The following is a 576716-nucleotide window of genomic DNA, read 5'->3' on the forward strand; positions in this document are numbered from 1 at the left end:
CCACCCGGACGTTTGACGTTCCAACGCCAGCACCGCCCCCGGGCGCGGTGGGTGCGCTGGCGGCTTCCAGGGGGACGGCACCCCGGCCGGCGCCGGAGCGGCTGAGGGGCTCGGCGGGGCGGGGCGTGGGGCGGCTGAGGGGCGGGGCTTGGCGGGGCGGGGCCGGGCGGGGCTGAGGGGCTCGGCGGGCGCGGCTGAGGGGCGGGGGCGGGCCGGGCCGGGCTAGGCCGGGGCTGGGGCCGCTCCCGCCGCCGCAGAGGCTCCAGCCGCTCCCGGAATGCTGCCGGTACGCCTCCGCCCGGGGCGGCTGCTGCCCGCCGCGCCGCTCCGCCTGCCCGCGCCGCGGGGAGCCGCCGCCGGCGGGGAGCCCGCCCGGAGCCCGAGCATCCCCCGTGGTAAGGGGCGCTGCCCGCCGCGCCGGGGAGCGGGGCTGGGGGCCGGGGGGGGCGGCTCCACCGCGCCGGCAGCGCCCTGGGGCTGGCCGGGGCGAGCGGCGGGCGGGCGGGCGGCTCGGGGTCGCGGCGGCGCTGCGCTGCTGGGCTGGGTACCGCACCCGCACCGGCGGGGCGGCCGAACCGCGCCCGCAGAGCCGCTCGTTGCGTACGGGGTGTTCAGGAGACCGCGCGGGGGTAACGGCGTGCCGGGGGCCGGGAAGTTTAATCCCCGAGTCCCTCTTCCCAGGACCAGGCCGGGCAGGGGGGTTTAGCGCACATCTTTCCTTCTCAGTGCGTGGTTTGACGAAGTGGTTTTATCCTCACCTTTAAGCTGAGCAGGCTCACAAGGTGGTTGCAAGTTACAAACCGTCGAAGTTTGACAAAAAAATCCTCCTCTGGACTGGCCGGTTCAAGACAGAAGAAGAGATTCCGCTGCGGATCCCGTAAGTGCGCTGTTCTGTCCGAGGGGAACTGGAGCTGAAGGGGAAGCAGTGCCGTGACCCTCATCTAAAGCTTTTCCACAGAGGTTGAACCAGTCGGTTTTTCAACGCTGAAAACTTGGAAACAAATTAGAGGGCAAAAGAATTTCCTGTCCTGGTTAGAGGTTAAGATGAAAAAATGTTCCTTACTGGAGTCCCCAGAGCCTGGGGTTAAGAGCTGGATCCATTTGAGCAGATAGCCTCCGTTACATTTATGTACTTGCTTGTTTATTTTGCTTATTCCTAATGTGCGATCAGAGAAAAGGATGTTATAGTTAAATAATATTTTCTGTTTATAGCTCCCATAAACAGTTCTAAGGGAGCTGTCACTGAATGACTACAGGCGGTAAATTATGATTTATTAGAGAATCTGAGGAAAAAAAGAGAGATTATGAGAAACGTTCCCCACCAAGGAAAATGGAGTACTTGACAGAGCCTCTCATTCTTGTTAACGCACTGGACGAGGTGACCTTTGAAGGTCCCGTCCCACCCAAACCGTGCCAATTCTGTGGTTCTCTGACTCCCTGAAAGTTAGCATACCCCAGGGGAGTCAGTCACTGAGTACATGAAACTCCTCTAATACCAGCTGCTGCCTTTTTCTTAGGATGTTAGCCAGCATGTCTCTCCAGGACACTTTTTTATCATCGCAGTATGTCCCTGCCTTGGGTGGTATGTTGAGCATAAGCAGCGTGCAGAGCCGTGTCAAGCAACAGGTACATCCTCTGCCTGTTGCTGTTGGTTCCTGATGGTTCCACTGGTGTTTGCTGAGCCAGACAGTGACTTTCTAAACGGTTCAGCCTCTCTTGTGCTGCCTGACCATTTTCCGCTACAGAAAGGTTCAGGCAGGTCTCAGAAGCTCTAAAAGCTATTGGAGTCGTCAGGAAGTGTTTATAAAGACACACACATTTGCCAGTCCATACACACACAGAAATCGCTCATTTCTGTGTGGTAACTGGCCTGGCAAGTCAGTGTCACCACTTTGTGCTTTCTGGGTGAGCGAAGTCTTCTTAAAATGCAAGTTCATATATGGTAATTATAATTGTTATGTTACTAGAAGTTAATTGTGAGGCATTGAAGCTGAACACTGTCATTGCTTTATTAAAAAAAATAATAATGCAAGATATTAACTGTGAACACAATCCAGCTGCTGAAGGCAGTCAAAATCTGCAATCTTTATTCGAGGTTGGGTTGTTGTGGGTGGGTGGGTGGGTGGGTGGTTTGTTTTAGAACAGCTGTTACTGACTTCAGCAGAGGTTTACCCAGAGTCTTGCTTAAGGGTTGAGTAGCAAAGGCCCTAATGTGCAATTAGGGAAGAACATAATCAGGTCTGTTTTCCTTAAAGCAGAGGCAGAAAGCAGGGAGAAAGTGAAACTCTTCTGAAGCAGATTTTCAATTAGTGCACTGTGAAATATAATTAGGTTAATAAAGCAGACTAATAACACGGTTTTGCTTTTGTTGCTACAAATGGATTAGTGGATTAATGATTTTATGTGCTAGTCTGATGTGTGGTTTGTTCTAAAGATTATTTTTACCTTTGTACAAAACAAAAGCAGTTACTTAGAACGGCAGCCAGCGTCAGCCATCGGCCAGGAACATGGCACACACACGTGCTTGTGCGTGCCTTGGCAGGGAGGGGGGTAGATGTGGCATAGCCATTCGTACGGCTTGCCCTCTTCTGTTGCGTTAAGCCTTAGAGAGAAGCACTGCGGCCCTCAGCCTTGGAACAGGTTGCACAGGCAGAACTTCCAGTATGAACTCCAGCTCTGCCCCATCCCACTGCACATCCTCTTCAAAGTAAAGCTAAAGGTTTTTTGGAGGAAAGATTGTTACAAGATCTTTACTCCCCACATAAAATCAATTCTTTCTGCAACTATCCTTTTTACATAATATATAAACCCCCATAATTCTATATGATGTATATTATGTATCTTAGGAATATGTATCTTTATCCATATAAAGCATTCCCGTGTGACGTATGAAAGGAAAATAGTGCACAGCCACCATTACAATGAACATCTTTAAAACTGTACTCCCAAGTATAACATCTGACTCAGAAAAAGACCTAGCTGGAAGTTTTGAGACTGTTTTAGTGATACAGAGATTCCCTGTACAGCTGGTTGTCGGGTGTGCAGCCTGCTCAGAACACGGGAGGGCAGGAAAGGGAGCTGTACCAACGCGCCTTGCTGGGCTGTACAACGCCTCTCTCGCAGCAGCTACTGCCAACCGCAGGGCAGAAGTTTTCATTGCTTTTGCATTGGATGACCAGCAGAAAAAAATCGCATAGATTGTTCCAGTTTAGGTGTGTGTTCCTGTAATAGTAAGAAAGCCAACATGAGCTGCCCACTTTAAATAAAGCTGTTGCTTTTCCAGAGAACTGAAAGTTTGAACTCACAGCAGTACAAACTGTTGTAATCACCTATCCAAATATATACGAAGTCCCTAGCCTACATTACACAAGGCACCATCTAAGCAGGTTAGATATGACAGTAATTGATTTCAAAACTTAATTTTGAATAAAAAGAACTCACTTTCATCACATCTGGTTGACACCACATACACTTCTCCATCTGTTTAAATAGGTAACACCCCCCCCCTTAATTTTCACAATTTAAATAAAGCTTAAGGTATGATTTCTGGTGTATTTACCCCAAGTATTTAAATGCTAATATTTACTGCATGAGCAATTACTGTATTTTGTTCAGCTTAAAAAAAATAATCAGCTTCAATCCATTGGATGTTGCTTTTCCACTGCAAATGGATTAGGGTCAGGAAATACAAAGTTCTTGGGTGGTACATAACCAGTCATAGCAAGCTGAAGACGCTTGTTTTAGAAGCCAATTCTATTTTTAATTTTTCAATTATGATGTTATGTCTACAATGCTTTGACAAAGAGGTACCTCACAGTTTTGTAACGATTCAATTCAATAACTTTCATTGCAGGCCAGAGATGCTAGACAGGGCAAGAAACAAAGCTCGAGTTAAAGCTTGTTACATCATGATCGGACTCTCAATTGTTGCTTGTTTTGCAGTGATCGCCTCAGCTAAAAAGGTGAGTAGTGCCAGCTATTCATCAGGGGGCATGCTTAAAAATGATGGAAAGCCGCAAAAAGTAGCCAAACCTGACCAGCAGCAACTTAGACCTACCCTAGTGCCAGCTAACTGATGTGCCTGTCACCCCAGCTGTTCCCAACACCAGGTAGCTTTCCCTGAGGTGCATCGTTACTTTTGCCACGCTGCTCATTAAGTAGGTGTTTTACTTCTGCAGGCCGCTGCACGTCATGAGTCCTTAACAAGCTGGAACTTAGCAAAGAAGGCCAAGTGGCGGGAGGAGGCTGCACTAGCAGCAGAGTCGAAGACAAAGTAACTTCATACAAAATGCCGAATGTCCTTGTTAAGAGCAAAATTAACCGCGAGCGATTCATGAATCTCACCAATAAATGGACAAGCATAGTATTATACATACCGGAGCCAATAAGGGTAGTTATAGGATCACAAAAAGAAGTGGGCAGTCTATGAGAGAGATATTTGATATACTGGTTGCATATAATTAAAATGAGTTAAGAGTGTTTTGCATTTAATTAAAAGCAGCAACTAATTTCCAAGGAGATGAGGTAGTTACCCAAGAACATCAGGTATGTTTGGTTAGTTATTTACAAAACGTTTAAGGCCAGAGTTCTCTGGTGACAGTGCAGTCCTACGGTGCACAAATCAGCCACTTTGAATTCATTTGCCTCAGTGCTGTATTCAAAATGGCATTTGCGTTTTCTCATTTAGGAAGCCACACTTATGAAACCAGTAAATAAATACAATAAACATCTGTAAAATAGGTTTTATTGGTTTCTGTATGGTATTTTGAGACTTAACATTCCGTAATATTGCATACTATTCATATGTGTTCTGTTACAGTAATAGGCCTTTGGCCTAGATTTAAAGATGCACTATTACTATCTGAAATTAATACAGGTAATTTAGTTTCCACACATTATATGAAGATATTGTGCCATAAGTAACTGAAATTTCCCATTCCAGATTTCAGTGAACTCTTTGAAGTCACAGTTAAACTTCACATATCAATTGGCAGACCTATTACAAAATACCTCAGTTGTACAATTTGAGAAATTTACACCAACTGAGAACTAACTGTGGAGGAAAGACAATAGTGCATCTTTTCTATTTTTTATTTTTTTTTAAAGACAGACCCGACAAATATTTTCCAGTTGCAAACCTGTTCTATAGCTAACTTATTTCTGTGCCAACATTATTACTATTGTCTGATTGCTGCTAGCAACAGCGTTTAAAGCAAATACTAGAAAATTAAAAAGCTGTATGAACCAGTCCTCAGATAAAAGTGCAACGATGAAAAAATCAGATATGATTCAGTGTATCGAGTAGGGAACTAAAAAAAAAATCAGTCTTATTTATACTCTGCATAGTTGCATAGATTAGCTAGTTAGAATTCACATTTAAGCAGAACAAATGGTACCCTTTTAACTGAAACCAAACCCCTGTATTTTTAAACAGACTTTGTAATTGATGGGGCACTTCAGATTCCATATAAAATACCAAACTTAAATATTTCCTTCTCGCAATTAGTTGGGGTTTTTTTTCCTCCACAGATTGGTTTCATCTGTTTAGGCAACATCATCATATTCATGCCTCTACCTGCAAATGACACCACAGAGCTGACCCTGAGTCATCATCTCTGGTTTTATATTGCTCATTTATGTGCTTTTAGCAAAGTGTGGTGTAAACCCAGTGATAAAATAGGAGAGGCCATGCTGCACACTCATTCCTTTAAAGAAGAAATTTCAGTGATTTTTTTTTAACAATTTTAGGGTAAACCAGATGTTGAGTTTAAATAATGATTTTCATTAGCCAAAGTCCATCAATTTTAGTTCCCTTTTAAACCATTACGATTAAATGTATCAGAGGCATGAAATAGTTTATCTAAATGCGTAAAGTGCAGTCACTAACCTTTCACACATATAGAATAATATAGCCACACAACTGAAGACATTCTTTCAAAGCAAATACACTTGGTGTCCCCTCTTTTCTTCATTTTCAAGTCCTTTTAATCAAGATGTTTATAGTTCAGATTTGGTTTAAATTGAGAGGCTTATAAATGCAGTTTTTACAGGGTTCTCCAAACAAAAAGCAGGCACAGCTGGTTATGTTATCAAAACAAGATTGTTAGAAACAATGGAATACCCTGTTACCTGAATAATTTTCTTACATTAGAAGAACACTGAAATTCAGCGTTTACTAGTAATCCTGGTAGTTTTTCATGATTGTTACCCTGTACTTTGAACAGATGAAAGGGGGGAAAGGGGGAGGGGGGCCAGGAAAGAAGGAAGGGCAGCATAATATGAAAACCTAAAACTATGAGAGTAAAAAGGGCACAAATACAATCATCTAAAATTATATGAAAATTTGGCAGCTGTACTCAGTATTATCACACTATTCAAAACTGTTGTATGCTGTACAAATCTAGGTTTAAAGTGTCATTTACTAAAATATCTCACTATTTGGAGTTCATATAGTAACAGCACTCCTATGTACACTGCTTACGCTTCTATCTTCCACTAAAAAGACTTCAAAAAGAGGTTTCTTCCCTCCCAGGTACATCTTAGCCAAATCTGACCATTAGTCTTAGAAAATCCACTTCTAAGTCCCACATTCAATTACAATAGTATATATTGCTGTAACATCGAAGTGAAACATCTTAGAATCTTAACTTGCATGTAAAAAAAATTTAAATATCAAATGGTACTGTAAATGATACCACCTTTAACCTGTATTTTTCAGTGCATTAAAATATTGTTTAGTGACAAGCACAGTGCCATGGGATAAGTAATCTGAAGTTTAAATTGCAGCTTTTTATGAAGCATGAAATGCTGTCGTATGTCAAGGATTCCACTTAACCCAGGAGTCTGATGTTAATACATTAATTACAGGTATTAAAAAATAATCATACTTCAGAGTTAACCCAAAGTATTCATTTCTCCAAATGAGATATACTACCAATACACCAGAAACACTACTTATATGCAAGTTGAAGCGGAGCATACATTTTTCTGTATTCAAAAGTGTTAAAGTAAATATCACAATTCTATTTCTTTTAGTGTTTAACAGCAAACACTGTATATTGTAGAGCCTAAATATTTAGATGACAATGAATTCTAGTTAGTTTTGGTGTCCCACATACTTAATGATATTTACAGTACAACAAACTTCTCCTTCAACTACAAAGGAGTGATTCACTATTCATTCTTCACTGCAGTATTTTTACTGTCTTACCAAAAGAAAAGAGTTGGTTAACTTAAAAGAATAATTCAAGTGACAATAGCATATTTGGTCAAAAAAATAACACCTAATGTCTTAACTTTTAAGAAGCTACTGTACTAGAAAGGCAAACATTGCCATGTTTCTCAAACTGAAGTGGCGTTACCACATTTTGACAGGAGACAGCTGTAAACCATCTGCTTTGGGATCTGTGCAAATCATCATCTCTGCCATTCATAGTCACAGCATTCCTGTGGTAACTACAGCAACTGCTTCCACTGCAAAGTACTGTATTTGTGGCTGACTTTTAATACCGTTTAGCAGCTTTAATTACAAGAGCCAACATCAAATGACCAGCAAGCTCTCTGATTCCAATTTGAAAACCTCTGAAATAATCCTCTTCCCACAAAATCCAGAAAAAGCTTTTTCATATATTCAATATTATATTAGGTAATTAGCATTATATATGTATATCTATTAGGTCTTTAAATACATTTTATAAATAAATTCCAACAGTGTGTTGTAAAGTAAGTAATGCATAAAGTTTCACAATTTAAATAAATATTTTTCACATTCCAATTCAGCTTCTTACAAGCTCATCTTTATTTCATGCCTTAGTTCTGAAGCAATGTTTTTGCTTCAATACAAGAGGTAGATTTGATAGAGACTGGGCAAGTCAAGCCTACTGCCAAAATGCAACTGTCATAACTGTATTGCTGATATGCAGTTTGAGACTACATGAAAAATTCAGAACCACTACCTAAAATCCTATGAAGACTTAGCTTAACACTTCTTGTTAAATCACATTTAATGCTTTACTGTAGACAGGGTTACTCACAGTTGTTTCTGTACATAAGAGATAATGAAAAACACAAATACAAAACAAAGAACGGTTGTATCTAACACAATATATAAAAGTGCATGAGCTGCTTCTTCATCTATTTCTGCAAAACATACTCAACTTTTCCTCTAACTTTGGCCATAAAGAAAAGACCTCTGGGAACAAAAACCCAAAAACCCAACCCCAAACCCTACAAGCCTTTACTTTTTGTAATTGTCTTCACTTCAGTAGTTTACAGCTGAAACCCCTCCATTGGAGCCTCCTGCTGTTGAAACACAAACTGCTGCTGACTTTCATCCACCTGAGGTGCAATACTGGAGTCCTCTTCTTCAACACCAAAGTAATGTTCTATGAGTTCAAAAGCCTTTTGGTAGATCTCTTGGTTTTCATGTCTCTGAAGAAATTCAATTTTATCAAGTCCTACATTCAAAACAAAACATTTTCAAAATCCAGTTGCTTAAATGAATGAGGAATTCAAAAGAAACAGCTTATAGTATAGCTCACAGCATAATGGAAATTCTTAAATAAAAAAATGCAATTCCAAATCATCTCAATTAACTTGGTATCATTGACTCTTTATTTCCTAACTCATGTATTTCTAGTCTTCATTTTCTGCAGCATTTTCTGTCATCCAAATGAATTTTAACACTATGCTAAAAAAATTACCATTTAAACTAAGGAGAAGGAAGAGGCTGCAGCATCTACAAAGAAATACACCATCCCTACAAAGAAATTGAATCTGTAAAGAATTAGCATAGAACTGTTTGCTATAGTGATTTACAATATCCTCATTTCTTTTCTTTTACTCTTTGAGTCTTCCCCAACTCTAAATTCTATCCCCTATTATCGAGTCGTCACTGGGCACAGTCTGGTATCTTTTTTCAAATTTAATGTATCTTGCCAAAGCCTTATCATTTGAAAGCTAGAGGACATAACCTCTGTTCTGCTGGCAGGATTAAGTGCTTGGCGGTCAGTTAGGCCGATTCAAAACTCTTTTAAAGACAATTCAGTTTTTACTTAAATTGGATTAGGAAGAGGTCATACAAACCCTTCTGGTGACTACAGAGGCCAAAGCAACGAGGGTGATATAATTAGCTGTTTCCCCTACTTGAACTTACACTCTACCACTTCAACAGTCTATGCTTAACTGGTAAAGGAAAGAACAGAACCTCGACATTCAATAGTTGAAATTATAAACAGACTCAAAATCTGGAATAGAGTAAGTTCCATTGAAGTAGTCAGTACTTACTCCTCTTACACGTTACGACTGCAAAGTAAGTTCTCCAAGTATGCACTTGATTTTATAAATAAAACTGTAACATGGAATTCAGATTTAAAGGCTACTTTACAGAGAAGTTAGTATCGTCTAATCAGATATGTGGTCAACTAGAATTGTTATTAGCAATTTCTGAAACACCAATGTCTACCAATTTTGTTTTCTCAGAGCTACAAAGACAACCTTCCAGAAATAATGCTAGTTTCATTATACACCAGTTTTAACATTGTTAAACCAAAATCATCTAGTCATGAAATCCCAGTCAATTTAGTTTTGATACTATGCCTTTAAAATGGGGTTTAATTTTGATTAATGAAAGGAAAAACAGAACAAAATACTCCCACAAATTCAGTAAAACTTATTTGATTTTTGTGAGGTGAAGCCGATTCTGCTAATACCGATATTAACTACGCTAAAAAGTGATCCAATTTTGGGAATAAGTAAAACAAACTCTGATCTCTCATCCCTATTGGTAATGACACTGCACCAGACAGGACTATGTATTAAAGTAATAAAAATGTATTTAGGAGTGTCTGATAAACTTAATGCAAATCATTGCTCCAACAGACTAGGATATCTGTATGTTAAGTATTTCTGAAAATGTTTCTCTAGACAGACACTCCATGAACTGACCACAGACACACATCCACAGGTTTTCTGCATTTAACCTTTTCCACCATGTTACATTACTTACTTGACAACGCTTTAATGTTCACTTATGCTTGAAGTCATTCTTATATTAAACTTACCTACTTATATAAAACTTACCTACAAATTTCAAAATGGTTCACAATGGTTTTGTTTTTACAGCCTGAAATAGGGAAGTTCAGGTATGTAGTTTTACAAGAAGTAATTTCTTACCATATGCTTCCTCTATAAGGGCACAATAAGGATTAATGCCCATTCCGTTTTGCTTAGACTCTTGTTCTCCAAGACGCAGAATATTTTCGAGTCCATTTAAAGCCACCTGTACTATTTTTGAATCCATCACAGTCAGGAGGTCACAAAGAGGCTTGGTACAACCTAGTGCTACCAAATACCTTTATAACAGCAGAAAAAAAAAAAAGGGGGGGGGGGCGTGGAAAAGGACTGATAAGCCAGCACATTTACAGTGACACACCAGTTTATCACTATCAGTCTTTAATTTTGCTTAAAAAACTGGCTGAAACAAAAAAACCAACAATCTAAACCATGCAACAACACTAAGATAAGCTTAGTCTGAAACTGAATAAATACTCTAATTCATCCTAATGAGAAAATTTAATGTGCATATTCCTAACTGCTGTGTGGAATTTGTAGTCTTTTCAACACCTTTTCACTTAGGATCTTCAGATGGGTGTAATGGAATGTAAGAAAAATAGTTTTAGCTGTAAGTTCTTTTCTCAAACATTTGACATTTTGTAGTAGCAAAAATACTGAATAAACACGAGACAGATAAGAACACCGGACACTGCTTTGTACTAATGTAGTCCACAACAGCAGTCCATTAAGATAGTAGCATTACCTACTATAAAAAGGACATAATTGTAAATGTAAAAAAATACTGGGATTCTCAGTAACCTATTCCTTTTTCCAATTCTACACAAAATTGTGTATGAACTTTTCCAAGTCAGAACCTGTGTTCTTGTTTCTAGTGTATAAGTAAAATGAAGACAGTAATGTGTGCCTGCATCAAAAGGTTGCTTAAATATCATTTATTTAGTGGTTTTAAATTATCTTGCAGTTACACAGTAGTACCTTTAGAACGTTAAAAGGGCTAGAACTTCATGACGCAGGTAACAGATCTGTATTTTGTGTTTTATGGTATTACACACACATTTCCTACTTGAAGACCCTGAATTAAAATTCACTTAATATATGCTAAATTTTAAGATGTTACATTATGCAAACAAGCAAAATAATGGCAAAAAAACCCAACAAACTTTCCTTACCTCTGATAACACTCAGTGGTTATAAGGAAACCAGAAACGTTTACATTTGAAATAAATAAGCATGCACTTACTGCAACAGATCTCCCAAATGCACTGGAAGGGTTATCACATCACTTTCAGTTCTGGCTTCCAAATAATACACTGTCATTTATAAATCCATTTATCAACTACTGATTCAAACTGATTGCTATGCTGATGATACTCAGAGATACTGTAGAGCATCATATTCTAGTCATTCAAGTCCAATCTTTGCAGCAGGTAAATAGCTGCTGACTGAAATTTTAATCAAACTCAATTTGCTAGATATCCTCTTTAAAATTTTTTAAAAAATAATAGGGAGTTTAAAATACACAAAGAAACCACTGAAGTTCCTGAAGTCTCTCCACAAAGATACAATCCCCTTGCACACACATTCTAAACAACTCTCCCAAAGTTTTCCATTCTCCAACACTGAAACTGCTCATCAACTGTTTCAATCATGTTTGAGCGCATACCATCAACTCTGGAAGATAACCCTGTGAAAGCTGTAGGTGTAACACCACTGAAACAAAGCCGTATTGGTCAATTTATTATCAAGTCTACTGCATATATTTTACTCATTTTTTTGAGTTTCTACATGTTTAGTCCCTGTACAGACAGAGTTTCAAGGAATTACAGTTGTGTTTAGGATTTGGTTGCTATGTTTGTCAAGATTCAAATGCAGAAATAAAAATGCCTTAGAGAAGGTGCTTAGGCAGAGAAAATAGTAACATATATAAATTTACCTGATCTGTTCAGGGGTTCCTCCTGATGTTGCATTAGTTATGGCCCATGCTGCTTCTTTTCTGGTGCGAAATTCAGCTTTTTGAAGAATTTCAATCAATATTGGAAAAATATTGGCATCTATAACAGCCTAAGAGATTAAATTGTAACATTTAATGATAAAGATTTATTACATGCAAAGTACATTAATACCCTTCGCTACATAAGTCAGGGATGCCTGTTGGTATCAAAGCAAACAATGCTTTGTTAGAAGGCACCACACAAACTAGAAACACTGAACTGAAATTCAGAACCATTCCAACACTGCACTGCAACAGCTATCAGAGTATCATCTTTTTTGATTTCTCTGTCTCTGGTGGACAGAACACTGCTTACTGGATAGGTCCATTTAAAAACCATGACGTGAGCACTATATCCGATTTCTGAACTCAGATCAAACCTCATAACAAAATTTCACTTTGTCCATTTTATTCAGGTTTACAGTCTCCATAGAAAGACTAAGACTACATTACATATGTTTCAGGGTGATTTTTTTTTTTTTTTTCTCCTCAGTCAGAGATTAACATGGAACTTCTTGATGTAATTTAAAATATGTACTCTGATTCAGAATTCTCATTTTTATTGACCAGAACCTTTTTTCAGTTAACTCCAGACACCTGGAGCAATAGTCAGGTTTTAGTAGTTTCCACGAGAATACGACTCAGTATTGATGACATTATGCAGGCTTTTTACCCAAGCGACATGTTCAACGTTTCCAAACAGTAGAATTGTCCACTTTTTACTGGGCTAATTTATGCAAATTTTTTGTTTCAACTTTAAAAAAAAGGAAAAGTTGCTTATTACTTTACCACGTACATTACAATGCAGAACAAAATTAAAGGAAATGCGCCAGTAGATGATGCTCCCACAGGGAAAAATTACAACTACTGATATCAGATCCAAGAGAAGTATCCTTTACTTGTTTTACAAGCATCAACCAAATCCCTCTGGGAAAATTTAACCAGTTTCTCTAGTACAAATCATGACAGCTATTTTTAAGTATTATTTTATGAATTTATAATAATTTTCCACAATTCAGAAGAAAACATTTAAATTAGTCCTAACTGTCTATAATTTTACCTAAAACAAGTGATTTAGAGTCAGTGTAGTATTTACATATTTCTCCTTGTGAAGGAAAATAAAGTGAACTAGTAAAATGAGAATAAAATCAACCAAGTAACCAATATACTGGCTTTACCTGTATCTGAGCTCTGTTTCCTGCAGTAATATTAGAAACAGTCCAGCACGCTTCTTTTCGAATAGATTCCTTGGGACTACTAAGCAAGTGCAAGAGACAGGGTAACGCAGAGCAGTTTAGAATCACCTAAAATAATTTGAGAATTGAAAACTGAGTTGTACAATATACATAAGATATATATATAGGCTTGTGCAGTATATATATATATTTTAAAACACTTTTACAGATGACTTCAAAAGAAGTTTTTGCAACACATTTATATTATACAGAGTATCATAGATAACATTTTGCAAAGCTAAAGTGTTCAACGTTGTAGTGTGTGAATAGACAATCCAACAACTTGAAAGAATCTGCCCTCAATTAAGTTCAGACTAGAAGACTGACAACCACAAGACTAAATAAGGCTGCTTAAACCTAGAATATGAGTAACTAAGAATAACGGAGAACTGCAAATTTAATTTGTATAGTTATTAATTCATTTGTTTTTTAAAAGATAGATGTTTTCTATATAATTCCTTAGCAAAATCCTCTCCTAGAGCTCACAACTAAAAATTCTGTGATTAACTTATTTCCTTGTTTTCCCTTTACACTAGTTCTGTCAGCCTTTGAGAGACCATTTTCTTTAAAGCAGGACCTATCTTAGTATTTTCTGCAATGCATCAAACTCAACTCCACTGCCCAAAATTGAAAAACGAATTTTTAGAACAAACTGCATCAGTAAGAGTATCAAACACAAATTCATGGACAAATCAAGTATAACTGTTGCTTACAAGTGAAAAATTTGACTGCATTTGAAGACTTTAAAAAGGGAACAATAATAAATAATTGAATCTCAACTAAGGAGAAAAAAAACCAATAGGGAAGCAACAGCCAAAGCGGCATATAGGAATGAAACAATCCACTATATACAGTATTGTAAAAAAAAGTTTATTCATGCAGTAATTTAACGTTTAAAATAGCAGCCTAAACTGTCAAATTAACAATATAGATTTGTACAGAGCCTCTTTCACTGACGTACACAGATACCTGTACTAGACAGGTTTTTTTTCACTACTTTTACAAAATTCTGTCCTGCCAGACCATTTTTCTTAAATCATCTATCTTACCTGTGTTTGGATATCGTCTCCGGTAACAATATTGCCAACTGCTCTTAAGGCAGGGGATACCACCTTGTAATCATTGTGCCTGGAGACAAATATTAAATCACTTTATATTACCCAGTGTTAAAAGTATAATTTTGCATTTTCAGTGAACAATGGTTTACTTCAGGTGCTAAATTTATAGTGATACAACACATGTAATCACTTCTTATACTTTCCCCCTATTTAGCCAAATTCACCAACTGCAAGCCCACAACTGAACTGCAGATTCAAGGAAAGGGCATCTCTATGGAACAACTCAACTTAAAGCAACCTATCTGTCCAGCAGATTAATTTCACCCAGCTCAAGTATTATTGAATACAATACTGGAACCTGCATCATTCAACAGCTACAGAAACAAAAGGGGCATTATTAGCTGTATACTAAAACTTAGCCCATCTTTGTAAGTCAACTTTTCCCTTTTCCAAGTCAATAACCCTAGAAACCAGTACATGAAGCCCACACTCCCATATACAACTGTCTGAGCTGTGGGAGTAGGAAATTACTCAGTCATCCTAAAGCTTCTACAGGAGAAAAAGCACCCTCACCCTCTGACAGCTATAAAAATGAGCTTTAAGAGCAAACTGTGCTGAGCTGTCAGAGCTGGGAACTATTCCTGACCTACTCTGCAGTCTCCATGTGAACACAGGGATTTAGTCTCCCTTTCTAGGAAAATAACGAACCATAAACCAAATATACTGGAACAGTTCAAAAGTGGCACAAGCCTGCCTCTGGACTCTGTGAGTCCAAGAACTGTCTGTATTGCGACCACATCTCCTAGAAAGGTAAGAAAACAAAATACAACAGTGAGAAAAAAAAAAAAAAAAAAGTTGAGGAATTAATTTGCAAGTCAAGCTTTGTTTTCAGTCTTCACCTTCTATTCCTCCATGTATATAAATCCTACACTCAGTTTTAAAGACTATAAAGGAATACTTTGGAGAAAACTTTTTTCACTGTCAATCTCAAGAAAAATTTCAGGAGCCAAGCAACCTAGCAAGCAACTTAAAGTTCCAGACAGAGTTCACGTTTATCACTTCTCGAAAAATACATTCACACTTCAGGTGAGAAGAAACAACTCCATTTGAATTCATTAACAATACAGTAAGACATTTATTTGGTGACAACCAGACTTACATAAGCAGCTCTACTAATCTTCGACATACTCCAGAATCAATAACAGCTTGAATTTTATCATTGGGACCATCTGAAAGGTAAGAGAGGGCCCAGCAAGCATCTGCTAATACATCCGGGTCACTGCTAAACAACAGTCTTGATAAAACATTTAAGCAAGGAGCAACCTAGGTTAAGAAAAAAATATTGCATAAAATTAGGTATTTTGTATTTTTCAAGTTTCAGAGAACATTCTGCAAAGGCATGAAGGTGTGAAACTACTTACTGTCAAAGCACATGACCTCATTAACGAATCAGGACCTAGGTGGAACACTTTCTGATTAAACTAGCAATTCAAGCTGGAAAATTGGATAAATCCTGATTCATAGCCTATTTATTTAGAGACAATATATTGTTCAGCCTAATCAAAAAACATTTGCTTTTACAGGTAACCACAGGATCAGGAATTAGTGATTTTTTTTTTTTTAATCACGTGGGGAACAGAATTTCAAAGTAATAACATTTTTTTATATTGCTGTCCTTGTAGGAGTACTGGAGGTGATTTGTTAATAACCAATTTACAACTGCTTTACCACAAAGAAACTCAAGAGTAATTCACAGAGGATTCAGTGTTAACTGAACCAAAACAAGCAATGTCTGACTTCAGTTCTCAGTGCAACTGTAGTGCCTAGTCTTAATCTCATACAAGTTCCAAACAGAGCCAACTTGACCACCTTAACACCACTTGGAACCTGACAGGTTTCAGCTGTACAGCTTGGGAATTTCATATTCTTTGTAGAACCTAATTCTTTATCTTACATCAGTTATGCAGTTCAGCCTCCCTTATGTGTCCAACTGGTGCTACTGTAAAGGGCAAAGAGCAAAGGACTAGTAGCCGTCTACAGAGCGTTCTTTTCCACTGAAGTGCTTAAGCAGGAAGAAACCTTGGGTTTTTTACTGCCAGAACAAAACACTACTGAAGGACAGAAGGATGTAACTTAAGCAAAGCAACTGAGGTGATCAATTAATTGACATCAGAAATTAATATATTTCATTAATATATTTTCATTATCATCTTTATCATCAGTATCTTTTCATTAATATCTCTCCAAGAATTATTAAGTAGCAATGACAGTAATTAACACCTCATGAGGTAATTTTCAAGACATGTACATCCTCTCCAAATTATCTGTAATCATCACTTAACCTCAGCCTCTTCTACCAGAACATCCAATGTTCAGTTCTTTTAATTTTTTAATGTCATTAACCTTATCAGAAATTCATTTCATATTGGAAGTAAGGAGCTAATATTCCTACTAGCCACTACAGTCTTCCTGTCTTTGCAACCACATACTGGAGAGAGGAGGAAGGGAAGGCATACAAGCAGATCACCTCTGTCACCATAGTCTGATTTAACTGCATCTGATGGAACAGAAAACTCAAAATTTTGTTCCTGCAGCATGCACTCATAAGCATAATAAACAAGTAAAATTTTAAAAAAACTTCAATCAGAACTCACATGCTCCAAAACAGATCTAGAGAAAATACAGCCCCAAGGAATTTAGTGCTGAATGCATTATTTCTGTTATTTCATACTAGTGAATGACTATTTGCATCTAACTACAATTTCAAGTTTTTAAGTAATTTAATTTTATTGCTGATAGGTGTCAAAGTAGATGATGTTTTGCAGATGCAACAGATGGACAAGATTACAAGGACTGTGTGGTTACATTAAAAAGATAAAATTGAGTCTATCTCCAGATTCAAGGATTCTGTGTGTTATAACATATTACAAACGTAAATCATCTTCAGCTTTCTGATTGCAGAAAATGAATACTTTATTATACCTTACTGAAGTCTGGAGGCGGGTTCTTTCCTCTACAGAGATTTGAGAGAGCCCAGACTGCATTTCTAGTTGTTGTAAGACGATTTGAATTTGTTAACAGTCTGCCAGAGAGACAACAATAATAAACCCAATCATTTCTTATTGAAAAGCCAAGTCTTTTTATGTCTATTATTACCAAGAGTACCTCAAATCAGGAAAAGAAACCATATTATTTGGCACTAATTTCAGTTTATTTCTCTTCATAGCTTACATGCAGCAAATTTTTCTTAGAATGAACTGAATCCGAATGGATGATTTTGCACGGGCATCTCATTCCCAAATCGAGCATACGCATATAAAATAAACCATTGCTCATGTGAAAAGATCATTCAACCAATCTTTTTTGAGGCTCTTCAGAGGGGGCTAGGAGATGCAACCCTCCCTTGAATTAATACTGATGCTTTCATTCAGAGAATGCAATTAATAAAAATATTGCATAAAAAGTTAGAACTTAAAAGACCATCTAAAAAAGTTAACATTTTACTGGTTTTCTGAATAGAATGCAAAAGATTCAACACCTGAGAAATCAGGTTCACTTTCAGATACATACCAAAACATCTAAACCTGTTAATTCTTTAAATCCCTGAGGAAAGTAATCACACTCTCCTCTTCTTATTTTAAATCTATTTTACAAATTATTTAAAGCATTTTACTATTTTAAGCAATAATAAATTGAAGAATTTTTCTTATTTTTTTCTGCGATCAAACTACCTTATCTGCCATTTTAAGCATATAGTAAATGCCGGAATGATATTCCTAGTAAAGTGAAATCTTCTGGTGGAACACAACTCATGTAACAACTACTCTTCCAGCTCATCTCAACAAGCAAATGGATAGGTAGCAAGACCAGAGCCTGGAGTTACTGGACAAAGGTGAAGAAACCAGCCTATTGCCCAGCAAGTTGGAATCACACAAATTCAAGTGTGAAATACGTAATCTCTTCCACCCTCTATATCCAGAACTCTGACAACACTAGAGTTCTGCACAACACAGAAATTTCATACCTGTAAAATAACACCTCTCCCCTTTTGCAAACATTGGAAAGATGCCAGTCATGGACTAATTAAAGACATACATGATGCTTAGGTACTCCAAGATGTTAGATTCATAGCAATGTAATACAAAAACTAGAAACATCATCAATTTAGCAAAAAATCTTATATTCTTTTCAAGTAAATTTTAGGTTGAAGTTTAGCTATATATACCTGTGCACTACAATTATAGTATTAATTTACAATACTTACTCCAAGAGGGGTGGTAATATTCCACAGTTTAAAACAAAGTCTCTGCATTCTGCATTATCACCAGCAATGTTACCAAGAGCCCACACTGCCTTAAAAAGCAAAGCATCCAAGTGAATTTATACATGCTTGCAAATCAACTTTTACAGATCATCTATACATTTTTACAGCAAATATTCCAGAATAAAAAAAGCGTTATCATTCCAAATATAAAATTTCAGAAGACTACTGATTTCTATACTGCACTCAAAGTCAATTACCTACGCTTGAACACCAGATTTTCAAGGAAAGAAAAACTTTTTATTATGAAAGTATGTTTATTCGTGTGGTTTACAATTAAAAAAAAAAAGACACACACACTTTTCAACATTTATGTTTGCTCACTATGTGTAATAGACTAAATAGAACTGGCTCAAAGTTGCAAACAATGTATAAGGAATAAAAAAGTAAAATCATGAACTTTCACTGTACAAACTTCGAAACATGCTAAATAAAAGCCAGTAAATCACAGCCTCTCTTAAACATCTTTTTTGTTTATCATTCAAAAAACAAACAAAAAAAATCCCCTCTCTTAAAAAAAAAAAAACCTCTCAAAACCAAACCAAAAAACCTGAAGTTTAGGAAAATTTTAATGAAGACTGTAACACAGTAAGATGGAAGAGCAGAAGGATAAAGGAAATAAAACTGCAAGTTAACTTTGGGGGGAAAAAAAACCCCATATTGTCTTCTACTGTATTACTTCTATTATGGTGTTTTAGACCCTGTCCACCTGTAAATGCCACAATGGAAATAGGGTGCTTTCTTGAAATTGCTCAGTAACAGGAAATAAGAAACAGGTTCGAAGACACCTGAAACAATCGGGGGGGAGGAATACCCTGAAGGTAAAAGGTAAATTTTTATCTTCCTGAAGTCAGATCAATTGGCTTATACACAAATGGGGCTCAAAGCCTCTCTAGCCACCCCACCTCCCTGCCCCTCCAAAACATTCAGAAATTAATAATTAATTTTTAGTAGTTATAAAACACCCCAAGAAAAGTTACCTGTTCCTGTACGTCTTCATGTTCTGAACTAAGCAACTTAATAAAAATTGGAACAGCTCCAGTTTCAATTACAACTTTGGTGTGTAGAAACGTTCCCGATGCTATGTTTGTCAAAGCCCAAGCTGCTTCAAACTGTTGAGGAGCACAGAGACTGTGTTAAACCACTCAACAGTAAAAATTAAATTCATGAAAAGCAGTTTGAAATGAGAGTTGCAGAGGTTGCTTTTACCACTTCTTTTCCTTTCCACTGAAATGCAATTATTTATATTATTGTACTTTCTATACAATAAAATAATTGGCATTGACAAAATCTCTATTTAATAAGACCCTTCTGTATCTAAATTATTTTTAGGTTTTAGCTTGCCACACGAATTTTTTTACTTTCCAAGACTTCAACTGAAAAGTATACTTAAAACAAATAGAACAGATTTTGCTCACACATCAGTGCCAATAATCTTAATATACCACCCTGGAAACCCTCTTGAGCACATTCTGCTTTCAAGACCTAAGTATTTGACCAGCTGAATACAGGACCCTAAAGACTACTATGAAATTCACAAGATTCAAGTCACAATTTCAGCAGCAATCACTGACATATTCGAAAACTAAAATATACAGCTTAGGTGATTAAAAATAATTAAATTTGGTTATTAAAAAAAAACACAACAAAACCAAAAAAAAAAACCCCACTCATTTTCCAAAGCTCTTTTGGGGAGGTTTCTAATCCCACCCCAAACCCCCAACGAGTACCAGCCAAACTCACTTGCAGAGTGTAATTCTCATTCCTCTCTAGAAATTTCACAAATCTCTGTACTACTCCTGGTTTTTGTATGACTTCATCTATAGGTGGATTAGGCTCTACGGAATAAAAACAAACATATGTGTGTAGGTCTAACAAAAAAGACCAATTAAATTACTTTTTCAGTATGACACAAAACATTAATATGGTTCTCTGGTCAACACAATTTTTAGCGTTCAGTTATTTTAATCTCAAATGAAGGAGCTAAACTTTTGACTTTAGAAGACTGCAGGATCATCTCTGTGAAGTGCAACGACTTAGTAAACACCATATTATGTGTAATAATAGTAACACATACTACTATCCATGGGCATGTTAGTAACACATCACAAAACATTGTTCCCTTGGTTAGTAGCTCAGGGCAGTGGAAGAGAATTAGGATTAGATACTATTTTAAATGATCAAGCATACCTTTACCTATCATACTATAAAAATACTAGCATTAATTTAAGACTGCATGCCTTACAGTCTCAACAAAACCAAGTTACAACTGTTCTTTGGCAGCCATTTAATTTTTCTCCCCTCAATTACAGGATGAGAATCAGAATTGAATCACTGCAACAAGTATGATAAGTAATGTTAGTGTGCAGTTAGTTACAGCCCTGGACACTGCAATCAAAATAGCCTTGCTTTTGTTACTTTGTCCAAAAGACTTAACATTAGAATAATGAAGCTTTCTGTATTTAGTCATTAGGTTGGAAGAGATTTGGCACAGTTTCTCTACAAAGAGAAATTTCAGCAAGCTCTACTTTAAAGTAAAACAGAACTAATGGTTAACTGCCTCTATGACTAAAATTCATAATAACAACACAGAAGGAATGAAAAAAAAATAATCAGGCAATGGTTATGTACCTTTAGATAACAATTTTCTGAATTTCTGAGTTGCTGTGAGCTGCTGATCGGGATCATCTGAGAAAATCATCTGTACCATATCTACTGTAATAACTTCTTCCTAAAAATGAAAGGAGGATTTCTTATATCTAGTACTATGCACATTAACAGATAATATTCTAACCACACTCTAAAGTAATTACCTCTGGAATAGGTACAGTAGAGCTGACATCAGGATCCTGAATTGGACTTTCTACCATAGATTCTTCATTTCCTGGGAGAGAAACGTTTCGGCGTTTAAACAGCTAAACAAAGAAGAAATTTTTGGGAGACATTAGAACTTATCATAGAGTGGGTACCTATGACAAACACTTCAAGAAATGCTTTCACCAGTACTAGTCAAAGTATTTCAAATACTCACCTTCCTACTCATCCATGTAAATGGAATTCTATATGTAAGTTTAAAGAACATAAAGGAGAAAAACAATACTATGTCCATATCTTATAACTGCACTGCAATACTTCAGAGAGACACTTAAAAAATGAAGTGGTTTTTTTTAAATAGCAAAGAACCATACATTTTTGCACATGTAAGAAAAATAAGACACAGATCTTTTTACTTTTAGCCTCTTACCCTCATGATTAGTTAGCATTTACTTTGAAGGAGGAAATAGTATTCTACAAACTACTTTCTCCTGGTTTAGTTTATAGGCTAAAATCATCAACACAGTTTATGTTTCAGCACACAATATTCCTCCCTTCAAGAGAGGGTCTATGTACTTTCTTTGCATGACAACTGAACAGCACCTATATTTCATGTACAGTTGCAGAAAGATTAAAACAGAAACATTATTTTAATACAGCTGGAGAAAAAAATAGCGTAGCTTCAAGGTGAACTTTTTGAATTATGTAACATTAAATATTCCCCATGTCCAAAAATTGATTTACAATTGACTGCACGTACTGCCTATGCTTAAAATACATATCTGCACTGTAATATTTAATAAGCTATGTTTAATGAGCACCTCTTCATTTTCTGGCATTCAAGCAAAACATTCATATTAGGCTGTTTTCTTCTAGAAACCAAATCTAAATTTTCATTTTTAATCCAGTACTACACTTACAACTACCGTAATTAATAATTCTAAAAATATTTTATTGGTATCTCTAGAAATTAATGTTAGAATCTCTGTCCATGGACTAAGATTTCACCTGTAAGCATAATAATGAAACCTCTTATTAAATCCTGAAGGATTTGTCCTGTAGGTGTCTACAGACACCTAGATTTCTGTGATTGTATATGCCCACACCTGCAGAGGCAACTCCATGTTCACATCCACCTATATTTCAAACAGGAACCTAAAACAAGGTATTCTCTCCCTTGCACTTCTGGATTGGGCACAATCCGGGACACAAAACAACTGCAGAATACTGGACATAAACAAGGTTTAATTCCATTTAAACCCACCAAGGAAAAAGAAACAACATTCCTCTTTTGGAAGACCATTCTTTCTAGCACTCAAAAAGGACAGAGAAGCTCTTGGTTGGAACGTATAAACTCTTATTGTTTAGCATCATGGCCTATATACCAGTTTCAATTTCTTCTGGAGCAAAAGCAGTCTCATCTCCCTGCATAAACTTGTTCTCTCCAATTCAAGAAGAGCTGAAAACCACCAGTCCAACAAATTGGGATCGAGGAGAATATAACAGTATTCTCATTGGTACAACAGTAAGCATGGGAAAGGAAACACTCATTATTTTCGTAATTTACCTAGGGAGTATTTACTACAAAGCACATAGAATTTTCAGCAGGAACTGCAATGCAGTTACCATTCAGAGGTAAATGCTCCAGTATTGTACTACTTACTCTTACCTCTCTGGCCCAACTAATTTACATTCTTTTTCCATGCAGTAGCACCACTTTCCCAGGAGAAGGGTAAGCATTCCCACCTCAGAGAAGGCTGTAGATCAGTGTCTGGGACACTCTCTAGGTTGTGGGAGACAAATTCAGCCACTTTAGACCAAGCAGGAAAAATAAACTACATTCCTTACCTTCCTGGCAAGAAACTATTAAACATTTTGGGAAAAGGAACTACCATAAACCATTAAATTACACAATGCTCTGTGTACTCTGATCAGTAAAAATTCAGTAACGACAACGGCAAATGTTACATATAACGGTTCAGGGATCAGAAGTTGGTAGCCACTTTAATAAATCGTAGAAAAAGCTCTTGGGCAAGAGGAAATATGGCTTCACAGATGAAAGTAATCCTCTCCCCTCTAACAGACAACTTTGGCCCAAGCTCTGGAAGAGAATGCAATGTTTCTAATTCTTACTGGAAATATGGGTATCCTTTCAGCCCAGTCTTACATGTCTAAACCTAGTCTGAGGATTAAACTTAAGACGCAGGTCTCTCCTCTGAGTGCCTTTGTGACTCAAGGGGGCTTCTGTTCACTTTTTGCTTTTATGATCCTAATCAAGAGGTGCCTGGTGTTCCCCAACATTGCACAGAAAACAGATATTCAACCTGGCACTCTGGATTCTGCTCCACAGGAGTAGCCTGCTCAAGGAGTAGCCTGCTCAAGTCCTTTCATATATTTGAATTTAGCTTCACAAGCCCTTAACAGTTAACAGTTCACCAAGATACTTACCTGTTCTTCCCTTTTCTGTTTCCGAAGCTGAATTCCTTCCTCCTCTCTTCGTCTGCGCATTTCTTGGGGATTAAGTGCATTATTCTTGTAGCTTTTCATTCTGAAGTTATCTTTACCTGGGCTTGCCATGTTGTCTATTGAAAAAAAGAAAAATTACTCCAAAAGGCTAAACCCTGCAAGACAAACCTTCCACCTCTTGTATCATAGAAGTATCTACAGCAGCAGCTATATATTCCTGTAGCTGCTTGCAATACCCAGTTCATCAACAAAAATCTCTAAAATAAAAATCAGAGGAAAATATTTGCCTAGCTAGGTATTTCTTAATGGCAGATTAAACTACAGTTCATCTCAGGGATCAGATACTTCATTAAAGGTCATAAGCTACTGCAAAAAGAAATTATGGCTCTTATGAGCAAACTGAAAAACAAAAAACCTTATGATTCTAAATTTTGATTCTGTCAGCAAGTAAGGGAATTTGCTTCCTCCTTTTATAAAGAAAATATTACATGTGTTAAAAAATAAGGACAAATCCAAAAAGAAAATCTGCAGTAATTACTGTTTCATTTAATAACTTACTGCATTGTTTCTTTTTTTTTTTGAAAAGATTATCCTGTGTTTCCTTCTAAACTGTATGCAGAAAAACAAATTAAGAATCAGTAGCATGCAGATAGTGTAAAATGGGAAAGGGTATACCTAACAAAATTATTGACTCATTCCAATTAACAGCTCTTTTGATGGATTAGACAATTAGAATCTGACTGCCATTTCAGGCATATCAGTTGTGAAAAAATAAAAGCGATAAAACATAATTCTGAAATGATCAAACTGACTGGAAAAGATTGTTAATAGTATGGTGATACTTTTTAAAGTTAGAACTGTAGTCTTCATCTGAGAACTAACTGTCAAAAATGTGATTTAAGACTCTACACAAACTCTCACTTGTCTGGAATTCTTCCACAACATGAAAACATCTCAACTACAGCTCGAGCTGTGCATAATTCTCTTATCAACTTTCATGCTGGGACAATTTTATTTTTGTATCAGTGGTAACAAGGTCTGCCGAGCAATAAACACAAGCTAGGAGAGGAAAACAGTTTGCAGACTTAGGCTGACATCAACAATACACTCTGAGGACTCAACAGCCTGTTTCACCCAAATACATTTGCTTCACAGGAAACTTAGTAACTACTGCCATCTCTGGACCACGATGCTAAGTGTGCCACTGTCCGAAGAGATTTTCTAGCAGCTGTCATTTAACTTCTGAGGTACAATTTAAGATCATTTTTCCACTAACACTACCGGCTTAACTAGTCCCAGAACATCATCACATCATCACTTCCTTAATCATTCATGCCTTGCTAGTTTAGTTGCACCAATAAAACTGTCAGGGCCAACAATGAACCAGAGAAGCGTGCACTCAAAGTATCCCAGTCAGGTCACCATCTCTATAAAGAGTTACAGAGGCTCAACTGGGAGGAAGCTGTCGTCAAAACCGTATTCAAAAAGGAAAGCTTATGAATTTATAGTTTCATTCACCCCACAAGGATTTTGGTATAAACACCGTAAGGGCAAAAAGACTGGCAGCCTCTGATCTATTCAGGCTTCATGAGTTGTGCATGAAGATCCAAGGAAGTCTGCACTTCTGCTCTGCAAAACTAAACTCGTTTTAACACTAAATCCCTCCACATCCTGCAGCTTGCCCACCTGTTGTGCCTAGACCTATCCCACTAAATGCTGCGTTTGTTGGGTTCCCCACCCCCACCCCCCGCGCACATAAGGCTCTCTAATCACCGCGCCTCGCTCTACCGCCGCCCCCTCCCCGGCTGGCACCGCCGGGGGACACCGGACGCTGCCGCACGCGTCGCCCCAGCCAAGAGCCGGACGCGGGGCCGGGTCAGAGCGCAAGTCCGCCGGGCGGCTGCCCGGCCAGCGGCCACCGGCCCCGGCCGCACAGTGGCGAGCGAACCTCTTCACCCACGTTCCTCAAAGAGGGGGTGGCAAATGCGCCTCCATCGGCAGCAGCGCAGGGAAGCGGGAAGACAGCAGCCCTCTGACTGAGGAAGCAGCGGAGAACAGCGCGGGAAGACCCCGTCCCAGCACCGACCACGGCGCCCGGTGGGGATCGAGGCGCCGTGTGCGGCAACGCCCCGCTGCTGCCCGCCGCCCCCGAGCTGCCAGGAGACCGGCCTGCGCCGGGGAGCCTTACGGCAAGGGGCACGGCGCCGCGCCGCACTCCGCCCCAGAGGAGGGTACAGCCCCTCCTCCTCCCTCCCCTCCCCGCCAGCTCTCAGTGCTCTGTCGCTCTTACCCATCGAAGCGGAGACGCACGGCACCCGCCGCCCTCCAAGCGAGAAAGCCCCGCTCCGCTTCGGAGCGCGGCAGCGGCAGCCGATCGCAGTTCAAGATGGCGGACGCCGCCCCGCCGCGCGCCGCACTGGGTGGGGGGCGGGCCCCTCCGTTCCCAGCAGGCTCTGCGCGCGCGGTCACCCGCCCTCAGCAAGGAAACCACGCTTCCCAGCAGGCAGCGGGCGCGGGCAGGATGTGACGTCACGGGTAACGGCCGGCACGGCGCGCTCATCGGGCGGAAGTGTGGTTGTGTTGCTTCCTGGGGGAGGCGGCCGGCGGTGGCGCGATGCTGGTGTGCGACGTCTGCGGGCAGGCGCTGTCAACGGAGGCGGCGGTGCGGCGGCACCAGGGCCGCCCGCATTTGGGCTGCCAGCCCCGCTGCCCGCTCTGCGGCGCCGCCGCCCCGGGCTGTGACGAGCTCCAGCGGCACATCGAGGTGGCCCACCCGGAGCCGGGGCCGCCGAGCGCCCACCGCCCCGAGCTCGCCGAGGGGCTGCCCGAGTGCCCCTTCTGTGGGGAGGCGGCGGGGTGGGAGCTGGAGGCGCATGTCAGGGCGCGGCACGGACACCTGCTGGGCGCCCCGGGCACAGGTGAGCGGCGGCGGCGCGGGGCGGCGCGCCTGGGCCCGGCGGAGGTTGGGGCTGGCCGTGGTGGTCGCCCGGCGGTGAAGGGAAAACCAGCCTGCAGCGCTTTGCCGCTGTGCCAGGGACTGACTGCCCGAGGGTGGCTGTACCGTGCTGGGGGTACAGCCGGAGCGCCTCTTCTGCGGTGTTCATACCGGAGGATGCCGCTGGAGAGCACCCGCTGTCTCGTACGAGGCTCTGTTGTTGCTCGATTCCCAGTTGGTCCAGGCGCATTTCATTGGTGCCGTGGTAATTTCAGTTTCAGAAGTCCGGTCTCTCTTGACTTCCCCTTTTCCAGTGAGGCACTCCTTACTTGAGTATAGTGAATCCAAGAGTTTGTTTTCTTTACCTTGATCGTTGTGGGTGTGATTAATAATACTAAATATGGTCCTTTCCAGCATTCTTTCAGAGGTTCGTCTTTCCAGGTTCTGATGTAAATTAAATCTCCTGGTTGGAAGGTATGTACTGGCTGTCCAGAGGTACAGGTACTCTTTCATTCAGGTACCTAAGAAATGAAGATAGAATATGCCCCCAATGATAACATGTATTCAGTAAGTATCTGATTTCTGCTTATATGCATCTAATCACCTTTCCCTGTTAATCTACTTACAGGGTATGGTTTGCCACATAAAATTTCAAAAGGACTAATTGCTTCTTGAACCCTCGGGGTAGTTCAGATTCATAGTAAAGCTACGGGCAAGACACCTACCCATTTTATTTGAGTTCCCTGGCATCATTTTGAGATTTGTCTTTTCAGGGTCTGATTCATTCTTTCTACTTTCCGACTAGATTGCAGTCTCTAGGGTATATGTAAGTCCCAATCAAACTCCTAAGAACCTGACAATTTTCTGTACTACCGTAGCAATAAGATGAGGCCCATTATTGGGTGGTATCCCCTCAGGTATTTTAAACCTAGGAGTAATATCTTTCAGTAACACTAATTACTACTCTTGCCTTGTTGGTTTGACATGGGAAAGCTACCCATCCAGAAAACGTATCTACGAGTAATCAGTACGCATACCTGCTGGTACATCTTGGTAACTCAATGAAATCTATTTGCCAGTATTCCCCTGGAGTATGTCCCCTCTTAATTTGTCCTGGAGGGGTCTTTTCTGTATTTTTTGATTATTTCTGCAACAAATTAGTAATTGTTTCACAATAATATTAGCAAGCTGTTACATTCTCATCCCTACAGCATAATATCTTATGCTTGCCACTGTTGCCTCTGATCCCATATGGGTTTCTTCAGGAGCTTTCTTTACAAATTCCTTCATTAATGGAGCAGTAACTATCATCTGTCCAATGTCCATTGTCCAACATCTATATTCAGTTTTGGTACAATTCAGAAGTTTTGCCAATTGATCATCCCTTTCAGAGTAATGTGGAGGCTCTTTTAATACTAACTTCTCAATAGGAATCAAAGCTCCCATTACAGAATTCAATAGAGCTATCTGTTTTGCAGTTTCATCTGCTCTTCAGCTAATTGCATCTGGTTTTACCTTCCGGTGAGCCTTGCAGTGAATCACAGATACTTTTGGGTTTTGAACTGGATGTTAGAGTCCTAAAATTTCTTTCACACGTTTGGAGTTCCTTGTGATGAGAAAAGCCCTCATTCTTTTCAAATGGCCCTGTGAGTATGTACTACTGTATTTTGAATCCATATCAATATTTACTTTTTTATCTTCAGACAGTTCTAGGGCTTGAATCAATGCAATAATTTAAGCTTTCTGAGCTGGTGCATTGAGAGGCAGTGTTTTAATTTCTAATTCATCTTTCAAAGTTACGGCAGAATATCCCACTTTTTGCTGCCCATTGTCCATAAACCTGCTTCCATCAGTGAATAACTCCTAGTTTGGATTTTCAGATCTGGTTGGCTGAAGTACACCTGTTCTATGACATGTGGACAGTCATGTTCCAATCCATTGTTTTGATTAGTAGGATGTAGGGTGCAGGATTCAGGACAGAGGTCACCTTCAAAGTGACATCATGTTGTTCAATCAAGGATGCCTGATACTGAATCAGTCTGTTTGAAGACAACCAGTGATGGCCCTTCTGCTCCAGTCCCAAAACAGCATGAGGAATAAAAATGATAATAGGTTGTCCCAAACTCAATTTTCAAGTTTCTGTACTAATTAAGACTGTTGCTGCCACTGCTCTAAGATGTGCTGGCCATCCCTTGCTCAATTCATCCAACTGTTTAGAGAAGTATGCCACCGGCCTTTTTCCAGTCTCCAAAAGTTTGAGTTAGAACTCCTAAGGCGACATGTTGTTTTTCTTACACATATGAAGTGAAAGGCTTACTCAAGTCTGGCAGGTGCAGAGCGGGGGCCCTCATAAGTTTCAATTTTATAGTGTCAAAGCTTTTACAACGTTCAGGAGTCCATCGAAGAATTTCTTCAGGCCCTTTCATTGATGGCAGCATGAAACAGTTTAGCAGTTAAACCGAATTTGGTATCCACAGGCGACACCACCTGGCCATTCCTAAAAATCCTCTTAATTCTTTGATTTTGCAGGGGCTACACAGCATATGGCCTCTTTTCGTTCTGTTCCCAGTCTTCTCTCACTCTGTGAAATCTCAAAACCCAGATATGCTACAGTTATCTAAGCAATTTGTGCTTTTTTTCTGTTATCCCAGCAGAATATCATCTACATATTGAAGCCAGGTAATTGAGGAGTTCTAACCTTGCCAATCTTCCAGCTCTTTTTCCAATACATTAGCAGGCAAAGTAGGGCTATACTTGAATCCCTGGGGTAACACAGTCTAGCAGAGTTGACCTTTTAGTCCTGTTGTTGGGTATTTGCATTCAAACGCAACAAGTTTTTGACCTGCTCTTCTAGGGATATGCAGAAGAAGGCATCTTTAAAATCTAATACTGTAAAATAAAACAGTTATTAGGTAAAGATGAGAACCAGGTATAAAGGTTCAGAACCACAGGATGTACATCAACTGTGACTCCATTAATTTCCCTCAAATCTTGCACCAGTCAGTATTCTTGGGTCTAGGGTTTCTTAACTGGTAAGATCGGACTATTGAATCTGAATATAATACTTTATATTGAATAAAGTCATTTATTAGTGGTTCTAACCCATTCAAGCTTCTAACTTAATTGGATATTGCTTTTTTTCTTACCGGTTATGTTTCAGGTTTTAATTCAACCTTTACTGGTACTGTGTTCTTTGCTCTTCCAGGTCTGTTGGTTGCCTGTACAGTAGGTGTTACAGCATCCAAAATTTTCTCGGGGATATTTGCATCTCTCTGATGATTCTCTGTTAATAAGTGGATTTGAGTCTTCCAAGCTGTTTCCTTTGGCAGGTGTAGCTGCATTGTCTTATCAGAGAAAGTTACATATGCTCTTCATTTACTAAACAGATTGCATCCTTAGAAGTAAGGGGCATTCCAGCATGTAGAGGAATTTGTGAATTACAGTTTTACTTCCAATATTTCATTCCATCAGTTTTAAAAATTGTTTCAAAGCTTGCTTTCCCATGACCCCCCCAATCAGCATAAAGCTATTACTTAAAGGACTCTTACAACTAGTTACAACTAAGTATGTCACTCCTGTATCGACTAAGCGGTTAATAATTTTATTTCCCATTTGAACTGGAACCAGTGGATCAGCTGGGGAAATATTAAGTCTCCCGGTCCCCTTCAGTCTAAACCTACTTCTGCCATAACTCCTACAGCTTTTGCTTCCCTGTTCTGCCCACTCCTAAGCAGTGGGCTTTCTCTCTTCCAGTGTTGTCCTTTTCTGCAATATGCACATTCCTTGGTTTGGAGGGGTAATTCATGTCCTCATCCCTGACTTCATCTTCTCAATCCTCCTTGCCTTCGGGCACTTACTCCTTTTCTCCATTCTTGGCCATTAGGATTATCTAGAGCAGTTATTGATTTAGCTTGACTCTTTTTATCCCTCTTTTATTTCAGCCTTGTTGTCTGTTGCCTGTAAGGTGTATGGTATCAGTTCTGAAGGCACAGTCCCATCTGCCCCTTCTACTTTTTGAAGCTTCTTTCTAGTATGTGGTGCAGACTGTCTAGTGAAGAGCATATTAAATAACATTCTATTTCCCTCACTTTCAGTGTCCAAGACTTACAAGCTGCTTCATACAGTCTCTCATAAAAGGCTAAGGGAGATCCCTTTTTTCCTTGTTTCACCTCACACAGTTTTTAGGTTTCTCTACTGCATTCTGAATCTCATAACAAAGGTTGATTTTATACATTTTCTACTGATCTAATCCTCCGCTTCTATTTGGATCCCACTTTGGATCCTCCTTGGGGAGAAATCCATTGGGGCTTAGGAGTTCCCGTGACTTTTAAGCCCAGATCCCCAGTTTTTCTAATTACTCCTTCTTGGGCCTTTTCCAACACTGACTGTCTTTCCTCATACATAAACAAATATTCCAACAGAGCCTGAATGTCTCCCCAGTTAGGATTGTGTGTTAATATCACTGTTTTAACCATGCTCGATGTTCCATTGGGGTTGCTACGGTATGATCCAATCTCATTTCCAATTTAATTAGTCCGAGGTAGTGAATGGAACATGTATATTTACTACCTGTCCTTCAGGCACCACTGCTGCTCTCAAAGGTGCCTGTAGTTCTGTTTTTTTCTTTTCCTCTAGTTCTGCTTGAAACTGGACTGGCATCAGAGACAGCCTTTTCATGAAATTCACTTTCTAGCCACCTTTGTTTTCCTAGTCCAAGGCGGGTCCCAACATTAGATGTTGTCTTCAACTTTATCCCACTCACCCTCACGTTTAACACAAGACTTAAGCTTTCAATTTGTTTTCTTAGTTTCCTTAGACAGTGAAAATATTCCATTTATTAAGTTAGATTTTCTCTTACAATCCCAATAATCTCTTACAGCAAAGAACAAATCAACATATAAGGAGTTTCATCCCTATTCTCTTGCCTCCTACAAAATAACATCAACTGTAATGTATTTTAAAGATCCATTTTCCCCCATCATCTAACTCATATTATGGCCACCATTTATTCCAATATTGTTTCAATTTATTCTTTGTCATAGGGTCCCCTCCGAACTTACTCGAGTTCTTTTAGGATGCATACTTGGGGAGAGCAAAGGGGCATTCCTGGAGGAGAGGAACCCATTTCAGTACCGAAAAGAATGTACCCAATGGTTCATGCACTAATTACAGGTGCATACACCTCACTCCCAAGTTTTCACGGACATTCAAAATCCAAATGTGAAAAGGGGTGCGCAATACCAAAACCCAAGGCATGCTGTCACCAAAGGGCAGAAACAAATACGCTCCTTTGTGTCGTTTTGATGCACCTTATGCAGAGGCCAAACCAAACCCCACAGTCCTGCTGCTCTTCTCCGTACCCCGTCACCCCCTTCCACCGGGACATGCGTCTGCAAAGCGCTGCTGCTCGCCCGGCTCCGGGGCCGGTCGTGCCCAGGCCTGGGATTGGCTCGGCCGAGCCCTGTCGCCAGGAGCGGCCCGTGGGTCCGGGCGGGCCCTGCCGCCGCCCCCCGCCGCCCCGTGAGCGGTGCCTCCCGCGGGGGCCCGGCCCGGCCCGCAGGCGGAGCCGCGGCGCTCGCAGGCTGCGGGTGGGCGCCAGGAGGCAGAACCGCCGCGCCGGCCCGGCCCCAGCACACACCGTCAGGGCTTTACAGGCCTTGAACAGCAGCTTACAATTAGGTTTTGTCACACTTAATTCTTTTGGGTTTCCACGAGTCTCGTCTCCATGTAAAAGTACAGCGTTCTGGGTGTTCCACAGCGCATGGTGGGGGTGGGGGGTGGTGTTAGTAGGGGGCTTCCTTCTCTTGAGGGTGGGTCTTTAGTACACCGGTTGGGATAGTTCAGGCATAGTTAAAGTAATTTTCTGCTTTAGTTTCATTAATCCTTTTGTTGTCCTCGAGCTTATCCTGTTACTTCTTCGCTTATTTATGGTGTCTATTGCTTCTCCCAAGGCCCTGTTTTGCTAACTGTAAGGATTAGCTAACATCCTCTGTTTTTCAAATTCTTTCTTGTTTTTCGCTATAGGTATTTACATATGTTGTCTAAATTTCAAGTTGAATAACAGACTGGCCGTCTATTAGTCACATAGCTGTGAGCCAGTGGACTACACTCCGAGGCCACTCAGTGTGTGCTGGGGCAGCGACTGAAGACGGCAGAGGAGTCACTTAGAAAGGGACAGTGAGCGAAGACGGTGGAGGTGTAGCTTGAAAAAATCTGCTCCAGAGCAGAACTGAAAACACTAATGCAGATGAACCTGCAATGTCTTGTGTACCCAAAATACACCATTCCTATCAATGAAAGCAGATAGTAACGTCTTGGTGTGATAGGGAGGTGATTTCTACCTATTTGACATATGTTTGGTTGCAAAAGTTTGAGTTTGTCTCTTGAAGTCTCATCCTTGACGGGATCCTGTAGAGCAGTTGCAGTGTATGTTAGGGAAAGGTAGTTTTCAATTTGAAGTAGAGACTTAGGAAACATCCAGCACCAAAGTCTTCTGAAGTACTAAACATTGGTTTGGAGACCACAAGGATATTTTGGAGGCTAAAGCTGGAGTAAGGAAAATCATTATTTATTTGAATATTAAGATGTTTTAATATTTAAATTAATATTAAGAATAATGGCCAGAATTTTACTCTAACTGTCCGAAGTTGCTGGTAGCTATTTCAGAAACTGTTTCAGAAAGTAACAGCATCTCTGCTAGTGGGTACTTCTCTTAGACAACTGGCATTCTTGATACTGACAAGAAATACAAACGGTGATTAGGGTGCATAATCTGGCAGTATGATCAACCACACAGCTTAGTCTGTGATTAAAAATGGTTTTCTCAAAAAAAAAAAAAAAAAAAAGCCCCACCAAATCTTAGCTTTGAATAATAGATTACTTCTACGGATGCAAATAATGCACACCTTGAATAAATAAATAACTTGCCTGCATGCTGATTTCTATTTAAAAAATAGTTGTATTAAGGGCGTTTTGAGGTTTTTTTAAGTGCATAATGTGTTTCAGGAAACTATATGCATGCAGTGTTATTCAAAATATTGCTAGTGAATTTAGTATTATACCATCAAGTTTCCCCCCAGCCAGTCATGAACTTTCAGCTTGGGCAAATGCTTTCCAGAAACAGCTAACATGGCATATGAATTCCTGTGTTTTGTGACCTAGGAAGGTGCAAGTAAAATCTAGGGACTTAAAAGGGTGGAGTCTGGCTCTTCTCTGTGGTGCCCAGTGGCAGGACAACAGGCAGTATGCACAAGTTAAAATATGAGAAATGCCTTTTAAATACAAGAAATTCTATTTTGCTGTGAGAGTGGTCAAACACTAAAGTAACTTCTCTGGGGAGCTTGTAGGGTGTCTCTCCTTGGAGTTAGTAAAAAAACCGAGTGGAAAAGGCCCTGTACAACTTAATCTGAGGATCTAAATGATGAAGTCTTTTTGAACATTAACTATTCTCTATGGTGCTTTTCAATAATAATACTAAAACTGCAGAAAGAATATTTGAGGAGATGCAGAAAGACCAACAAAGTAAGAACAGCAGCACGTTTTACTTTAATATTTGTGTTATAACACAGCAGTTTGTGGGCAGAATGAATAAGTTTTGTAAGGAAATGTTCTTCTGTTAGCAGGGCAGATCTTTTCATTAGCTGTTTGATGATTTAGACTAAGCATTTCTTAAAACAAATACTATCCTAGCAAGTTGTGATCTATAAGTTAAATGGGGCAAAACGTGATAAATAGACAAAAGGAAAATGCGTCTTAATTTTCAGGTATTTAGACAGAAATTCTTAAATTATTAAGGGAGCAACAGCTGTTTAGAATTTGCTGCCTTTCACTTGAGGAATTTTGATGGCAACACAAAATTCATTACTGTATCTTAGACTGTATATCAATTAGGGGGATGATTCTCACTAAAAAAATGGAATTCCATTAATCAAGAAATCGCATTTATTTTTCAGACACAGGAAATTGTGAACAGCTATATGAATGTCCAATGTGCAGTCTTACCTGTACAAACATACAGATACTTGAAGAACATGTGGATTTACACTTAGAGGAACATAGCTTTTCAGAAGGTACGTGAAAGGATACAGGCTTGATAATACTTGAAAGCATTTACTAGTATTTGCATGTTGTAGTATAGAATCTCAGACAAAATTTAAATATTTCCTTATTTAAAAAGATAACTGGACATGTATATAATTAACACAGTTAATAGCAAATCCTATCACTTGCCCAAGTGCTCTAATTAATTACATACGCTAAAATAAATATTTGTCTCTGTGTGCTGATTAAGTAAATGCACTGTATGTCAGCCAAAACTAAAATTTAGAGTGAAAAATATTTAAAAGACAGTCATGTTATATTTTTTTTTCTAGCTCTATAGAATACATGGAATTTATTGTGGCACATTCCAGTATGATGAGCTGGAAATATATAGCTTATGAAAACTACAGGTTTTTTTTCTCAGTGCTTATGCCAATTCATTTAGTCATAGCAAAAAAAGGAATAAAAATTGATTTTGCTTATTAGCATGGCAAATAAAATCCTAGAGATTCCTGATCCAGTTCTCTGATCCTAAATTTGTTTTTGTCACTTCGTTATGAGACTGCTGCCAGCGATCCTAGAAGCTAGTAAGTGTGTGTTATTCAAGAAGTGGGGACTTCTTGCTAACAATAAGTGAAAAAGCTGTTTTTGTAGTAGTAGAGGTACAGTACATGCATTATTTGCCAAGTAATTGCTCCTGTAACTGCATAAACTTTGTCCACGTCAAGAGTCTGAATCTTAGTAGACTGAATGCAGTCAGTCCTCTTTCGTGTTTGTTGCTAATAACTCAAAAAAATGTGGGATGCATCTCCTAAAATTAATGTCCAGTTGTGTTTACATGTGTCTGCTTCCTAAGCACACGTAGAATCTTAAAAAATTAAATAAATGATCCATCAAAGCATTGTTAACCTCCTGTTTAAGTCCTCTCTCTTTGAAATGTTATTCCTGAGTAGGTGGAAACATAGGAGATCTAGAACTGGCTCAACAGCTCCAAATTGAAGAAGATAAACGGCAGAAATCAGAAGAACAGAAGCAAGAGAGGGAAGAATTTAAAAAGCTGCAGGTACAGCGATATTCCTAAATGGTAAACTTTGGAACAAATGTGGCGTTAGAAGCTGAGCATCTTGGAACTGTAATGACCTGGAATGGCCATACCAGGTCAGGCCTGTGCAGTGAGACAGGCAGTGTTGAGGTAGTGGTGCAGGAGTGGGTTGCAGGCAAATGCAAGCTCTTGGCAGCCTTGATCCTGGCATGCGTGCTGGGCATGCCTGCCTTGAGCTATTTGGCTTTACTGCTTTAGTGGTGCTGGGTGCTCCCTGTGCATGCCGGACTGCTCTCACCAGGGGCCCTGGCACACTTGGGTGTCTTCTACTGTGCCTCAGCCAGCTCTGGTGCTCTGCCTTGCGTTGCAGCCTGGAGCACATTCCCTGCCAGAATGCCTAAGGCCCTGAGCACCCTGGCCATTCTCTTCCTGGATACCATCACCAACTTCCCTGCAAAATCCTGCTTCCCTCTCCCTGCCACCTGACAGCCCTGATAGCTCATTTTCCGCTCTCACTACCTCCTGGCCGCTGACTGCCTCTGTGCCAATGGCTGTCTGCCCAAGAGGGAGCAGAGGGATGTGCCTGCTTTTCCAGGTGTGGCTTTCCTAGTCCCACATTCCTGTTCAGGAGTGAGTCTTGGCCTTCAGCTCTAAAATAGCATACATCTGAAGTTTTTATGTCTTATTGTTCACTGTTTTTTAAAGTTACTGATTGTGCATGCAGTTCTCAATCACTGACGGTGAATTCAAAAAATGTGATTTAAATCATACACATTCCATCCCTAACAGAGACAATATGGCTTGGATAATTCTGGAGGCTACAAGCAGCAATTCCTAAAGAATATGGAAAGGGAAGTTGATAGGGGAAAGATGCAGCCTTTTGAATATCACAAGAGGAAAGCTGACATGATGGAATGTTTGGCTTTTGGTATAGATGATGGCAAAACTAAGACCTCAGGTAAAAATGCTGAAATTATACAATGAAGACTTCTTTTAGACCTCAGTTGTAGGGACCAAACCTTTCTTTAACAAAGCATATAACTGGGTGCTTAATAACAGGTTGCATCCTAGTTCTAATCCTTATTTTCTAGATCATTCTATAGCCTTTTAGTCCTAAACTAATAGGCAAATTAAAGCATGGTGTATTTCTAATCTTTATTCTAACCTGTAGACTTTTTTCTTCTTTTTTTGTTTGTTTTTTTTTTTTTTTCCTATGGAACCAAGTTGTCTGGTTAAAGGCCCAGATACAATATGCTTCAAAAGATGCAAATGTTTTATTACAAGTTGGTTGTCCTTAAGCGTTTGCTTCTTTACTACTTAGTACTCATTTGTTCCTAACCTAGCGTAGCTGTTAAAATTTACAATAGCTTTTTATCTGGTGTTTCAATTAGTTGAAGTATTGTGTAAGTTTGTCCCAGGTGAGCATGGTGTGTTCATCTGATTACAAAGTCTAAAAGACTACTAGGAGGAGTAGATATTTACTTGATACATCTTATTTGAAATATTTTATAATTGGTACAAAATTACAGTGGATTTCTGTGTCCCTTTGAAAAGGCTTTCTTGTCTTTACTTGTCAGGACCACAGTTCAAAGGTGTTTTACCTAATTGCTAGTGGTTCTAGCTCACAAAATAGCTGTTTGGATCTTGACAGGTAAAATAAAATTACTTCTATAAAATGTATTGAGTGAGGACAATACATTTAAAGTTTTCATTCTTGGTAGATATTTAGACTTCAGAGAGGAATTCAGAAAATAATCTGTGATGGCTATGGAATGATTGTCTTCACAATAGCGTGGTAATTAATAGCCTTTGAGAATTTAACTTTACAAATTGGACAGAGCATTCTCAAGCATGTTCTTTCATGTAAAAAAGGGGGATGTGGAATATCCTGCAAGTGGATTATTTATTTTTTTTTAATGCTTCAGTATTCATAAATTCATTGAAGTAAAGACCATAAAAAAGAAATAGGTGCAGTGTCCACTGATTTTGTGATTTGCGTTCCAGATGTAACGTAGGATCACATAGAAGTTTTAAAATAAATTGTTTGTAAAATAATCTGTATCTGTTCTAAGCTGGGTAAAGAATCTTTTTTTTCTGGCAAATTTTGTAGTTAATTTTACAGATAAACTTTATATTTTGTCTTCTTTTAGGAGTCATTGAAGCGTTGTGCAAGTACTATCAGAACGAAAACAAAGATGTGAGACATGTATGGCTTTCAGCAGGAGTAGACCACTTCCAGTCATCTTTTGGTGACAGAGGCTGGGGTTGTGGTTACAGGAATTTCCAAATGCTCCTTTCCTCACTGCTGCAAAATAGCTTGTATAATGACTGCTTGAGAGGTATTAAACAAAACACTGCCTATTTGTTTCACACACCTTGGATGACAACCTACTGATTGATGTTTTGCCTTTTAATTTACGCAGTGAGGCTCACTAGGTCAATGATGCCTATTAAATGTATGTTATATCGCTGGAGCTTAACTGCGGAAGGAATCAGAGGTGAATACTGGCAAGGCATGATGTGGTTGAAGTTTTAGCTTTAGTTTTTTTGGTGCATCTTTGTAATGTCAACCTTATAAAAGAAGCTGAATAGTTTTAATTAATAGACTATGTCAGTAACTGTAACCACAACTCAAAAGCTCTTCTGTTCCAGATACTACACTAATTCCTAGTATACCAAAGATTCAGTCCATGATTGAAGACGCCTGGAGGGAAGGCTTTGATCCTCAAGGGGCATCTCACTTCAACAACAGATTACATGGTTCCAAAGCATGGATAGGAGCATGTGAAATTTATTCGCTGTTAACCAATCTCCGGATAAAGTAAATATTGCTTTATTTTTAAGTGCTGTACCTCTAAAAGTCAGAATTACCAGCTGTGCAATGATAAAGCCACCTTAGTGGCTTTAAATTTAACCAACCTATAAACAGATCTGATTCAGCACAATATAAAGCTGTGTAACTACTTATGCAGGTACATAAACTGAGTAACTACTTAGATCATTGACACTTGATGAAAAATTATGCCACATACGCATACAATCAAACACTGAGTAAAACTTAATGTCTCTGGAAGTTTCTTCTCAAGAAGAACCTGAATTTCAGCTATTCATGTGCATAATTCTGAAAGCTGTTAATTGGACTCTCTACTGTACATATATCACATACAAAAAAAATCTAACATTAAAATTTTTGCAAGTTTCACAAGTTCTTGTTAGACTGATCAGAGTGTTTCATTGTTAAGGAGTAAATTTTCCAGTTTGAACAGTATATATTGCATTGCCTTATAATTATGTGTCCCTTCCTCCTGTATTAAAAAAAAAAAAGTGATAACAACCACTTGATGTCTGGAATTGCTGTTTACAAAACAGTCTTGGTGCAGGAGGAAGGGGCTGAGAGGTGAAAAATTTTAACATCCTGCTTAAAATTTTATTTTTGCTTCCATTCTAAATGTTCTGTAGGTGTCAAATCATTGACTTTCACAAACCAACTGGCCCTATGGGTACACACCCTCGTTTATTTGAGTGGATTTTGCGTTACTATTCTACAGATAATGAAGGTGGTACAAAGGTAGTGTGTACTTCCAAACCACCCATCTACTTGCAACATCAAGGTCAGTATCACAATATACTGGTTTCCTACTGTTCTCTTTATGTGCTGCAATTCAGAGCAGCCTTTTACATTGCTTCTTCATTTAATTGAAGATGTGGCTTTTATTTGCTGTTACTGTTTTATGTAATAAAAGCAGTATTAAAGGTTGTGGTTTTATTGCATAGAAGACCTGGATGTTATTGGGATCTCAGCTTTTTGACATCTGCTCTTTTTCTTGTAACTACCTTATTAAATTTCAAGTAATGTCTTCCTTCATCTGAAATTTAGTATGCTACAAGGAAATAAATAGGATTTATGTGCTTTTTAAAATACTGAAACTCTGTATTTTGCAATTAGGTCATAGTCGTACTGTTGTTGGAATAGAAGAGAAGAAGAATAAGAACTTATGTTTGCTGCTGTTTGACCCGGGCTGTCCTTCCCAAGAAATGCAGAAACTGCTAAAACAGAACAGTGATGGTACTAGTCTCAGACAGCTTCGAAGATTTGTGGGTAGCTTAAAAGAAAAGCAATACCAGATAGTGGCTGTAGATGGTGTACTGTCATTGGAAGAGAAAGCTGTAAGTATTCCAGAGAATAGTTTCTGTCTAAGAAAGCTTAAGAGAATCTGCGTCTCTTAATACGCAAATGGATATGCATATATGCTTGCATGGTGAATTTTTTTCATCTCTTCACTTCCCTCATCTATCTTCTCTGCTACTTTCTGCATTTTGTCTGTGAATTGAGTAGTCGCAGGATATCAAAACCAAAAACAGTTTTGCATGTAAATGAGCGCCATATTGATGTAACTGACAACTTCTGAGTCTTTTATGAAGCTTGCACTGTTCGCAGATGTAAATTGGGTTGTGTTTTTTTTTCTTTTAATTTTCTTACAGTGTTTTCCCCTAAATAACTTATTGTGGGCATATAAGGTACTTACAAAACATTCATAGTCCAAAATTATGTTCAGGGCTTTTTACTGCCATTTTGTAAAACTGCGTGGCATCTATCAGCCTTTGATAGTTGAAGAGCAAGGCACACAGATACTGAGGCCTAACCATCTAATGTCTGCTCATCTTGGATGCTAGAACCTAGTGCATTCTGCTTTCTGAAAGTACTTAGAACTTTGTATATTCAAAACACAGTTCCAAATGTCTTACATTGGCGTTTTTCTAAATCCTGTCCACACACTTCACTTTGGGCATAGTTACTCTTTAAGACCGTAGAAGTTTTCAGCTGAATGTCAGATATAATTTTTGTTTCTTAAGCTTTCTCTTTCCTACACTAACAAATTGATTCTGAGGACCCACATTCTGATTCTGTGGTGACTTATCAGCACTGTTCAGCATGTTCAAGTTCAGGACACACTTCTATTTAAACTATGAAATAAATAGTGGCTGAGTCACCTGCTCAACTGTATTTAACATCAGTGTGTTGAAATGAGGTGTTGCCTTAAGTGTTTTCTGGCCCTGAACATGTCAGAAATATCAGTGAAACACAGCCATCCTCTCTTCCTCCTAGCAAAAGCTTTAAAATTCAGGACCCAGTAAAAAGAGTATTGTATGGGATTTGGGGGGGGGGGGGTTGGGTTTTTTTCCTCTTTTCAAAGATGTGATTTACATTTTAAAATATCTGGGGTTTTGAATTTTGTCTTGAAAGCTCCCATTTAATTAAGACTAAATACAAACCCCCTTATACTTGTTAAGCTTATTAAACTAATAATTTGAAAAATGCTTTTTGAAGTGATATTTTCATTCCTTAAACTATTCTTTTCCCCTTCTCCCCACTTTTTATAGGCTCGCTGCCGTGCTTCTAAGGTCTTAACATCAGAGAAGATTCCTTAAAGGATGCCTTTATACCTCTTTCTGGCATTTACTGGATGTAAAATACTAAACTTTTGGACTGAGATCCTAACTCCACAATTTCTAGACTTAAACTATGTCTCCATAAATGCTTGGGGGCTCTGGAGAAGCACAGCACTGGTGTAAATCTGTAGTTTTTATCTTCAGTCAGAACTCTGCCTTCCTGATGAATCTGTAACTCTGAAGTATTACAGTCCTTGTCTTACTAGAAGATTTGGCATTTTCTTAGTTGCTGAAATTGCCAAGCGACACCCACCATCCCACAGCCAACTATGCACCACAGTTAACTGTCAATAAGCAGCACGTAAAGATACTGTGTGACTACTTTATTGGAGTGCCTGGACATGGTTTACCTCTGTATGTATATTTATGTTGCCTCTGTGGCCAATGCTCTGTTTCTTACAAAATTTGGTCAACCCATATCTATTATGCCTCAGCAAATTCTCTGCAACTGTTCGCAAAATACAGAGACAGTTCGATGGTTTCACGATACAGTCTGTTCCACTGGGGATTAGTTTACTTACTGATCTTTTCAGTTAGCTGGCTTCTGTGGATGTATTGCTTGTAAACATGAACATGTGTGCCTGTGTGGTGGATCAACGTTAGCATTGGCTGTGAGGTCTAAGTGGTGTCCAAAGTGGGGGTGGGTGGGGGGTGCTTTAGGGGCTGCACAAGACAATCCATTGGGGTATAGGAAGAAAATGGTTCTTTTGTACTATGAATACATAAAATAATAAAAAATATTTCTAAAGTCTTTTATTTCATCTTAATCCTTTTATTTATTTCTGGGTTTGTATATGTTTTGTAGTGTATATCCCCTAGGTCCCAGAGGCATCTCAAAAGGACGTTTGCACTGACTGTTGACTGGGGGCTGTATTGTGCAGGGTTAATGCCATTGAAGAGACTGTAGCTATGCCCTGAGATGAGTTTCTTGGGTGTTTGAGGTGCCCTGCTGTGTCAAAGACGTGCTGCTCTGGCTGAATGTAAGAGTAGGGCAGCTGGAGGCTGGAAGGGGTGGTCAGGTGTGTCTGCAGACAGCACTAGATGTTTCTGCTTAAGCAACTGAATCATGCCATAGCATCCATTTACTGTACCTAGGGATTGGATACTTCCCTTTCATTTAGGCTTTCTTACACGTTGGCATCTAGGTGTAGGTGTAGGAATGTTACTGTTGTTCTCATATTTAATATGCTCTGGAAAAAAGAACTAGTAATTTTTGGTAGTAGTGAAACGTGAACATACAAGGTTACTGCAACCCATAAATAGATAATTTTCTCAAAAAAGCATGAAAGTAAGAAGTTTTAATTATGAAAATTAATTCATTTCAGTAGGTATGTAGAAGTGGCCTATAACCTGTGAAAGGGTTAAATACTTAGGACACTGGAGGGGGTGAGACTAGGGACAGAGTTCTGGGAACTGAGGGCCCACCAGCTCCTACACTAGCCCTGGCTTGTGTGGCATATGTTTTTATGTGCCATGTGAAGGTTTGCAGCCATGCAGTTACTTAACCTCTCAGACACACTTCAATCTCTTCTGCTCTGCTCCCTCACCTCCCGTGACTGGAACTGAATCTACTCCTGGCTAAGGCTCTGCTCATTCCAGACTGAGCATGTTCGTTACCAGTGTGACACTGCCCAGGTGTGTACGCCTAAGGAGGAGGAATTGCACCCTCGGCCCCAGCTCTTCACTTACGTGTTCAAACTGCCATTGGGGCTAAGCGAGTGTTTTGGCGAAGTGCTGTAACGTGCCAGATTTGCAGTACCTCTGTGCATGCTGTTTGATTCCTGTGTAATCACCATGGGGCAGCTAGATTGAAAGTGAACGGAAGAGGGGAGTCTCACTTGATCCAGCTGAAGATGCTTTTGCAAGGGTTCTTGCAATGGTGATTCCTGGTACCATCTGGACAGCAACCAACCACTCGGGATACTTTATTCCTTGTGTAGCATGACCTTCTGCCAAGACCTCAATAAATGTTGTTGTGTTTGGGTTTTGGTTTAGTTCGGTGTGGGTTTTTTTAGTTGGTTGGTTGGTTTGGTTGGGGTCTTTTTTAACATGTGTTCTGGGAGCGTCAGAGTAGCACAAGCCTAGTTACAGATTTATTAAGGTCATATTCTTGGTGTCTCACCTGTTTCAGCTTGACCCCAGGGATGCCATGTAAAGATCTAACCGACCAAGGTAATCATGGTATAACGAACAATAGCCTTTTCAGGGAACTGCAGCTGGAGCAGGGTAATGGGGTAACTTTCAAACATTAGCTATGCACGGCTGGAAAGGAAGCAGTGGGGTAACAAAACATTAAAATAACCTTAACGAGGCCCAGGACTTTGCATGAATCACTACTGGAAGTTTGCCCTGAGAGAGAGAATGAGTGTATCTGAGCACAATACTAATTAAAGTAATTGCTTGAGGGATATTGTCTCTTATCATCAAGACTCCCTTGGGTTCACAGAAGCCAAACTTTTCTTTGCAAATAGTTACCTCAAATAAAGAATGGGAACCTGTTTGGATCTATTTGCAAGACCCTGAATATTTGGTTAACTGCTTGGGTGAAGAAAATGATGGCATGTTCTTGAAATTCCAAGAAGGACTTTGATCTGCTTTTCCCAGGCAGCTGGGCAACAAAAGGAGTAGGACACTTCCGTAATCAGAAGTAAATCACAGGGAGTTGTCATTGCTGGGGGCCCTGGCTGCTTGTGTTCAGCTGCAAACTCTGTTTTCTGAACAAAACAGTGAAGAAGTGTCTGTGAACCTACACAAGACAGAGCACAAATTAATTACTGAAAAGCCTCCTAAGTCTGCTGTACATCAAGTGCTGAAGCAGTTTATTCTTTACATGAAGTAAATTTACTCTCAGAAAAGCTTCAGTTAATTATTGTTATAATTGCTACTCAGGATTGTCAGAAGCTGTTAATTGTGTACCATGGTTTTCAAAATGTGTTCATTTCTCCTTGGGAACAATGTCAAAACTCCCTGTAAATCCAAAATTTTGGGAGCAAAATGTTTCATTCTTTTTTGTCTATTTATATACAATTTATCCTATATAAGACTTGTCCAAATGCTTTTATATGTACTGTAAGAACTTATAAAAAGTTTAATGTGAACTTTATTTTAAAAATCAAGTCATCTAATTGTAGTATACTAGTAATATTCTAGTAATTCTAGTATTTAACACTAATTCACATTGCTTTATAGACAGGCATTTTCAGATTAAGTGTTCCTAATTGAAGGTTCCAGTGAAAAACGTGGATTTTGGTGACCCCTAGGTTTTTCTCGCAGAAACAACTTTAACACTTTCTAATTATTCCCTTGAGCTATATGGCAGTGAATTTCATTGCACCCTCCAGCCCTGAAAGTGCTGATTTCCGCTGCACAGACAAGAGCTTGCCTGTATGGGGTGTTTTCTAGCATTTTATTTCAGTTCTGTTCCTCTCCTTTCTACAGGGGGTCATCCCAGGGAGTCATGCAGGAGGCATCTGTAGACTGGAGAGAAATGATAACTTTTAATGCCATCTCATGGTTATTTCGTCATAGTTTTCATACGCAGAGCACGTTCAGACAATGCTACTGTGTTTTCCTTGCAAGCACAGCAAATAACAGTTTGTTATGTTTTTTTAATGGCAGTCAGATTCTAGAGAGGAAGAGTTTAGAGAAGGGTATTACTACGAGGAACCACTACCATCTGAGCCCCAGTTATAGAAATGGTATTCTTCGTACCAGCAAGTGCTAAGAAGGCTTTCACTTCATTTCCTAAAAACTGTCGGGTGTCATACATCAGCGTTGCATTATTCTGTAGTGTCAGCACAAAGTCAGTATACGTCTCTGCCTATTCTAGCATCTTGGGCGATAAATTCATCCTCATGGAGAGTTTGTGTCTGTTTCTAAATCACATCTAATTAACGTTTTGAAGTAATGTATCTTTTCTGAGTTTAAAAGTAAATTAAATGTTTTCTTGCTGACTATGTCTATTAGTCTTCTTTATTCATTCCTTCAAAAGCTTAATCAGGTCAGAAAAATCAAACCTAGTGAATTTCCTGAAGAAATAAAAGATTCAGGTCTATTCACTCTCACTTAAGCAAAGCAGTTATTATTGTGTAAAATATTAAATTTCTCTTAAATAAATAGGAGAGGAAATAAAGCTCTTGCTTGAAGAAGGAAGAAAACATCAGTATGTAACTACTCCCTCAGGTTTCCTGCTTTTCATGCAGCACATCCATTATTGACAATGAATCCTGGAATTATGATATTTTACTTAATAGATATTTTTTACAGTTGAATAAATAGCCTCTTTACATACCTCAATAAAAAATCCAAAAGCAAAAAAAATATTAAAACCTCCTTTAATATTAACTATATTCTCAATTCTCAATTAACAGTTCTCAATTTCTAATTTTTATCTTCAGAACTCTTCTTTTCCCTCTGATTTTTCTTTTCCTTTCCCTCTCCTCATCATTTTGAAATAAAAGCAATGTTACATGAGTGAGGTTTATGGCAGCAGTTCCCTGTTACTGTCCTACCTGACTTAGGACACTCACATACCATGAGTTCACAATAGTTCATACATTAGTAGATTATTTCTGTTTCTTTTTTCTCCTCTACTTGTTACGGCAATCTCGTTAGATCAAGGTAAAGGTTAGTGTATGCACAGGAATTACTCTTTTTCTTTGTTATGAAGAAAGCATTAAACAAGAAGTAACAATAAGCTACTTTTACAACCGGATGTGCCAAAAGCACGTAAGCAGCTGAAATTCAGTAAAGTGTTGATAGTGGTAGAATGAAAACTATTGCCTCAGATCAAAAGAGGTTGTTGAAATGATGTAGGAAAATGAGTTAAATCTGCACAGAGCTTCATAACAGAAGTTGTAACCTGCACATAGATTTCATCATGAAACCTAGGTAAGACTGATCCTCCTTGTCTTGACTTTGGTCCCTTTTTCAATTTATGCAACTTTCAGATACTGCCTGGAAATTCCAAGAAAAAAAAATAAAGGCTGATTAGTTTAACGACATGCTGTTGGTTCTGTTAAATAAACTTTCTCCGTATGACTCTGCGTCAGCATTCTTTTGGTTTATTTCTTTAACTGTCTTTGTTCTGATCACAGGAGCAGGGTGACTGACACGATGGCATTTTCTCCATTTTACATCTCCATCTCAATGCCCATTCCTCTCTCTTGGGATCACAACAGTATCTTGTATGTTGTTGCCTTCATCTGTGGCCAGCATAGCTGGGTGTATGCATTTGTTTTGCCTGTGGTATGATCAAAGAAAGAAAGTCCCAAAGCTTATCATGCTTTATTAACATTTACTATTGACATTTCTTTTATCAATTCATTATAAAAAAACATTAATTTATTCTGAAGTAATGCCTAAAAGCTCAAATACCTAGGCAAAGCCCAGAATGCTAACAAGGGCACACACAGACGATTAATGCATTTACAATCTAAAAATAAAGACAACAAACAACAGATGGACATAGCCGTGTCCCAGAGAAAAAGGAAATAAGGAGACAGAATTAGTGTGATAGACAATGATCACAGCAATGACTGTTGATCTGCTGGCAAGTGGTTTACATGTATCATAGCATAGGGTTGTCTGAAGAAGGGATTTGAAGAAGAAAAATGATCTTGCTTTGTAGGTATTTAGAAGGAATTTCTCTTAGGCATGATGAAGAATATCATAAGAGAGTGATAAAAGATTACATGAAGGTCACTTAAAGGTCCTTAATGCTAGACAAAAGAAAAGAGGTAGGAGGAAACTGTCTAAACCTTGAAAGTGCAGGTAAACTTCCTTCTGCCAAACCAAGACTTGGACAAGCAAAGGGTATTTGCTTCACAGGTTTAAGGGAGAAAAAGACAAGTGTGTTGATCATGTTCTGGGAGACCCATAGAAGACTTCGTATCAACTGATACACAAATTAATTGATGGCCTCTACATCAACAGACTCTAGAATTTGTTCCTCCCTGCTCTTTTTTAGTGTTTTTATTAAGTGTTACTTATAAGAACAAAAGTTGGAAGGTCATAGTTTCAGATGACTACAGAGCAGGGAGGGAGAGACTGGGATGTTAAGCTCACTGAAGTCCATGGATGTGTTGTTTAGCCCAAAGACTGCAGAAGAGACACAGATCAAAACCTCCAGACCTAGATGTGTCATTTGGCTCTGGCTCAGCTACCAGAGTCAGTCTCTCTGTTACTCTTCCTCTATCGCCCTAAGCGTTTGCTCTTCTCTAGTCACCACAATGATGTTTAATGTCTTTTTCTGGCAAATACACAGCAATGGTGTTAATGAGACACAAGACAACAATCTCATAAAACCAGTAGGCATTTTTAAGAAAATAACAATAGCACACAATCACAATTACCCATCCTTGTTTTCAGAACTCATGCTTACCATGGGAGAAACATTAGTAATGAGACAGAGAATAAGTACAAGGAGGCAGAAATTGTAATAAAATGTTCCTAACACAGTTCCAGTCACAAAACTCAGAATGAGAGCTTGGTAGTTAAGCTCTGTCCAAGAGCTACTGACATCCCAAAGAAAACTCTACAGCCACTCAGATCCTAGAGGAGTTTTGACATATGATTTTTATGTAGGTTGCCTTCAGTTCATTAGTTTTTATATGCACATAGCATGTAAATAAGTATATGAATAAAAGGTATTGCTATAGAGTTGTTGGTTTTTTTCACTAGAAATGTATCCTGAGTGATGTTCTTGTGAAAATCTGAAAGCTAAATTTCACTGTATTGTTTCCAGAATTTTGCTGAGATGCATTTTTTTAAAATTTCCCAGCACTGGATTCTTTGTTTTAATTACTTGCTTGCTTCTGAGATGACAATCAAAGAAAAAGATTTACTTTTATATTTTCTTATTGCAGGTTTTTCACCTATAAGGACAACAGATTAACAATGGAACCATCAGGTACAAAGGGTTTTATTTTGCTGTAAATACTTCACTTGAGTACGTAGCTTCCCTGAAGGATTGTGAAATCAAAGATAGTGACACATTCATAACTACTTACCCGAAATCAGGAAACAATGGAATTGTTACTAAAGGAGGGGGAAAGTCTGCCTTTATTCAGCTACCTAACTGCAGAAGTACCTAGGGTTGTTACCTTTGCTTTTAGACCTGAATCATCTCTGAGTACATGCAGTGTAGCTTTAAGTATAAACCCTGGTCAGCCATGGCCTGAACAGCCCACACACGAGGTTCCTGCTCAGGTCCAGCTGAACGGGTCTACCTCATTCCTGGGCTCAGTCATGCAGGTGTACCCTGAGCAAGCTACACGCAAACCAAACCGACCTCCTGTGCCTCTCAAAACACATAGGTAGTTTTGGTAGGGCTGGGTGCATGAGTGCTGGAGGTGGTTGTGGGATATCTGGAGTGATTTGTGGGCTCACATGGCGGTGTTTTGGGGGTTGCTGCATCCAAATTACAATCAAGCAGGAGATCAGAGCAAATGTGAGTCAATGATACATACCTCCTTTCAAAGGTAATAAATTACTATTTACCTACCTAGCAATAGGGGACACTGCTGTGATGAATTCTGCATTCCTATTTCTGAAGCAAATGCAACTGAGCAACCACCTGGATTCACCGTCATCTTGCATGATATCTAAAGTCTTGACATGCCTAGACCTGTGTATTTCCACACAGGTTCACTTTATGCTCTAAAAGTGGTCTACGCATTTTTCAAGACTCCATTTCTTTAGTGATTAGTAATTAATGACTTGATCATGCATTCAGCGGTGATTTATGACTAAAGCTTTCACATCTCAGCTACTAATCTGTGCTTGTACTTTCAAGGCCTCTGCTGTGCTAGCCTGCTTGTGCTCTTGGGAACCTCTGCCATCATCCTTTCATTTTCTTCAGCAGCCTTCAGGACGTAGCCTTTGGATAACGTAACCAGTGTTTTGTTAGCATACATCCTTTTCCATGTGCTTCAATGATACAGTCAGATCATCTTTCCTTCTGGAACTTTGCATCCCCAATACCAAGAAAACAAGTTAAAAAACAACCCCTTCTGTGACTTGTGTAACCACCGCATCCCCCGACCTTCGAGTCGTCACTGGTCCCCTCGTGGAAAGTTCCCTTTTCCACATGCACGTATTTACCCTGGCCACAGAAAAGGTAAAACCAGTTCAAAGTCAGAAGCCCAATGCAGGCCTTTTGCTGAGTTTGCTGTAAGTACGAACAGAACTCCTGATTACAAGTAGGACCTTGATCTTTACTCTTTTTTCCGAAGATGGGAAGTCCCAGCATAGTAATACAAGCCACGTAAACCTCACACTACACTGCCACAGCCCAATGGTATCAGCTCACTCGATCAGTTCCAGATTCCAGGAACACGTACTGCAGAAAGTAAAACTGAATTCACGGTGATAAATGCGTTTGCGTCAAACAACTGAAAAGCCTCTCCCTCCTACTCCAAGCCAAGTTGCAAGGCTCTGAAGGGCTAATAAAAAAAAAATAATAAAAAAAGTGAAGTAGCATTTCACACCCTGTCAAATTCTGCAAGAAGAGAGGGAGAACACTCACATGACAGCTCTCCCTCAGGATCTAGGGCATCAGCATCTTGGATCCACGCAGAGTCTACTGCCTTGTCCAACAAGCTTTGAATCTGTTTCAGCAACCACACAGTTTAAAACGTGGAGGTAGCCTGACGGTTTTAAGTCCCCTAGGAGAAGGGCAGAAGTTGATTCTCCCCACAGGAGATGTATTTCGAGCTCTCCATTTTTGGCCAAAGGACAAGGAAAAAAAACCCCAAAACCCTAGAGACACATACTAGGAGTTTGTTTGCTTTAAAGCAGATCGTAAAACAATCCTAATTTGGATGCAAAATCCTAGGTTTTGCAGCATACCCAAGATTGTATTCCCCTACAGCACCATCCTCTGAATTTTACTAGAGCTCAGGCACCACTATTGAGAAAGTTCAGCATGAGCAAAACTAGATTAGCTCCGGTTGTAGTGCAGTGTTGCAACCCATAACAGTCTCCCTACATGCATTACAGGGTACGCTTTGGACTTCGTTAAAAGCAAGGTACAAGCAAGGCTGTCAGCACCATAATTCTGAATTACTAAAATCTCATCAAAGTTCATCAATGGAATTTTATTAGATTAATATGAATCAGACTTCAATCTAATCCAAAGTGCATAAGTAAACTTTAAATATCTCACCTAAACTTCTACCACCAAAGAAACCTTACCTCATTCCATTTCAGCAATCTAAAACACGCAAACATAGCCGAGCTTACTCTCAGTCAAATTCCCTTTTATTTCACAGATGTTAATTGCTAACAAAGCTAAATGAATCTGAAGTTCAGATTGAGTCACTGAAACTTGTTCCAAAGACTTGGAGGAACAGACTTTATGCAATTTTTTGTCACTTCAAACCTTATTTCCTCTGCTTTGAAATATAAGATGTAACAGTGAAAGTGTTTTCACATTTTAACATGTTTCAGCTACAGACCCTCTGCCTGAAAACCAATAAATATGTTAGTGTGAAAACAGACTAGAAAATTTCATTAATCTAGAAATGCCATTAACAAGAAACATTTTTTCATACGTACATCATTCTTGTCAGTGACCCACTTGGAAAATTTTCTCAGATTACCACATTTTGCACAGACTACACTGCATTCTTGGATTCAGTTCAGATGTAAAGAGAACTAATTCACTCCTATGAAAAAATGCCAGTTTTAAACATACATTGCTGAAAATGAAAAGCAGCCTTAGGAGTTAAATATTTTTATGCAGCTGAATTGAGACATACCAGAAGTAAATTAAGACCAGTACTGAAGAGCATTTTAAAGCATCCTAGCAATTACACAGGAAGCTGGATGTAGTCACTATGAACCTTTCAATCCAACTGTATCTTTGGAAAATTCAGATTTAATATCACATTAGCTCACATTTTTTTTAACATATTTGGTAACTGCTGGAACACAGATCTCGCTTATTGCTTTGAAACATACAACATTATCATTGAAAACTAGATGCTTGTTTAGAGCTCTTAGTAGCCAAAATTAAAAAGATCAAATAGAGGACAGTAGGAGCAAAGGCACATGGTTAATTTATAAAAGTATTTACAAGGTACTTGAACATTTATTTCTACCTAATAGAAACTCATTCATCTTGAATACAAAACGAAAAGACTACTGAAAACATGTTAAAGGAGATCATCCTAAACAGGTGCTCTCAAGCGATATGAGCAGAGAATCTTATACACCATTAAATTATTTCCGGAATTAAATTCTGAATACAGTATTTCCAAATATTGAATTCATAAATTTATTATTCCTCTAAACACTGCAATACTTTAGTGCAACCCTCTTCAAAGGTTGAAGCTGGTGCAGTTAAGGCAGTCTACGAACAGTATTTCAAAATTCAGCACACAGTGTTTAATCATTGAGGCGCCTGGTGGTTCTCTATTTGGAGAGTTGTCTTTTGAAACCTTCATCCATAGTCATCCTTCTAGCTGATGGAGTCTCAAACACTGCATGTTTAAACACCACAGTTCTCGCAGTGTTTTGGGGTTTTTTTGGAGGTGGGAAGGGAGGAGTCGTCTAGCATCAAGCTGTTGGCTCCATACACAACTCTGCAGGATGGTTAACATCCGTGAGTTGATGTGTAGCTTTCCTGTACATTGTGCATTTATAAGCTGCCAACACGATGCTTCTAAAACAACACCCATTACATTCAGACCTTTAAGAACCCTATAAATCCTGGTACTGCACTTCACTTATTATGTTTCCTCTCTGAACAAATCAACCAAACTTTTCAAGAGGACTTCCACCTCATTCTGATTTTTTCCCCACAGATTTGAACTAGTCATTTTGAAACTACTGTACTCAAGGACAGCAGAAGATTTTATGTAGTAGTTCTACTACTATGTAGTGGTATGGAAAGCATTTCCATTCAACTTTATTAAAGTGATGCCTTATTAAAAGGTGACTAGAACTGCCTATCTACAGCTGCTAGGTTGGGGTACCAGAACTGACTTCAAGTGTTACAAAATTCCACACAAGAAAAAAACATAAAAAAAAATAACTGCATAGTATGTGATCCCTTTTATTCACCAAAGCTGCCCATGTATATCCCAGGTGGAAGATAGCAGAACAGCTGCTCAGCCTTCAGAGGCAGGTGTCTTCAGTACTTGCTATAACATCTTTCCATCTTGCTCGTTGTCACGTCTCTTCAAAGGACAATTACAGAAGTGGGAGGGAAAAAGTAAGAGCAAGTAGAATAGCATTTTCAGACAGATCAAAATTTCTAAAATTTTTCATCTGAAATATTAAAGTTAATTTATTTATTATGAAAGTCAGCAGAAGACCATTCTCCTGGATTTAAAATATCTTGGTTATTTTCTTTGGGGGAAAAAAAAAAAAAAAAAAGAAAACCAATACACACTACTAAAACCACAGATACTGTGGCTTTCCTGCCTGTCCCTCTCTGCTTACATATGTCCATACTGATGACAGAGCCAGTTCAAAAAAGTCTAATCGCTATCTAAATTAACAGGGTTGTAGTCAGGGTCATCCTCTTCATCCTCCAACTCCAAATCATCCATTTCTTGGAATAAAGATTCATCGACCTCCACACTGTTTCCAGCTGCAAAGAACAGAAAAATAATTTATTTTCATGCAAGTAGGAAACCAGTACCTAACTACAAAATAAACAATGCTTTTTTGTATTTATTCTTCAATGTAGGTAGCTGATAACTGACTTAGACATGTGGCTTTTCCTTTTCCATTTTATCTTTTTACAACTAAAGTGAAACTTTTTTCCCTCATACCAAAACTCAGACAAGACAAAAGTCACACAGGACCTCAGAATGCACTGGGAGAATTTATAGATCCTAGAAGCAGAGATCTTTTCTCCCAGGTACCATCAAAGTAGGAGCTCAGGATCTCAGGTGCTGGAATAGTTACAATCATAGCCACAAAAACACAGGGTTTATTAAAAAAAAAAGACACCCCCCCAAAAAAACCCAAACAACCCTTACACACCATTTTATATGCCTACATACATACATTTGCTTTCAGATTTAAATTTTAAAAGCTTTGTATGGTTTCACACTTTCTTCTGAAAAAGATGATGCTGACCTAAGGATAAAACTGGAGGATTATTGCTGTTTTGTTTGTGACTATCATCAGTGACATCCTCTGGCCACTAAGTAATGTTGTTTTCTTTCACTAGATTTGAAAGAGCCTTTAAAACCATCTCCTTCTAAAAGATAACAACATTATCCTGTTTAAACTGTAAAAATTAGAATTACTTATTACACAGTATTGCAATATTAAATTGCAGTTAGTAACCTGTTGCATTGTTGATAGAATGCAAACAGCAATAAGAACAGGAGTTTTTAATCACAATAGAAACAGGATTAAAAATTAATCCATTAATCGCAAGTCATTTGGGTACAGAGCCCAAATACAGAGGTCTATCAACAACCCAGCTTCACTTCAGACATTTTAGAGGAAGACAAGTTTAAATTATGCCCCCTAACTAAAAGAAACTCAACTCCCTCATTACTACCATTTCAAGTTTATACTCACTGATGTTCATAAATGACTTTTACATTGTAACTTGAAGAGAAAATTGTTGACTCTTCCACGTGTGTTTTGCAATACCAGTAGATAATGCAGCTACATTAAATAGCTGTCTTAACTCAAAAATCAGTCTTTTAAACAAGGATATTAAAAGACAGTACAGAAAATTAAGTTGATAAGTGACTGTGAGTAGATTTAGTTGATTTATCTCCAACATATTTTCCAAGTTTAACATCTTTTGGCACAGGTTTACAAAATTTTCAGCTGGCACCAGGTCAGACATTTTCAGTAAGACAATAAATAAGTGTGCACAAAACCATTAAGAACTGGGTTGCACAGATGCAATCAGCATTTCATTTAACACCAATTGTAAACATCTTGCAGGTCAAGATTCAGAAAGGAGACAGAATTTCAAGATCTGTGCTTGAAGTCCGGGGTAAGAAGGCTGGCGGTTGTCTTTTTTGGTTTTGCTTTACTTGTTTTTGGTTCTGCTTCCAGTCCAAAAACTTGAATAGAAGCAACAGAAGTAAAACCAACTCAAGCTCAAAACTGCAAGTAAGTACACTTCAGCATCTTGAAACTGTTCTGTTTGTTTTTTGAAAGAAACTAAAAGCACTTCAATTTGCAAAACAATACTTTTAAAGTTCTTCTAATGTAAAAAGTGGTATCAAGGTAAGATACTAGGACAGAAATATAATAAGAGATTTTGCTTAGGAATTTTGACCTATTTTAAGCCACTGTCTTTCAGTTGTGGAAACAAACAGAAATTTACCTTCCTCCAAGAACTGGATGTCAGAGGTGTCAAGGTTGTGATCCATTTCAAACAGCTGCTTACCTACAAATAAAAGTAAAAAATAACATATTAGCAAGTCAAAATCTGAAATACTGACCAACCTAAGGCAACAATAGTTAGCACATGTATTTTAGGCTTTTAAAATTAACCATTTTGAGCAGGGTGAGGTGGGCTTTTTTTGTTTGTTTTTTGTTTTGTTCTGGGTTTTTTTAAGCTACTTATTCTGTAAGTTCCCCGTTCTAATTTTTTGAGTATTCATCCAGGTTTCTTCCATGCCAGCAGGCTTCCTGCTCTCACATGTGAACGGGTTACTGTTTCTTACAGTCACTAAGGCTTTAATAATGGGGGTTTGGAAATTTTACACCATATTGCCCCAGAGCCTGTGATCAGTTGTTACTGCTTCAGTCCTCATCTTGTATTCCACAAGAAATCCTCTGTGGGAACAAGAAAGGAAATTAGCTGCCTCCTCCATCAGTCCTCCTCATTCAAAAAGCAACTTGGATCTACACACAAATCACCAGCTTCTATACACACGTATCTGTGAAGGAAATACTACACAAAGCAAAGTAGAAGCCTTTCTAATTGGGAGGTAGGGGAAGAAAAACTCAGGACTTTCCACATAAACCATAATCTGTCTATATTTGCACTGCTTATGCAAGCTTCTGCCAGCAAGACTGGTTGGTGTTCACAGTAAAACATTTAAGACACCTTTTACTTCTACTGGGGTTACACTCACGACATCTGAGAATAAATCTGGGTTTAGTTTTGTAAAGAAAACTAAACCAGACTTGTATAGAGGAAAACAGACACAGCATGTTAACAATTTTAAGAACAAGAAAACTAGAAGCAGCCTGATTTCTACTATTTCAGCTTTGCAGATTCCCAAATGCATTCCCTTCAGAGGGGAAGCAAACATGTCCCCTACCCTGTACAGCTTTTCATGAAACTACCTACCATTAAAATTTCTATCTCTCTGTCAAATTTCATCCAAACTAGTCAAAAGTTTCAAAAGCCTTCAGAAGGTTGGAGAAAACATAACAGAGACACAGCATGATCACATGGTCATGTTTTCTCAGGTAATCAGGTTAAAAAGTAGATCCAGCGTCACAGGAGAACAGGTCCAAAGCTAAGCCATGGAGTGTGGAGGAGAATGCCCAAGATTACTTCTATTATGAGAACCTATAGGTAAGAAATTTCCTCCACATTTTGCCCACTGGATACAGAATTTGCTTTCTGCTGGACAGACCGTGATCTGCAAAACACAGAGCCCAAAACCACTGATATGACAAGCTCTTCCCCAAAAATATCAGAGCCATTCTCACTAGGCATTGTTAAGCTTGTCACAGCAGCAGCCAGCCTCTGTGTTGCTTCAGTCCTGCAACAGCATCCCAAACTGCCACATGCGCTTGAATAATCTAAAGTCACTGTATGATCCAGTGCAATAAAGGCAAAAATCAATAAACTGATGTAGATTCTTTCTTTCTGTTGTTTAACAAACCCCAACTATCTCTACCAGAATAACACCTGTCAGTAGCAGCTCCAATTGATATACTGTCCAGCACAGAACAAAGAAGCTTAAACGCACATTTTGGGAACTTTTATGCCTTCAGCAGAAATCCTGTATCTATTAGCTTTGTATTTAGCCCAAATTCTGCACTCAAAGATTTCACATGACATGGAGTACAATAATGAAATACTGCATTAAGAGCTGTAGTCCAATAACATTGCAAAAACTTCAGGACCAGTTTTAAGTCATACCACTTAATTTATTTTTGCCCGCTTGTTCTTCTTCTTTCATTTTTTTCCTTTTTATTTCTAGGAGTTCTGCATCAAACTTTGCTTTCCAATTTAGGAAGTTCTCAATGGTAACAGGAGTGCCATGAAAACGTTGCTGAAAGAACAGAAAACAAGGATGCAAACATAACTTGCAAATCTACAAGTAAAGACGACCATTCTCATAATTATTTAAATCACAACATTCCAGAAGCACTGCTTGCTGTGAAGTTATTCTGAGAAATTAATCCTAACCCTGAGAATATACAAAGAACACATTCTTACTGTTTTTTTGTCATGGGACTCTCCCTTCAGAGAGCTGCACTGAGGTGGAAATTCTTACAGAAAAGCCCTGCGTACTAGTATTGGACGTACAATGCAATAATTAGGAACACACCACTAATACAGGTTAACCATAAGTACACAGAACTTCTTATCAACTCTTAACTGCAATCTACACTGAAATATTGTCTGTTAAAATACATAAGCCCTTCTGTCTTGTTCAGACAGAAAAAAGGATATTTTTTTCCAGCTATTTTTCTGCCATTTTCAGACATACTAAACCTTCCAAGTACCATCACGCTCTAGCTATTTCTCAGGAAGGAAGTGAAGACTCAGTTGTTGGACTTATGGCACATTCCATGAATGGAAAAACTATTTCACAGTGGCTGGAAGAAAAGACAGGAGCAGGGAAGACAAACCAGTCTTGAAGACTGGTCCCACTGCTTCCACCCTACCCGCTCAGTCTAGCAAGGAAGACAGACTTCCTCAGACCATGCAGCCTGCATGCAGCACGCCACATTCCAGGCCTTTTTTGCTCCCCATTCCTTCTTGCCTCTTCAAGCAAAAAACTGGCTACAGCGACTTTGATTTCATTTGGGAAAAACCTCTGCCCCTGCCTTAGGAAGTAATGCTAGAAATGATCGTAAACATGCAATAAATCTCTGAAAAGACTGCCTTAGAACACAGAGGGGGGAAAAAATTATCAGTTAAATGCACTAAAGAATCTTCTAGCCCTTCAGTTTTAAAATGTGTCAGCTTTGGGACTGATGTTCCTCTCCCAGCATAACTGAGAATTTCTCCTGCATCAAAACCATGCATTTAAAAAAAGTGGGAAATTTTTACTTGAAAACATTATTTTTACATACTTTCTCTTCTTCTTCTGCTTCTCTTTCTTTCTGTTTCTTTTCCTCTTCTCTTCGTGTTTTTATTTGATCCACTATTTCATTTAATTTCTCCTGTACTGCTGAGACTAGAGTGAAGATCATTACCATTCCTAAATTTTCTTCTGCCTACAACACAAAGAAGTCAACTTCAAACAAGGAGAACCTCAAACCTTCAGCAGCTGAATTCCATTGAGTGTGTTGAGAAAGCAGTATGCCGTGAAAAGGCAGGTAACACAGCTGAGGTGCTCTGCGCCAGCCTCAAAAGCTGGCTGTAAAATTCAAGTCAACTGCCCAGTTAAAGTTACTGCCAAACGGGTGCGCAGCAAAACACAAATGATGAACACCTCTGTTCAGGTTATCAACATATTATAGACATCTGGAAGGCTTTTTCATGAATAAAACAAAACTTATATTAGGAATACAACTCCAAGATACGAGTATCATAAATCATAAGAGACAACAGGACAATAGTCACTCAGAACTCCTGCTTTCCTGAAATGGCTTATTCCTTAATGCCACTCTATGCCCCTTTGAATTGGGACAGTTTCCCAAAAAACCCCAAAAACATAAGTTGATGGAAGGAAGGTTATATGAAATAAACCGGAAGGAACGTACATCTACTTAACATATTACAGTCATTTTAAGGCAGGGGGGACTTGTCAAGAATTCCTGAAACAGAGAAAGTGTTTCCTTCTCACTCCTTCACAATGCAAAATCCCAAAGGTTGAAGAGATCCACCCCCTCAAACAGTTATGTTATTAGAAAGAATCAAAAAAATCAATGTAGCATTTTTTAATCTTTCCAAAGAAAATTAAAGTGGCTTATTTCCACAAATACTATATATACAGTTAAACAAATTCACCTTAAACTAGAACTGCAAAAGCTGGGAAGACCTAGAGCACTTCCGTTTCATTATTGTATCTGTGCACACTGAATTAGCCCTATATTTTACCTCATTATCATCATTTACCTCAATATCATTTACCAAACTCAAACCTCAAAGTCAGTCCCTACAGTATGGAATAGGTTTCAAATCAGTAGCACACATCTCAGAACATAACTGATTTGAGAGAGAACTTCTGGCTAAAGTGTGAAGTAATATCAAGCCGAACAGAGATATTAAGTGTTCCTTACCTGTTGTTCTAGCAGCTTTATTATGTCCATGACATCATTATCATCAAGATTCTCCTGTGACACAATTTCATAAAGTGGAGTTTCATCAGGATATTTTTCTCTATAGGTAAACTTAAGGGTTGTTTGGACAGCTACAAGATGAAAAAGCATATATTCTTACAGTGTTAACTCTGTAACTTTCATTGTATATTTTTCTATTGCATCAGCAGCCTAAACATTTTAATATATAAAATACTCTTGTCTAAAAGGAACGGTCATCTTACTTTTTACATTTTAACAGATGTTAAACTATATGAACAGATTTAAATATAACGCAAGAGTTCTGAGAAATTAAGATTATGTTTATCCTTATACTACCCAATTATTAAAGGCTATTAATGGGAAAACCTTCTGTGGTACAGTGGGTACTACAGCAGTAACCTCTTTTCCCTCATATTCCACTTAAAGCTGGAGAAAATGAGGAACAGTCCTAACAACAGATCTAGAGAGAATCTTAGCATATTAATGCATCAAATACTGTGTGTCTGGCTGGGGTATCAACCTCCGTGTTGGGTACCAGAGCTCCACACAAATCATATGACAAGGACACAATGCCCAGTAGAAGTTATTATTAAGCAGAGAACTGGCTGAGAATGCATTCAACCTGAAGCCACCCAGAGCCAGGATAACAGAAACAAGGCAAAAGAGAATCAAGTTCCTTTCAAATATACTGCCAGAATACCAGGGGGAAAGCCGCCTTTTAGTTCCAGACTCACAGTTCTGGCAGTCCAGCAGTCTCTTTAACACAGACACCTGCTCCAAGCAGGACTTCCTCCTTTAAAACTGAAGCAGACAGCACCAGTTTCTTCCTTCTGATCCAGTAACCCAGAAGAGCAGCTCTCAAACTTACTTGGGGCAAGGCTTGCTTACAAAAAGCCCATGCAATCACCGATACCAACAAATACATAGGGAGTCGGGACCCACAGCTCTTCACGCTGAAACTGCTCTTGAGGACTGCATATTCACAGTACACAGACTCAGCTCTCCCAAGTGGCTGGCATACATACAGTGGCTAGAAAATCACCTCACAACATGGCTGTAAACTACTACGGGGATGATGACAATCCATAATACTTTCTGAAGCTATGCTACAAAGTATTTGAGGTTCAGCATCTCAGAAAGTAGCCCTAGTGAGAGTGCACAGTATTTCTATGAACTAAACACAATCACCAGAATCCTTGAACTACATTTTCTGAGGAATGCTTGCTGGATCAGGCCCCCAAGAGCCTCCACTTAGGTGGAGGTATACCTAGTTGCTGGTGATAGAATTAGGCTTACACAGAAACTCCTCCTATATATGTTAAGAAACGATCAACTTACTTTCATCATTTTCTCCTGCTTCAGATGTCACAGTAATTGTGAAAGTCGTCGGCTTTTCTGACAATACTGTTCAAAGAATGAAAAAGAAAAGGAGAGATTCCTTAAAATCAGACAGCAAGTTCTTCACATCATTAAAACTGAACTTCTCAAAGACAAATGAAACAAGGATGCGCCTGATACAGTGTTAAGCATCTTTTTACACTATTAATAAATACTTCTCAGTAAACAGCTATTTTCCATATGATGTGATGTTTGGAGTGCTCTTTGAATGAAACCATATAATATCAAAAAGTTTCTTTCTTGGAAAGTTTTCTCGTTTGGAAGTTTCACTTTTCCAAAAAATGCAAATCCACCCACCATCAAACGACTTCTGTTCATGCACTGGATGCATGGAGAAAGTTCCCAAAGCTTATTTGCTTTACTGCACCAGGTATGTGTGATGAGCATCCACTGCACTCTTGACCCTGGGCTATTTTGTAGTATGTCTGCACCTATTTCTGTATTTAGGACAGCTTAATGTAACAAATGCTTCTTAAACCAGAAAAGAAACACATAGTGCTTTTCTTCAGGAATGTACTACCCAAGTAAGTACTAGAATGAAACTGCATGAATGAGGCAGCTAGAAGACAGACAAGCAGTTCTACAGAGATGCAAAAACCGCAAGCTCTGTGATCTAAAGTTTCACAAACTAGAAGCCTCATTGCACAATTGTGGGTTGCAGACCCTATCCTCAGATAAGGACTGCTCTGTGTCACTGTTATAACCTGTACCAGATCTACTACATATATGCTTTCACAGTATTAATTGAATTTTGCCAGATTCCTAACATACCACCAACGTTTTTCCTCCGTCTTCTTTTGGGCATAAGAGCATTACATAAATGAACAGTAACTCAGAGTAAGTATCAGCGTAGAAGCTATATGAAAGTATATTACTTCCATATTGGTATCAGTGATTCAGCATCCCCAGCTACCAGAGATCAATTCGTGTACCTTTAATGTAAAACTGAAGAATCTAAAAGCTTTTTAGATTAAAGCAAAAGCAAATGTAACGGGCAAATGTCTGTATGATGAAGTTGCTGCCAAGTAAGATACTACGGGACCTCAGGCAGAGTAGATACCGTGCAGGAAAGAAACAGAAAATACAAAATTTTTTTTCACCGTTACAATTCTTTGGATACTGAGCACCATAAATCACATCGGATTAGCTGCTACAGCAGATACTCTTAATTGACGGTAACTAGGAAGTCCTGAACATCTGACAAACCAATGTATCCATCATACGAAAGTTTTAGCAATTTAACAATTTAACACACTGCACCTGGGAACTAAAGCTGGCCTTTGCTCCACCACACATCTGCGATGGAGCATGGCAGACATCGGCAACGCACTTACAGAGCAACCGGCACCTTCAAGCACACCCGAACGCCCGGTGCTGTGAGGGGCTGCTGCCGGACAGGACAGCCGGGCAGCGCACAGCCCATGGCCCGACTGCCACCGCCCGCGTCTTCGGAGAGGCTTCTCCAAAGAGCACCTTCCACCAGCCGCCACCCGGGGCCCAGCCGGTGCCCGCGCTGGGCGGCGGTACCACGGCGTCAAGCACCGCCCAGCCGGCCACCGGTACCGCCACGCCGGCCGCACGCACCGCCGCGCACCGGGCGAGAGCCGCCGGCAAGTGCTTTGCTTTCCCGTCCAGGGAAAACCAGAAAAAAAAAAACCAAAAAAACAAAAACAAAAAAAAAACAGAAAGATACCCTGAGCGCGTGCAGCTAATAGCGCGCGGCGCCCGGGCGGGCACGGCGCAGGGGGCGGCTGCGCCCGCCGGGGCCTCCCGCCCCTCCCTCACACGGCCGCGGCCGTGCGGCGCAGCCAGGCGCGGGCCCCGCCGCCGCTCACCCGTGAACGAGTCCGGGTAGATGGACTCCAAGGCCTCCAGCTCGTTGCGCTGCTCCTCGCTGTAGTCGGTCATCGTCGCCCGCCGCCGCCAACGGCCATGGGGCGCCCGCCCCCAGCCGCGACCCCCGCCCCCTGCCTCGGCCCTCCGGCCCGCGCATGCGCGCTCCGCTCCGGCAGCGGCTAGGCATGCCTGCCGCCGCCCGCGCGCCATCGGCGGTGGATGCCTTTGGGCTGGAGGGGCGGGAGGCCGCGCGGCACGTGGCGAACGTCCCGCACAGGCGCTTGCGCGCGCGCACGCTGCTCGGGCGAGGGGCCGCGCCTGAGGTGAAAAGCGGTTGTGCTTTGCCTGACTGAGCTTCGGTTGTCTTCACAGAGTGATCAAGCGCGGTGCCCTTTGGTCAGTTAATTCTTGTACTTGCTGCTGGCGCTCAGCTCTGGGCGGAACGGCCCTGGTGCGTTACCTGACCCGGCCCTGCTGGGAACGGCGGTGTTCTGAGTGCGTGAGGCTGCAGGCTCTGTTACTTAGGCTTCTGAAGGTGTGTGGACCCCCCCCTAGAGGCAGGCTTCAGAGTGGCTGTAAAAAGTACACTGTTAGGCAGGTATTCACTCTTCATCGTTTTTTTCATTGAAAACTCTTAGGGGTCAGCAAACGGGAGGGGATTCGAAACTTCTTCTAGAAGTGGTGTGAGAGTGCCATGGAAGCAGCTGAATGCCATTTCAGCCTGAAATTGGATGTTCATTTGGTGAGCTGGAAAAATCGGTGGTACAGCTTGGAGTTAAAAAGCACTTGCAAGCTTCCCAGGAAACACTCGCTGATTTCAGAAATCCGTCGCATAAGCAGCATCGTTATGTAAGTGCAGAACGGGAGCTGCCAAGGCTAGCAGTATTGGGAGCTCCCATGCTTGGCGGGTGTTACCCGCAAGGATGAATTCAAAACTGTTGAGGGTTAAACAACAGCAGACCCTGATGGATAGCGGGTACACAGAGTAGCTTTAAAGTGCATCAGTTTGCTGGATGTATGGCTGGCACTTTGCCCCTAGGTGCCCTTTAAAAACCCAGAGTTTCCAGAAAACTTTTATTGTGGACATGAATAGAATAATTTTCACTTCAAGTGAGCAAACTGCATTTCTAAATTCATTTTGGGTAAGATGACTCAGGTTTTAGCAGACACAGGTAGACTCTGTAGTACCAGCCCATTCATTTTTCTGTAATCATGAATTCTTTTGAAAGCTGTGACTTCACTGCCAATCCATGACATGTTTCAGGGAGCAGAGGTGTGAAGGGAAATACACCAAATCACCTATAGTACTAAAGCTGTATTTGGTACTATGGATTAATATATGCTAACAGGGTTGATAGTCTATTTATAGTCTGTATATTGGTAGGTTGACTTCAGAATGACAGATACAGCTAGTACTTCCAATCAGGATTTTGAATTATAAACTATTAAAAAAATACAGGGCAAATAGTAGGTAGGCAAAATCAGAAAACATGAAGTTTAATTTAAAAGTTAGTTTAGCAAGAAATTAAAGTAATTTGACAGTTCACTTTTTCTCTTAGCTGCAAATATTGCATCATTTTATAGTGGCACTGTAAAACACAAGAAGTGGAAAGAACCCACATAGACAGCAGTTAGTATCTTGTCATGCAAATCCAGACACAGCCTAGGGTTTTTTTTGCCAAAACTTTCAGATACACAAATCAGGTGCATGTATTACAGATTACACTTCTGTCTTACTTAAATAAAAAAACACACAAAGATTTTTAAAGTTAAATTGGACATTGTGTTTACTAATAGTGGTACTTTGCTTCCTAGGGAGATCATACGAAGAGTGCAGTTCTGTTACCTTGTGTTGGGCTTGTGTGGCAAGGTTTGGTAGTGGGGTGGGGGGCCTACAGGGGTGGCTTCTGTGAGAAGCTGCTAGAAGCTTCCCCTGATAGAGCCGATGCCAGCCGGCTTCAAGACAGACCTGCTGCTAGCCAAGGCTGAGCCCATCAGCAACAGTGGCAGTGCCTCTGGGATAATGTATTTAAAGAGGGTGGAAAAACTGCACAGCAGCAATTGCAGCTGGAGAGAGGAGTGAGAATGTGAGATTAACAGCCCTGTGGACACCAAAGTCAGTGCAGAAGGAGGCAGGAGGTGCCCCAGGCACTGGAGCAGAGATTCCCCTGCAGCCCATGGTGAGGCAGGCTGTGCCCCTCAGCCCATGGAGGGTAACGCTGGAGCAGGTACCCACCTGCAGCCTGTGGAGGACCCCACGCCGGAGCAGGTGGATACCCCAAGGAGGCTGTGACCCTGTGGGAAGCCCACACTGGAGCAGGCTCCTGGCAGGGCCTGTGGCCCCATGGAGAGAGGAGCCCAGGCTGGAGCAGGTTTGCTGGCAGGACTTGTGACCCCACAGGGGACCCACGCTGGAGCAGCCTGTGCCTGAAGGATTGTGCCCTGTGGAAGGGACCCACGCTGGAGCAGTGTGTGAAGAACTGCAGCCCACGGGAAGGACTGATTTTGGACAAGATCATGGAAGACTGTTTCCAGTGAGAGGGACTCCATGCTGGAGCAGGGGAAGAGCGTGAGGAGCCTTTCCCCTGACGAGGAAGAAGCAGCTGGAACAACGTGTGATAAACTGACCACAACCCCCATTCCACCCCCACACTACTGGCAGGCAGGAGATAGAGAACTTAGTGAATGAGTTGAAGTGGGGAGGAATGGGGAGAAGGTGTTTTAAGCTTTGGTTTTATTTCTCATTATCCTTCTCTGATATGATTGGTAAGAAATTAAGTACCCCCAAGCTGAGTCTGTTTTACCTGTGATGGTAATTGGCGTGTGATCTCTCCCTGTCCTTATCTTGATCCACCAGCCTTTTGTTGTATTTTCTCTCCCCTGTCCAGCTGGGGAGGGGAGTGATAGAGCAGCTTTGGTGGGCACCTGGAATCTAGCCAGGATCAACCCACCACATACCTAAAAGTTTAGGATTCAGATGAAATACACATCAGAATTTGTAAGAATTTGTTTAGTGATGTAAAATATGCATAATTTTCCAGTTATTCAGCACATACATTATTTGCATTTGATGAAGTGCTTGCTTTTGTTTAGAAGTTTAAATCTTCAAGACCAAACACTTTACCAAGATCTGCAATTTAGCTTACTGTTGGCTCCTAGTAAAATGTACTAAGTAATTATATTTTTCCATTTCAACGCTCTGGGGTCACTTACTAACAGCAGATAACTTCCTATAATCTAGCATATGGCTTTGTAGCACACACATGGACATACGTACATGGCATAGCAATCCAGGAAGCATTATGAAGAACTATGGTATGCATTCCCCCGCCCTTAGAGTTAGAAACTTCTGGACAGGGAGTTGGAGAGATGAGATGCAGTAACTGCACATCATACCACACTGAATTAACACAAAAATATTACTAAGCTTTCTTTCACTAAGTTCAGCAAGAAGTTTTTAACACAGTAGTATTTATGGGCCCAGTAGTACAGCTAGATTGTAAGTTTTTCTGCAGACAAAGCAAACCTTACTGCAGAGTGAGATTTGTTTCCCATCCTGGTTTGCTATTTGTACAGTAGGCAAGCACACAAACAGCTGACAAATTGTGAAGTATATCCAAAAGGAATAGGAGACTGACCTTACTATTGCTTTCACCCAGAATACATTTGAACTCAGTTTTCTACAGGTGAAGTAGGTGTTCATACAGCTGTTGCGGCCCTCCATCCTGTGCTTTTCAGTGAGCATTTTATCTCCTTACCAGAACTGAAAGTTCTCTCATCACTATGTAGACTCAGCCTTTGTTGCTGACATTTCCCTATACATTTCTTCTGTGCTGCTGTTGCCACAGGCTTAGCTCAGTACATTTTATTCACATAATACAAGAAAGATGTGGAAGAGAAGGCATTTCTGCTAGGGGTCACTAAGGTAAAGCTGGATAACCTCTTTTGGTCTGTGCAGAATGGAACTCATATGATCCAATCGAAGTCTAGCTAGTATTTTCAAAGTGTTTTTTTTTTTTTATGGAAGGAAAGAAAAAGCATTTGGGAATAACGTTCTCTTCCACTACATACTCATCCTTTTAGTACAAATATTAGAAAGCAGAGAGCTGCAGCCTGGAACAGCCTACCCTAATCTAGACCTAGACCATCACATCCCACAGGAATCACACACAGTCAGAAAAGGCTTCTGGAAGCATGTGCTAAAGGACTACATTAGCAAGACATACTTGCTCACATCATGTAGCAGTGTAATATGGTATCGGGCATTGAGAAGTTCCAGAACAGCTCAGGTCTGACGTGGAGCTAGACACATTCCTGTTTTTCTGCAGCGTGTTGGTGGGGGCTCAGACACTCAGTGGTGTGTTTTGATCACAGGGTCCCCATCAGTCTTCATGTATTTTCCATTTACAGACTCCTTGAGAGCCCAGTCATGGAGGAGGCTGTAGTCGTAGTGCTCCTCATCCACTCGTTTTAGAAAGGCCAGACCAGAAATGGCTTGCCACTCTCTGAGAGATGGGATACGGATTTCCTTTACATTTTCACTCCCTGGGACAAAGCCAAAGAACTTCCTTACATGCTGCATGGCAAAGAGCCTGGAGTGCTGGTCTGTTGCTTCATCAAAGAGCTCCTGCTCATTATGGACATAGTTGCTCCAGTATCTGAAATGTAGAAAGCTGAGTGGGGAGAAACAGCTCGCCAGGCAGTAAGACAGGAAGACAGTGATGACTACCACAGCAATTAGAAGCCAGCCAGCCACCTTAAAAAGAAGAAAAGAACAGAACTGTACAGCTGAAAATACAGTAGTAACTTCTGAGCATCAGAAAAATCTGCAAGATTATCTTGCTTTTCCTAAATAAGGTTAACAAGGTACAAGCCTGGTAATAGTGTGTTGCCATTAAACCCACTAGAGGTAGCCATGTAGTAAAGTAGCTTCTTTCTGTCAAGTTTAACAAAGTTCTGTTGTGTAATTTGTTAAGGATTTTGCCTCCACAGCTGTTACGGAAGCCATCCAATTCCTAGCCTATATTAGTTTATAGGCCTGCCTGTTCAAAACCAATTTTCTCTGAAGTGACAACTAAATGTTATTTATATATAAATGTCACCCTGTTATTTATCCAGTATGTAAGTTTTTAGAATTGAGTCTGATCTAAACCCAAGATTTTAATACGCTTCATGTGGAGCTCTCACAGCCTGGGCCCCTTAGTCACATGTTTCTTAGGTCTGAATGAAGGAACTTCATACCCTCTCTGGCTCTTGAACTTCTGTTTGTCTTGCTTGACAGTACTTTTCAAGATACTACACAAGGAAGAATACATCCTCCAGTAGCAAGTAATAAACAGGACAACCACAAATAGTAATTTATATACCTCAAGTTCAGTTCCACTTAGAGGAACAAAGTGGGCTTCACAAAACACAGATTTGGCACTTGAGGCAGAAGATACTGTTTTTTCCTATCACTTGGTCTGCTGAATTAACTCTAGTTGTCATCGTTAGCTCTGCAGGCAATAGAAGCAACATGAGTTACTCACTTGTGACTGGTATCGGAGTAGAAGAATCACTTCATCTCTGGCCCGGGTCAGCTCCGGAGGAACTAACTGACTGCATGGAAATGCAGCCAATATCCTTCTGCGTTCACTAGCAGTAACATTAGGATTAGCTCCGTAATAATGCTCAGACACATACTCACTCACAGCACAGACATAATATGAGCCATTTATCAGGGTCACTGCTAGCCATGTTACTGGAGCAACCAGTGCTCTCCCAGTGATGCTGCACAAGACAAAGCAGACCAGTTTGCATTGCAGTAACCGGTTTGGTGTAGCCGTTTCCTCAAGAAGAGACCTTTTGCCTGTAACCAGCCTCCAAGTCTGGTTATTTAGAGCATAGCCAACAACCAGAAGAATCAGTGCAGGAACTCCTAGGAAAGCCAGCCCATAGATAAGGTTCTGCCCAACGTGACAGGGACAGCTGAATGTAAAAAAAGAGAAAAGTTGCTGCCCACCAATTGTCAATATTGCAATTACAGCATTAGCAATAACAACCTCTTTGCCTTTTAGAAAAGTTAACCACTTTGGAAGTAAAGTCATTTTAGATCTTTTGCTTTAAGTCAGTGCTAGCTTTTAGTTATATTTAACTAACATTAATGGCAGACTAGAGTAGAACAAACTCCAACAACATAAATAAAAAAAACCCACAAAACCACTGAGCAAACCACAAACAAAAACCCCAAACACAACACCAAAACAGCCCTGCTAGTCTTGCTGCTCCCACTAATTCTTGATTCTACTCTATGATAACTAGAAGCTTGTTTACTAGCTTTAAAAATACTTACAAACTTCCAATCATGTGTTTTAACTGATTCAATAATTTATCTCAGTAGTTCTGGAACATTCAGCTTTTTGGCAATTGTGAGCTCTGCCAGCCCCTTGCTAGTTGCCTGAAACTAATTTGGATAACATGCAGTGCTATCAAACCAATGACTACCCTGTTAGGGTTAATTGGCAAGCTGTTTGCTAATCAATGGTAATTAGCAGAAGCATGGCAGGGGAGTAAGGAGGGGAAAAAAAAGGAGATTTTTCAGTTATTCTTCATAAAAAAGCAATCAAAGCAGGCCTTGTCAAGTGGATTGATTATAGAAACTGAAGAATTTAAAATTTAAAATGTAACCAGGAAAGAGGCCATAAGTTGCATAAAGATTGGAATCCTAATGCTATTTGTATTTAATGTAAGTTCTGGGCAGTTTGGTCCCCAAACGCTGGAGTCTGAGATGTAGTTAGCACTGGACCGTGAGAATTCTAGTGTTTCACCTGTAGGTGGCAAGAAGCTAGCATATCTCTTTTCTGACTGAATGTTTCCTTTGGAAAGATTTTCTTTTTGGTAATGTGTAATCTGCTATTCACACAGCGTCAGGCCAGCTTCAGACATGCTTATGATAATAGCTGGCATTTATTTAGCATGCTTGCGATTACAAGTTCTAAGATTTTCTGTCAGTATTGTCAGTCTCTTCTGTGGACAGAGGTAGAAATTTTTCAGTTAAACATTTCCAGGACTGTTTTCTGAATACTGGGAGTCATGATCTGGGCTGTCAGCATCTGTCACAAATCAAGCCTTAAACAGAGGTTAATTTAGAACGTTTCACTCCTGCTCATTTTCTCAGGGTTGCGCTTTGTCTATGGTCATGCTATCCAGTAGTTCTCTACATTGCATACCCTAAGCTGATCTGAATATGCAAATACTTGTGTTTAAGTTCTGAGAAGTCAAACTGCCTGTAATATAAATATTTTTACCAAGAACAGAAAAAAACATTAGGCAGAAAATCTATGAGGAAAACAGCCACCTGTAATGGAAGACTATCTCCAGCATGTGTGGACTTGGTCGCATGATATAATAGTGTTTGACTGCACAGTCTCTTCTCTCCCCTTGCAGAGAGGGTTGCTAATAATAACTTTCAGCTCAAAAAATAGTTTTAAGACCCATGGTATCTGCTTGCGTGGCAGAGGTAGTCTCACAGCTGTTACATGCATGGATGGTGTGTTACACGTCTTGCCTATTTACTAGGCAAGACCTTGTTCCTCCAGTGCACTTTTAGGGTGGACATCTGCTTGTCTCATCTCCAGTCACAATCTGTGAAAGAGGTTCTCACTGGTAATTGGCCTTCAAAACTATGTGACACTATTACACAAAATTAAAAGTGATAGAGAAACACGCTGAAACATCCAGCAGCACTTTGCCACAGCTTGTCTGGAACCTGTTGTTAAGTTCTTGGTTGTTTAGGCAGAGAAGTAGCACAACAAAATGCCAGTGCTGGTTGAACACTGCCATTTTGAAGCTTCATTTTCTCAGTATCATGGGATTTTCAATAACTTTTTTTTTGGGGTTTTTTTGGTTTTTTACAGGTGGCATTATATTTTGGAAAAAATTACCTCCTTTAAATTCAGTGAAATAAACCCATCAGGCTATTACAAAATTATTTTGAAGATCTGTTTTATAAGAGTCTTCTATTATGCCTCAGTTCATTTAAAAATCTCTAATTGATTGCTGCTGAGCTTTCTTTGAGAGCCCATGTCTTATTTTGTTTATAAGGGAGGAAGGCTTTCCCAAGCATCACTTGTTTACTCGAGAAACGCATTAGATGTGCAACTGAAGAGATGTACAACACTGAAATATTCATAGTCAGCCTAAGGCTGTTTAATGAGGCAATTTATACAATCAATACAACTTTGTTCTGCTGCATTTTCACTTCTTTGGCATTTACTTTCATGCTGTGCTGTGAATAATCCTGCTAGGTCATCCTATTATGGAACAAATTACAGGTTTGGATCCAATTAAGAGCTTGGGCGGCACATCAAACCTTTAAGTACTTGCCTTTGCAGAGGAACCTGGAGTCCTGAGGTAGACACTTAGGCTCTTTATCCAATGCCCAGGAAGAGTTAGGACTGAATGCAATCCAAAATACCACTACCTGAGGTGACAGCCACCTTGCCTCTGAAGCAGAGAGATGCTTATAGCTGACATCTGAGGCAAACAGGATATGTGGGCAAACCTTAGCCATGGTTTTGCTTGTCTTTTTTTTTTTGCTTGTCATTTGCTTGTCATTGGATGATTCCTGTGAAGTCTATGTTAAGTTTTAAAACAGGTGCCAGATAATGTGCCAGCCTCTACTACTTTCATAGGGCTGAAAGTCAGATGATAATTAAGAAGGTGGTTTTGTTCTGTTCCTGAAGATGTGGGTGCAGTCCATCATTGACTTGTTTCCCTCACTGGAGCCATTGAATCCCCAGTTTATTTGGTCACACCATTTCAGCTTCATTTTCTCAATCACATGCAAACCTTTCAAAACTTAGTACCTTCTATGAATGGCTTCCTATTATATGTGTGAACTTACATGTATATACATGTGCACATATGTATTTTCCAAACGATGTTGTTGTGTTATTACCATGCATTGCAGTGTCCAGTCCACAGTGTTCTTTCATGACTGTAGTAATAATAATGCAGGCTGAAGTAATTCATCCTTACATTCAGAACTGGATAAATGAAATGGTGCTCATTTATGGGAAGCCTTAAGTGCTTTGTGATGGCTTCACTGCAGTGAAATTATGCTAATGATAATCTTTTAGAGATTTTTTAAAAATACAATGCAGCACAATTTCTTAGGGAGTATCAGATGTCTTTTGCAGTAAGATACACATTTGGTGCTTGTTACCAGTTGGAGACAATCTGAGAACAAACCCATCTCAGATTCAATTTAGAAATGCAAGTAATTATCTAGAGAATTGTAATGGCTGGCTTTTATAATTTATTTAAATTTAGATACGGGAAGTACCTACAATAGTTTCACTTATAAAATCGAGTTAGATTTTACAGGGCCAGGAAAGCTCCTGGAAAAAAATGGAAGAGGTTTATTGCATTGTAAAGTTGTCAACACCAGCTTGTTCTGTGTAAAATTAAAGCTGTTAGGATGACTATGTTTTCCACAGAAAAAGCTAAAAATCCTTTTATCTGTCCTATTTTTTCTTGTGGCATTGTGTCATAACTTTAAAATACCATTTTTTAAAGTAAATGAATCTTTTTTATCCAAAATGAATCACATTTGCTGCTTTCTGTGTATCCGGAGTAGTAAACACCTTTAATTTTACTCTAGCACCAAATTTATTAATTAATTGAAATTTAATAACAGCATTGATTCAGATGAGGCCATGAATTTCTACTTCCTTTCCGAGAGGACTCAGTGGGCATATATGTGAAGATAAGTGCTGTAAGGAAAGACAGATACCAAGTTAATGTCTAAATTCACTAGTGATCATAGTTTAAATTTATTGCAAATCTAAACTAATGGAATAGGCCAAATTTACCTCAGGGGAAAACAGAAAAAGTAAGCCAAACCTTCCTAGATGCTGGTAGCAGGCATGTTTACAAATAGGGGTTATAATAGGTTAAGAATGATATAAAATCACCTGCAAACATTGCTAATGACAGTACCATTTGCACAAGCTGGCAGCTGTGGCAGGTACACAGTTCATTCCTCTGGGAGTCTGGTGCTCTAGGGCTGTCCTGCCAGCTTTTCAGAAACATGGTGGTAGTAATGCCTCGTAACATATACTGCTACTGCCTAGGCAGGCATTAACTCACCAGACTAAAGCAGTCAGAGCTGACAGAAGACTATAGCTCCTTTAAGTTGAAAATGATCAATTTTTAATTACCTTATACAACAGTATCTTCAGGGACGAGGTTTAGCGGTGGGCTTGGCAGTATTAGGTATACGGTTGGACTCGATGATCTTAAAGGTCTTTTCCAACCTAAACAATTCCATGATTCTGAGTCTGTGATTTTGTTCTTCAGAGAGGGCACTTTTATTAACTCTCCAAACACCAAAACCTGACAGAAACAACAGAATGAATTTGCTGTCCCTAAAAACATAAGACTTGTGAATCTCTCGGGGCTGCCCGGTTTGACTTCATATGGCTGTTTGCTGTGTATTTGATTACAGATCATTCTTATGGATGGAGCTGTTATTTATGTTGTGTACAGGGGCAGATCTGTTGCCAGTCAAATTCCTCCCAAAGGGCTCAGTACACGTAGAAAATAGGAGGAGCATCAGCAGCATTACAGATTGCAGCAAACACATCTCATGCAAAAGGCAGAACAGCAGAAAGGAGAAAACTTTAGAAAAGGGAAAGAGGAAATACAGTGACTGGAGAGAAAACTATGCTGCTGGAGGAAGAAAAGACATAAACTGACAAGTACATCAGGTGCTACACAAGCAACATGTCTCGGCCACCAAGAAGAAAGGACAACCACAAAATAGTAAGACATTTTTCTAAGTTAAAATTGTGCATGGATTAGGAATAAACTGTTATTGTATTGATGCACTGTATATTTCCAAATAGCCTTAATTTCCAAAAAGTGCTGGAAGGATGGGGATGAGTCTGCCAGTATCAGAGCAGAGGTGCTGGCAGCATTTATGACTACAGTGGGACCCCCTTGTGAGCTGCCAACAATCTGCTGGCTATTAAGCAGTGACATAAAAAAGCCTGCCCATAGGACTTGGAGTCTGTTTGAGCAGTTATACTGAGGTTTGCTCTAGGAGCCTGCATATCTCTCCAGCTACCTTGACTATAAAATGAAATTATTTTCAGACAGTTCTCCCTCAACATGAATCCTTGAGGCCAAAACTCTGTTCTTGTTTTGGAGAAAAGAAGCTGCGTCAGCCACACCTCTATCCCATGAACAATTACAGGAAGAGATGGTTCATCTGGGATCACACCATACCATGTCTTCTTTTGGTGGTGATGCTGCGTGAGCAGGGGTCCTTCTTAATTTTCCTAATGCCATGATTTTGCTGTGCATAGGGAGTGCACCATCACAGGACCTCAATGCTGGCTTTAAGGCCAAAATCTGATTGTTGGGAAACAATGGTTAAACTGTAACCATTGTCTTTGAATGTTGGTTTTGACCATTGATCACATAGCACAGAATCCTATCAAGTAGAATTTATATAGACCAAAACTTCCTTCTTTTTCTGTACTTCATGTTCATATTCTCCTAAAGTTCCAGCAGTTGTTTTAAATATACTGCATACAAGATTTCCCAACAGGTCTTCTTAAACTGCATGGTCACAAAAAGCATTCTTCTGTGTCATTGAAGATATTGGTTATTCTTCCTGTTCTCTGGCAGTGATGTGTCTAAATAGGAAAAATTCAGATAGCCAATTTCCTCAGAAACTATCTATGGTTGAAAATTTCGAAATGTATAGGACTATTTTACCACAAGTCCAAAAAACCAAAATGCCATAAATGCAGAAATAAGGCCACAGTGGTTTAAAATACCCAATGATAGTATTGTGTCTTGAAGAGAATATGTTTGCATCTAAAAGTATAATTATGACACACATATCTATGTATACATATGTACAACAAACTGAAGAGAGAGGAAGTTGCTAGTAAGGAAAAGAGAACATAGACAACTGTAGAAGATGATAACAAAAAATTACTATCTCACTCACTGGGCACTTAACTGCATGTTTTTACTTTATCCCTAGTACTGAGATTCTGAACAGGCTTAGGAAAGATGGGCACAAAGTTTCTGAGACTGGGATTTGTTCAGAGGCAGAGGTCTAAGTGCTTAGAGAAGTTTATGGTCAAAGATAGAAATGTCAGGTAAGTTTATATGCCTCTGTTGTTAGATATTAAAATGAAACACAAAGTCTGTCCTGTGTTTGGATGGTTCAATTCCACACAAATCTTTGTTCAGGAACTTAGAGCCTTAGGGTTTTCTGTATGGTGAATGGTGATTTTTGATAGGAGCTGAGGCAGTAGAGAAGTTCCAGAATGACACAGCAAACAATGTTATGTCAGTTTTTGAAAAGGGGACAGAGGTTTCTACTGAAAAAGAAATGGAAGAATACGATATAATTAAACTTAATATACATAAGTTTATGGACAAAAAGTACTTCAACAGATAGCAAGAGTGGCTGATAAATACACTCATGTTGATAGAGTATGCTTATGTTTCTCTAAGGTATTTGTCTTATCACAAATCTGACTTTTTGCTGAGATTAGAACAATACAGAACCTGTATAGCATCCATTTACTCCATTAAAAACTTCTTAACAAGAATTTGGCAAAGTGAACAATATTATTGTAAATAGGAATTATCACCAAGGTGAATTTAGGACATGGTTCCATACTACAGATTTTGAACAGTGACTTGGTGAAATGGACATACTGGTTAAACTCCAAGCTTTTGATTCAAGAGGAGCAGGAAGAAGACTTTCTACCAAGCTGTTATTCCTTTCCTGTGATTTGCTCTAGTGTTTTCATTGGTATTCACTATTATTTTTCCACAGGCTATAAACAAAAGCACCTCTAGTCTGCCCACATGCCTCAGGCCTGCAGCACTTCCTTTAATTAATTCTTGCCCAAGAAGTTTAGTGAGAGTCAACCTAGTCTCTCGCCTAAAGGACACTTGCTGCTCCTGCTAAATACAGTCAATTCTGCAGTGCCATGGAGGTGATCTGGCAGGGCAGGGAGGGAAGAAAATTTTCCTCTGGATTGGTGCGCAGCTGAAGATCCCAGACTAGTGCTTGTGACAGGATCTGTGCAGAGATATGCCCTTGACCTCCTCAGTTGCTCTCCATGCTCCTTGGGCAGGTGGCTGTAATCCTCACCCATTCCCTTCATCTTGCTCAGGTAGTGGAAATAACGTAGCAACGAGATTGTCCAGGAATTTGGAGAGCTAGTATTGATGGTGATTCAGGTTACTTGTAAAGACTGATAAAGGAGGGGAAATATCAATGGGGCTGATTCTTTTCTACTCTACTTGTTGTTATTCTTTACACTTGTGCTGAATTATAGTATGTTTTCATTATTCTGAGCCAATTTCTTTATCTAATTTTTATTTTCTTGGGAAAGCAGCTGATGATCTGAATCAGATCAACCATACCTTTGTAAAGGAACTGGAATTTCAGTGTATATACTGTTATTCCTTTCATAAACAGACCAATAGCTCATTGCCTCTGTAATTCTCCCTGCAACTAAATGATTGTCATTAATTTTGGGTGGCATTTGACAGCATTTATCAATCAAGCATACATATGTGTGGTTATAGGATGCAAGAATGCACCTGATGAAAGTAGCTGTATCCCAAGAAAGTCTTTTTGACAAGCAAATTCCCTGTGCAGAGACTCAAGTGCTGATCAGTTCAGCTTCTGTCACACTGAATTGTGGATTTCAGCAATTACACATCCACAGACAGAAGTTTCTTTATTAATGGAGATGTTAATGTTGCTTGCTTTTAATGCAGTAGCAGCTCAAAAGTGTGGGAAAGTTTGATTCTAGTTTGCTTCATTTTCAATTTCGACCTTTTCAGAGCAGAGAACTTTTTGTACTCACATATGGGGCTTTGGTAGCCCAGCTGTGCAAGGACTATGAAAAAGATGAAGATGTCAACACCTGGTTAGATAAAATGTAAGTACTGTTTTAAATGTTCAGCTTTATTGATAATGCTATTTGTCCACCTATACGTTACCTTTCAGCTTTATGTCAGCTATCTTATGAGTTCTAGCCCTCTGTCAAGGATTACAGAGATCATGAGAATAAGGTTCAATATTCTGTCAACAGAAGTAACACAAATTTGTGAATTAAGATCAACAATTCTCTTTTTGAATTCTCAGAAGAAAAGTTTCAGGATTATTTTGATAGCTTACACTTGGTCCTTGTTGATCCTTTGTTATGCTAATGCATAATATAAACTTATAAATTTCATCTCCTATATCCATGTATTCAATTTCAACTTCCATGTTAACTCTCCTCTTCTATTTCTTTGGACCCATATTCTTTCAAACGGGACAAACGTTTTGTTTCTCACAGGTATTTTCTAGTTAACATGCATTTCTATGTTCACTGTTGATGTGGCCTTCCTGTGCCTCCCACTCATATACCTTGGGTTTGTGACTTGGACAGCTAAGAAGCAGTTGCAATTCCAGGTTGTAGGGATTTGGCTTAGGTGACTCAGTCAATAGGCAGCTTCCTTTTGTAGTCAGTTGCCTTCCCAGAGCAGGTAATTCAGGTGGCTGACTTGGGTGGTCTGAATTGTCCCCTGTGAGGTGGCTCTCTTCCCTGGGTTAGGGGCAGATGGGCTTCTCACCTTTGAAAGATCATACAGCAATGAGTGAGTTAGCACAAATGGTCAATGAGGAACTGATTTCTATAATGGATAACCTCTTTGAAAAATTGAGATCCTATGTTTATAGGATCCTGTCATCCTGACTAAGATTCCTAGGCATTACCACAGTAAAAATAATGGTATCACAGAAAATCAGCAAGAAACAACTTCTGGGCTGGTAAATAAGAAGATTAAGATCTTTGGCAGAAGAGTAAGGCTTGTGTTTTCAGGCAAAATGGGCACACAAAATAGTTAATACCTCCAAGCATTTTTTGAAAAACAGAAAGAGATTGACACAAATGTTATGAAAGAATGTGAACTCAGAAATGTTTTTAGGGAATTTTTTGTTTCCATTTATGTGGATGCTGGCAGCCTCTGCCTGTTTGTCAGTGCATTCATCCTCAGTGAAGAAGCTTGAACTCAATGAAGTTTCTTACTGATTTTGTACCATGTCTTTGACAAGAAGCCAAAAAGTGATCTGATGTATAATGTGATGACAGGATCAAAAAGTGGTTTTGACAGCATGAGGTTTAAAATTGCAGTATGTCATGCATCAAGAAAAAATGAAATATTTATTTATTGTGTAAGTATCAGTATCAATAACATTGGTAAATATGTCATCATCAGTTAGCAAGGTATGTATTGGTGATGTACAAGACTGCTTAGGTTCCTTTCAACTGTTACACCTTAGATTTGCAAAGTCAAATGAATAACAAATTGACAAGCAACTATTTGGCAACTGTATGGTGAAAAACACCTTTCTCACTACAGATTATATACGTACATATATATATATATATGTGGAGAGAGCTAAGAATACTGTCGCCAACTGTCACAGGTCATCTATGAATCTGTAAGGTTTCTTCCTCTAGATGGGCTGTTTCCATCTTCATAGAAGTAAAAATAGCTGTATTGCTTTAATGAAACCTGTCATTGTTTCATCAAGTCTTTATCAAGACAAAACCTCAAAATATTTTATAGAAAAAGCTATAATAATAAAAACACAAGGAGGAAAAATTTCTCCACGTCTTCCAAAACTACTCTTTAGTAATTTCCACCATAGCATCGTAAAGAAGCCTGTGTATTTTTGAAACTTCTTACTTTAACCAGAGATGAATGAGAGATGACTATAAAATAAATATCTGTGGAATGTTGTGAGAGCTAGGAATGAGTATTTGTTTTATAAAAAAATCCATTAACTTCCATCCCTTTTTATTTAATTTCTCTGAAACCGTAGCGTTTTAAATACAAAATGAAGTTGGTGGTGTAGTGAAACTGTGTATTGACTAGCAACTTTCAAATTGTTTGTGCAAATAGGAACATGTTAGGGAAATGTGGAGGAAAGAGCAAATAATGAGGTAAAGAAATAAGAAGAAAGAGATCAGATGTGAGTCCATTTCCTGTGGATTTTCCTGGCACCTGACCACTGCACTGAGGGTGCCCAGGATTTGCTGAACTCCATGCCAGCCCAGAGGTGAATGCTGTGACCTAAAGGGGCAGTTGCTTTGTTCTCCTTGACAGGGTCAATGTAAGATGAACTCTGGGGATCACAGAGGAATGGTGAAAATACTGTGCAATGTTATCCTATCCTATTTTTAGTGACAAAGAAGTATTATTTGTATTATTTGCATATGTTTATATATTATACTCACATCTCACATATAATATTTATTCATATATGTCAATATAAATGTATGTATAGACAATGTGTATGTAAACAACATTCATATCATCCTTGCCAGGAGTATTGTGCATAACGAAGTCTGATTCCTTAAATGACTACATGAACAGCAATCCCACTGCACTGCAAAATGCGGTAGAAAGGAGAATCTAGACCAGCAAATTCTGTTGTCCTCAAAGCAATTCATTTAGGAACATGCAGCTGTTTTGCTGAGAAAGCACAAGAGACAGATTAGGGAGATGGTAGGTGGAAAGAAGTCCCCCATTTTGAATATTAACTTTCTTTGTTTTCTCCTTAGGGGATACAGCATTGGCATAAGGCTGATAGATGATTTTTTAGCTCATTCAGCTGTGAAAAAGTGCCACAGTTATTCTGAAACCGCAGACATGATTGCACAGGTAGATAAAATTTACATTCTCTATATTTTCATCAGCTTCAATGGTCTCAGCTTCTCCCTCGTCCTCTATAGTTTTGCTCCAGGAGTTACTTACATTTTCTGCCATACTGCTATCAAAACATATCTCTACAATCACACCTATGTTTCCATTGGGTGAAATACACACTTTTCCTTATCTATGTTGATTACCTCATGTCAATTAGTAACTCACAGAGGCTGGCCTTGAGAGGAGACATTAGTTTCTACCTCTGTAACATAGTGCTACATCAGGCTGGTGAAAAAACCACATTCAACAGAACACAAAAACCGTGATGTTTAGTGAGACAAGAATTTTGTGGATGGTCTTGACAAACCCATAGTGGTGAGTTTACCGCAAAAGGTTGACAAAACCACAGTATTCATTCACCTAATGGTGAGTTAGTTTTGTATCTGAGGACTGAGAACACAAAATGTGAGAGGCTGCCAAACCCTGACCGAAATTGACCTTAAAGTCAGTTGCTACGCTGAAATTAAAATTCTTCTATTCCTAGTAGCCTAAGGGGCATTTTGCCATTAGAATAAGTAAAGAGTTTCTTTTTGTTTAATGCAGCTTAAGCTGATTTCTTCTACTCTTGCCAGAGAATGCAGCAAACAATAAAAAATGATCCAGTTTTAACAAACTGGAAATCATATATTCCCTCACTATTTTCTTTTTCTAGGAGCATAAGTCTTAACCATCTCATACAGATCTTGAACTTTGATATTCTTACCCTGTCATCTAAATCTCCTCAGTGTCTCCATAATTATCTTAGACATTTTTTAACTTTAAAATGGTAATATAGAAATAAGCCTCAGGTTTTTCTTCAAAAGGGAGACTTAATGGTAATAGAGAAGAAATAGAAGAAAGGAAAAGAAAATGAGAAGAACATTTTCCTGACTACCCACAAGTCTAATAATAAAATCAAAGAGATAAAATCAGAGTGAGTGCTTTTGCTCTCTTTGATGGAAATTTCCCTTTTATTAATCAGTCATTCACACTATTGTCAGACAAGAAAGATCTAGGAGGAAATTTAGTGGCAATACATGGGTGTTTAAAGATTTATTTTTGCCTCCATGGGCAAGTCAGATTTCCTGGGGAAGCTCAAGGAGAAATCTGTCGCAGCACTCTTCCAAACTAGCCAGCCGCAACAAGGGCTTTTACCGTCACATACCAACATACTCTTTGTGCTAGCCCCTCTGCTGTCTTCCCCTAGTCTCTCCTCACTCAAGGCACGCTCTCTCTCCCTTCTCTCTGCTTCTTCCTCCTCTCTCTTCCTCGGCTGCTCTCTTCATTGGCTGCCCAACCACTTAACAGAACCAGCCACAGCTTTATCTACATCGGCCAACCCGCCGCCCCTGAAGCAGTTGTCTTTACTTTACAACCCATAGTTGTATATTATCAATGATAATTAACCCAGCTTCATTCCTCTACAGGAATCCATAGGAATATTCAGCCCCTTTAGACGGCTGAGTCACTGTAAAGGAGGTAGTAGTTCATAGATACTGAGTTAGCTCAGACTAATACACATTCAGGTCATGATGAATGAGCCCTTTATGCTTTATGATTTTCAGCTATGAAGCATTGCTGATGAAGATGTGCCTAGCCTTCCCCAATGGCAAAAGTTAACCACAATTTATTAGAAAGAACAGTTTGCAAGGTAGTAGTTTGTTTTAACAGATCTGGGCATCAGTTAATTGAACTGGCATTCATTTCCATTGGCTCATTTTAGGAGACAAAAATATGACTGGCATACTTTCTGAATGCTTGAGAATTACCAGCAGCATCAGCTAAATGTAAGCATTATGTTTAACTGCTGACTGATGTACTGGGGAAGAGCAGGCTTTCTATATGGTGAAATAAGGTACCAGTATATGCTGGTTGTACAGGATTATCTTAGTTCAAAGTGTATGTTACCGGGTGATGTGTGATCCTGCTCACATTAACCATGTCAGAGACACTTATGTTACAACTAACTGAAATGGAGGGACAGAAGTTATGTTATCATTCCAAAATGCTTGTCATAGAGGAACTGATGGCTGTCACAGAAACAGGGAAAGGACCTCTTTGCATTTGCTATTGCTGGTAGGGCTATAAAGTACACACACCCCATGATCTGCCAAAGTTTAAAGCAGAAACAGGTGACATTACTAAAAGCCAGCCAGATTCCATTAGCTCATGAAAGACTGGAAACTAAATTTCCTCCTGAATATTGTGGTTTCATCCCAGCCAGCAACTAAGCACCACACAGCTGCTCACTCGCTTCTCCACTCCCATGTGATGGGCAGGAGAATTGGAAAGAGGTAAACCTCATGGGTTGAGATAAGAACATTTTAAAAATCAAAGTAAAATATAATAATAATTATAATAATAATGATGATGATAATTACGATGATGATAATGATTATAATAATAATAATGATAATTATAATGATAATGATAAGTAATAAAAAGCGAGATAAATAAACCCCAGAAAAGACAAGTGATGCACAGTACAACTGGTCACCACCCACTGACCAATGAGTGCCCAGTCCCTGTGAGGCGATGGGCCCCTCCTGGCCAACTGCCCCCAGTTTATATACTGAGCATGACATTCTACGGTATGGAATATCCTTTTGGCTAGTTTGGGTCAGCTGTCCTGGCTATGCTCCCTCTCAGCTCCTTGTGCACCTCCTCAGTGGCAGAGCATGGGAAGCTGAAAAGGTCTTGACATAGGGTAAACATTACTTAGCAACAACTGAAACATCATGTGTTGTTGATATTATTCTCATACTAAATCCAAAGCACAGCACTGTACCAGCTACTAGGAAGAAAATTAACTCTATCTCAGCCAAAACCAGGACACTGAAGTAAAGTGTATTTTGGAGTCTCAAATCAGGATGGTGTATAACAAAGCTCTTCCTTTGGAGGAGCTGAGCTGGAGTGGAGGATCCACTGAAGCAGTGAGAGCAGCTGAATAAAAAACATGAGACAAGCAGCATTTCAATCACTGTATCAAAATACACTGTCTCATTAAAAGAACAATACCAGGCTGAAAAATCAAGGTTGTGTTCATTTATGTTCTTCTTCAGATAGTTCGTGTACTTCTTTTTCTGGATTGTTTTTAAATTTTTAAATATATTTTTTTAATATTAAAAGTAATTTTTTCCTGGATTTTCACATATGTGCCACATATCTGGTTTTCTGGGTCTTATTCCTTATGGTTCCCTTATTTACAAATGCTTTAGTACAGTTAAACTTAAGTACATTCTTGAGTACAGGGGATTCAACAACAATATACTGTGAGAAGTTAACCATCAAATTAAGGGAAAAGACACTATTTCTCTGCAGGTTGTACTTCAAAAGAGAATTGCTGAGAAAAATAAAATTACTTGGAAAGACTGGAACAAACTAAAGCACACAGTCTCTTGAAAAGACTATTTTTAGCAAACTAAAAGTGGAGTTCTGTAGTAGGAGTATAACCTTTCTGAGGCAAAATGTGATATGGAAAGTATTTTCACAATTCTTTGGCAAAACATTTTTTAAGTAGTCTTCAAGCACATTTGTCCGAGGCACATACCAACAAAACATACGTAAAGCGACACAGCAAATAACTGCAAATATGCTGTTAAGTTATCAGCTCAGGATTACACAGCTTTTTCCCATGATCTCTTCAACCCTTCCACACTAGTGTCCTCAGCCAGGAGAAAGTGCTTAAATACTTAACTGCACTAACTCTTCCAAGGCAGAAACCTGTTTGAGGATGAGTGTGTTAGAGTAAAACCAGTTCAAAGTTAAAGTAATTAAGGCAGATAAGCAGTTCAAGTAGTCAGAGCCAAACATCCTGTAAACACAGCTGTTACCCTGCAGCCCTTTGGAAAGCAGAGGATAAGTCAGATCAGGCGGTGGGTGTTCCCTGCAGAAATGGAAAGAGATGAAGCAAAGGGAAAAAACATAAAACGAGGAGTACAAGTCAGCTTGCCATATTAAGAAATAAATACTGAAGGAAAGGTGCACCTAAGGCAGTGACTGAGGGCTTAGAATTTCAACCACTGGTTCAGACTGCAAAGCCTGGGATTTACTGCTACTTTATACTGGATTGGAGGAGGGCCCAGTTTTGATGATGAGCCAAAGTGAGTCCTTCTACACTGAGTTCCCACGGTGCTCACTGACTTCGTGTATTGGTGCTGTGACTTTGCAGGGTTACTGCCAGGACTGAATAAAAAAGAGCTGAAACAGGCCATGTAGAAATAGGCTTTCTGCTCACTGGCAAATTGGGATAAGAAAATGGAAACCAAATGGACCAGCAAGGTCCCTGTATATTGACATATGGCTAGTTTGAAAGTCTGACAGAAGCTGGCAGGATTTAAAAAGCTGGTAGATGTTGCTTTTCAGGTCTTAAAAGTGAGAGGGAAATGCATATAGCAGGTTGCTGTGCTAAGCAGTAGACAGTTAAATTGAAAAAATTGGAGAACTGCACTATAAACAGTGAAGAAAAGTTTGTGAATACACAGAAACAGCAACAGATGGCAAAACCTTTCAAGCATCTTGCTTTTCCCAAACACCGACTGTAGAAAAGTACTAAGATTGAAAAGTATGCTAGCAAAAATAGTTTTTTTGCTGTCTTTCACCTTCCAAGCAGATTAATTCTGGTCCTTAATTAATCTTGTTATTCTGTTATCTGAAATTATGGTTTCAGTTTTAACAGTCTGTATTATCACTTACTTTGCAACATTATTTACACATACAGCATTTTGCAGTGAAGAGTCCCCAGCAGTATATAAAGGGACTGATAAGTTAGTGGCCTCCTAAATATTTCAGTAATTCTAGACTGTATTTGAACACCATCAAAATGTTAATGAATTTTATTCTTGCTGCTTGAGAGAGATAGGATTATGGTTAAGACTGAAAAAGTGTAGTGGTACATTTTTAATTCTGGCTGCACAGATTTCTTGTTTGACATTAAGCAATATATAATCCCATAGAGTTGCAATTAACATTTTCAGAAGAGAGGTTTTGCTTTATATGGGTGTCATTTTGATGGTGAGCCTACATACATGTCAAACAGATTTATTTTTTCTTCCTTTTCATATAGATAGAAATGAGACAGATTTAGGAATGCAGCTTTCTAAACCTCTCATTTGTTTTACTTCCCTGTCTTTTAGCCACAAGAAAAGACTTAGCAGAACTTTGTTTTACCTTCTGAGAAGCTGTGTATGCTAGTTTTAAAGGAATTTCTGTCCAGTCATAGACTGTTTTTTTAAAAAGTGTTCATATCCATTGAATTACTTATCTATACTTAATTATATTTTTTTCTGCTGAGACTTTGTTACAATTTTAAATGTGCAGTTTTGGTTTAATTTGGTGTTCCATTGCAAATCAGCTACTGGCTTTGCATAGTTTCCATGCAAGTTTTCTTTTACACAGGAAATTCTAACAATGGAATTTGGACAGATGCGTCATACCATAATGCAAAATACAGATGAAACTAAATTGAAAGCATATGAGGGCTTAGCATTGTTAACTAGTTTTTGTTCTTATAACAGACTTGAAGTTGGATGGAGCAGCAGATGTGTAGGTGAAGAAGAGTTAACAGAATTCAAATGAAAAAAATGGGTTCTCGCAGAGGAGAAGAAATAGTAAACTGAGGGGCAAAGCACAGAGACTTGAGCAGAAGATTCCTGTTTATTTGTGCACTCATATTTTGATGGACATCAGAATTAATGTGAAAATCTAAGTTTTCCAAGAGAGAAATATTGCTTCTGCTGTTTATGGGTTTTTTTCCACTTTGTTTTGGATAGTGTTGACAATAGTGTTCACCACTTTCTGAGCTGCTATGGTAGCTGCTGAACTTTAATTCAGGGACAATGTTGATACAGAAGAACTTTTGCCATAGCTGCTTCAAGGGCAGGGTTAGATTTGCCAAAACCAGTTTCCAATTGAAAACATAGGGTCAAACGGGCTTTTATTTTTGTCTGGGTTTATATAAGTATTCCAGCATCCACACAGAAATTGCATTACGTTGCAGGCATTTTGGCAAGACAACACAGAGTAACACAGCCCTGAGAACAAGGGTTAGCAAAAGACTTGGGCCTCTACCAGGCACATGTTGCAGCACCAAGTGCTCAGCAGCTGCTCTTGGAGCTGGGGACACTGAACATGAGTTACCTGTGAACATGAAGCAGGGTACGGACAAGGGGAGGAGAACATAACTTGGTCTTGTTCCTCCACGATAAAGGAGAAGACCAGGCTGGGAAAACACTCCTGATTCAGATGGCACTGGCTACTCAGGTGCAGAGCTTTGAGCTTTCTCCTGAGGAAAAAGAGGGTGTCAAAAGCCCAAAACAGAACCCATCTGTCCTGCCACCTTTCCCCCTGCCAACTATGCTTTTGCCTTGTCACAGTGGAGATCTCCTCCTTATATCAACACACTTGTTTCCCATATTCTGTGATCAGCTTATTAACCTACTTAGTCCTTGCCTTTGCATCCCTTCTTGCTTTGTTTTTCTGCGGTACTTGTGAGGAAGGAGGTGGAAAGGTGGCTTTGGGAAGGGAAGAGTGGCCCAGGCAGTGGGGACGTCCTGTTAGGTGGTGTCACTTCTCCCCTACTGTGTAGGGAGGAGATGAAATGGGGCTGGGCAGTAGATGTTGGGGCATCTTGTAAAAAACGAGAAAGCAGACAAATGCAAAGGGATGTGTACCCTGGAAGTAGATAGTTGCTATACCAGGAGAGGAGCCTGGGGAGAAAAATGCACGTGCCATACGTGGTGTCAGACATGTCTGCTGTTGTGACTTTCACTTTGACAGTGTCACATCTGTGCTTTCAGTTGCAGCAGGTGCATTCAGGCATATGTTCTAAGTCTGATGCAAAGTGGGTCAGCTGGGATAAAAAAACTTTAAACTGTTTGTTCAAAGACCACAAGTTATTAAAAAACACAGAGAAAATTCTAAGCAGACAGTGGAGTTAGCTCTTGGATTTTATTTTAACAAAGAGTAAATACAGATAGTTTCTTGAAGTTTTTTCTGCTGAAGAGCAGCGAGCATGAGAACAGCTGGACAGAGTACCCTGATTTGTGGATAAGAGCCCTATTCAAACAGAGCAAAAAAATATGATTCTTTGCAGACTTGGGGAGACCGGCAGTAAAATGCTGCATAAAAGCCTGCCCAGTCACCCCAGGAAAAGGAACTTGGCAGAAACTTTGTTCTCCTTCTATAGAGTATTTGCAAAGACTCTAAACACCCCGTATTAGAGCCATGTGGTGAATTCCAAGTAGGTGAGGTAAAGCATAGGGCTCTGGGGTGAAATGCATTTGTCAGAAGTACTGATCATGCAGTCACCTCACCTGCATTGCCTGCCAGTTCCTCTTGCTCCAGACATTAAGTTTCCTAAGATACTCAGAAAAAGTGAAAATCACCCTGCTACAAAAATATTTTCCTGTCTTAAAATGTGGAATTTTCTTCCAGGCCCTCTGTTGTACACTGGCTTTTGGCCCAGTACAAACAATAATTGCATAGCTCTACAGGCTGCACCCAGTGCCCAAACCCCACTCAAAACAGGAGCTTTATACCCACACAAAGAGAAATTCTCAGTGGAGAAGATAATACCAAGTACTCTATAGATGCAAAATATTAGTAATGCATTTTCATTATTGTAACAAAGCTCTAACAACAACTGATTATGTTTCAAAATAGCATGTTAATTTTTACACAAAATGCCGAGCTATTTGGTAATTTCAAGTTCTTGGTACCCTACACTTCAACTGTAAGATTTGTCTAAAAATTTACCTGGCACCTCACTGTCAGTGGAGGTCACGTCCCCAGGCAGATGTCTCAGGGATTAGAGGACCCGGGCTGATCATTGTGACCATCCGTAGCATTGTAGGTGCAATAGGAGTCCAAAGACACTGAGATGCCTTGTGTGACCACTGGTGCCTCAAAACAATGCTGTATCTGTAAATGGCCTGGAAATGACCTGGAAGCAAAACCTTTACTTTCTGTGGGCTGGCAGAAAACCACACACATCCTCTATTATTGTATTCACACACACCCCTATTATATTCACACCTTTTAAATGGTGTTACATTATGATGGTCTCTTGGTTTACATAGGATGAGCATAATATAGTGTCTTTTACATAGGATATTGCTAAACCCCTCTTTTTTTATCCATCTCTTTGCTGTCAGCTCTTGATCTGGAGTCTGCAACATTAGTAGAGTGTGAACCCTAGGTGCCATGGAGATCTGCAGCTTTTTCACTGATGTAGGGAAATAATTTCATTCCATCCTTCTGGAGCAAGTTTGTAACTAGGCAGGAACTTGATGAAGAAGAGGCCATTGTGAAAAAATACAGAGATGAAACCAGCTAGAAATATGCCGTATAAGCAAGATGTAAAAAAGCTGAAAATATATTTGATCTATGGTATTTCCCTTCTGTCTACAAAGTCCAGCATTGTTTCTCTTTCCTCATTGATTTCTTTCTGGCCTTCTTCAACTAGCCTGTGAATTGTGCTATAATGCTGTTTGCTACTGCTGAAAGAGTAGAGCTGGGAAGCATCCTCCCATGCCTGAAAAGCTGGCAGAGGAATTGTTTCTGGTTCCTTGTTCTCAAAAAAGCACTTCAGGTTTCGCTCGCTCAGCTTGGTGGCATACAGCTGGAAAATCTGCTCAAGTTGCTCCTTCTCCTTCTCCGCATACACCCTCCAGAACATCAGCTGGAGGTGGCTGACTTTTGACTGGCAGCTGACGCAGCAAGTTGTTAGCAGGGAGAGGAGAGCTGTGGTAACTATCACACACCAGCCTAAAATCTGGGAAAACAAAAGAAATGTGTTTCAGGTTAAAAAGGCCCAAGTGAAAATGCTACTTAAATCAAGAATGTCTGAGAGAGCGACCACATTTTGTACAGAGGGCCCTCTTGGGACCCCACTGCAGTGTCTCATCCCAGTTTGCATTTCGTGCCTGGCATTAGTGTTGATGGGGCATCCAAACAAGAACCAGTGGGAAGCAGAAGACATGAGGATTGAGGCTTCTCAATAGTGCTTATTTTGGTGTGTCTTTTTCAGGAAGGCAAAAGCTGGCTGATTTTTACAGTGGAAGGTAAAATGCTCAGGAAAATTTGGCTTATACTAGAGTATGGCTGCTTCCCCATCCCATTTTATAAAAATAGCTGAAGTGATGTCTCCAGCATAACAGCAATGGCAGGTTCAGGGATAGATTGTCTCGAATCAGAACTCAAGTCTGATGATAAATCAAATGAATAGAGCTATATAGAAAACAGAGGGGACCTGAAAGCAGGAAAACGGAGAGGACCTGAAAGCAGGAGTAGTGCCTGCATGATGAGAGTTTATTACTATAACTGTCTGGCATGAAGTGTATTGGATTTGCTCACAGAGTCCTGTCACAAAAAGGGAAAAGTGCATAAAGAGAATAAAATATCCCAATCACTAGATGGTAAATGGTTTTCTGTCTCCTGGAAGTGTTATAATAAAATTACCCAGCAAGAATTAAGGTTAAGACACAATTCTGAATTATGATGAACTACAAACCCCAAAAAAGTAACTTTTGTCTCAGCTCAATCAACCTTTTAAACTGTGACCATTTTTAGATGTGTTTTTTTAGACTTCCTTTTAATGAAAAAAACCTCAAAAAAACACAGACCAAACCAAAACCAACAACTGCATTAATTAGCTAATAGGAATATAAAAGACTCTCTTAAATTTAAGAAGTGTTCCCCAAGTCTTCTACCAGGAGATTCACTGAAATCTGTGCTATTCTTGTGAACTTTTTTAGACTTCAATGAATCAGCCCTTTGTAGTGGAAAATAATTTTTATGCCAAAACTGGTTTTAAATCACCTTCTTGCCCAATCCGGTCAGAATGCTGGGCGGAGAGGGCATGAGAAAGAAGAATTAGCATGCGCATTGGCAGGTCTGTATTGGCACTGGAATAGAGCCCAATTCATCTACACATTGATTAGAAACAGTTGTGTTTTCAGAAAGCTTTGTTTTTTGCTGAAATATGCTTTTCCAGCATAACTCAACCTTCTTTTGTAGCAACTTCAGTGTTTGACAAAATTCCGTTAACATTTTCAAAGAAAGAGCTACTTCTAGGATTAGAGCAAGGGCTGAGGGTGGAAAAACTTACTTGAAATTGTTATTGTGGGATGTTCTCCTCTAAGGAGAGCAGAGGGGTGAACACAATTTTATCATGCCTAGTGCCACTGGCCTAAGCAATAGTTTTACCTACCTACTCCACTGCAACGTGTAACATCTTCAAAAAAAAAAGCAACAAACAAACTTGTTTTCAAACAGTGGAACAAATCTAGGTTTCAGAGACCCATATGAACTGGAACTGATTTCCCATGCTTTAATGGTGATGATATGGAGAGCTGTAACCTTTCTCATGTGAACTTTTGCACTAATATTAAAAAAATAACCACCAGTAAAAGTCTATATTTAGCTGAGGGAATATAGTAAGTTCCCTCAGGGAAATAGGTGAAACAGAGAAGCTTGACAAGCAATTATTCTTAGGGACTGGTATGGAAGAATAGCTCTGCTATTTCTTTTATGTTTCCAGTCACTTTGTACTGACTGATGATTTCTATGGGTATTTGAGAAACTGCTCTTTTTAGCAGCTTTTCACTTTCTTGGAGAAAGGACCCATGTTTTCTCGTGCTATAGACTGAGTCACTGGTCTTTCACTATTTCCCATACATACAACTTAAAGTCTTCAGCACTATTTGTTATTTCCTTCTAAAACTCTCAAGTAAATTGCTTTGTCTGCAGCACAGGCTTTGTCTGCATACCGGTCCTATTTGCATGAGAAAATAAAACCGGCTGTTGGGGAGGAAGTGGTTGCAGATGGGTACAGTTGCCTGACAAAACCTTGCTGGCTCCACTGGGGTTTTTTAATTCCTGCCAATACTCATCTTTCTGTCATTTTCTGTAGACTTCCCCCCCCCCCCCCTTTGTTTTGACTTTTTGTCTCTATTTACATTACAAGGCAGTGAACAGAACTGTATCACAGCAATACAGTAAGAGGTAATGCAGTCTCAGCTTGTATGTTCTGCTTGTTTTATTTTAGTGTTTCTTCCTTCCTCCAAGCAGGACAAAATCATGTCATCATCCGGCACCATGAACATGAGAAACACAAACAGAAATGTATTATGCAAGCAGTCACAAATCTGTCACTAATCTTATTTTCCAGTATTTTTCTACTATTAGTGACCTAAGATTTCATTACAGTTATCATGATAGTATAAAATAGGAGAGTGTGGTATGGATTTTGTAATAGGATAGTTCCCTTTAATGGGGTGACATCTTTTAATTCAGCCTCATAAACAATCCATTTTCTCTTTAGAGCAATCTTCATTCAGAAAGAAATCTTTTAAGTTATCTGGTCTTATTGATCCTGCTGTCAGTGCCCCGCCGCCCCCCCGAAGTATGGCACAGCTCAAACTGAACTACAAGATGGATTGATTGTATTTTGCAAGGCTGCATCATGCCAAAACTTTGTTTATGTGAAATCAACAGTTTTATCTTAGCATCTGACATCAGGATCATCCACAGATAAATCACAGTGACAGTACAAACTGCATAATGTTCTTAATTTATTTTTCTTACCTGGGACTGTGCTTGAAGAGTTCGTTTCAGCTCGTCACTCTCTGAAAAGGGCATGGAGCTTTTGTCACAGGCTACCTTGTATAGCTCTTCAAAGCACTTTGCAGATTTGCTGTGGCAAACTGCATTCAAGTAGGCAGGATTTTTCAAGCCACTCATAGCACATTCGTAAAAAGTCCCATTGAGCAAAGCCACAGAAAGCCACATCACTGGGGCTACCAGAGCATTTAAAGTGATTTGTCCAAAGATGTAAAAAAAATGGCAGATATTCCCTCTGGGGAATATTTTTCTGGGATTCACCCAGCAGCCTGTAAAGAGTTTCCAGGTCTTGCTGTTCAAGAAATATCCAATAACTAGCAAAACAAAAGCAGGGGAGAAGAGAAATACCAAACCGTACCTGAAGTTTTCATTGCTGCAGGGGCATCTGAAAGCAACAAGAGAAAACACACGCTCACCTCCCATTGTCAGGAGTGCCATAAAACTGTAACCTATAGCGGTTTTCCGGTTCATAAAGAATTTCAGGATTGTTTGGAAAGCATCCATGTTTCATGCTCACTAAAGAGGTAAAAATCAAGACACGTTTATCTTTGGTCGTAGCAGTCTGTAGTGGTGTAGCAGGGGAGAGCTCTCCAGAGGAAGAACAGCCTGCTGCTAGCCTGCCTGCGTATGCGCGGTCTAGATAACGCCGTGATGTCACTGTCTGGAGAAACATGCTCACAGGGGACCCCTCCACTAGCAGAGCAGATGTTGCACATTTACAGTAACATTCATCAGTAATAGAAGGAAAGCAAGCAGTGCTCTATGTAATCAAATAAGTTTGCTGTCTTGGCAGTCTTATTCTTGGTGGTTGTTTTTCTGACGGTGGATGGAGGTCAGAGTAAAGACACACACTCACCAGTCGCAGGAGTTTTTGAGCTGTGGTTATCAAAGTTGCTGGCAATATAGTGAAGGACCTAATATAGATGCTAATGGTCCCAGGGGAGTGTGCCGTGACTGAAAGCAGATGAGTGATAACAACAAAACCACTTTGTATGGGGTTGTAAATGTAGGAACATCAAAGACACAATAAGCAGCTTTCTGTTGTACTTCCCTGAAGTATCACATAGGTCCAGATTTGTGTTTCTGGCTCAAGCTGATCACAGAAGAGGCAAATCTAATTTGATCTCCAGCCTGTCTGCCCCTTCTCCCTATTTTCCTGGGGTAAAGCTAGTCTACAGTATGCTGCATCCTAAAGTTTCATGTCTGGTTTGCACACAACAGATTCAAGCAGCAGAGTTTCATCCTTTTGCAGGTTGCTTTCAAGATGTACCTTGGGGTCACCCCTAGTGTGAGCTGCAGTAGTGCTGCAGGAAATGAATTCTCCTTAATCCTGGACAAAAACCCACTAGTGGACTTTGTGGAGGAGCTGCCAGCAGAACGGGCATCACTTTGCTACTGCAACCTCCTCTGTGGGGTGATTCGAGGTGCCTTGGAAATGGTAAGGAAGTGCACGTTTGTTTTCTCCATTCTTTGCTAATATGCAGGAAAGCAAAACCACTTGCTCGGATAAATGAAGGAAATTTAGTAATGTTTAACCTCTCTGTCAGATTAAATGTTTGTATCTAAAGGGCCAGATGGATCCTGGATCCTGGGGTAGAGTAGCACACAGGTTAGCTCACCCCCACACTGTCCCTACTTGGCTCTTCAGTATCTAACTTGGGTGCAAAAGCCAGGTGGGATCAGGGAACCAGCTAACATATAATGTAGAGAGCCAGGGGGGCCTGCTGGACTCCTCAGCTGCTCCTTGAGCCCATCTTACTTTCTTGCATAGGTGTAACCTGTAATAGCCATTCCTGATTCTTGCCAAATACATGAAAATGAGTAATATTCTCAGGTTACCACAGCACCTGCTGAAAGAGCGAACAAAGTGTGGATGGGTATAATGTTAAAGCTAAAGCATCAGAAGTGTATCAGATGGCATTCCGAATTTTGTTCTTAAATTTAAGACTTTTACAAAAAAATAAACAAAGGGCATCATTTGAAATTCACTGAGTTGTAGAGCTTCTGTGGCATTTTCTGGAAGATAATGTTTGGGCTGCTTTATGTTTCTGTCAATATCTAATTTGTCATATATCTTACGCTTCAAGAAAACAGAAGCTGTACAAGTATTATGCATGTACGTCAGTCTCAGAATTATAGTATCTGAGATGGGACTAAATAGCAAAAGTAGTATAAGTATTAGCACATCACCAGGAAATTTTGCGATCACAAAATCATCAAGTACATAATTCAGGTTCTCGGAAGAAAGCAAAGCACTGGAATGAAGGGTAATGTATTATACAAGTTCCAGCGTATATAAACGTCCTCTTTATTAACTTGGTTGGGAAAGATATTTTAAAACAAGCTAGAAATCTGTTTTCTTATGAATCCTGAGAAAGGGGGTCCCCTTGTGGTAAGAGACAGAAAAAGCTCCTTAAACTGGAGGACAGGGAAAAAACTGGGCATTTCTTTGCTTAACTGATCAGACCTGATTCTTTCCAGGTTCACTTAACAGCAGAAGTTACCTTTCTCCAGGACAGGCTGAAGGGTGATGCTGTGACAGAAATAGGAATTAGGTTTTTAAGGAAGGCTGAAGACAGAAAGTACAGAAGAAATAAATGAAATATTGGAAGAAACCTTTCTGAGGGATTTTTTGCACCTTTTGTTTCTGAAGAAGACATGCAGGGTGAAAATGGCTTCGCTGAGCCAGCTGCACCTGTCATACATTTGAAAGGTGAAGAGAGCCAGGCAGCAAACAGGCAGGGCAGAGCAGGGGCAAAGCAATGTTAATTGTCATGACACAGATATCAGTATAAAAGATCAAAATGTCCTGCCCTTCCTTCTCACATAACCATGCTTTTGAGCTCAGTGGAAGATTATCTCAATATTTATTGCACACTGGATGCAAAATATTCATTCCACTGTTTTCAGACACGAGCTGCTTTCAGCTAAATGATCACCTTTTCCCATTTTGTTTGTTGGTAATGTTTCAAAACATGGCAGCTTTATTTCCCTGGATGTTGTAATTAATTAATCTACTGTGACAGCTGTATGTAGTGTCTCGCTGTCGGGTGCCTGTTTTGATGTGTAATGGTTTGCTGTTCATTGTCCTCCACACTGGACATCCTGCGCCCTTTGAAACCAGAGAGGGATGTGGCTTCACTGATGGCAGGAGCAGGTTTGATTCATTAAGTCTCTTTCAGGCTGCACATGCAGTTTTGCTGGCATGCCTGTTCAGCCCCGTATGTACGTACGGCAGGCTGCAGCACTCTGACAACTGCAGCAGTGCTTGTGCTGCTTCAAGCTATAGGCCTTTTCATACTAGTCTTCTCTTCAAGAGCACTGATCTTATGACCAAAATGAAGAAAGCATGATGTATTTAATGTGTAGTCACCGTGGATCTGTACTTGCCTAAGAAAACTTGAATAAAAATTCAGAGATTGCCACGCAACTGGTTTGCTGGTTGTTATGTCTGTTCTTATCTGACCTTCACCACTGGTTATTGAATATCTTCCTCTTGGCAGTGCACTTGTTACCATAACATGACTGCGAAGCCGAGAAACAGCAGCCTCGCAGAGACCTGAGTTATAGGAAAGGTTAATGTTGTCCAGTGTAATGCAAGATGTCTGGGTTGGGTAAGGGGGTGGACAAAACCCCAAGTACCCTGTCCACAACGCCAGCTCACCTTCTTCCACCAAAGAGCTTGTTTTAAACTGAAATACAAACCCTCAATTCAGTTCAATGAAGCCTAGAGTTAACCCTGATTTTATTGCTGTGATTTGCACCCTCATCTCCTATTTTTCCCTCAGTCTGTTTACCTTTTAATCCTGCTAATTCAGGGGCACCTCTTACCTTGGGGACAACAGGGTTCATTCCCACCAGAACTGTACAATCCTCACAATAATCTTTCTCCCTTCTTTTGTCTTAACAGGTAGTACAGTGGTGGCATACTGTAACGCGGTACTGTAATGCAGCTTTAAGAGAACAATTTTGTACAGAACAAAAACTATGCTATTCGTTACCCAGCCTTGGGCTCAGCGCAACATGCTGTTACATGCTATCCGTAACAAATGACAACATGCTACAACAAGTAACAAGTTTCCCTGCCTTTTTTTTTTTTTTTTAATCAGGGCTGAAACGTCAGGTGCAATTTGCCTGATTTCACTGCCAGTGCAGGAGCCCTTGGTGGGGTTTTGCTGGTTATTCCCAGCTGGCTGAGATGGAGATGTGGTGATTTTGGCTGACCACAAAAAGGTTTTTTACAAGGCATTGGCCATTTTTGCTCTTTCCAGTAACATCCTACCAATCAAATATTCTCTTTTTATTATTATCTTGAAAGTGAATAACCTATACTGTTTTTGTTTTGTAAGATACAATTATCTTATTTAAAACTCTGTTGCATTAGATGTGCACACAGGTCTGTGTGCATGCACACACCTATGGTAACATTTTCTGTCGAGGTCTGCACTAGTTAAAAAGCATCAGTCACCACACTGCAGTGACACGAAGGCAGACTCCTGTGTATTCAGGACCTATTAAAGAGTTTCTGCCTGCAGGCATTAGCTAGCAAAGTCAGGGCTGGGTATTTCAACATTTTTAAAGCAAGGACCATTAGCATCATGCTGGGGCCTTTGCAGTCTTGCTGCACTGGCTGTGGCGTGGCCAGGGCTTTCTCCCCTTCCTTTAGCATCAAACATTTGCAGTGATGTTCCATCAAAGTGACGTAGGGCATCAAAGCTGTTTCTTTAGGTTTCAGTATTTCAGAATAAACAGCCTGAGGAAATCTTTACTTCTATTTGGACACAGTAAGTTTTGAAGGATGAGTTTCCACTGTGCAATTGAACATAGAGCAGAAATGCCTGAGTCAGTCAAGGCAGCACAGATTGAGATCAAGCCAAGAGGCAACATAAGACTGCCAGACTAGGCTGGGTGCTAGTTCATACTCATATTCTGCTTGTGCATCTGGTTGTGCAGCAGTCGTTCCTCTTGGCTCAGCTCTGTGCTGGGCAGACATGCTGAATGCACAATGTTTTACTGTTAGCGTTTCTTGTATTTTCTTCCTACACTGGATCACCTCATCCGTTGTATTCTAATATGGAATAAACCAATATTAGCTAGAAAAATGGTAATAAACAACAGAAAAAACAGTGACCCATGCTACGTTACCATTAATTGCTGACATTCGCTACCCTATGCACATACAGTTTTTGCTTGTCTCGCTTGGTAGCATATTCACAGAAGTGTTCCTCAGTGTTTTGTTTTAGTGTAGGCCCTTCTTTTGAAGGTGTCTAATGGAGGACTCACAAGTGTGCTGAAGCTTCTCTCCAAACTTTCTTTCATTATAAATGTAATTACATACAGAAGATATGAGTGTTACATAAAGTGAGGAAAAATCAAAATTCAAACATGACTGCATACAAAACCAATACACATCTGCTTCTGTTCTTGTACATAGATATATATTTTTTTCCTTCCCCCAAAAGTCACTTCACCTGTGAAAAACAGACTGCCATCATTTCCAGCAAACTTGAAGGCATGTATTGCAGTCCCATTTGAAGCCTTTGCTCCTTGATTTTAATTAAAAGTGCTGGCTCTGTGTCTTGCCTGGAAAGCTAAGGCAGCTTTGGTAATGAGACCCTAGCAGCTGCAACTGTTTGTGGAAAGTGGCAAAAGCCCACCCAGATGCAGCTGAGAGGATTAACACAAAATCTGAGGGTGTTTTCAGCTGCAGCTTCTCTTCAAGAAAAGAAGAGAAGGCACAGCTTGTTCCTGGTAGATTTCAGTCTACCCAGAAGTATTTTACTCTAAGGTAAAGTCTAGCCCCTCTGCGTCAAGGAACATTTTGGCACTGATTGCAGTGGGGCCAGGATATTGTTTCCTTCCCTTTTGCAACATTCCAGAGATTTATCTTTCTCTACGTGTCAATGAACAAATGAGTTCTTCAATATGAAAGGTAAAATGGAATATTTTTAACTGAACCATGCTTTCTGGGGTCACAAATACCAAATTGGATGCTTGTTACTCTATTATCAAGTTTCTTGGAAGGAAAATAGCACTGAGCAAGTCAGTGGCTCTGTGACAAAATGAATGCTTTTTAAAATTCCTTTCTACTTACAGAATTAAATGTTGTTTTCCTTTTATGTGTTATATGTGTCTATGTCATGTTATACATATGTTATATGTGTTATATAATAAGAAAGAAGCTTCCAAGCTAGTTATATTCATCTAGTTAAAAAAGGCTTTTCCCTTCCTTCTTCCTTGGAAAATGACTGTAACAAACAATTTCAAGGGCTTCCACTCTGTCTGTCTGAATAGTTTCCAGGTTAGAATTTACTGTCTAGAAAGAGAAGATTTCTGGGAGAAATGAAGACAGCCTCGACCAAACAATCTGACTCACCTCTCTAAAAAAAAACTTTTCAGAGAAAACCTGAACTGTCTTGTTCTTCATTCAAAACTGATATCTATCTTTGTTTCTTATAATTAGATGTTCTTTGATGAAAACATGATTATTTGCTAATATGGATTGTGGATTTATAATGTCCTTAAGTATGTAGCTGCGCTGTAAATGTTTGTTAATATAAGCTTCACCTATACTGCCATCCTATGCATAAGCCTAACACAAGACATGAAAATTTAAGTTAAGTTTCCATTCTGGACCAAGTTAAATAGTGAATTGGGTAGGGACATTCAGGTGTAGCTTAGGTACTGATGCCAGGGCCAAACCCCTATATATAATATTATATATTTTTTAAAAAAGCATAATAATTATGGATTTTTCAGGAAAAATAGAAAAAATATAAATGGAATGTAAACAGGAAGATTTAATGTTTGTGTGTTTCCCCTGCACCATTCAAATGCCTATAAAAAGCTGTACAATTACAGGAAATAAGCAGTGGAGCTCATTAAGAAGGCCTGCTGCAAAAGGTGATCAAGAGCAGGCAGAGGTAAAGAAAATTTACCACCATAATAGTCTTTAGTTTCACTGTTATTAAAGCTGCTGAGCATGTAGTGGTAAAATCGCTGGAATCATTTTGCTCATCTAATCAAACTGATAAGCAGCTGAAGTCATTCTGATGGACTCCTTTGTTATGCACAGATAGCTCCAAAATCCTGATTGCTTCCCAGATTTTAAAAGATACCGTCCTTCCCTTGAGAAACTAATTGACTGAAAGTAAGTATTTTAGTCTAGAGCTTGCTCTAAACTTCACTGAAGAATATGTGGTCAAGTGAGAGCTAATAAACTAAGCTGAATTTCTGGTGAAAACTTCCATTCCTTTTTGTCTTTTTGATACTGCCAGGTACGAAGATTTGTTATTGTCACTCCAGATGCCAAATGCCCTTATGGTGTTTGGTAATAATTTGACATAGTATGTGCTGACATCTTTGTGGATGATGATTATTTTATACATGTGGCTGTTCTCAATGAACAACGACATATGAAAACTCCCATTGTGACAGATTCATTTATTTAAATGTACTTAAGCAAAAGTTATCAAGTATATTTAAAACCAAATCTGCGGAGAGTTACAGTTATCAGCTTTTACACACAATATGCATAGATTTCATAGATTCTTTTATCAATAGGGTTAAAAGACGGCAGGCATTGCAAAGGATTTGTTTCATTAAAACCCGGACTCGCTTGCACTTGCTTCATCCACAAACTCTAAAACAGGGAGATTCTGATGTCCTTCCTTGAATCTGACGCTGTTGCCTCTGTTTGTGTTGACATACTTGTGTATCATGCTGTAATACTGCTCTTGTGAATTGAAGGTATACAAGATTGAAATCTTCCTCCAGTCTTCATTGCTGGGAGTCTGGAACGGTGCTGGGTCAGTGGCTTCGAAAAAGCACTTCGTATTTATTTCTGCCAGCTTGGTTGCATGCTCTTTAGCCTTAATCTCCCAGAGCTCCCTTTCCTTTTTTGAGTAAATTTTCCAGAACCTGAGCTGAAGATAGCTAACTGGGGAGTAACAATGGCTGACACATGTTGAAATCAGTGCCATAGTCATGATGCTGGATACCAGGATCCATCCTATCAGCTTGGAAAAGAGATAGATGCGTTAATGGTGGGTTTCATGGTCATATGTAGGAGTATAGAACTTAATATTGAAGCAGACATGAAAACTGTTAAAGATGTTCTGGAGTGCCTGTTAACAGTCTGCTTGCTCTGGGAAGAGGGGACCACATGTACACAATTCAGCAAGCCTTACAGAGCTTATGAACCCCTGAGCTGATTTTGTTGGATTGAGGATGAATATAAAAACAAAAAAAAAAAAAAGAAAGAAAAAAGAAAAAGAGCAGGTGGAGTGAAGTTCTTTCCTCAGTTATATCCAGCTTTCTTAACTTTAAAGGCAAGATACTGGCCAGCAGTTTCTGCAGTTGTGGTCAGGTTTACGGTACAGAGGGTGCAGAATCACCCTGTCTGCCTCTGGTGCTGCAAGTGAAAAAATGGTGTTTTATCTGCTCTGAGAAAGTAACTGCTCTCCCCGATGTCTGAGTCTGCAAAAAATAGCCAGTTGCCACAGTACACAAGAAAAGTTGGTTCCTGTATGTTTTGTAGGCAGGACACAGATTTGACTATTGAATATTGGAATTTGTTCTTGTTTTATACATGATTTTAACATCCTTAGACAAGTCACAGAGGCCCCACCTAAGGCAAATGTCCTAGTAGATGCTGGTCCCTCCAGTACCCAGTGGTACATAGCTGGAAGGTCCAGGCAGAGATCTCACAGTACTCCCTTTCACATCTGGCTGATTTTTTTTTTCAAGTGGAAAACATTGAGTGCTAAAGAAAAATGAGGTTTTTGGTTCTTAAAGTTTTTGGAAGTAGATCAGATATTAAAAATGATGGTCAGTAACAAAAATGCTCTCATACTTTCTCTGATTTGTTTGACTGGTTTGCTTCTTTTAGATTTCACTGTGGTATCAGTAACAGACAGTCTTGATTTTGCTCCTTTCTCTACCCTATCTGAATTAAATGATATAGAGTTTGCCCCATTTCAGTCTTTTTCTTGGAGCAGCAGCATGCTAAATATTTGATGAATCTAAACAGTTGTTTTTGTTTTAATAAGCATTTTTAGTAAAGAGGAAGTACTAAAATCCAAGTGATTATAATCTCATATAAACTTAACTCCCTTAACCAGACTTGATGTTTTCCTGAGAAAAAGTTGGTAAAACCTGATTTTTCTACTGGAATTAAGACAACAACCAAACAAAACTAGAAACAAAACTGGAGTGCTGCCAAAATCTGGGCATTTCATTTCACTCCAAACAAAAAAAAATCCACCCACAAATGCTATTTTTTTGATCATGCAGTTTGTCTTCAGCACAAGAACACTCTAACAAGATGTATACATATTTTAACTAAAGGGAGCTTCTAGGAAAGATGGGGAGAGACGTTTTAGTAGGGTCTGTAGTGATCCCACAAGGGGGAAGGGTATTAAACTGAAAGAGGGTAGATTTAGATTAGCTATTAGGAAGAAACTCTTCACTGTGAGGATGGTGAGGCACTGGCACAGGCTGCCCAGAGAAGCTGTGGATGCCCCATCCCTGGAAGTGTTCCAGGCCAGGCTGGATGGGGCTGTGAGCAACCTGGTCTAGTGGAAGGTGTCCCTGGCCACGGCAGGGGGGTTGCAACTAGATGACCTTTAAGGTCCCTTTCAACCCAAACCATTCTGGGATTCAATGATTCTAGTACACCAGTATGAAATTATTGATAGGTTCAAGTGCTGAGATTAATAGTCAAACAAACTGTCCTCATTAGTTTCACTTGCTGGTGCTCTGTTGCAAAGAGACATCAGTGTCCTGTCTATTTGTGACCTCAGCTTCCCCTCAGCTAATGTGTACTTACGGAAGTTTTTGGAATTTAGAGGGATAGAAATGTAAAAAGAGAAGAACTCACTCACTAAGTTAAATGAGAAGGAAACTTCCTGTGGAAAGTCCTGGTCTCTAGGCGGGTTCCCTGCCCAGCTTTGAAAGGGGTTTTGTAAATGGCAGTGCCAAACAATTGCCATGTAAACCCAGAAACTAGCACAAATATACACTTATTACCTTTCTGTTAGTGGTTTTTTTTTTTTGCTAATTGTATACTTTTGGTGCTTACATAGCATGAAAGGGAGGGGCTGTTGACAGCCCCAGCAGGCACCACCATACACAGAACAGCCAGGGTTGAAGCTCGTAGGGTGAAGAGTGGAGAGGCTTTACCTGAGACTGTGCCTTCAGGCTGAGGACTTCAGTCGATATGTTCTGTGATAATTTCTCATCACAGGGTATTTTGACCAGCAGCTTGTGGCACTCCTGTCCTTTGCCTTTACACATGAAGTTCCTTATCAGGCTGTTCCCACTGGCTGCACACTCGTAGAAGCTAGCTCTGAGCAGGGCCACCGCAATCCAGGTGAGGGGGGCCACCAAGGCTCTGGCTGTCACCATCAGCAGCACGAAGCAGTAGTGGGTGCAGGCTCCCCAGCGGTTGCAGCTGCAGCACTTCTCTGGAGAGCAGCTGCCTGTCAGCAGGCGCCATGTCCTGGTGTTCACCATGTAGCCAAGCAGAAAGAGGATGAAGGCAGGCACTATGAGGAAGACGCAGCCATACAGCATGTTCCCAGAATTGCAAGGACACTTGAACACCACAGACGAGAAGATGTGCTCACTGGCAGCTGTCAGCAGGGACACAGTGCTGTAACCCAGAACAGTCTGGTGGCGGATGCAGAAATCCAGCACCCAGTGTAACTTATCCATTTTCTGTGTCCCCTTACTTTGAGGAGAGCAAAATTTCAGTCAGAAAAGGAATAGAGGAAGACAAGTGTCCTGAAGCTCCCACGACTTAGAGAAGCTCATGAAGCTTTCAGTTTCTGTTGGTGGTGACGTAAAGAGGCATAGAAGCAGCTCTCGGAGGAAACAGAAGAGCACAAGCCCACTGCAGAGTATCAAGGTCATGTGGAGACCACGGTCGAAACTCAGCCCAGTAATCTACATCAAAACAACAATGATCTATCTTTGTTTCTATAAAAATAGATTGTCTGCACATGCATTGCAAGTACTAATGGCTTAAACTTCATCATCATCTTTTCAGTGAGGCAACAGATTCAAAGTGTGAATAAAATTTGAGAAATCTATCCAGGACCATGTACAGTTTTCTATCCTGCCTTATTATTGGCAATACAACATGGCTTGTTCCCTTATGGAAGAAAGTTCAACTATAATAATGTTTTTTTCAAGCTAAGAAATTAATCTTTTTAAAGCAGTTAGAGCAAATTAGGCAGTACGCGCATAGCAATGGCCCAGCAAGTGGTTTCCACTGAAGCTCCAACTACCAGAGTATCATTTGCCAGGAACCAGACTTTGGACTTCCTTCTCCGTAGTAGGTGGTGGCAGCTTTGTAGCCCCCCCCCCAAAATCCCACTCGTAAACCAGCAGAAACTAAGCAGATGGCATGAAGTGGAAAAATGATGGAAATGTATTGCATAATGAAGAAAAAGAAATCTGGAAGGGATTTCTGGGCTTGGAAGACTGGGCTGCATATGAAAACATTTGTTCCCAGAGACCCCAGGTTTCATTCACACTCTGAGGGAGTTCATCCAGGCTCCTAGCTAAGGTTTGTCTTGTCTAAATCCAGATGAGGTGAACTGGCGCTTAGAATTAAGGAAGTTGAAGCTTTGTGTTTGCTGGTAGCCATGTAGCTGAAGATCTCTGAGGCAATGTAGGCAGTGTGGTAGTTCACTGTCATCATATCCTTGGTGACACCCAGATGAGCTGCCAGCCAAGGATGGTGGTCACCGTTGTCTCCTCTGCTGCAGCCGCTTATCTCTGATTTTAGTCAAAATTACCTGCCTCTTGCATGACCTGGGAGCTCACTGGGTGGATCAGCAATATGATTTCATCCTGATCAGATTTGAAATGCTATAATTTACACTGCACTGATTCTTCCTGGGCATTATCACTGCACAGAGGTTAACCACAAAGCCAGAGCCTCACCCCAGGCTCAGGGAAACATTGCCTCCAGCTGGGCCAGCCTGATTTTTGTACTGGCTACTTCAGGCAAGACAGCAAGGTATGATGCTGCTAGACTCCATGCCATACTTGGGGCTGCAGGAACCAAGCACAGTGGCTTGTCAAAACTCTGTGAGAGCCTAAATTGCTTTCAATGAACTTTGGGGGTCATTTAAACATTCCAAGAAGGGTCCTTGCAGCTCTTTGGTCAGTGAGTAGGTGGCACAGAGATGCCAGAATAGTCAGCGCTGGTGTGGCTGCCCATTGGGCTTGCACCAGACGTTCTGTGCTCAGCACTGAGCTCCTGCTGCTGCTGCAGGCAAAAACATGCCACTAACTTAAATGTTTGCCTTGGTCTGAAGGAGAATTTGCTTTGTTATTAAGCAACAGTGTATAATAAAGACATAAAACCAAAAGGGACATAAAACTAGTGAGAGTAAATCAGACTGAAGGCTGAGTTAGTCTGGTCACCTCTTGGTTACAGCGGATAGCTAAGGAGGAGCACGGGGACAGGGAAAGCAAGCTCAGGAATGCACTCGCACCCTGTGAATCTGCATTTCAGGGATCTCTGCATCTAGCATCTCCTGAGGTGTATCTTCTGTAAATTTGTCTGGCTTCAGTTTTAACCCATGCAGATTTTTCAGCATCCAAAATACTGTACAAAATACTTCATTCAAACCTGACACCAGCCCATTCGATGCTCCCAGGTTCTGGAAGTGGAAGAGATAAAACACTGGATCCTTACCTGGTACCTTCATCAACTCATGATCTTGTGCACCTTCATTATAGCCCCCTCTTTTCCAGGCTGAGGAGCTTGTAATGTAGGGCTTTCCTTATCTGATGTATACCTTTGAATATATATATATTTTTTTAAATCCATGTCACCACCTGAACCATTCTGTAGGATTCAGGTATCATTTTTCACATGAGGGGAAATGGAGGGTATGCTAGATTTGTAGTGCATTGAAGGTGCAGCTGAATCCTGGTTTGCTACAATGGCATACTGACATGACTTTATTTTCTATTTCCTTGTAATCATTTCTAGAACTTTAACTGCTTTCTGATCATCTGTGAAGCACGGAGTCGATACTTCAGTGAGCTATGTATTATAACAAAAAAACTCTCAGTCCTGAGGGGTAATCCCAGTCGGATCTGAGTCTGTCAGTGTCAGGACTTGATTTCAGTTCAAACACCACTCCTTCTAGGCCGAATTCGATCCGCCATTTTCCTTTCTGGTTGGGCAGTCTACGAAAATGTATCTGCAGCTCTTTAAAGCAGAGGTTAGTTTTAAAATATCCAGAATAACTTTGTTTACTGGCAAATATCGTTACTTTGATTTTCACCTAGAGACTGCTAGAGGCAACGGTTAGTGTACCCTGAAGCCAGAATATACCATGTCTGGAAAAGTCTCAGCGGGTGTGGGGATGGCAGCAGGAACAGCAGCGAGGCCGGGATGGGGGCTGCTCCAGGAGCCACCGCTTTAACGAGGGAGCCTGACCACCTGGAGCAGGTGATGGCCGCACTGGGGAAAGAGTGCCGCCAAGAAGCCCTGCTACTTCTCCTTTGGAGCCCGATTTTAGCAGTGTTTTGTTTATCTGTCATAAAATACGATTTCAGGAACACCCTTCCTGGGAAAGGGAGGTGAGCGCTGTGTGAAAAAGGATTAACCCTCGCCTCCACGCAAACATGTTTCCAGTAAATACTGGCAGGCGGAGGTGGGAGAGGGAGGAGAGACCACCCCGGCTGGGAAGCAGCGGAGCAGCAGTGCTGGGAGCCGAGCGGGGCCCTGCCGTGGCCCGGGCGGGCGCGGCCTGCGGGCGGCCCCGGGAGCCGGGCGGGAGCCGGGGGCGGGGCGGGCCGGGGCAGTGCGGGGCCTTGTCCGCCCGGGGCGGCTCATCCCTGCCCGCTGAGCTACCCCTTGGCTCACCCCAGCAGCTGTAAAGCATTGACTGGAGAGTGTTCAGAAAAATAAGTTTCCTGTTAAACAACCCAGAACTCCCATGTAACGGTAGTTTCTGCACTGATTTGCGCTGATTTTCATGCCTTCCAAGGGGTGTGTGTGAAAGCAATGCCAGGGTGACAAAGATGGACATTTTTAGAACAAAATGATTGTTATTTGAAACATCTTTTCATTTTGAAATATACTTTATTTAAATGAAGGGGTCAGCTGAAAACAAACTGACCCTAATATTTTACCAAGTTTCTCCTTGATGTTTTAATTTCTATCCTTTTATTTGCAGCGGAGTGAATCTCAAACGCTGCCTAGGCAGAAAGAGCTGCAGTTGAACTAGTCCTGTGGTTGCCTCAGACGCGTAATGCTGGTCTGAAAAGCGGCGTGTGTCTGTGTGTAGGTCCGGTCAATGGAGGCTCCTCCAGTGCTTACTGAGTAGATCTTGTTTTACTCATGTTAGTAAGCGCTTCCAATAAGTTGCTTATTTTTTTTTCTTTTGCTGAGACATTTGCTATTAGCTCGGAATAGCAAAAAACTGGTTTTGTTTTTACACGAATCATTCCATTTCTAGCTGCTTTGACCAAGGCCCATCCTGTCCCAAATTCCTGTCATGAGTCTTATCAAGAGCAGCTTCCTCTTCACATGATTAATCTAAGATGTTGTGCATCCACGGGTGCGATGGGAAAGAGCACCGTGGCACTGGTTTCCTTCTCATAACAACTGGACTTGCTTCTTCAGGTTAAAGAGTTGTAAGCTGCATTTCTCAGTACTCAGTTCAGAAAGACATGGAAAAGTCTTTCTTATTCTAGGAAAATTCTTGTAATGCCTTTTGTTTCATTGCAGGTGAAATTAATGCTTAACTAGTGGGGGTCTTGTCTGCAAGCAGATCTGCACCTACCCTCCAGGTGGACTGACCTCCCCTGGAGGCCCATTACTTCAGTTTGTGAAACCGGGGAAGTTATTCTGACTTTACGATTGAACCAGTCTTCTTACATGTTTGTGGAGTGTCACACAGCTCAGTGGCACCACATAAATCATTAATAATACTAATACTTGGCAGAGCAGCAGCCTGAGAAGTAGCACGGTGACTGGGCATGCACAGCTTACAAGCATTTGTGTACATTATACTGCTATTTTAAGGCATTACATTTATTAGAAGTTTTTGGCTGAAAACAGATTTTAGTGGGTAGGCAGGATCCAGGGCTGCAAAACCAAGTGTAGCTCTGAAGGAGGCTCTGGTGAGTGAGCTCTGGTACAGACTCACACAAGCCGTTGCACTATTTTCTCTTGCTGTTATTTACTGCTGCTCTTTTAACAGTACAGATCCACTGCAGGTCTCATTTCTGTATGAGGAGCGTCCTATAACCCAGTCCAAGTGTCCTACAGCAACCAGCAGTGTGAGTGCTTTACTGTTCAGCCTACGCTAAGCTACAATCAGTATGTGCCATAAAGTAGTCTGCGGAATTCTTAAGTGTTGGCTGTGGATTAAGTGAAAAATCTTTGCTGAGTTTATAAGAAAATATATGGTATTTTCATAGGATTATAAAGGTAGAAATTGTCAGGTTTTATGATGAAATTAAGGAGCCCTAGTGAGGCAGATTATAGAGTTAACTCATTTGTTACCAGGTAAATTACCCTGTGTAGTCAACTAGTCAGTTCCTACAAAACAAAGTTCAGTCTTTTCCATTTACTGTGGAAAATGAAATGCCATAAAATTATTTGCAAATTTAAGCACATTAAACCCAAAATATTTCTATGCTGTTATTATAAATGTTCTGTATTCCACGTGTCCTTGCTTTCTTCAGGTTACACCGTTGCATCTTGCTGTCTTGGAATTGCTGAATGGCTGAGATTTGATTTGGTTTGACTCCTCCTGTGTGTGTGTATGTGTGTGTGTGCGTGGCTGCATGTGCATGTGTGTGGCTTAATGCTGCCTGATCATGTACGCTACAAAATATGCTGCATAATTTTAATTCCATTAATCCTTCTTCTTTTTAAACTTTAACTAGTTCTTCAGCTCATGGTAGTATGGCCCTTTCCCCCATCTCTAGTTTCCCATCCTGGGCTCCTTTGCTGCCCAAATTTTGTTACTTAAAGGATTTTTTTCTAACAGTAAGGCAGTGCAAGAGCTGAGACCCTATCAATTTCAAAGCTGTCCACATGCAGCTGTCTTAGTTATGACAATAAATTCACAGCCTTCTCTGGGCAAAATCAGGGGAGCAAGTTAAGAATGAAAAAAAGAAACCTACTGAATATTCCTGTGAAGGGATGCCTGTCACTTCTTCTGCACTACTTTGTCAAAGGAAATGATGGGTGACTAGGTTTCACTGCAGATTTTCAACCTTTCTCTCACCAAAGAGCCTACATGTTATACTAGATATAGCATATAATTCAAATTTATTCTGCATTTCTCTCTGCAGGATAAACATTCATCCTGCTCTTTATTCAGCAATGATGACCACAATGGAGATCTAGTAATGTTCTTAGTCTCCTGTAACTGGGTTTTGTTCTTAGAGAACTGAAAAGTTCCTGGCTTCTGGTCCTCAATCTCATTTGCTCATACAGTTTTTCTAGGCAATCTTACTCCTTGCCTGCAGAAGGTGTTTCAGCGTACCAGAAATGTATGAGCTGTGTCAGGCTATGGTAGCTACGTATGGCTTGTATTAGAGGCTGAACTCTATTACACTCAACAGCACTTGGGTGTGCAGTTTCAGTACTTACCTTTTATATGCAGCTGGTCCTGCTGTCAGCCTGTCCTGCCATTTGGGAGAATCTATGACATTGTAAGGAGCAGAAAGTTTTGTTTTTTTCTTGATAGGAAGACATGATTCAAAAGGAAAGAATGACAGGTGGGACACAAGGAGAAAGCATTTTCAGTTGCCTACTATTTTGTGTTAGCAGTAAGTTTCCAAGTCTCTGGGTCTACCCTCATTTATTCTGTAATGCTCAAATACTTCACCATCCTTATCATTTTATTTGCAAGGCATTTGCAGCTGTAAGTATTTTGTAGCATTATTGAACATCTTCTGTATTGCTTTACCTTACATAAAGGCAGAGTTATTTAAGCATCCTTCCAGGGACTGTGGTCCTCTGCCCATTTTCCCATTGCTAGCAGTCTGCAGTTGAGTCCACAAGAGGAAACTTCATGAGGCATACAAGACTGTGTTTACCAGTTCACCACTTGTGCTGTCAGAGCCAGCTCCTCCACACAGCTTATTGAAGCAACGTTCTGTGGAGCCTTGGGCCCTCTGAGGCAGGGTAAAATATATGACATTTTAAGGCTGATACATTGCATGCTGTTCACCACGCACTGGGGAAATGGGATCTCATCGCTGCCAATGGGTCAGTCACAGTCACCTTAATTACCTGACAAACTTAATAAATGAAAGAATACAATTACTTGATCAAAATTGATTGCTTGAAAAAAAGGGTTATGCCATATAAAAAAAGACAAGCATGAGATAAGTGATTATAGTCCTAATCTATAACTATCAGTTAAGATCTACTATAACTGTTTTGGCATTTTCACTAGGGTATGAAGCAACTTGGCCTTACTTAGCATGTCCTGAGGAGTTCAGCTCCTCATCCTAAAGATAGTCCTGTTCTTTAGGGAGAAAAAGAAATGTATATGCTGATCACCTACTCTTTTGCCACAGGCTGAATTAAACTTACTCTTACAGCGGTGTGACATTATAGGGAATTTTCCTCACCCCATCCTCCTCAGGTTTCCTTTGTTGGCATTTCCTGAAGGCAGATCCACCAGGCCCATCTTTCCTGGCATTCCTAGCTTCCTGTGTTACAACCTTTATGAAGACGAAGTGGAAAACTAGGGATTTTATACTCAGGATTTTAGAATGATTCCAACTCCTTGAAGATTGCCTTTCAGCTGGTGGTAGGTACATAGCTAGGCTGACTGTGTAATGTTCGGAGTGAAAGTACTTACTGGTGTAAAAAAGGTATGGTAATATTTTGGGACAGTCACAAATTCATATATCCTTTTGCTATGGATTATTGTTCATGGTAGCATAGCCCTGGGAGTTGGAGAACAGCTTTCCTCTTGATTGTCCCAGCATCAGTCAGGAGTGAAACCAGTAAAGACTTGTGTCCAAAACCACCAGTGACAAAGGGGAAGCCTTACACAATAACACATTTCAAATGCTAAACTGTTTTTCTCTGAGTCAAATGCTGTCGTCTTTTATCAGGCCTGAGGAACCTGTCAGGAGATGTGGCATCTGGGGGAAATGCTACACATGCATTTAGCTGAAGGAATGACTAGATAACACTGGGGTAAAATGGCAAACAGGATAACAGGACTGGGATTTCCTCACAAAGGCATGTGCCTGTGCCACTGCTCATTGCCTACAGCAGGCCTATGGATGAGGAAAAAGCGAGTGCCCCTTGCTGAGGTGGCAATGCCCAGCTGTACTGTTGCAGTGGGATACACTGCATATACCATGGCTCCATATACCATGGAGGACATACATACTGGATCCCATCCTGTCAGATGACTGAATGTGGTACAACTCACGCGTAGTATGCTTGACACATGCCAACCCTTCTGGGTGTACGCTGTGCAGGTGGACACCAGTACACTGCTGCCTGCCCATATGTCAAAGGCTCTTAGAAAAAAAGGAAGCTGGGAGTGGGCTGCCACCACTGTGACAAGTCTCAGAGACCCTGCTGGATGCTCTTCCCCAAGGGTCTCTCATACCCAGAGCAGGCTACCAGCTAGACAAATGGTAGTCACAGCCCATTCCTCATGGCTATCTTTCCTAGGGGACCTCACAGTGCTTTCCTTTCTATGACTGGTGAATATCGCAGCCCAGATGGATGGGGCTGCATGTTGGGCAGCCCCGAGTTAGGTGCTGAGCTGAAGAGCTCTGAAGTCCAAGAGCACCTCACACCTACAAGTTAAAGCTTACCTGAGAACAGATGAGAAGAACACAGCTTTCACAGCATCACTAAGGCCCAGGGGGACTACTAGGATCTCGTTGTTAGTCTTCAGTATCGTGAGGATTCCCACAGTAACTCTGGTAGCATTGCAGGCATTCTTGTGGAGAGCATGGACATATAAAGGCATGCTGACAGCATCTCTCCTAATTTTCTGCCTTTTAGAACTTGACTGACAACAGATCTGTGGGATTTAACTGCATAATTCCATTACCACAAGAACATTACTACCACAATGCATAGTTTTCATTGTTCTCTTGCTATATTTATGAACAGGAATTAGAAGTAGAGAGGATATAGCCTTGTATATATGGATTCATGTGTTCCTTAGTATCTCATGACCACTGCAGTCATGTTCAGTTTCACTGAAATCTGAAGATGAAATCTAAATTCTCATGAAATTATTAGTTTTCCTATTAACTTAAATGGCTGCAGCCACTCTAGTGTGGAGTAGCAAACCAAGGCACACGCAAATTTAGTCACCCATCTGTATTACGTTATTATCAGGAGAAAAACTGATGCCAGCTTTGAGGAAGACCCAGTGATAAACCTGTTTTTCAGACTATTTTTCAGAATGCATTTATATATTGTGTAGTTAGGTCCAGTTCTCCTGCCTGTCTCAAGCAGGCAGCAACTATATTCCTTCCTTGAAAGGGTGCTGGGCTCTTTCTTTGAAGTGCTTTGACATTATTTGTTTGAAGGTTGAATTCGTTTAGAAATCAGTCTCTGTACTGATGACAGTATGGACATAACCAGCACTGGATCACACAAGCCTCCCGCTGCAGAGTGCTCCTGGAGTCAACTGCCAAGAAAAGGCAGAAAATAAAATCCTGGCTTCATTAGCTGAGTCTGACTTACCAGCTTGAAGGTACCCTACTGAATTTTAACAGAGTAGCCAGAGAAAAGGGATTAGACAAAGGTATGTTTGATCCCAACTAAGATTTTTGCAGACCAAATGAATGTAAACGTAATGTCCCAGTGCAGAAATAGAGCTGTTTTCCAAATACTATATGCTTTCAAACACTGAGAAAAAACTTTTCATCTGTGGAAAATACATAGGCCGACAGAAGAATTTGATCTATTTCAGACACATAATCCTTCAGAATAAGCTTTGATCTTACAAGTTTTAAGAAATGAGGTAATGTGCTCCATTCCCTTTGCTTCCTTTATCACAATGATGTATATAACACAGCCAATTTTTAGCTGGACTCGAAAAATCATCAAAAAAATCTAAGAACCAGATTGCACACTCAAACATATACACCGCTACCTGTGGGATGAATTGCCATTCACTTCGTTCAGAATACATTGAACTAACTTTAGACTAATTTAGACTGCAGCTCTGAAATAAAGCATGCGTGACTGAACCTCAGCTATTGAAGAGAAGTTGAGTGAAGTCAGCAGGGGTCTCAGATGAATACAAGAACCCATCCACATACACCCAGTTGTAGGATAACCATCTTTTCCTGTGGCCAGAGATGCAGCAAATTAACATTTTTAGAAACCAGAAAGCAGCAGAACAAGAATGGGAGCAGAGGCATGTGCCTGTCCTGGTTTTGGCTGGTGGTACTTAGTTGCAGACTGGCATTAAATCACAAGTGCCGGAAACACTTCAGTATTGTGACTCCATGTAAATAGGGAGTGAAAGATAATTTCACTACTGGGCACCATACAGTGACATTTCAAAGCCGTTCAGTATACCCAATCCAGATGAAACTAGTGCCAAGTGTCCCTGCCACAGAGCCCACTGAGACTGCTTCTCTCCTGCATTTCAGATAAAGAACACAAAGGTGAGGACAGCATCCTCTCCTGTCAGCAAACATTAAAGAACACCAATCTTCTCCAGCCCTCCCACCAGCCATTAGGGCTACATGGGTTGATCCCATACCTGCTATTCCTCACCACACTTCCTAGTACAGCAAGGGCAGCTCAGATTTTTCAGTGTATGCTGCCATCTGAGACCTTCAACTGTTTCTTCATTGTGACACAGACACACCCAACAGCCTGAGCTGCTGGTTGCTGATGGCATGCAACCATCTGTTCTTCCATTTGCTTCTGATTCCATTAAAAACGATGATCTTTGATAAGGAATGAGAAGGACAAATGAGAATGGAAGCGAACATTGGAAACAAAACTTATATGACCATTGCAGAGGGACTTTTTAAAGGCTCTGGCCTGGAAAAGAATAAGAAAATGCGCAAGATTCTTTTCGTATCTGAAATACACTCAGCTTACAAAGCATACAATTACGGCTTCATTGCTAGTTGAAGCAAACATTAGTTGCCCTATCTGAATTAGCTACATCTGTGTAAGTGGAGTTCAGAGTGGCCAGTAATGACAGCCATATGCAGGTAACTCGTAAATCTTTAACAGAAAGGTATCAGCAGCTGCAAACCAAGCACAGGCAGGAAAAACCTTGGATTCCCGCTTCATGCTGAAATGGGTCTGGTCTCCCATTCAGGAGGACAGAGTGGTACATTTCATTTCCTTCCCCTCCACCACTGCATGTACGCTATTTGTTTGAATGCTGGTTTGCTTTAAAAGCTGCTTTAAGATCTGGTTGTGAACATGGACAGCTCTTGCAACCACGTCTTAACCCTTTGTGTTGCTGTAACGGTGCAGAGGAGTATAGTGTAAATGAGAGCTAAGGTGCACAACCATACCTTACTTCCCAACCTCTGTAATTCTGCAGTTTCATTTGACAGTCACACAAATCCAGTGCTAGAATTCAGATGCCACACTACAAAGCAGACCAAGAAATGCAGGTATTTCTCAAAAGCCTTCTACACTATAGGTTGGCTTTCTATATAGCTGACTGTTCAAAGCAATAGCAAATTGACACAGGGTAAATGTGCATAGACATGAAATAAAGTGAAATGTTTGTATTAACTCCACTGTTGACATTACCCTGATAAAGGCTAAAAGCTACAACAGGTCTTTATTTTCCTGAAGGTTCATAGGCTCACAGAGGACATGGAGATACAAGCACAGGTTATTTACTTATAGGGCATAATGACTCTCTGGATTACCCTGGGGCAATTTTATGGCACCAGCTCCCATTGGAGGGATGTGCCAGGCCGTTCAGCTAAACTGCAACGGTACCTGGATTTCTCAGTGTTTCATGGCCAACAGTAGTATCACCTAATATTGAAAAACTAACCAACAGTGTCCTTGAAACTGAACATAACCCAACAGCTATTTCAGTTGTGTTCACGTCATCACAGTACAAAGGCAGAAACAAGGACATTTCCAGTGACACGCAGTCTGCCACAATCTAGTCACTTTCAGTAGGCACCACTACAAACATGGAGCTATACTGGGTGACGTTCCCCAGGCTCACCTTCCTTCACCTTAAGCAGTTAAGTGGGTGGTTTGAAATAGGTGATTAACAACCCGACATGCCTTTTGCAATTGGAGAAAAAGGAAAGCTATGTCTTGAAAGAGTTTCAAGGTCTTAGGTAGCCCGAGTATCTATCTGAAGGCTCTCTTTCTCCACTGATTATACACAGGATCAGAAATTAACTGGGATCCTAAATCTTTGCTTAGACTAAATGCACCAAATGTCACTGGACAAATCCAGGCATTGGAGACTGTAGTAGGGCTTACGTATGTGAATACAGTGCTCTGAAATGGCTCAGCAGCTGGAAGCTGGTGAAAATATTCTGACCTGTTCACTGAAGATGTTTAGACAAAGAAAGCTCATCACATTTCAACATACAGACTCGCAACACAACAGCAGCAACATAGGTAACAGATACCTAAATGGGTATAAGGACGAGGAAACAGGTTTCTGGTTTGAACAAAGTGCTGATGAATATCATTACTGTAATTATCAGGAAAAATATTTTAATCAAAGAAAAACAACTTTTCCACAGAGACAATTACAATGTTTTTATTTAGCAAATGTACTGGAAGAATTGTTTTTCTGTGAAGACATACAGATATGCCCCAATTCCACAAAGCTTCCATTCTCTCAAATAGCTATGATTTTTTGAAATCAGTTTAATGAACAGAAGGGGATATATGTGGAGATGTCAAACTTATTTGTGTCATAAACCACATGATTCCATTTACCACTAATCCCCAAATAATTGACCCGGGGCCACCAAGAGCTTGCAGAACCCTTGCTGGTGCTTTATAGAGAACAGGCTGCTCACACAATTTAACTGTCCTCTGTTTCTAGCCATGTGAACAGAAAAAAAGACATTAAATACTTCCTTAATGCCTCTTTTTTCATACCAGCAATTGCTAAGGTTACCACACAATTGCTTTGGTTTTTCGTTTGTATTTTTACAATTGCATATGGCAGGGCAGTGATCTAGGACATTATTTCTCTACTAAGCTGTGCTTCAAACTATAGAAAACTCCACCTTGTAAAACTGAGACCAGACCCTACAGCATCCATCCTTCTACAGTCTACATTTGACTGAAAGATAAAGGATTATTTTTCCTGAGAATTTTGTTCCTTTATACTTTGAGTTAGCCCCATATTTGCCTTCTGCTACTGCCTACTAGGCACTGTGCCTCTCACTTGGCAAGTACTGACATGACTGCCATTTCGCACTGTGCCAGACTGTAAAGCACGGAAGAGACGACATGATGTAAGGGTCTGCAATAATTATACAGGAGTGTCCCACACTGAAGCTTTCTTTGGTTTGGCAGAGAGAAAGGAAGTGTACTGCTAAGATCTGCCTTGCGTACTTGTGTTTGAATGTTCTTTTCTTAAGAGAATGTCCAGAGACATCCATAGCAGCCTGAAATGAAAACTCACTAAATGCAAACCCAGTTCTGTATAAAAAAGAAAGCCCTTAGAAACAAATCTATTAAGAGGGCTCTTCTCACCAAAAATTAATTACAACTTTACATTACTGAACTCTGATGAACAAAGCATAACATTCCCTCAGATGTGAGGCCCAACTCAAAACACAAAGGAGGAGTACTTATTAAGTACTTAGTTTTCCGAGATAATTAATTGCTTGCCCTATTCTTACATCCCTTCTGGTCTGAAACCAATCCTTCCCCAGCTGTTTTTGGAATGTTTCAGAAAAAAGAAGATAAATTTTGGCCCTATTAGGGTTAATGCTTTTGCATAGACATATATGACCATAAACTGGTCGACTAGTAGAGGTCTCCTGCTAACATTGTGACTGAGAACAGGAAGAATACAGCCACAATAATATACAGCTGTCTACTAAAAGTATTGCATACAGACATCTTTGGCCATGCAGTCTCTTTGCCTTCTGGAAATACGTGAGCTGCATTGCTAACATGACAAAAAAAATAGCAATGTTGAGAATTAGAAAGAGGCGGGTATAAGAAGCTGATATTGATGGGGCACTACTTCGAGCAGTTGTCACCATCTGTGCCAGCCCTGATCGGCCTTTGACTGAGACCCCAGTTTTGTGCTTCACATAAGTGATATCTGCGAAATCCAGAAGATCTTTCATTTCCTCATCTTCATCTACAGGCAACTCTTTTTGTGCTTGAGTCTGTGCCTTTTGTCGCACTTTTCTTTCATTTACCTCAATTTGTGCAAAAATGTCAGGAACGGCATCAATAAATTTGTAGCCTTTGGCTACCTTTCTGTTTTTCTTTGCTCTGCCGTGCTGCTGCTGCTGCTGCCTCTGTGAGATTGCAAATATCCTGTCAATGGCCTCCTCTGTCTGTCTCTTATCTGAAAACCTCAGCAGGCGCTCAGCAGTCTTCCTAAAGCTAGCTGTGTTGCGTACACGAGACAAAATCTGCTTCTCAAGATGCTGGAAAACAGGCTTAAAATGCTGCAGGTTCCTCTCCACGATCCCTACGTAGTCCTTCACTTCTGGCACTGTGGAGCTTCTAATGGCAGAAGCTCTGTCAAAGACAATTTTTTGGCGGTCCGCAATTACCTGTGCAAAGGCAGAGCGGGACCCATCCTCAATGGGCCACAGGTACACCGCGTAGGCGTGCTCACTGGTGGTAACGAAAACATCCAGCTGCGGAGAATCTCCGCGGACGGTGAAGCTCTGCACGTCAACGGAGGGCCCGATGAAAAGGTAAATGGCCCTCGTGACGGGGTGCCGCAGGAGGGTGGTTACATTCACGTAGTTTGTTCCATTGTACGGGTAGCCCCGGGGATACATCCTTGAGGCGATGGTAGCTTTCTCGCTGTGGCCAGTGTCATCCATCCAGTACATCTTATATATCCCATCACGGTGCCTAATAAAGGCCCCATGGACATCATCAACAACTGTTTCTTCAAAAGGCACATCCACGTTGTGGAAGAAGCTGGTCGCTGCCTCCAGGGGGCTGTCATCTTCTAGATGGATTTGGTCCACTAGCAAGAGAAGCTGGGGGTGGAGAAGTATGAGGTTTCTTTGCAATTTTCTCAGCTTCAGTTTAGGATTATACGCTCCCACTCCTTCTCCCCTGATAAAAACCACCCCGCTTCTCTCCATGGCGGCAACCACTCGTCCCTGACAGTCACCAGCCAAGTCGTGTTTATATTTAAGCCACTTCGAGGAACAGTCTTCTGTAACCTGCCCTTCCCATGGGGAGAAGCAGCTCTTGGCCACAGCAGGGGAAAACATCAACACATTATTAAAAAAAGTATATTTTGGCCCATATAGAGCTTCTGTTATGAAAGGTACGCCGTTGGGAGCAAATGTAAAGGAGTTCTGGTCCGGGTGTTCGTGGCCAGCGTTAAAGTTCCTCCACCCCTTGATCCACTCTTTGTACTTGTTCTTATGAACAATATCATATATTGCACGTCCTCCCAGCTTTCCTGACTTGAAGGAAAGGAAAGGCCTGTTGATTTCAGCTGGCAAAGCACTTCCATAGGTTACCACTCCCCAGTCCTCAAAATAATGCAGCTTAGGAATCCCATAGTCTGGCGGAGGTACAGAGCGCAAACTTGCATCATACCTGCCAAAAAGATCGAGAAAATGGGTTTAAAAATCACTCGACTGATTCCATTATCAGCACCTGTACAAAACTCCAAAACTGATGCAATATTTACATCAAGGAGCAAGCTATATAAAGCTCACACGTGTGCTTCCTGACTGAACTAATCATACAGTTCTAACAATACTTATCATACAAATCCCTCTACAATATTTTTTGGTGCGCTTTTTATAGAATAATAGCTGAAAGCATCTGCTACGCATTTAAAACCAGTAATCCTTCTGCAGTCAAAAAAGTAAGAGTACCACTAATTTCAAACTATCCACCTTTTCTCTTATATCATAAAGCTACTGACTGCAACATAAATCTCTAAAAAAGGCACATTAGGACCAGGCTGTAGACACGGTCTGTTTTGCACTAGACATCAACATCAGCACCTACTACTAACTTCTTAAGCAAGAGAAGCAGAGTATCGGTTTTGCTAACTGATGATTATAGAAGTCTGGAGTCTCCAAACAGAATTGGCAATTAACTAAAAACTAATAAAAAGGCATTTTGAAGGATAATTTTTTATGATTTATATCACTTAGTGTATGTTAGTTTCCTTCTGCAACTAGGTCGAAGAAAAAATTTGCATGGCTTTCTTATATAAATTGTAAGATGCAAGACATTCAGTTTACAAAGAGGTCTTCATTCCAGAAAAGGTTACAATGCTTATAATTTTTGTTTTATTTGACCTACAGATCTTGAAAGAAAAAAGACCCCAAAACAACCATGGAAAACAAAACCCTAACCTTCTGGCATTTTATTTAAGCAACCAAAATAAACAAAGCCGTCATTAAGCCCAGTCGTATTTCTGTTAGATAGCTCCTCATCAGATTTATTCTCTATAGCTAGCCAGGAGCCTCTGTCAAGCCCTAGACCAGGGGTCCTCAAACTACAGCCCGCGGGCTGGATACGGCCCCCCAGGGTCCTCAATCCGGCCCCTGGTATTTACAGACCCCCCGCCCCCCCCCACCGGGGGTTGGGGGGAAACCAAGCAGCCGCAGATGGCTGCCTGCCACTGCATCCGCGCCAGCCCCCTGGTTAAAACGCTTGAGGACCTCTGAGCTAGACAATCACAGCTCATGTCCTGCAGAGGGCTTTGGGTAATTCCAACCAGCGCCAGAAGCCTGCTCTGTATCTGGTGGTCCTTGATGGAGATTCCCCTAAAAGCAGACCTTTTCCCTGAGACGGTAATGCAAGTGGACATGTTCATCAGAAGAGCAACACTGCAGCACAGGGAAAAGGCAACTGTTGGAATAGTCAGGTAATTTGATTTTTTTTCTTTTTTACTCAGGTGCTCTTAAAAAATTTCTTTCCCTTTGACATTGAAAATAATTTCCTAAGTATGAATTCTCAAGATTTCCATGGAGATGCAGGAGTAAAGAATGATGGAATGGGGTTTAGAGAAGAGATTCTGTACGTTGCAAATAACAAGATGAAGGCTGCTTGGAGCCCAATAAACATGCATTCTAATGTGCATATCAAAAACGTAAACCAATATATATTCAATAATACTTTTCTTCTAAGAGAGAGAAACTGAGTGACACTGATTCCTTGAAAATGTACTTGTTCTCTCCTCTGACTGAGGGAATTTATATGGGTATCTAAAGCCTCTTGGGTCTTTTCATTTATTACCCCTAGAAGACTGACATACAAGTTAGCAGAGCTATAAATTACATGGAAGATATGGATCCAGTCATCTATCATGATATTTTTCCTAAGCATAACTTGCAAATTAGTGGGCAAAAAGAATAGTAGCCTTACCACTTACATTACTTTAGATTTTAAAAGAAAGTTTATATTATTACTTACAGCTTTTAAAAGAAAAAAATTTCTTTATTATTAAAGAACACAACAGGATTAAAACCCATTCAATGGACCAAATAAACCAAAGAATACAGGCAGGCAAAATTTCTGTTCTTTTGGAACTGCTTGTATTCTGTACAAGCAATAGACAATGGAAACAAAATGCAAAAGCAGATGTAGAGCAAGACCACATGTTCTCTACAGCAACACATACTGTGCATCTATGCTAAGTGAAGAAGTTCTTCTGAGACTAAGGACTCTCTGGGTCACACATGGCCAGCCTAATCTTGGCTTCTACAGTACAAATCTAAGATAATGAATTACCACTAAGAGCAAACAGCTGTCAGGTTCCTTTTGAGCCCACTCATTCCCTTTCATACCAGAGAAATTCAGTGTGGAGAGTGCACCACCTCTGCCCTTTGGATGGTGTTCCTGGGCCCTCCACCACTCTGTTCCTTCTGATCTGCTCTGCCAACCAGTTCCCACTGCCGTTGCGCATGACAAATTTGTCAAGAAACACCAGCTGGCTCTCTGGCCCGTAGAACCAGTTATAGTTGGAATCCGCAATGGCCACAGTTCTCTGAAACCCTTGGGAAAAAGTGCAAAGGAATGTAAGAAAGAACAAATAAACATACAAAGATGTGTTTGTAGAGCATCACGGTGAAACCAAGGGGTACAAACAGAAGCAGCCTTTTCAGATGTTTATAGACCTAGTTGTAAATGAGCCATAAACAGGTTGCACAGGAGCTGTTCCCTTCTGCTGTAGCTAACTTGAATACCCACCTTTCTTCCTCGGCATTGGGCTACAAAGTACTACAAAAAATGTAAGAAGCAACATCCCATCCACTGCCTCTTCTCACTCAAATTTGGCAAAGGTAACTTTCTGTTTACTGCTCTCACTTTTCCTATGTCAATCCAAACTCTCCAAAGCAAGAAACAGAGGTGTCCCAAGGAAAAAAAGAAAACCAGCTTCATCCTGAAACAGCTAGCATGAGTTCACTTTGCTCTTAGGACCCTCTCCACAGTAGATGCCTGCAGTCTCACGTGGAGTCAATGCAATTCCTTATGTGCCTGTGCTGCCATGCCAAAGCTGTGCTCAGCCACTGTTACATACACAGCTAGATCTGGGGTTCTTACAGCCATTAAAGTTATCACGGTCTTTTTAACCAGAAATTTGGACAACGTAAGCTCCTAGTTAATTGTCCTGCAAATAACCAACACTGAAATCTTGCAAGGCTTCCTGAAACTCAATCTCTTCTGAAGGCTAGGAGGAGTCAGCAATATTTATTAACTTATAACTGGTTTCGTATTTGTACATCTCCATCTTTTAGTCACAACTAGGACTTCAAATCAGAGATGCTAAAACACACTACAAGACAGCAGAGAGATCCAGCAAGAGAACAGAGATATTAAAAGTCTTCAAAATAGACCCATTGGTGATGTCAGATTAACTCTCACATTGACATAACAAAATGGTTCATGTACCCCTGGACCATAGAAAGAAACCTATCATTTGTGTCAATGACATTTTCTACAAGAAAAATATTTTTATTAAAATGGTATAAAAATCGATTTCACTGTTTTGTGGAAAACTGGTGATCATGTAAAACTTTCCTGCGCTTTACTGATGCTTTTACCCTAGCTTCATCATTTTCTCTTCCTTTTACCTAATCTTCTGGTGTGATAATTTCTGGCAAAGGAAAATATCAATAGGAATCTTGAAGAATATTATTTTTCAAACAGACAACCCCAGAGACAGGTCTGTTTCAAACTCAAAAATCCAGAAATCAAATTCTGAAGCATTGCTTTTTCTCCCAAATGATGTTTCTATCTTTTCACTGATTTTAAAAGCCACAGTTTAATAATGATCTTTAATAAGCAGTGTTAAACAAGGATGTCATTGTTTTGATGGATGACATAGGTGAAATCTGAGGAAAAGGTTATTTTAAAAAACCCAAGTACAGTGTTATTTTAAAAAGGCCTATTTCAAGTACAAAATTTACTGCTGCTTCAAAAGTTAAAAGATTCACCTTCATTCACCCAAAGGACCTACCTGGCAGGACAGTCCTGTACATAAATGCAAAGTGCTGCTTGAGCCAGGGATGGCTGAAGTGATTGATATCAAAGTGCCTTTGGACAAGAAACACGTACTGAAACAGCGATCTGGTTGTGTAGCTGCCATAAGCTACGCCTTCATAGAGGGAGCCATCTGTGACCTCCTGCAGCAGGACTACTGACTTCTCCATGATTGCCAACACCTGCTTGGTCCACAAGTAAGCTTCTTGAAGGTAGCCTGAAAAAAAAAGGTGTTGGGAAATCTAATTACACCACCATGGATCTTAGAGTATGTCATCTGTACTCCCACAATGGTATCCTTTACAGCATGGAATCTGCAATCCAGAGCTCTATAATACAACCTAGTGCTGCAGCATCCCTGTAGTTCTAGGGTGTTAAATAAAACACTGTATTTAAACACAGCAAAGCAAGGTCACATGAGCAGGGAAAATCCTATCAACCACCTTTCGCTGATAATGTGGGATTATGCTTTCCATCTTAAAGGAAAATTTCTTTAATGCATTCTGGATATGCAAAAAGGGAAGAGCCCAGTCAAGACTATTGTATTTCAAATTAAAGCCCTATGAAAACAAATTTAGGTCCCCACTAGAGGGCTCCAATAATGCAAATATTCTAATCAGTCATTTTTCACTGGCTTGATCACCAGCATGGTCAGGAGATCCTCAGAGCTTAAAAATACAAAGAAATTGACGTTTGAGCTGCAGTTAACTGATACTCTAATTCATGCTCTAATTTAAGAGATGCTCTGTTCTACTTACACTTTTGGTTTGTTGTACGACCTGAAGGGTTATCCAAATAGAAGTTAAGTTGGGAAAGTTTTGCATGGTTAATTCCAAATGCAGATTCTTTAATTCCAGAATAAAGGTAACCTTTCAACTAGGATAACTTTCAGCCTCCACATATTACAAGCCCTAAACAGTTGTATTTCTTCTAAAGAAAAGACTTTCAGACATCTTACTATTTTTGTGCGCTCTATGAAAATCAAGAACTGGGAAAAGGTTGTGAGAAGACCTTCTCAGGGCTTGTCTGCCTTTACTAAGGAACAAAGACAAGCACAAGAGCCTCAGCACTGCACTTATGTATTGCAGAAGTCAGCATGTGGATCCCAGCAGAGGAAAGGCTATGTGCCTTCTCTTACTTTCTTTTGGATTCACTGGCAAGAGAGGCAGGACTAACAGAGAACAACTGCCTCGTGTGTGTATATGGCAGCTTAGTGTCCACTCAACTCAAAGTGTCTGGACACAGCTTTTACCGGACTTATTTCCAGACTTATTACAGACTTATAGCAGAGCTCAGCTGGCATACATTACACCCCATTACGTGGGAAGCAGTGCCTGCTGAATGAAATGCATGTGCCAGGCTAAGGGAGTATGATCTGCCTTTCAAACCCGTTACTGAGACTGTTTCACTTCATTGCCACAGTTGCAGAGTGACGAGCAATTCAGACATCCTACTAGTCAAGGCTACTCAGTTAACAGAGAGAAAAAAAATTGCAATGTCTAAATTAAACTAACATGATGCTTTTATCTGCTGGCTGAAGAGACAACTATGATGGGGAAAACCTGAGCAACAGGGGCAGGTGGTGCTACTTACTTCCACTTACTTTACTTACAGCTGTCTTGACACTGCTTCATTACTCTGATGGGATTTGGCAGCACAGCAGTATGTCCGAGAAAAATCCCAAATGCTTCCACTGTTCCCTCTCCTAACAGGCACAATAGCTAACTTTTGACTACTGCACTAAGCAAGAATGGTATTTTCCATGGTTCAGCATAGTGCATTTATCATTGTAATGCACGTATGTTCTGTTTACTTAGTGTACATCTATGCTATAACCCTATACTTGTAGTATATTAAAGAATAATATATTAGAATGAAAAAACAGTAACAGACTCAACACTCTGTCTGGCTACAGAACAAAACAGAACAAATCTCACCTAAAATTAGCAGTATCTATATCAAGTTAGGCGTTACTGAACTTTCTTTTTTGAATATCTGTTTACCTTAACTACAAAGACTTCAATATATGTGTGTGCCTAGAATTCATTTCAGTTAGTTTCATTTGTCAGTCCTATGACAATGTTTACATGTTTTTAAGCTGGCTATTTTGTCCCTGCATGCTTCAATAGCTGAATTGTGTTTAAAATAATCAGCTGGAATTTAAACCTTTGGGGTGAAAGGTATACACTGGGATACAACACCATTTGCAATTGCTGTGATCTGATACAGGAAGAATAGCATGTTCACTCACTTTCTTCCTCCTGCCCCCTTTTTTTTTTCTCCTTCAGAAAAAGTCTTTTGTCTTGGAATGAATTTTTTTTTAAAAACTTCTTTTTGATTTTAGACCAACAGAAAAGCTTATTTTAAATTTCCATTTTTTAAAAATAAAGTTGCTCTATATTGAAAACAACTGAGTTTTCAGTTAGAAATACACAGTCTGTTCTGACCTATTTTCATTTGAAATATCATTACTATTTTCAAATTGTTCAAATGTTGCTGAATTTCCCCTCCCCCCCCTTTTTTTTTAATTTTTTCCAAAATTCCCACCAACCTTTGGTGAAAGAAATATTGCCCAACTTTGTGATGTTACCATTGTTTGGCACAAAGCATTCCTATGGTCTATACTCTAATGAAAAGCAGAGTCATCTTGCAAACTGCCAGCTTTCTGCACCAACAGAGGTTTGGGGCAGGATGGAATTACAAGGAATTTAGCAAAACCCACTGAATAAACATGGTCCGAGTCTTCCATTTGCAGAAGACAAGACAGCAGGAATGGGAACAGCTTCCACACATACTCTTGCTGCTTTTCAGTATATGCACATCAGTGAATTAGCTTGCTTTGACAAACACTTAACAAAAAGATGCCCCCTCAAACAGAGTAGGTGCCACAGTTTTTTGGCACAATTCTGTGGGCATCTGAAAGCTCCAACGATGTGCAGATGTGCCTTTGCTTGGCAGAGCTGAACAGCTTGGCAACACCATCAGCATCTATAAACTATTTTCCTTAACTTGCAGCAAGTAGTTCCATAGGGCATCACGTTTTCAAAATACTTCTAGCACATATTAAATAATCACTTGATAAAATACTGACGCATTCTTATAAAAGCAGGAGCTGGCTCCATGAGTTCCACCTCTCAGCTGAAGTACCACTGGGCTTTAAAGTCAGGATATCTCATCTGCTCTCCCTCTGACTCTGTGACTTGCATTCTTGTTTACACTGTGCAGCACTTAGGAGAAGAGGGACAGCCCCCAGTCAGAGCAGCCAAAAGCAAACTGGTAAGGTTATTCACCTGGGAACTGGCAAGGCTGGGTTTAAGACCTGGCGCAAAAAAGGAAATGACACCTGGCACAGACACCTCTTGGATGAAGGCTGTGGGGCACAAGGGCATAGTCCAGAGGGAGAAAGTTAAAGCCCTACTCATCTCCATAGAAAAAGATGCTGGAAAGAAAGGTCCTGAGCTGTGGCCTTTGGGTGGATAAAAGTTACACCTTTGCAGCTCCCTCAGGGAGACAAGTTGTGTATGAAATTCCAGGTTATCCTGTTGTCTAGCACCCAGCTCACAGCGTGGGATGTTTCTGACTACTGACCTTCTCAGTGTGTTGCTTAAGGAGACCAAGTGCATCACTCTTTACCGATAATCTATCCTGAAAGACCCTGTCTGTAAATCTGGACTGGACAGACTATACACGAGGGGATTTTTAACTCTTATAAACAGCGAGGTAAGAATTTCAGAATCACTTAGAGAATCGAATTTATATACATGGGTACATATACATATATATTATACTTTGTGCATCTGCTCACAGACTTTTGTTCTTCTCAGTAAACTGAATTTTTCTAAGCAACCAAAGAGCAAACCCCATACTGCTGTACTCTTGGAAGTATTTCCATCTGTTCCTGAGCTTTGCTGCATAAACGGCTGACTGAGTTGATACACTTCAGAAAAACATTGCTATAGTTTAGGACATACCTTGATTCATCAGAACCAGGCTTCCAGCCAGCAGGGCCACACAGTTGGTAGGCTGGTGGTTGTGGAGGTACTGGAAGCCCCATCCACGTCTGTATGATGTTTCGTACATATATCCTGAGGCATTGGCAATGACCTCAAGAAATCTCTCCTGTTGAGTCTTGCTAAGGTAGCTGTACAAGAAGTCATACGCAGTGGCAAAACCAACTAAGGAGTGAGCAAGAGGGACCTCATCCCATGGGGCATCCTTCACTAACCTGTCAATAAAAAATACGCCAATTAATTGAGTTTCACCCACTTATTTTCTCCATTACTGTACTGAGGTGTGTATGTCTTATGCCTCTGAAGTTAGGCAATTCATGCTTAATTTTAACACAGTAGTAAGCTACTTACCAAGTCTCTGAGACCATTTTTTTTCTTTCCTAAGTAGGGACAACATTAAGCTTCAAAGCTCATTAATTTTATTAGATTAAGTTGTTAAACATTAAAACAGTGCTTGCAATATTCTGTGTTTCCCTAAGAGAAACAGATATGCAGAATATTGATTGTACAGAAATGGAATCTATTTATCTGAAGCAATGTTCACATCATTTTTGTGAGAAAGTACTATCTCAGAGTTTACACTCCTCTAAAATCCTGTAACAACTTTCTTCTTTTCTGAAGGAGCCAAATGTTGATAAATTTCTGGTGGCTATGCAACTGAAGTTGTCTTTAAAGAAAGTGTAATAAAACACACTATGTTGCTTCTTCATTTCCCAAATGCATTCAATAGAAGTAGAAATGATTAAATTTACTTTCATGAGTACAGTTCAAATTAACATACTTAATAGCATTAAAAAATAAAATAGAGGCAAAATGATGCCACTAATCAAAATTAATGTCTAGGAACTACCTGCTTGTACCCAATGATTACACTGAACTTAGCAAAATAGTAGATTTGTACCAAGATAATTCATAATGGAGGTGGAGGTATTGTAGAACAAATATTTCTCTTAAATAAAGCATATATTGTGAATCAAAGACTTTAGTTTTGCAGTACTGACAGTACTTTCTGGCCACGGTTCTAAAGAAAAGGAAATGTGAAGGAATATATGATGAAAAAAAGTCTTTGATAAACTGCACAGTCAGTTGCTTTCATGGTTATCTTATTTCCCTTTCTCTGCAATATATTTTTAATTACAGAAATTAATATTAAATTGTTGAGATGAGAGAATATCCTACTGCAATCAATAGGGATTGTGTTGTGCTCCTGAAGATGTGCACCTTCTAGCTTCAACTATTCTATGACTCTACAAATATAATTTAATCTTAATTTGCGTAAGCAATAGTGTGAACTGATAAGAAAAAATACCAAAAGTGCAAGATTTAAAAAAAATCTTCATTCTGCTATAGGAGCATTTATTTGCATTCAAAATGCATGAATGAACCACGCAGAAATTATGACCAACAGCCTAGGGCACTGCAACTATGGCAGAACACAACACGTACAAGTGAGAAAAACGACGTTTGATTTTTATTTCAGTATATCTAACACTATTGGAAGAACTCAAATGAACTTGGCACATTCATATCTGTAAAGAAGGAAAGCCTCTTTAGCCTTTTTGATTAGCTGAATTTCCAACAGTTTTAAGTATTCACCTCTCAGCTTCAATCCCATCTTCCACTGAGTGAAGTTATACATTCACTTTTCCTTTTTTTAAATGAAATCTTTAAATACATGAATTTACTCAGCATTGAGCAGCAGGATTTGATCTGGGGTTTTACTGGACTACGTTATTTTATGTACACTATTTTGTTTCTTGGTTAATTGGCAGGCATTGACAAAACCGTGAACAGCATTAAGACTGACAGCTATGAGTGTGGTAATAAAAAACTGTTAAAGCATGAGGAAAAAAAATTCTAGAAATTTACTACTTGTCTTCTCCACATCCACATCCACCTGCTATTCTCTGTGATCAATGTCAAGAACATTTCTCTGTTGTTTTTTCCTGGTTCAAACACTAAACTTATTAGTGAAGACTTCCAGCCAGGTATAGTAAAATTTCTTATTATTGTTTTCACTTAATTGTTGTGCAAAAAAATTACAGACCTGTACGCCAAAACATTTACGTGTTTTTTGTACATGCTCATTCTTTCTGTATTTCCAATAAACTGGGAGAAAATGTAGCTGAACTGGGCAAGCAACTATTCTGACTCTCCAGATTTATTTATACTGTGTTACTGAGGCACAAAAATTGAAAATCTGAGTTAACTGGTTATTTGTCAACCTCAATTAATTCTCTCCATCTCTATTTCTGCTTTTTCATTTTTCTTTATAATTGAAAAAGCTCTTAAAATGTTTAGTCCTACATATAAAAGTAAAGTTATATTCTATGCTGGTTATATGCAACACCCTGGCACTGTGCTTGGGTATTGGAAATCATTTGACACGTGAACATACCTTTGACCAGCTATATCATGAATCCTAATTTCCAAATTATTTTTGATTTTGCTTTTTACTAAACTTTTTGGACATTCAGAAACCAGAGTTCAAATGTGTACAGGAATTATCCCTTTAAACACCTCTGCCTGGAACAATTACAAAGTAATTGAGGCTAAGCCATACATTAGGGGGGAAGAAAAGAACAATGAAAGAATCTGAGTTAATTGAAAACATTTAATTCAAAGTTCAGTGTCCTTATAACAACATACAAATTGCTAATTAGAATATGCTTAAAGCTATTTAATGATCTTTACCTGGACTTCATCTTAAATGGGATTTGACAGTGGAACTGATGGATTGCAACTTTCATTGTTAAGCTGTATGCTAACTTTATGTTTGGTTTCAAATGCAATGCTGCATCAAATTCTATAGTATAAAAGTGTGTATTAGTCTCTGTGGCACCATTTCTGACAAAATAGAAAGCACTCTTCTATACGGGAAGTGCTAAACGAATAATTTATAACTGCATTTAGGCTGTTGATTTCTTCAGCAAAAAAAAGACAACACCCTTCAGTGTAAAATACGTTATGTTAGGCATCCTAAGCCTACTTACTGGCACGGTTACCCACCTTGGGTTAGACAAAGTAATTCTGTCCTAACTTCCTCCAAATTGCAATTCTGTATAGTAAGGCTCATCTAGAACTTAACAGAGGAGATGCACACAAGTAATACAGAAAATTAAAGATGATGATTTAAAGACCCTCATTTCTAAACATACAAAACCACAGTCAACATCTGTTCTTAAAATTAAGCTCTCCTGAAGTAACAACTCTTTAGCTGATACGAATCAGTGCACCTCCATTAACTGAATTTCACTTGAACCAAGCAATGTACAAACAACAATGTGGAACATGAGTCACAAGAAGAATGGACAACTAGCAAGCATTAAATGCTTTTTGTATCTGAATTATACTCTCATTTTTCAAATGGATCTCCAGTGTCAGATCTGGTAAACAACCTGGCTGATAAACTGTGGGAAAGCATGGTACCACAGGCCTGCACTGAATGTATTACGTGAAAAAAAGAGTTTTCAGGGCTATCAATTAGCTACTCTGCTCTGAAATATTAAAGAAAAGTTGTGTGTATTTATACAAATAAAGATTGGTAAAAACACGCCAATGCTTTGCACTGGAAAACAGTTATTTTCTACGCCTCTTAGGACAAAAACTTAACATCAGACAGTATGAACCCCAGGTTAGCAATTAACTGTGTCTGGAGACAGCAAGTAACGTTTACCTCAGTGCTGCACTCTTCGGTGTTTTAAAGGTGTAAGATGCTACAGAACAAGAATCCAAAGTAAATAGAAATATCTATAATGGATTCTTTAGTGCAGAGCAACTACTTAGTTGCAAACAAACACTTAGCAAAGGAAACTGTTCCAAAAATTCTAAAACATACTTCAAAGTAACAGCTAAACCATAAATGCATCCCTACAGATAGTACAAAAAAAAATATTTTTTTTCCCCACACTTACACATCTATACATGTATTTGGAAGAAGTACCTATATGGAAACTTGAGGTGGTTTATAAAAGAGCAAAAAGTGCTGAACATGTTTGCTGCCTAATGATCAAACTCCATAAACATCCAAAGCCATATGCATCATTCTGCACAAAGAACTGCTGTCTGGGCAAATGCTGTGAACAGCACTGGACAAATACATGCTTGGAGTGTTCTTTTAAGTTCTCTTCATCTGTGTCATACAAAATATTTTTGTTACTTCATTACAAACATTTTGAGTTTGATATAAATCCTCCATGAAGAAACTGGAGAAATAAAGAGATCGTGGATAAGGCTGGTATTATGGATAAGTAGTATGGTTTTCCTACATGTTGAGAATTTTAGCATGGTGCAATGTGGTCATCCATTTTAGATTTACCACCTTCTACAATGAACAATGAATCCGAAGGTGAGGTTAAGACCCCGTTCTTCAGTCATCAGTTTGTGATGTCAAGAACTATCATGCATGCACTGCATTGTCCAAAGCTAAGAGTGTACATACCACCTTCACTAAATGTGGTTCTGTGCTCTGAGTAAGTATAGCAATTGTATAGAATTTTGGATGGGAAATAAAAATCAGTATTAACAACAAGAAAAATTGTGGTAAGATTACCACAACTTCTCTATTTCACGACAATATTCCTAATGCTATTAATGTCTCTTCTCTCAGTAGCAATGGTTTTCTGTATTTTCCCCTAATTTCTTTCTATTAATAACTGTTTCCTTATTGTAACCAGAATTATTAGCACTTCCCTAAGAAATACAATAAGGAAAAAAACCACTGTCTGCCCACTTCAAGGCAGGATTCAAGTCAAACTCTCCTGCTTAAGAGAGTTCCCTGATCATGGCCTGTGGGATATTTAGAATCACCTTTCCCTCACTTTGTATCCAGTTCTTAAAACCAAATGGAAATACATAGCAGAGTAACACTCTCTAACCTGACAAACAGAATGCCTTCCCAGGCAGTGTCAGATCTGATTTCTGGCCTCTGTGTCAATAAGTAATATGGCATCGCTGCACACAAAATGAAGCATTAAGCACATCCTGACACATATATTACACAAGTAATCCACATCCTGAAGTTTAACGCTCCAGCGTTTCCCATGACAAATTACTTACTGCGGAGTAACTCTTGGAGGTTGAGGGCAGATTAAGCTAATGATTGAAGGAAGCATGCTGGCACTCCTCCTCAGTCAGCACTGAGCCTCTCACCCTCACTAGGTAGATGCAAAGTCAGTCAGGGCTCCCTTCTGAAGGCTTACGGGTGAAAATTGGTCCAAGGACAGCCCTCTACTGCATTTCAATGCACTCTACCTTAGACATGGTAGCTAGCTAACAGCATGATTGAGTTTAATGCACATTAAATGTCAAGTGTGGATGCAAACGTGGTGTGTAATGGGGGCAATTGACCTCTTGATCCTGAAATCAACTGTGCAGTTGTACAGTCTTCCCAATGCCAATGGCAATGCCCTGGCACTCCACAGACCCTTGTTATTGTTCTCACCCACTTCTGGGGGAAAGAGATACAGCTTTAAACCTCCCGTCAGGCAAAGGAGAGAAGTATTCTTCCATGGCCAGAGGGAGTATACATACCAAGAGGGAGTATTACCTGCCAAGGGGAATAAGACCACCAACATTTGTTTTATAAACTAGACTCAATTTCCAGTATTTTTCTTACAGAAGCCTCCAAAACAAAATATTTTCTTGTGCTCAAATGGAATATTTTCTTCACTAACGGAAGAATAGCTTCCAAATTTTGTTTTGGAAAGAAAAAAGAAAAATCCTTGAAAAAATCTGTTTCATCCAAACCAACCTCTCAGCTTTCACCCTTTTCACGTTTTTCTGGTTGGCTGCCAAAACAAAACCCCCTGTATCTGCACAACCTAAGTGCTCAGTGATCTGCAACAACCAAAATGTTAAGAACAAGAAACGTCCTTGAAAAACTGATGATATATATTTCCAGTGTCTAAGGTAAAACATGGCAAGTTTACCCCTATGTCTTTACCAGTTGTGCTTTAGCAGCAACCACTGACAAGCTTGTGTTCATTGCAGCTTGGTTCACAGGAATACAGGGAAAGGAGTGGTTAAATATAAATGGCCACATTCATTTTATGGAAAAAAAGAGGCAATGTGTAGACAAAGTTTTCAGAAGTGCTAAGAGCTTACTATAAAAGCAGGGCTGTCCTGCTTAGGTGTTGACGAGACAACTAAAACTTTACTCCTTCGGAAATCTTCATCTACTTTCTATCTTCTGTTCTCTGTTCCTTCACAGGTCTATAATCATCTTTCTGCAGCTTCTAAAGCTTTTTTCAGATCCTCTTCTCTTGTATTTAGCTTTGATCACAAGAGGGTCCTTTTCACACTGGGCTTGCTCTTGGTTATCAATCATGATCCTTCTGTGCTGGCATTAATAAACAAGAACTGAGTCTGTTTTAGTAGTTCTCAGTGCCATATTAAGCAGACACTGAAATTTAATTATGTTATTATTTCAACAGATTACCTCTAGCTCTTGTAGCAAATTTTTATACCAGGCATGCCACAAAGCGAGCTCCCTGTAGCACCACAGAACTTCAGTGCCAATTTATCTCCCAGAGATCCTATCCATGAAAAAAAAAAGTATAACAGAAACTCTTCAGAATCCAGCTAGCCATTGAATTTCAGAGTCATGCACAGCTTCTATTTTTAAATGCTGCATATGAAGAAGATAAAAACAGCATGAGGGTTTGATATTTCACTTACTAAAATAATATATATTCCAGATACCAAATTCATCCTCCTAGCCTTCCTTTTCTTCCTCCTTGTAGGAGACTATCTCAGCATCCCCCAAGCTTCTTTTATACTAACTGCTATGCTGCATTCTTATAAAACCCTCCTAAGTTTTCTTTGAATGTGACTGCCGGTTGATTATTTGGAGTCAAACAGATGTTCTAAATTTGTAGTGTCAGCATGGAGACTTGCTTTATTTCAACCCGGCACATGTGAATTTATTTTAGTTATGCATTTATCTACACATTATATTTTTGTATTTTTACTTTGTAGTCCGTAGTGCTCAACACCAAGCGCTATCTGGATACTAACAGCAATAGTCCTATAGCATGCTCCAATACTTTTAACAAACAGGGACTAACAGAAGACTATAGGATTGCTGGTTAATAAGAAATAGCAGAATGGTCACAGATTTGTTACGCTAAAGTCTCCCATTAGCTTCTCCTTACTCGCTGCTATTCCCTTGGAATGTTTGCATGTGCTTGACAGTAATTATCTCCCCTATGAGACCCACAGAGCCAGGCTTACTGTCAAATCCCACACCTTGCTGCACATTGATAACATACTTGTCTTTAAAAACGGTGGGCCAACTATGTGCAAAAAAAAACCCCACAAAAAAACCCCACAGAAATCTCTTGTCTGGCAATTGCAAATGGAGACACGTCTGCTGCTGTAAGAAAGGTGCAGAATTTGTGAACTTCTAAGGCATTTGTTTATAAGGCAGGCTTAGTAAGAAGAAAGCTTTTTACTGCTTTGTCCAAAACACAGAATCTGACTGGACTCTTATTTCTGCACAATGTGTGACTCCAATTACATCACTCTGCTCGGTACGGGAACGGGCCGAGGCAGCATATGGAAAGAATCACGAGTACAGATTTCCTCGGCCAAAACGCACTTCTGGTGGGGAGTGCTCTAGGGGCCAGTCAAGAGATAAAATGCCAGAACACATCTATATCCTCTGTTCTCTGTAAAATAAGATAATACAGCTTAGATATAAGGACAAGCTTTCCCTAAGATTTTAGGCAGCATCTAGATATCAAATCCCAGGAAAACCAAGGAAGTTATTTAACACCAGCTTTGAATCTTTACAGGCAAACCCATTAAAGTTAATATATTTTTACTGAAATATTAATGCACTACATTTCCCTGCTCTTGTAAGTCTCCAAAACATTGTCTGTTCCCATACTATTTTGGCTGATTGTTATAGTTAGCTATTAGCCACTGCCCCTTTGTTTATTTTAAAATGTAAACCTACTCCAGGATGTAGCAATTACAGATGCTCTGTTATGAGCAGCGTGCATATCAGCATCAGTTGTTATGGCAAACAGCTTGAGGTCTGCTAGCCTACATGAACGGGAACTCACTTAAGGGTGTACTTTATTATGTGATACAAAATTACTATCGTAATAGATGAGAAAAGACAGAAGTGCTTAATTACATGCCCCTTCCACACATGTATCAATTACCAGTAGATTTTATCATATTTGTATCCTGAGTTATTCAACCATATTTGGACTACTGAGAATTCTCATTAATGTAAAGATGAAATTTAAAATGTTAGTCTCCTTAATCTTCTGGCATTCTGGGACAAATAACTAGTGACATTTAAAAATCTATTTATTTTATCAAACTACTGCACACACTACTAAAATAGACTCCTGTTTTCTGGTAAGGCTTAAATTTTATTTAATATCACCACAAAAATGAGAGGAAACTCATCCAACTTTTTTTTTTTTTAAATTCTAGAGCTATTTTAGAGTCAATGCCATGTCAGAAGTAAAAACAAAACAAACCAAAACCAGAATATACTGTCAAAATAATCAGGCTGCTAACAAGGAATCTTTATGACTGCCAGATTTAACTTTCCAACACACACTGATGAATCTGTCAGTGATAAAAAGACATTTTTTGGGCAGTTTACATCGCAGTTGAAGCACCTACATTATGGAGGAAGTCTAGGGAGAGAAAAGTTCCTTTGATTTGCTTATCTTACTGATATGTCTCTGGACAAGCCCTCTCCACTGATGACATAAGGAGTTTTGGCCCATGAGTATTCTAAAATTCAAGGCTCCAAACCTGGACATCATCAAAACTGCTCCTTCTTTTCACTGATCAGAACATGTGTGCTCTCAGATTATTTAATAAGGATAACATTCGTAACATATATCCAGAATGATATTTTTGCCAAAGTCTGAGGGAAACTAAACATGCCTAAATAGCCTGGAGAAATCTTTTTTGGGTTTTTTTTCTCCAATTCCACTACTAAGCATTGTGTAAGACTGTTCTGGCAATGTCATTACATGCCATAACAACCACAACTCTTCTATTTACCGTGTTTGTTCTCCTAGTCTTATCCTAAGCGGGGAAGTGTGTGCAGTAACATGTTTTCTGGCACATTTTAGTTGAGTTCCTTAGGAAAACCAGATTGATTTAATCTGTCTGTCTACTCCTTCATGTTCTGAACCTGCTGACCTATTTCAGCAAAGCCGGAGTGGTACAAAGCTCAGAGATGTTACGTGGTTTTCCTGAAAACCACTGCTGGACAAGGCAGAGATCTGTATTGCCGCCATCACTGATGGAGCCATAGTGTAAACTCCATGTTGACAGCATTCAGCCATAGGTTCTCAGGGGAAAAACAAAAATGGAAACCGGATCCATGTTTCTGTCACAGCTTTTGAAGAGCTGGCCAGTCGGAGGTTATACAAAGAGGAGCTTACCCCAGCCCTATGGCCTGTGTTTCTGATTTCATCCTCCTGTACTTCCCCTACTAAGCACAGTGCACCCACTTCTTTTGCAAAGCAGAGAACCTTGATTAAACCTTCATTGTTTGCTGAATGACATGTCTACATCAGAAGGGAAAGACAGGAAAAGCATGACTTCACTTTCACCAAGGTAACACAAGAAGCTTGCTTAAGAACAGCAGCAGTTTGGGGAGGTAGATATCATCAAAGCCAAATGGAAATAGGGCATCTGCTCAGTTCTGATCGGTATCTGGTCAGATGGGACAAAGGAGAGTATTACAGCAAGGGACAGAGGAACAACAATTAATCCAGGGCAGGAATCACCAGACAGAAGGAACTGAAATGAGGTTATTGAGACAGCGAGTGAGGCACAGGAAACAGAGACAGACACAAGGAAGTTCCACTACTCAGAGTATTACTTGCCCCTCTTTCTTACTCCACTAAAACAGACGGTGATGTTAACTATGTGTTTACACTACCCAAAGCAGGTTGAGAAAGAGTGTTGGAGCTAGCTGGAGTTAGTTGGAGCAGTCCATAGGTCCTATTGGAGATGGTTACATGTCCTTGGAGTCACCTCTGTACAGCTCTAGCCCTCTGCCAGTGCACCAGGAGAAATACAGACTGCTCCTGGAGGTAAGTAAGACTGAAGCTTTGTATTTCTGTGCTTCAGTGGAAGATTTTGGAAATCACCACCATCCCGTTGTGGCAATACTTCTTCCCAGCTCCCACATGCCCCCTCTTCTGTGACATGCAAGCAACTTAAGCCCAGCATGTCCCTTCTCTCCCACCACTTCTCTTGTTCTGGTTCCTGTATTTCGGTGGCATTCACCACTTCAATACTTGGTATAGGGGAACCCCAACACTGTAATGCCTTTTAAAGCATGCCCATCAGGAGGATACAGATCCCAAGTAATGCTAGCTTAAATCCAGCATACTTCCAATGACAATCTGTGGATGGATGCCATTTATAGGACAATACTAGTTGGTCTTAACCCAGAAAAAGTAAGGAATAGTTGGAGCAATGAATACTGTTTGAACAGCTAATGCTTATTTCTGCACTGACTTGAAACCTGACTCGGGCATCTGCTGAGCTGCTGCGACCACTGAGCTGTAAGACAGCAGCTGTGACAGAGGGGAGCGGTGCCCATTGCAGCTCCAGCTCACTGCTTTGGGAAGAAGCCACTGTCCTGGCAAAGCCCATGTTTCCATCCTCTGACCTCCTCACAACGGCAGCAACCCTGGACCACAGGCTGCAAGGTACACCAAGTGGCAGCTGCTCCAGGGGGTAGGGGAAATGCGGCTGCCTGAGAAAAAAAGGGCGATAAATTGCTGGTGGATATGAAATAGGAAGATGAGGAGGAGACTGATCCTGGGGTCCCAATTACTAGACTAACTCCTACGGTGAGAACATTAACTTCTGTCCCCATAGACTGTGGCACGGCAAGGACAGAGTGTGGATGACCACTCACATCCAGCTGAAATGAATCCAGGAGTCATGAAAATGCCAACTACTCAGGCAGTTCCAGTAAAATAATCAGATGGACAACTATCTTTATCATGTCCTACTATGTCTTAAGGAGAGTCCCAAGAACTGTACAGCCAAGTGGAGCTGCAAGTCTGAACTGAAGCTCAGACACATGTTAGAGCAGACTGCAGAAACTCAAGAGTGTAATTTTTACCTGCACCTAATTATACCTTTTCATAGGTCCCCCTTTTTCTGAATTCTTTCTAAGGAAGAATTACCCAAAAGATATGTATGAGTCCAAGGGAAAAAAAAAAGGAATGATTAAAAAATAACACTTTTAGCACTTCTCAACACAAATCAGATGTGAAACCCTGTCTTCTGATTGAGAGTAGTTTTGAATTACATATTTTTTTTTACTTTACAGAAATTAGGGTGGTACACAAAGGATCATACTCCTTCTTTCAGCATTAATTTGAAACAGGGTAAGTCCAGCGAAGGTGAAAAACTGTGTGTCACTGCTGGTCCAGATGACGATAAACGCACTCAGCAAGTTAGTCACTATTAAAGTGAATATTAAAGCAAATGAAATAATTTAAGTGATTCACTCATTCACTCACTCCTCCAACTGCAAGCAGTTTATACTGTAAGGACAACTTTAAAAAAAAAAAAAGACAAAAATCTACCAACTAGGCTGAGCCGCCATCCTCTCCATGTAATCCTTGGCCATGTTGATGGCCTCGATGTTTTCAGGGAAGAGCACACAGAACATCGCCAGAGCCCCAAGGTTGTTGCCATATATTTCATTCCACCGAGCGCTGAACTCCTTCGGGTCCCAGGGAGGAAGGTACTCCAGGGGATTAGACAGCATCGTTTGTACTGCCTCAGTCAGGCGAGCTGCAATGTGCTGGTGTGTGGTGGCAGCCTGGAGACGCAGAGCCTCCATGTCCCCTTTGGAGAAGTAGAGCATGGGGTAGCTGTCATAGTTGGCATTGACAAAAGGAACCATCACGTCCGGGTCCTCCCTGGCACCGCAGGCAAAGGCGAAGCAAACCGCGTGTATGAAAAACACACTTGGGGCTCCCCGTGTGTGAGTCCTCATCGTGGCATCAGATCTCCAAGTCTCAATGGCAGCCAAACCATCTTTGAAATATCCTATGGCAGATGGACGTGAAAGAGAGAGTTAAAAAATGAATCTGTGAGACACTGTAATTCAGGATGTTCTCTAGGAAATATGATTCCATCTAGACCTAAAGAACCCCACATACTGTCCAGGTGGCTTTCAAATCATTTCTATATGAATACTTTGGACAAAATACCTACTGAGCGATTCATCTGAAAGAAAAAAATCTGTACACTTTGAAGAAAAGCCTCTCCCTCCCACATCTTTCCCTCTAGATACAAGGCAAAGGAACACACTGTTGTATGCAAGATTTCAAATAATTGCAGCAGCGCCTAATATGAAGCAGTGCTGACTGTACTGGCAAGTGGAGGAGGGTGGGAGGGGAGGAAGAAGGGGGAGAGCCAAGGAACTTGTGCTGGCGGCAGCCAAGCCTGCGTGCTGCCTTGGCTGATGTTAGCAGCTGGAGAGGGAAGGACGAGGAATGCTGGAGGTTTGCACTGGGGTCATTTTATACTGCGCTTGAGGCCTCCGGTTCTGACACGTCCTCGTTTTCAGAGGAAGGAAAAAAAAAAAAAAAAAAGAAGTCAGAAAGAAAAAGAGAAAGAGAAAGCAGCAGAGCCTTAGAGAAACAGCTGAAATACCTTGCCTTCAGGGCATTTAGGGTTTTCGCATCATTATTACTATTATTGTTCTAGGGGGCTCTCCATTTTGCCTGTGGAGATTTACTGCCAGCTACCAAGGATGAACACTGAATTAAAGCATATATTTTCCTACATACACAACTTCTCAAAATATGCTCAAATGGCAAACCTATGCAGAGGTTGAATGCAAGTATTTAAACATAGTAAATTACTTCGTAAAAATTACCAAAGATCTAGCCTGAAGTCTCAGATAAAACATGACCAGGATCCCCCTGAGGAAAGCTAGCGAATTCCTAGAATTCTTCCGAGGGGAAAGGTTACAGAAAGCAGACCCAAGGGAGACAGTTTTATGTAAATAACGAACAGTAGTTTTCAATTATTGAAAAGAGAAATAGACAGAAGGAAGGAAAACCTAAAAACAAACATGAAATATTTTTTTCCCATGGAAAACCTGTTTCACAGGGTTCAGTCATTAAACCTGTAAGAAACTGAAGTACAAAGTAACCTTTTATTTCTCCCCACAGCTCCCCACCTATAGATGCCAAAATTTTCTAACAGAAACTTAGGCTGCTAAAACCTTACTTGGAGACCCACATCCTAATTCAACAATGTCATTAATACGTGCATAGACAATGAGCCAACCTCGGTAAGACTGGGTCCTCCATGACTACTGGGTACATAGACTCTCGAGGTACTTGTTTTCAGCTCCTAAACTGAATTTGGGAGCAAGCATCTTTGGCCAAGAAGTACATCTTTGCTTATGCATTCCCGCCTAGGGTAAAAATAATATTGCATCCCGTAACCGCCTATATTTATATATTACACTGTGTAGCATAATTGCTTTAACAGAGCATAATGAAAAATGACATTTTCATAGTATTTTAATGCATTTTGCAAGTAACTTTTGTCCTTTTTTGGATGTAAACCTGTCATTACAGGACACATTACGCAGATCACAGGATGGTTTATTTGGTAACATTTTTACTATATCTACATAGTCTCTCACCACATACATACATACAAAGAAACATGCACCGCAGTTTACCCAAACATACTCAAGTCTACTCGTATTCTCATCTATAAATAAGGAAACTATACAACAGTATATTTTGAAAGGAAGCAGGTAAAACTCAGCCAAACCAGCACATTATGTTTCGAAAAACGATGTCATTTTTTTAACTGTTGAAAAGAACTGCTTTTTCATAACTAAAAAAAAAGAAAAAAATAGGTTTTTTTAAAGCCTCTATGACCCTTTAGAACTGGGGGAAGAGGAAAGAATAATAATAAAAAAATATTTTAAAAAAACCCCGCAAATATCTAAAAAAGACCACAAAAAAATGCCTGTAACTTTTTCTGTGATGATTGTACATTGAAAGAAGTTTCCTGGCTTACACAATCAGAAAAAAATCCTGGCTAGCAGTAAGGACTTCATGCATTCTTTTCCTTGGTTTGATTTCTCTAAGTACTTCTGCACATCAACGAGAATTAAGCACACAGACACATTTAGGGATTGTTTTAAGAGCTCCCTAAATTAGGGTCTTTCTGACTAGAGATTAGGGATTATACAGTAAGGTTTCCCAGAACTCCTTCTTTGTAAGCCTGGACACACGTTTCCCAGCGTTTCCTCATTATCAGACACCTCCAGTGTTGTTTAAAATTCATAGTCCATATTTTAAGAATTCAATAGTCCCCTTTTTTTTCTCCCCTTATGTGTGTGTGCATTTAATAGACAAGGTAAACCCTTTTTTTACCTTGTACATGAGAAGCAACCACCATTCCACACAGTTTAGATTAACAGCAGCATAACTGGAAAACCGATCTACGGTATATTCACAGGCAGCACATTCAGAGTCAAGGTCTGGAAGAAAGTCAATAGGCAGTGACAAAAGCAGGACTACAAAGTCATTCTTATTTATTCTTGGTTAAATCATACTGACATCCTTCCTGTGATATGAAGAAAACCCATGGCAGCCACAATTCCGTAAGGCCAGTGAGCCCTATCCCATAACTTCGCAGGGCTCAGGCTGGTGTGACTGGTGGATGGGAGGAGGCAGCTGGAAAGGAGTCCACCTTCCTCTCCATGCAAACCTCTGTGGAGGTACCAGCCACACCTATGTGGAGAGGATCACCCAGATGAGGCCTCAGGGTGGCATGACTATAGCTCAAACTGTGCTACAGAAAGCAAGGAGAGAGACAGGTGTTCCACATTTTCTCATCTGTGATGTCCTTCAAAGTAGGACCAGCAAAAGTAGTAACAGAAACAATCACAAAGCTCCACATGGAATAAACATGTGGATATCCTCACCCAGATAGTAAGGAAATACAAATCGGATGGTTCTGGATACAACCATGACAAACCACCCCTGCAGGGAGTTCAATTGGCAGAACTGCCTTCAACCATGCATATCATCGAGTCCTTCACTGACTAGGACCAGACCTGACCACACACTTCACTGCCTTACTGACTCATCCGTGCAACTCCGTCGGGCTAACGGGAATGATCACCGCTCCTCTGTTCAGTAGCTCTTTAGAAACTACACTGATGGATAAGATCTATAAAACCACTTCAAAAATTACCAGGTGGTTGCAAAAGAACCAAAGCACCTTCAGTAGAAGAATATGACCCAAACTGGTGACATTTAGGGATTATTTAGAATTCATTAGAATGGCATAAATGTACCTGGGGTGGGGTGGGGAGGTGGGGTGTGGAAACAAGCCAAAACCACTGAAGCAGAACACAAATGTAACTGTATTGAACTCCATACTTTGAGGTTTCTTTAGTTAACTTACTTGCATACTAAAAGCTAAAGAAACACATAGCACTGTTCAAAGACACACATACGAACCTAAATTATCTGCATAGCTTAGGTTGGGGTCCTCAAGCTTTTTAACCAGGGGGCCGGTGTGTGGATGCAGTGGCAGGCAGTCATCTGCGGCTGCTTGGTTTCCCCCCAACCCCCGGTGGGGGTGTGTGTGTGTGTCTGTAAATACCGGGGGCCAGATTGAGGACCCTGCGGGCCGTATCTGGCCCACGGGCCACAGTTTGAGAATCCCTGGCTTAGGTGAAGCCAGACTTGCACAAACTTGGCCACATAATCTCCAATTTACCAGTTGTGAGTGACCCTGCTACAAGTCTGATATGTGGGGCTCAAAAGAATAGGAGCCTGGGCCTTCTGATTGCTTAAACTGCACACTCAATACTATTTTTTACAGTTAAAAGAATTCCTTACTCTCATATTACACTACATCATTACCAGCCACAACTTCCAAGAAAAACTTTACCAAGCAACTCAACCTTTTCTGAAAATGAGGTGGTTTTATTCAGTTTGGAAACCATGATCTGATAAAGTATGAAAAATTAAAAGGAGTGTGAAGGATGCTTGCCCATGGATGAAAATGCTAATGTGCTTTGAAAAGGTTGTCACTTAGCATTAGACTGAAAGAGCATTTGCCACGATTTCCACTCCATTGCCAGCAGAAACAAACAGTAAAGAACAACAATTACTCTAGAAAAAACACACTAAACCTTAACTATTTCAGTTCTCACCATGTGCATCAATGAGTAGATGTTCAACTGCAGCAAAAAAAACCAGTATCGTAAAACTGATGCCAGTAACTGAACTGGACATTGGTTTATACAAACAAGTTCAAACAAACTTGGTTTGAGACACTATTTAAAAGAGAGGCCTCATTTACTTCTGCCACTGGTGCACAGAAAGGCTGCTCCAGCAGTGAGCGCAGAGTGGGAGAGGGGCAGCAGGACAGGGTGAGGAAAGGACAGCACCATTAGGACCATCAGCTGGCAGCACTATCCTTGAAGCAATCTGACCTTCTTGTGGATCACAAAAAAATAAAACCATGAAGAATCATGGCTTTCTGCAGTATCACTTCTAATAAGCCACTATGCTTTGTGGATGCTTTTTGTTGGGACAACATTTGCATCACTTCTTAAAAAGCAGACATCACAGGTGTCTCTGCCAGCATCACCAACACCAGCCCATGACTCACCTCTGACATGGGTAACTCATCAACATTTACAGCCACGAACAGAAAAAGTGGGTTTTCTGGTGACTAAAACTTCTATGAACCGGAGGCATCACTACACCAGAGATTACTCAGGTTTCTGAATGAAACAGCCTCCCAGAGCCCAGGGCTGGGACATGAACAAGTCAGACCTGCCCATGTGGTCACACCAGGAGTGACTGTCACAGCGCACTGCTCTTGCCTATGCTCGCCGAGGTCATGGGCCCTCCTACACCTCACCACGTAACCATCGAGGAAGCCACGGGCCCTCTTCTACTTCATGGTGTGACCCGCTGAAGTCACCTCACTGTGTACCCTGGGGAAGGCTAACACTCAAACAGGAACAGGAGTCTCCAGCCAGAAGGTGGTGGACGGAATTACACCCTCAGTGAGAGGTGGGTTTCCTACTCGCATGCTGTCTTCTTCTAGATTGCTCAGGAGATGCTGCAGGCAAACTCCTGGCATCTCTACTGTTGACATACTGGCTTTCCTCTGAACGCCCCTGCAAAGCACGTAGCTGCCTTTAGAGAAGCCCTGACACTCAGCTTGGGTATCCCACCTCTATGCCTGTAAGAAAAAAATTAGTATATTTAAACTACTTTAAAACTCAGAATTACCATTTAAAGACTTATCTCCACAGATTCTACAACTTTTTGTCTTCTTTTGGGCAGCTCCGGTTTTCCACAAAGGCTACAGTTCTCATTATTGCTACCCCAATTACCTCCACAAGTGTTTGGGTAAGAACTGTGTTCAAATATTTAATGGAAAAATCTGTTCCACCATACTGACAAAAAGCAAATCTTCAGGTTCAGCCTATAAACTTTTACAATAGACAATGACCAGTGAATCAGCAAGGACTTAACTTTCACAATTTTTCTGCATCACTTCTTGATAAATTATTGAAAGTGAAAGCAACCTTTTCTACTCAATTATTTTTTTTTTTTTTGCAATTTTTTTTATTTTGCAAACAGATTTAGAAACGGGAGAGCAAAAGTCCTCTAACTGAATCCAATGACATTTAAGTACTAAAAAACATGGGCTAAGTCCACAAAACCAGAAAGGTGGAAGGGTCAGTAGAAACAAACTCCCATACATATTGCCATTTGGTTCCTACTGACTCACAGAAACATACCTGATACAGCAAAATTAGGTAGCAAATGAGTTGGGACCAAGGAATATATACTTATTTTTGTACTGTAACAATCACAATAAAACTACTGACCAAAGTATAATTCCCACACCAGCAAGCAGTACTGCCAAGTCCCTTCAAAGCTGCAGGGCTGGACAACAGTGCAAGGAACTCCCACGTTTCAAAGTAAGAGCAGTCGGGAGTCCTTCCACCCACCTTTTGGTCAGCGAGATAAAACCACGGACCATCTATCTCTCCAACAAAAATGCTGGGAACCTATAAAAATCACTGCTTACAACTTCAAAAATACCTACTATGACCTTAACCACCAGGGGACATTACTTCATTTCTTCCTCTGATTTTTTCACTACGAGAAATATGCTACATCACAATTATATAATGTCAAAGGTATTTAAAAGCTTAAATACTGAAATCCCAAATATAATTCAGAATCAAAAATACAATAAATCAAGTACAGCTCAGGTACCCAGGTGTTAGTATTGCACTTGTTCTGAAGTGATCTGAAACACCCTGAAAGAAGCGTTGTATCAACTTATATGCCTGAATAACAGCTATGCTATGAAAATTACAAAGGCAACCAGAAACAAGCAGTTCCTATAGGAATTATCAGCATATGACATCATGTCAGCAGTCAAGATTTAAACTTGCATCTGTCCTTTGATCTATGCACAAAATTCAATGGTTCTATTTAGAGCAGTACACAGCAGTGTGAGACCATCATTCTGGGAGAATGGAGGGTTGCATTCATTCACCACCATGCTACAGACAGGACAGCAACTGCAAAGTATTTTTATAAGTTTACAGTAGGATGCATAAAGTATCTGCGATGGAAGTTTCATCTCTTAATTCCTTTCATTTAAAAGCTTATTTGTCTATTTTACTACTGTAGGTATGAATTAATGGGGCATACACACATGCACACTGAATGCACAACCTTCTCTCTGCCTCAAGCTAAAACAAGATTCAAATTGTCTGCATGCCCAAACCATAATCCGGGAATTTGGAATTTTATTCTATTTTATAATGTATCCTACTATATAAATGCTTTCTCAATAATTTTTTGGCTGCGCTAACATTACTATCCCTTACTGGGATCTTTTATTCCACACTTCACTGTACAGAGTGAGTAAGGAAGTAATTTTGTATCCAGAATCCTGAAGTTGATCATTCCCAACCAGTACAGGCATGCCTGTCAAGGCATCTACGTTCAGTGAATAAAAATTCAGTCATTTTTACCATCAAAGGCATAAAACTATAAGCTACCGCAGAAGGATTTCCTGTAGAGCACTGGCATTTTATCCTGAGCTGAAGTATTTTACAAGGCCATTTTGATAATTAAAAATACAGTTATTTTTTGCAGAAATGTTTTCAGAGACACCAACACTCACAGAAGACAGTTTGAGAATTTTTCTATAGGCCAAAAGGCTACATTAACTATGTTCATCTGCTCCATTAATGTCCCAGAAGTCAATCAAACCACTCATTCATCCACTCTGTTGTTACAGCACGTAGGGCATTTGTTGGTGCCTAGGACTATGATGGTAACACACACAGCAGAAACACAAAGCACCTGTAGCAATTTGGGTGGTGAAACAGTATTCCTTTGGCAGCTGCTTGGAAGTAAGGGATCTCCCTTGCCCATGCACACAGACCCATTCAGGGGGTCTGCAAGGCTGTGAGCCCTTCGGTGTGGGGTATCGGAAACCACACTTAGGGTTTCCTCAGACAGCAGCCTACAACCGGGAAGCACAACTGTGCCTCACAAGAGCAAGCGAGCAATGGAAGAGAGGATCCGAGGTAACCGAGACCGTGGACTCTGCATGGATCGAGTGGTACAACCACAGCACACAGGAAGGGCCGGGAAATCTTCAGAGTGAGATCGCAATGCCCAGGATGCACAAATAAAGGACTGGGCCGGGGGCTTGGGGGTGCGAATCATATATGCAAAAGGAAGAAGCCAGATTCATTGCTGTCAAAACAGAATTCCTCCTTGTGTCTAATCCAGCACACTCAGTGCTGCATGCCGTGCAGCTGCTGCCCTCACTGCGCAGGAGGTTGATTACAGCACCAGAAATGTCTTGATTGTGAGACCAGTGTTTCTATTTCTGACTTTAATTTCTATCCTCTTTTCCAACTAACACTTCTTTGTTAGCCTTGACCTTTACTCTTCCAGATACTTCTAAATGTTTTAAGTCCCCTGGCTTGTTGTTCTCCTCTACTGTGTATATTTAACAGTTTTAATCTTTCCTGCTTATTGTTTTAATTGTCCTTCATTCAGCTGCCTCCACGACGCTGGAAACAGATGAAGTGTTTCCGTTGGAGTTTTACAAAACCAGTTCTCACTCTCTGTACATCTATCTACAGACTTCAGTAGTTGAAGACACCAAATAAATATTTGTATTTGTAAAGCATTTCCACAGGACGTCATATTTATAGACAGGAATTCTAAAATGCATCACATCCTTCAGTTGCTATGGGATCAAAACTCATTTTATCTAAGTTTCCATATCCTGTTTATGAATTGGTCTTACATACAAAACTATTAAATTTGTATTCATTATTGTGCTGGTTTTGGCAGGGGTAGAGTTAATTTTCTTCATGGTAGCTAGTATGGGGCTTGTTTTGGACTTGTGCTGGAAACAATGTTGATAATTCAGGGATGTTTTAGCTATTGCCCAGCAGTGCTTGCACAGGGCCAAGGCCTTTTCTGCTCCTCATCCCACCCCACCAGCTAGAGGGCTGGGTGGGCACAAGAAGTTGGGAGGGGACACAGCTGGGACAGCTGACCACACTGACCAAATTCCATACCATATGATGTCATGCTCAGCAATAAAAGCTGGGGGAGGAAGGAGGAAGAGGGAGGGGGGAACATTTAGAGCGATGGCGTTTGTCTTCCCAAGTAACCGTGATGCGTGATGGAGCCCTGCTTTCCTGGGGGTGGCTGAACACCTGCCTGCCCATGGGGAGTGGTGAATGGATGCCTTGTTTTTGTTTTGCTTGCTTGCGTGCGTGGCTTTTGCTTTAGCTATTAAACTGCCTTTATTTCAGCCCATGAGTTTTCTCACTTACTTTTCCAATTCTCTCCCCTGTCCCACCAAGGGGAGTGAGTGAGCAGCTGCGTTGGGCTTCATTTGGTTGGGGTTAAACCACAACAATTATTCATTTTAGTATTGTGACAGCATATAGGAGCATCAGCAAAGTCCAAAGGCACCTATGCTAGTCAATTTACGAACCTACAAAGACTGCAATCTAAGCAATTTAAATCAACACTTGCTTTTATATAATCTACACATAATCTTACAATGTGTGTACACAGACCCCAAACGTGTATTCACACAGAAGAACTACTCTTCCTTTTGCTACAGGATAAATGTGTCTGTGTTTGTAGGCCTAAACTGCACCACCCTACCTGGTAGGTACATCTCTCTGCAGATCAATATGCTGTTCATTATTATTGGTACAATTCTGTTGTTACCTCTGTTGCTTTCATCTGTTATCATTATCTGTGGTTTCTATACACATCTAGATATAGCATACAGTTCCTTTTTCTCTCCTGATAGATATAATATATATACACACCCAGGTGCAGCTTATATTTTCAAGGTAAAAACTTGAGAGACAATGAAACGTATTGTCCTGTAGCTCCTTCGGGGTTATTAATGCCCCCACTGCTGCCCAGAATACCCCTGATAAGAAGAGACAAATTTTCATGGACAGAGCCTCCAGCTGCAGATGAAGTTATTGGCTATATTACTCCTGCAAAATTCAGCTACTCAGAGTTGGCATGAGCAATTCGTGTATGTGTCAACACAACCACAAAATTACAGGTTAATTCTGAAATTTAGAATTGTATCATGTTATTCCTGACCTTTGGGTTTGTGCAGGCATAGCTCTTGCAGCAGAACTGAAACCTGACAGACTGCTTTGGCAAAAAAGTGTGATGCACCACAGTTGCAAGGATCTGATTAAAATGCTTTAAAATGATGTGACATCCACAGAAATACTTTCAAACACTTTTGAAAATACTGTAACAACTCTAGGCAGCCATTTGATTAGAAGACTTAAGAGGGTTACCAGGCTTCTAGAAACCATTCAGTATTTATAACATTACTGATAAAAATAAATAAATAAAAAACCCAACACACCCCAAAATGAACATAAACCAGGACAACTTGTGGTGAAAGAACTCTTATGTTAGAATTATATTTATCTGGTACTGAGATACAACACCTGCTTGAGTCAAGTGACCAGGGTCCCTACAACCCATTGCCTGATGTAAACAACGCTATCGCCAATTCCTGCTCTATACTATGTGAGTCTAAGCAAGGGGAAAGACAGAAAGACCAGACAAAGGTAATTCCAGACTGGGTACATAATGGCCGCATTGTGCCTGGGCTTTCACACCTAACTATGTCCCAAGAGCAGGTGACAGCCAGCACCTGATGTGAGAAACTACTTCCAGCTTTCTGTCTGACCTTCGTGTCATTCCCAAAATGACCAGACCCCTCTGGTCAGCAGTCTGTTACCAACGCTACGCTCCTGCTAAACTCCTACTGACAAAGCATTCATAAGAAAGGTCCCAGGTGACATCAGCTTTTTTTCTAGCAGGCTTTAATCCCCTCCTCTGCTCTGTTCCCATCCTGAGCAGATAACTGAGTCCCGCCAAAGCGCAGCACACAAGGCTTTGGGGTTTTTGCTAATGCAGCTTTGTCACACCCTCACCATATCCCAGCTGGGCTTAGCAGGGCTAACAGACATTGGTACAAAGCTTACCCATCTAAACAGAAAAGTAGCTCAAAGGAAGGACTTTCCACCATATATTGAGTCTATTTATAATAGATAATTGGCTACAGTCACTGGTACCATGGTTTAACAGCTTTAGGGGACTACGCTACTGTAACTAAGCTCTTTTATCTATTCCAGCTGAATGGATGCAGAAAAGAAGGTGTAAACAGCCAGGACAAACTTGCTGCCGAGATATCATACTTACCAATTAAATATAACCTGCTAAGCAAAAGTCATATTTTCATTCACCCAACAAACACTCGGATTACCAAGTTTAAGCCATGAAACAACGGTTACAGAAAGTTGCTTAATTATTTTTTCAATCCTTTCAGAAAAAAACCCCAAAAAACCCAACCCCAAACCCAGGGAAAACAGGCTTTATTTCTTGCAAAATGTCCAGGAACAATAGCAGTAGTAACTAAATTTCTTTCTGCTCATTGCTAGACTACGTTGTGGGTGCCAGATGTGCAAGTCTTCACACACAAGCCTAAGAATGTGACTCAGTTTTAGCTAAACGCAATCACTTTTGAGAAGGGACACTTCAGTTTTAGAGATTGTTTACAGCCTCATTTAACATTAGGTATCACTGCTCAGACTGCTGAGTACTGATGGATGCGACCATTTCTCCACCAGCATATATACTATGTTCAGTCACAACCCAAGAGCTGCCTGATGATGGGAATGACTTTCTACCACCACTGATCTAGGCTTTATTTGCATTCAGTTTTGAAAAAAAACTTATGTGCTTGTGGTCACTGGACTTGAGGAAAAGAAATGGTACTCACAGACCTTATGAACACAGTGTTTCTAAAGGCATGAGCCTTTATAAAGTACCAAAGTTCACATGTCACTCTAAAACTAGCTTTCAGCTACTCCTTTTTACTTGTAACTGTATGCAACCTATGGAAATCACATCTAAAATTTTGCCAGGTAATTAAACATATTTTCCTCTCCATTGTGGTGGTGACTTTTACGAAATATCTAGTTAAATAATATACACTGTAGTAAAGACCGAAGTTGCTTAGGCAACCAAAATCTATGAACTTGTTTTGTTCAATTTCTGTTCAGACCATTTGTTCAGCTCTTGCCTTTCTTCCTTTGCAACCCATATATTCTATGACTGAAGAATAGGTTTTAGAGGATGTTGTGTACAAATATGCAGTGGAAAAACAGCACCACATGTCTTGTGAGGTCAGTCTCCACAGTAAAGGACACAGGTATGTTTATAAACTATGCTCATCTCTTTCTTTTGCATTAAGTAACGGCCAGTTCTTTCCATGGCAATTCAAAATTATGTGGAGTATCACAATGCTTCAAACAAAACAACAAAAAGGAAGCTCTTATTTCGAATAAGAAAAGAAAATTACATTTTCTTAAAGTACAAATAGTTCAGTCTCAGTAAAACACGCTGTGATTAGTATATTCTAGTTTCGCATCCTAGCGGAGTTTACAGACAGCCAAGAGAACCCCAACCCAGAACTGCTACTTCGGAGATTTCAAGTAAAAACTTTGCTAATTTAGGTCACTGAAGAAACACACATAAGCAATGACACACAATAAAAGAACTCATAGTTGAAAAAATATTTAGCGCTTCTGTAGAAAAATGCACCCAAGGATCTCCAAGTAGTTACGAAACAAATTAATTAAACTTCTCAACACCCCTGTGAAGCAAGCAAGCACATTTATCTGTTTTATGGGGAAGGAAACAGAGCCATGGAGAGGTGGAGTGACTTGCCCAAGGCTACCCAACAAGAGTCTTTCAGAGTAATAAACAGCATCAGAATTATTGATTCCCACTGCTGCCCTTCAGCTAAATTGTTCCTTTTTTGAAATATTGCAATGAGTTATAATAATTGTTGGCATGATAAACATAATGTGGCAATATTTAGCCGAGGTTTGCTTTGTCTTTGTTCAGACCGTATTAAAAGTCCAGTGTTGTTTAAACTGCAATTGATCTTCTTAGGGCAACCAAAAATCTCCACCTAGTTGAGCAATATTTCCTGTATTTCATTCACAATTTTATCTATTTCTTACATTGCCATTGCTTACATCCGAAGAAGCCACTCCAGCTTGAAAAGTGCTGGAAGTACATCACAGCTTTACACGGTTTCAAGAGGAATGGACAGAAAAGCAGAGAGAGCGGCTACTTTCATTCATACCAACGTGAATGTTAGGAACTGGCATTGGATGCCACCAAGTGCCGATGCACCGATTCCATGCCATAATGGCTAAAGGAGCTGCAGCTTGCCGTCCTGAGAGCTGAGGAGAGCGGACTGCCTGCGTCAACAGCTGTGGTCCCAGGTCACTTAACGACTTTTCCAACAACAAAAAAGCGGCTGGAAGTCGCATCGGGCAGATGGCTCTTTTCCTGCCTCTCAGCTTCCCTAGGTGCAAGACGAGGATGCTACCGCTTACCTTTCACACACGCATGCTTGGGAGGCTTCACCGGGCAGCAAGCGGCTGGGAGGCTCCTGCGGCGATGGTGCTACGGGAGAGCAGGGAGCTGTTAGCCTGGGCGCAGCCCGCACAGAGCCAGCTGTGTCCCCCGCGCGCACCGCACCGCACCGCGCCGCCGGCGGGGCCCATCCTGCGGGCGGCCCAGCACCCCCGGCGGGGTGCCCTGAACGCACCCCCCACCGCGCCGCCCCGCACCGCACCGCCGCGGACAGCCCGGAAAATCCCGTGCCCGGGGGCCGCTGCCCGCGGGACGCCCCCGGCCCCCGCCCCGGGTCGAGCTGGGGGCCCTGCCGCGGGGCGCCCGCCGACGCCCGGTGCCCCCGCTAACGCCGCCGGCAGCGCCCACCGCGGGCCCCGCGCCACGGGGACGGGGGCGCTGGGTCCGACCTCCCCCGCCCCGAATCGGCCGGCAACCGATGCCCCAGCCTGGCGCGGGCGCAGGGGCGCTCCCGGGGCCCGCCCCGCCGCCGGGCCCGCCGCGGGCAGGAGGGGCGGGGGCGGCCGCCCGGCGGAGCGGAGCGAAGCCGAGGGTCGGGACGGCGCGGCGGGGCGCGGAGGGCAGCGCTGCCCGCGCCGCACGGGCACTCACCGCCGGCGGCCCCTGCCCGGCGCGGCCCCGCCGCTCGCAGCCGGAAAGTTTCTCCGCGGCAGCCGCGGGGGACGGCGCGGGGGGGGGCGCTTTTCAACTCAGGAAGAAAGTGACTCCCCCCCGCTCCACCTCCCGCCTCCCCGCCCTCCGCCCTCCCTCCTTACCTCTCCCGGCCCTCCGCCCCGGCCCGCCGGCCCCTCACGCCATGGCGGCCGCGGGCGCGCTCGGGCCGCCGCGGGGACCGCAGCGCCGGGCGGGGGCGGCGGGGGAGCCCGCCCGGCCCTCACGGCCCCGCCGACGCGGCTGGCGGCCGGCACCGGGGCTGCGCAGCCCCCGGGCGCTGGTTTCGCTTTGCGTGCGCTCGGCTCTTACTCGGTGCCGGCGGCCGCACGGATTTTCCTCCCGGCCCGCTCCTCCCCGTCTCGTACTGCGCAGAAATACCCGAATTCCCCTTCTGGCGGGGGAACCCGTGTCTCCGCGGGGAGCGGGCTGGCCCCGCACCGCGGTGTCGGCAGGTCGGGGTTGTGCACCCAGACGGAGGGCAGCGGCACCGCGGCTCGGGCAAGGGGGGCGGCGGAGGCGGGAGCCGCCAGGGTGACCCGCTCACCCGCAGCATCCACCTCCCGCGCTGCCACCGTGCTGTACGAGAGCAAAGGGCCCCGTCCCAAAGGTCCCTCCAGCCAGCAAAGAGGCAAGAAGCCAATTCCTCAATCTGCCCCTTTCGGTGCGGGGTGACTTACATCAACGTTTCCCGTGTAGAACAAAAACCTGCAACACCGTCACCATTCGAGGGCAGCCTCACAGACGTGTTTTGCAGCCGCACTACTGAAGATACTTAGGAAAGTAATATAAAAATATAAGATTAAATAAACGGTCCTTTGGAACAGTTCTCTTTGCTTTCTCAGCCACTAGAACAAAGAGAAAGTACGAAGTGAAGAATTCCAAATGTTTGTTGGGTTCTGAAAGCTAAGCGTGTTTTATCATCTTCTGACTACTCAACTGAAATGAAAAGAAAAATGCGTGTGACAGACCAAGATGGTGTCCTACCTGAAGTTTGCCTTTCACAAACCTTATTCTTCATTTTAATAATGTGTTTGCTGATGTTACTGAATCGGTCAGTGGGCTCGAAGTGCTCAGTTCCTCAGCTTTCCAATGTAAAAGCTGTTTTCTGAGGATGGTTTTATACAGGCTTTTCGTGGTTTTCAGTGTGATTTCTTGCTGTTCTATCGAGGTTAATAAACTAGTGAAAACTAGAAGCTATACATTTCCCTTCACCCCTTCACTCCTGTTGTATTTCCCAGCGATACCTATTGACAGCGTGATGAATAGGGATCCGCAAGCTGTTACTGCAAACTCCGAGAGCAATGCCAGAGCCTGGAATGAAGGCTTGCTTTTTTTACCAGTAATGACATGCCTAAAAGCAGTAAGTGCTTCAGTTTCAGTCATGCAAACACTAAATTAATCATTAGAAGATACGTTTCTAAACACCTATTTGAACGGTATTGTGCTATACTGCATTGATAGTAGAGTTGGAAAATATCAATGTTGTGACATGAATGAGCATGAGAAGAGCTACAGAGTCCCTCAGTCAGGCCTGATGTGGCTAACAGGACAATTCTGCTGGAATTTATAAAATCATTGGGATGCCTAAAGTGATGAGAAGGGAGGTATCTAAGTACTGGTCACGTATCTGCATCATGGTATTTAAATACATTAAGTATCTGACCTCAAGTTAAATGGAATTAGCCCTTACAATTGTGAACAGAATGGTCACCTGCCCAAAAAGCTTTTGAAATCCTGACCTTAGTCTGTGGTTGTATCTATCTATATCGTAGAGAAACTGTGCTGTGCTGCCTTACCCTGGCCTGGGCAAAGCACACTGTGGCTCCCCTACACCCTGGGCGCTTGGGTTTCTGTCTCATAGAGGATAAGCTTGGATGTGCTTGGATCTTGCTCTGCTGTGCAGCTGGACTATGGTGGAGGTACATACATGGAGTGGAGAGCCACAGATCCTCTCTGCCTTATGTCCTCTTGTGTAACATGGGGCTTGCTTTACTTCCCAATAACTCACAGGGTGCTTGTCAGGCTAAAGAAATAAAGAAAATTCATAGGATGATTTAGGGATATCGAAGAGAGGCAAGATCTGTCCATTCTAGATTAATTTCAGCGTTGCCACTGACAATTTTGAAATGAGAATGACCCTAGGTTTAGCAAGCACCATGTATATGGAAAGACTGAAAAAATTAGCCTGAGGATGAGATTGGAGGAAGATGTGATAACAACCTTCAACTAAATAAAAACTGCTCAAAAGGAGATAATAAGATCTTAGCCACATCCTCTGAGAATAGCATGTAAGTTGCAGTAAGAGAAATGTAGGCTAAATAAGAAAAAAAAAGTAATCTATAAGGGTAAACAAAACAGGAATGAACGGCACTTCTGTCCCTGGAGGCTTTTAAAGTACAAGTTGGACATATATTTGACAAGAACAATTCAGGTCTAGAAAGTCTGATGGATCTTGCCTTAAAGCAAGGGGCGGTCCAGATGACCTGTCAAAGTCCTTTGCAGTCCTGTTTTGTGTGATTTTGTTCAAACTGCTGCTTGCACAGGCAAGATTATGGCTCCTCTTTGATCTTCCTGTGCCCTTCACCTCTTTAGCAATGGGTATAACCTCCCTTGCTAAGGCTGAGCTTCTCTCGGTGGTTTGCTAGCCTTGCTGCATGCCAGTGAATTTGTTGCTGCTGACAGCAAGAAGAAAACACTTAAACAATAGAACAGTGTCACTCTGGAGCAGAAATTATGGGTCAGATCCGTCTAATCTCTGAATGTGTCATGAACTTTTGTTCCATACTTGACTGATAAGTACCTCTGATCTAGTCATGTTAGACTCTCTTTATGACTGCAGAGAAAAATAAATACTTTTGGGACAGAATTATTCTGACTTGCTTTATATGTCTTCTTTAAGATGTGGCAAATCCTGTCCCCAAGCTACCTATTCTGAGCACCAATCATAAAGTTGGTTTAAATGACTGACTCAGTAGCATACCATTATACAATTTCCACTCCCTTGGTGCTTCTGTCCCTGAAATCTCTCACTCCCTCTCTGCTCCCAAGTATCAGAATGCTAGATTTGTTCTCTCCTCTTTTTTATTGGAAGGGTCTCACTGAGGTTAATAATTTTTGTAGCTGTCATTTCCTTATATTACATCATGAGACACTGAAACATAGAGCAAACTGACCTTTCAGGTGGCTTTGCTCCAGAATGGATTTAGGAGAGGAGCTAAATTTGCCTTTTGGAGCTAAAGACCATTGACTTGTCCAATTGTGCAGAACATGTTCCATGAAAATTGAAAAGTGTTCAGGTCAGACACTGTTCTACTCATACGTCACATGCTATTTATGTTTTCTTGGCTTTTATGGCAAGCAACATTACCAGGAACATGAAATGTCTGGTGTCTGTGTGACTGAGCCAAACGTATGTGGGAAATGTGCCCTTTTACAACAATGGCAATTTTTGTAGGTCACACACATAGAAGTCACTGCCTTAGACACCGAAGTATACAGTGCACGTCTTGAAAATGTCTCTGGCATCTGAGACTGTGAGCAACCAGCTCTTGGTAACATCTTGGTAACATCTATCCTTTTTTCCACCTTATAGTAAATGAAGTTAGAGAAGCGAAAACTTCCGAGAAGACCCTGTGGTTGTCTGGCTTGCAGGGAAGGGAAAGGCGCTTTATTTTCCTGCTGCATTGAGGAGCTGGGTCATGGGGACATGAAGAGAGAGCGAGCCCCCATCGCTGTGCAAGGGCAGGGAGAAAGGAAGGCAGCAGGGCGGTAGGCCAGTGATGTAGAACTTATCCTTTCTGGAGGAGACACCAAGTATCTGCTGATGTTTCATACATTTTAAAGCTTTTGGTTCTCATTTAGTTGTGAAAATGGGGGGACGTTTCCTTTTTCTTTCTTTGTGACTGAAGAAGTTAGGCTAAAGAGGGAAGCTGTATGTCATTCAGTCTGTTCCACATACACAGCCTTGGCCATTCTTTTCTTTCTTCCTGCCCAGCCTATGCAATAGCTTTTTTTTTTTCCTTTTTTCTTCTGTGTGTTTGTTTTGTTGTTTTTTTTAAGGTACCTCCCTAGCACTGAAGTCCTGTTCTCTGTGTGATCTGTCTGGTCTCTTAATTTCCATGTAAGAGGCGCTTCTACTTTTGTCATTAAGTGACAAACCTCTTCAAATGAAAAGAGAGAAAAATACAAAATTCTCTGGATTCTTTCACTAATTCTCCAAAACAATTAATTTTCTTATGACCATAACCCTTGTGTTCCCTTTGCCTTTTGTGTCCAGCTGTGGTGATTTCTGTTTTAGCCCTGTGAGCTGAAATCTGTAGGACAAGAGTGTTAGGCCAATCTCTCCTTGGAGCTGAACTGCAGAATTGCAAATCTGGATACTTGCATAATGCTCACCCTGCTGTCCTTGATCTGAGCTGTTCTCTCTAACTCTTCCCCCTGGATTTTATTAGTGCCACATGAAGGCAGCTCTGTTTTTCAAAACTTATCCCAATTCCAGCCTCATATGGGGGAATGTTGGCTATCTCCTCTTTTCCAGCCAGGGTGTGGACCAGACAGTGTCCTAACTTCGTTGTTGTTCCTACTATGTCCTTCAAGTTTATGAGAGTGTTGCATGATTCATACCATTTACTACTTGGGGATTTGGGGCTCTGGCTCACTGTGCAGGCAATGGGCAGAAACAGTCACAGCTCCAAAACTGGGTAATGAAAAGAAGTAGCCTGAAATCAGCCCTGAGAATCAGAAAGACTTGGAAATCTGGAAATCTTGCCTAACTCATCAGGACACGTTCCTGCCTGGGGCATGTTTAGTGTGGCACAAAGCAATTTATCTCACAGGAAAATCTAGCCAGTTGTTTCCTATGGCTCTATCAGGTGTCAGGTACATTTATGGGACTGGAAGTGTATGTTAGTGCAACAACTGCTTCTTCCCTCCTTTGTCTGCTGCTACATTGACAGACTGGAAACGCTTCTCTCTTTCCACAGATGCAGCGTTTTACCCTCCTACACTGTGCTAGCCAAATTATCAGTAGGGTAGCTGGAAGGGGAAAGCACTAGATGTGTTTCCTAAACAGCTCTTTGTATGTAAATAGAACATCTTTCTCTGCTTTACATTTCCTTTCTTTCCCCCTTTCTTGCTCTCACCATGTGTTCAGTCTGGTTTAGCCCGAGGCCAGCAGACAGAAAGTCAGATGAGAAAAAATTCCTGCAGATTTCTTAGGGAATGGATAACAACATGATGGGCAGCATCAGTAACAAGGTAAAACACTGGTGAATGGAGACAGATTCATGGTCCTCAGACATGTCAGGAAGAGAGCAACCACAAAGCAGGGACATAGGTACATACTGTGAAATGCCAAAAAATACCTGGATCCAATAAAAAATTACATGTATCATGTCATCTGTGCCTTTCAACAGCAGAATCCATTTTATTGCTTTTACCTTTGTGTAGGCATCAGCTGGGTTTATGTTTATCTCCTTCTAGCAGCTGTCAGGTTGCCTAACTGGCCTGCTCCTTCTTTAGCACTTACCCTTTCTTCCCTCTGGTAATGATCAGAACAGGTTGGAGTGGGGGGGCACCCAGCAGCATGTGGCTTTTCATTCAGCTGAATTGCTTGTTACTTTATGTTCTCAAATGTGTGACCTTTCTCAACATGTCAACTTCTTTCCTTCCAAATTTTTGCGATGTTGTAAACCGAGCGGTATCCCCTGGGGAGCACAAACCATTAATGCTCATACTGAGAGAAACCTTCCAAAGACAGGCTCGGCGAGCGCTCCCTTAGAGCTGACTGCCACAATCTCCCTCTCTAGATGCCAGGTATGTTGCAATAACATTTTTCATTTGTAACACACTGTTTTCAGTGAAAGGTATTTTTAAAGGCTAGAATCCACCTATTTTATGGAGTCACTTGATATGTGGAAAGCCAAGCAGATGGCTAAACAACTGCTGGAATTAATGAAAATATTTACAAGTTGCTTACTTATCCCCACCCCTGATTCTTATGTTTCTCATGTCTTTCTCTTCCTCCTTACACTAGAGATATGTAAATGAAAAGGTGTGTCTTGGAGACTGTATTTGAACTTGTTGCTGACTCTCCACTTCTCTTTGTAACCATCTCACTCTGATTTGCTGCATCCTAGTTGCAGCCAAGACTCAAAGGTGGGCCATTTGATCAAACACAAACACAGGCATTAAAAATTAATTCCCACTTAAATACTTACCTGTGCAGCACTAGAGGATACCGTAGTGATCAATTCTGCGCACTTGATTCTGAAGCAATGGTGTTCACCAACTGGTTGCTGTTGTTGTAGTCATACATACTCCCTAAAGACAGCTGTCTCTGCTCTTAGTTTTCAGGGGCTTCATGAGGTTGTTGCACTGGTCTGCATCAATAGTTGGTTATTGTGTGTATAGTTCTGGGGCTTTTGGGGCACTGCTGTTGAGTATTTCAGGGGCTCCTGTAACTGCTTCATTATAATTCATTCACTCATACGCCCCCATATTTGTGAGTCACTGGCAGTCACTCTACACAGCAATAGTTTCTAAATGTGTATACATATATACAAAAACTTTTGCAGTTACTTTTAATAATATCTATTTGACAGTGGTCATACTAATGGTTACTATATCTATTTTCTGATATGAATTTAATTGTTTTCACGTTACAATTCCCCCCCCCCCCCCCCTTCTCAATTTTGTGTATGGATTAATATTAGTAATGTACCAGGTACTCCAAGTCCTGTGCAGTAACAGGAGAAAGGTTAGAGGAAAGAGGTAAACACCACACAATAGATACATCTTGGTAATTACTATTCACTGTAATATATGTAAATAATATATCAGGTTCCCTGATACCCTCTAGCCATCTATTGCCCTGTTGAGCTATTAATGTCAGCTCATGCTGACTCTCAAACTTATCCTTCTTGAGCTTCATCTATACTCTGTTTTCCATCACATGTCTACTACTGATCTAGAGATTTCCCTGCTTACTACCTAAGAGTGCTTAGTTTGTTTAATTGACGTAAAACCCCACACCTCCTGTGAAATGCAGATAATTCCCTCATTCCCTTAGTCTCTGGGATTCCCTGTCATGGGATCCTGCCCTTAACTGCTGCCTGTTTGTGTGTCTATATATATATCTGGGCAGTCATGCCTTTTTTTCTGGGCAGTTTTGAGGGAGAAAATAGGGATAAAAGTTCACTGCTGCTGTCTCCAACACTGCTGTTTCAACAGCAGCCCTTCAGTAGGTATTTTTGAGGCCTTCTGTCAGTATAAGATGAATTTTTTATCTCTCAATTTCAGAATATCATGTATCTTCTTGCAAAATTTACAGTGGCATCTTCTTTCTCTGGATTAATGTAATTTGCAGGCTGCTCAGCACCTGGGAGCACCCATTTAAATTCTCGGTGTGGGGTGAGGTCCCAGGGGATGGCATAGCAAGAAAACTGCAATTCTCGGGTGTTATTTTGAGATAAGGCAAGAAAAGACTTGCTTTATTCACCTATACTTTTATTCCTCAGAGGTGGTGGAGGCTTTAAAAAGTAATTTTTTAAATGTAAATTTATTAGGCACATGGAGCCACAACTTTTGGAGTTGTTTTAGTGTTGTGACAGGACAAAGGCTATTGCAAGTTAGTGAACTTGTTTTCTTAAGATATAAACTGAAAATACTGCTTTCATAAATTTTGGACAAGAACATCTATTTTTTTCCTCCTGTATACAGTGCAAGATAGTTTATGATTTTCTTCACTCTTGAAAGGGACATAAGTTCTTCAACCACGTAAGAGGAAATCAAACTGAGTGTTTAAGGGTTTGTACAATGGGAAATAGAAATACCATTCTGGCTGGCAGAATCTGCTTGGCCTGGGCCATCGGAGCTGTGGTGGGGGCTGTGCAGACTGTTATTCCATTTGTGCTGCTGCCATTTTGTGTCTTGCACCCTCTAATTTGCAAAAAGGGCTGGAAGCCGTAACATAGTTTTGAAGTGGCTGCAATCGTTTCTCACCCCCGTGCAAGTATTTAAAAGTCATTATGACCATGTGTGAGAGAACTACGTATGCGCTCTGGCAGCGTGAGTGGGAAGCAAGAGGGATTTTTAGCACAGTTCTGATCAAATCAGTTTAGCTGCAGCAGGTCAGAAGTTAGACACGGTGCTTCAGATGTTTGCCCTTCTGCGAACTGTGACACCTGGTCAGCTGCAAACATCTGTGGTCTTGACAAGCTTGCCAGAGAACTGCTGTGGGTACCCAGCTCATACTGAAAAGATTTCCCTTACACCTTTGATGTATATTCAAGAAAATGATCGGTCATGCTGGTCACAGAATACTAGAACATTGACCTGTAGATAGGAATCCCCAGTTTGCCCTGTAAAGATGCTGGCAAGCTTTTCGAGCTGGAAACCTCTGAGTCTGTTTAACTTCCTGGATTCCATTTTATTTTGGCCCTAATTCAAGCTCTGTTATCAAGTTAAGCATTTCTATTTATAATGCTTATGGAAAAGTGGGATTTGTTTCTTGCACTGAAAACTTTCTGAAGAAATCCTTGATTTTTTTTTCCTCTCCCATCACTCACCAAGGCCATTTGATGTTCCTGTTATTCATGGCTGCAGGAAACAAAATTATAGGTAACTGGATTCATAATGGGATTGAACCTTTCCCCCAGGGTGTTCTGGATCAGCTCTGTGCCTGCTGGAGGGGCTGGTCTGTGGGCAGTTGTTAAGAACAGGTATCTGTGGCTACACCACTAGAGCCATTACACCTGCCACTCTGCAGACAAGGTTTCTGTAGCTTAGCCGTGTGGTTTCCCTCCTAGATCTGATGCTATGCTTCAGTGGAAATACTATCTGCCTCCAAGAATGTGTACAAAAAGAGGCATATTTTGTTTGAAAAGTTAATCTTGTAAACGTACCAGAAAACATGTCGTGTTCCTGCCACGATGCTGAGGATCAGCAGGCTGCCCCATGCCGTGCCCCCTCACCAGGGGAGTCAGAGGCGACACCTTCCTACCAGATCCCTCGCTGTATGGTGTAGCATGTGAGGCTTTTACGTTTTTGCATAGAAGTGGGTTTTATCTCTAAACCTGACTTTCTGAGAAACTGTACTGTAAAACATCAAGGCTGTGTACAAAAGTATGTTTTACACTTACTGCATTTTTGATCCCTGTGGTGGCAAAAGAAGGCTGACATGGAAGCGCAGACACTGCCTTTTCACTGACAGCATCTCTCTGCTAAGGTCTATGTTCTCACTCTCTGCTGTCATTGGCCTTGGTATGATTTAATGCATACTTGGCCCCAGGAGGAAAGACTTAAATGTGAAGCTACAATATTTATTTGTTATGTGATTGGACAAGTCATGACAAACACTTCAAACAAGGCCACTGTGAGAAATTTAAGTTCACATCTCTACTGATGCCAAGAAAGATGATTGTATATTGTACAAATTGTATATTGTTCTACGTAGCTAGAAAATAAAACTATACATCTATAGGAAAGAGAAGCACTCCAAGGCCAGGTTGGAAATCATTAATTTTTCTAGGGCTATAGGTGTTGGCCGTACCCCACTCTCAGGTTGGATTAGGACTCCTGAAAAGGAAAAAATAATTGGAGTTCCTATGGGAGAATGACAGTTTCTCAGGAACATGCAAGTGAAGAGTTTGGAATTAGCGCAACCTCATGATGAGCCAGCCTTTACAGAGGGTTACATGGTTTGCAACCTGGCTGTAGCCAGGTCTGATTCAGGGTGTGTTAGGGCCGATGACTTGGAGCTGGGCCAAAGCTGATACTTATTGCCCTTCAAACAAAGATCAGTATTGTGTATGGCATTTTTCTGCATCCTATTTTATAATATAGCAACCGATAAGTAACCTCCAACTTGCCAGTGAAGTAGGTTACATTTCTTCAATTTCTAAACTAGCTGTCAAAAAGACTAAGACCCTGCAGCAGCAGCAGCCTGTCAAGCTGCTGGGAGAACGTGACCTGGGAGGACATGGCATGCACAGGTTCACTTGTCATAGTGAAAAGTTCATATTGTTTTCAATTGCTATAGCCAACTACTGCTATAAAACATCATGCTAGGCAATGTGGGCAGGGCTAAAGGTTATTTATTTGAATGCAGATAACATTTGGAGCATCACGGGTCATTAAGGGGATGGGTAAGACCAGTGGTTACACAGTGTTTCAAACCCTAGGACACTGGAGGGCCAGTCCAGCCACCCTGCCTGGGGTATGGGAGCCCTTCTGCAGGCCAAAAGATCTTCCTGTCGGACATCTGTGTACAAACCTGCCTTTTCATGGTCCTGCAACCCTGTTTTATAGATGGTTTTTCCCTCAGTAGGCTGTCACACCAGGCTGGACAACAGCTGCTTGCTACTTACGCAGATTTAAACCAGTTTTGGGAGTGCTGGTTCCTGGTGCCTGTAATCAAATTTTCCTGTGAATTCCCTTAGAAATTGCTCCAGCGCTGCTGCATTATCACACACCTGGGACCCAGGCGAGCTGGAGAACCCCAGCAGTCTCAGGAAGGCCTGTGTCCAGCAGTGCCCTGTATCCATCATGGATAAGCTCTCTGTGTTTGTTTATTTACCTTTTACTCCCTGGGGATTAAGAAGCCTTTAGTTTCCAGGATCAAGCCCTATTCAGGAAACCCTTGCAGTGAGCTCTGCTTTGAATCAAAGCTGACTTCCCTATAGGTATTAAGGATATTAATTTATACTAGGTTTTGGTTGATTTATGTATCTTTTATTCAGAGTCAGTCAAATTTTGCTTTGCTCAAGGCTGTAGCAAGATCCTTCCCTTGCACTGGTTTGTGATGACTTTGTCTCCCTTTTTTCTTTTTGCTTGTCAGCTATAAAGTAAATTCAGAGAACGTATATCTTTTTCAGAAATAAATTTTCTTTATTTTAAAATTCAGACACGTGCTTTACACCAAAACAGATGCCAAGAGACTTGGTATTCATGTCTGGGTTTAAGCAGAACTGTGGCTTTCAGGGCTGTATAACCAGACACAGTGCTTTTAAAGAATCTCTGCAACTTTATATCTCCCTGCTGATACTCAAGATAGTTTTGCAGGCACTTCAGCGATCTTTCTGTCTCTCACAATGGCCTCTTACAAGAGAATCCAAGAAATTTCAGAGATTTCCAGGGGTCAGGGAAAAAAAAAAAAAAGAGAAGGAAGGAAGAAGGAAAGATGGTGTCTTTATAGTGTCATGTTAAATTTGGCCAGCTCTCTACCAGTTTTCTGCCATGCGCATTTCTTCTCCGTGTCTCCATGCCACCTCCATTTCCAAGAGCTCTCCTGTTGCCACAGCACCAATTGTCCTCCTGGAAGTTCTTCCTTTACCAACCTCCGCTTTGTAGTAAGACCTGTATAATTTTCAGAGATTCTTGAATAAGAAGTCCTTAGTAAGAGTCATTAAATCCTGATTTCAGAGGAACTTTGACATTTTGGCAAATCCTTCAGTTATATTTCCTGAGTCTTCCTGCAGCCGGAGGCTGTGGTGGCACATTGAGTCATGCTCACAGGAGCCTTCTGTTATCCGTTCCTTTCTCTGCTACTGTGTGGTCCTTCTGGCAGCGAATGGCTGGTGACAGCCTTTGTCAGAAATGGGTACCATTACCTACCAGCTGAGCAAGTCCATGTATGCGTTTCTTCTTGTGAGCTTTGTGTTCAGGCTGTCCTTAGAATGTGTCACCTTTCCATCAAAAAAAAATACTGCTTCTCCACTGAGATGCCAGGAACCAAGGACTTACTTAGAGGGTTTTCACTCTAATTTTCATTAACTATTCAATTTTGATTAATTTTCTTTAAAAAAACAAGAAAAAAAACCCAACCTACAAAAAACAGTTTCAAATTCAGAACAATAAGTGTGAGGGCTTAAAATACTGGAAATTCTTTGCAGAGGATTACTTGAGTCAGGTTAGAATTTCAACTGATGCTGTAATCAGGGATCTGAGATTTTAATCTGGGTATCTCTCTGCTTAATACTAATCATACCCTCATCATGAGCTACATTTGTTGCCCAAGACATTGATGCTAATCTCAAGATTTCAAAATAAGCCGAAGTATTACTTAATGTTAGCTTCCTGAGTCAAACATTTTCAACCTAAAGTTTATGAGGAGAATGGCGCTTTCATTTTCCTTCCTTACTCACCTTGTTTAAAGGAAAGTTTATATCATTTTTTTCCTCATATGTTTCCCTTTCAAAAAAATAATGTTTAATGTTAATTTGGGATTCTTGCATGTTAGTTGTAAGTATACTGGACCACAAGAATGTGAAAATAACATCCTATGTAAAGGTAGGAAAAAATTATGGAAACAAAAGCTGATATCTCTGAAATGAGGTGGAATGGTGTTTGTGTCTGACAAAGTATTTTAACTGGTAAGCTGCAAAAATTTAGAGTGAGCTGCAGTGACACAAGTTAAATGTCAACACAAGTTAAATCCATTCTGATAATTGTCTAGGCCTAAGAAAATAAATTCTTTCTCTTATAAAAAAGAAAATAATTTTTCTGTTTATTGTTCTTTAAACTTCTGGGGAAATTTATCCAAAAATCTGTCACCCTAGTGTGAAAAAAATGCTGCCTAAACAAGTGTCTTTGACATGTTTTTTCATCCGCTACCCTGTGTTAGTTACCAAAGGTTCCCTGTCCAAAGCACTGAGGAATGGGTCTTTGGAACTGAATCCATGGAGAACAGGATGCCCGTTTTCTGAAATTATCCTATAAGAAAGCATATATTCAGTTGATGTCTTCAGCCTGTACTTAGCAAAGATGGCTCTATATAGCTGGGTGCTATATCCTTCCTACTCTTGGAAGGATTTCGCAGGGAGTTGGAGAATATGGGTTTGAATCCACCCAAGTTGAGAAGGGAACTGTACACAGGGTTCCCTCCTCCTGCAGAAGAGCTCTGACTCTTGAGGTGCTGAAGACTGAAGAAGGAAAAGGCAAGTAAGGGAACCTTATTGTTGAACAGTGGTTAGGCACTTTCAGGAATACAAAGCACGTGGCAAAGGCTTCCAGGACTATCAGTCTGCATTTAGTTGCCTAAATCCTATTCCAGTATCTTTTTGGGTATGACGCATCTTTCTCTTTGGGCCTCAGTCTTTCTGTATCTCCAGCAGTTACAGTGAGAGAATAAATTCCTCAGAGCCTGCAAAACGATCTGATCTACAGCGATAACCTGGGCTATCCAAGGTAACTCTCAATGAATTAAGGCTGAAGGTCTGGTTCATGGCTTTCTTGGGGCTTACGGTAGCCAACAGCATCACCTTACATAGGGATAGTATTGAAAATGTCCTTGAAAATGTAGACTGTAACTTGGGATGAGTTATTACTATTACATTTCTCTTGAAGGCTTTGGGCAGTGCACGGAAAAAGCCAACAGCACTTTGTGAAAGGTAGTGGTGGTCAGAAGATTTAGAGAGAAGGATGCATTGCTCACCTGCTCTGGCTGGACTAGAGAAACAAGTGAAACACAAGTCTACACAGGAGTCTGCTTTAATCCATCATTTTATGAAGCATCACACAGCATTTTCACCAATTAGTATTCAATAGCAGTTTAAGTAAGGGCCACAGGGTTATTTAAGGAAAAAGCCGACAACCTATTTCATAGTCACTGACTCCTCATTTGGCAGCAGTGCTCTTGGAGGGCTTGGGTAGTACCCAGCAGTTGCTGAGCTATTTGAAGAAAATCGTGTAAATCTATAATCCAGTGGTAAATCTGAAAGACAGAAACATACCACATCTGATTAGCAACACAGTCCATATCACATAAAAAATAAGCCTGTCGTGAACAGCAGTACTTTTTAAGACCTTGAGCTGTTTGCTCACCAGCATTAGAACCCAATCAGATTGTGTGATTACGTATTTATTTGACATCTTCAGCTGTCCAAGGGATTGACTTTCAGAGTTTACTCAACTGCAGTAAAGGATATTCAGTTCTTTGATTGCTGAAATAATGCTAGTGAAAGAAAATGATTTAACTAATGCTTAAAACCTAAAAAATCTTTAGTGAGCCTAGATGGAATTTTCCCACTAGAACGCTTTCAGGTTCATTCGTCAATTTGTCACCTTTCTTTTTTATCTGGGCAATCTACTCGAGGGCTATTATAGTAAGATTCCCCAAAGGCACCTGCTCTTGACCTTGTTGCCGTCCAGTGTTAAAAACATAATTTTGTACCAAGCATTCTTAGAAATCTGCACGTGTAACTTGGTGTAGTCATCACTTCCAGTCTGTAAAGAACACTGAATGCATTAAACTAGTTCTAAACAGTCAAAGCTTTCTTTTCTGTAGTTTTTTTAAAAAAGTCTTTGCTGCTAGCGGTGACCCAGCCACCCTCACAGCCAGAAAACTGATACTTCCCATGCTCACCTCCTATTCACAGTTCAAGAAACCAAATTAAAAAAACACACAAATAAAACTTCATTCAAGAAGCAATTACCCTTCCAATAAATGAAAAAACCAAACAAACCCAAACCCAATAAAAATGGGCTAGCTCCTTCCCAAGTTGTCTGTTTAGAATCAAAGCAAAACATAAAAAGTAGTACTCTGAACATTGTTATTAATGAACACTGTTTTTTAAAAAAATGGAGTAAAATCGTGGTGATGATATCCTGTCACTATATGCTACATTTTTTTTCACTTAGCAACTTTTGTGAAACAGAAAAACACAATTTTAGTGGTTTCAGCATAAACAGGAAGTTCAGGGCTGTCTCATACGCGATTCACAGGCAGGCACAGGACAGCATCCAGGTCTGCAGCTGTAAAACCATATTAAACATAACTGAAGCAAGTAAATTAGTATTTATATCCAGCTGAAAAATCAGATAGAGGCTGGAACAAAGTAGGAATGGGAGGAGATTGACTGGAAGTGAATTACGCTTTATTATGTGGGTTACTTCAGCTTGTCGAAGAAGTAAATTTTCTTATTCTGTCAGTCAGGGGAATCTCTGGAGCTCATTCAGAGCACAGCAGAATAAAGATGTTTTTCTAGTCTGTGGAGGGCCCAATGGATTTACTGGCTGCTGAGCCTATTTATGAGAGCTCCGTTTAAAACAAAGGCTTCCAGAATAACAAATAATAATTAAAAAGAAAGCAAATATTTCTGAATATCTTTATGATCTATAAAAACCAAATGCCATACAGTTACTTTTATATAAAAGCTTTCACTAGCTCTTCAGTCTGGCAGTCTGGAGTCCCTCAGGAGTAGTTTAACCAAAGAGCAGCAGCAATGGGGCAGACATGCTGCAGAGTTGCTTATGCTGAAGTCAAGAATCAGTTGGATCAAAATGGTAATTTTGTTGATATTTCCTGGTAAACCAGCTTTACACCATCAGCTTAAACACCAAACCTATTCTGTATACAATGCACAAGGCTCCAGAGGAGAATAATCACTTTTTTACACATTCAAACCCCAGTCTATCCATTTAAATATTGCTTGTGTCTGAGCAAGCTGACTTTGGAAGATGACCAGAAGGCATCCATATTTAAAAATGTTGCCCAAGGCATCACTGAAAGCTGCATGAAGCAGATACTATCCTTTGTCTATGAAGCAGATTTTATGTATCACATAGGAAAGATCTTCCTGTATTTCCAGGTTTGTTTTCATCAATGATTTCATTTGCTGCATCAATGCCACCTCCTTTGCTGGGAATACGCAACATTTTATATTATTGCTTGATTTCAGTGTGATGTATTTATGAGAAAACTCTGGGCTGATCCGGAGATACTTGGAATCTCAGTGGCTATAAATAAACACACAGTGAGGAATAAGGGCAAGTATACAAGGAAAGAGAAATGAAGATTTTTTTAATTGGGGGAATGCAAAGTGTATGAAAAAATGAAAATCCAGAAAATGTTATAGATAAAGACTATTCATTTAAATGAAGTTCTTTGAAAACTTTTCAACTTAAAATAAAGCACAGTTGCCCCGGATTGCAAAAGTATGTGAATTGTACACCAAAGCTCAGTCTAACTTCTTTGATGTAAATGGCCATGGTTTCACTAGGTCCAGCAATACTGGCTTATCCACCAAGAACAATGATAGAGGTCTGGAGTCTGCCTCCTAGAATATAGCAGCAATTCATATCTGGTCTTATTCCATATTATCACTGGTGACATAGAGAAGAAATAAGCAGCTCCATTTCACTAAACTGAAATGCTTGCACAGGCCACAGCTTGATGCATAACCATGCAAAAATTAAGATACAGTAATTGATAATAAAGGCAGTCTCAGGAAAAAATAGTTGCTTATTTCCAAGTTGTTAATTTTCCTAGTGTTTTTGAAAGTAAATTTCTTCAGGTTCTGCTACTGTGCATGCTCAGAACTGCTGCTGTTGTGGCAGACCTTTGCATCTTGGCACCCACTTCTCACCTAACCCTGATGGACGGTCATAAATTAGGCAGGGGGCAGATACTCAGTCCTCTCTGAGGTATAATTTGACAGCAAGGCTCTACTGAGTCCTAACCTGCACTGATAATGAATTCAGCATAAAACTCATCCAATATTATCGCTATCCTAAAAAAACCCAAACCCAAACCAAACCCTGAACAAACTAAACAGCTTGAGGCTGAAAGAATGAACTAGCTGGCTCTCTCTACCCAATTGCTTGAGGACCACAATCCAAGAATTTTTCTATCATACTTAGGTAATTCAACGCAGACTCATTTTGTTCCCAAGACAAATAGGATGTTCACTTTCAGAGCCAACAACTCCTAGAAGTCAGACATGGAGGGTCTCAAGGTCTATGTCCCTTTCTAGATCTACAGAAATGTCAGTTATTAGATGAATCTCCCTGAATTTCTGTGCCACTCCTTTCTTTGCTCCCACACCAGAGCCTGAGTGCAAGTGAGTGATGAAAACCAGTTTCCTTTGCAGCGACCATTCAGCATCACAAGCCTTTCCCAATGGCCTGGGCAGCTCTGGCAGGTTACGTGCCTTAGCCTGAGCTCAAAGGCAGGACTCTTGCCCTTCCCTACCTCGCTTGCAGGACTCCAGCAGCCCTGGTATAAATGAAATGGCAATGTTTGAACAGCAAGCACCGCCAGTTACTGTGTTTAAGTCACTGTGTTCCAGTTATCCAGATCCAGGTATTAAGTGACACTAGTTACAACATTGTGCTCTGATGGTTATGCATACCCCTACCCATGCATGTATTTAGGCATTATGGATGGATTTATTTCATAGTTATTAAACTGACAACATCTCAGTCTGTGTGCTGTTCAGTTAGTGTAAGCCAACTAAACGAAAGCCACAAGCTTTTATCAGAAGTAAAATTAGAGTTCCAGCCACAAGGAAGGAAAAGGAAACCACAAGAAGAAGGGAAAATAATATTCTCGATGAGTGATCAGGAAAGTATCTGAGTAACTGAATGGAAGACAATTATAATCTAATCCAGACACAGGCCTGCATGATAAACGCAATTCTCACAGCTAATAATTTTTGGAGATTTCCTTGAACAAACCAGTACATTAAACAAATATGATCTTTAATCTCTTTAGATGGAAGGCATTTTTTTTGAATTAAAAGCCCGGTTCAAGACTGAAACAGATTTCTCCCAAAATACACAGCAGAAATGTCAGGAATCATTTTGCAGTATTGACCAACAAAAGCAAAGCCAACATTTTTTAATGATGACACCACAGCAGCATCCCCATGACGAGTGAGAAGCCCTGCAGAAAGCAGAACTCCCCTCCCCTCTCTGAGGTCTGCTCCCTGGCTGGAGCCAGATGCTGCATAAACCTCCTAGTAAACAGCAGGGTTGTGTTCCTCAGTGAGTCCAAATGTATCCTCCCGATTACCACCAAGGAAAGGGCACAGGGAGGAGAACTAAAACCTCATTAGCGATATCCAAGTTTTAACTTGAAAAATCTTTAAACTGCTTAATGGTGGCAAATCTCAGAAAACACAGACAGAGCTCTTATCTCACAGCTCAGCATCCAGGTGGTACAACTACAAGGGCAAACCATCAGGCAGTATTAATTCTTCAGCTTTTACAGAAATTCCAGTAATTTTTACAGGCCTAGAAGCTTTGCCATAAATCTTTCCTTGTATTTCAAAGCTGCTGTTGAAGAAAAAGGAAAATATTAATTTCTTAATGGTAACAATTTCTAATAATAATTTCTTAACAATGGAGTAAGCACAACTGCTGCAGGGGAACTCACCAGTTTGGCTGCATTGTTGAGTGACCTGAATTGCCAGTTTGCAAATAAACTATAACAGGTGTTGGGTTTTCTGTCAAATACTAAATGTTTTTGTCTCCTGACCCATTTCTATTTTATAACAGTCAAAGCAGCGCTTGCACTTAGAGCTCAAAATGTAGGGAGCATACTAGTGGCAAAAAGAAAAAAAACAAACCAAGGTCACAAGCAGGTTTATCTGATAGCGGTTATTTTTAGCCATACTTCTAAGGCCGATTTTCCTAAACAGGAGGTTAGGTGTTTGCTGTACTAAAACAAAGCTCCCCAAATAGTGAAGTCAGCACGAGGAAAGTGTTCCTCCTATGAACTACATGAAAGTCATTGCTGCTGTCTGCAATCAAAAGTGAGAGAGGAGGAGGAGAAGCGAGGGTATCTGTGTGGTGTCGTATGGGAACGGGGGGGACTCTTCAATATAGCTATCTCTGCAGAAGGAAATTAATAAAACTTCTGAGTTTTATCGGGTGATATAAGCCAGTGCAGTTTATTCCTGGGTATCCTAGACTAAAACTAGCCTCAGTGAAAGTGCAGCTTTGCTGCTTTAATTGCACCTACACATGAGCTTTTGCCAACACAGCTGTATTGGTTGGAGATGATGCCTGTGGCTCTGCCAATAGGCATCTGCAGCATGAGCTTGGCCTGAGGAAGAGTTTTACTGCCCCTGGGGATTATCACTGGTTACTCTTCTGCTGTTTCTAACACGGAAGATAGTGACAACAGAGAAAACCCAAGTGGCGAGCTGTGGGGAGATGTGGAGCACCAGCTTCATTATCAGAGTTTTGCAGAGGGATGAGTGCCGGGGGAATGGAGAGACCATCCCGTCGTGGCTGTTGCAACTGCCCGTGGCATGCAGTTTCACTGCAATTATCTTGGGAGTAACAATTTGAGTTACTTTGGGTCTACCCTACGGCCAAGGGACTGCTGATGCTGGCTGGAACAAAACAGCTGTGCACAAGGTGTGCACTAAACTTGCATCTGAGCCTGATAGAGTCTGCAGTGAAGGAAAGCCTTAGAAATTCCTTCCATGTTTTCTGTTTATGTGAGAAAACTCATTATTTGTACATGAGGGTAATTTTTCTCTTTTTTTTTTTTTTTTAGTTTAAATATTAATTTTTGGAGCTCCTTTGAGAAAATAGCCCTGTGTGGTTGGTTCTTTGCTTGATCTGGAGCTGATCAAAAGAAAATATTGGACTATAATATTTTAAAACATTTATATGAAGACTTAATCTGAAAAAAATCCTAAGAGAATGCCAAGATCCTGTTAGCAGGTGTTAGTCTATCAGGGATCTGTTAATTAATTTCTGACTGACTCATCCTGGATCTAAGGGCGGTGGGAAGGGCTTCTGAGGTAAGTTGAAGAAGTTAGCCTGAAAACAAGCAATTGTTTGAGATGACAGGCATTTTTGAATAAGGAAAGGAAGTCAGTTGCATTTTGAGACTGTGAAGGAGCTATATTTATTTCATTTTGAGATAAACTCACCAAGATCAACCTTACTCTCAAAACCTGAGTTAACGTTGTAATGTTCCCCTCTCTTGTAAAACAAATATTTTCTTTCCCTCTCCCTACTTTTTTCCTCTGGATGGGTGACAAACATTACTTACCTTAAGGTAAAAAGCCACACACAGACACACATTAAGCTTTTTAAGCAGTGAAGTCAAAGCCTACATTGTTTTGTGTGTGTGAGTTACCACCTTAATCCAAAGGGAATATGTAAGGCACCAATCCAGGGTATTTAAATACTTCCAGCAACTTTTTCTTGTGCACATGAGATTGTAGGTTATGTAAAATTGCAACCTGGTCAAAGAAATACTTCCAGTACTTGGTGACCTACCTATTTTCACTGTTTCTCACACTCAAAAATTATCAACACTTTTGTAACCACCAGTGTTTTTAAAGAAGCAATCTAAACTCACCCCATAAGTCCGTGATCTAGTCAAACCCCAATTATAGCTTTAATTACAGCCTGCAAATGAAATTATGCTGCCTGAGTTGAAGGATAACTTTAAAGCAGAATTGACTGAGTGCTTCCCCCTTTCTTAATGAGTTGCTCATGAGTTCTCCCTTTAATCTTTTAGAGGTGGCTGTACTTTGACATCTCACAGAGCACAGTAACGATGGCAGGAACATTTCTGTCAGTTATTGGCTAGGAAGTAATCTTTTGGGTTCTGCATGATTTGACACGGCCTTCAGGGGCACAAGTCAATATACCTTTCTGGAGGAGGAAGGGAAGGCTGAACAAATTGTAATACACTGACAGCTGTCCTTTCTGTGCTGAAAATTACTAGCAAGTAGCCAAATCTTTTGGGAAAGCTGAGGTCTTGAACCCTTGGGGAAATAACTGTGTTCTGAAGGCTTTTTACAAACTAGTTCTGCTTTATTGAATACTACTTTGTTATGGTTTAAATGCAGTTTATTGTCGGTTTCAGTTGTATTTTGCAACTGACAAAATAGTTGCATTACATTTATCTGTAGTGTTGAGTATGTTTTTCTTTCTCTTAAATGAAGAACACTGAAATTATTTTCATGGAACTGATGAATCAGATTTACCTTATCTGATGCTTTTCAGTTTACACAGAGCAGGATGCTGTTAATACAATGTTCATACATTCAGAACATGTATCTTCTCTCTAGTCAGTTACCTTTGCTATCTGCTTTTTTTTTCTTGCATCAAAACCTCAGAATCAGAAAACCTCAGAAATGTTGTCGTTGTAGACTTATACCAATTTTTCACCAGATGTAAAAATACGTTTCTTGCATAAAAAGTTTCATTATAAAAATAACCTCTTCAGCCTTTTAGTAGCAACTAGTATTTATAGCAGCTAAGCCCCAAAGCAGTTTACATCCTCAAAGCATTTGGATAAACTTAGTCTTCAGATGATATTGTATAGATACATTCTTAAACTGAAGCTGGTAAGTAAAGGCGTGGTTGTAATAAGGTAAAGCATTAAACAGAAAAGTTTACTGCTAATTAACAAGTCATGTATAATATGGATAGTTCTATATGTTTAAGGAAATTATATGCTATTATTATTTGAATAAGAGCATGTAATTATCACTCTAGTTACAGGAAAGACTAATTTAGTTTTAATAGGAGCTGGATTTGACTTTAAATGATTTAATGTCAATGAAAAAAATAGAACTAATGTATTAAAATACGGGGGATTTTTTGTTTCACTTCAGCAATAATTATGAATGAAACTGTTCAGGATATAGAAATTCATGACTTCCATGGTAATAGTTGATTCTTCAAGGGCATTCATCTTTAAAGTACCTGTTGAAGAAAGAGTGTGAGGTTTGCAGTTCGTAGTTGATCTGTGACAGGCAGACCCGTGTATCTGCGACCTGCACGCTGCCAGTTCTGGTGCCCCAGCCCCAGCTGCCTTGGGCTTTCCATTGTGCAGATAATTTGCAACTCTAAGCAGAAACATGAACTTCTTTGCCATGGTTCACTGGCAATTTTATCATTATATTTATACAGCAAGCAGGCTGACAACTCAAGCTCCCGCAGAAAGTGGCAGGGTACATACAGATCTGTAGGCGTCTTTAAAGAGACAGCTTTGGTAAATTATAATGGAGATTTTTCTCTTGTACTAGCTGATTGAAATAGCAATAAGGCATGAAGAGAAAACTTATGGGCAAAGCATGATAAGATTTCATACAGCACGCAAGATTTAAAATATGCATTATCCTCATGTGTGACACAATCTTGGTTATCAAATCTCCAAAGTGTGAGATGAACTGTCTCCATAAAACATTTACATTTGCACTCATTCTTCTCTGAAATTCAACTATCTTGAGCTGCAACATTGCTCAATCTCCTCTTCTTGCTTAGAGTGACTTTTAATCCTACGACAGACCTCACCATTCAGCACTTTTGAGACATGTTCAGTAGATGAGGTTAACAATTACAAAATTCTAAAAAAGTTTTTTTTTTTCCTTATTAGCATTTACATCTTTGTAAAACTTTCTTAAGCTTTTCTTTGCAATGAAGAGCAAAACAAACTTACCAAAATACCCCTGTACGCTCTAAAACTCCACAATTACTGTTCACAGAATTTTTTGAAGTGGGACTTTTATAAACATACCAAGCATAATGAGATTCAAAGGAAAAGTATTAGCTTGAAATATGCATATTATTTTTGGGATCAAAGAATTGTTAATCAAATATCCACCAGAAATGGAAGCACTGGCTAGTTATTTGAGTGACTTTTTCCTAAAAAACCTTGATTTTATATTTGATCTTTGTAAATCTGAGAGATCTTCTGTGATTATTGCTGGAATACCTATGTGATGCAGGACATGGAATTATTTACACGGGTATCTGGAAATTTGATCAAACGGCCACAGAGCAGTAGTTGCCTGCCCCTTGGAGGTAAAGTTCAGATTATCCAGGTATGATAGATAAGAGTACTTGCCTCTACTTGGCTCATACCAAACTTTCTGAAGTGGAGGAGGATGTATTAGAAACTGTGGTTTATGCAAAAAGCCATTTTTCACACAGACCCCTACACGTTTCAGTTTCTGTGTCTGAGCTCAAATGTAATGTTCCCACAGGGATGGAAAATTTGGCTTACCATGTCACTGTGCTTGAAATGGTCAAACTCTGTAAGAGAGCTGTAAATGAGGAGAGATTCAATAGCAGAAAAGCGAAGAAACACATGGATTTGTGCATGAGGCACATAGAACAGGAGTAGGGACACTGGCTTCTACTATTTTATTAACCATGTACTGGCCAATATAATCATGAGCTCATCAGCTTTCCAATACTTGAGAAAAACTTCCCTGATTAATGAAAGTGGGTAAGGAGAACTAGCTCATAAAGGTCCTTCAAGATGTTTAGAAAACTTAAAACTTAACTCATCTTCTCTTAATATTACAATGATATAACCATAATGATGCTCTTCGGTTAATTTGTTTAATATCATCTTAATGTCAAGGTGTCTTAAATTAAGAGTCTTACTTGACCTTTATCTGATTTCCACTCCAAACAGGAAAGTACACAGAAGGTATTATACAAGATCCCCCATTTCTTGGGGAAATTTTAACACTAAACAAAATGTCCTTTTTCATGCACAAGGAAAATGGCAATTTCTCTTCAGAGTCTGTCAGGGGAGTTTAGATGACAAACTGTGATGCAGTAATCCACAATCCCACTAATACTTCCTTTGTCACAGGTGAGATTAAAGTTCAGAATTGCTGATGCATCTTTGAAACCAAACCCCTTTTGAGTCAAATACTGATTTTTCAAGTAAAGACAGGGGCAGAAGTATAGAAGAATGACTACATTTGATGAGCACAGAAAGCTAATGAAGAAAGGATTGGATCATCTTATCAACAAGATGCCATTTTACTAATTACACGCACAATTTGTGTGTATGTATTGTTATTTTATGCTCTGAATGGACAAAAACTGCAGCAGCAGCATGTGAAAGCCTTTTCCTACCATGCTCTTTAGTGAGTATCAGATCGTTCCCTTTTGTTAGATTTTTAAATTCTTCAGATGAAACTATCAGAAGGCATCCGCACCAAATGTATAACATACTGGTGAAAAAAGAGAACTGTCAAAGTTGTTTCCATTTCAGTTTCTCAATCCAGATCTATAGCTTAGTTTATTTACTTTTTTTTTACATATTTCCTCTATTTAAAAAAGAAATGGGAACAGGCTTGATGGGTTTTATGACCCAAAATGAATTTTTGATAACTCTCTCAAAAGAATTCTCATATGAATGTTGATGAAAACTGAGTTATTTTTGTAAAACACCACTAGTATTGAATAACGTTCCATAATTTTTTGAATAAACTTTTTCAATGAAAGCTGTGCCTTGAGAAGTAAACCAAGCCATTCTTTACGCACAGATACATGTTGCATCCAAACAACAAGAATAAATTAATTAAAAGTTAGCATAGCAGCAATTGTCTGCCTTCCACCAAGTATTTTTGCAGGCTGCAAGCTGATGGGGTATTTACTTGTATGTGGCACTTACTATCGCACAAAAGCGAGGTCAGATATGGCTGACAGAGAAGCCCCGGTGAGCCCACAGCTCACGGGAGGCTGCAGCACACCTGCAGGGAGGCAGCAGCTCCTTTGGCGGGGTCAGGTTGAGCCAGTGCTGCTGTGCCGTGCCAGCCGGTGACCAGGAGCTGGGCTCCTATGGTCAGCATGCTGGCAGCCTGGCGGGGCTCAGGGCACCTTGAGGAAAGGCTTGCGTTTTTGTAGCTTGGCAGTGGAAAGTCCTCTGCTGGTAATTAAGTAGATTAATAGAAAAGGAAAAGCTGGAGTGCATCAAACTTGCACAACCCGTTTGAATCTCTTCTAGCTAGTTATTCCCAAATAGCTGCAGCTAAGCTGTGACTTACAACTGCAGCCAAAAACTTCAGGGCTTGGCAAAGCAGGGGCTCTCACAGCTTGCTGTGACAGGAGTCAGACAAGGTACTCCAGAGGAGTCAGGAATTCCTCAACATCCATAATAATGAACATCTGCTCTTCCGCACAAACAAACAAATACCTCTCTCTGTAAGAAACCAGAGATGTTCTCATACCTTCAGCTTTGAGTCTGCTTTCAGGTGCACAGCTGCAAGTTAAAAACGTTATTTCTCCCCTGTCCTTTAGCTCTGGAAGGTAAGTTTTGCAGACACCAGCCCCTGCCCCAGCAGCGATCTGACGCAGCGAGGGACGGCTCGCAGTGTCCCTCCTGGTGGAGGAACAGACTTTGCGGGGGCTCCGCCGCCCATGACAGGCAGCTATCCTACTTGCTAATTTCCACAGATATGCCTTTCTGGTTCTCACCCCTTCATCTGTAGCTGGAAACTTGGCGGTATGTTTGTGGTCTGAAGCCTTTGCTGGCCCTGCAAAGTGAGCTGTGGCTGGGGGGAGCTGGCTGGGAGGCAGAGTCTCACGGAGTGTGGCTGACCAATGTGTTTGCTCTAGACCAATGCTTCCAAAGCAAGCCACAGAATTACTCCAGAAGAGGTATTAGAAGGAAGTATTACAGAAGTTACCTCTCTCTTGGCAATTTCCCTTGGTATATTTGGGCTTTGTACCTTTAGGCTGACATACAGAGCAAATATCAGAAGTATGAATAACTTGTGGCACCATACGAGTTTTCTGTTTTGAGATTTCCTTGCAAGGTACATACATGTGTACAATATGGCTGCAAAGAACAGGTCTGTCGTGTTCTGGTGTAGAAATAACCACTGGGCAAATCTAAAATGCTCTCACAGAACAACTACTTATTTCTTGGTCTTATGCATGAAGGAGGAAACATGCTGAACAGAGGGGTCAGTAAAGGAAATACCTGCTGTGTTCTTCATACAGCTAAGCATCTTATTCATTTAATAATTCGTTTATTCCTCTAGATATGGTATCTTGATAAAGTTCAGTAAGGCAAAATGATAGACTGAGGATATATGGAAAGAGATTCTTCACCACCACTTCATAATCAACTGATATGTACTGCAGCTGCAAAGTTATTGCCATATTACTGCTACAACTATGGCTACAAACCATCCAAAATAACGTATGGTCCCTCCGGGGATAAACAGTGGAAATCAGAAGATCAGCCATAATTGTATCTTTAATGCAGCCTTCATGTAAGAAGGTAGAAAGTCTGAGCTGGTTTCTTATTTAGGTGAATTTGTGGAGAACAAGACTTTGCTTGTGATGGCCTTGTTTTCCAGACAAGGAGAGTGTTTTAGGCTCCAGTTCTATCCATAATGATGCAGTTTCAAAAGCAATGCACACATTTTAAATACAAAGGAAAGAGAGAAGCACAGTCCTAGGCATTCTTGGTTTCATTACATTCTTGCCTTTGTTCATCTACATTTCAACTGTAATGGGATAAGTGGGTTGACTGAGGAAGAATAATAAGCCAGATCAGAAGGAAACATATCTGCAAGTGTAAAAACCCCAAGTAACTTTGCATGCGTTTGTTTCCTAAAGTAACTCACCACTGAAAGTAGAAACAGCAAAATACTGTGAGGAAGTCCTGACCAAGTTCAGGAACTAATCTACAGTCTGGTAAGTGTTGCATCCTATTTTTAACATAGGATACATTAAATATCTAAAATTTCCAGAGCCAAACAAAAAAATGGTGTATCAGAGAACTATTAAAAGCACAAATATCAAAGTAATTAATAGCCACTAACATTAAGTGTTGTGTGATATGAACACAGTATTTTTGAATGCATTTTGGATACAGGTAATCTCAAAAATACATCCACAGTATTACAAGGTTACTATGAATACTACATGCTCATTAGGGGGGGTAAAAAAAAAAAGCCATCTTCCTTACCTGCTATTGCTTCAAGACTAGGGATTGCAATAGTGCTGTAAGTGCTAACGCATTTACAGGACCATGTGCGAACTAAGGTTTCCTCTGCATTTTCCAGGCCTGGCAATCTGTCCATGAAGAAGGAGCCCCACTGTTTAGAAGCAAAGTAAGGAGCTTTGAGCGAATCTCCCTGAAAGAAAAAGAAACATGTAATCTTAGAAAAAAAAAAATCTTCTTTCTCTCTCTAACCACAAGTGTTAGTTTAAGGAGCATTAGCATTTCTCTGATTTTCTAGGAAAACTGTATTGTACCTCAGCAGCAATATAACTTTAAAAATATTATAAAGAAAAACAATAACAATCTTCCTCCCATAAGTCCCCAAGCTCCTGTTTATGCAATTTATGGATTCCCTAGAACATAAAAAGCTGGCATTAAATTGTCCCTTAAAAAAACCTTTCTTTTCCCCATTTTTCTGGGTTTGATAGTGTGAACAGCCTGCTGCCTTTGCTAGAGAAGCTAGACAGCTGAGGCGCAGTCAGTAACCCAGCCTGGACCTCCTCCCAGGAGAAAGGAGTCTCCCAGTGCTAGATGGAGTAATTGGGAAGAACACATCATGCCACCTGTGTCGTGTTATCTGGTTCTGAGCTGAGGAATGAGTGAGAACAGAGCTGCAGGATCCATGGAAAGCCATTCAGTTGCCTAGCAAACTGTGAAAAATTGATTTTTTTTCATGTATTTTTTCAGACAACAACATGTAGACTCATGTTTTAAAGAGAGCATTAAAGCAGCATTGGGAAAACTGATTTTTTTAGCAGTTCATCTTGAAACCTGCTATATATTGCCATGAGCAGCCAGAAAAAGCTCCAGGAGGCCTCTGCAGAAAGATGAAAAACTGGAAAACAAAAGTGTGAACTACAGTATAGAAAATCTGTTAAAGTAATTTGTGTACAAATTAACTTTTCAGACCAGTAAAGCATAGAACAGATATCCTAGCGTGTGCCTCCAGATTTGTGAACTTTTGTACTTTATTTCCCATTTAACCCCTTTCTTAACAGATTTGAGAATCTGCTGGAATAATTTGTGTTTATGAAAGAGGTCTGTGGCTTTTGATCACAAGTCAGCTGTTGATCTAGCCGAGCAGACCACATCAGTAAACACAGGGCCATTCTTTTTGTGATTCTGTGTAACAGTTTTTTCTCCAAGCATAGCTGGGGCTGGGGAGGAAGTATTGATTTGGACAAACAGATACTGGTTTCTGGCTTCTGATGCAAATAGGTTGGGAAAAAAAATCCATACAATTTGTTTCAAAACAAGGTATTAAGAGCTGGGCTTTTTTTTGTGTGTGTTTTTTTTTTTTTTCTTTTTCCCTTTTTTCTCTTCCTCACACAAAAGGACAGCATCTTACTTTTTTTTTTTTTTTTTTGACAAGTCTTACCTTTCCATGCAAATCCCAGGACTTTACATTAGTTATAATTAAATGTAGATGCTATGCTGAATTAAAATGTTTGCCAGCTGGATGACATAAGCAGAAAACTCTTATGGCCATTACAGCTGTGCAGGTGATAAATCCAAACAACAGCCCCAGTACTGGCCTGCATAAGCATTTACACAAAATGCAGGGTCTTGTTTATTGACAGGGGAAAAAATCTGAGGCTACTGCTTTTTGAAACATATGGTTGGTTCAACAGGCAATTAAAGTTGAAATCTGAGGAATGAATTGATTTTTTCAGAGGTCTGATTCTCAGAGTGGGAATTTCTTCCTTATTAAGGAGGAGGGAGTTAACGTTAGATTTTGCATTTACAGCCCAAGCTCTTAGTAAAACCAAACCTAGCTAGGTAGGAGAGTTGTCATCAAGCCACCTGGTAGAGAACTGTCATTTTGCTACTCACTTATCACCACATGACACGGGCAGTTTGGCAGGCTAAATCTGGATCTCAAATCTGAGAAGAGCTGTCAAAACTATGCCCACATCCTTAGGAAGCATCAGACATCGCTCCCCCTGCCATCCTTAACTATGCCTAGAAGATGTCCATATCTCATCTGCAGCTTAGATAGCCTGCAATAAAGGAAAGACCATGTACCATGAATCTATACATCTGTGAAATGAGGCAAAAGTCCCCTGTTAACATCACTACTCTTCACATACCTGAAGTCACACATTCAACAGTGGGGCTGAGGAGCTCTGGAAGGTGCATCAGCCACTCCTGCAGTCCCCACACATGGGGTTTGCTCTTGCAATAGGACAGTAGATCCTGGGAATTACTGAGCAATCCCTCTTTCCTATGCAAAACCCCCAAGCATGTGGTTTTGCTCTCAGGCTTATTGGTCAGACAGTAGCAGGTCAGATGTTGATTGTGTCAGTTGAGGGTACAAAGCCTGGAAGACTATGTCTAGACTTTAGAGAAATAATGATGGTACCAGGGTTCCCCAGGTCCCAGGGCTTTCCGCTAAGTTAAACCACCTGGAGTACTTACTATCACCTTTGCTTTATTAACTGCAGACAAATAGGGTCTGTTAACAGAGCAGACAGAATCTGTTAATAGGACTCTAGGGTAACGCAGATTTGTCAGCTTACAAGTGACCTTTCTAAAACACAAACAGGCAGGGAGCCGAGCTCTGAAGTTTTTCTACATTTGGTAAAGCAATGAAAGAAAGAAGGATGTAAAGGAGACAGAAGTGAAAAATCAAGCTGCTGTCAGTATTTTTTAAAGGCGTTATTTAGATGGGGATTTGCCACCTATGCCGTGGTCTTTGTACCAAGTGCAGAGCACTGTGATTACTTTACTGCATCCAATGTGATGGATGGTACTGATGGCTGTATGCTCTGTGCTGAGGTAGCAACACCACCATTGACTCTTAGTGCCAGTAAAAATCAATGCTCGAAATATGGTTTTGCCGGTATAACAGCAAGTATTTGAGGTGTTTCCACCAACAGAGCTGTGCTGGTCACAACAACCAGATGTCCTTGAATAACACACTCAAGCTGGGTGCACAAATGGGCAGGTCTGCCACTGGTCTGACTTTTGCACAGAATCTTTCCCCAACAAGTCATGCGCAAATATAAAACATTTCATCCATGATCATTGTACCTAAAGTACAATATGGATCACTATAAGCAGACTAAAATAAAATGCATTTCACTTCAGGATATTGCTTTAACTCGCCAGGCTTTACAACAGCCCATCGGGTTGTTCTTGCAAGTACTGTTAGATTTGTGTTCAAGATAAACAGGAATGAAGAGACAAACAAACAGAGCCAAAAGGCACACAGTAATTAGCCTTGTCTTATTTTTAAATTACTCCCTTGTTACCAGAGAGAGTCCCAGAAATTGGGGGGTTAAGGGCCCTGACGCACCCCCAACCAATCAGACACTAGGCAATACTGTAAAAATTATTTTTTCCTTTTAACCGGAAAAATTTCATCTATATCCACCAAAAAATTATTCAATATCTGCTCCATTCATTCCTATAGGCCAAGGTTTTTACACACTGACTAGCTCCTCTGTAATTGTTTCCCTCGAACTCCTGGGACAAATTCCAGCTTTTCTTTGAGTTTTCATTGATGGAAGTGATCACATATTTAAAGAACGGAAGGCAAAACCAAAGCCTCCAGCCAAGCAAACAAACCCCCAAATCTGGGGGGAATCTTGTTTCAACACAATGCTTGGTATTTTTTCCCCCCGCTGCATGCTGCAATTCGCTGAGGAGCCGAGTAATTGCATGAATAGCTTTTCTCTTGATCATTTGGTTATGACTCATACACTTGAAAGAACTGCAGTTGTTACCATAATTTCAGTTATGTGTAACTGGCTTATATCATGCATTTAATTGAAGGGAAAAGACAAAAACTGCTAATGAAAATGGAAATTACAAGCCTCCCAGTTTGTGTCTGAGGAGGTTGGTTTTTTCCCCTCTCTCCATTAGTGATGAAATACCAGTCAAACAACTGAAAACAGGTTTTTGCAGTATCTTTCTGAAAGATGCAATTGCAAATTAGAACTACTACTTTATCTCTTTAATAATATTTTGTAAAGACTGATAGAAGGGAGGACTGCATCTTATACTAAATTTTCAGTCCCTCTGCACACACGGCATGGCATGGAAAATCTGCAATAGTAGTGTATTTTTTTTATTGCCAATGAATGATAAGGCTGATGAACAAGACTAAATCTAATTTCCTAATGCCTAATTTTCCAAACCCAGCTGACTTTCTACAGTCCTTTGAATAGGCTTTTCCCCTCTCTTAATCAAAGGGTTAATGGGAGAAGTTGATTGGGGGAATGAAAATAAAACTTTCATAGGCTTGTAAAGGGAGTCCCTTTGAACTAGTCCTGTTAAGTTAGTGGTGTCCAGTCAACTGCAGAGATATGGATGTGACCTGTTGTTCAGACTCCAGTGAGCAGCGTGGTAATGAAATAACACCACTGACCTGCTACGGCCCCCCTGGTTCAGGTTCCTTTAATCAGCGCAATTCATTTCTCCCTTGCTTGCTTGCTGTCACTGGTAGCGGATGTAAGCTGAACAGGGGCTGTGTGTGGCAGGGGTGGTGTCTCCCCGAGATACTGCAATCTCTTATCAGGAATACTACAGCATTAGTGAAATGTCAAGCACCTGTCTAAAAGTCTCAGTTTCCTGCTCGATAACTGCAGTGATAGAGAAGATGGATCTTGTGAGCAGTTGGCCAGAAGTATTGCAACAAAAGAAAACCAAATCATCATCAAGGGCTTAGAAATGCATCAATCACTCTATAACTGTTTCTTTGTACTTCCAGGAAAAGTAACATTTTCTGGTTGTCTTTAAAAATTAAAAATGTGTGCTTTCAAAGCATATATTGAACATGCTTAAGAAACCATGGCTGAATAACCCCCCCCCCCCAAATCTTACAGAGATGTAAGATCTACCAGCAATGCAGCAGAGCCTCCAGTCAGAGAATGAACAGATTTATGGAGGAAAATGAGTTATTTTCATAGGATTCATTAATTAAATCAAATTATATTAACCTATTAATAGTGCACGCACGCGCACCCCCCCACCCCCACCCCCCTGCTTTCTTACTGAGAAACACATTTTTCTTGATAAAGAGACTTGAATTTGTTTGTCTTCAGTTTTGTTTTTCTGCAACTCAGGGGAAAAGCCTAAACATTGATAATTAATTTCCCTATTTAAGTAACTGAAATGCCCTTGTCTGACCTTAGTTTAGAAATCAGGATAGTGGGGGAAAATATTAGATAAGTCTATTGAAAAAACTAGAGAATTCGATGTCACATCTATATTGTTTTAGTTTCATTGAAGATATCCTTTTCTCCATAAAACCCAGCAGCTTTTAAAAGGCTTCTTAGTCAGATCAAAAGCATCTCTAGTATAAAAACACCCCACAAAAATCTTCTTATCAGTAAGTTAACTTTTTAATCACAAAGATTAATTATTTAAGAAGAAAAAAAAAGTTAAGTGCTTTTCAAAGCAACATGCAAAAAGCATATATATCTCTCTGCAATTAGAAGAAAATGACTTATTTATTTAGGAACATACAAAAAAGAAGTAACACTCCAAATGGAGAGTGAAGCTTCACTGTAGTTCCTACACAGGACACGCTGGAGCTACAGCGCTGCCATGTCAGCCGTCTGAGCACCGTTCCCCATCTGTTTAGTTCTTTGGCAGTGGAAAAATGATAAACCATAGTAACCCTCCACCTTCTGTGGGAGAATTAGAGTGGCAGTAGTGCTAAGTCGCTGGTTCCCAGCTGTGATCAACCCAGATCAACCTGAATATTCACATGATTTATCTGAGGTAACTATGAGCCGTCTGCATGGGACCAGACTTCAAACCAGCCCCTCTTACCTCAGTGCAGCTGTCACCGAAATAAACAACCTGCGAGGGAAGCAGCAACTCAAAAGTTATTTGTATATAAGGAAAGTACAAGCAAACTGTATTTCACACAGAGAGGAAGAGAGCTTCGAAACAGACTAATAGAAATTCCTCCGTGTTTCAGAGTTGGCCACAACATGCAGGGCAATGTCATGAACTCGGCAGAGTTCAGGTGCTGGAGTTGCCGTAAATGGCGATGAAATTTCTCCTTGTAGGACGGAGGGCAGGTTCTTGTTACTGAAAAGGAGAAGACTACATTTTTTTGTTAAGGGAAAGAGCATACAGTCCTTTCTCTGAGATCTGTGATTTAGCTTTGGGTAGAGGCTCTGTGTCACCCGTGCAATGCCGAGCTGGGACAGAATGGCACCCTCCCGGTGCAGCCAGGAGGATACAGTTGTGAGGGATGCTGATGCTGCCAGCACCTTGGTAAGATAACCAGGCTCATTCTCAGCGCAGGTGGCATGAGGCTTTTTTTGTAACTTACTTTCTTCTGTTCCAGGAAACACCTGCAAGGAACCCTTACCTCATATTTTCCTTTCTTCTCCACGGGCTCAGATTCAGTCTCTGCAGGCACCGTAACTTTGTCCCCTAGAAGCTCCTCTAAGATGAAGACAGTTTCCCAGTTGCTATAGTGATGAGCTGGGAAAATATCTGAGTGCATGCTGTCACCAAAATAAACAACCTATGAGGGAAGCAGCAAATTAAAAGTTCATTGTATATGGGGAAAACACAAGCAAACTTTATTTCACAGAGAGAGAAAAAGCTTTAAAACAACATAATAAAAATTCCTTCATGTTACGGTTGGTCAAGACACACAGAGATCTTATTAATGTCACAGCCTGGAGCTGTACCTTCGACCAGCTCTGTAAGGAAAAGGCTGGCCCTGCACACCCTCCTCGCTCCCACCCGCCAGGGGTGTTGGACGGGGAATCCCTGGCTGGGACTGGCACAGAGACACTACTGAGTCTTTTGATTGACAGAAATAGCCTGCCAGGAACCGGTGGAAAAGACTACCAAGACAATATACTGAGCAACCGGAATGAATTTTGGACAACTTTGGAAACAAGGGAGAACATGGAACACCTCTCGGTGACTCAGAACTCTTCTGTTCTGTGCCCAGGGGGTGGTTTGCCCATTTTACCCATTAGGGAAAATGTGGTCCCACCATCTCCAGTAGCATTTTCACCCATCCAGATCTGTAATTAAAATAACGTGATCCTAGTTTTCACTGATGCCACCTTTTAACCGATTTAATCTGTTTCCTCAGGGAGATTGTTTATTTCCTGATTACAGTCTGATTCTCCCCAAAGCTGCCAAAGTGTGTGACTGTGCACAAAGAATAAAACATCTAGAAAGCTGACATATTCTACCGATAAGAAGACTAATATGCTCCTTCCAGTTCTGGACTGCAGTCTGTTAGACAACAGCAAGTGAACCAGAACAAAAATTTGTGACCAATCACATCCCTAACTGTAATGAAAATTTGTCTGGTGAATTTTAGACTGAGACAGGGTATTTTCAGAAAGATTTACTCTCATTTTTAATGTACCTTGGGATCCAACTTGCCAGTCATTTTCTTCAGTAGTTCATAAAGCTGGATAGCATTCCCTTGGGAATACCAGCCGGGTTTGTCCAGTGATAGCAGAGCTTCCTGCTCCTCGTCATTCTCTGAAAACACCAAGCAAAATCACCTGCCGTTAGTGAGGGCAGCCCATGCGCCTGCATTCATGAGATGTGTCAGAAACTGCCTGTGCACAGCTTGGAGACCATGGTCTGCCTTGGCATTAAACCAGCTCCAGTGTCTGGCTCAAGTCCTGGTACTGACTGTGGGTTCAGTCAAGGTGTTTGGCAGCTGGAGGTAGGCAGACATTTGTGAGACAGGCAGCAGCCAAGCCTTGCCTGCAGGGGCTACAGAAGAGCTGGAGAATCAGCCATAAGCTTTGCCCCGCAAACGCTGCAGCAGGGATGGCAGGAAACCACATGGACCAGACCGATGGAGGAGCTGCTACAGATCTAAGGTGAAACCATGGGTCGAGACAGACTGTAAGAGACAGCATGCACCCTTCCTCACAGACAAATGATTACTGCTTTTAAACACTGACATAAATATAACAAAACAGACTGAGATAGCTCTTATGGGCACTCGCCAGACTTAGATCAGCACAATGAGCAGTTCTAGTTATCATCCAGTTTTGAAGAAACGATGAGCAGGCAATATTGCTGCTGGTGGTATAATCCACATTGGCATATATATCCACACTGGCAGCTGTCAGTGAAGTGGAAAAATCAGTAGAAAATGAAACCCCCCAGTCATCACCCAACTGTGCCATAGGCTTTGTCTGTAGCTGGTCCCAAAGCAGCTGGATCTGTTCTGGTGTCCATGTAACTTTATTGCTCATTCAGAACTATGTGCTATTGCCAGATGAACTCCTTTTAGCTTCTTGCTGGAGCCAAAATATGAGCCTTAGTGAACCGATAAACTAGGAGTTCATCAGAAATATTAATGTCTGTCTATTGAAGTACAGCAAATGTTGGTACTTTGGTGATTTTTTTATTCAGTCTCAATCAAACATGTCTTTTTTTTTTTTTTATGCTGGAGACAGAGGGGTTAGAAGCCAATACATACTTTGACCTGACTTAGGTGTAACATCCAGACTTCCGTTTTTCTCCTGCTTTATAGAATGTTTCAAAGTAGTCAAAATGTGTTATGAAGAAGACTAAGAGCAAACATCATCTGGTTAGAGACCGCTGAAAGCTGGAATGCAAATTTTGGAGAACAGTGAGCTTTATGTTTAAGAGCACTGAAGACGTATATGGCACAGACATTGGTCCTTGAAAAATAAAAAAAGCAAAAAGAGAGAAATAGATATGTGGAGAGAGGCAGTAAATAACTCTTCAGTATTATGAATCTATGGATTTGAATAAACACAGGACTTATTCTCAGACAAAATGATTCCATATTCAGGGTGTTTTATAAACTAGGAAAACCAAGGAAATTCAAAGTTGATGCTAACAATTCATGTAGAATTTGTGTGGAAAAGTTTTCCTTTGTTCTTCTTCAGGAACCTAGCGATAATAATAAGTAAGATAACATCCATGAAAAATAAATCTTCATTTCCTGACTTTTAAAATGGTTTTGACTGCACAATTTTTGATCAAACAGAAGTTGTCAAACTTCAGTGAATTCGTTTTATTTGCCCTGTATTTTTAGACATAATTGTAAGGCTGACTGAACAAGCAGACACAATCTTCAAATGATATGGACATAGAAAAAGCAACTTATAAAAAAAAGTCCTCAGAGCTGCTATCAAAACTTCCTTGAACTTGTGAAGTATAGCTATCACTGTCTCTCCATTCAGTCAATGAGGAAAATACTAGAGAAAAATTGAGCTAGTACGAGAGGGACTGTCAAAAGCACAGCATTGCATTTGCAGATAGGAGCCCTATGTATTACAGTAGCACCAGAAGGTTCTAGCAAAAAGAAAGACCCTGCTTGGCTACCTCTGTGGAAAGGCATGAGGGGCACTCTTGACTGAAAAAATTCTCTGTAATTACAAGGTAGAAGATCTCTCACTCTGTGAGATCTATTACTGTCACCCCTAGCAATGGGATTCATCTCACTTAACTCGATGCATCTGGAATTTAGGCTTCTAATTTACAGTTACAGTCTGAACTAGTTGGCCAGGATCCCTTGGTAGGCAAAAAAGAGTGCAAGAAGCACTTTCTAGAGGTGCCAGCTCTGGAGAAGGAAAGGATTTAATTAAGTTAGGAACTTTGCTTTTAGGCTGTGAAAAGAAGGGAAATTTTGAAGCCTGGTTTCTTCCTCTGTGCTTGGAGGCAGCAAACAGCATTGAGATGTCTAATTCATTATGGGAAAACCTTGATTTTGAAAGGAACTTCAGAAATCTGAGGAATTAGGAAAGGTCTTTTATAATGTTTCAGTTGTAGGGTCATAGGGGTAATGACTCTGAACTGGCAAACCTTGCCTCGAACCATCTCATACAGCTCTTGTGCTCACCCATCTAGAGGTGACCATGTCAATTCTATTTCTGTAACCTGAAGTGGGAGGAAATTAATGGTGTTTCATTTGCAGTCATTAATACGAACAATTTCTAATCCACTTACGCTATCCCTGTGGCAAAATATAGTCAAGAAAATTATTCTTCAGCACTGGCTCTTAAGGCCTCTTGTAGTAGTTCTGCCATATAAAAATTGATACACAACAACTTTAAACCCCATTTATGACACCATTGGCTCTGGCTCGTATTGTATCCGTCAGATAGCAGCTACGTGACAGTGCTGAAGAAACCTGCAAATTTCCTGAAAAAATGCTGCCTGTGATCATGGTAGTTCCTAACGTATTTTAGATACTCCAGGCCTAACACTAACTACACTCAGACAAGAGTAAAACTGCTGCTGACTTTCCTCCCACTTTGCTGTTATTGATTTGTAAAGGTTCATGTAAAGGTCAGAAATGCTATAAATATTCCTTCAGCAGGAAGCAACACATATATAGGCGGGGATGCTAATGCTTCATGTCTTATAAGCTGGAAGGAAAAGGAGACATCCTGACAATTTCAAACAGACTGGATAACCGAAAAGAATTTCTCAGATGATTTAGATAGAGCGACCTGCTTCCTTCTGAAGTCTAATATATCACTGCAACCTGGATTCCTGGATGTAGAATGAAAACATGCCATGACAAGAAGTGTAGAGGTAGCAAGCAACTAAAATTAAAATAATTAAACCCAGAAAATCATTCTATTAAAACACTCACCCAAACCTCAACAGTGATTCAGAGCAGTTTTCCTGAGGGGAAATTACCATTCCTTTTAAAAAACAACAACAAAAGCTTGACTCATGCTGGGGCAATATTAATATTTGCTGGAATGGCAATTTGCATATTGCTATGTCTAACAGCTTGGGAAATGTTTTCGGAATCAGAAATGTACTCCCATCACCATTAGCAGATACAGTTTTTCAGATAAACAGATTCACAGACAAGATTCAATATCCTTTTCCTTGTGAGAATTTTCTCGCCTGCCTTTAAATGTGCATTGCAGGTTTATAACATGGGCTGAAGAACATCTGGTTTTGTTCTGAATGAATATGCAAAAAGTAATCAGCGAAGCTTATTTCCATTTAAATGACAACTGACGGTAATTTACTTTGGCACAGAGTCGCTCCTTGGGAAAGGCTCTGCACATGCTTGCACACTGCCGCCTGCTTTGCTATCCGTTAAAGCATTATACCCGCTGAGACGGAAACCTGAACACACGCAGTGCAGAGGTTGTGTCCACACTGCATGTTCAGCTCAGGGTCTGCACCTGGAGCTCTATCCCTAACCTGCCTGCTGTTTACACTGTTAATCCCCAGCCCATGGGATGGGGCTCTCATTTGGGAAGCCCAAGGTTAAGAGAGAAGCTAAGGGGTGAGGGCGAATGTACCCTTTGACAGTTATTCACCTATACTCAGCCACCAAATTAACCAAAGTTAATTTTCATCAGCTCACCACCCCTGAGGCCGCCGTGGTGCGCGGCTCCTCGGGTTGGGTGCCCTACAGTGACTGCTGGTTATGTGCTGGGGACAGGACCCACCAGTGATTCACCCAAGAGTCCAAGGACGCCTCACACCTACTTGATTGGGCAGAGATGGGGCTGAGGAAGCATCTCCAAGTGCCCAGAGGCCGTGCTGGCCACAGATGTGCTAGGCTTTGCTGCAGTGTGTGTACAGCATCCCAGCGACCCCTTCTTCTGCCTTTCTATCTTTCTCCTGACAGCCTTTTACTCGTTTCCATACAAATCTAGTTAGACAGGCTATTAGCGTTACTGATATTTTTTGTTCCTTCCTACTGCACAATCAAATAAAAACATGCAGTGACTCTGTCGCTGCTCGTGCCTGTACCTGCTCCTGCCTCTTCCTACCCATAGGCAGCTCCTATGGGCTCTCGCTGCATGCAGGAGCTCAGCGCAGATGGGCATATGTGTTTGGCATGCTGAAGCCGTGGTTACCACCTCAGGGGGCTATTGTAAAACAAGTACATTTTATGATGCACAACTATCATACTGATATGCCTCTCTGCAATTTAAAATAATGCCATTTCGGGCCCTGAGGGCATTAATATAAAAGCTGGGTTCTGTTCCAGCCCAGCTTGCAAGCACAGTCTGATTTTAGATGGCATTTCGAGCTCAGTTAAGAAAAACAAACTCTTTTTCCAGAAGGAGACTTGGGGCAGGAAAGCAGGAAAGACAAAGGGACCTGCATAAGTAAAATCTTTCTGGTAGGTTCTTCCAGTTGTAAAGGTAATAAGGCAGGATGGCATAAGCTGTAGAGTTCCCCTGTGGGCATGCTCTCCATGAAGAAAGCAAGTACTTACAAGCTTGCTGGAGGTAAAATTTCATACCCTATGGGCACCCTTCTGTAGCATAGCACCCCGAATTCCTATGTACAGACCAACCACCTTTACTGGGTGGTTTCCAGGATTCTGGCAGGTAGTACTGTGTGTTTCGCCATCCCTGAATTACTCCTGTGCCCTGGAAGCAGCTGTGAAATCCATCTGCCTGACACGTGCACCAGCGCTTGCCAGTCTCCTGTCTGACTGGATGACTGCAGGGAAGTGATAAGGAACAAATTATTCCCTTAGTGTGATGTGCTGAAATAAAAGGTTAAGGATTCCCAAAGTGATTAGTGATTTCAGCCTGTCTAGTGATTGGCTGTCCAATCTGGTTTTTTTTTTGGTTTGCTTAGTTCCACCCCCCCCGCCCCCTCCAAAAAAGCCTGAAACTCAGCTCCCCTTCCTGCCCTTGCATTGTTCTGCCTTCTTTAGGGTGGCTTATGATTGGCGAGACAAAGGCTGAAATAATCGAACTAAAAATTCAGTTCTGAAAACTGGAACATGATTTTCACTTTTACATAGGCAGCGACACATCCTTCTTACGCTCAGAAATCCCAACATATATGTGCTCATTCATATGGAGGACTAAATAACAGTACTACTAAAAGCTGGCAATACTCCGAAAGAACATCATATATAATGCTGAGAGAAAAAAACAAATACCATCCTGTGAAAAAAATAAACTATTTCATAATAATTCCTAAGTGCTACTTATCAATTACTAACAATTCCTTTTCTCACAATGGACTTCTGCTCTTCCACTCATTTATAAGGCCTGATGAGACCAGAGTACAAGATAGTGTATTTTCAAATTGCCCTGGGCATATATATAAGAACCACAGACTCCTTAGAGAGGAAAAATAAATATATATGTGAATAAAAAGTTTTACATTTTTAGTTTTTACTAAAATCTGCTTTACTGCTTAATTTTGCCAAGTAACAGGCTATGTAGAGAAAAGACTGAAGTTTTACTTGTTTGTAAGAAAATCAGTATTTGCTTTAGAGAAGTCAGCAAATAAGTTTCTTTAGGAAGTTTTGATTACTGTGTTACAGGAACTGAAAATAACGGATCACTGCAGATTTAGTAATTTGTTTTCTAATGTCAAGCCATTAACTTTATACCCTCCCAGGAACAGCCTGGCTAATGAACAAAGTGTTTCTATTTAAAACATTGATATGATGAAATACAAGCAAGGCCTTTTTTCCCTGGAAAAGGAAAATCACTTTTTGGAAAATGATTAATCTGCAAGTTCATTTTAAAATGTAGCTCATGCACAGATTTGGTGAAGCTTTTTCCATGATTTTATTTAATTGCATTTATAACTCAGAGAACCTCTATTTTGGAAGGGTAAGAGAGGCACAAATACAGATTTTGATTTCTTCCTTGCACATACTTTTTAAATTGTTTGGTGGGTTTTTTTTTTTTTTTGTTTTTTTGTTGTTTTTTTTTTTAATTGGGATCTTGGAGAGGTACAAAATGGCAAGAAAATAAATAAATTCCCTCCCCAGAACAGTTTTATTCTGGATCTCATTAGTTTTGTAAGAAGCTCCAGAGCCTTATAAATTAGGAACTCCCGATATCCAGACAAAGGTCCTCAAATAACCCTATCAATACTGATATCATAGTCATCGGAGAGATCCCCATATAATTATGGAGAGAAACAAAGTTTTCCAGAAAGCATTTTGAATTCAAATAAGTTAGGAGAGGTATGGTAATAGAAGAAAAAACTGACATAATCATTTCAGGAATATGCAGTTCAGTTCAAGCAGCTGTCTATAACCTTTCCTACTAGGGTCTGCTTCATTGCTGTACAAAAATTTGAAGAGTTGATAGAAGAAGAAGATGGTGGGAAGCACAGAAGATGAGATAAGCACCACCAGTCAGTTGGGAAAAATGCCTCAAATTTCGTAATTAAAATAAAATTGAGACACACAAAGCATCTTCTTTGCACTGTGCAGACTGTAATCTCTCAGTTTATCCCAGCCCTCTAAGCCTCTCTAGTAATACCTACTGAAATAAGGCATATTGCAATTTGCTTTTGGACCGTGCTCTTCCTCACGGAAAATCGACAATGCAGCATAGTGGGGAAAAGCTTCCTGCCATCATTCGCTTTGGCCTCAGACATTAAACAAAGAACAACAAAGTTCTTTAATTCTCAGTTACAGAAAGACTAAGAATTTTTATTCCCTACATCTTAGTACTTCAGGTATGAAGTATATATATGTAAACGAGAATAGACAGTTTGATCCTGAACAAATGTATCTCCGTAAAGCAATATATAGATTCTGCTGCAACGATCTTTCTGTTTTAGTTTTTTATTTCCCTAAAATACATTATTTCCAAAGGCATAATAAATGTGAAGTAGACATGAGCATGCATGGTTATTGCACATATTCATTTGCCTGGAATACGCAAGACATTTTCATTAACTTTTATGTGAAAACTATTTATATGGCCAAGTTGAGTTATGATTTATAAGAAAGCGCCATTCTTTTTTCCTAACTTATTACACTACCTCAAATCTCTACTTTAATTTTATTGATTAATTCTGTCTGAGGTTCTAGCTCTCCAAATATTGGCTGTCTCTGAAGAGGGCAGTTTTATATCGACCTTTAAAGACTAACTTAAAAGTCAAGATTCCACAAGTAAAAATATCAAATCTGGGAGTTTAAAAAAATATAAATAGATCCACCTAGCCTTCTGCCTGTTAGTAACTGTACAAGCATTCTATAGCTGCAGATAGCAGTTATGAAAACCTTGTGTCTCAGTAATTAAAAACGCAGAGCCCCGCTCCCTCGCCCAGCGCTGCTGCTGAGCCCGGCAAGCGCAGCCAGGGTACTCCTGGGAGGTGCAGGGGCCTGGCCGCTAGAGCCTGGGCATTTCCCTGCTGCTGTGTGGAGGTTAAAAAACTCAAATATCTTTTTTTCCTGTCTGAAAAGGGGAAATTTCTCAAAAAAAAAAAAAAAAAAAGGAAAAAAAAAGGAAAAAAAGGGAAAAAAGCACGAGAACTTGAAAATAGCTTATTCTCTCACTGCTTCACAGGTATCCTGCTATTTAGAAGTTGTGAAGTATGCTCATTTCCAATATTTCTAAACAAATCTGGATGCCTTAGAATAATAATTTTTTAATGGAAATGAAAGATAACACCTGAGACTACTGAGAGAGGGATTCTGGCTCCTGTTGACCCAAGACTTCTTTTTATCACATGGTAGAAGATAAGCATTATATGACATACTTAAAAATCATACCGTATTAAAACCGTTTGAATATGGCTGTCAGGGAAGAGAGTACATATATGTACTAAGTTGTGAGTATTTTTATAGGTTTTTAGTAACATTTAGCAGTTCAAGTAGTAATAACAAAAAATCTTTACTTACTATCAGAATATGATGGCATAGTTAAGGAATAGATGGAATAGTTAAAGACCATTTTCTATTAGAAAATACAGAAATGACCACTAATAGTTTAAAACCATAGACATGACAGTATCAAACACAGAAGAAAAGAAAAAAATATCAAAACAATCACAGTGGGTGGTCTTGTTCAGTAGCAAATAGACTTTTTTTCCTGATCCATTTTTTAGCTTATATTTTGTTTCCCTTTGCTTAAGACAATGTTCAAGAAGCACCAAAAGATACTTCAGGACCTAACACTGATTTTAGCTTCAGAGAATCTCCTCTCGGAGACATACTTCTGTTTGTGTATCATCAATGAACTCCAATGGGGATTTTGCAATTTTATTGCAACAAGGAGGACCTTTAGATGCTTTTACTATATTCTTTACTGCATTTTATATCATTAGCATCCCTTCTAGAAAAAAACCCAAACCAATCCTTAAAAAAATTGGGGTTGTGCAATGCATACTTGCCATGAGCAACATGCATATTAGGGTCCATCACAGAAAGCCTTTAACTCAGGGGTCCTCAAACTACGGCCCATGGGCCAGATACGGCCCCCCAGGGTCCTCAATCCGGCCCCCGGTATTTACAGACCCCCCCGCCCCCCCCCCGCAGGGGGTTGGGGGGGAAACCAAGAAGCCGCAGATGACTGCCTGCCACTGCATCCGCGCGCCGGCCCCCTGGTTAAAAAGTTTGAGGACCCCTGCTTTAACTAAAGAAAGCAAGAAAATTGTGCTAAAGAAAGCAAATATTTTGGAGCTGTGCTGGTGAGTAATTAGATGGCACTACAAGTTACAGCTAAACAGGAGAAAGAGGAGAATGTAAACTAGAAAACCTCCCCAGACCATAGGTGTGCTGGAGTTGGACCAGCTGGGGAGCAGGATGGCCAAGCTGCGGCCGGCTCTGTGAGCACGTGCCTTGCCAAGAGGTATGGGGGAGCCGTGACCAAGGATGTCCTTGGGAAAAGTGCTTGTCCTTGGGAGAGTAGCAGGGAAAAAGCATCATAATGCAGCTAGCATTTGGGGGATTGTAGTCAGCTGCATGGGTGGAGGATGCTGCATCCATGGTTTGGTTTGCATTAGTCTGGCATTTGGGACAGGGATTCACCAGTTATGCCAAAGATTTCCTACCTGACCTTGGGTGCTTTGTATGTAAATATAAGTGCTAAGGCTCCCATATATCAGAAGTCTTATGAGAATAAATATATTAAGGTGCATGATATATTTTGGTACAGTGGCAGCAACAGCTATTTAAGTAGCTTAGAGGGCAAAATGAGATGGAGATGAGAGAGATAGAACTCAATTTATGTGGACTAGATAAAAGAACAAATAACTGTGCTGTGATGCTGCTCAGGCCATGAATGTGGAGATGAGAGTACAGTGGGAAAACTTCTCCTGGGGGCCAGGGAATCTAAGAAATGTTTTCATCTTCTTGCCATTGCTTTGTGCCTCTTCTGCCCCTTTGCAGCTCCTGTCCATGTAGGGTGTGAACACTGAGCTCCCTGTTGAGACTTACAGCCTGTGGTGGATGGGGAGCAGAAGGGAAGGACAAGGCAGGTGTGTGTGTGTGACAGAAGACAGAAGGGTGATGGCAAGTTCAGTCTTGAGGTCTGGGGACAATTTCATGGCCCTGTGGACCACGGTCGTGGATGAACTCAAAGAAGGGACAAAGAATGGTTAGAACAACTGGCAGAGATGTTGGATGCATTTTAAGGTCTGCTGTGGGGCCAGGCGTGTCATGGAACTCCAGAATGACAAGGAACAAGAAACCGTGTTCCTATTAGATTTGTTGAGGTATAGTAGAACTTTACATATTTAATAAACAAGATAAAAAACCTTAGGAAATAAACGTTCTAACAAAGAGGAAAAGTTTTTATGTGTAAAGCAGTCACTGTAAATATCAGAACAAAGTAAGCAGGCTGGAGATGGCAAGGAAAAATGGAAACTATTCCTTTCTGGCAAAGTATGTTTAGTTGCTCTTTGATAGGAAGACCGACATGAAAGACTAGTAGTGATGAGTTTTTTGAAGAAGTGAAAAAGAAATGATCCCTGTGACACTTCCTATATTACTTTTCAAGTTCCTTATCTGTGTATTTTGTGTAGTTTGCAAAACCACTTAGTGTCTATACAAAAATGCACTTCACCTTGTTTCTCAGAGCCAAGTGTATTGTGCCAGATCTCCGTATGCAGGAATTTCACAGATAAAATCTCTTGCTACTATTATTCCAGAAAAAATAGTCATCTTGGAAGGCTCAGCCTTAGTCTGGCAGTATCACAGAGACACCTGGGATCTGTGGACAGTAATAATATATAAAGTGGTTTCACAGCAGATAAGTATCAGGTTAGAATGAACGTGCTTACTAATGAAGAGAAAAAGTCCTGGGGTTGCTAATTCTACCTAGTAAAACATGCAACGTACATACTGAAGTTTAGGACATCTGGAGTCCTATGTGAATAATAAAAAGATTGAAGAACAAAGAGAGTTAGGGAGAAGACGGTAGGTACATCACTTTTACCTTTTCCTGAGCCTTCAGCTTACAAGAAGTAATTCCCTTCTGAACACCAGCTGCAGAGGACTTGTACTTATCTAAAAGACGCAGTGTCCCATGATCGCTTGCCAGCTGAGAAATGTCCAGTTTTGTGTTCTCTGTCCTTTTACTTCCCTGTATTGGGTGGGAGAGGCAGAGCTGCTCCTGAACTAGGTAACTCTTTACCCACCTGAGATCCCCCTCCTGCCCCAGTAAATCCACACCCGCTATTTGTTGCAGCTCTCCTCTGCCACTCACTGCTTTGCAGTTCTCCCTGGTGCTTCATAAACATCAGGTAAGCCTTGGTATTTAGAAATTGAGAAACCAAGGCAGAGATTCACTGTCACATCAAAGTGAACCAGATCTCAGCCCAGGCTTTGGTCATGATTTCTCCTCGTGTTCTCATTTCATTTCTAGGGCTTCCTAACCAGCTCCTTTCACTACTTGCTTCCAATAGCAGATCTGATGTCTGCAATACAAAAATCAATGTGTGCTTTCTGAGAAAAAACAATTCGACAGGCTAGCATTAATAAAAGGTTGACATTTTGGAAGAACACACAAGAGAACTCTAAAGCTCCTTAATGAAAACCAGCACATACAGACTCGTGGAAACTATGCTGAAAGGAAGCTTTCGGCAAGAGTTGCCAACCCTCGTTCTGCCAGGAATGTACCATACACAACTCTATTTTTGCTCTACTACAAACTGCCTCAATCCCAGTTTCCAAATTAATTACAGATCAAATCACAAGGTAACTCTTTATGAGGTTCTCTTTCTAATTATCTGCTTATTTTTGAATCCTACAGAAGAAAACAATTACACAGAGAACAAAGATGAATAAACTCCCCAACTTCTATCACCTATTGCTTACGCATATGTGATCTATGTCAAATAATATTTTTCCCTGCAAAGTCATACTGGTAAGCCCCCCGTGACATGGGTAATCTTTCTTCCAGAAATTCCCTGTGGATTCTGACAGCTGTTTAAGAAGTATAATGTGAAGTCATTTCTCACAGGTCTGCACTGAATGAGTGCTGGTTTATGAAGTTGTATTGACCTATCCTGCAGCCACTCTGACCTTGGCTGCTCTAGGCATAGGAGCAGACCTGCACAGATCACAGCTTTCTACTCAGCACATAGCCCTGTTCTATTCAGTTGCTAAAACACTGGTGGTTAGAGATGTTTGAGATGCTCCTTAGTCTGAGCTGGCAAGGCATGGGTCCTGTGCCACTTCTGTAAGACCTGTGCTTGGGTTCCTTGGGGCTCTCAATTAGCACTGGAGGCCTATAATTAGGCACTACAGCTGGGATTCAGCCCCAGATGCAGAAACATAACGTAAAGGCTCTACAATAGGAAGTACAGCTCCTGCGGATTGCAGCGCCGAGTCAATGTGGGCAATGCATTCTGTACGGCGTAGGCACTGCTCTTTGGGCAGCCGTACAGCTCTCCACTGACTGTGCTGGCTAGGTCTTGTTGCCTACACGGGGAGTTGGCTGAGGAATACCAAATGATGGACAGCCAGAGTAGTTTCTGTACATTGCGGTTTCTGCATCCATTCCTGGTACTTATTTCAAAATAAACCTCTGATTTTTGGCATATGATATCACCCTTACAGTGTAGCTGTGAGTCAATTTTTGTTTAAGGGAGAGGTCTGCAACAAGATGTAATAAATCAGTTTCTGAGAACTATCCATTTCTCTGATACAGGTTTGGCAGGAAGAGAAGCCACATTTTGAACTAAGCTATGTCCTAACATCCTCCTTATAAACAGCAGTAGGGTCTGGTAATGATCTGCATGAGTTAACAAGCTTTCCAGTGGGACCTTTATTATTCTGCAGACTGAATAAAACATATCTGTTTAACAATCTTATATTAAAAATGCACAAAACAGATCAAAATGAAATATGCATTCTCTTAATGCCAAAACAGCTGCTGACTTGTGCATGGTTTGTTTCCCTAGTGTTCCTTTCAGTCTTTTGATATTTCCAACTTAGCTCTTCCCCCCCAGTCACAGGCAGACAAGTCTTATGTGTGCTGGGAAATAGAATGAAGGTGAAAATAAGTATTTCATATAACCAGAAGCAATATTAAAAAAACCCCTTCTAGTCTAGAATTCTGGATATTGAATTCTCTGTATAAATAATTTCTAGACATTCTTCAGGTATTATGTTACAGTAGTCTGAGCTCCCATGCAGCCAAAGTAAAGGAGCCACAAACTACTTGATCATTAAGACTACATCTTAATGCGCTCTTCAATAAATATAATTAAGTGAGCTTGCAAGCCCCTCAGGTGCCTTTGCTTAGCCAACCCTTTTAAACTTGCAGCATTCTACGGAAGTATAAATATGAGAACTTGAAGGTATTATTTCAGAATGGCTGCTACTAATGCTGCAATGAGAGTTAGTGTTGCAAGTCTTGATCATGTATGGAAGATGTGCATTCACTTTTGTCTTCCACACTGAATTGGTTCTTCACATTCTGCACAAAATCTTCCATAAATCCCAAGTCTTTTTCAGCATCAAACATTGTTAGAGTATTATCCCACTATAAATGCAATCTATGTTGAGTGCTGACTGCTTTGCTTCTAAATCTTGCATACTGTTTGGCTGTCTTTTCTTAGAGACTATGGAGAAAAAAAATAATCTCCTCTTAATAATCTTTTCGTGTGTTGGAGGCGAATTTCCTTAAGCCAGACAAGTCTGTTTGTGGAACACAGCTTTGTCTGGAATACAAACCGGTCATTTAGGCATTTTGGTTTGGGTTGCAAAAACACAGGCTAGGGCATGGCAATTCACGTTCTGTGGGGACTCACTATAGGGAGAAGATGGGGTTGACAAGCCCTTAGTAGCTCATTTTGCTGTAAAAACAAGTTGCATTTTTTGGATGAATTTGGCCTCCTAAGTGTGGGAGCATTCACGCCTTATCTCTCTGGTACTGCAGGTACAATCCAGATCAGATTGTGTCACATTTCCATTCTCTGTGAATATCCTGAAATAAAAGAAAATAATATAGCAACACCAGAAGGAGATCACAAAACTATGATTCAGAATTTTCTATAGATCTTGACTTTTAATGACCTCCTAATCACATGGTGTATATGTTTAAATGCAATTATATATAGCTTCTATATTTAACTCACTTTATCTACAGTTTATATAGTTACTAAATGTTGTTGTTAAAACAGCTGTTACTTTTAAATCCTGATGTCACCTTTTTGGCAACCACATTTAAAACATCATCATGACTTACAGATTTTGCAACCTATTTCCCAAAAAGTGGTTATTTGATAAACTTTTAGGTACACAGGCTTGGAAAACTTAAAATAATTCACCATATCAAGGAAGCATTTGACATGCTTCTCTATGAAGACAGAAATTTTAAATTTCCAAATTAAAAATAATTAGATTTTATTAATTAAAATAATAAATTAAAATTAGTTAAATATAAACATTAAAAATAATTTAAATTAAACATAAACATGATCTGATTACATATAACCAATTTTAAGAAATCATTGGTACGGAACTGTCTTCCAAAACAAACAACTACTCTAGCTTATTGCTTTGAATAATTTGAAATAATTATTGAATAATTTGAACAATTTCAGTATAGAACACATCAAGTTCGTAGATCCAATTCCTTGAACTTATAAAGGATATATCGCTGAATCATAAAAAGTAAATCCAGCAGAATTAATTGCAATTATGTTATCTTAATTTCCCCATTATGATAAATCTTTGGAAAGATTTCAGAGTCAAGATTCTCAGGAGGTCCTTAAGCAAACTTCAGTTTACAGTTATTCACTGCTTCTGGATTAGGACATTAGAAATCTTAGTTAAATATGCAGATCTGCTAAAGATATGATTATGGGTAAATCATTCAATCTCTTGGTTCCTTGGCTTTAATGTCAGAGCCAGAGCTTTTGTTTTTCCACTGTTTGTTTATCTGGTCTGCCTGTGGGCTCCTTGAAGACAGAGACTGACTCTTATCACGTGCCTGCACAATACCTTAAAGAACCGGGGTTTGAGTTTTATCCAGGCCTTGAATATAACACGATATAGTCAATAACTAGGATTTTGCAGTATTGTTTGTTTCTGTAACTCCTTTTGAAAATGAAAATGCAGAGAATTCCGGTTTTGGATACTTGGCAATTATGCTAAACATGTTTTTGAGTTTTAACAAAAGGAATATTGTTGATACCGTGCTTTTGAAAGCAGCAGCTTTAGCTTTCTTTGAACTAGCTTTCTGTAATATTCTTATCAGCTTTGTGCCAAACACGGTATTTAATATCAAAGGTAATCAGCTGGAGCAACCCCTGCTGTCTTTATGCAGAAGCACATTGCAGTTTTCAACTGTTTTGATTTTTTGATGAATAACTTCTTACTCCTTTTACCCTTTTATCCTCTGAGGTACTTTGAACACTATGCAAACACAAAAAGAACTTGGATCAACACATTTATTTTAATTTTTTCTTTTAAAGAAGGATGGGCATTGGAGACTGCATCCACAGTTCAGCATTCATCTCCATGTTCAGAAACAGATGCCACACTTCAAAGACGATTTAATTTTATTTATTTATTTATTTAAATAAACAGGGTGTTGTTAATGAACAACAGTGCAAATAATGGGTCCTATCTTCTTACGAAGTTGTATGTTGCCGCTGGATTCACTGAATGTCTAATAGGGTACAAAGTCTCATGGATCCTTTTCTAGTAGCTGGGTCATTTGTGGCCAGACTATCCTGGATGGATGCTCTGCTATCTCATCAGGGGTAAGTTCACACTGCAGCCTTTCTCTGAGCTGGCAGTGACAGACCCATTTTTTCCTCTCCCAGCCTGTTGAGGTGCTGTGTCTGAGAATACTATGACACATTCAGATTTGGTTGAAATTGCATTACTGATAGAGGTTTGCAGGAGGAGATGTGCAGAAATTCCTACTCACACATGCTATGTGATTACATAAGCAACAATGTTTAGGAACACAGACTAAATGTTAAAGATGTAGCCTGTGTCCTGGTAGCTCCTCTGGCTAATATGGCTGAGGCATAACCCAAAGGAGCTCATGAAGTAGCATCCAACCCAATTTCCAATGGCTGGCTTGGCTGATAACCAGGTGCCTCCCATGCCAGTTAGGAGGGACCATCAGCTGAAATCCCAGCACTCGGCCCATGCCCCAGGTTTACAGTGAATTGCTGTGGTCAGGCCACCACTGTGCCCTCCCGGTAGAAACAGCTCAGCCTCTAGCTTCTGATGTTCTGTAAAATGCCTGAGTGAAACCCATCATTGAGAATACATATAAATGATGCAATGACAATCTGGCCTTACAACACTTCTGAAGCAAATACCAATAAAGACCATTCTAAAAAACCCAGAACAAAACAAACCCCCGCCATTCCTCTTCCTGGGAGAAAGGAATGGCTTCCCTGCTCAGATGGTGAGAAGGTTGTTCTGTAAGGGAAAGTTGTTCTTTGGATGCCGTGCAGTCTAACTACTACAAAGCAGCCACCTATGGAAATTACACTATGTCACTGTGGATACATGTACCATCAGTGCAAACTGCGGAGTGGCTCCTTGCATCATTTTACAAAAGAGTTATAAATGACACACTTCCAATTAGTAATAAAATGTACCTTCTCAATTTCTAATTCTTTACCTCTGCAATGGAACCAAAAAACGTTCAAAACACTTGTTTTTATGATGCAATGACCATCAAATATGGTGGCCAAGGACTTTGAAAACCATCCAAAAAAATAATGATTTATGCTAACATTTTGCTACCATCTGTTAAAAACGTATTCTGTCTGTCTGTGACTTTAATAGTCTATTCTGCAAAAGGATGTGGGTATGTGCTGGTACAACTTTATTTTGCTTTTTGCATCTGTTTTAAATGCTTTCACATAGACCACAGTACTGAACATGTAAAAAACAAAATCCAGACTGTTATTGTCAACTAAGACTATGTTTATAAAACATGAAATAAAATTTAACTGTTAGAAAAAAGAGGTCCTTAACTACAGTCTGTCTTACCTGTCGCATGGCTTAAAATTAGAAACATTGATGACATGATAGGAAATGATCACCTCTGTTCTCAAATGATTCCCAAACTGTTGATTTCAGACTACACACAGGTGCTATTTAGCAAACTTTAAAAAGATTAATTGGTAAATCCCTTTGATTACAAGGTAACATATGTTGATTTTTTAATTATTTGCCTTCAGCACATAAATAATATTGGGAAACCGGAAGTCCCTAAGGCAGCTGTTTACACTGTCAGAAAAAAATCTACTGAGTGGCTATCTGTGCAAATGCAGTATGTGAAGTGGAGTAGTTTTAGACTAAGATCATTTAAACAAAAGATGGGAGGTGAAACAGTCAACCAAGGAGCCTGTCCTTGTAGATTTTTGGAAACAACCTCTGAACTTCTCTGGTGGATGATGAATATCTGTATGAAAACAAACCCTGCTACATGAGATTAAATTTGTTTGTATGTGTGTCCCACTGACAGCCCTACTGGCCTACCCTAAACTGCTTTTCAGAAAGTAGAATCCGGCATTGACCAAGCTGCCAAAGAGGATGTCAGCTGAAAGAATCATCTTTATAAGGTACTTCCATAATCCTTATTGGTTTTCACGAAAATAAACCTGGTCAGGTTCTATTACTGAATACGAAGATCTTTCTATATCATCATTCATACAAATTAGTTGCTTAAAAAGAACTTCCTCTCTCTCCAGAAATGATGGATAAAATCAAAATCTCTAGCTGAGGTTAGAGTAGGGAATTTCTCATTGGTGGCTTGAGTACAGAACTGGATACTTTATCCCTTAAAACACTGGACCTCCTACTGCCAGCTACATACAGAACCTATTTCTGATATTAAAGAGTTAGGAGACTCTTGATCATCATATATGTATCTTGAACATCATGATGTACATCACGAACCCAAGAGGTACAAAAGATCTAGTTTTGAAAACTAGAGTACAAAATGTGATTATTTATCAGTTATAACTCCTCTTTTTCTTTCATAAATAGCCAGGAAATACATGAGAAACAGTGCAAATACACTATAAAGAACTGCTGAACAGGATTTTCTTGAAAAGAATTGCATTGCTTTCAAAACTATATGCCACTGTGGGATGTTATACCAATATACAGGCAGTCATTGTAGAAGACATATAGGAAACAGTTATGGGCCTTACTTTTCTTGAACAACGCAGTCTGCGGGCAATGCAACTTTAATTGCTACTCTGTCACAAACTTTCAGCAAAGGTGCATTATTATGTGGCCTTATGGTAAAGAGTATTTCCAGGCAGGCTAATATGAAGCAGCACCATCTCCTGAAGAATGGCAGCAACCACAGTTGCATTAAATATGGAACACCCTGAGTCACTGAGGGAGTAGGTTACACAAGTGTCCTTTGCTGATGGTGGTGTTATTCTGCTTGTGTCTTTTGAGGGAGAAGAGGACTTTCATGGGGTTCCCTGCAAAAGGCTTCCTGAACCCAGAGAGCCTCCAGGAGGGCAGTGCTGCATTCCCTGCCGTGACTGGAGGGCAAGCTGGGAGCACCAATCCGTGCAGTACATGGGTAAATCATTTTAAGCTGTCTGACACATTAGGCTTATTTCAAAAGTCCTCCTTAAGGCAATGGCTGAAACCAAAAAGCAAAGACCTGAAATTCAGAAACCCCCATCAGAGTGCAATCCCTCTCCTCTGTGTGTGTACATGTGCTGCTTGGCTCATACTCTGCCTCCTCCCATGCTCTTCCTCCCCATCCCCTAGCTTCTCCATCCCCTCTCTGATTCATCTTTGTCTCACACACATGCCCTTGCACACACACGCCCTTGTGCAGCTCTGATTTAGCTTTGGAGATTTTCCTTCCCCCTATCTCCTCTGCTGCTCATGGAGGGAGCAGTGGGCAGCCGAGCTTCAGAGTTCAGTGATAAAGATGTACCAGGGATCCATGTCGAACGAAGGAAGAAAAGTGTCCTATTTAATCCCAGAAATTACCTGTGGCTGGAGGAATTCAGCACAGACCAAATCTGGAAAACATGAAAGTCTTTGCAGACTGAAGACCACAACCAATACATCTGGGTAAGGATTCACAGGTGCAGCAGAAGACCAGGTTCCTATTGGGAGAGTGAGCTCTCCATCAAATATCAAGTCTCTGCATGAAAACATCAACAACTGTGCTGTTGTATCTGTGATAAACTAAAGGATAAATCCAGAAATATTTTTACATTTAAATTTAAATCTGAAGATCTGATGACCTAAAGCAAGACAAGATTGGTAAGAAGAGACGACTGGAACAATTAGCATAGCCAAAGAGTACACATGGTCTCTTGAGTTTTAAGCTCACAGGCTGATGTAAAAGAAAGAAGCATTTTTTATCTTAGCAAGGTGGCCTTGACTGTAGAGGTAGCAACTGAGATACCTATTACATAGCAGTTAGAGCAACTGAGCTACATTGTAGACTCAATTCAACGTGTTTTGGTTGAAAATTGAATCAGAATTTTCTAGAGTTGGCATTTACGTTCGTCAGATGAGTTAATAATGCAAGACTGTTTAAATGATATAGTCCCTTGTAATGGTGCTGCAATATCATCTGTTTCAAAATTTCCACATTTTTATTAGATATTCTACAGTTTCACTAAAAGGTCTTATAAAATTTACTGGGTAGTATTTTGGTATTCTTCTGGTGGTAAAGTCAGAAGTCTCAAATAAAAAGAACGACCTAAAAAGAAGTTACATGGCTTACACATTTAACTTCCAAGAAAATGAAGGCACGCCCTTCCTGATCCCCCTCCTCAGGCCTGAAAGGCCAGAGAGCATAAATGCATAAAAATAGTTACGTAGGACCAGCCCTGATTCTCCACCCAGTTCTGTATCCCATCTCTGGCAACAGTCAAGCCCAGATGTCGCAGAAGATGGTGGAAGAAAACTTAAATAGCAGACATGGGAATGGGATCACCTCCTTCTTCTGAAGTCTTGCAGCCCCTAATAATCAAAGGCAGTGTTCAGTCTAGAAGTATTTAATTTTACATCCTGTCCCCTTATTTTCTTTTCTAATTGGTCCTTTCAGTTTATAGAAAGTTCCCTGTATTTTTAGAAGGCTACAGAAGAATAACCGAAGCAGGAAAAAAGCTTCTGCAATGAGTTGGGAGTTACCAGAGAATTGTAAAAAATGGGAGGACTGAAAGCATTTCCTAAACTGGGGGCTACATCATAGAATCATGGAATGGTCAGGGTGGGAAGATCTGGAGATCACATAGCAGAGGCACCATAAACTGGACAGAAATTCAAGTGCAGGAATAAGGCAGAGAGTCTGGAAGTGCAATTGAAAATGGGCTTTGAAAACCTGAGACTCTGCAGGAGAAGGAGAGTGGGTTTGTTTCTGTAGGCATTGGATAAAGGCACATGATCTCACAGAAATACGGCATCCACTGGCACTCCATATATAGGATTGATTTTAGCCTCTACATATATATACATATATATGAAGTTATATATAAATTGTTAAATATGCATTGTACATTCAGACACTGAACAATCAGCAACACATTTTCAGTTAAAAAAACAGATAAAAAATATAGCTGTGTATTGATCCTGAGCTGGAAATAAAAGATATAAAAGTCTTATTTAGGACCAAGTCAGAATTCCCTGTGCATACAGGCTTACCAAAGGCTTTTAGGGAATTTGGGGTTATCTGTAGCATTTCTTGATTAATTTTGAATTCTAAAAAGATCTATGAGACAATGATCAGAACTGGCAGTCAGGCTAGTAATTTGACATACATTAATGAGTGATGTGATAAAGGGAAAGCTGTGTTGTCGAACGTTACAGAAATCTTGGTGTACTGCAGATTATCAGATAAATCACAACTGTATTTGCTATTTGTGTTCCTTCAAGTCCTTTGTGGAACAATGTATTATTTTAAGCTGGATGTAGCTGCTGAAAGCAAAGAAAATCCGACATTCTCAACACAGGATTTACAAAAATATTTTCGACCTGATTCTTAGATTGAATAGCTCAATATATTAATACTTTCAAGAATCATGTAAATAATTCCCCTGTGGAAAAGAAAATGTAACCTTATGAAAAACAAGTAAATTATCGGATATTAATATTATGGTAGTATAGTTGGTTTTATTAATTTTATTTAATTTGTTTGGTTTTTTAATTGCATTGTTCTCATAGACTATGTGCTTTGGTATAGAAGCTACCCCTAATTATAAAAACTGTTTTGCCAGGTAAAAATGAATGTAGCTGTTCAAAAATCTGTAAAGATATGTAAAACTGTTCCTCCATTTAACAGAACAGTACTTTGAAAGATCATTAAGCAAATGAAATAATTATTGTGTTTTTCAGTGCCCCAGTCCAATAAAAAGCAGTCACACAAATCTTTTAATATTTCAAACATGTTTTGGTTGCTTTAAATGATGCATGTTTTGAAACTCAAATGAAGTAGTGATGCGTTTTTAATTGCACAACTAAAATATTTTTTCATGGTTTCTAAGTGGATTAGTTCTAAAAGTACTTGTCTACTGAAAAAAACATTTCTGCCAAGCAGTTATCCGATATCACATTTCTTGACAATGCCTTCTTTGTCATCTTGTCCTGCCTCTTGTTCTCCTTCAAATGTTTGCTGAACACAGTTGCCTTTTTGAAATTATTCACTGCAAAGAATTTATCCTTCTCTGTAGTAAACTTCAAAACATTTTTCTTTGTAAATCTGCAGCAAAAGATCTGTTATATATAAATAACAATGCAACACTTGGCGGCTTTGAAACTAAGAACACATTCCACAGTTTGTGCCTGAAGTCCATTCACCACACAATTACCTTGGATTAGAAGGGAATATGGTATTATTGGGAATTTATTGTAATTCAGACCTGCTGATGGATTGAAGAACATAACTGAAACTCAGCCCTGGAAAAATGGATAGGATTGATAAGCAGTTACTTTAGTTCATTTTCTGCAACAAATTTCTTCACGAACAAACTTTGTTTCACTTACTTGAACTTTTTTCCCTAAATTACACTAGCAAAAGTTTATTCTTTTGCTTCAAGAAAATAAAAAGTTTATTCTTTTGCTTCAAGAAAATATTTACCATGATGTCCACCCCTAATTTTTTTCCCTGTTTAAAAGCAAAATTAAGGAAATTTTGTCTCCCTGATACATTATCTCCAGTGGTCTCAGAGAAGAGAGGGTCTGAAGCACAGTGACTAAACTCTTCTGCCACTATAGTGGCAAAAGGAAGATAGAAACTTGAAGCCGAAATTTTGAATTTTCAGTAGTTACAATATGAAAGAAAGCCTTAAAAAAAATCTGGAAACTGGAAAACTGCCCCCCCCCGCCCCCCCCCCCCCCCCCCACGTATTAGAAGTTCCACTGTATGCTGTTTCAGAAATGAACTGCGTTCCCGGCTGCCTGCAGTGACTGGGTGAAACTACCTAGTGCCTACCTGATGCTATACAGCTGTTGTGAGGAACACAGAGCGAGGGCAGCAAAAGATCCATTATAAAAATATATGATTATATATTATATTCTCATATAATTGCTCCTATTTTGATGGTTTAAATTTCATGTACTCTTAAACAAGCTCTTTACTACTTCAAAACATGTCTCTAAAAACCTGTCCTATATGTATAATTTTTTGCTTTGAATATTCAGGCTGGTCTTTCAGAAGAAACCAGTTACTGTCAATTGAATACAAAGATAGTAAAAAAATACCTACTCACAGGTCAGTGAGTAAGCAAATTATCTGATGATTGCTTTATTTATGTTTGTGTCCTTTATCTATTTAGATAGTGAGGTCTCCAGAACAGAAATCACATTTTATTCTGCATTAATAAGGTATTAATGTAATGATTTATCAACCCTCACTTCAGCCTCCTTGCAATGACAAAATGTAAAGTGACTGAAAACCAGTAAGTCACTAAGAGGACTCCAGGGAATGTTGTTCCTGTTTGAACTCATGAGAAAAAAAATAGCTTCAAGAAAACTGGTACTTACAATCTAATAAGGTCATTAAGCTAATCCTACACAATTTTGTCAGTAATATCAAGTCTTCTCCCTCTGTTCTGCCCTTGTTTGCAGAAAAAAAACCTTGTCAAAATATCTTGGAACTTTCTGGCTGCCTATTAAACTTACTGAAACTGGCCAACAGGTTCCAAAGTCGCTGGCTGGATTACTGACAGAGGGACACAGCAGGATTTCCTTAGGAAGTCAGGCTAATCTGACTGTTTAAAAAATATCCAAAGTGAATTATATTTTATTTTCAACTTGCATTATATGAAACTAAATAAAATGCTTGCAGAACTGAGCCTTTCTCACCCTTTATGTTTTTGCTTCCCTCCCCCTCATTTCATATAAATAGGTTCAATTTCCTTTCTGAGCTTATTTTTTCTCAAATTGTCAACTTGGCAGTTTCCTATTTGAACTAATCCTTTAAAAATCACATTTAAGATATTTCTTACTTATTTTCCTATATAAATATGTGAAACATTAAAATGCAGTTTTAATATGTACTTCCGCTGCTCATTTTAGTTTTCCTGTAAAAGTTCCACAGGCAAAATTTCTTTTGGGCTGGAACAGCTGACTTTCCTGTCACAAAATGCTAAAATACAGTTCAATATATGTCGACTTGTGCTATTTTGGATACAAGATTAATTTTCAGGTAACAATCATAAAGGTATTTATTGAAATATAAAAAAATTAACTGTCTTCAGCCATGTTTCTATTGCTATTTGTAGTTCAATGAACATAGCTCTTATCAACCCCTGTTGTTACAACCTTAATTACCTAATGAATAACACTGCCAAATGTTTCAGATTGTTTTAATTAAGTGAATACAGGGGCACTTCCTTTTCACCTACTCTGTCATTATTTAGCCAAAGTACACAGATTTAACACTGCCAGATTTCCATCAAAAATAATTTCCTTCAGCCTTGCAATTTTATTTGTACTGTTCTGTGAATTTCCATTAAATTCTTGAAATATTTTGGCTACGTTTTTTCCCCAAAACTAAATTTCATTTTCTGTGCATGACCTTGTCAGCATAACGAAGAAAATGATTCTTACTGTTTCATTAGTGATGCAATATTTGAGCCCCAATGCCATTTTTAATTACTGTTGCAGCTCTGCCTTTTCATTGTCCTCAGCACTGTAGTTCTTCATTTCTCCGTGCTCCTCAGTTTTAAGAGAATCTTTTACTAATATCTCTGGAAGAGTTTTGTATAGTCCATTTCACCCCCAGTGCTAGATTCAAAATATGTCATTGAGTTCTCTTTTATTTCTCTCTCTCTCTCTTTTAAATTTTAATAGAGGTAAGCCCACGAGAAGGAAGTCATGACTACAACTTACCAAGAATCCGGAAAGGTCTTTGGTTTGGAGTATGGGAGAAGAAACCAGGTTTTAAAGCATTTGTGATCACAACATCAAAATACTCTTCAAAATCATTCCTAGAAAGTAAAGGGAATTGAATTAGTTAAACTAATGAATTAGCTAAGATGCCACTAAATACTCTTTAAGAGTTGAGAAAATAGTAAAACACTTCTTTAAGGCACCTTTCTTGTCACTTTTTCCCCCAGTACTTGTTCAGTGTCACTACTGCCCTTCTTTTCCTGAGGCAGTCAAAAGTGAGAAGGCAGCTGGCTGACGACCCACAGCGCTGTGCCTTCAGGATCACTCACCACTTGTAAAAAGATGTTCCTTGGCCCAGGAAGTTTTAAATCTCAGGAGAACACGTAACAGATCACATATTTTAATCTCAGGCGACAACATATGCATAGACAAGTACAGAAAGGTGTAAATGAGGGATTTTCTTTATAAAGCAGAATGTATGAGGTCAAGTGATACGGTAGGAAGTAACTGAAGACTGAAGACACTTAAAGACAGGTGCTTGTATTGTTGGTATCCATACTGTACGTATGCACAGGTGTAATGGGTGTCTAAGATGCCACGGGTAGTCAACAGAGATCTAATTAACATAGCCAATGCAATCTAAAGGATGGTTTCACATAACCTGAGGTTGAAATGCCATGTTGTTAGCTGAACTCTTTCTTCAGACCTGACTGGCTGCTCTGACTAAATCCCTGCTGGTTACAGAGAGGTTAGACATGTGGCTCACAGATAAACACCTACCAAGGACGAGTTTTAATCTGCCAGCTGAATCCCACCACTAGATTCAGATTTTTCAAAGATCGTTAGGTCCGTAAGAATACAGATTGATATCTGAACTGTGGAAATCCCATTAAATGGGATTGAGTGTTTCAGCATGGTATATAGGTGGGACTTATTTACATTTAGGTGTTTTTTAGAGACCTGTATAAAAGTCATTAACATTACAAAGCCAATAGGAAAAACAGGCAACCTTGGGGAACATTCAGGCCAAGTGTCCCACTGTGAGACAGACTGTTTCTGGAGATGCCAGTTATTTCTACTCTAGCAAGGGTCTTCCTTACTTTAAGGAATCTAACGTCACTTATTACATCATCAAGCTGGGAACTGAGCAAGAAATAATAACAATAATGCCTACTTACAAGTTTTGAAGTTAATACAATATAAAATTAGTCAAATGTTGCTTAAAAAGGGTTGTGTTTTTTTGGGTTTTGTTTTGTTGTTGTTGTTATTGGAAGATGTAAACATTCCCCACCTTTGACTGATTTTATTTTATTAGAAATGCTTCATTGCTTAGGTGATTTTATTGTCTATAAATAATGTCTACCCCAAAAATGATGGGTACTCTGGCACAGAACAAAGAAGTCACAGACGGCAAGTCCAGCATGGGTACAGGCACCAAAATGCTACCAACAGTAGAGGAAGTTTACTGGAAGTAAACTAGCTAACTGTGTCATTTTCAAATAATCTACAATCTGCCATGAGACCGAGATATCTTAATTAAAAAACTGAATGCTCTCCCTATGAGCTTATCTTCAAGCTTTTATTTTGTGCTCTAAATTACATTCCAGCCTTAAAATAGAATGTCTTTAAATTTCCTTCCTCTAATGAAATTTCAGCTTTGTCTATTTTTCTGCACTTGTGACCACATGTAGATCTTTACCTTCTTAGAAGAACCAGTATTAAACAGGACAATGGTGTGTTTTTAAAATTAGCTTCTGTGTTGAAGATTCCAGAAGTTGAACAAACAGGCATAGCTCTTCTGTCCTTCGGTGAAAAGTATCAATAGAAGTAAACTTTTCAAATTAGCATACTGTGCAAATAATGCTTCCAAGGTGTAAGTTAAGCTTGAACTTTCAAAATAAAGCCAACAGTCAGGATCACAACAAAGACCTGGGGGAGCAGTGGTAAGTGCTTTGTGTAAAAACTTTGAAATGGAATAAACAGAGTTTTCACAAGATTCAGTTAACGTTTTATTGATTTGTTGAAGAAAAAACTACATTTTGTGTGAAAAGAGGTGTTACCTGTGGCCTTTTTTGAATCATACTATATCTCATGTACAAAGCTACTGATTTTATGAGAGCCTATATGTTGTGTTACATTACTACGTAGCATTATACATGATAAAATCTGTTCCAGTTACTGCTTGTGCTTGGTATAGTGGCCTGTGATTACAGTAAACGGCTAAGACAAAGGGTAGGATGTATTTCACATAACCTTAGCCATCTGAAAATTGCATGCTGAATTCACAGCTACTGATCTATACCACAGACAGAGCCAACGGAGAAACATCCACATTCTTAGAAGGCAATTCATCCCACTTATTTCAGACATAATTCTATGGTACAGAATGAATTACCAAGGGTGATACCCAGTGTTTTCTCTTCACTAACCACAGAGGGAATCAAAATGACCAGCTTCAAAAAACTTCTAGCTTTTAGACGGCTAACATACATGAAAAGGTGAAATGTCACTGCTCCAGTGACTACGTGATTATTGACTTGTCTTTAGGTGTGCGCCTGCCAACACTTAAACATTCAGTTAACTGGAAACATGTCCTCATGGTAGGTAAGCCTGAAGAGTCACACCATGATGTTGCTACTTGTGTGAATGACTGGCAGTTGCTTCTGTAGATTTGCATGCCTTATATATTGATCCCAGCAATATGTGTGTGCTCTGGCTGGGAAATGGCTCTCACTTTATTCCAGAATGAGATTTTCCTTTAGACTTCCTCTCTCCTTACCAAAATGTCTTTCAATCAAGAATGACTTGGTCAGATGGACACAACTGGGATAGTTTGCTCTTGAAATGGTAAATGATACACTTAAGCATGAATTTCCCAGCACTGACTTTATGTGGACGATAATTTCTTAGCCAAAAAGGAACTTCTAAAATAAAGTGCAAAGAAGTTAACAGTTAAAAGGTAAGGATATTAGGAGTAAGAGACTAAAACTTCACACACATGTCCTCTTTTCATCTTTATTCTTCAGTGGGTTTTTTTAAGTAATACTATTATGTTCTGAACTTCTCACTATCATATTGATTAACTGAAAGAAGTGGCAAGAGAAATTAATAAAGGACTACATAGATGTAATTCATAAGGGTTGAGTTCAAGAACAAAATGCAGTCAAAACCCTGGTCAAATTAAAGTTGAGGGCAGAGATAACAGGTGTGAACCTAGACTATATTCCAGTACCGCAAAAAGCAGCATGGGTGTGTACAGTCTTATTGTCTGATATAAGAGGCATGGAACAAACAAAATCAATAAAAATTTCTGAGTTATTTTCAGGGAAAAAACATCTTCAGAAACATCTAATGGGAAGTGGAGCACTCAGTTCTCCAGAAGATGTCTTGGAAGCCACATTGCAGGAGTCCCTGGAAAATATGATTGTAATAAACACTGTAGAACATCCTACACTTAAGTGGAAAGAGAGTGATCCAGTCTCCTCCTAGCAGAACATCTCTTTTCTGTCTTTTGAAAGGCAACTGACCCTCTCTGCTACCTTGCTTATGCCTTCCAGCAGGATCTCTACAGCTGCATTAAATAGCTGAAACATTATTCACCAAGGAAAAAAAAGCAAAAATCATTTTATGTGCCAAGAATTTATTTTCATACTGAATTTTCATGCAGAAAGCAACCAGACAGATCTATACAGAAGAGTTAATTCATAGGCCTCTTACTCATAAGGAGAATTACTTTTTGTGCAGAGGTAGATTCCCCCCTCAAATGAGCAAGTACAATGTTCATGCAAGGCAGTGAGAACAAGCACAGCTGATGCTCTGTTTAGCATTTCACCCAGAAAGTACAAAAGAGAAGGGATACTGGCAGGACTGGTTTTGGACTCTGGACTGGACTGGAGCTCTGTTTTTCACCTTACCTGTGGTTTTCTTACTGTGCCGCTGTATTCACTCTGCTGTTCCCTTGGATATCCAGATAGCCAAGGTTGGCTCACATTGCACTACTTCTGTTTATTTTATTCATTTATTAAAAGTCTCACTATATAACCCACCTTGCTATTTGCATCACTGAATGATTTGTTTCTAGGGAGGTAAGTGATGGTTCTACTGAATTTCACTGAATTTTACTTGACCAGTCACGTTCTTAACATTACAACTAAAAATAGCTGTTGTGATCAGCAATTATGATCTCAACCAATTGCCAAGTGCAATGAATTGCCTGTTTTATCTCTTCCTCTGTGATGTGTATATGCACATTTCTCATGCAACCTTCTCTTGGAAACCACCATTGGGAAGAAGTATTTGTAAGCTTTTCCATGCAGATTTACTGCAAGGAAATTAAATATTACTACTACTTGCACTCACCACTGGAGAAGCACAGAAAAGAAGTGGCTTGAATATGGCAGTCTAGCAAAAACTTACAATAAAATTAGGATTCAGATGATGTATTTGGTATTGGCCTGAAAGATATTCCCTGTCATCTTCAATCCCATTGTGATGCCCAGAGAAAAGGCAGGATATAAGTATGCTGTGGGTCAGATACAGCTCACAGGCTCACAGACGGACTACTTTGCCTTGAGTAGCCTGTAGCACTCTGCTAGAGAGAGGCCCACCAGAAATCTCAGATCCAAATAAAGAAACTCAAATTAACTTCCCTATAGCTCAGGCTTATCTCCAATTGCTGTCTGGCAGATATAATTTGAAATGGACATTGTACGTACCCGAGAATATGTTCACACAGGAGCCTGCAATAGTCACTGTGAGAACTAGTAATTAATAGCAGAATCTTCCCAGCACTCTTCAGTTGTTTCAGCCACTTTTTTACAGACTCGGGACATCTTTGTAAATATTTGTCTGGATGATTTTTCACTTCTGGGAAATATGTCCCACAGTCTTCTAAAAAATTAAAGCATAATTATGTATTATCCAATCCTGCTCACAAACCACTTAATCCACACAACAAACATCCTTTTATGTGCAAACAATACAATTTCAAAAAGGCAAAGCAAAGTCTAAAATTTTCCCTGGGTTGTAACTCAATATAAACCAAAAACCCAATCAAACCAAGAGGATACACCGTAGCAGAAATACATTTGTATGACTTTTCTCATTTATTAAGGTATTTTCATAGTAATTTTGTTTGATGTTCTTTTGCTCATAAGATTAAATAATACATAAATTACAGATTGTAGTCTTACATAGCAAATAATTACTTCCTGTTACCTTTGCTCAATTTTTTGGATACTCAATTTGTGATTTTAAAATTAATTTAATGTTTAGAAAATAGTATGAACCTGAAATTCCCAAGAACATCTGTTCAGTTACTTCTGACACTTCAGGTTTGCATTGTATGATTGATAATATCCATATTAATGTGTTTGCACTTTTCACAACTAGCACTTTATCTATGAAAGGTTGATAAAACAAACTGGCAAGGATTCACAGGTATGTGGAATACTAGGAACTGACGCAAAAAAAACCCCAAACAATTCCAACTCCATCTTCAATAATCCTATTTTTGCTGAATATAACAGCAACAGAATTTTGCAAATACACTCGGAATGTAAGTTTTTAAAAAGTGTGCAATAACACTAAGTTGGCAGTAAAAGTTACTTATTAAGTCACCAATAAATATTTACCTTATTACAACCAACAGCTGATTTATCAAGACGTCAAATTAACATTAAATTTACCTTTTTTTTAGCATTCCTATGATCTAAGACTACCTATTTCCCCTGTTCTCAACCCTCTATAACCAAAAATATCAAGCCAGTTAAAGGTCTAAAAAGAAATATAATAATTGTAGAGACAGAAATGATACCAAGTATTTGGCTCTCAGTCTGTGAGTGTTATAGTATAATGAACATCGTCATAGGAGATTATTTTTCTTCCAGCATTTGTTCTATATGCAACTGTCTGTGGTCAACTTTGCTGAATGATTTAATAAATCCCAGACATTACTTAGCCTTCTGGTATGTGAGTAATGCTGTCCTCTAGTTTGAAAAAATAAGATTTAAACCACTTGAACTTTAGCTATTTAATGAAAGAGAACATGTATGTTTGAAACTGTAGTATCAAAGAAAGACTGAAAGATGCTGGGTGCTAAACATAACACTATTTCATAAATTACACATTCAAACATCTACAGATGGCAGGGAAAAAAACTCTCCCAAAAGAAGTTTCAAAGTGGCTGTTATCACTGCCACTAGACAGGAGACGAAAGCGTCTTATTCTCTGTGCTGTGACTTGACAGATTTCTTCCCATAAGCTACAAAGTGGAGTACCGCATCTGAAGAAAGTCTCTCAAACAAAATCTTGCAACTCATAACCAGGTCACTATTCCAGATCTTCATAGTATTTAGGTCAGGCTGTGTAACAGCCTGTATCAGGGGAATATGAGCCTGTTCCTGCAGCCAGCATTATGGGATGCCATGACATTTGCCTTGAGAGCTAGCCAAGACCAAAGATTTTCTTGATTAAAGCAGATTTAAAAAAGAATGTTTCCTGTAGTGTTTTCTCCCCTCTCCTTCCTCGGGTGTGAATATTGCTTGGGGTGAGCAATATAGTTTTCAGGAGAAGAAGCTGCATTATTTTTTTCAGTACTATCATTAGCAATTATATTTCATATTCTATGCTATGACAATTTTTCTTCTTCGTTGTTTTGGAAAACACACAACAATACATGAGAATGAAGGGGGATGTAAACAAAGCAGGCTTGGCATTAGTTCTCTCAGGTTAAAACAATTAAAAGAAAGATGGAAAAGTTCATTTATATATACAGTGATCTCTCACTTTTTACCCAAAGGTAAAAAGCTATGTTTAAATGATCTTTACTGTTGGACACTCTTTCTTTCCTTATCAAATGCTTCCCACATTCTGCTGACCATTCTTTAATGTGCAATTGATTTAAAGACTTTGAGTTAATTTAATCAACACTGTCTTCTTTGTTCATACTCTGCGCAGTATCTGCTACGTGATAAATCTATGATATCTGGCCTTTGAGTTACATTTGCATTGGAAAAGGTCAACAACTCTGGATTCAACATATGAGCTGAAAGACAGTCTCATTCTAGTTTTCTATCTAGTCCCTGAAGCCCAACTATTAATTGCAGACAACCAATGAATCAGTTCTTGACACTGGGATCTGAAGTTTGCCTCTGGGCTGTTTGCCATATCAGGCAGAGGTACCTCAGAAGAACTCTCATTAAGGCATACCCTACTGTAATTAGACCAACATGGCCTGGGAAAGCAAAGTTTCACTTAATTCCTAACATACTATTGTGTCTGGTGAATTCAGTTTGGTCAAATATATATTCATACCTGTAACGGAGTTTAACAGCCAAAGCTTGCAAGATTGTATTGAAAGCCAAACAAAATAAAAGTTGAAACCCTTGCTCGTTACCCTGCGGCAAGAGCCAGTTTTGAGGAGGACAGCAGAGCCACAGGCACCTTGTTGGCAAAAAACAGTTGTGGAAGTTTTAACATGTGGTGGAGAAATAGCATCACGTCAAGCTTTCACAATCAAATGGACTGATTGGACAGTGAGAAATAAAGCATTTTTTCCAAGGTTATATATTACCATTATGCCATATGCTGCACTTTATTTTTCTAAAGCAGGAAAACCATAAAAATAATAAAAAACCTCCATCAAGCAAAGAGTCAGTGAGAAACTGGAAAAGAACTAATTTTACCAGAGGCAACAGAGGAAAGGAGAAAGTGAGTTAATGGTAATAATGTGATTTTATGGAACTGTCATACACTTCTGTTCTTGAAAAACAAAGAAGTAATTCTTCAGACAAACACCATTCTTGAGAAATGTCTTTAGCCTGCAGTACCTTTGTGATAATCCTTATGGGCCACCCAAGTTTCAAAATACTCTTAAAAAATGGAACTATAAGCATGCTTTAGAGAAGCTTTGTTGGTCTACAAATTCACTGTATCAAAATGGGGGTCTTGTGGTCACCACCAGATCTACAAATGACAGTTCACTGTCTGTACACCACTTAAAATATCTATGTCTTTATCTCTCTGTTTTATGAATATCACTTAACATACAGCTATATGGACATTGACACGTATTAATGTGTAGCCACAAATCAGTGAAAGCAAAACGACAATAACAAATGTCCCAACTTTCACCTTGAATGTCTCTATTGTTTTCAGTTATCTGCATGCATGCCAAAGCCTACACTAGTAACCTCTGGCTCTTAGGCTGTCTGAACACTCGCAAAATACAAGAAAACATTTCATAAAGAACATGGAAACAAGAAGACTCTGACAATGGACATAGCAATCAAGACATTTACCAGCTGTGATTGCACGAGAAAACTCAATCCAATAATGTGGAGCAGGAAAGCGTCTAAGCATTTAATGCACAACTTTGTAATTTATTACATGTATGTTGCCATGGAACAAATGCAGTTTTGCAATTTCCATTCCTGTTACTGAACGACTTGGAGGTTATCTGAAATCTCTGAAATACAGCCTGGGATAGCAAATTAGCAATTAGCCTCTGTAGGAATTTATAAGCATCTTCCAAATACACTTTCAAAAATAATAATTGCCTTTGAAGTCCATTAAGTAACCTTTAAGAAAAATGTATTTCCTTTTTAAGCAGAAGATAGAAATATAAGCCGTTAAAATGAGTTGTCTAGAACTGCCACATATTAAAGTCCTGCAAAGCCTCTTATCAGATCTATGTCCTGTTGTATTTTCAAAGCAATATAATTTCCTCTGCGTATTATCAGAGGTTCTCTTAGTGTCCAGTTTGGGGTTTGTTTTTTCTTGCCTCATCTGACATCGTAATTTGATCAAGATGTTCTTTGCATTGTCCTGCCTTTCAGTTGTGATAGCAAGTGTGATGGGAATTATGTATAGCTGGAAATGCAGAACCCCCAGACCAAACTCAGAAAGAGCCTGTACAGTGCTTGCCATGACTGTCAAGAAGCCTTCCAGCACAGACAATAATCAAGTCTTTAATCCACCCACCCACCTCTACTATGGTCACAAAATAATGTTATTGAAGTGTGCAGTTTGATGTTCTAATATAATACCTGTATTTGGGGACAAAAATAATAGTGGATTTTTGTGCTCTTTGTTACACCATTTCTCTTGGCAGGGTCAGTTGACACTCCACTGGCTCTGGACTCCTTTGGATTCAAAGTCTGTAAATCTGCACTGCCAGGACACTGCAGTTTTCATCCCTTAACTTTTAGCTGGATTATAAAAAAGGCAACTGTTCAAGAGGCATGTTTCTGGCTACGTTTCAGTCCAGAACTAAACACAGGAACACAGTGTATTTTTTAGTATTGTCACTGCTTCTAAGAGGCACCTACTTGATTGAATTAAATATAATTTATCCGCTATTTATTCGATTTAGCTAAGCAGAGGGGTATGAGGCTAAAAAAATTCTGAGAATTCAGCCAAGAAAAATAAACTTTCAGCTGCCAGTTGGTAGCTTGTATTTAGTGGCTTTAACAACTAACCATCTCTTACAATGAAAGTAGTATTTGGGGATTTGACTTTTCTCTCTTTCAAATTCAAAGGCAATTTGATAGCTTAGCTATTGATACCCATAGCCAGATTCTCTGCAGCTCTGATGCAAGTAAGAACTTACAACTCCTCCCTAATTTTTGTCTGAATGCAGGCTTGTAGGTAACAGTTATTAATTCGATAAACAGAGTAGAACTGAAATAAAGCGTTACTAACAATGATGCAGACAACTATATTCATTGCATATTGCTTTCCACTGTGCTCTTACAGCACTTCAGGATTTTTAGTTACTAGAGACACTTCTTTGACTATTGTTGCTGTCTTCTTCCCTTGTCTAAACAAACACATCCAACAACTAATGTAAGGTTCAACCGAAACACAAGAAAAGTACCTTCATTACAGAAGATTTTGCAAAAGAATTTACATTTCATCTAAGCAAGCAGAGGAGAAAGGGGGTGACAGCTGAAATTACATTAGACAAGTTGTCTTACATTTCCTTTCATTTAAGCTCAAGTGTGTATTCTAGTAGGAGCAGCAGAAGCAAAACGAGAGGCAGAGGGAACGAAATGTTAACATAAAGCAAGATAAGAAAGCAGAGTGAAGCATGAAACAGGAATGACTGGGCAAAATATTGTTACATTCTGGAGGCCTGGGTTCAGGCAGATACCAGGAGCAGGGAGAAGCAGGAAGAGATAAATCATCCCTATCCCTCCCCCAGGAGATAAAGATGTTAAAAACAGAATAAAAGGATGAGACACCAGGAAGATAGGAGGTTAGGAAGAGGCAAAAGTCATAAGAGCAAAAAAAAGAAGTGTGGTGGATGTAAAATATTATGTATTTTTAAGTTTTCTGCAATTGTCTCAACTCCTTACTGTGCAGTTTCCTAACAGACCAGAGGCTCAAGGATCCTGGTCCAGTTCAGGCAGGAAGAATACTAGTTATTTACACCTCTTAATTAATATGGAAAGAGGATACTGAGTTTGGAGACAAAGGAGATGCTAGTATTATGGTACCAAATCTCTCATTCTCACTGAAAAAAAGAGAGAAGCAGTATTTCTGGGAGGAGAGAAGGGAAAAAAAGGAGTATGGGTGGGTTGCCCAGTGGAGACCAAGAATGCAGGACGACACCTCAGTGAGTTGCTGCCTGTCATGAGGCCAAACTCAGCAGCATAGCATGATGGACCCCTGCTTGCTGTAGCTAAGAGTTAGCTTGTGTGCCCTGATATATGAGTGGTTGCCTACAAAGCAGAGTATCTTTCAAACTATTCTTGTATGTACAAGTGGAACAGAATGAGAAAGAAAAGGGAAAAAACGACAGAAATCAGACAGAAGAGAGGAGCTAGGAAATAAGAAGAGCAATTAGAAATAGACCAGTATTAAGGATAAATTGTATTCTATTAATAATGCATACCTACAGATAGGGAACATGTATCAGTATGGCAAATCAAATTAATGAGAAAACTTTTCCTCCTATTTTCTCAGAAAAGTAAGGATTTCTATGATCACAAAGTAAATGCTTTGCATATGGCCCTTCAGTTTTGAACAAATCACGTACTACCGATGGAAATACAGGATCAACTGATCCTCTATTTCCCTCTTTTGCCTGTGTATCTGTTAAAGAAAATGTATACAGCTCTTATAACCTTAACCTTCTTAATATTTTTAGCAACGTTGAGCTCTTGTCAGGCTCATATGATAAGATCATATTTTATCATAAAATATGATAGATCATATTTTCTAAAATAATAAACTGTTTCCCAGTGATGACAACTCTGTGTTCACCTTGATTAATTTCAAGGGGGTGACCATAAGGTAAGGATCTGCGGTGGGCTGGGGAAAACATGACTACTGGGATTAATAGTGACTGCAGGGCTATACAAATATTTAATATACTGAACAAAACACTTTAGCAGGACACACACAAAACAGCACCTCTGCAAGCACTTCATGGGTCACTTCCTCTTCTACTTATTTTCTACTCCTGTGGCCTACAAGAAGCTTACTGCAAAAATTAAAATGCTTTGGTTGCTAAAGATAGGTCTCAAACTAAAAGGAAGCTGAATGCCTAGAAGTTCTTTGAAGGAAGGCAAGAGCAGCTGTTGTTTCTTCCGGCCTGATATAATGATGCAGGAACCACCACACCCCCTCCCACCCTTGTGTTTCCGAGGTGAGACATCCATGCCAAAGGCTGTCAGGAACAGTACTGGACCTTTAGATATATTTAAATGGAAATCATAATGTCAAATTCAGAGGCTATTGCCGCTCTGCCATCTCACAGCTGAAAAACACCCCCTACCCCACTATCTGTGTTTCACAGCAGACCAACGACCTATGATGACCAGCCCAGAACCTCAAGGTTGCAAGTTTCAGGGCTGGCCCTAACCAAAGCCAACTTCAAGATGAGGCTGTATCTTTTCTTGAAAACATAACCTGGTAACTACTGTTTTCCCAAAAGCCTTTCAAGCAAGCTTAAAATCTACCATTTTCTGAAACGCTTCACTCCTTCCTATCCGAAAGAACAACCCCATTCAGTCTGCTTCAAACCTTCACCCTCTTGCTTCCTAATCCTGCCCCATCTCCTATCGCATCAGCCGTGTTCTGGCTGCAGAACCATCAAGGCTCCTTGAAGTGCAGTGCTACAGTCAGACACTGAAATGGTTTTTTGCATGTAGAATTATTCTTGCTTCTTGTTGAGGTCCATGGACACCCGAAGAGAAAGCCAGGCTATTTTCATATGTTACCTGTTCTTCTTAGCATTCCCAAATGGCTGAGTCTAGCCCAGACCACTTCTACCTTGCTGGTACAACTGCTCCCACTACCAGTTAGCCCTACTCTGCAGTCCGTGTCCTGTCTTATCCCATGCTTGCAGATCCCTTCCTTTAGTAAAGGGTAACAACACACATTTAAAAAAAGTAATGAAAAGCACTTTGTACGTTGCAAAATTTTCAGACTGACTTCATGTGGACTGCTAAGACATGACATTGGTTAGAAAGGTGTCTAGATGTGGGTAGTTCAAATGACCTGCCAAAGTTTTGTATAAACAAAACTTGGAAACAGCATTTCTTTCCTTGTTTTTTCTTTTCCTTCTGGTTTTATGTTAATATTTACATCAACATAGCACTGTTTCCACAGTACACTACAAAGCAGGAAGAATGTACTTGGGAGGTAGGACAGGATCTGCTGCTACAATTTAGAAGAAATTCTTTCTCAAAATAATTCACTTCCTTGCTTTACATTACCATGCTAGTTTGCAGTATAACAGACCAGATTTATCAAACCGTATGAGGTCAATTAATTTGTGATGACAATCTTGTAGCCCATGGGCTGAGCACTAAACCCATGCAGAGGCAACTACCATTTTTTGGACAAACGTTCAGTTAAATCAGTCTGATTCTCCAGAACTTCATAATCCCTACTGCAATACGTTTTGTTCGATTGTCAAGAATGTCTTCCTATAGGATTCATGCAACACACTTAGCTATGATCAGAAGTATAAGACAGAAGGGTGATATAGTGATTACTCAAAGCGATAAAACCCACATTTTTTCCTCCTGTTAAAAGATTTACATGGATCACTTGTTATATAAACCAATATTTAGAGGACGACAACCCATCAGTGAGAAATCATCATAAGTATTCTGGAGATCTCCATCTTCATGTATATGCAGATTGCTGAAGCTAACAATCCTTATACATTCATTTGTCATACCAGCTTGCTCTTTTCCATAGAAATATATTTGAGATTATTCTTCGATATACATTGTAACTATTTGCACTGAACACCTTCTTTTCCCAACAAACTTTGTGTACTTAAATGACTGTTAAACTCTACCTGAGGCCAATTCACAAACCTTTAAAATATATCCCCTGTATAACACATCATAAAAAAACTGCAAAAGAATTTAGGACAGAAGGAGGAAATTGTTTTGTTCAACTGACTACAACTAAGCAGGTGGGAAATGGGATCTGTTCAGGATGCTGCTGTAGTCTAAAAGAAATGTTGGCACCTAATTTCAGAGGAAGTCAAATATTAGAGTACATTTTTGTATATACATCTGATGAGGCTTGCTTGAGTCCATCGGCTTGCATGAAACTTGCTGTTGTGTTTGGTGTGGAAATGAAACGCATAACGGAGAAATAAAACGCAGTCAATTGATATTTTATAATGACACCCAGACTACAGGTTGCTGATAAACTTAAACTAAAAGTTTATTCAGCTGTACTGCTCCACCAAGAAGACATTACAGGAAATCCCCTTTTCTGTAGATCTCAAATTAAAATAGTTCTGGGGAGGAATTGAAACTCTTTTTGAAGCTTTGAAAGCACCAGCTACTTTAAGGCACTTGTTGCAGAAAGAATGAAGTAAAAGTTGTCCGAAATATTTTTACTGCAAGCAGTAGTGTCATATACCTTTTATACATGCATATGCATATACTAAAAGACACACAAAGAGATATATACGTATGTATGTATACACATTGTACAAAAACCCTGTATTTTTTCTTAAAACAAGAAATAATCTTTTCCTGACTCCCAAGGAACTCCACACTGACAATAACAAATGGTGTTAATTCCATCCTCTGTGTCTGCAGTTGCAAATTTTCCAAATGGGTACAGATGTACCAAGAGCTGTATGTAGATTCCAGTTTTGCTTGCTACTTAGCATTCCTGTACAGCTGTCACATCCACACTTCAACAACAACTTGATGGGCAATGGGAAACTGCAAGCAAAAAGCACCACAAGAATGGGATAGGGGGAAGAACTAGGTGTAAAATGAGGCACTTTAAATTGAATCAAAAAAACACAGCAGAAAATAAAAGACAATACAGAAGAGTGTAACAGTAAGGGAGATTTGTAACAGGCTATTTACCTTTCATCTTATGATTAACCTATATATCCAGAAAATTCAATTTACAAATCGCGTGTGCTTTCTGTGATCTCATGGTTTTTCTAACTTACGAGTAATGTAACAACTACTTCTTCTGTAGGTGATGTACCAACTCCTGTTAAGCTTATTATCAAATTTATAATATATATAAATATATAATGAAAGACTTACTCTTCTTGCCTGGGATCTCACACTAGCTGTCCTGTTACTACAGGTCTGAAATGACATATATACCAAGTACTTTTTGTGATTCTGACCTATAGAGCTTCATGAACCACTGGATGAGACTGCAGAAGTGTATTTCCAGTCCCCATGTATTCAAAAAGTATTAACAGGATGATGTACTAAGAAGGACCATCAGGATAAGATCCAAAGGCCCTAAATGACAAGAAGAGAGTCAGGCTGCATCTAGACACCGCAGTGAGAGGCAGTATAAAGGCATTCATTTATCTCTAAGAAGCCAGCACAGCTGGAGGGAACAAACCCTACAGGTACGCGCATGTTTCCCATACGAACAGTTCAGCCATACAGCACTGGAAGGAGAGCGAGCGACTTCCCAAGCTGGACACTCGCCCCCGCAGGCGGCATTTCTCCGGTACAACGTGCGGGTGGCGCCACCTAGCGGGCAGGAACCCGGCTCGCCGGCAGCCCCGCTCCCCCGGGGGCAGCCCCGCTCCCCCGGCCCCGGCCCCCCAGAGCCCCGCTCCCCGGCAGCGCAGCCCCGCAGGCGGCGTGGAGGAGGATGCCCTCGGGTGGGGAGCTGCATCTCCAAGCACCAGCGCCTCTCGGTTACCAAGACCCATCAAAACACGGGTGTCGGGAGGGTAAACCCCTGCTGCTTCCTGGGTTGCTCATTTTTTCGGTTAACCTTTTCCTTTTCCCTATTTATTGGTCTCCATGAAGGCAGCAGGGCCTTGGGAAATCCCCTACAATTTTTAGATAAAACTTTTAAAAGACAGAACATAGCTGAAACAAACAGCTCTGCGGAAATGACCCCAGAAGGCAATGATCTGCCAACAGCAACCACCAGAAGTCAGGGTGCGAGGCAAAGCTTAATAGCAAAGACTGCATGATTTGACAGTTTAAAGTTAAATCTAGAAGAGAAACAATAACAGTCGATCAAACATGTAGAAGGCTCCTGCTCGGGGAAAAAAAAGAAAAAAAAAGGAATTATCTGTCCCCGGAGACCAAGGTCAATGACTCAAGAAGCAGTGAGCTTGTATTTCTGCAAGCCTAGATTACAGATGATAAGAAAGTTCCTAATTTCAAGGCTATTGCTGCACTGGAAAAGCTGCCTAGGAGGTTGTATGATCTTTGCAAGTTCAGGTCTTTAAAAAGAGGCTAGAAAATGATCTGTTAGGAAGTGCACACCTAACCCACCCCTTTGGTAGTGGTAGGCTAAATGCAAGATACCCTCTATAGTTCCTTAAAGTACTATTATTACATATTACAGATGCATAGGCACCCCCATCTCCACCCTTTGCTTTAGTGAATGATGCTAGTGTTCCTATTTATCCACCTCACCTATGGATATCCACCTCACCTATCATCATGTCAGAAACAAAATTTCCTTGTAGGAGGTAAAAGGAATGAATTCAGCAAGGAGCAGCAGCATAGCTTTTGACTTCTTGCTGTTAACAACACAGTTTTGCCAATCTGAACAATACACAAACCAGAGGTCTGACAACTTCATCAAAACAAAAGGGAGTCACAGACTACTGACTTCATCCTACTTTCACTGCAGACCATCCCTCTCCCGTTTGTACCAGATAACTCTCCATAGGAAGGCTGAGAGAGGAACATTCCATTTCTAATGCCATTCTTTTGAGCATAAAGACCTGGTTTTTTTATTGTAGTGCTATCAGCTTGAGAACAAAGAAAAAAAAGTGGCTTTCTAGAAATTAAGATGTACAATCTCCTATAAAAATGTTTTTAAAATTGCAAAATTAAATTAACTAATTTTGTGCAGAGCCTGTGTGTTGAGTTCATCACTCTCTTACGGAGAATGGAAATGAAGAAATTATTTACAATGATTCCTTAAGCTCTGTTGGAAAGGTCCTTGCAGGTCAGTTTGTCTACCAGAATTTTTTAGTTTAGAGGCCAGGGAAATCTGTTTAAAAGTTATGAAGAAAAATCTTCCAAGTCTTCTATTTGGGATTCTGCATTCTTTTCTCTCCCGGTTTGATTCTTCATCTGTTTTAACATTATCCAAACATGGGCAAACAGATCAAAAGTCAAGTTGTAAGTATCACTTAATGTAAAATAGATCCCAAATGAACAGTGGCTAGCCCAGAATAATTCCGGGAGTGAGCATGAGGAGGAAAAAGGGTTTCTGTAAGCAGAATTGTGCAAGAAGCAATTATTTTTAGCTCACAAATTTCTCTGGGATTCCAGATTTTCCCTTGCCCTGCACCAGATTAAACAGAAGCCCTTAAAAAACAAGAAAAATAAAGAATGGAGAAACACATGTGCACATGGACTGGACTTGCTTACTACGCACAAGTCCATTTTGCAAGTCAGGCAGAAGTACTGTTTCTTTGTTGCTGAAACATGGTTCCAGTCTGATGAATCCTGGAGCTGATATGATTTTGGTTTTGTGCTTTAATCTCATTTACCTGACCTTCGCCACTTCATATGGCAACAGGGACTCAAACTTTACAATACCTCTCTGCGTGTGGGTGTCCTAATCATCAAACCTGCAATTACTCTCTGTATTTCAAGCTTATCCTTCGGAAATCTGTTAGTCAAAACTGCAACCTAAATCTTGCAGAAAAGGAATGATGTGAACACAGGCCTTCTTACATGCCACATAAATATCTGACTAAGGGTACCTGATAAGCTTGATCTCTCCTTTTGCCTCATTGTGATCAGAAATTAAGTAACTGTTCCTCAGCCAGTTCCACTACCATTTTCTTATAAGAAGTATCTCAATTTTTTGTTTCTGTGCCAGAGTTGCAGAGATGCTAGCATGGGCTATTCAAGGTGATAGCAATCTTGCATACAAGCTGCAAGAAACTTGCTGTTAAACATTTAAACAGCTACATTTACAATTAGGACAGCAGAGTCCGAACTTTTTTGAAGATACATTTTGATACATGTCTAAGTGTGCTCTGGCTTTAAAAGAGACCTCTTACAGCAAGCGGATGGTACTCTGGATAGATTGCATGTATTTGGACAAACCACCTTGCCATTTCAGGTCATCTGTAGGCTCTATTAAGTGAGAACTCTTGGCTTTCTGTGGCCATTTTTGCATTGATGTCTGCAGCTGCTAGCAGGAAATTCTCGTAATTTGAGGCAATTTATATGCTTGACAAAAAGTATTAAAAGCGTCTACAGAATCTTTCTTACATTTCCAATGTATCTACAGAATGTGCCTTACGGCTGAAAGCCTGTTGCTCTTTCTGTTAATTCAGACTTCACCGGGCTCAACCCCTCAGGTCTTCTGCAGTGGCTGGCAGGCAGCGGGTGCTGGGAACCCACAGCACTCGTCACAGCAGTGGGCACTCCTGGGCATCCTGCTGCTGTTCTCCAGGGTGGGTGGGCTGTGGAGCAGGAGGGTTTCCATGGATCTCCTCTCCACCACCAATAGCCCTGCTCCAATTCCTTGCCCCTCCCCCCTCAATTAAACACTTATTTGATGAGAAAAAACAGTAGGCAAGAGCCTGGTTACCACTTGAACCCTCGTTAATCTGCAAGGAAGAAAGTCCTGCCATTCGAAGCCCACTTACACGGGGCCAAACAGGACGGAGTATTTACGAAAGTAAAGACTGCATGAAAAATTTGTACTTACACATTTAAAATGTTTGTAGAGGCAGCTTCCACAGAGCAACAAAACAAAATAATGAAAAGTGGGCATATGATTGCACATTCCCTTACAATGAAAGAGGATAAAAAATATTTATGAAGAAACCAGATGCCACACAAACAGCTCTTTTGTTTTTCAGACTGCAGGACTGGTTATTAAATCCCAAGAAAACAGACATGTAATGAGTCCTGCTTCAGCTTTAGACTTTAAATTACCATTCCTGCCAAAAGCAATGACATATGCACAGTGTGTTTGCATGCAGCTAGCTCTATACATTCTGCAATGAGACTTAACATTTTCATCCTTGTTCACTTATTTTTTGGACTGACACCTGAATATTAATGTCAGATTCTTCTGTTGATATCATGCTATATGGGGTTTCTTTTATTACCTCCTTTCTACTAGAAGATATGAATGGAGTATGAAACATGTAACTATAAATAATGCGGGTCTCAGACTGTTTATTGTGATACAGGACACAAAGCAGAGCTCTATTTTTATCATTAAAATGCACCTATCAGAACCAACCTTAAATTGTATCAGCACTAATAGCTATGTCACAATTGCTTTTAAAGAGGAATTTCCCTGCTGTATAAAGACTCCTTCAAAAAGAAAAAGAATTAGAAATAAGGTTTTCTTTTTCCTTTTAAAATGGAAATTGTCAGACATCAGAAACCATTTGAGTATCAAAGACATGACTCTGTCTGATAATACTATACCAGGTGCACAGCTTAGTACAGAGTTAGACCAGTAGATAAGATAAGCATTTTGGAATGCCATAAATACATTAGAAAACTAAAGAGAGTAACTAGATGACCTTTAAAGGTCCCTCCTTACCCAAACCATTCTACGATTCTATGAAATTGTGTGGTGCTTCAGTAGTATAAATTATGAAATTGCTAAAGAAGCTGCATGTATAAGGTGCAACACAGTATTTACTTGATAATATATAATCTTTGACATAATTGCTAATAGAAATTTTTTTTAATGAAATGTGGGCATATGCTTGCACATCGTTTTATAATGAAAAAGGATAAAAATTGCATTAAATTATCTTTGAATTTCTCTTTTTACATTCATACTCTTCCCATGGTTAGACAGCCAAAGTCTCTGTGATTGTAAAAGGTGATGCTGGTTTTCTCTGAAAATTCAGAACTTTTGGCCTACTGTTTATGTCAGTATCCCGGGATAAGCCAGAAAATCTAATTTAATGCTGTTAGTGTTTATTTCCTTTGCTCACTGCATACAAGAAATAAAGTCTCTAAGAAATCAGACACAGGTGTTTTTGTCAGTGGTATGTTTTCTGCATTTACATAACTGAATATAAGGTGTCAAAGTGAGGACAGACACACAGTGCCTGCATCCAGCTGTTACAACCTCAATCTGCCTTTCACAGAAATTCAAATTGTGGGAATACAATTTTACTGCTGGCTAGAATGACCAAGTGTACAATAACAACTATACTAGAAAGTAAAATGGAGGAACTCATAAGACAGCAATTACAAGATAGTAAAATGGAAAAATACGGGATAGTCTAGAAGAATGAAATATATCCTCATAAGTGAGAAGAACTGAAAACTATCCAAGAGTCACCTGCGTGAACAGATTTGGTACAAGCAGCACTGAACAACAGTCAATATTTAGGTAAGCTGTAATATGACTGGAAAGATTAGTCAATTGTGAGGTGCTTTGATATGGTAGCTATTCAGATGCTAAAGATGAATGCCTCGTTTGTCGTTATAATGTGACGGGTTACTGTTCATGAAATCAGCAATGTGGCTGCATTTATAGACTAGAATCATTCATCTACAGAAAAGCATTGTTAGAAAGTATGAGGACAGCATCACATGCTGTTATGAATGGAAAAATATAGAAAGGTTATAATAAATTTTTTCTTGGAATTTTTATTTAACCTTACGCTCTTTCATGATTAGCTCATCACAATCACTGTGGTAATAAAAGTCTTTTTTGGTTTATCCTGGAGCTATGGTTGCATTCTTGCTTAAATATTTTTGCTCAAAGAGTGTAAGTACTATATAGAAACAAAATGTATCATGCCATAAGCGGTCTAAGCAATTTCTATCTGATTCTTTCTAGCTTTATATGCTTCGATATGTGTGTAGCTGTTACTACTTGACCACAGCTGACTGTGCACTACTAAGAGATATTTTATAGATTGATAGAAGCATGCATCTTAAGGATTTGTTCATATTCCCATGACAGAATTTACACTGACTTCAAAGGGATAAGGGTCTTCGAGGACTGATAAAGAGACTGACCATCAGTTACTGAAATTTTATATATTCAAAAGACACAAGCCGATTTTGCTCCCACTTTTGCTCTCATTTTAACTCCCTGCGTTCAGACGATTGCAAGTGATCAAACAAGCAAATCTAAGCAGTTACCATCTGGCAGCTGAGAACTTGTACCTGCATACCTGTTTTCTTTTCTCCCTCATTTAGGCAAATGTGTTATTTCACCATGGGGACAGGTTTAATGTGCACATACACAATCAGTCACTCCATCTCACCTGACAGGCAGTAACTTTTTATGCCACTTGCAAGTCCAGGAACATGCCCCATGTAACATGCCAATCTAAAAACACCTTTCACAATACTCATCTGGGAAGTTTAAACTCTTCCTTTCCAGCTTCTTTAAAATGTCCCTTATGTTGGCCAAACAAAATGGATATATTACAAGTCTGGGAAAAGCACTCTGGCTTATTAAGCGCTGAAAACTAAACCAAACAGGTGACAGTATTTCCCCATGGTGCAGTAAGATGCTTGTCTGAGCGACTTACAATCTTAGGCATGCAAGAAACGTTTCAATTGCTACATACAATTTTTGTCTACATGGTATGTGTCTCAGGTTACTCAGTCAACCTTATCTGAGTTCTAAGCACATATTCAAATTCTAACTACATCACTTCAAATAAAAAAAAACAACCTGAAACAGAAAACCGGCTTATCCAAAGTTTTGTATCATGTTAAGGTAGAGAATTCCCCCACCCCCAAATCATGCCATAATATGGCATATCAGCTTTGTGTGTAGTAGATGAGAACTGAAGGACCATAACACACCTTATACTGATAAACGGAAGCCGGAGTTCATTTTTACAGAAACTGTTCAAGTTCACGAGAAATTTCAACTTGCTTGCTCACCAATGAAGTTTTTAGTAATGACAGCTTCCTGATCTAAATGAGAGAGCAACTGAAGTATGTAATAATCCACTAAAATAGATACAAGATAAATAATTTGGATAGTTGTGAAGGAGATTGTAATCTCTCTATGACTACCTTTAATCTGCCTTTCCCAGGCATCAGTCAAACTGCTGCTTTTTCAAGTACTTTCTATCACCTCCACTGCTATCCACACTACCTGTTCTTGACAGCCTGGTCCTGACCCTTTGAAGAGTAAAAGGGATTTGTACTATCAGTTTCACTGGGAGTAGGACTAAACTCTTAAAATACCTCATGTCAGATGGATGCAGAAAGTTGCCCCCTCTCCACAGTTTGGTATTCTTAAACATAATTCTAGTTCAGCATCAAGGATAATTTATATTCCCAAAATAGGTTTTTTTAGAAATATTCTGGTAACAATTTAAATTAGAAGCATGCTTACATGCCATTTTTTTTCTAGCCTGACAGATACAAATAGCTTTACATTATAAACAAAAACAGACAAACAAAAAAACCCAAATAACAAGCTATGTTTCTAAATGAATGTTCCAAAATGAGACTGACAAAAGATTTTTCTTTAAGTATGTAAGCAAAAACTTGGGAATACAATGAAATAATAAAGTGAAAAGATTATTTATAGGGAAGATGGCATTCAGAGCAATATGGGAAGGTATATGTATTGCTCTTTGTATTCACTGTAATGACACATGAGTGTCTCTACGAAAACACTGAACAAAATCTTATTTTACAATAAGATACAGTATGTTTTAAAATAATTTTACAGATCTTGTGAAGAAAAAATTCCTTCATTACTATGACATAATTAAATTATGTCATAATTAAAGCTGGATTCAAATGTCACCAAGCACTGGCTCTGCTGAAACACCAGAGGGAGCAAGTTTCACAGAGGAGCGAACGCTTTTATTGAGACTCTCCCGGCTACTAACAGTGTTTTGTCATTTAGTAGGATGCAAAAGAATTTAGTCAGATTACCAGGAACAGCTGGGGATACACCAGTGAAGCAAAGGTCTTCAACTTGTGATGAAATATGTAACAAGGAGTCATGAAACATCAGAAAAACGGAGGATGCGCTTCATTTGGATGGCTACAGGTTTTTACACGTGAAGTTTAAAAATGTTCTGTTACTGACTACGGGATGAAAACCTAACAGCCTTGCTGTCTTCGTCTAATAAAGATTATTTTGGCACAGAGAGATTTTTAAAAATTGACTCACACTCCTCCTCCACAGCACAAAGTCAGAGATTCAGTTGTGACTCATACCTCCTGCAAAAGATTTAAAAAAAGCCACGGAAATTATCAAAGTCAAACCCACCTATGCGATGAACTGAATTACTTGGAAAAAACACATTCTCTTGTCCTCCACTAGGACATAAACCTAGACAAGACTCAAAAGAAAAAGCCCACCAAATTAGTTGTCTCTCTGATGATTCGTGTCTGAAAAACCCAGACCTGAATCAGAAGTGACCCTGTGGTGAGTCCTAACTGGGAACTGAAACTGTTCAGCTGCTCTTATGGACTGACGAAGTGACTATGTATGCCTGCATCACCGGTACTGCTTAAAATTCAGCAATGATACAAATCCTTCTACGTCATTACGTTGGGCCCAGATCTGGCCAGAAGACAGTGCCACCCACTACATGGTAAGATCCCAAGCGATTCTCATCGTGACTGCTGTCCTGTTGCTGGTGGTGCCCTGCTCCAGGGGGGCCTCTCAAGTCAGGAGTCGTCTTTGCACTGCCATTAGTGGAATTTCTCCTCATGGAGAATTTTTCACCTTTCTTAATTGTTCAGACTATTGGTGGTCTTCCATTTTAGTTTAAAATAAAGCTTTTTTTCATTTTAATTCCCTTTGCCTCCTGAAATTTATTATAGATGGTGCCTGGCGCCTGGCGCCTGATCCAGACTTAGCAAGTCACTCCGTATATACAGTATGCACAGGAATGGCTGTTTCAAACGGCAGAAAAGTTTGTGGTGGTTTTGGAGTCTGCTTTCAATGTAAGAACAATGAGTTTCAGAAAAGAGGGAGGAGGAGTGGAGGAAGTCATAGAGCCAAGCCTGGGAAGCAGAGGGAGAAGGGAAAAAGAGCTGCCCCCCGAGTGAATAGGGTTTCTGGTCAGGGAGCAGCAACGGCAGCAGAAAGCTGAATTCGTGACAGGTTTATTTTGAGCGGATCTATTTGACATTGTAGTAGCAAACTGGCTCACATTACATTACTCCAAACACTTTATGATGACAGGGGAGAAAGGCACTAATCATCCCAGGGGTTTGATCATCGTAATTATAGCAAGAAACAAAGATTTGGGTGCAAGGAGCAAGCAAAAAGAATGACGAAAAGACAGCACTTTGCAACATGCCCTGTAGCTGTATTTAAGTCAGTCAAAAGTTTTTCAAACAAAAAAAGTGTCAGAGAATGCCTTATTGCCCCTAGTTGCCTTTAGGCAGCATTAGGATTTCTAATGCCTAGACCCCAGTGTCTTCCTGCTTCCAAAGTACAGACTGAAAAAAAGGAAAACTGTCACAGTATCTGGCAGCGTGAGGGCTGCTGGAGTATAAGCAGTGACTGGGGCAATACAGGAGACAGGTACATACGTGAAGAAGGTCATGCCCTGCCAGGCCTGCCCTCTGTGATAGAGATCTTCAGAAGCTCATCCCTCATTGTCTCTGGGCTGCATCATTTCTCTGCTCGGGGTGCATCACCACTACACTGCCCTGCTGTACATCGGCTGTTCAGAAATTAGGGAGGTCCTGAAATAAGATTTTAAGGAACCCTAAGCAAACCCAGGTCTGGGCTTCTTGAACTCTGTCCACAAACTACATCCTTCTGTCTCCTTCCCATTATTTTGGTACTTGAAGATCTGTTGTTGAGGCAATACTGTGTTGTGAAACACTGTGTTGAACTTTTTCTTATGGAGTTGCCTTTGTAACTAGTTTGAAGTTCTGAGTTTTACTTCACAGTATGTAAAAAGAGTATATGGCTCTTGTAGCCCAGTAACCACGTTTTAGCTTCCACAAATGGCATGGCAGCTCTCCATTCTGGACATACCTTCTCATCTAGAGTACCAAGCTCATGCAGTCCCAGGGATTCAGTGCTCTTATGTGAGTTTAATTGTTTCTATGAGAAGCCACTTAAGTTCTCTTTTTCTTTGGATCATTGATATTTACCTTGTCCCACTGGAGCTCTTAGGTTTGCTCATGTATCTGATACAGTGGCAACTTGTGGTGAGAGGGCTCCAGGCCAGCACTGTTAGCAACCCTCATCCAAAGAAAGGCCATTTGTACAATGACGGCCACCTCTGGGTGGGACACCCCTGCAACAAGCTTTTTCTAAGGCATCTTTCTCTCTGAGACATGTTATTGGGACTGTAGTTTGCAACTAGCACAACTCCATCAAAAATTGGTATACCAGGTCTAAGGAAGAACCGTGAGGTTTTAAAGACTGGAGGGTGTATCTGAATGAAAACAATATGGCTCTGATTTCATAAATGCCACAGAGCTTTTTACCCTCTTCTGGTAAGCAGAAAGGTCACTGTAATTAGGGAGTTTGTTCTTCACCTGACCTTACTGGATAAACTTACTAGCTGTTGGATCGCTTCACTTGCCCTTGTTAAACTCCAGGGAAGAGACTGTCTGGCACCTATGCAGGCTACCGAGATCCAGCAGTGCCATCACTGCCTCCCTGCTTGAAACAACCCTTTCCAGCCCTCTCACATACTGCACAGGTCTTGTAGTTCAACTCTCCAGCTCCCAGAGACCACAGAATATTTTGGCAGTGCAACAGGTCTAAGATCTTTCCTGTTTGGTTTTGCTTAGAGCTCTATACGGCAAATAGTTGGTGCAAAGGCACAGGAGGCTTAAAGGATTTCAGCAGTGGCATTCTCCCTTTGGGTTTCAGTTTCTTATACTCTCCGTGCAGGCAGCTGGCTGATACCCTCCAGCTGTTTGGAAGTTTCCCTCTGAAATACACATTAACGCCACATAGTGGCTTTCATGATGGAAGGTAGATGTATGCCATACACCCAGAGACTGAACATACTTCACACTGCTTTCAAATTTAGCAGCAAGAAAATTCAAGTAATTTTGTGTTGAAGTAGTTATCTGTCTTCCTGACAGATTTCTTTGAAACTTATATACCTCCAAAAATAGCACATGATCATATATAGTTTTTTTGTTTTAGTTTTGTCAGAAAATCAGTTACCACCAGTATCAATATTTAGCAGACACTTATGTGCTTTTAATGGAAAATGATTTAAAGTTTTTTTTTTTCAGTCCTCTTTAACGGCACACGTTACTTCTGGTTCCTTTTCCTCTCCCATCCTTTTCCAAGTCTTCTGTTTTTTTTTTTCTTTTTAAAAAGAAGTTGACCTCTTTCCTAAAGTTTGATAGCAGTTCTAAAGTACATGGCGCTGCACACAGTCAGATCCCATATAGAGTTAGATCCTGTATCTCATCAGTATCCTTTCTTTTGTTTTTTAACCTCATTAAAAAGTAGTATAATAAATAATAACAGTTATTATTTATACATTTGACCACAAAAATTCACTCCAGATTTATATCTAGCAAGTAAGTCTATATTTAGCAAATCTCTGCTTTGGACTTATAAAGCAGATTCAGTAACTTCAAACTATGTAAATGTGAAAATAAAAGTACCTTAAAGTATCTATTTGATATAAAAAAGTATGCAAATAACATATTATTTTTCTTTTTTTTTTAGAAGGGGAGCTTTTTATATTGTCTAACTTTTCCAAACCGGTTTTCCTAAGTTATTAATGCAGAGACTGAGGCAGGTCCGGGTGGTGCTTTAGAACAACAATTTAACACAGGTGTGCTAACTCTGTAGAGGGAACATCACAGAAAGCTCACTGCTAGTGTTCTACTGGCAGCTAATGGCTTCTGCTCAGGCTAAATAATTAGCAAACTGAAGTGTACTGAATAAATAAACCAACAGTTAAAAAAACCTAAACAAATAACTTTTGAAGTTACTTCATCTATCCCAAGAAATCCTGAAACAATTCACTGACAAGACTTACCCAAGCAGAACAGAAAAATTTTCTAGTTTGTGAGGTCAAGAGTAAGTTGGCAATCAAACAGACTTTTCATTATTAGTTTTGTGTGATCTACTAAGTACTTTTTCTTGAAGGGTTTTCTTTTCCAGAACTGGGAAGTATTGGTTTCCTTCTCTCCCCTGCTAATGACTAAGATGCAGTGGCTCTGCTAGGCTGGTCAGAGGCACAGAGGAAAGAAGAATGTGTGATGTCTCCCACAATGATTCTTTTTTCTGGACAATTTAAATGTGGCATGAAAGCAAGTCCTGTCCAGGTCAGTTTGAATAGGAAAGAGGATTCTCGCCAGGGACTGTGGTTACCCTCAAGACTTCATTTAAATCTCTTGGGTGCACAAATATAAAATTCCATTTACAGCTTGCAGTATTTTAGCTTTCAAAACCAAAGCCCTAGTATGCTTTATAACGTAGAGGAACAGTTAGGATATTGAGAATACTACTGTTTTTTAATTGATGAAATCTACACCAGCAAAAATTTGTAATGTTGTTTGAACCACAAAGGGGTACTAAAGGCTCAGTGTCTCTAGTTCTTCTTTACACCTTTTTTTTTTTTTTTTTTCCTGCTAGGTAATCTAGAACTAAAAATGAATAAATCAAGCAGTAGCGGTGTTGTCTTATTAAAATGTGCTTTTTTTTTTTCTTTGCTTTTATTTTCTTTTAATTGTAATAAGAATCTTCCCTTGTTGTCATTCCTCCCAGGAACCAGAACAATACTCACTTTTTCTTAGGGAAGGGAATATTAGCACAGTTGCAATATGAGCACCTTTGTCATCTTAATACCTTCATCAGGTGGCTTCTCTTTTATCACTCTTTATTTTCTTTAGAATAGGCAGGTAATTTCACAGAAATGTCACAGGATAAAACCTAAGCTCCACAGACATTTATATCAGATCTGTGCTCTAGCAGATCACCCAGATTTGCACCAGGTCAGCTGTGGATGTAATCACATTACTTTCACATTTCCCCAAGCACATTATAATAAGCTCTTTATGCTCACATCATAACTTTGTGCTGATTTTATGCTAAATGCAGATAAATACCTGATCCTTTATAAAGTTTGAGTGACGGAGGCCTCAAAGAAAGCCTGCTGGGACAAAGTTAACCTTATATTTCTGGAGAGAAATCTTGTCACCAAATTGATTTTACCCTACACCTGTGCTTTATGTCACGCGGTGTTCTGGATCAGGCATTAGGAGCCTTAAGCCAGCTTCAGTTCATCACTGAATCTAAGAGCACATGCATTCAGGTTCAACTCGAAAGGAAGTGTTTGAAGATGTTTATACTTGGACACTAAAGATATTTCTAAATGCTCCCTTTTGCAGTTGTCCACAATTACACCAATTTTAGAGCATCTATCATGGTTTCTACTTATTGCAAACACTGTTTCTGTAAAAGCTTCGCTTAAAGTTTCTGTACCAATTACTCTAATCTGTTTCCCTTTGCTGCAGGAACATTTGGAGGTGCAAGCACAACGATGGCAAAGTCCTGGAACTATGTGAGCTCATGGAGGAGAGCAGTGCTGGGAACTCCTGTCTGCCCTCCAGGTCTTCCAAGGCAGATTTTCATTGCCTTCATCACAGTGTTATGAAGAAGAGTAAGAAGCTCCCAAAGGAGTTAATGCCAGCAGTGATGGGTCACATCTGGGACTGGTCCTGACAAGAGCTGTCCCTCAAAATGCATATACATTCCCAGCTACATAAGGTACAGCTACACCGTAATCGTGGGGTGAGCAAAGAGAGAGGATGAGAAGTTTCTCTGTGGGACATGGAAATTTCCCAGCTCTGCAAGAAGTGGAAAGGACTTGCTCATGAATCACTGCTTTGATAAAAACAGCCTAACACAAGAACAATCCTTAAGGATGGGAATCACCCCACTGAAGGCTGATGATCCCTAAATCTGTGCAGGATGGCAAGGCTTCTTTTATAGTCGGTAGAGACAAACAGGTGTCTCTAGCATGCTGCTTCTCCCATCCCAGTGTACACAGATGCCTAAAATAGATCATGTGAGTCATACACTACAAATGCCCGTTTCTTTCCTTTGCTTAAAAAAGGAATCTACACAACAGATGCCTAATTGTTGATGTCCAGTGTTCAGTCCCATGAAACCCAGTCTGGCTGGAAGGATGAAATTTGTTCAGCTGGGCCAATTAAACATGGACACCTCTAAAATAGGAGATAGCAAACAATGATTAGGCAAGGATGAACTGGATTAATGAATACTGAATGACTAGAGGCATAAGACTGTCAGAATATGAATGATCTCCTTTTCCATCCTCTTCCTCCTTTCTTTCATGAAAGATGAATGTTGACTATGCAGATAAAAAAGGACATGCCCCAAATCTTGACTGTCTTCTACAAATACCCACAATTTGGGGAAAACGAGATATCTTAGCCTGAATACAGCCACTGTCAAAGGGCATGGAGATGAAAGAGACCTTTAAACTAATATTTATGCTAAGCGAAGTCATGTGGGTTAACTTCTTTTACTTGCATTCACTTTTCTCATACAGTTTTGCAGCTCTGCTCTTTATTGCAAATGCTGCAATTAATTATCTGTATTTAATTGTAGATTAGGCTAAAATGAATAAAACCCCCCAGGGTAACTAGCTGATCCCAGTCCTAAACATCAGTATACTACAGCAGGCAACAACAGGTGTTTCTGTTTCATTCCATAATCTGGATTAAGAAACTGGTAATATGGAGATTGCTGAAAAAGGGTCTCCCAGTGACCTCTGATTGTCATGCAAAGCCTTTTGCACACAGCAAATAGAGCAGAGTATTCCCAGTGGGGCACACAACAGCCTCCTTTCATATTTGCAAAAGAGAATATTGGCCTTTGTACTTCATTAGCAACTTTCCAAACCCCATTGACTAAACATTTGAACAAACTAGCAAAATAATCTTCTTTCTCTGAGCTAAATAATCCTCTTTCTGTCCACTTAATACAGAAGAAAAAAATATGCAGCCAAGTGTCATTGATGGCAAGGTGTTTTGATTTCATAATAAAACATTCAGTTGTGATATTCTTTGTAACTGTACTCCCTTGTTTATTGAACTAGGTTGCTAGGATCATGGTCCAGTTAGTTCGGAGAAACAAATGAAGGAGCAAACAAAGCAGCTGTGGTCCAAAATGGCATTAATCAATCGTATTTATCCCTTCTTGTAAAGCAAACAGCTCAAGATGCTGACCTCTCAAAACACTTCTAAATCTAGACAGCAAAAGGCCCCATACTGTCATGGGAGAGTGACATCCACTGTGTGGGGCACGTGTCTACAGGCATTTGGTCTTTTTACCTTTCCACATCCTTCTGGTGAAGTTATAGCACAATAATTCTGTGGTTGTTATTGAGCGATGCCTTATTTCTTGTATTTCCTTTGCAAAATGTCTTTTAGTCTACTACGCTTTCATGACTTAAAATACTGTGTTTATATCTTAGCCAAAGTGTTTTCTAAAAGTCGTCTGGTCACTAATACCAAAGACTTTTGCTTTCTACGTAAGCAATGCTACAGTCACTGAAAACAAGCTTTGACTAACCAGAAACTCTCTTAAAAGTACGCAAGTAATATAAGCCTAGATTTACTATTAAACTTGCATAGCTATTTATTTTACCTGTAAAATAAACTACTCAGCAGAGAGGACATACTTCAAAGTACCTTTGCCAAAAAACTCCCTTGAGATGTATTTCAAAATATAAAGAACACCACATTGATGAAGGACACCTGAATTTCTTTATATCAAATATTCACATATTAATTGGAACTTGCATCTCAAGGAAAGGGAAATCCTTTTATACAAACACTCCAGATCCAAATGGAGAAGTAATGACTTTTGAAAAAGCAGAGAGCCTAAAATAACTGGAAAAAGGAAGAACTGTCAAAATAGCAAAATTAAGTACTCCTTGAAAAAAAATATGCTCCAGGAAATGCCAATGACTCTTTTATCTAGTGGGGGAAAAAAAGGAGCTCTAGGGAAGAAGCAGAAAATCCTGTAGTAGAAATCCCCAAATTAAATGGAAGTCTTCAGTGAAGACAATGTGGTATATACGTGAGATAAATATGTCCATAATCATAGTCAAGGCACAAGCAAAGCTTAAAGAGTTTAATGCATTTCAGCCTGCCCCAAGCCTGCTTTCATGTCAGAATCTGTAGAGCTACAAAATACACTCAGGTTATAACAGAACGTGTGCCAACACCAGGGAATAAAAAGTGACTCCAAACTCTCTATCCTTTCACACCTCAAGCTCTATGTTAATCTTAGGATAGAATTTGAAGGAAAGAATAATTAATGGTTTGATGGTAAATGGAAAATAGAATAAAATGTAACATGGCTTTAGTAAAGGTAGGTCATGTCAGACTACCCTGATTTTTTCCTTTGATAGGATACCTGGATTTCCACACAAAAGAACGGCACAGAGAGATTAGATTTTATCTGAACTTCAGCAGAACATTTGGTAAGGTGTCACAATGGAGATTACTAGGTAAACTGGAAAAAAAGATTAGAAAAAGACTATGAAGGTGCCAACTAAAGTGACTGTTGCAGAGGAAATGCCAATAACTGTGCTGAAAGGGGAACCTTTGGGCTGAAAACAGGTAACTCCAGTAGTTCTCCTCCTGGATTAGTTTTAGCACTCATTTGGTTTACTATTTTACTTTGTGATTTCACCCCTAAAATAGGAATGAATGCAAGAAGTCTGAAAAAAAATGAGAAGCACTGCAACTATGAAGGGGGAAGAACACCCTGCGAAAGGAAAAATGGACTGGAACAGTTAATGTGGGATGAAATGTAATACTACAAAGTACAGCATCTGCAGTTAAAATGGAATTAATCTCATCTAATACACCTAAAAGCTCTGTGTCTTTGCAGCTGTTGAATCTCCTTGTATAATCACTACAAAGATGTGAACAAGTCCTCTGGTAATTTCACATTACCTAGTTTAGACCCACATCTATATGGGATGAATGGAGATTCTCTGGAGATTCTTCCGCCTTTCTACAGTCATTCATAAAGGACACTTGGAAGCCTTACTTATGTGCCTAACTTATAAACTTCTAAATTTGATGTGAAAAATCTTCCCAAAGACTACTGAAAATGTTCATTATAGTAGCTTAACAGCCAGAAATTAGACAGGAGGAAAACATGCATTTTTTTATATGATCCAGGATTCTGTAAAATACAAGTAACTTCTTCAGATGTACTACACAAGGTAAATTCAAATGAAACAGCAAAGAGTCAGTGCAAGCATAGAAAACACTAGTGAGACCTCATCTGAGTAAGCACCTGGCTGTCCATATTCTGCAAGAGTCTTTCAAAACACAGCCAGCCTGTCTTGCAAAAAAACACTGCAAGAGTAAGAACCATGTGAAGAGTTAAATACATCGTAATATTAGACCTCCCTGCAAGGGAGAAGGACAATTTAATCTTTTAAAAGCACAAGAGCAAAAATGCTACAAACTTGCCGCAATCAGATTTAGGCTGGATACTTTCTTAACCATCAGAAGACTGAGGTTGTGGAACTGCCTTTCAGAAAACTGCTGAAGGCTAGGAACCTGAAGAGTTTTAAGAATGAGCTGGACAGTTCTATGAAATAGGTTATATGAGGCAGGGCCTGAAAAAAAGAGGCTGTACTTGGTGCACTGGAAGGATCTTGCTAGCTTTAAGTTTGCTTGAAAGAATAATCAAGAAGCTAAATTCCTAAATGTAATTTGGAAATGGGCTGAAAAGCCCTGGAAAATCTTTATTTTAAACTGAAAAAAACCCACCCAAGATCCATCTCTAAGCTCTTAAAATATTTTTCCAGTGTACCTTAGTATATTTATACAGGTTTTTAGAGGGAAATAACAGATTTGTCAATTCTGATGACAGTAACAGAACCAAATGCCTGAACCCGAAGACAATGTTTTTTCTTTATGGGGGCATGTTAATCTAATCATATCAAACATTTGGTTGTTGATTTTATGCTTTAGTTTTTTGTTTTAGAAAGAAACAAAGTGATTTGAACAATATAGATGAGACCTCCCTTGAAATGTGTTCAAATGCACTATTTCTTTACAGCTTTCCCCCCCCCTCCCCCCCCCCCCCCCCCCTTTTTTCATTTGGACAGATCAAGCGCATGAACTTTTTATTACAGATTTTTTTTCCACTTTTTTCTTTTCCTTGAGCTTTTTCAGGTATATACACATTGTTAAATAAATTAATATTTAGTAAAATAATATATACCATAACTAAATTAAATATTGTAACTTGAGTTGTTTCAGTAACTTTTTCATGTGAAATAGAAGGTTTAAGATTAATTATGAGATAAATCTACTTAATGTCTGATGCCCTTACCTAAATTTGAAAGAGACCTTGAACAGTTTCATCAAAAAGTTGAATTTACAAAGCTTACAACATAGCCACCAGACTGTTTTGTAGCATGTCCAGGTTAAATCAGCTCAGTGTAAGAGTCAACAACTGTGAATAATCAGTTTTTATTTCTTCTCCTAGGACTTCAAATCTCAGTTTGTCATTTTGCCATATGCCAGTCATAATTGTAGCAGTATCAAATAGCTATGGACGGAATCTAAGTTTTTTTATAAATGCATCTTCTTGTAGCATAGATCTTGGGTAGCACATGCTGAAACAAGCATGGACAAAAATATTGGAACTGTAAAATAAATGTATGATAAAAAAAGATAATTGCTAGTTTTCAATTCCCAACCTTGCATTACATTACCTCACCCAATAAAAAGAAGTTAGTTAATGAAAATATATAAATAAAGTTACACTTGATATAGCACCTTTTCTTTCATGCATCTTTGAAAAGTCCCTGAAGGCAAACACATTATCTTGATTTTATATGGGAAATGGAAAAATTAGAAGTTTATGTGGCTTATCCAAAATCACACAATAAGCCTTCTGTAAAACCAAAAATACAGGTAAAATCAAGACATCTCTAAATTTCTCTGTGCTGTGTCTGAACAAGCAGAAGTCATCCAACAAACTCAAGAATATCAATTACATTACTCACAGGGACATGTACACCTTAAAATTAATTATTTTAGCTGCACTGTTCTACAAACTATTTCAATCATATCATAAAAAATTTAAATCTGTTAATTTCTTTCTTTATCAGGGATCTTGCTTGCTCTATGCTCAGATGTACTAACTGTGTAGTCAGAGCTATATGGCTGCTGTAGGCATATGGCCTGCTACCTCTAACTACAGTCTGAAGAATTGCTTTCATGCAAGGAAGTTTTCCCCATACTCAGAGCACTGTGGCTGTGTATCCCTTACATGCTTATCCTCCCCTCTGCTCCCATATATCTGGTGGGATTTTGCTTGCATAATCAAAATGAGGACATCTAATGACCCTATGGGTTTCTGTTGCACAGACCGACTCCGAATTTTAGCTGAAGCTCCTATGGCCTCTCCCCAGCGTGGATTTCCTAGAGCTTGTTAGCAAATGTAAAGGTAGTAAACCAGGTCTCCTTCTTTCATCTGGTTACCAATTCTAATGAAGCTTTTTAGGAATTTAATCACATCTGAACTTGTAAAAATCCTTTGAAATTTCCCAAAGGTGTACAATTTACCCTGCAACACCCACACAAGCTACCCTCTTGTGTTCACATAGACTCCATATGTGTTCTCTTAGAAAGTCAAGCTAAACATTTAAAGATAGGAGAACAGACCTCAAATAGTTCCATCCAGAATCGTTTTGCCAATCTCAAAGGGGCCAGGATAAGGACCAGTGTACCATTGAAACAGTGACCTAAAGCCAAAATTGTATAGAAAAGTGACATCTACATATGATGACAAAGAAGAGAAAACACTGCAAAGCAGGGCAGAACTGCAGGCAGAGTTTCCTTGAAAAATCAGTGTGCAGGAAACGTGCACTAATTTATTGTTTAGTAACTTGACTTTTCCACACTATACATTATCTTGCCAGCTGTATATAAAGAAAAAACTGTATCACGTGAACATGGTAACGATTGCAGAGGTAATGACCAACTGTAGCGTGAACTCACTCTGTTTCTTTACATGAAGCTACAGCGTCATTCTTTCATGTTGAAGATATAAGGATATTATGTTAGGGGCACTCTCATCCCAAAAAGACACACAAATCTATTTAGCCAGTCAGTCTTCACTGTTGGGTCTCTTATTTGTTACTAGATATATTAGCTATTAAATAAGTATATCTTGCATAGATAAATTATTTTAAAATAAAGCCCATGTGAAACTGCCACAAGTAATGACATACGTTGAAGCCTAGCCGTATGGTTTTACGGCTAAGTTTTGAAGCAAAGCCATACAATTTTTAGAACAGCAGAAAATCACTGCAAGTATGGATGTCTTCGTATTTCATATACATTCAGAACAAAATAAACTTTCCATATTTTTAACAGAAATATATAGACAAATAAGGGACTGAACTACATATGCCATTACTATCTTATTTCTGTCTATCTATCTTTTGTAATTAGTTTTAATATACTTTAATATCATGTGATAACTCAATTAAGGGAACAAGAAAGAAGCCTTAGCTTAGCTTTACTATTGACAAATTCAGTTTCAAGCTCCAAGCGCTTCTGTTTCCTCCTGCTTATCTGTCTGTGTGTTTCTATGAAGAACCTCACTGAAATGTCTAGTTTCTTATGAATGTTAATGCATTTATTTTCCAAACAAGCCAAGGGCTCTATGGAAATCTGGCTGGTAACAGGCGTGGGGACCCTCAGGCTGGAAGTACTTGTTGCCATGGTTAGAAGGTGCTCAGCAGCCTGGTCAAGAGATGCACAGATCCTTCTCCTGAGATGACAAGCTTGCTCTTCCAGCTTTTGTACATTAGTCTTTTTTTCTGTTAAAGGCTTATCATACCTACGAGTTCCAGCCCAATATTTTCATAACCAAGCGCATACAGTGGGAGCTGTTTTCTACCTATGGGACTAAGGTCCAGAGATAACTGATTTGCATAATGTGAAGAAAGGCCAGATGACTGGCACGCCTTCCTGCTCCAGAGCACTAACGGCATCCCCATTTCATATCGGTAAGATGTCACTTGGCATTCAGAGTAGTATTCACTACAAAGCTTTTCCTAATGAGCTCTAAATAGACTGCTTTTATTATTTTCTTTTCTCTTCTTATTTTTTCCCTTTTCTTTTCAAGAGCTGTGGCAGCAGCTGTGCTAATGAAACAAACTCTGGCTCATTAACAGTAGGGTAAGCTCTGGGCAGGTAATTTTTAATGGGTGAAAAGTTTCCCATGTTAGTACTACACTTTTCAAGAAGGAATATTTTTTTAAGCAAAGCAGTTGGAAACATTTTGCAGTACTTAACAAACTTCCTTACACATAATTTCTATCATTTTGCAATTGAAAACACTGAGAAGTAATGCTCACACCAAGCTAAGAGTGTATTTCTTCCATTTTTCTCATTTCAGATGTGTGTTGTATATTCTTTCATTTTTTTTTAGTTTGCATTTTTATACAGCACAAAGCCTTACAAAGCTGCTTTGGCCAGAATAATTTTAAGAAGATCTAGGAGTGTCTAAGGACCTAAAATATTTTTGCAAGGTAGAATTTATTATGCATTTATAGCTTGGTGCTTGATTGATGAGAGATGGCTGTATGTGAAGGAAGTAAGAACACAGATAAGGGAGAACCATATCTGATGGATGAGTGGGATTGTAGTTGTCAAGCATACAGATGAAAGAAGCATCAGTTAAGTATAGGAAAGTGAAGAAGACAAAATTGAAGGCAGAACTTTTAAGACCACAAGTTTTTCCACTGTTGAAGAAGCATCTGGTTCTCTTTCCCACATAACAGAACATTCTCTTCTTTATTAAGAAGTCATTTTAACTTTTGTGTAAAAATAGACTCTCTTCACTGAATCAGAGTATACACATTCTGAACTTCATTGTACTTATGTATTAAAATTATTTCACACTTCAAAGCTAAGCTGTTGGATGAACAAATTTTTCTGCAAGGTATCTCCCCCTTCTGTTGTGAACAAGGTTATTATGCATATTGATGCTTAGTTATAGGCAATCTGTCCTAGCCTACAGCAGTTTATTAAGTCATCAGGACTGACAGCACTCATGATAAACCCATATGTGTTCCCATTGTTCTGCAATTTCATGTACAAGACTATTGGTCATGATCTTAGGAGTTTTATGACACAGCAACAGAAACAGCAGTGTCTTCTGGCATTAGCTCTGCAGTACAGAAGCAGTACACCCCCTGAAAAATGGAAACTCTCCCATTTAAGACACACTGATAGTAACAAAAGGAGAATGATTCCATCTATCAGGCTGTACCTAATATAAGGTCAAGATTTCCAGTAATGTGAAATAAAACTAATGGATTAATGGAAAGTTATTGTTATCAAATACTTGTTCTCAGTGAATACCTGATATGTGAATTTAAATCAGAAATTATAATCCTTGGATCTTAGTTCATGACCAGTCTCCTAAATCATTCTGTTTGCCACAGATTATGGTATGTCACTTTCATCCTTTGCTTGAGCTCTCTTTCAACTTTCAGTATTAAAATAGTAAATCACAAATAAATCCCATTTATACAACATCTTTTAAAATCTGTATTTAAATATTTTTACAAGTAAATTGTAACGAACAAATGCCTTTCTAAATGACAGAGACAGGTCAAACACTATGAGATGCCAAAACTGTGAGGAACTTTGCCAGCTCGTAATTTGATTTCCTGGTTTTTTTATTCTTACTTTTCATAATATTTATTGACACTCCAGGCTAGGAAAAATTAAAAGTAAAAACTTAAATACTACCACTTCTCCTTTCCAAGCAGAAATCTACTCATAGCTTTCTTAGGCAGATCTCAAGGCAAGAAGAAGGATCTCCAATGAAAGATGAAAACTAAATGATGTAAGACAATTTTTACATATTCGTATTTCCCAAAATAACATGTTTTAGATGAAATGCATTTATCATCATAATTAACAGTTGTATTTAGGAAAAAAAATATTGAGACAGCTTTAATCAAGAGACAGGAAAAAGAAAATGCATAAACTCTAATTCAGAAAAAGGGAAAAAACTCCTCTTCTTACAAATGCAATGTTTATCTATTTAAATTAAAACAAATCTTTTAGATTGGTGGCGCCCAGCCTCAGTTTTTTTGGCTGCTATCTGCTTGTTTTCTGTGATGATTTGGTTTTAACAGCTCTTTGTCTCCAGAAACAGTGCAGAAAGTTTGGTCCATGAAACTAAAATAATTCTGTTTAAACAGAGTAAGATCTTTAATGATCAACTCTCTGCGTTCGTAAGAATTACATAGTCAATGGCTAAAGGAAGCTACAGCTCCACAACATCTCAATTTCAGGCCTCAGGTTCTTCCTCCTTAGCAACTAAAATCCAATGGATTGTCCACTACAGAAGAACTGGATCCTATGTACTCATGCTTAGTTGGGAAACAAACCCCACAGCTCTAAATACATTCATGTTGTTGAGAACTGGGGCACAGTCACATGTGATTTAATGCCATTAACAGAGAATAAAAAGCAATGCATCTGGTAACAAAACATCTCAAAAGACAATTGAAGTACTTTATACTGTGTATTGGGATTGTGCCGTAAGGTTTTTGGTAGTGGTGCAGCTAGAGGGGTGGCTTCTGTGGAAGCTGCTGGAAGTTTCCCCTATGTCCAATAGAGCCAATGCCAGCCAGCTCCAAGACAAGACCCACCACTGGCCAAGGCTGAGCCCATCAGTGATGGTGGTAGTGCCTCTGGGATAGCGTATTTGCAAAGTTTGCGGGGAAACCCCTCTGCAATAGAAACTGCAGCTGGAGGGAGGAGTGAGAACACGTGAGAGCAACCACTCTGCAGACACGCAGGTCAGTGCAGAAGGAAGCAGGAGGTGCCCCAGGCACTGCAGCAGAGATGCCCCTGCAGCCCCTGGTGAAGCCCATGGTGAGGCAGGCTGCGCCCCTCAGCCCATGGAGGGTAACGCTGGAGCAGGTACCCACCTGCAGCCTGTGGAGGACCCCACGCCAGAGCAGGTGGATGCCCCAAAGAGGCTGTGACCCTGTGGGAAGCCCAAACTGGAGCAGGCTCCTGGCAGGACCTGTGGCCCCGTGGAGAGAGGAGCCCAGGCTGGAGCAGGTTTGCTGGCAGGACTTGTGACCCTGTGGGGGACCCACACTGGAGCAGTCTGTGCCTGAAGGATGGCACCCCATGGAAGGGACCCACGCTGGGACAGTGTGTGAAGAACTGCAGCCCATGGGAAGGACTCATGTTCGAGCAGATCATGGAGAACTGTCTCCCATGGGAGGGAGCCCATGCTGGAGCAGGGGAAGAGCATGAGGAGCCTCCCCCTGAGAAGGAAGGAGCCGCAGGAACAACGTGTGGTGATCTGACTGCAACCCCCATTCCATGTCCCCCTGTGTGACTGGCAGGGAGGAGGTAGAGAACGCAGGAGTGAAGCTAAGCCTGGGAAGAAGGGAGGGGTGGGGGTGAAGGTGTTTTTAAGCGTTGGCTTTATTTCCCATTATCCTACTCTGATCTATCTGGTAAGACTTTCCCCAAGTCAAGCCTGTTTTGCCGGTGACGGTAATTGCTGAGTGATCTCCCTCTGCCTATCTTGACCCAGGAGCCTTTTGTTATATTTTCTCTCCTCTGTCCAGTTGAGGAGGGGAGTGATAGAGTGACTTGGGTGGGCACATGGCATCCAGTCAGCATCAACCCACCTCAAACTGATACATAATCTATGTGTTGAAATCTGTATTATGAATTATGATTCCTGACTAAAAGACTGAATTACAGAAATCAAGTTTGAAGATGTATAAATGTATCAATGTGTCCGCAAATCAAACACAAATTCCACTTTGAATGCAAAGTTCATTGTCCAAAGCAGACCAGCATGACTCAGACAATACCCAGAATTCTCCAATGAGCATCACAGTCCAACCTCTCCACAGCTCTAATGGAAACAAAACTAACAGCCATTAAATTCATTTTGATAAGGTTAGCAACTGGGTATTCAGAGTAAAGAAGCAAGTTCAATCAGAATTGACCAGTGACGTTGTGTGTGTGTTTTATGGCACTGATTTCACATTTATCAAAAGGTGTAATGATATATTTAAATTAAAACAGGAAAGAAAATATGTGCTTAAATGTCAAGTAGAGTATGAATTGAGAAAAGAAATATGACTACAGCGTTCGTGCCAACATGATTTGATTTAAGATAAAAGCCTATTAAAAAGTTACATAGCTGTGATTGCTAAAATACACTTTGCTACATGCAGGATTTACTGTAATGAAGTCAGCTTGTATCAATGATTTGATTTTGGAAGTCTTTTCTAGTATTACAGGTATTGCAATGATAAGTAATTTAAGACGAGAACACAGGTCACCCAGGTCTGGTTTACATTCAGAGCAAGATTTGTAAACAGGATTAAAAATATTTGTCCTTCAAGGATTTCCTTCACTGTGAAAAGGGCATGAAAAGAATTTATCTATAGATAAAGCACCATACCTACAGCTAGGGTGGGTTGGCATTTCCATTCCTAAAGTGAGTGACTGCTAAACTTCTACCAGTCAGGATTTTCCACACCAGATGGCTGCATCATGATGAATTTCTTTACTTTTAAAAAAGAAATTATTTGTAGAGTTTCAGAAAAGTGGTTTGACCACTGCCATGAACGCAAAGAACAAGAAAAAATTGTTTTACTTGCACAGAATAACAACAATGATAATAACAACAACAGCAGTGATCACCACCACCACCACCACCACCACCAAATCATACTAATAAGAAACTCTTACTTTTTATAATATAGGTCCTTGAAATTTATGTAACAGCACAGACTGTCTCCTGGTGCTAACGTGCTCTGTTTTTACATTTCAGCAACAATCTAAAATACACACTTCTGAAATTTGCATTATGGATTGAGGCAGTAAAATTCTTCAAAGATTCCATCTTTCCTATGCATTTTCTATTCCCACGTAGTGCTGCTGTGCCAGTAGGATTACATAATTCATTATTCCTGCCTAGAAACAACACACCCTGTTCCAAGTCTCCTTAAGCACAAAGAAGACTTCATCTGCAGTTCTTTCCCCCAGTGGAGAAGCAGCCACAGGTAGGAGCAACGAGCTTCTCAGTTCTCAGCTACCTTGGTATTCTGGCAAGGAACAAAAGAGTCTCTCAAGTAATGACACATCTTGAAGACAATTAGGGTAGAAATTTTTAAGAAACAGACATGGGAAGCGGGGCTAGGAAAATATGAAGGGAGAGGGGAAGAAGCAATGACCTACTGCAAAGGAATGATGGCTTATCCTGTCCTCATCCCAGCCATGTTAACTACCCAGCAGTGATGGGTGAAGGTCTAGTGCATTCGACTCAAAAAAATTCAGAACTCACAAAGACTGAATTCAGGCCCACATATACAGAAACTACTTCATGGAGATCAGTAGCTGACCTGCTGTCAATTCCCGTCTTTCTCAACAGTCCTGCAGCACTTACCACTCTAGACTATAGATACGGCAGTCCCAAACTGTGGATTTAAAGGGATGCATTAAGGATGTTCAGAAACATGTTAAAGAGCCAGCCCAATAAATACAAGACAGGAATGTCACTTTCATTATAAGATCCATCATAAAAGTCAAGTCATGCTTCCACTATGTGAAGCAAACAGCTGAGACTGAAATTCCAGAAAAATAATGTTCTATTCCTTCTACTTTATAACCATGCAGTTTCATTTTTTCCTCTTAATGTCAGGCTCACCACCCTATTTCTATATGCTTTTTACATACATGCATATACTTGGCACACCAATCTGTTAATATTGGCTTTCTTATGACTGTCAGCATTACCACCCATCAAGGCATCTGAGAGTTTTACAAACATTTATGAACATTCATCAGATTTCTATGAGATACTGGTATTTTGTTATCCCAATGCTACAGGAATCCCAGGTGCCTGAAGCAAAGAGATTCTGTGGTACGTATATCCACTAACTTTGGGTGGATATAATTCCTTCCTAAAAACTAATGCCTTCCCTTGACATATTTTTTCTTTCTTATAAACTTATTTATAAACAGAAATCCCAGTCACTTGTATTACACTCTTCTGTTCAAACCTTCTACTGCCCTCAGTCCCTGAAGGATGAAAAAAGGTCCAGAAAAAATGATCACCTGCAAAGAGATGTGCCTCGTGTCAGCCTTGTGCCTCTCAACGTACAGAAGTTCTGCAGTTCAATGAAAAGCTTGCCTCTCCTGAAGCCATTGTCAAAAACGTCACAGAAATGAATAGGATTGCTGCCTCCAGAGAAGCAATGCCCTAACACTGGCCATCCCAGTTAGTCTTCTCCATGGCACTAAATTAAAATTTTCAGCCAAATGATTTTCATTTCAGGTTTAGAGCTGCAACTGACTTACAATCTGAATGAAGCTAATGTTATCTCAGAAAATTGCTCATCCTTAGAATGGACAGACTTACGTTAAACTGCAATAAATCAGGCAGATAAGCAGCTCTCGAAGAATACATTCCACGTAGCAGGATCAAAAGATGTAGGACTAACTACTCTCACAAGATTTTGTTGACGTGCAGAAAATAATCAGAAGTAAAAAGTATTTCTCATGCCAGTAAAATTCAAGGCCATGGAGCTGATTACAATTTTGGTATCGAAATACTGGAGTATTTTGCACTTAATTTTGAAAAGTTTGAAATACCTCTGAAACTAAGGTACAGAGAACATGACAGAGTTGTCTGTATGAATTAACAGAAGTATGTAACTTTTCTGATACTGCATTTTAAAACAGCACAATAAAGTAACTCCAATGGTGTTTAAGAAGCACACTTAAGATGTAGTTACAAGTCTCGCATCAAAGAAATACCAAAACAAACCAGTGATGGTAAAAAAACTGAATCTGCCTCAACCAAGGGATATGATGATAATTTGCACTCTGCATTGCCGTCTTCAACATTTATACTTAATTTTATATTTTTTTTTCTCCCAAGGGCTATGGCAATGACTCAATGTATTCCAAGAGCAAGGTTGATTTTTGTTTTTTTCCTTTGATAATGAAGAACTGTTTAGCTGAATATAAATATCAGCATAAACAATATGTCAATGAGATAAAACCAAGACAACAAGAGATAAAACATGGATTCAATAAAGCACAGCATAGACATCTTTGAAAGTCTGGTATGGGACTATTACAGGCATGAAACCAGCGTTTAAAAGATGGAATTTTCAAATTATCCAAATCCAATACTTGAATTAATAGATTTAGAAGTGGTAACAGAAAGGAAGAGAAGATCTTGATTTGAAATTATTCTTTTGGATTCCAGGAAACACTAATACTTTGGACTTACCTATCATTCCTTAATATGGAAAAAATTCAGATATTGTATCTGACCTGTACATTCACAGAAGCAGAAAAATGGATAACAGACACGAAGGGATTTGTAAGATCTTCTAGGAAGCTTGTCTCCCCTTTCTGAAATCTGAGTTTTGCTACAAGAATATGAACAGAGTACCAAACATGGGAAAATCATGTAACTTTTTATCCTAAGAAGCAATTTGTATTGGTTACAGAACATAAAGGAATTTGTTTTCTACTTTCCAAAAAAGCCCATCCCATTAGAGAGAAATGTCAAATAAATTTCATGCTGCTCTTTAACACAGATGAATAAGAACTTGGGGGTTAAATGAGTAAAATCCCCAGTCCCCTTCCACCTCTCATACAGAGCCATTTTCTGCTGGGAAACAAAAAAATTATTCTCTCCTGGAACGGAATCAGAAGGCAGACCCGTCAGTCGGTAGCCAGCATATGATTCAGCTCAGCTTTTCAGTAATTTAAAAAGTCCAAAAGCCACCAAAAAAGGGGTTTTGAATGAGAGGGCTGCCTCCTTCTAACTCTTCTGAAATGTCTGCTGAGCACTCCTGTGAATCATGCCTGCGGCAAGAGGAGCACCTCTGAGTTAAGAAAGCAGGGACTTTCAGTGACAGCTGGCAAGCAGACACTCCCTCTATGGAGGGACAGATTTCACTCAACTAAAAGGTAGGACAAACCCAAATTCCTGTAGCTGGACACTGAAAAGGACTTAGATAGATGATTAAAATACATAGCAATTACAACTCTCCCCTAACCATAGAGCTTTTAAAGAAAAAAATCCAATATACTGTTTTCTATAAAGAAAAATGTTTCATTACCTAAAACAAGATGTTTCATAAAATATGCTGATTTTTTCTTCTATATTATGATTATAATAGCAAGCATTGAATAATTGAGTAATAAACACTACTGCAAGTTGGAAAAAGACATTCCATTCAAGTCTTGGGAAGCGATAAAAATGTTAAAATAGCATTAAACATTCCACTCATGTTAAATTCAGTGCTTGAATCACAGAATGATTTAGCTGTGCCTTCAAATGCTTTTAATATTCCTTCATGCAATGTACACAATCAGAAAACTATTTCTGCTGTAATTCACTCACATTTCCAAGGGGATGCATTTTGAATGGGGGTTTTATCCTTACTCATTAAGCCAACTGAAAGAAATAATATTTGTCTCCCAGGTTAATCATATATTAGATTTTTACTAGCTTGATGATTCAAGAAATTACTAACAATGAATATTTCCTATGTGTTCAAAAGGCTTCTGTTTAAAATATTCCAGAGCAGCCTTGCAACTCTTACAGTAGCAGTAGGCAAAACTGCTTGAGCTTAACAAAACAGTGTGAGTCGCACAGAAGTGCTGAAAAATTAGATTAAAAACAAATACTTCATTTTGTTTTATCTGTTTTGATGTCTGCCCTTATTATTTAAATACATTGGAAATGCATCTACACGAGAAAGTGTAAAAATAGGGTTACAAAGATGACCATCTTTTTTGGGGAAGCAGCTCATCACAGCTATAGAACTGAGACTGCATTAAAAATAGTCTAATTTATTTTACTTTGAACAAGATTTGAACATATACCTTGCATAAAAGTGTCTTTATTTTTTTCCCCCACCTCCCAAGATATTTTTTTAAATTGATTTGGTTATTTTTAGGCCAAAGTGGGGGAGATGCTTCAGGTATTGTCCACAGTCTACCCAGTACCATTTAATGATCCCATAATCCTGCTTTGAACTTCAGGCTCCTCAGCAACCAACTGTTGTGTTTGCCTTACTTAAAAATTTAAGACTTGAAAATTGGCTTTTGAAGGGAGAAACATTAACTTTCAATGCAGATACCAGACAACCCTCACTGTGCCAACTATTACAGCTCTGCTGTAGTTAGACTAAGCTGCTAAATGTTCAAAGTACCCATCTCAATAAAGTGAAAAATTGTCTTACGAGAGCGTTGCTGTATTATATATTAATGCAGGAGGGCCCAAATTTGGTGTAGGAAGCCACCAACACAACTTCTTCCATGTCTTATCTTACAGCTCACATTGTAAAGTGCAAGTATGGGCTTACCTTTGCATACATACTTCCTTCATACCTGAAATTAAATAATGCATGCTGATAACTCAAAAGAACTCATTAGTTTGCTCGACATTAACAAGAGTACTTCACACTTAATCATCTTGCAGACTATTATCTTTTTAGCATTACATTATTTTAAATTATTTTTTTTACTGTGTTATTTCTCTAGTGTATTTACTTAAATGCATTTGACCCAGTTCTACTACAGCTTTCATTATAAGTGGTTCTTGGATCTATCATAGCCTGGTGTGGGAACTTACACACCAGGACACACATAAATCAACGAGCCCCAAAATGAGTCTGTAAAAGGAAAGCATAAAAGCTGTCACGGCTATGTTCTCAGTTACACTCCACACTCCTTCTGTACAGGAGGGGTGGGGAAGCAGAGATTCAAGAACAGAATACAAATGCTGAGTTTATTATTTAACTTTGGAATTTAAGGAAAATCAGAATCTTAAAGCTGTTTGGCATTTGTTTTAAGAAAACACATCCCTGAAATTTGAAACATAGGGCTTTACAAAGGCAAAATGTCAGGGCAAAGATATATCAAAACCATGCATATGTCTGGCAGAGGGAAAAGGCCTCTGGCAGCTGAAGCTGATCTTGACTCAGGGTCCATTTTGCCATAGAACTTCCCACCTCTCCAGTCTTCCTCCCCCAGCTTCCTCTCCCCTAAAGCCCCTGGCTTTACTTCTTTTGTCCCAATTACTCCAAAATCTAACCTTCCTTACTCCAGAGTGCCAATGCTTTGCCTCCCAAAGTTCCACTCTCCCAAACTGGCCATGCCAGCCACTGCTGCTTCTAACTAAACTCTATCTTGTTTTCCCAAAACAATCCCCCCAAACCTCTTGCTTTTCCCCCTCCACATCCAATCCCTTTCCAATCCTTTTGGAATAGAATATAATAGAACAGAACAGGATAGGATAGAACAGAACAGAACAGGATAGGACAGGATAGAACAGAACAGAATAGAAAAGTTCAGCTGCAAGGGACTTAGAACGAGCACCTAGTCCAACTGCTTGATCATTTCAGAGCTCATCAAAAGTTAAGGCATGTTATCAAGGACACTTGTCCCAATGCCTCTTAAACACTGACAGGCTTGGGGTATTGACCACCTCTCTGGGAATCCTGTTTCAGTGTTTGACTGTCTTCTTCATAAAGAAATGCTTCCTAATGTCAAGTCTGCACCTCCTCTGAGGTTTTACCATCAAGTTCTCTCCCACTGAAGCTTGTGTCATGCAAGTACCCTCCTCAAATTATTCTTTTCCTGATCCACTGCTTCCAACCCCACACTGCACCTGAAACCTGCTCATATCAAACCCCACCTTTCCCCAGCCTAGCCCTGTGGCTCCTGACACTGGAATTATTCAATATTGCTCAATGCTTTTTGCGTTTCCACTTCTGTATAACAAAATAAAACACTGAAGACACTTTTAGAAGGGGATCAGCACTTCTAAAGTTAGGCATGACTCTAACCTTAGTTGGGCTGCAGAGCTCAAGACTGAATATTAACATTTGTGCTTCAGAAAAGCTAATTAATAGTCTTTCATTCCAGGCGTTTGTGGTTATATTAATAATACAAGCTCTGTAACTCGCCACCTCTTTAAGGAGCTCTGTTCAATTGGGTCATACTGCATCCCAGCATGTTCTTAGGGCCTTCTCAAGTGTGGGGTGGAGGATCCGGGAGGTCTGCTGCAGGTAGTCATCACCTGGAAAGACCTGCACAGTGAGCAAGAGACCGGCCCCCACGCTCATCCTCACACACCTTACCAGAAGCAGTATAAAAATCAAAAAAAGCTGCAGAGCACCCCAAGAAAATGTCCTTCCTTTATGCCTAAATCAGTATTGTCTTCCGATAGCATTAGAATTTTTAAAGCACTTACTTTTAAACAATTATTTGCATATAAATGTCAAACATATTTTTAAATGTAACATAATTTTTATCTGTGCAGAAGACCTAAGCAGCCTGTTACAAAGAGTAGAACACTCTTCCTTCGTTTTAAAATGGATGTGCCAGAAATTCGTCTATCATACAGCATGCAGCCTTCCTAAAATTGAAGGCTTATGACTAAATTATGGTTGGTAAAATGTTGGCCATGAAAGTTGGTAATCCTGCCTTTTAAAAGTGGCTTGGAGAAAGAAAAGTATGCATTTTAATAATCATGGCCTAAATAATTTTGTGGTATAAATTAAAGGAGAATATCCTCAATAAAATAAGATGGAGTGAGAGAGAAATGTACCAGACAATATTGTTTCTCCTAAACACAGCCATTGCTGACCGAGCGTTACTTTCCCATAATAGTCAGCTACTGAACTCAATTTTTAAAGATTCAGCATATCTTCCACTGGTAGCCTTAAGGATCTCCAGAGCATATGAGTGCACACATCAGTTAAACTCCAAGATTTTCATTTATCTTTGTGTTCCATCAGGACCTGACTTATTTGCAGTGCACCACAACTTTGAGCTATTATTGCAATTTACTTCAAGCTATTATCTGAGGATATAATGAATAATGTTTTCTAACATATTTATGGAATGGATCGACATAATAAAATTTACCTTATATGAAGCTGCATTTAGGAATTGCCAAATTAATAATATTTTATCAAATATTGTTTGCCCAGACATCTTTTTTTAATGACATTTTTCATTACAGTACTTGCTATTTGCTGTCAATGTATCTTTTACAGGCTGCAGAACATTCTGGTGTGCTTTGGTAGTTCCCACTCCACCTCTCAGGCCAGGATGCTGGCATGGCCATTGCCTGCTGCCCTCTGGCCCTGAGCACAACTGGCACAGTCTGGCCATACAAAAGAAAATATTGGAAAAAAAAAAGAATAAAAAAGGCTCCACCCAAATGCGCAGTGGGATTCATTTGCCAGGCTGGCCACCTCCCTAACCCCTGAAGTGTGCCTGAGGATTACCCGGGAGCAGGGCAGCTGCTTTGGGCTGCAGGGAGGAGGACAAGGAGAGTTTAACACTTTGCCTGCTGGGGCCAGGGCTTGGGACCTGGCACAGCTCAATTTACTCATACAGGCATAGCCTAAGATTACCAAATCAAAGAAATTTCAAAAGGCTGCAAAGAGATTTGCAAATCACTTATAGCATAAAGGAATTAGCAAGATCAAACTAACACAACTGCTTCACCAAAAGCAATGAAACTATCATTATAACTCGTGTAAATACTCCACTCTGGATTGTCTAACCTGGTAAGCAAACCTTGCACCAGGGAGACAGCCTGAAGTTAAACAGAATATAAGAAGTCTGAGTAACTCTGACAGCAAAAAATCTTATTTGTGGCTCCTCCAGTGTCAGAATTGAATTGCTTCTCACCTTCTCTTCAAGCTTGGTGACTTTCTACAAGGGTATGGGAGACTGCAGATCACCAGCCTTTTCCTTATTGTGACTGTTTTCCAGTGGACTCAGCCTGATCTTTCAGTTATAAATCACTTATCAATGTCCCATGCACAGTTCCTCACAGGATGGTGCATTATTTGTTACCAATCACATCAGTAGTTCCAAGTGCTGAATTTTCATCTTTAATACTTTCCAAGAAACAGCATTAGAGTAATTTATTTTTGCATTCGGTAATTTTCTGAGTCAAGTTCAAAGCATAAGCGTATTTCATAATTCTGCCCCAAGATTATTAAAGGTTTGACAAATTTGTCTTACTTTGACAAATTTAAATTAGATTAAGTGTGGAATTGATTTGGGCAATGAGAAAAGGGTTGGGTGCTTCCTAAACCAATTCAGATTTTTCTGATTCTATGATTGCTCTCCTTACTGACTTATCAGTGATTTTTTCTTCAACTTTTAATGCTCTGAAAGCATTTACTCCCTTACCCTGCCCATAGCCTGAAACAGTTTAATTACTCTTCTCAAACAATTTTCATTTGAAAAAGTCCACTGTCTTGTTCATTCACTACACAGTTCAGGGAAAGGTTACTTACCAACCTTCTATAAATACTATTCCTCTTGGAACAATAAAATGGCATTTAAAATGCTCTTTTCACCAGAGTATTTTTTGCGTGGCTTGACTCTAGGGTTACGAGAAGTGACACTACTGACCACAGCCTGGAAAATTTTTACAGAAGGCAAAAATAATTCAACTTGCAAATACTGCAGTAGTACCTTACACTTATAACTTACAGTATTATCTGTTCCCCTGTGGTATGGGTGGCATGGCGGCCTAAATCAGCCATGATACAGTCATCCCCTCTCCTACCAGAGAGAGGAAGCACTGTCACAGGTGACTCCTGTCTCTGCACAGGATGACCATGGGTACCACACACACACAATGGCCCAGCGACCGTGATGCTATTGACTTTCACTTTACATTAAATAAATAAATAAATTAGTGAACAGAATTTGGTCAAGAATACATATGAAATCACACTTAAGGTCTTTCATGAAAAAACTACCCATGTAGATTGTGGTAGTGGTGTCTGGGAGCCAACTCAATCCTAACAACGATTCCAAGATATGGCCACCAAATATTTTTTGTGAAACATGACAAAAGAAAAATAGCACATAATTAGGATAAAAAAAATAATTGAAAACAACTTCTAAACATGAAAAAGTGGAACAAGAATTTGGCTAAACTTACTGAGGTGACTTTTTAGCTCAGTATTTATTTTTGTCTAACACTTAATACTTATATGGAACATAGAGAGCACCAATTATTGGTTCAGAAGAAAACAGCACCAAAAAAAAATCCAACCCGAAGAATTCCACACAGAAATTTACACAAAGGAAAAAAAAAGAGTACAACAATGATAATGTTGGGGGAAGCATCTAGATCTTTAACTAAGAATGTCTGCCTTTTGCAAAGACAAGCTTTGGGCCTGTACTAAGTGATCCATTAGGAAAAAAATCTGTTTAAGTGTCAGAACATGATTAGGTAGTAATTTTGGGGGTTAATGTTTCACAAATGCCACTGCTCATAGCTCCCTACCCCGGCATCAAACAATACCTGGATCCTTTGTAGAGGCTGTCTTCCCCAATAATGTGACAAATAGGTGAAAGGGGAGAGACTGTACACATTGGATTCTTTAAATGACAAAACAGACCGTGGAGAGCAAAACTGCATGCCATGATCAACTCTAAAGCAGAAAGAACCGAAACAAGCATAACGTAACTCATCTGCATTTTAGGTGACAGCATGGTGTTTATCAGGAAGGGCAGTAGGCAGTGGTTGCAGTCAATGTGCTTGGGGCATCACCTTGAGTAGCATTATCTTGTTATTTTTAGGACAGCCACCCAGATGGGCGGTGTTAAGGAACATCATAATCCTCTGTTAGGCCACTCTGCAGATGGCAGTGTGTAATACACAGCAATTGGCAGGTGCTCTTATGTTGGGGTCTCGATGAAAACAGTGATCAATAGCTCAATCTGTTCTCAAAATGAGCAGTACGTAAGAATCATACCCCTTTTTAGGAATGAGAGGAAAACAACAATCCACTGGGTCAAAGTTGCCTAAGTATAATCTGTGTAACCAAAACAGACTATTAAATCCTTAGGAGCACTACTGTTATCCAAGCATTCGGTTCCTTTCAAAAAGCTGCGAAGAAAAAGACACAATACTTTGCTGAAGTTATGCTGGTTAGCTGCTTTTTTTTTCTGGCAGAAAAAGTAAGTGTCCTCATTTTCAAAATCTAAGACATGGAAAATTGCTCAGAGGAGATTATTTATTATCTAAAAATTATCTTTAATATTTTTTTCTAACAAAATCAAGACATTCCAAGAAATTGAATTTTTATCAGGAAGTAAAAAGGGGAAAGCATGATAAGTGCACTTAGACACAGAAGTATTGTTATCTCCAAGTATTCAAAAACTGTGACTGAAATCCCAAGAAACAAGAAATTAAAACCAAACTGAACAGCCTTTTGACCTTTTCATCCTTTGGGATGCCCATCCTGTTCAAACTCTTCTCCAAGCATCTGCTTAGGACTATTGTAAGTCAGCACACCGGGTTGTAGAGACGAAGTATATCATTGCATTCTGACAGTTTCTTAGTTGGATCAGCTACAGCCAACATTCAGTTTTAAATACAGACTTAAACCTGTTGTCTGTATTTCAGTGAATACACATATGTTGACCTTCCCTGTTGCTGGTGTATGCAAAGCTGCCATGATATCATTTTTGAACAACAGGAACTCATTTCCAACTTTCCACTCCATCTCTTTTTTGCACTGCTCTCCCCTTCCTCTCCCATACTTTCCTGCTGCCACATGCTTCCTTCTACTCCTCTCAGCTGTTGCCAATAGCTGACAATTTTCTTTTTGTCACTTTTATGCTCCATTTTTACTCTCCTCCTATGTTTGTTTATTATATGACAAACATTTCCATAAGGTGACCTCATTCCATGTCCCTCGGAACAGCACAGTCCATCTTTGTCTAGGACAGGGATGGAAAATGGTAACAATTTTGCAGTAAAGCAAATATCATGAGTTTAAAGGCAGGAACTAAAAATTAAAAAACTGAAAAGTTGAGGTATTCAGAATAATTAATATAACATCAGAGAGTCCACTTTTATATTTGAATTATATAAGACCTAGATCTTAAAAAACATGCAGAATATATCAAATAGTACCCAGTGGTACAACTGTATTATTTACCAAATTAAATGCCCATTATATTCTAATCTTCTGTCTATAACTTTCAGAACTGTCTCAACACGTAGCCCAGACTTCACACAATGATGTGAAATAGTACATATATGGGGTTTTTTGCATCCAAGTTTTATATAAAAGTATAGTTGCTTTTGTACTAATGGAAGTTTCCTAGTTTCATTTGCACCCACTACAGGCTTAGGAAAGTGATTTAACTAAGAAACAGCTCTCCTTAATATTTACAATGTTTGCAACTTCTGCAGTCTCTAGCACAGGATAAGGTCACAGCTTGTCCTACTTCCCTGCTGTGGTACAAGGCACACGCAAGAGTCGAGCCTTGGCACTTGGCCGCTGTGCTGCTGTACCCAGTGGAGCCCACCAGCGTGGTCCATCTGCAGCTGCCTGCAACCAGCTCTGGCCAATCTGTGGGCATGGGTAGGAGGGTGGCCACATCCCGGACACCTGCGTATCTGCACTGGAGGACTGACTATCCGATTTGTTCAGATGCCGCTGTGGTGGCTGTATGTAGTCATGATGTACAGAGGAAAAGAGAAGGTGGACCGGCCAAGCACGGGACCTCTTCCTCCAGCATACACTTCTCTCCAAGTTTTGTTTTCCAGCATGAAGCAGTTTGAAATAACTGGCCATCACAGATCTGAACCCAGACTGGTTTGATTTCCTGCAGAACATACGTATTAACTCAAGATGCCCCAAACTGCTAGGTAACCCAAAAGGATTTCAAATATCTAGAATGCATTAATACACTGACATACAATAAACCTAAAGTGGTTTTTTTTTTTAAATATATATATACACGTATGTACACACACACACACACACACACACATATAAAGTTATCTAAAGATAAATTGCAACAGATAATTTTCAGGACTTCAGTTTACTTTTAACCATATAAGGAAATAAATGGCTCTGTTTCACATGCAAGATGCAGATTTAACAAACAAAAAAAATCGCACCACTCAGCTAAATCATACTGTTGTGCTCACAGCCAGAGCCAAAGACCTGAAACAAAATATGGACTATGAAACATGCTAAGTGATTTATGGACCTGTTCCTTCTTTGATCACTTCTTCAATCCAGTGCTGATGAAATGTCTCTGTAATGCTCTTTAATTTTCTAAAATGGAAGAAAACTAAACCAGTGAATAAGGTTGATTAGTTTTAGCTATCTTAGCTAAAGCAGGTCCCAGAAGAACCTGGCAATCGCCACACATGGTGTAAGGGAATGAGGAGAGCATAGGAATGGGAGGAGAGGACAGAGCTAGGGCAGAGAAGCTGAACTTTTGGCAGCAGCAGCCCAATGGGTGGGCTCAGCTATGAAACTTTGGCTTAGCTCATAAAGACTAGAATTAGTTACTCTCATTATTTCACATTTACCACAGGCTACTAAGCACATATTCACACACTGCTGTTTTGATGCAAGGTAACTCATTACATGGTGTGTCCCAGAGTTAAAGCACAGAAATAAGAGGGATGACAGTTAGCATTGCGCTTTGGACTACATGCTGGTGGCTTATCCTTCTGCCTCCAAATTACTTTGAATTAACACCATAGTAGCACATATTACTCATAAAATGTGAACCTCCAAGTACCTACCCCTGGAAATACACATAAACCATTCCAATAGTTATGACACTTTGGGGGAGATGGGGGGAAAGGGTTACTCAGTAAGAAAGAAGCAGATACCTTGCAGAAATGTAGGGCAAAATTTATCAAGTATAAAAACATGCACTTGATAAAGATCATGTTGTATAATGTGAAATTATTCAAACTATTGCTTAAAATAAGAGACAGATGTCTAATTTGGAATAGTTTTCCTCTTGGCATTTTAGATGTTAAGGTTAACTTTTGCAAAAATGTCTCTTAACGTTACAGTTTTCTTACAATCATTTGCTAGATTAAAGGTTATCTTGAAAGTTATTAAATTAGGAAGCAGCATTATATTATGAAGAAAAAGAGCTGGAATGCTTTTAAAATATGGAAAGTAACTTGCAAATGCCACAAATGCTGAAGATATTACTGCCTTTGGCTTCTGGTATTTTCTTATTAAAGATTTTTTTTTTTTTTGTCAAACAAATTATACTACTACAATGTAAGCTGAGAGCCCCCTTTTGCCATCCTTCATCTAAAGCCAACTAGTACTACCTGTATAAATAGGCACTATGGGAACTCAGAGGCCAAGAATCTGGTACTCCAATAGTCAAGGGGTAAATTTTCTAAATGCAGTCTCTCCTGTTGCATGCAGATGACATTTTCTGTGCTAGACTGAACACTTAAAACTCTTGTAGTAAAACACACGTGAAATTGTAGGCTGTTATTATTAAAGGAAAACATGTTATATCTGTGGGAATTACTCAGAGACACCTTTAAATGGAAACATAAGAATACTTTTAGCACTTAGGTATGTATTCTTTTTGCTCTTTATTAACACTTTTTCCTTTAAGACAGATTTTGAGTCTGGAGGCAGAAGATAAACCCTGATGCATGTCAGCTGTGGTGCCCTGTGTATGAACTGGCCTTCTCTGTTTATTTCTCTTATTATAATGAGAAGGCATAATGTAAAGGAACATACGGAATAATTTGTATGTTGAATATGAATATAGGAATGCTACTGGAGGGTGCTAAAGCTGCTTTGATAGGATGGCTGGGATGTGCTGCAATAAGCAAAAAATTCTGACCATGGAGTTCTCAGTCCACTCTATACCTTGTGCAGTTCCTCTGTCCTACTGCAATAAGGAATTGGACATATAGTTGTTCAAAAAGTCATGCAGAGAAATTTTAGTGCTATGACGATCCAGCTTAAAGCAAAATTCAAATCAGTTATGTCTCACAACCACATTGCTCTTACAGTTCTGGAAAAGGGTTACTTCTTCTGCTTTCACCAAAATACCATGTCTCTTGTCCATTACACAAAACCAATGGAAGACAGTAGCAGACTTCTCATATTCATAAAATGACATAAACTGCTCAACAAATAATTCCAACAAGGTGCTATTTTCATTTAGTTCTACGTAGCCAAATGGATTACAAGAGCTTGTTTCCATTTTATCCTTAGGCATACATAACAGACAATGCAATAATTACATATGTAATGATGTGATACCATATAAAATGTTATTACATACAGGAAATGAGAAAAATAAATGCAGATTTTAAAAGAAGGCTGTAATAAAACATGTTGTTGACAATAAAAAAATACAATCTGAACAAAATTAGGAAAACCAAAAGAAAAAAAGACTAATGAAAGGTGGAAGTTAGGTAACAGTGACAAAGATGTGCAAAGGAAAGTGAAATAGAAGGGGCAAACTGTGTTACTCAGTTTTAGAGACAGACATATGCCTTGTTGCTTTTTATAAGGTGTTTTGTGGATATCTTTCTGTATTTCAGCGCATCATTTTTTAAAATCTAAGTTGAAACTTAATATGCAATGAAAAAAAATACCAATTTATGCATTAAGCATTACAAATTAAAAGCTATTTGCAGACCAGTGGACCTGCCATGTTTTGTGGACTTAAGTCCTCAGGCAAACAAAAGAAAAACAACTGCATTGCACCTTCAGAAAAACCAGCATCCTCCCAGGCTAAACTCAAACCACTGTTAATAATTTAAATATTTTCTCCATCCTCAGTGTTAATGCGAAATTTTACTCTTTTTCTTTCACAAACTGCTAAGTAAACAAAATAGGTTTATAGAAGAGGGTAAGTTCAAATAGTTCTACCTGTAACAGCCATCTGCCAATGCTATCTTACATTCTCAACTAGAAAAAATAAGCTTTCTCTACTACTACATGAAGAAGTTCCATATTTCCATACTTTAAGTCCAAATAAATAAGTAGCACTGTTCCTCCTTGCCCACTTTAAAATGTTTTAATAGACTTTTCAACTAACTTGGCACTGTTCACCTCTCGTACCACGTCTCCTTAGAGGTCCTGCAGCCAAAGTAAACATGTTGTGTTTCATGAGCCAGTTTGGAAAGAGAAATTTACTAGTTGACCATATGTAACTAAGTTGGAAAGGCTAAATTAGTGATGGGGCAGTATTTCTTAGTCTTTTGTCACCTTTTCCAGGTTAAGGTTGCCCTCCTTACTCTCTCACTATAAATACACATACATACATATAAAATTTATTTTGCTTTTAGCAAGAGAAAATGAAGACCATATGAAATAACGAAACTGAGCCACAAGCTTCCCAGCCTTTCACAATAATATTTAGAAGAAAAAGGGTTTCAGGGGAAAAAAAATATTAGAAAGTTTTCCTAACAAAAGATTTTTTTAATTGAAAAGTGCTTTTTAAAAAGAAACCCAGATTTTAAAACATTGAGATTTCTTTCCATTTGTAGGGTACAGAGGGAATTTAGTTACTGAGGAGTACAATGACATTTTCCAACAGCTCACTTCATCAACTGCGTCCCTTTTATCTCCATTCACATAAAAACAGTCACATCTTGCATATAACTGCTTCCACTGTGCTTTCAAGGCAAAACAGCTCATCGCTAACATTGCGTTAGTAGCACTGTAAATCAATATTCTGCATTTCCCTTAGACTATTTTGGAAGCTTTAACTAATCCATGACAGGATAAAAACTATGCATAGATGGACTGGAAATTCATAGATTGAACCAGGTATTAAGTTGTAGCAGCACTAAACAATTTGGACACTGCCTTCTTTTTTTTTTATTAAAATCAATAGTTACTTCGGGCAAATCCATACGCTACTGAATTAAGTCAGGCTATACAAAACACTTAGTTGTAGTCAATGTTGCAAGTATCAAAGCTGTGGTTGGTCCTCAAACAAGGCACATTTATAGTGTTTTCTGTTCTTCCACATTTTTTGATGTATAACTACCTATTTATCTAACTGCAACATCTAGAAAAAGTAAAAAAGCCTTCAGGACTGATTAGCTTTAATTTATATATATATTTTAAAAACGCTCATCAAATTTACTTTTGAGTCCCCAAAGTTGTCTTTTATAATAGTGCTGGCTGATTTAATAGTAGATGCTACTTCTCCTAATCCATGTTTAGAGGCTCCTTCTGCCATAAATCAGCCCCAAAACACTGCTTCTATCAGTACAGCATCAAACATTTTTAAAAGATAAATTAAACTGCCTTCTGTGACTCTTGACCTTCTTTATGGAGGGGGAAAAAAAGCACCATCATATTAATCAAAACGATAATTGTTCTCTGAATCACGTGAGCGGTTTGTGCGATTATATGGGGCTGTTCACGTGCCGTAAACAGAACATGTTCAGCTGAATCAGTAACTAAAAGCATGAGTCAACTTTTGAGCTAAAGAAGGTGGCCCTTATACTATTATCTAGACTAGCTTTTTTAGGAGACAAAGACTAATGCTACCTAATGTCACTTACACAAATATTTAGCTGTTCACATTGTCTAGTGTGTAAAGCAGGGCTTTTGATATATCTACGTTTCCAGAATACTAACACAGACCACACCTATTTAAAAAGAGGAAAGCAACAGCTCTAGAGTTCTTCTTGGGGATGAGATTCTGATTTTTTTTGTTTGTTTTGATTGGTTTTTTTTGTTAGATAGAAAACAAATCAACCAAACAAAACCAATGTGAGCCATGAAGGTTGTGGTAAAATCTTTGTTGATATAAACAAAGCATTTATTTTCTATATAGAAGGGTACCTTTAATTCATAAGGACTCCTATCTTCTTTTCAGTCTTTACTGTTCATAAAAACTGCAGTAGCTCTGATTTCTCAGCAAAAAGTATTTCATATATAAGGTTAACCACAACAGATGTTCTCTGCTAAAAGGAAAATATCTGCTTTTCCAATGGGTTTGTAAGTATTTATCTTTCACTTTCTTTAAAATTGTTCAATCATCAAGTGAAGTTCTAGGAATGCAGTATAACAGACACCAAAGCTCTTCTCTCTAGATGCACTGCTTCATAGTGTACCCCACAATTGCTTGTGCATATTTGTTACAAACCTTACCATTTGCCACATACCAACTATCATATTTTGCAGTTCAGAATGAAAAAAATTCTTCAGTTCAAAATTGTAAGCGCACACACAATAGCATTTCCAGACTCCCCACTCATCCAGCTCCAAAGCCGCTTTCCCCTAAGCGTCCAACAGAGAACTGCTGCGTGGAGGAGGCTCCTGCCAAATCCCAGTTTTGTATGCTCTGGCATTTTGACGGAAATAGTTTGGTGTAAAAGTAAAACTTCTTTTCCCTTTCCAGCAGCATTCTTTTTCCACTCTTCTCATATTCTGTAATGGCACAACTATTCTTTTTGCTGTAATTTGATCATTTAATTTTAGGTGACCAGAACTGGCAGTTCTACACAATCTGTTGGACACAGCAGAGGTATCTACACTGGCAGGTACAAACAGAGTCTGCTTACACCCTGGGCTGGCTACATACAAAGCAGTGGTGGCCTGGAAACAGCTGCATTAGCATGGATGCCCCCTCACTAACAGATGTATCAGTGCTCTGGTGCTGCACCATTCTAGGATGATCAGGTAGCTTCCAGTTGAGGCCAGCTTCACATCCAGCCGGATTCCACAGTATCGCAAGAGTGGTACCAGCTGTACAGACATGTCCTCAGAGGCCCAAATATCAAAAAGCAGAATTTGCTTTGTGTAGCTGGCTAGAGGCATGAAATATGCTGAGGAGCATCCTCCTGTAAAGCTGCTGCTGCTAGAGAAGAGGCAGCCTCCCAATAACTCAAATGGAAGTACAACAAATCTAACAGGGTCAACTACACATTAGCAATGGAGAGGTGCTGTAGCACTTGTGAAGAGTTAATAATGACAGCGAGAGGAAAAGTACAACCTGTTACCATGGTCTCAAATAGAAATTGGTGTCCCAAGTTTATTTGTGTGCATTTGGCAAGTCACAGAAAGGGTTTTATATCCACTCTTCTGGCCAAAAAAACAACAACAACCAACCCAAAACAAAAACAAAAAAACCCAGATGTTTTGGTGCCTCTCAGTAGAACTTGCCAGATGCAAATTCAGTCATGCATCTGTCGACAGAAACACTGAAATCCTTCATGTAAGTCATGTAGGCTTTGGGCTTGCCAGGCTTAACAGCATTCCTTTATTGACTTGTACTTGCTGCCACAGCCTTATTTCAACCTTAACCTTTCCTATTTTAACTCATTTTCCAGCTTGAAAGATACACTTCAGACTAATTTAGCAGACTATCCTAATAGGAAACTTTTGACAAGGGCAGGACCTTTGTCAATATGGACAAAGTCAGGAACCAACAGACTCTACTGACAGATGCAGGGAGCCAGTCTAGACATTTGCTCTGGTGAATAGTACGGTTGGTCATTCTCCTCCCCATCATTTGCAAAGGGGGCAAGTTCTAGTGTGTGGAGCCTGAAATAATTGTGAAACTGCTTGTAATTTTGCTTTTGGAAACAATCCTGTTTTAAAGCATAATGAATGAGTTAACTGAGCTCTATAAATAAAAGTATTAATAATTCTCAAAAGATGATTACATTGTTTAAAACTGTTTTGGAAAAAAGGAAAAAGACACTTGAAAAAGCAAGGATTTAGATGCACCTAAGGGTAAAGTCTCAAGAATAGTTCAAGGAATGTTCCTTCTTTGATAAGGAAAAAGTGCTCCTCTTTCTTTTGAATTTGCAGGTAAATGTATTTAATAGATTTTTTACAAAGTTTTGCTACAGCTTACCTAGCTCTGATAGTTATCTCTGCGATGTCAATTAGTGTAACAGTTGAATTTTTAAGTCAGGAACTAGTTGAATTCACAGATGAGAAATACATGGTTATATACTTTCTATGTAACTTCATAATTTTGTCTAGATTATTTTTTAGATCATTTTTCCAAAACTAATGAATATTTTGTAGTAAAAAAATTATGATTTTTATATGTGGCCTAAAAATGGTGTTGGAAACAAATACTGAGAATTAGTTGATGCTAGGCAACTTTTTATCTCCATATACGCAGAAGTTGACTTTTACCAAAAAGCATATTTTTAGAGTTTATTTGTGCAAATCTATTGTCCAATTTGTACACTTAAACACAGTTTATGTTGATATAGACAGGTATATATTAACAGCAATACATGTGCTGTATCAAAGAGACAGAATATATATCATACCCAAACAAGAGAAGACAGGATAAAATTCAAAAGAAAAAGAAAGATATGAAAATGGAACCACTGAACTGATTTTTAAAGCAGTATTTGAGAAAGAGTGAAAAGTGTTCTCTGAACACTAAACTAAGAAAAATCAAGTTCCTTTGCAGCTATAGGACAGATTGTGTGACTGAAGTAGCCAGCTTAGATTCTCCAAAATCAAAAGGAGGACATATAGTTTTACAAAGATCAGATCTCCTTGCATCCTAAAATGGTATTCCACAATACTCAAATGCAGAATTCACATCTAAAAGTAAAAAAACCCACCCACCCAACCCCTCCCCCCCAAAAAAAACCCCAAACAAAAACCCCCCACAAACCAAAAAAACTTCCTGCCAACCATTTGACAGATGTGATAACTAACCATCTAAAGGGAGCTCCCCTATGTGGTGTGAAGTAAGAATTCTCCTCCTGAGAATCAGGAGCAGTGTGTGAAGCAACCCACGGCTAAATAAAGGCTACGGTGTTACGTCCTTAAAGATATGCTTTGGACAGAAACATAAGCTCCTGGGCAAGCTTCTTTGGCTTGTGTTATGACAGTTGGATTGAATTATTGTAATGACCCAGTCTGGCCTTAGCCACTGGAAATATTTAAAATTATGTTTTGCTCAAGGGAGAATAAGCTGGAGACACATGTCAAGACTCCAGAGAATTATTGGGAAACCTGGTAGTGATTTCTCTGATAGCAAGAAGGCTCTTGTGTCTCAGAGTTTAAATAAAATTGAAGAAAACAAGTGACTGAGTAACTGCAAGAAGAAACCTAAAACGAGTGGCATTTCATAAAAATATCTGTATTTGTTTCCCGCTGGAAGAAGCTCCTGTCAAGTTCACAGACATAAACAAAAAGTGCCCTGAATTCCAAAGCTGACCTGATCAAACAGACAGCATTCTTGGGCTGTCATCACAGCAGAAACATTTCATCACAAGCTTGAGTCACTCTGCAGCTTCGCAGAGCTAAGAGGCAGGTTTTTCTTTTGTGTGTATACAAGCAAAATGAATGGGAAATCTAAAACTTAATTTTTACCAAGTATACCCAGGCTAGCACTCAAACGCAGATGACTTTCAGTTCTGCTGAATGGGAAACATGCTATTTAAGATGAGACAGACTGAAAATTCTGCTCTCAGACAGCATGACAGAAATGATAATAATCAAATTAGAAAATACAAAACTTTCACCTGGAATAGATGGTGGTTGCTTCTGCATTTTCAGGATTGCTGGCTTTTGTCTCAGGTTGCATTTTTACAGGAACACATTTTAAAGTGAGTCAATGGACAGACCAGCACCTTTGGCTGTCTAAATGCTAAATACTGAGTTTTGGATATAGTTTTCGAAGAAGTATAAAATATGACCTAAACTATGTGCTAGTTAAATTATTCTATTTAAAAACAGTGATTCTGTCAATATGGTCAGGCAATTTGCAGCAAGAATATAGTGTACAATGCAGCAGTTTCTTGCTATCTAAAGCCTTTATTCTACCCAACTTCAAAAATTTATTTCCTTCTCTGGGCCTTGTTTCTCAAAAAAAGACTCTTACTCTACTGATGCTGCTTGGCTCCAAGGAGCTCCTGCTTGATAATGCATGGGTATCAAGAGCTGATAACAAGGAGAAGCAACAAATTCTCCCACCCATACCATGCTGAATGGCACAGATAGAACATAGTAAATAGTGTGAGGAAGCATCAAACGTACAGAGAAGCAGACAGCAAAGCTAAAGGTATGGAAGATGGAAAGAAATGCATAGAAAGAATCACTGAAAGACAGAGATAAGCCTTCATTTCTAAAATTCATTGCTCGCGTGTTTGATGTATGAGATGTGTAGCGTTCACATTTCTAGGTAAAAGACACCCACTTCCATCAGACCAGAGAGTCTTCAGGAAAAGAAATCCTGCAGCTCTAAAGAGATTAAAACCATGTTCTGATGTGCTGTTGGAAAGAGGACAGCCTCAAAGCAAAACAGGTTTCCTTTGTTGGTTTCTTATGATTTGCCATTTAGCCTTTTGCAAACTTTGGAAAGCAACTTTCAAGAACTAACAGGTTGAGGAAAAAACTAGCAGTAGAGGAAAGGGAAAAGGAGGTATTCTTAAAATTTATTATTTTAATACTAATTATATTCCACTACACCCCCAACCCCCCAAAATTTACAAAAGAAAACGAATCAACAAAATCCACTGATATACTGCTGTGAAGTATATTCATATCAACATAAGATTTTTTTTACAGTGAGAACAATCATTCACTGGAACAACTTCCCCAGGGACATGGTAGTGTCACAATCACTGGAGGTTTTGAAGACGCAATTGGACAGGGTGCTAGATTATCTCATCTAGGCTTCCCTCCCCATGAAAGGTTGGACCAGATGATCTTTTGAAGTCCCTTCCAAGCTGTGCTGTTCTATGGTTGTATGATTCTATTGAATTCTATGACTCCATATCAGAAAGTTCTGCTGCTGCAATGTGTCCCTCTATGCTCCTTAAACAAACAGGTGAAGAATCAGCATGGATCATAGATATGGCAGCATTTGTTTATACAAGTGTTTATATACTTGTTAAATGCCATTTAAGTTACTTTGCTTAACAGAACATTTCTGAAATAATGTCTTACACTGTGCAGCAACACTGAAGTTTGCAGTACAAACAAGATGTTATGCAAACATTTTCTGGCTCCCTGAATCTTTCATGGTTTTCAGCAGTAATCCAGCTTTGTCAGAAGCAGAATAGAAAGCTGCTTTTAATCTGGTCCAATCCATAGCATGGGAATTAGATAAACATGCTGGGGAGTGAGACACATGCTTTAAGAATTCACAAGTGACCAAAATGGGTCCAATCAAAACATCTGCCTATTCTACTATACTGCCTTAAACAGCTGCCCTAAGCGATGCTGAGGGGGAGGTAAGACAGGGAAAGAACATAACACTGAAGTCCAAAAAAATAAAATTACTCCCCCATCTTCCACTGCCTAACTGTTCTAAATATGAACTATAATACAAATGTGTTCAACTGTATGATCTTATCTTCCTCCATCAATGAAGGTACTTGCAACTGCATTTTAGGAAGGTTTGACTAAAATGTGGACAGCATCTGGTGTGTTTTAGTCCTTTTGGGTGGTTCTGCCTAGAGGGAGCAGAAGCCATTCGTCATCAGTGGGTGCTAAGGTCCAGATGCAAAGAGAGATGCAGGAATCACAGAGCATTCAGTCCTGCAATTCACTGAATAACGGACAGCGTGAGACACTTAAGGATGGATTTATAACTGGCAGTATACAGAGTGCCACAATGCCTCAGTCGGCCACCTGGAGAAAGGCACGTATCTGAAATCTTATCTCCAGCCTCATCCTGAGGACAGCATTTAGTTGCCTCTGTAAAAGTGGTATTCAGAACATGGAAGTGCCTGTCCCCTAGGATTGAGGCTATCTGTGGCATGGGCTTGAGTCTCATTGCCTAAATGGAGGTAATTTTGTGAGTACTTCAAGCACCTACAAAATTTAAGTCAAAATGTGTGATGCCTAAGAAGGCAGCAGTTTTTAAAGCCATTGGTTTTATTGATCTGAGACGGCACTCTCTGCAATAGCGACACCTACTCAAATCCCTTTCAGTATTTTATTTTCCAGTAGAAACTAAACTACACTTTGTTTTCAGAATTAAGAACTTCAGTGCTTAGAGAAATTGATAAAGCCTGCACAGTGAGTTTAGTTTATGAGTATGGGTCTAAAAATTCTGTCAGCATGCACACTTTTCTTACCTTCTCATAACCTGACTGAACTAGAGTGGATTCTGTCTCTCATTTCTCTTCCACTTCTACCATCTATTGCTGATCACTAAAAACCCCTGCCCTTGGAGTGACTCCCATTCTGCTCTACTCTGCCCCCCTGACACTGGCTCCTTCCTGACTGCAAGTGGAATAAAATATATCCCTAATTTTCTGAATTACAGCTCGTGTCTGACAACCCAGGCTTCCCAGATGACTGTAGCACACAGTAATCCCAAGGCCTCCAAGAGAGGATCTACAGTTTAGCTGACCTGTGTAACAAAATTTCCTGAAAGCTTTGTGTTTACTGTACATAACATCATGACTGCAGTGCACAGTATGGGGGCAGTAAGGCCAAATCTCTCTGGGCAGCGTTGGACCTGTGGGCTGCCTGTAGTAAGCTAAAAGACAACAGTATGAACCGAGCACGCTGATATACGAACATCTGTACTTTGATTTACCATTTTAGCTACTGCCATTGAAACAGCAGTGGTCATGCCTACCTGTGTGTGTGTGTATAAGCATGCCATTGTCATCCAGGATTCCTGGCATGAGGGCAGTAAGAAAATCTGGAGGTCTATATAATACTGGAAATCTCCAGTACCTGCCTAGCCACAATATCGAGGGGAAGCAAAGCGCAGGGGAAAAAAAAACCCCAACAAAACAAAACCAAGCCCCCAAAAATAACCACAAAAAAAGGGTTATCTGATAGTTGTATTCCGATTACTTTGAGGTAAAGCCAAAGAATGATCACCTACACACACACACACAGAGTTTTAAAACTTTTATCCTCTCTCTGTATTTACATATTGTAATGACCAAGCAGTTTCCAAAAGCAGCTTACAATTCCCCCAAAAGATGCACTCTAGAAGATATACTGATATTCCTAACTATATTTATAGTTCTTTACAGATTATTCTGATATACATACATATAGGAGGATACAAGATTAACAGTTCAATCAGCTCCAAAACATAGAATATATTATAAGCACTTTGTCCTCATACTGAAGGACAATAACTAAAATTCAGAGCAAACATTCTGTACTAAAGCAAACAAGTGCCGGACCTTGGGAAAACACAATTCAAAAAACCAGTTCTTAACAACTTTGCCGTCATTTTTTTTTTTTTTTACTTCAAAAGTAAAAAACATTGTTCTTTAGGAAGAGCCAGGAACATTGCAATACCAATCTTTAAAAGGTTCTCCAGATGCAAGCTTCATAAATGATTGGGAGGAAGAAAAGAAGAAGCCCCATTGGGAAGAGATGACCTGAAGCTGGCATACTTGTGAATTTCAACTTTTCCAAAGTACTAGTTTCTTACTCTTAGGAGCTGTTTGGCAAGAGGTTCTTAGAGGAAGCAAATATCAGTAAGGAGAGAGAATGCAGAGACAATAAATGATTATGCTTTCAATTACAGAAATATAAAAGACACATAGAGGACATGTATGAAATATTTGTATTCTTGGCTTTTTTTCTTGTGAAGAATTCATTTTAATTTATAGTCACTTAGTCTTAACACACAGCACTTCCAACATCAGTTTCTGTAGATTAAACAGCTTTTAATAATAATATTAAATATTATGTCTTTAATAGCAATAATAATTAGTAAAGACTGCAAAAGTCTATTTCCTCAAAACAAAAAAAAATGGTGCCCTGGATTATAAAATCGTAAGAGAAAAGAGCCTGACCATTAAAATAATTACCCAACGTTATAACATTGTTTGCTTCGTCTCTAGTGGAAAATGTGAGGTTTCCTCAAGATTAGGTTTTCAGACAATTAAAACATTGTCAGATTTTCACCAGTCCAACTTCAATTTCTTATATGCTAGGCTTTTGCTTTTTCAGAAAAATTTGTTTAAAACTGTTTTCCATTCATTAATAAAACTATCAGGAAAAAAATGTTTCTTCCCTAGCTCTGTGCATCCATCTTGCAAAGCAGCTTCAATTCCTTCATTCTTTCCATAGGTTTGGAATTTGTCACATATTGGTGTAATGTGCAAATATCTATTATGCCACTGTCATGAAATTCTATACAATTATTACAGATTTCAGATTGCATTTGCACAATAAAAACTTATTACAGTTTGGCAGCTAAATGCTCCTCAAGACCTCACATCTACTTCACTGCTTAACAGACTACATTCTGAAAGAAACAGACTTTCTTTTGGAAGAGACAGTAACAGAGTATAACTGCCTCTGCTTTGTCCTCCAAGCACAAGAACAGAAACTTGAGATGCCTCTTATGTGCCTTCCAGGCATGTGGCACAAGGCATAGATGCAGAAGTAAGGAAAGTACTGTGCTGTAGGCATACAGGGAGCTGGTAGACTTTTGATGGGCCATCAACCTGATTGCAGAAACTCAGAACTAGGTTCTTAGACTCTATAAACTCATTTTCTGTTAAATAGAGATTTGGGCCATATATATCCTTTAAAAAGCCATCAGAGATTTTATCCACATTTGCATAAACCAGTGTAGATCCCATTGCCAAAAAAAAAAAACCCCAACCCAAAAAAACTAGTATTTTACTTTTCACTGTCCAGTCATCTTAAATGTAACATGATGCCATCAAACCTTGGTGGCAAGTTGTTTGTTGAGACTTGGGCAGCACTACAGTCTTTTCCTGACCATAAGTAAAACCGAGGACTAAAAAATGTTTTGTTTCAGTAGACATTTTAGATGTAGGCCATAAAATAAATCCAAACACAATATGTAGTCTTGTTAACTATCACTTTTTTTGCAGTTGTATGCATGTAAATATTCAAAATAACTGCCCACAGCTAGTAGACACAAATAAGCATGTGCATCTATGCACTTAGGTGTCACATTGGTCCTTCACGTAACCTAGGAATGAAGGACTCCCAAGGATAGCATGTTAACAACTCAGGAGAGAGGCTTCTCCCAGGGCTCTGAACAAACAGCCCAAGGCAGTTTTCCATCAGAACAGTCAGATGGTAGTGTGACCCACACTATCTTTCAGGAGAAGGACAGTTTGAAAATACTGAAATGTTAACTTGCTCTCTACTCTTGAAGTTGCAGAAGTGACCTCTCAACTGAGACAGATATTCTGATCCTTTACCTCTATGGCTGTTTTTGACTTTCCATTCTCAAAAGACCAAGATTTTGAGTTCCCATGAGATCATTAAGACCTAACTGGGAGATTATAGATAATATCACTGTGACAACTTTAATAAAATTCTCTAGAAACTACAGATTGTGTTTTTAGATAATATGAACCTTTACAGAGAAGTCTTTCTCTGCTTCTAAAAGATGATCCAGTAGAAATTCAGGTATTCCAAAGCAGTTTTAGAAAGAACATGACAAAAATATGTCCATTACCCCCTCTAAGTTTGTGAGGTAACGCAATGCAAAAGGTTGTCTTATCTTTGGTTTTGCATTTTTGATCCCTAAAAACTGGAAAAGGTATTAAAATTATCCTATACTACTATTAAATAATTTAAGGTTGCCCACAGATTATTCCACATATCAAAGAAATTCTGCTCATGCTCCTGCCAGCTCTTGGTTTCCCAGCAGTGTTGACACTCCCTACATGACTAGCCTAAATATATTTTCCCTTAAAGTACCTTCAAACTATTGGTGCACAAACAAACAAAAAAACCTGTTCTAAATAACATGAGTGTCTCTGACACAGAGTACCGCATGAAGGCCTCAGAGGGAGAAATCTGCCAGAAACAGCATAGTTCACATAAACATCCTGCGGTCATCAGCACAGCCCAAGGTGGAATCCAACACTGAAACCCAATACAATTTATGTACACAGGACATACCAGAAAAGATCTGGATTTAGACAGGTATAAAAAGGAACAAGGAGGAGAATATGCTAGTAATGTTAATTTTACTTTTACTTACTAATAGGTAGGTAAACAAATACATCCCACCATAGGTCTATAGACATAGGAAGTTTATTTTCTGAAACAATAAGCTCTCTCTGAATAAACTAACATGCATTCTTGGTGACCTAATACTTCAACAGACAAACAGTGTTATGTTTAGATCCTGAAAAAATGAGAATGTTTAAAGATGCTCAGCTTTATATAAAAATATTTCAAGCTGGTAAATGAAAAGGTTTCAATCATAAACCCAAATTCCAAATGTCATTTCTGTAACTTCTAGTGAATTTGCAGATGGATCTTTTGTGTATAAGGATCCTTTTTGATGCTACTGCATCTGAATTGAATACAGAAGTCTATTTCTCACTTATCCCAAAACTGTGAAGTACCTTTAAAAAAAAAAACAAAAACCAAACAAAAAAGCTAGCAAGCAGAATAAAATTGCAAATATAAAGACAGAATTTTGCCTTGCTTCTAGTGCAGAATCAGACAACTAGATACTAATTGGATAAGCCATGGCAATAAGGCAGTATTGAATCGACTCTACCAGGTTTAATGATAAATGATGTGATGTAACTAGCATGGATAAAATGTATCAAGCAAACTGTAGAAACCACATCAAATAACAGCATTCATTTTAGCCCTATCTTCCCAGATTCCACACTTTTAAGTTGAAAAGTATTTTTTTTTTTATGCGTAACATGGCAAGCTGTCTCAGAACATTCAGGGTTTACGTATATCCTGCCTTCTTTTTTCCATGTTAAAATGTCCTCCTAAAAATTTATGATACTTTTTTCCTCTGCAGACAAGTAGTTATAGCAGCTTTCAAACTGGAATCTACAGCTTGTGGGAGGCCAAATCTTTGCACCATTTGAATAGTCTGGAATATGTGCTAGGGAAGACAGGCGCTTGCTTAAGTAATACCCCTCTTCACTTCTGTCTGAGGTGAATCTGTAAAGAACTCCAGGATACTTGGAGTAGATGTTCACTACAGATCTTGATCAGTTCTCATGCTCTTATATTTCAATGTCATAGCGGCAACATTTAAAGACATTTCCCAGCCAGGAAACATACATTAAAAAACCCAAAACATTTTAAAGATCTAATCAGAAACATGGAACTAAGGCAATTTGGACAACAGACTTCCTTTGCCAGAGGTTTTCTAAAGTTGACTTTCAAGCTCTGTAAGGACCTACTAAATCCATTCAGTAGCGAGAACAAAATGAAACAAATACAGTTTCATATTCAGAGTACAGTGAGTTTCAAACCTCAGTCACAACAGTATAATGTATAGCAAAATGAGTACACCCATGAGCATGCCTCAGATGCAAACGCACAGTACACAATCCCAGACTGGTTGTAGATGGAGACTGCTCATTCCCACTACACCTTGGAGCACAGTGCAAGCTAACCACAAAGCATTTACCCTGTCTGTCCCTCTGGTTTTCCAGCGGCTCAACACAGGTTCCAGCCAGCTAAGTATGGTAAAACTGCTTCATCTTTTCAGTACTAAGGTCCAACAGCCTGTATACAGCCAGAAAGGCTGGGTTCAGGCCCAGGATAAGGCATGTACTCTTAAGATGGTTTAATTTCCAACTCAGCAGTACCCAAACATCATTTGTTTCTCTTGAATTTGTGTATTATATAGGCTTACATTCACCTAGTATGGTGAACTGCTCAAAGGTCCTCCCCATTTCATTAAAAGTTTGATCAGAAAACAGATGACCTGAGCACCAGGAGTTGCCATGTCCTCCCTCCTTTAATCTTTTGTTACTAAAAGAAACCCACAGGTTCTACAAGAATTTCTCAAGAAAGATGTTGCATGACAGAACCATAAAAATCAGACTCCACATCACAATCTGGATATATGTGACACAATATCACAATCAGATAAATGACTCCTTTCCTCCATATACCATTTCCTATCCTATAGGACTCTCTCATCCCCCCTTCAAGTTCCTAACTCTTTATCCTGGTTATCGCAGATTGGTGGAAGACTTATTCCACTCCAGACCTGCAGCAATACCTGCATGTCAGAAAATCTTCCTTAAAATCTGGCAGCAGCCTTCTGCTGTAGCATATGTCATCGTCAGTAGCTGCTGACAGCAGAGCAGCCTCCTCCTTGCTTATGGACTATGAGTTGTTTAACAAAAGGAGTCCCACAAACTTTACCTTTGTCCACATCCCTAGCTAAGTTACTACCAAAAAATCTGTTTCAAGAACAAACACTGGCTTATTGGTTGCAGATCTCACAGAATAAAATGTCTCACTTGTTAATGAATCAGATGGGGACCTGACATTTGTGGATTCAGTTCCCTGCCTCTCAACTTCTCTGATCTAGTAAATCCATTAAGACTTAAACACATCCACATTACGGCACTTTAACCACATACAGTCAAGCAGCCATTACCTTTCCATAGCTATATTCTTAAGCTGTGATAATTACAAAGTCAAAGGTGCGGTCAATTTACTGCGAATGTCCAGAAAGGTTTAAAGGCTTTAGTGGAACCTGCACACCTAAATCCAAGAGTAACACACTCAAAATCTCAAAGCACTTAATTTTTGCTTGCAAAGTTATCCACTTCTACTTCTGTATGCAGCAGAAACACATCAGGTTTATCCATTAACCCTGTGGAGATCCTTGCTTATATCTCACCATCAATGGGTGCAGAAGTCATCGAACATCGCCTACAGCAGGAGTTCAGTTTTTGGTTCTGCCATTTTCTACAGTAACAGCAGGATCAGAAAGTATCACCACTGGAAACAAGCTGACAGTTTGGTCAGGTTGTCTGTCATGAGTTTAGCAGTCCCTATCCTTCCCTGGTATCTGGATATTTTTTTGTATCAATAGTTTGGGAAGTATTTATCTGCTCCACATAAGAACCACTTTTATATAACTATCTTTCAATCCTCAAGCCTTTGAATATGAGAGCCTACTGGTTAAAGTACTATAAAAAAACATCCTTCACATTCATGTGATTTTTCTCCTATTAAATGCAGGAGACATTGAAGCTTGTACATTTGAGTCAGGTAATACAGTAAGTGTCACCTATAAAATTTTGCAGCCCTGATGCATTTTCTGTAATAATAAAAAGCAGCCACTTCATTAGCGCTTTATTACAAGCAGGTAATTATGACTCCCCTTTATGACGATATAATGCTTGTAAAAATCCAATCTCAGCTAAGTGAAACTAAACCCAGTCCTATTAATGATCACCAGGAACAATTAGGCTCCATGGACTCAAACTTACTTTGCATAAGGGAGAGAGTATAGAAAGTTTATATAGAATCATAGAACCGTTTACGTTGAAAAAGACCTTTAAAATCATCAAGTCCAACTGTTAACCCAGCACTGCCAAGTCCACCACTAAACCACTGCCTTAAATGCCACATCTACAAGTCTTTTAAATACCTCCAGAGAAGAAGACTCTACCACTTCCCTGGGAAGCCTGTTCCAACGCTTGACAGCCCTTTTGGTGAAGAAATTTTTCTTAATATCCAGTCTAAACTTGATGAGTTTACACACAACGTGAGGCCATTTCTTCTTGTCCTATAGCTTACTACTTGGGAGATGAGACAAGACACCCACCTCACTACAACCTCCTTTCAGGTAGTTTTAACAAGTGGTAAGGTCTCCCCTGATGCTCCTTTTCTCCAGGCTAAACAACCCCAGTTCCCTCAGCCACTCCTCACAAGACCTGCATCCACCATATGCCTATCCACTAACAGAACTTTCCTAAGTTTCGATTTAAATAAATGAAGACAGCAATATTTAAAATACCAGTTTTAAAAAAACAAATAAATCCTTATTTTTAAAGTGAACTCAGACAATTTTTATTTGTTCTGGCTGTAAAAGTCTGGATCTTCACTCCCCCCCCCCCCCCCCCCAACCTCTGGCACATGTTTTTAAACATGAATGTTTAAAAAACAGCTCTGTGCCAATTGTCCAAACCACAGCAGGTAGTAAGGTCAATGAATGAGACTATTCAGCTGGCTGACTACCTGCTCCAGTGGGTACACTTGAAAAAGCAGCTCAGTTACACCTATTTTTCACCAAGTATTTGGAAGATTCCCCTAATTATGGAATACCTGAGGAAGCTGCTTGAACTTTTTCACCTTTTGGAAAGTAGGAGTGGTTCCTACATTCTTTTACCATGTCTTCTACAGTATTCACTGTGGTCCAGGGAGTCTGCAGAAACCTTGTGCCCAGTAGGCACAGAGGTAAGACAAGGTATTAAATAATCTAATAAAAGTCACAGAAAAATAAAAAAATAATTTAAAAAGCCACAAAACTACTCCTCCCCAGGAAAATATGACTATTTAGCTTTTTTACATTTTTATGTGAATGCTTTTTAAACTGTTAGATATCAGGTTTTTAAACATCAGGCACTTACTAAAAAAGAAAGAACACTTGCAGCAGTCTTTAAAGACCAACTGTATATTTCAGGTGTTGAAAAATAATTTAACACATTCTGTGAAATGATCTGGACCTATGGAAAACAAGCCTCCCTCCTTCCATCACTCCCAGGAAAGTCTGATTGCATTTTACTCCAAATCAAATTCTTACGTTTAGCTTACAGGAATGTATTGACACAACTGAGTGTGCAGTGAACATCAGGCAGAAGGCTTAAAATGAGCATCTCCAGGTAGAAGGAACTGGAAATCTCTTCACCTGGTTATGTTTAAGCAGCTCCAGAAACAGTTTTGTGGAACCCCCTCATCAAAATCCAAAGTCACATTTTCGTACTTGCTTAGGCTACTCAGTGGTCAGGCCTCCTGAAAATTTTTCTTTCTAAACTGTGTACAAAGTTCACTGGATAATGCTGCTCCTCCCCTCCATCAGGAAGGCACAAGTCCTGCCATCACCTGCATGTTTACACCTTCAAACAGATCTAGTGAAAATCCAAAACTTTAAATATATGAACATGTAGAGGAATGAAGCTGGGTTAATTAATATTAATAACATACAGCTGTGGGCTGGCTTCAGGGGTGGTGGGTTGGCTGATGTAGATACAGTGCAGCTGTGGCTGGTTCTGTTAAGGGGTTGGGCAGCCAAGAGGAAAAAGCAGAGAGAAGAGTGAGAACGTGCCCTGGATGAGGAGAAGGCAGCAGAGGGACTGGCATGAAGAGAATGATGGTATGAGATGTTGCAGCTTGATAGTTTTGAGAGTGCTGCGACATGAACACTTAAACTACTTAACTAGAAAAGCATTTCTGAGAGAAAGGATTAATATCAACATATAAAAACAGCTTTGTCTTCTCCATATCTTGGAAATTGATCAGTTTTCATTTACAGCCAGACATCTGATAGGAGTTTCAAATTAATGCACTAATTTGAACAATATTTGTTGTTTTTACTTTCAGAGGCAAGGGAGGGAGGAATAAAAATGAGGGAGGAATAGACAGGCCAGCAACATACCCAAGGTACTGCAAAACATCCTTCCTAACACCAGTACTTCTGTTTCGTATCTTCTACTCTAGTCTCATAAATTCTCTAAGATGGGTGGAGATTATTTTATCTTTATAGAAGCATAATGAAATGGGGCCACAAAAAATGTAGTGTTGTTAGAAAGCATTATGCAATAATACTATCTGACTGTGGAATGGATAAACAGAAACTCATGTCAGAATCAGAGCTTTTTCTATAGCCTATGTGGAACACTTTTCCTGAGCTTTCAGCGTAGTTATTCAGTGCCTCTGCAAGTTAACACAGTCAGAATACAACTATAAATATTTAACTTGGTGTCATCTATTTAAATATACTGCTATACTAAGTAGAGCTCCTATGATCAACAGTTATCTGAGCTAACAGCACAAACTGGTCAGCAGTCAGTTTTGCAGCGCCAGAATAAATACAGACCATCTTTCCATTACTACTTGAAAGTAGGCCATTTATTCAACCACAATTACAAGTGTTAAAAGTATAAGGACTTTAAATCTATAAAAAGACTAGTACGGGACTGTAGGAGTAAACAGTTTCCTTTGTTTTGTTTAAAGAGAGAATTCTTTATTGTACCTCAAAATATTAAGATAGATAGGATTACACAGCCCTGCAGATTACTTCAACAAGCCTCTATTGATTTCAAAAGATGACATGCATTCTGAAACGCAAAAGAAATCTTATTTATTTTGCAATTAGCAAGGTAAGTATCTTCTTCACCAAGGTATTTTCTAGTCCCATGCAGTCTAAGTGGTTAGTGTTGGAACAGAAAATACCCTCCATGTAAATACAAAGTATCAACAATTACAAAACAAAAGCAAAGCCAACTTAAAACCCCCCAAAAACCACCCCCCAGATTTCCCACAGGTATTGAATTCATAATTTTTTCTCCTTCCTACTACTTTGGGTTCATTTGACTGTCAGCAATAAGCAGCTGCAAAACCTCTGTATTAGTCTCCCCCATTACAGTACAGTGGAACATGTTTCTTTGCACTTCCACTGAGGGCTTACCTGTCCACTAACACAGGAGCATGCAAACACTCTTCACCATAGCGGGACAGAAAGAAAGAGAGGACAGTTTTAAAATATGGAGTTGAGATGATTTAGGAGCTTCCAGAGTGTCAAAGTGCACCACAGACTAGGAAACCCAATTACTCCTTTAATTTCATGGCAGGCTTTCAAACACTTTTTAGAAATTCCTGAGTGCCTTTCTTTGAAGAACTTAAAATTGGAGACTGGAGAATTTCTTCACCAGAGATGGTGCTACAAGCTATTATGGTCATACGTATATTGTCATACACATATATATTGTCATATACATATTATTTTGCATATATTTTGCAAAGTGGTACCTACCATGAGTTTTGGGTATAAGCACTTTAATAGAGGAAAACTTTTCACACACTAAGGTTAAGTCTTCAAAGGTTACTTCATGCAGATAACAAAACTGGAACCAACAACATCAGAAAACACTAGTCATAAATACTGAGCCAGAGACAGCAAAATAATTGTGTTGTCTTAACTGTGTTAATAATTGTGTTGAGATTTTCAGTCATCAATAAAAAGCTACTCCAAATGTTTCAGACTACTTTTTAAACTACAGGAAAAATCTCCCTCCAATGCATTCCCGTCCCTTTCTTCACAGCTGAGATTACCCAGCCAAACAAAAGGAGTAAACAACACCCACCAGGTTCCTTGAGTACCATATTTTAACATAAATAGTAATTATAAAGTACAAAAAGTTCAGGATTAAGATTAAAAGCCAATTATTAAAAATAAGACAAATTCTGAGTTAAAGCTGTAAATTATTACTTTCAAAGGACTCACAGTTCTTTTCCTCAGCATCAGTTACATATTTAGCCAGTTTCCAACCACTACAAGGACCTAGCCCAGTCTTTCTCTGAGTTTTGCTTCTCTTCTTCCCTTTTTTTGGGGTATGTATTCATGAGGGTGGTGATAGGGTGGGTGACAGGGAGTGGTTGCTTGTTTTATTAAAATTTATGCTTAATAAACACGTTCCATACTTTGCCCTTGGAAGTAGTTACTTATTGTGGGACTCATTCAAGTCACTTTGTAACTTGCAGGAGTGCAGTGAAAGTCAGTTCCCATTTCCCAAATCATGATATCACTACCATGTCACTTACACCGACTCTGTGGGAGTAAGACACTGAAGCAACAAGGGGGGGTTGGAAAGCACGTGTGAGCGCTTGCTTTCCAGCAACATTCAACAGCAAACTGGAAATTCAGTCAGCAAATACGATCAAACACTGCTGCTGCTGCAAACGGCATTAAAGACACTGTGATTCCAGTACCTATTTCAAATGGTCCAAAGAAACTATTCTGAGTCTTTTTATTGCAGCTAAGCTTAGGACTTCAGCTATTACATCACTGTAGCACCTACCACGGCTACCTCTACATGGGAAGAAGCTGCCAGTACATAACTAAAAAGCAAGTTTTGTAATGGTGCAATGGATCAAATGTTATTCCTCACTATTACAGTAGTAGGACGGGGAGCATGAGGGAGCAAAGACACCTCCCTTTGTAAGCAAAAACAACTTTCTGAATGCATAACTATAAAACAAAAACATCTGAATGTCTATACTTTGAAAACAAGAAAGGTTATTTGCATACCTATTTAAAAACATGCTGTTACTATAACCAGGTATATACAAGTATGTCTACTGCATGTATTTTTGCACATGCAAAATATACCGAAGGCTGCCTTTTATATGCATGCTTAGAGCTAAATATGTGCTAGTGCTCTGCCAATAGGAAATATGCACAGCAACAGGGAAAACATAAAAAAGCAGTGAAGTCCAGTTCTCAGTTTCCCATACCCACAAAAAACAAAACCTCAAACCAAACAAGTAGCATAAGATAGCACAATAGAGTGGAGCTCAGGTTAAACACAAGGACAACAGGTTTGCCTTTTGAGCCCACAATCATCCCCGTTTAGAGAAACACGTAGAGATTATTCACCTTCCTGCCCAGAAGGAGCCAAAGCAGGAAGCGAGGCTGCTGGGTAAATATCAGTGTACATTATTGGTGCTTTTGTAACGTAAGTGTGCCTGCTTTGGGGGTATTTATGAATTAGGCTAGAAATTAGCATGAACCTGTGTGTGCACAAAACTGTCGCCTGCTGTTCTTAACCAAATATTGTCAAATTAGCAACAACCACACTTCCCACTGAGGGCTGTATATTTAAATGTTTTAAAATCAAAAGCTATTTTTAGATTTATGTGAACCAAAAAAAGGGGTTGGAGTTGCATTTCTTCAAGGAGGAAATAAACTCTATGCCCATACATTTGCTGCCTCTGTCAAAAGCAAATGACCGGATGCTTACTTGAATTTATAGATACTAATTTTTAAATGAAACACCTCGAGAAGTTACACAAACAACTTGAGGACAAACCTTCCTTCTCCAAAATATTAAAAAGGAACCGAATGCACGTATGGGAGGTAAAAATGCTATCTCAGACATGCAAACATTCTCTGAAAACCACTGACCAGATTGGGCATGCAAGCTTAATGGAAAAAGCAGGCTTCAGTCTGAAGACCCCTGCAGCAGAAAAGGTTTATTTACAAAAATGGAACATACTGCTGTTTAGAGGATGGCTAGGAAGAAGAATAGAAGAAAAGAACTGTTCAACAATACATTAAATAAATTATTGCAGCAGCCTTTAAGTCACAACATTAATACAGCCCTCTAGTAAGCAAAGGTATTAGCACAATTGTAAGCAAAATAGACTTGATGGTCCATTGGTCTCTTTCAGTACAGTAACTTGTGTTCTAGGATATTTGCCATAATACATAAAAGCCAAAAAAGTTGAAGAGTGTGGAATTAAACAAAGACACAAAGCAGGTAAAATTCAGCCCACATTAACCTGTCATTCCACAGGATAGCCACACAGTTCTGGGCTATCAGCTCAGTCTTTTGGTTGGAACGGTAACAGGTGTCCCTTCTGTAGCTACCGTGCATGAGAACAGTAATGTATGTTATTTATTCATATTCCTATAACATAACACGCTAGTACCCTTTCCTGATTATCCTAATACCAATTGTAGAAATACTGTACAGATGCATACATGTTCTTCTGCATAGTTATTGCTTGTACCTCACCAAAAAGCTCCTCAGACAGCTTCCATAAATGTCATAAATAACCTTGAAAAATAAATACATGCTCATTTCATCAGGACTATAACTTGTAGAACATGCTCAACTTCCTTTAGTAACAACACATATAAATTATCTCTGTTTTTCAACCAGTTTTTGGTGCAAGGGAAACAAAGAATTTCAAACACATCCAAAAAAACCTGCAAGACTGAATACCATATAAAAATGTCAAAAAAGTTTGCAATTAGCAGAAGAATTTTAATACATGAATAATTTATATGTAGGGATTTTCACTGAGAATGTTTGATAAAAGTACACTAATATTTTGTTCTCTCTTATTCTGCCCTTTGATCTTAAATGATGTTTCAGCATCCCAAACAATTCAAGGGTTGAAAGTTACAATTTAGTACTGAACATTAATCAAAGTGACGCTGAAACACTGTAAGATTCCATTATTTATTAAAAAAAAGAAGTCACAATGTGTGGATTAAGTCCATTAATCAAGACTGGTTTAACAAACTAACGGCTATAACTGGTTTATAATCTGAAGGAAAAAAAAAAAAAAAAAAAAAAAAAAGAGAGATAAGATGTAATCAAGTTTGATCCACCAGCAGTAAACCAGCAGCAATTTAAATTTACTAAACTGAAACCATTTAACAGGAAACACATGCATTTAGAAGTACAGCAATAGCTGCATTTGATTGAACAAACCTTAAAAAAAAGTTAATTGCTGACAGCAGAAAAGCTAAAAAAAGCTCCATCAGCCCCAAATAAGCCTGTATAACATTTGCAAATTTAAATTTCAATGTATTTGTTACAACTAGACACAATGAAGTTCTCATTGTGTCAGGTAAGCTTGCATTTCATACAAGTATGAATTTCAATGTATTTGTTACAACTAGACACAATGAAGTTCTCATTGTGTCAGGTAAGCTTGCATTTCAAGAATTCCTAATGTCGAAACATTACTGGCAGAATACATCATATACATAGTACTGTGCCTCCAGCATCAAAACAGAAGTCTAGAAATATAATGTGAAACTAAGAATCACCTAAAATAACTACTTAAAAGTTCAGGTTCTCACAAAACTCTCTTATTAACAACTTAATTGATTTCAAGTTCTCTACTTATATCCCAACGAACAATTACTCACATAAGTAGTCTCTACAGACTTCAGAGGGGTTATTCCTGAAAGTAACAGCTCACCATAGTTCAAAATGTATAGTTCTTCCCTTAAAACATTACAAAGAAATCCAAATGAAACACTTAGAATTACTCATCTTATTTAAATTCATTATTTTTTTTTCTCCAATGTTATCCTTCTTAGTTCTAAAAGCTCTAAAAAAAAGGGGTCATAAAATTTTAGAAAATAAAAGCTATAAGCAATATAATTTCATCAACAATTAAGAAATCTAAGGGAAGAAAAAAAACCACAACCAACCCCAAAACCCCGTTAACAGGACCTAGGACGACCGCCCAAAATAGCTTCCCCCACCCCTAAAAAACACACATAGACACACAGATAATTACTGCTTACTGATTTTTGGGGAGGAGCTTATGACCAGCAGTCACCCAACTAGGGGGAAAATCGTATAAATACTCAAGGGTTACACTTGAAATCATCAGCTTCTGCTCACTCACCAGTGGCAAAAGAACTCCTCAGTAGAGGTTTCACTGCTCTACCACTCTGCATTGGAGCTCTGCAACATTTTGGTATGTTATGATTTCATTTCATTCTATTTGGTTTTGAAGGTAACTTCTATAGGATACATGTCTTCTGACTGGGGAGGGAAGGGGGTTGATATTTAAGGGCCAGTAATAACATCCTTACTGCCACCAGGACTATTTGAAAGGCTACAGATGAAAGCCTGGCTTCAAGCAAGGCAATGTGAGATTTTTGCCACTGATGCTGAAGGAGCCAGGATATCGTGCTTCATTTCATGAGTTTTGATACACGCAACTCCAAACTTACGTTTGGAGCTCTGGTGTAACTAGGAAAATAATCACTGTTTCTGAAGACAGTGGTTTTAAATATGCTGGCATCCATTTAAAATTACTCTTTTCCTAAGAGTGAGACTATTGCCTTTAGGCTACCTATACAAGATTCTAGCATTCAAAGTGATAGGAATACAGATTCCTTTTTTCTTAGAGGATTTTTCACAACTAGTGAAAGCAGGAGGAAGTAAGCACAAATAATGTTACTTTTAATACCAATACTTTAAGAAAACTCATTCATGCACCAGAAACAGAACTGAACAGCTCTTCTTTATAACAAACTTTTCCTCCCCTTTTAACACAGAACGGATTTGGAAACATGCATTTACAAATATCCTTACTGTTGCCATTTTGTCTGAACATTGTCCATGGTAGCGATGGATATTTTTCTGAGCGATATCAGAAACAATCCAGCATCAAGGGGCCACATTTTCTACCATACAATGTAAAGAGTCAAGGTAAGTATATTATTATTATTATTTTTAATAACACAATTGTTTCTAGTGGGTCAATACATGACAAAAGCTCTTTGTTTATACTACGGGTATTCAACTTTCACTAGCAGTTAAGTTTTATTAAAATAATGTCACCACTGCAGAAAGAACTGGCAGTGGTTCTGGCAGTTGCCTCCTATTTACAAAGATGCACACTTGTCACAAAGTTTTTTTACACCATCATCACTAAAAGCATATAAAGCAGAAACAAAATCACTGCTACAGATCTGATCTTCAGTAGTGGGAATAATAGAACATGATTGTGTACATAATTATGTACAACCTGCTAGTTATCAGATTTCTTGATTCAACACAGGGGTTTCTAACAATAGACCTGTCATCTACAATATTCAGAAAGAACTGTTACATATTCTGTCATTTTATCTCTACTCAAAACAGACTGTAGCTGTGAATTTAAACATATTTGATACACATGGCCAAATGAAGACCTGTTTGAAGTCTAGAAAGGCAAAATAAATTTATATACAGTTGTAAAAAATGTGGCAAACCTCTACACAGTTTTTTCATAAGTGATTTAAGCTTATACTTTAATTATCAGACAAATCTCATAGTAATATAACAATTCTAGCTTTATTATAAAAAGTACTCTTAATTTCATAAATCAGTCCTATGGCAGATTGTATAGGCCATACAGAACTGCAATGCTATACATTGTGACATCTTATTTCTGGGTATCCTCTCCGATCTTGGAAATGAAATGGGTAGCTATACCCAGTGTTTGAAACTATTTGACCTCTGTATTTTTTTTTTTCCATACTTAGACTAAAGCCTTTTAAAAAAAAAACAAAGCTTGAAATCAAAACTTCTAACTTCCTAGATACTGGTTTTATTTCATGAATTGTCCCCCAAAGTATGATCAGCAGTCTATTTGTTTTAGTGATGATAATTTTGAAGAGAACTGAATCTTCCTTAAAACCATCCCCCTCCCCGCCCCCCCCCCCCCCATTAATTTCTTTCAGACATCACTGATTATTCAGAATAGCTTTCACCTTTGCTGTGTCTCATCTACTTTTAGTTGTAATCATCATATTTGGACAGAAATTAGGAAACTGAATGAGGGACTTCAGAAAATAGCATTTGCAAATAAGCTTCTCTTCAGCAGAAAGAGGACATTTTAGGCTACATCTGCACTAGAAAATAGGGTAGCACAACAGAAGTAGATCTGGAAAGCAGAAGAGTTGCTGCTCAGAACATTGCATCCACATTACATTAATTTAGGAGGTTTCATTTCAGAATAGCTCTAGTCTGATCCTATGGACTGGATGCCCATGAACAGCACACACAGCAGCACACATCAACCCCAAAGACACAGCCCTGGTCTCATCCCAACCAGCTCCATTCTACAAGCTCCAAGAACACTCTGCAATAAGAACCAAGTGAAAGCAGCATGGCTGGGAAACTTACCCTCCAAATGTTCTTCTGGGCTGTACCAAAATACCATCATCACAGTTTTCATCCATTGCCTTGAGCACAAGAACTTTCTGGGACCCTACCAGCACTCTCAGATTGAATTTAGGTACCTGAACATAAAGAGCTACTCTGAAGACTTACTAACTGGAATTCCAAATAAGTTAAAGCTGCATTTCTTCCCTCTCCCCTCATTAAATTTTCATAGTGTTTTTCCATTAGTTTATTCAGTATCATTTATATATTTTTTAAGTGAAGTACAGTATTTACTTGGTTATCCTCTACCATACTTCCCTTACTTCTCTTCTCATAGTGGCTTTTGTTCCCCTCTATAGAAAACATTGGGAAAGGGGGAAACCAGCAGCAAATTAAGGGAGGAGCAGGGTAGACAGGAAATGGGGCGAAAGGGGGATATTAATTGTCCTGAACTAATTTTTCCACTTTATATACCAACACAACCTAATGTGTGTGAAACTTCATACTTAGAGCGAAAATGATTATATCAACATATGAGTATAAAATGTTCTCTATTTAGGAAAGGTAATAAAGACTATATACTAGACCTTAAAAGCAGGAACAGCCTATAGTTTTACAGACATGGGAATCCAGTCACCCAAAATTGCGTGACAAATCTTCATTTGGTGAACAAGCATCAAAATGGATGACTGGAAAACCACTCTTGAAAACAACCATCCTACAGAGGGTTTTTAGGAGAATTAAAAAAACAAACAGGTAGACTTAGAAAACATAATTTCTGATCTGTTATGATCATGGAAGAATGAAAGAGGAGATTACAGAACCAAAGTAATCTAACTGTTGTCTAACTAGTGAGTTCTTCTATATGCAAGTAACTCAAGTAGCATATGGCAAGTTTTTCATCACAGCTTACTTTTCCTATTTCATCACCAAACATTGGCTTCTGGAGATTCAGTTATTAATAAATTTTCTTTTTGCTTTGTACAACTTTGAAATTTTAGTTCCAGGATGCTTTTTGACAGTGTAGGCCCAACCTGACTCAGGACAACATGTAATATTTATTTTGGTAATCAAAACCTATTAAAGCTTCATTTAATTTGGTGACATTGTTTTAAAAATCTTGCTTGACAGCTCCCCCATCAGAATATACTTTCCTTTTCTGTATGTATTTAGTGCTTTTTAACATTACCAGGACATCATTTTTAAGCCAGCAGCTCTTTGGCTTGGAATGTTTGAAAAGTCCTAGTTGAGAATAATCATGACTGTTCAGCAATGCTAAAATAAGCCATTATTACAGGTTATGTTAAAGTCTTCATAATTAATTCAATACATAAATAGGTTTTGACTGCATTCAGAGAATGTAAACCAATTTTGCATCAAGATATGTGCCAAGACATACAAAAAAGTAGCCAACCACTACTTCAATTTTCCTGGTAGAAATCCTACTTTATTAATACATTCAGCTATCCCTTCCTCGGAAAGCTTACTGTTGTCTCTAGACAGCACAATTACCAGACATCTTAATCTAAAAGCAGCACAGCTTTGAAACACTATAGCTCCTCACAGAAAATTTCTATAACATGAACACTGACAAAGCTTTAGCATCTTATGCCAAAAAGGCAGCACCCACCACTTTGTGAACCTAGCACTGATATGAAATTGCATCTAATACATGGTAAAAAGCAATAAAGAGAAGCACTCTGAAGCTTAAGCCACATGCAATTTGCCAAAAAAATAAAATATATTAGATCAAGTGCAATAACTGCATGTTACTTAAACACAGCTGAATAAAACCAATGTTGAACAAAATTCCTTGAGTTATCATTATGAAAGAGCAGACCTAACTGGGGTCACTGTTGTTTTCTGCCAAAGTACCCACATAAAAGCTTGGGTTTGAATTTGATGCAGCTGATGTAGAAAACTATTAGTATTTTTCCCCTAATGCTTCACAACTGAAACAGCATTAACTCAGGAATCTGCTTAGGTATTTGTATTGAGGCTTTGATCTGACCTGCCTGCATTCCCTGATGTGAACAGTTAGTTTTTGAAGTTCTATTCATATATAGAACCTATGGAATAAATTGAGTCCTCCAGCCAAGTAAGCTGTTTTCTCTGATGGCAGTTCTCTTACCTGAGGTAAAGAGAAAATGTAACATGTAAAGAACATTTAAACACTGCTTCTGCTGCAGGGTACATGTTAATTCTGATAGGCTTTTAAGCCTTTCCCAATTTTTTTTCACAATGTAGTTCTTAAAATTTGCCATATCTTATATCACCTATATAACAAGAAAACCAACTTGGAATCACACCTTATTGAATCTGGGAGCTCAGTAGTAAGAAATACAATATGAGTAAGATAGGGAAGACTGCACCAGGCTTATGACTGGTACTCACAGAATCCACAATTGCCTTTGCAGCTGAGAAGGATGTGTGCTTGCATTTTCAGTTTTTCCATAAATCACAGATACTGCTTTCTTTCTATGTGTAGGATTTTAACAACTATCTTCCTTTTCACTGCCTTAAGGAGGATGAGATAGTAAGGTGTGCAAAATAAGCTGATATGCATTTACACTGATTTTACGCATCAGCAAAAAAGAAAATGCACTCTCTATACTTGGTAGATAAGAACAATTTCCCTGGAATATAGGAAGGCAGCAACTTTGCAGATGCAATATCAAACCAAAATCAAATATATTTATATACACATTTCTATTATTTTTTTTAAATAGAATATGTACAAGAACAATTTTCTTCCTCCATCTCATGTTTGCTTCATCAAGACTAGCCACAGACTGGAAAAAGCAATTACCCAAGAGACAGGAGAACAGTCATTGCATAAACTGTCATATATATATACAAACACTGCTCTTTTTGTGAGACTGAAATGCAATTTTTAGCTGATCCAGCTGTTGATCAATTATCAATCTTTTCTAAACAAGTATTGAACAGAATATGCTGCCATTATAAAAAACTGAATCCAGGCTGTTCCTATATCCCTCAGTTTTTATTTTTGTAATTACTTCTTAAATTAACATTCATCATAGATATGGTGTTTTGTTCTATAAAGTTGTCAGCTGCTTCAAACTACTGAATTAGTCTCACAATATTGATATTAATCTTGTCTGTAATGTCCCACAAATCAGCATCCTAATTCCAACACGAAGCTGCAAGCTCCCCCATAGTGCACAGAAAACTAAGTAGTGAGCTTGTTTGTTTATTCCTCTATTTGTGACATTTGGTTAAGTGGCTCCACCTGCTGTTTTGGTAACTAAGAAAATGAAGCATTATTAAAAAGAGCAACACCATGCCAGAATTCTGACTGCAGGAAGATGAATTATCAGTTGTGACTTTGCCACTGTGTGACATTTTTAATGACAAACACAAATCTTTAAGACAGTATTTGAATATATAACACTCACATGTTTACCAAAAAATCCCCAGAGCCATAGCCCACTTTTGAAAGCTGGGGGGAGAAAGGAATAAAATCTCATTACTTAAATATTGCATGAACTGGTTTCAGAAAAGCAGCTACACCTGCACAGGAAGCTTTTTCTGGTTTTGTTCATCATCAAGATGCAAGTCTGATGACTTGTTAAATCAGTTACCTGAGGTTTGTTTTTTTTTCCTTAATAGTTTGCATCTACTTGCACAGCATTTTTTAAGCTCTCTGATGACCCTAAATGTATTGAAGTAAAAAAAAAAGTAATTCTAGAGACCTCATAACTCAGGACACAACTCCAACAAATTTGCACTTGTAAGAGCTCTGAAACACTTTTGCTCTGAACATCAGGTTCTCAGCGACCAAACACAGTATATTAATAAGAAGCTTGACTTCCATAGGTTCAAGTGAAGTTAACCCTTCGCACATTTCACCACCACAATATAAGACTGCAAATGTTATAACTGCCCTGGTTTACCCATTTCCTCTCTCTTACAGGTGTGCAGATAAGGGGTGAACAAGGACCCCCTGGTCCCCCAGGCCCTATCGGGCCAAGAGGACAACCAGGTCCTGCAGGAAAACCAGGGTTTGGAAGTCCTGGTCCCCAAGGCCCCCCTGGTCCCCCAGGTCCACCTGGATTCTCTGCAGTTGGAAAGCCAGGCGTGCCTGGTCTACCAGGAAAGCCAGGAGACAGAGGACTACATGGTGAGAAAGGAGAAGCTGGACCTGTTGGGCTTCCAGGAGCAAGAGGGCCACAAGGACCCCCTGGCACTCCCGGCCCTGCAGGACTGTCTGTTCCTGGCAAGCCAGGACCACAAGGCCCTCCGGGAGCTCAAGGGCCGAGGGGCCTCCCCGGTGAGAAGGGAGAGCCAGGTATCCCTGGTATAAACGGACAAAAGGGAGAAAGTGGATTCGGTGTTCCAGGCCGCCCAGGTAGCAGGGGCCTTCCAGGCCCACAGGGACCCCGGGGCCTCCCTGGCCCTGCTGGGGTAGGCAAGCCTGGTGAAAACGGTCTTCCAGGTCAGCCAGGTATGAAAGGTGATAGAGGCTTACCAGGTGCACCTGGAGCAGCTGGTATCCCAGGTCCCCAGGGTCCCCCAGGAGAACCTGGAGAAGCTGGCATTGGCAAGCCTGGGCCAATGGGACCACCAGGAGCAGCAGGCATCCCTGGAGCCAAGGGACACCCTGGACCTGCAGGCTTGCCTGGATCCCCAGGTCTTCCAGGCTTTGGAAAGCCAGGATTGCCAGGGATGAAGGGACACAGAGGGCCTGAAGGTCCTCCTGGCCTTCCAGGACCTAAAGGAGATCAAGGCCCGGCTGGTGTGCCAGGTGAGCCAGGGCCTGCTGGGCCACCAGGGAACATGGGCCCTCAAGGACTCAAAGGCTTGCCCGGTGAGAATGGCCTACCAGGGCCAAAAGGTGACACGGGCCCTGCAGGCCCCCCAGGATTCCCAGGGGCCAAGGGTGAACGAGGTCTACCAGGATTAGAGGGAAAACCAGGATACCCAGGTGAACAGGGTGTTGCTGGTCCTAAGGGGCACCCAGGTTTCCCAGGTCCAAAAGGTGACATTGGCCATGCTGGCCTACCTGGCTTGCCCGGTCCAATGGGTCCACAAGGAGTTAAGGGAGTGCCAGGGATCAATGGTGAGCCAGGCCCTAGAGGGCCTTCAGGAATACCTGGGATCAGAGGTCCCATTGGTGCCCCCGGCCTGCCAGGAGCCCCTGGTGCGAAAGGTGAGCCAGGAGCACCAGGGCTGCCAGGCCCAGCAGGTATTGCTGTGAAAGGCTTAAGAGGACCCATGGGACCTCCCGGACCCCCCGGGCCTAAAGGCAACAATGGAGAGCCTGGCCTGCCAGGCCCCCCAGGTCCTCCTGGTCCCCCCGGCCAAGCTGTAATCCCACAGATGCCTGAAAGCTACGTTAAAGCAGGAGAGTCTCGGGAGCTATCAGGAATGTCTTTCATGAAAGGAGGCGTAAACCAAGCTCTTACAGGGATGCCAGTGTCCGCTTTCAGTGTCATCCTCTCCAAAGCCTACCCTGGGGCAACAGTCCCCATCAAATTTGATAAAATCCTGTACAATAGGCAGCAACACTATGACCCCAGAACAGGAATCTTCACCTGCAGGATCCCTGGACTGTATTATTTCTCCTACCACGTACATGCAAAAGGAACAAATGTTTGGGTTGCACTCTACAAAAATGGTTCCCCACTCATGTACACTTATGATGAATACAAGAAAGGATACCTTGACCAGGCTTCTGGCAGTGCTGTCATTGATCTCATGGAGAATGATCAAGTATGGCTCCAATTGCCCAATTCAGAATCTAATGGTCTCTACTCCTCTGACTATGTTCACTCTTCTTTCTCAGGTTTCCTATTTGCTCATATCTAACAACATCCCACTTACACTGTCCTGACACTCTTTCCTTCAGACCATTTTGACTGGGCGCTGATCTGATTTGTCATTAGCAGGCCATGCAGCTTCAATTTTGCAACAGAAATGGAGGAGGAAGTGAGAAGGTGAAAGACAGTCATTCAAACCCAGTAGAATATTGTATATTTTTAGAGAATTGTCACAATAAATTTGTTTCCAAATGATGGATCAATTGTCTGACTGAATGCAACATTAAAATTTTATGAATTAATATAATGCACCAGACTCTCCCTCTTTTTTTCTTTCCTTTTTCTTTCCCTGCACCAACCGTACCCCCATCCCCCAAAGGAAAATCACAATTTGTAACTATCGCTTTTCATAAAGTACTCATTCAGGACTCTAGATTATATTTCACTAAACTTGAATTAATTGAAGGTATTATTAAAAGTAAAGACTCAGATACACAACATTCATCACAAAAATTGGATATTATACCTCAGGTACATTCTGCTATCTGTCTGCTTCATCTTTAAGCTATCAAACAGGAGTCAAGAAAACAACTCTAATATAATACATGCCACATCACAGTTTTAATTTAGTTCCATTTTTCTTATTAAGAACTACCTTAGAGAAAGGTAGACTGATAAATTATTACCTGTTACTGAAGATCTAAGACTTTTGCAATATGAAAAAACAACCAGATTTGAAGCCTAGAAATCCAATTAACTTTGTTTAATGCATGTTTTCTAAGCTGCAGCAATGAACTAGTTCAATACTTTTAAGCTCCTAATGTTCTGTAAAACTACAATATACAGAATACTGTAAAAGAATTATCAGCAAACCCAGACATTAAGAACCTATCTTCACAAGTACGCAGACATGCACAAAATCAGAACAGCTTTACCACCCCAAAATTGGAGACAATCTTTGAACTGATTTTCCCTGAACAGTTATTTCCTTTAAAACACAATAGTCTGAGGAAGGTATTTTACTTACACGGTAAATCTATCAGATGATGGAAGTAATTAGTCAGTACACATAATCATATTTACCATACCAACATACACTCATGCCTCACAAACATTAGATATAACATTAATTTGCTGTAACACCATGAAAAGTTAATGGTATGAAGTAAACCAGCTTAGTAAAATTAGTGCTTATAAATTATGAAACCACAGTAGTCTGATCAAACATTTCTTCCAATGACAACTACCACGCACATGCTTTAGAAGTCTCATATACATCAAAACCTTATGAACCCTTCAACTATTATTTTTAGCTTCATTTTTTTTAAACAGAAGCTTTTAACCACTTACACTAAAAGTACGTAGGCTTAAGTTTAAAAATTTCTCATATTACCATTTCTTCATGAAGGCAGAACCTGAGACTTGTTATGTTGTATACATTTGAAATCACCAAAGTACTTGATAATATGTTGGGATTAATAAAAAAAGTGAGGACACTTTCAGGTCGATCCATTATTAGCAAAACCATATAATGTTTTGAAAACTTTAAAGAACTACCAAGCAAGTAAGCTTGTTTTTTCTCCCCCTATTAAGTGCTGCTGGATAAAGAAGCCTGTGGTTTAGGCCATACTTTGGTAAATTAATAAATGCTTAAATAAAGAGTGTAACATGAGATCTGCTTATTTTAGCAGCCAGGTAGACCTAGGCAAGCAAATTGGTACTGTTATTGTAAACACTGCACACAAATCTTTGTATAGAAATACTAAAGTGGACAGTATCACCATTTATAAGTAGCAATTCTGCTATACTTTTCTTTCAAGCCAATATAAAGCTCAAGAAACTTGAGTCTGAATTGTCTAAACCCGCTTTTCTACCTTCCTGTTTTAGGCCAAATACTAAGTACAGATCTCCTAAGAATGATCTCTTTTTTGGAATAAAAGATGTTTTCCTGTGCAGTCACTTGCATTAGTTAACAGCACTTTCCAGTATTTAAACACAGCATGTGCTGCTGCCCATACATTCAACCATACATCTGGCACTTTTGTTTCAGAAACAAATACAGGGACTGGGTACTGCAGCTGGAAAATACTGCTCAGTAGCTGTAAAGTTTCTGGTCAACTGCTTTACATATGAAACATATGCTAAAGCACATGTAAAAATGGAGATGCTTGGTGCTCAGCAGTACACTACTGTCTTGTGATTCCAATTAACTAGTCTCTGCAGCAGAAACTGGGCTCAGACAGTATTCTTAAAAGCATAGTTCACTAACCCTTATTGTCCATCCACTTTAAATCATGTTTTGTCCTTTAATGTCTTTGTTTATTGAATTAGCACATAGGACTTCAAATAAGCCTACAGCTTTGTACCTCATATGCCAGCCTCTTTGAAGAGTTTTCATAATTTTTTAGACATTAAGTCACGAAGAAAGCAACACTGAAAAGCTAGAGAATACAGGTAAGAATTGTGGCACAACCATGATTTTAGCTTTGGATTCTCAATTTAGAGGGGACTTTGAAAAGGTCTGTAAGTTTTTTAAGTTTGTTTTTAAATATTTTCTCCACATGAAGATCAGCAACCTACCTAAAGATAAAGCTCTTCCAGAAACCACATCTCTTCTGTGTCATAGGCATTACAGGAAAGAAAAGCCAGTATGAGATTAAAATGAAAACATAAGAGCCTGTAATAGTATAAACTAACTCACTTCCAAAAAACTACTGAATTTTTTGAAGCCTTAAGTGGTCAAACACACAAAGCACACAAATAATTCCTTCTGTATTTAGCTGGAAAGCGCAGAATAGAAGTGTAACAAATTTACTTGTTTCTATCTTTGTTGCACAATTAAGACAAATAAAGACCACTGATCACTGGACTACATCAACATTAGAAATTTCTAATGTTTTGCAGAATGTTTGGAGGATTCTTTCTGGCCAGAAAACCATCTTTGGGTTCTTTTGATGTATTTGAAGTTCCATATAAAAGATATAACACATGTATCACAGACATCTAGATTCAGTATCTTCTGCCAAGACAACAGGGTAATACCATAAACTTGTAACAAAAAACCTCTGTGTGTGTATGTGTGTGTATGTGCACGCACATGTTTTTTGGAAGAGGATGGAGTAGTTCAGAAAGATCCAAAATTTTCCTTCCCAAATTCCTGTATATCAGCATGCCACTTCAGAATACTGATCAAGCACACACAAAAAAACCCCCAAAACAACCAAATGCAAGTTATTAAAAAACATGTTTTAAGTTTAGCATTTTCTCTGATAATTTTCATTTTCATAAAAGATCGTCAGTGACAGATTTCTCAGATGCATCCTTGAAACGTGAGAGCAGATCCCACCAAGCATTTTTATGGGCAACTTATTAATCTTATTAGCCATGATCTTCTTACTTATAAAATGAAATCCAATCTTATGAACTGATTGAAAATATTACAAATATATCATTTGCATTATACAACCACAGATACAACGGTTTTTGAAATGTCAGGGAAATCATAAGGAAAGAAAATCATGTGAGAGTGTGAACAGCCTTTAACAGAAGAAATTTTACAAAATCCTGCTTTGAGAAGTTACATTAGGCAACTTCCTCCAACAAACACCATTGATTTTTATGTCAAAAAATCACCAAATCTGAGACTTTTCACATGGGAATAAATACACAATACTTCAAGACCTCTTTACTCCTCTGAAGATCAAACTGTTTCCATGTGTTGTGCTGTCCACTTGATACAGTGTAAAATACATTGCCACATTTAATTTAAAATTGCTCTTTGAAGTCTCTAAAACATAGACTAAATGATACACATACAAAGTAACATTAATCACCTTAAAGCTGCAAAATATTCCAGTAATACAAGACTCACAGAAGAAAAGAAAAAATAAGAAAGACTTACAAAAAGGATTCTCAAGTAATTTAGTGCTCAACTTGGGTATCAATTGCAGAGGACATTCTTGCAGGTATTATTAAATTTGAAATTACCATTTTGCAAGTACGAGTATCTGTGTTCATTACTATCTGACATCATGTTTTTCTGATAGTATGTTTAATAGATTCTCTCAGTTTTTGGAATTATTCTTCACAAAGGAAGGTCTAAATAGCACAAGCCTATTTTGGAACCCTCTAACTTTCCCTTTGCAAACCTCAGTTCTTCACTTCTTTACAAGTAGATGAGTAGGTTAATACCCTTCATTAAGCTGAGTCAGGACAGTCATGCCTATCTGAAAAAGCCATCCAAAAAAAATATCATAGGGCAATTATCTAAGGCAATTACCACAGCTAAGACAATGAAAAGCAAAATTCACCAGACACCTGATCAAAGAAATCATGAGAAAGAGAAGGGACAGAGAAATAAGGGCATATCGACAACAAACCAAAGCAAATTGCAAATACTTTAATAGCGTTGAAAAAATAAACGGTCAGTCGTTCTGCTCCATCACCGACAATGGCACTACTAAGACAGCATTTGACTTGGGAACTTTGTGTCTCCTCAACTGATGGCTTAGTAAGTTTGCTTTGGATATTTTACCTTGACTAACTGCTAATAAGCTCTGCTTTTCTCTAAAGGGTTAAACCCTCTACAAGGCATGAGGGCAGAGTTAAGTCAAGAAGCTGTGGTCTTCAGGCCAGGTTCTCGGCTAAGAAAGACCGTGGGGCTTCCTGGCATGTAGATGTTGGGCTGGAGCCAGGTTTAAGATTCTTCAGGAAGTTATGTTAAGTTTGCAACTGAGAAAGAAAAAAAGGTAAAAAAAAATATCTCTGCCACAAACTTGTGACAGAAGACTAGTACCATTATTCTCATTTCACAGAGTGACCTGAAGCAAAAAGACACGCTCCATTGGAATATCACAGGTAGGTGATAAAGGAAGAAATTATCTCTGGTTCTTCTGACTCCCTGTTCAGTGCTTTATCTACCGGACCATGTTATTAAAAGGAAAATAAGACCACTATGAAGCCTGTCAAAGTGAAAATGCTGTGCTTTGTCATGCATCACGCATTAAAATATTTAAGTAGGGTATAAAATCTACACCATTTCACTTCTGATTTTACAGAGCTTTATCCAAAATAACTCATGCCTATCAGTTACTATATTTTCTTACATTTTCAACGCTGTTGTGCATGTGCCTCATGACTCTTATAACAGAGAATGAGGTGTATTAAATTAGGTACCAATTCTGATAGGAGTTAGAAAGGATTAAGTCTTATCACACATCTGTTTGTACGCAGATTCCATGCTTACGTATACAAAGAGATACTTGATAGGTAGGTATATGCATAAACATACACATGTACACACAAGCAGACACTTACATATAAATAAAACTGAGCAATTATTTAAGTGAGTTCAAAGATCAGACTAAATTTTGTTTGATCTAATTCATTTCCAAAGAACACTTTTAAAAATTATTCTTCTTGCCAAATGCTGCAGGATCCATACCTTTTAAAACAATAGGCTTTCATGATTTGAAAAAAGAACTAACAAAAATGCCAAAAAAATAGTTACAGTTGATTTGGATTGGTTTAATATCAGCAGAAAACAAAGGATACGTTTATTCCATGTATGAATGAGTTCCTAGAAGAACCCTTAACTACCAATCATACTCTAAGCTCCAATGGAAACACTGTAACAACAACCAAAGCATTTTAGTAATGTTTTGCTGTCTTTTACAATATGCATCCTGAAGTCAATTTCTGTTTCTGTTTGGAGCTTCTCTGAGACAATTTTGTCCATTACATTTCAAAGGAATACAGCAAGTATTACAGCTCTGGTTGAACAAATAAGTTTTAAGAGGGTCCAAACTACACTTGTGCCTAATGAATGTTGCATTAACAGAGGCAATTCTACCAGAAAACGCTGTCAGCAAAATGCTACAGGATTCTGAACTGAGCTGCATAACATTTTTTTTTACAAAAAACCATGGTTAAAAATAATTTCAATTAACTGTGTGTGCACACACAAGATTGTTAGCTTTTACTATCAACTATTTCATATGCCTAACAGAAATTCTGAAGTTTACTCTTTGAAAGAAGGGAAATAATTTCTAGCTGAAGGGTAGCCAAGATCTCCAAATCTAATTTATATTACACTATTATAAGGCTGGCTTTGGGTGAGGAAAGGCTATTATTTCTGCAATTTTTAGTAAGCTTATAACAAAATAACTATCTCCTCACTACTGTGTCAATACTATATGAGGAATTCTAACCAAAACTAGAATGCTAAAGAAAAATACCAAATATTTATGATTACAAGAACATAAGGAATTATTACAATCAAAGGAATAGAATCAAGATACAGTTCAAGTTTATCCACATTACAATACCAATCACTGTGAGAAATCATTTTTCCTCTAAATTCAGTGAAGTAGCACATCACAAATGTTACTAAAGACAGCAAAACAGTTTCAACTAAATGAAATAGAAACAGTAGTCATAAAGATGTTCTACTCCAGGATAAACATGTCTGCTATACAACTATTTGTAAGTTTGAAAAGTAAAAGCTGTGTCGAGTAGCCTACAGTGTATTTGCAAATGTTATTTGCTCTGGCAAGCGCATGTAATATTTTCAGCTATTATAGTAAGTTTTCAGTGAACCCACTTACCTTTAAAAGCTGTTATTTTATAATTATGCTGGATAGCAGCCACCATGTCCTTCCAGAAGTCATACTTTTTCTGACCATCATGCTGTAAGTGTCAAAAGGAACCTAGTCATTATATTAAGTATCAGCTATTTTGAGCTTTCATACTGAAGCAGTGACAGCAATGCCATTAATAAGCATAAGTATTTGGAGTAAAACAGTCTTAGACAGTAGGATTCAGGACTCAGTAGTACCCAGCTTAACTTTGGGTAACCACAGACAAATTATCTCCCTACTTAAGAAGGTTATGGCTGAGGTGGGGGGAGGAAGGCAAAAGGAGAAAGGATTAATATTTGTGAGGAACTCTAAAACATTGCAGCAAAAGGGGGCATTAGACAGAATAGCAACTTACTGAATGAGCCATCCCCAGTGACATTTGGGAAAAAGAAGTGCCTAAAGCTGCAGATACAGTACTTAATTAGCAGGTTGACATTATCTACAGCCTGGCATCCATATCACCTTCCACCCTCAGAACCAGCAAACTCCTTTGCTATAATTTAGAGGTAATGCCCTTCTGCCAACAACTCCACTCCAAATGCTGTATCAAACATCCATCCAGAAGCCAGGCTGAGCAGCACTGCATTGCATTGTGCTCTGCAGACTGCCAAACCCCAGCTCTGGCAGAAGGACAGGGGAAGGCGATCTGTGCTTGTGAAGAGTTTCTCGCCATTCCTAGAAAGCTGCCCAGGCACAGAAGAGCTCCAGCTGACCTCAACAGTCCTTTCAGCATCTCACTAAGGGAGAGGAAAAGCTTCCCAACGAGCTGAGTGCCACAGCACTCTCAAACTCCATGAATTTTAGGAGTGCTGTATTAAACAGATGCAATTACACAGCCACCCAGTATTACAGAGCAGAGGATCAGCTATGGATCCCTTAAGAGATGCTCAGAGTTACAAGCTAACCTGGCAGCAGTAAAGCAGGTGGTACAGTCTCTTTGAGTTTGTATACCATGGGAAGTATCTTTGTAAGTGTCGTTACAGGCTTTCAACACCTACCTTACGATAAATTTCAAGGTAACTGTTAACAGATTTCATGGCATTGGCACCTTCTGTGTCCCTACCACTGCATTGATACCTGAACAATAACCATTTTGTAAGCATAAAGCATCTTCTAGAGAGGGAAATATTCAGAAACTGAAAAAAACCACAAACCCTTAACATTGCCAACAAAACCCATGTAGTTTATATATACTGAAGTAAACTGCTATTTTGGGCCTAATCTGCCATGGAGGCTTCCAGAGGAATGATCCACTCAATTTCAAAACCAGTAAGTCACACAAACAAGGTTTTTTGTGCATGACTGACAAGCACTATGACAGTCTGCTTACCATCCACCAGCTCTACAGGTTAAGAGCAGGAAAGATACAATGCTGTGGCTTTCAAATATTTTTTTTAATCTGTCCCTATAGCAAACAGCCCCAGAAATACATAAAAGAACTAAAAACTAAAAGAAAAGGTTTCATATATGTCAAACTTCAGTTAGCTGGTAACCAAGGTCATTATTCAAAGCCATGTTCAGGTGGTGCTAGGGTGTACCTGTCTGTCTAGTGGCAATGGCACTAGCACTAATCTAGAGACAGACAAATTCAAATGTCCGCCCCCCTCATACTCCATGTGGTTGACTTGCTCCTTAGTTTGGAGTTTTGGTTTTTTTTGTTTCTTTAAAAAAAAACCAAACAGTGCAATGAGCTAACAGTTTCTCAGAGCCCTGTTTTGAGGACAGATGGATACAAGTTTAAAAGTGGGTACACTTCCTTCAAAACATTTGACTTCAGAGAAGACTAAAATAATTGTCAAACAAATTGCTTGCAAATCTACAGCCGTTGCATATGAGATGTACAAGAAAACAGACCAATTGCCAGAAAGCAGGAAGAAAATTCTGTGCATGCCCGTGCAGTCCGCCATTATTTTGGTGTAACTGTCAAATGTGCTTTCATTAGCTACCAGATAAAGCAGGACTTTGTGTAGCTTTTCAGTGTGAAGATCCAAAACACCAAGAAGCTCCTCTGCTTTGTCTGAAAATACATAAGAGTTCTGGCTCTGGATACAGCAAAAGCAGATTCATTTTTAACAGTGTAGAGCAGGCCAGCATCCAACTCATATTTAAACTCATTTTGAATCCAAACCTAGCAGTTCTCCCATCTGTTTCCAGTAGAAAGCTTTCCTGATTCTAGAACAGTGTCTGGAAAATGTAAGAGAGTAGTCTTTACTAAACAAGTTCCCAGAACATGAAACAGAAGCCTCTATTTCCCTTTAGAAATGTGGAAGAAAATGTGATGGTTTCTAACCCTTAGGATGCTAGGATGCAGGATTTTGCAGGTATGAGCGCTGGAGAGAACTACCAGCTCCTGCCTTTCATCTTGCTCATCTAGCTGATGCTAACTTTCCCTGGAATTACCGTAGCCCACCAACATTCAGTAAAATATTCAGGAACTGCTAGCTCTAGATAAAGAGGGTTCATGACCCACTTCTGGTAGCTCTTTGGAGAAACAGCACAGGTTGAAATCTCTCTGGCTGAAGACAGCACTGATCCAGGGTCAACGCTCCAGCTCATGAACTAGTAACTGAATTTGAAAGCTTACTACACACATGCTATGACATGCTTCCTCTCTCAATAAATAGATGATTCTGTGCCAAGTCTAAATTAAATACAAAAGAAAGTAATACAACACAGGTGTTACATCTCAGATAGAGTTCTAAGCTGTGAACAGCTTAGAGGAAGGAGATTAATCAGGCACAAAGTTAAGAGTCTTACAGTGCACCCCTCCTCAGTGCTTCCTGATAAGCTAGCTTTAGCTAACTCTTCATGCAGCACTTGGACTTAGGCAGCAATCCCCTAAGCATGCTATTTTGGAGTGGAAGCTAAAGCATCAAGTCAGCTGATACCCAAAGCAATCTCTGATACCCATCCCACAGCTCTGGATTTCACTCTGCAGACAAAGTTTAGTATTGACAATTTTCAGTGCTGTAGTGCTCTGGTATCTTTAGCTAGAAGACGACATCAGTACTCTGACATCAATATACTTGTGTATGAGAAGAAACCCCTCCTACTCCCAGCTGCACACAAATTAAAGATTCAAGCCTTTTTTAACACAATCAAATCAATTAGCATCAAACTTCAAAGGTAGGATTTAGGACATTCTGTCTAAAAAGCACTGAAAAATGTTCAAGCAATTGCATTTTATGCCTTGAGAATATAACCTACTGTTTAGCAGAGAAAAAAAAAAATCGTATTATTCTAGAGGTGTACATCTGTGTACACAGATCAATATATTTAAGACAAAAACAAGTTTAAAAAAGCATGGAATGAAGCTTTCAATCCATTAACACTTTGCAAATTAGGAAACCATGTCATTCAGAAGACTCGCATTAGATTTAATTGAAGTATCATCAAGTATAATTAAAGGAGATGTTAAGAACTATATTCTACATATTGCAGGGTGAACTTGAGAAAACAGTGCGTTTCTAGTCGTATCCTAGTTATTTGTGCCCTCTGGTGGAAGTACATGTATTTTGAACATGCCATGTAGCTCACAATACCTTTGGAGCCAACACACCAAGTCCAATATGAAAAATTCCAAACAAACAAAAAAAAAAAGCTAAAAACCTTGATGTTGTTCAATACTCTATTTGTACGCATTTAATAATATATACAAGATCTGTGGTGGGTAAGAGAATGATAATGCAATACTTAGTTTCAAACAATACAGTTCTTACCTGATCTAAGCTGTCCACAACCCTTGCACACAAGAAAGCTCCTGGCAGGTCAAAATAGTTATCATATAAATAGTATTTAGCTGGAAAAAAAACAACAAAACAACCTAAATTTTTTAATCCATACTGTATGCTTTAATCACAAATAAAAACCACATTTAAATAAGAATATAAGCTCCTATTTGGATTTTACTGGTAACAAGCATTATCTGCTTCCCAATCTTTGTTAGCCTTTATCCCCACTTTTGCTTCTCATAATTGGTAACTGAAAGTTGTTCATCTATATCAAGGCAGTGAGATTTTAAAATTACATTTTAAGGTTCTAAAACTTAAGGTGGAAGAGATGGGAGAGAACGATGAATTTTAAGAGTCAGGACAGTATCATTCAACTCTTCTAAAATATCTATTTCCCTAACAGTGGAAAGACAAATAAAGGGTTTGAGAAGTTGTTTCAGAAACATTTGGACACGTCTCACACATAGCCTTGCCCTTTGCACACAAACACCGCAGACAGTGTCTTAGTGCAACTGGAAGCATGTCCACACTATTACATGACCCCCACAAAACAGAACTAAATCAGGAGGTGCAAATGTCCCCCCAGACCGAGGTCATGTTCAACAACTCTCTCCTAGGAGCAAAATGACTTAACTAGTGATTTTTTTTTTTTTTTTTGTATTCATGACCTTGTCTATGCTGTCTCTTAGATATATTAAAGAGCAAGTGAGCAAAACGGGGATTAACATTCAGAAGAGAGACCAAGTGCACTTTTCAGTGAAAAAGAAAGGCACATGTGCTCTATGAAGCAAAAAACCCCTCTCTTGTACCTTGTTGCAAAAGATCACCTGCAGTTCATAATAAGCATCACAAACAAGTTTGTGTCAGAAAAATCATAAGGAAAATACCTCCATTACATAGCACAATGCAACTTAACTGAGCACTGTATGTGTATTACTCACAATTGCCAAGATCAAAGTAAAACAGAGAGGAAGTACAGACCCACAACGCAAACCTAGCCACAGCGCCTTCAAAGTGACTCCCATTTTAAAATCAAGAAATTTCAGTTGCAGGAGGAGTAGTTTTGTTTCCAGACCCACGCTGTTCTCTGCACCTGCACCTAGGGCTCCAGTAACAGCACGGATGATAATGAGTCAACGGTTAAGAAAAATTAAGATTTGACATGTCCTAAATGAGACAGACTGTGATTATCAGCCTACTTCATCAAGGAACAATGTGCCCATCTCTATAACCAAAACACACCTATGTCAGCTCATTTGTCTCATCATTGGTGACCTAAATTTAAGTTGAACTCTAGTATTAGAAGTTGAAAATAACAAAACCCTCACCTATTCCAATAATTCTCAGTTCAAGTATTTTTACATATTTGTGGTAAGAAGTATGAGGCACTGAAGGGGCCAGAGCAATTTCAAAGAAGAGGATGTGCTAAGGTATAGCTACCTGAGCGGGAAACCATGCCACTGACTGTATTAAAGTGCTTCCACTCCTTCCTTCCGTATGTCTCCAGGAGCTCTTCAGGTGTCATGCTCCTTGTACCATGGCTTGCCCTATTCGATGCATTTGGTTATTCGTTAAAAAAACAAAACAAACCAAAAAAAGGTTAAAAACAGCCAAACTACTCCTTGTGTAAAATAATGCATTGCAACTGAACACTGAAGTACATGCAAGTTGATCAAAAGTAACTCTCTTTATAACTTAGAAGTTTCCCAGAACCTAAGCTTTTGTCATATACATTGCAGTCCTCAATAAAAGCCTTACTACACAGAGGTTTGGTTGGCTGGGGGCACAGCTACTGTGCCTCACCTGCTAACACAATCACTCTGTATTGCTCGAATGTTCTCAATTGTGTGAGGACACTCGCTATACTTGAACTATCAATATACGCTGCACAATAAAACACAGTACAGAAAGCCTATACATCATTCTGAAGCCTGGTAACATTCACAGAATGCAGGGCAGAGCTATGGAAAAGTGCTAGTTTGAGCTCTGCAAGCAGCTGTGTAATACAGAAGTGTGCAGAAGCCTTTTTAGGGATAAAAATCAACTAGCTTGACCATCAAATTAGGCCTCAAAAGAATGCACAGAATCTAGTTTTGAAGCAAATGCAGGCAATGCTAGGAGAACTAATCCTATATCACTCTTCCCTGTAATGTGGTATACCCTCTAGTCTTGAATTTTGCATTTAGCACTCTGAAATCCATGGTACTAAATGAATTTTGGGTTACACAGCAGAGGCACACAGGAATTTCTTCCCTTCTTTCAATAAGATCCGACCTTCCCTAGCATCTTCAAGCTCCTTCTCCCACATACTATCAGAAAAAAACACCAATCAAAGCAGTAGAGTCTATCTTGCATACTAAATTACACAGACTTTCATCCTGGAAAAAAATAAGGGGGAAACAGGACAGGGACTGATATACTTAGGTATATCTACTTTTCAGATTTGTGATTCAAAATAGCAGTCTTCCACGTCTAAAAAAAAAAAAAAAAAAAAAAAAGGAAGGAAGGAGGAACTAAGGATATACTGAAATGATGACTGAAGGCAAAACATAGCTTTTAAGAGGAAATAAACCCAGAATGTTGGTTGTCAGTTTCTGTGTTTAATTTACCTCAGGCTATTGAAATTATATGTTCTAAGCCTGCAAAATTCTGAATGTGTATGGTACAAAGATAGTAGTGCTAATGACTAATGCTAATGATGGGAGCGCTGACTCAGTCAGGTTGCTCACAATCCAAAGAAAAACATTATCCTGGATCTTAGGAGAACTGAACTAAAAGTACACTGGTAGCCACTGAAAAAGTGAATTTACTTTCAAGATCAGTATGCCCTCAGAGTCTTAGATATTTATTAAAACAGAGATACTCTTTACTAGCAGCTAACTAGACTGCCTACACAACATTAAGAGAGACTGAGCACCACATTACCAAAGAGTATTTAAACTTTTACATCTAATAAATAAATATATGTTGAAATTAGTATTTAAATATTTCATAAAACTAAGAAATGGCTTTCAGAAAAAGGATAAGATTTTGGTATTTGTTTAAATACATAAACTTACTGTCAATATTACCTCAAAACTGTTCCATCTTCTGCAAGCTTCACAAAGTTTCCTTCTTCGATGTCCAACACCAAGCCTTTGCAACTAAGAATGATTTTAAGGAAGAAATGAACAATTAACGCTTTCAGAGGAATGCCTAGTTATATCAGCAAAATGCAGCTACAGAAGCTACACAATGATGCTACACAAAGCAAACAAAGTCACAACCCTTCAAATATTTCCATTTTTTAACAATACTTTATATATGGAAATACTTTATTACTACCATGAGGACTGCATTTCACTTACATAGCAAATTCCTACTAAATAAATACAGTTCCATTGTTCAGTGACTGTTCATACAGATAAGGTTGGAGGATTAAGGTCCAAACACATACAACTAAGAAATGTGATATTTAAGCCACTTCCATTAAAGAAATAAGTTTTTATTATTACTAGACTGGTAACACCAGTTATTAAGGGACAGAGGGCTAGAACATCATTCTAAATGAGGCAACTGCATATCCAAGGAACACATAAAGCAGAAGCACTGCCATGTTAGCCAGCACTGACAAAGTGAAGAGTTGACAGCATACGACAGATAACAGGAGTTCCCAACTCTCCTGGTAAATCTATACCTTCCAGATAATTTAATCTACATTCACTTGGGTTATTTGAAAAATTCATTCAGAGTTCAGTGGCTAAAATAATAATGTATAAACAATACTGAAAAAGTAGTGGCATCTTCATCCTCCTTTATGAGGTACCCAAAGAAAAGAAGATATGCCATGAAGGCAGCAAGTGGACCCCACCCCTTCACAAAGGACACCTGGGTGAGAAACTGACACGCAGCTACCAACACTGCAGGCTCGCAGGTCCACATTCATGGACCTCCCAGCTCCAATAAGGGACCGAGGCTGAGATATCTAGATCTTAACAAAGGATTTTACATATCAGAGACCTCAAAATATGAGAAATACAGATACATCGCTTGTTTTATGGAAGTTGAAAACAATCTTGTTGAAAACTGTTCAGTCAAATGCAGAATTGTAAAAAAAAAATGATCAAAACTGTTATACAATAATACATCCATTATTCAATTCCCCCTGTGTTTCTCTTAAAAAATGTAGTGATTACCTGGGCATCAAGTCCCCACCTTCGTGGCCTAGATTATAACCTGTTAAAGTTGGAAGATCACAGATTCATGCTTAAGCTCCTGCCCAGAGACCACTGAGCTCAGAGCAGAAACTTGCATTTCAGTCTTCTGCCTCACAGCTTTACGCATGACATGCCACCCAAGGACTACCTCCTGGCACACCACCTTTCCTCAGTTCCTCAGAAGGCTGTTGAGGTTATTTTGCCTTACACAAATGAAACCACATCTGTCAAAATAAAAATTACTGAATTCTGATGGTTACTGGATTTTCCAGTTGAATTGAAGGTAGAAGACAAAGGAGATAAAATAAGATAGTAAAGAGATAAAATAAGAGAGTAAATCAGACTAAAAGGCTTGTGTCTAAACAGCTGAAAGCACAAATCAAGCTTGAATGCTCAGTTCTCTCTTCAAAATACCATGTTAGAAGTATCCCGTGACAAATACTTGTTCGAACAAGTATTTAAAACTGTAATTTTGTTGGGTTTGACAATCATAACAACTACCTAATAAGAGAAGCTGTTTTCCAAGCTTTGTAAAAAATTATGGCATAAAGGAAGTTATGAAGAAAGTTTCTTGTTTTTTTTCAACGTACTCACCAGAAGTCCAAGCTGTCTGGAGCTAGAGTCAGCAAGTCTTTGTCATAACCCTTCTCCATTACCAGATACTGGGCAAAACTATCATATATTAGCTACAAATGAAAAAAATATATGCATTAATTATATTGATTAAATGGGACCAAAGTTACTGCTTCTTTGGAAAGAGACAAGACACCAGTGTTGGTGCCTCCTTAGCAAAATCAAACCAGGGAGCTAGAGGCCCTGTCCCACTGCCTCTGCTTCTGGGAAATAGTGCCCGAGATTGTTTCTGTCACAGATGGAAAACAGCTCAAGACGCTCACACAGCAGTTCTGGTGCTATATGTCCAGCCTAACCAAGTTTACAGCATTCTACCTTATTGCCCCTGTGCTTCAAGACTGTTGGGAAACAAAGATGGTAAGTACTTAAGACTAGTCAGTACTTCCGTTTCCCAACCTATTTTTGTTTGTTTTTTTTTTAATTTTAAATGTCATAGTTACCAAGACTGAACAAGCAAATTCCAAACCAATAAACAACTAACCTTAGGGGATATTTTAAAAGTATTCAAAGGAACATATTTTTGAAGGAGGCAGGCAACTACTAAGTGAATTGCTACTACTTCTAAGTTCAGAAAGAACTCTGCTAAAGCTTGGTCATCAGTCAGCAATTTATTAGTGTAATGTGCTGGTAAAGTTGTACAAGATCTATGCAGATGCTGCCAGGTCCTTAAAAGACCATCCAGAAATAGTAATTGCTCCCTTTTTCTCATGGTTCTTTCATTAAAGCTGTTCCCTGGCCTTTTTTTTTTAATTACAAAAGCTGATCTTGGAATGAATATGAATAATGTCTGAGAAAGACTAATATGAAGGCCAGCGCTGAAAGAGTAAGCACTAACTGCACTTTCCGCTGTGCCTGTCAGCCTTTGAAAGTATTTTTTATTTCCAATAGATAAGGAAGCAGGAAATGGGCATGTGTCAGTCTGTGTGCTGTGAGAAGATGCAGAGTGAACAACAGTAAATATTTTTTGGTTTTTTTTTTCTATTCTTTTCTTCGGTTGTTGTTTTGTTTTGAAACTCTAGTTATACATTATCTGACGTTTGCCTCTGACAGGCAAAAATCCTTATTAGGAAGAATGTACCTGTATAAGGTGTAATGTGTGTGGCACAACAGAAGGAACATGGAAGGTAAGCCTAGAGTTGTAGCTTCCAGCCTGAACTTAAGAGCATGTACATTTTATAACTTGCTACTATTGAACCCTCTTTTGCTAGGAAGATGCCTCTCTACATAAAGTCACACACAGCTAAAGGAAGCAATGCGATTTTTCAACACAGTACACACCGAACCATGCCTATTTATAAACGGGATACCTCATAAACATTTGTTTCTATATCAAATGCTGAAGTATCTGGCAATTGGCGTAGGAATCCTGTACAGTGTAAAACATATTGTAGGTGAATGGAGGCAAATAAAAGGGGAGAAGGGGACAACACGAGCTCCATGACACTGGACAGCTCTGTGGCAAAGTCCTGACATCAACGACGAAGGATGAGTCAATGTCCTTTAATAATGTCCTTTTTTTTTTTTTTTTTCGAAAAAAACCCCAACAGTGCTCAGGGCGGGAAGGCACAGCACATGACAGTAGTTCCTCTCCGTAAGGCACAACAGGGATGCTGCCTCTAAGCCAGAGATGCTGGCTGCCTTTAAGCTCGGCGATTTATTTTAAGCACCAGAAACTTTGCAAAGGTCACCTGCGGCGAGCGCCGCGGGCTCCTGTCACCCTGTCTGCAGCACCTCCACATTCGGGGGGGTCTCTACCTTTCCCTCAGCGCCGCTACCGTTCGGAAGCTGCCAGGCGGCACCACGCTCAAGGAGGAAGACATGGCTGTCCCCCCCGCGGGCACAGGCCTGCGAGCAAGCGGCCGGCGAACACGCACTTGTGCTGCCCTTGGCTTTTCGGGTTCCTCCACGGGTACCCGCGCCAGCAGACTCAGGATCGCTGCCCCCAGCGGGGGTCCCGGCCGCCCGCGCCCCCCAGGACCCGCCGCCCCGCTTCCCGGCACTTTCCCTTTCGCTTGGGCAGGCGGAGGCGAGCGGGGCGGGGCGGAGCGGGACGGAGCGGGGGGGCCCCGGCCCGCGGCTCCCGTGCCGCGCCGAGCCGTGCCGTGCCGTGCCGTGCCGAGCCGTGCCGTGCCGTGCCGTGCCGTGCCGAGCCGTGCCGCGCCGCCCCGCACTCACCCGCGCGCTCTGCGGGAGGTGGTACCGGCAGAGCGTGTGATCCAGGTCGAAGCCCATCACGTCGCAGTCCGCCAGGCAGAAGTACCGCTGCATCCCCGAACCGCCGCGGCCGCCGCGCGGAGGCGGGCGGAGGAGGAGGAGGAGGGGGAGGAGGAGGGGGGAGGGGGAGGGGGAGGAGGGGGAGGAAGGCGCGAGGGCGGTGCTTCCTGCGGCGCGGGGCGGGCCGGTCGCAGCCGCCCCGCCCCCGCCCCGCCCCGCCCGGCGGGGCCGCCCTCACCTGCGCGGGGTCCGGGTCTGGGTCCGGTGCGAGCGCACCCTCCCCCGCCGAACCGGGGCTTCCAGGGCAGCTGGGCGGCCGAGCCCCCGGCAGGGAAGGCGGGGTTGGGAGAGGCGGGCGCCTGGCAGTCGCCCGGAGGCGTGCTTCCGCGCTCGGGTTTAAAATGTCCGTTTCCCGCCGAGGCTCTGTGCGCTTGAGAACGGGCGCGGAAACAGGGGGGCCGCGTTGCTGCCAGGGCTCTGTCGGGGGGTGAGCGCGTCCCGCGTAGGCGGCCCGGTGGGGCCGTGCTGGGCCGGGGGCGGCGGGGCGGGGGCAGCCGCTAGCCCGGCGGCGGGTGCTGCAGCTCGGGTGCCCTGCCAGGGACACAGGGACAGCCCCCCCCGCCCCCCGTGAGGGGCCAGGCCCCGCTCCTGCGGCCTCCTCAAGGGTGCGCGCAGCGCTGCAGGCTGTAAGCGGCGCGCAGTGAACCACGCTGCCCTGCGTGTTTAGCTGTGGGAAAACAAAATCCCGGAGATCACTGCCTACCTTTTAACTTCCTGACAGCTTTGGCAATCGGGAACCGAGGCAACACGGGGAAGAGTACGGTCTGCTCCCGCGTAACGGAGTCAAAGGGGTATTTTGATGGGCGCCTGCCCAACAAGGGTGGCCTCAGTGCTGTTAGAAGGTGCTGGCTGAAAGGAAGCCCCGCGTCTGGGGACAAGCAAACGGATGAGCTGGGGTGGCTTCGTTCTCTTCTCCGGGGCTGAACTTGAACCTAGTCTGCAGTAAGGCCGGCCTGGGGATGCTGAAATAGCTGCACTTGGCAGCCGTGCTTGCAGGGCCCCTTGGTCCTCTCTGCAGTTCTGGTCTCCCTGTACACCTTCAAAACTTCGTTTTGTTGCAAATAATTTTTAAAAAAATCTTTTATTTCTATGAAAATAATAACATAAACCGTATTTGAATTAAGAGAAGTTGTTATGAAACATTTAATGCAAGTTGTCTTTGCCAGTGTTGCCTTCCTGTGCACAGCTGTAAGGGTTGTGCTTTGCAGGTGGGTGTTGGGGTGCATAACCATGGCAGCAGTGCACAGCAGCAGTTCTGATTATATCAAAATAATTATGCTTTGATTATACCAAATTATGATTTGATTTTTGCAGGATGGCTCAATGATAATTTCGTATTCCAGAGCAAAATGCTTTTGAAAATGCATTCGAATAGTTGAATGAGATACAATGTACTTACATATTGAAATCCAGTTTGCTGTGCTCAGATAGACACAGATGAGAGAAATTTAAATAACATGACCAATTGCATATGTTTAAAAATTCTACGGAGAAGTTCAGTATCAGATTAGAAAGTGGACTAGACAGAAAAATACATGGAAATCAGGAATAAAATTCATTAATGGTAATAATAGGACAGGGTGAGCACTTAAGGTGTCAAAGCAAGAAAGAAATGGATTGCATAATTTTACCTCATCCCATTGTATAGTACCTTCTTTCACAGGTTCCTGGTATCTTACAGACATTATTATGCTTTCTAATGCTGTTGTGTATGTATATACATGAACAACAGCTATTATATATATTGTATATTATATATATATTGCACACCATACATTATATATATACACCATAAATTATATATACACAATGGTACATACATATGTTTTAGAGATATGTATGTCCAATAAATATATATATATGCATATATACTTAAATACATCCAAATTAACAGGTGTGAAACCTGAGCATAGAGGAAGATGCATCCAGGATCTTACACACAACAGGGGTTACAACTATCAGGATGAGGTAGCAGCCTGGGAACTCAGAGCACAAGACAATTTATCTTCCTAAAGCTGTTCACCTTAGGAAATATGAAACAAATTCCTGCTTCACTGAGGTCAATGGCCACAATTCTGACTGACCTCCCTGCACCGCCCCCCCCCCCCCCCCCCTCCCCCCCAAAGGACTCATGTAGCTTCCAAAATTGTGTTTAGATTATGGCATTTTAAATTGATAACTTTGCTTGCTGTGCCCATAAAACATAGAATCATAGGATAATTTAGGTTGGAAGGAACCTTTAAAGATCATCTAGTCCAGCCCTCTGGTCACTGTATTCCCTGTCAAATGAATGTAATCTTGAAAATCCAGATTTTGTGAATGCTGAACAATTATATTGGCAGTAATGACAAGCTGTCTTAGAATCTGCAATACAAAAGTACGAATCATATTTAATTTTAAACCACTTTGCGTGAGGAACAATACACACCACTGGAGAGATTCAGCAAGCTAAATTTCAGGTACATGAAACTGAAGATTAAATTAGAAGTATGACAACAAGAAATATAGAAAATATGGATGAAGAGAATTGGTTTTCAGTTCTGGGAAAAGCGAAGGTAAATGAGAGAATATCACCATCTTCAGCATTCACAGCACAAACCTGATAACAGGGAAGTCTCAGTTGTTTACTTCTAGCACAGAACTCCTAAATTTTATTTCTTTTTCTTTTGTCTTAAAAGGGTTGCTTTGTCTCTCAGTTTCTTCCTTTCAGATCAATCCTTTAAACATACTGACATCCCACTCTAGGGCCTTTCTCAGAAAGGAGCTGCCTTTAATCAAAATCCTCTGTAACAATTGAACTACCTTAATGTGTTAACAGCATCCTTTCAAATTACTTTTTCAGTTCTGTCTTTCAAGTTTGATGGCACCATTCAGAGATGTCCACATAACTAAAGTTTGCCTTTTGGGTTATCAGGTCCTAACTGATAATATTTCAGGTTTCCCCATGGCTAATTTATGCATCACAGTAATCATTTGATATTGTAAATATGTGGTAATAATCCACTGAGAAAAATCATAGATCCTGCCCTAGCAAGGGAAATTTCCAGTTGGTCAGGATGAAGGAGATAGAGGTGTTTGTGTCATGGCTCGCCTCCTGCAGTGGCAGCATCCCTTGGCATGGGGCGGAAAGGCCACCTGGAGGGACTCCCCCCAGCTCCCCAGCCAGTGCTGCACGGTGGCGGGGCTGCTGGTGGGTACAGAGACCCCCATGGGACAGGCAGGACAGGGCAGCAGGTGCTGTCCATGCTTGGCACACTCGGGTTTAGCAATCTGTAGGAAACACGTGTGAGATCTGGTGCATCAAAGCCTTTTCTAGACATACTAAGGGGCATTTTGGTTTTCGTTGTGCCTCATGCCTGCTTTCCGTGCAGAAGAGGCTCTTACCACCGTGTAGTTTTGGAGTGAAGGAGTCTACTAACATGCCCTGGCAGGTGAAAGGAACGTAACGGAGTGCAGCAACATACATAAAGGCATGAGAACTATGTCAAAATACCTGAGATAAATCTTACCTGTCACACAGAAGTTGTAGGCCTGTATGCGAGAGGTACTCCAGCTCCTTGCTCTCTTTGTCCTTAAGAGGGCAGCATTACGATACAGTGGACTGTCCCTCCCAGTTAACTTTGAAGCATCAGCACCTTAATCTATTTTACTTTCCTTAACCCTTGCTTTTATTTTCCTAAGGCTGTATAAGCTGACTTTGTCAGTGGTGTTTTGTCCAACTATGCAGTTGCAGCCATTTGCCTATTTAGCAAAGGTTCTAAGAGTTTAGTTTAAAAAAAGGAAAGGGCCCCACATATTGCTACAGAAGAGCGTGCAGTAGTGATATGTGAAAATAAAACAAGAATTGGAACAAACATGAAGCATTTTCATTTTGGACAAGTAACACCTTCTTACTAAAAAGTAAGCTCAGAAAATTCTGAATTTTTCCCTGTTTGTTTTTAAAAACAAATTAGAATACTTTTGAAGCAGAATAAACCAAAAAGTGTTAGGGTTTTTAAATATATATTTTATTTTAGCAGACTAGCAAGAGCTAGAACCTCAGATTTGCAATTGATTTAGCTTTTAACACATGAATTTGTTCAATGCACAGGTAGAAGAGTGCCTCACAGCCCAGCATCCCCATCCTGCACTGACCTCTATCCCCCCCGAAGCATGATGCCCGCTCTCCCTGTTGGGATAGCTTCCCTGCTCTTCACAGTACATACTCCCCATCTGAGTACTGTTACTTCCATCCCAGGCTGACAGGAGGACAGAGACCACGTCTCAGCCTTAACCAGCTGGCCCAGCTCAGCGAGACCTGCATACATGTCTTGCGAGAGCTCCCCTTACCTACAATCCCCCCCACCCCCCACCCCACCCCCCCACCCCCCACAGCCTGGGGCAGCCCCCAGACAAACACTGCTGTTGCTGTAACTTCACTCCCATCTGAGGTAGACCCGTGTATTCGCCATTTTGTTAACAACTCCTGAAAAGCCATCACGCAGCTCCCATCCTACAGGCAGTTCCTGACAATGCACCACTACCCTTCTGCTTCCTCTCTTATGTGTGGGTCAATAACCAGATTCAAATACAGTGCAGCGGTTTAGGCATAACGATGCTCTACCTATTTAACTCAGAGGGGAGCGTAAAGCTGGTTTCATCGCTGACACTGCAATCGCAGCTTGAAAGAATAACTTACTAGTAGTTGGTGGTAGTCATGCAGGTACAATACTTTTCATTTTGCATGAAATTATACTTTCAGTGGGATTTTAGATGTGTTTGAAGTTAAAGAGGACTGCAGGATCTATGTTCTTAAGTTTAGGACACTTAGAAGGAAACACTTTTGTTTAGGAACCATGAAGGGAATAAGCTAAGAATATACAGAAGCAGGCCTCTGACTTACTGCAGAGTGATGCTTTAGTAGACATATATCTAGCAACACTAATTCATTTCAAGGTTGACCTGATTCTCTGTAAGAGAATGAAATCTGATAAGAATATATTTGCTTTGAGAAACAGTAACTAGCATGTGCTATTTGTTTAGCAGACCTCTAAAAGTTTAACAAAATACTCTGTAATTTTCAAGGTGTCCCTCTGTGACACACGGGGTGCTTTGTTACTAGGTAGAGAATCCTGGTGAACATAGTTGCCTATTGATCAGGATTAAATTCTAGCTATTTCAGAAGTTTATTGTGTTGCTTAATAGCCTTTTTATATGGCACAAAATATGGACTCATTAACTTTTTCAGTAGAATCACATATGTACAATTTATAGCATCCTGCTGAGAGTACAACATCTGATTACATCTGACACCTCAGTACTACATTGGCTACATTCTCTGTCTCACCAGCTTACAAATGAGATTCATGCTGCTAAAGAAAGCAGATTCCCAAAACTAAACCCAAGAGTGCATTAACAGGTTAAATAGACAGTAATCCACTAGGATGCTCAGAATCTCTCAAAAGCCTGCTTATTGTCGTTATCGCCTCTCTCAGATCTTGTAATCTAACTCAGGCTGTTCCCACGCAACATGAAAGAAGGAACGAAAATCAATGATTTTGTCAGAGTGATTAATAGCCACGACTGATTGCTGGACCCTTAGTGAGTATATATTTTAAAACTCTGAATAGTTGTCTAAAGGTACTTCAAAAGATTTTTCTTTTTGAGCTGGGTGGATGTTATATTTAGTCAAAAGAAATTGCAGCACTGGAATTACGGACTTTTTGGTAAACTATACTTCCAAAGTAGACCTGTATGTATTTCATGGCGAGAGAACTACAGTTTCTATGATCTAGGGGACACTGCCTTATTTCTTATTTCTTATGTCTTTTGTTTTGTTTTGTTTTTTTTAACATACCATTATTTTATTTTTACAATTTTAAACATAAAATCTTGAGTAGGACTCCTAAGTTCTCAGACCTCATTTCCCATTCGTTCACAGTGTCTTTATGGGCAGATACCTTAATCAGTTATGGCTTTGATTTCTTCATGAGTAAAATTGGAATATGTCTAATTCAGACATTCTGAGGATTTCGGGGTTCTTCAGGTAGGTTACAGGCTTGCATTTCAAGTCTGGACACTTGCTAGTAATTGCACAAAAGACAAATCTGATGCATTTCATTACACAGTCTGCACAAAAGAACAGCTATTGAACAGCCAGTGGGAAATGCCACAACTATAAAACTATGGACTTGAAGATAACAACTAGGAAAGACCTAAAGACAGTAATCTTCTTGCCCTGGGGCAGGATCAATCCAACTACAAATATCCTTAATAGTAAATTGTCTAACTTCCTCTTAAAGAGGACCAAAGAGTCACTGAGGCAATTTTTTCCAATGTTTAACAGTCCTTACACACAACACCCTGGGTTTTCTCCCCTCCTTCATGTCAAAACAAAGTCTCCGTTGCTGTAATGCATCTGTTCTTCTTGTGTCCTAGCACATGTGTGAACCATGTACATTGCACACCAGCCACTACTTCATATTTTCCCACAGACTCTTTATTTAGTTATTTAAGGTTCTTCCGTAAAAGCTGAGGGTTTTGAGCCCCCTTATCTTTCATTCTCAGCCTGGATGCTATTAATTCATCACTCATTCATTATCAAATTGGTCCATATACTTTTTTTTCCCTGGAATACAGGATCAAAACCTGCTTCAGTTTTTGCCTTACTAGGGCTGAGTACAGAAATATTGAACGCACAGTAATGTAACACAGCAATCTGGGCTTTCGAAAAATAGCATACAAGTTAGTTACTTCATTGCAATCATCACAGTGTTAGGATTTTCAAGATCAAATTCTATCCTATCACTATGATGAGTAAAGAAACCAATTTTTTTTCTTCTTTTAATGAGGAGTCATCTTTCCTAAGGAGTGCTTGATCCTCTATTTAAGAAATATTTTGTTCTGTATGTGTTCATAGCTGAGTATACTGGAAACTGAGAGTGATGTTCTTTGGAGCTGCCATAACAGAATGCTAATAGTAATGCTTATAAAACTCATAAGAGCTTATTTTGAATGTAAACTGCATTTGATATTTACTGTTCTGCTGCTGCCTCTAGAGGGTGTCTAGTAATGATTGGATGAAAGAATAAAAGTATGCTGGATTTTGATAAGAGGGAAGTGATCCAGAAGAATATATTCTAAAACTCTTAAGTAAATACAAAGGCCCAAGAAGATTCCATCATGCTGATGTAACTTTTAAGTACTCTGTTTCTATGTGAGTCTGTGAAGAGGGTCAATGCCTTCTATTTTAGGAAAACAGTATGTTCAGGTTTACCTGTGTTGTGTTGAGCCTTCCACTCTTCTCAGGGAGGGGGGGAATTCTGACAAGGTTTAAAGCTGTGGAAATGAAGATGGAGGAATATGAATTTGGGAAAATTTTGTCAGAGAAGGGGAGTAAATTATTTTTTCTACAACAACAGAAATTTGTATCATAAATGCTCACTGAAAATGCATATCGCTAAAGGTGCTTACTTCCTATCCCATTTCCTTAGGGGAAGTTTAAAAACACCATGTCTTGATTGTTGGGTAATATTCTTTTTACAGCATCCCACTACATACTGGTGAAAGATGGATACAGCAGAAAGAAAAGAGTAGGTAGTAAACTATGTAGAAAAGATACTAGGAGAGAGGGAGAGAAGAACACAGAAACAAAAGGAAAGGAAGAAAAGTAAGCGAACACATATTTGCAGGAGAAGTTGCATCAGTTACATTTGAACACACACGAAACTGGTCAGACTGCTGCTGCAACATAGTAAAGAAACAATTTCACATACTGCATCTTTACCATTACATAAAGATTATTCCAAACATGAGCCAAAAACTGATACAAAAATTATGATACATGAACTAAGGGTAAAAATGAAAGCCTGCTCTCAGTTAAACCAATGAGTATACTGTCACTGACTTCAGAATAAGAAAAACATGATTTTAAGACCTTTTATACTGAGTCTAATATAGAAATTAGTCACCTAGGTACTGGTATTTGTTGACCCTCAGACTATAGCTATGCTTCTGAAGATGAATAGCTAAGATAACAGTTTTTAAATCACTTGTGCCCTTGGCCATGGCTATGCTATGGTGTTTGAGATGATTTCCAGAGTCTAACACATGCCCTGGATACTGGTTCCCAACTTAATTTTTAAGTAAACCCCAGGATTATGCCTTCCTTTTCTGCGTACTCTTTCCTTTTCATGTGGAAAATGTGCAAATGCCCATCCCAAGGTTGGTGTGAGGCACTGCTGATCCCTTTTCCTCTATTTTTTGAAGACAATGTCTTCCATGTTGGGTAATGTTCTCTGCACAGCATCTCACTGCATACCTATGAAAGAGAGATACAGCAGAATAGAATCAGGAGGTGGGAAACTATATAGAAAATACACAAGGAGAAAGGGACCTAGTCTGGAAAGATGGATGGACAGTGCACCGGGTTCATGTAATCACAGGAACTGATTATAGACCCAGCCGTTTTCCTACAGAGAGATTTTAGCTGTATAAAATATTAGTGTGTGCACAATTTGCAGTAATGTGGAGCAATGTGTATAAATACAGTTTATCTAGCAGGAAGAATAAAAGTAAAATGGAGGAGAAAGGGAGGTGCCGATCTCCTCTCCCTGGCATTCAGTGATAGGACGTGGGAATGGTTCAAAGCTGCACCAGGGGAGGTTTAGACTACATATTAGGAAGCATTTCTTTACCAAGAGCATGGCCAAACACTGAAATGGCTTTCTAGAGAGGTGGTTGATACCCCAAGCCTGTCAGTGTTTAAGAGGCAATTGAACAATGCCCTTAATAACATGCTTTAACTTTTGGTTAGCCCCAATACAGTCAGGCAGTTGGACTAGATGGTGGTTGTAGGTCCCTTCCAACTGAACTATTCTATTCTATTCTATTCTATTCTATTCTATTCTATTCTATTCTATTCTATTCTATTCTATTCTATTCTATTCTGTCCTGCCCTGTCCTGTCGTATTCTATTTAAAAATTAATACATAGTGTTTTTCTACTACTTTTACATGTAATATTTCAGTAATTTAAAGTAATTAAAAATATGTGTTCCTTTATATGGTATATCAATATATTCTAATTGTAAGTTTTAGGTCCTCGTAAGATGTTTCCTTTCCCACATGCACAGGTCAGGAGAGAGTGCTGATTTTATTTTGGGGAAAAAAAATGCACCCACTTTCATTCACAGGGGGAATAATGAGTATAGTACTTTGATACACTGTTCCTTTCTGTCCATCGCTCTTTGGATTTCTCTGCTTCTCTTGATGCAATTCAGCTTCTGAAGATAAAGATGGTAAATCACGTTCATAAGTCATCTGTGGCATAGCACGCAGACTTTGATAGAGTTATGCGAGAAATGATCTTGACCCATCATAAAATCTTCATAAATATATACACTTTCTAAATTTAAAAACTATCCATAACAGGGTCAGTTTTGGAATACATTTTGTTAGAAGAATGGCAAAGTCATGTTCGCTGATATATCTTTGTTATCCATTTACCATATTTTTTTCCACCCAGAGATAGGCTCGATTAGAAGTATTTTTCATGCCTTAGAGAGCTACAGCATGGTTTTATTCAGAAAGGCTGCTTCATAGAAAGCAAATTAACTTACAATTTTTAACAGTGTGTGCTGTATGTCATTTAGAATAATGTACGATAAAATGAAAAATAATGGCTGAGGTCTGGTCCCATTGCAGATAATGGCAAAATTCACATTAAATTTAAGCAGCGAGGTCTTATTGTTTGAACAAATAGAGAAAGTCTCTATTCTGTCAGTTTTTGACAGAGCCTTATTCCTCTGTGTTCATTTGTTTTCAGACGTAGCCTGTTTTAGGCCCAAATTCAGCTAATAAATAAGCAATCCTCATCAGTGAAGCAGTTGAATATGTACTTTTAATGCTTTCTAGAGTAGAGATGGATTACCGGATCAGCCTTATGAAAATAAATAGCCAGAGTTTTCTCATTACAAATGCAAAAGATTTAAGGTTGGAAAATGCCGAATCAAATATAACTCCATGTCTTTGTGAATTTATGGTTTAAGATAATATACAAAACCAGGAAAGTGATTAATCAATAAGAGTAAACAATTTTGTCAAGAGTAAAACTGCACACATAATTTATTTTCATTGAAAAGAATGGCAATTTGCAAATTACAGAAACAAAATGGAAGTGCTGATTAAAAGGATTATAAAAAAGCTACAAAGTGGTGGTAATGTGTGCCATTCTAATGTGCAAATGGAAAGAAATATAGCTGAGAAGACAGCTGTAATAAAAAAAAAATCACTGTGCTTCATTTCAATTCATTACCTTAAAAAAAACAACACAAGTTTAAGATGTTTAATCATTTAAATTATTTCCCAAGCACAGATTCAGAGCAGCATGTATTTGCTTTTCTTTGAATTTCTTTAAAGATCATATTATTTGAATATTGTACTTTTCTGGAATATTTGACTTGCCTTATCATAATGTATTAAGAAGTTTTTCTAAGCAAGATGTGTTATGTCAACTATTTAAATTAGCATATATTAATGCAGCAGTATGAGTACTGACTTGAAAAAGATTAAGCAGTATAGAAAGTGGTGCAACAGGCAGCAGTTTCATGCACTATTTAATTATGATTCTTGTATTTTATATCTTAATTCCTTATTTTGCCACATGGTGCTTTTTTCCTGTTTACAAAATCTGAAAAAACTGCGGAGAAAAATGAATGTTTCTCTTGTGGTCTCACCTTATTATTAAGAAAAAATTCTCTCTTTTTCAAGTTCCAGTTTGAACTGACTCATATTTCTTAACAAAACTGTTGCCTTTGAATATTCTTTTTTCCCCAGCAGAGTACAGTTCTAACTGTAATTCTTCTCTGCATGGCATAGGGGAATTGTTTCAAACATCATGTATCATCAGTACCAAAGCCTGATGCTCAGTGATGTTCACTCCTTGCCTCTGAAATATGAAGCAGCATATTTATGAGGTGGAGGAGGGTTCATATTTTCTAAAGCTCTAAATTTTTATGTAATTATACCAAAAGTTCCATTCAGAGCACGTAAAAATCAATAAACATAGGAAATATCTGTAGTGAAAACTCATACAAAATTTTTTAAAGCATCGAATACAAATTAAAATTATATCAAAACAAGACTTTTGAAATATTATGGATTCAAGTCTTATCTGTACTTATTCACGACTCAGTCTGACACCTTAATTCATGCAGAGCAGTAGCCCATTCCAAAAGCACTTCAATTAATATCGGTGTTGCAGAGTAGATTTGTACTAGGCCTACTAAAACACAGTGTATTAACACATTGTTTTTCTGTCCGTTCAAAGGAGTTAGAGAAGTCTGTTTCACGATCATGTTTAAACATGATGGTTTTGCAGAATAAACAAGGCCTAAAGAGTACGGACTTTAAGTTAATTAGAATTTGATTTAATAGATGTAAAGGACTGCAAATTTATGCTTTAAGCAGAGGTAAGGCTCCTTGCAAGAGTCCAACTTATATGGGACTTTGTAAGCAACATATAGAATATAAAAAGTAACTTCAGATATCTGTCATCCTCAAACCTATAGCATCAGTGTGGACGTTCTTTTTTTAATGGAACAAGGAAACACACTTTAAAAGCAATGGGGAATTACCTAGTTTGAAGGGGAGAAGTACTACTTAATTGAATAGATTTGTTTCCTTTCCTAAAATCTAGGTTTATATGATCCTGTCAGACACATTCTGTAAATGATCTATCTTTGCTTTAATGTGTTGCATATTTCAAGAAACTACTTGCATTATTAATGATTTTTTAAAATAATATAGGGACCAGAAAACTAAATTTCAGTACCCATACCACAAATGTGCTGTTCTGGTAATAATAAATTCATCTTTCTCACTAGCTATTGCTGGCTGTAAGAATGAGGTGAGACTGTTGTGTCCCTCTCAAAGCGTTTTTGCTAATAAAATTCATTAATATATCTGATTAAGTCTTTCACAGCCACTTTACATCCAGTAGCTTATATATTTGGATAATTTCTGGTTTGACACTTAGCTTCCAAAACATTTCAGTAAAGATACAGAAGGCCAGGAAGCAATACAGATCTGTTTGGCCTCCTTTTGCAAAAAGAAAATATCGTGAGATGCAAGGCAAAAAACACCTAAATTAAGTCCAGAAATAGGTGCTGCAAAGATTATCCTGCTAAATATGTAATACTAGTGCTGAGGACTCAGACAATAGTTTATATGGAAAAGCCCCTGAATATATATGATTATTGTCATTTGTTCCAAACTATGAGCATGAAAATTAGGATTATGGGATTTGTCAGATTTTATTTTTTTCAGTAAAACCAGCAAGAACATTTTTATTGGATGTTCATTTTTTTTCTTGCCTGTGATAAAATTATATAGTCTCTAAAACATAAATGGTACTGCTTTATTTTCAGAAATGCAGGAAAACCTCAAAGTCACCAGTATGGGAACAAAGACCCTGGCAGAGGCACTGCTGCAGTGTGGCCACCACAGTTCAGCCACGCTCCTGCCCCACATGGGCTTGGGAATCTGCTTAGCAGTTCTCAGCAACCCCACTCCTCTCTCTTTTTGAGGACAGTTTTAAATCTGACTAATGAATTTCATGGCTTTTTGTTAAAGTCCACTTGTTTCATAAATAAAACTGATCCTGAAGAGTTGGTTGGGAGGAAGGTAATCTGTTTTATATTTATTGATCTCTTCCAGCAAATGTCTTTCTGGTTTTCTAAAGCCAAGCACGGGACTGAATTGGTAGAGAAGATGAATTTAATGCCTGGGTTTATTTGAGATAAGATATTCATATACACAAATGTTTGTAGGCTTAAGCCCCATTCTAGCTGCAGTTATAAATATTTATCTGAGTGGTCTCAGTGAATGCAGTGATTTCTAATGCGTATATATATTGGCGCCTCAGTGTAAAGATGGGTCTTGATCCTGAAAAGAACAGTGCATGAGACTGATTCTGTGCGATGCAAGTGGCTCCATTGTCATGATGAAACTATTCTATGCAGTAGATGCATATGCAGATCTTTGCCAGATTAATGCCCAAGTTGTCAGAACCACAAAAATTACAGGAAAAGCCAATCAAATATGCAAACTGAAACCCCCCAGATTATTTAAAACAGCTTTTCTAATGTTCTCTGGTTTCAGTAAATGTAAATAATTCTTTAAATAAGACTAATGAAGATAGTTTATTTTTCAAAACTGACCTTTCCTGACCTTGGATATTGTTCTTCAGACCTAAGAAAATTAATTATCTCTTGCATATCTGTGTTCTTATTGATCTAGGTAGTAATTAGTAATTGCTGTGGGGCAAAATAATCTCCAGTAGTGCTTCAGAAACTAAATATGGTTTTCGTAATCTGAAAAATAAGCATGCCATTTTTTTTATCACACCCAAAACGTTTATTACGGATTATGAGGTTCAGTGGTCACTTAATATGCACAATACTTTCTCCTTTCTTCGGTTTCCTTTGCAGCGTTGCAGAAGAGGAGTGAGTAAGCAGTTCCTCAGTCCTCTTCAGTAGAGACGCACCTGATAGCGATAAACTTTCAATGAGACCTCTTTCCGTCATCTCACAGTCCCTAGTCCATCAGTAGTCTTCTGTCTGTGCCACTGGTCTCCCCATTCAAAGAACTGAGAGACATGATGAAAACAAGTGGCTTTGGTTTTGAAGTTATTCAGCTGGGTTTTCTTTCTAGTGAAGTGAAGCAACAGAAGTTGGCAACTCTAAACAGAGCTGAGAGACATGTGTAAATGTTTAGGAAAACAGCAGTTATTCCTGACAGGGGAAAAAAAAAAAAAAAGGAGCCAGGGAGCCAGTTTTCTTTATCACCAGGAGCCATAGGTCCATGTATAGTTTTGATTGACCTGTCACCCATAAGAGTTGCCTCTTACTGAAATGCCACCACATGGTGCAGACAGGCCATCTCCTGTGCTTCCTGCTCCTGCTCCAATCACTGTGTGTCCCCCAGGCTGTGGTGGTTTCCAGCTGTTATAAAGCTTGGGTTGCACTGCTGGGATGTGGCAGTTGGCTTTCCAGGCTGCTTTGCAACAGCAGTATCCAGACACCCAGGCTTGGTCTGTTTGCCAGGGTGTAGGCACTTTAGAAATGGGAACATACTGGTCAATGTAGTTTCATCGGCTTACATGGTGACTGGAAGACAGCCATTATTTTTATATGTGGTTGATACAATTAGCCAACCACCTGGGGCATTTTTGTTTTTTGCTAGTGCCTTTGTTTCCTTAATATGAAAATAAGGAATGAGCTAAAATATATTGTTGTATTACTATAAGCCACATATATTTATTTTTCCTTCTAAGAAGTGCTAAACCCGGGTCAATAAAAAAGTAAGTCGGAGGACTGGTTTGGAAGGCGCGTGCTTGGCTGGGGAAAGTTTTTGGGTGTGAGTGAGAGCCGAGGCCACAGGTGTGGTCCAGGTGAGGGCGTCTGCCAGCCTCAGGCGAGCAAAGACTTCCCACCGGGAGCTGAAACCAGTGCAAACCAGGAAACAAAAAGAAATATTCAAACTGTCCACGTCAGAGACTGCTAAGGGAACAGGCAGGTCAGCTTAGTTAATCATTACCAAGACAGGCTTCACAGACGTTCACCGCTGAGCGTGTGACAGGACCCCACCTGAGAGAAGAAAACACCCACAGCAAGCTGTAAGAGTTGAGAAGCCTCCCGTGCTTAGATGTTCTGACTGTTTTGCTGTGGGAGAAGAGGGTCCACGCTCCCCCATTGTTCCCAGAGCTTAGACCAGCACAGCTGTGGTGTTGCTTTCCTGTTCCGAAGAGGAAGTGAGAAATTCCCTCCACACACGCTCTGGCACCCGAATACTCAGGTTTCACTCCGGATCCAGGAGACGCCTGTAATGAGCTCTCAGTGGGACTTGGAAAGGAGCTTCCAGCTGTGCCAAGAGTTGTTTCATTTTGTGCCATAGGAGGAGGGGGACAGGAAGTCCTGCAAAAAGCTAAAATGTTGATGGTGCAAAAATTGGTCTAAGAGTATCGCAACTGGGAAAAGTGAAAGTACAGCAGAAGCAGAGGAAGGCACAAGGAAACAGGATGGGAAACTTCTTTCAGAAGCACTGTGCCTGTTTGGAGCCCCACATCCCGTGCTTATTCTCGGGGAGAGACAATGAGCAGGATGAGAAAGTTGGTCAAGTTTTCGCTAACCTTGCTGTGGTAAGGCATGACTTCCAAGCAGGACAGAAAGATGGAGACAGTAAGACAAAAGAAAAACCTTTACCTCCACTGCCTGGCCAGCATCTGGTGAATATTTGTAGATTTGTGGCACTCTTTGACTATGAGGCTCGCACTGAGGAGGACTTGAGCTTCCAAGCTGGGGATAAGCTTGAAGTGCTGGATGCATCCCACGAGGGCTGGTGGTATGCTAGGCTCCTCCTGCCAACAGGGTCTGTCCGTCCTGGCTGCAGGCTCCAGGGCTACATCCCCGCCAACTACATAGCTGCTGACCAGAGCATCGAAGCTGAGCCGTGAGTAACCCACGTAACGCACACCTCAGTCTCTTTTCTGTTAGGTTAAATGGGTTTGGGACAGGAGGTTACGGCATTTTCTCTGCTGAGTAGTACCCTGCCACACTCAGCCTCCAGTGGTCCTACTGGTGATAGTGCTACTTGGCATGTGCAAGGAAAAGACTGGTCACGAGAAGATCAATTACAAAAGGCAGAGTGTTGAGGGATTTGTTTTGGTTTAAATAATTTCCCTCTCTGATACACCCTAATCACCTGTTTAAGAAGCATCTGGGAACGTCAGGTTGGTTACCATTGTGATGGTTCATGCTTTTTATTTGTATAAGAGTAAGTGTGTGGCAAATGCTTCCCAGAGGGTGAAAAGATATGACTTCTGCCCCAAACAGCATTCAGCCTAATCAGCTGCAAAGTTATCAATTAACCAGAGTTTCAGGAAGCTACCTTTACACCCTTACATCTTCTTACAAATAATGAGTGAATCTCTAACATTATTTTTTAATGTTTTCCTCTATATTATTTATTTCTTCTTTGGAGGCAAATTTCTACTCTCAGGACAAACTGAACTGGACTAAGTACTGCAAAGGGCAAAAGAGTGGATATAGCAATGGAATACAAATTTAATTTGTTAAACTTTCACAGAGTTTTATTATGCAGCACATGTTTTTCTGCCCCTTCAAAACATGTCCAATCTTATTTAATATTCTGAACTAGAGCAGAAATCACACAAAATCAGTTACTTGGCTCCCTAGTGAGGGTGAGTAAGGTCTGAGTCAGCCTGGGATGCAGAGTTACTTATGTGTGTTGAAATCAGAGGCAGCATTTGCTGAAAGAGATCTGACTGCAGTTCCAGAGGTATATTTTGGCAAAAATTATCAGTGTGGAAAGAGACAGCAGAATTGGCATTCATTATTAGTCTCAGAATTAATGTTGGCTTTAGGGGGATGATGCAGATTTTCATTTAAATCTCATTTGAACCTGAAACATCATCTCCAATCTGATCTGCTCACTGTACTGCCAAGGACTAGGAAAATTGGCTCAGATATGATTATGCCAGTCTTTTACCAGTGGTAGGATTTGTGCTAGAGGCATCTTAGGGCAACTGGAAGATTCCTGTCTAACCTGAAGACCTTAATTTCCAGAGTCTGACCAGCTGTTTCTATTTCCGTATTCAGGCAGACAACCCTTTCAATGGTTGTGTTCAAAAGAATTCTTCCAATTGCAGAAATTAATCTGCAGGGAAGGCAGTTTCTGAACCACCAGAGAAATGGTGGCAGGCTCTAATTCAACTCAGCTTGGCCTTTGCTCTTTTTCAAGAACTAGTTTTATTACAAGTCATCTAAGATTTCTGCTTGCTGTTAATACTTTGAAAGTAATTTTGTTCAGTTATAGATAAAGTCTCAGCTCTTAAGGTCCCTCTCCCCTTTGTATACCTACAGTATCAAATAGAAAGTTAAATTTGCCGAATTGCATTGTTGCATAACCTCTGCTGTTTTCTTGTTAAAGAATCAGTTTTACTTCATTCTACTCTTTTTATGTACCTTTGTCCCTTTATCAATAAAGACTATGTTTTGGTGAAAGATTTTTCTTTATAGATTGTTAGAACACTGGAGAGGGGGAAACGGAGAGCTTTTACAGCTCTCAGATGAAGTCATTCCTCCAAAATAAGTTTTTAGTTTCATACCAACTAATCAGGCTAAACATGTCGTCTTTTCTCAGATTTCTTTCTAAGTCAGTTGTCTTTAGTGCTCTTCGTACATATACAAGACTGCTGTCATGCTACACACATATAACCATAGACTAACTCAGGTTGGAGAGGATCTCTGAAGGTCGTTTGAAGCAGTTGTCCCAACTCAGACATGGCCAAAATAAAATTAGATCCATATGCTTAGTTGAGCATTTCCAGTTGAGCTTTTCATCCTGGTGGTGAGGATTTTTTTGCATTGTATTCAAGTGGAATATTTCTTGCTAAAGTTTCCTTCAAAAAAGAATTCCCTTGCACCCACCCTCTGCATTTCACATCTCTGTTATCCTAGTGAAACAGTAAGAGCAACAGTAATGATGGTTTAAAGAACTAACCCGTGTCCCTAAAGTAAAAGCAAGACGGTGAAAAAAGTTATTCTAACATTTCTTTAATTAAAATTCAATCCTTTAATCATATTCTCTGCCTAAACTTTAAATTTAACTTCTTTCATCTTTCTATTTTGTTTTTAATTAGCTCTCCCCTTTGGTGTTGGCCAGTTGCTCATGGCCATAATATAGACATTTGTGGAAACAGGAGAAGTTTTTATTGCATCCTTGCATCCTTTATACCAACCCTTTATGCCAGTCACAGAATTGACAAAGAATGGAAGACTTACAATCTCATGTTCACCTGCCAAAATGCATATATACCATATATTGCAGTGTGTTGTTTAAGCTTTGCAATGTTTGCCAGGCACAGCTGATCAGTATTGGAGCTAGTTGAATCCACATTTCCTAGCATCAGCTCGGTTCGGTATATCTGCAGAGACAACAGGAATTTTAGCTTATTTCTGGTCAGTATCTCTATTTTACTAGATCAAGACAAACTGACTAAGCTGTTCTTGAAAACAGACTCGATTCATGATATGACTCTTAGGAAGCTAAGAAAACCAAACTGACCATATTCTTTAGCAGCTGATTTCAACATGTTTGTATATCATTTTTTTAAAAGTGACATTCATATGCATGCATGGATACTCCATAAATTCACTTAAATAAAGGGGTAGAGGGGCATGAAATATTCTTTAAGTCATGGGATGACTTAGAGATGACAGGGCCACTGTGTACATTTAGCCAATATATGCTTGAAAGCTGCATGCAGAGCAGTGAAATTTCTTTTGCTAATAATTTCAGTTTTGTCTGTAGCCTTCAAGATTATTAACAACAAAATATGTCTGGGCCTGCCTTTTTTATCAACATTTTGACATGGTCTTTATTATAGCGGCAGTCAGAGATCACAAAGTCCATCTGAATCTGTGTTGTCCGTTCTGGCAGAAGATAATGCTAGGTAATTGCTTGTTCTCAGCAAGTGCTGCAGCAGACCATTTTGTCTCCTCACTGAAGTGTCTGTGAATTTTTTCAGGAAGAAGAGCTTTTTTGAACTTTTCCTTGGTAAGAAAGAGAATGAAGAAAAGTAAGAAGGAAAATGAGAAACTTTTCTTCCTTGTCATCCTCATTTAGATAGCAGTTTTTCTTTCTGGATGTCTCTCTGACTCCATCCAATATGACTGAGGTAGTGCTGATAAGGTGGATCAATAACTGGATGAAAGGGCAGAAAGGATGTGCAATATCTCCAGTCTGGGGAAAACAAAAATTAAATACCATTTGTAACAAAGGGAATTTTCGTGTATCCTTGGCTATCAGAATGTTCAAGCAGAACTAAGAAAGAATGAGATTTCTTTACTGTGTTGCTTTCCTCAGATCAAAGTTTATTGGTAGAAATTGTATGCTGAAATTGGAGTAAGACTTTGTTGATGTTATATTTTGCTAATATATTTATGTAATATTTATATAATAGAATAAAATTAACTTATGCCAACAATCAAACACTTCTTATTTGTGCAAGGTATCTTGTTAAAAAGAAGCTTTTCGTGCTTCTGTCCTTTGGCTTGCATGTTCCCTTCCAGTGTGAATGACTCGGATTCAATCAGTAACAGTCTGTGTAAACAGAGGAAGGGGAAAAAGAAGGTAAATGCATGTCTTGGGTTCTGCCTGCTGCAGCATTGCAGTCCAAATGTGTGCTGCATAAGATTAAATATGTCCAAGAAATGCACATCTGCTATCATGAAGGCCATTTTGGATAGACTGAGGAGACAAAGCCGTTCATTTTTATATTTACCAGTAAAGCATCTTCTTATTGCTGATCTTTTCTAGCACCTGCAGTACTCCTTATACTAACAACAACCTGTCAGGTGGAGGGATTGTGAAGGGATGGTGCCTAGTGTCTCTGGAGACAGATGTGTTCTCTTGGCCCTACCCGGGGTAGGTGGGACAAGGCAGCAGGGGAGTGGAAGCATTCATCTAGCAAACTGTAGTGACACAGTGAACTTCCACTTCATGAAGGAATAAATCCGTTACTACAAAAACCTTATTGTAATTAATATCTGACCAAAAGCAGATGCAGACTATGCTAATGATAAATTAGCAACTGTAAGTACACTTGGTGCATTTCTTCTCTCTGCATCACAGGTGGCTGTCAAAACTACGAGCCAGACAGATTTTGCATTTCTAAGGAAGTTTGAGTAAGGCTGTGTCTGCTGTATCCATGACTTAGGAATGCTTTTCTTTCTGGGTTTAGACACATAACGTTTAGAAAAAGGAAAGCAAAAAATGCAGGTAGAGGTACAGTCATATAATTTAACTTGCATGTCCAGCATAGGAAGATCAGAAAGACCAATTTGACTAACACCAAAATCTGAATAAGATATAAATTTCCTTGACAAGGAGTGTGACCTTACTGTCTCTGTACTCTTTCTAGGCCTGTTATTCTGCACTATAAACAGGAACCATAGTAACATATCCACCTGCCCTTATTTTATTACTGCCAGTTGTTTTAACTAAACAAGAAAATGACATAGTGCAAATAGTTATGGACAACAAATATAGCCAGCTGTACTGTTAATTTTAACGAAGCAGAATAAAAAAACACCCTTCACTGTTCAAGTTTGATGATTTTTTTTTTTTTTTATAGAGGAAATGTAGAGTTTACTTAGAGGGGGCTTTCAGCTGCCATCCTGATGGACCTGTTGGCTGTTTATTGAAAGTTAACTTAATTCCATATGCTCATGCCAACATTATTGACACAAGACTGCTGTGCTGAGGGAAGTAAATCCACACAAATTCCTAGTACATTAGGTCAAAGAAGATCACTACAATTACTTTTAACTTTTGCCAGTTTCAGAAGATTTTTTATGTAGGTATTTTCCAGCTGGTGGAAATCGAGCCCTAGACCTAAACAATGAAACCTCACCAGTCAATTCCATGATGAGTTTTTTAAGCAACCCTTTGAAAGCAGAAGTGACTTGAAGGTTATTTTTGTTAATCTCCATAATTCCTTCACCTTCTGTGACCTGATTCAGCTTTGATTATTTCATACATTGACTGAATCCTAGTTACTCTATGTGAACAATAACATGTTCACTGGGCTGACCTGTTTCAGACTTTCTGCAAAGTCAGGCTTATGGGGTTTCTTTGGTTCTTGTGGGTCATTTTTCAAAGTGGCATTTAGAGCAAAAGTGTCTACAGATTATTTTAGAAGGGAAGCCTTATATTCCACTGAACACCTCAGAAAACAATGTAATCCACAGTGGTTTCTGTGCATTCCATCTCTCCCCCTCTGCTAATTCCTGTCTCTGTTACAGTACAAAGTCCTGAGGACACCACCAGAATCAGCACTACCCCTCATACTGGAAGGAACTTGTAAAAATTTTTCATTGCTAACATGACTACACAAAGTGGTAGTAGGTTGTTCTTGGAACCTCTTACGTTAATTATGAAAACTATTCTCATATAGTGTTTTGGTAGGAAAGATTTATTTATCACCCATTTTTGTATTTATTATATATCATTGAATGGCTGTATATGAAATTATTTGAAATTCCATCTTTTCTTTCAATTGATATACTTTATGTATGTGCTTTTGTGTGTGCATGTGAACATACATACAACATAGAGAAAGTTTCTGAGATTGATACTTTTAAGGCCATGCAAAACAGCCTTTTGAGACAAGGTGTGCACTGCAAAGCCAGAAGATCATGCTTTTGATGTTTTTTGGCCTTGGGTACATAGCATCTGAAGCACCCAAAGTCTGGAACTGCCATGCATGTTTTGCGGTGCCTCTCTTGAATTTAAATGATTGAATACTACAGAAAGACCATGATTTTAATCACTTAACTTCTTTAGTTGTAGTTGAGCATTCCAGTGCTGTTTTCAATCACATCTCAAACTTTGTCTTCATTTCTGCTCACTTCTTAAATACATAAAGGTACACTGAACACAAAAGAAGATGGTTTACAGAACTGTGAAATGTCAGATTTTGTCAAGTGCCAGCACTGTTTACACATCGATGTGTATACCCATGTTCAGAAAATGTATGTCTCTGCTCAGAAAGGTAGAAGGAATTATGGCACTGTAGATGAGCAGTTCATGCCAACTCGTACAATTTAGATCACCTATTTTCTGGCAGTGTGGTTTTCTACACACATAATATTGTCTATTCAAAGTCTGAGAAGTGAAGAAATTTCTTCCTACCTTGTCTTTATTTGAAATTAGTGTGTATGTTATACATTATAATAATGATATACTCCTTTCCATTACCTTGTGAAATATTTGACAATAAATCACACAAAGACCAGATACAATGTCCTTTAAACCTGCAGACATAGTCAGGTAGCTTTTCTTATGGCACTGTGAAGCCCAGGTGGCCTTTACAGTGCCTTTTAGGAAAACAAAGACCATATGCTGGTCAGAATAATTCAATAGTCCTGTTTGATATTTTTTCTTCAGACTCAGTAGGAATAAGCATTGTGTGTGTTAGCCTAGATTAGTTGGTCTTGAGCAATGTTGTTGGCAAAAACATTTACCAGGTATTGTACAAAGGTTACTGTTTCCTCAATAGTTGTCTTTGACGGCTCTCCGCGCAGCACAATACAGAGCTGTGCAGAGCTCAGTAATCTCTGAGCAGGTTTAGAACTGAAAAATAGTAACCAACAGTTCAGCCAGGCTAAGAAGTCCTAAAGCTGAGCTGATTTTAAACAAACTAGGTCAGGTCTCTCTGTGAAGAATTATTTTATAACATGTAAAAAGCATGGTTGGTTATAGAGGACTTCGGGGCTTTCTTTGTGTAAGATCGTATCTGTACTGAAGAGATTAAGTCATAAAAACATAAGAGATACTCTATGAGGTCAAACCAATGGCCCCTTTAACCCCCTTACTCTGTTTCAGAAAGGTTTCTATGAAAAGTGCACAGGCCCATCCACTTTCTTTGATCTGTTCCCTTTGTACTTCACCAGAGGCTGGGACTGTTGTATAAGCAGTGTCAGAGGGTACATCACAGCCACGTCTAATTATGGACCTATTGTCAAGTCTGTTTAGCAAAAGCGTAGGTGTTGACACTGCACAGTTCCTTATTTCTGTCTGTGGGCAATGAGCAAGCTATCGAGAAAAAACCCCAAACAAACCCAAACCCACCAAAACCCCCTTTCATCTCTGAAGTAATCCTAAACAAATGTTTGGCTTTTATTCTGGATTGGTGGTTGCTTAGTCATGAGTGACTCAAAAAACCCCATGCTCAAAATAAATTGGCATAAAAGGAAATGGTAGCGCTGCACAGGTCCTTGTGAAATTCAGGGAACAGTCCTTTACATGTCACAGCGATCTGTCCTGTCTGACCTAATGCACCCAAGTCAGCCAGGGCTGCAGACCTCAGTGACTTTACCCTCACAGATTTACCCATCAATTCATTTTACCTCCTACCAAAGATACAGAGCTAAATCCAGGATATGTCCTATTTTTATCTTACAGACATTAGCTTCTAACGTGAGGTTATAGCAGAGGTGCCTTGTGCAAACATTATAATAATTATGCAGACTTCCAGTAGCCTATTTTAGACAACACAAAATTTACCTGCACTATAATTGTTAAACACATTAGTAGAGAAAATACAATTAATCGGGTTTCAGGTGTTTTTCTGTAATGTTTTGATCCTTTTCAAGTTATGCAAAATATACATAGCAAAGAAAGAACACAATTTATTAGGTGATATTTAAAAAACCCTCAAAATATTATTACACATTTATTAATGTATGTAAGAGAAAAAAACAATTTTCAGTGATTTTTAAATATTATATAAATATTAAATATTATATAAATAGTATTATTTAGGACATATTTGAAGACCCTTCTTGTGTTAGAACTCTAAGAATAAGAGATTAGTTTTTTTTAGTTAAGAAGCTTATTCTCCATTGGAGTTTTCTTATATGTTGACATTCAGATTTGTACCTCATAACTATGTAAAAAAACCCTTGAGTTACAAGCACATCTTTTCAGTTTTCAATTCTCCACATGCCTAGAATTCATCTGGAAATAGCTTTTCAGAAGATCAAACAAAATATTGATCCTGAGCGCATTCCTTTTCTTTATCACTTAAACCAAATGGAAATACATACATTTCTTCTGTGCTGATACGCTAACCTTAACTGATGAAAACTGGAAAAAGAAAGCAGTAAATTAAATAATAAGTGATGGTTCCATAAAGGATTGCACTAATTGACATTTTCATTACTTCTGTGCAGACTGCTCTATAACCTATAATATTTTGTTATAAATTTACCTGCAGTAATGTTGGTAAACATATTCCCTTAGCTTTTTCTCACTAAAGCAGATACATTGCTAGTTAATTAATATTTTTTTCCCCTGTATTTATAGCACAAATGATTTTACAGCACGCTTTTTCTAACCTCACTGCAAAAGATACCTGAGACTCACATGTGGGAATGAATATGTACCATGAATTCTGGAAATGATGAGAAGTCACAAACCTCAGTCTTCCTTTTGAAACTACTGATCTTTTCAGTTAGTGGAGGTTTCTGTTAAGGGTATGTGGAAGGAGTCTCTGCTCCTTTAAGTGTATGTGGTGAAAGAAGCCATACACAAGAACATGCAGAGACAAATCTGAGGGACATATGAGAAGGGAGGTATGATGAGGACAAGCCTGCTCAGTCTTACTTGCTGATAAGGATATGTCAAGTGTGGGAATGTTTGTTTTTCAGGATCATTACCTGAGGACCTTGCCAATAAGGAAAGGGAGGGAGAGAAACACACAGAGACAACAAAGATGGCCAACTAATGTTGACAAAGACAATAATCAGAAATAAATCCAGTCAGTTGCAGTAATTGATGGGCTATCAAGAAATGGCAGGCAAACTCTGTCCTTGCAACTGATAAGGATGCAAACCTGGGGGTCCAGGATGTTGGAGGGGATTCTGTGGGGCTATGTCAGTGATGAAGGTTTAGGGAAAAAGGTCAGGGAGGAGCAAAGAAGGAGTAGACAGAGAGGGGTATCAAAGTTGCTGTTCATGTGTAAAATGGGGCCAGTCAATACACTTAATCTGGCTGAGCCCTGTGCCTGGTCACCGCACTCTGCCCTGTCTTCTTGTTAAATCCTTTTGTGACTCTCTCTCCGTGTAACCTTACCCTCTGTCTCATGTGTGAGTGCTGCAAGGACTAAGTGCCACTTGCTGGGGGGACTGGTGTGACTGGGTACTGGGCCAGCAACGGGAGCTGGAGGCAGGGTGTGGGTGTGCCTGGTCTGTGGTGTCAGCTGCTGGAGCGAGTGGGGTCTCAGTGCCAGATGCTGGAGTGGACGGGGGTCTTGGCCACCAGCCACTGGGGAATGTCTGGAAACCAGCTCCTGGGGGACCGCCGTGCATGAGGTGAGTGTGGGTGAGGGGCTGGGATCAAGGCAGGGTTGTTGGATGGAGAGACAGGCTGTGCTGCTATTTGAAGGAGGGATCTGCAATGTGCATGTGCTTGTAAATTAGAGGGAGGGAGAGTGAGTGAGAGTGTGTGTGTGTTTACACAGTTACTAGTGACCGTCTGGTTCTGCCAGCCGAAGAGGAGGAGGAGGGGACCGTGCTTGTGTTTTACATGAGTCCTGTACATGGGCGCTGTTGAAGGCAGTGCCTTGTCTGTGGCAGTCTGTGTGACCGGCCATGTCTGTGTCTTCCCTATGCGTCTGTGTGTCTCTGAGACACATGCTCAGCTGCACCACTGGTTGAACATGCAAACGGGAAAGCGGCAGCCACATCCCTCAGCATGGGCAGAGATGCTGTGTCCCGGGGCTGAGCTCCAGTAGCTGAGCAGGAGGTCTCTGTGCCACAGTGGCTGGAGGAGGCAGCTGCTCCTCAGTTCCCTTAGTCGTCTCCTTTACCTCCACTTCAAAAGAGAGAGTCTTGGCTTTATGTTGCTTTTATTGTATACTTTTCCTAAACTCCTACTGATTTATGAATGTTTAGAAGTGTGTATATATTTCCAGCCACTGACATGGATGAATCAGTATCATTTTTATCCATTGAAAGTCACCTGATGTTTTTTGCTATTTCAAAATAACAACTTGAATGGCTTGGAAAGATAATTAGTAGTTTTTGGAATACCTGCAAAGAGAGAAAAGAGAAAATGAGATCTTACTCTTATTACAGAGCTAAAATGTTTGAAAAATCATGCAGAAACTTCCTTTGAAGTTTTCTGACATACCTTTCTGACATGGTGGTGTGACCTCTTACGAAAGAAACCATCTGTGTGGGTCGCTCATAATATACACACTGATACAGAGTTTAATGTGCTCCCACTTTACTTCTGGAAATGAGAGGTGTCTTTAATGTCTTACCCTTCTCATCTGTCACCCTGAAGAGGTTACCCTGAAAACTAGGAGTTTGTTTGGTTAAGAAATTTGTCCACATGTGAAAAACTGTCTTTCCTTTGGCTCAGGGTCACATGGAGGTGCTAGACTGCACAGTTCCTTTCTGAGTCCCCCTGGGGACAGAGTAACCTGGTTGTTCACTGAAAGTTGACCTGAGAAAGGGCATGAGTCTGCTCAGACTGCTGGCGGTAGGCTGGGGAGGTATGTGCCCATATGAATGTTCAAAAGACAGCTCTGCACAAAATGGGTGGAGAGATCTGCTCTGCCACCAGTGTCCTGTGCAGGCAAGGTTTTTGTTTCCAAGGGCTTCTGTATTCTGTACTGAGATGAGTTTCCCTGTGACAAAAGAAAATAATTTCTCAAGAATGATTTTCTCAGGAAAATCAATTGAGTGCTTTTGGAAGCTGTAATGGTTTAAGTGAATGTATGATTGACCATTTTCTTGTCCTTTTGAGTTTCCCTTAATGTTAAATCAATTGATGTTATTTGTGTTCTCTGTGCCATGTTAACATAAGGCTACCTCAAGGTTTCAACTTTGTTCCTCAGTTGTTTTGAACAGCAGAGTTATTGCTTCTTTTAGAGTATATAACGGCAGTATAGCAGTACTTTTGTTCATGTATGTGTTAACAAATGCATACAGGCACTACAAGCATTGATACAAGATATTACAATGTTATTTGGAAGACTGTGCAACAGGAATAGGATCTGAGGAACACATTTTAAGTTGTTTTTTTTTAAAAAAGAGGTGATTATATGGTTATATTTCACAGTCAGTGTCCCAAAGCTATGCCTATTAAAGCCAGTGGTAGCCTTTCATTGACTCCAAAGACAAGCTGTTTTAGAACAAGTTTTCAATGCAATGAAGTCCTTATCCAGGTATAGAACCACTTCGGAGATCAAACTTTGATGATTGAATTTAGTCTCAAACTGGAGAAATAGCAGGGACTTACATAACTAAAACACCACAGAAAAAGTAATATGATAGCACTTTCATCTATCATTTATTTTCTCATGTAGTAGCACTTCAGAGCAAATTAGATAATACAGCACGCAGATGACCAATATAGTGGAGAATGAATGCAAATGTTGAAATTAATTACACAATAACGAAGTGGCGGCTCAAAGGATGAGATTTATTTATGGAGATTTCCACAAATTAACTCCATCAGATTGTGATTTGGTTGCTGGTTTATTATCTTTTGTTCCTATTGTGCAGTGAAACTAGCATTGGGTGAGCTATGCTAATTTACAGTCAGGCACTTGGCCTTGTAATGCTAGCGCTACAGGAGAAATAGTCACTTCAGTCATTACAGAGTGCAAGAGTAGCCAAAGTTGTGGCGGTTTGTCATCCTGAAGCAGACTCAGACCAAATTAATTTCCATGTTTGCAGCACAGTCAACTGCTATTATCAACTACTGAAAAATTAATGTAGTATTATACATAATCCCTTACAACAGATTCGTACAACAGTACAGTTATGGCCCACTGAAGGACTTACTAAAAAGGTTTGTACGCAAAGTGTCATGGATTTTTTAGACTAATGCCCAAGTAATCTTTGTGTTTGTGTTTGCAAGACTAAATTTGCTCTAGACTGTAAGAGGAAATGCCTACCTCTGTGGTGGGTTTTATCACACTCATTCCCTGTTGAATGTTACCTTATCCCACACAGTTACTTACTGTAAAAGTCCCTAAGGCTCTGGAAGGCCCTTATTTTAGGGCACAGCTTATTATTTTTAAGGAAAACAATGGACTAACACAAAACAAAGCTATTTCTTAGATCAAAACAGACTTTAGAGGCTCAGAGTCCTTTTTGACACATCTGCTGCCCTCTTCTCACAAGCTAATAATCTCTTACATTCTCTTCAGCTGTGCTCCCTGAGTGATTTGTTAGTGCAAACTGGGGCTCCTTCTGGCTCTCAGGTAGACACAAGGTCAGTCTGCTGGGGTGGGTGTTTCACCTGTTTGCTGCGGTTACATTGTAGTCACTGGGGTGTGTGGAGTAAGCTACTGTTCAGTGTTAGAGTCAGGTTTTTGGTGAGTAGAAAAGTTAACCCCCCTTTTTTGTGGTGAATCTTGTCCTTGAAGTCTGGAAGTAAAATGCTTTTTTTCTGGTAATAACCTGCAAATTTCCCATCTTGCTAAAAAACAATGGTAGCAAAGGTTCTGCCTAGTTTTGGTGGTGGCTTATGTATGTTTAGTCACAAAAAGATTACCTCTGTTATAACAGTGGTATATTCTCCAAATTACTGTGTGTAAGCATCTATGCATGTTGTATGTTCCAGCAAAATAGCAACTATGATATATTAGAGACATAGGTTTACATTGCCTTGTTTTATCTAAAGATCCCCTATTTTTGTGGATGAATGTATCACTTGTGTCCTAGCGCTCACATTCACGATCAAATAGATGAGGAAAGAAAGAAGGGGAAAATAGCTGTCTCCTGGAAGAAAGAAGCAGCAACATTTCTTGAGAGTCCTTCATTGTAGTTTTGTATCACATCAAAATATTTTACATGGCCTGAAACAAAATGAAGGGTATTGCTTGGTTGTATCTTGTTTTCAGATAACTTAATCCTTTCTGAACAAAATCAGAAGAAAATAATGCTTAGATTTTGATGGAAACTCCATTTGAAAACAGAAAGAAAAAGCCCTTTAAATCTGATTTTTCTTCAAATTAAGTACCTTCACAAGTTAAGCTATAATATTTTGTTTAGAAAATATATGGAGAGGTAGAACTTAATCTTATCCCCCCCCCCCTTTTTTTTTTTTTGCTTCTGTGTCTTTTTCATTATCACCTCTTACATTCTGCCATCTCACCAATAGAACTCTCTCAACTCTATCATAAATTTAGTATTTATGGAAAAGTGTCAACCAGTGAGCTATAATCAGTTGACAGGAACATTAGCAAAATGTTATCCAAAAGCCAAGAGCAAAATGGGATCTGTTATTTTCCAAAACTGTGTATTTCACATTGTAGTGGTTATTTAAGAAAAAACACACTGTTGATCTCAAAATATGGAAAATTCAGTAGAACTTGTGGTCTGTTGCTACAGGCTCACTTTCAAACATATAGGTAGATTTCTACATACAATCATAACATAAACTAATGCTGCTCTGTCGTTTTGATAGATCTCTGCTGTTTACATAGAGTAGAAATGAGCCTTTAGTTTTTCACAGCTGTTCACATGTTCTATGTTTTCACTCATGGAAAGAAAAACAGACTTATTCCACCCACCATCACTGTGAAAAGACTCAGAAGTTCTGGGTCCCACACACACAATGCATGCAGATAGTCTTCATTTTAGTTTGTGGTAAGTTACTCAACAACAAGGATCTGAGCAATGTACGTGACTCAGATCTTTACGTATGAAGCAAATTCACTATGGTTGCGCAAGGTTAAGTGTGCTGCCCTACATAACCATCCCTGAAAACCTGAATTTCTAGTTTCACTTGGAGGAAACTAGTTTCTGATTATAGTAAATAAGTAATCAGAACTGATCTGTGTCACTATACATGTGCATTTAAAATGATTTTTTATTTCAAGTATTGTCTGAGTCAGATAATTTCAGCAGTGTATTAAGATTTCAAACTATTTCTTTATATAGAGAAGGCTGTTGTTGCCTAAGCATTTTTTTAAAGAATTCATCTGACTCACTTGTTGCTGATAGTACTTTGGTGAGTACGGTTTAAACCAATACATTTAGCGGTGACCTCTATTCAATAAATTTACGATGAAAATGAATGTTAAATTCTCTCTACAAGCACAAACATGAGTGCTGTGATGAACTAAAAAAGGGAAAAGATCTGTAGAGATCAATCCTTACAGCAAGAGTTAGTCTGTGAAATTGGTTCAAGAGATACTCTACCAAATTGTTTCCCCAGGTAGGACTAAAATTGCTGCCAAGGACACATGCCCCGCAGGGGCAGGATAACTGGGAAACCAACATTTGCTGAGCAGGTGCAGCAGCTCAGGCAGCAGCAGGTTACAGCCTTGGTTTTGTCTTGTCTTTATTTTCTCTTGACTGTTAGCTCTGACTTCCTCTCTTCTCTCCCTCCATCCCCTTGATAATATTTGATGGTCCTCTCTGCTCTGAATTTTCCCTGTCCTATTTTCTCCCTCCCTCCTATGCATTCCTTTATCATTAGCTTTAAATTCCTTCCCCTTAAATTTTGCCATCATCCCATGCATCCTTCAGTGTCTGATAATAAATAACAGTGACAGCTAGCATTAAAAACAATCCCAGGCAAGCCTGTAGAAGGAAGTAAGGAGGAAGGGCTCTGTTTCCAAAGGACCTGAAGCCCAATCTTGTCTTTTCCAACCTCTGCACAGGGAAAGTCTGCAAGACCTAGAGTAATCCTGGACCTTTCACTGTGTAGATTCTTGTGCCATATCTAGGAAGGCTTGTGTTTTTCAAAATGCTCATGAAAGGAGTCTTTTGCAAGTTTTCATCTTCATGGTTTAGCCTGACTACAGCTTTTTCTGTTTTGTTTTGGGTTGTGTTTTTTTTCCCTATGCCATAATCAGGTTCACTGTAGACTATAAAGGGAAAATTGAAGCAGCCAGTGCTCATCTCCCATGCTCTCCTTCACACACACAGTTCATGATTTGTAAAGCACATCTGTTTCTTAACTGTGTTATATCTAGAAGGCTTTAATCTTTGCAGTGATGTTTCCTAATTTCTTGAAATGTCAGCTGCTGGAGAAAAGATATTACTTCATTAGTCTTATAATTAAGGCAGCCTAATATTTTCTATCAGAAGAGCTTGTTTAGTTGCTTATAATTTTTCCAGGCTCTACCTGATTGAATTTGAGTTGTCCAGGGTTGATACCAGGCACAGGCTGCCTTTTTCTCTCCCTGAAAGCAAAAGATGTGACTCAGAACAGTACAAGAAATTCTTTGCGGATGTACTTTGGAGGAAGGGCTTGATACTTGGTAGGGGAGATTGCTATATTAAGTGTGTGATTTTTTGCAATCTAAGGAAATCTTGCTTCAAACTAACCAAGCATTTGAAAAAAAAAATTCTACTGTATATGTGGCAGTCAACCATAATCATAAGAATGTGACAACTACATTCTATATTTTTGATATTTTGGGAAAACCTAGCAAGTGCTTGGAGCCTTCCTCTCACCATGAGGAGGACATGCTGGTGGTGCTCTTTGTAAACTTCTGTCCCTGCTTCCACACTACTGTTTACCCACAGCAGACTGCAAACCTGGCATGGATTGAAAGCTGGCTCAGCAGCCCCCTTTGTCCTGGATGGATGACAGCAGTGAAGAGTGGTGCACGCAAGCCTGTTCAGGTCTCCATGTGCTGAGTAGGCAGTGATCACAGGATGGTCATATGATGAAAGTAATTGAATAAGACCCTGGAGGATCTCTCTGTCTCTCTTTCTCTGACTTTTGAGCTTCCCATGCATCTCTCCTCGTCTTCTGTGACACTGAAGTTAGCAGCTATTGCTGTCCAAATAAACTATCACATAGCGCACAATGCTAAATTCCCTGAAAGGTAGGCCCTAGGTATTTCAAACTGGACATCCAAACCTACTAGAAAATACTTACAATAATGTCTTATTGTCTTAGTCCCTTTCTGTGGTGTTTCTCCACTGTAAAAAATACTTTACAAGCAGAAGTGCCACAAGAAGAAATTAATGAAAGTTCATAAAGCTTTCGGATATTATAGTCATGAACGCTGTAGTAGAGGCTGTTAGGAAATTAGCCATTCATGTAATTTTATAACTTGTATTGAGAGCAGAGACTAAACAATGTACAGTAAATAACTCTAAGTGTGCAATGACAAAACAAAGTAGAGGGTAACTATTCAATGAACAGCATTCATATTAACCCTGTAGGAAGCACTGGATGTGGTAATGTAATTAAAGATGGTATCATACTGGATTTTCCTGAAAATGGCTGAGGCCATGAGAACAATATTAATATTGCCATCTCTTAACTTTGGAGTTCTTGATTTTGCAGTTACAGCTTTCTATGACTAGAGATTTTGAGGCATTTAAAATTTAATCTTTATATACTGTTGAAGCTTTTGTTTGGTTTGTTGTTGTTTGGCTTTTTTTAACTATTGCAATAGCTTTCTGCATTCCAGAAGAAACTGGGATATATTTGGTTTCAATATATATAGTATCTATTTTTCATTGTCTTCACCTAAGACTTTTGCTCTAATTACAGTAATTCTTTGCTCTTCTCAGTCTAAAAGACCTTTACTTCTCCTTAGAGCCTAGTACTACAGACACACTCCAGTTAATCTTCTGGAGGGGTGGTTAATCTGTTTGTCATCGTAATTTCTTCCGTAACAGAGACTTTTGGTTGGGAACCACAGAAATCTCAAAAAACCCTCCCAGCTGCTGAAATTTAATGGTCTCATGAGATTTACTCTAACATGAGAGGGTAAATCCCAGTTGCAAGCACTTGTGAAACCTAAGTGAGATGCCTTCATGCTGCAGAGTGCTGATCCAGGATAGGATCATGCTATCCATTTTAACATCTTCAGTTATTTCTGAAAATAAGTTTCATGTGACTGCTTTCCTGCTATTTTTTCTGTTATGCCTCCATGCTTTTTGAATGACCTTGCCATGTAGTCCTTCTCAGCAATTTTTGTCCACTTTCTTCCCTCCTCATTCCTATTGTAATGATCATGTTTTCTGTATGCGGCTGTAGCTTACTGGTGACTCAGCCCTGAGGATTTTCCCTTTAAGTTGGACATTCACAAAATTCAGAGTAGGTCACAGACCTCTGCCTTTAGCCTTATTTTACCTCCAGTATCCTGCAACTTGAATGAGAAACTGAAATAATCCCCCCTTATACCAGCTACAGCTAGTTATTAAGTAAATTCAGTGACTTCAGATATGACATTGTAGAGCTAATTCTGAGTTTGCTCTTGTACATATCAAATAAAATTAGAGGATAAAAGTGGGAAGCTGTGCTCTGGTAAACCCTGATGGAAATGGGTGACGCAGTCAGAACTTCTACATCATTTTCTCTGCTGACCTTCCATATGGATAACAAAAGAGCAGTGAGGGATCTGCTGAAATTTCCAAGAAAGCCAAAGATCATAGCTGTTAATTCAGAGTTGGTGTTTGGCTTGGTGATGAAGGTCTTACCCACACCCCAAAGGGGGGTGCACACAGAGTCCTTAATCATAAGTTTAGAGTTTCCGTTGTACAGCTGTACAGCTGTCCTGGGAAAGAGTGTGCTGTCAAAAAGTTTCTCCAGTAACAAATTTTTCACCTGGATCATGGCTGGCGGACTGTGGCTGTTGTTCCTCCAATGCAAAAGCAAGAGGCTGGGTTCAGAGAAAGGAGAATACTAAGAGCTCCTGCTGGAGGTGGGTGGCACAGTGGCCACACAGGGAAGGTTGAGGCTGCAGAAAGGTTTGTCGCTTTAGGACTTTTGTGTCTGGCCTGTGCTGAGGGGTACTCCTCCATGGCACTTGGCACATGCCTTGGTGCTTGTTCATTTGGCACGACTAAGGATCTTCGGCAGAGGTCAGCCCATGCCTAGAGTTAGGATTAGGAAAGAGAGGAATGCTAGAGTTCCAGCGTGACTGTGGCTGCTGAGGGACAGCCCAAGGAAGATCAAAGCTGCAGAAAGCAGCTTTTAGGCCGAGGCTTAAACCAGGTCTAGGATTAGTGTTAGGGCTTGGATTAGTTTTAAAGTTAGGAGGGTGACAAACTCTAGAGCTATGGTCTCCCATAGACTCCCAAGAAGTGTTTTGTCTGGCCCCTGCCTGTGGGGCTTTGTCTAAGGCTCAGCACACACTTTTCATGAGAGTTGGCAGTTAGCATGTTAGGGATTTAGGAGAGACCAAGCATAGACCTCCAGTGTAAGGGGGAGGGTGCGGAGGCTGTAAAAAGGCTATCCAAAGAATAGTAGGATGCTAAAAAAATGTTTCCCTTGGGAGCTTTTTCATCTGGACCATGGCTGGGAAAGCTTTTATTCGGGTTTAACTTTGAGTGTTGGATAGAGCTAATTTTGGGAGAGAAGCAGCCTGTGCTTTCCAGATGAGTTGAGATCTCTACTTCGAATAAGTGCATTGCACTGCTATGATCAGAAGGGGATATTGTGTTAATGGGAGGGAACAGTGGGAAGAAAACTCTTTTTACATACTCTTTTGAATTGGTATATTTGTGAGGATTTTTTTTTCCACTGGGATTTTGTTGTCTTTTAGGCACGTTGCTAGGCACTGGAAGCTTTACCAGTGGTATAGCATTGCAGAACTTTGCCTCCCTCTCTTTCTTCGCTTTAGTGATTCTGTGAGTGGCTATGTGGCAAGTGATAACCCCTGGCCCATGTTACTCTTCCTCTCTTTTACTTTCCAGCTTAAAAGTTCCTTATGTATATTCCTGCTGTAAGAAAAAAAAAAAGTACAGAAGTAGGAGTAACTATTTTTATTTTATCAGACTTTTATGTAGCAAAGCACAGGGAGACACAAAGCAGAGCCAGGTAAATGGGGCTTTGACATTTAGACAGAGATCAGCTGTGCATTGCACCTCAGAGGACAGAGGGCTTCTGAGCAGAGGTGGTAATGGAAAGAGGTAACACCACCAATTTCTGTTGAACTCATGAATCCATTTTTATTCAAGCTGGACTTGAATGGGCAGGCAGAAGTGAGCATAGGTGACATGATCTCTGTTTCTTAAAAGAATTTCCCTTCAAGTATGACCACCAGCATTCAGCTTTATAAAGATACATCTTTTCTTTGATGGAAGAAAAGGATTATAGGAGTATGGGTCTCATCAGTGATACTGTCACAGTCAGGGAACATCCCATGACAAAGCCTGCTATGACCTGCGATGGATGATCCTGTGTCAAAACCTGCCAGTGGAATTGATGGCCAGTAGAGATGGGATTACTATGCTCTGAATAACCACAACAAACCTTACTGGTATTCCAGTATTGGACACCATCTGCACCAAGTAAGGACTGTGTTTGTTATGAACCTACATGATGGTCATCTTTTTTTGTCCCCAGAGTCCTCCTATATATGTTGGCCAGAAGTGACCTGGAAGTATCCTTAAGTTTTTAATGAAAGGATTTCTGAGAGCTATGAATGATGGTGGAAACAAGGGATTTTGAGGAAAATGCTAGAAACCATCCTCAAAAAGCAGATCTGGTATCCTATACTGAAAAGGGCTTTGGGGCGTTGGACACAGTGCTGGCCAAGAAGGCATGTTCCTGGGTCTCACTGGCAGAAAAATACTATTGCTGTGCTAATGAGACAGCTCTTGCTAGAAATGGAAACTTATGCCCAAGTCTGAAATGCACTTGTTTGTGCCATACCTGGTAATCTACTGGTCCTGCATTGACAACCGACCCAAAGTGATCTGGCTGCAAGCCGAAGTGCAGAGTGAAACTGTATGAATTGCAAATTCAACCTTCTCCTGAACTGTCTAGGGCCACTATAGCACAATGAAGTCAGAAAAAGTGCTGGTTAAGTAACTTGTGCAATGGATAGTGCTTGATGTTTTAGTTATGTTTTTCCAAGTGTTCTGTTTCAAAACCTTCATCTATCTTTGAGCTATAAAACAGAAATACATTTACTAAGGTTTGGATGTTGGTTTGGTCTGACCTTCCTATCTTGCGGAACAATATGTCATGGTGAGCAATTGCTTTGATTCATTATTACTCTTTAGAGTACTTTTCCCCATAAGATACACACATTTGGATGAAGTAAAGTATTAAGCCTTTGAAGCATAAGTTCAATCACTAGAAATTAAAATAAGCCCTTCACGCTTTAAAAAAGAAATTTGAACTTCTATTTGTAATGAAAATAGTACTTTAAATTCAGATGCGCTTTTGTTAAAAAAAGCAAATAAATTAAATTCTTTGTTTTCAAGTTAAGGGGTTATTTTTTCAGAACCAGTATTGCTTTTGGTACTCTATGATTATTATTGCAAACCCAATGACTTTGAACTAAGAATCCCATATTCAATTGCTATTAAAAGTGATTTTCATTATATTCTTCTAAAATATTTTAATCACATCATATAAAGTCAGGCAAATGAGGTAATATACAGTATGTGTTCACTTTTCACTGTCCATAATAATTGCTTCAGTTACCTTCTCAAATACTGTTGCTTTAATTACCTTATTTTGTAAGTCAGGATCTTTTTAACTGCTAAGTTTATCTGGAGTCAGAACCTACATATGACATATCCTTCATATGACCTTTAATGGTAAATTCATATTGATTTTAATTGTTTTTCCAGTTTAATAAACATAAACATATAATCTTTAAATTAATAAAACATATAATCTTTTAATTTTACATATTTTTAATTCAAAGGAACAGGTACATATGCCTAAATACAATATGCACTTATGTATTTTTTCCCAAAATCATATAGTAGACATGATTCTACATACACACGGTAATATTATCTTAAATTGTATTTCCCAAATAGACCAACAATTTCCTCTTGTTGAATACTTTGCATTACCGCTCATGGTTTCAGATTTAGCATGTTTGACTGAGTTATTAGCATTGTATGTACAAATACTAGGTCATGTAAAGACTATACTTTTGACTATCGTAAACATAAAATTCAACGTTAACAATGCCTTGAAAGCTCTTTTGGCTTTGGTACAAAATGAAATCATTTTGAACGGTTGATATCCTCTTAACCCATGAAGAAAGGAGACACAAAATTAAACACCTTTTCTTATATGCTCTTATGAGGATCAGTCAGTTTGGACATTACTAAGTGATGTTTTCAGATGTTATTCTCAAGGTGGATATATTTAGATATTTCAGAAAGATTCTAATGCAGTTTTTAGGGCAGGCAAATTTTCTTTGGGAGTTGAATTTGTACTCTGTCTTCTCATTCCTTTGACAAGAGCCTCAGTCAAGGATTTGAACATTTACTGATTACTTATTTTTCTACAGTCTAATTAATGAATTTAATTAATTAGTTGAATGAATGAACACATTTAACTAATTAAAATTATTACTAACACATTCCAGCTTTCTAATGAGATTCCTTTCCTTGCCAAATATGTATCAAGGCCTATTTTATAGAAATCATCTTCAAGTCAGAGGACAGGAATGCAGTCCAGAATATCTGGATGTCATTTTCTTCTTTTAACAAAGCATATTCAGTATGGGTTAGCACCATCTGTATTTGCCTCTTTTTATTTCCTCTTTATTCATACAAAACCCTTTTTCATTCCTCACGCTTGCTCAGCAAAGGTGTCACGTAATGTTCTCATTTATTTCCTCCATTCCTCTTGATGATTACAAGCCTTACAGATACTAAAGTAGTTTGTTGATGACTCCTCCTGTACTTTTCACTAGTAATTGATAAATCAAATAGTTAACTGATCAGGCAACTTACTTGTGGTGCGATATATTGATTTATCTTAAACGTTTGCATAATAGGTTTAGTTATGATTAATGTAAAAGGAGTTCTCCTATGAGTGTATGGCATCTAATTATTTATCACCATTTACTTCAAATAAGGGGTGGAGCTAATCTTGGAAAAAGCTTTCTGTGTTTGTTGGATGGAAGCTGAATGCCGCCCCAGTTGAAAATGCTGACTCATTTCAGTTTTATTTCCATTTAATTTGCACTCAGCACAAAGCAACAAAAGAACTAAATAGTACCTTCAGAGGAGCAAACTAAAACTATTGCTTGGTCAAGTCCCTGTAAACTACAGGGTTTAGTGAGGGAGGAAAGATATGTTTTAAAAGGCATACATAGGTGCAGATTTTCACAGAACCTGGCTATTGAGATGTTTGCAGTGACTTGGGGAAAATACTGGTTTTGTTTATCTAGCAGCAGTGCCAGTAACTCATATGACATGGTGACATGGCAGTGGAATGGGGAAGGCTGCAGGGTGGTTTACATCTTGGAACCTGAGAGCCCTTCTGCAGTTTTGGGGATCTTTGACTTTTAAGTTCTCAGGGTGTTAACACACCTGCACCTCTACATAGTTCAAGTGATGTCAATGGACTTGGCATGAATTTCTGCCACAGCAGCCTTGGCAAAATTTCTTTTTTCCTGGAATAAGTCCAGTCTGTCACTTCTGAATTCTCGTTCCCTTGAAATCAGTAGGATTTTTCATCAGCAGTAAAATCCAGATTTCACTCAAATATGTAAATATTTTTAGCAATAAATTCATTGTGCAGATCTTGTTGGCCTTTCCCTTCATTCTATTGGAATTTAATTAGCATAGCACAGATTATCTTTTAGTAAATAGGCAGGATGTTTATAAAAGCTAAATTGTCTTTCTGGTACGTTTCATTGACTGGTAAAATTAATGTTTTTTTATTTGTTCAGATGGTTTTTTGGCCCAATCAAACGAGCAGATGCTGAGAAACAACTGTTATACCCTGGCAACCAGGCAGGAGCCTTTCTAATCCGAGAAAGTGAAAGTCTAAAAGGCGAATACTCACTCTCAGGTAACTTCTAGTTTTTAATCTTAAACAATGTTTTAAAAATTTCTCAGGTAATCTGGACTCTTCCATTTTTGAGAACAATAAACTGTGAGCATGAAAATGAAATTAAGTTCATAATAATATTTCTTTCCCAGGATATATAAAGAAAACTTGGCAAGACTAATTTGAGTTTTTACTTCCATTTATTTTATAGGCTTTGTTTATTAATATGCTCAGAACAGAAATGAACTTTCTTATGCTTAGTACTTCCAGCATGCCAGCTACCTTAAATAGAAACTATTTTCATGATAAAAATGCCAAAAAATACATCACAGTTGTACACTACTGTTCTGATTAGTACACAAAATAAAAAATAAACCATATTGGCAGATATTTGCAGTTTAAGAAAGTGAGATTTATTCTAGAGCACACCCTTAGGTTTATATTTATTGGTTTTCAGGGACAAAATGATAGAAAGATCTTCAAAACTGTACTTTATAATTAGTTATATTTCTTTGAAAAGTTAGCTATAAACATCAGTAAAAAGTTAGATTTATGATGATGATTGGTTTTGAAAGTTATTTTAAGTCCTTTATTTTAATCCAAAAGACTACAAAATAGGGACTCTTATTGACTCTTACTTGGTAGTAATTTTACTTACTCATATGTGTACATGTCATCTTTTTCAAGTCATAGATATTTGCAATATTAGTAAATGTGACTGTCCATCGGTTGTTTTCTGTGAACACTTTCTATCAAACTTGTCATACAAGTGTGAGTCAAGAGTGTAACATTATCCCTGAGACAACAGGGCTATACACATAAACTTCCTAATGTGCTTTACCTATAAAATTCCATATGCTAGTAAAGGTTCTTGATGCTTGTGAATAAACCATAAGTTGTCACATGCAGTTGTATCAGTAAAATGAGAGGCACCTTATGCATAACCAGATTCTTTTGTATTGACTCCTTTTCTGCCTGGATGTTTATGTGTCAGTCACATTCCTGGGCATTACACAGAAACACATTAAGCAGCTTAATGAACTTTTGGCACATTCTTGTTTTCTCTTTCCAGATCCTAGGGAAAGGGTCTATACCTGCAATGTCTTGTGGTAATGGGAGGGTAGCTTTTTTTGCCAAAACAAAGAAATATACGTTGCCTGTGATGTGAAACACAGGGAAGTTTTTGAAATAAATATGATATTTCAAGTTCTGGGAGAGTTCATTAAATAATCTTCAGTTTGTCCTCAAGGAAGTTTGTTCTTGCCAAGAAGTGCTGATAAGGAACACCAAGGAATCAGATTGCTCCCAGATTGTGACAGAACTGACCCCTGTGGCTGCCCATTTTTATCCAATGACTGCATTATAGCCACAGCCCTTTCAAAATGCTTTCCTTCTCTATGCCAACTTATCCCTGTCTCACATGATTTCAAATGTTCTTCATCAGTGAATGGATTTCATCCAAGGACTGGGCTGGACCGATAGCAACATGGTGTTATGCATGGAAGGATAAATAGACCTGTATTATCTGCTTAATGTTGGCACTTGAATACATGACACCTTACTAAAAATCAATGAAAAATCTTGTGCTTGCACACCTAGGGGTAGAAATGCAATGTCTTTTGATTATTCTCCAAATTTAGCCTTCTAGGAAAGATTCAAATTCTTAATTTTTCACACTGTGTACTGACTACTTCTGTGACAGGAAAGCAGCAGTACCTTATTTAAACCAAGAAGTACTGCAGAGCAAAATCCAAAAGAATGAAAATAAATACTAGGCCAGTATTTGTGGCAGGATGAGATCATCTTTTGATTCTGCTGTTTAATTTTTTCCTTACAAATTGTGGACAGAAACTATATTCTATATGATTCTATATATTTGATTAAATTAGAAAAGCTTGTCATAGACATTTTTCAGGTTTCTGAATAGGCTTATTCAGGAACAGGAGATTTGATGATGGCTGATAACAGCAAGATATGAAACCATCAGTGCTGGTTTCTTCCATGGTCGTTTTGTTTGTTGAAGGAAGGGAGATGTGGTGCTGAAGAATGTAATACATGGGGAGGCAAAGCTCCAGATATAGGAGCCAGCCCTCCTTCATGCACAAATGTGCGTTGTCCTCTGAGCATGTAGGCATGTGTGTATGTCTCATCTCAGATTTATTAAACATTTGTGCTCTTTTAGGCAAAGAAAGAGAATAAACTCTGAAGAAGTCTGTAGACAGTGAGTATTAGTGACATGATTTACCAGTGCTGCTAGATCTTTTAGTAGTTTCCCAGACTTGAACGTAATTTAGCCTTGGCATGCTACTTCATCCTGAGGAGTTAAATATTATTTGCTGCTTACTGAATAGGCTTGACTGAGTGGTGCCTGTTTGTGTTGTGCAAGCTTTTTTGCTTCCAACCTAATAGTATAGACATAACGGTCTAGACATTGTATGTCCATAATGTCATTACTTATGTCTACTTTTAGGAAAGCTAGTGCATCCCACAGCAAATGATGAAGTGGATTGTACTGTGGGGAGTATTGATTGGAATGAAGGTTGTTTAGTCCACCAGATGCTATGGAAAGGCATTTTTTCTGACTCCTCCTCTTTGTTCCGTCAGAAGGAATTATGAGACGCTCAAAGCTGAGGCAGAGAAGTAGTGGGTTTTTGAGGAATACTAGTTCAGAACTATTCTTTTGAAGGGTCTTGGGTGGCTTCTGTCTCCATGGTAGCTGATACACTGACAGGAAGAAGTCACAACTGATATTTTGTGATATTTTGACATAATTATGTCCTTAATTTCTGTTTCCAATTTTTTCATTGCAGAAAGCATAGACCCCAAACTCCCATTCTCTGTAGGACTAGTTGGGTTTTCTCTACCTTCTGTTGTTGTTTGGTTTCATTCCAGAGTAGATGGTAATGTCTAGAAGAGTTAAGGTCTTTAAGAAAATACTGTAATTCTCTCTCTGGACTAACATTTAGATGTAATAAAGCTAAAAAGGAAAAGAAGTAGAAAATGAAGTGAGATCTTTTACCCAAGCACCCATAAACAGATTTTATTACTTTCATGCTTGATTTCATACTCATATAGGCAATATATAAGAGACTTAATGTTAATGAGGGAGACAAATGGATCTTCTTAGGAAAAAAAAAAAAACCCAAAAGAAATAAATCCTATCTTTTGTTATAACGACACTTCTCACTTCTAACTTGCCTTGATGGGAAAACTCACAATTTGTAAGGTTTAGATGATAAATGACCATTTAAATTAAAAACAAAAAGTCATGTTCAGAAAGGTTTTTCTCATCTGTGAATGGTTAAATGGAAAGCTCATCAAACCAGATAGGCCACCGAGATATGTCGCTATAATTTTAAAGTGTTTGACATTTTAAAAATAGGTTTTCCCATTTTAAAAATGCACATGTTGTCGACAGATTTTTATGTTGATAACTGCAGCATCTGGTGTGAAATGTATTAAATTTTAAACATGTTGGTGCCATCTTAGACATTGCCTCTTTTTAATTAAAAGCCATAATTTAGATGTGCTCAGCTTAATTGAGTATCATTGCCAATGATCGCAGGAGGTTCTCTACTTCCCCCCTTGCTGAATAATAGTATCTGAGAGACTGATTGCATTGACAATGTAAATGGTTTGTGTTTTCTTCCATTTTTCCCCCATGCTCCTATAAAAAGATTGTGTGGCTTCCTCTAGGCCAGATTGGGTTTCAGCACAGGGAAAAATAGGTAATTGTTTAAGGCAGAAGGCTGCTAGGAGTGGCAGAATCATGGTCTTAGCAGGAGAATGGTTTCGGATCAGCCCCTGCACCTGTTCTGTGCTGGTGAGGGTGATCTCATAAGCCGCCCTCCTCCCACATTCCCCCATCCATCCTGGGATGGAAACCAGGCACAGCTTCTGCCAGCAGCGCTGCACTGCCTGTGCTGGAGAAGGACTGCAGACAGGATAGATGCTGGGACGATGGTGGTAATGATGCCTTAATGTCTCCACGATTCATTTGGTGAAGATGTGGACTTTGCTGATGTCACCATACGTTTTTCTACCCTGGGGAAGTATAGAGGAATGCAGGCAGTGGGTTGATGGGCACTGATAACATGCAGCTGTGGCCTTGCCTTAGAGGCAGTGGGTTGATTGACATGGACGATGTGCAGATGTAGATCGTTCCTACCAAGTGGTTAAATAGCCCTGAGGACGGAGGGAGTGGGGTTGGATGGAGGAGGAGCAGTGTGGTCTGATCTCTGAAGGAAGGAGATACAGTGTGGACAGTAGAATCTGACTGAGGGTAAAGCCTTGTTGCAGCCTACTAGTTTGTGCTGCAACAATTGGTGGCCCGTGTGAGGCTGACTGGGTTGGACTCCAACTACAATAGGGAAGGAGTAGTGAATTATTTTATTCTCATCCTTGGGGTAGCAAAATCTACTTCTGCGTGGCCCAACCTTATGAAGATGGGAAGCAGAGAGAGGGCGATGCTTCTGTTGAACTGAAATCATGAAGAAATCTAATGGGAAGCTGTGATTCTGTTGGGAAGGGCAGGCTGAGGAGAAAAGTAGTGTTCAAACGCAGGTGCTGTGAAGCTAAAGTTGCAATCCTATCCTTTTAAGCACAGAGGGGGTTTCAGCTAGATTCTCACTGAATGATGTGCACTGCATCCTGTTGGGCAGAGGAACTGCACCGTGCTGCAGGGCTGCGAGTGTGCGGTGCAGGACTTGTACAGCCAGACTCAGCCATGGGGTGCAAGTAAACAGTCCCTTGCCAAATACTGCATTAATTAATCTCAGCTGCTTATCACAGGAAGAGGTGGCATCAGCACAGAGATTTTCTCCAGCTTTGCCACACAAATCACCACCTGACCTGGATATTGCCAATTGTAAGGCTTCATACAAGGCTCATCTAAGAAATTAGAGTACATCCTTTGAACCAACTCTTGCATTAATATTAGCTGCTTCACAAGTAATAATTGTAATACCGCTACTAAATAAAGTGGGTAGTCAAACTACTATCACTTGTGATATACGACTGAGACTGGATTAACACAGTGATCGTGCTGGCCTTTTATTCAATACATAAATAGCAATTCATTTGGCCAGATGCACTTTCCTGTGAACTTTACAAAATTCATTACATTTTCAGTCTGTCATTACTGAATTACTCTTTCTTTCATTTTGCCTCAGCCCCATTTCCAAATGATACATCACAAAAATACACGTGTGTTTTAGATTTTGAAAATGCTAATTATGGGTGTTAATTAAAAAGAAATGGCATTTTAAAAGTGTGATGTATTTGTCTTTATACTATGGGGTTATACTTACAAATATTCTCATTTCTGGTCCTCGTGAAGAATTGTAAGTTCTCAGGTCTCAAAACGTTACCCGTGGCAGCCAGTAAATGCCCTCAGATTTCCAACAGCTCCTATATGCCCTCTGGTGGTCTGGGATGACAGCCGCACAGTACAGTAGAAAAATATTTGATTATACATGACAGTACTTGAGGAAGGACATATTCTCCTTTTTAACTCAATCACTTAAATGGTGAGAGAAATTATACTTTGTGTAAGCTTTTTTAAGTCCATGCAACCAACAATTTTCTGTATTTCTTATATATATAGCTGTGTATTCTGTTATTGTGACCAAAGTGATTGCCAACATTCATGCAGTGTCACAGTATCAAGGATCTATCAGCTATAATGTCTCCAGAGGGGAGCAATAACAATTTTTTTTTATAATGAGATTTTCGAATGTACCAGACTGAGGCTGCTTCTAGTATTGAAAAACAGTTCAATTGAATTATTCAGCTAAGAGTACCCACTAGTCAACATGACCAAATTGACTATGTTTGTTGGAATTTTGGCTAATAAAAGGTATACTGGAGGTAAACAGCAGGAGACCTTTCCTCTATGTCTCCCTGTTGCTTTTCACACTTTTGTCTTGTGTGAGGAGCCTGAGAAGGGGACAATGGAACCTCCCAAATCGATGGGTGTGGAAGGAGCCACCTGGTCTATTGAAAAGGTGTAATGTTGGGTGACCAGGATGGCAACTGGAGCATCCTTCTCCCCTTGAGAGCTTGTTCTCCACCCATCGTGGAAAAGCACTATGCTGTTTCATTAAATGGAGCGTGAGATACCCCTCTGATTTATGTTCCCATTTTTATCTATTCTTACTTGTATTTTTCCAAAATGTGGTGCTTCACATTTAGTCCTGCTCCAATGTTTCTCCTTCTGGCCATTCTCCAGGCTCACTTGATGATTCCCATTCTCCTTTTTGGCTCAATTCTCAATCTCACTGGCCCCCACCCTAACTGGACAACCTGTGTCCCTTCACCTTGCTCCCACACCAGCTCTAACATGTGGCAACCCCCTCCCATCCACACTTTCAAATATTTGTCTCTCACAATCTCATTACCGCTTGGTACCATTCCTTGAGCGCTGAGCATTTTGCCATCTGAAATTCCTAGGATCAGAAAACCTCCTTCCACTGATGCATGCATCTTCTGTTTGAGACACAGCAAATTTATCCTACTACTTAAACACCTTCCCTCTGAAGTTATGCTTTATGTGGTCAGGATTCCTCATTACCAGCTAGGTTCATTGAGGTACATTGTTACTATTAGATTTAACAGCTGTGGCATTGATGGGAGTTAAATCAGTTACCCTTTGGTATGATTATGTACATTATAGAACATACAAAAAAATTTAAAAAGGATGAGATAAAGATGAAATAATCAGTATTTTTAAAATATTTATTTTATTTTGTCTTATTAATGGTACAAAAAATACTTTTTTCCCACACCCCAATGGATTGTCTTGCTTACACTCCCTGGGTTGCACACACCTTGCTTTGAAGACCACTACTCAAAGCCATATATGACAGAGACATCAAAAGTGGCAATTACAAACCTAATATTCCTTCAATAATGCACACAGTGAGTGACAATGCATTTTTTGTCCATCTCTGGCCTGCTGCTGGTCCAGGTCTAGCCCCAGCATGCAGTGGCCCAGCCTTCTTTCTGACGCCTCTAAAGGGTGCTCTGACAGTCACAGGAAAGGACACTTTGGGCATCATGACAAGTATGTAAATAATCTACAGGAGGTAAGGAGAGAAAAGTCTTGTTGATTAGGAAACAACAGATCAGAATAAAACACATTTCAATGGAAAGGGAGTCATCAGCTACTTGAAAAAGAGCATTATTGGTCTGACTTTTACATATTCCAAACAGACGGGAAGCTCAGTAAAACCCTTGGAAAATGTAAGTGCTTTTCAGAGAATGATGGGTGTGTGGAGTTCTGTTTGCTTTAAAATGCCTGCCAGCACAGCAGCTGCTATTTGGAACGTTAACACTGACAAATGAAATATTAAAAACTGATTAAATGATTACTGTGAATTAGATGCTCCTGGCTGGTTCTGGTGTCCTAAAAGATAGAAAATAAGAGCTGCCTCACAGAAGATGCATTTATGTATTTTGTGTCATTTCTTATGGTGCAAGCAAGAATTTCCAAACCTGAATGGTTGAAGACCGATAGACTAGATACGTTAAGCTATGTAAACAGTGGGTTTTGGTTTGAAAGAGGTTTTTTATAGTTGTCATCTTTGAGACTAAAATAATTTATTCTAAGGTCCTTATAAATACATTTAGGAATATTAGGATGGTTTGGCAATAAGCTGTATTGTACCACCGCTATAATTCCTGGAAACTTAATATATTAAAATCTTCTTAGTTTTTGATGGTGTATCTGTGAAGCACTACAGGATCAGAAAGCTGGATGAAGGAGGCTTTTTCCTAAGCAGAAGGAAGACTTTCAAAACTCTGAATGAGTTTGTTGACTATTATAGTAAGAACAGTGATGGTCTCTGCGTGGTGCTGGGAAAGCCATGCCTAAAGGTAAGAGTAGATGCTAAACTGTGCAACCTATTGTTTGTAAGCTAACTCAACAGTCAGAAAGTGTTATCCCCATATCTGCTTCTACTATTTCAAGATGTTGATGATCTGCTTATTTTCAGGAAGTTCTGGGCAGCGCTACAGTTTTGTTCTTGAAGCTAACAGGCTGATAAAAAAATACCATGCCATTTTGGACAAATCATATGTGGCTGGAGCAGAAAATATGCCAAATCATGATTTATGGATACCTTTTTATAAATGTATATGGAGATGAAATCTCCAACTTCATAATTCTAGCTGTCCATAAGTAATTACTGAGACAAACCCACAAGGTTCAGGCAAGCAATACACCACTATTCAAAAGGCTTACTAGAGGGATGATTTCTAGTTTTTACTTTTAATGGCAGGATATTTTCATTAGAGTATTTCTTATTTCTAAGAAAAGTACCCAGATGTGGGCTGTATTTTATGTTTTCAGATCACTTTATCATGTGTGGGTACTCTAAGGAAACATTTATATCGGGTGTGACTAAACATGACATAGTTAATAATGACTTACATATGCTGTTGAAAAATATTATGTCTCAATTACTGTATTATTTCTATTTTTACCAGGTACAAATTCCTACTACTTTTGATTTGTCATATAAAACTGTTGATCAGTGGGAGATAGACCGGCAGTCTCTGAAGTTGTTGAAAAAATTAGGATCTGGTCAATTTGGTGAGGTATGGGAAGGACGGTGGAACAATACCACTCCTGTGGCAATCAAAACATTAAAACCAGGTATGTGAATTAGTCTTAAATGCTAATAATGTGAAATGTTAGCAAGGGTGCTCATTTATTTTTTAAATGCTACTGAAAAGAGACCCTATCCATATATGCAATCAGTCTTAAAATCCATGCACTTAAACATGAAGATTAGTAAACCTCAAGGTCCAGGTGCTCATTGGTATTTTGAATTACAAATTTATACAATTTTCTGTTTCCATATGAGCTGAATTCTTTCTTATGCAACATCTATATTACATAAAAATGCTATCCCAGCAAGGCCATCTCTTTTGTACAATGTTGCTTGTATGGAACCGAATGACTACATTTCATCTGTAGGTGAAGTAATTGATTTACTACTGGTTTGTCATCTGTAGAATTTCTTCTAGTGATTAGATGCTATATTATAGTGATTCCTTAGGTAATATATAGAATAGGTACTATGTTAAGTTTGTATTTAAGAAGTGCTTTAATCTTAATTTGATTGAATAAAATTTCTCAAAGTTTTTGATACACATATAATAATATAGCTTTTAACCTTTTTCTTAATTATTTTTCATTAACCTTAAATTGACAACATAAAATATCTGCCAGCAGATGGCAAGAACCACATAGATAAAGTAGTTTGGATGATACACATTTTTTTAAAAAAAGACATAACAATATAATAAATTGTGGTTAATTGAAAAAGCTTGTGTTGGCCATTAACGATCATGTTTCAGCAAGCATAACAGGTTCAGATCTTTGATTCAGAATAACAAAAACATGCTTGAGCTCTGCTTGAATGGTCTCCTGAACAGGGAGGAATTTAAGCATGTGTTTTAGGGCTATCTTGTGTCAGGATATTGTTTGGTTTGGGGCTTGCAAATTGAATGAAAATAAGCACCTTTTTTTTTTTCTCTACTTAACTGAAATTAGAGAAACTGCTCATACTAAAGTCCTTCTATGATTCATGTGAAAGACAGCATACTTTTTTTCAGAGAACTGATCCATCTCCGTAGTGACCCAGTAAACACAGAAACTGTCTTGAAATGTCTTTGTCTATTTCCCTTTCCTAAGATGGTATTCACTAAGCCTGTGCCTTTTGTTCCAGGGATCCATATGCCTATTTTTATTGATTTCTGAAACCACAAGTCTGATACCAGTCTTTTTCTCCTTGTGTCTGACCTGAGTCTTTCATTTTGCAGTACAGGCCCATTACCTCTTGTCTTATACACAATGACTAAAGAGTACCTAATTGTTTTCTTCCTCTTTACAGCAGCGTTGCACATACTAAAAAAACTATCAAGTTCCTCTTTGGTCTTCCTTTCTTTAGGTTAAACAGCTCAGCCAGATTCTTTGTGTATCTCAGATGTTTTAGATGTCCCATTGTTTTCAGAAGACCTTCACTGAGCTGTGGTAACCATATTTTTTCTTAGTGTGGTGCTAAAGAAAGAACAAGTCTGGATGTGTAAAGAGAGGGATTTGCTTCATATTTCTGACATTCTAGACTTCTGTTTAAACAATCAAACATGATGCTTCCCTTTCTTCTCCATGAGACAAGAACCTAATTTGTCCATCTGAGTTTACTTTCCTTTAATGATTTAATGCAACATCTGGAAAAGTCTGTTTTATTGCAGAAGACTGAAGGGTCCTTAGTAAAGTGTGAAATTTCTTAAATGATATTTAAAGAAGGAAATAAATGAAGCTGGAATAAAGAACAAGACTAAGATATCTCAATTTTTTTTTGTGATATTAAGTTTTCTTTTAGAATTAGATTTTGAACAAATGGCAATGCATACATTTCAACTTCCTTTAGCAGGGAAGTGCAGCTGACATTTATCTGGTATTGCATATACAAAAATAGGAAGCTATCTTAATCATATTTCATCTCCTCTTAATAATTAAATTCAAAACACTAGTTCAGCTTTTTCTTCTATATAATGGGGACAGTACATAATACTTTTCTCTGTGAAACAAACTTCTGTGTTAATAATGGATTGAATCAGAATGACAAGACTACCGCGAAATATGTGAAACTCTAGTGGCAAGTTCCAGCTGCAATTTGCCTTCGTTTTTTTTCCTTTTTTTTTTGATGCTGATCCCCTGAATGACTGCTACTAATACTCCACCTGAAGAGAAGGAAGAGTTAGTTCATTTTTCATCTGAAACATTTGAATGTGTTCAAGGCCAAACTGATCTATGGAGATCCATTCTTTGACTGTTGTTCAATTCAGTATCCTTTCGATGTCTTGCTGATAAAGCTTGCAGAAAACACAATAATTTTAGAGTGACATAAGCAGGAAGAGGGTTTTTTTTTAATGTTTCTATAATAATAGGATAGCCTAAGAATGCACACACAGAAGACTATAAAACAAGGAAAAAATGGTCACGTAAACTTCAATAGGTTTGCTAGCTAAAAATTACTTTTTACACTGGAATAAACATAATATTCACTGCAGACTCATTTTTATGTACAGACTGGCACAGTGTAGTGGAAGAAGCCCCTTCAACTGTGATACTTTTTGTGGTATCATAGTTCGGCTGGGAAAAAGGGCTTGATTAATCAATACTTTTTCCATCTCTGTTTTTTTTTCACTCTAGTCAACAGTAGTAGTCTCATTGATTTCACAGGGAGTTATATTGAGTCAGGGCAGACACAAGCCCCACCTGGATGTGATGCTTGGATAGCAGAGAGTTTGTGATCTAATACTGTGATAAGGAAGTTGTGCATTGCACTTAATGATGCTCAGAATGAAGACTTTGATGCTCCAAGTCATCTTGATAAATTATATAGGTAATACTGAATTTCTTATCACTGTACTTTGCGAACTATCTCGTTCTACAAAAATGGTTCAAACAATCTCAAATGGAAGCATTTAACCTTGTAGTACACTTCTCTAGGGAATTATCTTCTTCTATACAATGTTTTTCACCATTTGGCATGCTTTACTGTAATCAGTTAACACCGGTTTTCCATAGCTTGTTCTCATCGTTACCCATGAGGAATAACTTTTCAATAATTAAAGGAAAACCCCAGTACCCTCACCCTAGTCTGAGTAATAAATGCTTAGCTTCGTACTAATAAAATTACAGCAAAGGCTAGGTCTGATAATTTCATTCATCATAATATGAAGATAAGTGAATGGAAAACACAGTACTTCATGAGTAATCAAGAAATACATCATGTTGATGATTGAAGCTTCTAATATTCACATAGACATCATTTCAGGCTCCCAGTGTAACACACTGTAAAACAATCCTCTTGTATTGCTTGGCTCAAAGATCTAAATCAGTTGTCTTTACACTGAGGGAGAAGGGGACATGTTTTAAATCAAAGCCTTTTTGCTAAGCTGCTGTACAGTATAGACCCACTGGAAAAGAAAGCAATCAGAACAAGAGAATAGTGTGATAAGCTGAAAGTGATCTGACAAATGTAGGGTTCTGTTAAAATGGCTTTACCACTAGAGAATTTTGTGACATGGAACCATGCTCACATTACCAAGCAACAGCAGGTTAAGCAAGTAAGGTAATCATGTAGTAAAAAATATAGAAGAGCATAATGCAATCAGTATGTCGTAGATTTATAGGCCTGAAGACCAGAAGGAATTTCTGCTGGTTGGAGTTTTTCTCTGTCCTAGATCGTGTGTAGTGTGAATACTTTGCTGTTGTTATATGCCATTACATTTCACCCCTCTTCCGAGATATTAATATTTAATCAAAACACAGCTTGTTCTTGACTAGGTAACTAGAATTCTTCTAGTCCTGAGATGGAGGCACAGAGAGAAATGGCCTCTGCTGTCTTTGACAGTTTGTATTAATGGTATATCCTATACCTGTAAGAATGTGGCCTAATTTCTCATCTGGATTTACCTGTTGTCTTCTCTGTAACTCTTGTTATGTGTTCTTGTGATGAAATAGAAGCCTCCTCATATGCAGTATTTTTTATTTCCACTCTGGAATTACATACAGACAGGGTTAAACCAATTTTCAATTGTCTTTAGAAGGGCTAAATATAGTTTCTTGTTATATGGTATTCTCATTTCTCAAATACTTTTTCTGGACTGACACCAATTTCTAGCTGTTGCTGATAAAAGGTTTAAAATGGTTGTGTTTAGGTAGATGACCTTCCAACCTGTAGGAAAAATTAAACTCCCAGAATTCTGGTGAGATAGCAGTGATGGATTTTTCCTAGAACCAGTTCTCACTTGCTGCAAATGTGCGATTCCCCACTTGTGAGTAATTAAGGTATTGAGAAATCTGTTTCCATTCCAATTTGGAGCAAGAGTCAATTTCTCAAATATTGCACACAAACTGGAAATTTCACAAGTCTTTCTTTCAGAAACATTGATGCACAGCATACTAGCTACATTTTTCCTGGTTTTAGGCATCTAACATTTTAGATACATCAGGCTTTTTTAATAATTATTGGGAAGAAATAAACACCTACATGTCAGATACTATAGATTAAAAATGTACATTATAATGAGAGAATAACAAGCTATTAAAGCATGTTTCTGTCCATTGGTTGTGAAGTCTGGACAACTACCTCATATCTAGGTGCCTGGATAATTGTCTACAGTTGGAAGAGGTGAATTCAGCTACCAGCAGTGTTCTCTAATTCCACAGAACTTACAACAGTAACAAAACTGAGGAAAATGCTGATCTGGTGGAGCCTATGAGATCTTAAACTGGTAAGCCTGGGAACTGTCTGACCAAGAACTGTGGAAGGACTGAGGTTCCTAGGCTTCATCTCCTGCCTTTATGGTTATAGAGTATCTAGTTTAACCAGCTTCAGAGTTTGGGGTTTGCAGTCCTCTGTCTATGGACAACAGGGCTCCACACACAGGCCTTATGGACTGTAAGGGAGATTTTGCAGGAAAAGGGGCTCAACCAGAGATGTTCTCAGATTTAATGAACCATCCTTTTTCAATGAATTCCTGTTTCTGCTAGAAGTTTGTTGTCCATCTCTAAACAGAATGTTAAATACTTCACTATCAAAAACATCAGAAGATGAAATCTATTGATCCAGAACCATTTTTCCCCCCCTGACTCTTCAGAGGCTTTTTTCAGAGCCAGTGGTGGATTATGAAGACCTTCAACATGTCAGAATGACTAGTCTGTGATCTTTGTATTTATACAAGATTTCTATTAATCTTGAAGGAAGAGCCACAAGACTCTTAATTAAACTAGTCTTTTGATGTATTGGGTTGACCCTGGCTGGATTCCAGGTGCCCACCAAAGCTGCTCTATCACTACCATCATCTCCCTTCACCATCACCCCCACGCTCCCCCCCCCCCTCCAGATGGACAGGGGATAGGAAATACAACAAAAGGCTTGTGGGTGAAGATAAGGACAGGAGGAGATCAGTCATCAATTACCATGACAGGCAAAACAGACTCAACTTGGGGAAATTAAGTTTATTACCAGCCAGATCAGAGTAAGATAATGATAAATAAAGCCAAAGCTTAAAAACACCTTCACCCCCACCCCTCCCTTCTTTCCATGCTTAACGTCTCTCCTGATTTTCTCTACCTCCTTCCTGCCAGTGGCACAGGGGAATGGGGCTTGTGGTCAGTTCATCACACGTTGCTGCTGCTTCTTCCTCCTCAGGGGAAAGGCTCCTCACACTCTTCCCCTGCTCCAGTGTGGGGTCCCTCCCATGGGAGACAGTCCTCCATGATCTTCTCCAATGTTAGTCCTTCCCATGGGCTGCAGGTCTTCACAGACTGCTCCAGCGTGGGTCCCCCACAGGGTCACAAGCCCTGCCAGCAAACCTGCTCCAGTGTGGGTTCCCCTTTCCACAGGTTCTGCCAGTAGCCTGATCCAGTTTGGGCTTCCCACGGGGTCACAGCCTCCTTGGGGCATCCACCTGCTCTGGCGTGGGGTCCTCCACAGGCTGCAGGTGGGTACCTGCTCCAGCGTTACCCTCCATGGGCTGAGGGGCACAGCCTGCCTCACCATGGGCTTCACCAGGGGCTGCAGGGGCATCTCTGCTGCAGTGCCTGGGGCACCTCCTGCCTCCTTCTGCACTGACCTGGGTGTCTGCAGAGTGGTTGCTCTCACATGTTCTCACTCCTCTCTCTGGCTGCAGTTTCTCTTGCTGAGGGTTTCCCCCCCGCCTTCTTAAATACATTATCCCATAGGCGCTACTGCTGTTGCTCATGGGCTCGGCTTTGGCCAGTGGTGGGTCTTGTCTCAGAGCCAGCTGGCATTGGCTCTATCAGACATAGGGGAAGCTTCCAGCAGCTTCTCACAGCAGCCACCCCTGCAGCCCCCCTGCTACCAAAATGTTGCTGTACAAACCCAATATGTTCCACCTCTCACCTCTGTGAGCCACATGTTTAAGAATTCTCATTAAAATCCATTTTTATCACACAAACTTCACAAACTTCACTCACATCAACAGAAAGAATTCCCCACAACAAAATCTAAATAACATCATCACACCACCAAAGTGGACAATTTACACACAATCCACCCATCGTCCCTTCATCACAATTACAACCACCAAATTTCCCCACGATCATTCCTCTTTTTGTCTCTAACATTACTCAGTCCATGTTTTGCCCATTACCTCTCCTATCCTTATTACAATCTGTTGATCACTGTGAGTATAAGCAAAAAGCAGTAGTAATGTGATGCCTTCATTCAGATAATTGTCTTATTTATTCATTGGTGATTGACTATGCTTTGGAGACATCTGTGACATTTTACCAGCCAAAAACATAGTGATGGGTGTGTGAATGAAAAAACAAAGAACATCTTTGCCTTAAGGAGCATCTCTGACTTGTGAGTTGTTGACCCACAGTTATCCACCTCTGTGTAGGGATCAGCAGACAGGAAAATGGTGTAGAAGCCAGCAACTGCTGTTTCTGTTCTTGGCTCTGCACAGCACTGTCTTGCTGTAGGTCCCTGACCACGTCATTTCACATTTTTGTTTTTATTTTCTCACTGATATATTGTTTGGTTTTTTTTTTTTATTTAAGTGGAAATCATTGCAGGAGAGATTTGCACTTTGTCCTATGCTGAGTGTGATGGATTCTCTGGAACCTATTGTCTGGGCAAGCTGGCTTCTTCAGCTGTCAGCATGAAAAGCAGACATCTATCATTACCAATTAATCGTATCTGAGAAAATTCCTTATGCCTGTTCAAGTTGACGGATGCATTTGTCAGTATCATATTGTAAGACAACTCCCAAGCTTCTCTCTTTGCATGGAAGCTGCCCAAGCACAGTTTTTTTTCAGGAGGCTTTGTCAAAATAGTTACTGGTTTGGTACTGTCAGTGGAGGTTTTAATAATATTTTCAGTTCTTCAATATGTCATGTCTTTAGTGCATACACCACATAAAAATCTTTGCCCTCAGGAGAATCTGCCAATTTCTCTTAACAAAGAAATTCTTTTATTTCATTTAGTTCAGCACATAACCCTAAACTAACTTCTCAGTTCACTTCTGTATGGTGAGAAAGCTACTTGAGGATTGTCAGATACCTATCGCATTCTCCTGTTAATGTGAATAGCTTGCACTCGTTCTTTTGTGTTACCAACAACATGATGCTTTTAATATTATTTCTTTATTATGCATAAACTTATTCAGAAGATCACAGTATATGCTTAATGTACTTTGCACACAATTTCATTTTGTATAAACTTATTCAGAAGACAAGGTGGCTTTGAAGTACAAGGTTACTTTGTAGTTATTTGGGAAGGTTTATTGAAAGTTGCAAAGGGTCATGGGTGGATCTTATCAAATATTTAAGGACCACTTACATTTAGGCCAATGGAATATGGAAAATAACTGACCTTTCTCTCTAACTCATTTCCAAATTATCAGTGTTCATCTTATAAAGTGAAGTTTCCTCAATTCCAGAACAAAATATTTTCAGAAAGAAAATGATCAGAACTGATATATCTGCTTTAAGTAGTCTTAAATTAGAGGTGGTTGCTGGCAAAGTAGCACATCATAGAAGACATCAAAGAAACATATTCCAACACTTTGTTCTGAAGAACTTTGACATTTACAAAGACATTCTTAATTCAAAAAGCAAATTATTAAAACTATTTTCTTCATGTACTGATCAATCTACTCCCAAATTGGTGTCTTACACAAGGGATACTTGTTTCAGTAAATGTTTCTGTTAACTAGTTTTTTGGTCAAGTGGTTTCTACTTACAGTAATCTGCTCTTCATATTGTGCTTACCATTTACAGCTGAAAACATATATTTCATTAAAAACACATGTTAATCAACCGCAAACTAGAAAAAGTTATTTGAAACTCCATGTGGCATGTATTTTATGTATTTTACTTACATAAACGTCCTCAAAAATTGTATTGTAACTTCTTTCCCACTATTGTGACAGGCTTTATCTAACTAATTTGTATCAAGCATATTTGCTTGGTTTTAGAGGCAGTTTTTACTTTGCTTAGTTAGTTGCTAAAACCTAATCTTAGACAAAACACTGGTAAAGACACTTTCAGTTAGCATCCAATCCACTTACTAGCTACAGTATAAGAGCTACAGGGCTCTGGGAGGCTTTGGGCATTATCTGCTACTTGTGCTATTTAAAGATATAAGTAAAACTGAAGGTTACATATGCTCTTCAAAATATGCAGAAAATAATTCTTATCAATCTTTGTTACTGATTTCTTATCTTTATTATTATTAATTGCTTCTACAGCATAAAGAAGGATTTGCTGCTATTCAGTTAATAGAATACTTCCCTCCTGATCAATTTATTGGAAGTTGTCATATGTGAAACACATGTTGCTTGGTTTCAGTTTGTTGGAAGAAGTTTATAGCATGATTAAACTGAGAGATTCCTTGTAGGCAAATTTTGATGACGGGAACAAATCAGACTGTCATTTTCTATGGTATGAAGAAATCCTGTATGATGTTCCATAAAGGGTAGTTGATTTAGTAGGCCTCAAGTTAGTAAATACTTTATCCTTTTTAGGATAAACCTGTAAAATTTTGGCACCCATGCTAAATCACTAGTCATGCTTATGCATTTACCTGTGGAGGCAGAATACTTCACACCATGCAGCTTCTCTGTAACCTTTCGGATGATTTCCATGACACATGCATGTATCTTGAAGAGTAAGCAAATGAACCAAAATATTAAATCAGTACCAAATTGAGTCCAAACCCTTTAAAGACAACCCTAGGCTTGCTTTTTTTTTTTTTTTTTTTTTTTTAATTTAGGATTGGTGGAAAGTTCAAATAAAGCTGTAAAGGAAGATTATGCTGCTCTAAATAGGAAAAATACATAGGATTGTCCTTACAGATATTTTTTTTTTTTCTACCTGTCATAATCTCTGCTTTATCCAGACCAAGTGTAAGTCATTAACTTTTCAGGCAGACCCCCACTTTCCTCTGACAGTTGCAAAAGGAAATGGGTATAGCCTGTACCTGTTGAGGAGATGTATTATTGGTTGCTATCCATTTATTGATGGCATGGAAATCTATTAACTTTCACCATCCCTCCTAATAGCATTATATAAGGTATCATGAAATTGGACCCCATGGGATTGCCAAGGAAGTATCAGGACACAGAGTGGAGCACCTGGCCCTTGCAATAATCCTTGCTCTCACAAGTTGCAATGTCAAATGGCTCTTTTTTCATAAAGTCTGTGTCAGAAGCATTTCTGAGTCATTCCTCTCACACTGATGCAAGGATATGAAATCACACATTATTGCTATGTTTTGGAAGAAGTTGGAGCACTTTTCAGGAGGTGGCATTCAGGGTAGGTGTTGGGTGAAGGTGGCCCAGGCTCATTTGACAGTTCTGTGGAACAGATTTTCTGGTGGAGTTTTATTGCTGAGCCATTTAGCATCCTCCTAGCATTTAACTTCATTTAAACATCCATGTTTGGAACAGAGCCAACTCCCAAATGAAACTTTTTTGTTACCTAATGCTAAAAATCATGTAGCCTTGGCTTCTCAAATGACTCAGCCTGCTTACACTAGGAAAAGTTTGTTTTTAAACATGGAATAGAGCAGATTAGACTCCCTGCCTTCCCCCCCCCCCCCCCCCCCCCCAACTGTCACTGTGATCTTTTCTTAATAAAACTAATTTGATTTGGGAGAAAGGAAGCATTTGAGTAGTTGAATAATTTCACATTTGTTTATACAAGTATTGTGAAGTTGATGTTGTTTACCATCTTCCTCAAACATTTGAGAATATCTGATCACTACTGTATCATTCCAGTTAGAAAGCTTTGTTTATTTATTTGTGCATGTTTTTTCTAATCAATCCCCTACTCAGGACATATGAGCTGTAATCCTAAATGTGCCACTGACTTTAGCTCCCTGTGCCATTTCTGTATGTTTCATTTCATGGTTTTTTTGACATGGTTTATGCATTGGCTTACTGTGTATAGGAATAGAACTAGAGATATTACGACCTTATGTAACACTTAAAAAGTTTAGATCATTAGTTGTTAAGATAATTCTGCATTTAAGAGAGTGTAAAATTGCTGTTGCATATGTCCATACATTCATATTTCTAATAAGGTTGCTATTATATTACTATTAATATGCTATATTAATATGCTATATAACATTATAAACATATATTAAAATTATAAATAGTTATTGTATTTATGTATATAAAATGCACACTATTCTTCATATGCTAAAGTGATTTCAGTGCTCTCAGGTTTTGATTGCTGAAGCTGAAAACATAGTGCAACAGATTCTTATTGCAGCATTATTTTTCTGTCAGAAACTTTATGTTCACTACCCAAGCACACTTACCTCAGTTTCGGGTCACTTTGTTAACCAGTTGTAACATCATTGTTTGCTTAAATTATATCAGTTAACATTCTAGCCTCACTTTTTTCTGTTTGGGAAAGGCCTGGGGATGGTTAATTTAAGCCTTTATATTTCTGGTAGCTGGAACAAATATGTTCTCTGTCCTTGTGCAACTGGCATGCTTCACTCATTAACTGTTTATTTGAGGGGCACTGTCTGTTTTCTGTGGCATCTGTGAAGATTTGAGATGCTAATGCACTTTGAAAGACAGAAAACAATCTCAGTTGTTCCCTTAAGACTGCCAGGCTGGTAGGAAGGCCTTTAATAACCTCAGCTTATGTTTTGTTATATGCTGTTGTTTCAGGTTCAATGGATCCAAAGGACTTTCTGAGGGAAGCACAAATAATGAAGAACTTGAGACATCCAAAACTTATACAGCTTTATGCTGTCTGCACGTTGGAGGACCCTATTTATATTATTACTGAGCTGATGAGATATGGAAGTCTTCTAGAATACCTTCAAAGTAAGCAAATGACTATAAACTCATTTCAAGGGGTGCCACAGCCGTCAGTTTAGTAAATACACTAACATAAAAAACAGAAGTACAACACCCTGGTTTAATATAAAAGGTACATAATTTGTCATGTGTGGGGATATGAAAAGAGGAAAAAAAGAGGTTTATGAATTTTTAATGTGCCAAAGTATTTGAGAAGTAGGAGAGAATCACATTCACAGTTTGATTCTTGCCTTACAATGAATGACCCATATTTTTCCCCCCGGTTCCATGAGTAGATGGGAACATAGACTGACAGAATAAAAATACAAGCATCCAGAAGGATAGGTCATCATATTTGACATGAAATAGAGGCCCTTCCACAACATGTACCTAACAGCTTTGAAATCTATTACTAGGCAGGGATAGCCTTTCACTGTGAATTTGTCCCCTGCCTATAGCATCAGGGCTTTTATCTCAGCAGCACTTAAAAGTGCTCTTTTGAAGGCAAATAATAATTAAAAATAAAGTTGTACAGCCTGGAACAGACTAGGGTAATGATTGCACTTTATGTTCATCCTTGGTATCGAAAAATGCTTGATTTTAGTGTTGTTCCCCATTTTTAGTTTAGCGGATGTCTCTGAGATGCCAAATATTTCTAGAGCTGTAATGATCTCTTGAAGACAAAATGTTCACTGTGATTATCTTGCTAAATTTCTTCTCTGTCTCCAGCCCATAAGGCAAAGCCCTGTGAAATACTACAGACTATATACTGTGACACATACCTTCCCTCATCTTCTCTGTGGAACCATTTTTTAAGTGGGTCTCAGCCCAGGGACAATTACGCTAAAGAAATCTCTGGTACAGGGACAGTCCCACCAGGAACTACACAGAGAGGGGCTGCAATGAGCTTGGGCCAGATCATCTGCAGTTTTGTAGGCATTTAGTGAGCAGAGGTAGCAAGGCACAAATTTCCTTTAAATTCTCATCTTTGGTGCCTTTGTGTGCAGATTGCTGCTTATCTGATTGAAAGAGTCTGTCCCATCAGGAAATGATTGCTATGCATGAAAACATTTATTGCACCAGAGAAATAGCTCTAAGAAATCCAGGATGAGTCACAGCTATTGCAGAGGTGAAAATTATCCTCTTTGTGCACAGTGTACAACATGTCCGGGACACATGAGCACTGCAGCCTATGTGTGCATCAGTTGCCAGCACATGCACAGCAGCTGCCCTTGCAGCCTCATCTTTGCCCGAGTGCTCATTTCTGTAGCCCTGCATCCCAGAGACTGTGGAAGGTCAGTTGGTTTTCAGGCAGCCGTCAAGATAACGGTAAAAATGGCCAGATGAATCCCAGCCTAGTGGTATCTCGTCTGATGGCCTGTGCACAGGGGAATAAACAGAACTAAAAGGTAAAGGCAGATATCCAGGTTCTTTTATAGGTATTGGTCAGAGAAAAGTCATTGCCATCAGTGACAGTAATAAGAAAAGAGATTTTAAGCTTGCGTAGAGCTCTGTGACTGGAAGTGATCTGTATTGGTGGGAGGTCAGCACACAACTCCTTATAAGCTTTCTTGAGACTCAGCCGCTGCAGGAATCATGAAAACACTTCCAGAAGGCTGCTGTCTCTGTATGCAATATGGGTAGATATGGCAAACTGGAACAGAGGGAAGTCCAGAGATCATTCTTTGGTTAAGTTTCCCGTCCTAGAAATGCATGGTATGTTTTTCCAGCTTTAAAAATCCCTAATATTTCATGCATAGTGACTATCTCATTCCACCGTAACGACAGCTACTTAATGATGACAAGCATATGAATTCCCTGTGCACCTTGTGAATGTACTTTGGGATACTTCTTGGTGATCAGTGCTATGCAGAGTTATTGAGCTGCCACCAGGATGAGAAAAATTCCATAGAAAACTTTTGTTTGTTATTGGATGTGAATGAAATTGTCATAAATGTGTGAGTGTTTTTATCAATTCTGATAGACCTGGGGCTTGTTCTGGCAGGGATTCAGTCTTGAAGTTTGCTGAATTATTATGTAGGCAGTGCTCTCAACTGGAGAAAGAGATGCTTTTTTTTTTTTTTTTATTGTCAGGCATCTGTCAATGAGAACATTTTCCTGTCTTTCCTGTATAAGATACTGATATTGATTACTTAGAACAGGGTGCAGACCCTAAGCTTTCTTTAATATTTTCTCTAATAAATTTTTCATATAAACGTGATAGGTTTGTCAAAAAATATTAGTTCAAAAGGACATGGAGGTGCTACGTTTTCTTTATAGGATAAAGAATAAGCCATGGGAAGGTTTTCTAAATTCATCAGTAGTACCTGGTTTTGGGTGTGGAAGTTATATTAACTTCGGTTTTGTGCTGTAGTTTTTCCTCCTTTAAACCAGTTTTAAAAAAACTAAAGCACATGTATACCCATATGAATACAGCTGCAAACTCTTCTGAACTGCTCTCAGCCAGCCAGATGGGAGCTGGCTCTGGTCTGGAAACCTCCACAGTTGTACTAAAGCTGTGCTGTGCTTGAACTTGTGTGCTTTGGCTGGCCTAATCTGGGATTTTGGAGTATAGTCAGAAATCTTTATGAGACAACCATACAAGATTTGTACTCCAGATCCCAGAGAGACCCATGCTTTCCTCTATCTTTGTGTACAGTTTGCAGCTTCTGATCAGCTGAGGCTCCTCCTTACAGTTTTCCTTTCAGCTCCAGGACAGCAGCAGCACAGAACCAGCTCACACAGAGAAACCCTCCAAGAAATACTGCAGCAGCTGGGGCAATGGTGACCTCTTGCCCTCCCTCAGCTCACATGCTAAAGGCAGTAGGTCAGTGTGGTCTGGGATCCGAAGCAGCCCCCAGTGGCAGAAATAGTCTTTCAGCTGCAGTTGCACCATTAGAGGTGGTTCTTGTCCTTGTCCTTTAACAGGATGCACCTGTGAGTCCTGCAGGGCATAAGACAGGGAGGGTTTAGCAGCTCTAACTCCTGTTCTGCACTGAAGCAGCTCATTAAACACGAGGCTTATGAGTCATACTTTTTTTCCCTGTGACATTGCCATGTTCTGCCTCTTGGAGCAAGCTTGTGTCAGGCTAGTCTGGAGCACAGGCAGAACAATGACAAACCTGTGCTCAAGTCTGTCTGCATCCTTGTCTGCTTTCACCAGGAGGTAGTCCACAGCCTGTGCAGATGAAGAAACAGTGTGAAAGGGAACATGGAGAGAGCAATTTTAAACTGAGTCACATAAGCTGGTTTCCAAAACCCAGGTACTTATGCAAGGTGCTTGTGCGCATTCAGTTATTTTCTGACCAAATACAACACAAGTGTCATTTGTGGATTTGTATCTTTGTCCAGCAAGCTGAATAATAAATGTTGATGTCAGCTGGTTATCAGAACTGCAAAAATTCAGTGTTACATTATCCTGATGATGGGTTTTCTTGATAGTTATGCCATAGATTTTCACCTAGCCTGATTTTTCTCCCTCTCTCTTTTAAAGGTCAAGGCAACTATTAAACATATGTGTGGGAGAGGAAAAGACTTTCTGAGTCAACAATAGAAGTAAATAATCTTAGTACTGGATTATCATGACAATGAGTTTAGCCTCAAAAAGGAAAGGACAGTAGACATACAGGGCAAATTTAATAATTTAAAATTCATTTCTTTTACCTATTCATCTCAGAACATTCAGATGAGCAGGAAATTCAAGACCTGAAGATTGCAGAATAGATTAGTAAACAATGGAATTTCACACTCTTCATAAGGGGTGATTGCAAGGTTAGGTCAGATAAAATGCCAGAACTGGAAGAGGCTATGCAAAACAATGCTGAGACACAATTTCACTACAAATCAATTCAAAATAACAATCAGAAAACTGCCAGCTACAAATGTTTTATTTCTTTAACTCAGAGGCAGTGAGGAAAAGTCACCATCCTAATGAGAAGCAGGAACTGCCAATAAACCTACCAGCAAACACTCAGCTTTTTGATATTATTACGATTCTGAAACAAGGTTGAAACTTTTTTGAGTGTTAGTTCTACAGAGGCAGGCACTCACGCTTCAGTGATGCAGTGTTTGGGTATGGGTGACGTTGATGCTTGAATATAGCACTGATTTGGCTTACCTAGATTACCTTAGGTTATAAATTCTTTGCTATGAGGAGGTCAGCTGTCCCCAAAATGCCACAAAGGCCCTGAATTTGTATCCTAATAAGTTATACCCCAATGACTTTTTTTTGGGGTACCTGTCTTACAGGTTTTGGCTGCATTTTTTAATGACCTAGGCTCTATCCTTCATTTATGGAGGCAAGTTGTTCTGCTTAGAGTTCTTCTAAGTCTGAACAGATGATCTTTGGTTGCCAAATCTCTGTTTCTGGGACTTACTGATCTTACAGTGGTGGGAATGGCATGTGCATTGCTTCAGAAAGTTCTACTAGAGAAGCAGGCAGCTTGAAAGCAGCACAAGGAGTCCTACTGTTGAGTAGCAGCAACAGAGATAACAGCGTGAAGCAGTCAAGTGGACTGGAAGGTGAAAATGAGAATTACATTTCACAGCAGATGATGTATGTATTTCCTAGTAGGAATCATTGGAGAGCAGGGAACAAGGATAATTTTGTGCTTTTCCATCTTTAGTCAGTTTTGGCTACACCCAGTGAGTACTGACATTAACTCTTACTCACAGTTTAGAACAGGTTATCCACCTGTCAGAAAGGCAAACATTGCATTGCTATCAGTAGATAAATGCCTTTTTCTTTGAACTGTGTCAGCAGCTCCTTCCAGGCCTAGGTCAACTGCCGCATTTAGTATTTACTCTTTTAGAGAAGATGGGACAGGTTACTCAGTTATTGTGAAACTAGCTGTATGACTTTAAATAGTATCATTCACTGACCTGTGACATTTGGTCCAGCTGTTACTTTATTGTATTGCATGGTTTCGTTGATCTGTGTTGGCTGTTTGAACCAGTCAACTGTTATGTTATTTATATCTAAGTACCATAAATAGTACGTTATCCTGTCATGTTCTTTTTAAACAGAAGATGCAGGCTCCCAAATCTTCCTGACACATCAAGTAGACATGGCTGCTCAGGTGGCTTCTGGGATGGCTTACCTGGAATCTCAGAACTATATCCATCGGGATCTGGCAGCTAGGAATGTTCTTGTTGGTGAACACAGTGTTTACAAAGTGGCAGACTTTGGACTTGCAAGAGTTTTTAAGGTAGGTTGTGAGGTAGAATTGGCTTTACTTTAACTGTGGGGAACAAGGTGGAAGAGCAAACTGTAGCTTCTGAATTGCAGAGTTCAGGCAAAAGGCATGCCCAGGGAGAAAACAACCTCTAATATGTTCACTTGTATCCTCTACCTGAGTTATCCCATGCCAGGCCAGAAGCTGGCCTGTGCTTTTGTGTCAGTCTGAAGATGGCATCCCTGTGACTGCTTCCTAGTCAGTCCCCAAGGAAGGAGCTTGGCAAGCAATAATACCCTTAGCTGCACAAACTTTATCCACAAGATGCGTGTCTGCCACATGGAAAGAGATTACAGGAATGATGGCAAAATTATTTCCCTGAGCCTGTAAGGGAAGGTGTGTAAAAATGTATTGGCAGCTATTCTCTCCCTGTTTACTTCCCCGCTGCCTCCATAATGCTTGTGAGTGCAGGTAGCAATCATAAAAGGACCTTATTCCTCTCCATGACTAACAGTGGAGTTCATAAAGTGAGCTCTCAGAGCTTTAAATCTGATGTAGTTTCAAATTCTTTGCCATTGAACTGTTTTTTTTTTCTTTAATTCATGAGAACATGGAATGCTGAATAATGCTGACCAAGATCACCCTGGAAAAGAGCCATGGTTTACAAATGAGATTTCCTACCTCTGAAAATGATTGGATCAGAGTTGGAAAGATTTGATTTGCTGTATTTTATGCATTTCAATATGTGATCCATAATTTCTGAGGTCTTGTTATTGTTTTTATTGATTTATGTTCTTGCACTGAGAAAGAAAAACAGAGAAAAAAGCCCTCTGCTTGTCATTTTTTTTTTTTCCATTCAAGCAGCGGAAATTGAAGTTCATAACAGAGTTGGATTTATTACATACTGAAGTATAGAATAATGGCTTGACAGTGGCATCAAGGGACTTTGAAAGTGGTTTTTGCTTAATTTTGGTTCTTCTAGTTATGCTTAAGTTCAGATTGCACATTTTTTAACATGGAAAATACATATTTTTAAATGAACAATGCTTACAATAGTTATTTGTCCTCTGTCCTCACATGAGAGGGTAATAACTTACAGCTGTTGACATTTCTTGTTAAAACTGAACTTTACTAAAATACTATGTCCTAAAGATATCTTGGCAGACTTTCTTGGGAATATTCTGTCTCCTAAGCCAAAGCACTAATACGGTCACATGCAAAGATCTCAAAGAAGCAGGTGTGAGAAATGAAATCTATATTTCTGGATGTGTTAATTAGCATAATGAAATAATTTCTTGTTTCTAGAGATGTTTCTAGATACAACTGTATCAGTATGTAGATACAAAACACTAACAACCAGTCTTTTCAAAACTATAGGACATTACATCTGGGAAATGTACATTCTGTATTAAAACCTAATCAAACAAACACAATCTTATGCACATTTGCCTGAATTTGCATGTGAAAAACCTGATCAAGGCTTGGATATGACTGATGTACACTAAATTACTTCAGGAATGAAAGAGAGAATAAAAGTTCACAAAGTTTTGGTATCTGTGCTATAAAACTTTAAGGACATGATTCTACAAATTTGCAAGTAAATAATTTCTCTTTTTCTATGTGTCTTTCATCTTCATTTTACATGAATTAATTGGACCCACTGTAAGCAAATATGTTAATTTGAATCACTTGGAGTTTGTTCTTTGGTCCCCAAAACCTGCTTAAGTGATTGTTATCAAAGTCAATGGCCCTTCAACACTGCAATAAATCACAGAAGAAAGGTTCTGAAATTCATTAGCTCTTGCTCTTGCCTTTACTGAAGACCAGATGTGGAGCCATTTGGTTTCTGCTGTCAGCAGGATGCTTACGTTGCCACTCCTGACAGACTTTTGAAATCTTGCATGCCATGTCCAGAATTCACAGTAGCAGGTCATAATTAATCACAAGCCACTCCAACACTGCGTGCTTGCTTGAAATGATAAATGCTTTAGAAAAGCCTCTGATGAACGGTAGCATTTCTCAACTGTGAAGTCCAATTCAACAACAGACTTCAGAAAGTGTGTGCTTTAATACCATGAAAGGCAAGTACTTGGCTAAAAGAGAAGATTAAACACATGCTTAGCTTAGTCAGGTGCTTAAGTACTTTGCCGAAGCAGATCTGAAATCACACTTGCTTCTTTTACCCATGACAGGTAGAAAATGAAAATGTGTATGAAGCTAGGCCTGAAACAAAACTCCCAGTGAAATGGACAGCCCCGGAGGCAATCCGCTACAACAAATTCAGCATTAAGTCAGATGTCTGGTCATTTGGAATACTTTTGTTTGAAATAATCACCTATGGGAAGATGCCTTATGCTGGTAAGTGCTTTTACCAAAAGAATGATGTCTAATGTTTTCTTGCTTTAAGAACGAGAACAAAAAAAGTCCAACACCCATACTATGGCATGTTAAACGGTGAAGACTGTTAAGTACAGAAAGATGAGGTCCAGTTTAGTGGGTCAGACCTTCTGGCTGCCCCAGGCTCCCTGGAAGCTTTCCAAAGGCTGTGATTAGCAGCCATTCAAGCTTCTTCTCACTGGAGTCAACCTGCGTTGCGCAAAACCTAAGCTAACTAGCTGTTTCCCTCCAGCATCAGCTGCAAGATGCCAACTCATAGAATGTGGAAAAAGGGAAGGTTTTCCTGTTGCCCATCCTGCCCTTGTTTGTTTGGGTTTTTTAAATTTATTTTCTTGAGGATATCTGATGGAAGAACAGAGTATTATGTGTGAAGTGCTGCACAGGCATCTGAGGAAGGAGGCGTCTGAAAAATGTATCAGTGTTTTTACCCCCTTCCCTCATATTTGAGTATTGCAGTGGAAAGTCTTGATAAAGAGAATGATCACAAGGATTTGGAACAAAATGTCACCAACCTAAAAAGCAGATTTAATGGTATGAGAGCAGCCATTATTCCTAGCACTGTGAGAAATGCTCAGGGAACTGTGGCTCCCATAACACAAGGTATCAGTGAGATGATTGACTGTGGCTCATTTTGTGCTGGTGAGAACACAAGGGAAGGACTAAAGCAAAAGAAAGTTATTCTGTGTCTGCACAGGCCTGAGGGGTGGTGTGTTTGCTGTAACTGTATTTCACAGGATCCCAAGCTAGTATTTCCTGTAAGAGCAAAAATTGATTTTGCCTTTTGATTCCCACTGTCACCTCCTGTGAAACTGTTCTGAAAAAAAGAAAATCAAAGCCAAAAATCCTCAACTCTTCCTTGTATAAACTATAGATGTGTGCATATGCACACACACACATAAATAAGCTATTCAAGTATAAATGATACATAACATCATGATTCTTGATATTGTCTGAAAATATGTTCAGCGTTATCCCTTTGCAAAGGCAGAGTTTACCTGTAACTTTACATCCTTTTGCCTGCCTATTTGCTTACTTGGTATTACATTCAGAGAGAAAAGAAGTAAAGATTATGCAATTCAAGATGTAATTTAAAGAGCAGAAAACAGAAAGGGAACAGGACAATAGGCTTAATATATAAAGGTATAGCACAGGTAGGGCAATGGTCACTTCTCCATGATGTGCAGTGACAGAGCAGGCAGGATGCCATGGCATAGCTTCACCAGAGGAAACTTAGGGCTGATGTTAGTGAAAACTTTCTAAATGTGAGGAAAATTCAGCAGCAGGACAGATTTTCTTGGGAGATTTTGGACTCGCCTAGACTAGAGTGATTTAGGAACAATTTAAGTGAAACAGATGTCAGAAAAATTTTGGCAAACCCAGGTGGTGGAGAAAAAGCCTCATACCCAGAGAGAGCCATTTGCTGTGCCTTTCGGGTGGCTCAGCTGGGGTGAGGGGGCTGGGAAATGCTGGAGATGGTTTTTAACTGATGGCTTGGGATCCTCTGATGACTCCTGTGGCCTGTTGCTGTTAAGGGGGGCCTGCTGTGCCAGCCCTGCCCTCACCGGGCACGTGTACCTCAAGGGAGGGCATCCCATTGCCTCCTTTCAGTCAGAGATAAGGACACGTGTTGTCACTAAGTAGACCCTGAGTAGTCTGTCAAGCTCCTTTGGGATTGCAGGTATGCCAGGACACCAGGTCATCCAGATGCTGGACAAGGGCTACAGGCTTCCTCAGCCGGAGACGTGCCCAGCGTCGCTGTACCAGCTGATGCTGCAGTGCTGGAGCGTGGAGGCGGACAGGCGGCCCACCTTCGAGGCCCTCTGCGGGCAGCTGGAGTGCTACTTTGAGACCAACTCCTCTTCCTACGCTCAGACCCAGGCTGTGGTGAAATGAACTCCCAGGCACGGGCTGAGGAGCAGATGCTAGCCAACGTGGCTGAAGGGAGTGTTGTGAAGTCAGCCAGGTTATTAGGGGGTGCTGAGGAATTCTGGTATGTTTTCATCCCTGTGCTGATACTCAAAGACACTGTTTTGCAAGACTAAGCATCAGGAAGCTGGAGGGGTGGGGGCTTCTAAAAAATAAAATGTCTTCTATTTATTTTTTAAATAACAGATTGTAAGAATGAACAAATGAAATGAGTGTCGCTCAATAACCATTGTTGTGTTTTGTCATTTCTTTACTGGAATAATTATATGCTGTTCCTTAGATTTTTTGTTCCCACCAGGTTGTTCTCATGAAGGAATGTGATGGCTCTGCACAGCAGGATCTGTGCTTCCAGGTCCTCTTGTAAAAAAAAATAAAAATAACCCCATGACTGTGATGATGGAAGACTCCAGATTAATTGCCTTGCTTAGACTTCAAGTACATGTACTTCTGCTGTATCAGAAAATAAAACAGGTGTTCATGGGAGAAAAGAAATTATTTTGTTTTGTGGATGCAAATCTTTTTTAATCTTTTTTAGTTTGTCTGCTGTTCCTTTTTTACAAAAGTAAACATTATTATTAGATTCTTGAAGCTGTTTGTTCTTAATGTTGTTAAATATTGCCACAGAACCAATGAATTATTGTCAATTCAAATGTAAAGATTTCTTCCATAGTACTTCATTTTAGGGGTATTGGAGGAAAAGATATTTCAACATGAACTCAAGATTGCCTTAGCATTTCAGAGTGACACCCTTTCCTGTCCTGCTGCCCAAAACACAGACCCACTCCAACAGGACAGGGCTGAGGGCAGGTCTAGGTATTTTGCAGAGGGACTAGCAATCCATGCTTCCATCTTCTCCAAATGTGACTTTCTTATAGGACATTTAAATAACAGATGATCTATTTTACTTTATCCATGGGGAAATGGAGCCCAGGTGCTTCTGCTAGCAGTCTTTACAGCTACAGATTTTAGAATTTTTTTTTTGCCAGTTTTTCTAATTAACTACAGTATGTATTCTGCTGAAATCTGATATCACTGTGACAGTTTTATGTTCTCAATTGTGAGGCTTAGAGAACCAAGTTTTAATTATTTACTTACAATTCATCAGTTAATTATTTAACAACATAATCTAGGAATTAAGAGCTGTACTGTGTTAACATAATGTGAGCTCAGTATAAATGTGCTACCATTTTCCTCTAATATCAAAAAAGGGTATAAATAAATGAAAAGATTCATTACTTTAAAGGCTGGGTGGCTTTTATTACATCTTTTTCATTTTCTTTTCTTCTCTTTATACTGCAAATCCATTCATCTCAGTGCCTTGCTTCTAATTTTTAATTTCCTTTTCCCCTCTACTTTTGGAAGGCAACACACCTTTTTTTTCCTTTTATACACATCGCTTATGTACTCACTATTCAAAACTCCTTTCCTTATTTATTGTTTTTCTCCTCTTTCTATCTTACTACACTTGGAGTGTCTCCAGCATTCTGTCTCCGTTCACCTTCATATTCTGTGCAGTGTTTCTCCCTACTAACCTTTATACTAATTATACATATAAAGCACAATACAGTGATAATTAATCAGCTGTCATAGCATCCATGTGATTTTGGAAAGTAATCTTCCACTCTGAAAGAAGAAGATGTTAAACAGCCTTGCCAAGCCCATCCTGATAAGAACTGGCATGGAAGGAACTGGGAGATTCCCAGGCAAAGTCTCCTGCTGTCCTCTGTCCATGTTTGTTTTGAGACTCATGCTAGCTACTGGCTCACAGCCCCAACAAGATGTTATTTATGATTATCAGACCTCCATCAATCCATGTGTCTCTCATCTGGCTAGGAGCTGTGTTTACTGTTACAGTACGAGGTTAGCAAATCCCACAGAGTAGGTTTATATGTATATAAGAATAGGACTGCTGTTATTTGGAAAGATCTCTGCCTCAAACATGTAATTTTGATGTTCAAGCACTATTTCTCACATGATTTTTCAGACCTAAAACTTTAAGAATGCTGCAAATAAAAGTTGAGTTTGGCCAACTCAAAAAAACTTTTGATAAAGGAAATAGAATCTTAAAAAGCACAGACATGTGCGGTTCACAGGAGATGAGTTGCCAGGGGAAAAAAAAAATGACAGCAGGGAAATGGCAAAGTTTTCAGAATTCCAGATTATACCAAGTGATCCATACTATTCTGTGGTGACCTCTGCCCTCAGATGGAAATCAGCAGGATCTCATAGGACTCCACTGAAGTGACACCAGTAATTCTGAAGAAAACACACCTGTGCAATAAATATCTTCCTAAACCAGTGTATAGGCAATAGAAGGTCTGTTTGTCCAGCTAAGTTGAATACTTTGCCTCCTTAATTTCTCCTTAGTCAAAAGAGAGAGAGAGGGAGTGGCTCCTTGAGATGATGAATCCTCTGAAGCACTCCAGGCAGGCTTCTTTCTGTTTGCTGCTGTAAAAGCATCCAGGAGACATGAGACTGTTTGCTGAGGGGTCTGTGTAATAGCCCACATGTAAAATCAAATTCGCTCTTTCAAGCCCCCTTTACCAAGTACGGCCTCACAAACCACCTTTAGCTGAAAGGAGCAGAAGCCGCAAGTGAGCTGCACCCTGGTGAGCTCTGTGAGGAGCAGGCACCCACGTGTGATGGCCTCCAGGTGATACAGCCTAGCATGCTGAGATGCTGCTGGCAGGCGTGTTCCCCTGCTGCTGCATCCTGCCATTTTCCCTCTTGTGCTTTCTCTTTGCATGCTTGCACAACCACAGCTAGTTAACGGAGTCTGGACCTGCCAGCTGCCTCTAGTATGTGCTGGCCCAGGGTGGGAGACAGGCAGCATCTGAAAGCAGGAGGTAGGTTCACTTTGGTGTGTCTCATCATAGGCACTGCATCAAAGAAATTAATTCACTTTGTTTTCATCTTCGAGGCAGCCTGTGCATATTTGGCCTCCCTAGGGCGATGTACTGTAGGTGAAGAGGTGCAGTCAGTCTCTTCCAAGCCTGGACACCATTTCCACCCCGTTGTTGTGTGTCCTGCAACCACTGCACCCTCTTCTCTTAGCAGAAGTGGAAAGCAAGGAAAGACAGGGAGGCAGGTATATTATGGGGCCAGGACGTTAATTTTTTTTCTTGCACTGGGTTGCTCTGAGAAAGTCTGGTGCCTGGTAGAACCCCTTTGCCACTATCATCGACGTGGCTGAGGCCAAGCTTGGAAACCACAGGTGTTGCTATGAGATCAAGTGGTCCCTTTTTCTGGCTTAAATCCATGCACTTGCACTTGCTCCCTTATTTTACCTATCCATAAACTTGTTATACCAGTGAGATGCTGCCACTCTAATATGAGCTCTGATTTTTGATTTCTTTTTTCCCTTGGCTGTCAGGCAAGCAAAGGAGAGAAAAATCAGCAATGCAACGGAATAAGCAAAGCTCTGGAAATAAAGAGTAATGTGGAAAATTAATCATTGTTTTCCAACTCTTTCCATATTTTTGCAAGGTAGAAGGAGGCAAAGGGTGATAAAGCTTCAGAGTTTAATCTGCTTACAGGCAATGCAACAAGCAAAACTATACCTTCAGAAGTCCAGTGCCATTTTATAATTTTATTTATATGACAGATAACAATTATAGTCAGAAGTCTTTGCTATGACTTGATTTAAATTAAACATCAAGGTTATCATTTCCAGTTATAGTGCACAGAGAGATGGGTTTAACTTATCTCATTCTATTCTTGAGGCCTTTTATGTTCAAGATACTGCTAGAGCTATCTATTGCACTTGTTTTTACCTGACGGATCATGGAGGGAAAATAATGGATTCAGTTATGAGAAACAGTAATAGATTTTTTTGAACTGACATAAATTTCTATGTTTAGATAGAATAAAAGGATCAGGAAGAGATAAGTTGAATTTTCTACAATAGACTGTTCCTTGTGAAATTCACTTCACATAAATTGTACTGAGATGTCTTTTATGCAATGTTTTATTTATGTAATTCAGTTATTCTTTGAGAACTAAATCATTTTATGTGGTCTTACAAAAGATAACTTAAAAAAGGTCCAACCAGAAAGAAAGAACCTTTATTTTTCTTAAACTTTCCATTTTTCAGGAAGTTGTGGAGCAATGCAATTGAACTGTAGGTACTAGGGAGTCAGTCCCTAGTGTTTATTTTTGACTCCTATTGGAGAACCTTTGCTCACCTAATCTGCATTCAAGAACATCTGCAGGGATACTAAACAGGTGATAAGGGAACAGGGAAGCTTCTATCACTTGTACCACTTTCTTTTTTTTGTCCATTGTAACTTGTACTTGCTCTCTGAATGACTATGAGCAGCGATTTTCTTTGTGTAGATTTGTAACTTATAGCATGCAAGAAACTGAACCAGCGGAATGCATTATTTTATTGTGATTTAGACTCAGCAAACTGAGTGCACAGAAATGGAGCACATGACTCATTCAAGTGATTGCTCCTTATGCTCTCTGATGTGCTTCTGTTTCACTGCTTTAAAAAGTGCTGTAACATCATGTCCACTCAGTGCTTCCATGGTCATTGCAACTCACTGGTCAGCCATTTGTAGCGTATGGATCTTGGAGCAGGCAAGAATGCTGCAAGTAAGAGTTGTGCCACTGTGCTCAAAGAGATACAGATGTGTGGTATATTTTTATGGAAAGCTGTGTGGCTTCCATTCTGTTCCAACGACATCTGGGCCAGATGTGTTCTCCAGTATGTAACAGACCCCTGACTTAGTCACCTGCTGCAAAAGTTTGCCTGGAAGAGCTCTGCATATGCTCGAACAAAATACTGAACTGGGGTCGGTGAAAGACACTTAATTCTATCCATGCTTACTATTAGCATGTCCATATAATTTATTTTTTCAGTCTTGGACTTCTCAGGAATGACTAATACAAAAGAAAAAAAATCAATGACATGTGTAAGCAAGCTGGGGAAATCACAGAAAAGTGCTTTGGCATTTTAATCACAGCTACATTATGCTGAAGAATTCAGTCCTTCCTTATTTTGGTACAGAGAAAAGTAAAATGAACACTTGAAGCATTCAGTGTCCTAGAAATGAATCTTAGCCAATTCCTTGATCTAAATAGCACTAGAATTGAAAGACATGATAGAAATTTTGCCTTGGTTCCTACCACAATTTTTGACAAATTCTGCTAAAATTAGGGAGATATGTGAGAAGACAGTATACGACAACTTTATTTCTTCACTCTCCACAGTTCTTTACCAGTATTATTACAGGAGAATTAGAATTCCCACAGAGTAAAAAACTTTTTAGTTATGCTGAAAGATGAGTTTTTTCTGTTCTTTTTCCAAAGTAAAAAAAAGAAAAAGGTAAGCCTTGAAGTTTATTCCCAAAACTACCCTTCAAAAAACAAAAAAACCAAAACCCAAACCCAAACCAAAACACCACCAAGAAATGTAGGAAGAGATTATCATGCTTTTACAATTGTTCATTAGAAAAGACAAAAATAAAGCATTTCAGAGCAGACAGAATTTATAAAAAACACTCTTTGGATAAGCTGGTTGTGCTATTAACACTATTAAAGAAAAGCAAAGCATATTGTGCTGCATTCGTTTCCCTAAGTAATTTGATATAAACATCAGAGTATACCGATTGGACTTCTGTGTTTTAATATACTAGAGAATTCAAATATATATACAGCAATATCAAAACAGTTTCATTTCCTGTCTTTCTATAGCTGGATAGTTATATCTCTGCTTAGAAGAAAAGAGAAACATGCTAACATTTTTTTTGTTGGTCATTAAGGTTTTCAGCATTGTTTTTTCTCTCACTATTTTTTTTCTGTTCTTGATATTTTAAAATAAATTACTTGGATGTTTTTATACTTTGATTAGTTTATTTACATTTGCAAACAGTGAAACCTGTTTGTATTCCAAAGTGCTCCATTACTCTGCCAAATATTTTAAATTAGCAAAAATAGAACACAATGCATTCAGTGGTTTTTTTCCTATGAGGCAGCTTCTTATAAACAAATACCTGTTCACCTTGTGCCATCACCAGCACCTCAGTTCCACATCCCTCTCAGAAGCCAGAAGAATGAAAACCAAACTTGCATGTTCTTCTAGAACTCCTTGGCTCTAGGTTACTTTACACCAAACTCAAAAGTTTTGAAAGTTCTTATTTCCCTGTTCCTTTTACATCATCTTCTAAATGTAGGCACCAGTTCTCCGAAGCCAGTGATGTCATCTAAAGCCACACTCTTATCACGAACTCTGATAATAACTGTCTCGCCTCTTCCAGTTCCACCACCGGAATTGCCTGTCTCCTTAGCAAGCTGACTCTCATCCATACTGTCAACCCTGCCAGATACCAGCTCAGTTATGGAAAGAGAGACATACAGTAAGTAACAAGTTAGAAGCCCACAGGTCTCTGTTTATTTAACTGCCACTCTGCCCCATACCCAAACACTGAATTAAGATAATAAGATATACTCCTATGATAGTTGACAGAGTTAGTTAATGAGAAATGACTCAATACAAATCTTTGGGACCCCTCAACTACGAATGGATAATATTAGTGTCATGTTAAAAGGGACAGTTCCTCAAACCCTTTATATTTGGTCAGCCTGTCAGTTTACCAAAAAAGACAAGACCCTTGTGTCCAACCAGCCTGTCCGTTACCTGTGTTTTGACAGCTCACTGTATCGGAGGGTCATTCAACTAACCTGTTTAGGGACCCCCACTGACAGCATCACTGAGTCAAATCCCTTATAACAACTACTCAAATCTCTGGAGACTTATACAAAATGAACTTCAGCTGAAGACTTTTATTACACAAAATGCAAGTTTGTGACAGAATAATGTTCAAACATTGCTGGTGATAATACACTGACTGCAAAACAAGCTTAGAACAACACACTTGAAAACAGCTAGCATGAGTTAGTCATGGAATAAAGTTCTTACCTGGTAGCCATCCCTATGGGGGAGAAGACAGGTTCAGCCCATTGACTGATCCCAGAAGTTACGATAGAGTCTTCCCTTTCTCCCCTCATTTGTCCACTTTTTATACTTCATAGTATACTCATTATCATATAGCATATTCATTATCATACACAGGACTGGTTGCTAGTTTCTCGCTTCTAATGCAAAGTAGTATACATCCTCAGACATCGCTACTGAAGTTCTTTAGTAACTACGCATGCTCCCCAGGCAGGGTTCTGCCCTCTTTCAGAGGGTCTATTTGAGTCAAAGGTCACAATCTCCCACTGCCACAGTTACCTTTGTCCTACTTTCAACTAATTTTCTGTGGATTGCAACACCTTATCAGTTTGTCTCCTCTTACAGCCAGAACTTTCTCATTTGGAGGCCTCTTTTTGCATAATTTAGATAATGGTGTTCCTTTCCCCATCTGTTATTTGTTTCCCAAGGCTGACTCCTTTGATTAGAAGTCATTGCTTTCATCAGTTTTGATGACTTTAGAGAGTGGGTCAGCTTGACCTAAACTTCGTGCACAGATTTGCTTAACATATATAGTTAAACAGTAAATCAGAGTTTGGTAATTTGGGAGTTTAGATAGCAATTCCTGCCTTTTTGGACATTTCAGCCTAAGACTAGTTCATTTTCTTTACATTTAGATGGAACTTGAATGACTCCAGTCATACATTTTTTTGTTACTGATTGGTTATCACGTGCCCAGTGAGGTGTGGTAGTACCTTGGAGGCAGGTAACTTTGGGATGGAGGTGTGCATTGGTATTACAATGAGATTATTTCACCTGAGGAGAGTAATTTCACCTCAGCGACTGGCTCAGCAGTGGACATCTCATATAATCTTCATTTGATAACTGCTATGCAGCTTATCAGCTGAGGGGTACTTCAAGTTCCCATTCATGCAGAGTATAACAGTGTGACCTTGGGGTCTCCACTCCGCTCCACCCATCACCATGTGCTGAGATGGCAGGGTGTGCTGCTGAGGGAGCTGTGGTAGATTCCATGCATGCCAACTGCCCTGAAAGTGATGGCTGTATTTTACCCTAAAAAGCTTTCTGTAATACTATGCTTCTATTAGGTCCCAGTTTGCTCTAATTCCAGCCCCCTGTAAATTTCCAACAATTACTATAGTCAGATTAATAAGGGAAGAAATGATGTATGGGAGCTGCTACATCACAAACTTCACAACAGCCTCCCTTGAAAGAGAATCACAAGCCTGTTTCTGTAGGAAGGGGTGGTGGGAAGAAAAATTCATTGATGGCAGAGCCCAAGAGACTATGATGGTTCCCTAAACATCTGACAGCAGGGTCTTAATGTTAACCTGTCTTTCTCCTGTGAGACTAGAAATAGAAAATGGACTAGACTTTTAGTGGAGGAAAAGTCAGTGAGACAGGGCATGACTATAATCTATTAGCAAAGTATCAATCTGCAAGCGTGGCTGGGTCAGCGGGCAGTCTGGTATGCTCTTTTTCTGCTTGTTCTGTGGCTACATGTGGGTCTGGCTCCTGGGCAGTCTGCCTCAAAAAGCAAACACACACTGGAGACCAAAACTGAGAGGAAATTTCATCACTGTCTGTTGCCTTTAAGAAAACCTCTGCCTTTGCTTACAGTCCTGTAAAGCAAATGCTGGTGACAAACTGTAAGTATTTGTTTGTACACTCTGGATGTGTATAGGAATGCTCCAAGCAGCCTCAGGCTGTCCTGAAGCAGCTGGGTTGGCTGCTGTTGTCTGGCTACGGCCATTTGAAAAACACGGCTCCTAAATGGAAATGTTCAGACTTTTGATGTGGATGAGAGCTTTGATTTCTGAAGCACCACTGGTGTGTCTTGGAGCTCTCACACAACTTAGACAATGTCCTTGCCCCAGAAATTCTGCAGGGAAAGGTTTCATTTTGGCAAGAGTTTATAACTTGCTCAGCTCCTTTCTCATGACCTTTGAGAGATCTTACAAGATTTCAGGTTGCAGCAGCAGAAGGCCCATTCTTGCTGCCATTGACATTCTGTATTAGCAGAAGTAAATGAAGGACTTGGGTAAGTTAACACAATTTCTCAGGAGAATATAACTAAAAGCAATGAGGAAGGAAACAGAATTCAGAGCAATAAATTAATTGTTTTTTTGGATCAGTTACCTACATCTTTAGGTTTGTATGGATGTTTCATTTTATCCTTTCCACTTTTATTAAGTTTGGTTTTGGCCTCACAGGAAAACCTAGTCCAAACCAAAGCCATTACTAATGTCTAAAACACTCCAGCTAATTTTAATTTAGCTTGGCAAGGGTAACTTTTTAGTGGTAAACTAAATGAATTAGCCAAGTGTTGGAAGTATTCCTATGCCAAGCTCATTCCCCATCGCGCTTGTAGCTTTAGCCCTGTATGGTCCAGTAAAGCCACAGTTTGCTATGTAGGGTCAGTGGTAGGATGAAACAGCTTCAGGGTGGTCCAGCAGCTCTCCCCATCCTGGCACCGCAGTGGTACACCATTGTATTACTGCATGTTTGACTCCAGAAAACTCTTACCCACTCCGCTTCAGGAGCATGCAATGTAGCTATGATTTTCCTCTAATCAATTGTCATGCTAATAAAGGAAGTGTATTTGCTAATCCCTGCCTCATGCAGTGATAAGAGATGTCACTATACTTGTGGTTTCTGGAGGTCTGATAAGCACATATCACATCCTCTTATAGGTCCCAAAGCTCTAAAATAATTTTGTGAAGTTTTTCTTATTCACCCTTGAGATAAGAGATGTGGCTCCAGCAATGAATTATCATGTGAAATGTTTCTTAAGGGCAGAGATAAAACATCCAAAGTATTAGAGAATAACCATAATTTATTTCTTGAATTCTTCATATAACTAAGTTATGAGTTATAATGAGATAAAATGTAAGATTTATTTAGGATGGATTTTGGAACTTTATTGCTGGAAACATACTTACAGTTATAAATTGTTTATTAAATTGGCCCTTCTTTAGTCTGATCCATGGAATAACTGTATTCTCAACAGTGAGTTCTTAATGTACCTTACAGCAATATAATTTAAATATAGTGCAAGTGTCAAATATTGATTTGGAGTTAACTTATGACTGATACTTAAATCATAATGATGCTGTTTCTTAAGGCTAAAAATGTCTGACCTCTTACTTTATTATCTTTTATATTTTATGAGCAAAATTAAACTTCTGTCCTTCTAAAATTAAAATTTACTGTTGCATACTCTCAACATGAATATATTTCTGTGGCTATGAAAACAGTTAAGAAACCTTCCGGTATTTCAAACATGCTTTTTGAAATTAGGAAATGGAAATTTTCTTTAAGGTATTTCCATGCTTCAGGCAAAGGTGTGACTTCATTCTGTGTGGATGTAACAGAGAAAGCTTTACATTACAAGGTAACCCAGGTACCACTACCAACAGTTGTAGGAAATGAATCTATTACCAGCCTCAGAGAGGAAGCTGGAGAAATGAATCATGGAGTTAGTCTGCAGTTTTGTGATGTTTCGGCCTTACTGTTAGCAACCCCTGCACTACCTGGTAAAAATATATCAGGTAGGCCAGCATAAGTTTCAACAACAGCAATGAAGACATATGTTCTCTGCACTTGAGAAATTGATAAGGAGAAGGCTAAATCACTTAGTCATCCAAGTTCAGGATTTTGGTTTCAAAAGTGAAAGATGAAAGTTTAATAAATAGTCTCCTGTGTGGCATTTTGGGCTAGCTTTTGAAATGCTGTTGTTTCTTACCCATCATCGGTAACTCAGAGCTCAGTAGTTTGCAGCTTTTCAGCCGAATGCTTTTACCTTGTGTTACTGCAGATGTGCTGTTACCGGCTTCAATTAATAGATTAGGAATGGCCTGTACAAACTGCAGTCTTACTTTTGATTTGCAGTGTAAAACACTGAAAATAATTTGTCTGCCTTAAGTGGGTGGAGGTGAGATTAAAAGACAGGCAAAAAGGGAGAATGCCTGTGGTGATAAAGTGTTCTGGTCTAAAGACCAGCACTACCTGGAGTCCTCCTCTGGATGTTTCAATATAATGAGGCTAAAAGGCTGGGTCTCCTTGTGACACCATGTGAGTTCAGAAGGATTTAGATATCATTTGTTGATTTGGACTAGAAAAAAATAATCCAAAGAAGCCCATCAAGCTTTTTCTCAAAGACACAAATTCTTTTGGCTGTTTGCCTATAGGAAATAGTAGGGCCGGTGTAAACTTTACAAAAGGCTTTTTCAAAGTTTACATGGCTCCTGAGGTGAGCAAGGCTTAGGTACCCGTCTCTATAATGAACATGGTGACATGCCCTGTGCAGCATTAGAAACAGCCACCTCTGCCTCCCTACTTTGAACCCCCGGGCTCTTCAGTGCAGGGCAGAGCTGGCAGGCAGACCCGCATCTCCAGGCACCTAACGGCCTACGTTAACCACTTGGTTTCTACTGCAACAAATAGGAAGCTATGAAATAATGACATAGTTCAAGTTTTCATAAATATATTTAGAAAGTGTGACCGAGGAGCTCATTCCTTTGGAGTAGCTAGTCATAAACCCAAAGTGCCTTGCTTAGGTGGCTCATCCTTGGCACATGCCAACGGCAGCCTGGCAGAAGCACGTGGCGGCAGCGGAGTGGTTACTGTGACCAGGGTTGTTTGCAACCAGGTTGCACAGTGTGGTTAAGGGAACAGGGGCTAGTTAGCCCTCGCCAGCAGAGTGCCCTCGATGCTAGATTTGTGTCAGGCAGTGGTGGAATGATGCAGAAACCTGGTGGGTGCCAGGCAGGGGCTGCCTGCATGGCCCCGCTGCTGCTCATGGGGGGCATTTGCTTCTTGAGGGGGGCTGGTAGCAGGAGGAGGGAACAGCTGCCCCATCAGTGGCCACTGCCAGGGAGTTTCCAGCCTGACCCTGAGTCCTGGGCCTCCCTGCCCTTTTGTGTTTCTCTGTGTTTCAGCTTAGAGAAGGGACGCTCCAGCAGTTGTGCAGCCTTTGCAGGTGTTGGTTTGTTTGGGTTTTTTTGTAGTGGCTTTTGTATGTGTGTGGTTTTGTTTTTCTTCACTTTGGCTTGGTTTGGTTTTAAATTTGCCTCAGCACAGGTATAAATGGTTTAAGTTACAGAACAGTTTGAGAGGCAATATAAAACCCTAGATGGAGAGTCCCCCCAGCATGGTCAAACTTCTTCTTTACCCTGTATTTCACTAAAACATCTTTCAGTTATGAAGCTAACCACAGTATTGAAAGGCAGGTGTTTGCTCAACTGCTTTTTACCTGCTGTGATCCTTGTAGCTGTTATTGGAAAGCCCTGCTAGTCTTAAACTTGAATCCAACCCTTAACATTTCTGAGAGAAGAATTGCCTTTCCCATCTTTCCAGACAGGGGAGATGATGAAGGACAAATGCTGGATGCAGAAGCAGATACTTGCTAGCATTTGCTTACTTGATTCCTTCTCCTTCATGGAAGCTTACTGAAGACGAGGAAAAAAAAAACCCAACACAAAACCCAACAGTAGAGCAGAAATGCAGTGGTATAAATTATTCAAGGATGCTGCTGTTTCTGAGAAGAAGCCAGAAGGACTCTGCCTATAAAACATTAACATGACACTTTTGAATTGTGGTGGGTGGGTGGGAGAAAAAAGCTAAGAATGAGCAGAACACGGTTCTAAGGAAACAGAAACATTTTCTTAAACTACAAACAAGCCTGCTTTATCACCAAGTTGCATACAGGCTTCTAATGATTGTGAGTTTGGGAAAAAGGGAGATGGGGGTGGAGGAGGGGATATTAAAATCTTCAGAGAGTCTTGTCAATAGGTTACAAATTTTCTATTCAGTGCTGCTATGGGAAATCAGAAAGAGGGTCAGAGTCAGAGTCCAGCTGGATTTTTCTGCTATTCCCATCCTTTGGTTAAAACTGGGGAGTGATCCACTTGCCCTGCTTAAAATGTTGAAAACCCCTTTTGCTTCTGATTGAGAGTTTGGACTCTTACTCAGTTGTGATTTGCCTGATTTCCCTGGAGACTGAAATACTAAAGTGCAAAGAGGGTATATTTTTTTTATTTAACTTCAGTAGATAGTAACAATACAACAATGCCAAATTCCCTCATCTGATAGAGCATTTTTTTCAATTGGGAAGCCCTACGGCAATGTCAGATGCCCTCCATTTAATGACATCTCTGTATCTTAGAACTAAAATACTATTTCAGACTGTCTGAAGATAGGTTTCTAGGTGAATAAAACATCTCCCAGGACTAGAGACAGTGAACAATGTCTTACATTGAATGAAGCAACTATGTAGAATTTATGAATTTGTCACCATATTTTTTGGCTTTGTACCTTTACTTCAGTGTTTCAAATCTTTGACTCCTATGATTTAGCCCTATGGCCTTTCTCTTTTTCCCCATAGGTGATTCAAGTTTTCTTTTCCTAATGCACGGTTTTCTGCAAAAGCAAGGTCTACCTATATAGAAGCTAGGGATAAAAGCGATGCTCACAAAAGGCTAGCCGACAGAAGTAGATTTTCTTCTCTTTTTCTTTCTATATATAATTTGTATATAGTACTATTTTGTTTCCCAGCTGAATTTCTTTCTTTACTGTTTTTTCCCCTCTAGGGTTGATTTTTTTTGCTTCTCTTTATCCTGCAGTGTATGATGTTCTTTTTATCTACTCACTGTTCTTTTTTCCCCAGATATACAATGCACTAATATTTGAGTCAATTTTTTAACAGAGTAATACATCTAAAATGATGCAAAGTCATCCTGCCCAATTTGCCCAGGCAACACAGGAAAGCAACACCATTTCATAGTTAGCTAAAGGTAAGAATCAGAACTACATCTTTGATTCAGTTTTCATCAAATAGATGCCCCCAAATTGGAAATACTTTGTGTGGTGTAGATGTGGTTCAGCTCCTGTGTGTTATCAAATGCATGGCAGAAATGCCTAGTTTAATGCTTTAAAAAAATCCCCCGAAAGCAGGCCTGCTCACAGTATGGAGGAGCAAATTTGGAGCACTAAATGTCTTTCCTGGGAACAGCAGTCAGGCATTCCCGGGCAGACCAGGTCCCCATTCCCACTTAGGCAGGCCCACGATCTCCTGTAAAAGTAAACATCCTTGTTCAGGGGCAGGGGGTTATAAATTCAAAGGGAACCAAGGGCTGTATCTGCCAGACCATGTAATTCTGAGCAGACAAGTATTCTCTGGTGTTCGCTGCTTGTGTTTGTAACAGATTAGAAGATACTACGCAGGCTATGTACTTGTTTTTCATGCAGTTTTGTTTCCTTCATATGCTCCAAGGTATCGGCTCATCCAGCCATCCACACACGCAGGTGACGGCTGAGAGCACTGCTCAGCAGGTCACGCTGGCACGATGTAGCATTTACTGTGCAGCTTCGTGCCAAAACTCTGCTGCCAGAGTGCTCCAACTGTTCAGTCTCCATTTTTGTCTTGGCTCAAGGAACAGCCACCTCCTGTCATGTCTGCTACTACAGAGCAGAAACTAGATTCTCACCATTATCACAGTTCACCAGCCAACTCCTACTACTTCTACCAACTGCAGAACGGGCATGAGCAATCACATTTATTCAGTGTGCTTGCTTCCCACATGTTAACCCAGACGTGCCTTTGGCTTACCAATCACTTGCTCCTGTGCCATTAAAATAATACATGTAATGCTCCTCTGTCTTTTGGATGGAGGCAAGAGTGACTAGATCTCACCTGTAAACCACATGCTTGGCCTGACAAGCCAGAAAGCTTTGTTCTCAGAAGTAAAAACACCAAGTCGAAGTGCTAAGACAAAATTCCTTTTGCACACTAAGTTTGGCATGATGCTTGGAGGTGGTGGGCTGAGTAGCTGTGTGGGAAATCTGTGAGAGGCTTCAGGCTTTTCCTTCCCCAAGGACTAGATGTGCAAGAAAGCGCAGCTCTAATGTGCTGAGTCTTTGGCACGAGTGAGCCAGGCAAAGCAGCGAATGATTCTTCACTCCCAGCTGCTGGTTGATTGATGGGAACTGAACTGGTGAGAACTCTGGAGGGAGATGTTTGCCCTGTCTTCCATCTGGAACTGCTGTGTTATGACTCACAAAGATGGCTATTGAACAGGCTGGGCTGGCAGACCTTCTCCGGCAAGTCAGACTGGAGGCTGGGGAAATAAGCAAGTTATCCAGGGGTGCTTGGAGTGAATGGTGTTTGATGTATCTAATGCTGGTAGCTTTCATAAAAACACAAAGTGCTGGGAAATTGTGGAGAGGAAAGGGAAAACAGAGTGCCTCTCTGTCTTTAAGACAAGGAAACAATTGCAGATGGCATCTTCCATCTCTCAAAACTGTTGCTTCCTCAGGGCTATATTCTGGCCTTGGATCTGCTTGATGCATCACTGTAAAGTGCTTTAATTTAGCATGTAAGGGGGTGCCAGCTGCCAGAGTCTAAATTACAGCCAGATACCACCTCGTCTTTCCTTGAGCCCAGTGTCCTTCTGTGCCTGAGACTTACTGTAATGTTCTGAACCAAATGGGCCATTGCAACACGATGTGTAAGACAAATGGAGATGTGCTGCTATCTAAACATGGAATTTTTTGAACAGCATTCATTAATGGCTATAGAGTAGATTTTCTTCATCTGCAGCAGGTATAATATTAATAACTTTCTTCATTTTGTGTAGCTCAGGACAAACATAAAGCTCTCAAGAGAATTCAGCAGAAAAGAAATTATAGACATGAATCGTGCTATATGGTACAATGAAGAGGGATATCACATGCCAAGAATCACAACTGAGGAGTGATATCTGGGGCAAATACATATGTTGCAAAGTGTTTGGAAAATACTATTCAGTTTCTATGGCTTTCTAACTATACTGAGAAAAAATAAAGTATTTCCAAATCATAATATTGAAGAAAATACTAGGAGAGATGCCCAGAGCGTGGCACCTTTATGCTTAAAATACACTGAAACTGGTCCATGTACAGAATTTCTACTGCAATTCTAAGTAGAAAAATAGAGCAAAACATCTTTTAACTCTATTCATAGGGACAAATCCCCACATGCAGACAGCTGGGAATGTGAGGTCAGGCTATGATAGCTATTCAATTGCTTCAGTTCTGAGCAAATTGTCCATCCATATAATATTAAGAAAAACAAATAATTTAATGCCTATGTTTGCTTATTTTAGCCAAAGGTAGGTTTTGTTGGTTTGTTTGTGGGGTTTTCTTTTGATCTTTTTTTTTATTTGGGTGAGTGCTTTTTTGTGTGTTTTTGGGGTTTTTTTGTGTGGCTTTTTTTTGTTTACTTTGTAACCTACAAACAAACAGCTGAAAGAATAGCAATTTTCACAATGTTTTCTATATGTTAAAGAAATTTTGCTTTCTGTAATGATTGCTTTTACTGTTCAACAGGTTCAACAGATACCTACATATCACTTGAAAAATAATTTTCCCTTTTTAAATTTTCTGTAAACCTTTAATAATTTCTTCTTTTTAAGTCAATTTTCAATTTCAAACTCTAGTTTTACTGCCTATTATTTTTTCTTTTTTTTTCACCTATAATTTAGAATATGGTTCAAATATCTAATTGTATGTAGTCATTCAGACCAAACAAATACGTGCAAGTTCACTCCCTTTGTATATAATTTTCTTTGTAACATTTTTTATGAGTTACCTTTTTGTGAAAAAAAGATACCTACCTGAAAAACATTTTCATTGTAACTAATTTTTATTTCATAGAATAGAATGGCCCTTAAAAATAAAAATAAATTCAAGGCCGCATATTGGAGGCGAAGGAAGTGCTTAATTGAAAGCTCTTCTAACCAAAAGGTTTATAACCTTTGGCATCTATCCAGAAGTCCCACCTTTAAGCTCTTTTGCATTCAAAGCAAAACGCCTAGCACACAGAAAAGAAACATGCTGAGGGAAATGATTGCTGCTCATTTCTTGTCTCTTTAAAGTTGCTGGAATTCCTTAACCAGCTGTGCAGTATTCTGTCCTTCATGATGTCCTTGAATAAGCATAAATGACATTTTCTCATCTCCAGTAGGCACAAGATGGCTGAGCAGGTTGTGGATAAACCCGAAGAGTTTGGTAGGCTTCTCAAGTCAAGAATCTCTCAGGTGACTTCTTCCTTCCACCAGTTGCAGCCTGTGGGCTGGCAAACCTGTAACATCAACAGGATTTTAAATATCTTCATTACCCTGTGTTAAAGTTTGAAGATATTTTCTGTACAATCTGAGGAAGAAATATGTGCAATTTTTTAACAGATATATTAGAGTAAAGAGGAGTTCTGAACATCCTGCTGCTCCAAATGGTTAAGGTAGAAAAGCTATCACCACTGAAAAGACTATCTATGCAAAGCAGTTTGTCCTTGTTCAACATAAAAAGATGATGTCAGATGCTGTTTGTACCTAACAGTTAGGTAACAGTTACTCAAAATTTCTTGAGACACACACACAGATTTGAAAAATATGTTATGATGAAAAAAGACACTAGAAAATGCCAGTTCTGATATCTTTCAAACTTTTATTAAACTAATCAGAGGAATTTTAAAAGTGTGCATTCAAATATAAATATTTTGTCTTAAAATGTCAATATGATTTTTTAACAATATAATGAAATACTGAGACTAAATTATCTTCAGATGTTAAAATGTTTTCTTTCACTAGAAATAGAAACACCTTTAATTTCTTTTTATACTAAGATTTTGGAATTTGCTTTGAACAAAGAAAGCACTTCTGCTTTTCATTTTAATTATAGGCCAACTGGAAAATCTTAAAATCTCTAAAGAAAGGGAATGCCATTTTCCTTTAAACAACTTGATGCACACAGCTAGTCTCTAAGAGATTATTCAACTTCTCTAAAGAAACTAGAACAGTGAAGAGAATGTTTAGACACCTAAAAATCACATTTTTATATTATTAATATATTAAATACTGTTTCATATTGCAGTCAAATGAATTATCTCTAACCTATAGAACCCCTGAACTACCAAATGCTATATTACTTGAGATCAATGAGTAATTTCTGAGTTTATGCAGCTTAAGGTGGCATTCCACTTAATTATATTTTTAAAAAGTAATGCCATTAGAACTAAATTAAAAATTTAAAAATTGCTCAATAAAACTGGATAGTTAACATAAAAATACAATAGCAGAAATTCCACATTAACTTCCAATGAAAACCCTTTGAAACTTTCATTTAAGTAAAACAAAAAAGAAACTAATTGTAGTTTTTCACATCCCAAAATAAGATGTCTTACTTGTCAACTTTTAAAGACTGTAAAATAGAAATAATGAAATCAATGTTGAAATGAAGAATTGTGCAACATAAAAAAGAAAATAGATTATTTTTGAAAGAAAGCATGAAATGTATTTACTTTTTACCATAATTTGTTTTCTATTGAAAAAAAAGCCACCCAAACAAATCAAGCAATTAACTGAAATGGGCACACATTTAGAAAATTTGTTGCTGAACAAGTATTTATATTTTGCTCCTTTTCAGCAGGAATACTTATGAACAAGCTCAGATATTGCTTGGACTTAATCTTTAGTCAGTCATCTAGTTTGGAAGGAGAATTCACTGTTTGTAGTCATACTTTCAATGTATCATGCTGGAAACTAGAATTGTTTTGTCCAGCCTCTGTGAGTATTCTGGCAATAGTGCACCCAAAGCAGAGAACCTGGTACCTCTTGAACTGTTTGGCTTTGAAGCACAGTCAGAAATTTTTCAAGCAGTTAGTGCATAAGGATGCACTTACAGTTTGCTTTAGGCTTTTATTAGATGTAGATCAAAGTGCATACACAGAGTGGGATAAAATCTGTGGATGCAGACAATGCTTTTTATTATACCCGCTAATATACTGGGAAAAGACAAAGTATTTGGATGTAGAGACCTTATAATGGTTTGAGAAAGGGCTTCTGTGCTTTGCTTATTTTTCTACAGCTGCAGTAATTCTAAGTACTCCACCAATAGACCTTTATTTGTGTATGTCTAAACACTATTTGTTCCTAAGTGATCAAAACTCTCTACAGCTGGACTAGCACTAAACAACCCAAAATCTTATGATACACAGCATTGTAGCTGCCTTTGCATTGCACATCACTTCCAGGTTTAAACCCTGAGTTTAAATGTTAGGTAACTTCTCACTTGTTGCAAACCTATCCTGGGCTTTGCAATCTCTTGGTCCCTTTTGGAGCAGTATAAAGGAGCTCAGGTTTGGCCAACTATGGCTAATCTCCAGAGCTAATCTTCAGAAAGGAGACAAACTCTTCTCTCAGCTCCAAACCACATCTGGGCAGCTGAGCCACTGTTTCCCAGCTAGGCTGTGTGCCTACCTATGGTTGTGATATAGCAGGTCAGGGCACGTAATTCAGATTCTGTCTGAACACACAATGTGTGCATAGTTATGCCAGTTCAAATTTTCTTACCAAGGACAAGATATGCAAAAGAAGTTGGTAAAGAGGACGGAGTTGAAAAGGCTTGTCTCCCCCATTCCCTTTCGAAAGGACAGTCTGTCCAGGCTGAAGTCATTGGCAATCTTTCTACTGTCTGTATATTGAAAATTGTCCAAATTGCCTTAAAAGCTGTAGGAGAAATGTCATTGACTTCTTTGGGGACTGGCTCACCCCTTAATACATCTTTGACAATGAGGCACAGAGCTGCTTTTTATGAAAGAAATGTGAACTCCTGCAGAATGTTCTATAGTCCCTGCATGGCTCTTGTTACCAGGTGGAATAATTTGGTCTGGTCTTGCTATTTAAAAGTCACAAAATTCATAAGAGGCAGAAAAATAAATCCTGAGCTCCCAAGGCATTTTCTTAGACTGTGCTTGTCATTTCATTTCCCTGATACACAAGCAGTGATATTTGTGTTCTGCAACTGCCTGGTTAGCCCCTTATTGCTCTTAATACTTTAATGGCCTTTTATGTATGGATGTTAAGTGTCATGCATCTCCAGAAATATCTAATGGAAGCCAGTGTATGTAAGCACAGACATGATGAAGGGCTCTCAGAGGAGTGTATTGTGAAAATGGAGTGCAGTTTACTGTTTGCGTGGCTAGATAAAATGTGGCTGTTTTCCTGCTTCATTCTTCTGTATTTTTCCCTTGGTGGGAGAGTTCTAATTGTATTTCTGGTGCGAGCACAGATAAAATCTATTCAGCAATAATAATAAACCACAGATTTGCATAAGTCTCCCTGTTATTTAGCCACTCTTCAAAACACATTTTAAAAGGTAACTGGAAACAAAGAAACCTTGTGCACACTTGCTGTTTACTCTAATGAAGTCAGGCTGATACACCCCCCAAAAATATTTGCCCGTTATGACAAATAAAGAAGGAAGGATGATTTCTTCTTTTACGCTTCTCAGACAGGGTTTTCTCTTGAAGTTTCACTAATTGCTCAATATATATTTTTAGTCCTATGCAAAAAGGAAGAATTGTATCCAATTACCAAAGGCAAGAAATCGATCACAGTGAGGTCTGTTAACAATCAAACTGTGTTAAGAGGCTTAAACACAACTTTTTGTCAAGATGCAACAAAGTTTAATTCTTTAATATCCATCCAAATTATTTTAATTACAAGGTGAGAAGGTGAAAGCATATAAAGGTGAAGGATATACATGTGAGGCTGGAGAACCCATAAGATGCAAAAACATTGCAGTTCTTTAATTGTTCCTTACCTCTGGGGAAAGGTTGGAAATTACCCTAGGACTAAACAATCTATGTCAGAAAATAATACTGATGGGATAATGTGATTCTGAAAGAGACACACATGGACATTCCCTACTGCAATGCAATACCTCCACATCGCAGGATCTATCAGGATTAATATTTTTTAAGCCAAATAAGTGAATCAGCTGGTAGTCCTGACATGAAAGAGCAGAGGTTTTGACTTATTCATGAAGGTTTGTGTGCACTGTGGACTCAGTGAAGACTTGATCCTGTCTTATCATGATAGGATTATTGTTGCTTGGCAAAACCTGAGTCAGAAATACTTTTCCTGCAGTTTACTGAAACTCCCTACTTTTACAGCTACCATCCCCTCTGTCCAAAAAGTAACTAAAACTGAAGTGATCAGATCATCTAACTGATATGAAGAAGATTTAGTTTTCTTCAGAAAGAGTGGAATGTAGAATGGGAGACTTGAGTCTTCCATATTTAAGAGGTGTGCTTTAGTTCACTGGTGATTATCTGATAGATTTTTATTCTTTTCTGCCTTCCCCCCCTCTGGTTTTGATCAGAATTGCATCATACAAAATATTTTCCTATTAAGAACTAAATTCAATGTGGTATATTTCTATCAGAAGTTTTTATTACCAAAGTAGATATTTTCCGATTAAAAAAACAAAATTGGAAATTTCCTACCCACTGCAGTCTGGACTTTTCTACTTGGTGTAGGTACCATCTGGATCAGCTCTCAGCTCAGTGTGGTTTCTTTTCTTCCTTGCACACTAATCCATGTCCTCAAGCCATTGTAACTTCTCTTCCACCTTCATGCCCTGGTGTTCCTCCCACAGGCTCGTTGATTAGATGGAAACCAGTCAATCATCTCTTTAAGTTTGGGGGTGATAACTGGCTGCTCCAGTTTTATGTAATTTATTAGCAGCCAAACCTTTGTGCTGACTTCAGAATGACACTGTTGCTCTTCAGTGCAATGTTTGTATAAGTCCTGTTGCCAAAAAAGAGAATATTCTGGAGTCTAATGTCTGTCAGATACATCCAGTTCTAGATTTTGGGTGGTAGCCTATGCCATCTGAAATGAGTAATGGCTGTTTACTGTGAGACAGCCATAGAAACTGTATTGTCAGAAGCAGGAATACATGTTGCTGGGATCATAATGGATTCTAATAGAGTTATATAAAATCTCTATAAAGTAAAATTCTATTATACCTATTTAAGCATTCTCTTGTACTTGTGTTAAACAATGGCAAACTAATTACTGGCATTCGAATCACTTAGTGCTCCCATTACTACATAATCTAAAGTTCATGCTTTGATTTCCACGCTCAGATCACAGGATACCTATAGGCCTGGATCAAGGCCAGGTAAGAGACTGCCTCCTGCTACTCCCAGTCTTGCTGTACTTCATTGCCTTACTTGGTGAATATATAATTAGGAGGTTTAGCTGGAAGGGGATAAAAATGATGCAGCACCTCCCTAAGCATTTATAGATTGCTTTCAGATCCAGCCTTTTATTTGTTATGCTTGTGTTATGCTGAAAGGAGACATGCTATGAAAAAGCAATACTTGCCTGGCACAGAAAAAAAGTGATGCACAAACAAAATAAGTAACTTTGATGATTAATGCCACATTATGTGGTAATTTTTAAAATATTTTCAGAGGAATTTTATTTGGTAGGGTTGGACTGGAAATGTTCAGCAAGAAAAGTTAACCTGATCAGAAGTGAATGCAGTGAGTATTTCGTCTTTGGCACCTGGCTGAAACCAAACCAGTCTTTTTCAGAAGAGTCACCTGCAACAACAACAACAACAACAACAATAATAATAATAATAACAATAACAATAATAATAATAATAACAACTGGAGATTAAATATTTCCTTGTATCAGAGTACTGCAAAGGTCTTCCTAATGAATAATCTTATGATCACCTTTGTGCAAATGAAGAAATGGGAGCAAAACAGAATGCATGAAAGTTCACCCAATAATTTTCAGGTAGAACTGTGAATCAAGTTCCTATGTGGATATACTGCAACTTCTGATGTAGATTTCAGTTCAGCTGTCTTTAGATAACTGCAGTCTCTATGTCTGCATTTTGACAAGTCATTGGAGCTCCTTTTGTAGCTATTGGACAGAAACAGGAAGGAAGTTTTAGACTGTACTTTGTGTGATATGGTTTGGTTAGTTGTCTCAGAATGGGATGGACTGCTCCCTAAAGATACTTTCTCTCTGATGACTGCAAAGAGAGCCGGGGGAACTAACCTGGATGTATACATCTACATGTGTTGACAACTGCATTTATTCAGATGAATCCCACACTTAATTAATTGCATCTGCACATTAATTACTAAGTGTGCTGCCTGTAGGATTGTATGTTAACCGTGTTATGCCAAGCAGAAATGGCAGCTTCTGAGCAACACTTTCCAACAAGCACCATAATTGCCTCCTGTACTTTCTCTTTCATCAAAATACATAATGCTGAAAGATGCCTCATGAAAAGAATCAGTGATTTTAGTTCTCTTGCATAAAAATCTGCACGAATTAATTAATTACTTTAATTGAGTACATGATATATATTATGTATTATGATCCATTAATAATGCTGTCTATTTATTATTGCCGTTATTCATAGGTTTTATTGGGGAGCATTGTGACAAGGCATGTAGTGATTTCCTTCCAAAGCTTCCAAATCTCTGTCATGACCTGCATGAATACACCTTCAAACTTGATTGTCATGTAGCAAAGTGCTAACAGCAGATAAACTGAGGCAGAAAATCATGACTTGCATAAAACCATAGCAAGCTAATGAAAAAGAACCAGAGTCAAGCTTGATGCTGAATCTATCATCCATGTTTCAATCTGTAAACTACAATCATAATTATTCTAAAATACTGGCAAGTTAAAAAAAAAATTCTAGTTCGGCTTTGACAGTATGAAACAAAACAAAAGATAGTCTGTTTACTCTGGTTGATTTTCTTATCATAAAGAACAGGTGTGCCTTCTCATTCACAGCCAGGCAGTGCAGGTGTAGTCATCAGAGGTGTTGCACAGCCTTTTGTGACTCAAAGTGTTTGTTTTAAAACAAACGTGTTTTCATTTCTAAGCTTAGAAATGTGAAAAATCTGGTTTCCCCCCTTGCAGTGTTCTCTGGAGGACACATGGTGGAGCCAGCAAGTTCACAAATATTAGTTTCTGCAGAGGATCTGCAGTAAAAACCAGATAATGCATGCTGGCTTCTCTGAAATGTGTCCAGGGACAGAGGTGTCAAAGTGCTTTGTCACCAATTGCCACTAATGAATGTCCACAAGCTCAGACAGCAAACACAAGCAACTTGCACATGAAGAGCATCAGACAGAGTCTAATGTTTCAATACATTTCTTTGGCAGAAATACCTACACCGAGGAAGGTGGCTGAATTCTTAAGATACTGGGCCAGAAAATCTTGCCTTGCAAGGTCCCAGTCCTTTCCTGGCTCCTCCACTATTCTCACCTTGTGGAAACCCAGCTTCAAGGAAGGTGGATTTGAGCCCATGTCCTCAAAGTATAGGCTTCTGTTAGGTTTATGTTTTTAAGCCTTGAAATGCCTTCTTCATGAGGTTTTCCTGGGGATAATTTGAAGAATATGTAATGATAATATAATGAAATGTTATAAAATGATAATATAATGAAATAATGAAAAAAGGTAATAATAATGCCATGGTTGGACTTGAAGATCTTAAAGGTCTTTTCCAACCTAAAGGATTCTATGATGCTGGGTAAACTCAGGGCTGTCAAGGGAGGAAACAAAACCTGGGATTGTTTCTTTATGAGTCTGTATTAGTAAGTATGTCCTGGAGAAGTTAAGAAAATTTTCTCCTCCCCTTCTTGGCTGTTGGGCTTCTCTAGATGCTCGTAGCAACTTGAATGGCATACACAGAAGCAAACCAGCTGGAGACTGAAGTAGATCTTTAAGCCTTGCCTCTACTGCCCTCGTGCTTATGGATAAGCTATTTGCTTACAAAACCCAGTACAAGTAGTTAAGCACTGCTGTGTTTGCCTGAGTCAGTTCTAATTTTTTCACAGACTTGAGTGTAGTTGTCCCTTTTAGTTTACGCTGCAGTGAATCCATAATAACACTCTGTATTTGTCTTGAAATGACCAAAAAATGTTTGAAATATATTTACACAAAAAATGCTCGTTGTTGAGCTATAGAATAAAACTTCCACTCTCCCTTCTTTCTTCACCTTCAATCCACAAACTGGTGGAAATTCAAGGAACAGGTTTGGAAAGTAGATCTGCAATGTCTTGCAAGGAAGGACACTGCAGCCAGAAATGCTTTGCAGAGAACATTTCTTGGTTAGTAGAAATAGTAACAAATTGTCTTAACATACTTTTTTCACCTGTAATTTTTGGAATTGTGTGATCCTTCTGAAAAGGTTTCAATTTTTCACTTCAGTCTTGATCTGTCAAGTTAAATATCGGTATGTCTTAAAAGTGGCTCCTGAAATACCTACCTGTGTTCAAGGTTTGTCTGGGTATATTCAGAGTCAGTTCTGAATTTTGACACTAAAAACCCCCTCATTTTTTCCCCCCAGAATGTCTTAGAAGGTACAAGATGCTTCAGGGAAAATGAACTGGTTCCTTTTATTTCTATTGCTGCATTAGCCAGATTTTATCACAGGGACAGATTCTAGTCTAACCAATAAAACAAATTAATTTCAGTCCTGCAGCCCTCACCTACAGTGGATCATATAAATCACTCAGACTTGGAAAGTTCAAAACCCTTTTCAATGGTTTAGGAAGATAATGGTGCTCTCTCATTTGTGATTTTCAAGTTAAGAACATATATTTGGAACAAAATGTTAAAGCTTAAATGAAGCTATGCGTTGAATGCCAAGGATTCCCAACCAGTGGTATCCCACATGGACAGCAGGTCAGAAACCCTATTGCTACAGTTCCTTCTGTTTCAAAAGCTGTGAAAAGAAGGGAAAAAGCAGAAAAAGAAAAGGGAAAAAAAAAAAAAAAGACATGCAGATGCCTAGGAGCCTAGGCAATAGGAGTTTTCTTTTTCTTTTGTGTGTGTGTGTCTGTCTGCAACAGCTATTCTTGATAAGATGAATATACAAAGAGTGTTTCAAGCAAAGAGAGCAAAAGAATGCACTGCGTATACAGATAGTGCTGAGGTGTTTGCAGTGAGGGACATTCTTAATTAAGAATCACGTCAAAAGTACAAATATCCAAAAGAACATAGGAATAAATTATACCTATGAGAGTATTTCTTCTGCAGTTCTAGTGATTTGCTGTTCAGCCTGGAAGAGCTGTAAGTGTGTAGTGGTTGACTTCTAACCTGGGCATTTTTTTTCCCAGTTGGAACCCTGCCCAGTTTTCTTTCCCAAGGGAATTAGAGCACGAGCATAGGAAAGATTGTGTTGGGAACCTGTTCCATCAGAACCGGGGAACTGCAAAAAGACAGTTGAAATGCATAGTGGTACACTGACAGAATCTGGAGCTGGGGATACTCCTGGCTAAAAAGAAATAAACCAGAACATATCTGCATCTCCTTATGATGCTCTGTACAGAGCTGGTACTGTGCAGGCTCACTCTGAACTGTGAATTGAATAAACACAGCACTGAACCTGAGTAAGTGTTCACTGTTTTCAGGGTCTGAGGTAATACTGCTGTGAGTGTGGTGCTCTGCTGTGCTCTATTGCAAGATCAAGACAGTCAAAGCTAGCAGAGGGACCAGGAGGAAGATGTTGGTTTTGAAACAGGGAGCTATAAAAGCTCTCTGGCTTTTATAGCTGGAGGTTAGTATGATTTTGTAAGTTACTAGAGTCAATATAAGGAGATAGATGACAGTTCTTAAAGGTATCTTAAGATATGTATAGCTGTGTGATAACAGGTGAAAAGTTAGCAATAAAATGAACAATAGTAAGAAATTAGAACAAAAGGATCAGGACTAACAAACTTTGCCAATGAATGGCATTTGTGAAGAGATTTCAGGGAGCCACCGCTATACCATTCAATCCCTTCACTCCAAAAAACTCCAGAGTGGCCTGTGGTTATCAAAGCAGGATTTTAATATCAAGGTATATTTCTGAAATCAATAATGTGAACAGAGTAGCCCTCTTGTTCACTTTGTTTAAAGCAAGAAGGAATTACTTCATCAGTTGGAAGTGCAGCAAAATCTAAACAAGAAACAAACACAGAGAAATTAGTTATGCTTAACAACATGAGAATTCAGCTGATGAATTAATAAATACAGTTTTTGAAGGAAAGGAGTGATCAAGGTTATACTGCAGTGATACTGCAATGGCAAAGGTTTAGGGCTGCACTATTGAGTAAATATAATTACAAGTTCTGTTAATTTTCCTGCTCTTACACTGTGACAGACAGAGATTATGAGAGATTATACATTCCTATCACATAGCAAGGGTCAAAACTCAAATGTCTGCTTTTCCAAGATGAAATTCACCCTGGTGAAATTAATCATCAGGGTCATCAGGTGATGATGTATTATCTGGAAGAATTTTAAAGTCTATAATAAGGAAACTACCCCCTTCACAAGAAGCGGAGTATCAAAGCAGATCAGAATATACTATAAGCATAAAAGCACTTTCATCGCATTTGGGGCAAAAATAGAATTATGTCCTTTTATGCATATTCCTATGTTTAAACTCCCACTCATAGTGAGATTGAGTTGGCATTCTTGGATGAATTTAAATCTTCAAACACAGCAGGATCAGGTCCAATGATACTTGCTATCAGAATATGCTGAAGTCCAGATACTCAGATTTATTTATCCACTTATTTCTAATCAAAATGTATGCGAACCTTCTCAGTCAAAGAGCTTGATCTAGCAAATCAAAGGCCTATACCTTTATAGAGCTCAGTCTTAACTATGCAGAGGTTTCTGTGAATTCTGTTATTGTAATTCTTCTCTGTGATTAAGAATTTAGTGAGACAGATTGGAGGACAGAGCAAAAAGGATATATAAACCATGACTGATGCAGAGAGAGAGGAATATCTGGGATGGTTTAGACAAGAGATGGAAAGGCAGAAGGATGCATAAAAGATGGCTATGTCATGGGAGGCAATAATCTCTTCCTTGTCTCGTGTTTATAAGGACAAGGAGGGTTTCAATACATCAGGGAAGACTTAGACATTGAGAAAAAATAAATCTCATGTTTAAAATTAGGAGCAGGCTGCTGAGAAGTTGAGGAGTTCATATTCCTGGACATTTTTGAAAACAGACTGAACAGGCTTTTATGAGGAGTGACGTCGGTACAACTGATCCCACCTTTGGGCAGGGGGTAAACGAAACAGTTTGGCTGTTGCTTTCTAGTCTTGCTGTCTATAATTGCAATGATTTATGAGGCATAGAGCAGACCAGGTCCTACATTTATGTCAATTTGCATAGCTGAGAATTTGGCTTATTGTGTGCCTAATTCTTTACTGGCCATTAGTTTGTAGTTAATTATCCTACTGTTCTAACATGTTAGATTGATTTGCAGTATAGTGTGGTCTGCATATCCATTCTGAACAGCATTAGTGGTGTGCTTGCAATCTCCTTCCTACTTATTTTCAATGTACTTCAACGTGATGTAGAATTTGTCAGGCTGGGTTTAACTTTAGTCTTTCTGTGTATGTGTGTCTGCTAAGAAGAATTCGATTTACGTAAATTCAGCAGTTTTTCTGTTATACTGGTTAAGAATGGAGGAATATAATTGCAGGTTTGCATTTCTTTACCTTAATTAACTTCTCCAACAAAAGAGTATATTAGAAAGAAATTCAATTTCTTAATAACCAGATTAACCCCTTTTGGTGTAACAACAAAAATATTGTTGAAATAGCAGAATTTTTAATGTTCAAAGTGTGCTTTTTTGACACACTATAGCTCTGTCTTTTTCCATAATGCTTTTGAATGTGGGCTACATTTTGTATTTAACACAGTTGAGAAACATTTGTCTGGAGATTTACATTAGAATTGGTTCTTTGAGGTTGCTACCACATCTCTATTCTGCAGGGATGTAAGGAAGATTACTACATAATTTGTGGTATCCTTAAACTGTGTGTCTCAGCAGATACAGCACTGTCAATGACTGATACAATCCCAGTAGAGGTTGGTGTAAATGGAAGAATCAGGATGATTCAGATTGGGCCCCAGAAGGAATAAAAGTTAATAGTTCAGTTCAAATTGAGGTGGGTTTGAAAGATCCCTTGTCCTTTTATTTGAGTGCAGGTTTTATTCTAGTTTTGGTATGCCAATCCAATGCTCCAGAGTACTGCTCATAATATTAAAGTATAATTCGACAGACCTATGTTTCAGCTAATAAGGCTTTTGTCAGAAAATTTTGAACAGAGCATTGAGGGCTTTCTTCACCTTTAACTTTTGGTACCTAAAAGTTAGAGACTATTCCAAGTTAGGTGCCAGAGATTAATAACCCAGAAGAAGGAATTATTTCTCTGAACACTGATTACTGAGGCAGCCTGGGCACTTAACTTAGGTTTGGCTTGTAATATAAAATTAGCCTGATGTCACTGTCCCCACCTCCCACATAAAATGATTAAGAGAGAACTTGTAGCTGTGCCTCAGCTGTGCAAAATAATATGGTAGCGGAGAACACAAAGCTTTTCTTCCATGTAATTATTTGTATGGATATGGTTTTGGGGGTGGTGGTGGTGTTTATGTGTTTGGGTTTTTTGTTTGTTTTTTTTTCTTTTTTCTTAACATAGGCCCACGTTGGATCTGTAGGGCTGCACTGGAAGATCAGTAGGATTACCTTCAGATCTGGGGGCAAAGTTGAAAGAAGGTGAAAAAGAATGAAGAACACTTTCAAGTGAGTCAGTTCCACTTGGGAAGTGTGTAAATGTCAAAGTGAAACCTCTGCAAATCAATAGGCCTTCCATGCACTGAAGGTGTCCGGTTCCCTGGGCTCTGTATCAGTTATAAACAGTTTGCTAGTCTGGCCAGGATGATCAGAAAAGAGATCCCAGAGCACAAATCACTAAATGCACTGAAGCTGTAGTCAGCCACCACATACAGGTAAGCCTCCATCCCCATTCACATGTCATATAGCAGGCAGGCTTCCTTCCCTCATGGTGGCCCTTTCCAGGCTGCCAGTCCCTCTCAGGAGCCAACAAGCTTCCCCTGAGAAACTTTATGAAGTAGCCTGTATTGACTTACAGGCCCATCTCCTAAAAGAGTGGAAGCAGAGGAATATTTACCACTCCTCAACCCGCAAGACAACGGTATATATATGTCATTGCTGGAGCCTGTTCACTACCTCCTGAGAAGCATGGCCACCCTATTCTGCAGGTGGTGGAAGGAAAGGCTGGAAGGGGCCACAACACACTGCAGCTCTTGCGCACTGCCTAGATGAGGGGAGGCAGAGGAAGAGGCAAAAATATGACATGGTCTTAGGGCCATGCCTCATCCCCAAATCCATCTTGATATCCTGCCTATCTTCCCTGGTATTTGAATTTAAGAACATATTTCAGGGACAAGGCATAGATGACATTACATAACTCAAACATGAAGATGGCAGAAATGGTTTGCCATTATCCCCAACATAAAAAAGAGATGATAATGATGGCAGAATCTTCTTTACAATCATATTTTAAGGGCTAAGGGAGACTAATCTCTTTTTTTATATTTCTTGTCTTTCTGTTCCAGAGAAGCTACAAGAAAGCCTGTATGTATATGATTTTAGATGATTCAGGGAATGAAGGCTCATCTCATGCCTTAGAAAGGATTGTGGCCAAATTGAGTTTGTCCTGTTAAAATAAGGTGGCCTACATGAATGTATTCTCCAAGTGTAGGCTCTGATTAATCTTGATAGGCATAAAGGCAATATGGACTTTTTCATTCTCAAAAGAACAAAAAATCTTGTAAGAAATAGGCTGAAATAGGAGTTCTATGCCTATTCCTTCATAAAAACTTTTTAATGTGAGAACACCATTTCTGCTTTCTTTTGAAAACAGGAAAGTGTTTTCTTAGCAATGAAAATTGTAATTTACTTTCACAGTTTATAATATATCTATCAGCTTAAGTCAATACGTGTGAAAATCTGCAAAAATAACAGTCTCCCACCAGCACCATTAGGTGGACCCAGCGGCAGCTTCTTGTGGGAGTAGATGGTAGAGTTCACCAGGTGGAAGAGAATGGAAGAAGGATGTAAAATAGGGCAGCAACACTCGACTCAGCAGGGGAGTGGGAAGCAATGTATGAAAATCTCTAGGCAGGCATTGGTCATGGCACCATTATTTTGTGTGCTGAGGTGATAGCAGAGTGGCAAACAGTTGGCAGAAGGATTATTAAGACCTTGGAAAGGTCTTTTCTCCTTCCCATTATGAACAGAGTCAGCTTTCATCAGAGCAACACAGAACTGTGTCTCAGGTAGAAATTGCTGGAAGGTGGAGGTAGACTGTGAAGAGAAAATGCCTTGTTTTGGTACAGTTAGATCCTCAAGTCTTTTGGATACATTAGAGTGCTCTATGTGTTGTGATTACAAGTGTTTCTGTGTGGGTGCCAGGAAAAAACAATTATCTTCCAGGGTCAAGCAAGCTTTTCCTCTAATCAACAAGATGAAGCATGCAGTCTTCCTCACATTATCAGTATCCGTGCAGTATAATGCAAGTGTAGTACAGGGAAAGATATACCAGAACTCTGAAATATGAGAGTGTTCTGCCCTTGCCCTTGGCCTCTAAAACTGGTCTACCCATGCATGAAAAACTTGTAATGTGACTTTTTTTAGGGTCAGAATACAATCGAAGAATGCTTTCCAACCTTCCCAGCAGATCCTGGATTGGAATATTTTTGCAGGACTCTGGTGCAATTTACTTTCCCGCTTGTGGACTGTGCTGATGTTTAGGATGTCACAGATACAAACAAGTAGACTGAGCAGCAAATGGTTTTGTACACTCTACAGCAACAGATTTGCTGATAGAGCTGTCACTCCATGGGTTCTGTTCATAGCTGGTATAGGTGTCTTCCAAAAGCTAATGCCTGATCATTTCTGGATGAAGTTTAGATGTAGAAATCAGACTGCTGCAATGGGTCCCCTTTTGTTTCAGAAGGCAGTGAAAGTGTCTTTTTGTCTCTGGACATTTGTAGCCTGCTGCAGCTGTGAGTCTGAAATTGTCAAGATACGATTAGCCAAGATGCGATTTCCAACAACTGTGCCTTTGTGTGGGAATACAGGTTACTGTGCCTAGGACAAGGCGCAAGGCTGGTGCTTGAGCTTGAAGAGATAAGATGATCAGATAACTACATGGTTACCTGCACAGTGCCATGAGGTTGTGTGGGAACTAGCTCCTGGCTTATTTCTCCTACTCTGTTTCATGTCTTTCCCCTGTGCTGTTAATATTGCTAGGCTAAGCCTGCTGATGTATCAGTGTCAGGGTGGACAATGAGGAGCAGTGGGCTCCTTGTGCAACGAAGGATGTTGCAAAGTACAGCATGATACAGATGAGCCCAGATGTACATAATTATTGGAAGGGCTTAAACGTTAAATTATGTCTGTCATGTACCTGGGCTTGAGGGACTGGTGTTATCCCTGAAATCTCTCATCTATTATGGAGATCCCATAATGGGAGTATGCATGGAATATCCTAGAGCTACATTGTGAATGCAGACAACTGCTCCAGACTGGTCTCCATCACACTGCTGTCTCAGAAGTGCTCTAAAAGATCAACAGGAATGTGTCCATACAGGCTCTAACTTGTCAAAAGTGTGTATATGAGCCTGTTTCGCCTCAGAGAAGCGCCTACTAAACTCCCATTGGCTTCAAAGGAATTAGACAGACGCTTAAGCACTTAGTATAATCAGAACCCTAAGCTCTTTCCTACCGCATATAAAATGTGAATTCAAAAGTGAATTTACTAAGATTACCCTTAGCTCAGTGTTTAATATCCTTCCTTCTCATCTCCTTTCATTGCACCATTGGACTGGGGTTTTTTTTGAGCATCAGTGAGGATGTTTTAATTATGTTTTTCCTGTGCTTAATTACAATTTATTTAGGCCATGAGCATCTGTTTAAAGGTGCTTTATTAAAAACAAAAAAAGAAGTATTTGCTCTAGTTTTGACATAATTTTAGGTACATCATACATAAAAAACATTGTAGAGTTAATATATTTTATTTGAAATAATGTTAAACTATTCCCTTGAAAAATAAGGATCAGATAATAGTGTAAGCCATATGCACTTTTTTCATAATTCTTATTTTTGCACATACAGATCACTTAACATCCTCTCTACCGATATGTTCATTTTCCATATTGAATACATCATATCTTAGTTTAATACTGGTACTGGTCAAAAGAAGGAATCAGTATTTTATAACTAATTTTATTTAGGAAGGAGAATGTGTTTTTATTACTTGAATTATCTGTGGAAAATCTATTGTAGCAATGCAAGCAATTAAAATGGTTAATATTCATATCCTAACATAAGATCATCAGATTTTGCTTGTATGTAAGAGTGATAATGGCATACGTTGCTTTTGATAAAATCAATACGAGAAATCCAGTGCTGTTATTAAAAATGATCAATTTTTATTCATTTTTTCATTGATGATAAAATAAATATTGGTTTTCTTTAAATGATTTTCTTTTTCATCTGGAGAAAATATTGGTTGCATTACTTTATCTTAATTATAAAAAAAAGAAAAGAGTTAGTATTAGCATACTTCTTAAACTTGATATTTTTTATTACTGTGACTGCTTTTGTCTTTGGGATATGCAATATGAGCTGCAATTCACGAAGCCAAGACGCTCCAATTTCTTAGGCATCTCTGAAAATGTTGTGAATAAATGCCAATAATGAAAGCTTCATTAATACCATGTGATAAACTTCACTATAAAGAAAAAAGAAAATCCATTTGTGGTTTGGATTTTAAGCACCAGGGATGCTAGCCTTGGAAAATGCAGTAAGAAAACCAGATCCCTTTCTTGGTAAATAATATATTGATTATACTTAAGCTTTTTAAAAGCAGCTATACTCAGCTGTCCTTGGACTGGAAAAATAGTAAAGGCTGCTTCAAGCCTGGGTGGAACATATTCTCAGCCTACCTGCTGGTGACCGACCACTGAAGCAACCTCTGCTGTCACGTCCACTGACATAGATGACTCACTGCACGCATGATTTTCAACATCAGTACATACAGTTCTCCCCCCTGAAGTGACTGGGCTCCATTGATGACAGATGGGCAGCCCCAGTGGGTGTTTCGTTCCATGCTGATAGTACCACAGGTGAATAAGAGTTCTTACCTCTGACAGTTCTTTTTTGTATTCCTGATAAAGAACCAAATCCAGCACTTAATTTACATAACTGGGTAAGATGTTTTCCATTCAAAGAACATAAGCATGATTACAGAGACATCAAAGCCAAAGTCCTGCATCCTTTTCTAACAGAGACCAGAACTGTTGTTTACAGAATGATTGAGTTTGGGAGGGATGTCTGGAGGTTTTCTGGTCCATCCCCTCTGCTCAGGTAAAGCCACTTAGAGCTGGCTGCTTTTAAATAGCTCCAAGGAGGGCCACAGCTTCTGTGGGCAACCTGTACCAATGCTCAGTCACCCTCATAATAAAAAAGTGTATCCTGATGTTCAGATGTAACATCCTTTGTTTCACTTTGTGCCCATTGTCTCATGTCCTGTCACTGGGCACCACTGAAAAGAGCCTGGTTCTGACCTCTTTGCACCCTGTCTTCAGGTATTTATATACATTGATAAGGTCCTCTCTGAGCCTCCTGTTCTCCAGGTTTATCAGTCCCAGCTCTTTCAGCCTTTCCTCATAAGGGAGATGCTCCAGACCTTTCATCATTTTCATGGCCCTTTGCTGGACTTGCTCCGGGAGCTCCGTATCACTTGTATAATGGAGAGCCCAGAACTAGATCCAGCTCTCCAGACGTAGCCTCACCAGCACTGAATAGAGGGGAAGGATCACCTCCCTCGACCTGCTGTTAATACTTTGCCTAATGCAAACCAGGAAACCATTATCTCTTTGCAACAATGACACTTCCCTGGGTCATGGTCAGTTTGGTGTCTGCCAGGATCCCCAGGTCTTTTTCTGCCAAGCTGCTTTCCAGCAGGGTGATGCTCAACATATACTGGTGCCTGTGGTGGTTTGTCCCCAGGTGCAGGACTTTGTACTTCTCCTCATTGAAGGGCATGGCATTCCTGTAATCCCACCTCTTCTGTTGAGGACCTTCCAGAGGGCAGAACAACCCTCTGGAATATCAATCACTCCTCTCTGTTTTTTATCATCATCAGACTTGCTGAGCATGAACTCTGGCCCACCATCCAGATCCTTAATAAAGATATTGAATGGTACTGAACCCAGTATTGACACCTGGGGTACATGGCTTGTTACGGGCCTCCCTGGATACTTCTTGCCCTTCTTGAAGGTAGGAGTTGCATTTGCTTTCCTCCAGTCCTCAGGCACCTCTCCCAATTGCCATGATCTATCAATGATTATCAAGGGTGGTGTCACAGTGACATCAGACAGCTGCTTCAGCACTTGCGGGTGCATCCTATCAGGGCCCACAGCATTGCTTAACATCCAGGGTTCTTAAAAGAAATTAGAAATATTATCTACTTATCTGTGTGTCTATCATCTCCTTTTAGTTTTAAAATGAAATGTAAAATTAACCATCCTGTATCACTGTTTTATTTTAAAAAACTATGTTATTGTATCTATCCCAAAACCTTTAAAGCTTCCTGGCACTACGCTGTATGTTCACACATACCAAAGCTCACCATGAATTGAGAAACATAATGAGAGCAGTGTAAACAATAAAGTTCTGCCACTTTATCAGCATTAGAAGCTACTATTGTTTTCAAGTGCTACTTCAAAAAAAGACATATAAAGCAGTCTGCTTTGGTTGTCATGCTTTAAAATATCCTCACTCCTACCCTAGATACTGAGAGTTTAGTATTTCATCTTAATGTCCCCATTGCTTTCCATAAGTATGGATAACACAGTTGACCTTAGTAGATGATTTCATTAATGCTGTGATTCATCAGCCTCTTTTAGTGATTAAATATATTTTTAATTATTGCTATACAAAAATCTTTCATGGTAAAGGCCACTTTCCCTCTGGCTCTGAACTCTGCCTCTTTTAGCATTTTTCATATGCGGGCAAAAATTACAGGTAAAGAAATATAGCTATTTTCCACTTTAGATTCACTAAACCATTATGAAAATGTCTGGGTTCAACCACAATTTCTTAATGTTATCAAATTATTTATAGTTTTTCTATTGCTGTGGCTTGACATGCTGTTCTTATTACCCAATACAGTAAACAGTGTAGTCTGGCAACCACAAAAGCTGAAAGATCGGAGAGAAAAATGTCAGTTATTAGAAAGACAGAATCTTCAGCTCTAACAAGTGACTCCCTAGCATAACATCAGGAGAGTAAAGCAGCTGTGTGATGAACTCACTTAGATCCCTGTCCTCAGACAGTGTCATAGGTGAATATTGGCTGTGAACTCATCAGCTTTCTTTGCTGTAGACATTTGGGTCCAATGGAGACAAAGCCACCAGAAACATTTACTCTATGCTAATTAATCCAGTAGCCACATCTTCCAAAGGACTCTCCTCTCATGTACAAATGCATGACCAAATTGTTTGAGGCACCCAGTGTTAAGGTTACAGCTCTAGACAGAATCACAAAAGGGCTGAGGTTGGAAGAGTCCTCTGCAGGCTATCCAATCCCCCAGGATAAGCAGGATAAACACGGTGGATCCCTACCTTATATTGTCTCTGAGCACTGTACGCTTGAATGAGTAGGCGCTTCAGTATACAGTCAGTGTCTTCACAAAGGCTCAGCCATGAAAACAATCCTCATAGTCAGAGAGGCACAGGATAACAACTTATTTGAGTCACCATACCAGCAAAGACAGAATTTCATTGGTACTAGGATATTTGCTAAACAAAATTAAGAACTAAAAGCATGTGCCTACTTTCAGCTGTTTTCTTTTGACTATATGCATTTGTGCTCGTCACCTAACTTGCTACCGCATCCATAATATTGTTGTTATATTATTAATCATAAATTAATTGAGCTAAGAGTAAGCATGCAGTACTGATTTACTCATTATTAATAACGTACTGTCCCTGGAGAGCAGTATTTCTTGTCTTTTGCTTCTTTTTGTCTCTGAACATCACTGCTGATTGTCATTCATGGGACTAATTTAGGCTGCAATTTCCCCGTAGCAAATATCTTGCCTTTTTTATTTACCTGGAAAGTGTTGCAGCATATAGTACACGTGACAAATAACGGTGTGACACTAAGGATAAGGTGATGCCACCCCTTTCATAACAAGGCAAAGGTGCTTTTTTTATGATCCTACATTGGTGTGTTTCTGCTAGTGTGGGTTTTTTTTCTATTTCTTCACATAGAATCCAATGCAAATTGTGGATGATGAGCTGTACCAGAATCTTTGTGAAGCAAATTCATAGGAACATCTCAAAGCTGCCTACACAGGCTAGATTTTAGATGTGAAAGCATGGTAGATCCAACCTTAGCATTTTTCTTTGCATAGATTCTCAGTCATATTAGATTTATTGCATATCCTGGAAGTTTAATGATGCAGTAACATTCTGCTCATTTCTGGAAATAAAATACTACACCCTCTACCCCTCTTTTTTTGGGTTTTTTTTTTTGTTTGTTTGTTTTGGGTTTTTTTTAAGTAAACTTCTTAAAAAATGAAATTTCAAAATACAGGACCTTGGTGTTGGATTCTGTGGAAAAGAAACTTCTTTAGGAAGAGACCATTCTTAAGAAAGCTACTCTTTCTTTTGCAGCATTAATTACTATGAGTTTTTTTTTTTTTTTCAAAAAAAGTATTTACCAAACTAATCCATTCATTGAAAAGTAGCAATTAAGGTGCGACCAGGGATGATCTTGACTTTTCTGTGTTTGCTCCCTATAGCAGTAAGTTCCTGAGGGAAGAAACTGGCTCTATTACATAAGGTTTAGTGCAATATAAGGTATTGTGGCAAAAGTTTATGAAATGGTAGTACTTAGTAATTTATGTTTTTTATATCACATGATATTTAACTTGTAGCTCAATGTATGCCCTGTACTGTGCTATAAGTTAGGGATTAGACAGGGGAAAAAAACCCCAAATCTGTATTTCTGCAGTTTTAAAAGATTTGTCACTCATGTTGCTGAGAAATGTCAATCTTTCTGCTCTCCTTTAGGTCAGATATTTGTTTTGTCTGTATGACCCACAGATATATCAGCTGCACAACTATCAGATCAGGAGTGAAGAACATCATCCACCATATCCCCTTTGCTGGGGAAGGCCATTCATGTACAGGAACACATCAGGCTCCACACTCTTTCTTTGTAGGAGGACATGCAATGGTGGCTCTCTGTAACTGTAAGAGTAGATGGACCAGAATGATAGCAGATCCCCACTTCATCAGTAAGCTACTAAACAGTCACTTCAAGGGAGGTGGGAGAACCTGATAGCTTGTCTGATCAGCAGGAGGCAGAGGAATAAAATTTGAGGCTGGATGCTGGCCATTTTTGTTGGGCAAAGGTGTTAGGTGGTCTATATGATTGGGAGGATGGGTGCCATGCTTAGTGGTGCTGGTGAGGGAGCCATTGCACTACAACCCATTGAACCTTTGGGGCAAATTCATATCTGTGCACAAATCCTTGTGACAGTGAGGCACATGCCCTGACTTACCGCAATGGTTACCATGTAACTTGGCTACGCTGCATAGAAACATACTGTATGCTGTGCTGTTGCCAGACAGGAAATATTTACAGTTTTTAGAAGGTCACCTGGAAATGTTTAATGTGCTTTTGAGTGTTTTTCTTAAACAAAAACATAACCCAAACAACCCCGAAACCCAAAACAAACTAACCAAACCAAACAATCCTCCCACCCCTATGCTTCTCAAACTTAAATTTAATTCATGGACTTCTGGCTTTCAGAGGTAAACTCTAACAGAAGGGCATCTAGGCGGATTTAAAAACAAAAGAAAGAGAAGAATAAGAAAGGGTGGAAGTAATGTTGCTTGTAGATAGTTTTCTTCAATAATTGATTATTTTCTGTAGTTTCTACAGATGTGTGGGTTATTTGACTACCATGGTGTGTCTGTTGCCATAATAAACTAATTGAACATTTGGATGGCAATGGCCCACAGCTGTGCATAGTATGGCAAGTTTCACCACCTGGTCTGCCTGCAGTTTTCACAATGCTCTCATGGGAATTTTGAAGCTGCTCAAACTCCTCTCATCTGTGACCCTCTTTATAGATTTTCGGCATGTGTGATACTTGCCCCAGGGGAGACAGTTCGCTTTAGAAACTTGTCCTGTAGGTAAAAGCAATAGGCCATCCATTACCTTCTTCCTTCCACTCTCAGGTTAATGACTACATTAAATATTAAACGGGGTTCCATCTCCAGAGTGCCTGTATAAGTGATTTTACATTATCTCATTCAGCCCTTCTCTGATTTCTTATAAAGTGTGTTGCTTCTTTCTAGCATAACTCAATGAAAACCACGATTGATTTGACAACCATTAACAGAATGTTTAATATTAACTTTCCTCAACAGTGTAGGAAGAAGATGGTGGAAATGGAAGGAAGAAAACAGGCATATAATGTGATGTTGATTACCCTTATGTAGAAAGTTATTTCATACACAGGTTCTGGAAGTTATTACCTAGTAGATATGGGCTGCAGGCTTGCTGGAGGGTTGACTGAGAAATAAATAGAACCTTTTGTACTGATTTCGATTAAGTTTATAAGCAAAGGATTGAGGTCAACAAAACATAGAATCAAAGCGTCATAGAATCACTTATGTTGGAAAAGACCTTTAAGATCAGTGAGTTCAACCATTAACCCAGCACTGCCAAGTCTGCCCCTAAACCATGTCCCCAAATGCCACATCTACACATCTTTTAAATACCTCCATGGATGGTGACTCTACCACTTCCCTGGGCAGCCTGTTCCAATGCTTGAGAACCCTTTCAGGAAGAAATATTTCCTAATATCCAATTGAAACCTCCCCTGGCAAAACTTGAGACCATTTCTCTTGTCCTATTGCTTGTTACTTGGGAGAAGAGACCAACAGCCACCTTGCCACAACTTCCTTTCAGGCAGTTGTAGAGAATGATAAGGTCTCCCATGAGTCCTTTTCTCTAGGTTAAATGACCCTAATTCCCTCAGCTGCTCCTCATAAGACTTGTTCTCTGGACCTTTCACCACCTTTGTTGCCCTTCTCTGGACACACTCCAATACCACAGTCTTTCTCGCACTGAGGGGCCCAAAACTGAACACAGTATTTGAAGTGCAGCCTCACCAGTGCCAAGTACAGGGGGACAATATTTTCCCCAGTCCTGCTGGCCACACTGTTTTTCATATAAGCCAGGATGCTTTTGGCCTCCTTGGCCACCTGGGCACACTGTGGGCTCACGTTCAGCCAGCTGTCGACCAACACTCCCAGGTCCTTTTCTGCTGGGCAGCCTTCCAGCCACTCTGCCCGAAGCCTGTAGCGCTGTGTGTGGTTGTTGTGACCCAGGTGCAGGGCCCAGCACTCAGCCCTGTTGAACCTTGTACAACTGGCCTTAGCTCATCGGTCCAGCCTGTCCAGATCCCTCTGCAGAGCCTTCCTGCCCTCAGGCAGATCAACAGTCGTCCTGTCCCCTCCCCGCCCCCCCCCCCCCCCCCCCCCAGCTTGGCGTCACCTGCAAATTTACTGAGGGTGCACTTGATTACCTTGTCCAGATCATTGATATTAAAGGATAAAAGACAAAGATATTAAACAGAACTGGCCCCAGTCCTGAGCCCTGGGGAACACCACTTGAGACAATGACATAGTCCCCATTATCATTCATACTTTTTCTTTATATTCACCAATGTATCTATTTGTTATTCCATGTTTTGCAATGTGCTACACATCATGTTTGAACCAAGACAATTCTGGGCTGTGGTGTCCACGGAAAGCCCTCTGATGCATTTGTCAAGGTGAAATATAAAATGATTTTGCAACAAAGACAGTCAAGCCCACTAATATTTAGGGTTACCCTGAAAATACACTGCACATCTTAATAAAGCATTATACTAAGAAAGTTATAAAATTATATGAAGAGACCAGGCACTTACACAATGGCAGAAAATACATAGCTTTATTCAGTACAGAAATGTCTGTGATGGTGCAAGACCCAAACAAGGAAAAATAATCCTGAGGATTTGTGTTCTATCCCTCACGTCCTGCAAACAGAAGCCCATTCGGAAAGAGCAAGATAGTCATGCAAATGTAGGCAGAAAGAAGACTACAATCTAATAAATACACATAGCAGTGTTTATACCTTTATGAATATGATTTTGAGGGAGCATTGACGTCCTTGGTTTAGGACTGGCAAAATTATCTTTCTTATTTAAAAAGCAGAAGAAATAGAATACAGCGACACATTGTTAGCATGAAGAGACACGAAAAGCCTGAAAACAAAAAAATACATACTTTGATTTGGAGATTTGTCTAGGCTGTTCTGTAAGGTATTTTGATGTACTAGGGCAATATACCAGTTTGGACCATGCTCTTACCCCTCATTTTTACTGATTAGCTGTCTCACTCCAAGCTGAAGCCAGATTTAGGACAATGAAGACAGAAAGTAATGGTTACATTCTGAAATCTTCTGAAAGCTCCCGCTCTGTCCATTTGGCACATCCCTTGTATTTTACCATTGCTACAATTTTGTCTCTGCTTACATGACATGAAAAGTGGTGTGGGATCTTTATTCTAACTAGGTTTTCCTTATTCAGGTACTGAATACTATGTAGTTTGGACCAGAGTGTAAATAAGAACAGTCTCAAGATGCTGTTTCTTTTGTGCTGCTAACATAGGATTTGACCAAATACCAGAAAAAGCGGCAGGATAATATAGCCCTATCCCTGAGGAAGAGCCTTACAAACTCCCACCACAGAAACCAGCATTCATTTTGATCTAGGTTGGGAATTACTACATAACTAGTGATATTATAAAGTTATCAATATATATGGGGATCCTGGTTAGAATATAAACAACCTTTTTATTTTGGCATCCAACCTGTGAAGAAGGAATCTCAGGTTCTGTTCTAAAAGGTATTCTCTAAATCCTTCTAAAGGATTCATTGAAGATAACAAAAAAAAGTAAGCCTACTATACACAGCTGTCAGGACACTATAGAAGACCTTCACTTCCACTAAGAATATTTCACAGGGGTAGCCAATTTGAAAATGAGGACTTCAGTGGGGTTGTTCTTGATTTATTAGCATGTTAGGAAATGGTGAATCAAGAATGCTGCATTAGAATTGCATTAAAACTAAGAGTGAGAGCAAATGCTCTGCTTACCAGAAATCAGTCACAACCATATAACTAGCCATGTAGTTGTTAAATGTTTGAGACTTTTTTATCTTAGTCCCTGACGGAAACCAGACAGTTCTTCTCTTCCTTCTGTAAGCAGAAGTTAATGCATTTTTTTTGCTGTGTCCATCTTCAGTTCTGGTTTGAACAGGTGCAGTGAGCACAGCTCTAATGCACAGATCGACCTTGCACCATTGCAACGCCAATCAATGACTGGATGTTGGAAAAGATGTTGACCTAAGATGCCAAAAAAAAAAAAAAAAAAAAGAAAAAAAAAGAAAAGTCTTCATTCAGAGGGATCCAGCATGGAACAAGCTCCTTTGATTTCATAATTCCACTCTGCTGCTGCCCACCAATTCCCAGTGTTGCCCTCAGCAGCAGGTTATCTCAGATCTGGCTGAATCTACAATCTCTGCATGGCTCCCAGTGGTCTGCTGTAGGCTGAACCCTACAGGTCAGGAATGAGGTGCACTGATGGGACTGCTGATTACAAAAGACTATGATGGAGCTTCACTGCTTTAAACCTAATAAAATAACCACCACAGAGGAAACTTCATTTTCAGCTTCCTTCCAGCTTTCACTATTTAATAGCAGTTAAGTCTAAACATGTCATATACAGTTTTTATTTGTAATCTACTGTCTTATCTCTGTGATCTTAATGTATTTTTTTTTTTCTACTCCTTATTCCTTTTGTTTCAACCCTGGTTTGGTCTACCCACTATTACATCTGTAGTCAATCAACCTTACCAAACCAGCTTGCTAAATTATCCTCCAAATGTCAGAAGAAAGCCACCTGAAATGATGATTTAAAGGAATGATGTTTTCTTGGGTCAAGTAAAACACATAAAGCCCAAGGAGGTATTTTCATACTTTCTTTAGCTGCACATGAATTACATTCCTCTTTGTCACTCCCATTGTCATTACTGTCACTTTTTACCAACAAATCACTGGCAATTAACACCAAGGTAAAATGGTGAGATAACATTTGCGATGTCATTGTCATTATTCTGTGGTTGATACATAGGAAATCACAAGCAAATGACCAAATGGGCTAGAAGATTAGAATTTAATGGTCAATAAATAAATAAATAAAGGATAATAGAATACCAAGTATTTGGTAACACCTTGTAAATAGGGCTATTTGTTCTATAGAAGCACCAAAGAGATTTTGCTTGGCATTTATCTTCATTTGTTGTTAACTGGAACAGGCTGTGGAAATCACAAAGGACACACACTGTCTATATAAATTTTAAAAAACATTTTTCCCCTTAACATCTAAACACCAGTTAAAAAGAGTAAATCGGAACAGATTTAATTGATATTTACACACACCAACATTAGCAATTAGTAAAGCGTCAGCAGGGGGGGAAGAACAATTACTGCACCCAGTCTAATTGGTCTTTTTGGATGAGTTAAAAAAAAAAAGTCAAATTTAACCAGCTGTTTGCAGATGGAATTTTTCTTTATTTTCATATACATGTTTATTTGAATGAAATTCATCCCCATTGGCAGTAGACCAGGATTAGAATTGTTTTCCTCCGATCTGTCTGTGTGTATTATTGGGGAATATCAGATATTGTAAACTTTAACAGCTTGCCTGCTTGTCTTAATGATCATCCAAGTATGATAAAGGATGACAGATTAATAGTATTTTTACTCATGCAAAATAGCAATTGTCCATGGGTTTTCTCAATATGGATTTCCACCTAGTTACCCAGAGAAATTAGGAGAAAGAGCTGATTTGCCTTCTCACTCCTTTCTCTTATATTATTAACAAAAGAGTAAAGGATAATTGAATATGGAAATCCCTTTGATCCTTACTTCTGAAGTCAATACAACGCATAGAGTACAGACAGCTTATCTTGCAAACATGCAAATCTCTCCTAGCTGAGAAGGTGAAAAGTAGGAAACTTTGAACTAACTTTATTGCCCCTGCATCTCAACGACTTTGACCAGGCGGCTGTTGTAGCATTTGTCCTTCAACATCTGTGACTGATGAGAGATGCTGGACATATTTTGTGACAATTTGACAAGCTGATGCCCATTCCTGAGTTTACAGCTCTGGGTGCTATAGTGATGGATAGTAGACTTGCTGCTGTAAGAGTCAACGCCATGCAATGTGATTTGGGCTTCATTCTGAGAAGTGTTTATTGAAAGAGCTATCTCTATTAGAGGTAGAGTTTGGAATAGAAACTTCATCTTTGTCTAATTTTTTCCTTGAATATTTTATTTGATTGTAATTAGGACATTTATTTCAGGGGGGGTTGCTATAATTTTTTTGCATGTGACAAGTTTAAATTAGGAAAGCTTAAATGTGCCTTGAACTAAGGGAACACTTACTCACACCAAAATATTATGTTATCCTCACAGAAAAGGTTGATTCATAGGACTTTCATGTAGACTTCATAGGCAGGCAGGGAGCTAAGACACCCCTGAAATTAATGTTATGGCCTGTAATTTGGAAACAAAAGGATATGCTCAATGTCATTCTTTGAGCAAACTCTGATGGCTAACCTATAGGATAATTTTAATATCGCTGGAGACTTTCTGCCTTTTTTATCTCAGCAATTTTTAAAAAAGGGATGCACAATGTATCTATGACATTATTTATTTTAGGAATAAATTTTAGAATTTATTTCTAATATATTTAGGAATACATTTTAAAAATAAAACAATCAAACAATCACATGCCCAAACCCATCATGTACCAGAAACTCAGCCACATGGGATTTCTGCTCAAGCATACTTCAGAAGGGGCAAGCAGCCGCAAGGGGAGGAGGCATATGAGGAGATATGTGAAGTGATAAATTGCAAGGAACGTAAAGAGACATTTCTGGATGCAGAGGGAGAGGGGGGACTGCTGAGGAAACATGTGGCCATGGGTGCACTCTTGGAAGGAGCACTCCAGCCTGAAGTGGCTTTGGCCTGCTGGTGGACCCAAAGCAGGGCAGGTATGCCCCCAAAGGACTGTTGCCTATGGAGTGAAATTAAAAAGCACAGAGGAGTGGAGGAAACCCAGTAAGGAGCATGGAGGAGCAGAAGAAATCCACTAGGAAATGAAGAGCAACAGAAAGCAACCATTAGATTCTACTCCAACCTCCTGTGTTGCCTGTCACCTTGTTAAAGGAATTGGGAGGGACTGACATAAAGTATGGACAAAACAATGGCTGTCAAGACTAGGAAGGTGCAAGAAGAGGTGATTGGCTTACATTAAGCCAAATAAAGTAATTAAAAATTAATTAAATAAATAAATTAAGCAAATTAAATTTGTCTAAGTGTTCATTTTTTCAATATTTCTTTTTTCTTTATACTGGAATCAGTGATTATGAGTTTGTGTTTATTTGGAATAAATTAAATTAAGATTCATTGAGTTGTTTTGCCTGCTACTGTTTATAGGACTTGTGAAGATGTGTGTGTGATAGTTGCCCTCTTGACTGACAGCATGAGACTGAACCAGAGCTCTAAGAATACGCCAGTTACAGTGACATACCCTTTTACATTAGTTTTATCAATTTGTAGGCATTCTCCTGGAAAAGTTCCTCAGGTTCAGAATGGAACATGCAGTCAAAATATTACAGAAACTTTCTGGAAAAAGTAAGAGAATACCACAGGAAGATATAAACCTCTTTGGAAGAGTACTAAGCCATATATGCTACAGTGATACTCTTGCTTTGCAGCTCAGGTGGGTAAGAGTTGAATTCATGCCTTGGGCAGGAGACCATTGGTTGCTCTGGAGTATGGTGCTATCTTTCACTTGGGACTACAGAACAGTCTCCTGAACTAAAAGTACAAGCCGTTAACTAACCACCAAGGCTTTGCAGCAGGAGCAGCAAAGTCATACCCTCCAGAGTGCAGTGTAAATTTTGAGCTGTAGCACATACCTCAGAATGCATCATACTTGCAACAGGTGACTTCATCCTAATGTGGATGAATGATAGATCAAAAGTGGCTGTGTTCAGCCTGAAGGGAATAGGAAGGACTGTGGTGAGAGAAGTTGAAAGAATGATAAAAGCATATGAGTATTTCTTTACTGAAAACATCAAAAGAAAAGGCTAAGTTAAATTGATAGAGTATATGTAAACAGTAAAAAGCAAGGAATTAAGTGGGGAAAAAAAAACCAAACCCAAACAAAACAAACCCAGAGGAATAGATGTGTTCTGATGAAGAGAAACGGGGAGAGTAAGCATCTTGCAGAACTGTGCAGAACTGAAAAGTAACAAATGACATGATATTCAGAGATTGTGAGGTGTGAGTCTTTAGCATCTCTGAAAACCAAGTCAGAATTCTGCTCCAGAGAGCCTTTTATTGTTTCTGTTCTATAACATAGTATTCCATTCTAGTGTTTCTAGTCTATAAGAAAGCTAGGCAGAGAAATTGAAAGGGAGTGCAATACATGAAAAAAGGTTTTCCAACATTGACACATCCAACGTGTGATTGATTCAAAACAGAGCAAAGTATGACAGTAAGAGAAGAAATGAGGGTCACTGTGTAAAAGAAATATAAGTAAGTAGATAGGAAGAGCTATTGCTGCTTGTTTCAAGTAAAGAAAAGATGAAAAGATGCTTTGAGCTTCATGGAATGAATATTTCTTCCAGAAACTTGTTTTTCCTCTGTGTTCCTACCAGGAAGAACTGAGGCTCCTTTGCAAATTTTTATGTTTGTAAAGCAGCTAGAACAACCGTGCTTTATTTTGCCTTTTCATTCCTTTTAATAAAACCCAGACCTTTCAGTATGGTCATTCTCAATTTGCCTTTTCCATCCAAACATTTCTTTTCCATTCTGTTCAGCACCTCAAGCAGCCATGTTGCTGGGGTGAGATCTGAGGACTGCTGTCAGAATTGATTTGTGGAGGCAAGGAAACAAGGTGATCATGTCAGGGTGTATTCAAGGAGAACTACAAACAGAGATGAGGGACTTCCAATGATTGATTATTAATACAATCAGTATCTCTGAGTTGATGTAGGACTTAACAGTTCATTAACACAAAATGCATGACAATGAGGAGTGCACTAGTTAATTGCTCATTTTTAGTGACCCTCTATTCAAAAGGGCCAGTTCTCAGCATTTGCACCAGCCAGAGCTCACAGTTTGCCTTCCTTTTGCCCGAGTTGTTGATGTGAGGTCTTGCTTGAGGTGATGTTAAAAGGAAAAGCAAAACATTTGTTGTGATTTGGGCAGGTTTCTGTCAGCTCCAAGCACAAATTTGCAAATAAGCTCTGCTTTCTTTTTATAAATATCTCTTCTGCCAGTAGTGGGTAGGGAATGGTAGGGAGGATAACTATTGATGGGGAGTGGTGTTCTGGATTTGGCTGGGCTTGCATTAATTTTCTTCATAGTAGCTGGTACAGGGCTATGTTCTGGATTTGTTCTGGAAATACAGGGATGTTTTAGTTATTGCTGAGCAGTGCTTGCACAGAGCCAAGGCCTCTACTGCTTCTCACCCCACCCCACTAGCAAGTGAGCTGGGGCTGCACAAGAAGCTGGGAGGAGACACAACTGGGACAGCCAACCAAAGGGATATTCCTTACCATGTGATGTCATGCTCAGCCTATAAAGGTTGGGGAAGAAGCAGGAAGGTGGGGAACACACATTCAGGGTGATTTGTCTTTCCAAGTAACCTTTTAATGTGATGAAGCCTTGCTTTCTTGGAGATGGCTGAACATCTCCTGCTGATGGGAAGTGGTGAATGAATTCCTTGGTTTATTTTGCTTTGCTTGCTTGTGTGGCTTTTGCTTTACTTATTAAACTTTACCTCAACCCAAGAGTTTTCTCTTTTGTACTCTTTTGATTCTCTTCCCCAACCCACTAAGGGGGAGTGAGTGCACAGCTGTGTCGTGCTTCGTTGCTGACTAGGGTTAAACCGCAATGAGCGCGAAGAACACTAAACCCATGGGAAACGAAACAAATAGAAGCATAACCAATTTTAATGTAGAAATTAATGAATTGATAGTAAGTATTATGTACAACTTCACTGTATGTTTCTTACTGTATGAAAATCTTGCTGTTCCATCATTCTCACACTAATTTACATGTTTTTCTCTCACACATATAAAAAATATCTAGATCTGAAGTTTCAGATGCATGGACAGTCTTGCAACTGAGAGAACCAGCATGAGACGGAGAAGTGTTAATTCTCCTCAAGGAACAGGTTAGCAAAGAAGTTGCAACTAGTATTACTAAGGTCTTATACCTTTCTGCACCACAACCCCACAGTACTGAGAATGTTTACACAGACATGTAGGCAAGGCACTAGTCATGTCTTTTACTGTATAAGAAAAATTGAAAACATAAACAAAAAATAACCACTGGTGAGCTCAAATTTAAGACATTTGTTGGGATGATATTCCCAGAAAAAGGAATTCAATAACATGCTCAATCTACTGAAAAGGATGTGCCAAGGATTTCTCCTTGGAGCCTCACTGTGTCTAGGATCTTTAGTCTTTCATATTCTATAGTTAATTGTTCAAGATCAGTTCTCTATTTCTCACTGGAAGCTGAAGAAACCCTACTGCTGGAGTGCAGTATTCATTTTAAATACCTAGAAAATGAATGACCTGTTTTGAAGCAGGGGCTGAATTTGTGAGGTCTCAATTATTGTGACTGTTCAGACAAATGGTCAATACATAACTTAGCTGCCCTCAGATTATTTATTTTATGTCTCCATCTGGATCCTCGAGATTCTCCTTTTGAAATCACACCCTTGCTCTTGTACTGGACCTGACTTTGACTTTTAAATTTTTTCTATTATTTTAAGCTTTACACTTTGAAAGCAGTTGAGACCTAAGTGAGTGCCCCTTTCTGTTTCCAAAGTGGACACTTACGCACAAGAACAGAATTTAATGACTTTCCCAAAAGGTGTTGTTTGATTAATGGTATTAAAGTAACTATATCTAAAAATGAAAAAAAAAAGAAAGAAGTTTTAACCTCTTGACTGATTTCTAGAAGAGTGTGTGAGAGTGTACAGGGACTTGAGCAAAGGTTGTAACTGTAACAGAGTAGGTTAAGGAAGGATGTGAAATGGGCAAGAAGGGAGGTAAAATAGGTGAGTTTAGTGTGTTATGTAGGAATCTTTTGGTTTATTCTCTTGTTTGCTTTATTTCCTAGTTTTCTTGTCTGACTGTCTGCTTCTTCCCAGTAATGCTATCTGCAAAATGGACTGCTTTACTACCCTATAATACTCTTGATTATAAGGGTTTTCACAATAAAGATTGTGAAAGACAAAAATAGGTAGAACAATCAGTAAAACAATATGTTTTGATTGAAATTCTCTGTGTTTCTCCTGGATACAGCTTAGTTTATGAGTGTTGTTTCCTAACACTGACAGTTTTGTCATATCCTTTATTACGATAGATGGTCTTGTGTTTTTTAGCAGTAGTAACTGCTCAGTAGTTGGTAGGTCTGAAAGTAGCTGCTATGGAAGGTGACCTTGCTTCCTTTTACAAACAGCCCATTACAGTCTTCTCTTTATCATGAAGGGGTAGGAGAGATTTGCAGACTGTGCTTTCCCTGCCCCTTGTCTCCATTTTTGGAGACCGAGCGTCCTCTTTTTTGCCACTCTCTGACTCTAGAATTTCATTTATTCAACAAGTCATTTCAAAACAGATCTCAGGCAGACCTACCTAGTAAGTTACATTAAATATGCCATGTCTGTACCAATACAGACAGAAAGGAAGTCTATACTGGTTAAGCCAGATAACTTCTTTTGCTCTTGAGAGAGAAATCCACTTCTCAGCAAGTCTGTAGTCTTTCCCTATCCCTTTGCACTTGATTTTCTGGAATAGGAGACATAAGCCAAGACTGGGAGCAAAGCCCATTGTTTTTGAATTTCACAGTGGGAGCCATAATGGGCTGATTTGAAGCATAAGGCACAGAGAATGATGTTTGCTTCATGACATGAACAGGACATTTTTAAGGCTGGGAGAAGCCATTAGGATTCTCAAAGAAAAATTGTTTTATTTTCTTTAAGAATTTGTTTTGTATCTTTCCAGAGATTCTAACTTTTGTACCATTTGTGAATTAGTATCAGGACCAAACAATCCATTGAAAGTGTTGATGTATTAGAGGAACAATGTAAGGTTTTCTCTTCCCTCTAATTATTATATTCACTGTGAAGAATCTGCACTCATCATTTAAATCTGTCCTGAAGTGGGTCACACAGGGAGGCTGATTGATAAAGTGTTGGAGGGCTGAACTTTATGGCTGAGCAGCAGACCTCTATCAACTGTGGGAAGAGAGGTGTGCCACAAATAGAGCTGTCACTGCCACAACCCTGCTATTAAATCTTTAAAACTGGCAAATTTACAGCCTGGAAGAAGGGGCATGGGCTGATCCACTCCTAGAGATGGAATATGGAAAGAGAATAATTTGAAAGTGCAGTGAGTTGTTGGCAGGAGACTTGAACTCTAGTGAACAAACCTATCTGAGCTCAGTTGGGAAAAGTGTGTAGTTGTGCTGCCTTTCATCAGTTCAGTGACAGGCTGAAAAGCATGCTAAAACTTCTAGTACAGAAGCATTAAATTAAGTTTTTTTTTTCTTTTTTTTTTTTTGAGAGAGCATGAAATGATGAGAACAAAAGAAAAGATGTAAGCTTCTTCTTTTGTGCCAAAAAAAGAAAAAAGTAAAACGAAGAAAAATCATAAGAAAGGAAAGCCCTGCACAGAGAAGAAAGACACATGCACATGCAAAGGAGTAAAGAGAACTGTCTTCATTCACATCTCATGGCCTCATATACAGGCAAACTGAGCAGGAGCCTTCTGACATTTTGCTAAGGAACACTGGAGGTGGTTGAGGTGTTATAGAACTATGACTTTGAAGAAACTGCCTAAATCTGCTGTACAGCAGAAGGATGAAACAATTGTACAGGAATGACTATGAGGTATTGTGATTATCAACAGAAGTCATCAGTCCAGAATGAGTTTGAAGACATGATTTTTTTGGGACAAGGCTACAGCATGATCTCTGCTTCCAGTGCAACACAACTGAGTCAGCATAAATATAAAAGCCTACATCTAATCTAGGGAAAAATTAGGTGACAATAAATACCGGTAGTAAACAGAATCTAAGAGAATACAAAAAGCAAGTGAACACTTTAATAATAACACTTTGCAGTACAACCTGTCTTGTTCATTTTATCTTTTTCAGCACTGTTTGCTACATCATAAATTTAAGAAAGTTAGCTACACTGTAGTAAATTATTGTATAACCTCACTGAATCATGTGCATCATTTCAGTTGTGCTATCTATTTTTGTGTCTGCTCAGTGATTTAATACGGCTGTGTCTGCGCTGCTGAAGTCATCCTGTTCCCAGGCTCCCAAGACAACTGAAATGGTGTCTTTTTGGAGAAGAGTATCCATGCCCATACCTCACAAATTTTACCAATGACCTCTCACAGAGTCCTTGTGTAATTTCTGTGTTCAGAAACATATGCCTTTTTGTGCATCTTTTCTAAGTCAAATTATATTGACTGATGTCCTTAAGGAACTGGATATAGCTTACATTTCCTTTAGGTATTCCCCACCCCCCCACCTACCCCCCTTTCCTTTTTTAAAATATGCCATTCTTGTTAATCACCTCTGATTATGAACTATATTTAGATCCAATTGCAGGATCAGATAAAAGATCAAAATTATGTGCTTAACTCCTAAGTATTTATAAGAAAACATACAGATGATTGAGTTGGTGTTTGGTGGATGTAAAGAAAAAGAATGGATAAAGGTGGAGATATAATTTATGGTTAAAGGTTTGTGGGAAATAGTTTAAAAAATCCCTTCCTCATAGACTGAAATCTAAACTTTACCTGGTAAAAAGGAGGGAATGAAAAAATAACTGTACTTAATCTCAGAGTAGCTATTAGTTCAAAAGGGTGGTGCAGGCTGAATACGAAGAGAACATGAGATTTTGTTCTCGCTGATTCAAAACAGGGACTTCAGCTTCACTGTCTTACATGCCTGGTAAATATCCTATCAACTCTTGACCTTTCTGGTTGCTAATGTCACTCTTGTCTCTAATTTTGATTAGCCATTCTATCTTTGCTGAAATGGATACGATCATTCCTGCGAAAAGGTCTCAGTTTTAATGAACCAGAGCTTTCTAAAGCAAAGAAGAAATTATTTCACTGGAATTTCCTGAACAATTCTATTTATTAGGAGGTGTATACTACTGGCACAATTAAGTAGTTACATTTACACTCAGAAAACAAATCAAATGAGCCAGAGGTTGTTCTCTTGCCCTGAGGCTGCCTGCCATGGCAGAATTTGCATTCACATAGCTAAACTCTCCTGCTCCTTTTCACAGTGGAGAGGTTTGTTAGCAATGGTTCTCAGTCTGATAACTCTAGAAGTACCCTGGGCATTGCTAAGGAGAGTACTGATTGACTCAGGCCAAAACTGCACTAATCATTTAACAGTATGGAAAACTACAACATGGAACTCATACTTGTGTTTTCAATTCACTAGCATAGATGTAGCTTGTGTATACAGACTGGGTCTTGTTCTCTGCTTGTCATGCTGCCAGTGTTAGTTACTGGATTGTATTTTTACATAAGTGTGTGGGAGAGCAGGTGAGATATGGATTAAAAATTCATAGGCTCATTGAATCTCTTCGCTAAACTTGATTTTTTTTTGTTTTGTTTAGAATAAATCTATCAAAATCACTGTGGCTCAGGACAAATATTCACTGTTCCTATCTGCCCAACCTGTAGACTGATGCAATCTGAAATCTGAGCAAAAATCTCAGTGTAAGTGGTTTAAATTTTAAGAAAAACAGTGAAGTATCAAGAACAAGAAAAAAAAATCCTTCACAATATTGTAGAGTTTTACTAATGAGTAAGATAAACATACCTGAATTTCTACCTTTTTTGTATGCCACGGGCACAAACAGTGAGAACTGTATGTCACATTTCTGTTACACTAGAGGATGTTTATGTATTAAAACTAATCTCTTTGAATTAAAGCTGTTTCACAGGAAGGTGCCAGTTAAAAGGGTAAGAAGGTGATTTGTACAGACTTTGTCAGATAGTTAGGAAGCCAGCTCAAGGACATGTCCAGCTGGTTATGTTCAACAGAGAGCTCGCATCTGGATAGATTAAAAGTGTTCTTCAATGTTATCTTACATAATATTTCTATTAAAGTCTTTGGCACACAAGTAGGTGTGTACTAATGAAATTTGATAATAGCACATGAGTAAGTAGGTGGCTGGCATTTATTCTTTTAATCCTGAAGCTAGAATCTATGATTTTCATTTTATCCATCTGGGGTATATGGGGGAGTATGTGTGGGCCCTAGAGAAGGATTTTCTTTTTCCTTTTTTTTCTTCTCTCTCTTTTTTTTTTTTTTTTTTTTTTTACAATTAAATTGGGAGACAGAACGATTGAACTTGGCTGTTGCTCTTGTGAATGGACATTACCTAAAGAGTATATTCTTACCATAATGCAACATTTCTTAATTTATAGTGCTAATTTAGCTTCTCTGAGGGCTCATTATTTAAAGTAACATAAAAGCTTTTTTTTTTTTTTTGTTAGATCATTATTTAAAGTAACATAAAGGCTTTTTTTTTTGTTAATTTTTATTGTGATGGTACATTTAACTAATAGTGCGTTATAAGGGAACTCTTATTGGAGGTAGAAATGAGCATTACTTGAATACAAAATTAATTCATCATCCTCTGTGCTAATAAAAAAACCCTAGCAAATGAATTCATAATGGGACCACTTAATGTGCAACTTTTCCCTCCTTAATTGGCTTTAGAAGGTGAGAGAAGCGTTGCAAATTAAAGCGATATTGGAAATAGTTTGCTGCTAGTGCAGGAGAGTAGGCTTTCAAGAGTGTGTACTGACTGTGTATATCTTGTATCTGGTCTGTATATATATGTATCAGCATATATTTATAAACCTATGCAGACAAACAGGTGTGTCATATCATTAAGATATAAAGAAATATATACACATATGCCTAAACACAATCATGCATATGGCTATGGGCCTGATTCTAGGCCAGCATAATCCAGCAATAACACTATTAACTTCTGCTCTGTGTTAAAGATATGTCTTTGAGGAAATTTTAGAAATCCACCAGAGCTGTATGTGGGCACACCACTCAGGGTGCACTCTCAAGTGCACTGACACTTACTGATCTAAGGCTATGTCCATGTGAAAAGGGGAAACCTCACTTGATCCTGGCCACATGCTTCCACCCTTGAGTCTTCTCTTCATGGTGCTTGACACGGCATGACTTAGATTCATTGCTGGTCTGAAAATGACTACCAAAAATCCTTTAAAATTAGACCAGAGAATCCATGGAATGCATCTCAAAGGTACACTGTCCAGAGGCATCCCAAAAAGATGAGTGGGAACTCACATCTGAGGATGGACTAATAAAGCAGGCCATTTCTTTGCACCACAACTCACAGTTAGATCAGCTAAAGCTGTCTGTAAAATCTTCAGGTCTAAAGCATGGGTAGCACCTTTGTATATACCATACCACTTAAACATGTAAGTTCTTTTCTAGGACTTTGTACTCCTATGGCCAAGTAATTTTGTTTTTTCCCCTGTCCCTTTTTGCATCATGTAGACCTTAATGAACTAAACCACAGTTATCACCTTTCCTTAAAACTCACATTTTGCATGCTGCTTGCTCAAAATTGCAAGAATACTGAACTGAATTAGGCTGAATTTTAAATTAAGTTATTAGCTAAGTCTCTCTGAAAATGAGTCTGATCTCAAGCCAGTACGAGTGTAAATACACTCAAGTAACTAGACATGATATAAGGCATGTCAGTTTTTTTCCCTTGTTGCTCAGTTTTTAGGTTTCAGTTTGGATATGTTGGAAAAAGGAGAAAACAGAAAGATATTTTTCAACTGGTTTTCATTTATATAATGCACTTTTTTCTTTACCATCTCCCAGAAGGTCAATTTGTGATCAAAATTTTTATTTTCCAGAAATGAGCAAGACCTGGGATTTTGGAGTATCTTGACATTTGTACACCAAATGCTTCTCACTCAAGGCAAAGAGGGACATGACCACTAAAGCATATTTTTCTCTGCTCAGCCACAGGGCTTTCATTAAAATCTCCACTTGACTACAGAGTAGAACCAAGTTTGCTTTGACTCCATACCCCAAGTGAAAAGAGGTGCTCAGAAGAGCACCTCTTTTGTTTACCTCCTTACCTTTGCTAGGTACTAAACTAACATTGGAAAGTAAATATAAATGAGATTAAATATTTCTCTCCTGTGATTAGTTCTGTTTAGCAAAAAGTCCAGCTGAGTGTGTGGGAGTCTGAGAATATAGTCTGTCCTTCTAGATAACTTAATTCATGCTAGAGGCAGGTAGTAGGCATAAACAAGCTAGTACTCATCCATTTTTCTGGTCTGTGACCACCACCATGTCCATTTCTCCTGGACTCCCGGGTGCATTACCCAAAGCATTCTGACACCTGTCAGTTCTGCTGATGGGCCGCTGTCATGCTGGCTCTTGTCAGCTGAGGACCATGAGCTGGAGTACTGTAAAACAGCTGCAATATTAAAGAGTCATTTCCCAGGATAATTTCAATTTCTGAATGTTGCATCCAGTAAAAAAGTTCAAAACTTTTAATTGTGGTGCCATTTTTCATAAAAGAAATCACTCTGGGATCCAAGTTTTTTCTGCCCTCTACTGTAGGCTTCCCGGGGGAAAGGATTAAGGGCTGGTGTTGCCCGTTTTCCTATCTTTTTTCCTCACAGAAGGGTTAGTCTCAGTTTCTTTCTCTGATGAAGGGGATGAAGCGTGGAGTACATTTGGAACTGCTGAGGAGCCACAGCACAGAAGTGCTTCTCAAATCTAGGGAAGGGCTGTCTGAAAAGGAAAATTTTTATGGCTAAAATGCTGACTTGTTGTCAAAACACCAGAGCCCGAAAAGACTGGTGTTGTAAGGGACAGGGTCAGTCCCTAAGGGACAGGGTCAATGTGGTAACATGGTTGTTTTGGGGCCTTGCCAGCCCTGGCTGAGGCTGCATCAAGGGCCTTGGCCCCTGGGTGGGCCTGGCTCAGGGGGCTCGTGGCTGGGCTGGCTGGTCTGTGGGGAACTGGACACCGGCCCTGCTGTGCTATCGCTGGGGCAGGGGCTGATGGCCACAGGGCTGACATGGGGTCCAGGGCCCTTGGCAGGCCCCAGGATGCCCTCAGGGCCTGGTCAAGTTGGGCTCTTTTTTGTCATGACTGAATTGTACCTGGCATGACTGTGTATTGACCTCTGGGCTCTTTACCTGCCCCTGTGTAAAGGAGGAGTAAGTATTAAATTTAATAGCAGCTGATAGTCAACAGTTTTAAAAATTAAATGAAGAGCATCTGTATGTTAGCAAGCTCTGAAATCCAGCCTATGGAAAATACAAAAGTCAGGCTTTGAGAAGGTTTTAATTAATTAATTAATGCATTGTTTTGGGTATCACCTGCCCTCCGCAGCATACCTTATTTTCATTTTGTTTGTGTATCTTCAGCTAGCCATTTCTTCAGAACTCCTGTTGTCATCAATGGGGTTTTGGACCTGATGTCAGCTTGTAACGTGTTCTGGACAGACATCAGTGCATGCAGGGGGATGCAGTGGCCGTAGGAGAAACTTTCCAACAGGGAGGAAGGGTGTTGCAGAGCTGGAGAGACCTCTGGAGACTGCCAGAGCCCTGGTAAAGGGCTACTTTTGTGCTAGAACACTATTTGAAAAGGCCAAACTCAGAGCGCTCGTGTCTACTGCAACACCAGAAAATGTTGACTGGCATTTTTAGTAGCATTTTATCCTTGCAGTTGTACCTCTGAATTTTTAAACCATGTAATAATACTGCCAAATGATCATTAGTACTGAGTAAGCCTAATCATCATTTAAATGGAAACAAGTAGTGTGAGTAAACGAGGGATATGAAGTTCATTATTTCACTTTGCAAATCAGTAACTCTGGGGAAATTTCCATTTTAATATGCTGTTTGTTTTAACATAATGACTAAAAGGTTAAGATCACATATATCCTGTGGATAATATAAACAAGCATTTCTTTCAGCCTTTTTTATTATCTGAACAGAGGCTTATATGCTGTGATGTTTATTTATTTATTTACTTACTTGCATACTTATTTTGTGAAGCACCTTGAAATTTATCATTCTACTTCCCTTACTTTTACTGTCTGTATTCTTAATTCCTCCCAAAAAAATTCGGTAATGATGTTGGTGTGCGTTAAGAAGTTGTTTTAACGCAGAGGAAAGAGGTTGTAGAATATGACCTTAGCCATAGCTTTGTATTTTATAGAAACCTCTATTTTCTCTGGACATATGTTTTTTTATTACATTATTAGATTTGCACCAAAAGATCAGTGATCATGCTCAGGTATTAGGAAATAAACCAGGCTCTGAATGTCAGAGGTGCTTTGCATGACATGCAAGAGTCCATTTTACCTTAACAGCTTACCCTGCTGTTTTGCCAATGGCTATTGCAGTGATGATAGTCTTTCGAGAAAGGACACACTGGATCTTTTACAATTCCAAAACATAATGCTTTTATATTTTCCTGCGTTTTTTCCCTTGTATTTTACTGATTCAGGGTAGAATTACTGTAGTCTAGCAATGTTGGGAGGAATGGGAATTTTGCTAGTTCAGAAATTATCTTCCATGCTTATAATTAATTAAATAAATAAACCAAGTAAAAAGATTATCTGGAGCAGTGGCAGACTGATTTAGCAGAGAGACTGGGGTCAAAGACTTTTACTTGTCTTAATGGTCTTCATTAAGGAATTAGAGCATCCCACTGAGAAAGACTAGCATGCTTTGACTCTGCCAGTGTCGGGCTGCAATATGAACATGCTAGTGTCTGAATTGTGAATTGCTTGCCACACAGATGAATGTTTGTCACAGTCTCTGGTAGACAGATGTCACAGCCTAGTGAAGGCTTGCTTATCATTCATGTGGTCACTTCTATTACCTCTGCTCAGACTGTGCTGACCTGCTATTAGTGACTCTAATTTAATTTCCCCCACCAGTGTCATGGGTTATTTCTTCCATTACTTTAGAGATTTAATTTACAGGGTAAACTCCATCACTTGAAAGAAAGAATTTTTCATGACATGAAGAACAAGTTCTTTCTGAAGATTAACATGGTGCTGGCCATTTATCTTGGTTGTCTCTGAGGCATAAGGCTTAAACATCAGTGAATGACAACATATTAATATGTTGACATTATTTCCAAAAGACATGAAATATTCTGTGTTTTCTCATTTCAGCTATACCATAATGTCTAAAAATGTTTCTATGCACAGTGTTATGGAAGACCAGTTACACCTTTTCTGCAGCTATAAATAAGCTTATGTGGAGTTGAGTCTGGGCTCACATTGAAAAGACTGATACATAAATACAACAGTGACTGTAACAGGCAAAAATGTTAGCACCTAGTTTCCCCATATACTATTCATTACAAATACTGAAAAATGGGAAAAAGCAACCATAAATATTTGAACATAATTTCACGTCACTAATATAATGTTATACATTTTCTAGAATAAAAACCTTGTAGCCACTAATTGATTTCTCAGTGTGTTCAAATTCAAATGCATACGCCTCCTGGAAAAGATCAAAATTTGGCTGCTTGTTAAAAAAAGATATAATTTCTTACATAATCATGAGGGTAATTACCAAAGCTTAATATAATTTTATGTTAGTGAAATAGTTTTAAATGTTTGCCAGAGACTTATTTCCCTGTGTGGCTAACAATGTTCTCCAGGACAATATCTGTCAAACTTTTAGTGTTGCTTTTTCAAAAATGCTACCTGAATTATTTTCTGCTATCTCCAGGAATTTCTACTTGTTTATAACCTCCAGTCTAAGGGTGCAACCAAGGCACATAAAACATGGCTTGGTCACTGAAAAGGAGCAGGCAGGGTTTTCCCGGCCCAAAGGTCCAAACCCAACAAGAAAGAAATAATGAAAGGGAGAAAGCTTCCTGCTAAGTTCTTCAAGAGTTATGTAATTCTAGGGTCAACAGAGGAGACAGCAAAGGCAGAAGGCACCTGCGAATAGTTTGACTTCCAAGGAGAAGGGACAGCATGTGTAGGTATGTGTGAGGTTGGAAAGAAATTTATGCCAGATCATTTGGAAAGTGGCTGCAGTTTCAGCTGAATCAGCTCATATTTTTCTAGCACAGTGGAACTGTCTGTAAGGAGTGAATTAAATGATCTTGTACTTCAATGCCTTCACCCACTCTCTGCCAGTCATCTCACATCACTTCTCATCAAACAGAAAAGCAGAAGCTACAGTGAAGAAGTCTAGGTTTTCCCATTACTAAATTATAATTCAGTAAGACGTTCATATAAGTTTATATGCACAGATATTCAAGTATATACCTAGTATACTTAAGTATATATAGAATATGCATACACATGCAAGTATATATGTGGGGGGTGTGTGTGTCTGTGTTGTATTGGTTTGCTTTAAAGAAAGGCAAATCATTATAAATTTTTCAGATTCTGTCAATAAACTTATGCATAGATTATATGACATCCCTGAGAAGTTCGCTGGGAGTATTTGTTATTCAGACTCTTTTGACTAGCAAAGTAGGTCACGTTGCTATTTCTGTTCACATGAAACTCAGAGAAAATCAGGTTTTCTCTGTGAAGACTTGTGATTATTAATTTATAATTTACTTTCTGCAACTGCTCTGCATTATTCAGTTAGAATTAAAGTTGTCTTAAAAAGATCTTATTTGAAAGCATTAAAAAGAATTTCAGAATTCAACTGCCACCTACGTTTCTCCTTGTGTTAGTGCCACCTCTTGAAATTTGGTCCTAGTTCAGTCAACAGAAGTGCAAACACTGATTAGAGCAGTAGAAAATGCAACACAGAATCTAACTGCCAGATATTTTTTTAATCAGTGATCCTTGCTTACCTCTCATTAAGATGGTCTTCTGTTCGTGTCATCATACAGCTGTTGTCTTTGAAGAGGAACATTTCAGCAAGGAACATGCAGTAAATTATAAATGATAAAGAAAAAAAAGTTCAATCTTTTATGCAAATGGATTTGTTTATGTAGAAGTGCGAGATTCAAAAGAATAAATACCTGGAGACAGGCTCTGTTCAGTGTCATAGATCTGCACACAGAAATGCAACTGAAGTTTCCAGGAAACTATTTTTTTTTAGTATCAGTTTCTTCTTCTGCTTGCCTTGAGGCACATACACTACTGGAGAGCAGGTAGAAAGGACAGGAAAAAATTCTCCATGTTCTGGGACTCCTCCCTTACCTCAATATGTGCAATGCAGCTTCTGTAGTTTCAGAAATGCATGACCTGGTCCGGAAGGCTTTCTGGCCAATGAATATTACAAAAGACACAACTCCAATTAGGGAATCTGACCCATGAAGTATACTATATTTTTAACTACTAAAAAACTATTTTTCAAACTCTTAAAGCAGTTCCTGCATGTTTTTATTGTTAAAATCACTACTAGCTGTACATTCATTTTAAAACATATATGTAATTCCTCTACTGAAATGTCTAGTTAAATGCTGCAGTAAACATTTTTATATTTAAGTCAATTTGCAAGTAATTTAGCATAATGAAATAAGTACTAATCTTTTTGTTTTCTTACTGCAACAGTTCAGGGAATGTATTCCTTGGTGATATTTCTCTTAATTTCAAGTGCCTCTGAGGTGTCACAGCAAAAGTGGTATGTGTAAGGTAAAAGCCAAACCAGCAAAACTAACATTTCCTATTTTTGAGTGTGCAGCATTTGAGCATCGAGTTGGTGTTTCAAGGCAGTCAGTGCCCCAGATTCAAAACATAAGCGAGAGCTTTTCTTCCAGTTCCTGCTGACAGAGCAGTCCAAAGGAATGCTGACGGCAAAGAGCCTGTGAGCCTTAGGCATGACTGAAGATTACTTGAAGAAATTCACTTACTAAACCAAATGTGTGTGATGAGACCCTGTCACAGTGGAGTGTGACAACAATGCAGAGTGGTGGAGAAATAGGAAAGGCAGCTGAGTCACTATATTTGCAAGGCACTAATCCACTCTGGGTATAATCACTTAAAAAGTGGATGGATTTGGACAAAGTATTTGTGAGTGTACATTTTAAGGGTAGCTTTTTGGACTAATCTTTCCTCGCTTAATAGTGTCTATTAAACAGAAATTGAGTTTATAATAAAAAATGCCAGAACAGGAAAGGAAGAGGTTTGTTTTATGGTGTGAAAAAAATTAGAGCACTAACTGAGTTAGCTGTTATTGATAAACATTTCAGAGGAATTTATAGCCACATAGATGTATCCAGTAGTACTTCTCATACACATCTTCTAGTACTGGCACAAAATACCGCAAAGAAACAGCAACTAAACCTAAGGTTTTGCTAAAAAAAAAAACCCCAGATCATTTTCAAAGAAATATGTTTTACGGTGCATAATTATATGACTTTTTAATGTAATATGAGGTACAGTTGCGTCTGGAGACCTTTAAGATGTTCCAAATTCACATGAGTTTTAAATTACTATAGATCAGTTTGTGGTTTTTTTTTGGACACATCATCTCTTTCAACTCCTGGAGTCCTGGCCGTGTTGGTTCCTTGTCAGAAGCGCCTACTTGATATTCCTGCCAGAAACACTTGCTTTTTGCAAGAAGGGCTATGAAATGTTGTGGGCTTGGCTTCAGCTGTCACTGGGAGCTTGGCATCAAATGCCAGGATCCTGGGGAATGTGGTGAGCAGGAGGTTAGAAGTGAATTGCTGGGGAGCTGATCCTGAACAAAGTCGCAGTAGGAAGATGGAGATAGTTCAACATACATCTATTTTTTTTTTAAATGTTTTAAATGAAATATATAATTTTACCTCACCCTGCCCCCCTATTTTAATATTGTGAGTCATAAGCTTTAGGGTACTTAGAAGGTTAATAGGCAAAGGTATGAATAAGGTGCTTAGTACACTGGAGATGTGAGGAATCTGGGGACATGATGTGAAAAAAGAGATCTAGTTCACTGGGTGAAATGAGTGGAAGTTTTATGGTAGGCCAGGGGTACCTGCTCTGACTAGGCAAAACAGTAGATCTGAGGAAGGAGAAATGGGAATCTGGAGCTCTCAGTTTCAGGTTAGGGATGTTGTGAACTGCCTTGCCCCTACATGTGTCCTTTTTGCTGTTAGAAATGCAGTAGCCTAATATGGACTGAAGATTAGAGGCTACATGAAATTCAGCAATGACAACAGTTGAATGGAGAAGTCAGAATCGATAGAAGAGAGTGTTGCTGATAACCCAGTGGGCTGTAACCGGAAAAAAAAATACCAAACAAAGCAAAATGTTCCCTTGAGTTCTGAAACAGAAACTGGAAACCATAACACTAAGACTAATACAGGAAAAATCCATAAGGTAAGACTGATTCAGCCTCTGAAGAACATCTTGTTCTTAATCGGCATCATACTTGTTGACAGTGTGAACTGCTAGACATAAAGCAATCCCTGCAAACAAAGAAGGGGCAATCATATTTGTTTCGGGTTTAGCTTGCCATTGTATTCCATAATAAATAGCTGCTTAAGGAAGCTTACGTAATTAAAAGTTTTACACAAAAAGGGAAACAATCTAGATATAAGCATGTAGACAATAACTGTAAAATCAGGATTTTTTCTTTTAAATTAGTACTAAAAGCAACTTAGTTTACATGTTTAATGCTATCCTTCCTACTGATATTGAATTCAGAGGACACTATTAAAGGGAGCGCAAACAGAAAATGAAATTATAATGAGATAGGGAACCAAGGTACAAAATTTGGAGACAGATTATAGCAGCTAGACAGTTAACTCGGAAAATGCTATTTTTGAGGATCAGGGTAGAATTACACATTTACTTAGTCAAGGCTGAATATACACAGAAAAGACCAATCCTTGCTTCATAAAGTTCCCAGTAAAAGGGAAAACACAATGGAGTGATTAATAGGAGCATATGGAAGGGAGTATCTGGAAGAAGTAGCAAAGCAGCCTGCTTTTCTCATCCAAATGTTGGATTTAAGTGGGCTGAATGAGCATGCAAGGAAAAAGTGGGCTTTAGGAGAAGGAAATTATACAAATAGTCTATATCCTACTTCATTTTCTGTGGATGCTATACACTTTTGGGTAGATTGCTACAAAGCATTTTGCTCTGAAGTGGTTGCTTTTGATCACTTTCAATCAGCCACTGTTCACAGTGGCAAGGGAAAAAAAGGGGTTGGTTAGATGAAAAAGTACAGTTAGATTTATGGGCACTGGGGAGCTGCCACCTGGGGATCTAGTCCCTGGGCACCTGGTCTTTGACACTCAACTTTACGAGAAGTGCTGAAAATCAGGGGTCTCACTTCTGTGGACTGGAAGGGATTGAACTGCCTTCTTGACCCATAACTCTCAGAAAAGGTGTCTGGTGCACTGTCAGGCAGCACAGACAGCACAGGAGCTGTCTGTGTGCTGTAATCGATACCCCTACTGGCAGGAGAGAAGCGGGAATGCACTGGCAATCACACTGGATATGTTTGCCATTGCCTTAATACAGGGAGGTAGGAGTCTCCCTTCTGAACTTTGCCCTAGTATCAGATTGAAATCCAACATGTAGTTTGATCTCAAATATCGATAGAGTACTATTAGACTGAGATGGTTTGTGCAGTCTTTTTTTGTTTTAGATCTACTCATGGAACAGAAACCCCATTGTTCCCACAGAAGTCATCAGCCTTCCCTTTGGGGTGTTGATAAACTGCCTGCATTAATTTGTTTCAGTCTGCTGTTATTGACAGGTTCTGCCAGATGCATATAGACTTTTAAATGCATAAATATTTCTTTAACAAGGAGATATGGTGTTACAGATTGTCCTTATCGCTTTGTCTTTTTGAGAGAGTATGAGAATGTTATTTTACACGGAAGAATTTAATTTCTCTGCAATACAGAGAAACTGGAGTTAATCTTACTTTGATGCCACAGATTGGAAAAAACAATCAGAATTGGCACCTGTAAGGAGGCAGTGTGATTGCCAAATGTGACACAATGCAACAACTGGACATTATTAGATCCCAAGGTTCCTGGTACTGGAGGTAACAACTATGGCCAAAAGTTTCTGGTACATTTGACTAGAAGAGGTTGACGCTCCCTCTTACACTTGGACCCCAGCACTGCTATCTGTGAATTTCATTGTTATTCTAATTTCTTCTCTAGGGGCTGTATAGTCGGACTGTTTCTGAGGGAACCCAATCTTTGCAACTGCTGTTTTATACTATTAGCATATCTATCATTTACAGAGTATTTAGTAGTGTTGTCATGTAACCTATGCCTGTTACCCTTTTAGAAAGTACTTTCCTCTTAAATCTGATGTGTTAACTTTCTGTGGATGTTGTGTTTCAGGCCAGTGAGCTGGGCTGGGATCTCTCTTATTCGCATTGATTTGTTAATTTAGATAGTGGTGAAGTTTATCACTGTATGACTGAGGATAAATTAATTGTGAAACTTAATATATTAATTTTAATATCATAAAGTGCTTTTAATGCAAATAACCTGTCATATTTATGACTGAAATATATAGACGGAAAAAAATTCAGTGGAAATCTGTATTTCATACAGCTTGATCTTCCCCATCCGTTTTGATGGCCAGCTACATAATGCCACCCAAACAATCATGACAAGAACTATATGTGTGCTTGAATTTAAATATACATATATATGAATTAGATTCTGACACAAAATTTCAGCATGTTTTTAAATTTGGAGGCGAAGAATGGTCCCATTGACTTCCAACTAAGTACTTCCAAAGGCCAAAATTGAGCATATGCTTCAATCCTTGCACCATCTTATACCTTCTATTGAATAATCTAATGATGGATTCTCAGATGGAGTTTCAGATTAAAGCACTGAACTGTGAGAACAGTCAGCTATTTCAGCTTGGCAAGTTTTGTGCATATAAATTTATTCCACACATCATCTATGCAAGAAGAAAGTTTGACAAGAAGGAAAAAGATTAATTAGGAAAAGAAAGCTTTTAAGACTTTCTAGTAACAAGAGTGTCTCAAACAAATATGCTATGCAGAGAGTTTGCATTCAGCAAGACTGAAATTATTTTATCTCATATTATAGGGAAAAATAATTTAATACAGTAGCTAGGCAAAGAAAGAATGTCATGAAAAGGAGCAATTGCAGGTTGTGAATATAATGTAATCAGATATTAGTACATAAAAAACCCTGTTATCGTTAAGGTTGCACATAAACTCTAAGCAAAAGAAAATTCTGATGCCATCATTTTAATTTTCTTGACAATTAATTTGGTTTGGTATCATAAGCACAAGGCTCAGCACTTCAGCAAGTGTAGGGTACCAAGGCCAGCAGGCCAGTGGCTTCACTGGTGTGGGAGCATTGAAGGAGGTAAGTAACCAAGCTGGGGGAGCAGGGCAGGTCTGCAGACACTCACTGGGACCACCCAAGAGTCCAGATCACAAGTCCACAGTGCCAAGGCAGGTCTGTTGTCCAGCTGGGAAGTTGCATCACTAGGTCAGGGTCTGGATCAAGGGTAAAAGGGTGGGCACCAGGGTGCCTGCAGTGCAGCTGAGGGAAGGACCAAGGGCTGGGGCTGAGTTACAGCCCCTGAGTGATGGAGGAACACAGCAGGCCTGCTGGTAGAGCTCTCCTCTGCAGCTCCCTCCCAGCAGTCGGATGTCACAGCAGCACAGCAGCAGAGCTGGCTGTGGATGTGGGTGGTCAGACCTCCAGGGAAGGGGGGCAGCAGCCTCTTGGAGTGCTTGGGGCCCTGGGTTAAATGGCCTCAGACAGCAAAGCAGATTTAGTCTTTACTGAAAAAAAAAATCTCTATAGAATTTGCTTTCATGAGTACATTCTTGGTGTCACACAATATTCTAACTTTCATTGTATGGCTATTACTTTGTTTATCATCTATTGAACTGTTCCAGTTATCAATTTATTTTACATGAAATAGTCTTCCCCATAAAAGAAATTTATTTTAGATCAATAACTGAAGTTGGCATTTAAATACTTTGAAGGTAGAATAACATTTGGATTAAATACTTATGAAAACTTTCTCAATTTATGTCTATGAACAACAGAAACAAAGAGGAAACTTCACATTAGTCCTTACCCAGTCAGGTCCTGAGAGTCTTTCACAGCAGTTGGCTTCTGATTGACCCACCACTTGAACCAAATATATCTCAAAAATTTCTCTGGAAGAGAAAAAGAAAACAGCAGAAGTACTTACTTGATACAATTGCTTCCCTTTTTTCAGTGCTTCATCAGCTAACAGATGTACAGAGTCTGAGGAAGAGTTGGGACCTGTTCCTCAGGTGAGCCTATTTGTCACAGAACAGGTCTCCTCGTCTCTTGCCCCTTTTGCCCTGGAGTAGTTAAGGACTCAGAGGAAGGACACCTTGGTGGGTCCACTCCCAGGGCTGTCCCAGGAGAGCCTCAGCCCTGGAGTTCAGGTGTGACATATCAGGATGATTGGGATCCAGGGGCAGCTACTGGGCACACTGAGTGTCTGAGTCCAGCTATTAGCAAGAATCCACATTTTACATCTCTCTCTAGAAATATATATATCCCACTAATCCTAATCAGCCAGAGAAGTGAATAGGATGAGGCTGTTGGTGCGGTTTGTGTTTTTATGAGTGCTGAGGCCTGGCTGAGGGAAGGAAATGAAAATGACATAGTTTCCTTCCAGTGCTATAATAAACCAGCATTTTCCATTTAGTAAAATCGTTTGTTTACAAGCAGTTAAGGTGGAATTTGGAAATTTTGTGGAGGGGAAGCTTTTTGTTCTACATTCTTCTCTTATTTCTGCAAGAAAAAAACAAACAAACATTCCCTCCCTGGTCTCTAATTTCACAAGAGAGGACAGTAAATCCATTAGGTAGGTTGGCATTAAAATGTAGGAAAACAACCTAATTCCTTGCCACGGGAGTTTAAAATTCCACGAGCATTTTTTCTTCCATTTAACTCAAGTTTAATCACAAATTCAATACTGCAACTGGGCATTCAGTAATGTAGCTTGCCTACTGTGTGATGATTTTCAATTCAAGTCCCACTGACTTCATATCCATAGTGACATTCTTTATTTCCATATTTTAAAAAAATAATTCCTGGGTTTATTTGTGTAATAGTGGAAGTGCAGCATATTTGAACTTGATTTTCAAAGAACTGCTATACAACTATATACAGCATTTGTCCTTCTGCTGACCCTTTCTTTTTGTGATTGCAATTTTGACAGGAGCTTTTGCTTCAGGCCACTCAGAGACTTTACATTATTAACTGTGGTGACATTTTTCTCTCTTGAATCATTCCAGGAAAAAAAGCTGATGAGAAAGTTTGACTTTCTTTTTGTTTCTCTGTATTTTAAGGGCTTAATGCTAGTGCCATGATGACAATCAAAAGGTTAACATTCTCCCCCTATTTTCTTCAGAAGTATAGTTGTCGTGGCACAGATATTTCAATGGGTTATGAAAAAGTCAGTGTGTGTCAACATAGGTGGAATAACCAATAGTAGACAAACAGTGGAATTGAACTACTGTTAGTGGTAAGATCTTGACCTAGATCTATGGCCCCAAAAAATCAGTTATCTTCTTTCTACTGGTTTCAAGGGACTCTGAATCAGATTTTTAGGCTATGATTAAAGAAACCTAGAGGACTTAGTTAGGTAATGGTCTCACTGTGTCACAGCACTCTCCAAACTAGCCGGCTGCAGCAAGGCCTTTTACCATCACATACCAGCATACTCTTCATGCCAGTCCCTCTGCTGCCTTCTCCTAGTCTCTCCTCATCCAGGGCATGCATTCTCTTCTCTCTGCTTCTTCCTCCCCTCCTCATTGGCTGCTCAACCTCTTAACAGAACCAGCCACAGCTGCACCTTATCTACATTGAGCAACCCACAGCGGAATATTATCAATGCTAATTAACCCCCCTTCATTCTACAATCCCCCCCCCCCCCTTTTTTAAAAAGCTTTTCATACCTTATGTTTTTAACAATCATTAAAGCCTTTTTACAAATAAACCTTTCATACAATTCAGACAGCTTGTCCCTGAACTCATACTCATATTCCTTCTTCACTTTTATCTGGGGTTTTTCATCTTCTGCAGGTTGATCACCTTTCTTCTCGTCTGCTTTCTTACCATCTGGGATTTTGATTTCTTCAGAGGGGGTTCTGATGAGCTTATAGTACCTCATCCTTTCACCTCTTGGGTCACACTGGACAGTAACCTGAGCGAGCTTGCAGCAGCAGATCTAGAATACAGCACTAACACATCATTCTGTGTCCTGAAAAACTTCTCAACATCCTTATGGTCTCCCATTTCTTCTACGGGTGGAGACACCTTCGATGAGCACATAAACACCAGCAAGAATACCACCAGGCCGAGCAGCAGCAGTGGTGGGAACCACCCGTGGCACTGTGCTGCTCCTGCGCCTTCCCCCAGCACAGCCATCATCGCTGTCTGGCCAGACCTGCTCTGGACCCGCCACTGCTGAGGGCTGCTGCCACATCTGGGCATTTACTCTGCCACTATCGCCCATTATCCTCAGTCTCTTAACTCCACAGCAGTCAGGCTCCTTCTCTTCAATCCCAATAGCTCACCTTTACTGGTGTCTGATCCAGATCCCCAGGCTCTTCCCACCTATCTCAACATGATCTGGATGGCAGGCTATCCCCGCCTGTCTCTGCTACGTTGGGCACTGCCATCACTGTTCGAAGCTTCAAATATCCCCCAGCACAGCCATCACCACTGTCATCGCTCATTACACTCAGTCTCATAATCTGAAGGTTGTGAATTTGAGCCTCACACAGGACACCAACTGTCACAGCACTCTCAAAACTATCAAACTGCAACAAAGTCTTTTACCATCTCATATCATTTCACTTTTCATACCAGCCCCTCTGCTGCCTTCTCCTAGTCTCTACTCATCCAGGGCCTGCTCTTTCCTCTCCTGCTTCTTCCTCGGCTGCTCCCTTCACTGGCTCTCAACCACTTAACAGAGCCAGCCACAGCTGCACCTTATCTACATCAGCCAACCCCGCCCTTGAAGCCAGCCCACAGCTGTATATTATGAATGCTAATTAACCCAGCTTCATTCCTCTACATCAGGGGTCCTCAAACTTTTTAACCAGGGGGCCGGCGCGCGGATGCAGTGGCAGGCAGTCATCTGTGGCTGCTTGGTGTCCCCCCAACCCCTGGTGAGGGGTGTGTGTGTGTGTCTGTAAATACTGGGGGCCAGATTGAGGACCCTGGGGGGCTGTATCCGGCCCATGGGCCATAGTTTGAAGACCCCTGCTCTACATCACTGCAATCTTACAATAATTTTGAATAGAAACCTTAAAAACATTAGCCATTTATTTAATCAGACATGACACTTTGCTTTAGTGGCTTAGGCAACATTTCTTGAGAAACCTTTACTACATATAGATTTTTACCTTTATTTTATTTTCTGATTGATTGATTAGGTTTGTTTTGTTTGCTTCTCTTTGAGCAATCTCTTTTGTTATGCTGAACAGGTTAACAGCATTGGAATTACTGAAAATTAAAACATTTGTCTCTGCCACATTCAGTTATATCAAATATGCCATAAAACTTCTGATAGGTGTTGGAAGGTGAGAAACCTATTGCCTATTGAAAGCTTGATATACTGTGGAGCTCAGAATCCAAAATTTAATTTTTATTTTTTTTAATGCCACTGTATTGAGGGAGATTTTGCTCACACCAATAAATGAATTCCCTCGTTATTAAAAACCAAGCCAAAACAAAACTCAAGCATTTTGTTTTCATTCAGGTTACATACAGATTTAAATCAACATATATGGAATATATTAATATTTCCTGGCCTGATGTTATGGGTCTAAATCTCATTTTACATGTACCTTTATTTGGATTAATGTCTCAAAAGCATTATTTACTTCTCTATTTAACACTATTTTATTTGAATAAACACATGTTCTTTATCTTCTGTGTTTGTGTGTACATGTGTATATATATATATAGCTATACAAATAAGTATATGTATCCATTTTGCCTTATACTTATTTGTATTATTATTAGGCATCCTAGTAAGGTGTTGAATGATTTTGTGTTTTTATGCTAGAATGATTCTGCCACAGAAAATCAGTTGCTTGAAACTTCTTTATGGAAAACGGATAATGTGTATAGAGGGTGTCTAGTCCAATGTTTATCCAATTAATCTGGCTCCAAGGAGACATGGATATGATTCTTTGCTTCACCACAGGTATCCTATTTGACCCTTGGCAAATTGCTATGTCTCTGCATCTCCATTCTTCAAGCTGCCAAATGACTGAGGATGTGTGTTTATCTCTCTTGAGAGGGTGCAGGGTAGGTAGCGAACAGGAGCAGAGAGGAAGGTCTTGAGGTTAAACATTCAAACATGACAATAATGGGATTATGCAATAAATAAATAAATAAATAAAAGATAACCTATGTCAAATTATCTGGGCTGCTATTTTTGCAGGCTGATGCTCCACTGTTTCCGCTGTTATTTGCCTTGTTCTCTTATTGATGCTAGTGTAACAGTGAATAAAATGCCATTACACCATTCATGCAGCAATACCATATTGAAGTAAGTATGAAAAAAACAATTATTTGCTCTTAGTCTGTTTTAGATACTATAGCTTCATGACTGCAAGGTGAGCCTCATTTACAATTTTGGCTTTATCCTTCCTATGCCAATGATACATTCAGTTGCTTTTCTGATGTTTGATATGAGTGGGATGTCCTGTAGTGCTGCTGAATCACTCATCATTTCTGTGTTAAATTGGTTGGTATGTCTGGATATATTGAACCAGCCTCCTCCTGGAAATTGTAGGGGTTCAATATCCTTGTTAATCCCTAAAGACAGAAAAAACATGCTGTACATAGGTCACTGGCAGGATGTTTATCATCATGTTAAATTTACTTTCTATACCTTTTATATAGACACCATTGCGAAACAATCTTCATCTATCAAAACCTACTGAGAAAGGGGGAGGGGATGGCGCTTTAAATGAGTCTTCCTGTGGCAATAAAGGTAGCTACTTCAAGCTCATACAATGCTCTATTGAATAGTGTATCACTAGTTTATAGATGTATAACACATTATATCTTTCTTTTGGTATTTCAGGTAACGCTTTCCTCTGTACAGAACAGAACTTCACAAGTATTATGAACTCAGGATCAGAATGCCTCCATAATACCTCAGAGAACGTAGCTAGTGAGCTACCATGAAAGAACAAGGTTTTATTTGAACCAATATTTTTAAAACTTTATGCCCAAAGTTCCTAAATCTGTATTTAAGCACTTAAATAAATGAGGCCTTGTTTATAAAGATGCTAATAACCTCTTCTATCCCACAGGGCCATGCTGTTCACATACACAAAGTGGTGTGTTATTCTGATTAAAGTGTTAGATAAAAACAAGGCAGAGAAGAAATCTAAGATGACAAACATTTGAAAATTTTATTTCTGATGTTTTCTGTGTCTGGCTTTTTCTTAATGTAATCTATGTCTAGCATTTTTTTTCCTTTCCATACTCATAATTCTCATTAAAATAAACATTTATGTCCATTGAAATAGAAGGAAATGTGTATCCATTATATTCTAATGCCTGGATTTTCTTTTAAAAAGTAAACTCCTTTCATATAAGGCAGTTATTTTATATGAAGTTCTGACATCAGAAGTGCAATGACAGAAATGTCATTTACAGAAGGAAGGAAAAAAGAATGTCATAACTCAAGTAGGTCTCAACTTAAAGATCAATAATTTCAGAATGAAATCATTTAACTTATCTGTATCACCCTTGTCTTTCTAACTCGAAGAACTGGCTTTACCTCAATGCAATCATAGAATTGGTAGGTTAATAGCAAGAAAACTGGCAAGCCCTTATAACATAGCAAAAGGTAAAAATGATTAAGTTACTAGGCTTTTGGATATTAAAGAGATTAATAAGGTTTTTAATGGCTGTATGAATTAATTTGCATGAATGATACCTGGAACCTGGAGAAGAATGAAAAGCCCTTAATGCCAGTATAAATGATCAGTATTCTTTTAAATGATCATACATTGAAAAACAAAAGGGAAAATCCTTTGATGCAAATGTCACCTTTACCGAAATTCCCAAGTTCATATAAAGTCTAATTAAGGTGCTAGCCAAGACAGCACTGCTAATGATTTTCTAAAAGGTCTCATCATTCTTTAAGCGATCACAGGATGATTAAGCAAGGTTGTTTTAAAACAAATAGTCATTCTGGTTTTGTACTTGGTTCTGGTGTCACTGTGATTGCTAATTATAAAGACTGTTGCATCTTATTTGCAGTCTTGAAACATGCAGAAGTTTCAACATCACAGCATTCAGCTTTTCCCAGATTATCTAGATATCTTGTCCAGTTTGTGCTCAAAGCTTATCCCATGTTTTTGTTATGGTAAGGCACCTACTTCATTGGTTCACTCATAAAGAACACTGACCCCTTTGAAGTCAAAGGATCTCTTTGTACTTTCAGTCATCTAGTAAGATGTTATGGTGATATTGTGAGCCACAGGAGGTCTTATTCATCATCACCTTCACCTGTCAGAATAACAGAGACAGCTTGAAGACTGTGTCATCTGAATACAGGGGTTTCTCTCCCTGCTTCTCCTCCTTTTTGAGAAGAGTTTCATACTGAAGTCACTAGACTGACCTACTTAGCATGTGCCACATGGTGTACATATGAGCAATAAGAGGATGGGAACTAATGTACGTGTGCAAAGTAATTTCATATTGTATGTTTGCTGATTGTGATAGGTAAATTGTATAGAACAGAAAATTCCATAAACAATGGGGGCCAAAAATGAGAAAAACATGTACCAGATAAATTACTACTTTGCAGTAGCATTATTCTTCAGGTTTACTTCTGGTAAAAGTGTTTCATCTGCACAGGTACACCAGAGCCAGGTAAGTTACAAAGTGGCTTTGCTTTCCTTTTCTGCTGTCTTGATCACAGGCTATAGAGATGCAAGACTAATTCTGTGCTTGTGTATAGTGGCAACTTCGCCATTGCTCTTTCCTGTACGTTGCCCGGGTGATACTAGCAGCTCTGAAGCTGGGAATTATAAATAGGATCACAGTAGCACTAAACCAACCTGCAAATTTTCTTGAACTGTTGCTGTTGAACATCTCCAAGCTTGGATAAGGTTTTATGAGGCAGACAGAGTGTCAAAAAAAGTCTTAAAACCTGCTATAAAGTTTAAGAATCTAATTCCAAAACAGGATCTTGCAAGTTTTAAAAAAAATATTATAAGGGAACTAGTTTACGACCTAATCTCACAGAAGGGCTTAGAACTTGGAGCCCTTGAGTATGGGTCTTGAGTTAGCATGTGGTTTCCTAGGGAGAATAAGGTGGGAAGGGTATGGGGAGAGTATTAAATGACAGTCACTGCAGTCAGCACTCTCAATAGGTATGTCACCTCGCCTGAGAGAAAAAGGGTTGGAGAGAAATAGTTCATCACGTAGAAGCAGGAGTCATCTCACCTAGTGGTAGATGTTTAGAAGATAGGTAACTAGTCTGGTTTTTTCAGTCTGTGGTAGAAGAAAACAAGTTCCAGAGGCAGGTTTGTCCCAGCTCAAATTTAACATTTAGAACAGGTGATTCTTCAGAATGGTACCCAGTCCCAGAATGTCCTCTGAATTTCCAGCTTGACATGGATGTCCAGTTACTGATTTGATTGTTCCTGTAGATTTCAGTGGGATAAACATATTGAAAGACCTGAAAGGAACCTCAGTAGTGTCAACAGAAGAAATCAGATTATACATTCCCAGGTATAATATAATGCAGGATAAAATCACAATTCTTTAACACAGCAAAATTATTACTGGGGGAATATGGCAGAGGTGATGGAATGACAGCCTGGGCAGATAAGGGGAGAGCAGTGGGTGTTGTCTATCCTGACTTCAGCCAGGCTTTTGACACTGTCTCCCATTACATCCTCACAGGTAAGCTCAGGAAGTGTGAGTTAGATGAGTGGACAGTGAGGTGGGCTGAGAGCTGGCTGAATGGCAGAGCTCAGAGGGTTCTGATCAGAGAGTTGTGCAGAGTCTGACTGGAGACCTGTAGCTAGTGGTGTTCCCCAGGGGCTGGTACCAGGTCCAGTCCTGTTCAACTTACTCATCAGTGACCTGGATGAAGGGACAGTGTACCCTCAGCAAGTTCGCTGATGATACAGAACTGGGAGGAGTGGCTGACACCCCAGAAGGCTGCGCTGCCATTCAGCCAGAGCTGGCCAGGCTGGAGAGTTGGGTGGGGAGGAACCTAATGAAGATCAACCAAGGCAAATGTCAGGTCCTGCACCCGGGGAGGAATAACCCCTCACACCAGTCCAGGCTGGGGCTGACCTGCTGGGAGGCAGCTCTGTGGAGAAGTACCTGGGAGTTCTGGTGGGCAGCAAGTTGCCCATGAGCCAGCAGTGTGTCCTGGTGGCCAAGAAGGCCGGTGGGATCCTGGGGTGCACTAGGAGGAGTGTGGCCATCAGGTCAAGGGAGGTGATCCTCTCCTTCTACTCTGCCCTGGTGAGTAGTCCACTAAGTTGTATTATGAGTGCTGTGCCCAGTTCTGGGCTCCCCAGTTCAAGAGAGACAGGGAACTACTGGAGAGGGTCCAGCGAAGGGTTACAAAGATGGTGAGGGGACTGGAGCATCTTCCTTATGGGGAAAGGCTGAGAGAGCTGGGGCTGTCTAGCCTGGAGAGAAAACTGGGAGGGGATCTTATCAACTTGTACAAATACCTGAAGGGCGAGTGTCAAGAGGATGGGGCCAGGCTCTTTCCAGTGGTGCCCAGTGACAGGGCAAGGGGCAATGGGCACAAACTGTAGCACAGAAAGTTCCATCTGAATATGAGGAAAAACTTCTTTACCCTGAGGGTGACAGAGCCCTGGGACAGGCTGCCTGGAGAGGCTGTTGGGGTCTCCTTCTCTGGAGACATTCAAAACCGGCCTGGACATGATCCTGTGCAACCTGCTCTGGGAGAACCTGCTTTAGCAGGGGGTTGGACGGGATGATCTTCAGAGGTCCCTTCCAAACCCCAACCATTCTGTGATTAGTTTGAAATAGGACTTACTCAAAAGTGAGTAAAGATGTCAGAAGTTAACTCCTTAATAGCATTACTATTCAGACAAGTATGAGGTCTGTTTATACAACTTTATTTATTTTTTTTTCCTTTGGAATTTTATAGCAGGATCAGATTTCCAGCACACATCTTTTCTAAGATATAAAATCTGACAATAAATCTTGAGAACTACAGGCTAAAATTGCAATAGGCACTGCAAACTTTTACAACCACAAATATGCTTTGAAATAAAAGGTTTAGTTACAGTGAATATTCTGTGCCTAAGCAAAGGGCTGGCACAGGCTGTCATGATGAAAACACTTTAATTTTTCATGTTTTAGTGGTTTTGAACCAATATTAAATCAATGGGGAAAACAGTTTTATGCTTTCTACTGCCAGTCTTGCTATCATAAATGTTGTTTTTTTACAAGTCCTTATTTGGCAGTTTGTGTTTTGTGCCATTTTCTCTCCACTGTGAGGTACAATAACAAGATATACTTGGTTTATTCGGCTTTCTGCAATAGGACTTTGAAAATATCACTCTTTTAACATCAGTTTTTTAATGCTATGGCTAGCTTAGACCTCTTCACTAAATTTGCTTATTTGCCTTTTTATTTTTCAAATTCCAGCTAACAGGAAAAAAAGCATAGTTATAACTTTTTTTGAAAACCACTGAACACATTTAAACTGAGTATTGTAATTTGTGCTGAAAATGAAGAGGGGAAAAAAAGAACTGTTGCAGTTTTGAACATATTTGAACGATACATAACGGGGAATGCACCTCACTGTCTTGTGATGCCCTTCATCTTTGCTGGCCAGACTTCCCAAATAGGCTTAATCACTGCTTCTTTCTGATGAAGAGAGAATCCAAGACCAGAGAATCTGAAGAAAATGAGCAAGAATAATCTTAATCTCAATCCCCAGAAAATCTAGGAGTAGCATTTGAAAATAATTTGAGATTTAAGTTGGATTATTGCAATTTATTTTGGACCTAAAAGCATTATGTTTTCTGCAGAATTATGCCCAATAGTCTGTGTTAATATTTCCATACTATTGCTTCTCAGGCATATCACAGTGCAAGCTTGTTTTAAACTTTGTTGCCAGTACTTACCTGCCTGTGACCAGGCAATTAATTTCTGCAAGCTAAGCTTTATCATTGAAATGGTTATGAAAAACAACACAACTAGAGTATATGTCTTTTTCCAATGCTTTTTTCCCCCTTCTCGTATTATTCTATGAATGCTCATAAAATAGTGATATTTTTCCAGTAGAGAGATTACAGCATTAATTTTTTGGTATCATAAAATGAATAAATTTATTAATCCTAAAATTAAACCAATGAGTTTAAGAAGACTAAAAATAGGTTTTAATTATAAAGAGGATTGTTATAAATGAATAATTATACTTTTCTGCCTTACCTTTCTACTTGGTGTTAAATTCAAGCACCTCTGACTCTGACTAGATAGATGTCCTAGTTGTCTGAAAATTCTCTAATTTACTTAGTGGTCTTCCCTTATGATACTTTTTTAGGTCATAAGACTGAGAAAATAGCCTTTTTTTGCCAGCTTCTGCCTGTGTCTTATTTCATTAGACTGTGTTCTGGCAGCAGATGTATAAAGGAATTGAAATACAGTTGACACATAGGTTGAGCTAACAGACTCATAAAAGGCACACTTAGAGTACGCTGATATCAGACCCAGTGTTATATAAAGGTCAGGCAAACTGGATAGCTTTTATGGAGCTCATTATTTAATCTTAATATTAAAGGGAACCTAGCATAAAAGACCCTAATCAGGATTTGTAATTAAGTGAGAACATCATTCATAACCTGATTATAATTGCAGGGTTTTATAGCCATTTTTCAGAAATCAGCCTCTTGTTGATGTAGTGCAAGAGGTTTTATAGAAAGCATGTCTTAGACTGTTTGCAAATCAATTGTTAAATGCATTATATGAATTCTTAACCTACAGTGGTATTTATAAAATGTTGCCTCACTGACAAAATGTTAAGTACTTCCCAAACTGCGGTTTAAAGCAGTAAGAAAAATAATAAAATATAAGTCAAAATAGTCATTGCATTAAATTATAAATGGCTCATACTCAGATTTCATCCTCCTGTCACATGTGATCTTAACTAAAAAATAGTGTGCAACCATCCTCAGCATGCTTATATTCCTAAAGTCTCCTTTTATATTTTATATATATATACATATATATATATATTGTGGATCCCTCCACAATATTCCAAATTAACTTTATGTGAAGGGAGTTCCAGTATTATATTAGCTCAAGTATAAGTTACTCTTTACAATAGAATTGCCCTGAATCTGAGTAATCGGAATACTCTTTTAAGAAAACTAGATAATAATAGCTCACTTGATAGCATTAATACCTACCTTTTCCAGGATCATGAGATCTCAAAGATATTTGGTTCATGGATTATACATCCATTAGACTGAAACTTTTCTACTAATGTATTGTGGTCATGCATTTATCATGATTCCACCAAGCAGAATATGGTCTAAAGTTCATACTGAATTAGACTGATTACAAAAGAAAAAATCTTCTTGACAAATCAGTCGAAATTAGTTAATGATATAATGAAAGTTGTAATAGTTCCAGATCTTTTATCAATATTTTGCATCAACTACTTCACTCTCAGTGGCAGCTTTAGCTTAATTTGTTTACTTCATATTGCAATGCACTCAGCAGTGTATCTGTTAAATTTACACTAAATCTAAGGCCAGTTCTTGTATTTCAGTGAAGTGTGTAATACCCAGATGACAGAATGATAGCTTTTAAGACTGGTCTATCTTGATAGCTTGCATTTGCTCCAACACAATTTAAGAACAAACCTGGTAGGATTTCCAGATTACTGAAAGCTCGGCTTTGACTGAGATAGCCATACCACGAAGGGGAGCAGAAGAGGAAGATGGTTCTTCTGCATTAACACTGCTCCGGTAGTGAGGAGCGTGATTCCTGCAAAACAAGTGGGTGAATGATATGTGGGAATGAGAGGATGTAGTTTTCAGAGAAGATGAATGAATGCATTAAAAATGAATATTAAACTATTACTAGTGCAGGCCACAGGAAATTATTACTTTTGTGAGGAGAGTAAGAAGCAGAGGGCCTCAAGAGAGTATTCTTAGGATGTTGCTGGGATGATGCAGTTAAGTAAGCATTTCCCCTTCTTCAGTCCTTTGTGTCCCTGCTTGCTCTTTCTTTTCTGCTTGGGTGGCTCTGGATGGATGTTACAATTCTCAAAAGTAATCTGTCACTTTTTCTTATTTTTTGCTACACTTCAACCACATATTCCTTTCCTAAAGGACATACATACACACAAATCCACATCCACACAGAGAATGGAGGCTCCAAGAGAAATATGTACTAATTGAAAGTCTAAAATACACTGATTTGTACATCTCAGCAGTAGTGTAAAAGGAATGGGCATGCATTGTATAAGTACCATAATATTTAAAATTAGTAATATGTTCCCTGGATTATGAAAATGGAATTCTGAGGTCTGTAGCGATTTTCTGCATTAAGAAACTGGATATTTTATATAGCCAGCACTCCAGGTGTGGCCTCACCAGTACTCAGCAGAAGTGATGGAACACCTCCCCTTGATCTGCTGACAACACCCTTCCTAATGCAGCTGAGGATGATTTTGGCCTCCTTTGACATGAGGCTGCATTGCTGGCTCATGGTTGACTTGGTGTCCACCATTATTTTAAGTATCTTTGTAGTGTTGCTTTCCATCTGGTCAGCCCTAAATATGTACTGGTGCCTGGGATTATTGCTTCTCAGTGAAGACTTTACATTTCCCTTTGTTGAACTTCATGAGGTTCCTTTCTGCCCAATTTTCCAGCCCGTGGAGGTCTCTTTGAATGCTGGCACAACCCTCTGGTGTATCAGCTACTCCTCCCAGTTTTGTATCCCCTGCAAACTTGCTGTGAGTGTGCTCTGCCCTATAATTCAAATAATTAATGAAGAGTTTAAGTAGTACCAAACTTGGTACTGATCCCTGTACACCACTAAAGACTGGACTTTTTGCCTCTGATCACCACCTTCTGGGCCCAGCTGTTTGGGCAGTTTTCAATCCACCCCACTGGCTACTAGATGCATTTCATTACTTTATCTGTGAGGATGTTATGGGATATAGTGTTGAAAGTCTTACTAAAAGAGAGGTAAACAACATCCACTCATCCCCCCTAATTCACCAAACTCTTCAACTCATTGTAGAAGACCATCAAGTAGGTTAAGCAAGCTTTCCCATTCGTAAATCAATATTGACTTCTCCTGATCACCTTCTTATCCTTCATTGTAGATGAATGAAGGCAGGTTAATTAACATTGATAATATACAGCGTTGGGCTTGCTTCAGGGGTGGTGGGTGGACTGACATGGATAATGTGCAGCTGTAGCTGGTTCCTGCTAATTAGTTAAATAGCTCTAAGGGGTAGAGAAGAGGAGCACCAGATGAAGAGAGACCTGGAAAAAAAGCAGAGGGAGGAGAGAGAGTATGCCCTGGGAGAAGCAGAGAGAGAATGAACGTGACTGGGCTGAGGAGAGGTTGGCTGGAAGAGGAGCCTAGTGAAGGAAGCAATCCAGATGCAGCAGAGGCAAGAAGCAGGGTGGACTGACCTGAAAAGGATGGAGAAACAGCATGGACAGTAGATGAACTTTTAAAAAGTTGTGGGGGACTGGAGACCGTGCTAGGGCAGAGCCCGGGAGCTACTTACTGAAGTTAACCTGGTATGGGATGGTAAAAGCCTTGTTGCAGCCGGTTGGTTTTGCTAGTGCTGCAATACTTCATGTGTTCTAGTTCCCAGAATTATTTGCTCCATTGTGTTCCCAGTTACTGAGGGGAGGCTAACCAGCCTATAGTTGCCTAGACTTTCCTTTTTGTTCTTCTTGAAGACAGCTGTGACACTTGCCTTCTTCCATTCTCTCCAGACAGGAAGAAGCAGAGCAGCACAGTGCCAAGCAGGGGAACCCCAATAACCAAGTCAGAGACATAAGTCCCCCGAGGGCATCCCAGGAGGACAACAGCCCCCATGGGTCTGAGGTGACACCTGCTAACTGTGAGTCACTGGGAGAGGCTGTCCTGAGATCACCTACAGACTGCGGGGTCACTGCTGGGGGGCATGGGCATATTGATAGGGAAAGAGCATTTTGGGATTGCACAAAACTTATGCTATGTTTATGTACTTATTTATATTTTTGCAGGAACCAAAGGCAAGGAAAGGGAGGAATCAGGGCTGGCTGAGGGGGAACAGATGTGGGAATATAGAAGGAATAAGACATAACAGGGGTTTGCTGGGTGTAAACTTGACAGAGCAGTACACCTGCCTGGCCATGCCTTGCACCTGGTGTTTGCAGGTGGTCCTGGCTTCTCATTCAACTTCATTTCTACCTGTTTTCCTGGCTGAGGGGCTCCTCATGCATGTGTGTGTAGGGTCTGAGTGCAGCTGCTGGAGTGGGACCAGGTCATAGAGACCTGTGAGTACTGGGTGGACTCAGGCCACAGGGACCCGGGCACCCAAGGTGCAACACCTGGTGAGACTGGGGTGCATGAACATTGTGGGGTGTTCCTGGGCCAGTGTGTGATTACTGACAAATGCCACGTAGGGCTAGCTAGGGACTAGGGTAGGAGGTATGGGACCCAAATACTGGATCAGCCATGTATCTGGGCCAGTTATGGTAGAAAACAGAGGGTCTGTGTGATGGTTACTGAAGGGACCAGGAGGTCCAAGCTGGATAATGGAGAGACCATGGGGCCTGGTGGTCAGCTATGGGTAAGGTCATGAGTGTGGGCTAGCTACAGAAGAGAATTGTTAACATGTATGTGTTGGTGGATGAGGCAACATACATACATTTTGTTAATGGGTTTTCACTAGTTTTGACCAAAGGGGGAAATGGGATGAAGCTGTTGGTGATATTTGTGTCTATGTGAGCACTGAACATTTCTGGTTTTGTGTGAGGCTGGCTGTTTCTGTGTGTATTTATGTATTGTGTGCATCACTGCCTGTTGGGAATGCATGTTCAGACTTGCTGCTGGCTGGGCCTGGGGACATGGAGCTGTGGCAATCTCACCTCTGTCAGGCTGCAGGATTTGGCAGTCCCTAACAAAAAGAAAGAGAATGGTTATTCTCCTCTATATTAGCTATACCTAACAAATCTGGAGAATGTTGATATTTTTAAAAAGTTTTTGTGGTTTTTAGACTCAGCAATGGTAACACCATGATAATGGATAGGTGGTGTTTGTTGACATAACTCCAACAAAATTATAAAACATCTTGATGGGAGTTTATAAGGATATTTAAAACATAATCCTACCATGACTTTCGAAAGATTAACTTGAAAGATTGCAAGCATTCTGCAGAACAGCCAAGATTTACAGTTCCAGATATCCACAGTAACCTTTGTGACAATGACTTGAGAGCTCAGTCTGCAAGCTTCCTGATCTTTCTTAACTGTTATTAAAGAAGCAAGAAATTATAAGAAAACCCCAAACAGGATAAGATAAAATACAATGTATGTAACATTTTTTAAACTTAACATAGTTTGGAAGCTCAACAGCAGGTTGTAAATGGTTTTGACTTACTGTGCTAACAAAGCAGAATATGGTTTGCACTTCCTCTGTCTTTTGTGGCAACAGCTTGAAGCATGTGTTCTGTTTTAGAAAAAGCAAATAAACACAGCAGTTCAGCAAAAGAAGACAGAAAGGAAAGATGATGACCAAGCCAGGTATTTTTTAAAGTGTTTACAAAATTGGTATTGAAAAGTAATAAGTGATAGAGCAATAAAACTAGGCTTAAAAAAACAAACAAGACTCTACATCCTTCTTCTGTTAAGTGTTACAAAATATTAACAGAAGCATCTGTAAAGAGGGGTGAATAAAGAATGTTGTTTCAAATTGAAGCAGGGAGTAAAAATTAAGCCTTTATCAAACATCCTTGATATCAAAATGAAGTTCCTTTAACCCTGAAAATTGGTAGTTGGAATGAATCCTAAATGTCTGTAGTGTCACCTAAAGATTTTATTAAAAACTATCTCAGAGGATTACTCAATGCAACATCAATGGCTGTGATAGAGCTGAGCTTTGTCGTCAGAATTTCTGACAAATCTGGATGAATTTGTACTGAAATACAGTAATTAGTAATGAAATTGTACTACACAGGAAGAGTGAGTGCTACCACTTGCAAATAGTAAAAAATTATCACTGCTGAAGAGTTGGAACAAAACAGCATCTGTAAGCCTCTCTAAATAACTATGCTAATCTTCTTAGGCTCGGTTGCATAACAGTCAATTTTTAAATCTGGTATCATTATTTGAAAATGTAAATGAAAAATAAAAAAATGTGATAATTTTATTTTACTTATAACAATAATTATGTTCTTAACTAGTGATCCTAATGGCTTCTTTGCTAATGAGCTCAAAATCCTTTGCTTGGCCAGACTCCATTGTGAGAGCTTCTTGCCAGATACCAGTGGTGTATGCTTAGCCTTGCCATGTGGCTTCAAGAGGGGGGCAGGCCACAGAGAAGATGGTGAGCATGCCTGAAGGAACATGCCCCATGTCTTTTAGCGCAGTGGTCATTACCAGTCTTAAGGGTCAAATACCAAAGCTGTTAGAAGAGGCTGTATTGTGATCGGAGCTGTGTCCAACCTATGAAGAAGGAACCTGGAGCAAGTGGCTCTGCTGAGCTCTGTTGGGCTCTTTTTCCATTCCAGAACTCACAAGTCACCCTGGGGATGAGGAGCTGAGGGTACTGTAAGGGTACATTCAGGTTATCTAGTCAAGGAAAACCAGTTATATGTAAAGGGGATAATAAGTAAAGAGTGAACTGATAAACAAAAACACACCTTTGGCAGGCAAGGAATAACAGAGACCATGCCAAAGATCCAAAGTCTCCAGACACTAGCTGATGGGCCATTAAGAAACTCCAGGGACAGCTTTGGAGAGGGGCAGTCTGAACTTTGTAACTCCAAATTTCCCTTTTGTTGTAAAGGGAAAAGGAGAGCAATGTGAGGATTTTGGGTATTTGTGGGTGCTTGTGGGAGGAGTGTGCTGGTGCTGTGTGTTTGCAGGGAGCAGTGGTCTGGTCCAGCTGGTGAGCTGGGGACCTGTGAGGTGGGTAAGATGGGCTGGTGTCAGGGTAGAGGTGCTGGGTGGACAGAGGGGCCATGCTGGAACTCAGGGGAATCTGTGAATATGTGTGTGCCTGTGCTAGTGGCCCTCTGCCATCTGAAGAGGAGGAGGAGATGTGGCTGTCAGTACTTGTGTTTTATGTGAGCCTTGTATGTGGATGCTGTTGAAGGCAGCACCTTGTCTTGAAGTCTTTGTAACTGGCCGTGTCAGTATCCTCTGTTGTATGTCCCTGTGTCCTCTGTGTGTGTCTCCAAGGCAAGTGCTCAGCTTTGCTACTGGTTGAACCTGCCACCAGCAGTCTGCAGCTGCTTGATTGGGAAAGAGCATATAAGTGAATTTCAAGGCTTTGATCCAAATCTAACCAGATTTGCAAAGTGGAAGAGACTGTCTCCTGAGGGAAATAAAGTAGATGCCATTATTTCAAGTACCACTAGTTACTAAAAAAGACTATCTGGACCCATGCCTTTGGTGTCTAACAACCCATGTGTGTGTTTTTGTTTTATCCAGACCATTTCCATTTGCTCCATCATCACGTTCTTAGATTTTTCAAGTGACGCTTACACCACCTGATCTTCAGGCCAGAAACTATTTCTACTTCATATGTTTGCGTATGAAGTCCCAGATGCACTTCTTAAATGCTGTCTGAAAACAAATAAGACTTTGTGTACAATAATAGATTTTAATATATTTTTAAAAAATTACATGCATTTAGAAATAAAATGTTTCAATTCTATATTATAACAATTGTATAATTTCGCTGTTTACCTTTGGCCATTTTCTAGATTCAAGGCAGTTGAGCCTATCTGTCACAGAAATATTCTTTACAGCTTGATGGGAAACCTCCAAGATGTAAGAGCTCTGTTGGACCTCTTTGATAAGAAAGACAGTAAGTATTCCCTAAAACAGGTCCATAGGTTAGTTGTCAGCCTGGTCTCACTACAAGGCAGTGATAATGGCAAGTCTTTCCTTTTCAAATCCGTTTTGCATGACTTTGTGGCTTATATATGAATAGTTTAGCCTTAAGAAATTCCACCTTTACTTCAGAGCAGCTAAGAATCCTTATACTACTTCATTTAGTCACAGAACTGTCATTGTGACACAGCACTGAAATTGTTTATTTTATTGTTTCAGTCCCTGGAGAGAGAGAAAAGTAAGTGAGAGTGTGAAGATTTAGAAATAAATCTCTATTATAATATTCATGATATTGACCATTTCTTTTTATCAAACCAATGGGGAGACCACAATGACTTCTGGTTTTAGTGATTTGGATATAGCATTTATTAAAAGCTGTATTTAAAGTCCTTTGTGGGACAGTAACTGCTACCATCCAATTTTATGATTAGGATTTGCAATTATAAGGATTCTACCATATGAAAGGGGTTTCGCTTGATTGAATATTTAATTGTTGTAGAATCTCAGATCCGCTTTTCAGCTGATAAAGGGCCACCAACCAACTCTGTGTACTGCCTTCTCAATTTTCCTTTCCTGTGTTTTTCTCCAAAGTAAATGAGCAACACTGATTTAGAAAAGAACATAACATTTTAAAAGAAAGGCTACAGAAAGTGTTTTGATTTTAGACTGAATAGTTAATGAAATGTATAAAGGGCTTGCTATATGTGTTATTTATTCTTTCCTTACAACACAGTTTTGTTCCATGTTCCTTTTTCTCCTGTGGTCTCCTTTCTTTATAGAGTTTGAGATGAGATTCCTTTCTTATTTATATGGATTATATACATTTTGGATCTAATTCTGTATCACAAGTAAAACTCTTACAGAGCTTTGCACAGGGAGAAACAGCTGCCTGGACCATAAAGGTGGAACTCAACCGCAACTTTTTGCTTTCTTCCCCACGGTTTAATTTATTCTTCTCTTGTTACTATCAAATACTGATGTGTAAATTTGAAAGCACTATAGAAATTCTACAGTGTTTGTTCAGGTAGTTCCTGCATTTTTTAAATTTAACAGTTAATATTAACCATGTTGTTAGACTACTGCACAAAAAAGGTTGTTGTGTGTACATTAGTAAGCTGGGTGATGCAATATAAAATGCAATGCTGAAGGCAAACCCACTGCTGTTGAGAACCTGAAATCTGTTACGTGTGGACTTTACTGCAGATTTTCTCTAATCTGAGACTCTGCAGTAAGTTCCATTATTAACAATCCTCCTGGGAGTCATCTTCCAGGTTAGTTTCACTCAGAAATAAATGAATTTGCACACAAACGATTGAAAGCTCAATCCCTGATCTGTTAGCTTGCTGTAAATTAAATTTGTTTATATTTATTAGAAAAGCCTATACCATTATTAAGTTTGAAATGTGTTTTGAACAAAATACTCTAAAATTTATGAGATCGGATCCTTGGTCCAGGTTTTTGCTCTCATTGTTCCACTACAATGCCTTCAATAGTTATCTGAGGAATTCCATTCTCACCTGTCTGCCATCCCACTCTCCATGTTCCAAGGATAGTTTTAAAAAAGACAAATAAGGAACTGGAGGTCACATGACTTGTAATAAATAGTAGTGGTGATTTCTCTTAATATTAAGATGGACTAATGTGTCTGACCTATACCATAGAAAACTATATCTCAGTTACATTGATGAAGACCCTCTAATCCAGAGGATACCTGCAAAACTGGCCTTTGCTATCCACTGCATTATATTCCACAATAAGGTGATGTAATTGGAATCCCTTCACAGAATCAATGTGGAAAGGAAGAGCAATTAAGTAGAGTCATTTAGAAAAAAACAAATGAGTTTGTTCTTGACCTTCATTTAACAAGAAAGGGACTGTGCCACAGCAGCAATTTAGTACAGTGGTTTCTTGCAGACACTAACATAGACTATGGCAGAACAAAATTCCAAATGAGAAAACATGCAACAGAACAAAGTTATTCAGTATTAGATGGCAACTGATGAATGAATTGGAGGAATGGAGGGATACCCAAGTTAATGATGTGCCCTGGAAGAGTTTAAAAAAATAAAATTTCAGGAGATAGTATTCTGTTAAAAGGTTTCTCCAGAATGGGCTTTTTCAGAAGATGGGGTAGGATTTCTGTACTTCTTAAGACTGTGAGTTGGCTAAGACTTTATATCTCTGCTTCTATTGGTTTAAAAAGAAATTACCTGCAAGGCTTGCAGGAAATCCCTTCTTCCTTGTTGCCTCCAGGGGAAAAATGAATGAAGAAAAGGTTTAAATTATTATTTTTTTTCCCTTTTTGTTCTAGTCATTAAGCAACTGTGTTGTAACTTCTATTCCTTCAACTAGTGGAACCAACTGAGACTAAATGGAGAAAGGGAATAAAACAAGGTGCTAGACAAATTGTCTGCCTCTGTCTTCCTTCAAAGAAGCTATCAGATCCCAGCTGGAGGATGAGGATATCAGTCAGTCAAATACCTGCCAAGCAGTATTTAGCTTATGTAATTGTACCCTTTTTTGTGCTGTTCTACAAGACTTATAGCTTTTAGTAACCTCTCTCTAAGCTGCATAGCTAAAACGTATAATTGAGTTTAATTTGGATGAGCACCCAGAGTAGGAAGGCTGCCAGAATGGTTAGTATCAGGGCAGTCCCCTGAGATACAACAGTGATGTGAAATGGCTTTTTCTTCTGTTGTACAATGTTTGGAAAAGAAACATTTTCCTTTTCCAAACATGGAGAAGCAACATGAAACTGTTTTCAGCTATTCAGGAACAGTTCTGTTAGGTTACTGGCAGACAGTTGCTTCCACTTTTTTTTTATTGTTGTCAGGCATTCTGGGCCATTGGCATGAAAAGAAGTTTCTTAATTTCAGATGTTTTGTTGTTTTCCCAAGAAAAAAAGATCTGAATTGATCACCCTAGACCCATTCCCCTGATATGGCAGCAGAGGCGGTGGAAACTCCACATAGCCTGGTAGATGGGCTGAACAAAAGGATGTTTAAAAGCATGATTACAGCGTATTGTTGTTCTTTCAAAGTTTGGAGCTGTAGCAAAGTACATGGCTGAGGTGAGGAGCGGCTGAATGCAAAGGTGAAGTTTGGCAGCACCCAGGCATGTGGTAGAGGCTGTTTGGAGAGCTGTTCCTGCAGACATCTGGAGTCCAATTGCTTCTAGACAAGCCCTTGCACAGGGAAAGCTAGCTACTGAATTTTTTAACTGTGCAACAAAACACTCTAGGGCCTCACTCAGTTCACCAACCTCTTGTCCTAGACTAATCCCATGCCCCTGCCCCCCTTTTTTTTCATATTTAACATCTGCAGTAGCCTCTAACTTGCTTTGGAATTGCATTTACTTCAGGGTTGGTTAATTTGGAAAATACCTTGGTCAGGCTTGATTTCTCAGCTTCTGAAGCTGTCTGTGTCTCAGAAAACAACCTGGTTCTGTTGAGTATTTTGAAAAAGCTGTTGTCTGAGAATGGTAATAAAAATGTGGTGGATATAAGAGGGCACTATAATTCATAGATGTGCAAATAATAAACTGCTGTACTGAGCAATCGCCTCCCTAAGATCTTAATATTCCCTGTTTAAACCATGAGAGTAAAATCAATGAAATACTAAGTCCTTGAAATATGAGTTTGTGTTTTCTTCTTTCCTGCAATATATTTGAGACAAATCTAACAGCAGGTGACATGGGTCAACATGACTATTTCTTAGGATGGAAGGTCAAACCGCACTACAAGAAAAAAGTGAAAGATGCTAAAACAAAGCCAATACAGATGTTTTGATTGATAGGGAAATGGCCAAGTGTTGATGGTGGCTGAAAGACGTGATGGGAGAGAGAAAAGACTCAAAGAAAAATTTATAAATATGAAAGCCACACACTTATTTATCACCAAACCTGTCATTGCTGGTTTTGTTCTGTCTGTTCTATACTCCCTCTGTTAGAAATGTTGCTGTGATGACTCTATCAGGCTCTCATTGGAGTCTCTCCCTGACACCGTCACCGTGCTCCTTGGGTGAATTCACACCCCATGGATTTCAAAACTCAATCATGGGTTGCACGGGTGACAGGGTGTAGCACTTCTACTAAAAACAATTCTGTAAGAAACCAATATTCTGAAATGTTATATAGTATTTCCCCAGCATCACCCCTCAGTATAAAAATATAGTTCTGTATTGTCTATTTCAACATAGAGAAATACTAAAGACTAGCATGCAGTTCATTTTAACTATATAACTGGGAGGGAAATGTGCAAGGCATGGTATGCAAAACTACCAAAAAGTATTTCAGAATTTATTTCAAAAAATAATTTTGAAGTTTACGGTAAGATTTTTCAGAGCGCTGCATGCATAAATTACTTAGTTAATCTACCAAAAATTACATCTATTGTATAAATTACCCAGTGTGTCTTTTATCTCTTTTTGCCGTTTTTCCATTTGGCTACTGCTGTTACTCCTATCTCTGATGAGTTACCTTTACAATTTTCACACTTGTTTGACCTTTTAGACGTTACTTAAAGAATTGTGAAATCATATCATATTATCCCCCAAAGGATTGAATTTCATATTCCTTTATGTGAATGGTTTACATTTAACACACCCAGAAATGCTTTTATGATCTGAAAGTATAAGAAAAATGAAGCTGCACAATTCAAAGTGCACCTGCTGTACAGGCTATTTCCCTTTAAAATGATATCTCATGTCAGCATGGCTACTATAGCAATAGCCTTTCTTCCAGTGGAGAAGACAGTACAAGCAATTTCCTCAGCAGCAAAGGTGCTTGGGAGATGGATGCAATAGTTTCAGATCTACACTAATTAAATAGAAATTATGTTTAACATAGTGTTTGTAGACATTCTAAAGCCAGCATACTGAATGTCATAACAATAGCTTGCCTATTTCCACTGTCCATTACCCTTCTATGATGAAGTTTAAGTAGTTAACATTAATAATTGTAGGATGTACATCAATGCCCAAATGCCTGTGTCATGCTCAGGGCTGTGTATTCCAGAAAAGAGGGTCTGAGAAGCATAAAAGTATGAAGATGGCTGATGCCCCCCCCCCCCCCCCCCCCCCTTTTTTTTTTTCTTTCTGGTTTCTTGACAGTATGTTTTTGACAGATGAAACACAGATTCATCCTGTTCAGGCTGACTGATGCTTTTCAGTGTAAAACCCCTTGTTTATTTTACTTTGGTAAACATAGATTGAAATCTGGGTTGAAATCCTCCATCATTGGTGTCAGTTCAGAACAGAGATTTTTGGAAGCAGTTCCATAAAACCTCATGGGTTGTTTTTTTTTTGAAGCATGATTAGAAAAGAGTATATTGCTTTGCTTGTTAGATTTTTCTTACTTTTTTTCATTGAAAATCTTTAGTGCCTTCCATGCGTTTGAATCTGGCAGAGGAAACTGGATAACTTGGACTTTTGGATGTGGTTTCTGCTGAGTTGGTGAAAATATGTTTGTCTACAACTAAGTTATAAGCTCCTCAGATGAGACTTCTCCACATTTGTAAGTCAGGCTCTTTAGAGACACTCACTGCATGAAGCCCACATTACCTTTCCACCACATCTACCCAAGAGACAAGCTCTGTGTGCATAAGTGCAGATGCAGTCCTCCTCACAGCGTACCATGGTGCCCTTCTGTGACTGAAAGGGGTCTTGCTGTTGGTGCTATCACTGTGCTGGGCACAAGGAATGAGGGTTAGGAGGTGGTCTCACTCGTTGCTTCCTCATCCTATCTGCAGACTCATAATATTAAAATCAAGCAAAAACTGTGTCTTTAGACTGTAAAGTTAAAACCTTTGCATCATAAAGCTGGAATTTTGAACAAGGTAAATGGCAGCCTTACTTCTTCAGTTTATTACTTTTCCAGAGTTGCTTATAATCCTTTTACCTGTATTAATTTTGGTGCAATATGTCTTTACACAATGGCCATGGTATGAACTAGACTTCTGCTCAGACAGGACCTCTCTGGTATCAGGGAGGAAGTCTATATATCTAATATATTATTATAGGATTTGGGTTCAGATTTGAAGATGCAAAAACATTGCTGTGACAGACTTGAGAAATAATAAAACCAGGGCAGAATACTAATCATGAGATCAAAAGCTATATATGTTAAATACAGGAGGATTTTTGATATTGTTTACACCTCTCTCTATGTCTATTTTACACCTTGGAGCACATGACTTCTATTAATTTTCAATAATTATGCCTATATCTGTTTTATCCTGGTAACATTTCTACACAGGAAAATAAAGGAAGTATATATAAACCATTCCAATCGGTGGTTTTTTTTATGCTTTTCTCAGGAATGAAGTTAGAAATGAGAAAGTGAACATAACTACTTAGTTTTTCCAGTTCAGAAAAGTAATTTTGGATTATGTAACCAGAAGTTAGATTGCATCTTGATGTGTACAGTGGCATAGTGCAGGCATTTTTTTTTTTTTTAATATTTTTTGTAGTAGTATTCTTCAAAATTCATAATAAAGTCTTTTGATCATTACTAGAATGAATATTCAGAGAAATTTCTGTGCTGGCTCCAAGTTGTTATTCTTGAGCTGCAATATCCACTCTGGATCTTTATATGTTCTTCCAGAAACATGATTCATGTGCAATTGTGGCCTTAGACCCACCAAAAGCAGCATTTATACTCTTTCTTCCAGAACGGTCACTTTTGTAACAAAAAAAAGTGCTTTGGGTTAACCTGAGTAGGCTAGAGTACTCAGAGCTCTCCCTGTATAACTAGCCCAGTCTTGGCAATGCAAGTACAACTTATTGATAATGTACTTTGGTTTCTTTAACAAAATGTTTCTATCTGGGTAACCACTTAAGAAGTATTGAAATAGCTTCATAGGACATGTCTGTGCTATGTGACTTGAGTTAGACATGTTTATGCCATGTGGCATATGTTAGAGCATACAACCAGCAAGCTCTCTCTAGAGAAAAAAGGAGAAACACTAGGCCTGTGTGGTACGGACCGTATTGCAGCCATGCCATCTTCCTTTTATATTCTACTTCTCCATGTGTTTTTGTCCAGTACTATTTAAAGAGTCTTCTTGTAGCCCTTGCCAGAACCTATCAGCTCATCCTACCAGGTGAGCTGCAGTGAAATCTCTGTCCTGTATCCACAATGACAACTGTCCCTGCAATAGGCAACCGAGTCACTCCTAGTGTGTATAGCAGAACCGAAAATACTTCCAGATCAGCGTTTCTCACCCTGCTTGTCGCTGATTGCTTATAGCTGATCAGGTTTGTGACAGGAGTAAGATCTATCTCCGCACCCCCCTAAATTTTCTAATGCTTGGCAATTCTTCTAGATATATGAGGCAATGATTTCTTTGAAAGTAAATTTCTTCAGTCTCTCCTAAGTTTATAAAACATTTTGTATTGAAGTGTCAATAACTTTCATATAGAATATGCCCTTGATTTCAAACAATTTTGAGATTACTGAAAATGTGAAGAAGCCTTGTTTTCATTCTGCAGCATAACCTGCAAGTGTTTCTCCTCTCTGCAGGAGGTGGAAGCAGACAGGATCAGCTCTTCTCAACAGAAAACTCTGAAAAGCATTATGGCTGCTCAGAACACAACATCCATCTTTGTTTAATGCTTTTCAACAATGAGCTTCACATGAGTTCACACATTACAGAAGAAATGTTGTATACATACATGGATATAGATAAATAAACTTTGACTCTAACCCCTGGTGCAAATTTGTGATTCAAGCAGAGGTTTCAAATGTTTTATTTTCATTTCCTGAAAAGGGCCCAATAAGACCCAAGTTGTGACTGGAAATGGAAGGATATGCTTTTATAATAGGCCCCTGCAGCTTGGTGAAGTCAGCTGCTACTTACAATACAGGGCTTATTAAAATTTTTTTGCAGTAGCAACAGCTCCACGCATAGTGGTGGTTTACACTTGAATAAAGAATAATTGCAGATAATGGGTCTATCAGCATGATCGGATTAGGGGTCTCAGCAGTGGTTCCATCATCGCAGTGAAAATACTAATTTAAAATTCCATTTTCTTTCCTTTGACCTTATGCCTCATTACTTTAAATGGCATCAAGAGTTAATTTCTGGTGGTGTTATTTATTAATTTATTTATTGTATATAACATTGCAATTTTCATAAAGGAGCTTTGTGTTTCTTATGGCATTTGGCATTTTACAGTGTAGTTCTAGGAAAGCTGGCTGATTTTTACCAGTTTGAGGGCTGGCAATGAGCAGATGGTGGAAGATTTGGGTAATCACTTTGAAATGCAAGGGAAATACAAAGACTGAGGTCAAACCAGCCTCTTTGCAGGAAGGCAAAGAAGAGAGATTCCTACTCTCACCTTTTCATAGTTTGCATCTTTGATACAAACACATTATGAAATGAGGTTTTCTAATGACAATTCCACTATATATTCAAATATATTTAAATATAGTCTCTGTATTGTCTCATAGAAATTATGTACAATTACATTTTTTTCACTTGCAATATCCTATTTAAAATTTGAACTAGCAATCATACTTTTAATTTCAAGTATTCTTGCCATTTGAAAACTGTTTTGCATAGTAATTAAGGAATTAAAGTACACCTACCAGGATATTGCACAACACATCCTGTGGGTCCATATAATGAGTCTCCATAGAGGAGAGGAGAGTTCAAGGGAATTTTTTTCCCCCTACTAAGAAAAGCACATCACATATCCTGTTTTGCCTCAGCTGTTGCTATCTATTTTACTTTCCTTGCAGATTCACATGACTGAGTAGTGCTGGTGGAGGATCTCTGCCACCAAGCAAAGGAGCTGTGAGAGGGTGTCAGCATGCTGCAGCATCAGAGATGATGAGAAAGAAAGCAGCTGGATCTCCTCTGAGACCGTGAAGCTTCAAGAGTCTGAGCCCTCCAGCTGTACTGAAGAAGATAGTCTGTGCTTATCGGTTTGGGAAATGGAGACTCCCATGATGGTGAAGGCTGGGAGCTGGTGGTCTCAGGAGGATGGCTCCCACTCCACTGGCAGATTTACAACTGCAGAATAAGACCAGACAGGGAGCTGGGAGCTGTGTCCAGTGAAGCATCAAAGCCAGCTGAGACAGCCCTGCAGCAGTACCTTGATCCTGTTTTAAGATTTAATCAGAGTTAACTCGGATAGATTGCTCATAAAAACACATTTCTGACAGTTTTCTGACATACAGGAACTTCAGAAAAATTTATCAGAGTATAAAGTAACTAAATGATTATTTGATCAAAAAAGGAAACTTATTTTTTTTAAATTTCAGTTCTCATATTTAAATTTAATTTCCTAATATTAAAATCTGATTTAAGTTTAGTGAGGTTTTTAGCTGAACTAAAATGTACTGAAAGAAATAAAATCTAAACAGACTCAAAAAGAACACAGATGTATTTACCCTTTATTTACCACTATTTACTCCCTCCTTGTAATATGATAGTGAGCAAAACAAAAAACCCAAAATATTATAAAATCCTTAAATAAACAGACACGCTGAATATTATATTGAATATTTTAATGGCTGATCTGCTTTTAAAGTTAGGAAGCAAGACATTTCATTGAAAGAAATTTCTCCATGGCTCTTAATTCTTTGCTGAGTTCAGGCGCTATTTGTCTTGGTCTGTTAGTGGTCCTACCCAAACAAAGGACTACTTCCTAATTCACTGATCTTTTACTCTGCCTGTAGGAGAGAAGATAGACAGAAATCCAATGAAGAATAAAGGCAGAAGAAAAAAATTGCAGGAGTGAAAGAAGCCAGGCCAGAGCACAAAAAAATTGAATGAAATTTCCAGTCAATGAAATGAAATGGAAAAGAGTCGTAAGGAAAAGTGAATAACCGCAGGCAAAATTGTGCTGCCCCTGGTGAAGTCAACCAAAGCTGCTTCTGAGAACATGATGAATGCTTAAGAACTGCAGGAATCAGTCCACAGAATGTCAGAACGGTTGAAACAAAGCTCATGGAGAGAAGAGAAAGAAAAAAAAAAAACACAACAAACTTAAGGAGATTGAAAAAAGCCTAAGGGGAACTTGAGGAAAGATATGTCTAGAGAGAGAATCAGTGAAAGACAAAAATAGAAAGAGACAGGCCAGATTCTCAGCAGAGGCTGACAATTTAACCCATCTTATGAGCTGTTCCTGTCAGAGCTGTATGTAGAATAGTGGTAAGTAAATGATAGAATCATGACAAATGGTAAAATATATTACAATTAGCATCTATAACAGGGTAAAATCTATACAACTGATCTGGAGTATTATTTCATGCTATATTTTATTAAGGGAAGTATGTTTAGTTTCAGGTATAAACCCAACAGGTTTGTATGGTTTTTCTTCTTAGTATTAACTAATACATTTGCTGTAAAAGTGTCAGAAATAACCCCAAATGGGATGTTGGTTTTTTTAAAATTTCTTTCTGGTTTACTTTTATCATTTCAGTCCTCTTCACTTGGAATTTCTATCAGTGACTTTTTCCACATTATGTCTTTTTTTTTTTTTTTTTTTTACACCTATCATTGCAAGGATGGTGTATGTTAGAGGTTATTTGGTTTGTAAGTTTTCTAGAGGGAAAAACATATAATAAAAACATTCTGTAACAGCAGCTGTGAAAGTGCAAAATTTATTTTAAATGAGCAAATATCTGTTGCAAGCTTTAATAGGATTAAGAATAAATAATTAAAAACTATTCTAAGTATCCTTACAGACAAGTGCAAATATGACCATGGAATTTAAGTTAATTCTGGTTATGACACCAAATTTGAGGATGATCTGAAATCCATTGAAATAAATAATAAAACCATCATCCAATCATTCAGATGACTTACATTAAGCATTTTTTCGTAGGTACTAATTAGTCATAACTTTTACAATCACAGAACCTCTGAAAGTCAGCCGCTTACCTGGGCAGGAATAAATATGGATCATCGCATCTAACTTCAGGCACTCAGACATGACAATGATGGTATCAGTTACTGTGTCAAAGGTCCTCTGCTACTCATCTCTGCCTCCTGTTAAGTATTCTTGCCTTTTGCCAACAGCTTTGAACTGAATCTGTAAACTTAAAGTACGAGAAGTAACTGAACTAACTTTTGTTTTAGAGACCGAGACTTAATTTGTCACTTAGGATAAATTATCAGCAAGTAAATTATGTTCATGAAGAAATATTCCATGTTTTCTCTGTCTGTGTGTGTGTGTTATTCATGGAGAGGCTGTTGCATGATAAATGTTATCTTAGAGTGGTAGCTTAGTTGTTAGGTTGACATTCATGTGACAGTACTGAGGTTTCAATTATCTACTTGCATCAATCAATCTTTTAGTTTCCAACACTGTTGCCTGCAGTAATGTCACAGCTTTTCTGTCAGACAGGAGAACTTTGTGGGAAATGTTATTCATTACAGCTGCAAATCTGTCACTGCGCCTGGCATGGTTTGTTAATGACAACATTTATTTCAAAGAGCTGCGTTTCGCTTTGTTGCTGGAGAGTTGACTTTGTGATCGTAAAATATAATGAAATGCCAAGAAGATGAAGTGAATGAAGTTTGCCAAAAATACATCTAAAGTGATTCAAATCTACTAAAAAAAATATACGCGCACACAAATACACTCTTTATATTTTCTTGAAAACATTTAATCACTTACTAGAGGCATGAACATGGGCAGAGGGAAAATGTTGGTTAGAATACAGTATATAGAGCAGCATGCACAAACAGCAAGTTAGAGCTTCATTTGGTGTCTTCAATCCATACAACTGGAAAGAAAAAGACTTTTCAATCAATCTTTTAAAACAAATGAATGTAAACAGCATTCAGCTCTTGTGCCACTAAAACTGAGATGTCATCTTTCGCCCCCACCCCTTCTTAAAGGACTGGAGCATCTTTCGTATGAGGAGAGACTAAGACAGCTGGGACTGTTCAGCCTGGAGAGGAGAAGGCTTGGGGGGAGGTATATACAATCCTGATGGAAGGAAATTAAGAAGAGGGAGCCAGACGCTTCTAGGTAGTCCCCACTGACAGGAAAGGGTGCAATGGGCACAAATAAAAAAACAAATGGGACACTCCATCTTAGCAGAAGAAAACACTTCTTAACTGTGAGGGTGGTCAAACACTGGAGCAGATTGTGCAGAGAGGTCGTGGAGTCTCCATCTGTGGTAATACTCAAAGCTTGAGTGGACACAGTCCTGTGCAACCTGGCCTAGATGACCCTGCCTGAGCAGTGGGGTTGGACCTGATGACCTCCAGAGGTCTATTCCAACCTCAACTGTTCTGTGATTCATGTATGTCTGGCAATTTTCTGGGAGACTTGTTAGAATGGGAGCAGGTTCTGTGAGGGGAAGAAGTTTAGATATGTTTTTTCCCCATGGAAGCAGAAATTGTGCCCTTTACACACATCCCAAGGATCCAGCTTTCTTGGCACAGAAAGAACATTCTGATTATGATGAGATTTATGAGTCCACCACATCCTGGCTACTGCTGTGAAATTGTGTCCAGTACTTGAAATATTTGATCAGTTACCTCTGCTTTTCACAGAAAGTATCATACTGACTGCTATGTAAGCATATGCTTAGACTGCAAATGTCACAGGTCATCTTTCATTTGCCTTATAAAATGATACCGCCTGTTGATGTGATGCAAATAAAACATCACCAGGAATTATATTCAATTTCTTGAGACATATGTTGTGTTAGCATGAAGACAAAGCCAATCAAGGTAGGGAACACTAGACAGAGGCACAGTATCACTTTTTATCTTAGCAGAAATATAGTTAGAACAGATGCCTAGAAATACTCAAGTTGTACTTTAATTTACTGATGTTGCTATATTTCCCAATTGCTTGTTTTCTTCTCTAGTGGAAGACGTTTTTTCTCCCTTGGACTGGCAGGTCCTTATGCTGGAAGTCCAAATCTCTCCAATATTCTGGAAACTTCAATTTCTCCATCGACTGAAAATGACAGCCACCTCTCTATTCCTGTACTGGGTCTGTCTGGGATGGAGGCAGCTTCTTCATAGCAGCCCCTATGATGCTGCGCTTTGCATTTTTTGCTAAAACAGTGTTGATAACATACCAGTGTTTTGGTTATTGCTGAACTGTGCTTCCACAGCATCAAGTCATTCTCTTTTACCTGCTGCTCCCCAAAGCAAGAAGACGGGGTGGTCAAGAGTTTGGGAAGCTGACTTCAACTGATTAGGGATATTCCATACCATATGACATTGTGCTCAGCCATAAAAGACCAGGGAAAGGAGAATGAAAGGGAGGACATTCATGATTATAGATTTTGCCTTCTCAACAGACCGTTAAGTGTGCTGAGGCCATGCTTCACACAAAGTGTCTTGACATCTGCCTGCTAATGGGAAGTAGTGAATGAATGAATTTATTTTTTTTCCCTTTGCGTTTATGCACAGCTTTTGTTTTTCTTATGTAACTGTCATTATCTTGATTCACAAGTCTTCTTGCCTTCCTTCTATTTTGTCTTCATCCTGTGGGAGAAGGAAGTAAGCCTGGGGCTGGGTAGGTGTTTTTCCTGCTTTCACGGGGGTCAACCTTTTCTGCTTTCAGGGCGGTTAACCCACCACAGAAAGGGTTTCCCTAATCTGAAAGAAGAATTGAAGGCCTTGCATTGTATCATTGTTCTTTAAAGCTTAAACTGACATTGCACACAATTAACTTCTGTCCTTTGAAATTTTGTTTGCAGTCAAAACCAAAACAGCAACGTACCAGGTCGTCATCCAGGACACTGGAGAGCACTTCTGTTCTGGACTATCTTTACATTTAGTATCACCACTGTTCCAGCTCCTCAGCTGATCTCCATATGTGACCAACTGTTCTTTCTAAGCAGAGAGGTGCTCCAACCTTCCTTTTTAAATAAATAAATAAATGTTTATTAAAAAGTGGACAAGCTGAATAATTGTTGCTTGCTAGTTTTCCTGGGAGATAAATATGAATTTTGTCTAGACATGATGATTGCAATCCATCAAGTAATGATTAAAGAGTAATACTCTTCATTACTCAGAAAGAATATTAATATCCTTGAATTACAATTAGAGTTCTTGAAATACAAATAATAAAGAGATGTAATTTTCTACATCTTTTCACTGAAATAAAGTTTTGTGGGAAGACTTAAGTGAGAGATGTACAAGTGGAAGGCATGTTGTAAAACTCAGAATTCAGCAAACACGTAACTTAAAAAAATGCAACTAACCTATCACTTGTTCTGTAAATAAATATAGCCTATACTTAAAGGAAAAGTAATATAATGTTAAGACATAAAGCAAAATCTTTGTGAACGAGGTGGCAAACCCACCCTCATCTTCCAGTGGAGGAAACAGAGAATGCTTCTATGTGCAATATTGACTGGTTTTACATTTGAGTGGTTTTACATTTACATTAGAATGTACAGGTAATTTTGTAAAGTCTACCTGAGAGGCAGTCTTGCTCCTGATTCCTAATTATTAAAGGGTCAAATACATGTCAGACTATAACAGTGCTCAATCTGAAATGAGAATCTTCATAATCAAGATGACTAAAGTCTTAAGCAGACCAACTGAAAACATTGGAAATTATTTTTATTTTAACTGTCCTTTTCACTCCCTTGGAAAGTCCAATTTAATATGGAGGTATTGAAAGAGTTTTAAATAGATTATGCAATCCTTATGTTTTAGTAGCAACACTGCTACATACTCTTTGAAAAGCCTTTTCATTGATTTCTGAGTGGCAACTGACTGGTGACCATAAATTAAGCCACTGTCAAACCCAGTAATGAAGTCTTGTGCTTTAAGGTTCCTCTCATGAACGTACTGAAGGGAACTTGCACAGTAAAGTCATATATTTAGACAATTAACAAATATACCACTGCCATTAATGAATATCACTGAATTATGTGTCTATAGATGGGGGAATGTGGAGAAGGAGTATATGAGTAGTAACAGTGTTGCTATATACAGTCCCTCCAATCCTCTAAATCAATAGAGTACCTGCAGGCCAGCCTGCCAGCCAGCCTGCACACGGGACAAGGACAGGCTACGACCATGCCAGCCACCATGGGAAACGCACAGTCTTGTTTATCTTTAGCCAGCTTTAGGTCCTGTTTCCTTACACGCAGAAGAGCCAAACTACCTCAGCATACTGGCTGCCACCTCTTCTCCTTTTTCCTTGCACTATGTGTCACTTCGCACAGAATGGGCAGGATTGATCCCTCTTTTGATTTTTAAAATGCTCTTAACAAGTTAGTGTTTTGTGCCCTTTAGTAAATTGCCCATTCCTCTAGGAAATTTATTACAAATTGATTTCATGTCTTGTGGCTGAGTTCGCCCTCTTGTTCAAAGCTGATTCACTGCTCAAATAAGCTCTCCCGTTTGCTACTAGAAAATGCTAAAGGCATTCTGATAACTTCTTAGGTGACCTAGACACTGCAGTATGAAGTGTTTTCTTAGCACCTAGAGTATCTTTGTAGACCTGTTCTTTCTTTAAAAAGAAAGCGATTTGTTCTTGGAGGATGGTTTCTGTTTGCAGATCTGTGAACCAATGTGGATTTATTTCCCAGAAATTAATAAATAATCCAGCTAATCACCTTTGCTCTGATTTGCAGTGCTGCTACCTAAGCTTCATTTCCTCTCTTTTAATGTGTTAAAATGCACATTACAAAACTTAAACTTGTCTTTCTTTCTGTGATTGCAAGAGCATATTTAGTGAGCTGAGAAACAACTTTACTATTTCCAACAAAAATACATATGAATAAATAATCTGTTGGCCTGCTACCAATTTTTCTCAATTCCTAATGAACTTTTTGATTCTTATTTCTAATAAATATATCAAAATGAAAAATCTATTTCTAGTTATTCTGTTACTAGTCTATGCAATTTTCTTTTTTGACATATTAGCCCAAGAAAAGTCATCATCTAAGGGGACACATTTTGTCCCAACCTGACTTTGTAGATGGCATAAACATGATGGTATGGTGAATTTTCCATTGTGAGAGAATGAGTTACTCCAACCAATTGAAAATCCAGTGAAAATGGAAAGGAAAGAAAATGGCACGTGGTTTATACATCTCACATTAGTCTACCTGGGCTTGTTACCTCTACAAAACATGAATAGCTTCTGCAAATGTGTTCAAGTATATCTCTGTTTTAGCAGCTCTGCCCTTAAACTACTGTGGACTTCTCTCCAGGCTCCTGCAGGTGACCTGTATAGCTCACTTCCTCAGAATGGTTTGTCATGAACTTTATTGTTCCTCAACCCCATGATCACCCTTCTTCCATACACATTTTTTTTACAGCCCGGGAGTCCCCAGACTCTTTTTTTAGCGTGCTGCCTGCCTGACAATTACAGGCTATGTCATCTTTCTACCTCAGTAAAACACCCCTGTAGAAGAAAAATGTTATTCAACTGTATGCAGAGCCTTCAGGTGTTAACTCCTTGCTGGGAGTGTCTTATCCAAGGACCAGCTGTTCCACCACAGCCTCACTTCCCAAGGTAACTGAATCCCTGCTCAACCCAAAAGCCTACTTCTAACCTATATGCCTGTCTTGAAGACCCTCCCAGAATTTTGCTCTAAAGAGAGTGAACAAGCACATGATCTTCAGGTGATGCAATTAGTGAAGAGGTCCTCAAATTTGTGGCCATATTCAGTGACGGTATGTTTATGGTGGCTATCCAGCCATCTGTACAGGCTGATTGGCTGGATGGTATTTCCAGGGTCACACAATTGCATCACAGTTTTGTTTATAGATTATGCTATGCGTGACCATGTTATATCATATGTTATATTATGTATGGACTTTGTTATGGATCATGCATTTAGCTTGTTATTAGGTGCCTTTATCTAGGCTAGCAAACATGATTGACATGACAATATAATAGCTATGATTTTGTTTTCTGTGTATCACAGCTCCATTTCTGAGAGTTTGTTGTGTTCATTATGTTTTGAACCACATTAAATACAGGAGAAAGTCTCAGAAACAAAAAAATATGAGAGCTAAAGTGGAAAAGTATAACTGCTGCTTGCAAATGGAGAGTTTAATAAGAATTCTATTGCAAAGATGAGATCTAAATAGTTCCAGAATTAGCCATGGAAAGAAAAAGAAGTGATGTGTAGATCGTAGGAGTGCAATGTACTTTATCTAGATGGTTAGAGCATATCCTCATTCTCTAGAAAAATGGACTTGCTTTTAGGAAATATTGTTTACTATAAGAAACAATCTTAGGTCTAGTGAGGTTGTTTCATACCCTAAAACTGCTTATGCATAAGAAGCCCACCTAAATCACATAAGCATTATTAAAAGTGCAAGGCAATGAAAGATCAATATGAATGAAGTCACCTTCCAGAGATTTTTATAGAGTAATAGATTTTAATGGTGAACCATTCAGTTCCTTGGCCATGTTTTCATTAATATCAGCCAGATCACTGAAGTTTCTTGAATATTCTCTGAAATACCTCATGTATTTTGTATGTATAAAAAATATAATGTGAATACAAAAATAGTCATTCATGAAAAAATTCCTCTTTACCCTGTGCTTCCAACACTCATAAATTTCTCAATGTTCTAGAAAAAAAAAGTGTCTTGTTCCCAGTCTGGATTTCTCTTCTTTCAGTTTGTGGACATGAATGTTTATACAGCAGATATGGTAGGCAGGAGAAGAGGTAGACAGTGATTTCCCACCCCCCATCTGTATATAAAGACATAAACCAGCTGTTAACTTAGTATTTGAAAAATGAAATAATCATGAGTAGTTTCCAGGCATTCTGTGATTTTCCTCTAAAACTCCAGTTTATGAACACAAGTCTTTAGCTGCGGACACCAGATTGGAAAGTAATCGAAACATAAGACAACATCAGAAATGGAAGTTGTATAATTTAATTTCTTGGGTTTATGATTCTATTTATATGTTCAAGTTCTGCATTAATCTTTTGGATTTTACTCTTGGAGCTTTTTTGTGTGTTGATGAGAAACACTGAAATTGCAGTAATTTTCAGAAACTTTTAAGTACAGTTAGTAATCTTAGTCCTAAATATACGACCCTGCATTTCACTCTATTGATATTATACATTTTGTAAGAAATTTATTAAGAAATTTATGTTGTTCGATACCAGTGGTCTGGTTTTACTATTTACCACCATAAATCTTATTACTTGTCAAGTTGAAAACAAACGATTGTATAGTTTCTCTCAGAAGGTTGCCAAAAAAATTTTAATTAAGAAATATATTTTCTTAAAAGTTATGAACTTTCTTTCCTTTACACTTATTTTTAGAGATGTGCTGGCCTGTTTTTAATTAATTTTCCATTTACCCCATGCCCCATTAATTTTATACTATATTAATTTTGGGTAGCAAGTAAAATTACATAGTTGCTGTGGTATATTAAATTAAAAGTGGTGCTTTTATCAGACACTTAAAAAATATAAAAAAATCCCATATTATGTTATTTTGACAAGATCTGATTTATATCAATTAAATTATTATCCTACTTTGGTTTTTTAATTAATTGAGCTTCATACGAATTGTTCCATCCTTTTGCCTTTAACTGATGCTATGATGAGAGGATTATAATTACTTGAGTCAGTATGCAGCCTTTAAAAATACTGGAAGAAAATTAGCTTCCTTCAGCTCCTCTGGAATTTCCTCACTATTCCAAGATTTATTATGAATTAACATTAACTTCCAAAGATCTTATCTTTCAGCTGTTCAGAAATCTTAGTTGTAAAAGTTTAAGTTCATTATCTACTATTTGGGGGTGGGGAAGCACAGCTGCCCTAGGGAGTCCTTAAACTTTCCAAGAGTTCTTGCATTTCAAAAATCCTGTGCATTAGTTATATATTTTTCCACTGGGGCTTTATTTTTAGAACGATTTCCATAATACTGGTGGTTAGAAAATGATTTCCTAATAAATTAGCCTTGCCTTTTAATTTCCGATTTTCTCCTTAATTTAGAATTCCTACTTAATTTAGTACAGATCTTAGCCATAAATCAGGGTGTTGGTGCATAATTTAGCTCTAATGCACCACATTGTTCATAGGGCCTTGACTGTTATAATGAGTGCCCCTACTGAGTGAATAGCAATAAGCCTAAAAACTAAGGCTGAGAGTTTTGCCGGGTCTGCTTGTCAAATTTCACCAGATGCCCCAGCAGTTTGCTATAGCTCTTCTTCCATTGCCTTCATTCCCCCACACAGCTGGAAAATAATTGATCCTCTAAGGCTGTCATTGGTTGTCTTGGTATGTCCATAGAAAAGATTATTTCCCACAGGAAAGAATCCATATTTTCATTGACACTTTTTTCTTCTCTCTTCTTAGTCCTTTTCTCAGTAGTGGGTATGCATGGCAGGGAAGATTACAAAAACAGGAGCCATGGCATACCTGATTAAATACTCCATGGGGTGACTACATTGGTGGTACATCAGGAAAAGCAGGGAAGCTGTACAAAGCAATATACATCAGCAGAAAAATTTTTGGTTGAACATCACTGTTTATTATGGTGTTGATCAAAAGTTGCCCAGGGTTTCATTTAAGAATATGTAAAGAGAAACAAATCAGAAAATAAAAGTTTTCTTGTAAATGAAAGAGAACCATAATAAACACGTTCTATACAATTATACCAAGCAATAAAACAATGTGAAAAGAATTAGCAGTACTGATTTGGTTAGGATGTAGATGTTAAGATTTTAATTTTCATTCTATGCATCTGTTATGTGCTTGTTAAAAATGGAATTTATGTTTTTCCTTTTTAATTTAGACTATGTGAAATATTTCCAGAAAATGTATAACTTACTTAAAGAAATTTTGTCAACACATGGAATATCTCTTCCATTTCATGCAGAATGACTTAGAGTAGTAAGATTAATTACCATAAGTGTGGCCATGATATAATAATACTATGGTCTTAATAATCAGATTTTAAATTCCTCTGTACTGTCCGTTAAAGAAATCTTTCATTTCTACAGATGGTATTTTCAGAGCTATTTTAGTTGTAAAATAAAGTGATTGATATACATACTTTTTGTCTTTCTTATTCCTGGTTATATATCTGTGCAAATCCTGAAGTTTCTATTGTGCATGGCATATGCTATTACCGAGTCCATTTTCAGTAGTAATATTTTACCTTGAGGCTGGTATATAGCAGAGAGCTCATCAGTCCATAAAAGAGATTAACAAAGCTGTATCTGTATCTGTTATGGCTCAGGTGATGCTTTCTCTGGGGCATGTCCAATTGCCACCGTAGTTGATGATCTTTCAGGCTGATAGAGCTCCTGATGCTGTCACTACAAGGTACATGTTCTTCCTCATGCATCACATCAGACAGGTGGGGTGGGAAAGAGCGGTGCTGCAAGGCTCCGAGTGCTGCATTGCACTCTCGGTGGTGAAGTGCCTGCTAGATCAACTGGCTTGAGATGCTAATGTCTCTGGTACAGTGGGACAGACATCAATAACACTGCCCTGGGTCCTTTCTCTCACCCATCTTGCCCACTTGAAAACTCAGGTGTAAACCTTTAATTTAGAGAATTACAGTCCCTATAGAGCATGTTGCAAATTTCTCTGCTGGTTGCTTGAAACTGTATTCAGTTTCCTTAATTGTGTTTTTATCCAGTGGATGTGAAACATTTATCATTTTCTTGGGACAGAAAATGATTATATGACTTATTTGGTACAGATATGAATGGTATCTCAGGTATTTTCAGTGTCTGAATTGAATTTTCTTGGAGATATGATACATATTAAGAAGACATTGATTTTTTATAACTCCTTGGCAATAGTGAAGAACAAGCTTGACAAGACCTCACACTAAACATTTTGGCTGTGGGTAATAAGAAATGTTTCTGTGCAATGCATTGGGAGGTGGGGATGCACCTAGTCTTTGTGTTCCTGTTCCTATTTAAGACCTCCACAAGCTATCCAATTAATAAATCTTGCCTTGTTTTGAAAAAAATCCAAATTTTTCTCAGAATAGGAGAATGTAGGCTTCTCTTTTGAATGTAGGCATCTGAGATGTATCACTAAGTTTAGAACTAGGGGCTTCCAAGGAATATTAAATGTCTATGCATTTGTGCATTGCCCAAGGACAGAACAATCGTCACCCTCAGCCCAAAGACAGAACACAGCTCCCCCTCCCTAAAAGGAATCTCTGGAGGACAAACCCACTGTCACATTCTCTTTGGCTGGAGGTAAATGAAATACCTGGGGCTTGATCCAAACAAAGCACACCAAGCCTGATGGAAAGACTCCCCACAGGCTTTGGATCAAACCTTTCAGCTCCGGAATGATATGTAGGCTCCATTCAGCAGCACTAAATGCAATTTGAAAAAGAAAATAACTGTTGGTTTCCATCAGGTAAGGACAACCTTCTGGTAGTGTCTTGACCTTGACAGCATCAGTGGTGTCAAATGGGGCTGTAATGATGTATCACAATCCCCTTGGCCTGAATTAGACATATAAGTGAAGTAAGTAAGGTGTGTGATTAGTTTTATTGCCAGAAAAATCTGTTCTTGTGAAGCATTGACTGGTCTTTTTAGTTTGTTTTTTTTCCTTTTTCCTTTTTTTTTTCTTTTTTTCTTTTTCTTTTTTTCTTTTTCTTTTTTTTTCCTTTTTCAATCTTTTTTTCTTTTTTCCCCTAATACAGAAAAGTAACTAAGCTTGTACTTTGATCTGATAATTTAATATATAAAAAGAAGAGACAGGAATTTTCCTTGTTCTTTTCTATTTAGATGTGTAGAACTAAAAAAATACCATTAAAACTGAAACAGCTGGAATCCTGTTATTTCTTTGAACCTGTGAGAGACAATTTTCTTCCAAGCTTTTAAATTAATATTGTAATTTCTCAAATTGTCAGAAGAAAAAGAGAACAGGATCTCATTCATTGTGAAGGTGTCAATATTCTTATTTTTCTCATTCTTATTTTTATTCTCATTATAGTAATTACATACACAATATATAATATTTGCTTTCTTGACATGTGCTGAGAGAACTATTTCACTGCCTAATGGACTTTGAGAAAACCTAAGCATTTCAGGAATTTTTAATTATTTTTTTTTTTTACTATATAAGCTTTTATACTTTCATTACAGTCTCCCAGGTACAACTGTTTAACATAGTGACAAACTTTTCTAAAGATTATTTTTCTAAAGAGAGCTAATTTACTTAAAGTAATATGCTGCCTTTGATTCTGTTTATGTGTTTTCTAAAAATTGTACTTTTAATTGTACTTTTCGTGCAAGAAAGTAGAATCTGTTTTGAAGAAAAATCAAGATTATTTTGGCAGGAAAATGGTATACATAGATTTAATGATATACTTTACTGGTTCAAGAAACAATTTTTAACAAATAAGAAGTATTTATGGGGTATCAGTGCAGCTGTGGTTAGCCCTATCTGAGAGAAAAGGCCCTGGTTGCATTTGGGATATGTTTCATTTTCTTCTTGGTGGCTGGTGCAGTGCTGTGTTTTGGATTTGGTGTGAGAACAATGCTGACAGCACACTGATGGTTTTAGTTGTTGCTGGGTAGTTTTTGTATTAAGTCAAGGACTTCAGTTTCTCAGCCCTTGCCAGTGAGAGGGCTGGAGGGGCACGGGACATTGGGAGGGGACAGAGCCAGGACAGCTGCCCCGAACTAGCCAAAGGGGTATTCCATACCATGGGACATCATGCTGAGTGTATGAGCTGGGGAAGAAGAAGGGGGGAACATCAGCATTATGGCATTTGTCTTCCCAAGTAACCATTACGTGTGATGGAGCCCTGCTTTCCTGGAGGTGGCTGAACACCTGCTTCCTCATGGAAAGTAGTGAATTCCTTGTTTTGCTTTGCTTCATGCCTGGATTTTGCTTTACCTTTAAATTATCTTTATCTCAGCCCATGAGTTTTCTCTTTTACTCTTCCAATTATGTCCCCCACCCCATCGTGGAGGGAGTGAGCAGACCAGCTGTGTGGTGCTTGGTTGCAGGCCAGGGTTAAACCACATCGTTGACCCAATGAATGGATAACACAGACAAGCAATAGATGGAGAACCTTACATTTCAACAATGTGCATAGCCGCAATAGTGAAAGATGGTGTAACATAAGAGGAAGAACGAATTGCCAGTCAAGCATAACACAAAATTGTCCATTCCAGAGGCATCTAGCTGCCTGTGGGCTGGCCCTGTGCAACTGCCAGTGAAGGATTAGCAGAGAAGTAATTGAGTGCTGCTTATGAGTAAGTGCATTAGGTACGTGTAAGGGGAGAAGGTGGAATATAAATAAGCATATCCCTTCTCCCCATCATTTTCTGTCAGCAAAAATGTTTTGGCAAAAGGGATGTTTACTGTGATTTAGCAGCATCAGGAAGTAGGAGTTGACCTGATTATAGCAGCAACTCTCAGGCCTCAGCACTTTTGTTAATCACGTAAAAGCCTATAGATGACTTGGGAACTAAAAATTTTAGGCTTTAGGGTTTGAAAGCTCTGACTGGAGAGTATCTCAGTTGCAGGACTGGGACTGAGCATACAAGCTGAGGAGGGAAAAGCACCAGATTTACTGTTTAAAGCAGAGGCAGAGTAGACAGGAATGGGAAAACGAGTTGTGGTAAGCTGGGTGTGCAGTGCAGAACTGAGATTCACATCTGGGCATGCTGCTGAGCAGCCTTCTTGCTGCTGCTGGGATACCTACAGCTCATACAAACTGCCTGTCTGCCCAAGCCTCTTACTCACCAAAGCAGTAGTGCTGCCATGCAAGCTCCAGTGCAAGTTTGCTGCTCAAATTAAGTTATTTCTAATAACAGTATCCATTTTATCCGTTTGTCTTTCTTTGTCTTTCCAGTTACAAAGGCTGTAACTTGAATAATCATGCTGCTTTTTTTTTTTTTTTTTTTTTTTTTTTTTTCAGGCTGATTTTCAGGTATACATTTGTATATCAACATATTTCCTCAAATGTTCCTCAGATATTTAGGTAATTACTGCATTCTTGAGTAGGTGTTACTACGGAGTATAGATAGGAGGAAATGTGCTGAGAAAAGAGATTGCTTAAACATAGGTCTGCCTGTGCTGAGGCAGAGCTGAGCTAATCATGCTCAATACTATTTAGTACAATGCTTGAACAATGAAGCATCAGCTTATCTTGGAACTTAAGATGTGACTGCGACATCAGGAATGTACAATTATTGCTGTAAAAGCAAAATTTTTATAATGGCTTTTAACCTATGATTTCATTTAAGAATTTCCAAGATGCTTATTCCATGCTTCAGCTTGTAGAGGTATATGTGCCTACAACCTCCATGTTGAATTTTATGTACTGGGAACAAGATGTTTTCAGAGAGAGTTTCTTAGATTAATTTTCTTCCTGTTCAGACAGGGAGAGAAATTTGTTGACCGCTTGAGCATTTAACCGTTTATTCCCATGGTATCAGATAAACTTGGAATATTTGTTAACTTGCTTGAAAGAGATTTATTTTCCTACTAAAAAGAGCTTCCAGTGAATCCCTTTTTTTGATCTACACCCCAATCTACCCAGTCTTCTAACTTGTTTAGTCCTTTTGACCTGAGTAGGATATTGTACAAGTAATTATTATCAACACTGTATGAATTGCCATTTTTAAAACGTTTTCGAGCTATTGCATAGAGATGACAGTAATTCCGAACTGTCACTGCTGCCACCCACCTGAGCTAAGTCTCTATTTCTGAACAAGATAACCTGATGCTCCCACACTGGCTGAGGAAGGGTATGTGATGTTTATCTGGCATCTCAGGCAAGCAACCTTTTACAGGCAATGTTCTGTAATGCTCAGGTTCATAACTTCCTTTTCATTAATACAGATAGTGTTTTTCTGTTTCAGTGTATTCTAATGTGAAGGGATAATCCTTCATTTGTTATCTGTAAGAGAAAACACAACTGAATTATGGAATTTTAATGTTGTATTATGAACGTGTACGGAAAGTCTTACAGAAAATATAATCTGGAAAAATCATTAGTGATTAGTGATTAAAAAAAAGCATAATGACTGAATAATATTCTTTTCATCCATTTGTATATATGTATTGCAACTATGCATGTTTTTAAAGACATGGAGAGACTAATTTTTCCATATGAGTGAATACTCAGAATTATGTGTAAATAACCTGGCAACCTGCCATAGTTATGAAATGACTGCAGCCTTGGCATTTTACTGTACCTGCTTTTAGCATTCTGCTTATAGAAAACTATAAACTTGTACAAAAGAAAAGGGAAGTTGACAGAATACCCTTGGTTACAGCTCTAAAGAAAAAAAATACTTCAGGGAAGCCGTTTTGCAACACCATTTCAAAGGAACAGAGGAGGCACAAAAAATGATAACTTTCTGCTCTGTGCTTTACTGTAAAAATGCCTACTATTTAATTCTGTTCAGCTCTGTTGGTTTGTTTGTGTATTTCTTAGACTCAACCTATTTTTTCAATACGAAGCAGCAAACAAGAAAAAATGGCAAAAGTATAAATAAGTGAATACTCCACCTTTAAAGGGCTGCCTCCTTTATGGGAATTTAGTTGTAGTCTTTAACAGAGAACAGAGCTAAAGGACACAGCTCCATATTGCAGCTGAAATAGGAGCTGAAGTGAACCATTACTACTGAAAATTAACTTCCAATAAGATATCTCTCCATATCACTCAATTTAGGTGCTACAGTATACTCGCTTCTAATCATGAACTTTACCAGAAGACACACATCAGTTTATTTTTCTTTTCCTAATGGCATTACTTCTCTCTTTCTTTCTCATTGAATGTGTGCACTCTCACCCCCCCCCCCCCCCCCCCGAAAGAATGCTAGAGCACTTAAACAATGGCTAAGTTATGTTGATATTTATTACTTCTGCAATTACAGTATACAACAGGCCTACTCAAATACCTGAACATACAGTGTCATATGATGTAGAATCAGAATAAAATGCCTTTCTGGTCCTCCAAGACCTTACAATGTAAGTAAATAACTTGTGAGTCAAATATACTGTTTTTTGCTGAGTGTGGCAGGACACTTTGGACAATGCTTTTCCAGCTGAGATTTACATTTAAAGTAGATATTCAGACAAAAATTCCCAATTTTACAGACTGTAGGATTACATTGGAAGGAAAGTAATCTATGACCAATTTAAATGGAATAGCTGGAAAACTTAAAAAGGAAATAAATATCAAGTCAGTACTAGGACAACTTCCATATATTTGCAAGGAAGAGATGTCTATTAACAGCTTTTGAAACTATACTCAGGTAGTCTAGGTTTTGCTGAGAATTAAAATATGTATAAACCAGGCCAGGGGGAGATGAACCCCCCACGAAGGCTCAACTACCTTTTGTAAGGCTACAGCAAGGTGCAGCACTCACCAGTGCTAATGAAAGATTAAGCACTACATAGTTACCCTTGCAAACCAGTTCTTGCCTCAATAAGATAAAAACCAGCTGCTATTTAGGAAGTCAACTGTAATTTTAAGAGCAGTTAATGAAAATCATGATAGGATCTTGAATGGTTTATGAAGAGCATTGAGGAGTTTCATATTGAGATGAAAAAGGGAGTACCAGAGGATAGAACATTTCTAGTTTATCATAATCTAGCTTCTGATGCATTAAAGTAAGATAAGAAGAGGTGTAATCAGATAAAAGAAAGAATTATTCATTGACTGCACTTCTTAGAAGAATGCACTTTTTCCCTAGTACATTCATACACAATATAACTTGTTTTTAAGATATAAATGAAGCAGATGTAAACATGATTGTACAAAAGAGTATGTGTTTTATGTGATTTTTAGTAAAAGACTCCCAATATATTTACCTAATACCATACCCCACACTGTTGTTATTTTTCCTAGATCACAGGTACTGAATGAAACACTTCTTTTCTGCAGTTGCACATTTAGAAATACACACTGTCTGATACTGCCTAAGACTTTTTGTTTTAACAACACATTCTTTTTCTCCCTCTGATCTGGAGGCATCATACGATATCAAAAGCTGAACTACTTGACAGTAGTCTGTACCTCTGGATGTTTGACTCACTTTCCAGCCTCCCTGGCAGCCCTTGGTGTTCAGATCTCAAGGACTGCAGGAGTGAGTGGTGGAGAAATGGGAGTGATTGATCCAGGAGCTGAGGAAGATGCTCATCGAGATATCAAGGTCTTAAGAAAAAGCAAGGGCAGACTGGGCTCTGTTTAAGGTGTTGAAAGATTTCTGACTAACTCAGCCTAAGTCAGATCTTAAGGGAGAGTCTGTGAGACTGCATTTCTCTTATAACATAATTTTAGCCTCTACTCCAGATTAAGTAAAAGAAGCATGAGGTATTAGCCAATAATGTTTAAATAGTTGCTGTATAATACATCCCTGTTTTGACACTTTGTTGTGGTTGGTTTTTTTTTTTTAAATTAATTTAAGCCCTTTTGGCATGTTTAATTAAATATGTTGTTCTCCTTTTAGCTAAATGTTATTCAGAAAGAGGCACACTGAGAAGCAAAGAGCAGTGTCCTTAGAAAAAAAGTTTCATCTTGAATACCGAATTTTTCACACTGATTTTTGAAGTGGAAAACACTTCATATTATGCTTCTGCAGTACACAAAAGCATTCCTGTTGCAGTCAAGAACGTATATGCTACTCCAAAGCTAAAAAAGAATGCAACTGGTAGCAAGGTCAAAGCTATCATTGCAGCATGTTTTCTTTCTAATTACTTTCCAAATATCAAAATATTTAAAGTAATTATTTAAATTGTATAATTGGTGCTTTGTATTCAAGGAAACATTCTCTATGAAATCAAATCAAGAGCAGAATTGGCTAAACATTTGGTTTTGTTCAGTCACAAACAGAAAACTTTCCTGAATCTGTTGTGTTAACAGTCTTCAAATCCTATTTCTATACCTACAAAGGAAAAAAATGGAGACCATTAAATTTACGCTTTTTTGTTTGTTTTCTCTCAAGGAATTGTATTTAAAATAATTAAATGGGTAAAGCATATCTTGCTTTACAAAACTGGTAACTTATTGTCTATTTTCTAGATGTTCATTAAAGTGAATTCATAAATGTAAGCAGCCTCCCCCCACTTGTTGAATGTAGATATGTCTGAATGTTTTGCTTATACCTGTTGAATACAAATACATCATATAAATATGATGTATTTGTATTCAATACATTCTCTTGTGATGAAGGCAACCCTGATAGTAGTTAAATCTTCTTTGGTTATTCCCCACTCTAAGCAATAGCCCAATAATTTGAGTTATCTGATTTTTAGATGAACGGAATGTATACTCTGGAGTCCATTGACTTCAAATAGAACCTTGCAAATTGAGCCTGAGACATAATGATGTATTCAGAAAGAATATAAATAGTAGGTTAGTCACTCCTCAGTGAATACCGTGAATAATTTAGCTTGCACCTATTACTATACAATTTGACCCATCTATTATCTCTCAGGTACCAATCAGAAAGAAAAATGTTGCTTTTGTTAAATTTCATTATAGGCACTGTTATTCTATTCCTTACTCTGCTTTACATGAGTAATCCAAAGCAGACTAAGAGAATTCAAAAGTTGCTACTGGTTTGTCAACATCACATTTTCACTTTTTCATCAGCTGCAAAAAGAATAGTCAGAAAAACATAGGGCATATTGGAAAAAAATTTTCAAGTGACATCCTGAACACATTACATTATGGTTATCATGGTTTTTTTCTTCTTAAATATATGACAACTTTTACAATCTTTTAGGAATATGCCACCTACTTCACATTGCTTTTTCTTGAGGAACATTTATCTTAAATTTAATGCGATCTCAATTGAAAACTTGATCCTAATTTTTGGCTTATCTGTTGCACTTTCAATTCTGGACATTGTAAACATGTACCCATAAGGTTTTACTTTCCTGTAAATCAATGCAGCATTCTGGAATGCAGAGCTGTTGGCAGGAATAGTGAAACAACAGTTGAATATATTGGTATTACAATTGTAGCAACACTGTTGGAAAAAGAATATTGAGTAGACTTGTATATAAAGGTAGTTTTGTAGTGAAAATGAATATGGCATATTAACTATCTTGATTTTTGTCAGGATACTTTCCCTTGCTCTTTTCTCTTTGCACGATCCATTTGAGAACTGGGTCTTAAGGTGAGAAAGAGTGGTCAAAACGAAGAAAATATTACAGTTCACTAAATGCAGATATGCTTGCTAATTACATTAAAATGTCTCTAAAGCTGCTAACTTTGATGACCACAGAGGTTTTTTTTGCTTTTTATCCACAGAAGGGAAAGACAGTTCAGAAGCATTTTAGTAAATTGGACACAGAAGTCCATTATCCCAGCTTCTTCTGGGTTGTGCATTGATAGGATTAAATGCAATGAATATAAACTTAAACATGGAAATTCTGATGAAGTACAAGGAAATGTCTTTCACTGTGAGTGAACAGATTGTCCAAAGATGCTGTGGAATCTGCAGTCTCCACCCCTGGATATACCCAAAACTTCACTGGACCAGGTCGTGTTTTGAGCAGGGGATTGGACCAGCTGACCTCCAGAGACCATAAATTAGTCTATGTCTCTAAGAATCTGTGAATAACATTTTATTTGCCTGATTGTTTAGGTCTCTGTGTGTTGCAGATAAGGAGATAATAGCTTGGCTATACCAGAATGAAGAGACTACAGCAGAGCTGGAACAATCCTACTGATCCGAAAGTTAAATCGCTCAAGCACATTTTATAATATTGCAGCCAAAGAAATATTTGCTATCACAATTTTTGTTGTCAAAAAACCATATAGTTCTAAACTGGTATCTCAATTTCAGTGAATTGCTTTTTTTCCTAATGCAGTTAGCTATAAATAAGTCTTTAATTTTATAATTTCTGACTATAAACTTTTCATATTTGGCAATATTACATTTTTTGGTGATTATTTCTTTTGGTTATTTAGGACCTTTAAGGAATAATCCTAGCTATCTTTCCTACAAGAAACAGCTCAGAACCTGAAGCAGAAGCCTAGGTTACTGTATGAAATCTCCTGGGGTAGATTCTGAAAAACACAAGAGTGTAAGAGGAAGAGTAGCATATTGCAACTTTTCTCCTATTGATAATAAAAGTGCCTAGTAAAAAAGCAGGAAGCATGGAAAAATAAGCCCTTTAGAAATACAGAGTAAGCCAGATGCATTCAGTGAAGAGGGAGCTATCTGCCTAGCAGGAACAGATGTACCTTTCTCAAAGCAGAGAAGGGAGCAATGAGGACTGTACAAGTATCTTTACTGTAGATTAGCAGCAGGGGCTGAATCGACAAATCATAACATGTCATCACCTACACTGAAATGTGAATTTTCATTACTACAGAGAAGACTTTTATCCACTCTGTAGAAAAGGTATGAGGAAAGCTATGCAGTGGAAAGAAAGGTCATCTTCTTTTCCTAAGTTCTGAAACGGTAATGCTGTGACAGACGAGAAATCTCCAAAAGAGGAAGGTGAAGGCACTGACAGAGGAATCTAGTGGGATGCTTGCAATGGAGTGGTTGTCACATTTCATTTTTCACTCTTCAGCTCTTCTAGTGTTTTTGATATCTAGCGGGCCAGGGCAGATGATCTTGCTCAAGGCTTTTTCCAGTGCAGTTTGTTGACCACAGTGGGAAAAAGGGATCTGTGTTCTTTGTTGGCAGGTAAGGAGACACACTAACAAGACACACTAACTCCATATTCCCCTTTCTTTTGTTTCTTGTAGCTCTTGTACACTCTTTTCCTCCCTTTCCACCCTATTCTTACTGTGAAGAACCATTACCAGTGGAGCCAGAAGCATTCTGGAAACCACTCATAAAACACCAACACAATTCATACTACAATGAAAGGCAAAGCTGCTACTTTATGCTAAGCATTAACAGATTTTTCTTCATATCTAAAGAAGAATCAGCTTGAATACAAGGACCTCCTGTGACCACAGATGATTGCATTGACCAAAGCAAACAGAGTCCAGATCAGACCAGTGAAGAGGTATTCAGAAGCATTCTCCTAAAAGAATCGAATATTCTTTCAGCTTCAGTAAACACTAGTATTTCATAACAACACGGATTGTTTTCCTGAAGGCTATGGTGTTAAAATAAGGGGGTAAAGAGACAAAGGTTAATCTGCCATAAACATGTATAAAGTCTCTGACGTGAAATTAACTGAACTTATCACAGCAAGAGAAAGAACATAAAAAATGTGAGCTGAAATGTGGTGGCAGTGAAGTTTCTTGAAATTTTCTGCTGCTACTAGGTATTTCAAAGAGTAGTGCAAGTCACTGCTTACAGAAACTGTGGAATGGGTTAAAACGTCATCTAGAAATGTTTCACATTTTCATATTAAGACACAACTTTGAAAGTCACATAAAGTGAGAAAACCAAAATTAGGAGGCCAGAAGTTGAACATGGAGTACCTTAGAAGCCCGATTAAAGAATTCCTAGAGGTTTTATAAATCTGTTAGCAATATCCTACAGGGCCATTAACTTTCAGTATAAGATATATAAGATGTACTGGGTCTCTGGAGATTGGTAATGGGATGTATAGCTTTCACCTCTAGCTTGTCAGGTCAAATCCAACTCACACTGAAAAGAGGTCTTTGCGATGCTGATGTCAAAGTTGATGGGTCAGCTACAGTTCTTTTCTAATTCATGCAACTTCAGTGATTATTATGTAGGCCTCATGCTATGAGCAGTGTCTACATGGAATTGTGTGATTCTCTGGGAACACATGATGAGAGTCTGTGCATTTACGGTGATTGCATCATTCGGCTTTGTACTGCTCCGGAGACAGATGGCTTTTACCATTCAGTGCAACATTTCCAAAACAGATTCTTACTGTATTTAGAAGCAAAGGTTTTGCTAAAAACCAAACAAATACCGCTCCCCCCCCCACCCCCCCGCCCAGTTATTTAGCAAATATCTATTCATTTTTCTAAGAAGGCTGATGTTTGTTCAGACTTTCTATAGACCTCAGTTGGTTCAATCTATCACTTAATGTACAACTCCCTTTTTCCTACTTTCTTGGGGAATACCTCATTTAAAAGGTCCTCACTCTTGATCATTATCTTTCCTAAGGCCAACTCACTTTTTACCTTTTTACAGTCTTTTGATTTGCTGTTTTCTTCTGTTGCCCTGTAATTACCCTATGAGTGTTTGTTTGGAGGGTGTTGTGGCCACTGCTGTTTACTTCGCTGTTTGTTTTCACCAGCATCACCCTATTAACCAAGTTCAATATATGAATACAGAAAAAATTTAGCAATCCAGTATAGGAATGAATTACTGTCTCATTGACCATCTTACTCATAGTGTTCAACAAAGTATTATACATTTTTATCCCTAGATAATTGCATTAAATCTCCCCTTATTTCCTGTAATGTACTTGGTTGGCTTTAGGATAATTCCCAGCGAGTGAGAGATGTCTTCCTTACAAAGTGCAACCAGGCAACCATCCTGGATAATAATAGCAAAGAATGCTTCAGTAACACTTCTCACTTCTGAAGTGATTACATCTTAAATCCTAGTGGAAAAATGGAGGACAGATAAACTCAGTTACCACCCTCTGTGCTGTTAGTCATCAATGGACTTAGCGTTCAAGGGCTATGATCCTCAAACCATTACTGAGCTAATCACTCACATAAATGTAATACACAACAATAAAAAATAAACATAAAAGCTCTTTTTGAGCTTATAATGATTAGCACTCAAGAATTAAATAACATCAAGATTAAGAATGTCTGCACCTAATTTGCATCAGACTCTTCTTTGTGCAAATGCATTATCATACTGCCTTAATTACATGGTGATACAGTGCTTCTGTAAAGATTTCATTAAGTGGAAATCTGATAAACTGAGGAATCTTGTTTGTTTAGCAAACTTTTTTTTAGAAGGAAAACTCCAGAAATTCAAGCAAACCAATTAAAAGTTTTCTGTTGTAAGAACATTCTACAGAAGTTCTAAGTCCATTAAGGTTTCAAGTGAAAGAAACAACAATTAAAAATCAATATAATTAGTTATCTTGATAGTTAGTTGAGTAAAATAAGTGTTTTCAGTGTGTTTCAGAATGAAAATTTATTTACAGGTGAGCCTGGCAAACGTGGTCTTTAGTTGCTGAAAAGCCCATTTTTCTTGTAGAAAGATACTACTTCATGACTTTCCCCAGTACCTAAATATGTAAGCAATATTTCAATTCAGGTTTGTTTTTGTGGCACTCTTGAAAAAACGTCTGTTTTGTATTTAAAGTGATAATATTTGCACTAAAAATCTGAAAGCCCAAACCAGGGGTTTCCCATTAATTTCATGACACCTTTGCAAAGTTTTTAAAGAGCTATGTGTTAAGCTTACACCATGTTCATCAAAGACCATTTTCTCCCACACTACAAAGAAGACAAGTTCTATCAGCTTTACTAAAGAGTGTGGTAGGAAACATAATCACTTTATCTGTAGGTTTTTTTGCTATAAGTTCCCAATGGAGTATGGTCAATTTAAGCAATAAATTGTCTGGTTTTTCTATGTTTGTCCCCCTGTACTTGGCACTGGTAAAGCCTCACCTCTAATACTGTGTTCAGCTTTGGGCCTTTTACTTCAAGAAAGATATTGAGGTGCTGGAGCGTGTCCAGAGAAGGGCAACAGAGCTGGTGAAAGATCCAGAGCACAAGTCTTATGAGGAATGGCTGATGGAACTGGGGTTGTTTAGCCTGGAGAGAAGGAGGCTCAAGGGGATCATACTGCTCTCTACAACAACCTGAAAGGAGGCTGTAGACAGCTGGGAGTCAGTCTCTTCTCCCAGATAAAAAGTGACAGGGCAAATGGAAACAGCCTCAAGTTGCTCCACAGGAGGTTTAGATTGGGTATTAGGAAAAATTTATTCACTGCAAGTGTGGTCAAGCTCTGGAACAGGCTGCCCAAGGAGGTGGTAGATTCACAATCCCTGAAGGTGTTTAAAATATGTGTAGATGTAGTGCTTAGGGACATGGTTTAATGATGGACTTGGCAGTCCTGGGTTAATGGTTGAATTGGATGATCTGAAAGGTCTTTTCCAACCTAAATGACTCTATGATTCTGTATCTAAACCCGTAACACTATTATTTTGCAGCTATTTGGCAGTTTACTCTTCATTTACTGTCTTTGAAATAAATAGCTAACTGCATTCCTTCAGAAGCTGCTGCAGTGAGCCAACAGAAGAAGAAATATTCAGTCACACAGGATCTAGGGATTGCCTCTCATATGTAAGTGCACATGTATATGTGTACACATATTTCAAACGTACCTGGGCACCTCTACCGCAAACTTAAGAACATGCATATAAGCAGACATGAACCTTGTGCACTTTGGCCAGCTTCCTTGGGACTTAAACTGGGTCTTGGAAGAATCTCCTTCCTTTTTTATTTTGTTTGTTTGTGATTTTTTTGTTTTGTCAGTCTGGGATTTTTTTTGGTTTGTTGGTGTGTTTGTTTGTTTTTGTTGTTTTGTTAGGTAGTTTTGGTTTTTTGGGGGGTTTTTGTGTGTCCCCCACCTCCCCCACCCCCCACTCCGAGATACTCTAGTGTGTTTTATTCTTTCAGCTGGAACAATTAGTGTTATACTTTTATAGGAAAACTAGCATCTTGAAGACTATGCTCTGAAACTCAATGAGCTTTTAAATGTCTTAACAATTAGTTCAAAATACCACAATACATTCTGTTCTTGTAAATGTTTATTTTGTTGTAAAAATTGTGCAGATAAACCTTTGCTTTACAAAAGGACCAAAATTAAAGCTAAACTCTCCTTAGGAGTAACTAGGGCAACAGATAAAGTGGTAAGGTCTGATGCTGAAAGGTTCAGGTCTACATCCAGCTGAATTAACTGACAGTGTTCAGATCAGGAAAGCCCAATTTTGCCAGAATTATTTGTATATATCTGTAAGAAATACCATTTTTTAAATGTGTTTGATGTTTCAGTTGGTGAAATAGAAAGATTTTTGGTATTTAATCAACAGTGTGAACCAATATTTCATTTAAAATATCAGTTCAAAATGAAAATTCTATTTTGACATCTAAAATCATTGTTTGAACTGAAATATCAAAATTTTACAGATTCTTTTTGTGACATAAAATTACTTTTATATTGTGTAAAAGTATTTATAGAAAATTATTTTATATTCCAGCATTTTGTTCCAATTCAGCCTGTTTTTTAAGACATGAAAATTTGACAAAATAAGAAAATGCTGTGTCTTATTTATAAGACAGATGCAAGCCTTTTCTTGGTCTTTTTTTATAGATAAATATCATGTCTATTTTTTCTGATGTCTCCAAATATAAGATAAAATTTAAGTAAGATTACTATGTCAGTGAATACATGTAAATAAAATTCTTACTCTGCTGTTGTGGTTTCTCATCTTCAACTGATGTGACGCCAGTACTGAGCTGTCAACATCAGATACTATATCAACACATCTGGCACCAGAAAACGCGACAATTTTTCTGACAGTTTCCATGTGATTGTTATGCAGGCCATCTCATTGATCAAGGAAATTTTTTCCTTTTGCTTGAGAAAACCAAATAAATGTTGGAGAAAGAGAAAGCTTTAAATGTTTGACAGCATCTCTTTTTTATTTCATAAACTTTTTCCAGAAAAGCTCTTACTTATTGCTTGTATTTTATTGCTTCTGATATACAGTATTCTTCCACCATGGAACAGGCTGGTAGTACTATAAAAAAGAAACTTCTCTATGGGTTATCAGTGACCTCAGGGCAAGAGATCATTGTTACTTACACTTAAGGAAAAAGAATCAGTGCAGTTTAGTGAAATCATCTGCTGGAAACTCAAGCTGAGTAGAAGCTGTGATTTCCAGGTGCCCTCTCTATTATTCTTTGTGTAAGTCTGTCAGCAACCAGTAATTGAAAAGAAAGTGAATTGAAAAAAACTTTGGAAGTTTTGATCCCACAGAACTGTTCTTTTTGTCATGCTTTTAGAATGGATTGAGAAAAGGGGTGTGCTTCATCATCTCCACTAATTTTGTACTGCAAAGCCTGCAGTGTTCACCCAAAGTTGTTAAATTCACCTTGCAAACCCTTTAAAGACGTTATAAATGCATAACCAACTCTAAGGACAATTAACAACCACAAGTGCAATTGCCCATGGAATCTGCATCTGGCAGCCTCTTGAGTACCTGTGGTACTGTGCCAACTCTGCAAGACTGACTTAGGTTGACAAATTTCAGGTTGTCTACAGCACCTGGGGGAAGTAAAGGAAGGAAAAGGGGATTTTTTTGTTGGCTTGTTTGGTTTATTTGCCTGTGTCCTTCTTTTTTTTTTCTTCTTTTTCTTTTTTTCCCAACTCGTAAACCAACTCTGAATGTCAAAAGGCAGTAATATTACTCAATTATGGCTTAAAGTTTAAAAACTCTATTGAAGATTTGAGAATGGGAGTTAGTCCTTAGGTATGCAGCTGGAGTGTTTTCCTGTTTTCCAGGCACAAAACTGTCAAAACCCATTAAACTACAACAAAAAGGATGTTATTGGCCATTGCACTAAAAAGATTTGAGACAGCCCAAAATGCAGAGCTGGACTGTACAGGTGTCACAGATGGATCGCTTTCTTCTGTTTCAGAGGTTTGTAGTCTCTGGGAACTTTCTTCCCTTATCACCAAAGGTAGGAAGGAATTCTGAATGACTGACAAATGAAATGGAAATGATAGTTTGCTGCATAGTCTGGAGAAACCTTTGATACAAGTTTGTTTTCAGCATATAGAGACAGTATATAACTTGCTTGCTTGCTTGTTTATTTTTGGTCAGCCCTTTTAACATAACAGACATTTCCGCTCTGTGTGGTTTCTTCTTCCCATACCTCACTGATATTTTTTTTGTTTGTTCTTGCAGAAGAGTCCGATGAATTTCTTCTGTTTTCCACTCTTACTCTGCCTACTGAATAAAATACTAATAGCTCCATTCATCTTTATGCAAGTTGTTTTGTTTGACATCTGGAGAAGTCATTGTTGTGTATCTCTGTCTAGATATAAATAATTGCAATATTTGTTAAGTCTGCAAAGTTAAGCCCTCAAAAGTTAGAAGATGGTAAATTTACACTTGCCTCTTGAAATGGTGATTTGCTGTTTTGTGCATACATGCTACAGAAGAGTTTTACACTGATGCTATCTTTTTAATAAGACTCTGAATCAATTAACTAGTGAAATCAATACTTTTTTATTTATGTAGTATAAAGCTATTCATGTCGATTCATATTCATTCAATATAGAATTACTAATTTATCCCTGAATGGATTAATTGTACTTTCATCAGAATACAGAATTTCTCAGTCTTTCTTAAACATTAAAGAATGCATTTTCATGGCAGCACAATAAGATCAATCGGTATTGACTCTATGCAGCGGCCTAGGCATAAGTGGTACAGTACAAGGTACCCACTTGGTTTTCCATGCCCTTCTTGAAACGTCTGGGTCATGACTTTCCAGAACAGCTTGGCAGTTACATCTTGCTGAGCAAATTTTGTGACTATTATCTCCTGGTGACTACCAGAAAATGTGAAGAATATAACTTCTACTAAGCAAGTGCAATGTGAAATATTTTGAAAGGCATAATATAGCTTAAATGTCAGTCTGGGGTGAGTTGTTTCATAGTAATGGCTAAAGGCTTTGGCCAGACAAAACGGTTCACAAATGTACAATCATGCTGAATCTCACAAGAAGAAAAAAAATGATTATATTATAAAAGTAAAATAAGGTTATATTTCTTCAATTTTTTAAATGGACAAACCATTTAAATTATAAATTAAAACCAAAATTAACATGAATCTTTCAGTAACGACGCTAGACTAGATCATCCAGAAAAAAAAATAAACCCAACAGCAACAGAAAAGCAACACTGGAAAATACATGACTTGGAAAATTACATCTAATCAATTGAGATTTGGCAAAGTAATGACTGGCTAAAATCAGGATGTTATAAGGGGGAGCACTAGTTTAACTTTCTTACTGGTTGATAAAAAAATAGGCAGTAAAAGAGAACATTTTACTTTGAGGTGCCATACAACAGAATTTCATGGTTTCCAAATCAACAGATCCAGCTGCAATAAAGCAGTGATGCCTCTGTACTGTGTGCCATTTGAGGAGGGAATAAAGAAATTTTAATTTCTTCTAAGGGTTAATTACAGCTCCTAGCCTGGAAGATCACTGTTGTGTGGCATTCATTCTTGGTGCCCTGTATACCTGAGAAGAGGGGCCACAGACAATGCAGAAAGTATTGTCATTACAACTTAAAATCCCACTGTGCACCTACTTCATGCCTTTAGGACTTTGTTATGCTTCTGGTAATTGTGCTTAACAGAGAGTGGATTAGTTGTTTTCACTTGGTGTGTGTGTGTGTCAGATATAACAAATATCAGAGATATTTCTAATTTCTAACTGAATTAAATTATCTTAGTTTTTGTTTTCTGTTACATTCCAGCTGACTTGCTGCTGGTGCACAAAAGGTCAACAATAATTTTTTAAGACTCATTCATTATTGAAATTTGAATAGTTAAAAACTAGTAACCCTGTTAGCCCACAGAGATTTGCTTATCGATTTGAATCTCTCACAAATGTCTTGCTCTGAATCTAGCTTCAGTGTAATTCTTCCGTCTCCATTTTTTGGTTCCTACAGCAGTATGATTTTGTAAAAGGCTTTCTACAGGCTTACTTCCTGAGGAAAGATAGCTTCTACATGCAATGTCAATGGATTAGATTTAATGAAGACTCTAGGAGCAGTGATACAGTGCAAAGACTTGATACAGATGCTGTGGCTACTGTATGTTAGCTATTTTTCACTGTCTTTATTTTATACTTAAGAGGTTTGAAAACTAGACAAACTCCTTCAGAGTAAAGAACATTGCTGTTGAGCCAAGACCAATACAAAATAATCTGAAAGCCTTTACAGTGTAAAGGAATGTACAACAACAGAAATAATTTATTCTAACAAGTGGGCCCATGGTTTTTTTTAAGGATTTTATCATACTTTGGGGTTCAGATGGAGGGCAATTCATCTGGGCTTTGTTTTGCTTTTAATTCTCATCACATTTTAAAAACTCAGGAAAATGAGTTAAACATCCAGGTAGTCAGGAAAGGAGAGGAGTGATGGTAAAGTGGATCTCTGCTTGCTATATAGATATTACAGGCAGGTGAAATAATTCCAGCACCACATTTCAGTGTTCAAATTCAGAATCACTCTGAATGTGTTGTCTAGTTTGCTGTACATGCCTGTTCTGTGGAGAATGAAGAAAACGGTTGGTATGAAAATAAATGTACAGTGACATTCCTATGAAATGTGAAATACAGACATATTTCTGTTAATGGCCATTTCTCTATCACACCTGGTTCCTTACCTTGCTTTCTTTAGTTCAGGTACTTTAGAGTGTTTGTGTCATATCCTGAAACAAATGCCTTCCTTTAGTTTTTAGTTAATTATGAACTCTTAGGGTAAGCTTATTTCTGTGCATCTGTGAATAATTTATGGTGTGGATAAAAACATACATGGTCAGGTGTGATTATTGATCTCCCATAGGGCCTTGTGTATGTGTGTGTCTGCCTCTCTCTTCCCCTAAAATTCATAGCAGCTACTTCCCCAGGGAAAGAGAAGTACATTTAAAGAAAGGCTTGGCCTGAGATAGCTGAAACCACGGAGAAGAGCTCACATTGAGGACAAAACACTGTTATCATTGGAAGAAGGTGAGGAATGCTAGGAAGTAATTTAAGATATTATATGTTGAGTTTAAAGGAAAAATAGAAAGAACAAAACCTTTATTTTGCAAGGAGTCCCTATATCTGTATTTGCCAAGGCCCAAATATGAGGAAAACATAACAGGTCAAGGAGTCACAGAGTAACAGATCCTTTGGCATGCATAGTCTCCGAGCTATATTTAATCTCTATGTATGTGTAGCACGTGGAGCTCATTCTGAAAGTCAGATTTTAATCTTGGTCTCATCCATTTAACAGCATAGTCTGTATGTAAATCTAGTGTTTGACATAGGCTGTGTCTGTACTAGCAAAAGAAATAGTGCCAGGGAGTGTTCTTGGCCACTGGAAATGATCTTTTATACAGTTAAATTGTTAGGGTGATCTATGGCACATTTTTGGCTTCAGCAGCTAGCACTTTCACAAGCTGCTCCTGGACAATATTAGGGAATTGATGCAAGCCAGAGACCATTATCAAAAAGAATTTTGTGTGTGGCCACCATACGCTGCAGGGTTAGAGAGCTTGATATTATGAATACAGACCATTCTTCGCCTCTGTGCTGGAGAATTAATAAAGTTGTTCAGATACTGTTCAGAGTCTTGAGACAAAGGGCTCAAGACAAGGGTGACTTGCATTTTTCTGGAACTTTGCTAAGGTCCAAGAAACTGCCTTTGTTGTTCACCTTGTAACCTGACTTTCTCTGAAATTATGTCTATAAATTTAAAAGCAGGAAAAAAGTATCAGGAAGATGCATGGTCTTAGCTGTTCTCATATCAGGGTTTCAGCATGTCAGTATCATCATCTTCTAAGCAGGAGATCTTAAATTTCCAGAATTAGAGCCTGGAAGATTGACTTTATGGAGAATTGTTGGCAGACACAAATTACAGTACACAATTGTACTGAAGCTCATTAATTGATCACATAAAGCTATCAAAGAAGCTAGTATTGATTCAGCTATGGCACCCAGCCACATTCTTAATATAGAATCTATCTTCTGTACTTGAACTTCAAAGAAAGATCTCATCTAGTTTTTAGAATTTTTTAAAAAATATTTATTTTAATGTGATAGCTATGCTTGTTTGTTGTGTTTAAAAACACAACAGGCCTTATCAACCCTATGTAATCATAATTAACCCTGTCTAATCATAAGTGGGAATATCCTTTCTTAGTGTAATATTACTAGCCCTTGTTCTCATGGGGGACTTCAGCTTACCAGGTGTCTGCTGGAAATAAAACACAGCAGAGAGGAAACAGTCTCAGAGGTTCCTGGAGTGTGTGGAAGATAACTGCCTGACTCCGATGGTGAGTGAGCCAGCTGGGGAAGGTGCCCCGCTGGACCTGTTTGTGAACAGAGAAGGACTTGTGGGTGATGTGATGGTTGGACAATGCCTTGGACATAACAATCATGAAAAAATAAGCATTTTTTTCTTGGAGAAGTAAGGAGGAGGGACCACAGAACTGCTACCTTGGATACCTGGAGGGCAGACTTTGGCCTGTTTAGGAGCCTGGTTGACAGAGTCCCATGGGAGGCAGTCCTGAAGGGCCAAGGAGTCCAGGAAGCCTGGACATTCTTCAAGAAGGAAATCTTCAAGGTGCAGCAGCAGGCTGTCCCCATGTGCTAAAAGATGAGCCCGTGGGGAAGACCTGCCTGGCTGAACAGAGAGCTTTTGCTGAAACTCAGGAAAAAAAAGGGGAGTTTATGACCTTTAGAAAAAGGGGCAGACAACTCAGGAGGACTACAAGGATGTTGTGAGGTTATGCAGGGAGAAAATTAGAAGAGCCAAAGCCCAGCTACAGCTTAATCTGGCTACTGCTCTAAAAGAAAAAAAAAACCCACATTTTTCTATAAATAAATTTGTAACAAAAGAAGGGCTAAGAAGAATGTCCATTCTTTATTGGATGGGGGGGGGGGGGGGGGGGGGGAAAGATAGTGACAAAGGATGAGGAAAAGTCTGAGGTACTTAAATGCCTTCTTTGCCTCAGTCTTTAATAATAAGACCAGTTCCTCTCCAGGTACCCATCTTTGTGAGCTGGAAGGCAGGGATGGGGAGCAGAATGAAGCCCCCATAAACCAAGGGGAAATAGTTAGAGACCTGCTACACCACTTAGTCACACACGAATCTATGGGGCTGGATGGGATCCACCCAAGGGTGCTGATGGAGCTGGAAAAAGTGCTCAGTTAGCCACATTTGCCAGCAGTCCTGGAAAACCAGAGAGGTCCCAGTTGACTGGAGGTTAACAAATGTGGTGCCCATCTACAAGAAGGGCTGGAAGGATGATTCGGTGAACTACAGACCTGTCAGCCTGATCTTGGTGCTGGGGAAGGTTATGTGCCATCACACAGCATGTACAGGACAATCAGGTGATCAGTCAGCATAGGTTTATGAAAGGCAGGTCCTGCTTGACTAACCTGACCTCCTTTGTTGACAAGGAAACCCATTTATTGGATGAGGGAAAGGCTGTGGATGTTGTCTACCTAGACTTTAGTAAAGCCTTTGACATTCTTCCCAACAGTGTTCTCTTGGAGAAACTGACTGCTCATGGTTTGGGCAGGCATATTGTTTGCCAGGTAAAAAGCTCTCTGGATGGCTGAGCTCAAAGAGTGGTGGTGAATGGAGTTAAATCCAGCTGGCAGTTGGTCACAGGTGGTGCTCCCCATCCAGTTCTGTTTAATATCTTTATCAATCTGGACAAAGACATTGAATGCACCCTCAGCAAGTTTGCAGATGACACCAAGTTGGGTGAGAGAGTGTTGATCTTTTTGTGGGTAGGAAGGCTCTGCAGAGGGATCTGGACAGGCAGGATTGATGGGCCAAGGCTGATTGTATGACATTCAACAAGGAGAAGTGTCAGGTCCTGCACCTGGGTCACAACAACCCCACACAGCACTATAGACTTGGGGCAGAGTGGCTGGAAAGCTGCCTGGCAGAGAAAGACCTGGGTGCCCTTTTGGCCAACAGCTGGCTGACTATGAGTCAGCAGTGTTCCCAGGTGGCCAAGAAAGCCAAAAGCATCCTGGCTTGTATCAGAAACAATGTGACCAGCAGGACTAGTGCAGTGATTGTCCCACTGTACTCGGCACTGATGAGGCCGCACCTCAAATACTGTGTTTAGTTCTGGGCCCCTCGCTTCAAGAAAGACTTTGTGGTATTGGAGCGTGTCCAGAGAAGGGAGACAAAGGTGGTGAAGGGTCTAGTGAGCAAGTCTTATGAGGAGTGGCTGAGGGAACTGAGGTGGTTTAACCTAGAGAAAAAGAGGGTCAGAGGAGACCTCTACAACTACCACTCTCTACAACTACATGAAAGGAGGTTGTAGTGAGACGGGTTTTGGGTTTCTTCTCCCAAGTAAGAAGTGATAGGACAAGAGAAATGGTCTCAAGTTGTGCCAGGGCAGGTTTCAATTGGATATTAGGAAATATTTCTTCCTGAAAGTGTTCTCAAGCATTGGAACAGGCTGCCCAGGGAAGTGGTAGAGTCACCATCCGTGGAGGTATTGAAAAGATGTGTAGATGTGGCAGCTGGGGACATGGTTTAGTGGCGGACTTGGCAGTGCTCAGTTAGTAGTTGGACTTGATGATCTCAAAGGTCTTTTCCAATATAAAGTATTCTATGATTCTATGAACAAATATGACAGGAAGTCTTTTCTATTGCAGAGTAAATGTGTCTCCATATACAAGCTATGCTGACTTTGAGACAGGAACAGTTTCAATGGATTACCAGGGCTATTCTACTTCAGAAGCATCCTGCAGGTCATCTTAGGAGCATTCCTGCCCATGTTCTTACTCTTACAGGCTGTCAGGATCACATTTGTGTCACATTTAGCTATATGAAAAACAGCTAAAATACAAAATACTAAGAACTTCAGCAAGCGACTTTCCTTCTTAAATTGCTGGGGGTTTATTGTAGCTTAACAAAGAATTTGGAAATTTTAAAAAAACCTGTTCCGTTGAAAAGATCATGATTTGTAATTGAGCAGAGTTATGAGACTGGAGTATAACCATCTGTTTAGCTTGCATAACTTGCTCACTGACATAGGTGTTAAGCATAGCTACAGATAGGAATATAGCTTGCTTTTCTGTTCACATCAATTGATTTTCATTTTGGAGAATTATGAAAAATGTAGTTTTCATAGAAGCCTGAGACAAACAAATAGATGATCAAGACTCAGATCAACAAAAATTCTGATTCATACATGAGCCATTCCTAGATCTTGCTGTGGTAAGTTTAAGAGACTAAAGAATGATCTCAATGTCTTTGTAATGTGTGCAATGCAATAACAGTTGATTGACTTGTTCCCAAATGGGGCACAGGAAAGATATGATATAGACTCCTTTAACAGCTGATTCAGAATTCAGGTCTAAAAATTAAACCTGGTCTCATTAAACTGCAGTTCAGGTTGGAAAAGTGACAGTAAAAGGAAGACTATGGGGATCCACGTTCACAGTCTCTCAGTTATTTCACAGGAGATCTGTTCCCTTTTTCCTAATTGCTAGTTCTACTGAACATCCCACTGAGATCTGAAATTCAAGTTCTTTCAATCTACTATCACCAGAAATGTAGAAATTGCGCACCCAGAAACTGTTTAAACTAGCATGCATGAGAGAGGAGCCTGTATATTTTACCAGTGTTGATTCTTACTAGCAAAAAATGGTAGCTGTGCAGACTTATATAGCAATAAAGAAATGCAGTAATGGACATCTTAATACCTAAATATACTTGTATATTGTCTTTGCTAAAACTCTGTCAATTGCAAAATTATCACAGATGCAGAGCCTAGTCTCCAGTGCAGTTTACAGAGCAGTTAAGTTTTCATTTAGCCTTACACAGTCCTTTCAGTAAGCTCAGCAAACCTTCTCCTGGGTGTGGTGGTACAGCTGAGTATAGAGATGTCTACAGCACACAGTGAAGCATGGGAAAAATGTCCTCAACCTACTATTAACTAACTAAGCTGACAAATCCATACAGTTTACTACAGCACTGTGCAGACAGCCCTGCCACTTTAGCATAACCTGCCATCCTCTTCCCTCTCTCTGTGTTTGCTCTTTCCTCTTCCCCAACCTCATAAGATAGTTACAATTGAAATAACAGCCAAAAGAGCAACAAACCTGTTTTTTTCTTGACTGGAAAAGTGGGACCATTGCATCTTTGTTGTTATGACAGTTAGTCGCTCTAGCAAATTGCCTGTTTTGCCCCTGGTTTTATGTACATGTTAATAAGCTTTCTTGAGATGGCACTAGAGAAGCTTTTAGAGAACCAGCTTTGGAGTCTTTCCATTGTCCTTCCTGACACTTTTGGTTGGTTAAGCACAAACTGTGTACATATACTCAAGTAGAATGTACTTGTGCTATCAGAGAGAAAGAGTTCAGAATAATTGATTCCCGTGTTTTCTTGAGAAATTAATAGACAGCAACTGTAGAAAAAGTACAGTTGTGGAGTTTGGTTCCTCTCTTCTCCTACCTTGTCATCCTATTTCCACTTCCACGATAAAACTTCCCATACTCAGAGGTAACAAGCATATTCATTGGAAGAAGAAGAGACTGTATTTATTCTTTTAAGCTTGAAACTACCCCGTTCCTAAGAATATGTTTATAGCATGAAATACTACATTTTTGCTAATGTCTTACAAAAATTGCTATTCTGCTCTTCCCAGGAGAAAGAAAGAGATGTTTTCTAAATAATCAAATGTTTTTAAACTCCCACACTTCAGAAGTATCCTGATTCTAGGTCAGTCTGTGGCAAGTGGTTGGACTTGATGATCTCAAGGGTCTTTTCCAACCTAAATGATTCCATGATTCTGTGAAACTCGTGTGAGCAAGACTCACTACCTACTTTCCCAAGCTGGAGATTTTCTTTAGTGACAGAAAAGATTTTGACATACCTGTTGATGATGACTTTTGCTCTGAAATCTGTGAAATAAAACATTAGTCTTGCATTGCTCTCATTATCTTTCTGTATATCCCTGTTCCAATCATGAGCACTGGATAGACTTGTTTAGTGCTGGCTGGATCTCTGAGCTGTGTCTTACTGTGGCATGGTGTCTATTCAGAGACAAGAACTCCCTCTATGAATTTTAATAAAATAGTAATTTTTTCTCTATTTACATTCCTCCTCTTTATTTTAGCCATAATTTCCATTATGACATACTCACTTCCTGCTTGCTACTTGTGTATTAAAATAGCTTACACTTTGTGATGTTTTTATATGCAGGAATTTTATAGAGGGAAGAGGAGTAGGGAACTAGAGGCTGATCCATAATTCTATGTTGTTTGAAAGCCAATTCTTTCCTGCTTAATAGCAAGCAGATGGTTAACTTCTCTTTTACTATTTCATTTTCTTGTGCGTGCTTATGTCCTACTATACATTATAAGGCAATAGCCGGATGTTTACTTTCTCTGCAGAACAGAGTGACAGAGTGGATATTCGTATGTGGCATCTCGCTTTACTCTAATATCATCTGAATTCTTTCTAATTTTACCCCATTTGATTATTTTTAATTAGTTTCTGTGCATTTAATTGCTAGTTCTGCTATGTTTCACTGCTCTGTGAACACAGAGCTAAGTCTTAGGAATCCAGTGGTGAAATGATTCTTAACTTTAATAGAATGCAAGGTCAAGACATTGTTAGTGCCTTATATGAGAATATTTAATGTACAAGTAATTCAGCGAAGATACTGATTTTAGTATACTAAAACTCCATACAGATTTTCTCACTTGCAGTTTCTTAGTAGGTTTTGCAGCTTTTTAGGCAGCAAAACTAGCTAGCTAATTTTTGAAAAATGGAGATCCTGTGTGCAACATCTACCTTACTGGGCATCACAAAACTGATTTTTTTTTTTGTTTAAAGGCCCACATAAAGGTCTTTGGAAAAATTTTCTGCTGTTTACAATTATATGTTTTGTTAATTGATCTTATAGCTGGCCTAACTTTCTGTAATTGTTATTGTTATCTAATAAAGCTCTGGAAAACAACATGTCAGCTATAGGTAGACATCTTCCCTCTCAGTATCTCTTCACCTTCCCTTTCTTGTCCTGGCTTAGACTTTTCTTAACATTTCATCCAGGAAATTTTGTCAACTGTTTCTTTACTTAAAAGTACACAAATCATTTTTTGCAATTTCTGTGACAATTTTTTATTCTAATTACTAACGAGGAGTTGCATTACAAAGAAGAAAAGACTCAGAAAATTAAATTAATACAAACCACTCACATCTCTTAGCCTCTACTGGTGCTCTTTCAGTGTTCAAACTTAACATGTAGGTAACCATTCTGACTACACAATTTTATTTCGTTGTCCTCACAATACCATGGAATCTCTTTTCTCTTAATGTGAATTGCTGCTGGTATTTCCTTCTGTCTGCTCGCTGTCTGCACCTAGTATCTGTTTTATGGTATCTGAAATGAGCTGTCTTTTTTACTGTGCAAACATCTTGCTATTTTCTGGGTTCACCAAAAGCGTATTAAGATCTACTTAGAACATTAAAGTTACTATAGCTGTGATTGTTATCCTACTGCAAGACAGCTGGAAGACAGTACATATTTTTCAAATACTCATATCTTTGATATACCAAAATCTTTTCTATATTCCTTTATTCTATGCCTGTTCTTGACCCTAGCATTTCCTAACCAGGCAAAGGTGGAAATTCTTGATGGAGACATTATATAAGGGTTGCTGAATTGTTGTCAGGTATTTAAGCAAATAAATAGTGCTTTCTCCATTTGTGATGTTTTTGTCTGGGAAGCATTAATTCTGTTTACTCATAACAAAATTTAAATTTTTCCAGGGTTCTGTTCAAAAGTTTTGGATTCATTTTTGTTTGAGTATAGACCAATAAAGATAATCCAGCCACCAAATATGTTTTATAACATTACATGTCTGTATGGACACAGTGTGATTACTGGATTCATGCTCAGCACAGATAATGCCGAGGAATGGTGATTTGTTGGAGAATGTATTTAAATTGAACATACATTTTGTTATATTGAAGACTGATTAAAACTATCAATGGATTTATTCCAATCCTTTGCAGGAGATTTAAAGGGATGATACCCCACCATCATTAGTCATAATTACATACATAAGTCCTCTCAGTACTGAATTAGCCTTTCATGAAAGTAAAGCAGTTTAGTTTAGTTTAAGAATGTGTCTACGAGTGGTTTGAGAGAAACATTTCCTGAATGTTATCACACAAAAATTATGGGTTGTTTGAAGGTACTGATAAGCAAAGCTGTCAACTTTCATGTTTCAAATCCACAACAATAAATTTCACATTATCAAGAATAATATTTCTACCAAAATTCAAGCAATTATGAATGATTACTTCTCTTTATTTTCCTTTAGAAAAAGTCTCTTTTCCAGAATCTCTGCTATTATACTTTTTTTAAAAAACAGCATGTGACAAATAATTGCTGTTATAAAATCAGATTTCTGTAAAAAATGATAGCTCTTCTAACTGAGATTTTTCATGACAAAAGAAGGAAGATTGATATTTTAATAACAATGCAAATTATAGGGATGCAATAAAAAAAGTATATGATATAATAATTATTTAAATGGCTAACGTGCTTGCCAAACATCAATTCAACAGTTATTTCTTACATAGAAAATTTAAGCAAACAATGGTATTTAACAGATCATGACTGACAAATGTTGAATCTTAATGGCAGTCGTATATAGATTATTTTCTACACCATTTATCAATTCTTGATGCTACAAAGCGTATTCCACAGAACTCTTACATGGAACAGAAAATATTTAGGTAACCACAGTGAGGTGAAGGATCTAGGAGGTTCTGCATCATCCAACACATAAACTTTTGCATACGGGCAGCTGAAAAACTTTCAAAACAAGGAGAGCTTAAGACTCTCGTCATTCTAAATAGAAATTATTGTTATAAATTCCCTCCTACCTTGTACCTCACACACAAAGTAGAAAATGCTGCTATCTAAATGTCTTCACACAGGCTTTGCAAGATGGAGTTAACAAGGAAGACCCACAGTTCTTGTGTTTCCCAAGTGAAGATATCTACAAATGGGGTCTGTCTGCCACCATATTGTAGGCAGTCTTCAGCAGTCTGTGACTGTGCTCTTCACTGATCAAAACCTGCAGAGCCAAGTTTGCATGCTCCAAGATCCTAGCATATCCTGATCACTGCAGAATTCACTAGCGGAGGACCAGTGCCATTTGGTAGCAACTGGGTCACAGTCAGCCAAGTCACAGCAGGTGAACCCAGACTTACCTGCTGAATTACAGTGCCCATGGCGAGATGTGTTTTGCAAGGGGAAAATATATTTTCCTACAGAAAATTAAGTATTTATATTTCAGGTGTGAGCTGTGTTAATAGGTTTAGTTATAAAGGCAGTGATGATTAGTGAGGAATCCAGTACACTTTATGTAGTAAACTCCTGGTGCTGGACAATTTTGAATTACATTTTCCTATGATGCCTAGTATAATACAAGCCAGCTTGGGTCAGATCCATGGTAAATACCACATTACTAAAAAAAATAATAAATTAAGAGTAATATTAATGTTTCTCATATATAAGAGCAGTAGCTGTTTCCCTTGCAGAAGAATGTGACTTTTCTTTCTGCTGTGCAAGAGGACAGTAACACTTTCTCTCATCCTGAAAACGGCAGAATAACAGTCTTTATATATATATGCATGAACACATGTACTGAAGCCTACTTCCAAACTATAGCTTTATAGAAAAGGTCAATTAATAGTTGACTAACTTGGTTGCACATGCATAAATGTCATTCAAGACTTTTCTCCAGTGCAGGGGGATAAGTTTCAGTAACATGACATTGAAAGACTACTTCATGAAAGGCAGTTCAGATGACTTTCTAGGTCACAAGGAAGAGCCAGACATATATTACTTGGAACTTTCATACAATCTTTTTCTCTGCATGAAAACCCTGTTAAAGAGTGCAACAGTCAAGCGGGTAAGTAATCCAGGAAAAAGTGCAGAGGTAGCATGTTTTCAAGATGACATGTCAGTTGATTTTATACCTGGGGTAGGAACATGTTGCAAGAAATTGACCTAAAAGAGAACACCTGCTGTTTCTTTATTAACCAGTAAAATACTAACTGTGAATTCTGCTACTCTAGACAATGTTTCCCTATTTGTGAAAATGTCAAATGAAACTGCAAAACTTAATTTTAAAATACTTAAAAGTCCACATCTGGACACAAGGTACCATGGTTGTGCATGCAGCTCTCGGGTACTAGCATTTGAAAATGCCAGGCAGATAGATATTGATATTATTAAATTGCCTTGGATTTATTTTGAAAACACAGAATAGGTTAATTTTTATCTTTGAATCAAATGCATAACTGTATAGATATGTGTATTTGTATATCTGCATTTATAGGCATATATACATTTCAACCTGAATATTTCAAAATATGGTACAGTTACTTGTGATTAGCCAGACCATGTTCTTCCTCTTTTCTTTCTTGCCATTTGCCCCTCTTATTGTTAATTAATCATTTTCCTATCCAGAGCACTCAGGCCAAATTATTGTTTCTGAGAATGAGTGATTATTTATATAGTGTAACTTAAGACACCTAACTGTTGGAGGAGCCACCACCTTCAGTTTAGTTTTCTGCGCTGAATTTACCTGCAGAGCAGCTTCTGGTTGTATGTTTTTCCCCTCCTGTTTGTTAAGGAAGTGTAATAAGCAGACTAAACTTTTGGGGTGGAAAATTAAACGTCTTTCTATATTGCTGTCCTACTCTCTTTCTTCTTGTATTTAGAAAAAAAAATAGTTTGAAAGCTTGATTCTGGTGTTCATGCTTCTGATCAAGAAGTTCTGGCCTTCCCTTCTATTTATTGACCTGTAAACTCCAAATATGTATCTGGTAGTTACCTTGGGACTGTAACAGCTCACAGCCAAATGACTATCCCAGCAAGCAATGAAACAGATTTGAATAGAGTAGTACAATCTGACTTCAGCAGATTTAGAAGAATGTGCTTGAAATTATTGAGGGGCTACATTGGATAAGATATGCATATAGGGCAACAAAGATACCCTTGGTGAGCTGTTGTGCTATTTGGCATTTGTAGATACAAAATACAGGTAATGGCAGAAAATTAAAGCTCTGAACATAGGAACTGGAAATAGATAAATACTGTTTTCATGCAAGTGGTGTCGTGTGTGTGTGTATGTATGTCTATAAAAATGATCTGGAAGTGACGTGCGAGTAGTGCAATGCCATTCTTGTCTTCCCTGCTTGTCTTTTCCTTCACTCTTTGCCGATATTCATTTCATGTTGTCTGAAATACAAACTGTAAACACTTCAGTGCCACTACTGTCTTTGTATGGCATCTATGCTGATGGCATCTCAGTCATCCTTATGTCTGCAAATGCCACAGAATCCAAACTAAAGCAAATTTTGCAATACCGACGCTTTTATTTATTTACATTCTTTCAGGTACAGGGCAAATCAGTTTGTTCAGCTGCTTATTGTTTCATGCTGGCTTTTTCTGTGCAAAGGTGGCCTACCTTATTCACAACACAACCTGAAAATGATTGTCTTACGGAACGTCATTAACATTGGCATATTATTTTTCCATATGATGTTGTGTGAAAATTTGCTCCAAGAAGAGTAGTTTGCTTGCCTATATTATCTTTGTTGTGAGCTGGGAACTTTTCACAGTTATAGATGTTAGAGCTTAAACTTTTAAGAATGAGAATAGGCTGAAAGCATCTCTCTCCTCTTATTCCACAAATGTTAAAGGTACATCACATTTTGGGGGATGAGGGACTTAAGTCTACACAGTAAAGTTCATTTTCAACTCTTTCTTTTAATAGGTGAGAAATAATTTGTTTCAAAAGGAAAATTGAACTTTTCACATTTAAGATGGACAAATTCAGTGACAATTACTTTTTTGAGATGTAAATTAATGTCAGAAGGGAGCTGGAGATACAAAAATTATGTAATATGATTAACCTTTGTTCCAGGTGATGACATATAAGGGGACCCATGCCTTCAGTCCCACCCATTCATCTTATGAGGTATTAATTCCTCATTTTTTCACTCTTCTGGCACTTAAAAAATATTCCTTTTATATTCAGAATTCTCTCCTGTGTTGAGAGGGCATCAAGTTTTATGAAAGGTTTCACTGACTTTCTCAGCATGGTGATAAAATTTACCTGTGATCACCGGCCACAAACGAAAAGAAAAACTATTAATCCGGGCTGCTGTCAGATAACTATCTGAAGTTCTCAGGGTAACTGAATGCTTCGAAGAGACAGAAAGAGGGAAATGATATGATTCTTGTGCCTCAAAATGACTTTGTCAAAGAATGGTTCACTCAAGCAACTGTTTAGGATTCAGTGAAAAACTTACCCAGAAATTTCTGAAATAACTAGATGCCTTTGAAAAAGTAATTTCAGTATGGTTCACTGCGTAAAAATGTAACAACAAAATTTCTAGATGAGAGAGGTAATACTTTAACTTAATAAAACTTATATTAAAAATACTTCAGATTTTCTAGTCTAGCATCTTTACCATCTGTGAATTCAGATATACCAGATGTTTGCACGTAATATATCATGTTATACACAGTGCTTGCTGCAGCAGAGAACAGTGATTCATTGATTTTTGTAAAAAAATTGTTAGTAACAAAGCTGTAGACTTTAAACTATTTTTGAATAAACTTCTCTAATAAGGTATAAACTCTAAATGGTCCACAATTTAAATTACTTACCATGACAACCATGTTTGAATAGGTCCTTACATTAAAACCTTACACCGACTGACAAAGTCCTGCTAGCTGAATGGTGACTCTGTCAGGTATTTTCTATATTGCATAGTGCCTCCCTTGTTAGGGAAGCCATCTAGGGCTCTCTGAAAGGGACCTGCTGATATTCCGTGCAAGTATTGTGTGGAATATGAATGTGAACATATGGATGACGCCTGTTAAATTTCACTACAAGTCATCTGGAAGAGAAGACAACGTATGTTTGAGTAAACACAGAATTTGGTTGGCAGCCTACTGTCATTCCAAATCCTAGGCCGTCTGGTGTCTGGGAAGCAGAGAAAGAGGCACATCCCTTGCACTCAGGAGAACACTTTCACCAAATAGCACAGAATTGCTCTCTGTATGTAGCTCCAGATTGGTGAAAGACAGCTTGTTTGACATTCAGGGGGATGAAATAGCACCAAGAAGAGCTTTCTTGAGCTGTTTTCATCTTTGCCAGCTTGCAATGTCATCATGAATTTCTGGCAAATAGAGTTTACATCAGTTCAGTTGACAGGTCCTCATGAATTTTAATATTTAAGTTCCATATTCATGTTAGTAGCATTAATGTTCTCTGAAGCCTTTTTATTTTCAGGAAGAATATGAATATTTCAGAAAATACTTTCCCTGTACTTGTTCATGTGTGTTTCTCTATGCATGTGCACATGTATAACATAGCTTATACACTGAATTTTTACCAAAGTTTAAAATTACTTTTGTCCTGACAAAAGTAAAGCAGAGGCACTAATTTGGGTCTCCTAAACTCCAAGTGGATGGTATGTCTGATTTTTTTTTAAAGGACTTCGGATTTTCCTAGTGTGGAAAAGATCAAAAAGTTTGTGGATACACATACTGTGAAATATTCGACTCGTGTTACAAATCTGAGGGGTGATCCCCAACTGAGAAGAAATGGCAAAGCTTCAGTAGAGAAGAAAGATCTTGGCCTAACACATACAGACGAAGTATCCCTTTCAAGAAGTAATGCTTTATACAGAGGCAGAAAAATATACAAACTCATGAAAGTGAAAGGTTTTTTTTCAATGAAATTTGAGGATAGAAGCACTGTGGAAGATTGGATAAAACATCCATGCTCAGGAATAGAAAAGATATTAAGAAGCTTTAATATCTTTTTTACTCTTTCCCTATATTATTTTGTGCTTAAAAATCTGGCATATATTCAGAGGATCAGAATTAAAACAATGCTCAGTTGTTCAGGTAGTTTGATCATGAGATTGCCAAAGCTTTCTTTTAAGATGCTTCTTAAGTACCTTCTAAATAGATTGAAAAGAAAAACAACAAAACCAACAACCCACAAACTTTGGGAGCTGCTTATTCAGCTCTGTATTTACTGACAAAGTTTAAGATAAGAATTACTAATAAAGTCAATGGTATGTGTAAATGGTGAGTATCAGCTGCTCATAATACTAAACTGAATGAGAAAGAGTGTCATAAATCCTCTGAGTGGAAGTTATGTATTAAAAAACCCAGCAGTCTAGGGTTAACTAGAGAGAATAACTACTTAGAGTGCAATAGTGTGTTTGAGAACTTCTTTGGTGAAAAGGTTCTTAGCCAGAAAAGCAGTTGTTATAATACTAAAATTGTTCATGAACTCAGGAATTCTTCCACTGAGTAATTTTGAGTGGTAACAACTCAGAAATGACAGGTTCAGAAGCCTATCTGAAGGAGATGGTTACAGCCTCCTTTCACCCACCAGCAGACTGAAAGCACTCCTATGCTTCTCAACTCCCTCTGGTGGGATAAGTTCTGTTGTGAGGGGAGGGAGGAGGCTACCAATCTCCACTGTTTTTCCAGTCCACTGAGCACAGGCTGCTTAAATATTCAATAAAGTAGAATCATAGAATCATGGAATTGTTTAGATTCTAAAGGGCCTTAAAGATCACCTAGATCCAAGGCCCCTGTCATGGGCAGGGTCACCTTCCACTAGACCAGGTTGCTCAAAGCCCCAGACAGCCTGGCGTTGAATTCCAGGGATGCCATTCCAGGGGTGGGGCATCCACAGCTTCTCTGGGCAACTTGTTCCAGTGCCTCACCACCCTCACAGTGAATAATTTCTTCCTAATATCTAATCTAAATCTACCCTTTTCCAGCTTAAAGCCATTTCCACTTGTCCTATCACTCTACGTGCCCTTGTAAAAAGTCCCTCTTCAGCTCACTTGTAGGCCTCCTTTAGGTGCTGGGAGGCTGCTATAAGGTCTCCCCAGAGCCTTCTCTTTTCCAAGCTGAACAATCCCAGCCCTTTCAGCCTGTCATCATAGGAAACACGGAGAGCCAGACTCTGAGAAATGAATTTTTGGCATGGATGTTATGTCACTTACACTATCAATGAGACATTTAAGTTCCAGTCCCCACGCCTGTGTCTACCTGTGTCTTTATATGACAATAGCTACCTCTCCTGTAAGCTCTCACAAGGTTTGAAGTCCAGTCAAAACAAAACCTAGCTTTTGGACATCCTGGTTATGCCCATACTCAGGTGATGTGCAACAGATTGGCTATTATTAGTATTACTTTTACTATTAATATTGCTACTATAATTATTGTTACCCCACTTCTTAATCTAGCTATTGATTATCTTGAAAATTACTTCAAGAACCTAAAATCAAATAATTCCATTGAAGTAGTATGAAATGGTTTATTTCAATTATCAATAAAAAATTTGATTCATTAATTCACATTTTCAGATTCTTGTTTTAGTCAAAACAATAATAAATGCCATTCAGAATGTTAATTTGAGGCAACTTGTGGTGGTTTTTGGTTTGTTTTTTTAATGTCATTTTGAATGTTGCGCTAAAAACTTCTATATGTTAGAGGTGGGCATGGCTATAACAGTGGATTAAAGAAAATAATCCACTATTCAGAGATAAAGTATTCAAGGAATTCTACCATGAGCTGGTAAAGTTTGTAGACAGATGAATCCTAAAATCAGGTTTAGGAATAAGTAATAAAACCAAGCAAATATCTTAAAGACTTAAATGGAACTTCTAAATCTGTAACAAAGAATGAAGTTGTATTTAGCTTTTAAGCAGTAGCTTTGAAGGACTGACTCTGTTTTCTAGTTAAAACCATAGGTAAAGATTAAAAATAGCCTGCTTCTACTGCGTACTTCCAGAAAGAGTATGGAAATCTGTGCTTCCTCACTCCTTTTGAAGGAAAAAAGAAGGGGTTTAAAGGGACGGTTCACTAAAGAAGAAGCATTCAGTGCCTGGAGAGCAAGAAGAGTTTAGTCAAAACGGTTAAAAGCTGGCCATTCCTCACCTGCCTAAGCCTCAAACTCTACAGCAGGCAGGCTTTCCTTTCCAGCCCAAGAGACAGTACTGCAAGGAGTCCCTTGGGACGGTGAGATATGAGCAGTCCAGACCTTCAAATGCACCATAACCTGGACTCTTGGCCTCAGACCTGGCCTGCCTAAGTAAAAAATGCAGAAAGCTAAACCAGTTGGAAAGGGATTTTCATATTTAACAGCTTGTTTTATGGTGGATATATCTTTAGAACAGATCAGTCTGAAAAAAAAAAAAGTAAAGACAGTATTCTATTGTCCCTGTCATGCAATCTGAGTGCACTGGCTTCAGCTATCATTTTTCAGTATTCCTGTAAAAGAAATAAAAACTTCAAAACCGTGTTCCTTAAAAACATATTTAGATATTCAGGTAAGAAGCTTAGCTTGAATACATTTATGAGCAACTTGTGATTATGTCATATTTTCAATGAAAGCTGTGATACATTTCTGAGCTCTGAATATACAAGCCTTTAGGGGGGAAAAAAAAAAAGTAAAATCCATAGACACCCCTGTATGCTACTAACCTGGCTTTACAATCTGGGCTGTGAACAAAAGAATTATTGAAAAATGTAGCCGAGGAAATAAAAAGTTAAATATCTCTCCAAATAGCTTTTTATGTTGTGGTGGGTTGACCTTGGGTGGCTGCCAGGTGTGTTATCAACACAGTTCTAGCTACAAATAAAAGGCACAGCATTATGAGGGCTGCTATTGGGAAAGTTAACTCCATCCCAGCCAGACTCGGTACATACACAAACAACACAAACTAACCTGAAGTTCAAACATAGCCCAAGCTGTATGCTGAGCTATAGGCTTAGTCCAAACATAAATTTAAAAAGTTACTTTTTCTCTGTTCCATTTTGTATTTTTTTCAGGTGTCCCATTTATCTAAGTCTTCTTAAAGCTGACGTGCTCAGCTACTCAAACCTTTGATACAAAACCACTTAGAGCAAACATGTCAGTGACATGATCTCTCTGAAGTGTTGTGGTGTTTATAGAAATCTCCTATTACAATCACAAGCTTAAAAAGAAGGTGTAATCTACTGCAACAATATGTCAGGAATATTGTAGATAGAGCTCATTTGAAACCAGGTATTGCTTTCCAAATTCTATAGCTTGCTTTAAACTGGTACTTTTAAATATATAAAGTTTTCCCATAACAGTAATTTTGGGAAAGAGAGGGTGCTTCTTTGATATAACAGGACATGGCTGTGGGCTTCTGTATTTTGGTAAGGTTCAACTATTACATAGTATGCTAACACTTTTTGCCCCTGCTTTAATCTTAATCCAGCTTGATGCTGTCAGTAACGAGGATCAAGTGGAGACGGGCATTAATGTAATAGATCTCAATCAAACTGCACATGAATTTTGGGGGAGTGGGGCCTGATCTAATCCTTAAATTTCTCACTTTCCTTTACAATGTTGTGCGAATGCTGGTCAGTATGTGTAGCAGTAGAACTCCTGGTTAGACGCGAAAATGAAAACCAAGTACAAATGCTCTGCAACAATAAATTCCCCACAATTAATTGATTAACCGCCTGTCAAGATCTGCAGAATATACAGGGGAGGCACTAAAAATAAGGTGCAAAGTGAAGACCCCATATCTACTTTCACTGCCTTTTACTTGTTATTTAACCATTGTTCCTCATTTATGGCAATGTACGAATAATCAGCATCATTTAGGCATTTATATTACTTTTCAGTTGAAATAGTGATCTTTCTCAATGATGAGCAGGTCAAGAATGTAGAGGTAGAAGGTAAAACGAGGTAAAAGCAGCACTGTTACAAACCTATCATTCCTGGTATGTCAGGTATGACTAGTACTCATTAAAGGAAAAGATTAAACACAGTGGATGAGTTCATATTCCAACATGTACAATTAGAAATTTTGTATACATACTTCAGTTAACAAAAATCAGACTTTTATTTTCAAAATTTTAGAATTAAATTTGGCTTCTGTGATAGCTACATCCTTCTGCTGTGGAGGTACGGTGGAAGAAGTAAATAACAGCTCTTGGGCTTTTTGGAAGCCATGCTCAGGTGTCTGGCATTGATTGAGATGTTCTGGTATATTAGTAGCTACAGGTAGTTAGTATCACCCATTGGCAGAGAATATAAGGTTCATCTCAGTGTTTTAAACTGTCTGATCAAGTCAACTGGATTTTCTCAACAGTTACTTAGAGAATAATCAACACTTTTAGAAGGCGGTTTTCCCCTTCTGCCTTAGCTAGTTTTGTTGCCATGGGCTCAACCATGCCCTGGAAGTACCTGCCTGTCTTTCCTAACTAGATTAATAAGTTAGATTGGATATCTATGTGTGGAAATATGTATCATATACTATAGGAAATTATTTTCAAAGCACTTGATATTGTGATATTGCCATTGAATCAAGTAGATGAGAGTAATTGTCAGACTGTTGCATAAGTCTCAAGCATACTGTTGTATGTTGTAAACCACATACAGACACAGCATGTGTGAAAAGAGTCAAAAAAGTAAGTTTTTTTGAAAAAAGTACAAGTTGCATCTCTTTGAAGGAGAATGAAAGCACTAACAGATCATGAACAGCATGAACTGCATGCAGAAAATAAAGTACTATGGACACAGTTAAGCATATTTTGGGATTTTCAGCTTAGAAGCCGAATGTATGCTATCAATCTGGAGCTGCACAGATGTACATACAATTCACTGTGATACCAGAAATATTGCTATTATCAGTGAAAGAAATGTTGTGAATTGTAAAAGATCAGTAGTCATCATCTATCACATCAGTGTTCAAATACACTTGATGTTAAGCGGAACTAGATCCAGTGGACTAGAGGCAGGGGGTTTCTTCTCTCACATTAATTTATTGCAGTACCAGCCTGCAGGGCCAGCCAACAGTGAGGCTGAATGGGAACACCAAAGATGCAGATCCACCTGGACCCCTCCCTTTCCCTACTTTTGGTCCTTCCCCTAAGTATCTCACAGTATGTTTTGGACATACCCTGAGTCTCCTTAAAATGTCTTACATCAAATTTTACATAATCCTAAAAGTCCTCCAGCCCTCCTCAAACATCTCAAAATAAATGTGCTCCTTCCCGTGACACCTTGTTTCCCCTTTCTTATCAAGTCTAGCTCAACCTCAACAAGGCTTTGATGACCAATCAATCCCACTGATATGAAAGCTGAAATCTTCAGTATTTTCTGTGCTCTCTCTTGTTTGTTAGAATATGTCTATGGATGGGTGTCTTTTTTCTCTTCTTTCTTTTCTTGAATGTTGAATAACCATTTACTAGACATCTTCACAACCCAAATGTCCTTATATCTGAGGCATCTTCTGTGCCTTCTGTATATTCCTGTACCTTCTACATCTCCTTTACTTCAATTTTCACATAGCCTTTACTTTTCTTATAATCTTTATATTCCATACAGCTTTACACATATGCTCTAAAATAGCAACTAGCTAGAAAATAGACCTTTTAAGGAACCTACTTTCTGTTTCCCTCCTTAGTATAGTACCAAGAAACAAACACAATATTTTATAATATAGTAGGTAGGACTCAGTGTTTTAAAACACAGTATAGCTGAATCTTTTACTGATGGAGATCTCTAAACACAGAATAATAATTTTAGTCCCTCAAGCACATAAAAATTAACAGCAATTAATTCTCATGTTATAACTGTTCAAAACCCTGCTGATCTTTATACAACAGGATATATACCTACAGTTACCAGGGTCATGAAAGGAAATAATTTATAATAATTATAAATTATATATAAATTATATAAATATATAAATATTATAAAATTACAGAGCCATGGTGCTCATATAAGAGTCTTATTGTTTGAGAATATTTTAATAATGCAGACAGTGAAAAGAATAATTCATTACAGAGCTTCTAATAGAAAATTTAAATGTCTCTCTTTTTTTTTTTTCCCCAGTAAAATCTTAGAAGATACCAAAAGACATCGGGGTGTTATTTTCCATCCAGTATACTAAGTTTATCTTTGGTTATCTTGGGTCTTTTTTCTCCCCTTTTTAATCTAAGAGTTATCTGGAAACTACTTTTTCTGTGCTTACTACTTAAGATATTTCCACCTCTCTTCCATCCTTCTTCATTTATTAATCTGTCTGTTCATAAGATGAATGGTAAAACTGCTTACATGTAATTTTTATATATACAGTATAAGCTCACTATGAAGGAAGAATTAAGGTACTTTTGTATAAGTTAAATGTCTTCAAAATATTCAATATCTCTACAGTTATTAAAAAGTAATTTATGAAGATATTGCTGAAAACTTTGGCATTGGTTATAGTAGTTGCTTCCTCAGAACATATTTAGGATGTAAGGCTTGTGTTCCAAAACACAGAGTAAAGAACTGCAAACTTCTCTGTTCTTCTATTTCATTAGTTTCTCTGAGACCTGATTTTTTCCAAAATTGAATTATCTTCTGTATCTTCTTTTGTTATCCATTCATTGATATCTTCTGGTTGATACTTTCCACTCTCTTTCATTGTTCTTTTCTCCAAACTGATGCATAATAATAGCATGATATATGCAAATGGAATAATACCTACATTTTAAATCTTGCAGTGTTCTTTTTTTCTATTTATTAAGACCAAGGAAAACAAGTGAGTCTAAGTTATGTCTGTAGGATTTCCCAGGAACTAGAATGATTAATCTTAAAAAACAAAAAGCTCCTCAGTCTTACAGTCTTTTCATATTTGTTCTTGGGAATTACTTTACATTTTGGTTTCTTTTACTTTATATTTCTTTAATGATGGTATTTTTTTTTTTCTATCACAGGTGTCCTGCTTTTGGACATAATCTTAGAAAAGAATAACAAGATTTCAGGAATTCTAGATGTGATAAAAATTGGTTGTCTATAGCAATAAAAATATTGTTTTCACATGCTAATTATTGTGTTTGCTCTCAAAATTTGAGCATTGTTCTATGAAAACAAACCTTGTATGCAACACTTTGTTTTTTACAACTTAGCTTGAAAATATTGAAAAAATACCTAATTCAACATTTTTCTCTTTCTTCTTCATGAATCTAAGTTTGCATTACCCTAAGGATTTTCAGTTTTTCTTATACATTAGCCACTGTGAGAATTATCTAACTCAGAACTAGAGGATGATAATTAAACTGCTGCCATTTCCACCTTCAAGGGACTCCGTAGAACAGGAAAGCACAGCTGTAGTTTATTTACAGGCAGAAAATTTGAATGCCCATTGTCAGTGAAGGAGGACTTCTGCTCATATCTCTCTGAGTAAACAGGGAGATAAGTACTTAATCATTCCTTAATGGGCTAGGACAAAAGCAGTACTAAGGAACAGAGTAGTTAAATAAGCCTGTGGCAAGTAAGAGCTCCACAGTGATAAATTCTGTAATAGTTTCCATCTACTGTAAACATGTGCGTTACAAGCCTGAAGTTTATGAATAATGGCTTCATTTTGAAGTAATTAGAATTCTGTGCCATTAACAGCAGGAAGTCTGGATAATTATATGTTAGAATGAAATGTCTGGGAAAAGACATTTCTGTTTCTATGACAATTATGTTTATGATTAATGATAGAAATGACAACATGCAATATAAATACAAAACAGCAAAAATTAACTGTATCCATCATGAATGACAGTACCAAAACTACAGCAAATCAGTAATCATAGTTAAAGAAGAGTTCAATAATCTTGTTTTGTTTCATATTGGAATATCCTCATCTCTTTGCCTTATTTTTGAGATGTAAGTTTTCCAGCTGGTTCATACCAGACTCTCAGCATGAAATACTAGAGATGATTAGGTGCCAAATGAAGTTATACTGTGCTGGCCAGTCAAAGACTGCTTTGTGGGAGTGCTAGAGCATTATCTTAATTGGGTCAGTGGTGTCATTCAAATACACTTATAGAACAACAGGACTAATTGTGTTTCATTGAAACAATAGGTATTAAAGTAAATTCTCTTTTCTCTGGGCTAATAAGTATTCAAGTATCTTTGATAATATAAACATCCTTACAAAGCAGGTGAAACTGCTTTTGGAGTTGAACTGAATTTGCTTCTAGACACCTCCACGCTCCCAGTTCCAGGAAGAATTCCTTGTTCATGTATGGCTTCACATGAACTACTGTGCACAAGCAGCACCACGCCTCTGTGTCTGAGCTAAAACAACATCTACCGACTGGTGATTTTGGAGTATTCCAGTGGAAAGTTTCCTGAGCTGTACCACAAGGAGCTTGCTAGCCCTGCCAGGAGGGCTGGAACCATGTCATAACCGATAAGTCACATCAGACCGGACATGACTGAAAAATTCTGTCTTTGACAAAAATCCATCCCATAGCAAACTGTAGACCATGTCACGGGCATTGAAGAGTGGTCACATTCCAGCTGAGTAGACTGTTCACTGCCCCCTTCTCCTCCTGCACATCTATAGATAATTAAGGTGGAGGCAGACATTGTTCTTTTCCCTCCTGTTCATACCCTCATTAAGTGTAGGACATTTGCATACAAGAGTGGGTGCTGGAGTGAGTAGGCAGGGGTCTGTTCAGCTAACTTCATCAGTGTAACTAACACTAAACTGACTAACATACTTAGGGGACTGTAAATGGAGGAAACACATTCCCATCCATCAGAAGCTGGAAGTTTTAAAATGTCTGAAGATGTTTTTTCAATCTTAAACCACAACAAACCTTTTCAAAACTGCGGTTCTTGACAGGATGTCTTTATTGAATTGCTTTTCACAGTAAAGTTTCCTAGTGGTATTCATCATCTCAACATACTGCATTGATTTTATTTTTCTTTGTTTAACTTGTTGATGCATTTCATTTGTGACTTTACAGGCAGGCACTGGGTACTCTGTATCATGAAACAGGTGGAACCCTTATTCCTGTTCCAGGAATACCTGATTCCTCTTGCAGCGACAATTTGCTTGTTTGTTTGCTTGCTGAAGACTTTGTTGAGATATTGTCTGTCTCTCCTTGTGTTTTGCTCTCGTTCTTAATATCTTCATAAACCTATCTATAATCACTCAGACATTGCTCTGCTAGACCTGTATATCTTTGTTAGTCGTTTTATCAATCTAAACATCTCAAGGAGAAGGAAAAACACAAAACCTCCAACAAAAGCAGACTTTTAATGGAAAGTTGAAAACTATTTCTCGATAGCTTCCATATAAACACAGACATTTGGAAACATGGGCATTTCATTGCACAGTGACAGAGTGGAGAATGAGATTGATATTTTTAAGTTATCCCTTCTCTTGTGGAATTTATTGACAACATTTTCTTCAGAGTTTTAGAGAGACTGTTTTGCAGCCAGCTTCAGTCAAGAATCCTGGGTCGTATACAACTGTTCTCCAAGGTTCCTTGAGTATCCTTATCATGACAGGTCTAGTCCTTTACTCTTTATAACTCTCCCTTTCCCAGAGATTCCTTCCAACCAGTATTCTTTTATTCACCACCCCACTGCAAAAATCTCAGTTCCTTCTTGTGCCCTCCCACTTGCCATCTGAGCAAGAGACATCATGCACTGCAGCAGTACACATGATGAGTTGGCAGGGCACTTAAACAGCATTGATGGCTGTTACATTTATCCTCTAATTTCGAAATCAAACTGTAAACTAATACAGGAATCATTAATTTTGTATTGTTGAGGACTTCCACCTGCAGATTTTTATGAAAATTGTGGAAACATATCTTTGATGCCTCAGTCTCTTTGCAAATGTGGCCATGGTCAGTCAGCTTGTGAAGTGGGAAACCAGCAAAAAACAGAAGGGCACATGAACTATGAAAAGAAATCAAAAGTATTATTCACATACGATTAAGGTATCTCTACACTTATAATTTTGGACATTGTTAGGAGTTGTCCAGTTCCAGCTGAGCATTTTGTTTTCGAATAAACAGCCAAGGACACTGATGGCAGGAATGAAAAGTATAAGCCTTCACAGGCAATCAGAAAAAGCTTGCTGTTCAGTGAAGGTTTCTGCATTCTGAAGATGTTCAAGAAACAATGAATCGCTTTAAGTGCTTCCACTACAACTGGGTGCTGTAATAGAAAATAACTATTCATGAACATTTTTGTAATTATTTTCTCTGTAAGAGTCCTGGCTTGTTCTTTTTGTCAGTGATAACACCTTTTGTAGCACCTATCACTCTCAGATCTCTGTACTCAGCTAGCTAGGAATATATTATTTGCCTATGGGGCTTCTTTTCAATCATATGTTGAAAAATGTCTGCACCTTCCATGAATACTCACATTCTGTTGTGCAGGAATGAATACAGGTTTCTGCTATTTGCCTTGAAAACTTTTCCCTGTGTTTGTGCCAGAGAGATGCAGAAACAATGTTGTCTACTTTGCACACAGTACTGCCCCACTGTGCTTCAATTAAGCTTATCAGCAACAAAATAAAGAAAAGAAACAGTGTGGTGCCTAATGAGGCCATGGCTAAGAACCCAAACAAATAACTAGCTTAAAAAAAAAAAAAAAAAAAAAAAAGTCTTTAAAGGGAAACAGTACTCCTTGCTTTAAAAAAAACCAAACACACAAGACCCAAACAGCTTTTCTGCAAACCCAGGGAGGGATTCTGGCTGACATAAAGGGTGGTGGTGAGGGGTGGGTGGGTGGGTGGTGGTGGTCGTGGGGGGGTGGGGTGGGGGGTGGGGGCGGGGTGGTCAACCCTCAGATCAGGAGATGTGAAAGATGGTCAAAAGGTCACCTCAAAGCCAAATTATGTCCTCTTTCTGTCAGAGAAAGTGTAAATCTTCATGGCCATTGCCTGCTGGAAAGCTGTGTGAGACCTTAATGAATTCTGCACATGGTATCTTTACTAGTAGGAATTTCTCTTAAGAGTTTCTGCTTCTATTTCAGACACACTAAGTGATGCAACTGTTTTATACTGAATGCAACTGAAGTGGGTTTTTTTTATATTTTTCAAATGTTTTAGCAATTAGCGAGCTTGTTTTAAGTATGTACTACACTTAATGTCTTTGTGCTCATTTTGTTTGTTGAAGCAGTATCTTCAAAAGAGATGGTAACTTTTGGGTTGATGACACAGTTTTAGACCTAGATAATGGGTCTTGTCTACATATGCACTTAGGTGAGTAGGATTATACGTAGGACTAACAACGCCAAGTTCATTATCACAGAAACGAAAAATAAGGAGTGTAAAACTGTGCTTACACTCACATCCCTCAATCAATGCTGTTTTTAGTAATTAACTTCTATGGAATTTTGGCTGTTAAGTACAGAAATAATCACTGGAACGCTAATTTTTATGCAAAGATCTCACAGTGCAAGATGTAATTACTTCCAGTTCAATTTTGTGAAAGTATTCTAGCTTTTCAGGTTTTAGCACAGTCATTGTGTTTAAATTTTTATTTATATTTTCTGATGATAACCTGCATGTGACTGACACATGACCTGAAAAAGTATTTCCCAGAACACAAGGGAAGAAAATGGTAAAACATAGCAGGACAAAATCCTGTGAAAAGGCAAAGGTAAATCTGAACTCTCCGCATATCAATATTGCTATGTAGTATTCCATTAACACAAGAAAGCCTTTATATTGATAAGAATGTTAGAGCAAACACTATCTTAATAAATTTATTGTCTCTTGAAATAAAGATTACGGTAACAGTGAGGGGAAAACATCAAGTCCAAAAATCACACCATCGAAAGTAATCTTGCAGCCTACACAAGAGTTTAAATATTCACAGTTCAGTTTTGGCCCAATGCCTATAGGCAACTCTGCTTCACTTCTGATTTTCATGTTAAAATCTGTAGTTTGCTGTCATGTAAAAATAGGACAAAAATTCATTGCTGCAGTCTCATATGCATACTGTATATTTTAATACTCACTTTGGAGATATTTGGTCCTTGGGGTACTTCATCAAGAGACTTTCAAGGTAATGTTGTTTAATACAGAGTGACTAATTAAAAAACAAAACAAAACAAAACAAAACAAAAAAGATAAAAGTGACCTAATGGAAGTGGCTGGGTATATGGTCTCAGAAAAAAGTATTTGCTATACAGTAGATCATGTTACTCTTTATACCCAGAACTTCAGCACTTAGGGTTGTGGTCCTCCTTATGATTTTCCCAGAATACTTTCTCTTTCCATTCTTTAACCAAAAAAGTTTCATAGACACAGGTCCATCTGTCATGCATAAAACATATTATTTCATGAACAAATAATGAACAAGAATCAAACTATCAAGGAAAATATTCCATGAAGCCCACTTTGATGGAACGAAAATTGTGATTTTTTGAGTACAATTCTCTTTGGTATTCAGTACAGTCTGGAAATCACATGCAAGGGATTAGAAAAGCCTAATAATCTAGAAATGCAGTGAGAATATATAATTGGAGCCTTGTGTAGTATAAAAAACATTCCCAAATAAATGTAAACATTTCAGATGTTATCTTTTGCAGAATTTTATGTACAGGGTAAAGAAAAAATCTTTTTAGAACGTATGATGATGATGCTTAGAAACATTGCATTACTATAAAATATGTGCTTGTAAGGTGTGCTAAGGATACTGTAGCTGAATTCCATCTTCAGATATGTAGATTTTGCCAAAATCTAAAAGAACTGTATATACATTTACCAAGTACAAGATTGGCATTAATTTTAAAAATCTTCCTGTCTCTTCATGTGCATCTCTACATGTTATCTGACTGTGCCTTACGTATTATATTTTATGTATGTATATATTAATATACATATAAGAATATATATTTTTATTCAATCTGTATAAATAGGTAAAAAGTAGCAAAACAAAAAAGCAAATGTGCTGATACTATTCTATAGTGAATGTATTTGAATCTATTCCTGGCTACATCCTGTCTTTCTATTTTTGTGTTTTTTCATATGTGACAAGAGTCTGGTCCAGTTGGGCCCCTGAATGGTACCGTCTAGCAATGCCTAGAGTAGCAGTAAGTGCCACAGTCATTCAGCCTGTAGTAGCATGTTCATATACTAATAGCCACTTCCAATCAGTAGTTTGGACAAGGCCATGTCACTTTGAAAGAAAAGAGGCTAAAGTGTAAGCAGTTTCTAAGTTAGAAAATGGCGCACAGTCTATTTCCTTTGTTAGTATAAGTGTAACCTCTGATGCTACTGCAATACTAGTAATAATTATGTAGGTCTACTACCCAATAATTTTTATTTCTGTCTGTCAGTATACAACACAGTGTTGTGGTCTAATCCCAGCTGGCAGCTGATCTTAAAGGTCTTTTCCGACTTAAATGATTCTATGATTCTATAAACCCCACACAGCCGCTTGCTCACTCCCCTCACAGTGAGACGGGGAAGAGAATTGGAAGAGTAAAGGTGAGAAAATTCATGAGCTGAGACAAAGTTTAATAAGTAAAGCAAAACACACACACAAGCAAAGCAAAACAAGGAATTAATTCATCACTTTCCATTGGGCAGGCAGGTGATCAGCTATCTCCAGGAAAGCCGGGCTGCATCATGTGTAACAGTTACTTGGGAAGACAAACACCATCAAGCCGAATGTCCCTCACTTCCTTCTCCTTCCCCCAGCTTTATATGCTGAGCACAATGTCATACAGTATGGAATCCATAATATAAAGAATTATGGCTGTAGTTTAGGGGAAAGGAGAAAGGTACAAATGGCAATATTGAATGGCAAGTGTAAAAGGAAACTGAGCATTATGATCTTAGCATACACCATTAACGGCTGACTTATAGGTAAATAACTGTAGTTTGTCTGAGTTGAGTGCCAAGTCCTCCTTAGATGTTATTTGGGAGCCAAGTACTTGTTGTTTTATGTGAGAATACAGAAAAATCATTTTATGTAGATTTTAAGGTTATATATTTTCACAGGTGCTGCTTTCTGCCAGACAGACCCTTAGTACCTCATCTCAGCGGTGTGGGCTTTCAAGAGAACAAAAACCGGATATATGTAGAAAAATCAACCAGCTCTCAAAACCCCCGTGACACTGCATTACAGTGTAATGGCTACCTTACGTAGGTTATATTGCAAGACACATGCCTGAACCAACTTTGGAGTAGCTGGGAACCTCTCCACTCCAAAAGCCACTCATCCACTCAGAAATCCACATGGCATCTTACAAACCAAAACCATATCCCTTGTCTTTAATGTTTCTATAATCTGGATTTGAAGTCCTGATGAGTGATCACTCAGGAAGCAAGGGAACTACTGTGATCCCAAATGAGACTGTCTTGACTTTGCCCTGAGTAACCTCAAGAAGAGGAAGCCCATAACAGACGGTTCTTCTAAACCTGCCTAGTGGTGTGGAGAGCTGCCCGCTGTCACACTAGCACCATGCTCAGGTGCAGCCGGAGAGTGCTGTCTGTGGAAAACAGCCTCCTGCTGTGCCTGGGACTCTGCTTGCAGGTTTGTTACCTTCATGGAAAACAATGCTAGGCCTGAAGCAGCTTCAGGGTACCCTCTGAGAGACTGTATGGAGATCTTTCAGCATCATGATGAATCTACACTCCTCATACGGTACTCTGTATCTTCAAAATGTCATTAAAGCAGTTTGAAAGATGTTGCATTTGCCTTTTCCAAGAAAAATACCATATGGATTGACAGTTCTTTGTATTAATAGATATTTACTCTAATTAGTTAATTCTCACAAAGTTCAATGACTGTCAGATGAGCAAGGTAAAAAATGCTGTATTTTTTCTTGTTTAATTTTTTTGTGAAAGCCCCTTGTTTTTACCTATATAATTTTTTTAAGGTAGTTCTTGCTTCCCTATTTGTTCTTGACCTCAGCAACACTCCCCATACTCAAACCAATGCAATGAGATTCCTCCCCTTCCTCAAGATTATATTGGTTTTCTCCCAGCCCTTTTTCTTATTTTCTTTCAGTTTTCTGGTCTCCCTTGTTCCATGCTTCCTTTCTGACTTTCATCTGGCATCCCTTCATGTTCTTTTTTCACAGCTGTCCACAGAGCATTAACCATAACCAATCTGCACAAGCCCACTTTTATCTCCCCCTGCACCTCTCACCACAGCCACGTTTTCTGTAGCCTCATTCCATTTTCATTTGTTTCTTGGTCGTTCCTTCAGGTTCCCTTCTCCCAACAGAATGCATTCCACAGCTTCCCCTTCCCCTCCATGTTCTGTGATTAAAAACAATGTATACAGGAAGAAAAATAAAAATACACAGACACAATTTCAGTCACTGCAGAATCCATAGGTAAGCAAAAAAAAAAAAAAACCAACCCAAAAAACCCAAAGTATTCATGTTGGCCAAAATATTTTCTATAGAAAGACATTTTAATTAACACAATTTTTAAAACATTAAGAAAATAATAGTTAATCATTGCATGTCTCCACACTGCAGCCTGAGCTAAAAGGCAAGATAAACTGAAATATCTAAAGGTCTTTCAGTGTTCTCAGTACCCAAAACATTTATTGGCTTTAATGAAAGTAATTTTTCCTCAGCTATGCAATTGTGCCATATATTGCCCTGCTTTTAATACTGATACTCATGTTTCCCAGTTCAGCAAAGTGCTTGCTCTTACCAGCTTCCTGGGACTTGGGTAGGTACTGCAGCTGCTCAGTCCCTTGTAAAATGGTATTTCAAATTCACAGAAGAATTAATGAATATTCATATCAATTCACTTCTGATCCATCTTGGATATCATGAGACGGCTACTTGCTGCGTGGTTTTGTGTAATAGAATGTCATCAGTTACTGAAATCTCTTACACACACAAAGCGCATTTGTTGTAAATGAATTTAAATGTAAATTTACAAGAGTAAATTGTTTTCCTGCCTGTTACTTTTTCAACTCAGCACTGGAATGCTCAGAAGTTGTAATAAAAAAAAAAAAAAATCCCAGCTACTCATGGAGATGTTATTAAAATGATGCATGCATGTATATTCATGAAGAAAATGAAAAAAGCTATCCTCAATTAGAAAAATAGTCTGAGACAATTTTCTGTCATTTCAAAAAACTCTTTCTAAACTACCTGTTCACAGTCAGATACCTCAACCACTCGCCTCCTTAACTCATTACTGCACCTCGATGTCTATGTTGGCCAAGTGCAAACCCTTTTCTGCCCTTGTAGATACCAAACTACTTTTAAGTGCAGGAAGTGACACAGTCAAGATTCAGATACAATGGTTTTGAAACTATCAATTCAATAATTTTATATACTATATATGCATACACTACTTTAAGGCAACTGCATTTATACAGAAAGTTGTCATTACAGATACTCACTCGCCTGCTCCGTGCTGCTGTGTGATACCCGTTTGCACTCACACAAGGCACTCTGGTCCTTTCTGTAGGCACCTGAATTGTTGTGATGGGTGAAAACACTGTGCTATATTTACAGGGACAGCCTTTCTCCTTCCATGCAAGCAAATTCCTTGCCTAGTGTTCTGAAACACACAGCATGGTACAAACTGATACTCTCCTTATTAACTCATTAATAAACATAGCACTAATGTGACTGAATCTTTGCTTCAAGCTGGGATTTCCCGTCCCCAAACTGCTGAAGCCTGGCTTGCTCTTTTTAGTGAGTTCCAAAACCTGAGTAGATGAGCCGCCTGTCTTGTGATCAATGTTTCTTAAGGCTGGAGGAAAAGCCTGTTGAAATGTACTGGCTGACTGTAAATACATAACACAACTTTCAACTGCTTAGTCTTCCTTTAATGCTAAGGATTATATGCCTTACTGGTTGGTTCTAGTGTTTGCATATGGTGTATCAATGCAAAATACCAAACAGACTACATTCATAAAAGTGTTAGTTAAGCTGACTGTGTTGTTTCATTTTGGGAAACATCTCTCTTCCATGAGGGCAGAGAACTACAGACGTCAACACGTAACTGGGAGCAGTCCTTCCCACAGTGAAGGGTAAATTTAATTGCAGCCATTATGAAGATTTCCATACCTTTCTCATGCCTTATTAATTATCGCTTTTATGTATATCGATTTGTGAGTTCATATGGAATATTAAGTTTAATTTCTGTAGATGATTGTTAGGGAATATAGAACCATAACATATTGTACCATGGTTTTACAAGAGGAAGCACGATTTTATAAGACTATGTTTCTGATCTGACCATTATAAATGTACATGTTTTCAGGGTTCAGATAGAATAATAGAACAAGAAGAAAATGATTATGCTAAGAATTTTGATCAATGGCATTTTGGCAGAATTCAATTGCCTAGCCGTTGGTAGGCATCTATTACTGTTTGCGAGGAAGTCCTGACTGCCTTTCTGTTGTTACTGAAGGACATGGGAACATACATACATGTGTCATTACATCAAATAATTCCCTTCAGATGTCTTGCATACCCTATGGTGTTTCAGTATGCCTCTATATGTTCATAGTTAGACAACCAAGTTACACTTTTCCTTTTTAAACTAGAATCAATTACTCACATAAAGCTTTGTCATGTATTCTGGCCTCTCTTGAGATGAAATCATAGAATCATAGAATCATTTATATTGGAAAAGACCTTTAAGATCATCAAGTCCAACCACTAACGTAACACTGCCAAGTCCTCCACTAAACCATGTCCCTAAGTGCTACATCTACACACCTTTTCAGTACCTCCAGGGATGGTGACTCTACCACTTCCCTGGGCAGCCTGTTCCAATGCTTGAGAACCCTTTCAGGGAAGAATTTTTTCCTAATATCCAATCAAAACCTTCCCTGGCACAACTTGAAGCCGTTTCTTTTTCCCCAACAATTATTTCTTGGCAGAAGAAACCAACACCCACCTCACCAGAACCTCCTTTAAGGTAGCTGCAGAGAGCAATATGATCTCCCCTGAACCTCCTTTTCTCCAGGCCAAACCCCAGTTCCCTCAGTGTCTCCTCATAAGACTTGTTCTCTGGACCCTTCACCAGCTTCGTTGCTCTTCTCTGGACACATCCCAATACCACAAAGTCTTTCTTGCAGTGAGGGGCCCAAAACCGCACACAATATTTGAGGTGCAGTCTCACCAGTGCAGAGTACAGGGGGACAGTTACTACCCTTGTCTTGCTGGCCATTCTGTTTCTGATAAAAGCCAGGATTCTATTGGCCTTCTTGGCCACCTGGGAACACTGCTGGCTCATAGTCAGCCAGATGTCGGCCAAAAGGGCACCCAGGTCCTTTTCTGCTGGGCAGCTTTCCAGCCACTCTGCCCCAAGCCTGTAGTGTTACATGGGGTTGTTGTGACCCAGGTGCAGGGCCCAGCACTCAGCCTTACTGAACCTCATGCAATTGGCTTTGGCCCATCAGTCCAGCCTGTCCAGGTCCCTCTGCAGAGCCTTCCTACTCTCAAGAAGATCAATGCTCTCACCCAACTTGGTGTCATCTACAAACTTGCTGAGGGTGCACTCAATGTCCTTGTCTAGGTTATTGATAAAGATGTTAAACAGAACTGGCCCCCAATCTATATGTTTAAAAATGCAACCTGACAGACAAAAGTTGCTCCAAACCCACTTTTCTAGTTTTGAAATACCAGGTGCTGAAATCACTTGGAAATGAAAAATCCTTTCCCCCTCATTTTCTACTGGAAAAGTGAGAAAAGAAAAGTTAAGAGGTGTGAGAAAATAGCACATTAATTTGTAAATGTTCATGTTGGAAGAGTAACACTTAAAAAGAACAGCAGTGCAGCTGCCCTTTTCAGTCAGAAATCAATATGAACTATCGGTCTGAGGATAGTGTCTATGCAAACCTTAAAGTTCTGCAGAATGTATGAGCTAATTCAGCATTTAGTGATCTCACCCTCTTCAAGCCTGTTCTGAATTGTTTTGGCAGCAGGAGAGGTGCCCAGTGCAACTCCCAGACAGAGGCAGACACTTAGCTAAAACAGAAAATGACCTGAAATGCTAAGAGCTACCTCTGAAAAAAACACCAGCTTTCCTTTTCATATCTTCAAGAAAAGGATTAAAAGTGCTCTGCAAGGGCAGTTTTACACTTCTTACAAATATGTGATTTTTAGGGCTACTTTGTGTTAATTTCACATAATAAGACCATGATTTCAATTTTTCACTTTACAACAAACCCCCCAGTATTTTAGAAAATGTCCCCTGAAATGAAAGCCATTCAGAACAAAAACTGAACAGTCTTTTACTGAAGCAATTGTCAATATGCTTCCAATTTTCTCCATTCTCTGAAATCAAGATATCTTTCTACCACTAACATGACAAGGAAATGGTACTGCTTTCTCACAAGAAATCTAGTGTTTTTCTTTTCCCTTCATCCTGATTTGTGACAAAAAATAGCACTTTTGTAAAGGAAAACCAGTATGGCAGCAACAACAAAACTACGATTCTCATTGTGACACTGCAAATTTTGACAGATTTTGTTTTGAGAGCAGTAAAATATTGATATTGTCCAGGCTGCTTGCTGAAACACTGGGAACATTTCAGAGTTTCCAAAATAAATATGCTCCCAGACCCCAGCCAACGCAGACTCCAGCAAGAAAGCTTGCTTCCTGTGACATGAGATAACCCCCTTCCCAGCTGGAGAGCTTGTGGAACAGCCAGTTGGAGAGCCTGGGAGGCCAGCAGCTCACCAGGTGAACAGGTGGGAAATCAGATGTTCTGGAAAGATTGGCGGTCTACTCATCAAGCATCTAGCTGTCAGGAAAGCTGCCCAGGAGGCAGAGTAGCTGGTCTCGCCAACCTATTTCCTTGTATGATTTTCATCAGCATTAACAAAAATAAATAATGAAGCTGACAGTATTCCATCAGAATATGTACATGTATACATTGTACGATCTCTAATTCAAAGGTTTCTGTCTTTTCCCTTCATCCCATCTGTCCCTGCATCTTATTGCTTAACAAGCCCATTCGTTGAATATATGAAATTTTCTCAATATTATTACACCTAAGGGTAAGACAAGCCTCTCTCATGGCTTTCATATCTCATTACTCCTTCCCTCTTTCATTATTCTCCTTCTTGCTCTTCTTTTCTCCTTCTTTGTGTCTTATTTGCCTCTTACCAATACATCTTTTCTTCTTGAGTAGCTAGCTATTCCCCTCTTCTTGCAGCATCTGACCTTGGTCCAACCATTTTAGAACAATAAAATTTATTTGGGATGTAAACAGGCGAAGTCTTGAATTTTCATCCCATATCCCCACTAACCATCAATATAAGCAAATTAAAGCCAGCTGACAATTCATGTTTTTCCTCCCAAGTATTACCAGTGTATTTCATAGCCCCTCCTCACAACTGTCACATTCATTTGCTACTTAACAACTCGTTTTAGTGTGCAATTTTTCTAGTTGAAATCTAAAATAAATTTAATAAAGGGTTTCAAAATTTAATTTGATGTCACAGTCAGTAGCACTATGGGGAAATGAAATGGTCTGATAGCTTTTCTTAATTTTAATAGCAAAAATTAGGTAGGGTACACTGTTTAGGAATCATCTTGCCCTTGACACTTTGTTCTGGTTTCAGCTGGGACAGGGTTAATTTTCTTCTTAGTAGCTGGTGCAGTGCTGTGGTTTGGATTTGGTGTGAGAGCAATATTGAGAACACACTGATGGTTTTAGTTGTTGCTGGGTAGGGTTTGTACTAAGTCAGGGACTTTTCAGTTTCTTGGGCCCTGCCAGTGAGAGGGCTGGAGGCACATGGGAAACTGGGAGGGGACACAGTGAGGACAGCTGACCAGAACTACTCAGAGGGGTATTCCATACCATAGGATGTTATGTCAAGTACGTAAACTGGGGGTAGAATAAGGAAGGGGGGAACATCCAGCATTACGGCATTTGTCTTCCCAAGTAAACACTACGTGTGATGGAGCCCTGCTCTCCTGAACATGGATGAACACCTGCCTGCCCATGGAAAGTGATGAATGAATTCCTTGTTTGGCTTCCCTTGCATGCATGGCTTTTGCTTTACCTATTAAATTGTTCTTATTTCAAGCCTTGAATTTTACATTCCTTTCTGACTCTCCTCCCCATCCCTCTGGCTGAGTGAGGAGACAGTCAGTGGCTTTGTGGTGCTTGGTTGCCAGCTGGGGTTAAACCATGACACAGTTTTAAGATTAACTCTTGGGTTGTGGAATCTGCGTGGGAGCATGAAACACAGAATCCATGTCAAAGGTAATATAGAAATTTGGAACATTAGTCTTCAGGCTATGATTAGAAACTAGGTAAAATATATAATCCCTAGTCACATTGCGACAAAAGATTTCCCACAAAATCTAAGATTTAATTTTAAAATCAGAAATAGAAAGTTTGATGTCTATTGTTTTATTGTTATGTCAAATACCAGAAAAAATACTCTTACACTAATATTTCAATTTTTTGAGGATTTTCATGGTTGAAGAATGCAAAATACTCTTTGCTTACTAAATGCATACTTTAATCTCTGTATGTCAGATATATTTCTTAATTCCTCCATGTAAAACAAAATGCACAACCACAATGTAAAAGAGAACAAAAATAAATAACTCAAATAAGTGTTGAAACAGTACTTCATTTGGACAACCAGAAATTTTGTTAGGAAGTAAAAAAACCTGAGGCTATAATAAATCCAGCTATTCAGTCTTTTTTCCACCGCCATAACCCTATTCGATTTTTTACTCATTTCTGGGTAACATATAAGCAATTCCGCAGAAAGTTTCTCCATGGTGCCTGCCATCTGTCAACAAACTCAATTCTGACAGGAGTAGCCAGCATCTCAAGGGTGCAAATCAATTTAGTGTCAGTGTTGGATGTGTTCCAGTGCATTTCCTCAGCACAGATGAAAGAAACTGTGTCAACTGAACAGTGTTGCATATGTTTTTATCTGCTGTTGGCTGGGGATTGAGATAAAACTACTAAATTCACTTCACTTAGAATCTCAGATTTTATCTGGTACTCTATGTATAGCATGCAGCATATAGGGGAGGTAAATCAATAGCATCAGTGGGAAATTATGAAATCAAGAGACCCAGGCATGTATGGTAAGAACTGATGTAGAGTTTAACTGCGAGTGGGCTGTGATACAAAAGAAAAGCACAGCGCAAATAATGGCAGGTAAATATAAAGTTCATATGTGCCAAAATTTTCCTGAGCTATGAATTGCTCTGTAAACAAAGACTGCCACTGAAAGAACAAAGCATCCCTTACTCTAAAGAACTATGAACTCTTTGCATAAAGCAATTCACCCATATCCACCTATGACCTTTCATTTCATAAAACGAAGGGTATATCAAATACTTCATTTCTAGGAGCCTATCTCATTTACACCAGATGAATATAATCATTAATGGCAACAGTTCAGAGCCTATGAATTTGACCTCTGTTTTAACGGAGGTATTACAGATAATAAAGGGCATGCAGAAAATTTCCAAACATAAATTCTTGATGCCTTCTTTGATAAGGGCAATTTAATGATCTGAATAAGGGTTTAGAGACATGGGCATGTTAATTCCTATAAATCACACTGCCACTGTTTCAGAAAGCTGTGAAGCCTGAAAGTTATCCACAGTTGAAAATGCAAGTTAGCTCCGCCCCTATTGTGGTAATGCGCAATGGATGAGAGGTGGCCATACTGGTCACTTTTAAATATTGACCTTTCTATATACAGTTTAATAATTTTTTCACAATTTGAAATGTGCACCAAACTCATTTTTTTTCTGTTGCTGCTGTGATTTGCTGCAGGGTTATTCTAATCTTACTTTCCATTCACGTGTTCATAGGTAATACCAAAAAATTTCAGGATCAGTTTATAAGAACCTTATCTTCACTTCTAGCAATCTTGTTGCTAGCTACAGATGATGATTTCCTTTCTTTCATGTAAGGTCCTCAAGAATATTTAAGAAAAGAAGTAGAGAAAGTGATAATTATAAATATGATTTGTCAGTTGCCAAATTCCTGAATACCTTTTAATGAGATGTTGACCAGAACACGATACAAAGAAAGCCCTTTCTACAGCAATGAAACAGCACACAATCACCAAGCACATGCACATTTTTTGGGAGATGCTGCAGAGAGCAAGGAATCCTATAATCCTACAAACTTACAATGGTTTGGATTGGAAGGGAACTTTAAAGGTCATCTACTCCAACCCCTCTGCCTTGGGCCAGGACATCCTCTAGGCCAGTTTGTGCAAAGCACTGCCCAACTTGACCTTGAACACTTCTGATGATGGGGAATCCACAGCTTCTCTGAGCAACCTGTTCCAGTATCTCACCACCCTCACAGGAAATAATTTCTTCTCTATATCCAACTTAAATCTACCATCTTTCAGTGTAAAACTGTTGCCCCTTGACCTGTCGCTACAGGCCTTGGTAAAAAGTCTTTCTCCATCCTTTTTATTAGCCCCCTTTATATATTGGGAGGCCACAATAAGGTCTCACCAGAGCCTTCTCTTCTCCAGGCTGAACAACCCAAACTCTCTTAGCCTGTCTTCATAGGAGAGGTGTTTCAGCCCTCTAATTGTTTTCATAGAGCAGCCCTCCTCTAGACCTGCTCTAACAGGTCTATGTCTTTCTTGTACTGGGGGCTCCAGAAGTGTCTGCAGTACTCCAGGTGGGGTCTCATGGGAGTGGGGCAGAGGGGGAGAATCACCTCACTCTGCCTGCTGGTCACACTTCTTTTTATGCAGGTCAGGATGTGACTGGCTTTCCAAAAGGATCCTCCAAATGGTTTGCATGAATCCATGACAGCTGTTATGAGTTACTGTGCTTATATATCCACCAAAAATTTGCCTTCATAATTCCACAAGAATGCTCTTTCTCTAACCTATTTTGCTATACCACCATCATGTTCACCTCTGTACTATCTGAACGTTTCCCAGGAGTTCCTTTAATGACGTATCTAATGCTCGCCACAAATCTTTCTCTCATGCTCTCTCCAAGGGAAGAAAAGTGTAGTGGAATGCTTTGTTTTCTAAAGATTTTGGTGTGGGTTTTTTCCTTTGTTTGGGTTTTTTTGGTGGTGGTGGTTTTTTTTTTTTTGTTTATTTTTTTTTTACTGTCTATGTAAATGTCTACATTTCTTTTTAAGAAGGTGGCAATGGCAAACTGTTGTGAATGTAAACTGTTGTGGTTTGTAATGCTTGTTCTAGCAGTCACTGCAGAAGCAACCCATTGGTCCATTGCACAGAATAGTAAGTATGTCATATTTACTATTTACCATAGTAAATATGTCATATTTTGCCTCTGATCAAAACCTGTTAAAAGACAAACGTAATGACACTGGCTGGAAGTGTCAGATTCTATAGTGTCCCTATCTCATGAATATCTGAGGTGGATATTTTCTAAGATCTCAGCCTAGGCTAAAGAACTAACTGCTGCAAAGGTTGAGAATAACCATAGTGTGAACCACTTTCTAAGTCATGTACAAAATTCTAAGTCATGTACAAAATTCTCTCCCTTAATCAACTTTTACTCAGTGAAGTTTTCAAGAACATACAAAACGGTTCAGCTCATCTGTCTTCAAGTCGGGAGAAAAGGAAAAGTGGGATGTTGTTATTCCTATATTTTAATACTTGGCTGTTATGGGTAATAGCTACCTAGGAAAATAAATAAATAAATAAATAAATAAATAAAAGATTAGATAAGAACAAATGAAAGAAACACTTCACCTAGCACACTTCCAGCTTATGAAATTAAATACCTCTGGCTATAATGTACTCAAATATTGTGTAGAAGAATAAAAGAGAACCATATAATAATGACTCAGAACATATCTGTTAAGATAATCAAATCCTGTGGTTTTGGATGCATACTAATCAGTCGACTGCAGCTATTATTTGCTTTCTCTAATGCATAATATATTATAGAATATTCTATGTGGATTTGATATATTTTTCATTTACCTTTTAAATATTATGACTGCAGAACAACTTGATACCTTAATTCAAAATAAAAAAATATAACTTAAAAATATAAAGTAATATTTGAAACAATTATTACTAATATTTAAAAGACTGTAAAAGGATGTCCCAGAAAACTGGTGTATGTATTCTTTACCACTACTTTTACAACAAAAATTCTAAGAAAAATCTAAGAAAATAATTCAGAATAAAAATAAATACAGGCACTATAATGATCATAATTTTTGTCTGTCTTCTGAGTACCATGTTCTCAGCAAAAGGTGAATTTTGTCTCCAAGGATCATGACTGTGGGTAAAACAACAACACTAAAGTAAGTTCTATTTACATGCCTTAGAGGTAAAAAAAAGATTTAGGATTACCACTGTCTACCGAGGAAAGAGCATGACCAAATGGGCAAAAAATAGATTTTTGCAGTGAAGTAGGTTAGATAAAAAAAACCTCTTGCCATGTAAAACACACAATTTTCAGTTGTGCCACTGCCTAAATATGGAATAGTGGCACGTGTGATTACATCACCTCCATTAGAAAGTATGCCTTTGGTCATACCTAGAAGACATATAGCTGGAGCACACCAATAGACTAATGATTTATGTTCCCTGCTCCATGAGACCAATATGACAGAAAAAAAAAATTATAAACATTTCAAACACCATCTTTAAATATTGTGGATGTGTTTCTCCACTATTCATATTGGGAGATAGTTGTAGACCATCACTTTCCTGCGTAAAAGTAACTCTAATTTCTAGTTCACAAATGTGACTTTTTCCCTTTGATGTCAGTTTATATATATATATATATATATATATATATATACATACAATACAGTTCTTAAGCTCTGGAGGTTGCTTCTCAAGCTACATACAGAAAGCAATAATATCTTCAAACTTGCCTTCCTCTAACTTCAATTATTATTTTAAACTCGAGAATACTGTCTACTGTAAAAGGCAATCAGTTCCCTTTACATTCTTCCACATTTTACAAGCAGAACTGTTTCCTGCTGTCACTAATATGGAAGGATTTGTAGCACTGCAATCTCAACTTCCAGCTCCCTCCACTGCAGTTTTGTAGCTCTCATGCTGCTCTGACGCATTGGACAAGTTGCCATTCTCCAGAACCTGAGAGCTACTAACAGCCCCAAAGTTTTTCCTGAGCCGTTTAAAGCTTTTCCTCTTATCACTACTGCTCAGAACTTGTAGGAGCTGCAATAATGCAAGCTAAGCAAGGTTACTTTTAGCTTCATTATCTTCATGCCTTCTTAAAAAGGGGGAATGCAAAGTTATTCAATGTCCAAAGCATTGTATTGTCATGGTCTATAAATGTGTTTGCTGGCTGCGTACTGTACTTTCTTTATCTGACCTTGCTCATTCAAAGATGCACTTGTTATAGTATGTCAGTCACTAATGAGGCCTAAGTAATTGAGCCTGATTGAACTGGCAAGATGCTGCCTAATTATAATGATAAATGGAATTGGCTGATCAGCTATGGAGGGTGAATGGCATGGAGAACATTAAAACAAGGTCACTCTATGAAGGAGAACCACTGTTTTAACACAACATCCCCCCCCCTATTATTTCCTCCTTTTCCTACAGTCCTCCAAATTTAGACTCTTCATCCCACTACACAGCCAGGCACTAAGTGTTTAACAGTCACGGGACTGTTTATGACAATGACACTATAGACCGCCTCCTTCCCCTAACTACACTCAAAAGTGCATATGGAAAATACTAAACATATGATGAAGGGTTAACAGAATTTACTGGTTCATAATTAATGGACAATGTCTGGACTTACTGTCCCAGAGAGAAAAACTTACTGTTTTGGGACCTGATGAATGAGTTCTAATTTATTTTTTAAGAAACTTTTCAGCAACACCACCAACTCTTTATGTTCTTTGACTCTCTTTAAATCCGTGACTAGCACCAAAATGAAACTCTCAAGTATCTCTTAGGAAAAGCCCCATTTTTTTGAAGTGGGGTATTGCCATTTCACCTCACAAAGGATCTGAAACATTCTCATATGGACAAGCCACAGTTCAAACATGTTGAGAGCAAATGTGTTTTTTGTGTTCCATGAGCTGACGGAGACTGAGGGGACCTGCTTCTGAATACAAGGAGGACAAGGACATAGCTGGAAAGAGCTGGTATAAATTTACCAAGGACAGGTTGTGTCCGACCAGTCTGACTGTCCACTCTAATTAGATGAATCTCTTTGTGGCCCAGGGCCCTTGAAAGGGTGTCCAGTAATTTTTTGGTAGCCAGGTTGGTGAGATATTAATCAAAAAACAACGAAGTGGGTGGAGAATGGGATGGACTACCAGGCTGAAAGTGGTGTGAGCAGGGTCAGAAAATCCTTCTGCTCTCTGGTTACTAGTGCAGTCCTTCAGGCATCAATAGTGGGACCAATACTGTTTGCTGTAGGTGTACCTGTCTTCATCCCTTTAACTGACCTTGTTTCTCCAGATGGACCTCAGACCTACTTAACAGATATGTTTCAAGTCATTTATTTGGTCATGTATTTGGTCCATCCTCCTGGATGGACCCTGGACCTGTTTCATCACTCACTGTCTTGGAAGCTGACAACAACCCCTGTTAACAGCAACTGGATCTGTCCATTCTGTTCAGAGCCTGTGAGATGGTGCCAAGTGGTGAGGGCAGAGAGTGAGCTAGGGTCATCCTTGGCTTCCAGATTATCTTCTGTCATAGACCAGAAATGCTTCTGCTGCCTTCTAAGAGACAAAAGGTTCATTAAGTTCACCAAATAAAATGTAGACTCCTTCACTTGGCACAGAGTAACACCCTGCAATGGCAGAGACTGGCTATTCAATGAGTAGAAAGCAATATTATAAGAAAAGACCTGGGGGTTCTGTTGGACAAGCTGGGTGTAAGTCAGCTGAGTGCCTTGCAGCAAAGAATCCCAACTAAATACTGGACTGCGTTAGCAGGAGCCAGGAAGTGGAGCTGTGATCCTTCCTCTTTACTGTGCACCTGTGAGACCACTACTGGGGTGGCGTATTCAGTTTGGGTGCTACAAAGAGACAAAGAAAACCTGGAATAAATACAGAGGAAGGGCACAGAGATGGTCAGGGAACTGAAGCATGTGATGAGTGAGGAAAGGTTGAAAGAACCAAGTTTGTTCAGCCTGAAACAAATGTTTAGGGGAGATATTATTGCCACCCGCCACTGTCTGATGGGAGATAGGCAGTGACAGAATGAGGGGCAACAAGTTGTGTCAGGGAAATTCTGACCAGGTATTAGGAAAAAAAAAAAAAAAAAAAAAAAAAAGCACTGAGTGGTTGGCCAAACTCTGGAAGGTGCTGCTGGAAACAGAAAAATCTTTGTCCTTGGTGAAGTCCAAAACTTCACTCGATTTGGCCTTGGATTTAAGAAGAGGTTGCATTAGGTGATCTTTCAAGTATCTTCCATACTACACTATTCTATGAATTGATGGTACCCTGTGGTGGTGATCAGCTTACAGTGTACAAGTCACTACAGATTCTGAACCTAAGAGAGCAGAAAAGATTATGAGTGCCTCCCAGATTGTGTATTTTCACAAGGGCTTGAACCATGGCACTCTAAAGATGCACTTCTACCTTCACTTGGATACCTCTCTACTAATGCAGAAATGTCATTGGACATACATATACATAGCTGTAAGGCGAGGTGGGGGGTGGGGGGGTGGAAATTACTTACAAAGATCAACCAATTTACATAGGAAGAACGGTAGGTGGAACAGTTGTACATTCTTCCACCCCCCAGCTCTTTCCAATGTAATTGTAAACGAGTGAGAAAGCAGCTCATGTATATTTCTTAAAGAAGTTGTGAAAGGCTGGGTAGCCAAACCACAGTTAAGTCACCAATCACCATGTTGAAATGCTCCCATCAGAGTTTTGTGTGCTAAGTAAACTCAAGGAATAGGGCAGAAAATTATGTCAGTGGCTGTAGAAGGCCACTTAAATGAAGGTAGTGAAGTTGAAGTTAAAAAATGTTAAGGTTTAATGAATCACTATGGGTAGGTTTATCATATAATTGCAGATCATATTTAGAAGGACAGGACTGACTATAATTGATTTATAAATGTGTTTAGGCTTAATTGAAACTAAGATTTTCCTGCACTGAGTTCAAGATGACTGTGCGTTAATATATAGAGGTTCATTTTAAGTAGATGTATAGAATTAAAACCTGATATCTACGTGACTTTTTTTCTGTGTTTTAGCCTTCAAGCTACTTTTTTTCTAATAAATGTTAAACTCTGTTCTAAACAATCAAATTACTTCTGATCTTGAGGTATTTGATTTTCACAAATAACCCCAACCAAAACACTGACCTTAAAAATTAATTTGTAAATATTTTACTTCAGAACTTTTAGTACAAATAATAAAGAAAACAAATAAAATAGTAAAAATCTCCAGAGATCATACAGATTTTTGAATGGTTATACTTGTTAGCTGCCTGTTTGTCATCCACTACAGCTACAAAATATGTAAGCTTTAAACCTTTTAAATTATTACATATATGAATATGAATAGTATTAATAGGTACATTCTATTATGAATTAGATTTCTAATTATTATTCATAAGTTCTGGAATTTTTCATTAGTATTATGGAATTTTGATTTACATAGCAATGTTATTATGTCTCATAATTAGACAGCACATAAGCATTGTTCACGACTGATGATAAGAATGGTTCACTACCTCCTCATTGCTGAATTTCAGGGTGATTAATAATGTGCAGCTTTTATAATCTGGGAGTCTTGCACAGCCAATAACTATAGGTATAACTACGCTCTGCTTGCTAACTTTCAATACGTTTGAACAACTGATCTAAATACTATTTTAATATTCCATGTTTACTGGAAAGCAAAGCTTGTTCTCGTGATGGAGTTTTATCTTGTTTGCATTTGTTGACTAGTGAAAATGTGGAAGAGAAAGAAAGACTAGAATATATTCAGAAGATAAACCAGATTTCTCTGATTAGTGTGCACAGATATGAACTCCATACTTCACCAATGATAGATAACAGGTCAGTAATGAATGTTGAATACTGTCATTTAAACAGCTGGGATGTGAATGTATGGGAAGCAAAAAACTCAGCAATTTGGAAGTAAAGCAGATGGTCATTGAAGTTTGCAAGAATAAATAACATAACATGGCTGATTTAAGAATTCACTTGTAAGTTTGTAGGACTCGTATGTATGTAGTTACCTGATCAAGCAGCCAACCACCAGACCATGGATGTCCAGGAAAAGGAGTACACCTGCATATTATGTTTTTCTTAAGATGTCAAAGAAAAATGTCTGGGTCAGCTGGAGTACCTTGACCACATACATCGTTAGAATATTATACAGACTTGGACGTGAAGGAGGACTTAAGCTCTTAAGGTGTAAGACATAAATTGAAGTGTCTACATGGAAATAACTATATGTGGGGTAGACATCTAAGGTTGGATTATAATCACTAGAGGATATGCCAATACATTTAAAGCTCATTTATTCTGATAAGCAACTCCTAATGCTCCATTCATACTAATAAATTAAATCTGCCTAGGCAGATTCTGGGCACTGAGGTCACCTGGCAGAGACTGGCATGTGTCTGTGCCAGTTAAAAGTCCTGTGTTTTAACCTACAAATTGTCAATTGTAACAGTCCCTGTACCATTTTAATAGCTAGAAGATGTCATGAATTGTCCAAGATTAATGATGGCTGGAATGAGTCAAATTAATGGCAGGAAATGTTCTAAGCTTGCTGTTGCAGACACTTGCTTTCCACTGCCAGGAGGATATCTAAGCCTTGCTGAATTTATTGTGGTAGAAGCAACATAACTGTCTACTGCCATTTGAGATGCTTAGGGTGCGCCACCTGCCCTTCCGCTGCTACTCTAGAAGGGGAATGCTCTGACATGGCTCCTGTATCATATCTTTCAACCTTGTGTGGATATTTTGCATATCCAATAAATTCCCAATTTACACTAGACAGCTAAATATAGGCAAGGAAATAGAACTTCAGGTGAACTGAATTGCCCTCTGGAGTCCTTCAGACTTTACTTGTTAGAGCTCCATTGCCTTTAATAGGAGTTAGAAACTGAGATGACATGCAGATTCCTAATCTGGTTTTGAAACTTACCCTAGATGCTGGAAATTTTCTGCTTGTATCCCTTAAAATTTAATTAAAGTTATTTATTAATGCTTTTCAGCAAGACTGTATTATATTGTGAATGCTTCATTGTTATATAGTTTTGGTTTTATCTGTTACAGTAATTTTAATGATAAATTTGTCTGCTTTAGAAACATGGACTATGCCAAAGAACAATAAATTTGGGCAGCTCATTATACAAAATATTGAAGTAAGTTAATGAAAGGAGAAAAAAGCTATTAGGATAAAATAATTTACATGTATACATAGATAGCATATATATCTGTTTTCCGGTAAGAGTTTAACTTTGCAATAAGGATGTGTTTACTGAGGGGAAAAACAGAGAACAAAGAGAACTTCTCATTCATGGTTTTCAGCAAAAGGAAACTGGACTAATGATTAGTTAGAAACTGAAAGAAAACTCAGTCCAGGCACTGATAGAGTATGGCTTGATTGCTAGGTCTCTGAAGAGCCCTATCTAAGTTAAGAAAGTTCCATGTAGCCAGCAAAATCGGGCTGAAAATGATCAGTCTCTGGGTTATGGTTAGAATGAGGCCTATTATATGTTATTCGAGAGATAGTGGTAAGTATGTGGTGAGGGAGAAGTAATACTGATTGAGAGAAGCCGTTCTGAAAAAATACAGAAAAGACTAACACACACACACCCCCAAGATATTAATCAATAAAAGACATTCAGAGAATTAATAATTATGCAGCTGAGAAAATATAGAAGTTGCCTATATAAATGGAAAAATAGCTGAGTGGGAAAAAATCTAATTGTTTTGGTAAAGGAATGTTTAATTGTTAGTGGTTTGAATTAATCCTATGGTATTTTTTCCATCACTTTGGTAAATACAGTGAGAAAATGTTCTGACTTGTTATCCATTATTTCTTTCAACATCATTAGCAGCTTCCAAGAAACTTTGAAGAAAACTGCTTGTAATGAAGTTAATAATACATATATTTTATCAGGAAAGGTTACATCTGTCTAGCATTTCAATTTGGCTACCTCTTACTAATGTAGTGGTTAGAATTATGATAAAAATCATTAGATCAGGTAGAATGACTCATCCATTACAGCCCGAAGAAAAGTCAATATTGACACTCCCAATGATCTCATATGCATCTTTCATGTATAATTGGTTGATGCTATTATGTACCTGTGATCACGCTTTCCAGGGAGGAAACTCCGGTAAGGTTAAGTTCAATAATCCTCACAAGTAATGATGGTTAGAGGACCTGAATATTCTTGATAAATTTTAGATTAACAGACAAGATGACATTTAAGCATGAGATGTGAGCAATGATTAAAAGAACATTATGAAGAAAGGATCATACTGTGGTTTCACTAATGTGTCATCTTTTCAACAGTTTAGGTTTCTATAATGATCCTTGGATACTTGCTTCAGCTACTCCACGCAAAAGAACCCCAGTGTCAAAGATTTCCTCATACCAAAGTTGATGGCTTCAATTCTTCCCCCATTTCTTTACTAAACTAGCATTATTATCTTTGCAAAACAAGTATAAAGCTGAGTGTTATGCAGTCAATTCTGTATGTAGTGTTTTGTTCTGGCCTTATCCTCTCTTTGTTTATGGCCATATAATGTATATGACATATAGAAGTTCAAAATCCTGAGGGAAGTAAGGAAGGCAAGAGGCAGAGTACAGATCCTGGACTTCACTAGAACAGACTTTAGTCTGCTCAGAAATGGTAGACAGGATCCTGTGAGATGCAGCTGTGAAGGGCAGAAGAGCTCAGAACAGTCTCCTCCAAGCACAGAAATGATCCATCCTCATACTCAGAAAAACAAGCAGACTTATGAGGAGACCATGATGAATAAACAGGCATACTCCTGGCTCCAGCGGTCACCAATAAGGGTGTTAAGCAAGACTCAAATTGTAGTTATTAATAGTTTATAATCTGTATGACAGCAAGTTACAAGTAAGTTCCTCAGAAGTCTTTCCTGGGACCTGTTAGCCTTGCTTAACACCCTTATCAGTGACCTGGAGGAGGGAAGGAAATGTACTTTTTTGTCAAGTTAGCAGATTAATATTGAAAGACCAGCCTGCATGTCTGAGGGCAGGGCTGCTGTTCGGAGACTGAGACAGGCTAAAGGAATGGGCTAACAGGAACCTTATGAAATTCATCAAAGTCTTGCATCTGGGATGGACCAACTCCTGCAAGAATACAGTCTGGTTAAGTTACTCTGAGGAAAGGACCTGGGAGTCCTGCTGAACTGTAGAGTCCCATGAGAGCCATAGGAGAAGGGTGTGAACAGGTGCTAAGGCTGTGACTCCTGGAAGAGAGAAAGTAGCATTAGTTTTCTCACAGATCATTTAAAACCAACTTTCTTAATATTACATGGTTGAAATGTATATAATTAGCAATACCTGTAGAAAGCAGATAGAAGAAATATTGTGTTCCAGAAATCGACATTGAAAACCCCTGAACTACAACAAAGACTTTCATCCTCACTTCAATACAAAATATGAGACAATTTATGTGTCAGTCTGTTCACCATTCCAAGAAATGGTCACATTCTTTGACTGCTTCATTGCTCACTAGAGATGTGCAAAGTATTTTTGTACACGTATTGTGCAGGCACCCTTCTATTTTTTCTGCTGAGTGAGATGTATATACTGAAGATAGTGGTTTGATTCTCTGATTCATACTGCTTTGATGGCGTCCTTGTCTTATCCTTACATAATCCTCAATATCTACAATTATTTTCACTGAAAATTTTAACTGCCTGGAATCTCAGGTCAACGATCTTATTTTTAATGAGTGTTTCCATGAATTGTAAAAACCCAACAGCCAAGAAGTCTATAATGCAATCTGCTAGACAGCACACCATGGTCCAAGTCAGCACGGCTGGTACCTGTGTAAGGGTATTACATTCACTGCAGTGGCTGCAGCTCACCTAGGCACACTGAGGCTAGCTTGGCTCTTCTCATGCTCAGAGCTCAGCATGTGCAGCTAAAACAGAGGATCTCTACAAGTCTTGCCAGACCCAAGCTTGTAATAGTACCTTGGTAACAGGGAACAATTTTACAGTTATCTCCATGACCTGTAGTTGCTGCTAGGATATTTCTGTAGATGTATTACCTACCTTACCATTTAGATGGAGGATTTCTTTTTCCCATCACTTATCCATGGGCATTAAAAGAAATTCCATGGCATTAAAAGAAATCTTACTGTTTTTTCACAATATCGAAACAGCAAATGGAAGCTGTATAGATGAAACCAGTTTTCTAATGGCAAGTGTCCTACTGAAAATAACATTTTTTGTCCCAACTTTTCTTTTATATGTGTACTTCCAGAAAAAAATACATTGCTAGATAAAAAAAAAAAAAGAGCAATATTACACCATACTTTTGATACTGTCAAGCTGGTCAGTACACAAACAGTGATAATGCTACTGGTTAGCTCAGACATTTGTGGATTACTGAAAGTTGACTTGAGGACGACTAAATGTTAGAGCAGATTTAAGGGACTGAAATTGTTATTCTTTTTGCTTGCTTGTAGTTAGTCACTGGAATATTGTGTGGTGTGGCAGTATCCTTGTTAGTCTTACTCCCCACCAGTGTGTTCCTGAACTGGAGGCAGAACAGAAGCACGTAGCACAGAATTAAACAATAGTTTCCTGCCATTAAGGAATCCCCTTGTGTCAAAGAAATTTACCCTGGAATGCATCTCAGATAAATGAGATCTCTTTTACCTTTGTTCCACAAGAAAAACCTAGTGAAAAAAAAGGAGGAAGCTGCCTCTGTTAAGAAACAGAGGAAGTTTTATGTTTCAGGCCTCTAGGTTATTAGGTGTCAAAGCTTCTTGTCAGCCTGGACTTCAGTGGGGGACATATTCCTACTATCAGAGAGGGAGAGGAGTTGCAGATTTCATGTTCACATATTCAATATATTTAATACTAAATTTACAACAAGTAACCTCCAAACTTTACTGCCCTGAGCCTTTGGAAGAGAGAGTATAACCTGGAAGGATGGCGGTTATCTTTCTCGTCTGAAGAAGAATGTTTCTCATTTGTTGACTCCTACAGTTCCCACAGTGGAGGCATTTTTACAGCTGTGAGAAAAATACAGGTCCTCAGCTCAGTACATGAGGGTGTGGGGGGTTGACCCTGGCTGGATGCCAGGTGCTTGCCAAAGCGACTTTGTCACTCCCCTCCTCAAACCAGACCAGGATACTGAGAAACAAAACCTAAATCTTAAAACACCTTCCCCCTACCCTTCCCTTCTTCATGGCCTTAACTTCACTCCTGAGTTCTCCACGTCCTCCCCATCAGTGGCACAGGGGACATGGAACGGGGGCTGTGGTCAGTTCATTGCATGTTGTCTCTGCTGCTCCTTCCCACTCAGGGGGAGGCTCCTCACATTCTTCCCCTGCTCCAGCATGGGCTCCCTCCCATGGGAGACAGTTCTCCAAGAACTTATCCAACATGAGTCCTTCCCATAGGTTGCAGTTCTTCACACACTGCTCCAGTGTGAGTTCATTCCACAGGGCACAGTCCCTTCTGGAACAGAAGATCTTGGGGTCCCCCGCAGGGTCACAAATCCTGCCAGCAAACCTGCTCCAACCTGAGCTCCTCTCTCCACGGGGCCACAGGTCCTGCTGGTAGCCTGGTCCAGTGTGGGCTTCCCACGGGGTCACAGCCTCTTTGGAGCATCCACCGGCTCTGGAGTGGGGTCCTTCACAGGCTGCAGGTGGGTACCTGCTCCAGCATTACCCTCCATGGGCTGAGGGGCACAGCCTGCCTCACCATGGGCTGCAGGGGAATCTCTGCTCCAGCACCTGGAGCACCTCCTGCCTCCTTCTGCACTGACCTGGGTGTCTGCAGTGGTGTTGCACTCATGTATTCTCACACTGGCTGGCATTGGCTGCATTGGACATAAGGGAAGCTTCTAGCAGCTTCTCACAGAGGCCATCCCTGCAGCCCCCCTGCTACCAAAAGCTTGCTGTGCAGACCCAACACAAAGGCATATCAGATATTCTGCTTCCTTGTAAGTATCTTTGCAGCAAAGTCCAGTTTTGATGCAGATTTTTTTCCCCTGAAGGGTTAAAAATAGAATTTGACCATATAGAGGATAAAAGAGTAGAAGGGAGGAAGGGAAGAGAAGGAAAGAGAAGGGAAATCAGTATCATCAACATTCCCAACAAGTCAACAGCTGATTCTGGCCAGATTTCCGAAAGGAATATAATTGCAGATAAAATGCAATCATACTGAAATAGATTTGTTGTGATCTCATGATAGTCTGATCTACGGTATTATGAATGAGAATTGCAGGATTACATTAGCGGGGGATGGGGGTGGGCAGTGGGAGGGATGGGGCATGCCATCACATAAAGTATGCTGTTAGCCCCCAAACATGCATGCTTACAGCAGAAACAGAACAATTGCGTCAGCATTTGTCATGGCTATCTGCTCATAATTATACCTTTTAGTTAAGGAAGAACTTCTGTTGCATTAGACACCACCAGTTTCTTTATAGGCACATATATATTCCTATACAACTTTACTGTGATTTAAAAGCTGATAAAAACATATTGATGTCTTTACTACTGAATAAATAGGAAAAAAAGTAAGGAGTAAGGATGAAAGATTTCCGTTGCTTGATATGAGAAAATACAGAAATATTTTTTTAAAAAAGAAATTTTTTTCTAGGCACAACTTTTACAAATTCTAGTATATATAAATTGATGCTTACGAGTCTTCTCAGACCATGGTTCAGTAATACAGTCAAAGGTAAATCTTAACATAGGTCTTATAGTGTAGGGTCAGAAACGTTGCAGAGACACCCTGCTGCAGAGTGAGACGAGCTTGCATTTCTTTTTCAGATATGTCCAAAAAATATTGGTGGGCTAATTTGCTTTTGCAACTTTTTGGCAACTATTTATCTCTCCACACTATTCTAACTTTGCGCTGAATCAAATGTTTTCTGACAAGTGCTGGTGGTATAAAGCATGCGTAAAAACAGGGAGCCAGAATACTCTGAGGGGTGGTCTGCATCACGTGTTCTGGCTAATTCTACAGAATGTGATTGTGTGCCTATGTCTGGCCTAGATCAGGTTACTGCTGCTGGGTAACGTGACAGTGGGGAGATCTGGTACTGGTGACTGTGGAAGCACAGCATCCTTGCTGCGCACTTGGTACATGGCTTCTCAGACTTATGCCTGACTTTGCCTGTGGAAAGCAGTTGCAACAGAGGTGAACCTGCTTCCCCATGCAAAGTCCATAGCTGGATTAATTCAGAAGTTCCGTAATGCAAGTTATGTACAAGGAGTAGACTACACAAGAACTAGCTGCAAAACTGTGGAATTTGGTCTAACGTGGCACACTAAAAGAAATTTTGAACATACTGAGAAAACAAATATCCTGGGGTTTTAATAACACAGAAAAAAGGTTTGAGGGGTTAGGCAGTTTGCCTTACACTAATTTGCCAATATTTTTTTCCCTAACACAAGCACTTCAAGGTACAAATATTACCTCATGAACTTTTTTTTTTTTTTTTACACATTAAGGCTGTGAATGTCTTGCTAAGACATTACAATGAATAGTCATGAGCAGTGTTCTACATCTAGCCTCAGACAGAAAGGGCATGTTAGGCATGTGGGATGAGTAATAAGAATCCTTGAAAGTGGAGACTGCTTTAATTTACACCGGAAACAAGTATAAATACGGCTCAGAGTATGACATGTGCAGCTTTACTTATTCAAGTCAGTGCTTAGGAACAGGAAACACATCCCCTTGGTGTGAAGCCGATGGAGCTCACACTGCCTGATCAGTTTTGCTTACTTTCGATATCACTACTTAGGTGTGCCACCCTTCCATAGTTTACATGGATGCAGTTTACCCACCGATGTCAATGGAAGAGGCATCTCTGTAAGTGTTGGTGTACACAGGTTTTGATGCCATTACTGAACGCTCTGCCATAGATAAATGAATTTGTTCAGGTGGTGTGCGAGAGGGAGGGTCAAAGGCTTCTATATAGTACTACACTAAGCTGTATTTTCATAACAATTAACACCACATCTTCACAAAAAGAAAGATTTTCCTTGTAGTACACAATGAAAAAGTAGCAAGGAGGTAGTAAGTCACCTGAGTAAAGTATATACTGAAAATAAGAGCTAGTTTTGCTTTATATCTCATCTTTTTTGTCTTTGAATTTTCTTTCCTGTCATCTGAAAAGACAGAGAGAGGGAAAGGGGGGGAAAAAACCCAAACCCCCAAAGCTTTAATAAAGCGTTACATGTGACAGAGCAGATAGACACCTAGTGAAGAGAGGAGACATCTTTGGCAAAGTGACATTGAGAGCTTTCAGAGATGCTTGCTTTGTTCATGCTGGAGAAATCTTCTGTGTGCGCAATAATCTGCAGCCATAGCCTTGAAGCTTTCTTTCTCTCTCTATCACCTTTCCCCTTCCTGCCACCTTCGTTCTCAACATACCTGAAAACCATCAAAATGAGCTGGAAAGCTCTCAGCTGTTTTTCATATTATCAAGTGCATAGATAGTCAAATAAAGGAAGGTATATTTTGGGGTTTTTTTGTTGTTCTGTATTTTCCTCCTTTATGTGGCTTTTAGTACTTGGTCGGCTGGGTTTTGCTTGTTTCAAAGAAAAAAACTGGTTTACACCATCAGAGCACTGTTACCACCAGTGAGCACCAACAGTAATGGACTTCATGTATAATTCATGCAATCAAAACTTTGCAACTGTGCAAAATTGTGTACCCCACATCCTGTGCCTCCAAATCGGCTTCCATAAACTGTCAGAAGTTACAGCAGTGTGGCTCACTGAGTGGTCATAAACTGAAGCACTAATGAACTGCCTGAACAGCACCATAGAGAGTCATTTAATCAGCCTCTGGTTTTAATTTTGATCTGCTGACAGGTGGCCAAAAGTACTGAAACACTAAAAGGAAAAAAGAAAACCCAAAGTAGTTATCGCTAAACAGAATAGGAAACACATAAAGAGATTTTAATCAAGGCTTTACTTTTGATGACCAAAATAAAAGATTACTTTGAAAACACCTAAGCATTTATAGTATTAAATATGGAAAATCCACTCTCCAGCTTAATAATTATGGAATTGGATATGAATTACTGAAGTAAATGCCTTTGAGACATTGTGGCCAGGGAGGTGTGTTATCTCAAATTTACATATGCCTTAGAGTTTTTTAATAAGATTTAAAAATAACTGCAACTTTCCAGCTCCCCAGATTATACTTGTGCTCCTTTTCTTTCTTCCTTTCCCCATTTACATTGATTTGATCTAATCAATGGCTTCCTGAATTTAGGCAGTACTGACTGTGCCGCCTCAAGAGACAAGAGTAGAACGAAAGGTTTGTGAAATCTAAATCCATTACGTTTTACTAAATGCACCAAGTGAAAACTCAGCTGCTGAAGTCAAACAATACTTATTTTTGCCGTTGAGCCTAGTGAGTGTGTGACCTCACCCACAAGCTGAGCTCAAGTACAGTCAAAAACTGTAAAGAATGATTTTATTATTCTCCCCATAGCCAGTAATAGATGACTTCTCCATACAATTGGAATACTCCTTCAGTTTTTAGAACATTCTCTACAACCTCATGACAAATATATATGCTATCCACGTGTATCTGTAATCTCTGCTTCTTACTTTCTAAATTCATGATATTGATATTACCCAGGGGTGTGAGAGGTTAATTATGTTTCTGTAAAAATATACCTGATATTATCATTTTGAGATGTGTCAGCATTCAGCATTGCTGTGTGGCCACTGGATTTAGGACTTAGACAAAAGATAAATTACCATCTTCGAATCACTTGTTTTCTCCTTCTATTATGTCCTCTCTTATTTGTTCAAATCTATGAAGTCTCCAGCTTTTCAGTCTTACAGCTTGCATAGTTACCTCTATGCCTGCATCATCCATGATGCTGAAAACAGTACTTTCAGTTCACTTTATTGGGAATTATAGTTGCACTGAAGCTACTTTAGATGGTAAATTTAATATAAACTAAAAATGCACAAATACTGTGCATTGTATTTTGTATTGCATATTGTATTTTGGAGTGTGTTACATTAACTATCCCCCCAAAAAAAGGAGCTTGGAATCTACTTAGCCGAGAGAACAGTGTCTACAAAGGAGTTTAATAGTTTAACTTACCTTCTTCAAAAATTCATGGGAATGTTTTCCTCTGTACAGCTGCACATGTTCACATACTTTACTGCTGTCCCGTCTTCAACAACATTCACATCTTAACAGCTGGATAGCTGTATTTCCTCTTAGCTTAAACTTCTGAGTAGAATCAGTGTACAGCCCCTGTGGAGCAGAGATAGAAAAGCCAAAGTAGTAACAATATACAGGATGGTAATATGTTTGGGATCAGAAAAGAAATACCATGAACTTCCACTTAGAAGTACATGAAAAAGCATCTTTCTGCCCACAGCTGTTGTTTGATCTTTTCAAAACATGCCTGGATATAACAAAATCCCATTGCAAATCTAAAGCAGAAATGGCAGATGTTACACTTGCTATTCTGCATCTGAATCTCATTGTGGGTGCCAACTTTTAACTAGCCTTTCTCCTTCCTCGTTGCCATGAACAAAGACAGTGAGACTTTGTCCAGTCTCTGATTTCATTTGTGCACTGAGTTAGTCATTCTGCTAAGGCTGCTGCATCTGATTCAAAGGACTTATAAAACATAGTGTCACCTTTATTTCAAGTATGTTTTATCTCATGAACATTCCTAACAACCTTCTATATAGAAGGAACAAAGACGAGATCAATCTTGGCAATATTAATGTGTATAAATCAGCTGAGCAGAAGCACACTGAACCAATATACCATTTGGTATAAACAGAAATAACTCAGGAATAACTCTTTAACTTCTGCTAGTAGCAACTGACACAATGAGAAAACGTGATGTAAAAAACAAGGCCCACAACATTCGTATGTAACATTGATCACCTTTTTCTAAAAAGATCAGTATGACTCCTATATAGACTCTGCTTTGAAATATAGTGGTCCAGAGTCTTGAAAATTCTGAGCATCCTGTAAATTGCTTTTCCACTTTTTGATGAACTGCCTCATTAATTACAAAAGACAGCAAACTGATTTTGTGTGAGCTGGTATGCAGATAGTGTTCATCTTGGTGTATATGCTACATAGAGGAATTTCTGTTGGATACTGCCCACTTCTTTCCTTTTCCCCAGCTTATTAGGTCCTGACTGTACATGAAAAAGGTTAAAGAAAGTTCCAACAATCATAGGTACAGACAAAACAGAGCAAATGTACAAAAAATTCATTGCAGAAATAGTTCTGAATTTTCACCCACGTTCTTTGACATTTTTGTCTTCAGCTTTGTCTTCTGAATTGAAATTACAGTTAGACAAAGGCTGTGTCAACGCTGATAGAACTAGGAGAATTTCCAGGATATATCAGCACCAAAACCAGAAGTACACTGACAACCCTACGCCTTGTCTCTGCATGAAGAGTGTCTAAGAGCAGAAAGGAGCTGCAAAGTACCCTGGGTTTCTACCCCATACAGTTTTGTCTCAGGTTGTCACTTAACTGAGATATGACCAGAGACAAGAAGAAACATATCTTGAAGGCATCTAGAAAGGAAAGGCAACATTCTGTTAAGAAATGTCCTGTAAGAAAAGTCGCTATTTCATAATTGGAATCCATAGAACCATTTTATTTGTAGAAATGGTAGAAAATGGCTACCTGAAAGCTACCAAACTGAAGAAAATAATCTAACTGTAAACCTTTGTGATCCTATATCTTTACCAAGGAAAATACAAAACTACTGCCTGTACAGTAAGGAAAAAACCTACTCCGCATACTATGAGTTATCCTGTAGGTCTTGTGTTCCCAGTGTGCCTGCATGCCCAAGAGGCGGCAGCAATAGTCATATGTACCTTCCGCCTCTTTGGTAAATTGGCCAGATAGGTGGAAGCACCACAGGGGTCTCGTGATAACTAAAAGGGCATAAAGAACTGTGAATTGTGGAGGATGAACCAGACCTTTCCAAGCCTTGTACTGCATGCAGAGGGCAACCTTACCTGAAGGCCCTCTACCTTCTTAAAATTTTTATTCAGATTGATGTTTTATTACAAAGCCCTGGCAGCTGTAGGACAGAACTGCGCTTGCCAAATGGCACTACTGAGCAAGCGAAAATGGTCCAAACTCTTTGGGACTTCTTAGTGTTTGTTCACTGTGTATCTGTCTCATTTTTCCCACATGATTTTATAAAATTGTCTTCTGAAGAAATAATAAACCACCCCCCCCCCCTCGCATTTTGGTCATTAATTTTATGATACATGGGTAGTTTTGGAATTAATCTTATTTTTTTCATTTTTACCAAGACCTCTTTATTTAGGCAAACTATTATAGAATTACATCTCAAACAAAAATTTTACTTTCACTCATCATTTCCATCTTGGCAGTGTAAGAGTTGCACACAGTAGCATCTTCTTGGATGGGTTCTCCTGACACTTGAACAATGAGCATTCCTCTTCATCACCAAGTAGCGTCTCTTGCACTCCTGAATAAATCAGAAAGAGACTTGTCACGTTTGCAAGACTAAATATTCCTGCTCTTCTTGGTTCTGCAATACAATTAATTTTTATTTCACATATTGCATCGTTAATGTGCATTTTCTCTGTAACTCCATTCAGACTCCATTTCTGACCTCAGATAAAATGAGCTTATGTGTTTTACATACCTTTACATTTTGTATTTCAGTTTTCAACCCTTTAACTGCTGGACACAGCTATGCTGAAATTGCAGGGAGACTGTTCTTAACTCACTAATTTCTTTAACCATGCAGTAGTCCAGGTAAAACCACTAGATTCTGGGGTTTTTTTGACTGTGGGAGTGAATTTGTGATTCAAATCCAACTGTAAAAGTTACGATATATTAAGGTTAAATTGTAGAATGATTCAAATTATGCTCTTATACTTAAAACTTCCTGCATCACTAATAATTTTTTCTTCTGTAAATTGCCTTTTGGCTACTCAATATATAAAAAAGCATTAAAAGGAACCAAACCCTGACCCAAAAACCTGTGTGCTGCTTGCATCTGCATGCACAGTCACTGATTTTACAAGACACACATAGTGCCTTCATATCTGAAAGCAGACCTTGCTTCTGTAGCGCCTAGGAATAAGAAAATAATTTGCTGTTTACAAGGCTGTGCTTTCTCTTGTTTTTTATGTCTGAACTGGTAAAGCTTTTTCTATACACCATAAGAATTAAGGTTGCAAATGTCAATAATACATGCCTGAATCCCTAACAGAATAAGTCTCTTTTATGCTGCTTCATGTTTTATGCAAATTAGGTTTTTGCTTGATTTTCTACTGCTAGAATATATCAAGCTTTAATGGACCCAGACAAGAATTGGATTGCAAAAAGTTAGAGCTACTGTCATAATCTTTATAAACAACTGAAGGAAAGAGTAGAAAAAAAAAGTACATGGGGTGAAGGGTGGCATGATTAGAGAAGGAGAAATTTTGTAAGATGCTTTATAGCAAATGGTCTGAAAATTGAGATTATGGATATACAGTGAGATTTCAAATTATGTCCAGTGGGATGAATATTTTCAGCATGAATTCAGCATGAATTCCTATGTAAGTGTTACTATTTCAGCTGAAGCAAATTCTACGAAGATTTTTGCTTCCTCCAGGTTAGACTGTCATATTCTCTGTGTTCACATTTAACAGTCATTTATCCAAAAATATAATTTCAGCTAGAGATATCTATTAGTAGCAGAACAAAGCACTTAAATATTTAGTTGACAATGGTGAGGAAGAAGATGAAGTATGAAGACCTGTAAAGATGTACATACCTGTGAAAAGACTCACTGGGGACTTTATTCTTATCTCATTAAAGTCCCTGGGAGCTTTGCAATTATCTCTAGTGGGCATAACAGATGAATGCCTCATCTCATAAAAAGCACTATGTACATTTACTAAGCAGTGTGAATGTCTTTGCAGGATTGAGGGTTTTAAGGTCACTTGAGTCCTTGTCCTATAAATTAATACACAATTTCTGCCATTGTCAGTCATTCCTAGGAATGGTCGTTTTGAGACGAAAAAGCTGTTTGTTGTGTTGCAAGGTGTGGTTTTGTTTTTTTTTTCTTTCATTCATTGAGAAGATTACTTAGTAACAATAGGATGAGAAAGAACAGGAGCTAAATCTGCATGAAAGTGCATAGGCTATGTTACTGTCCTGCGTCAGAGGCTTCAGCATTCAAATGGTTTCCAGAAAGTAACTCTCCACTAGGTAGAAAACACATCACTTAGAGCAACAAGACTGCAGCAGAAGCCTTGGTGAATATTTGAATATTTCACCCATTTCTCTTGAAATATTGACCATTGACCCATTCCTAATCGTGAAACATATCTACTTCTAATGTCCTATAAAGTCTTGTTAGTTGAAAGTTTTTGCAATGCAATTATAACTGATATTTTTGTTTTGGAGTTCTTATTTCCTTAACAAATACAATGAAAAACTGAGGAATAGTGGTAATCTTGTGAATCATGTCCTCTGCTGGCAGCTGCAAATGTTACAAAAAAGTTCTGAAAGATTAATATTCATTGACATAGACAGGTAGAGTTATCTGGATAGATGTTTCTGTCAGCTTGTTTGATTGCTTTTTAGAATGTTTCTAAAGTGTACTTCCTGCACAGTTTTAATTCTACTGGGCAGTAATGAGTGCCAACAGATTAAAATAACTTCAGTTGACTCAGAAATAGTTCAGAGTGGAACTGTGGAAGTTAATTTTTTCTGTTATGTGTTTGAGTGTGTAGTCCCAGCTTGAAAGTCGCGTTGACCTCTCGCGCTAATACAGATCAAAAGCCTTATTGCATGAGAACTTGGAGCAACATCATCCAAAGAAAACACAAAGTTTGTGAAACATGGTGTTTGTCCCCAAATTCTGCTTTTCCCTAGCGGCTGATTTGAGAGTGATCCCATCTCACTTTTGTCTTTTTAAGAAGCAGCTGTTGAAGTACAACATCCCTGAAACAACCTGGGGCTGACCTGTTACTGCAGACGAGCTCATGTTAGCAGATGCAGATTTTTTGACTTCCTCTGAAGATCTTTCAGCTGTGCACTACAGTGGTAACTGCAAAATTTGTCTTTCACTGCAAAAATGTTGGAATGACATGCTCCAATTTACAATTTTTTTTAATCATTGAAATACCTGACTGTGTAAGGTTTTTTTACATGTGATTTCTTCAAATGAAAAGGAAAAGCAAGGTCCTGGCTACCTGTGCATCATTACATTTTAAATTTATCCTGTGCAAAATTATCCTTTTAGACTACTATTAATCTAGTCTTTCGGTGTTCTCCCATTTCCACTGGAAGTTATATTATGTGCTTACAGATCCAAACAACTTATAGTGGTGGTGTTTTAAATATTTGTGATGTTTCAATCAGAAATTTTCTACATAAGGTACACCATTTTAATATTGTGTTTGGATGCCTCAGGCTGAAAACAGTAAGAGTATGATAGGGTATGAAGGATTTTAATTCCTTCTACATAATCTGTCTAGTACTCAGAGGTATCCCTATTCTGTAAATCATTGCTTACATTACTTATAACAAGGGGCAGCTGTGATTAGCAAACTCATTTTTCATCTGTTGGATTACTCAAACACAGCAGAGCTTTTATGCCCTCAAATATGTATATTTTTAAAATTACATTCTGTGAAAAAGTAAGTAACAGTTTATGAAGTAAAATATGGATTATCATCATAACATTTGCATTTAAAACAAATATTAAATCTATTCTTTCATGAGGTAACATTTTCATGACAAAAAGGTATCTTGGACCGAATATATTTATTATCTGTGTCATGCTATAACACAGTAAACATCAATAATTTTGATTACTAATGGGAAATCATACCGTGAGCTTCCTCCATCAATTCTGGATGAGTCGCTATGTCTTGAGAAATCAGCCAGCCTGTAAATGATATTATAGCGCAGTAAGAACACAGGTAATTTCATAATAACCTGCTTAAGTAAGAGCACATAATAGGTACCAATTAGCCATATATCTGAATTTGTTTCTATGGAGTAAGAACAAGGTACTTTGCTATTACAATTCAAATAAAGAAAGAAAAAGGCATATTACAAAGACATGTAGAAAAAGCTATTAGAAGTACTCAGTCATGTTTATGAATAGCAAAAAATGCTTTTTGTATAGCTTTCACATAAAAATATGTTTGCAGGTCCTACTATCAGTAATACTGATCTTAATACAAAGCATTGCAAAAGTATGTAAAAATAAAATGAGCTATAGAAAAATAATGGTAATTCACTTTCAGCTTACTCACAGGTAGTGATTGTTCTTTTAAATAGGAGTCCAGAGAAAACATCTGACCTTGATTATTCTGTTTTATGAATGTAACACATAGAAAATATCTCCCTTATTAGCTATTTAAATTTTAATATTAAAAAAATTTATATCTTATGCCTGTTACTACACACACGTAAACACATAAAGGCATTGATACACGTTTTCATCACTTTTGTATGCCTTACCAGAATTCTCTTGAATGTGGGAAACAAAGATATGTTGTGAATAACATTACCTGTGCACTCAATTTCTGTTTGATGTTAGAAATAACATGACATTTTGCTCACTGTCAGAATATTATAAAAATAGCATGATAACTATTCACAAAAACTTTAAGGAATTCCTGACTAGTGACTTTTCAATTTTAATTTTGTGGTGGTCACATTTCAAAACTCTACCATTATTTTCACTGAATTATTCTTTATCGTCTGTTTCTGTGTAGAATAATAAGAACATATTCAGCTCCTACTGAAGTCAGTAAAAATCCTGATTCATACATTAACTATGTAGCTCCAGTAGAGTGTGATATAAAGGACACGAGATGAAAGATTACACTCTGTAAAACATCATCACCAAGGCAGTGAAAGAGGAATGTAGGTGTTTGAAAGAAGGATCTTTAATTTCTGAAAGGCCAGTTTAGTTGTATAAAATATAGTAAGATGTTGGCAAGTGCTCCCAAGCCTATAAAACAAGGTAAAGGTGCTGTACTAGCATTTTTCTAGTTTTAGATGTATCTTGGGTATTATTACAGGTGGTAAAGAAGAAAACAAGGAAGAAAAAACAAATGAAAACTTCAGCTGTTCGTGCTCCTCTCCACAGGCTGCAGCTCCTGCCAGGAGCCTGCTCCTGCGTGGGCTCTGAATAGGCTGCAGCTTCCTTCAGGGCATGCCCACCTGCTCTGGCATGGGGTCCTCTACGGGCTGAAGGGGCACAGCCTGCCTCACCATGGGCTTCACCATGGGCTGCAGGGGAACCTCTGCTCCAGCACATGGGGCACCACCTCCCCCCGCCCCCGTTGACCTTGTGTCTGCAGGGTGGTTTCTCTCACATTTTTTCTCACTCATCTCTCTCACAGCTGCTGCACATCATTTTTTACCTGTTCTCAGAGGTGCCACCAGTGCCGTGGATCATCTTATCTTTGGGTCCTTTTTGGAGCTAGCTGGAAATGGTTGTGGGGGCCAGGGAGAAATACCCAACCTCTTCTCACAGAGACCATCCCTGCAGCCCTCGTGCTACAAAAACCTGGCCACACCAGTCAGTCATCACATGCAGCATATGACATCTATATCTTTTTGGGGGATTTAACTCAAGGTTCTGATTTTATCCTATTTGCCACTATGTTCTGCAACTTCAACTAAAAGTGAGTTGGAGGGGTGTGCAATTACTGTTACTACCTGTATAGGTAAGCCTAGAGTCACTGGGCAGGTTAGAGAAGGTCATTACATCCAGAGAAGACAGATTTTACAGTCTTGCAAAGCTTCTCTTTTTCTACACAAAACTCCTTGATAAAGGATCAAGACCTCTGGTGCCACGCAAAGAAAAAAGAGGGGAAAAAAGGAAAAAGGAAAAAAAATTATTGCAGATTTATACTACGTGCTATGATAACACAGTTTAATTTCTACTGCTGTACACGTTTCTGTTAGCACAGTATTTAAGATGTTTATTGAGAATAAAATATTTAAAATTACTTATCTATTTATCTTATATAAAACAATAAAAATTTTCTGCATATAATGAAGTCAATTCCAGCTGTGCATAACGGTAGGGTCTTAAAGGGAATAAATTTTAATCCTACTGACAAGCTAATGGTGAAATATTGCATTGGTAACAGGCTCTGAAAAATTTTTTCAGCCAGTGAACATTATCTGAGTTCTTTAACAGACTTGTGTTTCCACATCAGAGTAACAGAGAGACCTCTTTGTTCTGGCAACAGAGTTATCGAACAGTTCCTCAACTAGTGTAGGCAGATTTTTGGTCACAAAATCACCTTGCTATCAGAACTGTTAAATAAAGCATATAAAAACAGACCAAGCACATAGCTGCCAAACGGTAGCTCCTATCCCCATGTTAAAGTCTTTCAAGGACATTCTGAACTAGAAATTATGTCTAAATGTTTGTTTCATTGCCATTGATAGATTTTTTCCATGAATGTGCATAGCCTGTCACTGGATATACATATTCTTTGCTACCTTGTGACACTGAGTTCTGTGGTCCCTTTATGCAGTTTGTTCTGATAGATTTTATCTAATGCTTTTGATTTGTTTAGTTAGGAAGTACAGTAAAAATTCATGCCTCATTTTCCATCTCTATGACATTTATGATTTAAAAAAAGTCTATAAAATGTTCCCCAAGTTGTCTTTGTTCCAGGCTGAAAAATCCTTCCAGGTTTAATCTTTTCTTACTCAGAAGCCACTGTATATTCCTGATCATCCATATCAGCTTTCTGAGATGTTTTATAGTTATACTACATATAATTTGGAATAAAAAAAATCATGATTTCATAAAGTGGCTGAGACACATGCACACTGTACATACCTGCAGTAGTACAATAAACTTTTTAAAAAATATATTATGGACTATGGAGTAGACTGCTTACAGTAGAATACCAAAAAGCTTGCAAAAAGCTTACTAGTCCCTGCTTCTAACGAAAAATGAAGCTAGGAGGCTAGTATTATAATACAGCTATTTACCTGGCAAATCTAGCTGTAGCTTGCAGAGCTGGAGTCTATGTGGTAGAGCTGGGATGAATATTAAAATGTGAGATTCACATTTTTCAGTCCTATTATCATGCAAGCCTAGAATCTCTAGTTGCAAAGTTCAGCTGACCAAGCAGTTTTTGTCAAATAATAAATGCTTATATGACCAACCTGTATGTGTGATAGACAAGCTCCACATGACACAGTCATCTGGTAGTGGAAATACAACCCAAATAATTCAGTTCCACCTTGTTTTACCCTGGTGTAAACACATTCAGATGTCTTTTCTCTACATGTTCCTTATAAGCCAACAAAGGGTGGTTAAAGCTAATTCAATTCCTGTTCGATCATTATCACCCAAGTATTAAAATAGGCTTCCATATTTGTCATATTTCAGGTTTTAAAAAAAAATTCAGCTGCAATTGTAGAACTGCTGCATCCCACTCTTTCTTATTTATTCCTAAAGAATACAACACAGAATTGATAGGCACCCTGTTACGTAAAGAAGTGATGGTACTCAAAAAACATTAAAACCTGTCATCTTGTGTCCTTTACAACTTCACAGTTTAAGTTCATTTTCAGGAGGAAGGAAACCACTGATATCTTCAGATTAAAAGAGGATCTCATTGATTGTTTACCTTGAACACAAATCCTTTCCAAAGCAATTAGCAAAATACAAAAAGTAGTATCAGAAGAAAATTCAATGGCTCTGTTGGAAATGTCACACAAGCTGGTTCGTTACTGAACTCTGGCTCATTGATTTTTCACAATGTAAAATGTGATAAAAATGAAGTCATTACATTTTTAAGCATTTGACTTCACTTAATATATGTGATTTTTAATTAGCAAATTAATTTGGATTTTTTTAAGTGTAGTAACTACGGGGAGGAGTATCCAAGTAATTACACAAAATTATTAGTATGATTTAAATTGTACTTCAGTAATTTTTCATGCTAATTAATGTCTTCATGTAGCAAGTCACTTTATCTAGATATGTGTTGTCTATCATGAACAGTCACTCTCCCCACTGTGCTATTTAGTGCGCATCCTGAAGATGAAAGATGAATTAAAGCATAGGTAAAAAAAGATCAAAAACATCTGCAAATTGAAAAAAACACAGAAACCAAAAAAAACCCAAACAACAAACCCCTCCATGTTTAAAGTCCCAAGAATGAAGTTCAATTCTGGATTAAGAAATGTACATGAATGCATATACATATAGGTTTCTATAGAACAAGAGAGATCTTGAACTTGACTTCTTGTAGTCAGAATCCAACCCAGTCAGCCTCACACAGGCCACCAATTGTTGCAGCACAAACTAGTAGGCTATAACAAGGCTTTAGCCTCAGTCAGATTCTACCATCCACACTGTATCTCCTTCCTTCAGAGACAAGACCACACTGCTCCTCCTCCAGCCAACCCCACTCCCCCCATCCTCAGGGCTATTTAACCACTTAGTAGGAACGATCTACATCTGCACATCATCCATGTCAATCAACCCACCGCCTCTGAGGCAAGGCCACAGCTGCATGTTATCAGTGCCCATCAACCCACTGCCTTCAGTCCTCCATTGACTGAGTTCCTCCACAGAGCTGAGCATTGTTGTTTGAGACATTCTCAGGTATTGGAGATACATGTGGCAGATACAAGTAGGAACTTTGGGATTTATACAGCTTTCTGGGGACTCAAATGGCATTTCAAACAGCACAAAACATGTAACAGCTTTAACTTACACCCACAGTCGATGCAATCACTGGAATTTAATTGACCAGCTGTGAAACACAGAATCATAGAATATCTTAGGTTGGAAGGGACCCATAAGGAAGGGATCAACGCCATAGTTTAAGCAAATATCTAAACTTTTCTGTGCCTTAGATACCGCAGAAATGTGTTAACTTCCCTCTCCCAAAGTGTGCAGATTTGCCACAGGTTCTGTGCTGTGTCTGCCAACCCTGATGGCAGTAGCAGATACATTAAGCAACTCAAACCCAAAAGTATTAGAAACCAGTATTAGAAACCAGAAACTGCATCCTGCCCCAGGTCTTTTTATTAGCATGAGCTGAGTGGCGGGCTCCACTGACAGCTCTGGCTAGATCTCTGTGGATCCTACTGGGACCTTACACATACAATGCTTATGTAGACACTTCTTTTTAGACACTTAAATTGAGGTGATAATCGTAAACAAAAGTCAGGCCTTTCAATGAGACTAATTCCATTCTGCACTTCTTGCCCAAATTGGAAAAAAAAAAAAAAAAAAAAAAGTTTAACTCTACTACTTCCCTGCTTTCATTCAGTGTGTTTTAAGCCACTGTCAAGGATCTGAACAGACTTGTAAAGCTTACTTGGAATTATTTGTATTTTGAAGAAACTGTAATAGTTTCCATACTTCATCATTTTAGGCATTCTTCAGTTTTGAAAATATGAAAACAAGACCTTGAACCAATTCAGGAAACTCTTCACTGGAATTTGCTGTATGAAATCTCCCAGTGAAAAGCCCTCTGCAGAAATTATTCACTAAATCTGATAGGCAGCTTCTCTTATGTATGTGATCATTATAAGCACAATAAGCACAAATTTGGAACAAACACAGCTGTAATTCCTCTTTTCTATTTCTCTCTAGTGAGGCCTTCAACAAGGTGGGAAAAATTAAGAATTCATTTTCTGTATCTGTAATAAAGCAGGTTTCATTCCTAAGCGCTCATGATTCAATTTTGACTTACAAGTGTAGGCATCTAACTTATCTGTCACAAAACCAATAGTGCTTAAGATCAAGGCTCAACTACATGGGGATGCAATGAAGAAAATTATTTTGATATGTAAAATCTGTTCTTCTCAGTTTAGGTGTTATGACTTTTTCTGCTTCTGATGGTAGTAGTATTTCTGGCATCCACTAATCACAGAAAAATATTTTACTCACAGTGGTCACCATAGCTAGATTAGGCATGCATAAAAGTTATTCATATATGGCTTTCAGTCAAACATAAAAAAAGAAATGGAGAAAATTATCTGCAGTTTCTTATACCAATAAAGTATCCAGTGGTCTTAAAAACCCAAACAAAATAAACCCCAAACAAATCAACAAAAACCCCACACCACTGTAAAATGACTACTGGAATGTATAGATAGAGAAAAAGTTTAAAATACAAGACTTTGACCATTAACTTTCAAGAATGTTGTTTTTTCTAGTAAAGGTTGGGACATTAACAGTTTGATTATCAGTCATACTGAAAAAAAACCCCGTTGGTGTTATGGGGGACAGCTAGAGGAATATGAGCCACTCCTGTGGCTCCCTCCTGAGAGCCTGTTGCTGGTAGGGTGCACTGGGCTACACCAGGATGCTGAGCTCCATAAGGATTACTGTGTCCAGTGGTGGGCTTGCCAGGTCATTGAATGGATGAGGAGTAACTGAAGAGATTTCAGAGGTTATCAAGTCAGTGTTTAGGGCCTTAACCATAGCCAACAAGGAGAGTTTGAGAATACTAGGTTTAATTTGATGAAGAGGAAGCTAAACGCTAGCTATCTTCAGCATCTGGAAGGAGAGATATAAAGAAGACTGCCAAACTGTTCCCAGCAGTGCTGGAAGCTGTCAGAGTGGGCACAGGCTACAAGCTGTAGTTAGGGAGGTTTAGGCTTATCACTGGGAAAACCTCTTAGTTTCTTCAGGTACTGCAGCACTGAAGCCATCTGCCTCTCTCTTCCTGGGGGTTTGCTGGCCTAGTCTAGAAAAAAACAAGGGCTGAGCCAAAGGGGTGTTGGTGGTACGTCTGCTTTGAGTGGGAGGCTGGACTAGAAAATCTCAGGAGATTCCTTCCAAACAACATTTCTATGCTTTATGAAAACATCAGATATTTTTTCCTATTCCATTTCCAGATATTAAAATGCTACACTTTGATATTTTAGTATTTGTCTTCCAAATTTTTATTTGTATAAAATAATAATAATGTTGAATAATGATGATTTTATTGATCTATTTGCCACAAATATAAAATCTACTTTTAACAGGACAAAAATATCCATAAGAATATTATTTGCATTTGCCAAAATCAAAATCAAAATATGTCAGCATTTCTGAATAAAAATATTTTGGTTTGTAAATCTAAACCAATGGTGGTTTTGCTTTTGCTTTCCATTGAATCTAGAATACTTACATAAACTATGAAATTTGCCTTTTAAAAAAGGACTGGAATGAATGCCTCCAAACACAGCTATTCTGGAAAGGAAGATTACTGTTCTACTGGCACAAAACTGAATGTTTGATCCAGTCTGGCAACTAGAAGGATTTTGATTTACAAATTCATTATTAAAACACAGAAAACCAAAAATATCATCTGGAAAACTCGGTTATGCAGTTTTTGCATCTTTCATTAAAAAAAAAAAAAAAAAAAAAAAAAAAAGATAACAAATGCCTGACTCTGTAGAGTACATTTAAATTGTACAACGTAAAATCTTCCCACAATTTCAGAATGATCCATTTTTACTGTTAGAAATCTACTGAGCTAACAAAGAAATCTTTAAAGAAACTAAAATTAAAGTATGTGCCATATCTGTATATTAAAATGGATGAGAATGAAACACAGAACCATAGAAAAGCCCAGGTTGGAAGGAACTTCGAAAGATCATCTTGTCCAACTTTTCCTGGGAAAGGGAGCCTAGATGAGATGAACATCCTGTCCAAACACATCTTGAAAACCTCTAGCAAAGGAGACTCTAGAACATCACTGAAGAAGTTGTTCCAGTGATTGATAATTCTTACTGTAAAAAATGTATTTCTAATACCAAGATGGAACCTCTCCCATCCAACTTTTACCCATTGCCCCTTATATTCTTCATGTGGATTTGTTGTGAAAAGAAAACTTCCCTCCTCTTTGTAGCAAACTTTTAAATAAAGAGTTAAAGAAAAGATTGGAATTTTGAAAATAGGGAAAATACAAACAATCATATTGGAAAATATAACAGTACTGTCACAACTGTGCATGCTTTTTTCTGTCTCAGCTCTCTGCCATTTGGAGAGCATCTTCTGAGCACAAAGCAAATTTCTCAGAAATGAGTTAATAACTCATCAATAAAACAAGTACTTCACAAACTTCACCTAGCAAGAGAAATGTGTTAGAAATTGCTTACTAATTTGATAAGTATAGTTTTTGAAATGAGCATGACCCAAACATCCATGGATTCTGATCTGTGATAAACCAATCTAGTTATGGAAATACTTTTTTCAAAAAAGTTTTCTGGTATTGTGCATTAGAAAGGCATGTGAATAGATAGGATCCAAATATCTCCTTAGATGGAACCTTATACAAAGCAGTCTTGGTTCCCTAAGAAAGTTGAAAGATGTGTGTTTTAAAATACTGGCCATGCACTTTTATATGCTGCCCAGTTACAGGGTTCTTTTGTTATGTATGGATGACAGTTTACGAGTATTGTAATAGATCCCAAAATTTGCATTAGCTTTGCTTATATTTTTTAAAACTTCCTAATCTTTCCATAAGAAGAAGAGTATGCTTCTTTGTTAAAGTCAATATGGATCTACTTTTTATTAAAAAGACATGTTGCTTTAGTGGCCAAGAGAGATAAAATTGCATATGAATAGGGAAGTCTCCCTTTCTCACTTATTTTAAGTTACAGGTTAAGAAAGGGCAGGCCCACATACACCCAATGTTCTCCATTCCACAGCATCTTTCTTATTCTTCACCTTGTAGATCAGTGTAGTCAGTGAGAAACTGCACTGAGAACAAGAGGCACCGATTCCAGCAATGGCCCCTTCACTTCTTAATAAATACACAGCTGACAGAATAAAAATAAGCTTGATGATTTTATGTTTGATGATCTGCCTAATTTGCTACACCAGCATTTACATTGTCTTCACAGAAACAGTGTCCGAGAACCTTATCTTGTCATTCTCTTTCTGTTTTGAAGGATACAGCAAGAGAATGACAAACAGTTGAATAACCCAAGCTTCGTAAGGTGCACCTATTAACGGTGCCTTGTAATTGAGGCACATGAAATTCCCAACTGTTGGCAAAAGCAGGCTAAGAAACATATGAGCTCAAAATACTGTCATGCTAAATTGTCATGTGTATTTAGTAGACGCCAACAGCTAGAAATGTCACAGATATAAAATCTGTCTCATAAAATAGAAAAGAAAATCTATTTCATAAAGATTTGACCCTTCTGAGCAAACAATTGTTATTACCTCTTCCAACAACAGCTATGTTTTTTTTACAGAGATGGGCAACAAAATCCTCATGATGACTTTAGCATTTTCTGCAGGTGAGGGAGGGAGTTCTGTAGCTCCATTGATACATGATAACTTATTAAGCCATGTTAAACTGATTGCTTCTAACCATTTGCTCACATTTTAATAACACGCATTTTTTCACCAACAGAATGTTGTGTGTAGCTTATGCGTATCAGAAAGTGGATTTAAAACTTAATCATCTGAAGAAGTATGGTCAAACTCATTCAACTCATTTCCAAATACACACACATGCAAATACACACATACATATACAAATATACATACAGTTGTACATACAGTAAAAAGATACTGGTATACTGAAGTAGGTCCAGTGGAGGGGCAAAAAATGGTTAGGGGGCTGGAGCACTAGACGTGTAATAGCAAGCTGAGAGTCAGGATTGTTCAGCCTGAAAAAAGTGTGCGCTAAGGAAAGATCTTATTGCTCCTCAGCTACCTCATATATCTACAATAAAGTAAGTTGGAGCCAGATGCTCAGGAGTGCAGAGCAATTGAGCAAGAGTCAAAAGTCCTAACTTGCAACAAGGGAAATACCAATGTAAGAAAAAATTAAAATAACAACACTCATCACATATGGTTAGTCAAACACTGGAATAGGTACCAAGAAAGACTAGAAAGTACTAGAATCTCCACCCTTGGAGGTATTCAGAACTGAACTGGACAAGGGCCTGAAAAACCTCATCTAAGCTGTCTCTACTTTGAGCAGCAGCTTGTACCAGAGACTTCCTGAGGTCCCTTCCAACACACGTTATTCTGTTCCAAATATATAATTACTAATTTCTGAGCAACTGTCCTTCCTTTCATGTTTCCTTCTCTTTTGCCTTTTCTATATTTTTAGCTTAGAATTTAATTTGGGGAGAGGTATCTGAGCTTCGCTATGTTTACTATGTTTGTAACAGCTAATAAAAAAAAGGGTGTTTCACAAAACAGGTCACTTTTTTAATATCCACCCTAAGTTGTCAAATAAGTAAACATTCGTGGTTATCAATGAAACTAGGTCCCCATTAAAGCTGAATGACAGATTGTGGCCTCTTTGGTTCTATAGAAATAAGGTAAGATAACAGAATTAAAGTTGGATGCAGTGATGTTCACCATCTCCCACTTATTGCTGACTTCCAAAAATCAAAGCTTCTCCACTGTGCTAAGATGATATAAGTTTTCACAGCTTGGATGAATATTTGTAACTGGATGATCATATTGCAGCTGGTCTATCGACTCTCATCAATATATTATTCCATGTTTGCCACTGCTGGCTTTTTCATTTTCCACCATACATGTGAAGCTCATATTTTATTAGCCATTTTCTGGCCACTGGTGTAAAAAGCCATAACTTATGTTATTTAATGACATCAGTTCTCTTGCATTTCTATCATTTAGGATCTGTAAGACTTGCCACTGTGCAACAACTAGAAATTACTAATTTTCAATTTCTCAAGAAACCAAGCAGTGAAAAAAAGAAGAAAAAACCCCCAGACATTCCTGTAATTTGTTTGTATTTGCATAGATTGTTATATTACATAAGAGACTGCTAGTGGATATGACCTAGATTCAAAGTGCAGGGACTCGGCTAAATGGTTTGAAGCATAGTAACAACTTCTGCTATCATTTAATGTTGTCCTGAAATCTACCAGTCCAAATGTTTTAACGATGTTGTACAATTAAGGCTATCACTTTTTCTTTTCTTTTGCAACAACAGCGAAAATTTAACTCACAAAAAATAATTAACAAAATACAAGTCAATGTCTTGTTTACACAAAGATTATTGTTCAAATCAGTTTCTGAAAAGTGATTTTGTGCTTAGCATTTGGAAGAAAACCTCATCATTCTAGAAACTGCAGTACGCAATCCTTTCAAGTAAAATCAGGTTTAAAAATCCACTGCCACTTGCACACCACCTCCTTCTTCTTCCCCTGTCTGTAGTATAATGGTGTTTGGCATCTGAGTGGTGGTACCGCATGGTGACCTGGCTCCGTGTTTAATGGAATAGAGGGCTATTGCTGCCGCAAAGCCCCGGGAGGGAATTCAGCTGGGGCTAAGTTGTATCTTTGTATGTAACAGCTTGATGCTGTTCAATCTCACCACTTCTTCAATTAAAGAATTATTCTGTTAGGATTTTGCCAGTGGCAATGAGGCAGCTGGCAAACGTCTGTTACCCCTGGGTGTTTCCAAATATTGTATCTTCCAGCCCGTGGGATATAGAAAATTGTGTGATTTGATATCATGTCTCAAAACACAGGGTCTGGAAGATGCTAGTGCTGAGACTATATCAAGATGTCAGACAATTAGGTCTTTCTGTTATGTGTGCAGAATAAGTCCCTTAAGTACCGAAAGATGTACTGATGAAAAATAAGGCCAGTACCCATGTGATTGTGGCTAACAAATTACTTACCTTTCCTCGCTGTGTTATTGTGGTAACTCAATCAAATGAAATTCATCAAGTTGGTCAAAATTGAAACACGCATGAAGAACATATGTATTGTTGTGCTGTGACTTTCTTCAGCCATTACCGAGCCCTTTACTGCCATTAATCATTTTAATCTGGTTCTTGAATAACTGGCCATTGACTCTGCCTCTTTGAATTTACAGATTTAATCTTCTAAGGAAAATGACTCCTTCAGGAACTTTAAACCTGAGAAACAATACCTATATTCTCTACTACAGTGATCTCAGAAACGTTTGTGTAAAAGTCTGATTTCCTCTGTGTACCTCCTCCATACCATTAGGAGGAGTCTTACAAGAGTTTGAAGCTTACTTAGTTGTTGCTAAATCCCTTATAGCACTGTTATTGCGGATCTGCCTGATGTAAGACTTCATATACCCAGAATCTGACTCTCTTGGATAACTACTCAGGCTGTCATGGAAATAGACGTTTGCCCTTTTTTATCTCTCCAACTCTGCAGTGGCTGCAAGTGGTTTTCCCTTGCAAATGCAAATGCAAACAAGAGAGCAGACTAATCTGAGCATGTAATGCCAGGGTCATTTTTCTGTAAATGCAAACCTTTGCCTTTGTTATCTGATGAGAGTCAGACTAAGAATATTGGCCTATACAGTCAAGTCCCTGACCTCTGAACATGTAAAACATCATTCTTCAGAGCAACTGTCTAATACTCCAATGTAAGAGGAATACACTTTATCACAGAACCTTTATCTCATCTCACTGAAACATGTGAATGAAATTAATTTTATAATAAACCAGCTTTATATTCTGTCATTATTTGTATTAATGACAAAAGCATTTCTGTTCTGCTACTCAGATTGCCTCAGTCTTGACCAATGGTTTTCACTGACATAGGACATTTACACAATATCCTGAATATTGTATCTTTTTGACAGTGAGATACTACTACTGAGTTCTGAGGGTGCTTTAACTGTATAATTCCATGCACTGTGAACATGAGAGTGTTAACTTCAAAAGTAAAGGGATTGAGTAGTACTGATACAACTTCACCAGAAAGTAAAGTGCAGTCCATGTATTTTCTGAGGGAGGCTCTAGATCTTGGCACTGCTGGATAGCAGAAGTGGAGAGCAGAGCCCAAGTTTTCCACAAGGAAGTATGGAAGAGACAGGTAAAGAACTGGGAAAAGTCACAGGTTAGGTTGTGACATTGGGTAACAAACCAACTGAATGTCAGGCTGTGTTTTAGCTACCTCACTACATATTTAAGCAAAGCTCATTACTGTGAGGCATATCCTGGAGATGGAGAGACATTTGCAACATATTACAGCAAGCTATGGCAGGTTGTTGAACTGAACTGCAGTTCAGACAGGGAAGTGGGAATAGATATAATGACTCTTTCCCCTATACTGAATATCAAAACCAGGAAATATGACCACCCACTGAATAGTGTACTCTAATCCTAGCAAAGGCTTCATCTTTGAAATGAGAGTTGGCATTTGACTTCATGAACCTGGTGTAGTTGACAAAGATTATACTGTAAAAGATAAAGACTGTGATCAGAAAAATTGGATGGAAAATAATTTTCCAGAGACTCCTGTTTGAGTTATACTATTCTGTATGTTCCCATTATGAACTACCACAAAGACTAATGGGGGCTAAACACAACCAACAAAACACCAAAAATGTGATCCTTTTGTACTGAACCAGTTACTTATAGTTCCTTCACACCAGAACCATTTGGACAGTATTATTTGTTACTCACATTTCTATGCCTTATAAAGAAATCACAGAAAGCTCAGTTAATAAATTTCCACATGGAAAAGCTGGATTGTTTCACATTTGAAAGCAATCAGATCAAATAGTGGATTTATTAATGTAAAAATCTCTGTCTCCTGACAGTAGGGAGAATAAAACTGCTTCAGTTCTCAAGTTTGTGGCTAGTCCAGTTCCAAAGCACATACATTTGT

At 39.1% G+C, this 576716-nt stretch overlaps 12 protein-coding genes across 26 annotated transcripts; 5 read left to right on the forward strand and 7 right to left on the reverse strand.

Moving 5' to 3' along the window:
• The first annotated feature begins 238 nt into the window (after positions 1-238).
• FAM162B (family with sequence similarity 162 member B) lies at positions 239-5351 on the forward strand. Its single transcript, XM_056342621.1, has 4 exons — positions 239-395; positions 766-877; positions 3854-3962; positions 4179-5351. The coding sequence occupies exons 1-4, from the start codon at positions 278-280 to the stop codon at positions 4275-4277; spliced, it is 438 nt and encodes a 145-aa protein (XP_056198596.1). The 5' UTR covers positions 239-277; the 3' UTR covers positions 4278-5351.
• Positions 4729-26407, reverse strand: KPNA5 (karyopherin subunit alpha 5). 2 transcript variants are annotated; one of them, XM_056342617.1, is made up of 14 exons: positions 26249-26407; positions 23941-24074; positions 21492-21593; positions 21310-21409; positions 20422-20516; positions 19659-19790; positions 18622-18710; positions 17340-17439; positions 15517-15680; positions 14349-14427; positions 13243-13368; positions 12008-12135; positions 10174-10352; positions 4729-8456 (listed from the first exon to the last, which is right to left on the reverse strand). In XM_056342617.1, the coding sequence occupies exons 1-14, from the start codon at positions 26250-26252 to the stop codon at positions 8269-8271; spliced, it is 1620 nt and encodes a 539-aa protein (XP_056198592.1). In that variant the 5' UTR covers positions 26253-26407; the 3' UTR covers positions 4729-8268. The 2 variants fall into 2 exon arrangements, with proteins under 2 accessions (XP_056198592.1, XP_056198593.1); XM_056342618.1 differs by lacking the exon at positions 26249-26407 and adding an exon at positions 23162-23275 and having other exon boundaries at positions 23941-24078.
• A 95-nt stretch (positions 26408-26502) lies between these two features.
• On the forward strand, positions 26503-42187 carry ZUP1 (zinc finger containing ubiquitin peptidase 1). Of its 2 annotated transcripts, none has more exons than XM_056342619.1 (9): positions 26503-26876; positions 34846-34962; positions 35887-35996; positions 36765-36933; positions 38126-38314; positions 38628-38796; positions 39435-39586; positions 39922-40142; positions 41358-42187. In XM_056342619.1, the coding sequence occupies exons 1-9, from the start codon at positions 26573-26575 to the stop codon at positions 41403-41405; spliced, it is 1479 nt and encodes a 492-aa protein (XP_056198594.1). In that variant the 5' UTR covers positions 26503-26572; the 3' UTR covers positions 41406-42187. The 2 variants fall into 2 exon arrangements, with proteins under 2 accessions (XP_056198594.1, XP_056198595.1); XM_056342620.1 differs by lacking the exon at positions 26503-26876 and adding an exon at positions 26917-28539.
• Positions 42188-50669: 8482 nt separating this feature from the next.
• On the reverse strand, positions 50670-62241 carry RWDD1 (RWD domain containing 1). 2 transcript variants are annotated; one of them, XM_056344056.1, is made up of 7 exons: positions 62087-62241; positions 60192-60257; positions 58833-58963; positions 57681-57824; positions 56518-56650; positions 54739-54801; positions 50670-53025 (listed from the first exon to the last, which is right to left on the reverse strand). In XM_056344056.1, exons 1-7 carry the CDS (start codon positions 62157-62159, stop codon positions 52913-52915), a joined length of 723 nt encoding a protein of 240 aa, XP_056200031.1. In that variant the 5' UTR covers positions 62160-62241; the 3' UTR covers positions 50670-52912. The 2 variants fall into 2 exon arrangements, with proteins under 2 accessions (XP_056200031.1, XP_056200032.1); XM_056344057.1 differs by having other exon boundaries at positions 51289-53025; positions 58833-58886; positions 62087-62169.
• A 3853-nt stretch (positions 62242-66094) lies between these two features.
• On the reverse strand, positions 66095-68183 carry CALHM4 (calcium homeostasis modulator family member 4). Its single transcript, XM_056344688.1, has 2 exons — positions 67616-68183; positions 66095-66843 (listed from the first exon to the last, which is right to left on the reverse strand). The coding sequence occupies exons 1-2, from the start codon at positions 68171-68173 to the stop codon at positions 66439-66441; spliced, it is 963 nt and encodes a 320-aa protein (XP_056200663.1). The 5' UTR covers positions 68174-68183; the 3' UTR covers positions 66095-66438.
• A 4439-nt stretch (positions 68184-72622) lies between these two features.
• Positions 72623-93896, forward strand: TRAPPC3L (trafficking protein particle complex subunit 3L). Its single transcript, XM_056344384.1, has 5 exons — positions 72623-72893; positions 75957-76054; positions 78731-78830; positions 91729-91914; positions 92958-93896. The coding sequence occupies exons 1-5, from the start codon at positions 72855-72857 to the stop codon at positions 93075-93077; spliced, it is 543 nt and encodes a 180-aa protein (XP_056200359.1). The 5' UTR covers positions 72623-72854; the 3' UTR covers positions 93078-93896.
• CALHM5 (calcium homeostasis modulator family member 5) lies at positions 85784-91663 on the reverse strand. 2 transcript variants are annotated; one of them, XM_056344383.1, is made up of 3 exons: positions 90893-91663; positions 90441-90790; positions 85784-87627 (listed from the first exon to the last, which is right to left on the reverse strand). In XM_056344383.1, the coding sequence occupies exons 1-3, from the start codon at positions 90978-90980 to the stop codon at positions 87238-87240; spliced, it is 828 nt and encodes a 275-aa protein (XP_056200358.1). In that variant the 5' UTR covers positions 90981-91663; the 3' UTR covers positions 85784-87237. The 2 variants fall into 2 exon arrangements, with proteins under 2 accessions (XP_056200358.1, XP_056200357.1); XM_056344382.1 differs by having other exon boundaries at positions 90441-91652.
• A 4131-nt stretch (positions 93897-98027) lies between the features above and the next one.
• CALHM6 (calcium homeostasis modulator family member 6) lies at positions 98028-101298 on the reverse strand. Its single transcript, XM_056344657.1, has 2 exons — positions 100659-101298; positions 98028-98494 (listed from the first exon to the last, which is right to left on the reverse strand). The coding sequence occupies exons 1-2, from the start codon at positions 101190-101192 to the stop codon at positions 98078-98080; spliced, it is 951 nt and encodes a 316-aa protein (XP_056200632.1). The 5' UTR covers positions 101193-101298; the 3' UTR covers positions 98028-98077.
• An 11922-nt stretch (positions 101299-113220) lies between these two features.
• On the reverse strand, positions 113221-151059 carry DSE (dermatan sulfate epimerase). Of its 9 annotated transcripts, none has more exons than XM_056343594.1 (7): positions 150444-151047; positions 149206-149275; positions 135755-136223; positions 124122-124375; positions 120128-120367; positions 118455-118662; positions 113221-116244 (listed from the first exon to the last, which is right to left on the reverse strand). In XM_056343594.1, exons 1-7 carry the CDS (start codon positions 150450-150452, stop codon positions 114480-114482), a joined length of 3015 nt encoding a protein of 1004 aa, XP_056199569.1. In that variant the 5' UTR covers positions 150453-151047; the 3' UTR covers positions 113221-114479. The 9 variants fall into 9 exon arrangements, with proteins under 9 accessions (XP_056199569.1, XP_056199575.1, XP_056199571.1 ...); XM_056343600.1 differs by lacking the exon at positions 150444-151047 and adding an exon at positions 150278-150430; XM_056343596.1 differs by lacking the exon at positions 150444-151047 and adding an exon at positions 150209-150430.
• Positions 151060-163371: 12312 nt separating this feature from the next.
• Positions 163372-311945, reverse strand: NT5DC1 (5'-nucleotidase domain containing 1). 2 transcript variants are annotated; one of them, XM_056342334.1, is made up of 13 exons: positions 311718-311945; positions 309504-309595; positions 307785-307856; positions 306154-306260; positions 304702-304781; positions 300950-301031; positions 212613-212787; positions 207898-207995; positions 183772-183890; positions 182746-182904; positions 176379-176547; positions 172662-172701; positions 170476-171358 (listed from the first exon to the last, which is right to left on the reverse strand). In XM_056342334.1, the coding sequence occupies exons 1-13, from the start codon at positions 311808-311810 to the stop codon at positions 171334-171336; spliced, it is 1311 nt and encodes a 436-aa protein (XP_056198309.1). In that variant the 5' UTR covers positions 311811-311945; the 3' UTR covers positions 170476-171333. The 2 variants fall into 2 exon arrangements, with proteins under 2 accessions (XP_056198308.1, XP_056198309.1); XM_056342333.1 differs by lacking the exons at positions 170476-171358; positions 172662-172701 and adding an exon at positions 163372-163610.
• COL10A1 (collagen type X alpha 1 chain) lies at positions 285571-294651 on the forward strand. Of its 2 annotated transcripts, XM_056342331.1 has the most exons (3): positions 285571-286381; positions 286968-287121; positions 292499-294651. In XM_056342331.1, the coding sequence occupies exons 2-3, from the start codon at positions 286983-286985 to the stop codon at positions 294391-294393; spliced, it is 2034 nt and encodes a 677-aa protein (XP_056198306.1). In that variant the 5' UTR covers positions 285571-286381; positions 286968-286982; the 3' UTR covers positions 294394-294651. The 2 variants fall into 2 exon arrangements, with proteins under 2 accessions (XP_056198306.1, XP_056198307.1); XM_056342332.1 differs by lacking the exon at positions 285571-286381 and having other exon boundaries at positions 286966-287121.
• A 14102-nt stretch (positions 311946-326047) lies between the features above and the next one.
• On the forward strand, positions 326048-380742 carry FRK (fyn related Src family tyrosine kinase). Its single transcript, XM_056344087.1, has 8 exons — positions 326048-327304; positions 350031-350152; positions 357843-358006; positions 358619-358787; positions 369872-370030; positions 375029-375210; positions 377370-377535; positions 379253-380742. Exons 1-8 carry the CDS (start codon positions 326874-326876, stop codon positions 379465-379467), a joined length of 1608 nt encoding a protein of 535 aa, XP_056200062.1. The 5' UTR covers positions 326048-326873; the 3' UTR covers positions 379468-380742.
• Positions 380743-576716: the final 195974 nt, after the last annotated feature.

This window comes from Falco biarmicus, chromosome 6 (assembly GCF_023638135.1).
Source record: "Falco biarmicus isolate bFalBia1 chromosome 6, bFalBia1.pri, whole genome shotgun sequence".
In the NCBI taxonomy this organism is placed as follows: Eukaryota; Metazoa; Chordata; class Aves; order Falconiformes; family Falconidae; genus Falco; species Falco biarmicus.

Coding starts and splice junctions, on each gene's coding strand:
- KPNA5 (XM_056342617.1), bottom strand. Junction 13,369..14,348: donor GAGACGATATCCAAACACAG/GTAAGATAGATG, acceptor AAATTATTTTAG/GTGATTCTAAACTGCTCTGC. Junction 10,353..12,007: donor GGAACCCCTGAACAGATCAG/GTAAATTTATAT, acceptor GCTGTTATAAAG/GTATTTGGTAGCACTAGGTT.
- RWDD1 (XM_056344056.1), bottom strand. CDS start 62,159: ATGACCGACTACAGCGAGGAGCAGCGCAACGAGCTGGAGGCCTTGGAG. Junction 57,825..58,832: donor TAAAGCTGCTAGAACAACAG/GTAAGGAACACT, acceptor TTTGTGTTGTAG/GCAGAAGAAAATTTAGGAAT. Junction 53,026..54,738: donor CATCCAGTTCTTGGAGGAAG/GTAAATTTCTGT, acceptor TGTTCTTTGCAG/CTGGAAACAGTGTGGAGGTC.
- CALHM6 (XM_056344657.1), bottom strand. CDS start 101,192: ATGGATAAGTTACACTGGGTGCTGGATTTCTGCATCCGCCACCAGACT. Junction 98,495..100,658: donor GCCTGAAGGCACAGTCTCAG/GTAAAGCCTCTC, acceptor CTCTTTTCCAAG/CTGATAGGATGGATCCTGGT.
- FRK (XM_056344087.1), top strand. CDS start 326,874: ATGGGAAACTTCTTTCAGAAGCACTGTGCCTGTTTGGAGCCCCACATC. Junction 375,211..377,369: donor GACTTGCAAGAGTTTTTAAG/GTAGGTTGTGAG, acceptor TACCCATGACAG/GTAGAAAATGAAAATGTGTA. Junction 377,536..379,252: donor TGGGAAGATGCCTTATGCTG/GTAAGTGCTTTT, acceptor TTGGGATTGCAG/GTATGCCAGGACACCAGGTC.
- FAM162B (XM_056342621.1), top strand. CDS start 278: ATGCTGCCGGTACGCCTCCGCCCGGGGCGGCTGCTGCCCGCCGCGCCG. Junction 878..3,853: donor GAGATTCCGCTGCGGATCCC/GTAAGTGCGCTG, acceptor CTTTCATTGCAG/GCCAGAGATGCTAGACAGGG. Junction 3,963..4,178: donor TGATCGCCTCAGCTAAAAAG/GTGAGTAGTGCC, acceptor TTACTTCTGCAG/GCCGCTGCACGTCATGAGTC.
- CALHM4 (XM_056344688.1), bottom strand. CDS start 68,173: ATGACTTTACTTCCAAAGTGGTTAACTTTTCTAAAAGGCAAAGAGGTT. Junction 66,844..67,615: donor TACTCCGATACCAGTCACAA/GTGAGTAACTCA, acceptor CTTCTTTTTAAG/GTGGCTGGCTGGCTTCTAAT.
- TRAPPC3L (XM_056344384.1), top strand. CDS start 72,855: ATGTCTCGGCCACCAAGAAGAAAGGACAACCACAAAATA. Junction 78,831..91,728: donor CCGCAGACATGATTGCACAG/GTAGATAAAATT, acceptor ATCCTTTTGCAG/GTTGCTTTCAAGATGTACCT. Junction 91,915..92,957: donor TTCGAGGTGCCTTGGAAATG/GTAAGGAAGTGC, acceptor GATTCTTTCCAG/GTTCACTTAACAGCAGAAGT.
- NT5DC1 (XM_056342333.1), bottom strand. CDS start 311,810: ATGCAGCGGTACTTCTGCCTGGCGGACTGCGACGTGATGGGCTTCGAC. Junction 309,596..311,717: donor ACCTCCCGCAGAGCGCGCGG/GTGAGTGCGGGG, acceptor TTTCATTTGTAG/CTAATATATGATAGTTTTGC. Junction 304,782..306,153: donor TGGCATGGTTTCCCGCTCAG/GTAGCTATACCT, acceptor TTTTTTTTCCAG/CTAAATACTATTTATATGAT.
- ZUP1 (XM_056342619.1), top strand. CDS start 26,573: ATGCTGGTGTGCGACGTCTGCGGGCAGGCGCTGTCAACGGAGGCGGCG. Junction 35,997..36,764: donor AAGAATTTAAAAAGCTGCAG/GTACAGCGATAT, acceptor CATCCCTAACAG/AGACAATATGGCTTGGATAA. Junction 40,143..41,357: donor TGTCATTGGAAGAGAAAGCT/GTAAGTATTCCA, acceptor CACTTTTTATAG/GCTCGCTGCCGTGCTTCTAA.
- COL10A1 (XM_056342331.1), top strand. CDS start 286,983: ATGCATTTACAAATATCCTTACTGTTGCCATTTTGTCTGAACATTGTC. Junction 287,122..292,498: donor ATACAATGTAAAGAGTCAAG/GTAAGTATATTA, acceptor TCTCTCTTACAG/GTGTGCAGATAAGGGGTGAA.
- DSE (XM_056343594.1), bottom strand. Junction 136,224..149,205: donor CAAGCATGCGTGTGTGAAAG/GTAAGCGGTAGC, acceptor CATCTGCCATAG/GATATTTCAAAGATGGTTTG. Junction 116,245..118,454: donor CTCCACACTGAATTTCTCTG/GTATGAAAGGGA, acceptor TCTTTTTGGCAG/GTATGATGCAAGTTTGCGCT.
- CALHM5 (XM_056344382.1), bottom strand. CDS start 90,980: ATGGATGCTTTCCAAACAATCCTGAAATTCTTTATGAACCGGAAAACC. Junction 87,628..90,440: donor CTCTTCAAGCACAGTCCCAG/GTAAGAAAAATA, acceptor TTGTTTTCCCAG/ATTTTAGGCTGGTGTGTGAT.